A 576,716-nucleotide genomic window follows, 5' to 3' on the forward strand; every position below is an offset into this window, starting at 1 on the left:
AGAAAACTCAAATGCAAACTCACCTTATCCAATGGAAAGGAGGAAAAGAATATAAAAAGAAACATCCTTCTTTTGATTGGAGTATTTCTCAAATACAACCTACCCGCCTAATGCAGAAGCCAGATCTCACTTTTCCAGCTTCCTTAGTAGGGTAGGTGCATCCATGTGACTAAGGCTCAGCCAGTCAATCAGACGGCTTCCCTCTGGATTTCTGTTCGGGAGAGGGCATCCCGAGGAAGCTTCATTTGAGCTGTGGTGATGAGGATAATCAGATCTTGGCAAGTAGCAGTAATGGGATACAGATATAGGCATCCACTCAAGCCTGTTTGGTGAGAGCTATAGAGTATGGGTGAGTAGTGGCTGTACTGGAGGAGTCCCCAAGGGTGGCATTTGAGGACTGACACCCTAACCCACTGGGAGAGTCTATGAGATTCCTAATATCCTTAATAAATTCTCTTTTCTGCTTAAGCTATGTAAACAAGTGTGAACCCGAAAGAGTCAATCCTTCCAGTGGATCCCCAAGTGGCTAACTGGGCCTAAATTTTAAATAGAACCAAGCAGCCATTTGCTGACTAGAAGTCACACACATACTCTGTCATGAAAACCCACACCTCTATTTAACTTTGAGACTTTCAGAGTTCATCTGAACCAACCAATCAGAGCTCACCTGAATCAACCAATCAGGTCTCAGCTATATCAACCAATCAGGACTCAGCTAAGTTGACCAATCAGAACTAAGTTAGCTTGACTTCTTCAAATGCATAAAACAGACCTGATTGGGAACCTGGGTGGGAACTTTCACTATAAAACGCAGATCCTCCCTTTGTTCTCTGAAATGCGTCTTCATTTTAAAGAGTTTGCTCCCTGGTTTGCAAACTGTTCACTGGTATAAAGTTTTTTCCTCCAAATTCCTTTTCTGAGAACTTCTGTTCACAGCTATTAACCATAGATTCCTTTGTTTGCAATCAAGAACAGTGATTGATACAACACCTGCACCTCATTTTAAAAATAACATCTTTATTGAGATGTGATTCATATAGCATACAACTGACCTAATTAAAATATACAAATCAATTGTTTTTAGTATAGTCACAAAGTTGTGCAACCATCACCACAATCAATTTTGCAATTTCATCACCCCTAAAGGAACCTCCATATCCATTAGCAGTTACTCTATATTTTCCCCCAACATCTGGCACCCCTCTCCAACCCCAGATCTACATAACCACTAAACTACTTTCTGCGTCTATCTATTTGTCTATTCTTGGTATTTCATACAGATAGAATAATATAGTATGTGGTCTTTTGTGACTGGATTCTTTCACTTAACCTCAAGTTTTCAAGTTTCATCCATTTTGTAGTATGTATCGTATTTCATTTATCTTTATTGCTGAAAAATATTCCATTGTATGAAGATACCTCATTTCATTATCCATTCTTCGGTTGTGCATTTGGGTTGTTTTACTATTATGAATAATGTTGCTATAAACATTTGTGTACAAAGTGGGTTTTTTGTGGACATATGTTTTCATTTATCTTGGGTATACACCTAGGAGTAGAATTGATGGATTATACAATAACTCTACGTTTAACCTTTTGAGCAAAAGGTAGACTGTTTTTCAAAGTAGCTGCACCTGTAGTCCCAGCTACTTGGGAGGGTGAGAAAGGAGGATTGCTTGAGTAGTCCCCAAGGAATTTGAGGCTGCAGTGAGCTGTGATTGTGCCCCTGCATTGCAGCTTGGGTGAGAGTGAGACCCTGCCTCTAAAAAACAAGCAAACAAAAAAAACCCAAAAAACTCCTCTTGTTATGAATAATATTATTATTTCCTATAAGGAAGCAGATATCAACTGTGTAAGCCAGAATATTCTAATAATAAAGCTGAAATGGACTATTTTATCAGATGAGGATCTTCTAATCCCTGCAAATATCAAGATTAGGCAATTGGACTGACCATCTGTGAGGATGTTATTCTCTCATTTACCCATCCATCCATTGGTTCATTCCTGGCTCCAAGAAAAAATTTAAGAGTCTTATAGAAATTCATAATATACCAGAAGAAAACACAAATTGGAAGAAGCAAGAAAGAGAAAAAAAATCATTCAGGTTAGAGATATAAGATGAAGTCAGGAATTAAGCAAACAGAAAAGAGCTTGTCTTACTGGTTGGGTGTAACACCTTTGCATTTTCCAGCAGTCAAATTTGGCTTTGAGTTTTTCAGCAGTCAAGGCCAAGAGGGAGACTTGCTCAGCTATACAATTTACAGTGCCCATTGGGCACAATTCTTCTTGATTCTAGGACCAGAAAGGTCTTCTGATCCCAGTCCCATGAGACTCACTCCTTTATGTTAAGGTATTTCTGTTTTTGGTTCCCCTTTGGGCTTTTAGTCATTTTGCTAACCACCTTCTCTCTCACATTGGTTGGAACTTGGGAATGCTGGAGGCTCTGAAGTTGAGAGCTATTGCCCCATACATGAATATCATAAAAATGCCTCTCCTCCTTGAGTCCTACTGCTTAAGTCCTCCTTGAATTGATTCTTTCAAAGACGCATTTTGAATAATAACCACAACTGCCATCTATTGAGTAGTCAGGCACTTTTCCATCTTGATCTCTTCTTCACAACTAAACCAGATAGCATTTTGCTATTTTCTAGATGAGCAAACAGACACAGGGTAAATGATCCATTAATACAAAAAATTAGCCAGGCATGGTGGTGTGCACCTGTAGTCCCAGCTACTTGGGAGGCTGAGATGGGAGAATCACTTCAACCCAGAGGTTGCCGTGAGCCGAGATCACCCCACTGTGCTCCAGCCTGGGTGACAGAGGGAGACATTATCTCAAAAACAAAAAACAAAAAACAAATAACAAACAAAAAACAAAAACAAAACCAAAACCAAAAAAAATTACAGAACTGGTAAGCAACAGAGCCGGGATTCAAATCCAGGTCTGCCAGGCTCCTTAGCCTGTCTTCTTTCAATACAATCCCATTGCTGGTTTCTAACTTTTTCCCTGATGATAGTATTAATTACTTTCTAACTTCTTAGATCCTTATCAGAAGATTTCCTTATTGGTTAGACTAAAGGTTAATCTGCTCTCACAGAAAGACTCAAAACACAGCTGCTTAAACTGCAGAGGATTGTTTTTCTCTCTCATGTGAAAGTCTATAGCTGACTGGTCCAGGCCTGCAGGAAGGCTCTGCCACTCATGATGTGGCTTGCTAGGGAACTCCAGTTGTCATCTGTGATCAGCTGGTGAAAAGTGGGAGAAGGAATCAAGGACAGGCATATTTAAGAAAATAATGTCAAAGAGGCCAGGCGCGGTGGGGGTTGGGGGTTGGGGGGGAGGGGGGGCAGTGGGGGCGGCACACGGCTGTAATCCCAGCACTTTGGGAGGCCGGGGCGGGCGGATCACTTGAGGTCGGGAGTTTAAGACCAGTCTGGCCAACATGGAGAAATTCCGTCTCTATGAAAAATACAGAAATTAGCCAGGTGTGGTGGCACGTGCCTGTAATCCCAGCTACTCAGGAGGCTGAGGCAGGAGAATCTATTGAACCCGGGGGATGCAGAGGTTGCAGTGAGCCAAGATCATGCCATTGCACTCCAGCCTGGGCAACAGAGCAAGACTCCATCTCAAAAAAAAAAAAAAAAAAAAGAAAAGAAAAGAAAATGATGCTACAGTTACACGTCACTACTGCTCATATCCCATTGTGCTGATGTTAGAAAGTAATTAATATTGATGTGTTATTTGGATCAGGGTAACTCTGTATTCATTAAAGGAAAAAAGGGGGAAATCATCTCTGAAGAGTGGTTAACAGGCTGCATCATAATCTCCCTAGGAACAGTTCTGTTCTTTACAATTCTGAGTTTTATTTTGAATCAGTATTCAGCCAGCAGTGGTCAGACTGAGAAATAGATTGTTGTCTCTTGCTTTTTGCAAGTTCTCTTCCTTTTAATGTTTTCTCTCTGCTCCCTAAAGCAAAATCATTATTCACATAGAAATCTGGAGCTAGAAAAGGCTTTGTGATTTTATTGATGAGGAAACAGATTCAAAGCAAGTGACTTGTCCAAGGTCACACAAGTAGCTAGTAGCAGAGGTCGGACCTGTGTGTCTTGGTTTTACCCCACCACATAGATGTAAGTCCACCTTCCCACCTTAAGCCTCTTTTTCTTTTTCTTTCTTTTCTTTTCTTTTTTTTTTTTTTTGCCATTTTTCTCAGTTGAGGGCAATGGCAAGAAAATGAACAGCACATCTGGAAAGATATGGAAGCTCCTAAGTTTCCCTTGGAAAATTGTTTTTGTTGTTGTTGTTGTTTGAGATGGAGTCTCTGCTCTGTCATCCAGGCTGGAGTGCAGTAGTGCCATCTCAGTTCACTGCAACCTCCGCTTCCCGGGTTCAAGCGATTCTGCTCCCTCAGCCTCCCTAGTACCTGGGATTACAAATGTGCACCACCACACCCGGCTAATTTTTGTATTTTTAGTAGAGACAGAGTTTCACCATGTTGCCCAGGCTGGTGTCGAACTCCTGAGCTCAAGTGATCCACTGGCCTCGACCTCCCAAAGTGCTGGGATTACAGGCGTGAGCCACTGCGCCAGGAGGAAACTTGTTGAAGGTGAAATGAATCAAAACCCCAAAAAATCTTTCCACCTTAGATAAAGCACAGTGATGCTCATTTGAAAACTGAAAGAAGCTCTCCCAAAAAACCTCCCAGTCATTCCAGGCTTCCTATGAATCTTCCTGACACCCTGAAGATACTCCTCCATTTTGTCTCTGTTAATTGATGTAAAGGGTTAATGCATCTGAAATTCCTGTTCCTGTTAGCACCATGAGAATCTAGGATAACATATACCTTGCTTTTTCTCTTTTTCTTTCTTCTTTGTGCAGCTCAAATTCAATGCTGCTTGAGGGGATGAAGGAATTCCATGAGCTCTAGGGCCTGGACAAATTCATCCCTCAATAGCATTACAATCAGATGGGCAGTCTTCAGCTGGCCTGCTCAGCCTGATTTTACAAAGGCTAGGTTTCCTTATTGAAGAGACAGGGAGAGACACAGAGGGTCCTAGTGTATGTGGGATGGATATCTAGTTATGGGGGTGTGTGTGTAGGGGGTGTGAGCATAAGGGGACATGGATATGGAGAGTTCGAGGGGTGTGATATGGGGGTGTGAACTGTATGTTGTGAGAGGAAGAAAAGAAGAAAAGATTAAGAGGATAAAGAAAAAGAGGAAGATTTCTAGAATGTGTGTCGGCTAACGAAGCAAGCTTAAGGAGAATATAAGACGGGGTGAAAGTGAGAGAATATTAGAACGTGTGTGAGGGAAAGAGGGAGGATAAGCACAGGTGGCAGAACCCTTGATGCAGAGAAGAGTGATTTAGAGCAAATCTCGGCTGGGCGCGATGGCTCACACCTGTAATCCCAGCACATTGGGAGTCCAAGGCGGGAGGATCACCTGAGGTCAGGGGTTCGAGACCAGCCTGGCCAACATGGTGAAACCCCGTCTCTACTAAAAAGTACAAAAATTAGCTGGGCATCATGGTGCACGCCTCTATTCCCAGCTACTTGAGAGGCTCCAGTGTGGCAGCAAGAATGAAACTCTGTCTCAAAAAAAAAAAAAAAAGGAGCAAATCTTCTTTATCCTGGGTGGCTGCCTGCCTGTCCATGAATCAGTCCGTGGGCAGGCAGTGGTGTCAAGGCTGTAGGAATTGCAGATGTACGGAGGTCACGGTCCCAGCACAAGGAGCTTATAAAGAGATGGAGAGATTCAGGAGAAAAACCTAAGAGCCTCAACACGGGGAGGGGAACTGAAAACCAGGAACAGCTGTGGGGAGAAAATTGCCATATGTTAGTCTCTAGGGGTGAGGAGTGGAGAGGGAAGAGGACTGTAGTCCAGTTGAAGTGGACTAGTCCAGTTCTTGCTGAACTCAGGAGTTCCACAAGAGGGAACCCGTTAAATAAATTGTAATAGTCTGCCATATAATGTACCACCAGGAATAATGACTTAGATGTCTATTGATTGACTTGGAAAGAGATCCACAATTTATTACAAAGCAGGGAAAAGAGGAGATCGTGAAACAGTACCTACAGTATGATGCAATTGTATTTTGAATATCATATATTTAAATATAGGAAAAATCTGGGTGATACACATAAATATCTGATAGTTATGAAATATTGAAAGTATATAAAACTCTAACTATACATACATACATAAAATAACAGTGGTTATTTGGGGATGGTGGAATCTTTGTTTGTTTGTTTATTTATTTATTTTGAGACAACCTCATTCCTGCCAGGCTGGAGTGCAGTGGTGCAATCTCGGCTGACTGCAACCTCCGCCTTCCATGTTCAAGTGATTCTCCTGCCTCAGCCTCTCGAGTGGCTGGGATTAGGTGCCTGCCACCATGCCCAGCTAATTTTTTGTGTTTTTAATAGAGATGGGGTTTCACCATGTTGGCCAGGCTGGTCTCAAACTCCTGACCTCAAGTAAACCACCCACCTCGGCCTCCCAAAGTGCTGGGATTCCAGGTGGAAGCCATGTGCCTGGCCTCCCCACAGCTGTTCCTGGTTTTCAGTTTCCCCCCGTGTTGAGGCTCTTAGGTTTTTCTCCCAAATTTCTCCATCTCCTTATAAGCTCCTTGTGCTGGGACCGTGACCTCCGTACATCTGAAATTCCTACAGCCTTGACACCACTGGAGATCAAGACCAGCCTAACATGGTGAAACCCGGTCTCTACTAAAATACAAAAAATGAGCTGGGCGTGGTGGTGCACGCCTGTAATCCCAGCTACTCGGGAGGCTAAGACAGGAGAATCACTTGAACCTGGGAGGCGGAGGTTGCAGTGAGCCGAGATCGTGCCACTACTATCCAGCCTGGGCGACAGAGCAAGACTCAGTCTCAAAAACAAAAAAAATTGGCCAAGCGCCGTGGCTTACGTCTGAAATCCCAGCACTTTGGGAGGCTGAGGCAGGCGGATCATGAGCTCAGTAGATCAAGACTATCCAAACATGGTGAAACCCCGTGTCTACTACAATTACAAAAAATTAGCTGGGCGTGGTGGCACACGCCTGTAATCCCAGCTACTCGGGAGGCTGAGGCAGGAGAATCGCTTGAACCCGGGAGATGGAGGTTGCGGTGAGCCAAGATTGTGCCACTGCACTCCAGCCTGGGTGACAGAGCGAGACTCCGTCTCAAAAAACAAAACAAAACAAACAAACAAAACAAATTAGCCAAACGTGGTGGTGTGCATCTGTAGTCCCAGCTACTCTTGAGGCTGAGGTGGGAGGATGGCTTGAGCCCAAGTGTTGGAGGCTGCAGTGAGCTGTGATCCAGCTAATCCTTGGGAAGACGCCGCCTCACCCTGTAAAGAGTTGGGCCCAGTAGGATGTGCCATTTCCAGCCACCCAACCCCCCATCCCGGGAGGAGGAGGGGGAGGAAGGAGGAGGAGGGGCAGAGAGAGGAGGAAGTAGTGGAGTTTCCATCCATGATTCCCCCCTTATGTACCCGGGAAGCAGAGCTGAGCCAGGCCTCCAGGAGAACAAGAACAATGCTCTCCTGCATAGACGGACCCTGAAGATGACCTTGCCCTGCTCCGTGCGACACCCAGATTGGAAATTCTTGTGGAGTAAACATAGAGAGCACGTTCCTGGCAGCTGACTAATGGGATTCATGGACCCGATTCATTCTTTGAAAGTTTGGATCTGAGGTTTGCTCATACCGCTGGGGCCACCTAACAGGTGGTCGCTGCTAGCCCCCATATCTGGCACACCAGGGGGCTGGAATCAGGGGAGACTATGAAAATAGTCTTTGGATCTAACACAGAGTGCAAAAGGTGGACTTGGACATGGGCTGTTCCTGTTCAAGATTATTACAGGCCTTGCTTCTCCATACAGGCGAGTTTTTATAAACCACACATATCGAATAGAAAAATAAGCCCTACTATTTAAAACATAATTGCTGACAGCTGCTTATGCTCACAAACAGTGATATAATTTCTCACTAGAGAAGTTTTTTTTTGTTTAGCAAAATTCAATTTAATTAGGTGCTCAGGCAAGAACCCCTCCCTTTGCCCCCCACCCCCACCAGGGGGATAATTGAGAAAGTGACCAGAAAACAGAGAGCTAAACTCTGATAGGAAATAAATAGAAATTTTTTGGCTCAAAAAAGGGAAGAGAGTTTTAAAAACCAGTGAAATGGAGGCTGGGCATGGTGGCTTATGCCTATAATCCAAGCATTTAGGGAGGCCAAGATGGGAACGTTGTTTGAGGCCAGAAGTTCAAGACCAACCTGGGCAATAGAGCGAGACCACGTCTCTACAAATGTTTAAAAAAAAATTAGCCAGGTGTGTAGTGGTGGGCATCTGTAGTCCCAGCTACTCAGCAGTCTGAGGTGGGAGGATTCCTTAAACCCAGGAGTTCGAGGCTGCAGTGAGCTGTGATCCCACCACTGTTCTCCCACCAGGGCAACAGAGTGAGACTATAAAAAAGAAAAAAAGAAAAGTCAGTGACACAGTGGCAGGTGTAGAAGTTATGGAGAAACAGGGCCAGAAATGTTCCCCAATCTGAGATGGCTTAAGGACGACTAACACAGTTTTTATATATTCAGTGGGGTTTTGTGTATGTTTGTTTTTATCAGTTCTGAGACACCATACCCCTCAATCACCCCATTCTAAAGAGCGCTGTTCAAGTGAAAGACTGAAGTATCAGTGGTTTAGGAATTGTGCTCTGGGTCAGACTGCTCAGTGAGATCCGGCTGTGCCACTTGGGGGCTTGATCACTTTGAATAGTAAGTTTTCTGACTTCTCAAAGCTTAGTTCCTTCACCTGGAAAATGAGAATAATAGTATTTATGAAGATGAAATGAGATCAGCTGTATAAGGTACGTAGTACAGTGCTTGGCTCATAGTAACTGCTTAGCAAATGTCAGTGGGGATGAAGATGAAGAAGAAATGATGATGATGACAACAATAATGAAATAGCTACAGCTGTGTTCTATAGTTTCATCAGCTAGTATTTAATATCAACTGGAGAAACCATAGAAAAGAAGAGCTAGCTGAACACTGGACTTGGATGAATTAGTGCAGTGGTTCTTAAAGTGAAGTCCCTGGACCAGCAGCATCAGCATCACCTGACAGCTGGTTAGAAATGCAGGTTCTGGGAGTTTGAGACCCAGCCTGAGAACATGGTGAAACTCCATCTCTACTGAGAATACAAAAATTAGCCAGATGTGGTAGTGCGTGCCTGTGGTCCCAGCTATTCGGGAGGCTGAGGCAGGAGGATCATCACTTGAGATCGTGCCACTGCACTCCAGCCTTGGTGACAGTGTGAGACCACGTCAAAAAAAAAAAAAAAAAAAAAAAGAGAACGAAATGCAGATTCTAAGCCCCCACCCCAGATCCACTGAGTTAGAAACTCTGAATGTGGGGTCCAGTAATTGGTATTCTGCTCACAAACAGTGATATAATTTCTCACTAGAGAAGATTTGTTCTCACTAGAGAACAAGCTTTCCAGGTATTTCTGATGCACACGTAAATTTTGAGAACCACTAAATTAATGAATGCTGTTTTAATGGCTTGCAAAGAAGGGGCCTCACTGTCTGTGGGTTCATTTTTTTTCATGCTTGTTCAAATATGAATAGTACAATCTTTGCAATTTCATTGCATGTGGTTATAATTCAATATGTGGTGGTGTCAAATTTTATTCAGGTAAACAAAAATAGTACTTTAGTTTTCTAAAACTGATTTCATCTTCCTCTGGAGTCCCCATTCTCTGGGGAAAGTCTCAGTTTACTTCATCCATTCAAAGTTCAAACTTCTATGGGGCTGTTTTTCCTCCTCCTACACCTCTCTCCTAAGAAGGCATTTGGGTGCAAGGAAGAGCTGAGGTAGCCTCGTGGCAGCAGGGGAGAGGTCTTTGCACATGCTCAGTGGCCTCACACACTGGGTACTGCTCACCTCACTAGGTTCACAGACCTGGCTCTGTTCTGAGGCTCTGGTCTCTGGCTGCTCTCACGTGGTCTCTTGGTGCCCTGTGCTGGTACCTGCTGCTGAAGCTGTGGTCCCTGTCACAGCTTTCCCCACTGCAGCCTTCTCATCTCAATCCCACTGCCTAGACCTCCTTGGATTCTAGTGACTTGGACAGCAGATGAGAGCCAAGGATGCTTCAGGCCAGGAAGGAAGAAAGAGGAGGAATGCCTTTTGTAAGAAAGAACAAAACACCAATTTATCCCATAGCCATTCACTGTACTTTCTTCCCTCCCTCCTTTCTTTCTTTTTTTTTTTTTCTTTAATGAAAAGCTAAAAGAGAAGACATATGTCTTGGAAATTGAGATTTAATGAAAGCAGGAACACTTTGGGAGGTCCTGGTTGCTATAATTGCTTAAATATTCAATTGAAGATTCTTCCCAAGAACTCAAGGTCTAGGTTATATGACAAGACACATCAGGAATTAAATTTCTTTTTACTTTAGATAGAATAAAAATTAAAAGTCTCAGTAAATTTGGGTTTAATATAAAACCAGACCTTTTCTAATTATTGCAGGCCACAGTCTCTTTCTCTTTACTTCCTTCTAGAATATATACTATATTGAAAATTTCCACTTATTTAGCACTCTCATAGGCAGTAAAGGCTTATTCTTTAGTATTCATTTTTCATAGTCTTGCTTGTGCTCTACCTGAGTTGTAAGCCACTCAAGGACAAAGATTATAACATTCATAGGTGATAAGGGCTTGGGAAGCTCCTGTGCAGCAAGTGTACTAGGTAGGATAGACTAGGTTATGCTATGGTCACAAATGACCTCAAAATCCCTATGGCTTAACATAACAAATGTTCTTTTTTTGCCTGCTAATTCTACATGCCCATTTGAGTCACCAGGCAGCCTCTGCTCCACATAGACTCGGAGGATCCAGATAAACAGAGGCTCCATTAGGACTTGTGCTCCACACTCTCCCCCAGTAGAGCAAGGGGAATGTGGTTGATTGCACACGGTCTCTTAAAACTTCTGCTCAGAAGTGACACATCATTTCTGCTCACATTTCATGGGTCAAAGCAAGTCACGTAGTCATACCTAACTTTAAATTGGAAAGGTACAATTCCATCAGGTACCCAGAAAGAGAGCCAAAAATATTGGTGAACAGTACTAATCATTACACCAGGCACTGTGTTGAGCATTCGATCCATGTCTTTGCCTTTATAACTCCATGAGGGAGGAACTATATTAGTCTCATTTTTTTTTTAATAGTATGGGAAACCAAGGTCACACATTTTGTAAATGGTAGAACAGGATGGGAGACCAGATCTGTTTGGTTCCAGTGTCTGCACTCAAACCAAAAGTCTATACTACTCTTCAAGAACAGTGAGTTTTCTTTCATTGAGTTCACAGACTATTGAGGCACAGTGTTTAAATGTTTTATATGCTTTGTCTCATTTAATCCTCAAAGCAATTTGGTGAGCTGTTTCCAGTTATTAGCCCATGCTAAGGGGATCCAAAGCTTAGCAAAGTTATGATCTCACAAGGAAACCTGGCCTTTATCTAACTCCAATGACTATTACCTTAATCTACATTATACGGCGGTGTTTCTCAGAGTGAATGTTCTTCATGAGAAGCCTTTGGGGAACATATTCAAATGCCGGCTCCTGGAGCCTATACTGAATGAGCTTCCTGGGGAGGGTTAGGAATGACAGCTGTGATGCTCACTAGAGGTTGATATTTATGATCCCATTGTCAGTTTAAGTCCTGGTGGTTTCACGGCCCTAGCATAACCCCCTGCTCCTGGTGGCCACTCAGCAAATCAAAAACAAACAAAATCTCAGCCCATCACCAGACCAGAAAAAGGTGATTATTTCTTTGCCATTCTGCCAACATTGACAGGAAAAGGTAAAGAAGTTAATACATTCAGCACCAGGTTCCTGGACAAAAATCCCTGCCATCAACAGTTTTTAAAGGCCTAAGGAAGTAAGGGAGGAGGAAAAATCAAAATTATTTCTCGCTGAAATTAACTCCACATTTAAGTCATAATTACAGAACTCGTTACTGACCTGAAACAAAATCCAAAGATATTAAGATTCTGTGAGTGTAGACGGCAAGCCTCCCTCTCCCTCCATAGCCTGCATGAAGGCAGCAGGATCCTGATGCTCTGAACACACAGAAGGCAGATGTGCTGTGTTCAGCTGTGTAGGCCAAGTGGTTCAACCCCACAAAGGGGACACCATCCCCACAGCCCACAATATATCTGCATGAGGAGAGGACACAGATGTGGGGCAAGGGGCCTGGTTTCTGAACCAGTCTTAAGTATATACCTTTCCAGATGTTGTGGCTTGGATGTATCTTAACCTTTCTGAACCGTTAAAATGCCATTATTTTGCAAGATGCATTACAAGGGGATTTTATTGATTATCGCAGTTAATAAATACTTTATATGCCCCAGGTCCTATTCTAAGTGCCTTATATCATCCAAACTTCACAATAACCCTGTAAGGTAGGTACTAGTTTTATCCTCATTTTACAGATGAGGAAATAGGCACAAAGAGGTTAAGTGACTTGTGCAAGTCCACGCAGCGTACATTGTAGGGATAGGATGCAAGCACAGGTAGTCTAGGTATCTAACTCATTTTTTGCCATTATATGCTATTGACTCTATTCTATGGGACCTGAAGGCAGCAGCTATAAAAATGGAACGTCTGGAATGAACTAGTTCAACTTACCCAGGGCTGGCCAGATCACACCTGGCAGAGGTACTCAGCTCTGGGTGCTCTGCTTTAAAAGGGGTGTAGACAAATTGCAGGCTATCTATAGGAAGCTGGTTAGTTAGGAAGGGGGCTGGAGCCTTGTCATCAATAATAACCTCATGCTTACCAAATGCCTGACAGAAGCGCTTTACCTGCCCAGCTTGTTTCATTTAAGCCTTTATAACATCCTTATGGGGTAAGTCCTAAAATTATTGCCATTTGATAAAGAAGCTGAGGCATGGAGCAGTTAAATGATCTGCCTCCGCACAGCTAATAAGCGTCAGGACCAGGATGCAAACCTTGCACTGTGAATCCAGTCTACTTTAAACCAGCGCTTCGCACAAATCGCCAAGGGGTTCTGTTAGAACGCAGACTCCAGTTCAGTAGATCCAGGGTGGGGCCGAGCCTCTGCACTTCTTACAGCTCCTGGGTGATGCTGCAGAACCACGGACCACACTGAGTAGCGAGACTTCCAGCCACTCTGCTTGACTACCCACAATATGAGCGCTGATGGGAGGAACCAAGGGTTTTTGCCTCAAGGCAGCTCAGTAGGGTGGAGTTGAAGAACGTCATGGCTGTCCTGAAATATTTAAAAGGCCTCCATGTAGAAAGCAAATCAGACTTGACTTATAGAACCCCCGGGGACAGATTGACATGGATGTATCTTTCTTTCCAGCCCTGACCCTTCCCTTGAGCGTCAGACTTCTATAGCTAACTGCCTGCAGGACTAAGCCACTTGGCGTGTCCATCAGTAGCACAAACTCCACATGTGCAGAAGCACCCATTGCCTTTCCCCCTATTTTCCATCTCACAGGAACTGGAACCACCCTAGTTCACACTCGGTCATCCCTACATCCAATCAGTCATGAAGACCTGTCTGCTTGACCTCCTATTTCTGGGCACATCTTCTTTCTTTGCCTCTCTTGTGTTAGTTCAATCTTTTAGCATTTTTTAACCTGGATTACTATTATGATTTTCATACCAGACTGCAACCTCATCCCTTTCTCCGCACTTTGACGGCCAAAATGATCTTTCTGAGGACCACAACGTCACAGAGCTCCTTGGTTCCATACCCAGTCATGGCTTTCACTGTCTTCAGGGTAAAACCCATGCTCCTTAGAATGACCACTCCTCCCCAGAGCTTGGTCTCTGTGGGTTTTCCTATACTCATTTCCTTTCCATCTTGCACACTAAGCTCAGTAATATCCAAGCATTTAGCGTTTTCTGCAACACCTTCCTCAGTTTCCTGCCTCTGGGCCTCAGCCAGGCTGGGCCACCTGCTGGAAAGATGTTTGCCTGCCTTTCTCACCCACAACTCATGCAGGGCTTTCTCCTCTAGGAAGCCCTTACTGCCCCTCCTCTGGGTTCCCAAGGATGTACATTTTAACATTTAGCCTAACTACAGTGTATTTAATGTATTAAACGCTAATATATTAAATATGTTTGTCTCTCTCTTTTGAAAACATATATCAACCAGCTGTTTGTTGTTGTTTGTTTGTTTTACACAGAGTCTCACTCTGTCACCCAGGCTAGAGTGCAGTGGCACGATCTCAACTCAGATCTCAGGCAGTGCAACCTCTGCCTCCCGGGTTCAAGTGATTCTCGTGCCTCAGCCTCCCGTGTAGCACAGATGCGCACCACCACATCCGGCTACCAACCAGCTGTTTTATTCAAAGGTGTGTCCCCACCATCTTATTACACAAATATTTGTTAATATAAAGTTGCTCATTTAAAAAGAAGCTTAGGCTTATCTCTGATTCCCCTTTCATTTTCACATGCACATCTAATCCAACACGTCCTGCTGGTTCTGCCTTTAAAATATATCCAGAATCCAACCACTTCTCACCCATTTTCTGCCTGGACAACAACTGCGGGTCTCCCTACCCACTGTGTTCCCCACCCTCCTTCTGTTCTCACGCAGCAGCCAGTGTGATGCTTTGAAAACATCAATCGGCTCCTGTCACCCCAGTGTGCAGAACCCTCCAGTGGTTCCCCATCACGCTTGGAATAAAATCTAAAGTTCTTAACATGGCCCTCTAGGTCTGTATGATTGCCTTTTTCATTCTTCACCAACTTCATTTTCCTTCCCTTCTCACCCGTCTCTACCATTCTCCAGCCATCGTGGCCTTCACACTCTTTCTCAGATTTGCCAGCTTCCGGACTCCATCCTTGATGCCCCTCTATCCGAAATGTTCTTGTCCCCAGATATTCACAAGGTGCCCTCTCTCACTCAGTCAGATCTCTACTTAAAGTTACCTCCCCAGGGTAGCATTCCCTGACCACACATGTTAAAATCATGCTCTCCTCAATCCTCTTGCTGTAGCCAGATGCTGTGAGGCATGGCTGTAGTCCCAACTGCTCAGGAGGCTGAAGCAGGAGGATTGCTTGATCCCAGGAATTCAAAGCTGTAGAGTGCGATGATCCTACTTGTGAATAGCCACTGCACTTCAGCCTGGGCAACATAATGAGACTAATCTCTAAAAAAAAAAAAAAAAACAAAAAAAAAAAAATTAAAAAGTAAAAAAATTAAATCATCTCACCTTGATTTATTTTCTTCATAGTAGTTACTACTATGTCTTTAAATTTATATAGTTTTTTAAATATTGTGTATCTTCCCTTTTGGAATCTCAGCTCCTTGGGCATAAGCACTTGATCTATCTTGTTCTCAGTTGTATCCAGGGCCTAGAACAATGGCTCATAGTAGGCACTCGATGAAGACTTCATGAATCTTTCATGAGCAAGACCAGTGAGTAGAAGCTCCAGGGAGATACTTTTCAGTTCATTAGGAGGAAAGACTTTCTGTCAGCAAAGCCTGAAGATGGAAAGAACTGGCTCTGGATGGGATAAATCCCCTGTCGTGGAGAGGTTTAATTCACAGAAAAGCTGGACAACAACAATCTCATGGGTGTGCATACGGATTTAGAGCAGCTGGGGGCTGGGCGAGATGGGCTATGGTTCCCCTTAAGGCTTCAGCTGTATTCAGTTTCATGTACCTGCCTGTGATCCTCAGGAATCCCTGGTGGGAAGCCTTGAGCTTGGCTGAAGGAGGCTGGATGCCAAAAAAAAGTCACAGTTAAGTGTTTTTCAATACAAAATGTAGTTTTTCAGTTTTTCAAGGGAATAGTTGATCATTCAAAAAAATTCAGAAAAGAGAAGGAAGAAACGCACGCATGCACACCCACCCACAATCCTATCAGAGACTCACTGTTAATATTTTGGGACATATTATTCCTGTCTTTTTAATGGATTTTTTTCCCATTTTATATTGTTATATTATAGTTGTATATTAATTACCTATTGCTGTATAACAAATTACACCAAAACTTGGTGACTTAAAGTGGCAATACACACATCTCTTATCTGTGGGTCATCAATTCAGAAGCAGCCAAGTGGGACCCCTGGCTCCAGCTAGTTTCTGTAGCTGTGGTCAGGCTGGGGCTGGGGCCAGCTCTGGCCTCCTCTCAAAGGCTTCTGCATTCACAAGTCTGGTGCCTGGGTTTGGGTATTCCTAGGGCATCTTTCTCTCTCTCTGTAGTCTGGCCATGTGATTTTTCAGCATGGGCTTCAAGAGGGACATGATGGGCTCTACATGGTGGCCCAGGACTCCAAAGCTATCTTAAGATAAAGAGCCAGGCAGGAGTCTTTTATGAACTCGTCTTGGAAGTCAGTAGCAAGGGTGGGAGACAGTCCTTTACTTGAACTCACTTCACTGACTTTACTGCTGTCAGTTTCACTTAGCTTAACACATATGAATTGAGTGACCACTAAGGGCAGGGTACCATGCCATGTGCTGGAGATTTAGAGATGAATAAGACACGCTTCCTCCCTTCAATTTGTTTTTAATTTAAAACAAATTAGGGGATGCACCCTAAGCCATTGTTTCCTTTAGGTTGCACACTGATTACTTCAGTAATTGATATAACATATATTGGGCACCTCAAACCCTAGTTCTACCACTTGCTAACAGGTTTAAGTGAATTAACCCATGTAAAACTTAGCCCAGTACCTGGCTTATGGTAAGGGCTCAATGAGTGTCAGCTTTGCTGGTTAACTGCCTGTTTGCACTCAGATCAGTCCTAGACCTTCCCTTGCTCTGCTCTGTATTTCAGGAAACTACATTCCCTGGGCTCCCTGTAACTCCCAGGAAGGGTCAGCCATTTGGAGGAAGACCAGTGGAAGACCAGCAGACAGAATTTGGATAGAGGCAGAATATTCTCCCCCTTCTGTCTGCATCCTGTGGCATCTCCTCCATGGCTCCAGCTCAGATCCTGATGTGGTTTCAGCTCCCACAGGGCAGCCTCCTGCTGTTCCTCCAGCCCTAGGAACTGTTTCCCACTACTTCTAATCTCAAAGCTGCCTTATGAGCATCAGTTTGCTTTCTCATCTCTGCTGTCTCTTGAATCACCTATTTCCTGTATTAAATTCCCCTAGATTGAAAGACCTAAAGTGGTTCATATTTCCTGGTTGAAAGAGTTAGCTTCAGGCTGGGCACGCCTGTAATCCCAGCACTTTGGGAGGCCAAGGCAGGCGGATCACTGGAGCTCAGGAGTTCAAGACTAGCCTGGGCAACAAAGTGAGACCCTCAACTCTATAAAAAATAAAAAATTAGCCAGGAATAGTGGTGCATTCCTGTAGTCCTGGCTACTCAGGAGACTGAGGTGGGAGGATTGCTTGAGCTTAGGAGGTTGAGGCTGCAGTAATCTGTGATCACACCACTGCACTTCAGCCTGGGCAACAGAGACCTTGTCCCCCCCAAAAATTAGCTGCTAATATTAGTATTAGTATCTCATTTAACTGTATAACAGCTCTATCAGGTGGGTGCCTTTATTATTGTCCTTTTATAGATGGGGAAACTGAGGCAGAGGAAGATTAAGTAACTTGTCTCAAATCACATAGTAAGTGGTGGAGCCAGAATATGAACCCAAATCTATCTGTCTTCAATCTAGTTCCTGATGTGCACAATCAGGTAAAACAGCTTCTACCTACTTGCTGAGCTTTTAGAAGCCTCTTTTTACTCTTTAAGGCACCACCAAAGTTGGGGAAGGGTGCCTCTTGATATCCAGCAGTTCTTTCTTTCTGGGAGTCTCTCCATGCCATTTTCTCATAAAGCTCTTGTGACAACACATGAATGAATAAAATATATGTGGTTCATTTCTGCATTGCTCTGTTTTAGTGATGTATTGATAATTTAGAAGACTTTACTGTCTAATGTATGGGCAGATCATGGGTAGTTGATTAAGAGTGGGGCTAGTGGTCATGTCTATAAAACACTGAGTATGGTCCCTGGGAAGAAAGCAATGTAACCTCACATGATAAGATTGTTTCGCTGGTGTAGCTAAAGTCAATTGCTGATATATTTTTCTAAAAAGCCATCCAAAATAGTCCAAGGAATGCCCGTGTCATTCAAAAGATACTCAAAATTGAGAACAGCTGCCTTCGAGTGGGACAAAACGTGAGGGAAAGCTTTACAAAGTGGAAAATTACAATGGTTCCCCCGAGCCTGGAGTGAGGAATGAAACATCAGATTAATCTCCCACACAAAATAAGAAGTATATTAACAATTACTGTCATTCCAGAAAGAGATTAAACATGAGCATTGATGAAAGATTACTTTGGTTCGGAGAACTGGGGCTTTTTCCTCGCAACAGAGATCATTATTATTGGCAAGAAGATACTTTACCCTTTTAATCACAAATCCACTCTCCGGTTTTGCCAGTTAGGCAAAGACTAAATTTGAGGTGAGCTAATCATTGAGGACTTCCCTGGAGCCTGGGTAACCTTGGCGAGTCTGGTCGAGCTGGAAATGTAACAGGCTTACTACTTTTTGCTTTTGTGTGATTCCATCTTCCTATGCTCCAGCTGTGAAAATCATCTCTGTCCAGCACCTCGGGTTATTTGAAGATTGGTTACATCCTCCCCACTTTGGTATTTCTACTGTAAACAATACTGGAATGAGGTATTTAATGAGGACTTTTGAAATGGGATCCAGTTTCAAGCGGATGCCTGAGAGTGTCAGGGGAAAGATACCACATCCCCTACACTTTATACCCCTGCCCCCTGTCCCAGGAAACGAGTCTTTTCCTGTTTCTTCATTCAAAGCATCCTCCTTCCACAGTTAGCATTGAAGCTGATAGGGCTCAAAGCCACATGTAGGCAATAAGGTTAGAGAAACCATTCTTCAGCTTTAACTCCTTAGCATTTTCCCCCTGACCCATTTCCTGATTCATGAGCACAAGACACGGTAGGCAATTGCTTTTCATTTTATTCAGAGAGAGCTCACTTGATAGGTCTGATGAATCCTTTTCTGTGGGAATTCTAAAGGACCAAAGCAAAACCAGTTCAAGCCCAAGATGAGTCTTATTAAATCCCAAGCTCACCAAGCTCGAATCATGAGACTGGGTGTGGTCTACGGTCTTGCAAGCCCATGCTTGAATGAAGTATTAGAGGCAGGCACACGGTGCTGATCTTTCAGATTCACTGCCTCCTTATCAATAATGCAAACAGCAGCCCTCAGAGCTTAGAGCGGGCACAGAGCGGAAAAATCCTAGGGATCAGGATACAACCTTACTGAGGTTCCAGAGAATATATATGGAGAAGGGTCCAGCATGGGATCCAGAGAGCAGGTGGCAGCCATGCCCTCACCTTGGGCCCTTGGTGCCCAGGCCAACCCTGACACTGGCTAAAGGATAATGAATGAAGAACAAAAAGAAATGGTTTAGCTGGGTGGTTGTCCACGCACCCAGCTAAAGCTCAATTATTGGGCTGTTTGCACATTTTACAGTATGACACCATATCAGTTTTTAGAACACGGCAAAGAACCTTTCCAACTTTCAATCAGCAAACTCAGAAGAGAAGGGTCTCCATGCTTCCCGTCTCATCGCCCTCAGTGAGCAGAGTTCGTGAGCCAATGCAGGGACAAGACTTTGCTCTAACTGTCAGCAATTATTAATAACTGCAACTCCTCCATGCAAGCAATTGATTTAGAATGAACTAGAATTTTCTAGTATTAACTCCAAACACCCAGGAAATGGAGTCCAGCTGGCTCAGTCTGAGTCACATACTCACAATTGGCCCAATCATCTTTGGGTAAGGCGACATGGGCCTCATAGAACATACATGGCTGCGTGGGGCCCATCCCTGTGGGTGAGGGGACAGACTAGGGTCCTTGTAAGCTGCCAGAACCTATAAGTAGTGTGTCTTATAGTTGTTTTGCAGAGAAAGAAGACCTGGGCAGTGATTCCTATTTTTCCTAGAATTGAATGTCCCTATCACACTATGCATTCCTTCTTTAAATTCTCCACTTTCTGGCTTAATTGTGCTTTCAGAATTTGGGACAAGTACTGTTAGATAGACACAATGCTAAAGATCCCAGATCCTAGTTTTTGCATTTTGCAACATGGCGGCACGTTTTTCTGTATCTGTCTCTAGTCTCAGCATTAGCTAGATCCACCAAGATGATGGCCAAATTAGATGAATCACCAGACTGTAACTCATAGTTACCAAGATATGCCAGACATTTTCAACCTTTCATCCTTTATTCTTGTTGTCTTCTCAGCCTGGAATAGCCTTAAATGATCCAGCTACTGAAATCCTGTTCATTATCCTTAAGACACTGTTCATATGCCAATTTGTCCCTGAAGTCTCCCTTAATCCTTCCAAGTTTTGAGTTGTCAGATTTAGCAAACGAAATAAAGAATGCCCAGTTACATTTGAATTTCAGTTACACAAAGAATAATCTTTTCTATAAGTATGTCCTAAATATTTCATAGAGCATACTTATACTGAAAAATTACTTGTTGTTTATAAAATTTAACTGGATGTCCCACATTTTAATCTGGTAATCCTACCCTAGTTGGGTTTAGGTATAACCTCTTCTTGCCCAACATTTTGTCTGCACTTTATCTTTCACATTTATTTTATTTATCCATGGAGTAGTGGGTTATTTCTGTTTTCTCCTTTCTCACTAAATTGCAAGATACCTGAATGCAGAATTGTTCCTTATTTATCTTTATCTTTTTATCTCAGTTATCTTTTTATCTCCTCCACATCACCTAGGAGAATGTCCTATACACAGTAGGAATTAATAACTATTCCAGTTAGTGAATGAAAATTTTGTTGAACCTAAGCCTTTGGCTGTCACATATATGAGATGTATGTTTGCAACCAAAGTCCAAACTCTACTCCCAAATAATAGTAATACATGCCTTTTATTTGAACAGTTAAATGCCAACAACTGTACTAAGGGCTTTATATCCAATCTAAAAAAGTAAGCCATACTACTATCTTATGGGTAGATAGAATAATCCCATTTTACAGATGAAAACAGATGAGGATTCAGAGGTTGAGATAATATACCCAAAGTCGCAAAGCTAAGAATTAGCAGAGTCAGGATTCGAACTTTAGATATGCCTGTCTCCAAAGCTAGTAAGTTAATCTTATCTACCCTCACACCAAAGAAAGACTGGGTGGGTCTCTGTTTTTGCTAGAATATTGGTTCAGCTGGTTTTATTTTTTATAGTGACCAAAATTTTAATGGCTTCAATGGATAGAAGTTCATTTCTCTCTTACGTACTAATATAAATCAGAGTTGACAGTCCAGGGGGGGGGCAGGCGGGTCTACTCCCCAAGGTCCCTCAGACACCTGGGTCCTTCTATCTTTCTGTTTCACAATCTCCATGGCTGCTGCCCTTCCTGCAGGATTTACGCAGCTCACCCCATCTACATTCCAATCTGTGGGATTGGAAAATTAGGAAATGAAAGGCAAGCAACTTCCTTTTAAGAATATGGTCCTGCCTTTGTTCACACTTCCCTTCCACTCACATCCATTGGCCCCAAGATAGGCACAGAGCCACACCTCACCGCATGGAAAGTGGAACGTGTAGTCTTCAGGTGGTTGTCCTTGCACCCAGCTAAAGCTTAAGAGTTCTTTACTTAAAGGAAGAAGGGGAGAATGTGTGTTGTGTGCGTCCAGCAATCTCTGTGACAGTCATCAGAGTAAAGGAGGCAGGACGGATGTTATGAGTGGGAGAAGATAAATTCAGGGAGCAGAGGAGTCAGGGAGGTGAGAGCAAGGAGACAGCAAGAGGACCGTGGTAGACACATGGCTGAATTATGGGCTGTGCTAGGTCTCCCTGTTCCCAGAGGTCTGCTGTGAAGGTGGGTGCGGTGGGCATCTGCCATCCTTTCTGGTCACCTGATACCCTGACCACACTTCCTATGAGGGAGAGATTTCTCACTGAATGAACCAACTCTCCCCTTAATAAATGAAGTCACTCATTCCCACCCAGATAGAAGCCAGAAACTTGATTTTTGAGCCTCCTTGGTAGCCAGGACACAGTCAAGAGGCTGTATCTGCTCTAGATAATGAACTAGAAACAAGTGAAGTGGAAAAGCAGCTTCCGGGTAGAATCCATTCTAATTAAAATGGTGGCAAACACCTCCATTTATAAGAGTCAGTAGGAACAGAGGTTCCAGTAGTTGCAGGGCTCGTGTTGGTGGTGTAAACTGAAGAAGCTATGCCCAGGGGTGGTGTCCGTAGGGCTACGGTAGACTGAATAACCATCTTCACTCTTCATGTTCTCCCTGTAATAGAATCTATGCCTTTAACCATGCGACTTTGCAGTGCCTCCCATGGCAGAAGACAGAGTCTACATTCTAGACCCATTGACTGAGGGCTTGGTTGTGTGAATTGTTTTGAGCCATGGACAGTAGATGAAAGGGACAGCATCTCAGAGAGGCCTTAAAAGCATGGTGAGTTTCCATCAGCCCACTTGAGCCTCCTTCCTCACCATGAGAAGACTACATTCCATGTAACCACTGCCCCTTCAATCTGGGTCTTAGAAGGAAGACACCTGAAACGGACCTGAAACTGACCTGAACTCCAAACCAAACTCCAGTTTGCTCAGCTGAGCCCAGCCAAGATTAGCCAAGCCACAACTGATCCAGGAACAGAGAATAAAATGCTCGTTGTTGAGATTGGAGAATAATTTGCAATGTGGCCCTACTACGGAAGAAACCTGACTAATACCATTTCCTACTGGCGTGTTTCTGAGGTATATTTGGGCAGGGCTGATGTTGAGTGAGTATGTTCCAGAACAGTTGCAGAGGTTATCTACCACCTTCCACTCCTGTTAACTTGGAGCCTGTGTCGTGAAGTTGTCAAATATTTGACAGTTGTCCTTAGGTTTGGTTGTTTCTGGCAATGTGGCTACCATATCTGATTCTCTAGACTTTCTGAAGATTCTGTGATGTACCTGATATCCTTGAATAAATTAATTTTCTGCATATATTAGGGGTAAGTCATGTTTTGGTTTGCAACTTGAAACCCTGGCTAAGAGAGGGTCAGCAGGGATAGGAGAGTATCAAAATCAAGGCCACATAAGGTGTCTCTCACCTCCCTCAGTGACCACAGGACATTTTCCAATTTGCTTCATGGAAGCATTTCAGGATTTACTAGCTTTGGACTTTGGGTAAAAGTGTAAACAACCTAAGAACTCTGATTCTAGATTTTACAAATTTGGCACTGGTACTTAAGATTCTTCTCCTCGGTGCTGCCGGGGCAGACTATTTTTTCTTTCAGGCCAGTGGAAAGAAGACTTGGCTGTGACCCAAGAGACCTGGGCTCCAATCCCAACTGTGCCAGCAAGCTGCAAGACCTTGAGAAAGGGTGTTCCTTTTTTGGGTCTTAGTTTTCCTGTATCCAGAATCCCAGGACAATAACATCTGCTCTCCTTTTTATGATGGTGGCCAGGAAAAAAAGAAATCATGGGAATATGTCATGGAAAGCCACAAGATCTAAATAAATGCAAAGTGTATGGTGTGCATCTGTGTTTAATACGTAGGGTGGCATTAAGTAAGTACAAATGTATACATAAGCACACATGCAGCCAAGAAGGAAATGTGCAAACTTTTTTTTGTGGTTTGTCTTGGGGCTATGAGGTTACAGTTGATTTAAATATTCTTAAATGCCCCTGCATTTTTGACAACTTTTATAATGATCATGCATTACTTATTTAATAAAAAGATTATTTTTAAAAGAATAGAAGTGCATTAATGTGCTATGTTAATGTAGGATATTTATTATACAAATTCTCTTGAAAGCTTGACTCTTATCAAGTAGAAGTAAATATGAGGACAGGCAGGGAAAACGGAGAGAGGAAATGGGAGGAAATGGTAAGAAGGAGGTACTCCCTTGTCATCAGGGCACTGGACCCTTATAGAAAGAAAGATGAGGAGAGGGGTATGGCAGAGGGATCACCTTTCTACACCCAGGGAACCCCTCTGTAATGTGGCACTTTGAGTCATGGAATCATTCATCACTCGATAAGGCCATGCCCACCAAATGCACGGGAAGTTGAGAAGAAACCTGACCTCCCCAGCATTAGCCTATAAGGTTATGTTGTTGCTGTCCCCCAGCACCAGAGCAATAAAGGATCTGGTTACATAGATCCTCAGGAAATCCTCAGGAAATAATCTGAGCATATGAGCCCGGTGAAGAGGGGCCAAGAATTTTCTCTTGGTCATAGGTTTTTTGAGATGCCTGCAGCAACCATCTTCCAAAAAGATTTTCCCATTGTAAATACGATGATTAAGAGGATGAAGGAAACTGAGGCTATAAGCTGAGTGTAAGCACAGAAGCCACAGGCTTTGGTTGGGCTGTTTGCCACCTCATCCCCATCCTTACTATTTTACCCCAACAAGACTCTGACCCTGTCGAGAGAGAGAGACAGAGAGAGAGAGAGAGAGAAATGCATTCTCCTCTCTTCCCTTAATTCATGCTTCCTAAAAAGTTGCCAGATCCATTCCACAAACCTTTATGGAGCAACTAGTATGTTCCAAGCACAGTGCAAAGCTCAGGAGTACAAGATAATGTCCCAAGATTAGTCTAAAGTGGCATACAGGTTCTCTAAGAAAGGTAGAGTTAATAATAATCATTGCTAATATTTTTGAGGGTTCACTACATACCAGGTACGTGCACTTTCCATGGGTTATCTCATTTAAGCCTCACACCAATACTATGAGGTAAGTGCTATTACTGTCCCTATTTTACAGATGGGAAAACTTTGGCCTGGGGACTTGAATTTGCTGAGGTCACACAGCTTACTAGCAAAGGAGAAAATGTGTGAATCTAATAACCTGGCTCCAAGCCCACCTGCTTGGTTGCTCTGCAGTACAGTGCAGAGGCAGGAAACAGAGGAGGGTAGTCCAGTCAGCCTGGGGAAGGTCAGAGAAGGCTTCATGGAGGAGGTGACCATTGAGCTGGGTCTTGAAGCATAAGCAGGAGTTTGCTTGAGGACAAGGAGGCAGGAAGGGTAAGACAGTAGGAGAGCAGAATATTCTGAGGCAAGGGGTAGAGAGACAGGTTGGCCTCTTGTGGAAATACCACATATTCCGTTACAGCTAGAAGGTAGGGAGCCAGCAGGGGTAGGCTGTGAAGGGTGAGGAGCCTGTTGAGATCTTGGCTCAGCAACTCCCACACCTGGTGGCTTCCCCTCAGAATCAATCATGGACATGTGGATTTGCCAGCAGGCAGCAGGTGAGCCAGCAGGGGCCTCACAGACCTGACACTGCCAGCCCAGCTGGGGCTCCTTTCCAAGGAGCTGAGTTGGGTCTTTTCCAGAATATTCCCTGGTGGACCTGAAGGCAGCCTGTCTGAGTGCCAGATACAGCAGCTGGGTTGGAATATGAGAGGGAAAAGTTATGGCCGGAAGAGAGAAGTCTTTTACCTGAAATGCACAGTGGTCAGGACTGCAGGCTTTGCCCAAGAATCATGGATTTGAAGCCCAGCTCCTACATTTACCTATGGTGTGATCTTCAATATGTCACTTACCTGCTCTATTCCTCAAGTGTGTCTTCTGTAAATTTGAGAACCATCCTAGGTATTTCTTAGGCTATTGGTGAAGGTTAAATGAAGCAATTCTTATCCAGGACTTAATGCAATGCCTTTCACAGAGTAAACACTCAGTTAATAGTGATCTTTATTATAAGCAGTCATGGCTACTCATTCAACATTCATTCAAAAAAGATTTATTGAGTGTTTTTTTATGCCTGGCACTGGATTATGCCCATGAACAAGGAATACAAAGTTCTTGTCCTCCTGGAGTTTATATTTTAGGGAGGGAGACAGACAATAAGCAATTAATATTTTTAATAATTCCAGATAGTGGTGAGTGCTGTGCAGATAATAAAAGAGTAAAATGTGTGTGTGTGTGTGCATGCACGTGCACACATGAGCTTTAGAGAAGACCATGAGATGAGGCTGTCTCTTGAGGAGTTGACATTTGAGCAGAGATCTGAATCAAAGAAGCTTATCCTGTGCAAATATAGAGCAAGAATGATTCAGGCAGAGGACATAACAAAGGTAAAGGCCACAAGGCAGGGAATCGCTTAATATATTCAAGGAATTACCAGAAAGACAATGAGCTGCGAGTAGGAGAGTGATGGGAGATTAGGGAGGTTAATAATGATAACAATAATAACTTCTATTGAGCACTTGCTTGGGGTTAGGTAATTCCCACTCAGTCTCTTCACAGGCTCTACAAGGAAGGGGCGATTAAAGTTCCCATTTTACAATTGAGAAATTAAGACCCAGCAAAGCAAAGGAGCTTGCCCAAGGTCACATAGCCAATATGGGGCTGCAGAGCCAGGACTTGGGCCCAGGAAATGGCCCCAGAGCTCATTCATTATCACTGCCCTATTCTACCCTCACTGGGAAGGCACTCAACTGTGTGTCCAGCTCTGTGCTTGGCAGAGGCAGGTGCAAGTGTGTGTGTGTGTGTGTGTATGTGTGTGTGTGTGTGCAAGAACTGGGATCGGGGGAGGAAGAGAGTGAGCATTACACATGTTTCTTTGCTCTTAGTTGTGGAAGGAAGACTGACACACAAGAAAGCATGATGATTAATTCAAGATGAAATATTAAGTGACAAGTTACACGGCCCTGACCCTAGTGCCTTGAGAACTATCTAGAGAAGAGCAAATTGATGAAGGGACAAAAAGGGAGCAGGAGAGTTTAGTGATTAAAAGGAAGGACCCCAGAACTAGACTCTAGGACTCAAATCCCAGCTCTTCCACTTATCAGCAATGTGATTTGGGGCAAATTACTTCAGCCTCTCTCTGCCAGTTTGCTCATCTGTAAAATGGGAACGATGACAGTACCTACCTCACAGGTTTGTTGAGGATTAAACAAATGAGTTGATGCACATAGAACACTCAAAATAGTGCCTAGCAGAAAATAAGGAGTACATGTTCACCGTGATCAATATTTATTTTTTGCCATTTTGATCCTAGATTTTAAAAACTGACTTCACAGATACAACACACATGTTCAATAGCCTCTTTACTTATTAATGTATGCATTTATTCCTACTAACCCTCAATGTTGTAATTTCAATACAGGTGATCTCTATAGTGATGATATTAAAGATGATCCCTCCCCAGCACCTGACACACTGGTGTTTCAGTTCCTTGAACTTCTTTCCTCTAATGACCTTCTCCTCTACCTTCTCTCAGTCACTCTGTCCCAAGGGCCACACCCTATAACTTCACCCCATCACTAATCTTGATTTCTTGTGTCCACCTTCTAAACACTATGGTCTCAAGTACCCCAACTCCAACAATGCTTTGTCCTCACTGGGACACCCAGTTGCTCAATCCTACCATGTTGCTATTCATGGTCAACCATTAAAATAACTGCCTTGTGAATATCTCCAACTCCTTTGTCCCCCTCCGGCTTTGCCATCCTCTCTTGGCAAAACAAAGCCCTGGTTAAATGCAGTCCTACCTACTCTATACTCAAACCTGTGCAGCTGAAAGTGGCTAGAGAAAAATCACACCACTTCCTGCTGGTGTTACTTTAAATTCCTGACCACAGACTTCATATGGATTTCTCCGGTGAATCCACTCTCTCACTGTGTAGATGAGCTTTTGCTTCTATCTAAAGTCAATCCCTCTTCTCGTTTGCCAGATCTTATCCCCTCTTGTCTACCAAAGGGTATCCCCTCAGCAATTCTCTCCTCTCTCTCCTGGAATTTTTCCTCTACAAGATCACTGACAGCAGCATACAAACCTGTTTTCTTTCTTTCTTCTTAATACATTTTTATCCAGCCCCACTGCATTAGTTATCTATGCTATGTATACCCAAAATTTAGCAGCTCAAAGCCCCGGTTGAATGTCTCTCACAAGGCTTGATGGGGAGATGATTCACTTCTAAGCACACACACACACACACACACACACACACACACACACAGCTGTGGGGAGGGCTCAGGTGCTTGGTGGCTATTGGCTAGATACATTAGTTCCTTGCCACTTGAGCTTCTCCACTGGGCAGCTCACAACCTGGCAGTTTGCTTCCTCCAGAGCCAGCAAACCAAGAGAGTACCAAAGAAAAGCTTTTTGATAACCTGTCCAATCTCATCACTTCTGTCTTATTCTATTTGTTGGAAGTAAGTCAGTAAGTCAGGCTAGGAGAAGTTGGAACCCTTGCGCACTGCTGCTGGGAATGTAAAATGGTACAGTGGAAAATAGTACTGTGGTTCTTCAAAACATTACCACATAACTCAGCAATTCCACTTCTGAGTTTACACACAAAAGAACTGAAAGCAGGAGCTCAAACAGATATTTGTATACTCATGTTTATAATAGCATCCACAACAGCAAACAGGCACAAACAACTGAAGTGTTCATTGACAGATGAATGGATAAACAAAATATAGTATATAGATACACTGGAATATTATTCAGCCATAAAAAGGAATGAAATTCTGACATTTGCTACAACATGGATGACCCTTGAAGACATTATACTAAGTGAAATAAACCAGGCACAAAACGACAAATATTGTATGATTCTACTTATAGCCATCTGGAATAAATTCAGAGACAGAAAAAAAGTAGAAGGTGGTTACCAGGGGCTGGGGGGAGAAATGCGGAGTTATTGTTTAATAGGAACAGAGTTTCAGCTTGGGAAAATGAAAAAGTTTAAGGAATGGATAGTAGTGATGGTTGCATAACAAGGCAAATGTAGTTAATGCAACCGAACTGCACACTTAAAACTTGTTAAAATGGTAAATTTTATGTTAAGTATATTTTACCATATTTTTTAAAGTTATAGCAAAAAAAAAAAAAGTGAACTTACACTCAAGGGAAAGCATGAATAGCAGGAGGCAGGGATAATTGGGGGCATCTTGGAGACCAACTACCACACCCATTTTCCCTTACCACCCCATTTTCTTTTTTTTCCTTTCCTGTTTATTTTGAGATAGAGTTTCGTTGTGTCTCCCAGGCTGGAGTGCAGTGGCACGATCTCCACTCTCTGCAGCCTCCACCTCCTGGGTTCAAGCAATTCTCTTGCCTCAGTCTCCCAAGTAGCTGGAATTACAGGCACCTGCCACCACACTTGGCTAATTTTTGTATTTTTAGTAGAGATGGGGTTTCACCATGTTGACCAGGCTGGTCTTGAACTCCTGACCTCAGGTGATCTGCCCACTTCGGCTTCCCAAAGTGCTGGGATTACAGGTGTGAGGCACCACTCCCAGACTCTACCACCCCATTTTCCTAGCAGCAAAACCCCTTGTGGTAGGCAGAATTCTAAGATAGCCCCAGGATTTCTTCCACTTGTCATGTACACACCTTATATAGTCCCCTCTCCTTGAGTATGGGAGGGACCAGTGAATATGATGAAATGCTACACTTCTGATTGGGTTACTAATCAGCTAACTTTGAGTTTATCAAAAGGGAGATGATCCTGGGTGGGCCTGACCTAATCAGGTGAGACCTTTATGAGAAAATGAAGTGTCAGATATGCTCCTTTTTGGCCAATATGAAGCAAACTGCTAGTCTGTGAGAGGGTCTATGAAGAGTGGTACATGGCAAAGGCCTGAGGGTCACCTCTAGGAGCTGAAAGTGACCCCTGGCTGCCAGCCTGCAAAAAAATGACAGCTGCAAGGACCTCAACTGTGCCAACAACTGAATGGGCTTGGAAGAGAACCCTGAGCCTCAGATGAGAATCCACCCTAGCAGACACATTGATTTCACCTGGTGACACCCCAAGCAGAGGGCCCAGCTAACCCCTGCCCAGACTCCCAATGCATGGAAAATGTAGGATGATAACTGCATGTATTTTAAGCCACTAAGTTTGTGCTAACTTGTTCTACAGCAATAGAAAACTAATAGACCCCTCCACAAAGCTGTTTATATTTGCTGTAGTAACCAGTGTCATTCTCTACTCTGGTTGGCCTTTGGCCTTACTCTGCCGCTGAACTGCTCTTCTCAAGGTTACCAGTGACCTCCACATTCCTAAAGCCAATGGTCCATTCTCAGTGCAAAGTCTATCTTACTTGACTAGAATGCAGCATCTGACACCGCTGACGCTGCATTCTAGTCTCTCTTCCCCTTGAAAGAGTTTCTTCCCTTGGCTTTTCAGATGCCATGCTCTTCCGGTTTCCCTTCTGCCCTTTCAGTCTCCTTTGTTGGTTCCTCCTTTTTTTATTTGACATAAGGAAGGCCTCAGCCATTGGTCCTCTTCTCTCTCTACCTTTGCTTCTGAAGTGACCTTGTCCTGTCTCATGGCTTTAGAGACTAACTCTACGCCAATGACTCCCAAGTACATATCTCCAGCTTAGAGCTCTCTTTGGTACCCACTCATATAGCCAACCACCTACACTTGGATGTTCAATAGATACCCTGATCTTCATATGTCCTAAGCTGACTTGCAAGCCTCCCCCACACCCACTCCGCCTGCATTCTTCTCCATCTCAGTGAATGACAACTCAGTCCTTCCAGTTGCTCAGGCCAGAAAACCTGGAGTCATCCTTGACTTCCCTCTCTCCACTCCACATCGAGTCCACCAGGAAACCCTGCTGCTTCCCTCTCCAAAATAAGCCCAGAACCCTCCAAGCCTTTACCACTCTTTTACTGTCATCATGGTTCATGCCATGATCGTCTCTGGCCTGAATATTAAAATATCCTCCTCACTGCTTTTCAAGCTTACTCCCTTGCCCCACTAATGCTACAGCCAGAAGCATCCTTCTAAAATGTAAATCTGATTACATCACTTTTCTACTCGAAACCTTACAATGGCTCCTATTTCATTTGGAGTAAAAGCCAAAATCGTCATAGAAACCTAAAGGTATTTCACGACCTCTCCCCTCCCCATCGCCAATGCTCCCCACCCCCTCACCCCCAGCTAATAACCTCTCTGACCTCACATCCAACTACCTCCTTCCTGCCTCATTCCGCTCCAGCCGCACAGGCCTCCTCACTGTTTTGAACATATGAGGCACACTCCATTCTTAGGGTCTTTGCACTCATCGATCCCTCTGCTTGGAACACTTTCCCCTTGGAAGCCTGCGTGGTCCATTCCGCCCTTCCCTCAGGCCACTGCTCAGAGGTCATCTTGTCTGTGAACCCCACCTTCACCAAAACCACCAGATGAAACTGTAAACAGCACTGGTCCAAACTCCTGATTCTCCCCATGCTATTCTTTTCCCCATCATTCTTATCATTTGCTAACATAATATATTATTTATTTATTTAAATATTTTTGGTTTGTTGTTCTCTACACTTTGCTGGAATTTAAGCTCCTTGAGGGCAAGGATTTTTTTATCTTTGTCTCTCCACTGACATATCCCAAATTCCAGGAATAGAACCTGCCATCTCACAGGAGCTTGACAAATACTTGTTGAAATGCCATAGGCACTTGCCATGTGCCAGGCACTCTATTTGCCACTAGAGAAACAGATATGAGAAGACCTGTTCCTTGTCAGTATGGAGTGGAGAGTTTAGAGTGATGTTTCTCACAGTGGAGTCTGGTGAATTCCAACATCACATTCACCTGGGGCATTTTTTCAAAATGCAGATTCCCAGGTCTTGTCAAGAGCTACTGAATCACAATTTCAAAAAATGGGGACTGGGACTCTGTATATTTAACAAGCCTCCTTGGTGTTCCTTCTGTCAATCAGTTGAGAAGCAAGGGTCTAGTGGAACTACGACCCACAGTTCTAGGAAATGGTATTTGTTCCCAAGTTTATTACATCAACTTGGCCAAGTCACTTTACCTACTTGGCCTTAGTTTATTCAAATATCCAGTGAGATTAAAATGCATTAAAGGATACCTTTGGCAACCTACAGAGTAGTACAGATATGCCCTTGCTACAGTCCGCTGGAGAAAATTTCTAGACTGCTTTGGGTAGCAGTAACAGGCAACAAAATCCTTTATTATGTGTACAAAAAACTATGCTTTTTTTTTTTTGTTTGAGGCAAGAGTCTTGCTCTGTTGCCCAGGCTTGAGTTCAGTGGCACAATCTCAGCTCACTGCAAGCTCCGCCTCCCAGGTTCATGCCATTCTCCTGCCTCAGCCTCCTGAGTAACTGGGACTACAGGCGCTCGCCACCACGCCTGGCTAGTTTTTTGTATTTTTAGTAGAGACGGGGTTTCACTGTGTTAGTCAGGATGGTCTCGATCTCCTGACCTTGTGATCCGCCCACCTCAGCCTCCCAAAGTGCTGGGATTATAGGCGTAAGCCACTGCGCCACATAGTCAAGGCTATGCTTGTTAAAATTTACAATCTCAATTACTGCAAAGGGGCAAAAGATGTTAACAGAAAGTGCAAATAAGCTCAAAGAATGGATGACAGGGCTTCCCAGGCAGTCAACATGTTTCAAAGGCAGCCTGTAAATGCTGCTCCCTGTTGATTTCTAGAATCTTCCAGGAGCACCAGCTTCTGGACAGGGCATCTCATATGCACCCATGACCAGCTGGTGGAGTCTGGTCTGTGTGGGAAGTTTGTCTGTTGGGGAGGAGTCATAGGGCCATGTTGGGGGAGGTTTGGCTCTGGCACTTTTTAACAGTGAGACCTTAGAAATATTGGCATCACTGAGCCTCAGTTTTCTACACCTAGAAAGTCAGCAGAATAATTCATTCATCCTTCATGCAAGTACCTGATAAATGATGAATTCATTCATTGAACAACTTTTAAATTTGGTGAGCGTTAGATAATGTGTGCAAAGTGACATGCTTATCACTGGAAGACTTTGAGATTCACAAATACAAGTGGTCGTGCAATTTGGAAACTGTTTTGTTTGTATCCAAATTTTATTTTGAAAAAATTCAAAACTAAAGAAAATTTAAAGAACAGTAGAACGAACTTCGCCCTCCACCTAAACTATTGTATTAGTCAGGGCTTTCCAGAGGGACAGAACTAATAGGATATATGTATTTATCAAAGGGAGTTTATTAGGGAGAATTGGGTCACATGACCACAAGGCAAAGTCCCACGACTTCTGCAAGCCGAACAGCAAGGAAGTCAGTAGTGGCTCAGTCCGAGTCCCAAAGCCTCAAAAGTAGGGAAGCCAACAGTGCCGCCTTCAATCTGTGGCTAAAGGCAAACCACTGGTTTAAGTCTAAGGGTCCAAAGGCCGAAGAACGTGGAGTCTGATGTCCAAGGGCAGGAAGCATCCGGCATGGGAGGAAGATGAAAATCTGAAGACTCAGCAAGCCAGCTTACTCCACCTTCTTCCGTCTGCTTTTTCTAGCCATGCTGGCAGCCAATTGGATGGTGCCCACCCACATTAAGGGTAGGTCTTCCTTTCCCAGTCCACTGACTCAAATGTTAATCTCCTCTGGCAACACCCTCACAGACACACCAGAAACAATACTTTGCATCCTTCAATCCAATCAAGTTGACACTTAATACTAACCATCACACCTATTAATTGTTGCTACATTGGCTTTTTTCCATATATGTACACCCACACACACACACACACACCTTCTTTCGACTGAATCATTTGAAAAGAAGTTGCAAATACCACAACACTTTGCTTCTAACTACTCAGCAGGAATCTCCTAAGAATGAGGACATTCTCGGGCAGGTATCACACTTGAGCCATTGATATTGCTGCAATGATGTTGCATAGTAACAAAAATTCAAATTTCCTGAAGATGCCCCAAAATGTCTTTAATAGGTTTTATGTTTTTATTGATCCAGGATTCAAACCATGATCATCCATTGTTTTATTGCTTTTAGTTGCTATGTTTGTACGTCCATTGTGTCTCGTTTAATCCAGAAAGGTGCTACTTTTTATTTCTCCTTCTTATTTGGTCTTTCATGACATTGAGAGGTTTTGGAGTCCAGGACAGTTGTTCTGCAGAATGGTCTGATTGTTTCCTTATGATTAGATTCTGGTTTAAAAGACAGGAATACTGCATAAATGATCAAGTCTCCAGAACATCACTTCTGTAGATACAGGATATCTGTTTGTTTCATTATTAGTGATGATAATTCTGATCACTTGATTAAGGTGATATTCCAGATTTTCCCATTGTAGAGGTTCCTTTTAACGTTTTGTAATTACTAAATAATTCATGGAGTGATCCTTTGAGTTGGCATAAATAACCAATTTCTCAATAACTTTTCACTCAGCGGTTTTGGCATCTCCTCAAATTTGTTACAAAATGGCAATTTTCTATTTCTCTTAGTCCTACTATATATATTAGTTAACATCCAATCTATTTTCCCCTTCAATTTTACTTCTTTCTTTTTTTCCTACTCTTTTCTTCCTCCTTCTCTCCTTCCCTTCCTTCCCTTCTCCCTCCTCCCCAGCCTTTCCTCCTTTCTTCCCTCAGGTTGGTGGCAGAATCCATTTCCCTGGGATTGTAGAACTGAGGTTCTGTTCTCTTGCTGGCTTTTGACTGGGAATTACTCAGGTCTGAGACTGCCTGCAGGTTTTTCTTATCAAAAGGCAGTCTCCATAAGTCCTCTCACAGCAGAGCAGCTTCTTCAAGCCATCAAGGGAGATAAGTTTCTTTCTAGTAGGCTAAGACAGAGAGTTATTGAAAACAATTTTAATAGGTGGGTGGTTAGGGTTAGAGTGTGTACCTCAGTGGGAACATGACATCCCTAACCAGGGGAAAGTTGACTCTAAGTGGGAGGAGAGACTGAAAAAACCTTATTTTTTATGTATAAAGCGTATATATATATATACACACACACACACACACACACACAGAGAACATAAACTGTTAAACAGTGTATCTGTTATTAACATTTCATGAGGAATCTAACAAAAAAAAGTTTTCAAATGCTTCTTTAGGGAGAGATATAATATCACTGGGTTAGGCCATAAAGCTGGTCTCTTTCAACCACAATGATGTGAGGTAGGTTTGAGGGTACCCAAAATCATTGATGAGAATCCCTTACACTGATCTCACTCCTCAGAGTTGACCAATGGCTTTCATTTGGTCATAGCAGGTGTTTCATAGCAGGTGTTTCATAGCAGGTGTTCTTATTGCCATATCTGGACTTTTAAGGGGCAGTGGATGGGCTTTGGGTGGAGGAATCTCTGACGCCCTGAACTGTAGGCACAACATAGGTACTGATATGGTTTGGCTGTGTCCCCACCGAAATCTCATCTTGAATTTTAACTCCCATAATTCCCATGTGTAGTGGGAGGAACCCAGTGGGAGGTGATTGAATTATGGGGGCAGGTCTTTCCTGTGCTGTTCTCATGATAGTTAATGAGTCTCGTGAGATCTGATGGTTTTAAAAATGGAGTTTCCCTGCACAAGCCCTCTCTTTGCCTGCCACCATCAATGTAAGACAAGACTTGCTCCTCCTTGCCTTCTGCCGTGATTGTGAGGCCTCCCCAGCTACACACAACTCTAAGTCCATTAAACCTCTTTCTTTTGTAAATTGCCCAGTCTTGGGTATGTCTTTATCTCGGGTATGTCTTTATCAGCAGTGTGAAAATGGAGTAATACAGGTACCTGTGTATGGGGGCTGGTGAAACATAGTCATTAAATCACAGAATTTGAGTTGGACAACCTGGTTCAAATTCTGGCCTTGCTGTTTACTGTGTGACTTGGGCAAATTATTTAACCTCTCCAAGTTCATTAACCATAAAATGGGGATAAAAAAATAGTACTAAATCATAGGTTTGCTATGACAATTAAATAAATAAAGTATCTAGAACAGTGATTGGAGCATAGTAAGTGTTTAGCAAATGGTAGCTATTATTATTATGCATGTTTATATTTATGAGAAGACATATATTTATATATATTTATATTTATGGGAAGACATATTTATGAGAAGACAATTTTATGCTTTCATAAAATTCTCAAAGGGATCTATGACTCCCAAAAGGTTAAGAATCTCAGAAATGTAAGAACTATTCTTATCAGAAACCCATTAAGTAACATATAATCCTCTCCCTGCGTATCCACATTCAAAGAGCCACCATGTTCTGGCTATTCAATGAGAATATCTACTCACCACTTAGATATATGACCTAGCCTGCCCACTCACCATCTCACACAAATGATTTCAACAGCTACCTTCTTCAACCTCCTACTCTTACCACCACTTCAACTCTTAGTTCCCTTTGTCTCCAATCTTGCCCTGTTTCAATCATCTGGAATTGTGTTGTTTGTTTGGGTTTTTTAATCTTTCAAATCCTATTCAATCTTTCTCTCCTACTGCAAATCCTTCAGTGGCTCTCCATGACTTAGGCAAAGCCTTTTTGCATGATGTAGTTTCTGATCTGACCGTGCCCGCCTCTCTTGACTTACGGTCTGCCTCTCCCTGTCTCCCACACCATGCTAGAGCTATCCTATACCCACCCCTCTCCTACCTCCATGCCTTGAAGGTGCTCTTCTCTATCTGGAATGCCCTTGTCTCTCTGGCAGCAAGTCTCAAACTCAAAGCCTTGCCTGAAATTTCCAGGAAGACTTATGTTTATATGCTTTCTCTGTACTCCTCTTGAATTTTAAAACCATTTTTCCTTGTTTTGTGGTCATTTTTTTTTTTTTGTCTCCAAAAGACTGTGAGCTCCTTAGAGACAGGAATCAAATAGTTTCATCTTTCTTCTTTGGTGCTAAATTTACTTAGTATATGTTCAATAAATATTTATTGGATAAGTGAATGAGTAAATAAATTTAAAAAATTAATAAAGTTTAATAAGTTGCCCACACTATTATGTAACTGAAATAGCTGAATCTAGAGTCCAGTGTATTCACACTGTTTTTGATCATAAAGAACAACAAAACCCCAAGTTTGCTTAGCTTAATCAAAAAGAGCAATAGGTCAGGCACAGGGGCTCATGCCTGTAATCTCAGCACTTTGGGAGGGCAAGGCAGGAGGATTGCTGGAGGCCAAGGCAAGAGGATTGCTTCAGCCCAGGAGTTTGAGACCAGCCTGAGCAACACAGGGAGACCCTGTCTCTATAAAAAAAATTTTTAAAAATTAGCCAGGTGTGGTGGCACGCAGCTGTAGTCCCAGCCACCTGGGAGGCTGAGGAGGGAGGGTCACTTGAGCTCAGGTGGTCAAAGCTGCTGTAAGCCATGATCATGCCACTGCACTCCAGGCTGGACAACAGAGGAAGACCCTGTCTTAGGAAAAAATTTTACAAAAGAGAAATAGCCCCAGAACTTGGAATTCCAAGGAGCATCTTTCAGAGTTTCAGTCCAAGGTGGACCCAGGCGGTCCAATGACAACATCACCATCTGTCTCTCTCTCTAACCCTCAGCCCTATTTTCTTCTCAGCTCTTCACCTTTATCCACTAAAGAGGGTCCTTACCAGAAACAGGCTTAGTTCATCCTTAGAGCACCATGATTTTAGAAAAAAAACAGAAAACAACTTCTGGTGCTAGCAACCATAGATTAATTCAGTTGATGGCACTCTGATTGGCCTGCTTTGGTCTTAGTCTGCCCAATACACTAATTGTTGTAAACAAGGAGATGGGGAGTCATGTTTGGCCAAGACTTAACTACATGTCCACTTCTGTGCCCAGAAGACAAGCAAAGTAATGCAATTAGCAGTCCGCTGGTGTCAGATGGGTTGTGGAGGTACAGTGACAATGGATAAAGGTTTCTGGGAAGATAGAAGCTGTGTATCTTCACTCTACCCAATGTTCCCTTCATTACTCCATGGAGCCTTTCTAGCCAATAATGGGCAGAAATAGAGACAACACTGATTTTTACTTCCATGGATACTTTAGGGAGATGGCTGAAAGGAATCTTGGTCATTGTGCTTTACAGCCAGTTTTAGTTGTTTAAATGTGATTGATTTGTGGCCTCAGCTGTTTGGGGAAATAAACACATAGCAATTTTATTTATTTCGTTCACTACCTCTAGCTATATTGTATTAAATCTTCCTCACGGGGTAGCGGATCCCTTATCAAGAGCATAAACTGATCCAATTGTTTTATTGACATATCAGGCAATTGAAACTCATTTCGGTCTAGTTTAAGCCTATGGTTCTGAATGTCCATTTCAAACTCCCAGGCTGTCCCAACTCGAACAAGGGGATTGTGAGCTGCTGCTCTTCCTTCTTGTGTCTCTGGGCATTGTGTTGTGGGAATGGGGAAAACAGGGGAGGACATAAGCAGTACTAGCTCACTTCCTTTCCCCTCCCCTCCCTGGGTCTATCCTTGCAGGCAATTGAGAGTTAGGAAGAAGAGATGAGTTATCTGCTGGCAGAGGGTGAAGAGATGCCCTTGGTCTCCTCTGTTTGATGTGGTCCTCTCTGTGTTGATGACATGCATGGTTTTCTAGAGGTAATATTGAGCTTCATCCTGGCCCCTGCTGCCTCAGATGTCCCTGACCCCTCTAATCTCTCTCAATGATCCTTTACCTTGTGGGGCATCCCTCCTCTTATCAACTTTGGACATCTTCATGTCCCCTGTCCATTCCTTTAGCCCTCTGCTACCTTGCATGAAGCCCTGGGAATCTCTGACATCCTCTTTAACATTCTCAAATGGCTGCGGGGAACTAGGCTGGGTAGAAGATGCCTCATTTTCTTCCTAGGCACAAGGCAATAGATGGAATGTTTGTGTCCCCCAAAAATCCTTTGTTGAAGTCCTAATCCCCAATAAGGTGGTATAACGAGGTGGGGCTTTTCCTAAGTGATTATGAATGGAATTTGTGCCCTTATAAAAGAGGCCCCACAGAACTGTCTTACCCTTTCCACCATGTAAGGACCCAATGAGAAGAAAGCCATCTATGAACCAGGAAGCAGACCCTCACAAGACACCAAATCTGCTGTGATCTTGGACTTCCCAGCCTCCAGAACCATGAGGAATAGATTTCTGTTGTTTATAAACCACCGATCTATGGTATTTTTGTTATGGCAGTCCAAGAGGACCAAGACACACATTATCCACAGTTCCATCCCATCTCTCCATACTATTGGGGGCTACTCCAGCTAGCCTCATGATTTTAGAAATCTCCAGGTAGGAAGTCCTTGGGAGCATGCATGCTCCCAACCTGGAGCTGCCACTGGTACACATTATGCCTTGTGCAGGCTGTAAAAGGGCACCTCATCTGAGTGGACAAATTACCCTTTTTCCTTGTTCCTCAGTCCCTATTCTTGCCCTCAGCCAGCCATCTTAATGAAGAGTAAAAATGCACCATCCTATGTTGTGGTCCCCCCAGATTCCAGGGTAGGCATGCCAAGTTCTCCCAAGAATCCCTTCACCCATGATGGCAGCCCAGGGTTTGCCTACTGACTCGGAAGTTCCACAAGCATCCAGAGAGTTTGCCAGTCTCCACTTCTTGCAAGCGGCCCCCTCAGTGATTCTCTTGAAGCTTCATCTTCCTTCAATTTGATGGGACAGCTGTTCTTATAGTGTGGTCATGAGCTCCTGGGGGTCTTCAAGACCCTTTCAGGGGATTCACAAGGTTAAAATTATTTTCATAATAAAATATTTGCCTTTCTCACTGTGTTGACTTTTGCACTGATGGTACAATAATGGTAGATGAAACTGCTAGCACCTCAGCATGAATGAAGGCAGTGGTACCCAAATATACTAGCAGCCGTTGGGTTCTTCACCACCACACACTCACCAGTAGGAAAAAAGAATTCCAGTTTCCATTAAGAATGTTCATGCTTGTAATCCCAGCACTTTGGGAGGCCGAGGGGGGCATATCATCTGAGGTCAGGAGTTTGAGACCAGCCTGGTCAACATGGCAGAAACCCCACTTCTACTAAAAACAAAAATTAGCTGGGTGTGGTGCTGGGTGTCTATAATCCCAGCTACTAGAAAGGCTGAGGCAAGAGAATCGCTTGAACCCAGGAGGTGGAGGTTGCAGTGAGCCAAGATTGTGCCACTGCACTCCAGCCTGGGTGACAAAGAGACCGTCTCAAAAGCAAAACAAACAAACAAAAAAGAGAATGCTTTGATGAAGCAGTAAAAATTATTAAATTTTGTAAATCTCAACCCTTGGGTATACTTTTTTTTTTTTTTTTTTTTGACGGAGTTTCACTCTGTCGACAGGCTGGAGTGCAGTGGCGCGATCCCAGCTCACTGCAACCTCTGCCTCCCAGGTTCAAGCAATTCTCTTGCCTCAGCCTCCCTAGTAGCTGGGACTACAATGTGCACCACCACACCCAACTAATTTTTTTATTTTTAGTAGAGATGGGTTTCACCATGTTGGCCAGGATGGTCTCGATCTCTTGACCTCATGATCTGTCTGCCTCAGCCTCCCAAAATGCTGGGATTACAGTGTAAGCCACTGTGCCAGGCTGGTATACATCTTTATAATATTCCTTGTGATGGAATGGGAAATACACAAAAAGCACTTCTGCTGCATGCAGAAGTATGATGGCTGTCCTAAGAAAAAGCACTTTGCAACTGAGTTGTAAGCTGAACTAGCCTCTTCTTTCATGGAACACCATTTTTACTTGAAACAATATCGAAAAAACAAATTATTGCTCTATCAACTTGAGAGTTTGGCAGCTATTTCCTTGAAACTGTACAAAGAGAGCATGTCGCTTCCAAAAAAAGTAACTGACAGTATTGTTGTCACTTGAAAAAACAATGAGTTTTCAAGCAGAAGTTAGAATTTTTCAAAATTTGCATCTGCAACCATAAGCTTGATAGCTTCCCATACTTAACACGTTTCTAATGACATCATAAGTGACAATAAATATGGTTTCTGACTAGTGTAATAAAATGTATCAATTTAGGAAATCTGCATAACTCAAATAACTAAGATTTCCAAATATTACCAATGGATGATGTTAAAAAAAAATGGGTAAAAAGATCCATTCTGAGTACAAGAAAGACCAATGGATTTCAATATATTAATAGCAAAGACCAGAAATGATTAACATGATTAAATGCTTCCACATTGTGAGTAATGCTTAAGAAATAACCATTTGTTAAGTTTTTGTGTAATATCAAAGAAGAATATCCACAGTTACATTAATGGCTATTAAAATATTCATTTTTTTTCCAATTACACATCTGTGTGAGGTCAGTGTTTTTCATATTCTTCAATCGAAGTAAATACAACAGATAAAATGAAGAAGTAGATATAAAAATCTAGCAATTTTGGATTAAAGTGGACAGTAGAGGGTTTTTTTTCTTTTTTTTTTTTGAGATGGAGTTTAACTCTTGTTGCCCAGGCTGGAGTGCAATGGTGCCATCGGCTCACTGCAACCTCTGCCTCCTGAGTTCAAGCGGTTCCCCTGCCTCAGCCTCCCAACTAGCTGGGATTACAGGCACATGCCACCACGCCTGGCTAATTTTTGTATTTTTAGTAGAGATAGGGTTTCACCAGTAAGGACGTTCTTAACACTGTAAAACAATGCTGCTATTCTCATTAATTTTTTGTTTGGAAAATACAGTTATTCACATTAAAATCTTACTTATGTTAACATATAATGGGTTCTTTTTATTATTTTTAAATAAGTTAGTAAGTAAATATTTTTGAAGTTCTAGTTTTAATTTCTGATATTGTAAATGTTCAGAGATGCTGTAAACAAAATCTCCCTGGAGCTGTCAATAATTTTTAAACATGTAAAAGGGTCTTGTGACGAAAAAGTTTGAGAACTGTTGTGCTAGGAGGTGGAGAAGCACCCCTCCCATCCACTGTAGAAGGAAAAGGCTCTACCCCAAATACGGCAGGACCCACTAGGCCTCTGACTAATTACCCAGACTTCCACAACCTCTTTCCTCTTGATATAGAACCAGTTCTGCTACTTTTTAGAAGTCCTGGGTGAATGTCTGGCTCAGTTGTTTGTGGGTCTATTTAGAAGGCTGTATATTTGGAACCTTTGTTCAGTGTTAGTTGTCTTTTCCTGGAGCTAGGAACTTTCCCACTCATTACTGTAAAATAATCTTTAATGGTTTTACGGTATTTTTGTTTCTTTGTGGGAGAGTAATTATTCTGTCACAATGTAGATTTGACCTTATTTTATTTTATTTTATTATTATTATTATTATTATACTTTAAGCTTTAGGGTACATGTGCACAACGTGCAGGTTTGTTACATATGTATACATGTGCCATGTTGGTGTGCTGCACCCATTAACTCGTCGTCATTTACATTAGGTATATCTCCTAATGCTATCCCTCCCCCCTCCCCCCACCCCACAGCAGTCCCCGGTGTGTGATGTTCCCCTTCCTGTGTCCATGTGTTCTCATTGTTCAATTCCCACCTATGAGTGAGAACATGTGGTGTTTGGACCCTATTTAATAAATGGTGCTGGGAAAACTGGCTAGCCATATGTAGAAAGCTGAAACTGGATCCCTTCCTTACACCTTATACAAAAATTAATTCAAGATGGATTAAAGACTTACATGTTAGACCTAAAACCATAAAAACCCTAGAAGAAAACCTAGGCAATACCATTCAGGACATAGGCATGGGCAAGGACTTCATGTCTAAAACACCAAAAGCAATGGCAACAAAAGCCAAAATTGACAAATGGGATCTAATTAAACGAAAGAGCTTCTGCACAGCAAAAGAAACCACCATCAGACTGAATAGGCAACCTACAGAATGGGAGAAAATTTTTGCAGCCTACTCATCTGACAAAAGGCTAATATCCAGAATCTACAATGAACTCAAATAGATTTGACCTTATTTTAAAATATTCATTACTGGCCGGACATGGTGGCTCACGTTCGTAATCCCAGCACTTTGGGAGGCTGAGACGGGCAGATCACAAGGTCAGGAGATGGAGACCATCCTGGCTAACACGGTGAAACCCCGTCTCTACTAAAAAAATACAAAAAAATAGCCAGGCGTGGTGGTGGGCGCCTGTAGTCCTAGCTATTTGGGAGTCTGAGGCAGGAGAATTGCTTGAACCCGGGAGGCAGAGGTTGCAGTGAGCCGAGATCATGCCACTGCACTCCAGCCTGGGTGACAGAGCGAGACTCTGTCTCAAAAAAAAAAAAAAAATTTCATTATCACTTTGGTGTGACAATACAGAGAAGTCAGAAGATACGGTGGTGTTTTGAGAAGAGCATGGGCTTTAGGTTAGAATCCCAGCTTCACCATTTGCAGAGAAACTTTGGGCAAATTATACAACTTTTCTAACCTCATTTTCTCATCTGTAAAATAGGATACAAATACCTGCCTTTCATGTTGCTCAGAGATAAGGTATATAAATCATCTCACACATGATAGCCATCATCATGATCATGATCATCATCATTATCTTAATAGAGGAGGTGGGAGTTCCTGTTGGAATTTTCTGAGATGAGCAACCTAAGCCCTTTTTGGTGCTCTTACTAAGTTTTTAGATTTCTCTCTGAATGCTAGGCAACAGCATATCCACTGGAGAAGATGAATTTCTATTATCCTTTTCCCCATTCTGTCCTGATAAAGAGGAAATGTTTCCATCATGACTGAAAGGCCATTTTCCCTGAAAAGACTGTTTTTTCTTATTTCCAATTCCCCCCAAGACAAACACCCTCCTTTGGACTTCCCCAAACACTAGACCTTGGTGTGGGCCAAAATGGACCCCAAATAAACCACCACTGGGTACCAAGTTTGCCCAGTAGCAGAAAAAATAAACAGCTGGTTGAATTTTATAAAGTAAGATTGCTAAATAAAAAGCGATGTGATGCTGCAGAGACTGTTCTCTTGAGTATTTTTATTTATTTTTTTAGATAAGAGCCCCAGGAGGGGATTTTTATGGAACAATGCCTGAAAATGGTGTGCTTCCTCACACTGCTAAAATCGAAGCCCTGGGTCCCTTTCATAGCAGAGGAAGACAGATTAATGAGTTGGGGGGACATGGCTGCTGCCTCTCAGCAGCTGGTTCAATTACCTCTCCTGTTCAAGCTGTGCTTTGGGTCTTGAAACACAAGACTGGTGGAATTTTAACCTTGCTGGAGGACTTTGTTCCTTCACTGAGGCTGCCTACTTTTAGCTTGACTATATCCCTTACTTCTCATAGACGGGTTTGCTGGAACCATGGGTGTGAGGGAATTACCCAGTGAGTGCTCTTTTAAAAACAAGGAAAGTAAATGAGATCATGAGGATAATAACAAATGAGAAGCTCTGGGAAGAAAAATAAGACCCATTTGGGGAAAGGATATTAGTAATATGCACTTTTGGGCTAATGAAGCACTTTGGTAGGAGAGGCAGCTTGTCTAAAGAGCTTGGTCAGAAATCATCTGAGTGCAGGTTACAGAAACCCACTCAGATTCACTCAAGTAAAATGCGTATTTAATATGAGGCATTAGGTATACCTCATGATCCCAAATGCATACAGAACAGCTGAAAATTAAGAGGTTTAGATCTCTATGGCTAAGTATAGGGTCCTAAACCCTGGTTTCCTGGCTTCAAATTCTGGATGTATCACTTACACTACATGACCTTGGACAAACTACTCATCACTCTGTGATCCATTTCTTCTCTCTGTAAAGCGGGGAAAATAAGAGAACTTACATCTTAGAATTGTTGTGAAGTGAGTGTATACACATAAAGTGTGTAGAATGGTGTCTGAAACATATTAATCTCTTCATAAATGTTAGCTATCAAAATTTTCGTAATAGCTATCTTGCTTCAGACCAACTTTCCCACTAAGGACAAATAGAAAAACTGGATGAAATTTTTAAAAATAATTTTAGGCCAGGCTCAGTGGCTCATGCCTGTAATCCCAGCACTTTGGGAGGCCAAGGCAGACGGATCACTTGAGGTCAGGAGTTTGAGACCAGCCTGACCAACATGGTGAAATCCCATCTCTACTAAAAATATAAAAATTAGCTGGGTATGGTGGCACACACCTGTAATCCCAGCCACCAGAGAGGCTGAGGCAGCAGAATCACTTGAACCCGGGAGATGGAGCTTGCAGTTAGCCGAGATCGTGCTACTGCACTCCAACCTGGGTGACAGAGCAAGACTCCATCTCAAAAACAAAAAATAATAAATAAAAATAAAAAATAAAAATAATTTTAAAGACATTGGAGAACTGCGAAGGCTGGGAGGACTTAAGAGCCTAAGATCACAGAGAGAAGGGAAGCAAAGAGCTGTGAACCTGACATTCTGTGTTGCTTTTCCCCACAAGGCATCTGCTAGTTGACAAGGATTACCTTAGATACCCAGAATCTGGACAGAAAAGATCGAAAGGTGAAGAGTTGAGCATTTCTATTGGGAAACTTATGGAGCTAAAGGACACAAAAATTGGAGTTTAGGGTCAAGAAAAAGGAACCATGATGTTTACTCAATGTTTTCAGGTGGAACTTTCAAGGTTATAATCTAGAAATTTGGATTAACTAGAAATACAACAACCCTCATAAAGACTAAAGCCCAGTTTTGAATCTGTTCGTTCATTGACTTATTTAAGGTGAGCCAATCTGCCTTTACCTAGTTACTTGCCAGAAGCAAAAGTTAATAATCTTTGGAGGAAGATAACATAAGCAAGAGCCTGATATATAATATCTCATATTAAATCTAAAATTACCACATTCACCTGGAGATAAGACAAAATGTCCAACAACCATAAGGAAGAGAAACCCAGACAGTACAAAGAGACCAACAGAAAATAAAGATACTGGAGTTAAAGTGACTTTAAAATAACTGCCATAAATGTATTAAAGAAATTAGATGGTGGTGTGGTAATTTTCAACATAGAATACAGAACTATTGAAAATGATATGAAAATTCCAGAACTGAAAAAATACAATATCCAAAATAAAAAACTTGACATATGAAGTTATCATTAGATTAGAAAGAGCTGAGATAGGATTAGTGAACTGAATAATTTGTCAGAAGAAAACATCTGGACTAAAGCATGGAGTGACAAAAGAATGGAAAATATGGACAAGAACCTAAGAAACATGTGGGACAGAGCGAAAGTTTGAACAAATAAGTAGTTGGAGCCCCAGAAGAACAAGAGGAATAGAATGGGGGAGAAACAATGTATGAAGAGACAGAGGCTGAAAATTTTCCAAAACTGATCAGTACTGATCAATAGAGTGGGGGAGAAGCAATGTATGAAGAGACAGAGGCTGAAAAATTTCCAAAACTGATCTGCATCACAGATTCAAGAAGTTTTAGGAACTCCAAAGAGAATTAATAGAAAGGAAATCACATATAGGTACAGGGTAGTGAAACTACTCAAAAATCAAAGAACATATCATCTTAAAGTCAACTGAAAACAATACATATTACCTTTAAAGAAGAAACAATAATTTGATATGACTTCTCAAAAAAAAAATGGGGGTTTAACTATAACTAGGTGGCTGTGTGCGGTTGCTCACGGCTGTAATCCCAGCACTTTGGGAGGGCGAGGTGGGTGGGTGGATCATCTGATGCCAGGAGTTTGAGACCAGCCTGGCCAACATGGTGAAATCCTGTCTCTACTGAAAATACAAAAATTAGCCGGGCGTGATGGCGGGTGCCTGTAATCCCAGCTACTCAGGAGGCTGAGGCAGGAGAATCTCTTTAACCTGGGAGGCAGAGGTTGCAGCGAGCCGAGAGCATGCCACTGCACTCCAGCCTGGATGACAGAACAGGACTCCGTCACACACACACAAAGAAAGGAAGAAGATAAGTGAGTGATATCTTTGAAGTGATGAAAGGTAGTAGCTATTACTCACACTTCTGTAACCACTGATAATAACCTTTAAAATAAAAGTAAAATGAAGATATTTACAGACAAGTAAAATATGAGAGAATTCATCATCAGCAGGTGCTCCCTAAAAAAATACTGAAGGGAGTTCTTGAGGTTGAAAGTAAATGATACACTGTGAAAGCATGGAAATACAGGAAAGAACAAAGATTAATGGAAAGCATAAATATGTGGGTATATCCAAATTAATATTGAATATTTATAAAACAGTAATATTAATGTCTTATGTGGTTTAAAATATTTTTAGAATTAAAATATATGACAATAACAGCATCAAAGGTGGGAGGGTGGTAAATGAAGTATTCATGTTCCTTGAATTGTCCAGGAATTGGTAAATTTTATTCACTGATATTAGACTTGGCTGAGTCTATCTGTGCATTTGTCTTCAGGGCAATCACTGAAAAGAATAGTAACAATAGGTAAAACCTTGTTTATGGTAGATGGAATTATTAAAATACATAATTAATCCAAAATAAGGCCAAAAAAAAGTACAAAAAGGGAACACAGAACAGATGAAATAAAGAGAAAACAAATAGCGATATAACAAAATTAACCCAAATATGTAGATAATTCCATGATTTGCAGAAAGACTTAATATTCCAATTTAAAGCCAAAGATTGTCAAACTGGATAAAAAATGAAATAAAACTATATTCTTTTTACAACATACACTTTAAATACTAAGATACAGAAAATTGAAAGTAATAGGATAAAAGAAGGTATATCATGTAATGCCAACCAAAAGAAAGCTGTATAGTTATATTAACATCAGATAAAGTAGACTTTAAGGCGAGAAGAATTATAAGAGATAAAGAAAAGTGTTTTAAAATGATTAAAAGTTCAATCTACAGGAAAGTGGAAATATTCTAAGTGTATATGAACCTATTGACAATACCTCAAAATATATGAAGCAATAAAGACAGAGTTAAAAAGAGAAACAGACAAATCCAGAAGCATAGTTGGAGATTTTAATATATCTTTCTCAGTAACTGATAGAACAAGCAGGCAAAAAAGTCAGCATGATTATAAAACATGGCCTAGTTGATATATATAGAGCGCTACACCTGACAACTGCAGAATACAGACTGTTTCCAAGTGCACATGGACATTTACCAAAATTGGCCATGTACTGGGCCTTAAAGTAAATCTCAAAACGTTTTAAGGGATTGAAATAAACATGCTTTCTGACCACAGTGAAATTGAGCTTGAAATAAATAACGATGGGCCACTACAGTATCACTAAATATCTGGAAATTAAGCAATATACTTCTAAATAATTAACAATAAAATCACATTGGAAATCAGAAAGTATTCAGAATAGAATGGTTATGAAAATATGACATATCAAAACCTGTGGTCACAGCTAAAGCAGTGCTTAAAGAATATGTATAGCTTAAAATGCATATGTTGGAAAAGAAGAAAGGCTGAAACTCAATTATTTAAATATCTCTTAGGAAGTTAGAAAAATATCCAGCAAGTAAAACCTATAGAAGGTAGAAGGAAAAAAGTAATATATATAAAAGTAGAAATTAATAAAATTGAAAACAAATGTACAACAAAGAAAATCAACAAAACCGAAAGTTATTTTTTGAAATGACTCATAACATCAATAAATCACTTGCAAAAAAATAAAAACAGGAAAATAAAAAAGACAGATTTTAGAAATAAAAAGGAAATATTATTATAGGTCCTATGGGCATCAAGAATAAATTGGAGACTGTTAGAAACAACATGTCTATTTTTAAATTTGGAAATTTAAAGAAAATGAATAAATCCCTAGGAAATCAAACCTTAACAAAACTGACACATGAGAGAGTGAGAAATCTGAAAAGCATTCTATCTATAAAAGAAAATTTTAAAATCTTTCCATATAACCTCTTGGGAAAATTTTTTGCAGTGCAGTAAAGCTGAATGTATTCACACACCCTAAAATCCTGCAGTCTCACTTCTAGGAATATATACTCAGCATAAAGGAAGGTATATGGACACCAAAAGACATGTACAAGAATAAATATAGCAGCATCATTCTTAGTAGCAAATGAAAACCATCCAAATGTATATCAGCAACCAAATAAGTAAATGAAAAGTGGTAAATTGATTCAATACAACACTATATAGCAATGAAAGTGAATGAACTATTTCTACATGCAATAAAATGGATAATCATAAACATAATATTGAGGGAAAGAAGCCAGATGCAAAAGAATATATATGATGTGACTCCACTTATGTAAAGTTCAAAAATAGGCAAAGTAATACGGAATACTGGTCACCTTTGAGAAGGATGGAGGGAGTGGTTATTGTAAGGGTGTGTAAGAGATGCTGGTAATGTTCTGTTTTGATCCAGTTGGCTGTTACATGGATGTATTTATTCTATGATTGTGCATTTTAATATATGTATATTATACTTCAATAAGAGTTTTTTTTTTAAATATTAGCTATTATTACTTTGGTTGGTATAAGGGACTATGAAGGAAAGCTGTCAGGAGCCAAAGCAGCTTGGGTGGGCCCATACCACATTCCTATTTCCTTAGACTCTCCTGCTAATATTTGTGGAACCTGGAAGAAGTGTACAAACGGAGGCCCAAATACTATCTATAAAAATACTTTAAAGTTGTCATTCAGGTTAAGAGACTGTTCACTAAAATATGTCTTTATCCACCTACTTAGACAAATATACTTTTATAATACCCTAGAAGGCCAGGTTTGAATTTAGAATTCTCAGTTTCAGAGCTGTAAAATGATGGCCTAGAGAGAGGCAGTTCCCCAGCCCCAGCCCATGGCCCTGTCTTCCCAGTTCTGGCTCTCTGCAATGGGCCCCACTTGCATTTGTGTGGATATGCAATCCTGCACATGGAAGCTCCTTCAACATCCCCAGCAAACTGCTGCCCTGTGGCCACCTCTTGGGTCCAGGGACACATAAATCAGCAGTGTGGCCCAGCCTGGGGAAGAGACATCTGAAGAAGAAGCCTGCACAAGCTGTAGGAACAGATTCAGGGACATTTGGGCAGGGAGTACGGGGTCACAGATGACAAGAGCATGGTGTGAAAGGGTGGAGAGCAGGCCCCAAGTGGACATGTCCTTAGCCTCAAGGAGTCCTTGCTCTGGGTGGAAGGACACAGGAAAGGGAGGGTCAGAGCAGACCAAGGTACAGGGTCTTTTGCCCAGTTTCTTTTTTTTTTCATTTTTTAAAAATTATTATTATACTTGAAGTTTTAGGGTACATATACACAATGTGCAGGTTAGTTACATATGTATACATGTGCCATGCTGATGTGCTGCACCCATTAACTCGTCATTTAGCATTAGGTATATCTCCTAATGCTGTCCCTCCCCCCTCCCCCCACCCCACAACAGTCCCCAGAGTGTGATGTTCCCCTTCCTGTGTCCATGTGTTCTCATTGTTCAATTCCCGTCTATGAGTGAGAACCTGCGGTGTTTGGTTTTTGTCCTTGCGATAGTTTACTGAGAATGATGATTTCCAATTTCATCCATGTCCCTACAAAGGACATGAACTCATCATTTTTTATGGCTGCATAGTATTCCATGGTGTATATGTGCCACATTTTCTTAATCCAGTCTATCATTGTTGGACATTTGGGTTGGTTCCAAGTCTTTGCTATTGTGAATAATGCGGCAATAAACATACATGTGCATGTGTCTTTATAGCAGCATGATTTAGTCTTTTGGGTATATACCGAGTAATGCGATGGCTGGGTCAAATGGTATTTCTAGTTCTAGATCCCTGAGGAATTGCCACACTGACTTCCACAATGGTTGAACTAGTTTACAGTCCCACCAACAGTGTAAAAGTGTTCCTATTTCTCCACATCCTCTCCAGCACCTGTTGTTTCCTGACTTTTTAGTGATTGCCATTCTAACTGGTGTGAGATGGTATCTCATTGTGGTTTTGATTTGCATTTCTCTGATGCCCAGTGATGATGAGCATTTTTTCATGTGTCTTTTGGCTGCATAAATGTCTTCTTTTGAGAAGTGTCTGTTCATATCCTTTGCCCACTTTTTGATGGGGTTGTTTGTTTTTTTCTTGTAAATTTGTTTGAGTTCATCGTAGATTCTGGATATCAGCCCTTTGTCAGATGAGTAGGTTGCGAAAATTTTCTCCCATTTTGTAGGTTGCCTGTTCACTCTGATGGTAGTTTCCTTTGCTGTGCAGAAGCTCTTGAGTTTAATTAGATCCCATTTGTCAATTTTGGCTTTTGTTGCCATTGCTTTTGGTGTTTTAGACATGAAGTCCTTGCCCATGCCTATGTCCTGAATGGTAATGCCTAGGTTTTCTTCTAGGGTTTTTATGGTTTTAGGTCTAACCTTTAAGTCTTTAATCCATCTTGAATTGATTTTTGTATAAGGTGTAAGGAAGGGATCCAGTTTCAGCTTTCTACATATGGCTAGCCAGTTTTCCCAGCACCATTTATTAAATAGGGAATCTTTTCCCCATTGCTTGTTTTTCTCAGGTTTGTCAAAGATCAGATAGTTGTAGATACGCGGCGTTATTTCGGAGGGCTCTGTTCTGTTCCATTGATCTATATCTCTGTTTTGGTACCAGTACCATGCTGTTTTGGTTACTGTAGCCTTGTAGTATAGTTTGAAGTCAGGTAGCATGATGCCTCCAGCTTTGTTCTTTTGGCTTAGGATTGACTTGGCGATGTGGGCTCTTTCTTGGTTCCATATGAACTTTAAAGTAGTTTTTTCCAATTCTGTGAAGAAAGTCATTGGTAGCTTGATGGGGATGGCATTGAATCTATAAATTACCTTGGGCAGTATGGCCATTTTCACGATATTGATTCTTCCTACCCACGAGCATGGAATGTTCTTCCATTTGTTTGTATCCTCTTTTATTTCATTGCCCAGTTTCAAAGGAAATTCTGCATTGTCTTTTAGAAAGTCAACGATGCACTTTCAGCCATTAGAAAAAGAAAGAGACAGAGACAAAGAGAGATTTTTAAGTAGAATGGCTGAATTCCACTTAGTGAACATACCTCCTGTGCTAAGTGTGAGATGAAAGCTAAAAACCCCCATCAGAATATACCCTCATCATGAATGTGGGGTTTGTGTGTGTGTGTTTTTTCTCACAATGATATCCCTAGAGCCTGGTGCCTTGAAAATCTCAATAAATATTTGACTAATAAATCACTCACTGATAACTATTCCCTCAGTTATCAGATACCCCCTGCTTCTCATAGCATGGGCATTTTGCTGGTGCTGGTGTTCAAAGCGCATGTATTTTGAACAAGATTGAAAAAGGAATGAAGTCTGGACAGCCCAATTGTCCTCTCTAGCACATTACAGAGATTGGCCTTTGGAGCTGAAAGCTGGACAGGATCTCAGTGATCCTGCAGGCCAGGGTGTCAGGGCATCGAAGCACCCCAGAAGCTGAATGTGAATGTGTGAATGTGGGCAAATGTTCATTTTTCTGAGGAGATGCACATAGCTTTCATGAAAATTTCAAAGGTGTCTATGACTCCCAAAATGTCAAGAGTTCTCAGTGAATCCTCTTATTTTATAGATGATGGGTCTATGGCAGGCACAGAGAGGTGAACTCAAGTCCACTCTGAGCTCTATTCAAATCTACTGATGCCTGAAGCTTCTTTCCACCACCTCATAGCAGAACTCATGTCCTTGGTTACAGTAGGATGGGGGAGACTGTGAAGCTCTCCTTTGCAAGGGCTCTCAAATTTAGCCACGTGTTAAAGTCATCTGGATTTCTGGTATAGAAGGTGATTCTAATGTGTAGCCAGGGTCATAGCCCACTGGGTTAGAATATTTCACTGAAAAGTGTGTAATGGGGGTTGTGGGATGTAGTTTGAGTGCCAAACTCTGCTCCGAGTCTCCTAGCCCAGAATGCTGACTACAACAGTCTAGAGTTTACAAGGAAACAGATCTAAATGAAAAGCAAGTTCCACTTTGTTAATGGATGGGCAGGTACTAAATGACCTCATCACCACTCATGCAAAGTAGGGCTTCCCTGGTCCCCAGAGCTGGACCACTTGACTTCAGCTGGGGAACTGAAGTAGGGTTTCCCATTTCTTTCCCTCCAAAAAGGTAGCATAGCTGGTAGTACATAACCCATCTGGCTTATCTAGGCATACACAGGTGAAGATGCTGGCACAAAGGTGTGGGGAGAATGTTGGGCCTGTGGGGCAGAGCTGCCTCACCTCCATCACACACATGGCTACATGATCTCTTACTTTACCAACTGTACAGAAGAAAAATGGAAGGAAAAGGAGGTTGCCTGAGTCACATCCCAGACCTTCTCTGATGGCAGGGGAAGGGTAGGAAAGTCCTGAGTTTCTACAGGAAGGATAGAGTGGTCTTGACCATGGCAATCTTACTAATGAAATGTAGCCTAATCAATATCTCAAGTTCATTAGATTAGCAATTCATCTCCTATTAGGTGAGAGATGAGGAGGAAGTGGGAATTAGAAAGGAAAGAGAGTAGCCTGGCATGGGAGTGAGAAGAACATGTCACCTCAACTGCAAAGAGACAATTACAATGCAGGGATGAGAGTTAAGGTTGGGGTTTCCTGGGGCCATAGTGGAAAGATCTACTAACCTGCATGAGGCTCAGAGTTAGTAGACAGTTTTGTGGAGGAGGTGACACCTTCAGCTGAATCCTAAAGAGTGGAAGTTTTCCAGATGGATAGAAGAAGGGAAATGAATTTTCACACATATTATGGCATAGAGGTTTGAGCAGCATGGTATTTGAAAGGATTGTAAGAGTTGACTATGACTAAAATATAGATTGCCCAAAGAAGGTGTACTTGTGATGGGTTATTAAAATATAAGAGGCATATCAACCATTCAGTGAGTATTGTTTAGGATGAATAAATTACTTAGCTGGCCCCCAAATTAAAGACATTCTTAATTTTCTTGATTTGGAAAAAGTCTACTAATTTTGACCAGTTTCTCTTTATTCACTAGAATCTGGATATTTTTTAAGGATGGGATTGCATTGAATTTGACTCAGTAAGAGTCATAAATACAGCATCTGACTTCTTACAGATTCTGAATTCATGTATTAAATACGCTTTCTGGGCTTGAACCTCCACAGGAGAATCTCGGAATGACTAAAAGTTATCAAATTGGCCTTGAATAGACACAGCATCAGAAGTGAGGGTGTCTTGTGCAGTTACAGAGAAAGTGTTTTGGGATCAACTGTTGATTCAAACACTGGCCAAGGTCCCTTAGGGAGAAGTGTAAGGTGTTTAGAGCCAGACAGGCTTGGGTTTGACTCTCAGCTCAACCGTTATCAACCGAATGCATACAGGCAGGTCACACTGCCGCTCTAAGCCTTGATATCCATATTAATAATGTGGAAGTGATATCTATTTCAATGAATTGTTAAGAGGATAATCTGAAAAAAATGTGAAAACTGTCTTGGCCAAGGCTATTTTTATCGTAAGGAACAGGAAAGCACTTAAACTAATTCAACTGAAATCAAGGAATAAGAAATGAAATATAGCATCCTCAGGAGAGAAATCAGGAACTGAACTGCTGGAATCCAGGCACATGTGCCATCTCCCAGGAGCTACTGAATCTATCTTACAGCATCCTGTCTATTTCTCTGTACACGTTTTCCCTTCTCTATGCTGTGCAGACTGATCTCAGCTTTCTTCAGTTCCCTTCTGCCTCTCGCTATTTCCCACTCTGGACCTTTCCACACTCCAGCCTTTCCATAGGAAGTCTTCCGGGTTAGTTTTTCTGTGTCCTAGTGCCATGTTTCTGGGAGAAGAACTGGATCAACTGAGCTTAGATCCAGTGTTCACCCATGGTCCAGCGATTTGTGACCAGGATGTGAGACTGGACAAATGGCATAAACATGGCTCCAGGCCCACCCTTTCAGCCCTGTATGGGGATGATTCCTAGAGAGAGGGCCCATAGGAGAGCAGACACCCTAAAACATATGAGCTGCAAGCACCTAGCACAACTAGGAGCACAACAAATATTAGCTTCCATTCCTCTCTATTCTCCTAATTCTAGCAGAGCAGGTTTCCATAAGGAGCCCATACACAAGCACAGTTGTTCTATATTTTTACCTTTGCTTGGGCTATACCTCTTATTAAGAATATCCTATTTCCACCCAAGTACTAACCAGGCCTGACCATGCTTAGCTTCCGAGATCAGACAACATCGGGCGCGTTCAGGGTGGATGAAAATCCTCACTTTGAAAATAAAGTTTTCTCCAAAGAATTCCATCTGAATGACAGTGGTGAGCTATTTTCAAATTCCATCGAAATCAAATGGAAATCTGGAAAGGATTTGATGAAACGTTCAAGTCAAATGCAGAAGAAAGTCAGCAGAAAGAAGCAGCATGAAGAACCAGAGAGCTTCTTTACCTGGTTTACTGACCATTCTCATGCAGGGGCTGATGAGCTAGGAGAGGTCATCAAAGATGATATTTGGCCAAAACCATTACAGTACTACTTGGTTCCCGATATGGATGATGAAGAAGGAGAAGGAGCAGAAGATGATGATGATGATGAAGATGAGGAAGGATTAGAAGATATTGATGAAGAAGGGGGTGAGGATGAAAGTGAAGAAGATGATGATGAAGGGAAGGAAGGAGAGGAGGATGAAGGAGAAGGAGAAGATGACTAATAAAACACTGATGGATTCCAACCTTCTTTTTTAAAAATTTTCTCCAGTCCCTGGGAGCAAGTTGCAGTGGTTTTTTTTTTTTTTTTTTTTTTTCCTCCTGTGCTCAGTCGCCCTGTTCTTGAGGTCTCTTTTCTCAACTTATTTTGGGGGAAATACCTTGAGCAGAATACAATGGGAAGAGTCTCTACCTTTTTCTGTTCAGAATTCATTTTTATTGCTTACTATCTGAATAAAAACTGTATGGAATCAACACTACCGAGCTCTGTGGGAAAAAAGAAAAACCTGCTCCCTTTGCTCTGCTGGAAGCTGGAGGGTGCTAGGCCGCTGTGTAGTAGTGCGTATAATTCTAGCTTTTTTTCTTCCTTTCTCTGTATGTTGGGCTCAGAGAGTACACTGTGTCTCTATGTGAATATGGACAGTTAGCATTTACCAACATATATCTGTCTACTTTCTCTTGTTTAAAAAAAAAAAAAACTTTAAAAAATGGGGTTATAAAAGGTCAGCAAAGGGTGGATTTGAGATGTTTGGGTGGGTTAAGTGGGCATTTTGACAACATGGCTTCCCTTTGGCATGTTTAATTGTGATATTTGACAGATATCCTTGCAGTTTAAGATGACACTTTTAAAATAAATTCTCTCCTAATGATGACTTGAGCCCTGCCACTCAATGGGAGAATCAACAGAACCTGTAGGATCTTATTTGGAATTGACATTCTCTATGGTAATTTTGTTCCTGTTTATTTTTAAATTTTCTTTTTGTTTCACTGGAAAGGAAAGATGATGCTCAGTTTTAAACATTACAAGTGTACAAGTTGCTTTGTTACAATAAAACTAAATGTGTCCACAAAGGATTTGATGCTTTTCTCTCAGCATAGGTATGCTTCCTATGACCTTCCAAGTTTGACTTGTATAACATCACTTTCAAACTTTGTCACTCTAACTTCATATTTTTTGATACGCACTTTGGAGAATGACCTCAGGGTTATATGAACTGAGTAGTGGGATTTGAATCAATGTATTAATATCTCCATAGCTGGGAAACATGGGTAAAATTTGTCATTGGTTTCTGAAAGTATTCACATCATTGGAGATACCAGGTTGCTCAATACTTTCTGAGTATATTGTGCCCTTGATTTTTATTCCAAGTGGTAGTTTTTAAAATTGGCCTTTTACCTGGATATAAGATAATAGTGCCTGCCACCACCATCCAACAGACCTGGTGCTCTAACGCCAAGTTATACATGGGACAGTTGCTGGCATGTCTTCATTGGCTATATAAAATGTGGCCAAGAAGATAGGCTCTCAGAGTAAGAAGTCTGTGATGGTTAGCAATAACCTTCCCTACTCTCTGGTATAAAGCTCTCAAATGTTACTGTGTGAATCTGGGTGGGATAATGGATTCAGCTCTGTCTGCTCAATGCCATTGTGCAGAGAAGCACCTTAATGCATAAGCTTTTTAATGCTGTAAAATATAGTAACTGAAATTAAATGCCACTTTTTCAGAGGTGAATTAATGGACAGTCTGGTGAAATTCAGAAGCTTTTTGATGTATAGAACTTGATAAATGGAACTATTCCATCAATAGGCAAAAGTGTAACAACGTATCTAGATGGATAGTATGTAATTTCTGCACATGTCTCTGTTTAGTAAATACATCACTGTATACTGATCAGGAATCTTGCTCCAGTAAAGGAACATAAAGACTTTTTTTGGAAAAAGGAAAAAAGAATATCCTATTATGCCCAGGTGCGGTGGCTCACGCTTGTAATCTCAGCACTTTGGAAGGCCAGGGCAGGCAGATCACTTGAGCCTAGGAGTTCAAGGACCAGCATGGACAACATGGAGAAACCCTGTCTCTACTAAAAATACAAAAATTAGCCAACATGGTGGCTACTCAGGAGGCTGAGATGGGAGAATTGCCTGAGCCCAGGAGACAGAGGTTGCAGTGAGCTGAGATGGTGCCACTGCACTCCAGCCTGGGTGTCAGAGAAAGACTCTGTCTCAAAAATTAAAAAAAAAAAGAAAAGAATATCCTATTTCCTATTCCATCCATCCATTCATCCATCCATCCATCCATCCATCCATCCATCCATCCATCCATCCATCCTTTCATCTCTGTCTTTTTTCCTACCCTGGCAGGCCCACTTTCTCCAGGAAATCTTCCTCATATCCTTAATATCTTCAGCTACCCTTCATCTCCCTCATTTCTGTCAATTCATTAGCATCTATAACACATAATTTAGCACTAAGTTATACAACTTTGGTTTTTCTCTCAATCACTTTGAAGATGTTGTTGTTTCAACTGGACTATAGATTTATTCAGAACAGAGAGTGCCACAGGGCCAAGCACAAAGAGGAACAAAGAGTAAGTGTTCAGTGAACAAAGAAAATTACAGAACAATAAGCATTTTATATCTAGAAAGGATCTCAAAAATAATGAAGTTTAATCTCCTTGATTTCAGAAGAAGAACTGAGGTTAATATAGAAGAAATAACCTTGGTTGATGAAATAGAATAAAATAGAGATTCAATATTATATTTACATGTAAAATATGTTTTATATATTTATAAAAATTACATATTATTTATGTAACAGAAGAATTTTCCCCCATCATACTGTGGAATGGTTGTTGGAGGATCATGATACATTCAAGCTGGGAGGGAACTTAGAAGTGACGTAAGACATGCAATTTAAGTTTGCAGATGAGAAAACTTTCTCCTAGGAAAAGGAAAAGATTTGTCCAAGATCACTCAAGTTTTAAGTAGTAAAGCTGAGACTAGGATCCACACCTCCTTGTTCTCACTCCTATGATTATTTTCCACACTCCACTGTCACCAAATCCTTGCTTTAAGCTTCCATTCCTCGCTAGACCATGCACCTGACATTAGGGCTCATTTGTTCCTCACAGTTTTAGTTCTATATCATTTATCCTTAACCATTCCATGCACCATTTTCCTTTTCAGCTTCTTCTTTCTGCTGTCCATTTGTATTTACCTCTGCTTATTTTGTCCTTGATCTGTGGACTATACAGTTGGCCCTGTCTCCTTGGCTATAACCTTGATTCGGCTCTTCACCTCTGCCTTGGTGTAAACACCTTTCCCAGTTCAGCCTGGTCTCAGCACTGGGTATTGCCTACTCTTCACTAATTCATGCATTGATTTAACACACATTTACTGTACATGTCTTCTGTGAAAGTTTCTGAATGAAGAACACTTAGTATCTACTCAATATGCTCACAATCTATTGGTGAGAGAGAGATTTTAAAACAATATGGTAAGTGTGTTCATCTCAGAGCTTTATTCCTATGGGAGACCCAAACTGACTAAGAAATGGTGGGAAGGTGACAATCAGGGAAGACTTCCTGGATGTGTTCCCTGAAATGAGGCATTAGGACAGATCAGTGGATATGCATTAGCTGATAGGGCAGTGGAGTGGAGGCGAAAGAGGATGCAGATAGAAAAAAATAACATAAATAAACGCATAAAAACATAAAATAGCAAGCGGTACAAAAGAATGACTAGCACCCTGATGTTCTTCAACGATAAAAAGGAAGGCAGGCGGTAGTGTGGGCTAAGCCTGGCGAGATGGGTGAACCACATTGGGAAGGCCTTGTCTTCGAGTTGGGAACTTGAACTGTTGGGATTTAGGGAGCTAATAAATGACACCCCTGTTCCCTGCCTGAGTTCTTAATTAATTGAGAGGAACCCCAAGGAGTCAGGCAGATAGAGGTTAAAATGTCAGCTTTACTACTGATAAAACAATAAGCATGGCTTAGATTTGGCCAAATTGCTTTCTAACACTTCCCAGTACTGAACTTAATTCCCAAAATGCAGGCCTCTCCTACAAGGGCCAATAGGTTTAGAGCTGATGATAATGTTTTACAAGCATCTGGCCCTGAGATGGCGGAGTTGGGGCGGGGTGGGGGAGAGAGAGCTGAGCCAGCTCATCTCCTTATCTTAAATTTACCAAGCAGATAAATCACTCCTCCTCTAGGGAGAGAGGGCAGAAGTGTTACCCTAATGGTGGTCCCTCCACTTGGAACATGAAGCAAGAGGGGAAGGAAGTTCCTACCTAATACATATCCACCTCTTACTGAACACCTACTGCACACTGCCATGCTGAAGGCCCTGGTTCCACAAGCTGGAACCAGACAGAATCAGAATTAGGCTGGGAAGATTCTCTAACAGGGTAGGTAAAAAGACATGGGAGCCCTTTGTACCCAGTGCTTGCTGTTCACGAGAAAAGGACAGAGCTCTTAACATGAAGAACTTTTAGAAACAGCATTGTGTATACCCAGAACTCCTCAGAGATAGTCTCACTTCTAATATCACCTCGACACTGTTCTTTCATCAGAAAGCCCTCTCTTTGGCATAATGTTTATCCTGACTAAAACAATATGACCATCTGCCCCTCCTCACAATGGTTGTTATTGAGGTGAGAACACAAATATAACCTTGTCACAGCCCATAATGGCAGGGAACATACCTGCTGCTGGGGGATGTTCTCCTCTTAGGGAAAGAGGATGGGCAAGGTGGCACTATTAAGCAGGTGTTGACATTAAGAACCTTCAAAAAGCACCTCTTCTTTCCCTACCTTCTATTTTAGCATTTCCTTGAAAATTTCTTGCCTCCTTTTGTAGAACCCTAGAATGTTAGGACTGAAAGAAACCCATTGAATCTGCTTCTCCACCTGTGCTTGAGAATAGCTTCAGCATCTTCTCCCTGCAAAACAGCCATTTGTCCTCTGCTTGGATGTGTCATTGACAAGAAACTCACTATCCCTCATAGCACAGCACAGCACAGCAAATGGCTGATGCTAATCTAGATGTGGCAATGCTCTCTATAACCTGATGCTTATACTCTTTGTTTTTACTTTCTATTTTGCTGAAGATTTTTCAATTCTATATGACTGTGGAACAAATAGACCTCTGCTTTAATACTTCACTTTTTTGCTTTCATGTTCTTTTGTCAGGTCTATGACATTTACAATTCTTATGATTTTTTTTCCTTCTGGGATATTCAGACATTATTTTGGAATGTTGAGGGAAAAACACTCTCCCTGCAAATCTCCTGACACTGGGTTTATGTGGATCCACAATCGTCCATTCTATCAACAAACTTCCTGACTTTAGGAAGGTTCTTCCTGACTTTGATATCAATGGTCTTTTTGTAATTCTCACTATTGGTCTTAGTTACAGAGCTAGAGACATACATGGTAGGCTGGTTCTGACATTCTCATCTCTCCAGCAGACCACACTGGTCTATGGCTTTGACATTCCTCACACACTGAGAAATTCAACACAAGAGTGCATCTTCTGAGCCCAGCCCTTCTGTCCAAATATAACCACCTGGAGATCCACATAGAAACCAGACTAGATATGGACTATGCAGGCTCCTTAGTTAGGAAAGCGTTACAGCCACAGCACTATGATACCACATTAGAAATCTTCCTCAAAGGAAGGATTCCGTGCCCAATATCTTTCAGGCATGGCCATTTAGCCAGTTATACATTCACCTAATCAAACCTTACATCTCTATCTAATATGTCATACTCAAGGAGACCCTGATAATCCATCCACACCATAATTACAGTAGATATGGAAATCAAATAATCTGGGTTTAGATTCTAATACAACCACTTATTTTCTGTTGTGACCTCGCATGAATGTCTTAGTGTCTTTCAGTCTCAGATTTCTCATTTGTAGATTGAAGATAAAAATATTTCCTACCTCTTAGGATTATTGTGAGCATTAAATGGAATACATATATAATTCATGAGGTTAGCAGAACGTAGTAGTTACAACTGCCATTTGCAGAGACAGACTACTTGGGTTCAAATTCCAGTTCTACTTCCAACTTAATCTGTGACTATGGACAAGTCACTGAAGTTCTCAGAGCATCAGTTCCCTCATCTGGAATATGGGAATAGTACTAATGTCCACTTCACAGCGCTGTTGTAAGCAGAAGATTAAATAGTACTAACAGAGAGGTTAGCAGAGTGCCCAGAATAAACACTTGAAAAAAAATAAGCTAAAAAATTCCTGATACATATATGTATCTATTATACACTACAGAAATATTGGTATTCTTCCTTCCTTCCCTTAGTCTAACTTTCTAGCAAGCCCTTCAAAAGAGGAAATGACATTAAGTTTAATCATAGTGAACCCATGCTGACAGGCTGTGAGCATCACTTCCCTTTCTGGAATACTAGTTTTCAGCATAACAATCTTGGCATTTGCTCATAGTGACTCAATTTAGCTAGGGAAATGTAACTACCCAGATGAAACAATGGAAGAGCCATAAGTGCAATAGAAATTTAGAGACGAAGGCATCAGACTTCCTAAAAAGTGACATTTAAGTTAGTCCTTGAAGATTATATAGTTCAGGGGAGGGCCAGGAAGAATAACATAAATAAAAGTCCAGAGGAGAAAGTACATGGAACATCTGGGTGGCAGAAATGGTGTTTGTAAGGTCTGGTGGAAAATGAGTGTAAAAAGAAAGGTTGAGGCCAATTTATGGAGGCACCCGAATGACACAAACAGTCACTTGGCCATAGTAAATAATTCACTGTTAAGTTCTTAAATAAGGGAATAAGGAGAAGAAAACAATATTTAAGAAAATTAGTTGGTTGGGTGCGGTGGCTCACACCTGTAATCCCAGCACTTTGGGAGGCCAAGGTGGGTGGATCACCTGAGGTCAGGAGTTTGAGACCAGCCTAGCCAACACGGTGAAACCTCGTCTCTACTAAAAATACAAAAATTAGCTGGGTGTGGTGGCACACGCCTGTAATCCTAGCTAGTTGGGAGGCTGAGACAGGAGAATCACTTGAACCTGGGAGGTGGAAGTTGCAGTAAGCCGAGATCATGCCATTGCACTCCGGCCTGGGCAACAAGAGCGAAACGCTGTCTCAAAAAAAAAAAAAAAAAAAAAGAAAAAGAAAATTAGTGTATGGATGACAATGTGACAACATATGCTAGAAGCCTTTAAAAAGATACACTTTTAGATACCATTAACCTAAGATATTCATTAACCTAACAGTTGTGCTTCTAAGACTTAACTTGAAGGAAAAGTTTAAAATGTGTCCAGAGTTTCAGCTATTAAGATGTTCATCTTGGCGTTGTCTAACATAGCACACACCAAAAAAGGAAAAATACTAAATGTTCAATAACGTAGGATTGAGTAGATAAATTATGGCATATCCTTACATGGGGTATATAAAATCATAGAAATGTATTGACATGAGAAATGGTAATGGGGTATTTTTAAATGTTTGAAATGGATATGAAATACTTGTAGGATCTTATATTTGCTTTTTTAAAAGTAATGGGTCAATATACTAACACTTGAGGGAAAAGTCTAGAAGCCAACATACTCCAAAATATTAACCAATTCTATCTGATGAATGGGATTATGAATTTTCTTTATTTTCTTCTTTTTGTCTGTTTGCATTTTCCATGAAAAAAATTTATGAACACAGCAGTATTTACATCTTGCTTTTTAAAAAGATTGATGTGAGTATAGAATCCAGACCCTAAAATGACCCCAGTGATTTTTTTTTCTTTTTTATTATTATTATTATTATTATTATTATTATTATACTTTAGGTTTTATGGTACATGTGCGCAATGTGCAGGTAAGTTACATATGTATACATGTGCCATGCTGGTGCGCTGCACCCACTAACTCGTCATCTAGCATTAGGTATATCTCCCAAGGCTATCCCTCCCCCCTCCCCCCACCCCACAACAGTCCCCAGAGTGTGATGTTCCCCTTCCTGTGTCCATGTGTTCTCATTGTTCAATTCCCACCTATGAGTGAGAATATGCGGTGTTTGGTTTTTTGTTCTTGCGATAGTTTACTGAGAATGATGATTTCCAATTTCATCCATGTCCCTACAAAGGACGTGAACTCATCATTTTTTATGGCTGCATAGTATTCCATGGTGTATATGTGCCACATTTTCTTAATCCAGTCTATCATTGTTGGACATTTGGGTTGGTCTTAAGCTGATAAGCAACTTCAGCAAAGTCTCAGGATACAAAATCAATGTGCAAAAATCACAAGCATTCTTATACATCAATAACAGACAAACAGAGAGCCAAATCATGAGTGAACTCCCATTCACAATTGCTTCAAAGAGAATAAAATACCTAGGAATCCAACTTACAAGGGATGTGAAAGACCTCTTCAAGGAGAACTACAAACCACTGCTCAAGGAAATAAAAGAGGATACAAACAAATGGAAGAACATTCCATGCTCATGGGTAGGAAGAATCAATATCATGAAAATGGCCATCCTTCCCAAGGTAATTTACAGATTCAATGCCATCCCCATCAAGCTACCAATGACTTTCTTCACAGAATTGGAAAAAACTACTTTAAAGTTCATATGGAACCAAAAAAGAGCCCGCATCGCCAAGTCAATCCTAAGCCAAAAGAACAAAGCTGGAGGCATCACACTACCTGACTTCAAACTATACTACAAGGCTACAGTAACCAAAACAGCATGGTACTGGTACCAAAACAGAGATATAGATCAATGGAACAGAACAGAGCCGTCAGAAATAATGCCACATATCTACAAGTATCTGATCTTTGACAAACCTGACAAAAACAAGAAATGGGGAAAGGATTCCCTATTTAATAAATGGTGCTGGGAAAACTGGCTAGCCATATGGAGAAAGCTGAAACTGGATCCCTTCCTTACACCTTATACAAAAATCAATTCAAGATGGATTAAAGACTTAAATGTTAGACCTAAAACCATAAAAACCCTAGAAGAAAACCTAGGCATTACCATTCAGGACATAGGCATGGGCAAGGACTTCATGTCTAAAACACCAAAAGCAATGGCAACAAAAGCCAAAATTGACAAATGGGATCTAATTAAACTCAAGAGCTTCTGCACAGCAAAGGAAACTACCATCAGAGTGAACAGGCAACCTACAAAATGGGAGAAAATTTTCGCAACCTACTCATCTGACAAAGGGCTAATATCCAGAATCTACAATGAACTCCAACAAATTTACAAGAAAAAAACAAACAACCCCATCAAAAAGTGGGCGAAGGACATGAACAGACACTTCTCAAAAGAAGACATTTATGCAGCCAAAAAACACATGAAAAAATGCTCACCATCACTGGCCATCAGAGAAATGCAAATCAAAACCACAATGAGATACCATCTCACACTAGTTAGAATGGCAATCATTAAAAAGTCAGGAAACAACAGGTGCTGGAGAGGATGTGGAGAAATAGGAACACTTTTACACTGTTGGTGGGACTGTAAACTAGTTCAACCCTTGTGGAAGTCAGTGTGGCGATTCCTCAGGGATCTAGAACTAGAAATTCCATTTGACCCAGCCATCCCATTACTGGGTATATACCCAAAGGACTATAAATCATGCTGCTATAAAGACACATGCACACGTATGTTTATTGCCGCATTATTCACAATAGCAAAGACTTGGAACCAACCCAAATGTCCAACAATGATAGACTGGATTAAGAAAATGTGGCACATATACACCATGGAATACTATGCAGCCATAAAAAATGATGAGTTCACGTCCTTTGTAGGGACATGGATGAAATTGGAAATCATCATTCTCAGTAAACTATCGCAAGAACAAAAAACCAAACACCGCATATTCTCACTCATAGGTGGGAATTGAACAATGAGAACACATGGACACAGGAAGGGGAACATCACACTCTGGGGACTGTTGTGGGGTGGGGGGATGGGGGAGGGATAGCCTTGGGAGATATACCTAATGCTAGATGACGAGTTGGTGGGTGCAGCGCACCAGCATGGCACATGTATACATATGTAACTTACCTGCACATTGCGCACATGTACCATAAAACCTAAAGTATAATAATAATAATAATAATAATAAAAGAAAAAAAAAAGATTAAAAAAAAAAAAAAGAAAAATAAATCCCTATGTGCTTATGCTACTGCAATTTGGAGTTTGCATCAGTGTATGCTGATATAAGCTCATTGATATTAGGGTATTAGAGAGTTATGAAGTATTCTTAACCTCACCTTTTACTTGACTAAGCTTAAGTTAATGACAACCCCTTAAAAGTAATGGATGGTGAACCAGATCTAAATTATTTGGTTCTTTAAGGGAATTTGGTAAGTCTGAGTAAAACAGGGATAAATCGAGTCCTTAGACAGCTGGGTGACCTTGGGAAATTCCCTGTTCTTTCTGCAGGAGATGTTATCTACATTTAGAACTGTTATTCTATAAGCACCTAGAAAATGCTAGGCTCAATTGCTGAACATGTTTAAATAGGTTATTTAAATTGCACAACAATCTGATATAGATACTTTTAACCTCTATTTGAAGATATGAGGACATTAGGGCTCAGCCAGTTTACTTGCCCAGTGTCACAGAGAGATGAAGTCAGGATTTGAACCCAAAGTTCTGACTCCTAAGCTACACCCTTAACTACTATTAGACTGTCTTGAAACAGTAGATAGGTAGATATTTGTTGAGTGATCACATGAGTAAGTGAATAAAACTATCTCTTTCTGTTCTAATATCCCATATTGCTATAGATACGGCATTGTGACTTAGTTAATCTGTATTGGTCAGAAATTTTTCCCTTTGAGGAACAGAAACCCAAACCAAACTATTTTAAGAAAAAAAATTAAAAGATGTTGAGAATGGAGTGACATAGAATTTTTAGCCCTGCATAATCAAGGAGATGGATGGGCTGGCCTCCAAAACTTCTGCCACAGGAGGTCTCAAATGCTATTATGGCTCTCTGTCTCTTGTTCTGCTATTTCTTTATGTGAGCTCTATTCTCCCTCTGGCAGGGTAGCTGATACCTGCAACCCCTGGGCCATCCAAATCTGTGTCCAGAAAGAAAGAAGAGCTGAACAGTGATTGGTTCAGCTGAGGTCACATGCCTATCATTGAACCAATCACTAAGATCAGAGAATTTGGCCCTCTTATTGGTCCATCTTGTGTGATTGTGGCAACCCAGAGACCAGAGGATAGAACAGGACTTGTAGCTTCTACCAAGGAGTGGCTCCCTAAGAGATGGGAGGAACAGTTATTATTTGAAGGAGAGAGCTATGGAGACCCAAATATCCCCATGAGATGCCAGCTACAGAACCCAGCCTCTGGTGTCTAAATGTCTGTGCTCTCAAGCATTCCTTCTGATTCTGAGAGCTTCATCCTGTCACAGAGGCAATGGTTCAGAAAGAAAAAGCTGGTGGACGGCTCATTCTTTGCAAGAACAGAAGTTGACACAATGCATATTAATTCAGACTCAGAGAATATGTGCTTGGCCTTGTAAATAAAAATGGTATTCTAAGCACCCCAAACATCTGAATGGACCCCTCCTCTCACTCAAGGGCATTCCAAAGTTAACCTGAAAAACTAGTTCGGGCCGTGATGAGAAGGGGGGTCAGACATGCCTCATTATACCCTTCTCCCTTTTGGAATTCAGGACCAGCTGACAAGCATTAACATTAAAACAGATCTTAAGAGTGACAAAGCAGACTCTTTGTAGCAATAAGATACCAAATTCCAACCTCACTCTAGGATAGCATCACCTGACAGACAGCAGCCCCTGAAGGAAATCGAAATATTTTACCCCAAATTATGTTTCTTTGCCATATCTTGAAATAGTCCTGCAAGTCTGTCTCTTGGGGGAAAATCTACATTCTGAAGAGAATCCCCTTCCTGCTATAGGTGTTTTTCCTGATCCAGGAGAGAATCAACTCTGGTAAGAAATGTTTACAATCTATTCTCTCTGAAGCCTGCTACCCAAAGGCTTCCTCTGCATAATGGGAACCTTGGTTTTCACAACCTCTATCTTAACCCAGACATTCCCTTCTATTGATTCTAGGTTTTTAGACAATAACTTAACTCTTCAACCAATTGCCAATCAGAAAATCTTTTTTTTTTTTTTTAGACAGAGCGTCACTCTGTCACCCAGGCTGGAGTGCAGTAGCGTGATCTCGGCTCACTGCAACCTCCGCCTCCTGGGTTCAGGTGGTTCTCCTGCCTGGCCTCCCAAGTAGCTGGGATTACAGGCATGCACCATCATGCCTGGCTACTTTTTGTGTTTTTAGTAGAGATGGGGTTTCGCCACGTTGGCCAGGTTGGTGTCAAAACCCTGACCTCAAGTGAGCCACCCACCTCAGCCTCCCAAAGTGCTAGGATTACAGGTGTGAGCCACCACTCCTGGACAAGAAAGAAAATCTTTGAATCTACCTATGACTTGGAAGCCTGAGTTCTCAGTTTGCTCAGAACTCAGAAGGGAGAGCAGCTATTCATTAGGCTTCTTTAGAGACTCCAACAGACACCATCAAGAGCCCAGATGCCTTCAATTTGCCTGCCATGCCTGGGAGATATGTCCCCTTAGCATCATATTGCTGCCACAGCAGCAAATATCACATTATCACATGACATATCCAAGCTGGAAGGATGTGCGGTGTGTTGGGGGGGTGGTCTTGCTTTCTTGGCCAGGCTGGTCTCTAACGCCTGGCCTCAAACTCCTCAGCCTCCCAAAGTGCTGAGATTACAGGCATGAACCATGGGCTACTATTTTCTGAGTGCTAGCAGGGTCCCAGGACCTGGGCTGGATCCTGTGGGGTTGGGGGTAAAGAATAAACACAGAACCTTCCCTCCTATGCCCCCCAGACTTCCTGACTTATCATTATCATGGTGGCAAAGGTGCTTTTCTCTTTTATCAAGGAGGGAAATATTACCCAGAAGTCACTAGGCAGAATGCCCGCTCTATTACTGTCTAATTGGCCAGGCTGGGTCACATGTCCACTCAGAACAATGACTAGCAAAGAGAAACAGAAGTATCATAACTGCTTAGTCCAAGTCAACTAAATCATGATGAATCATTTGGAACTGGAGATTTGACCTCACAAATCAAATCAGGGTTCTGTTAGCAAAAGAAAGAAGTGGGAGTGATGGTGTTTGGCAGTTTGCAGTGTTTACTGTAGTACTATTCACAATTTGTGGTTGAGTATTTGTTGGTTTGATGATTCATTAAGATCTGACTCTCTTTTCCAATGTAACTCCCATGAGGCAGGATGTGTGGCTGTGTTGTTCCGTGCTGTGCCCTCAACACCTACCGAAGAGTCTTCCTCATAGTAGGGGAGCTCAGAATTGCTGGGCACTGTAGTAAATACCAGAAGGAATGTCAGACATGCTCCTTGTTTTCAAAGAGTTTGTGGTGCAAATGAGGCAAGACTAATATATTTAAATCATTTTCTGTTAATATAAGACAAGGCATCTCCCTTCCTTCTTCCAAATAATGTTTCTCAAATGTCTGCAATATGCAGACACTATGGGAGGTGCTGGTGAGGCAACAGTAAACAATGAGTAAGACCTGGACCCTGTCCTTCATGGTCAAGGGCGAGTGAGGGAGATCAGCTGAGAAAATCACCATGATAATGATAAGTCAGGAAGTCTGGGGGGCATAGGAGGGAAGGTTCTGTGTTTATTCTTTACCCCCAACCCCACAGGATCCAGCCCAGGTCCTGGGACCCTGCAAGCACTCAGAAAACAGTAGCCCGTGATTCATGCCTGTAATCTCAGCACTTTGGGAGGCTGAGGAGTTTGAGGCCAGGCGTTAGAGACCAGCCTGGCCAAGAAAGCGAGACCACCCCCCCACACACCGCCAATCTCTACAAAAATATTTTTCAAAATGAGCCAAGCATGCTGGTACATGCCTATAGTCCCAGCTACTGGGGAGGTTAAGGCAGGAGCCCTTGAGCCCAAGAGTTTGAGGTTAAAGTGAGATGACTGAGCCACTGTCACCAAACTGGGTGACAGAGTGACACCCTGTCACAAAAAAAACAAAAAACAAAAAACTAGCCATTGTGTATTGTGTCAGGGGAACAACAACAAAAAAACCCTATCAAAGATGTAGGGCAGGCATTGTTGGCTCCACTTTGCAACTCAGGAAACCGAGACCCAGAGAATTTAAATGACCTTCTGCAAATAATGAGGAACGGAGCCGGAACAAGAACCCAGCGATGCTGATGGCCTGCTGCCGGTTTCCACTCCTCACTGCCTTTCTGATGAGGTAGCTCTCTGACATCAGATTCTCAGTGTTGCGAGTTGTTCTGTGTCTGGCATCCTCACTTGACCCAAGGATATCTAAATCCATCTTCTCACACGTCATGTGGAAACCAGCATTCATTTCCCGCCTGTCCTTCAGCCGGCAACCCCAGCCTAAGGGAAAGCAGAGAGCCTGTGCTGGGAGGCCGAGGTCTAAACATGTAAGATGAATTTTTCTCCTTTTCTTTTAATGACAGCAGCTCTTTTGTATTGAAGCACTAATTATAACTAGTCACTTCCTATAAAGTGTGCAAACATCACAGCACAGTCGGGAACCTGCATCATTTAAACATTATTGATAATTTAATTTAACAATCTGGGATTATGTGGGCTTTATAAGAGAGTACTCAAACCCTAGAAGACAGGGGAAAGGTCTTTGTTATATTACTGGGGCACCTCTCCCTTGGTACGCTGTGCAGGCCTTTGTATGGATTTATAAGGTTTCCCATGAAAATGGGAACAAATGTCCCCAAAATATTTAAATACAATTATTATGTTAAGTTATCAAAAAGCCTTGATTTTCCAATTCCCAGCTATAATTTTTATAGTTTAATAGGTGTTGATGACTATCCTGTAACTCAGGTATATAATATAGGAAATAACATTTTCTTTTCTTTCTTTCCTTTCTTTTTTCTTTCTTTCCCTCCCTCCCTCCCCATCCCTCCCTTCCTTTCTTTCTTCTTTCTTTCTCTCTCTCTTTCTCTCTCTCTCCCTCTCTCTCTCTTTCCCTCTCCCTATTTTTTTTCTTTTTTTGCCAGAGTTTCACTCTGTCGCCCAGGCTGGAATGCAGTGGTGTGATCTCCGCTCACTGCAACCTCCACCTCCCGGGTTCAAACAATTCTCGCGCCTTAGCCTCCTGGCTATCTGGGATTACAGGCATCCGCCACCATGCTGGGCTAATTTTTGTATTTTTAGTAGAGACAGGGTTTCACCATGTTGGCCAGGCTGGTCTTGAACTCCTGACCTCAAGTGATCCGCTTGCCTTGGCCTCCCAAAGTGCTGGGATTACAGGCATGAGCCATAGTACCTTGCCTCATTCCTTTCTTTAAATCAGATTAATTATGACACCATACCCTTATGCCACTGGGATGTGGGAAATTTAATCTCAAACCATACTGGGGACTTCTTCATGTCCCAGGGGCTTAACAGGATCTGGGAGGCTTAAGTGGTTGGGTGTTCTCACTGCCGAAGCCCAAGGGGGCCCTGGATGTCTGCAAGTCTCTGCTTCCGGGCCATTCATAGGGTTTGGGAATTTTTCCAGATGGGCTCAGGGTCTCCCTTGCCTCAGGCACACCCACCAGCTGTCCTTGCTCAAGATTCCTCACTGCCTTTCTTGTGAGGCATTTTCCCAGAAGAAGGGCACAGAGTAGTGTGTGTGTGTCTGAGTATTTTTATTCCTCTGACACAATAGCCACTTTTTCTTTTTTGGTGACAGAATGTTGCTCTGTCACCCAGTTTGGTGACAATGTCCCAGTCATTTCACTGTAACCTCAAACTCGGGCTTAAGGTATCCTGCCTTAGTCTCCCCAGTAGCTAGGACTTTAGGTATGCACCAGCATGCTCAGCTCATTTAAAAAAATATTTTTGTAGAGATGGGGTCTTGCTTTCTTGGCCAGGCTGGTCTCAAACTCCTGGCCTCAAGGTATCCTTCCACCTCAGCCTCTCAAAGTGCTGAAGAAGGGCACAGAGCAGTGTGTGTGTGTCTGCTGCATGTTGAACCCACGGTCAGCTCACCCCTTCCTAGCTGGGCAAGTCTTCCTCATTCAGTAGTCTCTCTACCCTCTCTTTCAGGGAGACCAACATTCTCTCTGCATCTGCTGAGACCTGAACAAAACATCAGAGGAGTTCTTGGCTCAAGGTTGCTTCTGCTCTCCTGCCCTGTGAGCAGGGACACAAACTCCACCTGGCTTCCTGCTTGAAACAGAGGGAGGGAATTAATCTCTTAATATAATTAATATACAAAGTACAATTTAAACATACAATTAATTAATCTCTTACTATATTATCCTGTCACATTAGTTAATCCTCACCAACCAGTGGTTTGGGTTTTTTTTTTTCAACCCAGAGAGATTAATTTTCTTAGAATATCCTATATGTTTATTCAAATAATATTTATTTCACAGCTCTGATGTACAATGCAGTGTGCTGGCTAATGGAGATACAGCCAAGTGATACCTTGCATTATTGCTTAAAATCATTCACTCCTATCTGCATCTGTGTCCTGTGTTGTAGGACTTTGCTGTTGCTCCTACAAGAAGTAGAGTATATTGTCCCACCCCACTGAGGTTGGGCTTGGCCATGTGGCTCACTTTAGCCTACAGAGTGTAAGCAGGTGTGACTGTGTGCCAGTTCCTAGACTAGGCTGTAAGAGACTGCTTTCATTGCCTCTTGCAATTCTGTCATTGCCATAAGAAAAACATGACAGCAGATCTCTGAAGGATAAGAAACACCATCAGCTTGGAGTTAAGTTCGGTGGAAACAAGCCTAGATCAGTAAAATTCCAGTGAACCTGTGGATATGCAAGTGAGAATACGTAATTGTTGTTATGTTACTGAGTTTAGGGATTGTTTATCATGCAACATTGACTGACCAATACAAGTAGTGATGAGTGACAAAGACATGATCTCTGCCCTCATGGAGTTTATAGCCTGAAGGGGTTAGGCAGACTTAAATCAATAATTATATAGACGATTTTCAAAAATGTAATTGTGATCAGTAGTCATGAAGGAAGTCCATGCGAATCTAGAGTGCTGGCAGAGTGTGGAACAGAAGCACTCAGCCAAGTTTATCTTTAATTTATCTATAATTATCTGCAGCTAATTATACTCCCAAATTCTCTCACATAGTTAATGCTGTTGCATTTGTATGGACCTTGTAAGCCACCTTAACTCTAAGAAACTAATCAACCAAAATGTATTAATAGGTATTTATGATGTACACAGGTCCATGGTGGGGCTATGGAACATTCTGGAAGCATGAGACTCAACACATTCTCAAGCTACTGGGGGTGGGGGAAGCAATATACAAACACAATACAAAATAACCAATGATATGAAGTGGCACACTGTCAGTCTGAGAGTGGCCTTGATGAGCAAGTGAGGTGCACATCACTGTGGCCTGCTTCTGTCCTCCTTCTCTACCAGAAGAAAGTAATGGGTACCTCTTTAGGAAAGGTCAAAGACTTAAGAGTTGAGAGTGTCTTTAGGCAAAGTCCCATGGAGATATGCCAATAAAACACTCCCTTGAAGCAAGTGCTCTTCTGGGAGTCGACATATAACATTTATTAATGCCAGGAGTGTGCGATAGAATGGGAGATGCCAAAAGGACCAAGTGGAGCAGTGGGAAAAGGTGGATGTCAGTGCCAGATGAGCTTAGGTTTTAGGCCCAGTTCTTCACTTAGTGATATGTGACCTTAGACAATGAAGTAACTTCTCTGAAATTAATTTCCTTATGTGAGAAATGGGAATGACCACTATGGCAGAGGTTACTAGAGCTCACCAATATCTAGTTCCCCTTTTCTTCCTGGCCCTGGCATACAGCCTGACTATATTTGCAGTTAAGTATGGCCACATGATAAAGTTCTGGTCCACATGATGTGGGCAGAAGTGATGTGAGCCCCTTCCAGGTGTGATCAATAAAAGTCTCCCATATGCAATCCTTGTTTTCTTTCTCCATCTGCCACCTGAAGAGAGAGAATCCTGAGATCCTATAGGAAGGTCTAGTTGCAAGGTGAGAGGATCCTGAGTCCCTGAATGGCTGCATGGAGCAGAGCTCTCCCTCCTAACCTGAATCATGTGGGATTATGTCCAGTCACTGAAATTTTGGGGTTGTCTTGTTATAGCCATTAACTTATCCTGGTTAATGCAATTATCTACTTTGCAGTATCATGAGAATTCAACATGCTTGGGGAAATGCCTAGCTTAGGTGCTAAATATATGGTCACTGTCACATAAAAATTATTAATAAGTCCTATAGGAATGGTGCTAAACAAATGATCTGGGGCTTCAGGGTTGGGGGAGCAGGCAGCTTCCTGTATGGCCCCCAGTTCTTTGAGTCTGGGCCCTGCCAGCCACTGAGATCATATGGAGTTTGAAAGGATCAGAGACCTGACCTTGGAGTTCTCTGATACCTGCTGTGATGGTTAATATTGAGTGTCAACTTGATTGGATTGAAGGATGCAAAGTGTTGTTTCTGGGTTTGTCTGTGAGGGTGTTGCCAAAGGAGATTAACATTTGAGTCAGTGGACTGGGAGAGGCAGACCCACTGTCAATCTGGATGGGCGCCATCTAATCAGCAGCCAGCATGGCCAGAATAAAGCAGGCAGAAGAAGGTGGAAAGAGCAGACTTGCTGAGTCTTCTGGCCTTCATCTGTCTCCCATGCTGGATGCTTCCTGCCCTCAAACATCAGACTCCAAGTGCTTCAGCTTTTGGGCTCTTAGACTTACACCAGTGGTTTGCCAGGGACTCTCAGGCTTTTGGCCACAGACTGAAGGCTGCACTATCGGCTTCCCTACTTTTGAGGTTTTGGGACTTGGACTGGCTTTCTTGCTCCTCAGCTTGCAGATGGCCTATTGTGGGACTTCACCTCGTGATCATGTGAGTCAATACTCCTTAATAAACTCCCTTGCATATATACACCTGTCCTATTAGTTCTGTCCCTCTAGAGAACTCTGACTAATAAATCTGCCAAGAGGCCCACAGAGTTGTTGCTTAGTGCAGAAGACAGGGAAAATGAGAGCAGTCTCAGAAATAGATGCAGTTGGAAGAAAGCAGTGCAGTTGTCTCCGGTATACAGACAGTAGAGAGTTCCAGTTCCCAGAAAGCTCTTCTCTCTTCTCCCTGATGATGACTGATGTTGGAAATGAGAAGCTGAGACATGGCAAAGCCACAAAGTGGCTTCTGAATCAACCATGGAGCCAGCATTAACTGCATTATAGGATGCTCTAATTCTCTGAGAGCCAACCATCTTTGCCTGGTTATATTTTATCTGGTAAGTCAATTAAGTAGCATTTAAACAGAATGCAGCATTCTCTAGCCCAGTACTTGCAAATCGGCAGCTCAGTTGTTAAAAATTGAGCTAGTTGCCAACTTTTAAAAACAGAATGATTTCACATAATATTCAGATTTCTTGCATCTCTAATAATCAAATGACCTGGTAATGTAGGACCCACATCTCCAAATGGTGACAATTGGCTGGTACTAGGTAGCTGCTGTTCCTGTTGTATGTGGCAGGGACTACAACACTAGCCACAGGACCCACCCAGCTATTTTACCATTTATGTTACTTGCCTGGCCCCTGTAATCATCTGGGTTGACAACCCTTAGGTTAACTTGTATGTTAAACATGACTTTACCATAAGGTAAAATTGTTTAGGATTATGATTATGGTAGCCATCTTTATGCCAATGATAATTTGAAGCATATTTGTTTATTGTTCAGGAAATGGTAATTGGATAGCTGCTATGTGCATTGCACTGTGCTAAGTATTGTGGTGATACAAAGATGAATCCTGGTGAGGTGCCATGACTTACACCTTTAATCCCAGCAATTTTGGAGGCCAAGGTGGGTGGATCACCTGAGTTCAGGAGTTTGAGACCAGCCTGGGCAATGTGACGAAACCCCATCTCTACAAAAAATACAAAAATTAGCTGGGAATGGTGGCATGCACCTGTAGTCCCAGCTACTCAAGACACTGAGGCAGGAGAATCACTTGAACCCAGGAGGCGGGGGTTGCAGTAAGCCAAGATCATGCCATTGCACTCCAGCCTGGGGGACAGAGCAAGACCCTGTCTCAAAAAAACCAAACCAACCAACCAACCAGCCAACCAAACAACAACCAAAAACCCCCCAAAAAACAAAGATGAATCCTGCTCTAAGAAGTCCTTAGTCCAGTAAGGGAGATATAATATGCACAACAACTATATTCGAAGGTGCAAAAGTATCCATTTCTAGGAAAGGAAAAGGGAAAGATGTATTTCTCCTGAAAAGATAAAATAAAGTTTCATGCAGGAAGAACTATTTATGTTGGGCTTTGAAGATTTGGTATGATTCAATTGTGTAGAAATTGCAGGGATAGCTTCCAGGAATGGGGAACGGCATGAGCAAATGCCTGGAGGTATTAAAGTACTCAATATGTAGAAGGAAAAAAAATTCATTTTGATGGAAACACAGGATTCATGAATGAGAGTGGTGGGAAATAAAATTGGGAGGCTGGATGAGATCAAAGCATGAAGGCCTTTGAAGGATTCTAAGGAGTTTATTTAACTGTTTCCATGGGCAGTGAGAGATGTTGAGCGGGAAACAGCCAGGCTCAGATGTGTTACTCAAAAAGAAGAGTCCAGAAATAATATGGAATATAGATTAGCGAAGAAAGAGACCAGAGTTTATTTGCAATTATTTAAATCAAAAGTAATAAGTATCAAAACCAGGGTCATGGCGGCCAAAACAACAAGATGATGGAAGTGGGAGTTGTAGAAAGTCTCTGGGATTTGACAAGCAGTTGATATTTGGGGGTGGGGCAAGAAACTATGTGGAGTTAAAATGCTTCTGAGAGGTCAAGGCAGAAGTAGAGAGTTGGGAAGCAGTGGGAAAGGTAGACATCTACCTTATTTTTTTATTTTTATTTTTATTTTTTGAGACGGAGTTTCACTCTGTCGCCAGGCTGGAGTGCAGTGGCACAATCTCAGCTCACTGCAACCTCTGCCTCCCGGGTTCAAGTGATTCTCCTGCCTCAGCCTCCCAAGTAGCTGGGATTACAGGCATGCGCCACAATACCCAGCTAATTTTTGTATTTTTAGTAGAGACAAGATTTCACCATGTGGGCTAGGATGGTCTCAATCTCTTGACCTCATGATCCGCCCGCCTCAGCCTCCCAAAGTGCTGGGATTACAGGCATGAGCCACTGCACCCAGCCAACATCTATCTTTAAGAGGTAAGGGTGGAAGCTATAGGGCAGGGCCTCCCAGGAAGCAGGAGTTGAGGCCAGAGCACAGGAGAAGGGATTTACCCTCGGATGCTGCCTGACCAGTGAGTGATCCTAACCCTGAATCAGCCGCTGAGTCAGCCTCAGGGCCCTGTTTGACAGTTATGACATCTTGATCCACAGAATGGAGGACTCCCAGGCAGTGTTTCCTTGTGCTGCCTGGACACAGCTAGCCCTGGAGGCCACCTCTGGGCCTCTGGTTACACTAGCTTGACAATTTCTTAGCTTCTGGTGATCCTTTTCAATCCATCACGTAAAAGGTGATTTACAACCAAACATATTACACCCCAGGTAAAAGACCGTTCATTGATCTCTGGTTTTTCCTAGGACAGATCCACCTTACTAACCAGGGTGCATTCTCAACACACAGCTCTGCACAAGTTCTTATATCTCTTCTCTGTGCCGTGCTTTCCATAGCTGCTTTTATTTCCTTTTCACTTTGATTCCGTGTTCTCTGTACATGAAGATATCGATGATCATAACTTGAAGATGCAAAGACAGAATTTAACATTTACAAAGTGTTTTCTCCTTTGATTCCTCTAATATCCCCACTGAGTGGGTGTGGTCATTAAATCCATCTTATGGATAAAGAAGCTAAGATTCAGAGAAGTAAAATACCTTGTTCAAGTGTTGACTGGGAATAAACAGCAGAGCAGACCCCTGACTCCAGAGCTCATGCTAGAAGGAGCTGAAGCATCCAAACAGTCCACCTGAACTCTTTGATTTTGAAGTTTCAGCGGTTTAGATATAAGCGGTTTGAGGTTGAGGTATGAATTGGTTATCCATTGCCACTACAGTGCTGTGTAATAACCAATCACAAAACTTCAATGGCTTATAACAATAAACAGTTAGCTCAAAAGTCTGCATGGTTCAGCTGTTCTGGGTGTGGCTGAGCTCACTGATGTGTGTGCAGTCAGTTGCATTTCGGCTAGTCAGCTCTGCTGACCTGGCCAGGCTCACTCATTGGTGTGAGAGCTGGCTGGCCACCTATTCATCGAATAAGATGACTAGGTCCCAGCTCTGGTCCATGTCTTTCTTCTTCCATCTAGGCTAGATGTTTGATGGTGATGGCAGAACAAATAGAAACATGCGAGTGCTTGTTCAAGTCTTTGCTTGCATCACATTTGCCGACAGTCCTTTGACCAAAGAGGGTCACACATCCCGCCTAGATTCTGGCAGGAATTAGAAAGTCACATGGCAAATGTATATAGACAGGGTGAAGACTGGGAGCTATTAATACAATCAGCCTACCTCAAGGCGAATGTCCAAATCAAAACCTTATTTCTATCCATTTTCTACTCCACTAAAGTACAGTTAGACAGCAATGCTTTTGAAGTTCAGTGGCTTCCTATGGCAACCAGAGTAAAATACTGGTTCCTTACTGTCACTACGGAGCCTGCCATTAGTGGGTCCCTGATGACTTCTCCAAACTCAATTCCGGCCATTCTCTCCATCTCTCCCTGTGCTCCAGCCACACTGGCCACACTTTCCCGGGTCAGGGCTTGGCACATGTTGTTCCCTTTACCTGCAAAGCATCCCAACCCCACCCTCACCCTTCATTTGGCTGCCTTCCCCTCATCCCTTAGGGTGAGGCTTAAATGTCACCTTCTTGTACCACCTGACCCAAAGTGGCAGCCTCTACCTCAGCTTCCTTTTTGTATTCTTATTTAACTCTTATCACCATTTGCATTCGTACTTTTTACTTGTTTTCCTATCTTTTGGTCTGTCTTCCCTGCTGGGGTGCAGGTCCAGGAGGACAAGAACCTCATTGATCATGTCCATCATTGTGTGCTTGTGCCCAGCATAGCACTCGATGGAGAGTGGGCACTCGATACACATATGAATAAACGAATGAGTGAGTGAGTGAGTGAGTGAAGAGCTGGGATAAAGTGTCTTCTTCCAGATAAACTCTTTTTTTTTTTTTTTTTTTTTTTTTTGAGACAGAGTCTCGCACTGTTGCCTGGGCTGGAGTGCAATGGCACGATCTCAGCTCATTGCAACCTCTGCCTCCTGGGTTCACGCAATTCTCCTGCCTCAGCCTCCCGAGTAGCTGGGATTACAGGCACACACCACCACACTCGGCTAATTTTTTGTATTTTTAGTAGAGACGGGGTTTCACTATGTTGGCCAGACTGGTCTTGAACTCCTGCTCTCGTGATCCGCACGCCTCAGCCTCCCAAAGTGCTGGGATTACAGGCGTGAGCCACCATGCCCAGCCTCAGATAAACTCTTAAAGATAGAGATCAACCTCTCTGGACTTGGGATTCAATGTCCAGCCTCCTCAGAGAAACTCTTATGACCTTAGACAGACTTTTTAGACAAAATTTGGCTTATCAGTGAGAGTAATTTTACCAAAGCAAAATTACACGGTATCTTTCCTCTTGTTTGGTGGGAAGGTAAGGAGCAGGACCAGAGAAGCCACCCAAAGCCTTCACCGTGAGCAGGTGAAAGAGTCACGGAATCCGTGACAGGGGGAAAGATAAGTGCCACAGAGTACTAGAAATGGGTTCAGGAAATTTGAGCCCCAGCCCTGTCCTGCCATGTGTCCTTGGGCAAGCTCCTTGGAATTTCTGTGCCTCAGTTTCCTCATCTGTAAAATGAAGATCATAATCCCCAGCTTAGGACAGACGTGAGGGTGAAACGCACATGGCTCAGTGCATCTCTCATAGGATGAAGTGCAGGGGCAGTTTTATAAAGGTGGGAATGCCATTATTTCCTCTTTCCCAAACAGGTTATAAGTGTTTCTCTTCCTTCTCACAGCTCCTCTGAAGTGTTCATTGCTCTGGGCCTACTCCTAGCAGCACAGCGTTGCCAGATATTCTTGTTTCAGACCAGGGGTCTGCATCTGCTGCAGAGGTTTAAATCATTTCCGAAAAATTGCAGGATGTTACTCAGCATCATGCCTAAGCCAAATGTTGGACTAAGAAATGATGTGGACACTGGCAAGCACTGGCAAACAAGGCCTTCAAAACTTCCCAGCTCTTTATTCCACATTCGACAACCTGGTATGGGGAAGAGAATTAAATGTATTGAGCACCCACAGGGGGCCCCACCCTCTGTTAGGCAGTTTCACGAACATTTCCTAGTGGCAGTCTTGCAATAGTCATGTTATCAAACCCCATGTTACAGATCAAGAAACTGAGTCTCAGGGAGATGAAGTGTCTTTAATCAGTGCCTGATTTTTGTATAAATGAGCTACTGAAAGTGTGTGTGTGTGTGTGTGTGTCAAATGTCATAAGGGACTAAGGAAGGGAGACTGCTTCCCAATTACAAAAACACTGTGGAATTCCTATTTATGTACCATCTTCGATGACACGCCTCTTATGTTTTGTACATGTTCTTTCATTTTGTTCTTTTCCTTCTTGAATGACTATGGGTTGTTCAGCTTACATTAGTAAGTGTCAAATTGAAGCTAACAATTCACCGATTTTATCTGCTCAGTGTACTTTCTCTTCTTTCTTAATAGTGTTACATTTCCGAGACCTACATTTCTTAGTGCTCATATCAACATTATCAGTTTTCTATTTTCCACTCATTTTCATAGAACAATGAGAGCAAAATGGAATAAAATGGCTAATATTCATTAAGTACCTTACTGTCTTGTGCAATACCCATAAAAAATCTGTAGTGTGTTCACAATGGCAGATGCTGCATTATTAAGTATTGGCCTGAAAATAAAGAAACTGTTTTGATTGGGCATGGATGAGAACCCATTTCTCCATTTAGAGTTTTACATGTCTGATGATTAAAGAAATTTGCCACGGATGGAGTTCTGCCTTCCCACAGTTCAAGTCTTCTTTCTCCCCTTCCTCCCTCCCCCCAGTACCAGCCATTGTAGGACACTGTCATAGCACCTTGGGATCTCTACCCTGCACCTTCATGGCTAGAGAGAGTGTGTGGGTGTCACAGAGGGTGGCAAGAATGTCCTGGAAGCCACTCCGACACTAGGGCAGCAAGCAGTATCCTCACGATACACACAACTGACCGTGATCCCACAAACAGCCCACTAGACCTAAACTAGATGCTTCTCCAGACTCAAGTTTCCCTCCACTAGACCCCCCAAAATACTCATGATCATTTCAGTGCCACTGACATGAGAACAAGGAGGAAGAGAGGAAATATTATTAAAATATCTTCCTTATGCAAATTTTATTTTAATTTTTAATTTTTTTAAATGGAAGATGATTTGCCTTTTTTTATTACTATACTTTAAGTTCTAGGGTACATGTGCACAATGTGCAGGTTTGTTACATATGTATACATGTGCCATGTTGGTGTGCTGCACCCATTAACTCATCATTTACATTAGGTATATCTCCTAATGCTGTCCCTCCCCCCTCTCCCTACCCCATGACAGGCCCCGATGTGTGCGATGTTCCCCATCCTGCGTCCAAGTGTTCTCATTGTTCAATTCCTACCTATGAGTGAGAACATGCAGTGTTTGGTTTTTTGTCCTTGCGATAGTTTTCTGAGAATGATGGTTTCCAGCTTCATCCATGTCACTACAAAGGACACGAACTCATCCTTTTTTATGGCTGTCTTATGCAAATTTTAAAAATTATATATATAAATATATGATTTTTTAAATAAAAACTAAAATCATGCAATCCCTTTGTTGGGGGCCCACCCAGGGCCTTAGCAGGAGCTTGTTCAAGTGAGCCTGTGGAGCTAAAGCTTCAATAGCTTCATGGTAGGTAATCAGCCTCTGCCGTCACACTGAACTAGAGTCATCTGGACCCTGTTTCACTGGGAATGGGCACAGTGGTAGCAGGGGTGGTAGAACCCATGGAGTACTAATAGGAGAAACAAATGTGTGATGACATAGTACAGGGGTCATCAAACAATGGCCCATAGGCCAAGTCAGTCCCACTGCCTCAAAAAAGCTCACCCCTCAAGAAAGCCCTTGCCCCAACAGATGGCCCTTGAGCACTCCATCTCAGCCAGACTTCACACAGACATGGCTGCTCTCTAAATAGGATCCCAGGGCCAGCACCATGTCTACGGTAGAAGAGAAGAAAATAGCTCCATTATGCTGTCCTAATCTCAATATTTGTGATGAACCTGTTCTGCCATGATACCAATAATTGCTCGGTTCCAGGTCTCATTCTCTGCCAATCTCCTGAGCTTGGGGTTGGACTGCTTTTGTTTTTTATTTCTGTTGGGGTGTGAGTCTTAGTGTCCTGTATCTGTCCTCATTTGGTTAATTGCATGTTGCCTATTTAAAATCTCCCCCCACTGTTTCAATTAGATGAAGTGTTCTTCATGTTCTGCTTGGCAAATCAGGTTGCAAAGCACTTGGGGTCCTCCTGGTTTGGAGGGGAGGCAGGTATTATTAATTACAGAAAAGCTGTGTGGGGCTGAATAAATCACTCTGGTAACACTGTTGTACTCTTTCCCAGGATTTGGAAACCAAGGAAATATTTTATGTGACATGAGCCTGTATTATTGCAGTGGCCTCCTAACTGGCCTCCCTACTTTCACCTTTGTCTCCTCCTCTCTATTTTCTATTCTCTACCCAACATCCAGAGTGATCCTGTTAAGATGCAATTCAGATCATGTCAGTATGCTCAAATCCTTCCAACAGCTAACCAATTACTCCCAGTAAAACCTAAAGTCCTTACACTGATCTACAAGGCTGTGCATCAGGGGTCTCCCAACCATGCTCCAAATCTGGCTGCCTGCTATCCATTTAAAAAATAAAGTCTTTTTAAAATGGAACACAGCCATGCCCATTTGTTTATTTACTGTCTAGGGCTGCTTTCTTGCCACAGCTACAGAGTTGAGCCATTGCAGCAGAGACCATGCATCCTGAAAAGCCTAAAGTATTTGCTATCAGCCATTTATAGGAAAATCTTGCTGACCCCTGCCCTACATCATGCCCCATCTCCACTCCCTACTGTCGCCTCTCAGACCCTACCTCATCCTTGCTCACTTTGCTGCATCCACACTAGGCTCTCTGCTATTCTCCTAAAAGTAACTTGTCCAACACATGGCTCACAGGCCACAGGTGGTCCAGGATAGCTTCGAATGTGGCCCAACACAAATATGTGAACATAAACTTTATTAATACATTATGAGATTTTCTTTTCTTTCTTTTTTTTTTTTTTTGCTCATCAGCTATCATTAGTGTTAGTGTATTTTATTTATGGCCCAAAACAAGTTTTCTTTTTCCAGTGTGGCCTAGGGAAGACAAAAATTGGACACCCCTTCCCTAAAGCATCATACACTCTTCCATCTTGGCCTTGGGCTGGTTCTTCTGCTGGGAATGTTTTTCCCCAGGTATCCTCATGACTTGCTCCTTTCCTTCCCTTGGAGCTTCATTTGATACTTGCCTTCTCCCCAGGGACTTCCCTGGTCACTCTATTTAAATTATAGCTTGCCCTTGACAGCCTTTATCCTGCTTCCATTATTTGTGCTTTGCTGAGGGATTTTTCACTAACATAATATATGTTTTACTTACTTATCTTGTCTCTACCCCTCCACCCCAAAATAAGCATCTTGAATACAGGTATCTTTGTCTGTTTTGCTCTTTGCTATATCCCCAAGGACTCGATTAGTGCCTTGCATATAGTAGGTGCTCAATGAATGTATGTCAGATGAATGAATATAACATTATAGGTTTAGAATTTTGCTGCACAACAGAAAACTCAAACAACAGGGGCCTGTTTAGGCCAGTAGGGTGGCTGCACAAGGCCATCTGGGGGCCTGGCTATCCAGCTTTCTTCTCTGACATCTTTGGTAGGTGGCTTTCTTTCTCCCCATGGTGTTCTCATGAGCATGTGGATGTTCGCCTCACCTCTGGGCTCCCCTTCATGCTCCAGGTTATAAAGAAGGAAGTGACTGGGAGAAAGAGGTTCCACCTACATCAGGAAAGCAAAACTTTCTAGAAATGCCCAGCACACTTCTGCATGTATCTCTTTAGCCAGAAATGAGTCACCCCAAGCTACGGGGGAGGATGGGAATTATAGTCTCATAGCAGGATGCATTAATACCCTAAAGGAAATCAAGTTTCTGGTAGTAAGGTGAAAGGGGAAATGGATATCGAAGAGATGACTTATACCATCAACCACATCTGGCCTTTGATTTTGTTCTCAGCTGGAATAAGTATTTAGAGGGTAGAACTTGGAGAACTCCTAGGACTCCAGAAAAGCACAAAAAGCAGAAATGCTGAAGAAATGAAGTCAGCCCAAACTTCCTCTGCAGTGTAGTCTCATAACTTCTCATGACCTTCCTCTGTCATTGGGCTTATGTCATGCTTACCACTGATCCTCAGTCCTTAGCAGTGCGTGTAGCCTGTGGTAGATGCTCAGGAACTATTCCTATAATAAATAAGTGAAGTGAAATTTCCTTCTGGGAAGTGTGTACACACACACATAGGTACCTATATGTGGGTGTTTAAATGCCTAGGTTCCATTTATTGCATGCTTCCTTTATGCTAGTCATATAACGTCTATTCAATTCTGCCAATAACCCTGTGAAGCCAAGAGTGGAACCCCATTTTGTGGTGAGAATTATAAAAGTCTCTGTTTCAAGGCTCAGTAACCTTAAGGAAGCTTTGCAGGAACTAATAAGTGGTAGAGATAAGACTCAAAGCTCTAGGGCACCGACTCTAAAGCCTATGTACCTGTGATCACAATCATTCATTTAGTCATTCAACAAATACATAGTTGGTTCTTACTGTGTGCCAGGCACTGTTGCAATAATCATATTTCCTCCGTTTAGAAAATATTTCTCAAGTCAAAAGACGTAAACTTTTGTAAGTGAAGGGTAAGACAAAGAAATTAAAATATAAATGTCCTATCGGTTTTTATCTGTATGTTTTCTTCTGAAAGTTTCTAGGTAAAGAACACACCCATGTACCTTCATTGTCGCATGCTTATTTTAAATTTCTCAACTAGCATCATTTACGTGCATTTTAATTTGTTTAATGAGACTGTAAATTACTTGAGATTAGAGAGTATGTCTTATCCATTGTTGAGTTCCAATCCTAAACTTGCCTGCATTGCCTGCAGTTAAGACAGTAATGGGCACACTGAGCTCAATAGATTCCTGTTGGATGAAACAGAGTTGGTATGGGACTGGGTTCTTGGCTGCAAGCAACAGAAACCTGTCCTGAGTGATTTAAGCAGGAAAGGGATTTATTAGCGTGACATAGCCCCCAGAATTAGCTTTATAATGTTGGCAGGAACTAAAAGAGGTTACATGGCAAGAATATAACCAAAGTCATGGCTGGTTAAGCTGCCACCACTGACACTACCCCTACTAGACACTCAATCTGTCATTGCTGGATATTGAATGCTGATGTTCACTGCTGGAATACCGTATCATCTAGGTTATGCTGCAGTAACAAACAGCCCCATGTCAATGTCTTAAACAACAGAAGTTAAGTTTTTATTCCCATTATCTATCTCCCACGGTGGGGAGGATGACTCTGATCATCGGAGTTGCTCAAGATCCCAGGCTGATAGAGACCCCAGCTCAACTCAGGTGTTCATGATCCCAGAGGCCGGAAAAATGAAGAGCATGAGGCCATTTGTATAACAGCTCTTGAAGCTTCTTTCTGATGTACCACATGCTACCTCCCTCTCACATTTCGTTAATGAAGGCAAGGCACATAGCCATGCCTAATTTCGTAAGGGGTAGAAAAGTACAAATCTATTAAGTATCCCCAAGGAGAATTTTTATATTTGTGATCAGCTTTGATGACTTCACAAACTCCAATACTGCCTCCACCATGAATGTTTGCTTATTAGCTCTGCAATTTGTGCTACTCATTTAAAATTTAAAATTTAAAATCCTGGCAAGAGTGTCTCACTGGCACATTGCCCCATCAGAAAGACACATGAGAGAAGGCACATGCTGGTCAGCGCTAAGACCACAAATATGACTGAATTTTTCCTCTTCTTTGTTAGTTGGAATTTGCACTGCTGGTCAGTTAAGCTTGTTTCTATACCAGGGTGATGCATTCTAAAAAGGATCTCTAGATGTGGGCTAACCTTTGCACTCTTTGAAGAGATAGTACTAGGTATTCAAACCATTTTTGGTTTCTAAAAAGGAATAAATTAATAAAGGAATGTGTCTCATTTATTCTTATGCCCCAGGACTCAGCATTCAATACATGTTAGTCCTACATGTTTCTGAAGTATTTTTCTAGATTAAAAGCTATTGAAAAAAAGTTGGGGGTCAAATAATTGTGGAAAACGCAGGATTCATTTAGTCATTTCTTGTGATAGGCAGCCTCTAAGCTGGTTAACGATCTGCATCTCCTGTTATTCATACCCTTGTCTCATACTCTCTTCCTGAGTGTGGGCTGGGTTTATTGACTCACTTCTAACAAATGCACTACCATAGAAGTGATGGGATGTCAATTCTAAGATTAGGTTATAAAAAGAATATGGCTCACATCTTGGGTTCTCTCTCTTGCTCTTTTGCTTTGGGGGAAGCCAGCTGTCCTGTTGGGAGCTGCCTATATGACGAAGAACTGCAGCCTCCAGCCAAGAGCCAGGAAGGACTAGAGGCCCATGAACAGTCATGTGAGTGATCTTGCAAGTGGATCCTCCCCAAATGAGGCTTGAGATGATGGCAGTCAGGATGACATCTTAATCTCAGCCTGTGTGATTCCAAAGCACAGAACCCAGTTAAGCTGTGCTTGGATTCTTGACCCACAGAATCTATGAAATAATCTTTTAAAATGTTGTTTTAAAGTGCTAAGCTTCAGAATAATTCTTTACACAGCAATAGATAACTAGTATATTCTTTCATTCATTCGATAAACATCAAAGCACATGATGCAAGGCTCTTGGGACATTTTAGTGATTACAATAGAACTGAGTTCTGCCCTTATGGAGTTAATTAATTTAAACCTGTTTCTATCCTACAGGAATAAACAGAGGCTTTAATATGTAAATATTAATCATGAATCTCTAAAAGGGGTAGAAAGTGTTTGGTGGATCCCAAACGTTAAACATTTTTATTTTGCGTGGCATTTTATAGGGCTAATGTTTTGTGGAACACACATTAGAAAATTTTCTATAAGCTAAATGAGTTAATGAATTAAACTTGTAATTTTAAAGGCTTAAACTCCCCTGCAAATATTTCAGAGTATGCCCCCCTTTGTTCAATATGAGCTTAATAGTGATTCTTCTTTTCCTGGACCACATGCACACTTTCACTCATTTATTTAGCAAACATTGACTGATTATCTACTATGTTGCAAGCACCGGATTGTTGCTTGGGCAATGGTGCTGCTGTGTTTCTCCCCAAGTCTATTTGGAAATTAGCTAATTGTTTCATTTTGGGAGTAATGGTTTCAGTCACAATATTTGGGCAAAGAGCAAAGGAGAGAAAGAATGGAATTGGCTAATGTTAAAATCAAAGCCTCACTGAAAACAGTAATGTGTATTAAAGCAGAGAATTGTCCTCAAGGAGAGAAGACATAATCCGTATTGAAATAGTGCCTGAAACACTTTATTGTACTGTATTTAAAATGTTTAAAGAAAGCTTGGAACAAATAAAGCCCTGAAAAGGTCTTTCAAATTGAAATGAATTCTTGGCGTGCTTTTCCCTCAACAACTAAGGTCTTCCCACAATAGCCAGCTTCAGAGAAGCAGTGACTGGAAGCCAGGCTTTTATCTTGATGTCTAATGTGTATCAAGTGTTTCATATTTTGGGTAGAAGGCAGGGAGAAAGGGACACCTCGTTTATGAAACAGACTGAAATGGCAATCTTATTTTGTCTTTGGTGCACTGCTCCTGAGGAATTCACGTGACAGTCCCAGATTTAATGAGGTAGTAAATGTGCTGGGATCAACCTGTCAGCTAATGATATCCCATTTTTATCTCTGGAAGGCATTTGAGGTCTGGATTTATAGAAATAAGGCAGTGCTGGTGTTGGTAAAGGTAAGAAGAAATGGGATGGACTGACAATTCAAAAGTAAAATGTACAGATATAAAATAAGATAAAAGATAATCTTTATCTCTTCAAAATAGGGAAGACCTTTTTAACTTATGAACCTTAAAGAGAAGAACTGACAAATTTAACCGTGAGAAAATTAAAATCTTCTGAAAGCAAAGTAAATAAATAAATTTAAGGGGGAAGATGAAAAGCCATGGAGAATTATCTGCAATATGTATGACAGAGAAAGACTTAGTATTTTAATTCTATAAGTAGTTCATATAAACCAATAAGAAAAATACATCTCAGGGCCAAAGGGGTGCTGCTTCCCACTTGTATGGTCTTGGGCAAGCTGTTAAGTCTCTGGACCTCAGTTTCCTCATCTGTAGAATAAGCATTATAGGGTTGTTGTAAGGCAAGCTGATGTATTTCATGCACTTGGAATAGTGCCAGACACATTGGGACTGGTATATAAGTGTTAGTTATTTCTCTTAAAGTGATAAATAGAAAAAAATGATCATGGCAAGTGGTGCTGATGTAGTAGAGACACAGGCACTGCTGCATGCTGCTAGAGGGATATAAATTGGTCCAGTCTTCTTGGAGGGCAATTTAGCATCATGCATCAAGCTCTTAGAATGCTACACTGCCCTGGACAAAATTCCATTGCAAGAATCTTTCCCAAGAAAATAAGAAGTCAAACATATGAAGGAATAGCTGTAAATGGTTTCCTTTCAGAACTGTGTACATTTATTTATGCAATACTGGAAAGGACACAAATGTCCAGTAATAACAGATTCAGTGAGCAAATTATTGAACATCCATTTAGTAGACTATATCATCATTACAGATGATGTAAGCAAAACCACTATAAAAGGCATTTTGGGGAGAATTAGAATATGAGGTATATATTGTTAGATAATACTATTATGTCAATGCTGTTTCTTGGTGTGATAATGATCTTATATTTCCTCATAGGAGAATATAGGATACATGCTGAAGTGTTATGATGTCTGCAGCATACTTTCAAGTGGTTCGAGAAAAAAACATATATAGGTTATTTCTGATATACATAAAATATCAGAGAATGAGAGAAAGCAAATGTTAGTAATGGTGAATCTGGGTGAAGGATGGATGGGGTGTTTATCAACTTTTCTGCTTAAAATTTTTCAAAATAAAAACCTAGAAAAACATTAGCAAACATTTGAAGACCCAGAAAAAAATGATATATTTCAATGAAACAAATGGACTATAAATCAGTATATATAAATCAGTATGATCCCACTTTTGGTTAAAAGATTAGGATTAGCTGGTATTTTGGGGGGAGCCTGTCTATGTGCCATATACTGTGCAAAGCACTTACAGGCATTGTCTTATGTCATTATAACCCCCCATGAGGTTTAGGAGGCATTACAATTTTCCCCACGTAATCAATCAATAGATGAAAATTCAGAGGTTAAAAACTTATCTAAAAACCACAAACCAGCCACTGGTACTTAAACATGGGTCTTTATGACCTTAAGTTCACACTCTTAAGTATTGATATGCCTCTTTTGCACAAACAGCAGGAGGTTGCTGCAGCTACTGAATGATATTGATTGTACTTCATAATTATTGATAAGGGTGGTAATGGAGGTACATGTTCAATGCTTTAAAGAAGCAGAGCAAAGGGAGGGGCCAGTTCTGTAGGGCAGGATAGGAGTAGTGTGGTAGTTTTTATCAAAATGGTAACATTTGAGCTGGGCTTTGAAGGCTGTATAGGAGCACAACAGGAAAAAAAAAAGTAACAGTATTCAATACAGAGGGAACAGCATGAGTAAAGACACACACTATCTTTACGAAACTATAACTGTCATTTGTTAAAGAGTGTGGGGGTTGGTTATCAGAGCAGGGTGGTAGCTAATGAGGTTGGACAGAGACCAGCACTACTACCTTCTGATGCAATGGGAGCTAGTGTAGAAGAATGATCCAGGCAGCAGAGTAGAGGTAAGTTTGCATGGACAGTAAGTCTGGCACTGGGGACATCAAGTGAGGGCCTCTTGGTAACAATCCCAACAGAAGGTGATGAGTGATTTTACCGGGATAAGGACAGTGGGAAGGCATTACTTGGATACCCTCCCTAATAAATACCGTCTTACACTATGATAAACTACCTACATGTGTGTCTTATCTCCTTGATGGGTCCTTCGCTTGTCTGTACTCATAACCATGCTTGACATTCTCCTGCCCTGCCTTGCCTACTTTGTATCATGGGGAACTCCGCTTCCCAGACCCTCTTGCCCTCCAGCTGCTTGGTAGGTTTAGCCAGCAGGAGGCCCTGGCAGAAGATGGGAGGTAGGTGGAGAGGAGATCCCTGGGCTTTTCTGTCCCTCTCTATCTGCTTCAGGTTGTGTTCCTGGCAGCAGCTGTGTCTTACGTTTGAGTCCAGTTCCTGCCAGACAGCCCCTCCCAACATAGGCTTCTTCCTGCTCAGCCTCCAGTGTGGTTCTAGCTCTTGTCGGTTAGCTTGGCTTCTGGTAGTACCATTTCCTTCCTTGTCCCTCCAGCCTTGGGGGTGGCTGAGGCTGCCTGCTGGTGCAAATTTCTCAGCTGCCTCCTCCCTGTCCCTTTTTTTTTTTTTTTTTTTTTTTTTTTTAAACAGAGTCTCGCTCTGTCACCCAGGCTGGAGTGCAGTGGTGTAACCTTGGCTCACGCAACCTCTGCCTCCCGGGTTCAAGCGATTCTCCTGTCTCAGCCTCCTGAGTAGCTGAGATTACTGGCACCTACCACCACACCCGGCTAATTTTTGTATTTTTAGTAGAAATGGGGTTTCACCATGTTGGCCAGGCTGGTCTTGAACCCCTGACCTCAAGTGAACCACCCACTTCGGCCTCCCAAAGTGCTAGGATTACAGGCATGAGCCACCACACCCAGCCTTCCCTGTCCTTTTAACTCCTCAGCTCTCCCATGCCTGCTGTAAATTATTCTTTGTATTAGATTATTTTGGATTAAAACACCTAGAGTGACTTCTATACCCTGGCTGGACTCTGACACATTCCCCACCTACAGCAAAAGTTCCTAATGGACAGAGACTCTCTCTCCATTTTTAGAATTCCACAGGAGGGACATGGTGGTTACTCAAGAATTATCTGATTGATTTCCTGGTCTCAGATCCCACCAGTGATTCTCATAGGCTCTCCTGTGTGGGGTCTGCAAAGAGAAGATATGGGGGAAAGAGGAAAGAGTTCTTAATCCTCCTTCGGGGGCTTTGCTTGGGTTGTGGAGTAGTTTCCTTTCATTCATTCATTCATTCCTTCAATCAACAAACGTGTTTTGAGGACTTAGTAAATGCTGGGGATATAGAATGAGCCTTTCCTTGTGGAGCTCACATATTACTAGGGAACTTTGGTGCACCAAAAAGCCATTGGGGAGATGAGGCTGGTCCGTTTTTCCCAGAGTCACTGACTAGAGAGAATCTGCCTAGGAAATAGAGACTTTTAGGGTAAGACTTTTTGGGGGCAGATTCTGTGTGAATACACCTATCCATTCACTCCAATGAGCATTTCTTGAGTACCTGCTATGTGCTAGTTGATGGGGTTTACAGTAGTGAATGAGACAAATAGGTCAACATCTTCATGCATCCTACAGTCTAGTTGGGGCGACAGATATTAAGCAAATAATGAGATAAATCTATAATAAAAACCGGAACACGTGCACTGAAAGAGAAGTAAATATCCTATGAGAGCTGATAGTAGGAGAACATCACCTCGCTTGGGGTTTCAATGGTCAGGTCAAGTCTCCCCAAGGAAGTGAGACCCAAGAAATGCCTGTCCTATTTTCTTACTGCTCTCTGAGTGCTTGTCACCAACATTCTCAGATTTTAACAGACCAGATTGCCTGAAGATAATGAACTTAGAAAGGTCAGCATTTCCTCCAGTCTGTCAATTCAATAAACTGACCTCCTATAGAATAGCATTCCCGGTGGAGCAGAACACTGCATTTGTGGTAGCTGTAATGATTGTCCACAAACATTCCAGTTCCCTTTACGGGTGGGTGTTAAGATTGTAGTTTTCTGCTCCTTTGGGGTTAGATGTGGCCATGTGCCTGGCTTTAGCCAATGAAAAACAAACAGAAGTGATGTGGGTGTGTAACTTCCAGGTGAAAACCTTAAAATGTCAGTTTTATTCTTATGGCCTCCACCTCTTTTTCTGCCTCATCAGTTTTAGAAGCATGTGTTGAGAGGGTGCTTCCAGGGAGAGAGATGATGGCTTTCCCACTATGACAAACGGTGCCTGACCCCCAAGACATAAAGAATTACTGCTAGGAGGGCCATGCTCACATTGGGATATGCTCTGACAGTCCCCAAAGTTAACAGGTGCCTTTTTAAAGCTCTTTGAGGCCAGGCATGGTGGTTCACACTTCTAATCCCAGCACTTTGGGAGGTCAAGGTGGGCAGATCACTTGAGGTCAGGAGTTTGAGACCAGCCTGGCCAACACAGTGAAAGCCCATCTCCACTAAAAATACAAAAATTAGCCAGGCATGGTGGCAGGCACCTGGAATCCCAACTATATTCAGGAGGCTGAAGCAGAAGAATCACTTGAATCTGGGAGGCGGAGGTTGCGGAGGCCATAAGAATAAAACTGACATTTTAAGATTTTCACCTGGAAGTTACACACCACATCACTTCTGTTTGTTTTTCATTGGCTAAAGCCAGGCACATGGCCACATCTAACCCCAAAGGGGCAGGAGGTTGCGGTGAGCTGAGATCACGTCGCTACACTTGAGCCTGGGAGACAGAGTGAGACTCCACCTCAAAAAAATAAAATAAGTAAAGCTCTTTGAGTTATGTGACCTATCTGCTCTGCAAATGGGCAAGCCATTATGTTGACTTTGCAATTCTATTTCAGGAGAGAGTTCAGAAGTGGAAAAATACATCTCCTTCTGATTTGAAGCAGACTGAAATTGGGTGGGTTCACTTATAATCATCTACCCAGTAGGAGAGTCTTCCATTCACAACACAGACATTAGCCTTAGCACAAGGATCATTGCGGAGGTTTACACATATGCATTTAGGAAACAGCTGATATTTGCATGGGGTGTGCTCAGAAATGATGTCGTAAAACATACAGAAGTTGTTCATTCATGTGTGTAATTCTCAAACTTCCCCTTTTCTGAAATTCATTGCATTTGCAGCTCTTATTAAAGTCCTTTTTTCAACTGAAAGCTCAGCAGAGGCAGGCTCCAGTAGGGAAGCTGAGTCCCCATAGCCTCCTGCCCCATAGCACTGTACCTGACCTATAATAAAAGTAACCAGCACTATCGAGCATTTACAGTGCTAGCCAGACACGCTTCTAGTTATCTCATTTAAACCTCACAGCTGAGCCTCTGAGGAATGTATTATTATCCCCGACTGAAGATGAAGAGCAGAGGCCATTACTTTTAATTGCAAAACCATAATTTTGCACCAACCTAATAGTTAAGTAGTAGAGACAGGCTTCAATCCAAGTGGTGTTGCTTGGCACAATCATACATGGTAGATGCTCAGAAAACACCAACGTGTATGAGTTCAGAACTCAATATGTCTGAGTTCAGCCAAATGAGGCTAGTTTGTATCACGGTTGTTGGATTAGTAGTCGTGCTTACTGTTTGGTTTCTAAAATGCTGAAAGGCAAAGTATTATATTAGTACTCTGATTGACAGGGAGGATTCAAAATAGTGGGTGAAAATAACTTTGTTGTCTTTTAAAATAATTTTGTGGCTCTGATAAAAATAATATCTGTTTATTATAAAATGTTCAGAAGTTTAAAAAAAAGAAAAAGAAGAAAACATCAGAATAAAATTAGAATAAACAAAACTCAATTAGCCGGGCATGGTGGCATGCACCTACAGCCCCAGCTACTCGGGAGGCTGAAGCAAGAGGATCCCTTGAGCTCAGGAGTTCCAGGCTACAGTGAGCACTCCTGCCACTGCACTCCAGCCTGGGCAACAGAGTGAGACCTCACTTCTTAAAAATCACCAGAAATCCAACAAACTAATTATAGCTATTGTTTCTACCCTTTCAAGCAAATTGACACACTTATACACATAGTTAGCTCTACATAAAGCATTGTACATAAACAGGATCATAGTACATATACTCTTTCAAACCTATTTTTAAAAACATTTCTTCATGTACCAGTATATTATAGAAATAAAGGTCACCATCATTATTCTTTGCAACTGCTTAAGATTGTTTCTCAAAGTCCTATGTGACAACATGATCAAGAGCTTCCTTTATATTTTTAAAAAAGTATAAGGATCACCTTGGATAATATCAGAAGATATGATTTCTGGGAAGTCGCAAGGAATACCCATTGACATTTTGATGTATATCAGTAAACTACCCTCCCCAAATGTATGCCCTGTCGTGACATACATTCATCATCACTGGTTTTATAAACCTTTACCAATCTGGTAGGCAAAATAATCCTAGTAATTTAATTTCTGATTTTTTAATATATTTTTAATCTTTAGTATATGTTTATAGTCTAGTAGCATTTCTTAGAGGATAACATGTATTACTGGTAGTTTTGAATAGTTTTTGTATTAGTCTGTTCTCAGGCTGCTAATAAAGACATACCTGAGACTGGGTAATTTACAAAGGAAAGAGGTTTAATTGACTCACAGTTTCACGTGGCTAGGGAGGCTTCACAATCATGGTGGATGGCAAATGAGGAGCAAACTCACATCTTACACGACAGCAGGCAGGAGGACTTGTGCCAGGGAACTCCCCTTTATAAAATCATCAGATCTCGTGAGGCTTATTCGCTACCACGAGAACAGTATGGGGGAAACCGCCCTGGTGATTCAATAACCTCCACCTGGTCCTGCCCTTGACACGTGGGGATTATTACAATTCAAGGTGAGAGTTGGGTGGAGACACAGCTGATAACCGTATTAGTTATTTAGGTACAAAAAGTTTCCCCCCAGCATCACTTGCACCAGTTAATAAGCAGAAAGAACCAAAGGGGGAATCTGAACGCCAATGAAAGTATAAACATACAATGGAAGAATATCTTGTAGACACACACACACACACACACACAGAGAGAATATTTTGGATGAATATTTGATGTCATGGGGAAATTATTATACTATAAAGTTTGAGAAAATTTTTTGAGGAAAAATCACAATGTGAAATAATTTGCAGAATAATCCCAATTATGTTAAAATATATGTGTTTAAACAAAAAGGCTGGGGAAAAAATTAAAAGGCTAGAAGGAAATACTACAAGAAGTTGTTAATGTTGGTTACCTCCATGGCATGGGATTTTGGGTGACTTAAACTTTCTTAATATTTTGTGCTTGCAGACACTGAATTTTCAAATAGTATGGGGCTAATATTTACCATCTGATTGACTTGTTTATTATTATCAGTGTGTGGGGTCACTCACTCCCAGTTGCTTAACAGTATCATGAATGATTTACCTTCGTCAACCAAATGGACGTGTGCTTTGGTTTATTCATAATTCTAAGGATCACATTCATTTGTACTAGCACTATGTTGTGGACAAGATCCCTGCATTTAACAATTGTGCCATCTGCAAGGGGAGAGAAGACATTTATAGCATAAGAAGAGGAAAGAGCATGTCTGCTGAGAAATAGCAAAGTCTCCTAGAGGAGGTGGCATTTCAGCCCAGTCTTGAAGGATAAGTTGAATTTTTAACGAAACATTTGTTTTATTTTTCTTCTGACTCTATAAGAAATAAATGCTTATTACAGAAAACAGAAAAATGTGAGAGCTATTAACAGACATTTATAGGGTTATTATCAAGGTGGAACACTGTGCCAAATCCTACAGAGTACATTTTTAAAATCTCATTTAATCCCCCTTCCCCACTCCCAGAAACCCTATAAAGTGAGTGCGATTACTTTGTTCATTTCAAAGGCAAGGAGATAGATGTGTAAAGGGATTGAATGAGCGACTTCAGGATACGTGATTGGAAAAGCAGCAGAGATAGTACTGGAACCCAAGTCAACCTGGTGAAAGAGTCAACATACAGCCCATTGCTTTCAGTCCCTTTTTTCCTCTCCATGAGGTTTTTCCCTCGTGGAGAAAATGAGGATTCTCTTGCTGCCTGCATTCTACTGAGTGTTCATCACTTTAGATAGATGATAGTAACTGATGGCATGGGGTAGGTGAGATCACCAGGGAAACATACAGAGAAGAGAGAAAGGCCTTGGGAACAAGCCCTAAGCTCAGAAATGGGATGCCTTCCCAGGTTGGGGCTGGTGGAGAAGAGGCAGCATCAGGGGAAACACAGTGGAGCTAAGCTTGGATCTGAACATTAATGATTGAGAAGGAAGGATGGAGAAGTGGAGGTGGGAGAAGAGTGCCACAAGCAAAGGGAGCAGCATTTGCAAAGGCATATCAGATGCAAGAGACAATATGTTACCTTGGAAAATCAGCAAGTGATTTCAGGATGGCTGCAGCATAGAGTGCATGCATATGTGAGTATGCCTGCCTATGAGTGCATGCATGTTTCTGTGTGTAGGTGTGTGAATGTATCTGTGTATATCTGTGTGTCTACATGAGTGTGAGTGTGTGTTCAGAAGGCTGGGGTGACGAGACCCTGGAGAGGAAGTACAAATATCTCTTCAAGATAGAGATTTTATTTCATTTAGGTATATACTCAGAAGTGGCATTACTGGATCATATGGTAGTTCCATTTTTATTCTTTTTCTTTGGGTGGGGGGAACTTCCATACTGCTTTCTGCAATGGCTGCACCAATTTACATTCTGGCCATCCATCAGTGTACAAGGGTTCCCTTTTCTCCACATCCTTGCCATCCATCCCTTATAAAAAGTTTATGATATTACGGAAAGAGTCTGAAAACACAGTGAGATCTGAAACAGATCCCTGAAATTCAGCTAATCAGTAGAAACTTTATCTGGAAGGTAATGGAGAGCCTTTGAATTTCTTTTTTGATAATTACAAAAAATGATAAAATGAAAACAAGGCTTTCAGAAGATTCTTGGGCTGAATGGTTTGGAGAAGGTAGGGGCAGGAGAACAGGAGACCAGTTGGTAGGAAAGTATAATAGTCAAAGTGGGAGGTGATCAGTATGTATATGAGCATGGCAGCTATAGGGCAATGGCAGATTTGAGGCTCACCGGTATGAGAAACATGAGACAATTCACGAGATTATCTGAGAAAGTCTATTGACTCCCACCCCCACCCAGGTTTACTGAGGTATGATTGAAAAATAAAAATTATCTATATTTAGGGTGGACAATGTGATGTTTTGACATACATGTACGTTGTGAATGATGACCACAATCAAGCTAAATAACAGATCCATCACCTCACATAGTTACCTTTTGTGTGTGATGAGGACATATGAGACTACTCTTTTAACAAATTTCAAGTATATAACATGTTATTATTAACTATAGTCATCATGCTATACATTAGCTCTCCAGAACATATTGATCTTACAACTGAAAGTTTGTGGCCTTTGACAAATATTGTCCCCTTATTGCCCACACTCCAGACCCGGGTAGCCACCATTCTACTTTTTGTTACTATGAGTTCAACATTTTTTTTTAAGAGTCCACGTATAAATGAGATCACGCGGTACTTGTCTTTCTGTGTCTGGCCTATTTCACTTAGGATAATATTCTCCAAGTTCATGATGTTACTGCAAATGACAGGATTTCCTTCATTTTTAGAGCTGAATAATATTCCATTGCAGATATATACATGCCACATTGTCTTTACCCATTTGTCTGTGGATGGACACTTAGATACGTTTCCACATCTTGGTTATTGTGAATAAACTGCAATGAACATGGAAGTGCATCTCTCCCTTCAAGACAGAGATGTTCTTTTCCTTTTTTTTTTTTTCTTTCTTTTGAGATGGAGTCTCACTCTGTCACCCGGGCTGAGGTGCAGTGGCGCAATCTTGGCTCACTGCAACCTCCGCCTCCTGGGTTCAAGCAATTCTTGTGCCTCAGCCTCCTGAGTAGCTGGGACTACAGGTGTGCACCACCATGCCCGGGTAATTTTTGTATTTTTAGTAAAGATGAGGTTTCACCATGTTGGTCTGGCTGGTCTCCAACTTCTGACCTCAAGTGATCTGCCCGCCTCAACCTCCCAAAGTGCTGGCATTACAGGCGTGAGCCACTGCACTCGACTGAGATTTTATTTTCTTTGGGTGTATACTCAGAAGTGGGATTGCTGGATCACATGGTAGTTCTATTTTTATTTTTGGGAACCTCCATGCTGTTTTCCATAATGGCTGTACTCATTTACAACCCCGCCATCAGTGTACAAAGGTTCCCTTTTTTCCACATCCTTGCCAACACTTGTTATCTTTTGACTTTTTGATAATAGCCATCCTTACCGGTGTGAAGTGATATCTCACTGTGGTTTTGATTTGCATCTCCCGAATGATTAGTGATGTTGAGCATATTTGAATATACCTGTTGGTCATCGTTGAACATTCAAAGCAGCAATTTAAAAGCATATCCTTACGTCCTTCATCAATTTACAACAAATATTTACTGAGCACTTATACTGTGCCAGGACTATGCATGGGAACCCCTAGCCCGGCGTAGAATCCAGACAAGTAACCAGACTTTTGCAACCTAGTGTTGCAAGGGCCTAGAAATCAGCAACCACAGAAGGGGATGGAGGCAGTGGAAGCACCGAAGCCAGTCTTGAAAGATCTGGGCCAGCTTCCTATAGGCGGGGATTCTAAGCTGAGAGACACAGTGTGCGGAGTTAGGAATCCCCATGTGTGTAAGATATGGTTTCTGCCTGGGTGGGTGGGGACAGACAAGTAGATGACACGATGCTATTTGAAACAGGAATGCAGCTAAGCCATGCATATATATATATTATATCTTTCTTTAGTCAGGAAAGAAGATTCTCCTTTGAGCAAATTTACTCCATTTAAGAAGGCCGAGCTATTTGGAAAGATGCCCACCAGGATGGCAAAGTGGTGCTTGAGCCCTCCCTGCAGCACACGCCCAGGACTTTGAAGCAGGGACAGGGTCTTCCTGGCTGCTGAAAGGAATCGAGTTAATGAGCCCTAGTGGCAGGTGGCGAATGGCCGGAGATCCGGCCTCCCAGTGGTGTCCACCGCCCCGGGCCTCCGCTCGACAGGCTTATTTCCCTCCATGCTGGAGCAAACCCCGGCTGAAAGAGGGCCGCACTAATTGGCTTGCGTACCCGAAGTGGGAATAGAGAGGGAGGAAAACCATGTTTCAGGCGTTACAGGGGGGAAAAAAGTGGAATGCGAAACGCAGGGGAGAGAGCGACCGTCAGGCAGACACCTCGTGAACCGCGGTGGAGAGCACACCTAGGTGGGGAGGTCACCGACCCAACCCACCACCCTCCGGGAGAATGAGGGCAGGGACAGCAGCAGGGGGCAGCATCCACGTCTCTACGTTTGCAAGGGTCCCCCAAGTCCCTGGCCACTGCTCCCCACTTCCTGCAGCCTCGGTCTCCGCCGGGGGCGTGTGTGAGGGGCGGGGCCACATGGGGAGGAGGGATTTTAAAAAAAAAAAGCGAGGTAATTAGCATTCTCCGATTCCACTGGCTCTCCGCCGCCCCTGCTTTGCATACGCCCGTCCCACTGGCTGCCCGGGGTTTGCTGGGGTTCGGCAAGGTTTGCAGCCGCCACGGCCGCTGCTGCGCTCCGGTGCAGGGCAGGCTGGCGCCGAGCGAACCAGGGCCGGGAGCTGGGAGTCGGGAGCCGGGAGCCAGCTGCCCGCGGAGCTGCGGCGGTGGCGGCATCTGGGGTGGTCTCAGTCCCACGAACACCGTGGCCGGCGCCCGGTGGTTACTGCGCCCAGCGGGGCTCAGGGAGGAGCGGTCTAGACACTTTTTATTTTGGAAGAAAGGGGCAAACCCCGGCGGGAGCTTCCTTCCCTGTCTGGCTCGCTCCCCATTGCGCCCAGCTCCGGCCCGGACTCTGGAAGATGACTCCCGGGTCTACTCTGTATATTCCAGCGGCGGCGGTTCCGGGAGGCAGCCTAAAGTAGTAACAGTTGGTAGCAGCAGCTGGTGGAAAAGTGAGCCGACGCGGCGCGGACTCGGCTCTCCCCGCGCTCCTCGGCACTCGCTGCTCCTCGCCGCTCCTTCCCCTTGGCTCCCAGGCGGCTGCAGCATGAAGTGGCGCAGCGATGGCCAGGAGAGGTAAGAAGCCCGTAGTGAGAACGCTGGAGGATCTGACGCTGGACTCGGGTTATGGTGGCGCGGCGGACTCGGTGCGCTCCTCCAACTTGTCTTTGTGCTGTTCCGACTCGCACCCGGCGTCCCCGTATGGCGGGAGCTGCTGGCCGCCTCTAGCTGACTCCATGCACAGCCGGCACAACAGCTTTGACACCGTCAACACTGCCCTGGTGGAAGACTCCGAGGGGCTGGACTGCGCCGGCCAGCACTGCTCGCGGCTGCTGCCGGACCTGGACGAGGTCCCCTGGACTCTCCAGGAGCTGGAGGCGCTTCTGCTGCGTTCGCGGGATCCCCGGGCAGGCCTGGCGGTCCCCGGCGGCCTGCCCAAGGACGCGCTGGCCAAGCTGTCGACGCTGGTGAGCCGGGCGCTGGTGCGCATCGCCAAAGAGGCGCAGCGCCTGAGCCTGCGCTTCGCCAAGTGCACCAAGTACGAGATCCAGAGCGCCATGGAGATCGTGCTGTCCTGGGGCCTGGCCGCGCACTGTACGGCGGCTGCGCTGGCCGCACTGTCCCTCTACAACATGAGCAGCGCCGGTGGCGACCGCCTGGGCCGCGGCAAGTCGGCACGCTGCGGCCTCACCTTCTCCGTGGGCCGCGTGTATCGTTGGATGGTGGACAGCCGCGTGGCGCTGCGCATCCACGAGCACGCCGCCATCTACCTGACAGCCTGCATGGAGAGCCTCTTCCGGGACATCTACTCGCGGGTCGTGGCCTCTGGGGTGCCCCGGAGCTGCAGTGGCCCTGGGTCAGGCTCAGGCTCCGGCCCAGGCCCGAGCTCGGGCCCTGGTGCGGCCCCCGCGGCGGATAAAGAGCGGGAGGCGCCCGGGGGAGGAGCGGCGAGCGGCGGCGCCTGTAGCGCAGCCAGCAGCGCCAGCGGGGGCAGCAGCTGTTGCGCCCCGCCGGCCGCCGCGGCCGCCGCAGTCCCGCCGGCAGCCGCCGCCAACCACCACCATCACCACCACCATGCGCTCTACGAGGCGCCCAAGTTCACCGTGGAGACCCTGGAGCACACGGTCAACAACGACTCGGAGATCTGGGGTCTCCTGCAGCCCTACCAGCACCTGATCTGCGGGAAGAACGCCAGCGGTAAGTGTCTGCGCGGGTGCCACTCCCTCTCACCCAACCTGGCCAACTCTTGGCGCGAGTTTGCCTCGCGTCCCCCTCCCGCGTCTTCCCAGCCACGCGCTGCTGTCCCAAGCCGCTGAGGAGGCGGCCGGGCTGGAGGTAGCCAGAACAAGAGGCTGCCTGTTTCCTCCTGCACTCGGGTGCGCGTATTTTACGCCGCTGGTGCTGTCCCAGGTCCGGGAGCGCGAGGTTCCGCCCCCGGTGCGGGGCGGGGCGACAGCTGCCTCCAGCAGGCAGTGAGCAAAACCCAGCACCATTTTTTGGAGCAGGGTTGAGATCATTTGCGCTTAGTACATATACTCCACCCCTGCACTGTTTGTTTTGACCTTGAAGATGCCACTTCCCTGGGCGCATGAATTGTGCTCCCTAGGACTTGGGAGGAGGCGCGTTCCGCTCTCCGCAATCCAGTGCTCCCACTCCCTCGGGGGACACTCAGTGCACGGGGGAAGGAGGGGCCTGGCGGCCGTACCGGCTGAATGGTTGAAAGCTTGCTCGGCCTAGACAGTCGTAGAGGTGGGTGTGGTGAGACTGGGGTGCGGGAAGACTTGTCGGTGCCAAGTTTTTCCAGAGCAGTGTTTGAGGGCTAGAGCACACAGCTGGTGGGGGCTGCAGGATGGACAAAGCCTCCCAGCTCTTGGCCTCTCCATTCCCTCTGGCAGGGAGCTGCAGCTCTCACCACTTGGCTGAAGGAGGGCCTCTGGGGATCTGGGCAGGATGGAGCTGGCGGGGGCCAGTTCTGGAGGGGGTTGTTAGTTTAGGGCGTCGTTTCCAGCGGGTTCTATCATCGTCTCTTCACGCCCCACTGTTTTGAAGGCCTGACCTGGGTAGGTCTGAACCCGCAGTTCTGTCCTTGAAGGGGGTGGGGCCGGGGCGCTTGTTTTCGAGAGCTCGCGCTGGCGGTGCTACCCGTCTGCGAAAGCCGGAGCTAGACACTTCAAAGCTTCAATTTTCCACAGGAAATGGTAGAAGCGTAACTGGAGACTCTAAAGGCGAAATAAAACTTTGTTACATATTCGGTGGTTTGGCCAGAGGTTGCGTGGTTGGAGCTGAAATGCAGTCTTTCTGGGCAGATTTCATTCATGTTGCTGCCTGTCTGTTTCCCGGGGGCTGGAGGAGCACTGCGGTGGGCGGTGCCAAGGATGTGCATGTGCGTGTGAGAGTCTGTGTGCGCGCGCGTCTGTGCGTGTGTAAGTGTGCTTGTGAGTGTGCGCAGGAACAAGCGGGCGCTTGGGGCGCCGGGCTCCAGCGGAAGCCTTTGGAAACCGACCCTGCAGTCCTCGGTCCCTTCACCTGGATTTGATCATCAGTGGGGGAGGGGAAGGAAGGAGCAAAGCGGGTGTGTGTTTGTGTGTGTTGGGGAGGGGAATCCGCGCTGATCTCGGAGACTCTTCGGGATCTCTTTGCCAGAGCCCTTCCCTGTCTGCTGCCAGCCAGGACACAACCCTCAAAGAGAGGATATCTTCGAGGCCACACACACACACACACACACACACCCTGAAATCTCGACTAAGATGGAAACATCTGGGTAGAAGGCATTGGGCTTTGTATGTGCTTCTTCAGAATGCGGGGATTCACCTGCAAAACCTGGGAGCTTTGGACTGGATTGCTCTTTGTTTGAAACCCTACCTCCACCAAAAAGCACGGAGGGGCTTAATTTCCTTCCTGGGGGCTCCCATGACAATCATCTTTTACTCTTTGCTGCCCCTGACTCCCAACTCCTTACCCACCTTCTGGGCCTGGAACCTCTTCTTTTTTCTCCCTCAGTATTTCCTTTGGAAGGCTCTAGTGTGGAAATCTGGGCAACCTGCCCTACTTCTGTCTTTGCCATTATCCTGAAGTTATAAGTTTGGGCAAGTCACTTTACATCTTTGGGCCTCAGTTGCCTCATCTGTAAAATAGGGGGCTAGATATGTAATACACCCCCACGTCCTCTTGTAGCTCTGTGTTAGTTGCTTCTATATTTTTTCAAATCGGTTTTACTTTTATGAGCCTTAACAACTTTTAAAAACAGTTTTTGTGTTTACCCTTTCTGGAGGAAGTATAATTTAAGGAAGGAGAAGACCACAGAGTTGGTTTTAGGCAGGGTGAGTGTGTGACAGTTGGGGTTTGCTGCCATCACAACCTCTCCCACACCACAGCGCTTAACTCTTGGGTTTCGGGGCCCCTTCAGCCTCCTCTGAGTATGAGATATACTATAGTTTCATTGTGATCTCTTCATGCCTTTTCTTTCGGCTTGTTTAAAACGGCAGGTCACTTATGCAGAAGAGTTAAAGAATGAGTGATTAATTCCTTAGGTATTGGAATCATACATTAAACATCAAACCTATTTCTTAAACTATTTTGTACAGAGTCTTTCTGATCTGCAAGCCTTATTAAGGACAACGTACCTTACATAATAGATTTTCCCTCCTTTAACTTGGTAGCATCACTTATTTATTCATTTGTGAATTCATTTGTTCATCGGCACTTATTACAGTTGCTGAATGCTAGGGTCTGAGCAAGTGCTGGGTAAGAGGTAATAACAGCTAACATGTATCCAGCAGGGCTCTGTATATTGACCCATTTGATCCTCAGTACCTCTTGAAAAGGTACTACACTATTATCCCCATTATATACAGGAAGAAACTGAGGCATAGGGAACTTAAGTGTCTTGCTTATTTAAATACAGATAGCCTGGCTCCAGAGTCCGTACTCTTAACTCCTGCCTGTATGACTCTTTAGTGACAGATGAGTTCCCTGCCTTCAGGCATCCCACCTGCCCTTTATTACCTACAAAGGTGAACAGAGACCCTTCCTGTCATATAATTCCTGAATTATATACTTGTTGTTCCTCTCAAATGGAACTGGGCAGAACTGGATTTTACATGTTTTTCTATCCCGTGCTAAGCCTAAGAGAGGCCCTAGTACACAGTTGGAGCTTATTAGATACCTTTTTGAGTTAAGCAAGCTATTGTACTGTGTTATACAATGATGTCCTGAAAGAACCTATTGCTTTTTGAGTTTCTTGAATCATCTTTGCAAGTTTTTCTACTTTGTTGTTATTGTTGTTCTAAAGAAAGGGTCTCGCTATGTTGCCCAGGCTGGCCTTGAACTCCTGAGCTCAAGCAATCCTCCCACCTCAGCCGAGTAGCTGGGACTACAGGCAGGCACTGGCTCCAAGTTCTTCTTCCTTGGTTGCCCCTTCTTACTGCCATTTCTGTACCTGTCCACTTTTCTAATTTGCTGCTGCTAAACTGCCCAGGCTAAGGAATTGTGAAACTAGTCACATGGGACTGGATTCAGAAAAAAAAGATAATTGGCTCTAAAGCAAAAGAAGGCTTAGGGGCTCTCAAAAATCACATCCATGGGCTTGCTGTGGGCATGAACTTTGTGGTTATGTAAAAACTTTTCAGAACTGGAGTTTTGTGTTGATTTTCAGCTGTTTTGAAGAGCCGGGGAAACAGCTAAGGGACCCCATTGATGTTTCTGTGGAGTTTTAAAAATTTGACTTGATTGAGCTAAATAAGGAGTGGGCAGAAGTACTTCACTGTGCCTTTGTATGTGCTAGTCATTGTACCTTAAACTCCTTTAGAGCTGGCCAGTTCCTACTCATCCTTGAAGACTTGGCTTCAAGAATGAGTTGGTCTTCCCGGCTTCCTTGTGAGGGCTTCCTTGATGAAATCCCTTCTCCGTTCTTATTCATCTCTGTGTCTCCTTCCATATCACTGAGCACAGTGCCTGGCACTTTGTATAATAGATACTCTCTACTGCTTGTTAAATGAATATAACCAGCTCATTCAATTTTAGGCATTTACAATTTGCCTACCACCTGTAAAGGCAGTTGTTAAGAGAATGGCCTCTGGTGTTGGACCTCTAGGATTTGAATTTCAAGGCGCCATTTTCCAGCTGTGTGTTCTTAGGTATGCGACCTAACCTCTCTGTCCTCCAGTTTCCTCAGCTGTAAAACAGGTAATAATTACAAGGATTAAATGAGATTATGTGTCTAAGGCTATTATAATCTGGTGCTGACACATGGTAGGTGCTAAAATGATGATGATAGTTGTGATAATCCAGGCACAATGGTATCTCATCTCTATCACACCCAGATTAATTCATTCCCACATGCTCAGGGTGGATGGAGGCAACAAGGCACAGAATTTTAACTGGATCCTCCTTTTTAATATAGCACCAAGTAACTCAGTACACCCACCTCAAGGATTGATGCCATGGGCACAGCTCTGTGGCCAGAGTCACAAAAAGATTGTTTTGGTCAAAGGAAAATAGCTTATTTTGGGGTGGCTGAGGCAGGAAGATTGCTTGAGGCCAGGAGTTTGAGACCAGCTGAAGCAACATAGTGAGATCTCATCTCTACAAAAAATAAATAAATAAAATTAAGGTAGCTTATTTTATTTGCTGTATTTTAAACTTAAATGATATCTGTCTTTAGTGAAGGGGCACCAGGAAACTTTCTGGAAGTAGTCCCTCATGTTAATTGGGATGTGGGTTCAGAGGTATATGCATTTGTCAAATGGGGTTTCACCATGCTGGCCAGGCTGGTATCTAATGGTAAACCTAGTATTTGTGCATTTTACTGTATTGCGAAATATACTTCAGTTAAAAAAAAGACACACCAAAAAAAAGACATAGGCATTCTTGAATTACATTTTGTTTTAAATGTACAATTTGAAGGGCAGACTGGAAGAGGCGGTACGGAATGATGAAAAGGAAAGGGAGAAAGACCTTAACGCTTAGATCTAACCCCAAATTTTCACTCTACCATTCTCTAGCAAGTGACTTAATTGTGCTGAACTTAGTTTTCTCATCTGTACAGTGAGGATTACAAAACAAAAGAAGATGTATTTTAAAAAGGAAGAAAACCCAAACCGAACACAAAGGGCGATTACAAAGATTAAATCAGATACAGTTTATAAAAGCACCTGCCACATAGTAGGCACTCGATAATAATGGCTTCCTTAAAAAACAGATTATTCAGGCTGGAAATAATAATAATACTTGGGGGATTTTCAATAGTCTCTTTCATTTCAGGGATCCCCAATCACTTGATAAACATTAATTAACACGAGCCCTCACCTGTCAGCACGGGCTTGGGGGGTAGGTTGGTTTTCAGGTCTCTTGCTTTTCTATTGTCTCTGCACAAAATGCTTGCTCAGCCGTTTTCCTGTCCCTAAACTGGTCATGCTGTTCTGTGGAGCAGTGTTGCTGTGTTGGACCAAAAATGTCACAGAAGGAACCCAACTTCTTAAGAGGAACAGCAAATGCTATCTCAAGAGCCAGCTGTAGCAGTATCTGTGCTCACAGAGCACCTTTTTAATTAACTGGCTTGATGTAAATTAAAACTTGGAATTTGGGTCACTAGAGGGTGATTTGGTTTTCTGTGTAGACTTGCTAGTTCAGTGCTGGGGCATTTGCAAGTTGGGTGTTTCCTGAAACATGAAATAAAAATAACAAAATAAAACAATGAAGGACTAACTTGAAGACCTGGGGTCAAGGGCAGAGTTGATGAACTTTGAATAGAAGGAAGGCCTCTAATTCTGAGTCTGTTAGTATTTGTGACCTTGAGCCAGGTACCAAACTCATTGTTACCAAACTTATTATCTACTGAGAGGTAAATACAAAATAGTAATTGACTCTGGAGTCAGGCACACCTGTAAGCTGCAGTTTCCCTATCTGTAAAATGGGTATTATAATAAACAGCTCTACTTGTATAGCTTATTATATGCCAGGCACTATTTTAAGAGCTTTATGTATTATCATTATAGTTACATCAGCTATTATTATTATTATTATTATTATTATTATTATTGAGACGGAGTTTTGCTCTTGTTGCCCAAGCTGGAGTGCAATGGCACAATCTCAGCTCACTGCAACCTTCGCCTCCCAGGTTCAAGAGATTCTCCTGCCTCAGCCTCCTGAGTAACTGGGATTACAGGCATGCGCCACCACACCCAGCTAATTTTGTATTTTTAGTAGAGATGGGGTTTCACCATGCTGGCCAGGCTGGTTTTGAACCTTTGACCTCAGGTGACCCACCCATCTCTGCCTCCCAAAGTGCTGGGATTACAGGCATGAGCCCCCGTGCCTAGCCTCATCAGCTATTATTAAAGACAGTTCAGAAATCTCAGTAGCTTAACACAATAGAAATTCATTTCTTATACACTTAAACTCTGATTGGGAGAGGAGTGGGGTTGGAGGAGGCAGGAGGGTCATTTAGGTACCAAGCTTGATTAATGGAGAGTTTGCTTTTTTATCTTCTACATGTGGCCTTCAGTACCTTCCTTGGGCATTCATCCAGCCAGTAGGTAGAGGGAGACAGTGAGTGTGGAGGAGCTTAAGAAAGGTAGTATAGGCTAAGCCTGGAGGGACTTACGTTGCTTGTGTTCACATATCATTGACCAGATGTATCATTGGCTCTCTGACCACCAGTACGTGTGTGCCTCCTTCTTCCTATGCACAAAACACATTCTCTTTTCCCTAAGGGAGGAACCCACATTTTTTCTGATCCCTGCATCCAACTTCAAGTTCAGAGTCATGGATAGTCCTATCCATGAAGCTGAGTGTGGCACCTCACCATGGTCCAGGGACCCATGAGGCAAAACAAACATATTATCTGCCACTCTGCATTCATATCCCACATCTGAGCAGAGTGGGATAACCATCATGAAACTCCCATTTGGAAAAGATAATCATGGAAGGTACGTACACAGCAGTCACTGGTCCTCAGTAGTGATGAAATCTTGCCAAGCAAGCATTGTGGGATTGTATCCTAGCAGTGGGTGAAGTTCCTGGATTAGGTCCTGATTCTTCTCCTGATGGGAATTTACTGGTTCATTGTTCTCCACCCTCTCAGCTGTGCTGGTGGGAGGATTTTTCTTTGTTATTTTTCGTGGCCACACCTGAAGTTGGTCGTGGGCAGTATGGCCTTCTTGGGGGCTCTAAATCTTTTGTGACCTAGTTCTTTCCCTTGAACCTTTGGGGGCCCAAGGATTGTTTTAATGCTGTAACAGTAAAAGACTATTAAAATCAAGGTTTATAGATTTTGCAGTGCAATTCCCTCAAGAACTTAGTAAGACTTTCATCTATGATGTCTAATATGCCAGTAGCCACACCCAGAGTTATTTCCTAGACTTAATTCTGAAGCCCAGATTATTACTTCCTTTTCCCCATACCTCTCTTTCTCTCTAAATTTAATGGCAGCTACCTTGAGGTCATCAGGCTTAGGTGGGAAGCTTATATTCTTAATATGATACTTATTTCACTTAAATGTCTTCTCACTCTTTTGTCTTATTGTTTGGGGTTTAGACATAGTTGTCTGTTTTTACCTCTCCACTATTCCTTTCTAAAATTACTTTCAAACTGGTTAATTTAGGCCTGAGTTCTTCTCTTTCCCTAGTACCTTGCTTAACTCAGCCAGGAACAGTTAGCAAACTTTATTACCATTATTTTTTCCAGTCTCTTTCTATAGAGCATACAGGCTTAGTAGGCATGAGCTCTGACTGCCAAGTTATCATAGATGACAGTTTAATGAGACATTTTACTTCTGTATCACATGGGTCTCCAGTTTTCCAGGCTCTAGTATAACCTGCTACCTGACTTCTAAGCCAATGTCACATGTTTTAAGCAGCCCACTTCTGGAACTAAGTTCTATATTAGTTAGGGTAATGCTAGCTGATGTGTCAGATGAATCCTAACATCTTAGTGGCTGAACGTAATGAAAGCTGCTTTCTCATTCATGTAGAGTCCACCTGATGGCAGGGGAGAGAGGTGCTCTGTCTGTGGAAGCTGATGAAAGCTCTGCCATCTTGGATGTATAACTCCCGGAGATGTCTCTGACTGAGGATGACAGAGAATGTGGAGGATTATAATACAGTCCTGGGTGTGGGTGTGTCAATTCCTTCTGCATTCCAATGACCAGCACTCAGTCACATGGCCTCCACTAGATGTAAGGGGGCTGAAAATTGCGGTCTCTGGCAGGGCAGCCACCCACAGCCACAAGTCTACACTATCAGATGGGCATAAGCATTTAATAGAGAGCTAGCCATCTCAACAACCTTACAAAGCAGGCGCTATTATTATCCCCATTTTACAGATTAAGAAGTTGAGGAACAGAAGGTTTAATGAATTTGCTTAAGGTGACATGGCTTGCAAGTGGCTGGCCAGATTTGAATTAGGCATTTGGCAGACTGCCTTACAGAATGCTTGTGAGGAGTAAAATGACATAATGAACGTGAAATGTTGAAACTACCATCTCATATGCACTTAATAACTGTTATCTTTATCTTTATTATGATCGATAGTATCATTCTATACTGAAAGTGGAGCAGATTAACAGTGAATGGATGCGAAAGTAAAATGTCAATCTGAACGAGTGGGCGTTCCAGGAAAATTGTATTACGTGTCTGTCTTCTTTGCCTTCTCCTGCATTTTATCCACAGGGGGAACTACCAGTTGCTGAACCAGGGACTATTCCAGGATTTCCACACACATAACTTCATTTAATCTCCACACTCTTCTTGTGAAATGACTGTTTCTTATCCCCATTGTGCTGAGGAAGAAACTGAGGCTCAGAAAAGTTCAGCAACTAGTTCAGGATGCCACAGCTACAAAGTGGTTGAGTTGGGATTTGGGCTCAAAAGCCTGTGCTCTGAACTGCCACAGCCCAGTGGTGAAATCTGAATCACAGGGGCCTCCAGGAGGATCCCAGAAGGACTCCAGAGCAGCCTGAGGGGCGTGTGGGATAGAGGGCGGGGCTTGCCTTGGTGGTGGTGATTATGGTTGATGATTGTCCTTGTGCATAGTATGTGGTCGCAGGTCTTTTTTTAGTCCCCTCCAGCTTCCCCTCTCCCTGGCTGTTCCATGAGTCACTTCCCAGCTGTCCATCAGATCACAGCGTAGCCTCCTCAGCTGAGGCCCTGGGGAAATAGCTGGCTTTATCGTCTCCAGGGACAGCTCCCTCCATACCCTGCATAGCTGGGTGGGCTCAGTGCCATAAGAAGCACAAGCCCTCTCACAAGTAGAACTGAATTCAGAAAACTGGCATAGGGGAGAATTGATTCCATTTCTACTGCAGAGGAGACTGAGCCTGGTCCTCCCTGAGAATCACAGAGCTGGGTTTTTCCCAGACTCTGGAGTTAGGTGGACCAGGGTTCAAATTCTGGCTCTATTGCCTACATGCCAGGTGATCTTGGGCAAGTCAGTTCGTCTTTCCCAGCCTCAATTTTCTCTTCTGCTTAATAAGGATAATGGTAGCACTCCCTCATAAAGAAAATGTCGTTGAGAGAATGAGTTAATTCATATAAAAGTCTTTAGAATAATATTGGACACATCATAAGTACTCAATATCTGTTAATAATCATCATCATTATTATTAAGTGCTTAAGCAGTGCCAGCCTCCTTGCTTAAAGAACTGCTCCCTGGATGCTGCCTCATTTACTGAGTGACTGAAAAGCTTTCTATAGTTTGTCAGTAAACAGACTTCTGGACTTTGACCACTTATTAGCTGTGTGATGTCAGGCAAGTTACCTAACCTCTCTGTGACTCAGTCTTTCCCTTTGTTACATGATAGTAATAGTGAAAACTAATTCTGAAGGCTGTTGGGAAGTGCCTGACATGTAGAAATTGCTTCATACATGTTGGCTATTGTGGGGTTTTATTATGTTCATTATCACTGTTTCTATAGGCACTGTGTTAAATGTTGAGCAACACAGTCCCTGTGCTCATGGAGCTTGCAGGCCTGTGCTGGGTTTAATTTATTCATCAAAGAATTATGCAGATGTAAATTTACAACTGGTGACATGTGCAACAAAGGAGAGACATACAGGCTATTAGAGTCTTTACCACGGCTCTTGATGTGGTTGGGAGTAAGGCTTCACTAAGGAAATGGGGAAGTGAGGCTTGAGTAAGGCTTGAATGAGGCTGAAGCATGGCCAAGTTGGTGGAAAAGGTAGGAAGAATACTTGGTGAATGCGAATTGCATGTGCAAAGGGCCTGTGGCAGAGGAGAGCATGGGGGGAAGGTAGAATGGCCAGTGCAGCTGGAATGGGAGAGGGTAGGGAGGTAGCCTGGTAGAGGTTAGACTGAGCATCTGACAGATTAAGCAGGCTTTTACAGAGGGCACTGGAGAGCCCTTGAAAGCTTTTAAGGAGGGAGATGCAGTGATCAGATTTGTGTTCTAAAAAGATCATGTTGGCAGTAGTTCAGAGAGCAGACTGGAAGGGTGAATGTGGGAAGGCTGGTTAGGTATTGTCATCATCCCCATCTTACCCAAGAAGAATCTGAGGCTGTGACACATTAAGTCACTTACCCAAAGTTGCTAAGACAATAAGTAGAGAACTCAATTTAAAAACATAGAATTTAAGTCTGAGGGACTTCAAATTTGACCTTCCTCTCACCATACCATGCCTCATTCCAAGGGAGCATCTGATTTAACTCTCACATTTTACAGATGTGGAAACTGAGGCCCAGAGTGGGATACTGTCTTGTCCAAGATCACACAGCAGAGCTGGAACCGGTATCCCAGGTTTCTGGATTTTTAGAGCCCATCTCCCATCCGCAGTGATGTATTGTCTCCTCTAAACCAGATCACTCGTGGGAAGCATAGTGGGATGAAAGCCTGCATTGTCGACAGCAGTTTGGAGATTAATTTACAATCCTGCTGTAATATCTCCGGTTTCGCTATACATCTCACAGTAAAATAAATGCTAGTCTGGAAGCATGTGGAGGTCCCCATTACATCGTGGCTGAACCACTGAAAGCAATTACTGTGAAGATCAGGTGTGCTAACTGCAGAATCAAATTAACAGTTCCCCTGTGCATTCATATCTAAAAGCAAATCAGAGAGGAAGCTTTGAGGAGAGGTAAGTGAAATCTTAAAGCACAGTGCCTGCCTCCGAGGTTGAGGCTGCATGGATTAACAGATTTTCTTTGGGTGGTATGTGTCATTGTTCCTTCCTAATCCCAGCTCAGGGTACCACCCAGGGAGTCATGATGTGCCCAAGAAGCACGCCAGACTTAAATTACCTTTCTTTCTCTGGATGCTTCTGAGCATTTCAAATACTGGGGACGCGGCACAGCCTTTCTCTCTCTGCCTCCTCCCTCAGCCCCCTTCAGCCTTCTCTATACTGACTTTGAGGTTTAGGGGCTGGGCTCACCCTCGTGAGTAAAGCCACAGGTGCTTCCTGCCCTCATGGAGCTTGCAGGCTTGAGGCGGGTTTAGTTTATTTACAGATAGTCACACAGATGTCAAACTGCACCCATGACAGTTGCTCCGCGGGAGAGGTTCACGGGGCCAGGAGTGTTTGATGGGGACAAAGCCTCCTTAGACTGCGGGGTGAGGTCCAGGGCGGTGCCTGCAAGGAGGGGAGCTGCCCCTCCCTTGTGCTTCCGGGGGGACCGGGGACACCAGGCATTCAGAGGTGGAAGGCTCCTTGTCAGCCTCCTCCACCTGGTGCTGGTGGTGACACAGGTGGTGGGGAAACCTTCAGGGATGGGGTGGTAAGGGTGTGATCTGTGCACAGGTGATTGGAGCTCCTCCTTCCCACCCGGAAGTCTGCACCACCAGGGCAGGCAGGGGGCGGAGAGCAGGGAATCTCATCCCCATGTCAGGGCCTCTGATTCTGCTCAATCTCCTTCCCTTTGGAAGCCCTCCCCACCCTCCTCCTGCTCCTGCCATTCTGCAGCTGCCATTGTTGGGGCCAGATGATAGGCCTCTGGTTCAGCTCGCTGCGGCAGCCAAGGTGTACGGCGGGCAGGGGCCTCCCCTCCCACCGCCTCATCTCTCCCCACCTGGGTCCGCTGGCTGCTCTTGTTGATTTGGCTGCTGCTCTGTTTTCTCTCTCCCAGCGTGAGAGCTATGGATTAAGGAAACAGACCAAGAGTGCGCTGGCACCTTCACAGCCTCTGATGGCCCCATGATGTGGAGTCTGGAGGGGCAGCTGGGAGCCTGTGCTGGGGTAGGAATTTGCCTGAGCCCCGCAGTGCATGGGAAGGCGTCGCTTGGCTCAGGCCCAGGTGGGCTCCTGCTGTGTGACCTCACGCTCCTGACCTCTCTGAGCCTCATTGCCCTCACATGGGAGTTGGAAATAATGATCACATCAGTTTCTGGTGTTGATAGAGTTGGACGTGTCTAATGAGGCGATGCTTTGGAAAACCAAGAAGCCCAGCACATCGTCATGGTAAAAGCTGACACGTTCTGACCATTTCCCACACTCCTGGCACCATTTTAAGTAATGGAAAGCATTAGCTGCTCTATGAGACAGGTATGGTTATCATCTCTGTTTTACAGGTGAGGACACCCGGGAGAGATGGAGAGACTTGCTCAAAGTCCTACAGTTAGTAAGATGCAGAGTGGGGACTCCGTCCCTGGTTCTCAGCACCTGTTCCTAACCACCATGCCTTGAGGAGGGAATATGGGATGTGAGAGAGATCTGACTCAGAAATCATGAAAGATGAGTGAGGAGTACTTACCCAGGCACCTGGGGTGAGTAACATCACCCTGTCAGGGGCAGAGAAGTGAGGCAGCTGGCCCGAGACTGTGTGGCTAGTAGCAGCAGAGGCTGGGGTTGAACCCAGGCCATCCTGCCTCAAGGCCTGAGCACACGTGAGGGGAGGAGGGGAAAAGACGTGAGTCTCCCCAGGCCATGCCATGCGATGTTGTGACCTGTGGCAAGACCCTGTTCTCCTACTGGCCCTGCTAGGGTTGGGCTACAGATTTGCCACTGCTGAGCTTCCCAGAAGCCTGTGGAAAAGGAGCAATCATGAGCCGACTCACAATTCTTTGTGTGGTGGATGAGACAGCAATAAACTAGCTGCTATAGCTATGCCTGTTGCTTAGGCCAGAAAGAAATTTCTCAGTAGGAGACTAGAAGCCATTATTAAGTTGCATTTAGCGACCTCACATTTCAGCCCATGGTTGTTAAGGAAGAACAAGGGGAGCTGCTTCTTGATCTGCAAAGGGTCTCTCCCACCTGTCCCTGCTGCCTTCACCCCCCTCCCTCATTCCTTATGGAATGTCCAGTTGTTGTCCTTTGTGTATAAACAGAAGGCAGGGGTTGGGGCAGCATATGACTCTTCCTCCTGTGTTCTGGAGGAGGGTCTTAGGGTCAGAAGGTAGCCTGAAAGTGTATGTCTAAGTCAGATGGTCTGTAGAGAAGCAGAGTGAGTTCATATGCTCCTCTGGGACAAAATAAGCAGACCACGCATGGCACCTGCAAATATAGTCATCAGCAAGCTGGGGTGCAAGTTTAGGGAGGCAGGAGAGAGCTGGGTGGGACCTGGGCTTTGGAGAGATTTCATCGGTGTGGTCAGATGAGACAGCACTTGTGAGTTTAGTGCCAGAAGAGGACATGAGGCCCGCTCTAGACAAGCTGTGTTGATCTCAGGCAAGTGACTTAACCTCTTTGGACCTGTTTCCTCATCAGAAAAATGGAGATAAGAAATATACCAGGTTTCCAGAATTGTTTTGAGGCTCAAAAGAGTCCTCAGATGTAAAAGTGCTCTGTAAACTGTAAAATAACCATTCATTCAATCATTTATTCAATAGATATTTATCGAGAGCCTACTATATACCAGGTATGGTTCTAGATACTTAGCATCCATCAGTTCATAGAAAAAAATCATTGCCTTTACAGAACTTACATTCTACTGGGAGAACCCCTACATACTAAACACACTGAATAAGTAAAAGTGTTAGAAGGTGACAGCTGCCATGGAAAAAATAGATCAGAGTAAGGGGAATCGGGAGAGTAGGGGATGGTTGCAATGATAACATGGTCAGGGTGGCCTCACTCCAAAGATGACATTGGTGTAGAAAGATGAAGGAGGTGACGGAATTGATCATGTTGGTATCTGGGAGAAAACTGTTTCAGGCAGAGGGAACAGCCAGTGTAAGGGCACTGAGGCAGGAATAGCTAAGAACCCATTATGGTGGAGAAGCGTGAGTGAGCCAAGGGGAATGAAAGGTGAAAGCACAGGGTCACCATAAGCCAGGTTGGGTAGGGCCCCATAGGTCATTGTAGACTTTATCTTTCATTCTTAGTGAACTGGGAAGCCATGACAAGGTTTTGAATAAGGATTGGCAGGTCTGGCTGAAGATGGACTCCAGAGGAACAAGAGTGCAGGCAGGGAGACCAGTGTGTGGAGGCTCTTCCAACAGCCCAGGCAGAAGAGGACTGTGGCCTAGCCAGGGTGGTAGCAGTGGAGGTGGGCTAGGAAGAGGCTTCTGGCTGTAACTAAGAGGTGGAGTCACCAAGCTCATGTTGATACATTGGGTGTGGGGTGTGAGGGAACGAGGGGGGTTAAGGAAGACTCTGAAGGGTTTTTGGTTTGAACAATGAGGAGTATGGAGTTGTCTTAAACTGAGATGGGAAAGACCGTGGCAAGAGCAGGTTTGGAGATGGCAGGAAAATCAGGACTCCAGCTTGGGACATGCAAAGTTCGAGGTGTCTTTTAGGTGTCCAGGAGGAGATGTTAACCAGGCCGTTGGATACTCATTTAGGAGTATCTCGGATTCAGGAGAGAGGGTGGTTTGGAGATATAAATTTGGGAGTTGAGAGCATGTGGATGATATTTCAAACCATGAGGTGGACAAGGTCACAGAGGGAGTGAGTATAGAAGGGACAAGAAGACTAAAGACAGAGCCCTTCCTTGGGCCAGACAGAAGAGAAGGAACCAGCAGAGGAGGCTGAGAAGGAGCAGCCAAGTGAGGAGGAGAACTGGGAATGTCCTAGAAGTTAACAGAAGATAGTGTGTCCCCAAGGAGGAAGTGGTCCCTTGCATCAGGTGGTATTTGAAATAGTTATTCCCATTGCACCCCCAAACTCTGTGAGTATTTCTGTCTGCAACCCTTGGGGACTGTTTCAGGCCCCATGAAGAAGCAGCATTGAGGCCAGGTGCAGTGGCCTATGCCTGTCATCCCAGTGCTTTGGGAGGCCAAGGTGGGAGGATTGCTTGAGGTCAGGAGTTCGAGACAAGCCTGGATAACATAGCAAGACCCCATCTCTGTACAAAATGTAAAGAGTCAGCTGAGAGTGGTGGCATGCACCTGTTGTCCCACGTACTCGGGAGCCTGAGGTGGGAGGATCACTTAAGCCCAGGAGTTTGAGGCTGCAGTGAGCTATGATCATGCCACTATACTTCAGCCTGGGTGACAGATCAAGACCTTGTCTCAAAAAAAAAAAAAAAAAAAAAAAAAAAGCAGCTTCGATGTACTTATTGGGAACCACACTAACCATAATGATTCTGAGGATATTTGTGATGTTTTCCTAAGGGGATAGAGGGAAAATGCCCTCAGTATATCCTCTATAAATTATAAACCAGGGGGATTAGGCCAAATCAGCGATTTTGATCGGGGTTCTTATGGAGTAAGGCAGGGAGGCTTCTCACTTCCACCCTCTACACAGACATCAGCAGAGTTTTTGCTCTTGTATCTGTTTTATATATACTGGAATTTTGAATAAGATGTAGAGTTTGAAGAGCACTAGCCTGGGTAATGAGCAAGTCCTTCCTGCTCTGGCATCCCGGGAGGCTCTGACTACCCACGGAGCTGGGATCCCACAGTGGATGTGTGCTTTGGCTTTGACCAATGAGACAAACTTGGAAAGTTTCCTGCTGAGTCTCAGAGAAGCAGCTGAATGAGGCTAGGCTAGTGAGGTAGGGCCAGGAGGTGAGGGAATGAGTGCTGCGCTTGGAGCCTTTGCAGCTCCAGGACCCAACAGGGATGGAAGAGAGAAGACAGGGCATAAGGAGAAACAATATTGGAAGTAAACTGAACTGGCAGAATTCAGGGTCCAACAACTGGATTCTTCGCAGTTGAAGATGACTCTCCTTTCCTCCTCCTGCCCCAACAATTATTTGCAATTCTGCTCCCTCCCCACCACCCACCCGATGCAAAGCTCGTTTGTGTTCCTTTTTCACTGCTGCATCCTCACCTCCCAGGTGGCATTGCTGATTGGTGAGAGCAGAGGTAGAACTCATCAAAGCCATCTCTGAACCAAAAATAGCCTGTCCAGCCAGACACTTCCCAACCTTCCATGCCAAAGTGCTTGTTCTCATTTGTCAAAGTTGGCATATCCATCTGATGGCTCTCAAAGATCTGAGGTTGAAAACAGAAAGGATCAGTCCTGCATTCCCAAACCCTGATGTGAGCAAATGATGACTTTGGGATATTGTGACTTGTACAGTGTAAGTTACTTACCCACTCAATCGTCTAATCTGGTTGATTTTAAGGGGAGGGATTACATGGAAGTTACATCAAGGGTCTGAAGACAGTCTGGCTGCAAATCCAAGCATCGTCCCTTACTAGCTGAGTCGCCTTGGGCCAGTTCTCTCTGAGCCTCAGTTTCCTCCCTTGTAAGCATGGTCACCTCATAGGAGTGTTTGGGGATAAAACAGAATGACGTGACGTCTATAAGCACTTTGTGGCAGTGAGTGCTTGATACATGTTGGCTGGTATTGTTGGGACTGTCATTCTCCAGTCATAGAAAACCTCTATTATAACACTCATCAGATTATACTGAATGACCCACTAACCTATCAGTCTTTACAGATCATCCTGTGTCTCCAGCACAGCATCTGGCACATAGTAGGCACTTCAACATACTTGTTCAATGAACAGATGACACCATAGAATGTAAACTTCATGCAAGCACAGATATTTGTTTTATTCATTGCTATCCCCCCAACACCTAGAAGACTGCTAGAGTATTGTAAGTCCTGAATAAATATTTGCAGCCTCTGAAAATGAACTGTGAATTAATGGAGCTTCACTAACAGGCAAATCCAGAGCTTGTTGCTAACCATTGGTTAACTGGCTGGGAGTCTTCCTGCATATTTCTGAATTCTCAGCCCTGAACAACACTCCTTTTCAAAGCTTGCTTCCTTTTGAAGAACAGAAAGGAAATGATTGCCCATTATCCCTTTGTACCCAGTTTCTGCCCATGAGATGGCACCTCGTTCTAATCCAAAGTTGAAAGCTGTGTCTGCATAGACTTTTGGATCTTAGAGCCGAGAGAAGCTTCACAATTCTCTGGGCGCAGCCCTGCTGTCTTCAGTCTGGGTATCAGATGGATTTTGCAAGCTAGACACCTGAGAACCAGGGGGATTAATAGACTTGTATGGGGTTGCACAGCTGCCGGCAGGCGAGTGAGTCTAGTGGGTGATAGAAGTCGTGTTTTAAAGGTGGAAAGTCCTTCTTTCTCAGCTGGATCGGGATCTCAGCCCTCTGAATTCCCAGGTTGGTGCCTCTACGATGCCATGCTGCCCCAGGGAAAAGGAAACAAGGCTTTGTTCTCTTTCTTTAGTTGTGATTCACACCACTTCCTACTTATTAATGTGGCTGGTTCCCATGTACCAGATTCTGCTAAGCACGTTCACAATAGTATCTCATTCAATTGCTCCATCACCACCGATGATGTCGGTGTTACTAGTTCCACCGCACAATTGAGGAGCTGACTCAGAGAGGCTAAGAGATACTCAAGGCCATGCAGTGGGGATGTAGGGGCTGAGGTTCCCACCCAGCCACCTGGCTCATCATCACCAGACCCTCCCATTAACTGTGTTGGACACATATGGTAAGGGCACAGTGTGACACGTTGAAAGTTCCGTCAATGCTCTGATGACACCAAAAGTGTGTCTAGATGGTGTTAAGGCAGCTGGTCAATTCCATGGGGGGAAAATCAGCCATTAGGTGAATAATTGTTGATTTAATCAAACTGGCAATGTAGAATTGTAAAGATAAAGCGACCACTTGTCTATCCTCTTATGAGTTGTTGTTTGTAGTCTTGCTGTTCTCTCTCCATCTCTCTTCTAATTCTTCACTCAGGAAATAGTTCAGTGCCTAGAAGTGCCAGGCACTGGTGTAGTGAGAAAAGGACATGCCACTGTCAGTTTCTAACCTGGTTTTGTTGTTGGAAAGACCAGAACCATTTTTTTTTTCCCCAGAACAGTGTGATACTAATTAATTCAAATACTTTATCTGAGCCGGTTTAACCTAATGTTCCTCCTGAGTAACTCAAATCTGTATCTTCTTTCCACTTCCCCAGGGACCAAACTCACCTGCCAGTTGAATGAAACTGGAAAGGGGGCCACAGGAAGACAGGAGGAGATGTTTAATATTAATCAGGCTATGCTGACTGTAATTTTGAACCCCACAACACCTTATTATTAATAATTCTTTAGACTTCCATAATTTACAGAGTCCTGTTAATTATTTCTATTAATATTCACAACAGCCCTATGTTGTAGAGTGGGTAGGCATTAGTATCCTAATTCACACAAGAGGAAGCTGAGGGTGGGAGGGGTGAAGTATCTTGCCCTAGGTTACCAAATAAGTGGCAGTCTGGGCAAATGTTTGATTCCACTCCAGTGCTCTTTCTGGGCACATTGTTAGTGCTCAAATGTCTTGAGGACCTGGATTGAATATTCCAGGGTTGGGAAGTCTCATCTGAAGACTAATGAGGACATGGAGGTGGACTCAGCCTTGGACATAATCCAACCAACCCAAGGAATATGTTATGTTGGGGGACATAATCCCGCAACTCTTGGACATATGAAGTTGTTCTGTCCCCTGTAGCCTCTAAGGCCATTATGAAGCCTTGTGGCTGACCCTGGCCCCTACCCTCCTAACAGCAGTCATCAGAGGTGATGAGGCTCCTCGAGAGCCACCCAGAGCATTTTAATTAATTAACAAATTAATTTTTAAGAGACAGAGTCTCTCTGTATTGTCCAGGCTGGGGTGCAGTGGCTATTCACGGGTATAATCATAGTGCTCTATAGCCTTGGACTCCCGGGCTCAAGCCATCCTCTCACCTCAGCCTCCAGGGTAGCTGGGACTACAGGGGCATGCCACAGCACTCAGCTTATCAGAGCATTTTGATTTGGACTTCAGATGCTGCTACTTGAAGGTTAGGAAGTCCATGGAATGTCCACTCAAAAGGAGAGAAGGATGTAACTTCTAGATTATCTGCACTCTTGCTAGTTCTGCAGGTTGGATAACCCCTTAGTCAACATCCCACAGGCCCAGAAAGAATGGGCCACCATCCTGGGCTCCTTGCACCTTTCCCATAGTGGGCCTTTCTGGAGGAACCTGTGGCCCAGCCCGATCAAGCTCTTTCTGAAGGAAAACACAAGTGCAGAGGCTCAAGCCCCACATGCCTTGGCTCAGCTGTCAATCTGTTCCGCTCCCACCCAAAAGAGGTCATTCTGTGTTGCGCCGGGTTCTTTAAAAGATGAGGCCTGCCTGGTGAGAGACATGCCTCTAGACAGGTTCCCTTCCTTTTGTGTCTTTACTCTGCTAAAAGATTTCCACTGAAAGATTGTCACAATCAAAATCTTTATGTATTCTGCTCACAGGGCCTCTATTATGGATCTTAATCAGTCATCATGTTTTCCTTAAAATGAGTTTTCTATGAAAGGAGAAGTGGGAGGTTATTGATTGTACATCGTATATCAAAGGAAGCTTCAGTGTGTTTTCATTTGGGTTAAGCGATGGGAAGTATTTGCTGCTGCAGTAGTGCCCGAGAAACAGGGAGCTTGTGTGTGTGCATGCACGTGTGTGTGTGTGTGTGTGTGTGTGTGTGTGTGTGTTACATGTGCATGTGCCTATATCAACTCAGCAGAATTATCAGAAATTGGATGCTTGCCATAGCTTCTGAGTGTGGGTTGAGTTTTGATAGCTAATATTTGCAGACTGTCATGTAGGCAATTCTAACATCTTCATAGACTCCAGCCTTCTTATCAATGGAGGCCCCATCCCATGTCACACTCAAACGCAAACCATTACCTTTATATTCCTGGCTAGAAAAAAATTTGTAATGATTTTGCTTTTGTGGAATGGTTTTTGCTGTGTTGATATCTTACTTATTTTATGAGGGCTCTGATTTCTCTGCTATTATCTTATATCCTCAGGAATTCTTGCAAAATGAGAAACATCTAATCAGACTTTCTGTTTTTGCCCCCCAACGAAATTGTTGTGAATATTGAAGTCAACAATTAATGATGTTGACTTCACATTAAGCATGTTAGCCACTTACATAGTTATTAATCATGGCTTTGCAGTTTTCTTTTCATGTGTTGGAGTTGATAATTTTTAAAATGTTGGATATTTTCTTGGGCTCAAGAAAGCCCAATAACTGAGTTGCTTAGTGGAGAAAAAATGGTCTTGTGCTTTTGACATAAAGAAACCCAGCTGAGACTGGCCTCAGAAAGGTCACTCTGAGAGTTTCATTCTCTGACTGAGGCATCTCACACATACTCAAATGCGTACACACTCACACTGTGCAGGGCTACGCAGTTGTTAACAATAAATAGAATCTAGTACAAAATTTAAGCAAAACCAAACAGTTTGAGTCCTCTCCCATCTCTTCCCCCTTCCCTGTGGATGGTGCTGTGTGTTGTCTATAAATCTGAATAGGAAGATGTTTGTGTTCAGAATCTGGAGGTGGGGAAGGGAAAAACAGTTGGTACCTGCGATGTGACTCCTCGTTTTTTTTCAGTTCACTGGTCCCTTTTCCTACAGCTACATGAAGCATCAGTGCAACCCTTGGAGAATCGATTGAGTGGCCAATCATCCTATTTTAGAGAGAATAAAAAAATAAGCACCAGGCAGGAACAAACAAAGAAACAAACAAACCCACCTGGGAAATTCACCAGAGATCTCCCAGGATGGAGCCCTTTTCTAGCTAAGTCACTTTACAATCTGCACATCCCCAGGTATGTTTTCCAAAATTTGCCAAATGCTTACAAAAATTAAGAATTTGGTGAAGAGAAACAGAAGGGCAGTGCTGAGTGCCCATTCTTGGCCAGGCTGGTGCTGGAGAGACAAAGATGAATACAATGCAGTTGGTGCCCTTGAGAAACGCACACCATTACTCAAATCTCGGATGATGTGAGCTGTAATGCAGGCTGTGGACAGCGGGCCGTGGGAAGGGCTGGGCACAGACTCCAAGCCCTGTCACAGGTTGCTGGGAGCTCTATGAGCAGAAGAGCCAAGGATGCACTGTTAGCATAGCCCTGAGTGCTGTCACCCGCAATAGCTGGGCCACACCAAGCTGCAGGCGCAGACAGCAATTGAGTAATCATGGCTTTGCTCCTGACACACTGTGCTGCCTCCATCCCTGTTCTTCCATAGCACCGTAGCAGGGACTTGTGAAGCTCCTACCTTGTGACACAGGCTTTGTCCCAGGAGCTGAAGGTCAACCTGGAGGTTGACTAGACTCCCCTGCCGGGGAGTCTAGCAGTGAATGAGAATGCCACTGCCCCAACCCCGTGAGGCTGTCCAGGAAATGTAGACATTGACCAAGTCAGTGCAAGACTGAGGGGGGTTAGAAGAAAGGGAGTGCAGGGTTCCATGGGCCTCAGTTTCTTCAGCTGTTAAGTGAGGGAGGGAGTTGGGCTGTCAGTGGTTATCAGACTTAATAGTGACCCCTTTGTTTAGTGTGCAGTCTTTCTGGGAACCTCAGTATATGAAACATTAAAAAGCAGAATTTTTTGGCTATGATCAGCATCAGTGGATGCCACTCAATGGAACCCAGTTTGAAAACCAGTGGGTGAAGTGATCCCTGAGGAGCTGGTGTAGTTTGAATATTTGTCCCTGCCCAAATCACATGTTGAACTGTAATCCCCAGTGTTGGAGGTAAGCCTGGTGGGAGGTGTTTGGATCCCTGTTGGTTTGGCACTGTCTTCACCACAGCAAGTTCTCATGAGATCTGGCCTTTTAAAAGGGTGTGGCACCTCCCTCCTCCCTCCCCCGTCTTGCTTGCTTCTGCTTTTGCCATGTGACATGCCTGCTCCCCCTTCATCTTCTGCCATGATTGGAAGCTTCCTGAGGCCTCCTCAGAAGCCAAGCAATGCCAGCATCATGCTTCCTCTGCAGCCTGCAGAACCATGAGCCAATCAAACCTCTTTTCTTTATAAATTGGCCAGTCTCAGGATAGCAGTGCAAGAACAGCCTAACACGGGAGACCTCCAGGAGACTAAGCTGTCCTAGAATTTTTGACTTCTTGGTGACAGGTCCCTTCCTTTCTAAGCCACTGTGATCCTGTGTCTGGAATCCTGAGTTTCTGTTGGGTCCAGGGCTAGCATCCTTCTTTGCAGATGGATGCCAGATTCATATTCCTCATTTTTTTTTGGCGGGGGGTGGGGGGTGGTGGAAGGGGCATGAATGCTGAAGCTTCCATCCAAGCAGCTCCCTAGAGGATGGGGAGAAGGAAAGGGAGAAGAGAGCTGAGGTGTAGTTGGCTTGCTCTATCCCTCTGGCTGTCCAGAGTAGCTCTCAGCTGAAAGGACCATGGTGGTGCTGTTGTCACTGTTATCCCATCTCCCACACTGGCCAGAGCTGTCCTGTTTCATCCTCACTCAGAACATCTCAGGAACCTAGGGACCATGGTCAACCTTCTTACCAGAGCCTCACCTTACTCTCATCCAAGTTCTTCCCTCCTGAACACCCCAGAACAGCCCTGCTCTGATATTATTATTGCCCTATTGACTGCAGGGTCAAGTCCAAGCTCCTCATCCTGGCACCCCCTAATTCTGCCTCAGTGGAACCTCTGCTCCTCCTAGGCAGAGCATCCATTCTCTCCATGAACCCTTTCATTCCTAATTCCAAGCTTCTGCTCAAGTCATTTGCCCACTTGGAATGGCTCCTCTGTTCCCCTGCTGTCAGCTTCACTGCTGCAAATCAAGCCGTACATATTTCTCGGGGTTGCTCCCATCCAAGCATTTTTTCCTCCTTTGAACCCCTGTAGGCTTTGCTTGCTGTCTGTAATACAGCTTGGGCAATGGGTCATGTATGTCCTTTTGCTGTTGGAAGTGTTTTGCTATGGCTATGACCTGCCCCTCCATTGGACTGTAAGCTCTTCTAGGGCAGGGTTTGAATCTTTCAGTCCTTTTATTTAAAAATTTTTATTTTTAGAGACAGGGTCTCACTCTGTCACCCAGGCTGGAGTGCAGGGGCGTGATCATGGCTCACTGCAGCCTCCACCCCCGAGGCCTAAGGGATCCACCCATCTCAGCCTCCCAAGTAGCTGGGACCACAAGTGCACACCACCACACCTGGCTGGTTTTTTGATTTTTTATAGAAATAGGATCTCCCTATGTTGCCCAGGCCAGTCTTGAACTCCTGGGCTCAAGCAATCCTCCTGTCTTGGCCTCCTAAAGTGTTGGGATTACAGACATGAGCCACCATGTCTGACCTCTTCCAGTTCTTTTGTATCTCTTTCCTGCTCTCTGCTCAATGAAGATGCCTCTTGGTCAATACTCCCTCAGTTAGAGCACAAATGCATATATTCACTTAGAGTGTTCTGATTGCTAAAGGTGGCTGGAGGTGAATGTGCCATATTTGACCAATAATAACTTTGATTTGAAAGTATTGGCCAATCTGATGCCACAATGTGTTTGACTGCTAGTGTCAGAGACCAGACTAACAGTGGCTTAAACAAGGTAGGGAGTTGGTTTTCTCTTTTACAACAGTCCAAGGCAGGTAGGCAGTCCAAAGCTGGGATGGTTGTTATATTAGTCCATTTTCACACCACTATAAAGAAATGCCTGAGACTGAGACATATATAAAGGAAAGAGGTTTAATTGACTTATCGTTCTGCACGGCTCGGGAGGCCTCAGGAACTTATAGTCATGGCAGAAGACGGAGGGGAAGCAGGCCCCGTCTTCACAGGCAGCAGGAAGGAGAGAGAAGTGTGAGTGCAGGAAAAAGTGCCACTTTTAAAACCATCAGATTTTGTGAGAATTCACTCACTATCATGAGAACAGCATGGGGGAAACCACCCCCATGATCCAATCACCTCCCACCAGGTCCCTCCCTTGACTCCTGGGGATTACAATTTGGATTACAATTCAAGAGAGATTTGGGTGGGGACAGAGAGCCAAACCTTATCTGTAGTTCTGCATCAACTCAGGCTCCTTCTGTCTTTCTGCCCTGCCAGCCTTAGCACATGGTTTCCAGTCTCATGGTAGTCTCATGGTCCCAAGATGGCTGCTACAGCTTCAGTCATCACACGTGCATTTTAAGCAGAATGAAGAGTGACAAAGGGTAGGAAAAAGGGTACCTACCACTGGAGTCAATCTTTCTTTTAAGCAGCGTCACTGGATGTCCACCTAATAATTCTTCTTATATCTCTTTGGCCAGCACTTAGTCCCCCAGCACCCATATCCCCAAGGGAGGCTAAGAAGTTTAGTTCTTTACCCAAACACAGTGTTCCCACCACTACCACCCAATCACGTTAGTGAAGAAGAGGGAGAGAAGGGAAATTGGTTGGGTTGCCAACCAATAGTGCTTATCGTAGCTAGTTAATGACCTATTGTGTTTCAGGCAGAGTAAGTGCCTGTCAGAGAAGGCAATGGATATTTCCAGCCCCAGCTTTGCAGTTTTCTGCCAGTGAATCCCAGGACATCAGAGGTCAGGTTTCTCTAAGACCTCATCCCCAGACAAGTGTTTGTTGAATGATTCACCTTGAGCCCCTCAAATCACTGAACTACAATTGACCTCGTGGAGGGATGATGGCTGACACCTTTGTCATGGCCAGCTCATCACCTCCCACTGAGGAATGTTCTTGGCATTTTCCAGATCACATTAAGATTTCTTAAAGCAGAGGTAGAGCTAGAACAGCCTCTGTATTAAATTCATTGTCCCTAGTGCATGATAATAAACATAATCTTGAGTCCATGAAGCTTTGAGCTTTAACACAGATTTAATTTAATATTTCTGTAGGTTTTAATATAGCACCTTGATTAATAAGAGTGAATTCTGATTTTTAAAAATGATTGATTTGCTTTTAAAATCACCCTGGTGGGTAAAAGGGCTCTAAAAGAAATTAGCCTTGGATTAGAAAGCACTCAACCTCATAACTTTATGGCCAGACCTTGTTTATTTCCAGTGGAAGACAACCATTTTCCAGCCTGGTCCTTCATCCAGGCTTGTGAGATATGGAGCTGGACACCAGCCTTGCTTTTCCTGTTGCTCAGGAGGTTCTTCCTACCTGGAAGGAGAGCCCCTTTTCACCCACCTGAAAGTGTTCTCTTTTCAGGGTATTTAGTGCATAGAGATAAACATGAAGTATAAGATCATGGACTACCTCTGGGTTGAATAGATGGGCAAAATAAACAGTGATAAAGGCAGAAGACTCTTTACAAATAAGTAGACACCTTGATGGGCCTGAAAAATGGATCTCCAAGGCTATTCATAAGGCAAGTGGATGCTCCATTCTCTGGCTTTGGAGCTCTCTATGAAGGGAGAGTTTTATAGGATTTGCCCAGCAAAGAGAATTGGAAGGAGGTTTGTTTTGTCTTTGGATAAAATGGGTGTGGTATCTTTGGATTCTTTTCAGTTGCAAGTGATAAAAAAAATCTAACCCAAACTCACTTAAGCAGAAGCGGGGGATTATTGGTTCATGTACAAGAGAAGCCCAGGGACAGGGCTGGCATCAGGGGCTGCCCATGCTGACTGACTTGGGGCAGATGGGAGCCCCCCCCGCCAACCCTGGAACTGGGGCTAGATCAGCTGCTCCCAGACCATACTAGAGTGGAGGAGGGGCTGAATTCCCCAAAGGAAAACAAGGAAACCTAGGGAGACCAAAAAAAAAAAATGCCCATTCTGCAATGTATTTTTCCCCCAAATTTGAACTGACTGTGGGCAGGTGTTGGCAGTAGGGCTTGGTGGGTGGGGAGGTGGGACAAAGCCTAGGGAGCTTAAGAAGAAACAGTGGGTAGAAGGAAATGAATGACGAGCTAGAGAAGCTACTTGGACGTGAGGAGATGGCTGCTCTTTTCGTTCAATAGTTACCGGATTCCAAAAGTTTTACAAGACATTATCTCAATTAATCTTCATGATGGTCTCATGACGTATGAACTCGTTTTAGCCTTGTTGCACCAATGAGGAAGCAGACCCAGGAAGGTCCATGGATTTGTCCAAGGTCTCTTTGTCATTAAGTGGCACAATCAGGGCTCACACCTGGGGCTGTTGAGAGTGGAGCGGAGCGGAGCTTGTGCACATTCCCATCCAGCTGCCCTGCACGCTGGAAGAAGTCTGGTAGTGAAAACAGCATGCTCCTGATCAGGGATTCATTTGGGGGCTGCTGAAATAGGTCGTTCTCAAGTCCCTTTTGCTTCTGAGTTTATGATGTGGGGGAAGATGGAAACTCTAGATTGGGATGGGGGCTAAACTAAGAATACTTTCTGGAAGCACCCCCATTGAGGGAAGTTAGGGGGCATCTAGGAGGAGAAGCATCCAGGGCCAGGAAATGGCCCTCTGTGATGGTCCAAAGAAGGCATCCTCTAGCTATATCTCTTCGTTACAAGAAATACCATCACATAACAGGAAGCCCTTCAAATTGATTCTGCTCTTAATTTTTTTTTTTTAGATGGAGGCTTGCTCTGTGGCCAAGGCTGGAGAGCAGTGGTGTGACTGAGGCTGGAGTGCAGTGGTGTGGTCTCGGCTCACTGCAACCTCTGCCTCCCAGGTTCAAGCAATTCTGCCTCAGCCTCCCAAGTAGCTGGGACTACAGGTGTGTGGCACCACGCCTGGCTAATTTTTTGTATTTTTAGTTGAGATGGGTTTTCACTGTGTTAGCCAGGATGATCTCGATCTCCTGACCTTGTGATCCGCCTGCCTTAGCCTCCCAAAGTGCTGGGATTACAGGCATGAGCCACCATGCCCAGTGAGCCTGCTCTTAATTTTTTGTCAATAAAAAGTACAATTTTTACTGGAGACAGAGACCTTGGCTTGCCAGACTCTGTCTCTGAATGCTTGAGGGTAAATAGCAGAGGCCAAAGTGTCACATCTCCATTCTGGTCCTGCAGGGAATGAAGAAACAGGGCAGGGCTTCCTAGTATTAGGCACAAAACTTGGGTATTTTTATGTGATGTTTTTACAGTGACTGTCATAACCAACAGTATTCTTAAAACTTACTGGGGGTAATCATAGTTTTATTTCATCCCTGTAAAAGTCTTCCATTTAGAGCAGCATATATTATTCTGCAAATCTCCATATAAATGCTACTCATCCATTTTTCACCTGGGCCAGGGAGTAGCTTTAGCTGATTACATTTTGACTGTATTTACTGAAGCAGTCCTCCTAACTTGGGGAATATTTAATTCAGTGCAAACCAATTCCATTCAGCCAAATTTTATTGAGCCAGCTATGAGCCTCACACTGTTCTAGGCTAGGAGTTATAAAGTTAAATATGATAGGGTGAATTCCTGCTTTCGAGGATCTTTCAGTTAACTATTGCTGCATAACAACTACCCCAAAACATATTGGCTTCAAGAAACCATTTAATTGTGTGCATCAGGAACCCAGGAAGGGCTCAGCTGGCAGTTCATCTGTGATGCATGTGGCTCCCAAGATGGCTTCTTACTCATACACTTGGTGCCTTGATGCGTTTCGACCCCCCTCTTTCTACATTGTATCTTGTCTTCTAAGGCCTCTCCACAGGACCTGGGCTTCTTACAGCATGGAGGTATTAGAATGGCTGTTTTCACATGATGGCTGGCTTCCAAGAGTCAGGAGTTAGAAACTCCCAGGTCAGTTAAGGGCTACGTTCAAAACTGACAGTGTCACTTTCATCATTGGCCAAGGCAGTCACAGGACTGCCTACTTTCAAGACAGTGGGAAGAATCCCACCCCTTGATGGGAGAGTCACAAGGTCACCCTGCCAAAAAGCATGTGCAAAGGGATCAGTTGTTTACTTCTTTGGAAAATGCAGTTGGCCACAAAGGACATCCAGATGTGCAGTTTAGTAAAGTATAATGCAGGGTGGTAACCACAACAATGAAATACCAGCAAGCTGAAGGAGGAGCCCAGAGATGGAGGAACAGGCTTGCCAGTGGGCTGGGGTGGGGAGAAGGTACAGAAGGCTTCAAAAGAAAGAGCAACCAGGGGTTGAAAGATGGGTTTTGAAAGATGAATAGTTTGTGCACTTTAGGGAGAGAGAACTGCAGGTGGGAAGGCGTGGTGGTGGGGTCCTCATGAAGGCCTTACTCAGAAAGTCTCCCCATACTTCACTACTTTTATTTATATGTACTAATGTGTGCATGCGTGTGTGTATATATGGATGTGGGTATCTATGCATATTTATGTATTTACATATGTATATAGAAATATATATACACACATATACATATATGTATATACTCATATCTATACACACACACACACACACACACACACACACACACACAGACACATATTTTAAGAGACTTCCATTCAGTCTTTCATTCAGTAAATGTGTCCTGACCACCTAATGTATATGCCAGACAGTATTCTAGGTGCTGAGGATGTGGTGGTGAAGAAAACAGAAGCAGTCAGAAGAGACCTGTTCATGCCTGGTGCAGTGGTTCATGCCTCCAATCCCAGGCCGAGGCAGAAGAGTGCTTGAGCCCAGGAGTTTGAGACCAAACTGGGCAACATAGTGAGACCCTGTCTCTATAAAGAAAATTAAAAAATTATGCCAGTGTGATGGTGTGCCCCTGTAGTCCCAGCTACTTGAGAGGCTGAGGTGGGAAGATTGCTTGAGACTGGGAGGTTGAGGCTGCAGTGAGCCTTGATTGTGCCACTGCACTCCAGCCTGGGTGACAGAGTGAGACCCTGTCTCATAAAAAAGAGAGACCTGTTCATGGTCCTATGTTCTCTGACAGAGACCAGCAATAAACATTGAAATATGGAATGCGATTTCAGGTAGTACTGAGTGATAAGGTAGGGCTTAGTCAGGGGTGCTATTTTAGACAGGGCACCTGGGAAAGCCTCCCTTGGGAGGTGACACTTGAGCAGCAGTGAGGGGGGACCCTAGGCAGAGTTCCAGGCAAAGGAAACAGCTTGTGAGAAGACCTTGGGCATGAGCATATTTGAACTGTCTTGGCACTTAGCTTCCATCTTGCACTGTGGTTCTCTCTGTACCTGTAAACCTGCCTTGTCACCCTGAAGGCTTTCTGAGGTCACACAGCTAGAGTTCAGTGCCCTCTACTCACTCATAGCCACAGAGGAGGGCAGCTGCAGGTGGTGACTGGTCAGCCTCCATGCCTTGAGCTCTGGGGAGGTAGCTTCTCAGGGTGAGCAGCCTGTTCTGTCCTGACGCCTCAGCCCCTGCTGTTCCTGGCACTGGGAGATTTGTTTTCACTTAGGGAGAGCCTGGCCTCATCTATAACATCATTGTTCTCTGGAAGCTGGCCCTTTCCCAAGAGGAGGAATGTGGGGCGGCATCATCACAGTGAGCAATTTCACTAATAAGGAAGTATGCTGGGATTCCAGACAGGGAATGATGACTCAGAGTAAGGTGCATAACAGGTTCTCCGGTTGCTCATCTTCCGAATTCGTTCATTCATTTATTCATTCATTCCCCAGACATTGAGCATGCAGATGGAAAGGCAGAGGTTCAAATTCAGCTCTGCCATGTACTAACTGTGTAATCTCAGCAGGTTATTTAACCTCTCTGAGTCTTTGTTTCTTCAGCTGTAAAATGGGTACAATCTCTATTTTTCAGAGTTGTGAGGATTTGATGAGAAGTCATGGAGATGGGATTGCCAGATTTAGCAAATAAACACAGAGCAGCAATTAAATTTGAATGTCACATAAATGAGGAATTTTTTTTTTAGTATGTCCCAAGTATTGCATGTTTATCTGATATTCAACTTTAACTGTGCATCCTATATTTTAACTGCAACTCTACCCAGGGATAAGGATTAATTTAAAAAATGCCTTTCTTGGAGGAGCACAGGCTAATCAAACACTGAAGGGCAATTTGACTGATGGCAGAGGCACAGACAGAGTGCTGTGGAAACATAGACATCTCCATTTGAGCTCCTAAGAATCCAGACCCATGCTTGCTGATTTCTAGCAGGCTTGTCAAATACCCCGATGACTGTGGGATTGACCTGCGAGAGCACAAAATGCTAGCACATTAAGTAATACAGACAGTTCAAGTTTGCTTTTCCACTGAGTAATCCGGGAGGCTGAACTCTGTTTCCTTCCCTCTCAAGGCAAAGGATAACCTTTGTTGTAGAGGAAACAGACAATTCATTATTTCTAATTTTCTATAAGCCATTTAAAAATAAAATGAAACTAATTTAGGGGGGAAAATCATATTGTTCCCTGACTTTATGGAATGTGCATTTCTCAGATAAAATGGTAAGAGTTCATTATTGTTGGGCGCAGTGACTCACACCTGTAATCCCAGCACTTTGGGAGGCCAAGGCGAGGGATCACGAGGTCAGGAGATTGAGACCATCCTGGCTAACACGGTGAAACCCCGTCTCTACTAAAAATACAAAAAGAAATTAGCTGGGCGTGGTGGAGGGGCGCCTGTAGTCCCAGCTACTGGGGAGTCTGAGGCAGGAGAATGGCGTGAACCCAGGAGGCGGAGCTTGCAGTGAGCCAAGATCTGCACTCCAGCCTGGGCAACAGAGCGAGAGTCCGTCTCAAAAAAAAAAAAAAAAAAAAAAAAAATTTGTTATTCTGCTTCCCCAGAGGCCTAGGGGTAAATTTCTCATGTGCCACCCAGGGATCTAATAGGAGGCACACAATTGGTGTCTCTGGCTTCACACTAAAAAATTCCCAAAGCATCTCTTTGGGTAAAGCTCCAAGCATCAAAATGCTGGAGCAGATTGGGGACATTTTTAAAAAGGTGATATCTGCCAGACACATTCTTGTTTTCTCTTGTAAGTGAGTGGCCTGGTATTGAACATGGTCTATCAGCATTACTGAAGGATCTCTCTTCTTTCCCAGAGATGGCAAGAGAATATTTTAGATGGAGAGGGTTGTTTTAAAAAGCCCGAAAGCCTAAAGTCTATCCTGGAGTCCTCTTGGTTGCTTTTAGCCAACTCGAGAAACCAACTCCCAGTGAGGTTTGAGTTTTCCATTGTGCCACAGTGATGGATGGGAAGGAGTCAGCACTAAGGCCTTTGCTAATAAGATAGGAAACGGGAAAAAAAACTGAGCCAGGGGCTGAAAGGGAGGACGAAAGGGGTCCTACAAGGTTATTAAAGGCATTTATTCAATTACAGGATTTGCAGCAAGTTTTAATTGGTTAGTGCCAGGCACTCTGCCAAGGGGCTTTTCATACCTTTTCGGGGTGTTTTGATCCTTATTCCTACCTCATGCAGTAGGTATCTGGGTGGCCATTTTATATACTGTAGACCCAGAGGGTTTGAGTTATTTGCTGAGGGCACTGGCTTATAAGTAGCCCCAGGTCTTCTGATTGCAAAGCGCTTGAGCCTTACCATTGTGTTCCACTGCACTTTGCCATCAGATTGTCTCCTGAGGGAGTGTCTCCATTGGCTACAGATAGTTCTGCTCCTTCTGCCTGCTGTGGTGGATGGAGGGATGGCCTGGCTTCTAATGCCCTACTATGATTTGAATGCATCCCCCAAGGTTCAAGTATTGGAAACTTAATCCCCAGTGCACCAGTGTTGAGAGGTGAGACCTTTAAGAGATAGTTAGAACGCAAGGACTCTGCTTTCATGAATGGATTAACGCTGTTATCTTGGAAGTGGGTTCCTGATAAAAGGATGAGTTTGGCCCCTTCTCTCTCTTGCACTGTCTCTCCCGATGTTATGATGCAGCAAGAGGGCCCTCACCAGATGCAGCCCCTTGATCTTGGACTTCCCAGCCTCAAGAACAATGAGCCAAATAAATTTCTGTTCATTATAAATGACACAGTCTCAGATATTCTGTTATAGCAACACAAAACAGACTAAGACACACCTTCTCCCAATTCATATCTGTTTGTGTGTGACCTGAGGCAAATCATAGGACTTCTCTAAGGCATCATTCTCCTCAGTAAAATGATGAGTCAGGCTGAGGTAGGAAGAGTCTTTAACTGATATGAAATCCTGTGTGTCTACCAATGGCATGCCATTCTGTTTCATTCACTCACTCCTTTACTAACTAATTAATTAATTCACTTAATAAATACCTATGTTGTGTCAAGTATGTGCCCCAGATATTGGTGACTAGGCAGACAGTTCTGCCCTTTCAGAGCTTGGAGTCTAGGGGAGAGATACCCCAGCCAACAGGCTGTTATGACACTGGGTGAAGAGGGCTGTTAGGAGGCAGGTGCAGGGTGCTGTGGGTACCTTGTCTAGGGCTTTGTGGGGTCAGGCGAGGCTCTGGTGAAGGGAGGGACATCCAAAGTAAGAGCCAAATGATGTTCAGGAGTTGTCCAGACTTAGAGGGAACAGTTTGTGCAAAGGGAGGGCACACATAGAGCACTTGGGGAATTGAGCGTTGTGCCAACTGTCTGGATGGAGGCTAGAGTGCAGTGGGGAGGGAATAGTCTGGAGGAAAAGAGGATGCAGAAATAAACAGGAACCACATTGTGCAAGACCTCAGAGACCTCTGGGAGGAAACTGATGTTTGTTCTCAGGGCAGTGGGCAGGCATCAAAGGGCAGGGCTGTGCTAGCTGTTACCCAGATTGTGTCTTGCACAAGAGTGTCCAACTAAGGGGGCCCTTCCATATACCAAGCCATGGGCCCCAGTGCAGAGCCTGGGGCTACCTGGGAGAGGGTGCCTTTTTCTAATTCTTATCAGGGAGCCTTAAGAGCTGGTGCTATCCTTGATATCAGGAGAATGATGTGATCATATCTGTGTTTTTCAGCCTCTTCTCTGGCTGCTGGGTTTGTTGGAGGAAGGAGTAGGAGGGGATGTAGAGTCAGGGCTGTGGGCAGAGAAGAGATGGGGGGTATGTGGGGAGGCAGTGGGGTTGGAGAGAATGAGTGGGTTTGAGTACTGAGGATGCCACTGGCCTGTATGAACCACCTGGATCTCATTACTTCCTGTGAGCGGGTGAGGTGAGAAAGTTCTTTCGAAAGCAGAAATCATAAGTGGAGGAAGAACACAGTGGAGAGGGTAAGTATTTTGCCCCTGGGCTACCAAAAGAGCCAGAGTTAGGTTTGATTGCCAGCTCTCCAACTCTGGCTCAGACTCTTGACCCAACTGTAGGAGACCCATCAGGGGATGGTCATGTGGCTTAGTGGCCACACTCAAGGCGAAGAGTCAGGAGACCCTGGCATTCAGGTCATGGTAGACAGCTCTTTGGAGTTTCTGAACAGCATTCTCCCTGCCTCTCTTTCATGACACCCTGATGCTCAAACATGTACGGAGTACCCACTAAGTGCCTGGCTCTGAGCCCAGCATGGTAGGGGGGAGATATAGAACCATATGACACCATGTGAGCCCTCAAGGAACTCACTAGTGGGGCGGTAATAAATGGATGGTTAACAATCAAAGACTGAGAGACGCTCAAGGAATGTTCCAGATTATCAGCTGTGTAGGGAGACAGAGCACAGTGGGATATTGACATGGGATCTGGGATCAGACAGAACTGGGTTCAAATTCTGGCTTTGAAAACATTTCCTAGCTGTGAGCCCAGGCAAATCACTTAACATCTCTGAACCTCAGTTTGCCCTCCTATGAAATGGGGGTGATTATACTAATACGGTTTGCTTAAAGGATTACATAATTTGAGGCATACAAAGTGCTTAGTAGGGTGTTTACTCTAGTAGAGTGGTCCCCAACCCCTGGGCTGTGGACAAGTAGGGGTCCACGGCCTGTCAGAACTGAGCGGCACAGCAGGAGGTGAGCAGTGTACAAGCGAGCATTACCACCTGAGCTCTGCCTCATATTGGATCAGCGGCAGCATTGGATTCTCATAGAAGGGTGAACTCTATTGTGAACTGTGCATGTGAGGGATCTAGGTTGTGCATTCCCTATGAGAATCTAATGCCTGATGATCTGAGGTGGAGCAGTTTCATCCTGAAACCATTCCCTCCCCCACCTCCCCTGGTCCATGGCAAATTGTCTTCCACAAAACTGGTCCCTGGTGCCAAAAAGGTTGGAGATCACTGCTCTAGTAGACCAGTAGAAGGTAGCCATGTTTAATATTGTTTAGGATAGGCCAGTTTTTGGTTTGTTTTTTTCTGTGTCTTTATCGTACAGTTCTGAGTTTTGACAAGTAATAGAGCCATGGAACCAACACCACAAATACGATACAGAATAGTTCCACAACCTTCCCCCAATTCTCTTGTCTCCTGCCTCTTTGAGAGCTAAACCCTCTTACATTCTTTTCCTCCTTGTGATAATTTATTATCTCTTAGTTTTTATAATAGCTTTCTTGAGATATAATTCACATACCATACAATTCACCTATTTAAGGTGTACAAATCAATGGTTTTCAGTATATTCAGAGAGTTGTACAACCATCACCACACTCCATCTTAGGACACTTTGCCCCCAAAAGAAACCCCTATAATCTTTAGCAGTCATACTCCCCCAATTCCTTTTGTCTATCTTCTTCTCCCCTGCCCTACCCCTGGCAACCACAAATTTATTTTTTGTCTCTATGTATTTATCTATTATGGACATTTCGCAGAAATGGAATCATATAATAGCTGGCCTTTTGTGTCTGGCTTCTTTCACTGATCATAATGTTTTCAAGATTCATCCATTTCTAGCAGATATCAGTAACTTATTCCTTTTTTATTGCTAAATAATATTCAATTGCACGGATGTACCACGTTTTGTTTATCTGTCCATCAATTGCTGGACATTTGGGTTGTTTCTGCTTTTTGGCTATTATGAAGTGGTTGCACCTTTTACAGTCCTCTGAGCAGCGTATGAGAGTTCCAACTTCTCCACATGCTTGCCAAGCACTTGTTATTATCTGTATTTTTGATTATAGCCATCCTAGTGGGTGTGAAGTGGTGTCTCAGTGGAGTCTCCCTGTACATACCCTTAACCCCTGGCAATTCACTGGTTTATTCTCTGGCCCCGTAGATTTGCTTGTGATGAATATGATGGCTGTAATCATACATTATATAGCTTTTTGACTCTGCTTTCCTCTCTATAGCATTGTGTACTTGAGATTCATCCATATGATTACATTCTTTTTTGTCGCTGAGTAGCATTCTGTTGCATGCATGTGCTACCCCAGGAGTGCCTGCTTTTATTGCCAGTAAAGTTTGAGGGGTCCCTCGCCCAAATGTATCAGAGGCCAAGTTCTCTCACCTGAGCAGGGGCTTTTTATAGTTTGAGAATCTTTCCCATGTCTCCCCAGGCCGCCAGCCTCACAGGAGACTCCGCCTGTTCCTCTTGTAGGTCCCTCTGAGCTGCAGAGCTGGGCTCACCGTCTATGAGCTGAAGCCTTCCTGGGGTGGAGACCCACCTGGGATTAGAATTTCTCTGCGTCGTGGCTCTGACATGCCATTCTTGGGAAGCAGCCTGTGTGGGCCCCAGCCCAGTGAGGCAGGTGGGGACTGGACCACGTGGAACAGCTGGTGCCTGGGAGCCCTGAGCCTTCAGTGTCCAGCTGTCTCCTGTCTCATCAGGGAGCCCCAGAAGCTCCTTGGATGGATAAACAAAGTCATTTTCTTGTTCCCTTATCTCTTTTCATCTTTTCATGGCAGGCTCGCAGCTTGGGGCTTTGAGCACTGCCACCCTCATCCCCCACCCTCCCACCCTTGAATGCTCCAATTTTCCAACTTTCTATTACAGGCTCAGGGAGAATATGATGTAAAGATATAGAATAATAATGAAACTGCATCTACCAGGTTTATTATATACATCAGAACCCATGAAATAGACATAATAACTTTATGCAAGAAGAAATCAAGGTCACAGGTGGTTAAATCATTTGTTTAGATATACTGCTGGTATGCAGCAGCCCTGTTGAACTACATTGCTGTTATCAGCAGTGCAACTTTAAACAAATTATTTAACCAAGTGTAACTTTGAACCCACTGTCTGTGCTTTCATCTACTACCAGTGTGTCCTAAACCTCAGTTATTGGTGTAACACCTTCATAAGTCGCTTCTACCTCTTGTGCTATTATTTAGCTAATGTTTTTTATTAAAATCATCTTAACTATTTCTTGTTCAGCAAAAACATGTCCCGTTTTAAAAGCCTGTAACACAAAGGGTTTGATGTGCTAGTTTTATTTTTTCGTAATACACCATCAAATGAATAAACACGTAACTCACTATAAAAATATTCATCCATATACCACCTAAGACCAGCTTTGCCCAACAACGATAGGTGGTCCACACTTGGGGGTAGGAAATGGCGTGATATATGGGGATTTGCTTATGGGTTCGTCATAGGTAGGCTGTGTCCGTGTTTTATTCATCTTAGTATCCTTACCACCAGGTACCATAAGAGATCCATTATGGGCACTTGGTAAATGATGAATGAATTGATGACAGAATGAATGGAGTTATCAAGGGAAAGATGAAGAATGAGTGCCACTTCCCCTTCCTTATGGAGAAGATCGGAAGGAATCCTCTTTAATAAGATGAGGAGGCTGGCTGGGACATGGGGCCCAGCACCACAGGAGCAGAGTACTTAGGAGCTATGATGCTGTGACCACTGTGGAGAGGTTGGGAGCCTGCCATTCTCCATGTGAAGCCCTTCCAGGTGTTTCAAGCTCTTGGTTTATAGGACTGTGAACGCCGTCATCTTTTTTTTTCTTTTTTTTTTTTTTTCTTTTATTGTAATTATTATTATTATTATTATTATTATACTTTAGGTTTTATGGTACATGTGCCCAATGTGCAGTAAGTTACATATGTATACATGTGCCATGCTGGTGCACTGCACCCACCAACTCGTCATCTAGCATTAGGTATATCTCCCAATGTTATCCCTCCCCTCTCCCCCCAACCCACAACAGTCCCTGAAGTGTGATGTTCCCCTTCCTGTGTCCATGTGTTCTCATTGTTCAATTCCCACCTATGAGTGAGAATATGGAACGCCGTCATCTTAATACAGCCCTTCCCATCACTTTGATCCCTGATGGAAAAATTAGCTCTCATCAGGCTGGTTCTTTAGCTAAAAGAGTTCCACCCTGCGTGCCACTTGCTGTTTTCCTTCTTTTCCAGCTTTCTCATAAATCCTGGCAATACTCCAGACAAATTCTGCACTATCTCCTTTAGAAACAAATGCAGCAGCAAAGACTGAGCAACAGTCAAGGCCACAGAGCTGTGGTTAGTATTTGTATGAGTCAGAAGATCTGTCAGTGATCCCACCAGCTAAAGTTTACTAAGAACCTACTACATACCAAGCACTGGGCTTATGCCACTGAATTCTCTTGTCCTTCAGAATCAGACCATCTGGGCATAGCCACTGAAGCTGGAACTTAACTTCTGAGTTTAAAAAGGAAAAAGAAAATCAGCTCAACACCTACTGATTGAAGGCTAGCTGTAATACAAAGATAAGTTTCTGCCCTCAAGGAGCTTAGAGGACCCTGAGGAATCTCGTGAATTACAGCTTTGGGAAGTTGCTTGTGCATTGGGTCATGTCTTAAAATGTCACTGTTCTTTTAGACAGCCAGCATATTATGGACACATTCAGCAGGCAAATGCCACTTATCTGTTTGCCCAGCATTTATGAGGCATATTTTGCAAGAATGGCAAGTGTATAGCACACCTGTGCTCCCACCTCCACCAACTGCTCCATTGTGGTCATCCCAGAGATGGCCTCAGCATCCTTCTCCACCCAATGCCGCAGGCTTTCAGAGCTGGTATTTAAAATGAAATCTGTAATCTCAGAGACTCAGGAAGCCAAGACAGGAGGATGGCTTGAGGCCAGGAGTTCGAGACCAGCCTAAGCAACATAGGGAGACCCCATCTCTAGAAAACATTAAAAAAAATTAGCTGCTTGTGGTAGCATGCACCTGTAGTCTCAGCTACTCAGGAGGCTGGGGTGGGAGGATTGCTTGAGCTTCAGAGTTTGAGGCTGCTGTGAGCTATGATCATGCCACTGTACTCTAGCCTGGGCCACAGAGTAAGATTCTATCTCTAAAAAAATAAAAAATTAAGAAATAAAAATAAGTGATATCTGCTTACTGACCCTTCTCTGTTACTCTGTTATATTTTACTAGGGCTAAAATATCCTTTCTTTCATGAAATGATGGTGCTCAGAGCATGTGTGGCACCACGTGGGCTGCATAGCACCCAACTCCAGGGGTACTGTTCACTCAGACTACATGTGCTCAGCAGCCTCTGGTCTGCCCTGTGAGGCCCTAATAGGATGAGAGATGGTAGTTGGTATTTCTGGGAATTTAAAGCCCTTATTTGGCAAAATAACACAGTTGGCACCCATGTTGTCGATCCCTTACAACTATTAAAAAAATTACATGTCTGCAAAATTCCTTCTTTCCTTCCTTCCTCCGCCTTTCTTTCCCTCCTTCCCTTTCCTTTCTCCTTCTGTTCTCTCTCTTTCTCCTGCAAATATTAATTTGCCTACAATGAACCAGACAGTACTCTGGGGTCCAGGAGTAAACAGCACAGACAGAGTCTTCTGCCCTCAATGGAATCCACATTCTAGTGGTGGAGGGGGAAAGACACAAATAAATGCAATCTGTAATATAAAATATATAGCTTGTTAGGTGGGGATAAGTGCTACAGAGAAAAATAAACCAGGGAATGAGGATATATGCATTGGGAGATTGTGATTTTTGCTGGGGTGGCAGGAGAAAGTGGCATGTTAGTAGACCTTCAAAGAAGTCAGGGAATGAGCTCCACAGATACCTGGAGAAGGGCTTTCTAAGCAGCAGGTATAGTATGTGCAAAAGCACTGAAGTAGGAATGTGTCTGGTGTGTTTGGAGAAGAGTGAGGAGGCCTGCTGGAGTGCATTGCGGAGGGGAAAGTGGAGGATATAAGTTCAGGCAGGTAATGGGATGGGGTTTAAAATCCTGTCTCAAATAATGATTCTCAAACTGTGGTCCCTAAACCACCCCAAACCCAGTGAATCAGAAACTCTGGGGGTGGGGTCCACCATCTATTTGTTTTTTTTCAAGACAGAGTTTCACTCTCTCACCCAGGCTGCAGTGCAGTGGCACCATCTTGGCTCACCACAACCTCCGCCTCCCAGGTTGAAGTGATTCTCCTGCCTCAGCCTCCGGAATAGCTGGGATTACAGGTGCACACCACCACACACAGCTAAGTTTTGTATTTTTAGTAGAGACGGAGTTTCACCATGTTGACCGGGCTGGTCTTGATCCACCCTCCGGTGATTCACCCTCCTCGCCTTCCCAATGTGTTGGGATTACAGGCATGAACCACTGCTCGGCCTCCACCATCTATTTTAAGGAGGCCTCCTAGGATTCTGAACCCACTAAAATGTGGGAGCCATCTCTCTGCAGCATCCAGGCCAGGCCTGACTCGCCCCGAAGAGTCTGCTGTCCCATCCTATGTTCCTGGCAGGCTGCGGGCAGCAGCAGGTGTGGCATGGGACAGAAGGGGTGTCACAGTTGACCTGACCTCCTGATCCTAAGAAATGCCATCATCTCAGCATCTGGAAGTTGATATTCATACTAATAACAAAAAGTCAGACGTGGTGCCTGTGCTCAAATTGAGGGCTGGGCAACTGTGAGGACAAAAGGTAGGAGGGACAGAAGTGGGGCTGATGCCCAAGAGATGGGATCATGGACTGTCAGTGTGGCGAGACCCTTAGGACATCTGGTCCAGGCCTCTTATTTCACAGATGAGAAGACTGAGGCCTAGAAAGGAGAAATGACTGCTAATTAGATACAGATGAGATTGCCGTGCATCCTCTGGGCTTCTAGGCACCTGCTCCCTTTTCAGTCTTGCCTCCAGGCTCAGGGCTCCGGGTATTCCAAGAACACTGCTGCTGGGTAAATTCAGGGGATGCTGGTGGTGTGCTGGCTCCAAAGGGAGCAGAAACCGGATAGCAGAGATTACAGCTGCCTCTGACATGATGTCATATTAAAATGAAAGGTTTAGGGAGATGAGCACTGCAGTCTGTCACCAGGCAGCCCCGAGTGTTATTTAGGACTTTGTTTTTGTCTTGGTGGACTGCACTCAGTGCAGCCATGAGTCACCAAATGATAGCTCTCAGGTTTTGACCCCATCCCATGTGCTGGGCGTTGTGCAGACCTCATTTCTAAACTTTGTCTGTAAAATTCCCATTTTACAGACAAAAAAGCCAAGCCTCAGAAACTTTAAGTAACTTGCCCAAGACTGGGGTTTGATCCTCCCTCAGTCTGAACCAAAGCTGGGGACCTTTCCACTTGCCTCCACTCCTTTCATCGTCAGCTGCCAGCCTATGGTTTGGGCACCAGTTTGGCACCAGGGTTATTGCCAATTTTATCTCTTCCGTTACTTTCCTATTTTCCCTTCCTCTCTTCTTCTCTCTCTTCCTGTCATCATCCCTTTCTTTTCTTCCTACCTCAAAACTTTATTGGGTGCCCACCATGTGCCCAACTTATGCTGGGTTATAAAATCCAGTGATAAGAGATAGTTCCTGCTCTCAGAGAACCCCCACGCTGGTAAGAATAAGTCACATAACTAAATAGTTGTCACATTATATGGTCACTGATATAATCAATGTCTGAACAATATGCAATGGGAATGAAGGTAATGAAAGGCTTTCCAGGGGAGGTGATAGCTGAGCTGGGCTTTGCAGGATGAATAGGAGTCCATCAGAAAGAGATGGGAAGTGGTTGGAGAAGGGTGAGGAGAAGAAACAGCTCATCAGGGCTTTCAGGGATTAGGGTACGGAATATTTGGGGAACAGCAAGAGTTTTGCTGGACTGGAGCCCAGCCAGTGGGGTAAGATGTAAGATGTTGAGCAGTTGGGACTTTCACCTGTAGGCAGCGAAGACCCCAAAATCCCAGGATCCCATTTCCTGAATGTTTTCTCTAGGCTATTCTAAACTCCCTGCTTTGGTCACCACCTCCCCTCCCCAGCCAGCAATGACTGTCCCACAAGTGCCCCAAGCTCCAACACAACCCTGCCCTGACTTGTTTCAGAGTAGAGTCTGAGCAATCAGCCTCTTAACTGGCAAAGTCAGGGAAGATGCACAGTCCTATTTACCTAATGGCTCTTTTTCCAAAGGGGAGCCGGGCCTATTGGAAGGCAAGAAGCAGAGGTTGTGCGCACCAAAGGAGTTCTTTCCATCAGTCACTGGGTACATGGCTTTTTGTATTTTCTCTGAAACAAGGTCTCGCTCTGTTGCCCAGGCTGGAATGCAGTGACATGATCATGGCTTACTACAGCTTCCACCTCCCAGGTTCAAGCAATCCTCCTTCCTCAGCCTCCTGAGCATAGACGTGCGCCACCATGCCCAGCTAATTTAATTTTTTTTTTTTTTTTTGTAGAAACAGGATTTCACTGTGTTGCTCAGGCTGGTGTCAAACCCCTGGGCTCAAAAGATCCTCTTGCCTTGGCCTCCCAAAGCGGCACTTTAGGAGTAGCCCCTGGGATTACAGGTGTGAGCCACTGCACCTGGCCTCACCTGGCTTTTTGAAAAATAAAAAATACCTTCTTTTCATGTTTCTGACTACATGTACATCAGAGAAAATTAGAGCATTCACATAAGTGATGAAAGGAAAAAATGTAACTGACCCATCATCCCACCATCTAGAGCTAAACACTGCTAACAACTTGATGTATTATAGCATTTCCTAATGTTTTTATGCATTTACGTTTTTTCCTTACAAAATAGAATCATATTGTACATACTGTTCTGTGCCTGCTTTTTTCATTTGTCAGATTATGAGTGTCCTTACATGTCATGACACACTCTTTGACAGCATCATTTAAAATGGTTGCATGATGTTTTGTGGTCACTCTGTAATACTGGACATTTAGTTGTTTCTTATTTTTCAGTTCAAATTACAGTCTGGAGTAAATTACTCTGCAACGTAACTTTTTGTATATGATTGATTATATCCTCAGGATAAATTCCTAAATGTGGAATTGCTGGATTTGACCAGCCAGTTCATAAAAGGCTTTGATTGCCCCCCAGAAAGGTTGCAGTGACAACCATTGAGGTTTGAGAGGATCTGATAAATAATACCTCCTTTCTCTATGCTAGTGCTGATATAGCTGATGTAGACAGGGGGCAGGTCAGGGAGTTAGAGATGGAAATGTTGCTTGTATTACTAATACAGGCTGCTTTGTAGAACATGGCTGCTATCGATTGAAGGTTTGTGTCCCACCCCGCCACCTCAACTTGTATGTTGAATTTTCCCCCATGTGAGAGTATTAGGAGGTGCAGCCTTTGGGAGGTAATTAGGTCATGAGGGTGGCATCCTCATGAATGGGATTAGTGCCCTTATAAAAAAGAGACCCCAGAAAGCTCACTTGCCCCTTCCAACATGTTAGGATATAGTGAGAATACCACCGTCTATGAATCAGAAAAGAAGCCCTCATTAGACATTGAATCTGCTGGCACCTTGATCTTGTACTATCCCAGCCTCCAGAACTGTGAAAAAGAAATGTTTGTCATTTGAGCTACTCAGTCTATGATATTTTGCTACAGCAACCCAAACAGACTAAGAGTGGCTTAGTTGCGTAGCCACAGTTGGCTTCCTGATACTGAACGCTGCAATGAAGCAGATGTAAGTACCTACTCATGAGCTGTGCTAGGAAACTGCAGACCTCAGCCTGGAACTATGGTAATGCTGGAGATCAGCAGAATGCTTGCTTCCTGCTGGTAGCTGGCTCCCAAGGAGGATGCGTGGATGAGCTCAGCTATGCCTGCCAGCTTCTCTTCCCAAACTCATTAACCAGATGAGGCCTTCCACCTCCCCAGGGAAGAGGTAAGGGGGTAATGCCAGGAATGTCATACAAATGGATGTCCCTCCACGTGGCAGGAAACATCAGGAGAGGGGAATACTGTTCTCTAATAATAAAAAATAAAAATGGTAGACCAGGTGTAGTGGCTCACACCTGTAATCCCAGCACTTTGGGAGGCCAAGGTGGGGGGATTGCTTGAGGCCAGGAGTTTGAGACCAGCCTGGGCAACATAGTGAGACCCAGTCTTTAAAAAATATTTAAAAATTAGTCTGGCAGGTTGGCACATGCCTGTAGTCACAGCTACTTGGGAGTCTGAGGTGGGAGGATTGCTTGAGCCCAGGAGCTTGAGGCTGCAGTGAACTATGATCATGCCACTGCTCTCCAGCCTGGGTGACAGAACAAACCCTGTCTAAAAAAAAAAAAGATAGCTAATTTGTACTGAGCACTACGCTAGACATTTTTCATGCATCTTTTCTTTTGATTCTTCTAACAATGAGTTGGATATTCTGTCCATTTCAATTTTGTAGATGAGGAAACTGAGGGTTAGAGAATTAAGGATCCTGTCCTAATTCACCTAGCTGGTACATGGAGGACCTGGGATTTGAATCCAGGCAGCCTGACTCTAGAGATCACTCAGCCATTATAAAGCTGCCTCCCCGTATCAGCATCACCAGACTTTTGAAAGGGTGATAACCCTTAAACTTAGAGGAAGATCCAGCTAAAAGGCCAGACTTCCAGCTTGTCATTGCCCCGGGTTGAAATGGCATGCCCCTCACCGCGTTGGGGCAGGCCTTCTGCCCAGCCTTGTTCCCATGAAATTCATTAATTGCTTTTGAAAGAACCACTTCACCATGTGTTTTAAATTACCATGAGCAGCAATTATGATGGACTGCACACAACAGAGAGGACTTGACAAGTGTCCTTGCTTCTGAGAGAACTAAGAGAGACACACTTGAGTTCACAAAGTGAGGTTTCTGATGATTCCATTTTGACTTAAGGATTGCAGTGCCTCATTAAGGATCTGCTTTAATTTATGGAGAAAACAATGAATCTGTTAAAGAAATAATTTTTGATTAGAAAGAAAACATATAATTTGGGAGGGGAGGATGAGAACACTAATTAAACTTTTAATTGTGTCTGTTGCCCTTTAGGGTTTAAACTAAGAAATTGAGTAAAGCAAGAGAAACGGAGTTTTTCTTTAAGCAGTTTTCCATTGTTCTAGGCAATTCCCCACAGAACAACCACCTCTGTTGTAACCCATTTTTAGTTTTAATTGCCATATAAGCTGAAACTAGGCTGTTTTTTCTTCTATTTTTTAAAGCAAGAAATTTTGGCATTTTTAAAATTACATGTCGTGATAATTTTCTTATTCTTTAAAGATTGGCTAAGATATACTAAGAAATTGGAAGACCTACATATTTATGCATTAGTATATCTGATTGGTAAAAGTGTGGGTGAGGAAATACAGGATACTGATTAAGAGAGTGGATTCTGGAGTCCTAACTCTTGAGGCTTACAGTTGGCTGTACCCTCTAGCTATATGATCTTAGGCAAGTTACCCAACTCTTCTTTGTTTTAGTTTCTTTTCTGCAAAGGGGGGATAACAACAGCACCCCTATCATAGAGTTATTGTGAGGATTTTGTCAGGATAAGCTGGGTTATGCTGAAGTAACAGACAAATCCCAAATCTCAGAGGTTGAATGCAACCAATGTGTACTTGTCACTCACGCAGATTCCTTTGAAGGGCCAGTGACCCCAGAGCAGTCGCCCTCCATGTATTGGCTTGACATATTCCCTGCTGCATCAATTTTACAGCCCCTTCATATCAGCGTGCTTCCATTCTTGCTGCAAAAGGAAAATAGATTATGGAGAATTGTTTACTGGCTCTCAAATACTTTTTTTTTTTTTTTTTTTTTAATGAGATGGAGTCTTGCTCTGTCCCCCAGGCTAAAGTGCAGTAGCATGATCTTTGCTCATTGCAACCTCTGCCTCCCGGGTTCAAGTGATTCTCTTGCCTCAGCCCTCCTCAGTAGCTGGAACTACAGGGCACACACCACCATGCCCGGCTGATTTTTATGTTTTTAGTAGACATGGGGTTTCACCATACTGGTCAGGCTGGTCTTGAACTCCTGACCTCAGGTGATCCACCCGCTTCAGCCTCCCAAATTGCTGGGATTACAGGCGTGAACCACCACTTCTGGCCTTGGCTTTCAAAGACTTCTGAAGGCAGCGACACAAATCACAAACCACAAATCACTGTTTGCACTTCATTGGCCAAAGCAAGTTGCAGTGCATGAATTCGTGTTGATGGAAAGGGCCCAGAAGCAGAGGGACACCAGGAATATTGGTGAGCAGCAGTATGTCTGTCACCATATGTCTAGTGCTTATTCGAAAGCCTGCATGGCACGCAGTACTTATAAGTGTAAGCTATTGTTGCCGCAGGCTGGCGCTGCCAAAATATTATTTTAAATTTTATTAAAGCTGGTTTTTCTTCCTTTGAAGATTTGATCTAAGGAATAACTTCCACACAAGCAAAGAGTCCAAAAGGAGTCCCCTGGGAGGTAGTAGGTGTTGCTCTCTGTCACAGTGGTTGCTCCAGTACTCTGTACACAGTACATAGCACACATTTGGGAGGTAGCATTCTCAGTGTTTGAGAATATGGACTTAGAGTCAGACAGCCTTGAGTTTGAATTCCAGAGCTAACACCTACTGAATGTATGGCTTTGACCAGGTTATTGAACCTTTCTTAGACTCGGTGACTTCACAGTTAAAGTGGTTGTAGCAGTGCCCACATCACAGGGTTGCTGTGTTAATTAAATAAGATAATAGATATAAAGTGTTTGCAGAACCTGATAAAAAGTTGAGTGTTCATGGATAGTAATAGTTATTTGTGTTGTGATGATGATGATGAGCAAACTTTTCTGAACCCTCAACTTGCTCATTTGTAAAATGGGAATAATAATAGTTACTGTTCAGAGTTTTGGGGGATATGAAGGAAATCACATATATGGACACAACACACAGAGTAGACACACAAAAAAATAGGTGTTTCCTTTTTTCTCTACCAACTTCATAATGATGTCAGATTTTAATCCCAATCCAGCTGTACTAGATTATTTGGGTATCTTCTTCAACTCTTCCCTGCCTCCCAAGTTGTAGAGGGTTGAATGAGCTGATACAAGCACCTACCAATGTGGGTATGTAGGGGCTGTGCAGTAAATGTCATTTGCTATGACCCCCAACCTGTCCCACCATGTTCTTTCCTCCCTAAAGTGCCATTGCCATGGTGGGATGGAATTTTAGGGGCCAGGGAGGAGATGTGCTGTGACATTGGGTAGGTCCAGCTTGGCACTGCACAGATCCTAACAGACAACTGCACTGCAGTGAATGACCCCACCTGCTGCAGTGAGTGATGCCACCTGAGGCAACTGACCCGCCAGAAAGTAAAAAGTTACACTTTATTCACAGCTGGGTAGCACTCATGGAATTTGACAGCCTCTAAAGGAATGCTGGTCACCAAAAACCACCTCACACTGAGATCCATCAACAGTTGGCTTCGATGGGGGGCACCCCTGGGAGCTGATGAAGCCCAGATAAGGGATAACATATCCTGAGAACACACCACACATCCCTGATAGCATCACTGCCATGAGCACCTTTCAGGCCATAGTCACTGTTCTAGAAGGCTGCTGAGAATGTGCCACCTTCTCTTGGAAGCCTTCCCCACCCTGCCACACCCTGCCTTCCCAGCTGGTTGGCCCCTTTTTGCTTTGTGCCCCTTTGAACCTTTTATCAGTGTCTTTCAGTGCTTGGCACCCTAAGCACCAGCACACAGTAGGCAGTTCACAGATGACTGTTGAATGAGTAACTAAGAGAGGAAGCCAGGGACCTTGAAAACAACTATTTTCCAGAGAAAGCATCGCACATAAGGTCTCTGGATATAATTATTCTCCTGAGAATACAAGACTGAACATGTTCCTCCTCTTCTAAAACCTTTACAAGGAAAAAAAAGGGAAGAAGAGAGTAAAAAAGGAAAAAAACCTAACAACAGGAAACAACTCTGGAGAATACCATTTGAGGCTGCAGAAAAGGTTCAGGCTTAGGAGAAAAGCATATGGAGATTGATTAGTCATGCCTGCTGGGGAGTGGGCTAGGAGGAGGGCAGCATGTAGGCTTGGGAGCTGCCATCTCTCTTCAACCCTTAACTAGTGACCAAATTAGTGAAAATGCAGCTTTAAGAGTGAAGCATGGTTTTTCTTCAGCCTCTAATTGGGATATTTAGCAAACATGGTTTACTATTAAAGTGAAAATGGAGTGGAAAATAGACAATTTTATAATCCACATTGAGTCTATATTGGTACCCTATCAACAGAAAATATATATTTTTTAATGCATGAGAAGGAAAGTGACTCCTTGCATCTGAATTACTGATTATTCTTTCTGGAAGGGATCCCATGGTATCCTGGGAATAGGGAGGAAGGACATTGCAAACTCAGGCTGCCAGAAGCACTCCACTGAGAGACTTGCATCACTTCCTACAGGTGAGGCCTGAGCAGAACTTGTAGGGTTCCCCACTTGGCTGTGCCTGTTGGCCATTTGTCCTTTGCTGAGATCCTGTCAGTCAGCTGGAGCACAGCCCCCAACCACTCCCCAAATAGTTGGGACACAGGTGATTTGCTTAGATTTTGCCACAATTGGTACAGTCCGGTTCTTGTCTCATCAGACTGCTTGCTGCTTTGTCCTTTATTGGAAGGTGCCTTCCCTCGGATCACAGTGAGGTGGAACATTGGCAGTAGCTGCTGTGAATGGGTATGAACCTATACCTTCATACCAAGGGGGTGGTAACCATAGAGATTGTGAAGCGAAAACCCATCCAAGTTGATTAAAATTTGGTGAGGAAAAGGAAACTCTGTGCTTGTAGAAGACTGATTGGCATGAAGAGTTTAAAATGCATACTGAAGTCAACCAAGAAAAATGATTTACCTCTTTTCCTCTTTCCTTTTTGTTTTGGATCTTGGATATAACAGAGGGTTGAATTATTCATACTCAGAAGTTCACAGAAATTTTATCATCATGCAAGGGGTCTCTCTCATTTTATTAATATTTTATTTTTATTATTTTTATTTATTTATTTGTTTTAGACAGAGTCTCGCTCTGTAGCCCAAGCTGGAGTGCAGTGGCGCAATTTCGGCTCACTGCAACCTCCGTCCTCCCAGCTCAAGTGATTCTCGTGCCTCAGCCTCTGAGTAGCTGGGACAACAGGTGAACGGCACCACGCCCGGCTAATTTTTTGTATTTTAGTAGAGACGGGATTTTACCCTGTTGCCCAGGGCATTCTCGAACTCCTGAGCTCAGGCAATCTGCCTGCCTTGGCCTTCCAAAGTGCTGGGATTACAGGGGTGAGCCACTGCTCCCGGCCTCTCTCTCTCATTTTAGTTCTTCACTTTTTTCTCTTTGTCTATAATCTCCACTCCCCTGTAGGTACTCATCCAAGGTGTTTAATATATGCTCTTGAACAGGTACATGTCTTTATAAAACATGTAAAATTGCTTTGTGTATGTGTGTGTGTTATTGATTTATAGAAATGATATTGCACGAAGGAGCTTGTCCTGATCTTTCCATTTTCACCTATGTTCTCAAGATCTATCCATGTTGGTTGTACATCTAGCTTATTGTTTCTAACAGCTGCACAGTTAACTCCATCAAGATAGGCTAAGTTATGCAGTGGTAATAGCACAAAAATCTTAGCAGCTTAAAATTATGCAGGTTTACTGCTTAGCTCTACTACATATCCATCCCATTAATAAGAGTTTTGCTTTGGAGACGTAGGCTGATGGAGCCTCCACCATTCAACATGGCAGAGAGACGAGCAAGTAGCAAATCACACACTGGCTCTTAAAGGCTCCGTCCAGAAGGTGACAAATAGCACACTGATTTTTAAAGCCTGCCCAGAAGTGGCCAAAACAAGTCACATGGCCATTCTCCACTTTAAAAGCGGTGGGAACTGCAAGCCTACTATGAATCTAAGAGACGGAGACACTGGAAATATTTGGTGAACTGTGTAATGACTATCACATAGTTGGCACCCATCATATTTTGTGTCTATCAATTCTTTAATGATGGGCAACTAGTTGCATCCAATTCCCCAGTACCGTGAACAATAATGTTGTCATTATGGGAACAATCTCCTTTCACTTGTTCCCATATGGACCCCGTGCAAGTATCTATACTCAGGACTGGGTTGGTCAGGTCACAAGGTTTGTACAAACTTGGTTTCGATAATCAGTACCAGGTGAGTCTCTGGAACTGCTATGGCAGTCTAGACCCCCACCAGTGGTGTGGAGGGGTTCCCATTTACCCATATCCTGTTTAACAATCAATATTACTCAACATTGTAATTTTGCAAATCTGTTGAGTATAATGTGGAATCTATTGTTACTTTCATTTTCATTTTTCTTATTACTAATGAATTTGAGCATCTTTTCATCTGCCTGTTGACTATTCTGGTTTCCACTTCTGTGACCTGCCTATTCATATCTACAGACCATTTTTCTATTGCATTTCCTTTCTTTTCTCATTGATTTATAGGAGTTACATATGTAGTTAGATGTTAATTCTTTGTTGGGTTTAGACATTGTAAATATCACTTTCCACTCTGCCACCTCTCTGTTAACTTTGTTCACAGTGTCTTTTGTTGAACAGAAGCCCTAATTTTGATGTAATCAAATCTACCAACTTTTTTTTCTTTTTGCTTTTTGGTTCGTGCCTTCGGGATTTTATTTAAGAGGACCTTCCATGCCCTAAGTTCACAAAGGTATTGTTTCACTTTCTTCTGTTAGCTTTGTAACTTTCCTTTCACATTTAGGTTTTTCGTCCACTTAGAGTCTACTTTCATATATTGTGTTTGAGAGGGATCCAAATTCATTTAGTGAGCCAGTTTTCTCGACATTATAGAACCATTCCTTTCCCCATCGAGATGAGATGCAACCTTTGTTATAAATCAGGTTCAAACAAGAGGTTTTTTTTTTTCTTGTTGAGACGGAGTCTCGCTGTTGTCACCCAGGCTGGAGTGAATGGTGTGATCTTGGCTCACTGCAACCTCCGCCTCCCAGGTTCAAGCAATTCTCCTGCCCCAGCCTCCTGGGTAGCTGGGATTACAGGCACCCACCACCATGCCCAGGTAATTTTTTGTATTTTTAATAGAGACAGGATTTCACCATGTTGGTCAGGCTGGTCTCGAACTCCTGACCTCAGGCGATCCACCCGCCTTAGCCTCCCAAAGTACTGGGATTACAGGCATGAGCCACCATATCCAGCCCAAACATGGGTTTTTTGGTTTTTTTTTTTCTGAGCTTTTGTTCTCTTCTGAGCTCTCTGCACCTTATTGTTCAAGAAATAAAACAGAATGAGTTTTGTTTGGCAGAATTTGTCTGGTGTGTTCTGAGTAGGGGAGCCCTGATGATTTCCTGTAATGCTGGGAGGTGGTGAGGCATAATGAAACTAACATTAAACTTGGGGTCAGAGGAACCCAAGCTTGTTCCTGGCTCCACCACTTACAGCCATGTGAACTTGAACGACTTCCTCAACCTCTCTGAGTCTCCGTTTCTACATCTATTAAACAGCGATGATGATATGTGTCGCCTAGGAATTCTGTAAGAGTTAAATGCTAGAATATATGTAAAAGCATAGCTTTCAGTAAATGTTATTTTCCCTTTGATCATTGTCACCAGACAATAACTCTAACAGTAAGTGGTTTTCCCCAGGCCTCACCAAGGTAGGTATAAATTGGGAACACATTATTCCTGATCCCCCAAATGTCACTGCCTCTTGTTCTCACCTGCTAATGGATGACTTCTCCTCAGTTCTTTCTGTGTATCCCCATGGTGGCCCATGTGGGTTCGTGGAAGCTTCCCATTGACCTTCCCACCAATGGGCACACTTCCATTGGCACTGCAGAGGTTTCCAGGGACACACACTTTCTCCTCTTCCAAAGTCAGCCAATCAGCCCCACAGGCTTGGAGACAAAGGTAGATGTAGATGCTTAGCTAGGACTGTTGGACGAGTCCTCAGAGTGTGGTTCTTGCCTGGGCATTTCTTCACATGGGCTTTAGGAACACAGTATTTCTGCCTGGCTCTCCTTCCTCTCTCAGCCCTTTCCCCTGAAAAAATAGATAACAATCAAGACAAAGCATGGTCTCTGGGTCACAGGCTTGAGGGAAGCATGGGAAGTGTTGCAGATGTGCTCTGGACTGGGTGGCCTGGTGGGGCTGCTGAGCCTGTGCTGCTGGAAATAGTTTGGTTGAAAGGCCATGCAAAGCCAGCTCTGTGAAGGTGCTTCTTTGGCTGCCTTTCAAAAAAGGGATTTTTTTTTTTTTTTTACAGTTTTGTGACTTAAGCTTTTGATCCCTTGGTTGTGGCTCTGTGCTGATACCTTTGCTGAGCCTTGAAGGGCTGTCAGGCTAGGCAGGAGGATCCAAAAGTTCTTTTCGACCCAGCACACTGGCCAAGAAAGGCTATCACCTTCCAAGAAGGGTGACCACCTCCTCCTATACGGCAGCCCTCAGAGGGCGTTTATCTCAGCGGGCATTGTCCTGACCCACCCCCCTTCTCCTCCTCCCTTTGGATTATGTTTTGAACTACTGCTGGCATAGCCAATCAGAACACGCTTCCCTTCCCCCCAACCTTATGATACTAATAAAGCAATTTCATTCCTCTCTGGATCCTGGGACCTGTATGTAGGCTCTGGCTTGTTTCCAGCTTGAGTAGCAAGCAGGGAGATCATTCTGGAACTGTGCTGTGTCAGAATGAGACTAAATCCCATCTCTAGGTTGCTTCTGCCAGGCTGACGGATTGGAGAGAAAGGAGATTTAGGAAATCCGCCCCAAACCTGTTGCTAAACAGCCTCACACTCTCTGTCCAGTCCCTGGGAAGGAAGGATTTGACTGGCAAATCTCGTTCTAGGATGAGACTAAGCTGCTGTCCTGCCAGGCTCCTACAAAGCTTTAGGGGAGAAGTATGGAGATGGGCTGGGAAGGGGCACTCAGTCCAGATGCCCAGAGCTGGCCTTGTTTCAGAGCCAGTTGCCCTCTGATTTAAGCAGTAAAGTCTGGCCTAGACTTTTGTAGTTATTCCTTTACTAGCAGAGGATTCGTTGCTTTTCCCTCTCATTTCTTAAATACTCCTGGAGTTAAGGAGGTAAATAAGTGTACGCTCAAGATAGATTATGAAATTGAGTTTTTTACTCCTCCTCCATTTCCATCTTAATAGTGCAGTATACTTGCTACATTTTTATGTTAAATGTTAAGAGGAAGGCCATAATTCACTCTTCAAGATCCATTTCCACTTATTTGATCTCCATTTCAGCTTGGATGGCAAAGATACTTGGTACTTCTGCCACTTGGGTTCTGTGATCATGGCAGACATAAGTAATTAAGCACAGCACTTTTTCTCACTGAGCTCAGATGGGACTTCAGGATCCTTCTCAACACAGTTCTAGGCAGCTGCTACTGATGAGAATCGGCATGTGAGATGTAAACTGTTTGCTCTCCTGCCCTGTAGGTACTCATCTGGCCTTCTTCATAGTTTTTTATTCATTCTATTTGGTACTTTGTACCTTATATGACAAAGTATCTTCACTTCATAAAAAAGTGAAGACCTATATCTGAAAAAGTGAAGATATATTTTCTGTAAGTTGCTTGAGAGAAGAATCTGTGTTTGATTTACTTTTGCATCATCCCAATTCTGCCCTGTTGTCATCTTTAATATCTATTTGTTGGATCAATGAATGAATATATCGTCTCATTAAGGCTAAGAGGACAGTGTTGAAATTGTACTCAGGACCAGCGTTAGGTCTTGCAACTCCTTCCCCAGTGACACATGAATGAAAGCCAAGCAACAATTACAGAATACAAGCTGAGAGTACATTTAAGCCCATTTCCTGCCCCAAACCAGAACAAAGCAGGGATAGTTCATCTCATGTAAATTTCATAATACAGGAAACTGCCTCCCCTGAGCCAAAATTCAATTCAACTTGGCGTCTTTCTCAGCTTGGTTCCAGCAAGTGTGTGGCACTGAGAGTTTGGATAGAGCCTGCGTCCTCAAGGAGTGTATTACTAAGGGGGCCATAAGGTGTCCACATGACTAAATCAGCATGATAACCCCCTGACCTCGTCTACAACCATTGGCCTCTGTGCTCACTGAGCTCAGCTGCGTGGACTTCCTGCCACACTTGAAGATACACCCACCTCAGAGCCTCTCTCTATCACACCTGGAAGCCACTGCTTCACCCCTTTGCTTCCCTCCGGGCTTTTCTCAAATGTCCCCTATGTCCCTGATGACCCCATCATTCTCTTTCCTCCTTTTCTTTATTTTTTGTAGCACTTTAACCAGTGGACCTGTAGACATTGACTTATTATTATCTTTGTTCATCATTTGTCTCCTGCCCTGGGAAGTGAGCTGCAGGGACATTGCCTCTTTGGCACATTGCTGTCTCCCCAGTGCCGGGAGCAGGGTTTATCAACCTCAGCACCATTGGCATTTTGGCCTAGACAATTCTTTGTTGTGAGGGGCTGTCCTGTGCATGGTAGGATGTTAAGCAGCGTCCCTGGCCTCTACCCAGTAGTTGCCAGTAACACCCCCTCTCCTCAAAAAGAATGCCTCCAGACATGGCTAAATGTCCCCTGGGGGAGAGGCAAAATCACCTCTGGTTGAGAACCACTGTCCTAGAACAACACTGGCACCTAGCAAACACAAATATGTGTTGGAAGAATGAATGAACTCCGCATTGGTTGGCGGTGCTCCTACTGTGTGCTGAGCACTGGTTTTCTCCCATTTACTGTTGCATCTGTGTGTGTAGATGGAGCAATTCCCATCTACACTTCCTCAGAGGCTGTTCCTAAATGTTTCAGCTGGGTGGTGCCTGTAGGAAAATATATGAGAAGATTCAGGGCCCATAAGCAGAGAAGCCATTAGCTTGAGCCCACCTTCCTCTGCCTGGGCCCAGAAAGCAAACACTCCCCTGGGGTTCACTGTGTGTATATAAAGCATCACCTTCCTTTGAGGAAGTGGGGGTGATTGTGAGGTTTAGAGATAATATCCATAAAGCATCTAAAACAGTTCCAGACACACAGTAGTAGATGCTTAATAAATGGCAGCTGTGATATTATGCAGAGGCCTTAACCTGACCCCTGCTTGCCTTTCCAGCATATTCATCCCACATCCCCATCTCCAAGCTCCTCTATCTTATAGATAAAGCAACTAAAATTGAGTCAGCTGGAGGAATGTGCTCAATGTCACACAGCCAGGAAGTGATGGAGCCGGACCCTGGAGCCCAGGTGTCTGGGCTGTGGGACCCGACACTTTCTCTTCCCTGGAGAGAGGGATGGCCCCATAACTCAGCATCCTGCGCTTTCCCTAGCCTGGTGCCTTCCATTCATGCTCAGTAAATACTTTTGGGGGAACTGAATGCACAACCCAGCAAATAAAATCAGACAGGATCAGTGCTGGAGTGGAGTCCGCGCAGACAACTCGGGACACGTGGGAGGCGAAGAGGACTTTCTGGTGGAATTGTTAGTGTGTGTCCTGGGCAGAGGCCTGGGTGAGCCCTCCCAGAGTGAGCCCACCGAGTCTCCATGGTGGGAGGGCTCTGGAATCATCAGCCCCGTTACCTGCAGAGGGAGTGGGCAGGGAAGGGGGCTGGGGGCAGCCGCAGCCTCCCCTCCGTCTGCCTCGGTGCACCGTACCCTCCTGCCTCCTGCCTGGTCAGAGCACTTCTTTGTTCTCCCCTCTGCTCCGTTTTCCAAATCGGAGGCTTTGAGGTCTGCTGGGTCCTTTCCTTTTTCTACTTCCTACATCTTACAGCCCCTGCGTGACTTCGCAACAGACACAGTTCCGGCTTCAGAACTGCCCTAGTTGTCTAACCTACATTTCCCATTTCCTGCTGGGCAGGATCTCTCACCTGCCCTTCGAGGCTGGGTTTGAGGCCGGCTCACTCCTCTCTCCCCATGTCCCCCTCCCAGGCTGGGACCCTCCCACACCAAGTTCAAAGTTGGCTTTTCAAATCTTTGCACTTTGGGGCCAGGGGAGACCCTTTTCCTGAGTGCTTTCATCCTTCCTGGCCTTTTCAAAGTGAGCTCCGTGGCCCCACCCAACCAGCTGGGACCAGGATTCTTGGCTGTCCTGCTGAAGGTGATGCTTTCTATACATAAAGTGAACCCCAGGGGAGCATTTGCTTTCTGGGCCCTAGCAGAGAAAGACAGCTTCAAGCTGGTGGCTTCTCTGTTTATGGGCCCTGAATCTTCTCACATTTTTTCCTACAGGCACCACCCAGCTGAAACATTTAGGAACAGCCTTTGAGGAAGCCTGTGTTTGTAGGGACATCTGAGAGTGTTGATGAATGCCAACGGCTCTGATGGGAAAAATAAGCCAATCAAAAAACCATTTAGGAGTAGCGTTCCTCTACAATGAGTAATTTCATCTTTCCTCATGCTCTGGTACCCACACTCACCTGAGATCTTTGACTGTTTTCTCTCTTGGGCCCTGAATGAATGCTTTGGGATGGAGGAAATAGCTGGCTTTGGGGAAAGGTTAAGTCTTTGTGGCCTCCTCTGGTCATGCAACACACAGAAAACAGTTAGCAAGCAGATTCCTGGACTGAGGAACCTCCCTGAAATGGAAACACTAAGGTGTTAAGTGTTAGGGGTTCCCTTTAAAATAACAGTAGCGGCTGGGTGCCGTGGCTCACGTCTGTAATCCCAGCACTTTGGGAGGCTGAGGTGGGATGATCACTTGAGCCCAGAAATTTGAGAGCAGTCTGGGCAACATGGTGAGACCTTGTCTCTACAAAAATACAAAACATTAGCCGGGTGTGGTGACATGTGCCTGTGATCCTGGCTACCCAGGAGGCTGAGGTGGAAGGATCACCTTAGCCCGGGAGATCAAGGCTGCAGTGAGCCAAGATTGTGCCACTGCACTCTAGCTTGAAGGACCAGAGTGAGACCTGGTCTCAGAAATCATAATAATCATCATCATCATGATAAATAAAAATAAATAAAATGACAGCAGAAACAACAGCAACAAAACCAAAGCCCTCTCCTCCCCGTGGGCCAGTGGGGCACCTCTAGGGGAGAAGACCAGAGGCCCGGTGCCCTTCTACCTCTCACTGGCTGCGGAGCCCTTAGCAGGTAGCTCGAAGTCTCTGGGGTCAGGTTCCTGGTCTGTAGCACAGTGATGTTCGTTACTTAGCTGCTGGAGGCCAGACCTGGGCCAGATGGTCTCTGAGGTTCCTTACCACTTGATTTCTGTGATCCCCTCCCTTCCACCTCCACTGCCCTCTTCCCAGCTGGACAATTGTTCTTTATGGACTTCTCTTCCTGCCCCTGGAATCCTATACCCTTCAGTGGTGTCTCCTATTCAGACCTGCAGAGGCTTCCCTCCCATCACCTTGGGAGTCGAATCCAGGGTTCCTGCCTCAACTGAGGCTGTGTACCATCCTACCTGGCCTGGGCTGCTTTTCCAGCCCACTTCCCCGTGTGCCATCTCTTATTTGTCACTCTCCGGGCCCCGGGCCCTTTTTGCTGTTCCTTGAATAAGACCAGCAACTCTCAGCTTCAGCTTTTGCCCTTGCGGTTCCTTCTACCAGGATGGTGTCCCCTAGACAACCCCATGGCCCCCGTCCTCACTTCTGTCTGGTATTTGCTCCCCTCCTTGAAGATGCCCTCTTCTCCCTCCCTCACCACCCTGCGCCCCAGCCATCCCCTTCTGTCATCTCCTCTGGCCATATTTTCCTTCACAGGGTATGTGTTACAAACATATTTGGTTCTTTAGTTTCACACAACTCCAGGAGGGCCAGGCTTTCTCTGTTTTGTCACCACTGCTTCTGTGGTCCCCAGAACTGTTCCCAGCACATAATTGTAAGCCTTGAGTATATATTTGATGAATGGATGAATGAATGAATTTGCATTTATGCTGCAAACTCCTTGTTCCATGTCTCTGGAACAGGTTGATTTCTCTGGGCTCAAGTTCCTTAACTGAACAATCGGCTTATATTCACCCTAACACCTCACAGTGTTGTGTTTGGCTGCAGTTCAGAAGGAAAGCAGACCTGCAGCCATCTATCCACCTTCCAGAAGAACAGATTCTCAGGCCCCTTGCAGCCCTGACATTGCACGATGCTGTGATTCATCTGTGACCCTTAAAAGACCTGCCCTTAACTCCCTGGGTGCAATACAGCAGTACAGGTTCTCAGCACAGAGAAACAAATACTACTGCTGTGGCCCAGAGCAGTTTTCTCCTTCATTCTGAGTTATGTAATAGTGATCAGAGCTGCCTTTTATTGAGTGATTACTATATGCCAGGTACGCATGCTGTTTTATTCAACCCTACAACCCTCGCGCTGAATGTGCAAGGTGCTCTCAGCAGCCCTGTTGTTCAGCTGAGGGGCCCAGAGATATAAGGGGCAGATTCTCCATTTGAGCCCAGGCCCGTCTGAGTCCAGAGCCCAACATCTCACCACTGCTGTGTGTTTTTCTGCTTTTCAACGAAGAAAAAGAGTCAGTGGCTACTACATGGACTGTCTTGGACATGGAGATGCACTGCTCAGATACCCCTTCAGGACTGAAGGGCCTCCCCCACAGCTGAGGGGAGTGCTGCTGGCGCAGCTCTCAGCTTTCAGTCCCCTTTGGAAGTTGACCTTGTTTGAGAGAGCTTCTGGGCCAAATTCTCACCCCTCTCCCTAGGCAGCCCATGTCCAGGAACTGATTGATGTAGGGGTATAAAAGCCCAGCCCCCATGCTCCAATTTAGGGCAGCGCTGAAGCATCATCCTAGCTTGCTAACACCCACTAGAATGGCCTGAGGCCTCTGTTGAGACTGTATCACAGTCTAACTTCTCCCTCTGTCCAGTTTTGCTTCTCACCCTTCCCTGCCACTGGGGTTGAGCCCAAGAACACTTCCTTGAGAGAGAGAGCGAGAGAGAGAGAGAGCAAGAGTGTGTGTGTGTGTGTCCCATGTATACTCCTTTTATGCTTATTTCCATCTCTTTATTTGCTTCTTGGGGACTCCAACTTGCCTCAGGGACATCTCCCCTGGATCCCTGTGGGTCTTAGAGGGCCCCATGTGCTGGAGGTGACTGTCAATCTAGCTCCTCATTGTGGTTCTGAGTTGTGATATTTTCTGGTTAGATGAATAACTCTTTGCTGAGCTACTGTAAACACACACCATGGTCATTTCTGGCAAATGCCTGTTGAAGACGGATGGTTTGGGAATGAGAAAGGCAGAAATGGGATTACCATTGCACACAGCTCACACAACCAAGAGGAAGACCTTGTTTTGGGAAGACAGTGGGATGTGGCCAAATGTAATAAAGGCCACATAATAAAGACAGTAGGATGTGGCCAAATAATGTTTAAGTCTGGTTGCTTCAATGACAGCCCCATTCTGGACTTGTTTTAATCCCCTCGTAGTTTCCAGAAGGACCACAACACACATTGAGCATCAATGCTCAAGAAGTGTGGGAAGAAGATAAGTGAATCATCTGGTAGGGAGGTAAAAGGGAACCAAGCAAAGCGAAAAAGTGGGGAACATAATCTCATTATAGACTTCGGGAGACCAAGCCATGTGTAAATTTCACAAACACCAGTGGAGTGCTCCCTTTGTGCAAAGCCAATGCCAAGGGCTGGAATATTAGATGATTCAGCTGCGGTCCCTGTCCAGAAAACACTTGTGACTCAACCTTGGGCATGTCCCTTAACCACTTTCTTTGGCTTGGCTATAGGCAGACATGGTCTCTTAACCTCAAGTCACTTAAGTATTGGGGGATGATGGGTTTGCTTCCTCCTGGCATCTTCCCTGCTCATCCCCTTACTTTGCACATCATTTGGCAATGACTGCACCACTGCCACCACAAATTGCTATTAATTATTGAGCACTCACCATATGCCAGGACCTGCGCTTAAAGCAATTTATGTACACTATGGTGTTTCATCCTTATAACAACTAACTCTGTAAGGCAGATACTCTCCTGTTTTATAGATGAGGATCTGAGGCTCTGGGAGCATAGGTAATTTGTCCAAGGTCTTATAGCAAGTAAGTAGGGGAGCTAGGGCTGTCCAACAATGCGCCCCATCCTCTTAGTCCCCCTCCACCTGGAGAAGCCCACCTGTTCATATTTTTGGCTCTCACCTTGTCCCCTTACAGGCCTTCATTCCCCTTGAGCTGTCTGGTTCTGCCTCCACACACTGGCTCGCCTTCCCTGTTTCCCTTATCACAACGCGTCCTGACTGTTCATGCCCAAACCTACAACTGTGCTGGCTCCCTCTGTCTTTGGGACTAAGAATGGATCTTCTGTCACTTGTGAAAACGTCCCTTGATGGGTCTTTGGCTACATGCCATGCCCTGTGGACAAGCATTGGGGTTCCCTAAGAGGCTGTAAAATAGGAGTCACTGGGATTCTGCCTGCATCTGATGTGAGAGCCACTCCTGCTTTTGTAGCACAGAGTAACAGATGATGCCAAAAGGAATTTAAGAAACCTGATATTTGCTCACAGCAGCAGGAAGTGTGGGGTAGTGGTTAAGCACCAGAGCCATCAAAGTTGACATCCTGGACTTACCATGTACCTGCTGAATGACCTTAGGCAATCTACTGAACCTCTCTGAGCCTCCCTTTGCCCTTCTATATAATTGGGATAATAGTAAGCTCTCATAGGGTTGCTGGAAAAGTAGGTGAGACATTGCATTTAAAGCACTCATTGCTCCACCTGGTGCAGAGTAAGGGCTCCATAAATGGTCCTGGTTGTTGGCACTGCTCTTGGTGTTAGTAGACCAGTTGATAGGGTTTGTCTGTGTCCCCACCTAAATCTCATCTTGAATTGTAGCTCCCATAATCCCCACGTGTCATGGGAGGGACCTGGTGGGAGGTAATTGAATCATGGGGGTGGGTTTTTCCTGTGCTGTTCTTGTGATAGAGAAGAAGTCTCATGAGATCTGATGGTTTTATAAAGAAAGGGCAGTTTCCCTGCACACACCCTCTTGCCTGCCGCCATGTAAGACGTGCCTTTGCTCCTCCTTCACCTTCCGCCATGATTGTGAGGCCTCCCTAGCCATGTGGAACTGTGAATCCATTGAACCTCCTTTTCTTTATAAATTACCCAGTCTCAGGTATTTCTTCATAGCAGTATGAAAATGGACCAATGCACCAGCCACAAATTGGGTATCCCCCACATCCCATCCTCTCTCATTCCTTTTCTTCCTTCCTCAATATTAATCATTACCCACTACCAGCAAAGCCAGTGCTGGGACAGTTGGAAACAGAGAGATGACAAAGACTGACTCAGCCTTGAGGAGCTTACAGAGCCCTCCAGAAGAACAAGGGTCAGTTGGACAAGCTGCCAGGAAGCCTTAGCTTTGAATCTCGACTCCACTCCTTGCTCCATGTCTCTGGAACAGGTTGATTTATCTGGGCTCAAGTTCCTTAACTGAACAATGGGCTTATATTCACCCTAACACCTCACAGTGTTGTGTCTGGCTGCAGTTCAGAAGGAAAGCAGACCTGCAGCCATCTATCTACCTTCCAGCAGAACAGATTCTCAGGCCCCTTGCAGCCCTGGCATTGCACGATGCTGTGATTCATCTGTGACCCTTAAAAGACTTGCCCTTAACTCCCGGGGCGCAGTGCAGCAGTAAAGGTTCTCAGCACCAGCAAATGTGTTCTAAACTGAGCTCTGGTAAACAGACCCAGTATTTATGAATGGGTGTCACTGGCCTGCTGCTTTGCATTTTATCACCAAAGATTATGGAAGATTGGGAGCTCTTATTTCAGAGCATGCTTTATGGTTTTCATTACTCTCCTGAATCTCTGTATAATTTGCTGGGATTAGGGATGGAGTGCCTTTGTTTCTTTGTTCGCATTCTTTTCCTTCCATGTAAACCAGTAAAAATCAATAAAAAGCCAGCAGATGAAAGCCCCGCCCACACCAGGACTTGGCTGCGTGTCCCAACATAACTGAGTTGGCCCCTTCTTGGTCAGGGAACAGGCTGAGTGAACCTGAGCCTAGGTTTTTGTTTCTGTGTGGTCTCAAGGAGGACCACGCCCTGTATTTACAGATGGGAAAACTGACACCAAGAATTAGGAAATGACCTGTCTAAGGCTGATTTACCTAGCATCTACTGAACCCCATGCCGAGTCATTTGGCAAATTATTTTGGGGTGCCTGCTGAGCAAGGATCAGGGAGTGGCTTTGTTTCTTTGTCTGCATTTTTCTTTTTAACCCTGAGCTGAGCTGCCATTCTGTCACAATAGTCTCCAAAACAGGGTACATGCATGAATGTGCACGAAAGGGCAAGAAGAATGTTCTAGAACATTTTTTCTCATCCTTTTAGTATTTATATACTTTACGTATATTTTATAATGAGCTATATGATATAGTAGTACAGCAGTATATTATATACAATGTTATATATGCTATGTATATGTCTCTAATATTATACTACATATTCAGTTATAGGTTTGGTATAATCTATAATTAAATATAGAGTCACATATCAGCGAGGTATATATAAGAATGATAGGGATGTGTGATCAAAACTGTTTGGAGACCACTGGTTTAATGAATGCATAGCTGTTCCTGACCATTCTGTCTACACTACCCACCCCCCATCATTACTCTTTTCCTCTATTCTGCCTTTGTCTTCATCATTCTCCCTGATATTATATTGCATTTTTGTTTATGGTCTGTTTCCTCTACTAGAAAGGTAGCTCTGCATAGGTGGAGACTTGGGTTTGCCCACTACTGTCTCCCCAGCACCTAGAAGTGCAGGCTGGGCACTCAGGGGCATGTGCTAAGTACTTGCTGAAACAAATGAATGGGTGTGGAGCCTCTGCAGACAGGTGAACACACATGCCCCACAAGAGTGGGCTGTGTACCGGGTTAGGGCAAGTGCAGAGTAGTCTGGGGATGCCAAGCGGGCATCTGATCCAGCCTGAGGTATGCAAAGGGGCTTCCTAATGAAGGGCTGCCTACACTGGCACCAAAAGGCTGAGGAAGGAGTTGGCCAAGAAAGAGGAGAGCTCCACGTAGGAACAGCAAGGGCAGATGGCAAGAGACTAGAGAGGGCAGCGTCTTCCTCAGGGCTGGGCAGTGTGAGGGAATTAATGGCAACAGATGAGGCTGGAAAGGAGATTAGATCTGTTCATCAAACGCTTCCACATTGTCTTCAGGAGTTGGGGCTGTATCCTAAGGGCAGGGGGAACCATTCCGACTGCAGCGTGGTGTGGTGTGTGGAGCATGGACTAAGAGGCCAGACCTCTGGATTTGCATCCTGGCTCTGTTATTTGTCAACTCTGTGACTTTGCAGTTATTTAACCTCTCCTGCCTCAGCTCCCTCAGCTGTAAAATGGGGATGATAATAGGATCAACCTCAGCAGGGCACTGGGAGGATTAAATGAGCTAATTTATGTAAATCGCAGAGATAGCCCTTGGCATGTAATAACTACTCTATATGTGCAATTTATTATAATTCATTCAACAAATGTTTTTTGAGCCCCCTATGGTCTCCAGGCTGGAGATACAGTCGTGACCAAATCATACCTAAACCATGGAGCTTGCATTCTAATTAGGGCAGAAGAAAACAATAAATGAAGAAATAAATTAACAAGAACAAATCGGCCAGCAATAAGACCAAGAAGAGAATTAGAGTGGGGATGTATAAAGGTGATGGGACTCCCTCAGGTTGGGCATTCCATAAGGGCCCCCTGGAGGAGGTGACTTACTAGGAATGAGTTTGGATGCGTTTGAAGGCCTGCAAGAATAAGTGTGTTTGCCATATAGTGGGCCCAGGGGAGGGAGGATTTAGGAGAGATGGGCCAGGATCTAGCACACAGGGCTTGTCTATCAAGGGAAGGGGTTTGGGTGCAAAGCCACTAGAGGTTTCTACGTGTGGTGGGATTTGGCTTCTTTTTAAAAGATCCTCTTTGTAGCAGTTGTGAATGGGAGTTTACTCTTGATTTTGCTCTCTGTTTGTCTACTATTGGTGTATAGGAATGCTTGTGATTTTTGCACATTGATTTTGTATCCTGAGACTTCGCTGAACTTGCTTATCAGCTTAAGGAGATTTTGGGCTGAGACGATGGGGTTCAGCCATAAAAAAGGATGAGTTCATGTCCTTTGCAGGGACATGGATGAAGCTGGAAACCAACATTCTCAGCAAACTAACAAAAGAACAGAAAACCAAACACTGCATGTCCTCACTCATAAGTGAGAGTTGAACAATGAGAACACATGGACACAGGGAGGGGAACATCACACACCGGGGCCTGTTGTTGGGTGGAGGGCTAGGGGAGGGATAGCATTAGGAGAAATACCTAATGTAGATGATGGGTTGATGGGTGCAGCAAACCACCATGGCACGTGTATACCTATGTAACAAACCTGCATGTTCTGCACATGTATCCCAGAACTTAAAGTATAATAATAATTACAAAAAAAAAAATCCTCCTAGCTGCTGCCTGGACTCATTGCAGGGTAGGAGGGTCCTTGACATGAAGAAGAAAATGGGCTTGTCAGTGCCCCTGCTGTGTCCCTCACCTCCTCAACGGCACCTTCGCCCTTCATTGCTTCTAGTTCCCTTACATTCTCCCTGCCCCCATGTCAAGGTCCACTCTGAGGATCATTCCAACTAAGAGCCAAATGACTGCAGTGGCTTACTTTGCAGCTCTTCGTTTTGGGGCAAGATTGGCCAGCCAGTGAGTACCAAATTTAGGGTGCAGACCCACTCCAGAAGCCAGGCCTATAGGGCTTACCCATTTGCCCTGCAGGTATGGCTGGCCAGAGACCACTCAGTGCCTTCCACCCACAGCCCTGAGTTTAGCATTTGCCTCTGTTGTCTGTGTGTGTGCCGCATTTTGAGAGGCAGCCTGGTGTAGAGGTGAAGCCAGAAGGTCCCAGAGACAGGCTGCCTGGAGTGGAATCCTGCTTCCACTCCTTGCCAGCCAGGTGACCCTGGGTAGATTCCTTAACCTCTCTAGATTCTGGCTTTCTCTTCTGTAAAATGAGGATAACCATAGCAACTACCTTACAGAGTTCTAAGTGAGTTAACATTTATAAAGCCTTTAAACAGGGTCCAGCACATAGTAAGTGGTCAATAAGTGTTCGCAGTTATTATCAGTGTTGCTTTCCTGCCTATTCAAGGGGACAGGCGCCTGTTCTCTGCCTACCTTTCAGAGGTGGCTGCAGGATTAATGAGATAATGATTGTCGACTGTTTGGAGCTTTGCAGAACAAAGGCACTGCGTAAATACACATGATTATTATTGTCATCTTTATGCTTTGCCTGGGTGGGCCTATTGTGGTTGGCTGATTTATGGAAATGGTGTGTGTCCCCAGGTGAACTGAATTAGTGATAAGCAAATTGCAGACAGTTCAGATAATCACAGGGTCTTCCATCTGCTCAGGGCCTTTCATTGTGAAAGCTTCCAGGGGGCTGTGTAAGATAGAACAGCAAGAGAGCACCCATCCAAGCATGGCTCCAAGTGCCCAGGTGTGCAGGCATCCACCTATCCATCCACGCAGTAACGAGCATCAGGCCCAGGTGTGCTGAGCATGCTGGGCTCCAGACCCACACACCTGCAGTCTCTATGGGAGTGAGGAAACAAGCGTGCTCCTGGCAAAATTGGCAGTAGCTGAGAACTCACATGTCTGGGACATTTGCTGAGCACCAAGTCATGTTCCAAAGATTTCCTGTGTATTGATGTGTGTGATTCTCAACATCCAGGGAGGCAGAAACCAATTTTACAAATAAGGAAGCAGAAAAGACCTGCTTAGGACCATGTAGCTAGGAGGGGTGTGGCTGGGGTTCCAACTCAAGGAGCCTGGCTCCACAGCCAACAATGTCCTTAACCAGCATGTGACCATTTCTAATGAGGAGCAAGAAGCCTCCTCAAATATCAGCAGAAGGAAAAATAAGTTAGCTGAGAGAGCCAGTGGCACTGGCCCAGAATGGAGACCCTGGTTGGGTTTCTTTGTTCCCTAAGTGCATCTTGGCAGGTGTCGTAGGTTGAGTTTCATGGAAAAGAGACTCTAAGAGGTGCCCGAAGGAAACTTATTGGGGATTGTCCTTGGGGTTAACTCAGGGATGCAGAACTGGACAGAAAGAGAAGTTGAGCTGTGATATACTCACAACAGAGGCCTCAGTACATCCCCCGGGAATAGCTCTCCAGAGTTGTCCCCAGTCCAGACAAGGGGGTCAGGTCTTTGTACCCCCACACCAACTAGTCATTGGATACAGCTGCCCCAGGAGCGGGTGTGACCTTGAGAGAGGCCTTCCTTAGGCTGAGCAGTTCCTGGGAAGAGACTCAGTAGGAGGCCCTTGAACCTGCCGGCGAGGCTTGCAAAGAAGCCCTACAGCCTCCACTGCAGGAGGCATTGCTGACTGAGCAATTTTATAAAGATCACTCTGGAATCAGGGGTTATAACCAGAAACCAAGGGGATAGCTTGGATTTTCTGGCATTCTCAGCCCCACCACACCATGTCATGTAGCTTTTTCTTCTGCATATCTGTTGATTGCTTGCACTTCTGCCCGTCCTCATACTAGGGCTTAGTTCAGCACTTCTCCCTGCACTGGATTTAGACTCTGATGCCCACTCACTGAGCAATGAAAATAAGCCCGGTCTAGCTTTTTCTTTCCTCGAAGGCAGCCATTCATTCATTCTTTTTATTGTCTCCTCATCCCACATTTAGGTATTGAGTAAGTGACAGGTGCTGGGGATGCAGCAGTGAGAAGACAGACACGAACAGGCTCTGTCCTCATGGAGTTTGCCTTCTTGTGGGCTGGACATAGACAAGTCAACACTTGGAATACTTTCCAGCAGTGATGAGTGCTGTGATGAAAATAAAGCAAGGTGTTGGGATCTGCTCTAAGCAGGCAATGCAAAGGTGTGTAAGTCAACACACCCAAGGGTGACAAACTGCTGACTTACACACCTTTGCATTGCCTGCTGAGAGCAGTGCCTGGTGTGGTCTCCCATTACATGACAAATATTAGTTATTTGATTGTAATTGATGACAGGCTGACTTAACTGGCATCGTCAGGGTTAGGGGTGGCCTGTCCTTCCTTCCTGCTGGCTGGGGTGAGGTTCCGAGAAGCCTTCCCGAGGTGTGGTGCTTGTTGACTCAGCAGTGCTCTGCCTGGCAGGGCTGAGATGTTCCTTGGAAAAGCTCCCACCTAGGTCCTTGCCCAGGCCCCCTGGAGCTGCCAATCACAGCAGCTCTGCCAGTATGATGGCTTATGGGGCCCAACAGCTACGTGCACCCCCCCAAGCCCTGACTCAAGTTGGGCAATCTTATGAGAATGGGCGTTCTCTGGCATTTCCTGCTCCTCACTGGCCTGGATGACCTTGTGAGAACAGCCGTGCCCCTACCCTCCTGCCATCCTCACTGACATGCCCAGCCTGGCCTGAGCCAGCACCACAGCAGGCCTGGGAAAGGGGACCCTGGAACTTTGAGGATTCTGTGGAGTTTCACAAAACCAGGGTTTGAGTGAGAAGTCTGAGTTCTGGTCCAGCTCCTGTTGTGTGACCTTGACCCACGGTTCTCTGGGTTTTAGTTGCTCATCTGTGAAAATGAGGCCTTACTAGACTTACCTTATTTCCGTCCTTCACAGCTGTTCTCTCCTGCCTCGGGACCTTTGCACTGGCACTTACCTCTGCTGGAATATTCTTCCTCACCTCTCTACCTTTTACCTAGTAGACTCCATTCCTCCTTCAGGCCTCAATCATCCTACCTGCCTAATGAGGCTAGTTCACGGTTTCCACTCTGATAGGGCTACAGAAGATTATATTCCTCTCCCTTGTCATGAATCAGTTGTCAGTTGATATTTGCTTGTGGGATTCTTGACAAATAACCATCCTTACATGCCCCAGTGAGGGCAGGCATCTTGCTGTCTTGTCTGTAGCTGTATCCCCAGTGCATAGCACAGAGCTTGGCGTATAGTATATGCTCAAAAATTTTTGTTACGGAATGAGTCTTCAAATGAGATTACATAGATAAAAGCCCTTTATAACTGTAAAGCAGTCAACAGAAGGGAGGTGTTTTATTACCAGTGGGATAATGACATTGGCCTGGAGGAAGTATCTCAGGATCTGCAGGGATTTTGGGTGACTTTTCTAGAGTTAAAAGAGTATCTGCCCCCCATTCTGTCCTGAGTCAGCCTGTGCCTAGTGAGCCCACAGCCCTGACTGATCATTCCCTTGGCCTTTGTTATAGAGCACACCAGGGTGGGTGTCCCTGAGCGGCTGGCTGCTTCGTCTTGTTCAGCCTTTCTGTGTTACATCCTTTTCCCGCAGCTGCCACACACAGCTTTCTAATTATGTCATGTCATGGTGATGTCCTTGATAGGTCACAGCGGTCTGGGCTTCCCTGGGTGGGAGGCCGAGAAGTCGAAGGAAATGGAAAGTGTGTGTGTGTGTGTGTGTGTGTGTATGTGTGTGCATGCTTGCAAGAAGATGGTGTGGATCAGTCAGCTACATTCTTTTTTTTCTTTTTTGAGACAGACTTTCGCTCTTGTTGCCCAAGCTGGAGTGCAGTGGCGTGATCTCAGCTCACTGCAACCTCCACCTTCTGGGTTCAAGTGATTCTCCTGCCTCGGCCTCCTGAGTAGCTGGGATTACAGGCGCCTGCCACCACGCCCAGCTAATTTTTGTATTTTTAGTAGAGACAGGGTTTCACCATGTTGCCCAGGCTGGTCTCGAACTCCTGACCTCAGGTGATCCGCCTGCCTCAGCCTCCCAAAGTGCTGGGATTACAGGCGTGAACCACTGTGCCTGGCCAAGTCAGCTGCATTCTAAATCCACTTTAAACCTTCTCCCCCCACCCTTGAGCCTGCTCCTGCGGGTAAGTCTCTTTTGCCCCTCTTGGTAGTAGGCAGTAGGTGTCCTTGATCAGCCTACAACTAAGTCAGTGAATTTTTGTTGAGAGACTACTATGCGTCAAGTGCTGGGCTAGGTGCTGAGGGCTCAGCAGTGGCAATCCAGGCAAAGTCTTTGCCAGCTTGTAGATGACTGTTCAGTGGGGAAGACAGATGTTAAACAAATCACCAGATGTAATATTGATATGGTAACAAGTGTTCCAGGTACTGCAAAAAGAGGGGCAGAGTAGGTGTCTCATTTTTGAGTTTATTGATTCATTTGTTGAACAGTATCTTAAAGCAACTGCTCTGTGCCAGGCAGCATGCTAGGTTAAGTACGTCTCGTCCCTGGGACCTTCCTAGACCACCAGGCCATAGCAGTGACTCCTTCCTCAGAACAGCCCAGGACACCTGCCCCTGCCATCTGGGACTTGGTAGTTTTTGACTTGTGCAATTAATTCAAATTTAGCACCAATATAAATGCACATCTCATACAGGAGCTTTGTTGACTTTTTCATGAGATTGGTCCTTATTCCACCAAATAGTTAAGACTCCTCCTCCGTCATCTTCCTGCTTCCCCTCCTCCTACTCCTCTCCTTCTCTTTTCTCCTCCTCTTCTTCTTCTTCGTTTTTTTTTTTTTGTTTTTTTTTTTTGAGACAGAGTCTGTCTCTGTTGCCCAGGCTGGAGTGCAGTGGCACGATCTTGGCTCACTGCAACCTCTGCCTCTCAGGTTCAAGTGATTCTCCTGCCTCAGCCTTCCTAGTAGCTGGGATTATAGGCTCCCGCCACCACACCTGCTAATTTTTGTATTTTTAGTAGAGACGAGGTTTCACCACGTCGCCCAGGCTACCCTCGAACTCCTGATCTCAGGTGATCTGCCCACCTCAGACTCCCAAAGTGCTGGGATTACAGGTGTGAGTCACCGCACCCGGCCCTTCTTCTTTCTTTCTCCCTTCTCCGTCTTCTCTTTCCTTCTCCTTCTCCTCCTTCCTTCTCCTCCTTTTCTTTTTCCTCCTCCTCTTCCTAATTCTTCCTTCTACTCTTTATTATCTGCCTCCTCCTTCTTTTCCTCTCTTTTCTTTCTCCCTGCTTCCTTCTCTTTCTCTTTCTACCATTTTCTCCTCCTCTTCCCCCTCCTTTTCTTCCCCTTCTCCTCATCTTCTTCTCCCCTCTTCCTCCTCCTTCTTTCCTTCCTCCTCATTCCCCTCCTACTCCCACCCTTTCTTCTTCCCTGTTCCTCTCTCTCCTTCTCCCCTCTTCCCCTCCTGCTGGAGGCCTGGGCCAGCCATCCTGGAGCCCTTGAAGGCCCATGCAGGGGCCTGGCAAGTGGCATCTGCACGGCACCAGCAGGTCTCTGTTGGGTGTTCCTTGCTTCCCTGCCCTTTGTATTCTGAATTGACCTAGGGTTCTGCTAATAGATGTAAAGGGTTTGCACAGTGTCTTATACATAGGAAATGCTCAAAGACGAATAATGAACGTGGTCAAGTTGGTAATGATGGTGATGGTTATCAGGAGCCAGGGTTTCCTCTTCAACTCTTCCATGGATACATTAATTTAACAAAGATCAAATGAGTTTGCTCAGATTTTGTGTTCTCTATGCCTCAGAGGAAAAGCATCAAGTTTACATTTTTCCTTTTGGAGTGAACCAACATTAAAACTCAGAGTTCAACTTTTTAATTTCCCTTTTCAAAGAAACAGATATGAGCTGCAGGTGGGGGTTAACCTGTGGTAATTGGGATTGCACCTCTGTACTTCAAAGATCACAAGCTTATTTTGAATACTTGAGGTTGGAAAATGGAGCCAGAGGCTATGAGATTCACCTCAACAAATTTGCAACAATGTTTGAGAAATTTTAGAAAATTAAACAAAAACTCTTTAAAGAAGCAATGTGACTCAAGCTGTAACCACCTACTTCCTCTAGTCTCTCCCCCATAATAGCTAAACATTTTTAATGCTTGTGTACTAGGCATATTGCATGCTTTATCTCATTTAAGCTCACTATCATCTTAGTTTACAGGTAGGAAAACTGAGGTATAAGCAGGAATACTCCCCAAGGATCATAAATGATAGAGCTTATAAATGATAGAGCCAGACAGTCTGACACCTGAGCCTACACACTTCCCCACAGTGACATTCTGCCCCCCAACAAGAGGTTCTGAAACTGGCATGGGCAACTCAAATTTCTGGATTTGGCCTCCTCCAACACTCCTGTCCAGAGTGACTATTGTGGTTATTAATTTCTGTGAAACAAACCAACCCAAACATAGTAACTTAAAAAAACAACAACCATCTTATCCCACAAATTGCGAGTGTTGACTGAGCTCAGCTGGGTGGTTCTTCTGCTCCAACAATGTCAGCTGGGGCTACAGGTAGCTGGGGAGCTCTACTGGACTGGGACATCTAGGATGACTCCCTGACATGTCTGGTGCCTTGGTGGAAGACAGTTGCAAGTGTGAGGTCAGGTGGGATGCTGGGGCATGTGTGTGTGTGTGTGTGTGTGTGTATGTATCTGTCTGTCCATTCTCCTTCCCTGATAGAGAACCACTTCCTCTTCCCAAAGCCTTTCCATGATGTCTTTCCATGTGTTCTCTCTGCATGGTCTTTCAGCACAAAAATTGGACTTATTAAATGGTATTCAGGGCTTCCAAAAGCTCAAAAGCAGAAGCTGCCACACCTGATTCTCTGGCCAAAGTTCTGTCTAGATTTCAGTGTGGGAGGAGAATAAACAAGGGCATGGCACTGAGACGGGTGGTCCATTTGGGACTCTCTTCGGAGATCAGCTACCACAGTGAGACTTCTCCTTCCACACAGCTCATAGGCAATGAACCTATGTGACTTTTTAAAAAAGTACCTACTGTGCAGTTTGCCTATAGTGTATCTTATTGTATTTAATGCTCCCACCAATCCTAGGAGGTAGATATTATTATCTTCCTTTTATGGATGAGAGAATAGCCTTAGATGCTTAATAACTTGCCCAAGGCCACCTAGCCTGTGAGTGAGGGAGCCTGGATTCTGACAGGTTAGCCTGATTCCAAAGCCTATGCTGTTTCCTCTATGACATCCTCTCTTCGGGGAAGGTGGTACACGTTTGTGTCTGCTTGCCACTTTCAATCAACTCTTATTAAACAAGCCAGCAAATACTCACTGAATTATTAGGATGTACCAGGTTCTAGGAAGAGGTAGGAGGCAGTGTCAGTACTGGTTTCTGCCCTCTGAGAACTTGATTGCAGGGATGAGACAGGTAAACAGGAAAAGATAAAACCAACAATACTGGTTAGTGCTGACATGGTACTACTGAGGGTGGAGGGAGAGGACACAAACTGACTACCTTGGAGGCTGTTCCTCAGAGAAAGTGGGATTTTAAAAAATGATTGGAAAAAAAGAGATTGGAATTTGGAAAAAGGTCTGAGGAGTGGTGATAGTTTAACTCACGTAACACATACCATGGGCTTCACAGGGCTATAAGCAGTTTTCATGAATTAATTTATTGAACTCAGCCAGGTGCAGTGGCTCACGCCTGTAATCTCAGCACTTTGGGAGGCCAAAGTGGGTGGATCACCTGAGGTCAGGAGTTTGAGACCAGCCTGGCCAACATGGCAAAACCCCGTCTCTATTAAAAAGGCAAAAATTAGCTGGGCGTGGTGGCATGTGCCTGTAATCCCAGCTACTTGGGAGGCTGAGGTAGGAGAATCGCTTGAACCTGGGAGATGGAGGTTGCAGTGAGCCAAGATCGCACTGCTGCACTCTAGCCTGGGTGACAGAGCGAGACTCCATCTCAAAAATAAAAATAAAATAAAATATTTTATTGAACCCTCAGACAATTCAGTGAATTGGGTGCCATCAATATTGCTGCTTTATAGACGGGGAAGCTGGGGCACAGAGGGGTTAGGTAAGTTGTTTGAGTTCACACAGTGTGTAAAGTGATGGAGCTGGATTTGAATTCCAATTATGTGCATTCTGGCACCACAGTCGGGATCCTAATCATCAGGCCAGACCACCTCTTGTAAGGGAGGCTGATTTAGAAGGGGGGTCTTTTTGGGAAGAGAGTGGGTAAACCAGCTTGGCCAAAACACAGAGCACTTGTAGAGGGAATGAGCATAACAGTGACTAACACTTAAACACATTTGATCCTTCCACCTCCCCACCTACTATAAGGGAATGATCATCTGAATTCTACAGGTAGAGACCTCAAGACTTAGAGAGGCAAAATGAATTCCCTAAGAGCACACATGTGGACCCCAGACTTTAACCTAGGTCTTCTCTATTTAAGCCACTGTCTTCCTTTCATATAATGAGAAAATAACCTAGTTTGACTGTTTCAACTGCAGAGGTCCTGAGTGTCAATCCTGTGAATCCCAGTGTGCATGTTGGTAGTGGCTCCTTAGCCAGGCATTCTTAGCCCAAGGTTCAGGGCTCTGCTTCATAGAGGCCTCTGAGGCTCCTGTACCTGTGTGTGATGGTACATGTGTATGTGTGCATATGTGTGTGTGTGTGATGGGGTGTGTGCATTTTCTAGGGAGAACGTGCATAGCATTCAATAGTTTCTCAGGAACACTTGGGACCAACAAAGGGTGCTCAGTTTCTGGAACTGGATCTTCTAACTTCAGATCTGGGTCTGCTACTTGTTAGCTGTGCAGTCGAAGGCAAATTACTTACTGTCTCTTAGCACCAGTTTTCTCACCTATAACCAGACTGGCAATACCAACCCTGTGGGCTGTTTGTGAGTGAATGGATGCTGTCCAGCCCTGTGCAGAGCACACAGTAAGTGCTTAACAAATGCCCACCATGACAAGGAGAGGACCCCTTTCTCTGGGCATCCCTGCCTTCCTGGGTGTCGTGGCAGGCTGGGGTCCCTCCCGTGAGCTAGCTTCTTTGGGCTTCCCTGCTCTCCCAGCCTGTCAAGCTGTTTTCCTGGAAGTAGAGCCCAGTGCTTTTGTGTTTTTGTCTCCTTCCTTTACAGGGACCCTCTCTTAACTATTCCTGGGGATCTGACCCAGGCCCCTTAGAGGGAGGTAGCTAGAACCTAGACTCCTTACCATGGCCCACTAGACACTATGTGATCCAGCTCTGCCTCTCCCTCCCTGCCTCTGCTTCTCATTTACCTTCTCCAGCCACATAGGTCGTTCTGTTCTGTGTCTGGGCCCAGATCGTTCTCATTCCTGAGCCTTTGTTCATTCTCGTCTTTCAGAGTGGGACACTCTCTTTGCCAGCCTAGCCTTGACTAATCTCTCAATGTCAGCCTCACTCCCTCAGAAGGGCTACCTTTGACCAAATTCCATCTCTGTTCTCCCCTTCTATAGGACTCCATGTTTCCATAGCAATCAGTTAATTTGCAATGAAAGCCCATCTCCTCTACACAACTGTAGGCTCTGTGAGGTGGGAAATCACATCCATTGCTGAACTAAGCCTGGTGTTGTGTACACAGTTGGCACTTAATACATGTTTACTAAAATGAGGTAAAACAGTAGGCTGTATTAATCTTTTCTGAGGATTTTGTAAAGAGTTTCTCTGAGCTGGGGAACTTCCTGCCCTGTGGAAGCTCCCCTTGCAAACTCACAGTGGACACACGCTGAAGGCTGCGGAAGGTGAAGTATGGGAAGGATGCAGGCTTGCTCCTTCAGGGTGAGTCTTGGAGCAGAACCATCACCGGTGAGGTGAAGGGAGGAGGCAGGTGTGCAGGCCACACCTGGTGCAGGGCCTCTGTTGGTGCTTCTGCAGCCGCCGCTGAAGAAGCCAGTGATTTATACGTAGGTGACTCAGGAAACGCTTCCTTGAGGGGCCTTGGGGGTGATCAGTCAGGGACGAGAACTCTGCTCTGCAAACTGCAATCATCACCTCCTGTCTTAAAAATAAATCTTTTGTAGTTTTCTAATGAGGTCATGGGAAGAATCACTCTGTGCTTTCTAGTAGGAAGGCTGAGCTGGGCAGGAAGGTGATCTCTGGGTCTGGTTTCCTGTATCAGGCAGAGGCACTTTGGGGTGGGGGTGGGGGTGGGGGTGTGCTAAGGAGAGCCAGGGAAATGAAAATCCACGGGAATCCAAAGCCTCCCTTCAACTACTGCACTGCACAGCAACCAGGAGACAAAGAGTTCCCGGTAACTGATGGGCACTGAGCTCTAGAACTTACGCCAGCTGCCCAGTGGCACTGACCACGGTCAGGCATTGTGTGATGGCCTCCGTGGGGGTGATGTCACTCAATCCTCACCACAGTCCACCCCACTTTACAGAAGCACACCTGCCATGGTGCCTATGTCATAGTAGGCTCTCAGTAAACGTTTGTAGAATGAATGATAAGGCTGGGTGCAGTGAGTCATGCCTGTAATCCCAGCACTTTGGGAGGCCGAGACGGGCGGATCACGAGGTCAGGAGATCGAGACCATCCTGGCTAACACGGTGAAACCCCAACTCTACAAAAAATTAGCCGGGCATGGTGGCGGGCGCCTGTAGTCCCAGATACTCAGGAGGCTGAGGCAGGAGAATGGTGTGAACCTGGGAGGTGGAGCTTGCAGTGAGCCGAGATCGCGCCACTGCACTCCAGCCTGGGCAACAGAGTGAGACTCTGTCTCAAAAAAAAAAAAAAAAAAAAAAAAAGAATGAATGATAAAAACAGGGTGCAGAGAGGTGAGTTAACTTCCTTAAGATGGCACAGCCAGCAGTGCCTGGATTCCCACCCATGACCACTAACTCCAAAGCCAAGGTCCTTAACCGACTGCTCCATCAAACCCTCCTGCAAAGAGTTTCCACATGGATGCTTCCTGAAGCCCCATCAATCATCGCCCAAACAGGTTTCCCCAGGTAACATGCACACATCGTCTTGCATGATTCTTCCAGTTGTTCTTCGAGATTGCCCTTGTTGACCCATTTGACAGAGGGGAAAAAAGCTTCAAGAAGATGATCAGCTTACCCAGAGTCACAGTGTAATAGAGGAGAGAGTTCCTGAGTCAAACTAAGAACTATAAAGACATGGCTTTTTCATTAGGAAGGTTTGATTCCCTTTAGCAAACCTTCCTAGTGAAAGGTACTGTCATTAGTACTTCCTCCTGACTAAAATCTCTGTCCATTCTGATCTTGGCCTCTCTGGTAACAGTGGGTATGGCATCCCTGCTTTAAGACCACTTGAGGCTCAAATGGGAAATGAATGCAGATGGGCTTTTGTAAACATTAAAGTGCTGTTCCAATGTGAGCTGTTTTTACAGCCTGACTCTTAAGAGTATGGGCTTTAGAGCCAAATGACAGAGTTCATATCCCAGCTCTAACAGTTACTAGCTGTGTTACTTAACCTCTTTGTGCCTCAGTTTCTTCCTCGGCAAGATAATATTTTCCTCATAGGGTTGTTGTGCTATTTAAATAAGTCGATACCATAAAGCATTTAGAACAATGCCTGACACAGAGCAAGCTCTCAGTAAATGATAGCTGTTTTCCTCCTCCTCATCATCATTATGATCATCATCACCAAAAAACATTATTCTCTCTGCAAATAGAAGCAGGCCAGGGGATTCCCTCAGGGTGGCCTGTGACTCCCAGCAGAGCCAGCGGCAGCCCTGCAGTGGCTGCACTGTACAGACATCTTGGATTTCCCCAGGGTCCTTGTTCTCACTTGTGTTTTTCTCCCTCTCTTCTGGTCTCTCCATGGAGCCCTGAGCATGGCCCACCTGCATACCTGGCCTAGTCCTGTCTCTGACCAAGGCAGCTGGTCAGCTGCTCACCCTCATCAGCAAGTGGCATCAGGACGTGCTCCTTTTGTCCTCACCTGATTGAAGCTCCAAACACCAACCTGTGTGTATACTGAGCTTTATTCTCTGCCCCACTGCCATTGAGTTGACCTGTTTCTTACACTGGTGTTTCTGCCCCGGTTTCCTGGTTTGGTATTTAGGTCCTCTGCTAACATTGTCAAAGGGTCTAGGCTAGGCACTTTCATTAGTACTTCCTCCTGGCACCAAAATCTCTGTCCATGCTGATCTTGGCCTCCCTGGTAACAGTGGGTGCAGCCTCACTGCTTTAAGACCACCTGAGGCTCAGATGAGGAAATAAATGCAGATGAATTGCCTACGGCCCTGACACACAACTTATTTCCCCCATGAGTCCCCCCGGGCACTCCCCTGTGCTGTGTGCACCCCCAGCCAGTAGCTTCACACTAGTTTTGTTAAACATGCTTGAACATCTACTCTATGCAGGGTTTGAGGTACGCCATCTGTTCCAACCGTGTCCAAGCATTTTCCCAATCACATGCACCCCCCACTCAGGTGAGTGCTCCCACCCACCCAGTGAGAGGGTCTTTCTGTGGTGTCCATGGACTCCCAAGTTGGCCATGCTCCCCAGGTGCTGTAAGAGTGCCATCCACCCCCAGTCGGGGCCAGCTCTGGTCACTTCCCTCCATCTAGTCTTGTCCATTCTCAGCTGCCTCCCTTCTCCCACACTGTCCCTAAAGTTCCCATTTTTGCACAGGAGGGAGCCAAGGCACAGAGAAAATGAATAATTGTCAGAAGGCAACACAGCAACCCTGTACGGGGCAAAGAGGTGGTGACCAGAGATACTCACAGTATAGTGTGGTGAGCACAGGAGGCTGGATGGGAACTCTGTGTGGCCTTGTCCACAGCAGGGAGGGAGCGCTGAAGGTACAGACCTGGCTGAGCCAAGTACACATTTCCTGTTAGTCTTGACTCCAGCAGGACTAGCTCCTGGCCCCCTCCTGGCCTAAGCCTGGGAAGTCCTTTGGCCAAGTGCAGGACCCACAGGAAATAGAGAATGTGCCTTGCCCAGCCCTTGTATTTCAAACCCTTTAGAACCCAGCCCAGCCTTCCTCTCCCTCTCCATACTGTCCTCTGCATGTTAATAATACTTTCCTCACGTGGTGGTTGTACTGTAAGTGAATGCATACAAAGCCTTGAGAACAATGCCTGCCACTCACGTCTTCTGCCCCCACCTTCTTCCCTGCCTGCGCTGAACTTTACCTACCCGTGTCTGTAGAGTTAGGCCCAAGTTCAAGATCTGCTAGCCTTGAAAGCTCTGGCAAGTGGTTTAATCTTGCCCAGCCAGTTTTCTCATCTGTACAATGCAGACACTTCTTGGAGTTGTGAAGACTGAATGAGGCAATGCCTTAAAAAGATCCATTCATTCAGCAGCCTGTGCTGATCTCTGGATTTGTAGCAAAAGACAAGGTAAACCCAATCCCTGCCCTCAGGGAAGGTGGGTCTGAAATAAATAGTGACAAAGATGTTTTTTTTTTTTTTTGCGTGGTGAATTTTAATTGTATTTGCTTTGGGACTCATGCCCTTTTCAATAATTAAAAATGCAGAGAATATAAAACCATCCACCAGAATTAACAGAGGTTGATAATTTCTCATATTTGCATGATTCTCTCACATAAAAGAAGTAAAACATTTTAGCTGCAGCCAAAATCCCTCTTGGTAGCCACTCACTGTGGACCTTCCTCCTTCCCTCCAGGCAGTCCTTGATCTTGAATTTGGGTCATAGTCTTCCAGTCTGTCTTTACGTTGTGCTGTCTCTGTGTGTTCATAAATCATAGATGATTTTTTGTGTGTTTCATTTACCTATAAAACAGCAAACTATGGGTGATATTCTGCAACTCAATTTTTTCACCCAATATTGTTTTTCAAATCCATCCATGTGAAAGCATTGAGTTGGCTCATTCATTTTGATCACTACGTGCGCTTGTATCAACCCCCAACCTTTGCTCTCACAGGCAAGGTGTGGGGATTGTCTTCTGTGCTTCCCCTTGGAGCCCTAGTGGGAGGTATTCCTAGAAGTAGAATTGCTGAATCACAGGGCGTGAACGTTTGCAGCTTGACTGGCTAGTGTTGGCCTGTTTTCCAAACAGGCCGTTTGCACTGATTTATATTAGCAACATCTGAGAGTTCTTGTTTCTCCACATTCCCACCGGTGCTTGGTATTATTAGACTTTTTAGTTTTTGCCAAACAGATTGGGTGTGGAATGGAGCTCAGACCTGTCTTTGTCTGAATATCTCTGATCATGAGGGCATTGAACATTACACCATGTTTTCTGAATATTTGGGTAAAAGACCTGTTCAAATTCTTTACCCGTTATTTTTTTCTATTGGATTGTTTGTCTCTGTGTGTGTGTGTGTCTGTGTGTCTGTGTGTGTTCCTGATACATTTTTGGACTGATTCTTTATCTGTTATATAAGTTGCAAATGCTTTTTCTGGGTGTATTGCTTATCATGGGGTATGTTTCTTGGGCTTTTTGTTGTACAGTTTAAAATTTTGTTATGGTCAAATTGATCTTTTCTTTTATGATTACGATTTTCTTGCCTTAAGACCTGACAATGTAAAGATACTCCCCTCTCTTTTCTTCTAATAATGTTGAGGTTTGTGTTTCAGTTTCACGTTTAGGTCATTCATCCATTTGGAACTTCTTTTTGTGTGTAGTGTGAGATGGGGGTCTAATCTAATTTTTTTCTTCTCTAAGGAAAGTCATTGGTCCCAACACCTTGGTTTGAATAGCCCATCGTTTCCACAGTGTCTTGTAACGGCACCTCCGTTCTGTGCTGCATTGACATATGGTATTTATGTGGGTCTTTTCCAAGCTGTTTTCTTCTCTTCACCTGGATAGGAATAATTCCTTAATCATAATTGTGGGAAATGCTATAAAAGAAAGCCCAGGCTGCTATGAGAACACACAGCAGGGGGATTTAGAAGGCCCTTCATTCCTCTGCTCTGTTTTGTTGCTTTCTTAGCTTTTGTGTGAATTACAGAGCTTTCCATTACACAACCTGGCCACCTTGCACAGCTCTGGCATTGGGTTGGGGGTGGGGTGGGCTCCCACTGGGAAAAGAAAGCCTGATGCATCGAGCAGGGGCAGACGCCACACCACCCTGGGAGGCAGCATGCACGTGAGGCCCATGTTTGTTTCCTGAAGCCTGGTGTTTATGCATGCCTATCCTCACTGCGATAGAGTCATTTTTCAGAGCAATTTAACCATGGCCATAGGCCTGTCCCCACAGAGATTAGATAACACAGACACACAACAGTGCAAGTTTTAGGGAAACATTTAAAGTCTCCAAGCTCATTGGCAGGGCGGGTGTCTTCCAGCGGAAGGAGGAAGCTAGAAGTAGCAGGCTTGCCGGTTGCTGGGGCCACTTTGAGAAGCAGCATTTTCATATTGCTACATCCCTTGAGCAGCATTTGTGTGTGCTCTAGGGCATTCAGAAATGTCTCTTTATTTCCCATTGTGGCTCTTGAATTCCAGGGCACTGCATGGGCACTTGGCTCTCATGCTGTTCAACCTCACTTTAAAATCCAGCACATGAAGCAGCAATTTAGGAGCCTGCTAAACTGGGGTTGGGGGACAGGTAGGGGGGTGGATGACTGTTACATCTTATACAGGAGTCCAAACTCACACTACACAAGGCTTATTTAACAGGAAGTTTATGGAGTAAATTGCTGTGTGCCATTTACAAAACACGGTTTGGCTTAGCAATATCTTCTAAGAATCAGTACAATCAGTAAACCAGTAAGAGTGCTGGACTCTGGAGACCACAGACCCAGGGTTGAGTTCTGTATGATCCTAGACAAGCTATAATGGCATCCTATCTTGCATGGGGTCGGGATAGGGGGAGTTGAGTCTCACACCAATGCACTGAGAGTGAAAATTACCCTAGAAAAATCCCTCACATTGCCTATGAAGTATAATGTACAGACATACATTCTCAAAAGCAGGTCCACCACAGCTATTTTTTTCCTCCATCGCTGGAGTGGACCACCGTGTCTTTGAACACCAGAGGAAGTAGGTGGCTTGTGTGTTTAAGGGATGCATTTGAAAACTGGTTTTCTTTAAACAGAAGCCCAGCTGGCTGGAGAAGAGGAATGCAGCGGTACCCACTGAGCACATTCTCCAAGAGTGAATCTTTTTTGAAGATATTTAAGTAACACAGTGCCACAATGGTTGCTAGGATCATGAACAAAGGATGTCAGGGAACACTGTGGAAACAGGATCTTGAGAAGCTCCCCAAGCAGGGGCACAGCACCCCACCCCCCAAACCCATTCCCTCCATTGTTCGAACCTGGCTCTGCCTCTGTCTTTGAACACCAGACTCATACTCAGGGCTGGGAGTGGAGAACACTTGGTAACAGGGGGACCCAAGGATGCAGAAGAGTCCAGGCACCCATCTCCCCCTCATTTTGGGCATGAGCTCATTGACTGAAGGAATGAGTGGAATCACCTGACAAAAAATGATGATAACAATTACTACTACTATGATAGCAGCTACAATTCTGTGTCCAGCACTGGCCCACATGCTTTACATATTTTTTTAAATTTTATTTTATTTTACTTTAAGTTCTGGCTACATGTGCAGAATGTGCAGGTTTGTTACACAGGTATACATGTGCCATGGTGGTTTGCTGCACCTATCAACCTGTCATCTAGGTTTTAAGCCCCACATGCATTAGGTGTTTGTCCTAATGCTCTCCCTCCCCTTGCCCCTGACACCCCGACAGGCCCCGGTGTCTGATGTTCCCCTCCCTGTGTCCATGTGTTCTCATTGTTCGACTCCCACTTATGAGTAAGAACATGTGGTGTTTGGTTTTCTGTTCCTGTGTTAGTATGCTGATGATGATGGTTTCCAGCTTCATCCATGTCCCTGCAAAGGATACAAACTCATTCTTTTTTATGGCTGCATAGTATTCTATGGTATATATGTGCCAGATTTGCTTTATCCAATCTATCATTGATGGGCATTTGGGTTGGTTCCAAGTCTTTGCTATTGTGAATAGTGCTGCAATAAACATATGTATGCATGTGTCTTTATAGTAGAATGCTTTATAATCCTTTGGGTATATACCAAGTAATGGGAATGCTGGGTCAAATGGTATTTCTGCTTTACATATTTTAACTTACTCAATGATATGTGTATGATCAGCACTCAAATGGGCCCATGATGAGATGCTTGGGGGGCATTCATGACCAACTCAGGTTGCCAGGCCTCTCCACTAGGATTTCTGATTGAGTAGCTCTAGGTGGGGACCCAGGAATCTGTGTTTTTCACAAGTACTCAGGTAACTCTTATATACAGGTGGGTTTGAGAAACACTGAGTCATGATTTCTCTGTTCTTGTTTATGTTTGCTAAGTTGTTACAGTGACATTTGTGTCTGTTTGCATGTATGTGGCCATTCGTTTGAATTTCGCCTTTTCTAGCCCAAGTCTCCTGACCTGTAAAATGGGAATTGTAACAGGATCTACTTCCTGCCATGTGTGAACATTCAGTGAGATGAAGTACTCAGAGCGTGGTGTCTGGGATGTGGTAGGTGGTCAGTGTTACCATTGTTATTGGTTATGGCTGTTATTTAGGGACATGCAAAGCATACAAACAGAGACTTACACCCCCCTGCAAGAGTGCTACCTGAGTGAAGTGACCTTTACCCAGTTCACTGCTGAGCTATGCTCAAGCTAATCTCTCTTCACTGGTTTGTACAAGCAGATCCGGTGCCCAGAGGAAAATGGACTGGCAGTGAATTTATTACTTCCTGCCTCCCTAAGCAGCCTGGTTTCAAAAGGCCCTGGTCAAATTAAAATGCATTAACTGAGTTTGTCGAGGAGCGACCAGCCATCTGAGAAGGGCCGGTCCCTGCCTCCTACCCACATGTGCCAGGCTGATGACCATGTCTACATTCACATGCAGGACCACATAGCACCAAGACTTGTCTCCTGGCCGCATCCCAGCTCTCATGGAAACCTGGGGTTTGGTTCTGAGCCTGGAGACAAATGAGGTGGCTGTCTGTACCATGTTTCCCAATGGGTTCCTTTTCATGTGCAACATTTTCTCTGCCTATTGTAGAGGCTCAGCCTCAGAAAGCAAAAGCACAAAAAGGCCAAACCAAGAACTAGACCAACCAAAGGGAGCCAAGGGGAGGTGATTACGTAACCCCAGCAGCCAGGCTGTCTGCAAGCCATATGACTTATTTAGCTGTCTGTCTTTTCGGATGTCAGACTCCATCCTTTCCAGCTGGCTCTCCACTTTGGTGATTATATTAACACTCAGTAATTATAGGAAATGGACACCTCTCCAGTCACCAGCATTCTCAAGTGGCGGGATGGGGGATATTCAATACCAGGAACACCCCATCACAGGTGGTCAGTCACTGCCCAAGGTTTCAGTAGTCTGGCAAAAAGAGACAGAAATAATGGCACAGTAGTGAGTGCTCCCATGATGCAAAATGTATTAAATTTAAAGGCTAGTGCTTGATCTTGAGTGGATGCCCTGGGGTTAAAATGTCCTTTAAAAAATCCAAAATGATGAAGATGATTATCAGTGGTTGCCTCTGTCATTTTGACATAGCACAAATTTGGCCCCCAATGTTAATCTCCATGTGGGGGAGAAACTCCTGATCAGTGAAATTCTAGAGTCTGTGCATCACTGCTTTATACATAAGAAAATAACATAATAAGCAAAATAATAAGAAATAAAACGAATCTTTTATATTTTAAAATCCTATGTGCGTAGCATTTTTTACCCTCAGCTTCTTCTCTTTATATAGTGGGTAACAGCCGCTCAGGTTTTTTTTTTTTTTTTTTTTTTGCTGCCTTCTCCTGCCTTGCTTCCCTACCCTCTGCCCTCCTCAGAAGCCTCCCTGCCTGTTAGCACAGTTCTATCTCGACTCCTAAGCTGGTCTTGATGGAGATCGGAGTAAAAAAGTAATTATGATAACAGCCACCATTTGCTGCTTTGCTTCATCTTTGCTATGTGCTAGTTACTTTATTCAATAAAGTGAATAAAGTGCAGCAACAATGGAAAGTGGACTCTATTAGTAGTTGTACCAACCCTATTTTACAGATGGGAAAACTGAGGCTCAGAGAGGTTAAATCACTTACACAAAGCCACACAATTTTGAGTGGCAGACCTGGAATGTGAATCCAGGCAGCCTGACCCTGCAGCTTATGTGCTTAACGACACTGCCTCTCATGTGGGCAAAGGATGGCCCAGGAGAAAGGCAGGCCCAGATTCCAAATCTGGCTTGACTGCCTAAGAGGCTGAGTCTTAACCTCTCTGAGCCTCTGCTGTTTCATCTGTAAAGTGGTCCTCCTGACAGCTGCCTCCTAGGGTTGTTTTGAGGATAAAGTGAAGTAATGGAGGGCCCTTGGGATATGGTACTCCATCTCCTTCCTCACCTGGATGGAAAGCCATGTTCCAGCCACGGCTACTGGCCTGCAAATAGCTTCCTGGGGCTTTTTGCTGTCATTCGGTCTTGCACCTTGCTCCCCCTAGTGCCAAAACCAAGCTGCAGCTCCCCTTGCTCCCTAAACATTGCTTTATTACCTCTCTCAAGCCACTGCCTCCGCCCCCAGGATTCTGACTGGTGGGAGGTAGTGGGCCTGCCAGCTCTCCTCACACCACACCAGGCCTTGCAGACAGAATTTCTAACTAATGACATCCTTGCCCCTTCTACTATCTCCTAAATTCCTCCTCTTTCTAGATTTGCATCTCTATGGCTGGCCCAGTCAATTGGATACCTGTGGACCAACGATTTCCAGGATAGTGACAGTGGCTTTTGAGTCTGTCCTGCTGCTGGCTTGTTCCCCCACCCACCCCCAGGCTGTGCTATTGGGAGGTGGGACAGGAGCAGAGTAGTCACCAGCCACAACATGTCTTAGACATGGATCCTGCTCCTTCTTCTCCTCCATCTGCTCCAGGTTGTGGAGAGGGCTCCCACAGGCCTCGGACCCAAGTCATGCATTCCAATTGTGTGAATACCCTTTAACGAGGGACCTGTAATATCCCAGGCATGGTCTAGAGATCACGTATATCAGTGAATCCTCCTGGCTCCCTGTGAAGTGGGCCCCATTTACTTCCGTTTGACAGATGAGCAAACCAAGGCCTGGTAAGGGCAGAGAAATGTGCATATCGCCCATGGCCCATTAGTGACAGACCTGAACTTGCATAAGGCCTTCTTCATTCTAATATCCCTGTGCCTGGAATGACACAGACCGAAAATGTAATGGGTTGTTTCACCGGGCTGTATTTCCAGAATCCATAGGAAGCTTGGCAGATGGGTGCTACAGCTTCCTACCAGCTACTACATCTCCCTATCAGCTACCTCAGCCCAGGGAGTGCCTTCACCACTCCTGTGAGCCTCAGTTTACTCTTCTCACAATGGGCCTACAGATACCTAGTGATACTTCCTAGGGCTATAGGGAGAATAAAATGAGATCATGTCTGTAAACTGTGCGTCAATAGTATACTTCATAAATGTTATTCACCTTATCCTTGACAAAAGCTTCCACTGATACACTATTCTTGCTTTTAAAAACTTACAGCTGTCTGGGAGCACAGACCAAATGGTCAGGGAGCACTCTGCAGTCAGGCTTAGCTGAAAGTCACAGATCCCAGAGGGCAGAGGAAAACTTCAGGCAATGAAGTTTGGAGGGTCCACCTCTCCAAAGGGCCACATATTTCCTAGGGAACTCTAAAAACGCCAGGGAGAGACCCTCCTTTCCTGGCCCCCTACCCAAATCAGAAGTAAACGGCACATGGCCGGGTGCAGTGGCTCACGCCTGTAATCCCAGCACTTTGGGAGGCTGAGGCAGGTGGATCACCTGTGGTCAGGAGTTCGAGACCAGCCTGGTCAATATGGTGAAACCCCATCTCTACTAAAAATACAAAAATTAGCTGGACATGTTGGCAGGCACCTGTAACCCCAGCTACTTGGGAGGCTGAGGCAGGAGAATTGCTTGAACCCGGGAGGCAGAGGTTGTAGTGAGCTGAGATCACGCCACTGCATGCTAGCCTGGATAACAGAAAGAGACTCCAACTCAAAAAAAAAAAAAAAAAAAAGAAGGAAAAGAAGAAGAAGTAAATGACACAAACAAAGGAGACCCCCGTGAAATGCCTGGAAATCTTTAGAACTTATGAAGAAAACAGGGTCGATAGCAACCAGATTTTATTCTAATGATCCATGTCCCATCTGCTGGAAAGAACTTGCTTCCATAGCAAAATCTCTGCATATTCTCTTGAGCAAGGGGAGAGGGGCCAGAAAAACTTGTAGTTTGGGGAACTGGCCCCACAAAGACTCAATCTCTGCTCAAGAGAGTGTGGTGGCTGGGCCATCTCTGCATTATCTCTTGGGAGCCCCTCCTTGGCACTGCAGCCTGTCTCTAAAATGCATACTAGAGACGGGTGTGCCCAAGACTGCCTTTGAAAGCAACTCTGAAAAATGTAGCACCCCAAAAGATGGAGTATCTGCAAATGACTTGCTGGATTTGGCTCTCCCGGGACTTCCTCTGGCTTCCAGGAGTGATGCATACCCAGGTTTTCTACCGGTTTGGGGAGCACTGATTAATAGTGCTCTGCTGCTTGTTCGAGGCAGGTGCTTTTTCACTGCCACAACCTGCCCTGATGGATGGCACAGCCTCTTCTCTGGCGGAGGCGGCCCCAATCAGGGCTCTCTCTTCTCACTCCAGGCCTTACTCATCATACTAGCTACTGTGTCCCAAATGCCAGCTGTGTTGAGACACTGTTCATATGTCTTGGCTTCTGGAAACCTCATAGCCACCTACAGGGAAGGCACTATTAATATTGTCCATTTTACAGATGAACATAGTGAGACATGGTTTAAGGACTCCCCAGAGGCCTCACATTGGTATGAGGTGGCAGATCCAGGATACAAACCCAGACTGGTGCAGATCCAAGGCCCTGCTGTTTTTCTGCAACATTCTGCTTTGGTGAGCAGATCTTAGGGTGAAGTAGACAAGGCACTGGTTTGATTCACCAGCCTTGGGAGGCACCCCGTCTGGACCATGGCATACAGTAGGCCAGGTTGTACACTGCTCAACTCTAGAGGGCACTAGTCACTGTGAAGTCTATGTGAATGGCGCCCTCTAGAATTAAGCAGTGCATAAACTACACAACCAAAATGGTGGCTGGGCCACTGTGAGTGCTGTTAATGGTTATGATTATCACTTAGAGCAGTGTTACGTTGGCTCTTCAATTGAGTTCCCATATCCATTAAATAGCAACCTATCAGGGTCATGGTAAGGATCCAAGAGTCCGTCATTAAATGGTCAAATCATCACTGTTTTTATTGACTTATATTTTACTTTAGATCAATACCCACATCTCCTTTCTGTAGCTTCATCCTTACTGAAGGCACCACTCTCCGAGCAGTGGGGCAGGCAAGGGATCAGAGCTGGCACGGCTGTCCGGGGTTGTCCTGTCTGCCAAGCAATGGCAGGAGAGCTGCGAGTGGCAGACACTTGGAAATCCTCAAGTCTGGGCTGGAGCCCTGGCAGCAGGCATCTGATCCGCCAGCTTACGCTGGGAAGAGAAGTCAGTCCCTGGGGGGGCTGTGCTGAAAACAGACACATGGCCTGGCATGGCCACCAGCCAAGGACGCCTTCCTGCCCAGGATTGGTGCAATTGGCCTCTTCTCTTTCCTGTCCTCCTAGGGCCCATCGTCTGCATGAAAGAAGGATTGAGACAGGCGATTGGAGAACTGAGTGGAGGTCCCCACTCTGCTCCTCACCAGCTCCATCTTGGGTATCATGCTTCTACTCTGTGTCCTCAGTTTTCCCATCTGTAAATGAAGGCATTGGACCAGATTACCTTGGAAAGTCTGTACTTTCCCCCCTCTAGTTTGTTTGAGGGGCAGCTTAGGGTCGTGGTTACGTGGGAGCTGAGTCGTAATCCTGGGTTCTAGTTCTGGCTTTGCCACTTCTCTTAGCTGGGGCATAAGTCACTTAACCTGCCTGGGTATCACTTTCCTCATCTGTAAAACAGGTTGGGCACATGGTTGTGATAGTACCTGTCCCATGGGGTTGTTGCAAAGATTATGGCTTCATATACGAAGTGCTTAGAACAGTGCCTGGCACCAGAAGCACCCCATCAATGGAGCTGGCTACTTACTAGCCTGCTCCTTAAAGATGTCCCAGTCAGCCAGGTATGAAAGCATGAGCCTGTAGTCCCAGCTACTTGGGAGACTGAGATGGGAGGATCGCTTGAGCCTAGGAGTTTGAGACTGTAGTGAGCTATGATCACACCACTGTATTCCAGCCTGAGCCACAGAGTGAAACCCTGTCTCTCTTAAAACAAATAAACAACAAAGCAAAGAAAAACCAATGATGCTCTACTTTTTCTGCTTAAAGAGTTAGTCCCACCGTCCCAGGACTTGGAGTCTGGTTGCTGTTGAGCCCAGGAACCTCACCATGCACGCTCCTCAAGTGAGCTCAGAGCATGAGATGGTCTCAACTAACCCATAGCCAATATTCACGGAGCATTTCTTCATTCACTCTTTCAGTCTATTTAAAGAGCACCTGCTCAGGTACTGTTGTAGGCTCTGGGGATAAGGCAGTGACCAAAACAGACCAAAATCCTTGTCTTTATGGAGCTTACAATCTAGCAGGGAGAAGGCAGACATTAAATAAATAAAACGCAAAATATAAACATGGATCTCCAGATGTTGCTTTGAAAAAAAACAAGGGAGATTTTCTGATTCTTACCATCCTTATCCCTGGTTGTGACTCACTGGTGTATAAAGTCTAAACTCCCCCAACCTCAGCTCATACTGTGTTTCTCTAGGTGTCCCCTGAGCTTGACTCTGGAGCCAGAGAAGCCTGGGCTTTGAGTCCTGACTCTACCCCTGCAACTTGGCTGCTTTTGACCTTGGGGAAGCCACTTAATCTTTCCCTTCCTATTTCCTCATCTTTAAAATACCATTGCCCCCATCCCAGGGCTGTCATGAGGATTCAGTGAGTTTATACACATAAAGCACTTATAACAGTGCTTGCCCCTGTATGACCTCGGGCAAGTCACTCTGAGCCTCAGTTTGCTTATCTGTAAAATGGGCATAAAATAGTCCCCAGCTCACCAGGGTTTTGCAGGCTTCAATGTGATAATGCATGTAAAATACCTGGCCCAGTGCTTAGCACACAGTGGATGCTGTTTCTCCTCTCCTGTGTTCTTGCTGCATGACAAATCACTCTGAAACTCAGTGACTAAAAGCAACAACTATTTATAATTGCTTACATATCTGTGGGTCAGGTGAGGCAGCTGAAATATTCTAGGCTCAGCTGGGCCACTGTATTTCAAGCTACAGATCCAACAAGGCTTGGCCCCTTGCTGAGGTTTGGGCTCAGATCTGCTCCACATGTGTCCAGCAGCTACCAGGGGACACGCTTCTCATGGCGCTGCAGAAGTGCAAGACGGTGAACATGCAAGGCCTCGTCAGGCTTGAGCTGGGGCAGGTGCCTTCATTTCTGCCTCATTCTGTTGGTAATCAGAAAAGCAATCGCATGGTCAAACTCCAAGTCAAAGGATAGAGAAATAGTTCCCCTTTAGTGGAAAGAACTGCAAAGTCACATGGCAAGAGGCATGAGTGAAGTCAGGGCTGAAGAGTTGGGAACATTAATAGGATCTACTGGGCCTCCTGAGAACCCCCAGAAGATCATTGTAAGCAGCTGGTGATGGCGGCGACTCAGGGAGGTCCTGCGTATTTTCAGCTCTACCAGCTCTCCTAGGATTGCTGTTCCAGATTTCTCCCTTCTATGCCTGGGGATATCGTATGGGATTTTCCTCCCAGGAATGTTGTACAGTGATGGAGGATGGGTGCAGGAAGGCTGGACTGCAAAGTCCTGGAATGCTTCCCCCCAACCCCCAACCTCTACGTCAAACCTGTCGTTGCAACAAAATAAATAAAACTGACAGCTGGAAAAATGAGGGGCAAGCCGACCAAATATGATAAACGGTCTCTTGCCGTGTATTGTATTCTCTACAATAAAACCCCAAGCGGATGCTAAAAATGTGTGCGGCTTTGTGAGGAGACAGGCGTGCTCTGTGTGGCCGAGATTTTCTGAGAAAGGTAATTTAACTGCAATGCACATAAAGGAGAGAAAGGCAAAGAGAAGTAATTTGGAAAGGGTACATCAGGTGCTTTTTAAAAAGTTGATATTGTTGGTTATTTTTCTTTTATTAAAATCCACAGCCCTGTGGGCTGCCGTCCCATCCTTATCAGGCTCATTCAAGACCAGCATTGACATTTCTAATTTGCAAATTTAAAGATTGTCAGGAAATGGTTTAAACACTCAGTATGATTGGGGAGCTTTTTGACTGTGGGTGACAAGAGTGGGCTCACCTCTGGGAAGACAGTAGGGACAGGGGAAGAGAGCTGGGCTAGATTTAGGGAGAGTTAGGAATAGCTAACATTTACTAAGCACTTAGTATCAGATACTCTTCTAAGTGTTTTACACATATATTTTATTTTGTCTTACATAAATCTATGATTTCCATGTACAGCTGAGTGTAATGAGGGTCTGGAAGCTCCTAAGCAGCAAAGCTAGCCTTGGAACCCGGCACTGGACTTTGGTATCTTGAGACCACCCCTGGCTTCCCTGCCTCGGGGAAAGAGTGTGAGGCTCAGAGTCACGCGGTCTGGGGTTCAAATCCTAGCTCTGTCAGTTACTCTGGACTCGGTGACTTTTTATTCATTCATCTGTTCAGCAAGTGTTAACTGAGATTGAACCTTGCACCAGATGCTGTGCTGGGTGCCAGGGGCACAGTGATGAGCAAGACCCAGGATCCTGTTCTCATGGGCTTTGTAGCCCACCCCTCCAAAAAGTACAGAGCTGCCAGAAAGGAACATAATGCCCTAAGGGCATATGACTAGGGAAACTGTGGGTCTTGGGAAGGCTTCCCCCAGAAAGGGACTTCTGAGTGGATCTTTAAAGGAAGAGTCAGCTAAGCTATATTTCTCCCTCTCCCTCCCCCTCTCCTTCCCTCTCTTCTGTCTCTCTGTGTCTCTGTTTCTCTCCCTCTCTCTTTCTGGAAACTCTTACACCTGGACTCAGCTGTCATGCTGTGAAAGAGTCCAGGCCCCATGGAAGGGCCATGTGAACATGTTGTGGCCAACAGCTCCAGTCAGAACCAGCTATGTAGTTTGCAGGCTCCAGTGCACAATGAAAATATAGGGCCTCTCCTGTGGAGAAATAGGAACGCTTTTACACTGTTGGCGGGAATGTAAATTAGTTCAACCATTGTGGAAGACAATGTGGCTATTTCTCAAAGATCTAGAATGAGAAGTACCATTTGACTCAGCAGCCCCATTACTGGGTATATACCCAAAGGAATATAAAGATACATGCACATGTATGTGCATTGCAGCACTGTTCACACTAGTGAATAGTGAATATATACACCATGGAATACTATGCAACCATAAAAAGGAATGAGATCATATCTTTTGCAGGGACATGGATGGAGCTGGAAGCCATTATCCTCAGCAAACTAACACAGGAACAGAAAACCAAACACCGTATGTTCTCACTTATAAGTGGGAGCTGAACAATGAGAACACATGGACACAGGGAGAGGAACAACACACACTGGGGCTTGTCAGGGGTTTGCGGGCAGTGAGAGTATCAGGATAAATAGCTGATGCATTCAGGACTTAATACCTAGGTGATGGGTTGATGGGTGCAGCAAAGCACCATGGCACATGTTTACCTATGTAACAAACCTGCACGTTCTGTACATGTATCCCAGAACTTAAAATAAAATAAAATATTTTAAAAAGACAGGAAGCACACTATATCAAAAAAAGAAAAGAAAATATGGGCTTCTTGTTTAAAAATAATTATTAAGATTCCCAAAATGGTGACAATAGAGCATTAAATCAACCATAGAGCCCTTCTAAATGTAGTGCCTTGAGCAACTGAACACGTCGCATACCCATGAAGCCCTGGCCCAGCTGAGGTTCCAGCATCACCTGCCAGCAGTAAGAGTGAGGAAGCCTTCCAGAGCACATCGGCCCAGCCACTGTGTGGTTGCAACTGTTTAAGAGATCCTGAATGAGAGCCACTCAGGGCACCTCCAGATACTCCCAGCACGCAAACTTTGTAAGCAAGTAAATAAATGATCAGAATTGTTACAAAAAAAAAAAAAAATCAGCTACGCTAAGGAAGGTGGGCAGAGTGGGTTCTAGGCAGAGGAAAAAGTACAAGGTGCTGGGTCAGATGGCTGTGTGTTGTGTTTAGGAGCTGAAGTGGGTTGTGGTAGGAGGGAGCAGAGTTGAAGGGAGAGTGGGTAGAGAGGGAGAGAAGAATCCAAAAATTCCAGTCTTGTCCTGAGAGCAGAAGATGCTGGGGGATACAGGAAGGGAAGGACCTACCATGGTTTGCATTTGTAAAGACCTCCTTAGGCTGCGGGATTCTGACTTGGTGAAGGGAATAGAGTTCCTGCAGTGAAATGGGTAGGCCCAGTTAAGAGGCTGTGCAAGGGGAGGGAATAGCCGTGGACTGGACCAAGGCAGTAGCAGTGGAGATGGGGAGGACTTGGACAGATTTTGAAGATGGAATTCAATAAGATGTAGTGAAGGACTGGAAGGAGAAAGAGAAGGGACAAGGGTTACTGAGCCCCTGGGTGAATGGAAGTGCCCTTGCTGGGAAAGGGAGAGAGTGGAGGAGAATGGGGTTTAAGCAAGCTTGTCATGGGTTTCATCCTAGGCTAGCTGAATTGAAGGTGCTTTTGCTAAAAGAGATGCTAATCAAATAGTTGGATACATCAAGCTGCAGGTGCAATTTGGGGAGCTTTCAGGGTATAGACGGAGAATGAAGCCCTGAGCATGGATGAAATTACCTGCAGACAACATCTAGAGCTGTGCTATCCAGTATAACAGCCACTAGCCACATGTAGTTACTAATGTTTACATTAATTGAGGTCAGGCTTGGTGGCTCATGCCCGTAATCCCAACACTTTGGGAGCCTAAGGTGGGCGGATCACTTGAGGTCAGGAGTTTGAGACCACCCTGGCCAACATGGCAAAACCCCATCTCTACTAAAAATACAAAAAAAATCTGGGTGTGGTAGCATGTACCTGTAATCCCAGCTACTTGAGAGGCTGAGGCACGAGAATCACTTGAACCCAGGAGGCAGAGGTTGCAGTGAGCTGAAATTGTGCCATTGCACTCCAGCCTGGCAACAGAGCGAGACTCTGTCTTCCCCCTCCAAAAAAAAAATTAGTTAATTAATTGAAATACAATTTAAAATTCAATTACTTGGCTGCCTACTCGAGACTTGATTGTCTCCTATGTGTAGACATTCATACTTACCTTGTTGGGGTATTATGTGAATCAAATGCTGAAATTTATGTAAGGTACCTATTAAGTGTGGTGTCTGGCATTCTTAAACATTGCCAGAATGAATGTGGGATATTCTATAGTTCTTAATAAATATTACTGTCCCCCTCTTTTTTCTGGCAGGGTATGGCAACTTGGTGAGGTCCCTCACTATTTCTCTGGCTCTCCGTGGCCTCACAGCAGGAGGACTATGAGCCCTCTGTGCTGCCATGTCTGATTCTGTGCCCTGTGAGCCCAAGGGCCTCATGAGCTATACAGAGTTATGCCAAGTGTCTTCTCCTCACCGCTTCCCTCGCCTTGCAGGACTGACTAGCTGTGGCCAGTGGGGTAAGTTTTACCTTGAGCTCTCCGTCTATACCCTGAGAGCTCTCCAAATTCCAGCTGTAGCTTGATCTATGTCTCTGATTAGTGGATGTCATGGTTTATGATCTGCTGAGCCACATCTAGCCGTACTCAGACCAGTGGTTCTGGGGACTGAGAGCAAGTCCTTTTATGGCCTGTGGCACCAGAGCCATAGAACAGTGACTTATTTTGAGCCAAGAGTGTTTATTCCTGCTTCAAGGATGCCAGGGCCCCCAGCAAACTCTGACTCACCCTGAAGGATGAGCAAACGCAGTGCTGTTTAGGAACTGTGGATCTTATTACAGCAATTGACAGTGTTTATAGGGTGGCCCTCTATTACTCTGCTTTAATGCTGCTATCAACAACAGACATTTATTGAGCTCTTAATGAGTACCAGAGACTGTGCTAATACTGTCTATACAGCCCTTCATTTTATTCCTGCAACAGCCCATATGGCAAACATAATACAATTCTTCCCATCTTGCAGATAAGGATTCTGAAGTTTGGCAAGTTCAAGTAGCTTGCCCAAGGCCCCACAGCTCACAGCCTGAGCCAAGCTCAGACGCCTGTGCCTTCACGCTGACTGTTGGATATTATTCATCCAAGCAGGACACGTTAGTCCTGCAAGATTGAAAGAGACAGCGAAGGGGAGCCATTTGTGCATAACGTCCACTAAATGGCAATGCTGTTCATGAAATTGCACTAACGGAGGAACACAGAAACGTAGGAGGTTGGAGCGTGGGCCTTAGGGATCATTTTATTATTTCACAGATCAGAAAATTGGGGCCCCAAGAGATAAGGGCTGTGCCAGGTGACACACAGATCAATGAAGACATGCCCTTCCCTGCCCACCCAGTCAACTCGAAGCCTAGTGCCTTCCTAGTGTACCCTGCCTAATTAGGGTGCTCTTGCTGTGGGCAGTGGGGTGAGGTGGGAGGAAGGTAAGAAACCACTGAATTAAAGGAACTCTGAATTGAAGGATCTCACTTCCAATTTGTTGCCCCTCCCCCTCCACCCTACCCATCTAGTGTCTGGATTACCTCATTTGATAGCCTCCAAACTCATAGGATCATCAGGATCATGTGAAGGACCTGCTAAAACTTCAGATTTCCCAGGCCACAACCCTGGAGCTCCAGATGCAGCATGTCCGGGGTTGCAACTAGGAAATGGCATTTCCTTAAAATCCCCAACTGATTTTAATATGCATTAAGGCCGGGTGCGGTGGCTCACACCTGTAATCCCAGCACTTTGGGAGGCCGAGGTGGGCGGATCACGAGGTCAGGAGATTGAGACCATCCTGGCTAACACTGTGAAACCCCGTCTCTACTGAAAATACAAAACATTAGCCGGGCGTGGTGGCGGGCGCCTGTAGTCCCAGCTACTCGGGAGGCTGAGGCAGGAGAATGGCGTGAACCCGGGAGGTGGAGCTTGCAGTGAGCCAAGATCGCGCCACTGCACTCCAGCCTGGGCGACAGAGCGAGACTCCGTCTCAAAAAAAAAAAAAAGCATTGAAATTTGGGAACTGCCACCTTAGTCCATGAGGACTAAGATGCACATGAGGAAGCTGAAGTTTGGCAAGTTCAAGTAGCTTGCCCAAGGCCACACAGCTCACAGCCTGAGCTAAGTTCAGACGCCTGCACCTTCACGCTTACTGTTGGATATTATTCATCCAAGCAGGACACTCTAGGCCTGAAAGATTGAAAGAGGCAGCGAAGGGGAGCATTTGTGTGTAATGTCCACCAAATGGCAATGCTGTTTATGAAAAAAGTGATGAACGTTGTTCCGTAGAACACCAGCTCAGTTCCATGGGGGCATGAGGAGGTGTTATGTAAAAAAAAAAAAAGAAAAAAAAAGAAAAAAAAATTGTCTGGAAGATTTTTAACAGCGATTGTTGAAGATTATTTTATAAGTTTGGGAACTGTTGAGTTAAAGGAGTGATTCCCATGGTGGCTTCACATTAGCATCACCTGGGAAACTTTGACAACTCCTGCCCAGGCAATGCTGAATCCCTCTTAGGGTCAGAACTCAGGAATAAGTCATTTCTAAAACTACCCAGGTAATTCTACTGTGTGGCCAGGTTGAAAGGCACTAGGTTAGACAAAGCTAAATTGGCTTTTTAAGTTGCAGAACTTCTCAGGGCTTTCAATACACAATGAAATGTACATTGTGGATCCCTAAAAGGAGAAATAGATAGTTTATTTTCTCAGCCTGGGCATCTGGGGCACACAAGAGAAAAGAAGGCATAGCTAGGAAAGGAAGGTCATACGAAGTATGGAAAGAGTATGTATTAGTAAGAGGCGGTGAGGACAGGCAATGTGAAATTTAGAGACTCGTCTAATTTTTTAATGCAAATGAACATGAATTTATTTTTAGACTGATTAGAATCTCAGGATAATTTGCTAATTGGTAATGGTTCCAATACTTTTTCAGCCACACAGCATTTCTGTATGCAATAAAAACAACATCAATTGTATTATCCTAGTGGGGGCTCCGAATACACTGTGTGGATCATATGGACTGGGGATGTTAGTGCCATTCTACAGAAAGTGATGCTTTAAAAATATCAATCAGCTCCTGTCATTCCCCTACTTAAAACTGTCTGAAGGCTTCCCTCCCATTCCTCACTTTCTTACAAAGCCATGCATTACTGACGTCTAAACTTTTACCCCCACCCAAAAAACCCGAGCATGCACCCTCATGATAAGCATAATCATTTGGAAATTAAAGACATATTATTGGCAATAATACAGTAACATTAATTGACTTTAATTTCCTTCTTAAACGTTTAGAGTCAGAAATAAAGGTGGCGAGATGTTCGGATATTCTTTTCCTGCACAATCGATCATCATTTGCGCCCCAGTTTGAGGCCACACCTCGTCTGGTCTCTGCCTTTCTCCAGCATCATCTTTTTTTCACCGTCCCCCCCTTTTTTTTCTTTTCTTTTTTCTTTCTTTTTTTTTTTTTTGAGACAGAGTCTCACTTTATCACCCAGTCTGGAGTGCAGTGGCGCAATCTCAGCTCACTGCAACCTTCAGCTCCCAGGTTCAAGCGGTTCTCGTGCCTCAGCCTCCCGAGTAGCTGGGATTACAGGTGCACACCACCATGCCTAATTTTTGTATTTTTAGTAGACACAGGGTTTCACCATGTTGGCCAGGCTGATCTCAAACTCCTGACCTCGAGGGATCCACCTGCCTTGGCTTCCCAAAGTGCTAGGATTATAGGCATGAAGCCAGTGTGCCCGGCCCGATCACCATCTTATCCCACATAGACTACACTCCCACCTCACAGCTTCCATTTGAACTTCCAAGTGCAGCCCAGACTTTGGGACACGCATGATCCGTTTCCTCCTCTTAAAACGCTCATCCTCCTGTTTTTGCATTGCTGGCTTCTCCTGGTCACGCTGGTCTTATTTCCACTGTTGCCTCTTCAGAAGGACCTTCCATGGCCACTCCACATAAAACTGAGATCAGACATCACCATTGACTCAGACCCACTGAGTCAGACATCACCCATTTTAATTATCTGAGTAGCGCTTACCGCTGCCTGATGTTTTTCTTGTTGGTTTGTTCGTGGTCTGCCTCCTCCAGCAGAGAAGAACAGTGCCCACTACAGAGGAAGAGCTGTGTTAACTATTTTTTTGGATAAAAACACAAACTGGGCTGGGTGCAGTGGCTCACGCCTGTAATCCCAACACTTTGGGAGGCCAAGGCAGGCAGATCACGAGGTCAGGAGATCAAGACCATCCTGGCTAACATGGCGAAACCCCGTCTCTACTAAAAAACCAAAAAATTAGCCGGGCGTGGTGGCAGGCGCCTGTGGTCCCAGCTACTTGGGAGGCTGAGGCAGGAGAATGGCGTGAACTCAGGAGGCAGAGTTTGCAGTGATCCGAGATCACGCCACTGCACTCCAGCCTGGGTGACAGAGCGAGACTCTGTCTCAACCAAAAAAACAAAAACACATACTGAGACTCAGAGGGATTAGAACACTTGTCTAGGCCTGGCTGTCAGTTAATGGTAGAGCTAGAATTTGAACCCCCAACCTACATGACCCTGAGTTCAAGGTTCTTTGCATCACGCCATGCTGCCTCATTCTTCAGGGGTTGGTGAGAGTGGTTTGAGCCCACACTCTGACAGTTTGAGTCTGAAATCTGTTATGATGTCAGATGACTATGGAATTTGAAAGAAAAAGTGACTGGCATTTTACGCTCTGTTTCACAGCCAGCCAGTAATGGGAGGTTGGAAAATTTCTGGAGTCTGAAATAATTCGGGCAGGAGCAGCTTCAAATGAGAAAAGTCTGTGGTCAGGAACCGCAGAAGGTGAACACAGCCTGGAGAAATGCTTGCCCACATGTCATGACAGAGCCCAGAATCCAAGGAAAGGTGCCAGATGTGTTTGTTGAAGGAGAAAGGAGGCTCTTCCATATTTCCTTCCATTCCTTGTGCAATTTTGAAGCATCAAGACCTGGTACCTAGATAGAGAGGTATTGAACACGTACGCTCTTCCTTCCTTTTATTGAGCACCTGCCAGGAACTGAACTCGAATTATTTCTGTTAGCACTTTCTGGAAATCCAGCTAGCTGGTCCTTTTTCTGCCCAGAAGGTCCTGTACCCACTCATTTATGCTGAGGGGGTGGGGGGAAAAGAGAAAGGAGGATGAACCCCTGAGGCCCTGTGACCTTTGAAGAATAAATGGTTCAACTGTTTGGATGCTTAGTTAGGTATGTTTGTTAAGAACCCCCATCACCTCCCTGTCTTACTTCTTCTCTTTCCAGGAGTAACCCACTTACAGTTGAACTAGAAAGCAGTTGATTGCCTGGCCCTGGCAGTGTTTCCATCCTATTTTCACACCATGTCCTCTGTGTTTTGTTTTGTTTTGTTTTTAAGAGACAGGCTCTCACTCTGTCACCCAGGCTAGAGTGCAGTGGCACAATCAAGTGGTCCTACTGACTCAGCCTCCCAAATAGCTGTGACTACAGACGAGTGCCACCCTGCCTGCCTAATTTGTAAAAAATGTTTTGTAGACATGGGGGTCTCACTATGTTGTCCAGGCTGGTCTCAAACTCCTGGCCTCAAGTAATCCGCCTACTTCGGCCTCCCAAAGCAATAGGATTATAGGCCTGAGCCACCGTGCCTAGCCACTCCATGTCCTCTTAATGCAAGGTGGGTTACTCCCTTCTTCCCTTTCTGTTGAGCACAGGATCCCTAGTGATGAATAAACAGGCAGAATAAAGAGGATCAAACTTGACAACTGAAGGCAAGGAAATTAGCAATTGAGTTTTCCCGGCCTGGATCTTCCTGTTTCATATCCTATTATCAAAACAATATTGATGGTGTTGTGTTGAAAGGAGGTTTCCTCATTCATTCATCCAAGCATAGGTCCACTCATTCATTGGTTAAAAACACAACCTTTGGAGTCAAACAGAACCACGTCTGCCACTGGCTGGCCTTGGGACCTATGTTAGTATCCTAGAGCTGCCATAACAAGATACCACAAAGTGGGTGGCTCAGCATAGCAGAAACTTCTCTGAAGGCTGTGGATCCTTCCTCACCTCTTCCAGCTTGACTTATGGCCTCATCACCCCAGTCTCTGTCTCTGTTTCTCATCTGCCTTCTCCTCTTCTGTCTCTTAGAAGGACACTTGTCATTGGACAGTATCCTTATAATTTCCCTGAGTAATCAAGGGTGATCTCATCTCAAGATCCTTGACTACATCTCCCAAGTCCCTTAAATGGGACTTTGACCACCATTTAGCCCACTAAACAACCCCAGGCAAGATATTCAACCTCTCTGTGCTTTGGTGGTTTTAGCTGTAAAATGGAGATGCCTGTACTATGTATCCCGTAGGGAGAATAAGTAGAAGGCTCTTTCAGTGTCTGTGCATAGCGTGTGTACCATAAACAGCAGATACTCTCGTTTACTGAGTATCCGCCCTGTGCTCAGACATTGTGCTCGGCTCACACTGCATCCCCTGATGAGCTGAGTCCCATGCCTCCTCTGATATAGTCTGCAGAACCTGTGTGCATCTGAGGTCTACCCAGTTATGGGAGTGCCCAGCAACTCTGCAAAGCCCAGTTTTCCTACAGATAGAGAATGACCCATGGCCCCACCAGTAGGGAGAAGTTTGGAGGCAATTCTAGAAAGTTTATCAGCTTATTCCAAGATATCTTTCTGGCAATTTTTGGGACAGAGGAAACTAGCAGCTGTGTGATGGTTAATACTGAGTGTCAACTTGATTGGATTGAAGGATGCAAAGTAATGATCCTGGGTGTGTCTGTTAGGGTGTTGCCAAAGATTAACATTTGAGTCAATGGGCTGGGAAAGGCAGACCCACTCTTAATCTGGGTGAGCACCATCGAACCAGCTGCCATTGTGGCCAGAATATAAAGCAGGCAGAAAAACCTTGAAAAGGCTAGACTGGCTTAGCCTCCCAGCCTATATCTTCCTCCCGTGCTGCATGCTTCCTGCCCTTGAATATCAGACTCCAAGTTCTTCAGCTTTGGGACTTGGACTGGCTTCCTTGCTCCACAGCTTGCAGATGGCTTATTGTGGGACCTTGTGATCGTGTGAGTTGATACTACTTAATAAACTCCCCTTTATATATACATCTATCCTATTAGTTCTGTCCCTCTAGAGAACCTTGACTAATACAAGCTGAAGTCAAGCTAGACCTGCATCCTGTCCTCACCCCAGCCCCAGCCCACCCGGCCTAGCCACCGTGGTCTTTTCTCAGTATTTGGAATTGACAAGGACACTTCTTATCCACCACACAGTAGGTGTTCCACAGAGGACAGGGCTGTGAGCATCGTGAGAACAGCAGCATGTTGCAGCCCGGAAACTGGGCATCCGAGAAGGGAGTTGGTCTGATAGAGAGCTGGCAGGAGTGCTTGTCCCTTCTTTGCAGTTCTCTTGGGTGACCTTGAGCAAGACCCTACGCTTCTCTAAGACTCAGATATTCAGTTAGAGTTTGATGGGATTGATTTAGAGCAGTTTTACAACTTAAAAAACAAAACAGTAAGACTTGCTTTAAAATCTTTCCCCAAATCCCATTTTATGTAACTCAAATATCTGCTGAGGGCTCCCTGTCCTCAGTCCTACCCCTATGAAAGTCCAGTGCCTTCCCTAGGATTTTTTTCAAGTATCCCTGCTTGCCCAGGTAGCAGATGGCCTGATAATTTAATGCAGTTCAGAGGAGCAGGTTGCTGGAATTTAATTAAGAAACAAACACTTTGAGAATGCTTGCTCTCAGAGACAGACTTGAGGGCTGGTGATCAGGGTCATGAGGTTGCATACCCCCAGGGGAGTTTATTAAGTAGTATCAACTCACACGATCACACGATGGGCCAGGGGGCCCATTCACAGCAGAGACCAGGGGAACCAGCTGGGTGGAATGAGGCCCACATGGCTGTGTGCAGTGGCTTGTGGCCTATGAGGGAGACATGTTTGTTCTGTGACCTTCTTCTCTTGCATTCTATCCCTCCAGGCACTGATCTGCTTGGTCTATGCAAGTGGAGACACTTAGAATAAGCCCAGACTCCTTTTCATGTCCTGAGAAGCCTTCCATGATCTGGCCTCTGCCTGCCTGCCTCTCCAGACCCTCCCAGGACCAGTCAATTGATTCCTGCCTCTGGATATTTGCAGTTGCTTTTTGATCTGCTTGGATCATTCTCTCCAACCCCTAATAGTCCCATGACCACTTCACTTTCCTCATTCAGGTCTTCAGGGTAAATGCTACCTCCTCTGAGACAACTGTTTGGAGCACTTTATCTACAGCCGCTCTCTGTCTCCTGTTACCCCCAGCTGCTTAACCCCTCTGTGCCTTGGCTTCTCACCTATAAAATAATGGCACTGTACCACATAGGATAGTTATTAGGATGGAATGAGTTAATACAGGAAGAATACTTAGACCTGGCTCTAGTGCATAGGAAGTACTCAATGAATGTTAGTTATTTACATGATCGCCCTCATCGTTAATTTCAGCCCAGACTTGCTAACCTTGATTCGAAGCTTCAGACAGCTTTCTTACACACATGCCACAGGAACCAGAGTTAGGTGAAGAGCATGCCTAGCAGAGGGAGCAGCATGAACCAATGCCAGACACAGCACTGTGACCTGGGAAAGCCCAGGCGGAGTGGTATGGATCAAGTGTGATGTTTGAGGAATGAAAAAGGAAATGGTGGTGGAGGAGTCACTAGAAGACCTTGTAGGCCAAGTTGAGAGGTTGGCAGTGGGGAACCAGTGAAGGGTTTTCAGCAGATGTGCGAGTGGAAAGATGGCCCTGCACCTTTTTCCCCCACATGAGAGTCAAACCCAAAGCAAGGGTCCTCGTTACTCCACTGAAACTGCTCTCTCAGGGATCTCAGTTTATACATCCAGTGAGGGGATTTCCGATGATGTCCTTCTTGATCTTTCTGATCCACTTGAGAGTTGACCACACCATCTCTCCTAAACCCTTCTGAATTCTTGGTGTATTAGTCCATTTTCATACTGCTATGAAGAAATACCTGAGACTGGGTAATTTATAAAGAAATAGAGGTTTAATGGACTAATGGTTTCACATGGCTGGGGAGGCCTCACAATCATGGCATAAGGCAAAGGAAGAGCAAAGGCATGTCTTACATGGCAGCAGGCAAGAGAGCATGTGCAGGAGAACTGCCATTTATAAAGCCATTAATCACATCAGACTTATTCACTATCATGGGAACAGCACAGGTAAAACCCACCCCCATGATTCAATTACCTCCCACCAGGTCCCTCCCGTGACATGTAGGGATTATGGGAGCCACAATTCAAGATGAGATTTGGGTGGGAACACAGCCAAACCATATCATTTGGCTTCTTTGATATGTTACTAGATCTTCTGAGAGGCAGCACATTGTGCTGGAAAGAACCCTGACTTTAGGCCTGGATTAGAATCACAGCTCATCACTGCCTTAGTTGTGGGACTCAGGCAGGTTACTTGACTCTCACCTTCAGAAGATTTTCTGCACCCTGCGGATTAAAAGACCCAGCTGAGTATTGACTTTAAGTATGTAGAGGACACTACCCCATCCCACTGCTTCCTTCTGTCTCCTGCTTTCTATTTTTCTTCCTGCCCCTAAATGTAGGTATTTTCCAAGGGAGCTGCCTGAATCATTACTATTCAGCTGACACAAGCCTTGGTTCCAAATTTTCGTATCTCTTCTACCAAATTTCTAAGCTGTTATAAAAGAGTAGAGAGGTTTCAGTAGAGAGGAAGTCTACTGAAGGATTATTGTTTAAGGCTTTTCTTTTTCCACGTACATTTCTCAATGTGCTGAGTCTATCGAGAAAAATTTTGTCTCCAAGAGAAGGTGCAAGAATAGGCAAGAAACACAGTCCTACTGAGAGGCTTTTTAATTAGCCTCATACACGGATTGATTTTTCTCTTCCTGTTTAAACTTAACATCTCTGTAGTTTTAGAGCGAGTTGCCACTTTCTCCAAATTGCATGAGGTAAAGAAAAAGGAGAGATCTTTTACTAAGTGAAGTAGACAGAAGGGATTTCCTTTAAATACCCACAGCATGTGGACTTCTCTGCTGGGACCTTCCACAGCTGAGAGGGATGGCAAGTACTGACCAGATAATATATTGGTGCCAGAAGGGAGCACCCGCTCTGTGCCTCTTTAATGAGAAAGAGAATCTGCTTAGACTTTCTTAGAATTTAAGGCAAAGAGAAAAAGCCCACAAAGCTCTTCTGCTAAGAGAAAATATAAAAAGTGCTGAAATGCTTCAGAGAAAAGGAAATCATGCATTTCTAGGCCTAGCACTGAATTGTTCGGTAAACGATATAAGCCACCTTTGACAGGGATCCACTTTATTTCTTCTCTATACAGAAGTAAAAGTTGGGCTGCTCAGTCAAAGCAGGGAAGTAGGCTCAAAGTACCCTCTGCACCTTCCACTTCAGCCTAGAGGTGAGCTGATCTTTGAAGACCATGGATCTCATCCAGTCTCTTCATTGTGCAAATGGAGAAACTGATGGACCAGAAAGGCCTCCATTTGCCCAAGGCCAGTAATTACATATTTAGCATTTACTCAGGCTCTCGACAAATACTTACTGAGCACCTATGATGTGCCAGGCACTCTTCTGGACACTGAGCTACAGCAGTGAACGAGAGACAGAGTCCTTGGCCTTATGGAACTTATACTCTAGTGGGGAAGACAAAGTACAAAGAAAAAAATATATAATGTAATGTCAGGTAATAGAGAATGCTATAGAGAAAAGTAAGGCTGGGAGTTAGATAGGTTTGGGGAGCTCCTTTCAATGGGATAGTCAAGGAGGGGTCTCAAGGTGGTAAAATTTGAGCAAAGAGAGGGATCCAGGAAGATACTGGGGGAAGAGGAATCTAGATGGAGGAAGGAACAAGCGTGAAGTTCCTAACGTGAGAATGGACATGATATATGCAAGGCCAGCATGGCCAGGGCTGAGTGAGCAAGGACAAGAGTGATGGAAGATGGGTCAGAGAGGGAGATGGGCCAGATCTGCAAGGCCTCACAGGCCATAATGAGGCCCTTCAGGTTGCAGAAAGTCTTTGGATTTTATCCAAAGTGGAATGGGAGCCCACTTTGATTGAATGGTTCCAAGCAGACGAGTGACATGCTCTGCATTAGGCTTTAAAGGAATAATTCTGCTGGTCTGCTAAGTGGAGAATAGGCTGTAGAAAGATAAAAGGGAAACAGTGAGACCAAGAGGAGACTTTCACAGTTGTTTAGGTGAGAGATCCTGATGGCTTGGACCTTGATGGCAGCAGTGGAGGTGATGAGAAGTTGGCAAGATTTGGGATCTGTTTTGCAGGCAGATCCACCAAGATTTGCCAACAGATTGAATGAGGAGATAACTTCTTATGCCTCTTTTGTGCAAAGCACTGTACTAGGTTGTATTAATTAGGACTCTTGCTTATAAGAGCAGAAACCCAGCTCACACTGGCTCCTGTAACTGAACAGTCAAGCCATAGATGGGTTTCAGGCATAGTTGGTTCCAGGATTGCAAATTATATCTTCAGAATTTAGCCTTCTCTCTTATCTTGGTTCCATTTCTCACATGTAGCCCCCAGCAGCTCTAAGCTGACACAAAGCTTATGGATATCAATTGCCATGGGGAAAGAATATTTCTTCCTCTATAGTTTCAACAGAATTGATGGTTCATCTACCTTATGTCACCTGCCCTTTTCTGACACAATCACTCTGTCCAAGAAAATAGAATACACAGCTTGACCAAGCCTTGTTGTGTGCTCAATCTGGAATCGGGAGTGGTGGCAGAGAAGTGTCCCTTCCCCCCTAAAGTTGTGCATTACTAGGAGGGAGAAAAACGAGTACTATGTAGGCAAAAATAATCGATTTATACTACCTGAGGATAATAAGAATTTTTTCAATAAGTGAGAATTCTGCCTTCTCATTTTTCTTGTCACAAAGTATGCTTTCATGGAGACATAAAATGTAATTGTAGCAAAGAGAACTACAATGTGCTTGATACCCATTTTCAGAGTGCTTCGCCATACATTATCCAGCTGCAGAACACAATATCTCCATGCCAAGAAAAGGAAGGTGAACCTGAAAAGCTGACAGTCACATGTTCTCTAACCACCTGAAGAGCACCAAGAGAGCAGAAAGTCGTACAATATTTCTCCCATTCAGATAGGAGAGCACACTGTAACCAGCTATTGTGTAAGGAGGATGGAGAAGTGGGACATTGATGGTGCGGGGTGGTGTGGTGTGTGGGGCCGGGAGGAGAGAGGTTGGTGATGAGAAAAAGCAGGGGACATTGCACAGAGGTCCCGATTTGGAGCCCGTGATGCCAAATGACCCCGGACATCAGGCTTTCTGCTAAAAAAGGATAGCTGAGTCACACTAAATTATTCAGACAAAAGTTCGGTGACAACCTGATACCACTCCAGGCCTGTCCCTCAGCAGTGTGGGCTGTTTGGCCTTGAGAATGCAAGCCAGACTCATTTAAAGAAACACTGAGAAGACGCTGGTTTTGCTTCATTAAAATAACAGTTCCTCCATTGCCTCTCTTGCTTTCAATGACATCTGCTCACTTCCCTGAGTTGTTTTCTTTGGATAGTTTTGTACTCGCCTGAGTTTTGTTTGCCTCTGGGGCTGATTTATTCTTGCCAGTTAAGAAGATTCCAAAAGCCCCAAATTTGCCCATGAAATTGTTAACTTGCATCTTCCTACCCACCATGGCACCATAAGCTGTGCCACATGACATGGGAGGACTCAGCTAATGCCATTACCTTGAGAAGCCAGAGCGGGCACTTAAGTGGTGTGGAAAAACAAAACAAAACAAAACAAACAAACAAACAAAAAACAGTTCAGATTCTCCACCCTGGGAGAATGGCAGCTTCATTATCAGTGGCAGCTTCATCCTGGAGACCCTGGGGTCTAATTCAGGTTCAGCGCTTCTCCAGTGCATCCTTGGAAATTCGAAGTGTTTACTAGGAAAAACAGTGTCCCCTGCCTTTTTCTCCTTTCTCTACCCCTCATCCACTGCAGGTAAACATCAAGATGGCAGAATTGCTGCTCTGTGGTCCATTCAGGCCCATATTCCTTCTCCCTTGGAGATGCTGAGTGGATTCAGGATCGAGAGTAGAGAGGAAGATGCAGTGAAAGAATTTAAAAGGCTGCTTGGTTTAATGAAAAGCCCTGAGGCTTTGGAATCAGCCAAGGATGGGTTTGAGCCCCAGCTCTGCTACCTATTAGAGGTGTGGCTTTGAATGTGTGGCTGCATCTCTCTGAGTTTCCATTTTCCCAGCTGTAGAATGGGAATGACATGCACTTTATGAGGTGCTGTAAGGAAAAAAGGAAGCAAAATTCAAAACTCTTTTCAGCCCAGACTCCTCTCCTGACCCAGACCTGTATACCACCCAGCTGTTGCTGGAAGGGTCCACCTAGATGACCCTCAGAACCCTAAAACCTAGCACTCATCTCCCCACATTGCCACACACCAAGCCAGCTCCTCCCAGCTCCTCACCTGAACTCCTGCATATCTGCCACTTTCACATGCAGGGTGAATGGGCCACGCCTGTTAGGTTTGCCTGATTAATGTATTTATGGCCAGTCCTCCCTCTGTGTTCCTCTGCTCCTGCCTTGGCCCTGTCCCTCCTAGTAGCTGTCTAACTGGTCTCCCCACTCCAGTGGTCCATGCTGCGGACACAACATCTTTTCTAAAATCCAGACCCAGTCATCTCACACCCTTGATTGCCTGCCATGGTTCCCATTACCTAAGCATAGCGCCCCAAACTCCTTAGCAGGCCAGGCCCTGTCTGCCTTCCCGGCTTTATCTCTCGACAGTCCACAGCCCTGCCATGCTGACCTCATGGTTCATGCTTCCATGCCTTTGCCAATGCCACCCCCTCCACCGGAGTGCCATTTTCCCTTTGTCTCCTGGATTGCACATGTAATACTTCCTTATTTTTCAAAATTAGCTCAAGAACCACCTTCTCTATTACCTAAACATTAAAAGGAATGAAGTCCTGATACCTACCATATGGCTGAATTAAGCAACGACTTAATTGGAACAGATTTCCTTGTGGGGTGAGGAAAATGTTTTGGAATTAGATAGGGTGATGATTGCACAAAACTGTGAATGTACTAAATGCCACTGGACTGTTCACCTTAAAAGGGTTAATTTTTGTATTATATGAATTTTGCCTCGATTAAACAAACTCAAAGAATTGCACCTTAAAAGGGTTAATTTGGTATTATATGAATTTTGCCTCGACTAAACAAACTCAAAGAATTGCTCCTTTTGTAAAGACTTTCATGGACCTCCTGGGTGAAAACCAGACTGCTTTTTTAATGGTGGCCCCATGCCTACCATATTTCATTCAGATCTTATCAGATCACTCCCAGAACTTCACTACACTCATTTATTTCCATGCCGGTGACCCCAGCGGCCTATGAGCTCCTTAAGCTCCATCTTGTACAGCTAGCACACGGCCAGGCACGTGGTGATGCTCAGTTGGTGCCAATCCTCCCCTACCCTTGTCTTTCTGGGAGGTTGTAACCTTTCAAGTCCTCACATTCTGGAGAAGGGAGAAAGCCTCCGCCCAGTTGGGTTCGACCATCCATCACAGCCTTCTGAGTCATTTGGAGTTCAGCCTTCTGCAGATCTGGATCTGTTCTGCGGCTGCAGAAGGCATTTGCATTTCTAGCACGGGCTTCCTGGCCTCCCTCCCACCCCCAGCAAGGGGGACTCACAGAGCTCTGGCCTAGTTGCATAAATGCTGGCATCTCCTTTTCAACTCCTCTCCTGGGTGTTTCCTTTTTATTTACTATTCTCTCCAATTTTGTGCCATCAGCACTTTATAGCGGTGTCGTGTCCCTCTTTTTGGAGCAGTTTAGAATGATTAAGGACAAGCAGTGGCCCGTTGGCCCCATTGTGTCTAGGCAGGCCCAAGGTAGATCGATGGGGACAAGGAGGGGAGGGGTGGACCGCAAGCCTGCAACAGTGGCTGTGAGCCTGCTGTAAGTCAGTGCAGAGCCCAGTCCATTGGGCTGCCGTCTGCATCCCCGATGGGACACAGCCCAGGAATCTGTGCGTGGATGGTTCTAGCCCGGGGCCTGGAGTGGGCTCCCCGCCTGCTGTGGCAGGGTCACGATCGAGGGTGCTGCTGGCCTCTCTTCCTGCCTACTCAACCTGACTCCTCTCTCCTTCCTTTCTGGAGTCACCCCAGCAACATCCAGATGTTGTCCTCTGCAGCGCCCCACTTGGGTCTCTTGCACATCTTGACCACGTTTGGGTTTACTGATTAGCTCATTGGCATGCACTGGCCTTGCTGAGAGTCAGGCTGTGAAGAAAGGCAGACTTTATGGAGGGTGAAGGTCGGCACTGCCTTGACACCAGCCAGCAAATGTCCTGCACCTCAGCCTGGCCTCCCCTCTGCTGCCATCTGCCCAGCCACCCAAGCCATATCTCTGCCTCTCCCCTCCCCTCCTCTCCCACCTCTGCCAAGTCCTGGGGATTCTGTCCTCTTAAGTCCTCTCTATTACATCCACCTTCCCCACGCCCACTGCTACTGCCTTCCCTTGAGTCACCATCACCTGTGACCTGGCAGTAGCCCCCTTATTCTCCTGCTTTTTTCAATTTCATCCATTTTCACCCCCCACTGCCCCAAGAGCCATTGTATTAGTTGTCCTGTTGCTGCTATAGCAAATTACCACAAACTTTGTGGCTCAAGGCAACACAGATGTCTTCTCCTATGGTCATGGAGGTCAGAAGCCCAAAATGAGGCTTCTGGGGCTAAAGTCAAAGTGGCAGCAGAGCTGGCTCCTTTTGGAGGCTCCAGGGGAAACCTTTCCTTGCCTCTTCCAGGTTCCAGAGGCTGCTGGCGTTCCTTGGCTTGTGGGTGCACCACTCCATTCTCTTCTTCCATCATCACGTTGTCTTCTCTCTGACTTCTGATCCTCCTGTGTCCCTATTTTTTTTTTTAAAGAAACAGGATCTTGCTCTGTTGCCCGGGCTGGAGTGTAGTGGCACAATCATGGCTCACTGCTGTCCTGAATTCCTGGGCACAAACCACCCTCCCGCCTCAAACTCCCGAATAGTTGGGACAACAGATATGTGCAACATGCCTGGCTAATGTAGACATGGGGTCTTGCTATTCTGAAGCGATTCTCCCACCTCCCAAAGTACTGAGATCATAAGTGTGAGCCATAGTGCCTGCCCCCGTGTCCCTCTTATAAGCATGCTTGTGATTACCTTGGGCCTACTCAGATAATACAGGATAATCTCCCCATCTCAAGATCCTGAATTGATCACATCTGCAGAGTCTCTTCTGCCATGTAAGGTGACACGAGTTCCAGAGATTAGTTCATCATTGGGGTGCCATTACTCAGCCTGTCACAGCCATTTTCCAAAATGCTCGCTACTTCTCTCATTAGAAATCTATGATGGTTCTCAGTGGCTTATGATCAAAGTTTAATGCTGACAGTCAAAATGGATTGAGTGTTCGCCACGTGCATCTGTGACAGTGGGTGAGGTGGTATGAGCTCATGTGTTCCCTGGATGCTGACCACGTCAAAATCTGGGAGCCATTTCAGGGCTTAGCCTGGCGTATTCCCAGCATGTTAGCACCTTTGCACACAAGTCAGAATCCCCCAGAACAGCCTTAAACCCCTTGCCCTCCTTGTTTCCACCTCATCTCTTCATGCATCCCACGTCCAGCCCTGCCAAGCCACTTGCCGCCTCCCAAAACCCAGATCCTTGCTCTTTGTCTCTTGCAGCATCTCCCGCAGTGTCTGGCACACAGCAGTCAGTAGGTGCTCAATAGATGCTTGTTGAATGGCTAGTTGAAAGATGGAAGAAATGGACAAATGAATAAAAGGAGTAAGGAGGACCAGCTTACCTGGCTAAGCCCTGAAAGAGCTCCTAGATTTGTACATGGTCAGCATCCAGGATCACATTGTCTGACACCATCTCATGCACCATAACATATGATGCCAGTTCCCCAGCATGTCCTTGGCCATCCCCTGTATCTTTCTGCCTTGGATGTCCTGCCCTGGGTGTCCTCGGGCCCCTGGAGTATGTTCAGCCTCACCTGGGCAGGCTTGAAGTATTGGGAAGTTAACACCCCAGGAGCACCCCTCCACCAATGAAGGATGCGAGTTAAGGAATAAACATCCCAGCATCCGCACCCTCACCTCCTTGGTGGGACAGTTCTGAGGGGTGCTCCACAGCCTCTCAGAGGGTCCCAGCAAGACTGAGCCCCAATACTGAGAGTGGTGACCTTCCCATTAAAGCATCCTTGATTAGCTCTCTGCTCTTTCTCTTTCACTCCCCACTCCTTTGCTGTGCCTTCCAGATCAACAACTTACACCCAAATCCCTGCCCCAGGGTTTGCTTTTGGGGAAAGTCCAAACTAAAATACCACAAACTGTGAAGAGGCAAAATCCAATTAAAATAGTAAAGCCTAACATTTATTGAGCGCCTGCTCGGTGCCAGGCACCGTGATAGGCCAGCAGCACTCATCATATCACTTAATCCTCACAGCATCCCAGTGAGGTGGGCGCTGTTACCATTCCTCTTCTACAGATGAAAAAATGGAGGCTGAGAGAGGCGATGAGGTTTGTTCAAAGGCACGTAGCTGCCATATTGCTTCACCAAGCTGCCAGTCTAAGCATCTAGGGCAGGTAGGGGAGGAAGGTCCAGGGGAAAGAGAGGAAGAGAGGAAAGGAAGCATCCTTAAATTAGGAGGACTTGTTCTGTGAGGTGAGTGTGAAGGTTGGGGCTTGTTTCTCTGGCTTAACGCACAGAAAGTGCTGGGCTTCTGTTAGCAGCAGCTGGCAGGCATCCATTCTCTCCTTGTCTGCTCTGCTTCTGAGTTGAGTCAGTTCTGTTCCAGCTTGGGCAGAGCCTGCGAAATGGGTAGGACCCACTGCCAAGCTGACCCTTGGCTATAGCTGTTGCAGGGCTTGCATATGGGTAGCCCACTATATCTTTTGCCTCTGAGCTTGAGATGAAAAGCCACACTGCCATCAGCCTGGACAACTGGTCGACCACACTTCTCCACTCATGTCAATTGAAAATTTTCATTTTCTTTCCTGCTCAGCTCTCTTCACTGGGATGTAGGGAAATCGAGTGTGCAGTGGGTCACAGCTGTCACATTTGCTCACCTGAGCCAAATTTTTCTTCCCACTATGGGCTGGGCTCTTGAGCATTTGTCCTCACCTGCCAGGTTCGAATTGCCAGGTCAGCTGCACAGAAGCTGCTGATTTCTTGAAAGTCTACTAGCTGCCAGTGGGTGAATGGTGGGTTCTGAGAGGTTTGACTCAATGGATTCGTTTTCTCCAGGGCTCTGCACACAAGATAGTCTGCTTTATGAATGCGTAGCTCTGGTTTTAATTCACAGGTATGCATGGTCCAAATCAGCCATAATACAGAAAAAACAATGTTAATCTGTCAGTGTTCTGTGGATAGGCTTTGCAATGTCTGACATTGGTATCCATTGCAGATGTGACCTTTTGAGATACAAGAGTGGCTGTAACAAGCATAGCAGGCAGCACTCGAGACAGACTTTGCAGTCTTACCTCTTGTAAACATTGCATCAACTTATTTTTAAATAGCATGTTTTATGTTCTAATTATTTACTAATAAGCATGAAGAACAGATACCACAAACACCAAGATAATCACCTTTGGTATTTGTGTGTGAACCTTTCTGGTCTGTTTTCTATGCTTAAAGCTATAATTTACAAATTCATATTATGCTATGCATACTGTTTGTATTGTTCCCTTTTCAGTTGGTAGTATATCATGACCTCTTTCTTGCAATAAGTATTGTTCACCTAAAATATGATTTTAAAATACTGTCTTATATTCCATGTCTCTCCTAGAGAAATCATAATGTATTTACCCAGTCCCCTTTTGTTGGACATTTAGATTGTTACTGCTTTTGTGCTTTTATAAATAGCATAATGTTGAATATTTTTGAACATGACATTTGCCCAGGCATCTCAGATTATTTTCTGAAGACATTTGTAGGTGTGCAACTACTGGATTAAAATGTGTGAAAAACACTTTTGCTTTTGATGTTTGTTGTTTCAGTCTTACTCTTGAAAATTCTGTACAATTTATACTCTAATAATCAGTGTTTAAGAATACTCATTTTCCCACACTCTTGGCTTTCAAGGTTGACTATCAACGCACCTACATATAATCATGATTTGGGCCCCTTCTTTCTAATAGTTGTCTTTCATTTATCTGTCTGTCTATCCATCCGTCCGTCCATCCCTTTCTCGATGTATTGGCTGTACCTTCCAGAATAGTGTTAAAAAATAATGGCGATACGTCACTATTTCTTGTGCCTGACTTTAGTGGAAATATCTCTAGTGTTTCACCATTAAGTATGATGTTGATTATTAGAGAGATGTTCCCATAATATTAATGTGTTGTGCTCTTCATTTTTCAAATATTAAAGCAGATTATGAAATACCTTCTGTCATATTCAAAGATAATTGCTCATCTCCTTTAATCAGTATGATTGAACTATAGTATTAATTTCCTAATATTAACCACTTTGTATTATTAGAACAAACTCTTCTTAGTCAACACTTTCAATTTTTAAAACACACCACTGCATATGATTTAAAGATTATGTTTACTTTATAAAATAAATGGAAATCTTCCTGGTTCTCTATTCACAGAAATACTCATCAGAAACGTGAACAGGCACATGTTTGTGCTTTTTCCAAGTATTTCTAGTAAATGCATCAGAGTCTTATGTGACCTGGATGAATCGAAGGTGAAGTCTGTTAGACCCAGGTGGGGGTTGTGATTCCGTGCTGAGAAAAGGTCTCATTCAATTTGATTTCTGTTCTTGTTAAATGCTTACTAGTCAGTGGCAAAATACAAATGAAAACACTAATTCCATTCCATGAGCAGGCTTGGCTTAGCCACCTCTGCACTCCCAGGAGGTCTGATACATAGTAGGTACTTTAAAAAGTCAATCCAGGCCAGGCATGGTGCCTCACACCTGTAATCCCAGCACTTTGGGAGGCCGAGGCAGGCAGCTCATGATGTCAGGAGTTCGAGACCAGCCTGGCCAACATGGTGAAACCCTGTCTCTACCAAAAATACAAAAATTAGCCGGGCGTGGTGGCGCGTGTCTGTAATCCCAGCTACTCAGGAGGCTGAGGCAGGAGAATTGCTTAAACCTGGGAGGCGGAGGTTGCAGTGAGCCGAGATTGCACCATTGCACTCCAGCCTGGCCAACAAGAGCAAGACTCTGTCCCCACTACCCGCCCCCCTGCCCCCCAAAAAAAGTTAATCCAAAGAACCACAAACTGTGACTTTTGTGGGGTAGGGACAGCATGTATGTTAATCAGGTCCATGTGGCCAAACACATCCCTAGCACAGGGTAAATGTACCTGATAGCAGTAACTTTAGCATACCCTGAGGATGACCCTGTATGGCAGACGCACCTGAATGTGTGTTCCCAGCTAGGGAATCCGGGAGTGGCCAACTCGGAGATTTCTTCCTTGTCTATAAGGAACATCTGAGGCCCTGGCCTGGCCCATGGAACATGGGCCGTCCAGGGAATAGAGGCCCTGAGTTTGGGCGGGGGGCGGTTAAATGAAGTTTGCAGGTGGAGGTCATTAAGGGGAGGGTGTTAAGTGAAATGCTTTATTTACTGCATGCTGTTTGCAAGAGGTTGCAGTTTTCCTGCCCAGCAGACTGCTGCTTGGCTATGTGGTTATGTTGTCCAGCCCACAGCCACAGGGCCATTTCTGTGTATAAGGAGGTTTTCCTGTCTAACCCTATTGAGGTTAATATGGGTTTGGCACAACACAGAGTGTGTATGACCTCCCTGCACCCACTTCTTCCTGCCTGGTGTAGCCAGGTGATACTGACGGTGGAAAGCCCTAAAGGTCAAAGGTTACTCTGAGGCCTGAGGACACTGATAGAATTGAGAGAGAAGGAAAGAGGGAAATGAGTTATGAGCTGATTTTGTGTAAAGACACTGTGGTACATTTTTACCTCTCCAGGTCACCATAAAGTTATTGAGTCCTCAGTGAGACAGGCCTGTCAGCTCCTTGGAAGAAACCAACCTCCCTTCTTTACCTTAGGGATGCCCTGGCTTTCCTGAAGTCTTCTTTGAGGACCTACTAAGTGTTTAGAGCTGGTTCCCAGTGCACTGAAAGTAGCAGATATGGGCAGATATGGGCCATTTTTTCATTTGACAAATATTTATGGTGGTGCCAGTGCCTGGCTTCATGGTTTGGGACAGAGGAGGTCTCTAATAAGAGATGTTGAAAGGATGAATGGATGGGAGTTTACTCTGATTCAGGCAGTGGGTCAGTGAACAACAGTGCAGGTCAGGAAGAGCAAGAAGAATGTGTTTCTCTAAGTGTGTATTATGGGGAAGTTGCTAAAAATGCAAATTCCTGGGCTCTGTACAGACTTCCAGTGTCAGAATCTCTATAGGAGAGGCTCCGTTTATGGGCATTTTATAACAAGCTCCCCACGAGGTTCGAAGGCACGTTTCAATTTGAGACCTATGTTCTGGGTGATCATTCTTAATGAGATTGTGTGTGAAAAGCTTCCTTCTCCACAGCCCACTCATTAACAAGCACACACCTATTTGCCTGCTTCTTCTTCACGGCAGGGCAGGGTTAACACATTCAAGACAAGAAGAGCAGAGGGAGGAGGCAAGGGGGTCTGTCGAATTTATTCAAACCATAAAGATGAGTTATAATTTGGAATTGTAATTACCCAAGCAGCTATTGGGAAAAGAGTAGAGAATGACATGGGCGTTCCAGAGCTTGCAGAGCTTGACAAGCAAGATGGCCCTGGGAACAGAAGAACCACTGAGGAAGGAGCAGCCCCCATGAGAAGCGAAGTGGATTTGCTGAGTGCCACTCTGCGTGTGTCATGTACGTTCTCCTCTCTGCATCCTCACAACAGCCTTCAGCAGGGTAGGCCATTGTCTTAGGTTGGTTTTGCCCCAGAAGCAGACTCTAAGCAAAGATGTAAGCTCTAGAATTATGTGGGAGGTGATGGTAGAGGAATGGGGAAGTGAGTCAAGAAAACTAAGCCAATAAAAGGGTGCTAGCAAGCCAGCTGTCTTACTCTGTTCTGGCCGCTATAACAAAGTACCATAGACTAGATGGTTTATAAACAACAGAAACCTGTGTTACACAGTAATGGAGGCTGGAAGTCCAAGATCAGGGATCAATCAGGTTCTAGCCAGGGCCCTCTTCTAGGTTTCAGCCTGCCAACTTCTTGTCCTGTCCTCACATGGTGGAAGAGCTAAAGAGCTCTCTGGGGTCCCTTTTATGAGGACACTCATCTCATTCATGAGGGCTCCATCCTCATGACCTAATCACCTGCCAAAGGCTCCATCTCCTCACACCATCACATTGGGGGTTAGAATTTCAACATGTGGAATTTGCAGGATACAGGCATTCGGTCCTTAACATCACTGATTACCATGGGTGACTGAAGCTTATTCTCATGAGGGAAACTTGTAGCCAGTGTAGAGCACGTGTCTCAGAGTTATCCCACCTGTAGGGCAAGACAGCTGGGATAGGTATACACCAGCTTCCATCAGTCTGTGGTCGGGAGCTGCCCCTAGCAGGCACTTCCAGCCTGCCACACAAAGTGGGCTCTGGTGGCACAAGAAGGCTGGTAGGTAAAGAAATGCAGGTGCTGGCAGTGGGAGGTCAGCTGGCATGCACTGAAGGGGTAAGTCAAGGGCACGTGGGCGAGACACCCACAGCATCTGCTACAGCCTTTCTCTGTGAGCCCTTGAGGGAGGACTTTTGTCTTGTTCTTTACATTCATAGCACTCATCACATACTCAGATGCTCCATCGAAATAGTGAAAGCAAACCTAGGAGTTAGAGGCTAACTATAATTCAATGTCCAAGAACTATATCTGCATTAAGAATAAAGGCTTGGCTGGGTGCATTGTCTCACAGCCTGTAATCCCAGCACTTTGGGAGGCTGAGGCAGGAGGATTGCTTGAGTCCAAGACTTTGAGACCAGCCTGGGCAAGGAAGTGAGACCCCATCTCTACAAAAAAATTTAAAAAATTAGCAGGTCATGGTGGTGTTCACCGGTGGTCCCAGCTACTTGAGAGGCTGAGGTGGGAGGATCGCTTGAGCTCAGGAAGTGGAGGTTGCAGTGAGCCGAGATCTCACCACTGTACTCCAGCCTGGGTGACAGAGCAAGATCCTGTCATCTCGAAAAAAAAAAAAAAAAAAAACAGATTAAAGGCCGATAGGCACATGGAGGAGACAATAATTAATTCTTCCAAGGGAGGGTAGCGTAGGAGGTGGCCAGGTGCCTCTTGGGTGTGAACAGCACCATCCCTAGGCAGTCACCTTGTCCCTCATGCATTCATTGTCCTGGCTTTAATTTTGGAGCAGTTTAGGCTTAGCTGAGGTTTCTTTTTTGAAACTGAACTGCATCAGTGCCACAAAAACAAACCAAAACCAGCCTTGCAGAACATTAATTAAACATACATGCCTCTGAGTTCTCCTCCAATTGTTGCTGCTCCGTGGGCACATGTGTTTATGGAAATAGAATCAGTGCGCACCCACCATTTCTCTTGCAGCTTACGCTGACACTGAGTATGCACATTCCCAGCCCTGACTTTAATCCACACACTGTAGGAGGAACTCTTCAGAGGCATTCAGAGGGTTAGAGAAGCAGTGCACTGAGAACACCTTGTACACAGCACTCTCTCCCCGCCTGTCACTCTCTGTGGCTTCAAGGTTTTTGTTGCTTTGACCATACTTAACATATTTTGAAATGATCTTTATTCATTCACCTACTTGTTGATAATCTTGCTTCTCTGCTCTGGAATGAAGGTACTGTGAGAACGGAGGACTTCTCTGCCTTGTTTGGCATCTGTCTCATGCAGTTGGTACAGGGCCTGGCACATAGTAGGTGCTAGGTAACTATTTGTTGAATGAATGAATGAGTACACATATCAGATGTAAGAGGGTCATTATTTTTTCCCTGAGCTGATACCCCCTGCTTAGCTAGTCTCCTATGCAGAAGCATTTGGCATGTTTCCAACTTTCCCTTGCCTTAAATGGTGCTCTCTATACAGGATATTTTGTTCTTCCTTATTACTTCCTTGGGATGTAATTCCTGAAGTGGAATTACAGGACCAGAGGGCCTATCCCTATTTTATCCAGTAGAACTTTCTGCACTGATGGTAATGTTCTGTATCTGTACTGTCCAACACAGCAGCTATTAGCCACATGTGGCTATTAAGTACTTGAAATGGGGCAAGTGTGCCTGAGAAATTGAATTTTTATTTTTTTTTAATTTTGAATAATTTAAGTAGCCATGCCTGGCTAGTGGGCACCATATTGCACACTGCAGCTATACAGCATTTTAAACCCTTGCTCTGCATTTTCAGGGCACCCTCCTCAAAAATAGAACCCACTAGCGGCGCCACCAGCACAGCCCACGTGTACCCAGTTTCCTACATCTGCCAACAAGGAGTTTTTATGATTCTTCCTAAGCCATGGCAGAAGGGATGGGGACATTGTCACATTCCTGCATTCTGGAGGCACCTACTGAAGACTCTCCAAGGGGTCAGATGTGCTGGGAGGGAGAATTCAGGAATGACCCTCCATCCCGGTCGCATGCAGCTTATTGACCGGTCTCTGTGTTCCTTCTGGGAATCAGGTGACAGATGCCTAAGAGGCCTAATCAACCCATGCTGGGAGTGACAAGCTAGGCTTGGGGATCTGTGTGTGAGCGCAGTGAACTCTGGGGCTGTGTTTTCTATACCACTAATGTAGTCATGTGGTCAAAGGAGGATCTGGAGCCACTTCTGTGGGAGGCAGGCAGTCAGGGGTATGGCTGCCATTTTGGAATTTCTGGAATGTTCTAAGGATGTGAGGATTTCACATGGCAACATATGCAAGCCTGTGAGTGACTCAGCATCCGGAATGGTTATCCTGCTTGCTATACCCTGCCAGATCCAACACATTCAGGACTTAAAGGAATGTGCCCCTCATGGGCACAGTATCCAGAGGGTAAGCGAGTTTCTCTGTGTATATTTTCCCAGCGCATAGTGAGACTTCTGCCAGCTCTGCTTATTAGCACACAGCCGAGCACCTAGCACATCATAGGTGCTTTGTAATTCTTTGTGGAACACATACTCCCAAAGTATGTGCAACTATTATAGATCAGTAAGAAAAAAAAATGTGGAGAAGGTCTATGGTGTTTGATATTTTGTGGGGGTCCTGGTCTCATTTGAGAGCCTGATGAAAGCTATGGACACTTTCTCCCCGCTTCTGCACCCCTCCCACCCACCCCAAAATGCTTGAGTGCCCAGTCATGCAGAATTTAATCTCTGATTTCAGGAGTAGAAGAGTCATCCTTGAACTCCTAGGGGCCCATGGGTTCTTCTTGAGAAAGCCTGGGCTGTGGATGGGCGTGTTCCATAGCTTAATGTCTTCTGATGATGTGGGTCCATTTCCCGTGGCTGTTGTAACACATGACCACCAACTCAGTGGCTTAAAACAACAGAAATGTATTCCAACATACACAGTTCCAGAGGTCAGAAGCTCAAAGTCAAGGTGTCAGCAGGGCAGCACCCATTCCAGAGGTTCCAGGAGAACATCCAGTTCTTTGCCTCTTTCAGCTTCTGGGGCCACTGGCATTGCTCCAGTTTCTGCCTCCATGGTCACACTGCCTCCTCTCTTGTCTCTCAAATCTCCCTCTGCTTTTCTTTTTCTTTTTTCTTTTTTTTTTTTTTTTGAGATGGAGTCTCACTCTGTCACCCAGGCTGGAGTACAGTGGTGTGATCTTGGCTCACTGCAACCTCCGCCTCCTGGGTTCAAGAGATTCTCCTACTTCAGCCTCCCTAGTAGCTGGGATTACAGGTGTGTGCCACCACACCTAGCTAATTTTTGTATTTGTTTTTTAGTAAAGATGGGATTTCACCATGTTGGCCAGGCTGGTCTCGAACTCTTGACCTCAGGTGCTCCACCTGCCTCAGCTTCCCAAAGTGCTGGAATCACAGGTGTGAGCCACCACACCCGGCCGGAGCCATCATGCCCAGCCTGCTTTTCTTTTACAAAGATACTTGCCATTGGATTTGGGCCCCACCTGGGTAATCTCAAAATCTTTAATTTAATTAATTATATCCACAAAGACCCTCTCCCAGAATAAGGTCACATTACACATTCTGGGGATTAGGATGTGGACATATTTTTTTGCGAGGCCACCCTTCAACCTATTATAGTGGGTATTGGGGGGTGGAGGTGGTCTGCCTTTTCTAGACCTTGACTCACCTTCAAACAGCTCTTGTTCAGAGCTGCTAAGTCTCGACAAGAGAGACTGATTTGCATTTTGCCTGTTTTTCTCTGGCCTCAGTCGGTCTCTCCTGAGGATATTCTCTAATGGGGAGACCATTTGAAGGTGATCCAGAGACCTGAGCTTGGCCCAGATCAGCTCTAAGATGATACAACCAGGCCCCGAGGCATCCAGTCACCCCTATGTCTCTGATCCTGCCCTGGGTTACAGTCACTGTGAACACTCTATGTGATGTTCTTTTCTGGAAACGAGAAGGACTGAGTGGGGAGGGGTTTCACACTGCACCCTTTTTTCATGCATTGACAGATAGTGGGAGAGATCACCTATAAGCCATTCTGCTGAGAATGGATAGTTTGCAAGTCATGCGTTTTCAGGCCACAGAAACAAGTTTGCCTTTCAAAAATGGTCTTCCATCCACTTGCCGAAGCTTGCTGGATGGATTCTTTTAGGTGGCATGTGGTGTTTAACTCTGGTGGAGCTGTGTGTGAATACAGCCCGTTGCCTGCTTTGCTGCTCTCTGAGCCTACCAGAAACCTGTGTGCTGCAGCCTCGAGAGGCATTAGAATATTCTTTACATGTTCCATACCTTATCCTCAGGAAATGCAAATATCTGTGCTTTCTGGAAACACATCTTCCGGCAGATAAAAGGCATCAGCCATCTGAAAACTTCTCCCTTTCTCTTCTTAACCAATAAATTGCTGTTGTTGCCCTCACTTCCCCTCTCAGGTTCTTGGAGCCATTCAATTTAATGTCCCCAAAGTTTGCGCTGAAGATGCGCTGCAAGGACGCATTAGCACCAGATCCTTCTTAGCAATTATGCTGATGGAAAAAAAAATTCTAGTTTCAGAAGGCTACAGCTGCTTGTCTCTTGGGGGGCAGTTGCTCCAGGTGCAATAAATTTTAATGCCAAGCAATTACACGACCATTCAAAAAATTATTATTTAATATCTCTTTAGCTGAAGAAAACACTCCTGCTTGTGCCAATATTAGGCAATTAGCAAATGGTAATGTGTTCTGCAAACATAAGGCTTCACCCCTTTTATTTTATTATTCTGGTTGTTAACAGCCATGGAAGTGTGGCTACCATTTGTCTCTTGAAGAACAGTTTGTCTGTTGCTTGAACCTAAAGACAGTCACCCACACACATGAAGTGCTAATAATCACGCGTCTTTAATGGTGCTGTAATTTGTAGATAACAGCACTTCAGTTGTCTGTTTTTTTTTTTCTTCTTCTAGAATTTAACCTTAGCCAGACATGCCTGGCTTAACGATAAGGTTGGCCGTTCGGTTTGACGGGAGCTGGGTCTGAACTTTAGCTGTGGGAGTGTTTGGAATAGGAAGGAAGCATTCAGACCAATCAGCCCCTCACTTCTTGACTCAGGCCTCTTGCTCCAGGGCAGGCATCTACAGTTCAGAAATCTCACCTCTACCTGGCTTGGTTGCTGCCTGGAATTCGCAGGCCACCCATTCCCTTATGGTGAGCCTGTGTGGATACCGAGCCCATCTGGGGGGTGGCGCTCCAGTGTATCTTGGGAACCACACAGGTAGGGCTGAGGCTCCACCTAATGACCCCACCTCTCCTTCCCCCTGCCATTCCCAGCTTCCCTTTTTTCTCCCGGCCCAGCACAGAGACCTCCTCCCTGTCTCTCCTTTCACTTTGACCTCTATGGTTCATCTGCACACAGTAACCAGAATGGGCTTTTTCTTTTAGTGATTGACATATGAAAAGCTGCATGTATGTAACATATACACCTCAATGAGTTTGGGGATAAGGATGTACCTGTGAAATCATTACCACCATCAAGGCCACAAACATACCTATCCCCTCTCAAAGTTTCCTCCCACTTCCTTTATTATTATTTCTATTGGGTTTTGTTTCGTTTTGTTGCATACTTAAAATTTGCTAACAGAGTGAGCTTTTTAAATGTCAACCTGCTGGTATCAATTCCCTGCTGCTTTACTCATCAGTGGCTTCCCGTTGTGCCTAGAATAAAATATAAATGTCTTCATGTGACTTGTTTGATGGCCTGATATTTAGCTGGTATTCATTAGCAAGGCTATACTGGTTATTAGAAGTCTTGTCTGGTTCATTACCTGGGAACACCTCCCCCCGCCGCTCCTTACAATCCAGCAGGGAAGGGTTCACCCCTGACACACGTGGGCCTGAAACCCACTTCATCACTGCGGTCAGCATCCACCCTGAGCCTGTGTGGGTCCGTGACATAGACTGCCTGGCTTGTAAGGCTTACAAGGTTCCGTGGGTTCTGTGTCATCTGCTTCCCTCTCCAGGTTCACACCTTGGTGTCCTCCACACAGCCGCAGGGACCTTCTTTCAGTTCCCCAGACACCCCAAGCTCACGTCGACTTCTCAGGGCATCTGCCTGTGCTGCTGCTTCTGCCTGGAAGGTTCTAACCTCCAAGCCCTTCTCAGGCTGACCCTTCTCGTCCTTCCCGCTTCAGAGGGGCACCTACCTCCTCAGAGAAGCCTTTCTCACCCTGCCTCTTCGCTAGGGCCCCTCCCTTATTCTCTCTCTCGGCTCTTTATTTCATTCATAGTAGTGAGCCTAGCCTTGATTAGTTGTTTGTTTGTTCACACGTTTTGATGTACTGTTCCCCCTGAGAATGCGTGCTTCCCCAGACCTGGAACCAAGCCTGTGATGGTCCCATTTCAACTCCCCAGCTGCCTAATACAACACCAGGAACCTACGTGTCACATGGTAACTATTCTGGGATGGAAGAAGGAAAGAAGGGAGGCAGGGAAATGAAAGAGAAGAAGAAAAAGTGAAAGTGAGTGGAAGGGGTGAGGCCCACCCATGTGACAATAAAGATAACAGCTGCATGAATGACTGCCTGGGCCAAGGGCATGAAATATATAATCTTTACATTCTCACAATAATCTTAGCAAGTCTGTAGCATTTCTCCCATTTTACAGATGAGGAATATGAGGCTCCAGTTGAAAATGACTTGCTCAGATCACACAGGTAGTCAGAGTTGAGGTTAGGGTTCAGTCCTCAACGTCAGCCGACTAGTTGAAATGCCTGAGCCTGGTGCTGGAGGAGGCAGACCCAGCCTCAGCTTCAGTGGGGTTGGTAGGCCAGTGATTCTCGAAATCTTAGAGTGCCTAAGAATTACCAGGGGGTCACATGGCCACACGCATGCATATATTCATTGCAGCACTATTCACAATAGCAAAGACATGGAATCAACCCAAATGCCCATCGATGATAGATTGGATAAAGAAAATGAGGTACATATACACCATGGTATACTATGCAGCCACAAAAAGGAATGAGATCATGTCCTTTGCAGGGACATAGAAGGAGCTAGAAGCCATTATCCTTAGCAAACTAACACAGGAACAGAAAACCAAACACTGCATGTCCTCACTTATAAGTGGGAGCTGAAGAATGAGAACACATCGACACAAGGAGGGTCTATTGGGAGATGTGGTGTGGAGAGGAGAGCATCAGGAGAAATAGCTAATGCATGCTGGGCTTAATACCTAGCTGATGGGTTGATAGGTGTAGCAAACCACCATGCCACACGTTTACCTATGGAACAAACCTGCACATCCTGCATATGTACCCCAGAACTTAAAAATTAAAACCTAAAAAAAAAGAAAGAGTTACCTGGGGGGTCCAGACACAGTGGCTCACACCTAAAATCCTAGCACTTTGGGAGACCAAGGTAGGAGGATCACTTGAGCCCAGCAGTTCAATACCAGCCTGGGCAATATAGTGAGAACTTGTCTCTACAAAAAAAAAAAAAATAGCAGGGTGTGGTGGTGCGCATCTCTAGTCTCAGCTACTTGGGAGGCTGAAGCGGGAGGATTGCTTGAGCCCTGGAGGTTGAGGCTGCAGTGAGCCATGATCACACCACTATACTTCAGCCTAGGTGACAGAGTTAGACCCTGTCTCAGAGAAAAAAAAAAAAGAAAAAGGAAAAAGGAAAAAAAAAAAGAGTGTCATCTGGTATCTGGGGTATGTGCTTAGAATGCAGAATTCTGATTTCATCCCCAGAGATGTGATTTTAGTAAGTCTGGCATGCAAGCCCTGGAATCAATGTTTTTTAAACACCCTAGGTCTACACTGTGAGAAACACTTTCATTTTCTTATTCTTGAGGGCAGTGATGAGTCTCTGCATTTCCGGGGCCTAGCACAGGGTGCATAGCTGGTACTCAGTAAACATTAGCTAAATGAGTGAGTGAGTGGATGAATATTTTTACTTTGGATCTTTTTTTCAATTAAGCAAGAAGTTTTCAGAGTAATTCGGGTCCTGTTAGAATTTTAAGAGTATAGGCTCAAATAACTTTCCTCCTTTCAAGGATGTAACCTAATTTGTGTCTGAAAAGTAGAGAAGATTGTAGATTTCGTTTCCTTTTTTTGCCTGTTGGAAGCCGAACATTTTTTTGTTTGTTTAATTGTGTACCGCAAGATGTGGAAGATTGATGTCTCTGGATAACATTTATTTGGCTGAATATCTTGACATCGGATGGCTTTTCCTCACCAGGCTCCAAAATGTTAGGAAACAGAGACGTAAATAAAGAGGCTTGTGGGGCTCTTTTCTTTCCTCCATTTTTCCTTTCTTTCTTTCCCTTCCAGTTAGTAATGGTTCCAGGATTAGTGGTAAGGGACTCCTGAAAAGCTTAAAGCATGAAAATCCTGTTAGATAATTGTGCTTCCTGGAGGCCCAGGGGGACTCTTAAGTAAGGAGCTTCGAGGAGGAAAGGGGGTTGTGGGGAGACTTGGCCTGCTTGCCCTCCTGGAATCTTCTTTCCTAGACTTGGTGTGCTCCATTCCCAGGGCAGCTGTCTTAGTCCACTCAGACTGCTGCAACAAAATAGCATAAACTGGGTGGCTTAGAAACAATGTTTATTTTTCACAATTCTGAAGTCCAGGATCAAGGCACCAGCAGATTCAGCGTCTGGTGAGGGCCGGCTTCCTGGTCCATAGAGGGCACCTTCTTGCTGTGCCCCCTATGGTGCAAGGGGCAAGGGGTCTCTTTCAGTCCTATTTTATAACAGCACTAATCCCATTCATGAGGGCTCCATCCTTATGACCTAATCACCTCCCAAAGGGCCCCATCTCCTAACACCATCATCTTGGGGTTAGGATTTCAACATAGGAATTTGGGGAGGACATGACATTTATAGCATAGCAGCAGCCACGTTCTATTAAAAATCTATAAAGGAGTGGGATGCGTTTGCTCAGAGGGAATCGCAGAGAATGAAATGGCACGACCTGTTTTTTTAGCTTTTTTAAAAGCAAAGGGGCCAGGAACGGTGGCTCACGCCTGTAATCCCAGCACTTTGGGGTGGTCCCTGAGGGAAGCTGACAGCTGAGGCAGTATAGCCTGCTGCTGGATAGGTACCTCCTTTGTTTTGAAGGCAACCTTGGTAGCACATGACTTTGTCCACCAGACTTGAGAGAGGGGAGGAGAGCAAGCCACGTGGACTTGTGAAGGAAGAGTGTTCCAATCTGAGAGAACAGCAAGTGCAAAGGCCCTGAGGTAGGCATGTGGCAGGAGTTTAAAGAACAGCAGGGACAGCAGTAGAGCAGAGTAAATGTGGGGAAGGAAGTAGGAGATGCAGTCAGAGAAGTAGTAAAGTCTGGATTGCAAAGAGTCTGTAGTGCCTTGGAAAGAACTTTGGCTTTTCTCTCTAAGCGTCATGTTAGGAATAGATGCTCAGCATGTAAGGCCCACGTTCATAATCCAAGCTATAGTCTGTGCCAATAGATCTGAGAGGAGGTGGTAGAGACCCCAACAGGGCAGAGAGCACAGGGTGGGGAGCCTGGTGGGGACCCTGGATGGCTGGATCCAGTCTCCTGCCCTCGGAAAGGACTGCCTCTTCATGTCACTGTGAAATGCGGGTGCTCCACCAGGTGCTGAGACAGACTGAAGACCAAAGGCCCTGTGAACCCTTGCCCCACAGACAGGGTCACCTAGATGGGGATGGGGAGCAGGTAGAAACCCAGAGTTGAACACAGAGCCTCAGCTTCGAGTCTCCAGACCTGGAAAGGAATGGAACCTCCCCCACCCTGCAGTTCTGGCCACTAGAGAGTGGGCAGAATGGCCAGCCACAGCCTGATTGGCTCAGGAACCCTGGAAGTTGAGATAAGAAAGCTGGTGGAAGGTCAAGGTCCTGTAGAGAGAAGCTAGGACAGCAGAGCATGGCGATGAGGTGTGCTGCCAGTCCCCTACCCAGGGTTTCTCCTCACTTTCTACAGCATAGCCAAGGGGCTTAGCTTTCTAAACTGTACATTGGGATATAAGTTAGAACCCAGGCTACACAGAGAAGGGGCAATGAAACAAGTCACAGTCCATTGACCACCCACTGTATGGCAGGCCTGGCTAGGTCTGTTAGGGACCCTGACCTGTTTTAACCCTATGACCAGCATCTAACTGTGCTCAGTGGCCAGCCCAGTGGCTATTAGCATAGACTAGATGCTGAAAAAAGATTGTTGAATTTATGAATAAATAAATAAACAAATGAACAGAATGCTCTCCAAGGTAGATCTGTTATTAGTCCTGTTTTATGTATGAGAAAACTGAGATCAAGGTAAGCTGGTAACTTGCTGTAGAAACCACACATGAGCAGTCATAAGGGAAGTGGAGTCCCAAACCCAGGTCTGCTTGAAATGAAATTAACCATGTCTTCAAAATCCATACTTATTGATGTACCCCAAGATGTTTGGCAAATGAACAAACTTCAAAAATATGCACTCAACCTTTTGGAGAAAAGGGAGATTTTATCAGCAGTGTGGAAATGGGATTTGTTTCTAACAGGGCAGTTAAGGTCAGGCCCCCCGTGAGGCCTAGGGAGGTGCTGAAGTGTGAATAGAGGGAGCAAAGCCCCCTCAGAGGCTGGGAGGGTAGGGGGACCACACAGTGTTCCAGAGAGAAGGAAGACGGACAGGCCTGTGATATGCGCGGGGCCAGTCAGGAGAGCTCCACGTGGAGCTGGCTGAGGCAGGGCTGCAGACCTAGAAATCAGCATCGCTGACCGCTTTGCCTCTGATCGTGGCTCTCCCCCGAGCTTGGAGCCCCATCTTCCTTAAATTAGCTCTGCTGCTGCTGATAATTGCACAGCTGAAGCTCAGGTCTCTACGCAGATCTTTCAGTGGACAGTCATTGATTGTCATCATGTGTTAAGTCTAATCCTACTAGCTCTGGCCATCAACCCACAAGCACTTAGCAAAACCTCCATCCCAAGGCACTGAGCTAGGCCCTGAGAATTCAAGGATATAAATAAGACAGTTCCTTGGCCTCAAGCAGTTTACAGTCTAAATTCATTCACTTAATAGACATTTATTGCCCACCTACCATATGCCAGGCACACCACATGAGCCATTGAAGATATGAAAATGAGTAATGCAGAAATAGCGCCCACAAGAAACTCATAAATTAGCATTTATTCACTGGTTCATTCACTTTTTAAACAGCTATTGAGCACCTCCTGTGAGCCATGCCGAGGAGTGATGCCCAGAGAGTGGGTGCCCAGAGACACCTCTAATGTATTAATACAAACAGCACTGACAGAAGAAGGAGAGCTCAGGGCATCTCAGAGAAGAGAACACTGAAAGTTTCAGCAAAGAGAGATGGGTGGTTTATAGGCTTTTTGTTGCTGCTGTAACAAATGATCCCAAGTTTATTATTTTACAGTTCTGGAGGTCAGAAGCCCTAAAATCAAGGTGTCAGTAGAAAGTCAGCTGCACTTCTTCTGGAGGCTTAGAGGAGAATCCACTTCCTTGTCTTTTTGAGCGTATAAAGGCCGCTTAGATTCCTTGGCTTGTGGCCTCTTCCTCCATCTTTAAGGCCAGTAGCAAACATCTCCAAATCTCCCTCTGCCTCTCTCCTATCCCCTCTCCCTGTCTTCCCATCTCTGTCTCTGACCCTCTTGTCTCCGTTTTATAGGGACCCTTGTAATTACATTGGCCCATCTAGATAATCCAGAATAATCTCCCCATCTCAAGGTTCTCAACCTAATCACATCTGCAACCCCCTTTTGCCCTGTAAGGTCACACATTCACAGGTTCTGGGAATTCCAGTGTAGCATCTTTAGGGGGCTCTTATTCTGTCTACCACAGTGGGAAGGCACTCAGGCAGGGGAAACTGCTTCAGTGAAGGCATAGTAAACACGGCGCTGAGTGCACGGGAAAGAGCAGGAGCCTTCCAGATCTCCTAGATGATGTGGGCTTCTAGAGAGGAGTGGCTGGGAGTTAGTCTGGATAGAGCAAGGCCAGCGGCTTGTTCCAAAGCTACCATGTCAGGTAACAGTCATGCTGTCTTTACTCGAATGGCATGTTTATTTGTGGTGGCTTGTTGAAGGGGATGATGGTTTAGAGACTGGGAGGGCCTAACTCCATGCTGGTGGGGAGGGGGACCAGGCACATTTTTGGTCAGGTTTTGTAAATTGCAGAGATTGAAAATTCAGTGTGCCCTGCAGTGTTGGGAAGTGAAACAGCAACACACTTAAGGACCAGGGTCACTTTCTCCCCTGTGTCCCTCACGTGGAGCAAGGAAGCAAGCCCTAGGTGACCGAAAGGAGCTCGGAGCAGCTCTTGGATATGTCCTGGGGTCAGCGGAGCTTCAGCCCAGGGTCTAGCTGCATCTGCATCCATCCCCAGAGTGACTAATGCCAGCAAAGTCCTTAATCCCGGAGAAAAGAATCATTACAGTGGATTATCTGGTAGACACAGGTTGACACAAAGAGGCGGGACTCAAATTCTGAAGACTGTACCCAGATCCCAGCTGTCTTGCTGGCATGCTGTGTGGCTCTGGGCAAGTCACTTAACCTCTCTGAGCTTCAGTTTTCTCATCTGGAAAGTGTGGATAATAATTTCTACTCTAGGGGGCTAGTGGAAAGATTGAATGATGCTTTCCAGATAAGAATGTTATAATTTTAAAAGGGTGGGATTTTAAAAAGGATATTCTCGTTCTTTGAAAGGTTATCACCCACTCAGGATCTCATTGCTCCTCTCAGTTAACCAGGACACTTTTCCAGAGCAGTCAGTTCCAGAACACTGTGGAGGACCAGAGAGTGCAGTTCCAGGCATCTGCTCACTGACGAAATAGAACGGGCGGAGGCCATGAGGTTGACTTTTTTTTTCTTTTTTTTGAGATGGAGTTTTCGCTCTTATTGCCCAGGCTGGAGTGCAATGGAGCAATCTTGGCTCAATGCAACCTCCACCTCCCGGGTTCAAGCGATTTTCCTGCCTCAGCCTCCCAAGTAGCTGGGATTACAGGCATGTGCCACCAAGCCAGGCTAATTTTTTATATTTAGTAGAGACGGGGTTTCAACATGTTGGTCAGGCTAGTCTCAAACTCCTGACCTCAGGTGATCCACCCACCTAGGCCTCCCAAAATGCTAGGATTACAGGCTTGAGCTACCTCGCCCGGCTAATTGACTTTTTAAACCTCCTGTCCCCCTTCCAGCCCCGCCTGGTTTTTCATGTTGATGGTTACCTGAGAATCCAGATCCGCCAAACCTGCACCCCAAGCTGGTGGTTGGGAGATGCAGGCAGTGAGAAAGTGAAACGTGTTCTTGCCTGCAACTGGGATATTTCAAGCAGCTTTGCCAAATTTGAAATTCAAATAGCTGCAGTGCTTCCCAGCACTGTATTAGTTTTTGCAATTACCAGGTAGAAAAACCCACGAGAGAACTCACAGGTCAACCCATGTAATGGTTTTCTCCATGTGAATTATGGAGCCCACCTTTCCCTGAGAAATCAGAGGTGCCAGGCCTCTTCATGAAGACCTCCTGCAAGCTAAATACATAATTTTGAAATTGCTTAGAAGTTGAGCTTCAACCTCTGAGCCCCCTCCGGGTCAGCCCTGCAGTATTGGGCCCGAGGGGTCCCAGGAGCCCTTGCGGCTCAGGGTGTTTTACTCTCCTTCCAAATGTTTACAAAGGAGTTGCATGGGCTGAGATGCTAAGCTGGGCCAAGCATGGGCTAAAGACTTTTCCATAATTGTCTTAAGTGAATGTCAGAGCAACCTTGTGAAAGTAAGTTCTGTAATCCCCATTTTAGAGATTAGAAGAATGAGGCCCAGATGGAAGCGGGCATTAGACTGATCTGAGTTGATCAGATGATAAGTTGATCATCTCCCAAACCAGGCTCCATCATTTAAGATAGGATTGCTTTGGTTTATTCACCTGAAAAAATGAGGATCTTTCAAGGACTTTAAAGGATGCTGGGAGGAGTAAGTTAAGGTGTGTAATTATGGTGGGTACTCCCAGAGCGGCAGCTGTGTTGAGCTGTGTTGATTGAGTTGCCTGAGTCTCACATCCAGGGTTGGAAGCCTTTGTCTTTGACCACTAATTCCATGCTCTGCCCACAGGGGGCCCCATTCAGAGCCTGAGCTCTAACACTGACCCCAGCCACTGAAAATGATGCCCAGAAAGAATGGAAGGCAGTTCCCAAATAAATGAGAAGAGACAAGAATAAAAATAATTTAAACTTAAAGTAAAACTCTAAACCAAGCCTAAGGCATGGTGCGCAAAGCACCCAGCATCAGCTACATCCAGGAAAAGCATCTAAGCCAGGACAGAACCTGCATTTTCTTTCTTTCTTTCTTTCTTTCTTTTTTTTTTTTTTGAGGTGGAGTCTCAGCTCTGTCACCCAGGCTGGAGTGCAGTGGCACAATCTCGGCTCACTGCAAACTCCACCTCCCAGGTTCAAGCAATTCTTCTGCCTCAGCCTCCCGAGTAGCTGGGACTACAGGCACCCACCAAACCTGGCCTCAGGTGGTCCACCCGTCTCGGCCTCCCAAAGTGCTGGGATTATAGGCGTGAGCCACCACACCTGGCCCCAGAGCCTCTATTCATTGTGGGGCTCAGGACTGTATAGAGTAGTGCTTGGTGATGAGTTCTTGAATGAATGAATGAACCCAAGCAGCATCTGGAAAATCATGAGGGAGTCCATCATGAATGCAGGTGCAGTACTGACAAGTAAGGGGCAGGAGGAAGCATAAAAGAGAGGCTTGGCTGGAGCCAGGTGCCTGGGGCCACTCTTATGTGGCCACTTGTTAATCGTGTGGCCTTAGGTGAGACAGCCATGTGCCTGGGCCCTTGGGTTTCCCACTTGTAAAATTGCAGCACTGGGGCAGGGTACACTACAGAACCTAGAGCCAGCTGGGCTCCAGGAAGCCCAGGTAGCATCAGAAGGTGCTATTGGGACTTCTCTTCTCTGCAGATGGGATGGCTCTTCTTCATGCTGGTCTATTTCATATGTTCGTGAACAGGCTGGTCATGCTCAGATGAAGCAGACCTCCCAGCATCTAAACTGGCTGTGTCAACTTCATACACTCAGATAGCACATGGGAAAAGTAACCAATGGATGTCCCAAAATTTAGAACTCTAAGCTCTTGCTTCTCCTTTCACTGCCTAAATTTTTCTTCCTGGCTTAGGAGGCTCTGAGCTTCAGGAGGAAGGTTCCCCTGCCCCCATCTTCAGCTATTTTGGAATCCCTCCAAGAATCATACTGTGTTGGCCACCAAGCAAAATAGCATCAACAGTTACAGACTGTCTGAGTACCCTTAGCCATATTAATTTTTCAGACCTCTGTTCTTGCATTTAGAAGTGGGTAATGAAGTACCCATTTTTTTTTAAGAGATGGGGTCTCACTGTTTTGTTCAGGCTGAAGTGCAGTGGTGTGATCATAGCTTTCTGTAACCTTGAATTCCTGGGATCAAATCTCCCACCTCAGCCTCCCAAGTAGCTTGGACCACAGGCGTACACCACCACACTGGCTAATTTTTTTTTTTTTCATAGAGACAGAGTCTCACTTTGTTTCATCACTCATCTTGAACTCCTGGCTTCAAGCAATCCTCCTGCCCCTGCCTCCCAAAGTGCTGGAATTACAGGCATGAGCCATTGTGCCTGGCTGATGTACCCACTTCTGATGGAAAGACATGACGCTTAACTGAGATAATGAGTTTAGCACAGTGACTGGTATGCAGTAGGTGCTCAAGGAATGCCAGTGCTCTTCTTTTAATAAATCTTTTCTGTCCCAATGATTAATGTGTGGTAGCTGGAACTCTGAGTCATGAACAGCTCACAGAGACTGGTAGGAAATGATTTGAGGCATTTCTTGGTGGTTACTTGTCTTGCTCTTTCTTATGACTTTTTTCTCCCTTTTTTAAAAAAATCATTTTCTTCTCTTCCCTTAACAGGATGGAGGGAAGTTCTAACTATGCCTCTGGGTTGATATTGTAGGGGCAAGGGAAAGCTTCCCCTTCAACCTTGGAAGGTCTGCTAAACATCAGCTCAAAAAGGCAAACTAAAAGGAGAAGAGAAGTACAAATATATTTGATCATAGTTTTAGATGACACGGGAGCTTTCGGAATGAAGACTCAAACCCTCAAGCTTCTATACCATCTTGGGGTTGCAGAAAGAATGGGGGCTTGGGTCCTGGCAACACAGGTTAATGGGAGGAGGGAGAAGAGAAATTCGATTGAAGGCAATACATGATTATTAGGGAGGATTCAGTGGGCTTGAGGGGCATTCAGTGGTCTAGGACAAGGTCTGTCTGTTGCCCATAAAGTGGACAGTGGTTTGTGACAAAAGTCTGTCCAGGTTTGTCGACAAACTCTAGTCCTCCTTCCTGTGATATGTGTTCAGTTCATGAAAGCCCAGGGAGGGAACTAGAGGTCATTGGTTTCTCTGGTTAGTCTGGGCTTTAGGCAAATAAGGCAACTTCAGCCCCTGCTTTGGGAGAGGTGGAGGACTGAGAGGCAGGAGGGGGAGGGGAGGAAAAACACTTGTTCTCCTTTGCGGGTCTCTCTGGGTCTTTATGTAGATGGGGGAAAGTCTCTTCTGGCATGTGTTGATCTCTAAGAGCCTTTAATTCAACATACTCATTATAGCAGGAAGCCATATTTTGGGATGAAGTTCTCTGTGCTCCTTCAATATGTTTGTTTTTTTTTTTAATGCATGTGAAGTATTTCTAAAGATTCTCAAGTCAAGGAATTCAGCATTAGAAACGGTGCCCTCTTGCAGCACATACGGATTCCGTACGGCGGCCCTTGTGATATTATGCAACTGCCATGTACAGCACGTTTTGCTTTGATAGGTTTGAAAGAAGTGACATTAAAGAGAGAAGAATATGGCACCATAGAGGATGGATTTTCTTACTCTCTCTCGCTCATGACTTAATCTGAGATGAGAGTGGTTCACTTTGATAGCTCTTTTCAACCTCTTCTTTGCAAAAGGCGAGGTGGAAACCTCATTTCTCTCTTGGCTAGATGCTGCAACTCCAAAGGTGAATCTGTATGGAGAATGTTGAAGGCAGGTTTGTCTGAGACACCCTGCCACCCTCTGCTGCATTACACAGTACTGAGCCCTCCAGAGAGCTGCGTGTAACGAATGGATGTGCTCCCTGGAGTTAATAAATAAGTATCTTCGCCTGGTCCCCTCTAATTCATCCTGTGCACAAGCGCCAGAACATGCCATCAAAAACAGACCATGTCTCACTTAAAATTCTCTAGAGGTTTCCCACTGACCTCGCGGTAAAGTCTGAGCTCCTTAGCATGGCAGGCAAGGCCATTGGAATCTCACCCCTGCCTGGTTCCCCACCTGTGTCCCTCACTGCTTTCTCCACCCCCACCTTTCCTTTCCCCCAGTTCTCCTGAACAGGCAGCTGAACACACAGGCTCTTCCCTACCTCCCTGTTTTACATAGTCTCTCTGCTAGGATGCTTCTCCCCTTTCTGTTTAACTCCCCTTTGCCCTTCTAGACACATTGGAGAATATAACAATAATAATACTATAACAGTAGCTAACAGGTGTTGAGTGTTGTTTACTGCATACCAACCAGTGAGTTAAGCCCATTATGTACACTCACACCTGTGCAATAGTCACAGCCAAGCTGAGAGGGAAGCACTGTTATTATTAATCCCATCCTTCATCCCCCATTTTGCTAAAGATGTGCCTCTTTTGAGCTTCTGGAGCATGTATAGACTGGACCATAATTGTTGATTTACTTCTCTGCCTCTTGCACTAAACTGTGAGCTCGTTCATTCATTCATTTGATCAGCAATTATTGAGCACTGACTATGTGCCAGACACTATGTTCAATGCTGGGGATAAGATAGGGATAAGAGTGACCCAGACAGATGAAAAGATCTCTGCCCATATGAAACTTTTTTTTTTTTTTTTGAGATGGAGTCTCACTCTGTCACCCAGGCTGGAGTGCAGTGGTGCGGTCTCGGCTCACTGCAAGCTCCGCCTCCTGGGTTCATGCCATTCTCCTGCCTCAGCCTCCTGAGTAGCTGGGACCACAGGCGCCCACCACCACGCCCAGCTAATTTTTGTATTTTTAGTAGAGACGGGGTTTCACTGTGTTAGCCAGGATGGTCTTGATCTCCTGACCTCGTGATCCACCTGCCTCGGCCTCCCAAAGTGCTGGGATTACAGGCTTGAGCCACCGCGCCCAGCCATGAAATTTACAGTGTCTAGGGGTAAGCCACGGAGGGGAGAGTCTTAAAAATTTAGAAAACCAGGCCGGGCGCAGTGGCTCACACCTGTAATCCCGGGCCAAGGGCGGTAGATCACCTGAGGTTAGGAGTTCGTGATCAGCTTGGCCAACATGATGAAACCCTGTCTCTAGTAAAAATACAAAAAAATTAGTCAGCGTGGTGGCGGGCACTTGTAATCCCAGCTACTCGGGAGGCTGAGGCAGGAGAATCGTTCGAACCCTGGAGGTGGAGGTTGCAGTGAGCCAAGATCATGCCACTGCACTCCAGCCTGGGCAACAAGAGTGAAACTCCATCTCAAAAACAAAAACAAATAAAGAACAACAACAAAAATTTAGAAAACCACATCACTAAAACAATTACAAGTTGTAACAAGTGATGGGCAAAATCAAAACAAGATGTGATACAGAATAATGGGATGGGGCTGAGACGCCTTTTGACAGGGTGGTCAGGGAAGGCCTCCCTGAAGTTGTGACATTTCTGGTGAGGACAAAAGGTAGAGAAAGGGTCAGCTATGGAACAGCAGAGGGAAAGGTCTAGGGAATCGCATGTGTAAGGACTCTCAGGCAGGAACGAGCTTACGGTACTTAAGGAACCGAGGGGAGGCCAGGCTGGCTGGATAATCAGGAGTTGGGGGAGAGCAGCATAAGGTGAGGCCAGGGACCAGTCCTGAGGTTGGAGGCCAAGGTGGGGAGCTGGGGTTTTATCTTAAGAGCAATAGGAGATGATAGGAGGGTGCTATAGATTGAATGTTTGTCTTCCCCAACCCCTAAATTCGAATGTTGAAATTCTAACCCCCAAGGTGATGGTATTAAAAGTTGGCGACTTTGGGGGGTGATGAGGTCATGAGGGTGGAGACCTCATGATTGGGATTCGTTCCCCTGTAAAAGAGACCCCAGAGACCTAGCTAGCCCCTTCCGCCATGTGAGAACACAGAAAGAAAGGGCCATCTATGGGCCAGGAAACGGGCCCTCGCCAGACACCAAATCTGCTGGTGCCTTGGTTTTGGACTTCCCAGCCTCCAGAACTGTGAGAAATAAATGTCTGCTGTTTATAAGCCACCCAGTCTATAGTATTTTGTTATATCAGCCCGAATGGACTAAGAGGGCTTTAAACAAGGGAGTAATGTGATCACATTTACCTTTTAATTCCTCTGGTAAACCAGAAAATGGGATAGGGCAAGAATGGATGTGGAAAGAACAGTGAAGGGGCTATTGGAGCCTCCAGACAAGAAGGGATGGTGGCCTGGAAGGGCAAGGGTACCAATGAGGAGATGAGAAAAATGTACAGGTTGGAGCAAAATTTTGAAAGTAAAACCCTGGGAATTTGGTACTATTCTGCAAGTAGGGGTGAGGAGGGGGAGGAATTGGATGACTCTTGGGTTTCCTGCTAGAGAGATTGGGAGGATGGGGGCACTGTTTACTGAGGGGTAGAAATCCAGGAGTGAGAAGGAGAGAACTGGTTTAAGGGGAAATCAAGAATGCAGCTGGGGTCTGCAAACGTCTTGAAGGTGGAGACCTTGTCTTATTCATTACATATACTCCCAGCACTTACCCTATGCCTGGCACACAGTAGGTGCTCAATAAGTGCTTGTTGAATGAGTACATACCCACATCTACCTGATCAATGGGGATGCAGCATTAGTCCCTGCTAATGCAGATCTTATCTGGGGATGCCCAGAAGATCCACACGTGAATAGGCCCCAAGCAGGGTGGTGTCTGTTATTCACAGGGCCCAGTGCGAAATGAGAAGGTGAGGCCCCTTGTTAAAAATCATTAAGAAATGTAAGGTGGTGACAGCAAATCATTAAACCAACCACGGGTGCTCTGCACTGCACAGCTTGCATGGCCATGAAGCTGGTTTTGCTTCTAAGTAGGAAGCTGACCTATTAAGGGTTAGCGGGGGTTCATCCAGGGTTTCTGAGATAAAAGCTGATGCAGAACTTTCCATAGAATAGCAGAAGGGGCCCAGATGTTCCAGGAGCCAGCAGGGACAGGCTGCCCGCAGCTTGTGTGTCTTGGGGAGCAATTCAGCTGTGCATCTCTCCTTGATGATGCGTCCTTGCCACCTTTTCAGGCAGGCCCAGGTGCAGTGGGCATTGGCCAGATTGGAGGTGGGAAGGCAGGCCCTCGAGTGGGTGGGGTCCTTCCTGGGCAGCAGCAGGAGGTCTCTGCTCTAAACTGCAGACCCCAGGGCTGCATGCTGGGGGAGCTGCATGGTACATTTCACTCCTCTCTTTTACTCACCCTTTTCCTCTCATATTTGTACCTCTGTCAAATCAGGTGACTTTATATTATAGAAAATAATAATAACAAATGGTGCTAATTACTCAGGCTTTGGTATGTGTCAAGGACTGTGCTGAACACCTTATTGTCACAGTCATATTTAACCTTCACAACAACCCTTGAAGTTAAGCAGTATTCTCCATTCCCATTTAAGAGAGAAGGAAACTGAGGCTTAGCAAGATCAATCAAGTCACTTGTCCAAAGAGAAGAGACATTGCTATTATGGAGTTAGCACCTGCTACACATTATCTCAAATTCTAGCCTAGTACTTTCAGTTTATGGAAGAGGACGGGGGATCAGAGAGCCCAAGCATGTGGCCTGAGGTCACACAGCTAGAGAGAGGCAGGGGATTTGAATCCCTGTCTCTCTGATTCTAAAGCTGTGGCATGGTGCCACATTGGGGGGAATAATTCTGCACCACTTAACTGTATGATCTTAGGCAAGTTTTCTAAAGAAATACTTTAACATCTGCATTTGTCTCCAAGCCCAAAGAGGGTTCAGGTCCATGGTTCTTTCATATCTCTGTGCTGTCGCCCATGCTGGTCTTTCTGCCTGGTGTGCTCTTTCTGTCTCTCAGTGGGGGATCTTACAAGATCTGGTTGTGATGGGATTTTTTTTTTTTTTTTTTTTTTTTGGTGTTGTTTCCCCTACAGATAGTGAGCTCCTGAAGGTTGTGAGCAGTGTCTCACTCACCACTGCTTCCTCCATGCCTATTCCAGTTCTCAGTAGAGAGTAGATCCTGTGTCAATTAGCTGTTGCTGCATAACAAACTACCCCAAAACTCAAAATGACTTAAACAATAAGCATTTATTAGCAGTATTCACAAGTCCAGGGGATAGCTCTATGGTTCTTCTGTTCTCAGCTGGGCTTTTGCTTGTATCTCCTAGGTCAGCTGTAGGACGGGGAGTCAGCTCTGCTTTCTGGACTGGGCTGTCTCACAGGTTAGGGTCAGCTGGCTGCAGGCTGGTCTAGGATGGCCTCTGATGGTACAGCTGGGCTTTCCTCCACTGTCTCTAATCCTATAGGAGGCTAACCCAGGCCTATTCGCATGGCCATGCTAGGGCACCCAGAGAAGGAGCAGAATTGAACAAGTTTTCTTTAGGTCTGGGCATAGCATTCAATCCTGTTATAGCACCATCACATCCACTGCACTGTCTTGGCCAAATGAAGCCACAAAGTCCAGCTCAGAGTCAAGGTGCAAGGGCGCTTGCAAAGAATGTGGACAACAGAGGCATGAGAAATGGAATACAAATGTATCATAAATGTTTATTAACTAAATAAATGTACATTTAACATGTGCCAATAACTACCGTAAGCTTTTTCCATATTAACACGTTTAATCCTGACAGCTACCCGCTGAAGGAGTTACTGTTTTATCCCCATTTCACAGATAAGGAAACAGAAACACAGAAAGGTTATGTAACTCAGGGGTCCCCAACCCTTGGGCCATGGACTTGTACTGGTCCATGGCCTGTTAGGAACTGGGCCGCATAGCAGGAAGTGAGTGGCAGGCAAGCAAGCAAAGCTTCATCTGTATTTATAGTCGTTTCGCGTTGCTCGCATTACCGCCTAAGCTCTGCCTAAGCGGCAGCATTAGATTCTCATAGTGGCACGAACCCTGTTGTGAACTGTGCATGTGACGGATCTAGGTCGTGTGCTCCTTATGAGAATCTAATGCCTGATGATCTGTCACTGTCTCCCATCACCCCCAGATGGGACCATTAAGTTGCAGGAAAACAAACTCTGGGCTTCCACAGATTCTACATGATGATGAGTTGTATAATTATTTCATTATATATTATAATGTAATAATAATAGAAATAAAATATGCAATAAATGTAATGCACTTGAATTATCCCAAAACCATACCCCTACCCCCAGATCCATGGAAGAGTTATCTTTCATGAAACCAGTGTCTGATACCAAAAAGATCAGGGACCGCTAATGTAACTTGCTCAAGGTCACACAGCTAGGAGGTGATAGAACCTGGATTTGAACTTGAACAGTTTGGCTCTAGTAATGCTGCATATGGCCACTACAGTAGTCTGTCTTTGCTATTTTTTTTTCTTTTTGAGACGGAGTTTCACTCGTTGCCCAGGCTGGAGTGCAGTGGTGTGATCTTAGCTCACTGCAGCCTCCACCTCCTGGGTTCAAGTGATTCTCCTGCCTCAGCCTCCCAAGTAGTTGGGACTTCAGGCACCCGCCACCACGCCCAGCTAATTTTTGTATTTTTTTAGTAGAGACAGGGTTTCACCACGTTGGTCAGGCTGGTCTCGAACTCCTGACCTCAGGTGATCCACCCGCCTTGGCCTAAAGTGCTGGGATTACAGGCATAAGCCACTGCGCTCGGCCCTACAGTAGTCTTTCTTTCCCTTGATAATCCTGGGCAAACCTGAACATTGTTCACAGCTGCCTGTGTTAGCCTGGAATAATGGTCTGACAAGCTCGTCTTTGATGGTAATGGTTGTTTTTAATCCAAGGGTGTGGAACTTTGAGATATGGCACCCACGGCTCATTTAAATACAAACTGCTTCAAAGGCTATCCCAAATTTTATTGCCTGGCAGCAGAGCTGGCTTGCCGAAAGATAGACTCCGAGTTTTATTAACTGTCACCATAGCAATTTCGAAGACATTGGTTATGCCGAAAGATTTCCTGACACTTCTTATTCATAATGGTGCTGGCGGGTCCCAGGCAGGCTGATCTATGGCTTTTAATCAACTAATGGATGGGGTCTCTGGTTACAGATTCGCAGCGTTCAATCTTGTTAGAGCAGAAAAAAATGCTGCGAGCTCAGAGCTGTCCCAATTCCCAACACAGGGACAGAGTCCTTCTGGGCAGACAGCAACAACATGGCTCTCCTCAGCTCGATAAAAAGCAGCACTGTCACCCAGGGCCCTGGAGGCATGGCCTTAGCTGCCTGTTGCATGCCAAGGCTTATGTCCTGTTCTTCCATCTGTACCTTCCCACTTGGCAGAATGGGCAAAGAGAGCCAGTGGCGCAAATGTTCACGCTGCAGGAGGCAATCAGGACATTACAGTAAGAATGGAGACTTTGGCAACAGAAAGAAATGGGTTCAAGTCCCTGCTCTGTCCCTTACTAGCCGTGTGACCTCGGGTAGCTTGCTTGACCTTTGACCTTGCTGAGCCTCAGTTTCTTCCTCTGTAAAATAGGAATAGTAACATTGTGGAGATTTAAATTAAATCTTAAATGGGTGATTCATTTAACTTTGCACAAAGTTGGGTGTGAGTACCCAGTAAATGTTTACCTCTGCTATCTTTGTTCTTTCTCCTCATCCTCATCATCATTGCTGAGACTATGTCAAGCCCTGTCTAATGTCCCCCTTTTTCCCAGCCCAATGCAAAGGGAAATAGTGTGTACTGAGTGCCTACTGTGTGCTAGGTATCTTAAATGGGCTTTGTTCTTTCATTGTCCCCACTCCCAGGGGAATAAAGCAGTTTTATTGTGATTTAACAGGTGAACAGAATGGGGTCAGAGAAGTTAAGTGACTTGCATAAGGTCACTCAGTAAGCAAAGGCAGACCTGGGATTGGAGCCCAGTCAGGACCAATGCCAAGGTCCACGCCTCTGGGTAGTTGCCAAGAGGACTGGAGCCAGAACAGCAGCCCCATCGATCCTTGTTACATGGGACAAGACAGAATCTAGGGGGATAGGCCTCCTTTTGAAAGTCTTCAAGGTGGAGACTTGGCATGGTGGGGCCAATGGGGACCACCAAGGACCCTAGAGTATTACACCTGGAAGGGGGATCCACCCCTCACATTACTGATGGGAAAATGAGATCCAGAATGGCCAAGTGTCTTGCTGGGAGATACACATCCAGGTAGGGGAGAGCCAGGACTTGAACCCTAGAAGCCTGGGGAGCACCTGTGGGCAGGAAGGCCTCACAGGGCAAGGGAAATCCAACAGGCTGAGCTCCTCTAGATACCCTGTCCCCAGCTCTCCTTACCACCAACTTACCTGCTGCTTCCCACAGATGAGGCCATGAAACACTGAACCTTCCTGTGTCAGGGACTCCGGGGAATGAGGCCCTTCTTTATTCATCTGCCACCCCCTGTAGGCCCCCTCTATGCCAGGCATGGGAATAGGTGTTGGGAGCTTGGCGGATGCCTTGAAACTCTAAGGCCTTTGAGAACAGGGGGCCTGCCTCCTTCACCTACACCCCTGTAGAACTTTGCAGTGTTCTGTATTAGTCTATTCTCAAGCTGCAAATAATAAAAAACAATCCAATAATAATAGCTGACATAGACATGTAGGGTTAGCAGTGTATCCGGCACCTCAGACTCATCTCAGTTGATCCCTGCCCCCCACAACCCTATGGAGTAGGCACTGTTATTATGCCCATTTTACAGATGACGAAACTGAGGCCCAGAGACATTACATAATTTGCTCAAAGCCACATGCTAGGCAGTGAGGGGTTAGAATCCATCCCAGGAAATCTGAATTCAGAGCCTTCTCACATTGCCGCACTGAACCCCATGGTAAATTCGTTCATTTGTGATTGATTGATTGATTCAACAAATATTTACTGAGTGCCAGCTACTATGGTAGACACTAGGGATCCAACAGTGAACAAAACGGACAAAACTCCCTGCTCTTGTGGACCTTACCATCTACAGAGACAGGCCATAAACAAAATTCAAACCTATAGGAGGTTAGATGCAAAAAAATGAAGCAGGGAGTGCTGCAGACACAGTTTTAAGAAGGCTGATCAGAGACGGCCTCGAAGAGGATGTGATTTTGAGGACAGCCCTGATGCAAGTGAGGAAGTGCCTAGTGCCCTTCTGAGGGAAGAATATTCCTGGCAGAGGGAGCAGCAGATGCAACAACCCAGCAGGGGTGCAGGCAAAGAGGCCAGTTATCAGACCCTAGCTCCTCAGCCATTTATTAAGTGACCTGCATTGTGGCTGCGTTTCTTCTGAGTGAAGCCAGGACTTGCTGGGTGGCACACACAGCCATGCACAGGCCCTCTGTGGGGCAACCCTGTGTGCTATGGGTTGCAGGGGCCATGGCCTGGCCCTCCAGAGTGCCCCCTACAGCCTGACTGAGCATGGCCCTCCCGCCCTGCAGACAGAACCCCTGGCATTCATCTCTCCGTGACTCTAAAGCAGCCAGGGGGGCTGGGGTGGGGTTGGGGGGCTGTAAGAAAAGGAGCCTGAAGCAGTAACCTGGGAAAACAGGCTGGCTCCCTGTACCCTCCTGGTGCCCTGCTACATCAGTGTTCTGGGAATGGCTATTTTCTCAAGGGGCAACTTCTCCCCAAACCCTTAACAGAGTACCAAGCCACCTGTTTTCTGTTACAAACTCACCAGTGTTCTTTTCCTGGAAAGAAAAGACAGAAAGAGAAAGAGCCTTGGTCTTGGGGAAAAAGGACTGGGTTCTAGCCCAGCTCTGCATTCAGCAGCTGTGTGGCTTTAGGCAAGTGGCCTAACCTGTCTGAGCTGTTTACTCACTGGAAGATGGGAAAGCTCACTCTCCCTCTGTGGCCATTGTGAGATTATACTGAGATCCTGGCTGGGAAAATAGTTTGAAAACTCTAGTTCTGGCTGGGCGTGGTGGCTCATGCCTGTAATCCCAGCACTTTGGGAGGCCAAGGCAGGTGGATCACCTGAGCGCAGGAGTTCAAGACCACCCTGGGCAACATGATGAAACCACGCCTCTACTAAAATACAAAAATAAAAATAGCTGAGTGTGATGGCACGCCCCTGTAGTCCCAGCTCCTTGGGAGGATGAGGCACAAGAATCGCTTGAGCCCCGGAGGCAGAAGTAGCAGTGAGCCGAGATCCCACCACTGCACTCCAGGTTGGGCTACAGAGTGAGACTCTCTGAAGAAAAAAAAAAGAGAAAAAAGAAAACTCTAGCTCTCCCTCAGAGGGGGCACGGTCTTGCTTCTCTTGCTGACTCAACATCTCTCTTTTCCATCCCACATCAGGGGGCTGGGGGGTTGTGTGATGTAAGGCACTCAGAGAAGGTCCCATTGGGAAACATATTAGATAATTTTTTAAAATTCCTGTCCCTGTACTGGGTAGAATAGTACATCCCCCTGGAACCTCAGAATATGATTTTATTTGGAAATAGGGGCTGTGCAGATGTAATTAGTTAAAATAAGGTTGTTTTAGTCTGTTCTCACGCTGCTAATAAAGACATACCCAAGACTGGGTAATTTATAAAGGAAAGAGATGTAATGGGCTCACAGTTCCTCAGGGCTGGGGTGGCCTCACAATCATGGCAGAAGGCAAAGGAGAAGCAAAGACACGTCCTACATGGCGGCAGGCAAGAGAGCTTATGCAGGGAACTCCCATTTAGGTAACCATCAGATCTTGTGAGACTTGTTCACTACCACAAGAACAGTATGGGCGAACCTGCCCCCATGATACAATTATCTCCACCTGGCCCCACCCTTGACACATGGGGATTATTACAATTCAAGGTGAGATTTGGGTGGAGACACAGAGCCAAACCATACATGCTGGATTAGGGTGGACCCTAAATCCAGTATGACTGGCATCCTTAAGAGAAGAGAGGACACACAGAGACACAGACACAGATGGAAGAAGGCCACGTGATGACAGAGGCAGAGATTAGAGGGAGACAGCTAGAAGCCAAGGAATGCCAAGGTTTCTGGGAGCCTCCAGAAGCCAGGAGAGGGGCACAAGTTGTCCCTCAGAGCCTCCGGAAGGAACTGGCCTTGCTGGCACCTTGATTTTGGACTTCTGGCCTCCAAACTACATTTGCACTGTTTTAAGCCACTCTGTTTGTGGGAATTTGTTACGGCAGCCCCAGGAAACGAATCCACTCGCAACCCCTTGTTTTATAAATCCTTGGCTCTTGTGGTTTCTGAATAAACAACTTTCTGCTTAAGACTTGTATTGCAGATTTGCCTTGAAAAAGAAAGTTTTGAGAGTGGGGAAGTTGGGGAGGTAGAGGATATGAATAAGCCTAGAGTCAGGAAGCCAAACCTCAGAGATTCACGTCAGTCCCAAAGCCTCCAGAGAAAGAAAATAAGCCAGGCCTGTGGCTGGGGATCTTGAGCCTGGCACTCGGCATAATCAAATGCTCCCCTGCTGGCATGGTTCCAGAGACAGCTGGAATTCAAATATGCTGATGAATAAATAAGGAGGGAGCCAGGGTTTCTCTGGAGATTTCCATCTGATTTTGCATTGTGGGTTGGGACAAAGAAGAGGGTGGCCCAGGAGGAGGTGGTCTGCATTGGGAGAAGCGTCTGAGCCCTTCTTGATGGGTTGTTTTCCTTTGGGGTCCCTGGGGAGAATTTTGAGACTTCAATCAGCCTCAGTTTAGAAATTTCTTAGTAGAAAAGGAAGTGGGGTTTTGCACATCCTGAAAATCTTCCTCATTTTTGTACTGTTTTATTTGCAAAAAATTTAAAGTTTTCTTTCATTAATGCCTTTAAAAATGGATGGGATTTTAATATTAGTTTAATATTCAATGAATGAAACTATCTTGAGTGTAGTTTTTGGCTTTCCTGTAATTTCTCTTATATCCAGAACAGTTTCTGAGAGCAGAGAAGTCCTCTAAACCAGTGTCTGGGGAGAAGTAAAAGCTTCCCTGGAAACCAAGGACTGGGGATTTGAAAGTCAGTAAGTAGATTTGTGGAACCCTTCTGTGGGCCACGTTCTGCTAGACTTCACAGTAAGTTTGCAATGGGAATGGTGATGGTTATGATGGTGGTTATGATAATGGAAATGACACTGATGATGATGGTGGTGATAGCAATGATGGTGGTAGTGATGGTGATGATGGTGGTGGTGATGATGATGATGTAGTGATAGTGATGATAATGGTGGCGATAGTGATTATGGTGGTAGTGACAGTTATGATGATGGTGATGATGATGGTGGTAATGATATGGTAGTGAAGTGATGATGGTGGTGATGGTAGTGACAGTGATGATGATGGTGATAGTAACAATGGTGGTAGTGATGGTGATGATGATGTAGTCACAGTGATGATGATGGTGGTGATAATGTAGTGATCGTGATGATGGTGGTGGTGATGATGATAATAGTAGTGACAGTGATGATGATGGTAGTGATGGTGATGATGATTGTGGTGATGACGCTGTAGTGACAATGATGATAATAGTGGTGATAGTGATGATGGTGATAATGATGATATAGTGATAGTGATAATGGTAGTAATAGTGATGATGGTGGTAGTGATGGTGATGATGGTGATGATGATGGTGGTAATGATAATGGTAGTGACAGTGATGACGATGGTGATAGTGATGATGGTGGAAGTGATGGTGATGATGGTGATGGTGATGATGTAGTGACAGTGATGATGGTGGTGGTAGTGATGATGGTAGTGGTGATGATGATATAGTGACAGTGATGATGGTGGTGGTGGTAGTGATGATGGTGGTAATGATGGTGATGATGGTGATGCTGATGATATAGTGACAGTGATGATGGTGGTGGTGGTAGTGATGATGGTGGTAATGATGGTGATGATGGTGATGCTGATGATATAGTGACAGTGATGATGGTGGTGGTGGTAGTGATGATGGTGGTAGTGATGGTGATGATGGTGATGCTGATGATATAGTGACAGTGATGATGGTGGTGGTAGTGATGATGGTAGTGGTGATGATGATATAGTGACAGTGATGATGGTGGTGGTGGTAGTGATGATGGTGGTAATGATGGTGATGATGGTGATGCTGATGATATAGTGACAGTGATGATGGTGGTGGTGGTAGTGATGGTGATGATGGTGATGCTGATGATATAGTGACAGTGATGATGGTGGTGGTGGTAGTGATGATGGTGGTAGTGATGGTGATGATGGTGATGCTGATGATATAGTGACAGTGATGATGGTGGTGGTGGTAGTGATGATGGTGGTAGTGATGGTGATGATGGTAGTGCTGATGATGATATAGTGACAGTGATGATGGTGGTGGTGGTAGTGATGATGGTGGTAGTGATGGTGATGATGGTGATGCTGATGATATAGTGACAGTGATGATGGTGGTGGTGGTAGTGATGATGGTGGTAGTGATGGTGATGATGGTAGTGCTGATGATGATATAGTGACAGTGATGATGGTGGTGGTGGTAGTGATGATGGTGGTAGTGAGAGTGATGGTGGTTGATGATGATGTTGGTGGTGATGATGAAAATGATGATGGTATTGATGATGATGACAGTAGTGACCTGATGAACACTGACAATGTACCTAGCCACCTTGATTAGCACTTTATACACATTATCTCATTTCACCCTTACAAACTCCCGATGGGGTAGGTTCTGTGATTACTCCCATTTTACACATAAGATAACCAAGGCACAGCAGGGTTAAGCAACTTGACCAGAGTCCCACAGCCAGTAAGCAACAGAGCTGGGCTTTGAACTAAGATAGTCAGACTCCAAAGTTTGTCCTTAAGCCACATAAACTCAGTATAAGACAAGTGCTTGCAATAATGATAACATCAGCAATAGCAAACACTGTGCATCTCCTTCGCACCAGGCATGTGCTGGGTGCTTCATAAACATTCTCATTTAATCTCCTCAGCACTCTCACAAGGGACTTCTACCCTCATTCTGCAGATAAACAACTTTGCCTAATGCTGTGTTAGGAAGCCTCAACCAGCCTCCCTTCCAATCTTTGCTTTTAGAGAACACCATTCCTGCCTGGGATCAGAAAAGATGGTTCCTACACTGCCACCAACTCTCTGTGGGACTGTGGGGGAATCTGCCCTCATCTCTCTGGGCCTCTGTCATTTCATCCAAAACCAACAGGGAGATATAGATGCTCTCCAAGGCTCAGCCTTGTCAGCCCAGGGAGGAGCAGGAGGCATAGTCCAGATGAGCCAGGTTTAGGGGCAGATGCAACCTGGCACTTTTCTTGCCTTGATTGGGCTGGCTGCCTTCTAAATCAGGCCACTTTTGACTCCAGTTAGATGTGGGTTGGCTACAGGGTGGGTTGAGAAAGGGAGTTTATGAGACATGAAACATGTGAAGAGTGTGTGTGTGTGTGTATTTATGCAGTGGCCAGAGAAGGCCTCTATGAGGAGGTGGTGACTGTTTTTGTTTTGATTTTTGTTTTGAGACAGGGTTTCACTCTGTCACCCGGGCTGGAGTATAGTGGTACAATCATAGCTCACTGCAGCTGCAAACTCCTGGGCTCAAGTGATCCTCCTGCCTCAACCTCCCAACTAGCTAGGGCTACAAGCACATGCCACCATGCCTAGCTAGTGTTTTAAAGTTTTGTAAAGCTAGAGTCTCACTATGTTGCCCAGGCTGGTCTCAAACTCCTGACCTCAAGCAATTCTTCTGCCTTGGCCTCCCAAAGTGTTTCGATTACAGGTGTGAGCCACTGGGCCTGGCCAATGATGACATTTGACCAGAGGCCTGAAAACAGTGAGGGACTGAGCCATCTGGTTATCCAGGGAAAGAGCACTCACGTAGAGGGAGCAGCAGGTGCTAAGACCCTGAGGTCTAAGTAAGCTTATGTATTTGAGCAAGGAGATGGGTGTGTTTGGAGCAGTGGTTCGCTATCAGAGGCAGTTTTACTCCCTCTCCCTTGCACCCAGGGGATGTTGGGCAATGTCTGCAAACATTTCTGGATGGCATAGCTGGGGAGAGAGGTGATGTTACCAGCATCTAGTGAGTAGAGGCCAAGGGTGCTGCTAAACATCCTACAGCCCAGAGGAGAGCCTCCCTACCTTACACACACACACACACACACACACACACACCAAAGAATTCTCTTGGATCCCGCACACCAACCATGCTTAGGTTGAAAAACCCTGGTCTAGAGTAGGAGGGGAGAGTGTTAAGAATTGAGGTCAGGGAAGGGCTAGACCATGGAGTGTCTTTGGTGCCATGGCAGGGACTGCCATAGCATTTGTCACAGCGTAATAATAATTACCATTATCATTAGTAGGAGTAGTATATCAAACTCAGGCAGAGCATGCCGTCTGCCCTCCAGTGCCCCGAGGACTTGATGCATATTAACCTGTTTACAGCCCACAACAACACAGCAAGGAAGGTACTGCGGTCAAACAACTTTCCTCAGGTCACACGTTAAGGTAGTGTTGCCCAGTGCCTTCCTAGGCAGATCAGCTCCAGGGTGCAAGCTCAGGGCCCCTAGCTCTGCTCTCTATATTAGGATCATCTGCTTACAACTGTGTTCCTCCCCTACACTGTGAACCCCTTCCTACCTTTATATCCCCAGCACCTAACATAGGGCTTGGCACACAGTAGGGGCTCAATGATGGTTTATTGGATGCAAGTGGGCATCTTCAATGTAACAGCAGATGCAGTCCCATCATTCTCAACAGTGTGGGCATCCTGCTCAGGGGCAGGGGGTGCTGGGGGCAGACCTCCCCTGTGATGATCTGTCCTCATTTACATACCAGGAAGGTCAAGTTCACCGCGGCTGCCCTTCATCACTAGGCTGGTGGGTTGTCTCAAGCCTCAGGCCTCCAGCCTTGCCCACCTTACCTCAGGGGCCTGGCTCATCTTGTCTCTTTCTCCCTTTACACATTACCAGACCTAACATCCCTGACTTCCCTACCAGAAAACACACATCCACACACACAGTCGTGCGCTCTCTCTCCTGTTACGTCTTTCATGCTCTTGCAGAAAATAAATCTCTGCGTTCGTACTGCCTCTCGGGAGTAGTCTTCATTTATCATGCATGCATTCATTTTGTAATCACTTACCGAAGCCCTACTATGCATCCAGCATTGTGCTAGAGGCTGAGGACAGTGAGAGAGCAAAAGAGACAAACAGCGCGAGCAAGACAGGCAGGTAAACAACAGTCATAAGCCAAACTGTTTTTATCATTTTAGCTGCTGCCTTCAGTATCCTCGGGGGTGGATGCTGCTTGCTTTGGGGGAAAGTCTTAGTGAGCTGCTTGTGGTGGTATTTGGAAGCCTTAGGCTTAGGGCTTGGGTGAGAAGGTGTCAGGAGGGGCCCAAGCAAGGGAAAGAAAGGGTCAGTTTCCTCTGCAAGGAGGAAACAGCAGTTGGGTTTACCTAAGAGGATGGAGCAGAGGCTAGAAGAGCACAGAGGGAAGTGAGGGGAAGAGCAAGGGCCAGTGAGAAGGTGGGGCGCTTGGGACACCATGGGGTAGGGGACCAGGCTGTCCAGAAGGGGATGTTTAAGAACAGGACCACCTTCACTGTGAGCTGGGTTATGTAACTCCAGAAACAATATCGCCGCTGTGCCAGCCTCCCCAACCACAAATGTCCAGTAGAGGCAGGTGTTCTTACATGTGCTTTGTCAAGTGGCTTCTTGGTGGGTGTCAAAAGGGGCCTGGTTATCATACGAAAGAAACAGCTTGGAGAAAGAGGAGCCTGCAGGGCACAGGGACTTCAAATGAGACCTGCCCTGGAGGTCTGCAGACTTCAGCAGGGTGGGGAATTTGGACTTCTGCATGGGGTTGATGCCAGGCTAGTTCAGATCCCAAAGAGCATGCAGGGCTTCTGGCATCTGGTTAAAGCTTAGCTGAAGGTGTTTCTGGAGAGTTTAATTAGGAACTGTGCTGCTTTGAGCAGGGCCAAGGAGGACACAATCATTCATTATGGGCTGATGAGGATCAGCAAATGCCTCACCAAGGAAGAAGCATTTGAGTGGCCTTTGAAGGATGGATAGGAGTTGGCTGGACAGTGAGAAGTTGGAGGCATTCAAGGCACAGCACATTCACCATGTCATCTTTCTGAAAGTCAAAGAATTTTGAATCTGAAACACCTCTGGCCCCAAGGGCATTGGAAATGTGATTGTCTATTGCAGTGTCTAACTCATAGTGTCGTTGAGGAGGATAAAATCAGGGTGTTCAAGTGAAGGGCTTAGAACTGTCCAGCCAACATGTGGTGAAACCTCAATAAATGGGAGCTGTCCATGTTGTTGGTATAATAAGCTCTCAAACTCTGAAACCCCTTGGTGTGAGAGCGTGGGCTCAAGTTTGCTGTCTGAAGAGTTGAGGTGCCCTGACCACCTAGCTGAGGTGGGCAAGTCATCCGCACAGCCGTCTGTTTTCGACTTAGCTGGGGCCCACAAGAAAATGGGCCTTTGTATTTTGTTATTGTAGAGTGTGCCGTTCCAACAAGCAGCAGCCGTGCCTACCTCTGGCCAGTGCTCCCAGCAGGCATCCCTTGTCCCCCACAAGCCTGGTGTGGCCTGGCGTGGTATAGATAGCCTGTAAACTCCTGACAGCCTTGGCACCTTCTTGTCGTCAGCAACAAGCAGAGCACTTGATAATTGTTCACAAATTGAATCTCACCTATTGACTCTAGGCAGAAGCCACTTCGAGACCCGCTTAGGAAACACCTGGATTCTGCGTTACTCCCCAGCCACTGACACATGTATGTGCATGCACTCATACACACACACACAAACACACATTCACACACACATGCCAACACACATCAAGACCCAGCTATATCATGATCCACTCAGGGATCCAGAAAAACCAGCTTCTTGAAGCAAAGTTCATTTTTTCCTGCCTTTCTCTGTCAGAGACAGGGACTTTAGGGAAAAGACCAGGAGAAAATGCTTCTGTTTACATCAAAGGTCCCTCCTTTTGTTTACTAAGAACTGTTTCCCACACGTTTTCCCTGACCGCTATTAAACAAACAACAGAGGCTTGCCTGGCTTCAGAGGGCTCAAGATATGGCCACCAACTGATCCCTCCAGATGTGATCCACCTCCACTTAGAGACCAGAAGAGGCCCCCCTCTCCCCATGTGCAGGAAGAAGAAAAGGAGGCACCTGCAGAGACCCCTCGTCATTGCCTTGGCTTGAAAGATTCTTAGACTTTGCTGAAACGCATCCATGGTTTTCACAACCGAGAAATGCCAGTCATCCTCTGCTCCCTGATTTTAGCTCACGAGCTGAGGTCAGCTGAATTAAGAGCAAAACGTGCCTCCCAGAAGGCTGGGCAGCAGGGAACTGGCGTTGTATTAATCAAGCAAAAAAGGGGAAAATCTGAAGACCAAGCACTCCCTGGCAAGAGTGCAGGTGAGCTGGAGCCAGCCAGCTGGGGTGTTTATTTTTCACTTCTGTGGGCCTGGCAGGAGGTAGGCACTCTTTTCCCTCTTATGCTGGGAGAGAGGGAAGCTGGCCAGTCAGTGGCCTTGTGAGTATAAGGAGTTTATAGGGGCTCCAGCTTCTAGCAGGGGACCACCAGGGCCACAGGAAGTTGCAGATAGCCAGGGACCTGCGTGTGAGTAGCTTGCTGCTGGGAGCTGCCAGCTGGGCACGGGAGACTTTGAGGGTGACCTTGAAAACAAACAATGCTGCTTCGGAGATCCACTGTGGATGAGGCTGGGTGAGAGAGAACCATCTATAAAGATGGGCTGCGGATTGTGAGCTGAGGGGCATTCCATACTCAGTGGAAGGGAGCGCCCATTTCTTAATAGTCCACAAGTATTTATTGAGCACCTACTGTGTGTTAGGCAGTGTTTTAGGCAAAGGAGATATAAAGATGAACAAGATGGAAAAAATAAGTAAATAAAGACATAAATACTATAACTTCTGATGATGTCGAGTGCTATGAAAAAAAATGGAGCAGGATATAGGAGCAGAAATGCAGCCCATTTTCTAGGCATCTTAACCCATGATGTGGTACAGCAGACACGAGCAGGGCGGTGTGGCCTTGAAGGCTCGCATCCGGGTCACACAACCATTCCGTGCCTCAGCTTTCTCATCTGTGAAAGGGGGCTGATCACTGTAGGGATTTCAGAGGTTCGATAAATAACACCTGTCCTCCCACACCCGCAAAAGCAGGCAGGCAGACAAGGATAACAACATCCCCTTGTTGATGGGTGAGGGCTGGGTTGAGGGATGTGGCTACCTGTGGGGCCTGAAGTGGTTTCCAAACACAGACCCCGGCATGAGACACTGTGACTCACCCCACTCTGGCCACCGGCAGCTCTGGACGGCCACAGGCCTCCCGTGCAGACATCTGCTTCTGATAGGACCCCAGAAGCAGAACGTGTGTTTCCTGTGGGTGGTTGGCTCCCAAAACCAGAAAACAGAGGTGGGAGGAAGGGGTGGAATTGAGCTTCCTCTCACCCTCACATCTGCTGACTCACCAATAGAGGCGTGAACGTGGCACCAGGCAGCCCAGGGTTCAAATCCTGGTCTGGCTCTGCCCTCTGCTAGGTGCAGGACCTTGAACAAGCTGTCCAGCCTTTCTGAGGGTTGATTTTCTCATCCCTAAAATGGGAACAGCACTGGCACCCATCTGATGGGGTTCCCATAAAGAGTAAGTTAGGTGATGCCTGTTGGTTACTTAGGACAGTGCCCGGCATGTACGGGGGTGGAGAGGGTGAGGCATCAGACTGGCCTGTTCTCAAAGAAGCCCTCAACTCTAAAGCACAAAGCCACAGAGTTGAGGTTCCCCCAGCAGCAGGCAGTGCCCACCTCATAGGGTGGTTGTGAAGATTCTACTGGTTAACATAAGGACAGTGCCTGGCACACATGAGCACTTATTAGGTAATAATAGCTTGAATCATTTGAAGAAGTGTCAATATTCAATTCTTCTTTATCTACAAAAATAGCAACTTCAAATGGCAGTTATGATCCTTGTTCATCTGTCCTTCCTCTCTCTTTCTTTCTCTCCCTTTCTTTCTCTCTTTCTTTCTTTCTTTCTCTTTCCTTCTTTCTTTCTTTCTTTTTCTTTCTTTCTTTCTTTCCTTTCTTTCTCTCTCTCTCTTTCTTTCTTTCTCTCTTTCTTAAGGCAGAGTCTTGCTCTGTAACCCAGGCTGGAGTACAGTGGCTTAATCTCGGCTCACTGCAACCTCCACCTCTCGGGCTCAAGCGATTCTCATGCCTCAGCCTCCCGAATAGCTGGGATTACAGGCATGCATGGCCATACTTGGCTAATTTTTGTGTTTTTAGTAGAGATGGAGTTTTAGCACATTGGCCAGGCTGGTCTCAAACTCCTGACCTCAGGTGATCCACCTGCCTTACCCTCTCAAAGTACTGGGATTATAGCGTAAGCCACCGTGCCTGGAGGATCCTTGTTATTTCTTAGCAAGGTACTTATGGTAGGGGCTCAAAAATATTTAGTTCTTTTCTCTCAAATAATCTGGTTGGGATGAGCCAGTCTGGGGTCCCAGGGAACATTGAGAGCCTACCCTCCCCACTTTCACTCGGGCCTAGTGTCCTTTGCCCCGAGGAGGGCCTGGCTGGCCAAGCCACCCCCACCCCCAGGGCTGCGGTGTGGGCAGTGCAGCCACAGGAACCAGCATGGACCCTTCATAGACCTGGATGCTCCCAACTTGTCACTCGGAGCAGAGCACACTGCCATCTGCAGGGTCACCGCTGGGCCTCGTCACTTATCATGATTGCTAATTAAAGACAAAATTAACCGACCCTGGCCTGGTGGCACCTCTCCCAATGCCTGGCTTTGGCTGGCTGGGCCTCAGTGGGGAAGGGCTGCCCCTGATACTTGGGATGGTGGCCAGAGCGAGGGGGGTGGAATCCCACCCAGAACGGAGAAGGTGCCAAGCCATCTGGAAAGCTGGGGCCAGCCCGACACCTCACTGGCCAGCTGGGAGAAATGAGATCTTGGGCCAATCTGGGGGTGACAGGAAAGGGAGGGTGAGATGTGGACATCTTATTCCCAACTGTATCCCTAGCCCCTTAGGGCAGTTGTTGTTGTCAGAGAGAACAGATGTGATGTACTGAGCATGCCGGACACAAAGGGGGCATTTGATAAATAATAAATTGCTGCGTGGCTTGATGGGTGGGGCTGCAAGTGCATAGTCAGTGCTCAGCATTTTCCACATATATTTTCAGAATAACAAACCCCTCTATGGTGCCTTGAGTCGGGTGTTATTCTTAGCATTTAAATATATTCATTCAATGGTCTTCACCAGGACTCTATAAAAGATGTTATTTCCCCATTTTACAGATGAGGAAGCCAAGGCACAAAGAAGTGAAGTAACCATCACAACGCCACACAACCAGCAAGTGCTGGAGATAAGAGAGGTCACAAGATTTGGGAACATAAGGGATTATCTGGGTGAACCTAATCTTCCAGAACAGAAGTTGGCTTTTCATCTTCCTGGAATTTTAGGATTGGGTACAGAAGTAGAGGCTCCCATTGCAGGTCAAGAGGAGAAAAAGGGAGAGGAGAAGAGAGGAGGTAGTTGTAGTAAAAATAACAGCTTATAGGTATTGAGCCCTTACTGTGTGCCGGGTTCTGTACCCAGCCCTTTCTCTGTTTCATTCTATTTAATCCTTAGAGTAGCAGTACTTTGAGGTTGGTGTGAGCTTTGCCTGCAATCTGTAACTTTTAAAATGAGGCACATTGCAAAATGACCCTGGCGTCCCTGGCAAGAGACACAGAAGCAGCTTCCCCTCCACGACCCCCCAGGTCAGGCAGTGTCCTCTCTATGAAACAGGAGGAAGAACACCCCTCACAGAGCCGTGGTGAGGCTCAGGGGCTGAGTAGGCATTAACTCTGCCCCCGTGCCTAGAGTTCAGACTGTGGGCTCCCTTGCTCTGAAGCTTTCTACATGACTGCAAATTGACCCCAGACTGTGAGGCTCCCCTCTGTCCCCTTAGATCTGGTTAGAACCCCCATCAAGAGGCATAATCTCCTTACTTTTCAGATGCAGAAAATGAAACCCAAGGAAGGGGTAACTGGAACCTAGGGCCTCAGCCCGATGCAGTCTCTAGGGCTCCTGATACCTCTTGAACCTAAAGAAGGAAAGAGCTGGCTACCATCAGGGAGGATACTGGGGACCAAAGAGAAAACACTGAGGGGCTCTTGCACATGTCTGGGGTGACAGAGCCCAGAACAGAACCTCTCCACCCATCCCCATTATTTCTGCAGCAGAGGCAGGTTCAGGCTGGGGAAGTTTCAGAGCAAGGCAGTCACAGTGATGAAGAGCTTGGAGCAGGTGGCATGTGTGTGTACACATGAACCTTAAAGGCCTCTTGGATCTAGGAAGATAAGGGCCAAAGGGAGCTATGATGGGAGCTTATAAAGTGACAAACGGAACCAGGGAAGGGATAGAGCAAACACAGGACCAAGGCACCCTGGCCTCTCCAGGAGCCGGGACAAGACAAAGCTCAACAAGCTATAGGGAGAGGGTCAAAAACATGGACTCTGGGGCCAGACTCCCTTGGTTTGAAGCACTGCTGTGCCATTTATTAGCTGTGTGACCTTAGGCAATTTGATTGGCCTCTCTATTCTTCAGTTTACATCCGTAAAATGGAGCCAGGAAACAGAACTCTCACAGGGATGCTCTGATGAGTAAATGAAATACTACCTGAGAAAGGCTTAGAAGAGTGCCTTGTACAAACATAGTGAGTGATGTACGAGCATTGGCTGCTACTGTTATCAGTACCGCGCCAAGTGGGAACACCCGCCGTTCGGTTCCCCAGATGTTTATCTGATGGAGCCCTCATGGTGGAAAGATGAATGGTCCCTAGAGGAGCTCACAGGCTAGTGGGGACAAGACATAATGACAGATTTAAGCATTGAGGGTCCCATAAGATTTAGCCAACTCCAGGGATGTTCAGTGGGATCATTAGAGGAAGTCAGAGATATCTAGAGTGTGACCTTGGCCTTTTGACCTCCCTCAGCACCGTCATCAGAGACAGTCCCACCAGGCGACAGAAGCTGTACCATTCCAGTGTCCTTGCTTTGTAGAGGAAGGACAACATGAAGGCCCCAGGTGGCCCAGGGAACAGGCGAGGCCACAGTAAGCAAGGGGCCGAGTGAGGACAGAGAGGTCCTGTGTGGTAGCTTTGTGGATCCTTTGTACCTTTTTCTCTTTTCATTCATGAACTTCTCTGGGGCAAGATTATTTTTTAATTGAGTGTAATATACACACAGAAAGTGCACACATCAAATGTGTACAGCTCAGTGCCTTTTTACCACCTGAACACACACACCTGTGAACCAGGCCTCGGATTAAGAATTCGAGCATGGCCAACCCCCCATCCTCCCTCTAGTCACTACCATTTCCCACGTGTAATGCTGTCCTGACTCCCACAGCATGGATTCATTTCACCTACTTTTTTTTTTTTTTTTTTTTTTGAGACGAGTCTTGCTCTGTTGCTCAGGCTGGAGTGCAGTGGCATGATGTTGTCTCACTGCAACCTCTGCCTCCTGGATTCAAATGATTCTCATGCCTCAGCCTCCTGAGTAGCTGTGACTACAGGCACCTGCCACCTTGCCCGGCTAATTTTTGTATTTTTAACAGAGACGGGGTTTCACCATGTGGGCCAGGCTGGTCTCGAACTCCTGACCTCAAGTGATCTGCCCACCTTGGCCTCCCAAATAGTTTCACCTGCTTTTGAACTTCCCCTAAATGGACTGATGCAGTATGCAGTCTTCTGTGTCTGGCTTCTTTTGCTCGACATATTTGTTTGATTCATCCATGTTGTGTGTGGCTGTATTTTATTGCACTTGGTGAAGAAACCATATATTCTACAAGTGGCTGGGCATGAGGCCATTTCTTTTCTTTTTCTTTTTTTTTTTTTTTTGAGACAGAGTCTTGCTCTGTTGCTCAGGCTGGAGTGCAGTGGCGTGATCTCAGCTCACTGCAACCTCCGTCTCCCAGATTCAAGTGATTCTCCTGCCTCACTACAGGTGTGCACCACCACACTTGGCTAATTTTTTGTATTTTTAGTAGAGACAGGGTTTCACCATGTTGGCCAGGCTGGTCTCAAACTCCTGACCTCAGGTGATCCACCCGCCTCAGCCTCCCAAAGTGCTGGGATTACAGGTGTGAGCCACCGCGCCCAGCCGAGGCCATTTCTCGTTTGGGGCTGCCATGTATTGTGCTGCTGTGGACATCCTAGGGCATGTTTTTGGTGACTGCGCCCAGTCCTGGGGTCTGTATATCTGGGAGTGGAATGGCTGAGTCCTCTGTACTTAACATCCAGCATGGGGCTGGAGAGGAGCCACTGGCCCATGTTTATTGAGCATGGATTCCCAGCCAAACCCTGCGGAGGGGTCCCAGCTGTCTGCCACTGCTGAGAGCCACCTTGGCTCACTGTTTCTCTAATGAGGGTGTGACCCTGAGTCAGGCCCCTGGTACGGAGCAGCATGATTTACAACACAATATCGACACATTTAAGGGAATACTGCTCCAAACAGCAGGCTCTTTCCGAATGATTAAAAGCCACGGGAAGCAGGGATGCTTGAGCAAAGATTAAGAAATCAAAACCTGTGCTCTTCCGAGTGGGCTCAGCTCTGGGGAGAGCGGGCTGTACCTGGGGCTGGACCATGGATGCTGGGAAGGGGAGTGGTTGGTCACAAAGGGAAGGGGAGGCATTGGAGGGAAATCCAGAAAGACTGGAGATTAGAATGCCCCTGGAAAGACAGGTAGGGAGAAAATGGCCAAACATACATGGAATGAAAGAGAACAATAGGAAAAGGCTTCACTTGTTATTACATTTTACCAACCTTTAGCACAGTGCTTGGTTCTTAAGGCAGCAGATGCCCTGCAGAGCGAGTTTAACACAGACAACTGGTCTGCCCACTCCCACTGAGTCATATTCTCCAGGTTGGGGCTTGAGGAGCAGACAGTGCAAGCCCCAGCAGTGATTCTGATTTCTAGCCAGGTCTAGAAAACAACTGTTTTAAGGGACCAGTCCCATAAGCCCACCCTAGGTCCCATCAAAAAGGGGCTGAGCTCTCCTGACTCCCAGGCCCCTGACTCTCCTCCTGGTTTCTTTGGCTCTCCCAGTACTGAGTCTGCCCTTCACTCTCAGGGTGATTTTTTAACCATGCATCCTGTCTGGCTGCAGCATTAACTCAACTCAGCAGTGAACCTCCATCCTGGCCTGGCTGCCTCTGGCTGCTTTTAAATAACCCCATTTCACTTTGACCTCCCTCTGGTATGTTTTAAGGGACAATATCTCCTCGGACTCGAGGTAAGGAAGCAGTCTTTGCATGCTTATGGGTTCGTGGCGGACATCTGACTTGACTTTGACTTTTCTCAGCCTTAGGCGCTGCACCTGTGGAGTGGGAATAATGACACCTAGGTCATCAAGTTCTCAGGATTACCAAAGAGGTAACAGGCATGAGATGTTGCACACAGCTCAGCTGACCAGTCAGCTACCCAGAGTAGCCAGAAACAGTATCCAAGGGGGAGTGTAAACCATTTCCATCACCCGGGGTATGTCACAGCAGCCTCCTGCCTGGTGGCCCTGTCTCCAGTCTTGTCCCCTCAAGTCCTTTTCCACACAGCTCACAGAGGGGTCCTTGTAGAACTCAGATCTGACCCAGATCCTTTGTGCACTGCAACCCCAGGAGCACAGGAACTAGGTGTGAATCCACAGCTTCTCTGGGCTCAGCCGAAAGGTCAGGACTTTACATGGGTTATTTTGTTTCCTGGTTACAACAAACCTATGCAGATGGTATTGTTATTTTCTTTTTTTTTTTTTAATGTGGAAACTGAGGCACTAAGAGGTCAAGAATAAAGCTGGACCTTTTGCCCAAGGCTGACATGAAAGCCTTTATCTGTTCTTTGGCCCTCTCCTGTGTGCCCCTGGCCACTGTGGATGAGTTTTTGACAACGGAGCGTCCCGCCAGCTGAAGGTTGAACAGTGCTTCAGGATGGGACCCTCCTGGCCTGGCCAGAGAACATTTTCACATCTCCTGAGGCTTCTGGAGCCCATGTGTTGCATCTGAGATATTGGTTGTTGGTGACTGGGAATAAAGCCCTGGATCACACTTCCATAGAATGCAGCAAGATGCAAACATCAGCCCCCTAGAAGCCGGGGCCCTGATTTGCTTATTTTGCAGCTTGAAAACACCACTTCCTTTGGTAGGCTGGGGAGAGGTTTGAGGGATGGCAGTGTGGGGCTGGCTAGCTTGGCCCCCAGCTGCCTAGGCTGTTCAGCCCCTTGTCTGCCCCTCCTGATGAGGCTTCCTGGGGCACAGTGAAATGTCAGATGAGCTGGGAGCTACCAAGCTGGGTCTCTACCACCACAGCCCCTCCTTCTAAATTGTGATCTGGAGATTTTGGTTTCCTGAAAAATCACAGAACTTAAAGTTGCCAAAGCTGAAGGTGAGCATCTCAGAGTCATTTAATCATCTAATCCTCACCTTCACCTTGCGGTATTAGGAGACCTGGATTTAGTTCCAGCTCCTTGTTTGCCTGGAGGTGAAACCTGAATGTGTCAGACAGTCTCCAAGGGTCTCAGTTTTGCCGTCTCCAAAATAGAGATAATAAGGCAGAAATGTAGTAAGTACAACTTGAGTGTCAGGTATATCCATAATATCATTTCTGTCACTAGACCTATGGGACACCTGACCCTGCAGGGAAGGGGGGGGGTCAGGAAATGAAGATGATCAAGATAAGCTTTCAAGAGAGGCAATGCTGGAGCTACATTCCAGAGTCTCCATGGAAATTAGTGGACCACAGAGAGCCAGGATTAAAGGCAAGTGTCTGTTCTCACCCCCCACCCCCAAGCAGACCATGAGCTCCTTGAAGGCAGGGAATGTGTATGTGTGAGGCAATGCATGAAGTGTGTGTGTGTGTGTGGATTTACTTGTATGCCGACTTGTGTGTGCATAAACACACATATATGCTCCTTATTCATTTCATATCTATATGCATGTAGCCAATAGGATATTCATATAGTAGGTGCTCAATAAATATTTGTTGAATTGTACTGAAGAAAAGCAGCCATGTTTTCTAGCTGGTGGAAGGGAGTCCAGCTTTTGGAAGAAATCCACATGAGCACCACCACAGGACTACTGGTGCTCTGTGCTGGCTCCTCAGGGACATTAAAATAGGTCTGTGCCCTGTGTCTGAAAATACTGGGCCTCTGCACTTAAAATCAAGGCATTGGTGCACATGCATTAGAGGATTACAGAAGGCCACTTCCACCTCTCACCTCTAACCCTGTGATTGAAGTAAGGTCAAGGGGGTCTGTGGACTTCCTCCTGCTGTTGCCTGTAGCATGTGTCCATGACACAGAGTTCAATGGGCAGGTCAAGAGACATCACTGTGAAAAACAAGCAAACAAAAGGTGGACTACCTCCTTGTTAGTGTGAAAATGACAAAGAAAGCTGTATTTCTCAGGGTGGGAGGCCACGTGTGTTCGCAGGCACTGGCGCTAAGACTTGCCCCTGCCAGATGCATCTTTTGAGATGAGAATTTTAATCTATCAGTATTGATGGGCCTTTGGAAAGAAGGTGCTAGAGTGTTGCCATAAAGTTCATCCTTTTGTGTGCTTTAGAGTGAATGCTGTGGGTATGTCATCCCGCTATATAGGTGGACCTGGAAGTTTTCAAAAATTTAAGCTCAAAACTATTGTTTTATTTTATGCTAGTTTATTCTATTGTATTGATTTGATTCTATTCTATTTTATGCACCAACACGCATAAAACAGTTCTAGAAAGGATTAAAGTTTGCTATGGCAAGATAAACTAAATGTGAACTCAATGACAGAGATAAAAGAAAAATGAGAGTGAAGACACAAAAATAAGCCAGAAACAAGATGCATCTTTAAATAAATGATATACCATTCTATATAGATGCTTACTCTGGTGAACTATAAACAGGGCTCTGAGCTTCCAGGAATGCATTAGGATAAGGAAAACCTAGGCAGTTATACTGTCCCAGTTATCATCAAACAAACCTATTGATCAGGACAAGCAAACTATGTCTGATACTGAGACCTAAGGGGAATTTCCTCTAAGCCCTTTGGGAAGAAGACCCGGTGTGGTAAAGAACAACCTCCCTAGAAAAATCCTTACAGAAAGTCCAACATTGCATTAAATGGTTCTGTCCACTGAGTGAATATTCAGCATAGGCCTTCCTCAACACACAATTCAGAGAGACATGTTATGGCTCAGATGCCCAGATCTGCCACTCCTACAATAGTGTCAGTCCGTTTAGCACAGGGATTCTTGTGTCAGGGCTGAAACTATATGCGGTTATTTTAAAGCTGGTGTTCAATTATGCCATACACATCTTACACTTTAAATTTTTAAGGAGAAATGGTCTTGTTTGAGTTTTGAAAGCTCTGACTGTTGGACGGAGAGGGATTGGAAAGGGCTCAAACTAGGCGAGATGGTCAGGCCCATAAAGTGAAGAGCCACATGGGTCTAGTGTACTGCAATGCCTACCACGCCTAGTCTTGCATCTGGCACACAGTAGGTGCTCATGGTACTTGTTTGTTGAATGAAGGGCTAGGGATATGGATTGAATAGTAGTTTGATAAACAAATTAACAACTAATTAAAGAAAATAATTAATTAATCCAGGTGCATTAAGATAGTCATAGTGGACACATGCTGAACCTTTTCCATCATGTGAAGAGTTTAAATGATGAGGCAATGTCTTGCATTCAGAAAGGACTGGATCTTAGGTAATAGTCCAGCCTATCCTCCGCCACCCTCATTTTAATATACAACTAGTATATTTCGCATGCGGGGAGCTTGAAACCCCTCTCATCTCACCCCTTGGAGAGAGGACTCTGATCTCATTATTATCTAGAATCCAAGAGTTGCTTCCTTGCCCTGACTGAGAAGGATTCCCACCATCTCAGCCACTGACCCCTCAAAATGGCCCTCAGGCCCAATTAGCTTCTGGGTTTGTCCCAACACACACTGAATCAGGAGCAACCTTTGATCTGCCTGAACCTTCAGAACTATGGAACTAATGGGTGAAATAGGACTTGCTTGAGGTTCTTCCCAGAGATGTCCTAACCTTGCCATCCCACCTCCTTTTCCCTCCTTCCCTTACGGTATTTCACAATGCTTTGAGAATGAACAGGTTTTGAAAATTGTGCTGCATACATTTACTTTGCCCAGGGAATGACACATCTGGGCTCCAGATGTTTTTCAGTCCTGCAGAGTGGTAGCCAATTTCAGGTGGTTGTAGGCAGAGCTCAGACTAAACACAAGGGTGCAGACAGCCATGCATAAAGGCACATTTGAGATTCCTCTTTAGCTTTTGCCACTGTTTTTTTCTCCATCTGGGATGCCCCTTGAGCTACTTGGTGTCTCTCTTCTAAGGGACATCACTAACGCACCCCCTGTTAGGGCACGAGGGTCTTTGGTACAGTGAAGAGGTGCCCAGGGATTGAATCCCAGCTCAGCTCTGTGATCTCAGGTAAATTATCTGCCCTCTCTGCATCTCAGTGTCCACATCTGCAAAAGAAAGCGAATGGTCTCCACTTTATAGGGCTGTTGTGAGGGTTACAGAGCTAATGCTTGTAAAATGCTTAGGACAGTGCCTGGCAGATACTAAGCACTGAGTAGGTGTTTGCCGTTATTATTCCTAGTTTCCTTCTTCTCTGGAGATCATTATGGAATTAGAAGTTGGTCCCTGTCCCTTAATTGGTTATTATCATTTCACCTTAGCCCTATGAGACCATTTTTATCCTGATGTCTCCCCAGAGCCTAATAATGATGGTGATGATCATGCTGAAATGTATTGAGCCCCTTCTCTGTGCCAGACACTGTGAAAAGCACTTGACATTATAGCCTGTAGGAGAGTCTATAGCTTGGCTCAATTTCTGACACAGAGTTTAGTGCATACAATAATTCTTTGATGTAGGCACTATGATTAGCCCCACTTTCAGCTAAGGAAAAGAAGGCTTAGGGAGGAACTGAGAAAGCAAATCATATCCAGGACTTGATCCAGGATAGCCAGCCTCAGATCCCGTGTTCTCAACCACTACTCAGAGATTGAGAAATAACACAACTAAATAAAAAACTCCTGGCATGGCATACAGACAGAACATATAGTGGCACATGCTATAGGGTTTGGGTTACAGACTACTGAAGGATGTGGACTTTGAGCCAGGCCTTAAAAAGGATGGACAGTAGGATAGGGAAAGGCATTCCAGGTAGAAGGAATGGCATGAACAAAGACATAGCGGCTAAAAACCCAGAGAATGTTTAAGCACAGAAGTAGTTAGCATTAGCTAAAGTATAGGTAGGTATGTGGAAGGCTAAAATAGCACCTGATTGTGGAGGGCATTGCATGACCAAAAAAAAAAAAAAGTTATCCTATAGGAAACGGAGCTGTGGAATGCTTTTGAGCAGGGAAGAGCATGCCCACAGCTGTGATCTAGAAAGATTAGCCTGGCAGAGGAATATCAGGTGGAGAGATGGGACACTGGGAGGTCATTGGATTTGATGATGCCTAACCTCATGAGATATTCCCAGTGTTCCAGAAGCAAGACTTGGTGAGGGAGACGATGTGTCCAAAGTCACACAGCTAGTGAAAATTAGAGCCCAAACTCTAGTCAGATCTTCCGACTCTAAATTCTGTATTCATTCTGCTGTACCAAGGAAAGATATAGCTGATCCCATTATAAGATGTGAAAGAATTAAGCCTCATGAACTCCGAAGGGTCATGGCTCTGGTTACAAGGGGTCTGAGGACTCCTCGACATTGTATGCAGAACGGGGTGTGTGTGTGTGTGTGTGTGTCCTGTGAGCATGTGCACAAATGGGATTGGTCATGGGAGATGGCCCACTGCATCCACTTTTTAGTGTCCACAAACACAGTGACAAACCACTATTAAACCTCAGGCATCACACCCAAAGGTGAAGCCCAGAGTTCTGCAGGAACACTGCCTGCATTACAAAACCAACAGTAAAGAGAAGAAAAGAGACAAACTGATTGATTGATTTCAGTGGGAAGAGGGAAGGGTAGAAGTTAAAGGAACACTTGAGGCTTAAGAACCAAGTGTCCTCTGGGCAGTCAGCCTTCTTTAGAGCAGTGGTTCTTGATGATGGTGATTTTGCTCCCCAGGGGACAAGTGGCAATGTCTAGAGACAACTCTGGTTGTCACAACTGGGGACAGGAATGGTGCTATTGACAACAAATAATTATCGGACTTATGGTATCAATAGTACCAAGGTGGAGAAACCCAGCTTTGGAGGAAAAAGAAGTCTTGACTTCTAGCACAGAGCTGAGCAGAACCACTGGCCTTGTATCTTCAGTGCTCAGCTTCCAGAAAAGGCTGAGGGCTAATGAGCCTCCTGTGGAGTAACAGGCCTATGTGTGGTGATCAGAACCTGGCAGTCTTTATGATTTCCATTAACCCTCAGGAATGGATATAGGCCTGACCCCGGAGGCCCTGTCCAGGGGTTCATTTGGCCTGGTTCCCTCTGAGCACCAGGTTGCATCTCCCCCTGCTTATCTGGAATTTAGGACTTGGGTCACTGGTTGTGGTCCTCTGTACAAACCAATGGCACAGAGCTGGAGGGACCTGAGAGGCCCTCTTGTCCCCTCCCTACTTATATTTCACCCCCATATTTAGAGAAGAAGGCATGGAAGCCCAGGGAGGTGAAATGACTTGCCCATGGCTGTGGTTGTGTATCCATGAGGACTCTTACAGCAAGTGGAAGAAAATCCTACTCCAACTAGATTAAGCCAACCGTTTTCATTCAGTAACCAAAACATCCAGGTTCCATCTTTGACACAGCTGGATCCAGGGACTCTGTTGATGTCACTGGGTCTTGTCTCTGGCCACTTCTTCACTCTGTTCTCTCCCTGGGACATTCTGAGCTGTCTTGGAAGCGAGATGATGGTTGGACTTTCAGGTTTCAACTTCACGCTTTAATCAAGGGAGAAATCAAGAGTCTCTCTTTCTCTCTCTCTTTTTCTCTTTGTCTCTCTCAGTGGTCCCTGTGAATGCACCTGTGGGCTCTGAGTTAGGGAATATGTCTATCCCTGATCCAGCCCTTGTTGTTTTGAGGAAGTGATGCCCTGAATGACCAGCCCAAAGTAGAAAGGAGGGTCCACAATGCCTGTGCAGGGAGTGGAGAGGGGTGGTCCTCCAGAGAAAATTGGGGATGCTATTACCAGAAGAAGGGGGAGTAGACACTGGATGGGCCAAAATAACACATGTCACCCCCTCCAGCCGATGAGTGGCTGGGCTCAGAATAGGTATCCTGCTATCTAGCCTGTTCCTCCAGCTCTGACACAGTCCCCCTAAGGTGGAACAGCTACCTCCAAAGGACCTACCCATGGTTTTGACTCTTGGCCTGGAGAACAAGAGGTGAAGGAGATAGGGAGAGGATAGTCCAGGGCTAAGACCCGAGACCTGGGAGCCAGCCACCCCAGTAGAGTTCAAAATCTCACTTTGCCCTCTTCATGGCTGGGATTTGGGGCACTGTCTTGGAGTGTGGGAAGGGAATAGGAGCAGGAGACTTGGATTTGGACAGTGACTCAGGGGAAAGAGGACAAGAAGAGCCCTGATCTAGGAGCTGGGAAATGACTTAAAAGCCATTTATTGCCCTCTTCCCACCCTTCTGCCTTTTCGCCTTCCTTCTAGTAAATATGCTTGGGATGCCCACTCTAATCTGCCCATGATCCCCTTCCTGCAGCACTGGCGGCCTCTCCTGACATGCCGCCTCCTCACTGTCCACTCCAAGCCAAGGAGCAGGTGTAGGATCTCTTCTCTTCCTGGCACCATTCAGAGCTTGCTTTGATGCTTGCTTGCGTTCCTCCCTTCCTCCCTCCCTCCCTCCCTCCCTCCCTTCCTTCCTTCCTTCCCTTCCTTCTCTCTCTTTTCTTTTCTTTCTTTCTTTTTCTTTTCTTTCTTTCTTTCTCTCTCTCTCTTCCTTCCTTCCTTCCTTTCTTTCTTTTCTTTCTTTCCTTCTTTCTTCCTTTCTTTCTTTTTCTTTCTTTCTTTCTTTCTTTCTTTCTTTCTTTCTTTCTTTCTTTCTTTCTTTCTTTCTTTCTTTCTTTCTTTCTTTCTTTCTTTCTTTCTTTCTTTCTTTCTTTCTTTCTTTCCTTCTTTCCTTCTTTCCTTCTTTCCTTCTTTCCTTCTTTCTTTCTTTTTTCCAAAGACAGGATCTCACTCTGTCACCAGGCTGGAGTGCAGTGATGTGATCACGGCCCTGCTCACTGCAGCCTTAACCTCCTGGGCTTGAGTGATCCTCCCATCTCAGCCTCTGGAGCAGCTGGGACTATAGGCATGCAAAATCACGCCTGACTAATTTTGAAGAGGACGCTGGGAGGAGGTTTGGAGAGATGGGGTTTCACCATGTTGCCCAGGCTGGCCTCAAACTCTTGGACTCAAGCGATCTGCCTACCTCAGCCTCCCAAAGTGCTGGGATTGCCAGGCATGAGCCACCATGCCCAGCCCCTTGATGCTTATTTTTATCCTTAGTTTTCCTGTAGGGAATATTGGGGGAGTGGGTCCCACCAGCATGATTTCCTTGGCCCCTGCTCTTCCCTGGGGACTGATGGGTATGTAGATCCTCTGACATTGCAGACACTCCCTGCCCGTGGCAAAGCACCCTGCCAGATGCCAGTCTCCCAGCCTTTCTCCTTTCAGTCCCCTCCCGTTCCCCACTAGGTCTTGTGCAGCTCCCTGAGTGGCATCAGCTAGAGGCAGAATTAACTTGGTTGATCTGATTCCCAAATGCTTGCCTGAAGCACTTTCCAGATGTAGAGGAGATGGCATTAGCTAGGTGGTCCAAGCTGTTTATTTATTTATTTTTTTAGAGACAGTTCTCACTCTGTCACCCAGGCTGGAGCCCAGTGGCACAATCATAGCTCACTGCAGCCTCAAACTCCTGGGCTCAAGCAGTCCTTCTGCCTTAGCCTCCCGTGTAGCTGGGACTACAAGCATGTGCCAGTATGCTTGGCTAATTTAAAAAAAAAAAATTTTGTAGAGGTGGGGTCTCACTATGTTGTCCACACTGGTCGTGAACTCCTGGCTTCAAGTGATCCTCCCACCTTGGCCTCACAAAGTGCTGAGATTACAGGCAGGAGCCATCATGCCCGGCCAGGCTGTTTATTTTTAATCCATTCCAAACAACGAATCAGATGTGCCTGTGCCTCATAAAGAAGTGTCTGTAAGTCCTTGGGTGGCTGTCCATTGAGTGCCATCCTAGGTGCTAGGGATGGAGAAGGAAACACAGCGACAAACATCCCTGTCTTTGTAGAGCTGACCATGTACATATATTAAGTCAAATAGATAGTCTACCAGCTGGGGAAAGCTAGGTGGAGAAAAGCAAAGCAAGTCTGGGTATTAGGAGAACCAGGGGCCAAAGCTGCAGCTTCAAACAGGGTGTCCCAAAGCCTCTGAAAACGTGGCATTTGCACACACTGAAGGAGGTGAGTGAGTGAGCCTGTGGTGTCTGGAGAGATGGCTCCAGGCAGAGGGATGAGTATGTGTAACTGCCCCAGGGCAAGTTAAAGTAGGAGTTCAAAGAACAAGTTCAAAGAATAATAAACTGACTAGGATGCCTCAGGCAGAGTAAGCCAGGAGGAAAAGAGAAAGTGAGTCCCAGGGGTGAATGGGTCCCTTGCAGGCATTGTAAGGACTTTGTACTTTATTCCTAGTGGGATGGGGCATTGGAGGGTTTTGAGCAGAGGAGGGACTTGATCTGACTTTTTGTTTGTTTTTTTTTAATAGAATAACTCTGGTTGTTGCATTGAGAATAGACCCTGGTGAGGGTGGGGCAAGGACCAGAGCAGGGAAACCACTCAAGACTGTGTCAATAATCTCAGTCAGCAATGAAGGTAGCAGATGAAGTTGTCAGGACGAGGTGCTACTTCTGTGGGTATTGAGAAGCAGTTGGGCTCTGCGCTTATTCTGGAGAAAGAGGCAACAGGATTTGCTGACGGATTAGATGTGGGATGTAAAGGCTGACTTCAGGGTTTTTGGCCTGAGCCCTGGAAGGAAGAAGGTGTTAAAGGAACAGGTTTGGGGACAGGGCAGAGATCAGCAGGTCAGTGTGGGATGTGCTATGTCTGCAATGCCCATTGGACAGTAAGTGATGATGTCCAGTAGATGTCCACTGAGATGGAGAGACTATGGAAGGAAAGAGGCCTTCACATATGTTCTATCCTTCCATGTGTATAAGAACCGTAAGCTGATAGATTACATTATCTACCCATTTTAGAGATGAGGAAACTGAGCATTTTAGGAGTAAATAATGGGCCAAAGCTCACAGGATGCATATGTGGCAAAACAGAATTCAAACCTCAACCCCTATGATTCCAAATTCATTGCTTCTTTCCTCTCCATCTTGCTGATTCCTCAGTTCTTCAGGAGATTAAAAAAACAAGTGGAAAAATTGTTAACCAGTGAATGTTGTCATTGTCCTCCTGAGCTAAGAAAAGAGAACCCCTGCCTGCACCTCAGGACCCCTATCCTTCCCTTGTTCCTGCTGTGTCCTAGGCATTTTGGGTTGTAAGTGACAATCACATGTGTACTACCTTGTGCAGACGTTCTTACTTTAATTCCTCCTTCTTTTGGCTCTTGGCCCTTTGCTTGCTGAGATGGAAGCTTTTTTTGTGACTCTGGGTCTGTATGTGTTTACATAGTGAAGGCTCAAGCAATGAAAATAGCAGAAGGCTTGACCTTCTGAAATGAATAACCCCAACCTTGTAAATAAATCAACCACTCTACCAGACCAAAAAGGATAATACCTGTAGGGCAATAAATGGGATCATTGTTTTTGGATTTTTTCTTTTTTATATTCTCTTGACACACAACATAACTTTCTTTTTTGAAAGCAATGTTCTAAGATTGCAACAAACTGTAGATGAAATTATTTTAGTGAAAGAAAATAATGTCTTAGGGTCATCTAAAGAAATGATTTCATATATCTATTTTACTCTCTTAAATGTTTCTCCAAGTCATGCTGAAGTGACAAAGATTTTTCTGATTCCAAGTTCCTGCTAACAAAATACATTAACTGTAGAGAGCAGAGATATCTGAGTCTAGTGCAGCCAAAACAAACTGGTTAGGAGAGCTGTACAGATAAAGATAAACAAGATTCTTGGATTCCCAATAATGTGCTTGACCTTATTATTTGGTGCTGTGGTTTGGATGGCAAAAACTCATGGTGAAATTTGGTCCCCAGTGTGTCAGTGTTGGGAGCTGAGGACTAGTGGGAGGTGTTTGGGTCATGAGGGCAGATCCCTCATGAATAAACTAATGCCCTTCTGCAGGAGCAAGGGAGTTCTTACTGTCTTGGGACTAGATTAGTTTCTTCAAGAGTGGGTCGTTAAAAAGAATCTGGCTCCCTTCGTTTCTTTCTCTTGCTTCCTCTCTAGCTGTGTGATCTCTTTGCATATCTCTGCTCCCCTTCCACTTTCCACCATGAGTTGAAGGAGCTCGAGTCCCTCACCAGAAGCAGCTGCCCAATCTTGAACTTTCCGGCCACCAGAATCATAAGCCAAATAAACCTCTTTTCTTTATAAACTACCTAGCCTCAGGTATTCTGTCATAGCAACACAAAATGGATTAAGACATTTAGTATCTATTACCTCACTAAATTCTCATAACAGTCCATTTTACAGGTAAGGAACTAAGGCAGAGAGAGTAGCTCCAGATAGCTCATTTAGTAAATGGCAAGAGCTGGCTCCAAAGCACATGTTTTCCCGACTACACGTGTTTAGAAATCCCATCCAGGCTCTGTGGATGACATTTGAAAATTCTTTTTTTTTGAGACTGATTCTCACACTGTCACCCAGGCTGGAGTGCAATGGCGTAATCTTGGCTCACTGCAACCTCTGCCTCCCAGGTTCACACAATTCTCCTGCCTCAGCCTCCTGAGTAGCTAGGATTACAGGCACACGCCACCACACCTGGCTAATTTTTTGTATTTTTAGTAGAGACAGGGTTTCACTGTGTTAGCCAGTCTGGTCTCAAACTCCTGACTTTGTGATCTGCCTGCCTCGGCCTCCCAAAGTGCTGGGATTGCAGGTGTGAGCCACCGTACCCCGCCGACACTTGAAAATTCTATCAAGTTGTGGGGGCAGGGGACAGTGAGTGGCCATGATGCTGGCAGACATGGCCTTTATGCCATCCAAAGCCATTACTTTTTAAAACTCCACAGCTCTCAGGGCTGACAGGAAGGGAAGACATTGGGATGTTATGTTCTCTGTCTCTCTCTCTCTCTCTCTTTCTCACTGGACACTAATTTCCCCTCTAGTTGATGTTTACAACTCTGCTATAGAAAAGAGCCATGACTGAGGATCAGTTCTGCAAGAAGCCCCATTAATCTTGAGGGACATGTTCAGACCTAGTTCTGTGATAAACCTATATTTGTGTTCCTTAACCTTCTAACTCACAGATTAAGGGAATTAGCCTGAGTGCCTTTTTTGTAAATAAAGTTTTATTGGAACACAGCCACACCTTTTCACCAGCAGAATTGAGTAGTTGCTACAAAGAGTATATGGCCCACACAACTGAAAATATTTATTATCTGGCCCTTTATAGAAAAAGTTGGCTGTTTTTCACACATACCACAGACACACAGATTCTATCTAGCAAACTCCTAGGCAGCTACAAGGCCTAACTAGAGTATTCTTTCTCCCTCCCAAGTATTAATCAGGCCCGACCCTGCTTAGCTTCGAAAATCAGACAATATCAGGCATGTTCAGGGCGGTATGGCTGTACACTAGAGTATTCTTTCTCCTGAGAGACCTTCTAGTAGCTACCCAAGCCCAAGGCAAAGCTAACCACATCCTCCTCTGGACCCCTAAGGGGCTTTTAATAGAAAAAAAAAAAAATCACCGATATTCATAGAGTGCCGTATTCTAGACACTGTTTTAAGCATGTCACAGAGATTAATAATTTAACCATCATAGCAACCCTAAGTGGTAGGTATTTTTATCATTACCATTTTACAAATGAGGAGATCAAGACAGAGAGATTACATAACTTTCTTACAGTCACACAGCTGGTAAATAAGTGAGCTGGGATTCAAACCCAGGTAGTCTGGCAGTCCATTCACCATTTGGCTGCCATAGGCGCTGTCATTATCCCCGTTATACAGATGGGAAACAGACTACACAGCATGTATTCTATTGTGTTCTAAGAGAATCCATGTCTGTCCCCAGTTTTTCCTCGAGAACAGAGGTACCCTTCCTCTCCCCACACCCTAGTGCCCAATGCATAGAGATGCTCAGGCACACAGAGAAGGGGTCACCTTCTTGACCATGAGCTTTTAGAGACCAGAGAGGTCATCTGTTCATCATTGGGTCCTCAGTGCCTAGCCCTGTTCCTGCCTCAAAGAAGTTGGGCTCAGCAAGTGGGTCAAGAAGGGAGGAAGTTTTCTGAAAATAGGAAGCCCTCCATTTTTGGCTCCCCTGTGCCCTTCCTTCTTTCTAAGCTTACAGGGTTGGAGCTCTAGTTCCTTTCTACACTGTATTGGCTGCTGAGACACAAGGTCTCTGTCTGCTGGGCTCTCATTAGGAAAAGGTCAGCCAAACCTCAGTGCCAGAGTCTATTTACCTTGGCTAGGAGGTGTTCCTTGGGGAAGGAAAGGACATTACCTGCTACACTCACTGGTGTTTAATGTGACTTGGCTGCCTTTTCAAAAGCTTCCATGATTCCACTTAAGGAGTAAATCAGCACAAATTCTGCCAGCACCAGGAAATATTTCAGCAAATGGAATTTTACCTCCTTCTACTCCAGTGGGGTTGATCTTCAAGGAAACCTATTTATCGACAAAGACCCCAACTATATTTTTGCAGACACAAACAAGGACCATAAAGAGTCATTTCCAGAAAGACCGTTGGGAGTCAACTGGTCCATTAGAAAGAAAGGACGTTGGAAAAAAAGTTAGCAAAATACAAATGACATTTGATCATCATCAGCTGGGTATTTGAGCAGCATCCAAGGGGTGACATTGGCAACAAGGGTGACATGACAGTGTTCAGAGGAAAGGGGGCCCGCTTTCGGGTTGACTGGGTTGGGGCAGAAAGACTTTTGGGGGAAATAAGATGAAAGCTATGGGAGAGGGGTGGGGCTCTCAGTGTGGGAAACAGTGTTTACAAAGGTGCACAGGTGGGAGGGTGGAAGTTGTGGTTCAGGTACAAGCGTACCTTCAAGGAGGGATGGCTGAGATGGTACAGCTAGAAAGTGGGTAGGAGATTCAGGGGGTACCTAGCAGCCAAGAGTCTGGGTCCCATAGTCAGACCTGGGCTCAGTTTTCAACCATCCACTTTGCTAGCTGTATACCATTAGCTGGCAACCTAAATCTCTTCATGCCTGGTGGGTGGTGGAAATGTTCTGTGACTCAGTTGGGGTCATAGTTACAAAGGTTGTTAATTTGTCAAAACTCCTCAAGCAGTATACTTTAAATGGACGTTTTATTTTATGTGAATTATATCTCAGTAAAGTTGCTTTCAAAAGGAAAAAAAGTGTGCCCAGATTTCTTTATCTGAATGGCAGAATAATAATATCTACCTCATTGGAAAGGTGTGAGGAGTGACCAAGAAATGCTTGTAAAGTGTTTAACCCAATACTTGGCTCATTATAAACTATGATTACTATCGTTGTGTTACATTGCGTAGAACCTCATAAGCCATCACTAAACACTTTGAACTTTTGTCTGATAGGCACAGGGAGCCACTGAAGATTTCTGAGCAAGGAAGCAATCAAAACTTTTTTTTAAATTGCAATTATATATCTATATCTATATATAGATATATAATATTATATATTATAAAATTTACCATTTTAACAATTTTTAAGTACAGTTTAGTGGCATTTGGTACATTCATATCATTGTGCAACCATCACCACCATCTAAAACTTTGTTCTTAAGAGAGGAATTGGGCAGGATAACCAAGAGGAAAGAAAAGCTCAAAAAGACCATTGAAATGCTATTTAGAACAGTGTGTGCAGATGTTGAAGGCCTGAGTCAGGATGAATTTACAGGAATTGAGGAAATATATAAGAGAACTTAGGAAAGAAGCAACCATCAGCATTGGCAATTGATTGAAATTTAATTATGGGAAAGAAAGGAAGAAGTCACGAAGATGACCAAAAAGAAGTACAAAGTCATCTCAAGCTCTCTTTTTAATATTAATACTTTTCTTCACATGTTATTTGGCTTAAGATTCTGGCAGTCCTGTAAAATAAAAGCATTCGTACTGATAATCGTGCTGATGAAGGTGTGGTGAGATTGGCACTTATGTATGTTATTGTGGACACAACCTTTAGAAAACTAATATAGCAATATATTCAAAGGCCATTTAAAAAACAAATCTTTGCTGGGCACGGTGGCTCACACCTGTAATCCCAGAACTTTGGGAGGCCAAGGCAGGTGGATCACTTGAGGTCAGGAGTTTGAAACCAGCCTCACCAACATGGTGAAACCCCGTCTCTACTAAAAATACAAAACCAGCTGGGTGTGGTGGTGCATGCCTGTAATCCCAGATACTTGGGAGGCTGAGGCAGGAGAATCACTCAAACCTGGGAGGCAGAGGTTGCAGTGAGCCAAGATCGCACCATTGCACTCCAGCCTGGGTGACAAGAGCAAAACTCCATCTCACAAAAACAAACAAACAAACAAACAAAACGATTCTTACTCTGATCCCATGCTTCAATTTTCAGGGATCTAGCTATCAGAATAATACAGAATTCACAGAAGCCATGTGTGTATTGATATCCATGGACTTCGGGTGTTTTTATGATAGCCTCAAAGTGGAAGCAACCTAAATGTCCCCAACGAATGGAATAGTTTGATAAAATGTGACATTTCTACTAAATGAACCTTTAAACGTTGTCTTTTTTTGTTTTTTTAGAGACAGGGTCTTGCTCTGTCACCCAGGCTGAAGTGCAGTGTTACCATTATGGCTCACTGCAGCCTCGAACTCCTGGGCTCAGGCAATCCTCAGCCTCCCAAAGTGGTTGGGATTACAGGCATGAGCCACCATGCATGGCCAAACAAACAAACAAACAAACAAAAATGTAAAGATGTGTTACAAGACTCCTTTACATAGGGAGGTGCCCTGAGGGATTTAAAATATAGTTAGAAAAAAATATATATTTTTATGCAACAATTAGGGAATAATAGGCCCATTACAAAAGTGAGCTCCACTCATAGGTGGATCTCTGTCCACAGACTAATTACATCTTTCTCCAGGTGCCTTGACATGACTGAGAGAGCAACCCCCAATTCAAATGAATGTGTGCTGGCTGTTCTTTAGTTCCGCTCCACCGCCCAGGTTCCTGAAGGCGGGGGCTGCTTGAGGAGACCATGGGTTTGCATTTGCACATAGTCCTGGTCCCTACGGTCAGCAGGGCACATATCATGGGCAAGGAGTGGATGGTGACAATCTGGTCCTGGTCAACAGCTCGACTGCCATCATTGTGACTGGAAATAGCCCCTGCAATGGATTGGAGAGGGCATCTTCTATGCACTTTCATAAGAATATTATTCTACCTGGACTGGGGGAGTTGAAACAGATGGTGGCATAGTACTGCCTCTGGACTTCTTAGGCTGTAGGATCAGAAATGATAGTGGCGGGGAGAGAGGGATGTGGATATTTACCAGGTGAGAGCCAACCCAGGAAGCTCTCTCTAATGCCCCTAGGAATCTGATTGGAACAAATGTTCACAGGAGTTAACTGCAAAATAAAAACAACCCTGTCTCCTGGTGCATTTAAATGTATAAAGCATTTTTATTTTCTTCATCTCATTACCGCAATCTGGTGACAGAGGCCAGGCAAGTAGTGTTGGTCTTGCTTCACAGAAGGAGAAACCAAGTCACAGTAGGGCAGAGCACTTTGCTTCTCCATCTATAACAGAGGATCAGAGGAGAAAGGGCGCTGGATGTGTTAGCCACATACAGTGCTTCCAGGCCTAGCTCAGAGCTTTTAAATGATTGCCTCACTTAACTCAGTCTTCACAACCATCCTGAGCCATTGAGAGCCCCTTCTGCAGATGAGAAAAGAGGCTCAGAGAGGTTGAATTGTTAGCCCGGACCACAGAGCTTATGAGGGGCAGAGCTGGGATTAGCACTCAGATCTGCCAGACTCCAAAGCCATACGGGGGCTACATCTTCCCGGGAGACATGGTGTGCATAATAATGACCATACATCTGAGCAGGTGGGCCTCTGCGGCTGAGGAATCAGCCTGTCTCCAAGACCAAGGACAAAGAGACCAGCTCTCTAAGATCCATTCATTCATCTGTTCATTTGTTCTTCCATCAGCCAAGTGAATGGCTCCTTCGCCCTGAGCCTTGGCACTTCAGTTGTCCTGTTGATGTGATGGCAGCCCCCACACGCCCAGCCTTCACACCCTGTTCCCTAGGCCTGCTCACACCATCAGTAGATAAGAGGGAACATGGTACCAGAAGTGTGTCATTTCCTTTTAAATGCATACATTCTTTCACTGGGAAGTCATTCATTTATTTATTCAACAGACACAGCCAGCCCTTCCCTTCATACTAGGCCTTCTGCTAAAAAGTGGGGCTGCAAGGGAAGGAAATGCAGTGCTAGCCCTGGCAGAAAGCAGTCCAGTGTGAAGGAAGGAGGGGTGAACAACCATGAGCCATTTTCATTCAAGAACTGGATGGCTCATGCCTGTAATCCCAGCACTTTGGGGGTCCGAGACAGGCAGATCACTGGAGGCCAGGAGTTTGAGACCAGCCTGGCCAACATGGTGAAACCCTGTCTCTACTAAAAATACAAAAATTAACTAGACGTGGTGGCGTGCGCCTGTAGTCCCAGCTACTCAGGAGGTTGAGGCACAAAATTTGATTGAACTTGGTAGGCAGAGGTTGCAGTGAGCCGAGATCATGCCACTGCACTCCAGCCTGGGCAACAGAGTGAGACTCTGTCTCAAAAAAAAAAAAAAAAACCCGGTTGAACCCAGATGTCAGCCTGTTGGGATCCAGGAACTTTGAGGAGAAGATTATAAAAGGGAGTGATTGTCTGGGACATTTTTTCTGTAGAGAAAGAGGTTTAGTCATCGGGCTGCTGAGCGAGGAGAGGAAACCTCTAGTCCATCTCACCCAGGAGATGGCTAGGGCTTATAAGGGTTTTGGAGTGGGCTGAAGTGTGGAGATCATGTTGATTGGCTGAAGAATGCAGGGTGAAGTCGTGGGAGAGGGAGACGGAGAAACTGCATCCTCACGCTGATTCGCTTCCTCTGAGGAGACTTTATAGAATGATGTTTCTGAAGCCCAGTGACCTTGGATGAGAACTTAGATGAGAGTGGAAGGAATCCCCGCCCACCCGGCCCCGGGCCTGTCAGGCTTCGTGTTCACCTCCACTAACTGGAACCCCCTAAAATGGTAATGTCTTGACCATTTTCACATCTGAAAAATTGGGGGTGATGCTGCTCACCAGGCGCTTGCCACACTCCTCTGTTCTAGGCACTGTTCCTCTCTCCATCTCGCAGATGGATCAGAGAGACCTGCGTTCTTGCCCAAGGCCCCTCGGGAAGGCAGAGAAGATGGCAGGATGTGCACTTGGCGTTTCTGGGCTCCAAAGCTAGCACCTTTCCTGCCATACTCATGGGCTTCTCTTAACGCCAGTGGCAAGGGCACTTTTCCCACAATCCTAAAGTCACTTTGGCCACGCCCCCAGTCCCTCCCACTTCTGCTTCTGTGTCCCCTTCACCCCCTTGTCATCTCTGTAGCCTCCTTCATAGACACTTCTGTCTCCCCTGCAGAATGAGTTAACGGCCGCTGTGGGAGGTCTGCCCTGTCCTTCCAGAGGAGGCCAAATCAACCACATTTAACCCAACCAAAAAAAAAAACAGTCTCAGTGAAAGCCAGCATGTTTAGGGGACAGCCACAGGGAAAAACCTAGTGCTGACTTGTCTGCCTGTTTATGAGCTTTGTGCCCTTGAGCAGCCACTCGCCTTCCCAGAGATAAACTGCCTTGCCCTGCAGCTGCTGGTGCCGGGTGAGCTGAGGGCAGGGAAGAACTTTGTACTAGCAGTGCCACCAGCCTCAGTGTTTAGTAGGTATTGGTGCTGCTGTTAGGACCAGAATGACACTAGGAAAACAGGAAGCGCATTAACCTCCAGGGCAAAAGAGCAGAGCAAAGCTTCCCCAGGGCCAAGCCACAGAGAAAAAAAAAAAAGATAAGTCTCTTCCTTGATAGAAAATAGCTAGACTGCTTGCCTGATTGACTGATGGACTGTGTAGCTTTGTATGGTGATAATATGAAGAAGTATTGGTTGCTAGGGCAGGGTGTGTGAATGGGCTATTATGAGACATAAAACCATACTCGGCTGCTAAAATGTTAATTCAAGCAGCGAAATGTTTTAAAAATACCTGGTCATTTTATTAAAACACTTTTTAGTTTCTTCCTGGGTCATGAGTTTTAGGTCTCTTTATGAGGAATTGAAGGAATCCAAAAGGCCTGAAGAAATGGACACAGAATATAAAATATTTGTTACTGTCTTAAGCCATGCATTTTCAATCAACAGGGGCAATATTGCTTCCAAAGGAAATAAAATTAGTTTTTGGTGTGTGTGTGGTGTTGTGGGTGGGGCGCAAGATTTAAAAAAGAAAAAAAGAAAAGAAAATAGACGGGAGAAGAGCAAGTGAAAGCCCAAAGGCATCACCTAGGGACCGAGGGGGCACTGGGGGCCTCCCCACTCAGGGTCCTTGCAGGGAAGCACGGGCAAGAAAAGCCAAGAGTAGGTAAGCCTCTTTCTGCCAAGCAAGCTCTGTCCCTGTCCCTTCACTGTCATAGGCCAGAGGAGAGCAGAGGACAGCCTTGATGTGCAATGTGGAGGTGCTCTCTGGGGCAGGGCATCCCTTCTGCGCAAATCAGGCCCAAGCATGAAGACAGATCCTCTGACAGCACTTGCAGGCAACATTTTCCCAGCAAGCAGAGCTTGCATCCATCCACAAAGCAGCGCCATGTGCTAGAACCTTCTCTCAGCCTCTGAGGCCAGCCCCTCTTTCATGGGAAAGAAGACGGCCTGGCATTTCTTGAGGACCCATTTTGTGCTTGGTATCTTTATGTAGGTGCTATTGTTTGAATTGTGTACCCGCCAAAATTCATATGGTGAGGTCCTAACCCCCAGTACCTGAGAAAGTGACCTTGTTTGGAGCTAGGTTCATAGTGGATGGAACTAGTGAAGATGAGGTCATCCTGGATAGTGTGGGCTCCTAATCCAACAGGACTGATGTCCTCATGAAAAAGGTGAAATTTGGACACTGACACACACTCAAGAACACCATGAAGATGAAGGTGGAGATGGGGAGGATGCTTCTACAATACAACCAGGAAATGCCAAGCCTTGCCAGCAAAACCCTAGGAGCTGTCAGAGAAGCCTGGAGCAGATTCCTTCTCACAGTCCCTAGGAGGAGCCAACTCTGCAACACCTTGAGTGTGGTGTCTAGCTTCCAGAACTAGGAGACAAGAAATGTCTGTTGTTTAAGCCAGTAAGTGTGGAACTTTGTTATGACAGTGCTTGGAAGCTAATGCAGTGTATTACCTTCTTAGACCTAACAGCACTACACAGGGAGGTATTAGGATACTCACTTTACAAAAATAGGAATTGAGCTCAGAGATGGCAAGTGAGAAAAGAACGTGGGTAAGAGCCCAGCTTTGTTCAGCTCTCCAGGCTTGTGGAGACTGAAGAATTCATATGAGCATTGGATCCTGAGTCTTGGTTGGAAGTCAAGGAGATCTGAGAAGCACTGTGGGGCTCCCAGGTCAGCAGTTGGCAAGCTAGGATCTGGGCCTATGAAATGAGCCTGCCGAGTCCCTCACCCCACCCATGGTAAAAGGGGCTCTGACAGAAGAGCCGGGAACTTCCCAGATGATCCTGGGCTGAGTCCACTGGTCAGGGATCTGGGAAGGCAGGAATGAGGAGGTAGGAGCTGGTCAGGAATCAAAGGGACTCCCTTCACGAGCTGACCAAAGGCCAGGGCTGTTTTGCATATGGCCCAGGGTAGAAGGCCTCTCCCAGCCTGGACCGGGTATGGCCAGCGAGCCAAACGGCCCAGCGATAAGGCTCAGCCTCACAGGTGCCAGGAGCCAAAAGGTCACTGGAGTTTCCGTAAGAGCCTAAGCAACCCTGCCTCTGGCTCTCTTTAATGTTCTTCTTCAAGGAGCTTTCGGAGCCTGGGCATCTCCTCCACTGCTCTGGAATACCAGATTATTCCCAACAGGCCTTCTATAGCCCTCACCACCTCCCTTGGGCTTCGGTAGCTTCCCCAGGCAGCTCCTCCCCTTCCTACTGAGGGCTCTGCCCTGCAGCTGCCTGTTCTCCCTCCCCTGTTTCCACACTGTTAGGGGAGCTCATCCTCTTACCGCAGGGCCCTGAGGATAATTCTTCATGGCAAGATGGCATCGCATTCCCCCTGGAGCCTACAAAACAGGCCTTTTAAACTCTGTCTCCTACCACGGGACTGTGGGGGATGCACGTGAGCTGTCACTAACAGAGCCAGGGAAATGCAGGGATAGGGAGAAATGGCTGTTGCTTCTCAGCAACCAGGGGAAGGTAGGGGGTGGCCAGGACGCCCAGTGCCCAAGGAGTCCTCTCCGGTGCTTACAGAATGAGGCTCATCCGCCCCCACAGTATCCTCAGGAACGCCATGCCCTCTCCCTTGGTAGTGGGGAACGGGGAGTGGAAAAAAGACATGACATGCAGTTGAAGTCGTTACATTTGGCCTTAGCATTGCCTCCTGCCAGGCCACTTAGCCAGTGTCCAGCCTGTTGGGGGAAGCCAGGCCTACCTGCACAGGCTCAGCCACGCTCTGGTGTTCCCGCGTTTGTGTGCTCTGCAGGCAGAACAGACTTGAGGCAGGCAGCAGTGGGACTCGGGCCAGATTGTCCCACATTCCCCAGGGGGGATGGCCCGGCAGGCCAGTCCCAGCTGGAGGGAGGCCTGCAGAGGGGGCTCCTAGCTGCCACTGTGTGCTGTTCATAATCTCTGGATTGGGTATGATTAGAACCAGTATAGCCATCCTGGGACTCCATCCCTGACAGGGGCCAGAGGGGCATCGGAGAGGCTAGGACTGGCTGCCTCCCTCCATGCCCACCTCCAAGTCACAGCCAAACCCCATAAACACCTCTCAGGTGCTGCCCTCCATGAATACCCCCTGAATTTCAGGGAGGCCCTTCTGTATCTACAACTGCTATTGCCTCTTGGGGTATGGTGAGGTCCACCTCGTTCCTGGCAGCTTCTCATTGTGCCTAACATAAGCACCCAGGCCCTGGGTCTCAGTGCAGCTTTGGCCAGGTCACATAACTCTTCCCTGCCTCTGTTTTCTTGTCTTTAAAATGGGGATGATAAGAGTAGCTACCCCATAGGGTCATAGGGTTATTGTGAGGATTACATGAGATAAGATCTTAAACTATTTAGAATGGCACATAGTAAGTACTAAATGAAAGTTAACTGTAGAATGATGAAGATGGTGATGATGATGTCTCAGTCCCCTCAATTCTGCCACTGTTGCTGTTACTACTATTATTGCCCCATGACTGTTAGTGCCATTACTACTATCACTATCATTTGTGCCGTACTAATACCACTGCTAGGATAAGCACCGCCCTCCAGCGTGTGCATAACAATGATGGGTTTAGAAAGCTTTCAAGACTTTAATGGCTCCGCATTCATGAATGCAGCTGTCAAGGTTTTTCCTATTCTAGCTCTGCCTGCATCCCACCTCTAACTCCTGCCTTATCCCCAGGTACAGCCTGTCTCCTAGCACTCCCACCAGGTGTGCATCCCTCTGCCCCACTTTCTCCCTCTAACCAGACCAGCTCCTTCTTCCTTCATTTTTAATCCCCCCTTTAAAAATTACACACTCCTGAAGGCTCGGCTTACATGTCACCTGTTTGATTAAATCTCCCTTGGAATTCTTTCTGTGGAAGAGGACAGGGGAGATATAAGGATGCAAAATGAAAAGTCAGTTTTGGTTAGAATCAGGGATTTTGGTGTCTGGGATGGTAGCATAAATGGAGGCAGCAAAGATGACCAATAAAACATTGAGAGCTTGTCTGGGGTTAAGCCAAGCCAGGAGCCTGAAGTGACCAAGTCTGCCTCTGAGAGGCTTAGATGAATTCTGCTAAGCACCTTAGAAGAAGAAGAAGCATGGGTTACTGAGCATCTACTGTATGTCAGGCACTGTTCAGATATGGAGACATACCAACTCATACAATCCTCACACCAACCCATGAGGTAGTTGCTGTTATCATCCCCACTTTACGGAAGAGGAAACTGAGGCACGGAGAGGTTCATTAATTTAGCCAGAGAGTCAATAAATAACAAAGCCTGTATTTAAACTGGGGCAGCCTGGCTGTAGAGCCATCTACCTAACCACTGCTCTGTCTTATGGTACCATGATTATTGTTTCTATTTCAATTTTCCCTCTCCCATCTTTCCTTCATTCTGTTCCACTTACCCTCTGTCCCTAGATGTGAACTTAAGGTAGTAGGAATCAAGTCATCTCTATTCATTAATTCCGCACATTTTTCATTCCCACCACCTGGAGATATATAATGTGTGAGTATATGGCAAGTACTTTGAACAGTGCCTGGCACATAGTGGGTGTCAGCTCCTACCATCATCATTACCCCCACCATCATCATCACAACCACGACCATCACCATCCCCAACTTTATCCTCAACACCACTGCCATCACTATCACCACCATCACCATCCCCACCTCTATCCTCACCACCACCACCATCACTATCACCACCATCACCATCCCCAACTTTATCCTCAACACCACCACCATCACTATCACCACTATCACCATCCCCACCTCTATCCTCACCACCACTGTTATCATCACCATCACCACCATCATCATCTCTACCATCATCATCATCACCACCATCACCATTATCAACATTATCATCATCACCACAATTATCATCACCATCATCATCACTGACACCCCCACCACCATCATCATCACCACCACCATCCCACCACCATCATCCCACAACCAACAGCATCATCATCACCACCATCATCATCATCATCATCATCATCATCACCACCATCACCACCACCACCATTATCATCATCATCTATATCCCCTGCACAGAACCTGACACTAAGAAGGTTTTCAGTAATATTCTGTTGGATGATGGATGATGAGGCATTTCTCGCAATCATTCTCTGTCCTGGGAGGGACAGCTTTTCAGTGTCAGAAAATCGATGCTCTTATTCTCTAAATCCCCAGAGAAGCCATTTTCTGCCCATCTTCTTCTCCTGAGATGGTGGGCACATCCTTCCTTCTCCTGGAAGTGACTCATTCCCACCTCAACTCTCTGACCTCACTGGGAAGGAGTGATTTTTCCATCCTCCACATGTCAGGACATGGAGCATGACCTTGCTGTGTAAGCCCCTCTCCTTTTTTCCCATGTCAGGAGGGCCTTGAGTCTGAGGCACATCCTGGAAGCAGAAGACAGGCTCAGGACAAAAACAGAAATGGAAGGTGGCGAGGCACCCTGGGGTGGAGGGCAGCACTGGCCCACAAAGTGATGTCTTCAGTGGGCTGAGAGGAAGGAATGCCAACAGCATTTCTGAAAATAAAATGCCAGAAAAAATGATTCAGTTGCAGAGAGGAGTTACAACGAAGAAAGTTAGGAGAAATGGCATTCTTTGGTCATCTCTTTATTTCTGCATTAAATTCTGGAATTTACCCAGAGGGGAGAAAAGGCAAAGGCTGAGGAAGGTGTCTTGACTGAAAACAGATCCTGAGTTTTAAAGTGAAATTAGATGTCTGGACTTCTAGGAAAATAAGTGATGCTCATTTCAGAATGACACCATCAGGCCCCCCAGCACCCTGAGGAGCCTCGTGAAGCTCAGTCTCACTTCAGAGGATATTCATTTTCTGTGGCTGCTGCTAGAACGCACTACCACAAACTTAGCGTCCTAAGACAACAGAAATTTATTCTCTTACAATGATGTAGGTCAGAAGTCCAAAATGGGTCTCATGGAGCTAAAATTAGAATCCATTTCCATGCCTTTTCCAGCTTCTAGAGGCCACCCACATTCCTTGGCTCATGGACCCATCATCTTTAAAGCCCGCAATGGTCAGTTAGGTCTTGTTCTCATTACATCACTCTGACACTGAATCCCCCACCTCCCTCTTCCAGGTTTAAAGGACCCTTGTGATAACATTGGGCCCACCTAGAAAACCCAGGATACTCTCTGTATCCCAATGTCAGATGATTAGCAGTCTTAATTCCACCCAATACCTTGACTCCCTCTTGCCATGTAACATAGCATATTCACAGGTTCTGGGGACTAGGACATGGACATCTTTGGGGACCATTATAATGCTGACCATGCCATGTTAGGAACATAGTGCTAAATTCTGATTCTTTCAAAATTGGTAAATCATTTCTGAAAGTGGCTGGAAGTAGCCATTATCCAGAAATTGAGTTAAACCAAGTCAGTGTGACCTTAGGAGAGTTACTTAGCCTTTCTGGGTCTTTTTCTCAACTCTATGATAAAAGTTTAGCTGTAAACTCTTGGAAGGAGGAACCATTGCCCTCTCATGCCCAGGTCTTGGCACATAGTAGGCACTCAGGAAACGTTAGTGGCTGACTCAGGGGAGCTGGATTTAGCATTGTCCAAGGCTTCCCAGCATTCAAGGCCTGTGATTTCATGATTTACTGGTTCTAAATAACACAGTACAAACTTTCAAAATGAGTAATTACATCTGTGAAGAAATGACCCTGGGCAAAAAGTGTGTCATTTTTCTTGGTAGCACAGTGCTGTGTACTAGAAGGCATTTGATTACACACACAGAGAGACACACAAAGAGGGAAGCTGTGTGTGTGTGTGTGTGTGTGTGTGTGGTGTGTGCCTGTGTGCAAACTTCAGGTTGTAAAAATTCTCACCTAACCGGCAACTGGAGCTCCCTGAACAAAGGCTCTCTAATAAATTAACTCATGAATTTGCCCTGTGTATTCGTCTGTTTTCACACTGCTATAAAGAACTACCTAAGACTGAGTAATTTATGAAGAAAATTGTTTAATTGACTCACAGTTCTGCATGACTGGGGAGGCCTCAGGAAATTTACAATCACGCTGGAAGGTGAAGGCCTTCTTCATATGGCGGCAAGAGGGGGCAGGGGGACTGCCAAACACTTTTTCTTTTCTTTCTTTTTTTTTTTTTTAAAGATAGAATCTCACTCTGTCGCCCAGGCTGGAGTGCAGTGGCATGATCTTGGCTCACTACAACCTCTACCTCCCAGGTTCAAGCGATTCTCCTGCTTCAGCCACCCAAGTAGCTGGGACTACAGGCACACACCACCATGCCCAGCTAATTTTTATATTTTTAGTAGAGACAGGGTTTCGCTATGTTGGCCAGGCTGGTCTTGAACTCCTGTCCTCAAGTGATCTACCTGCCTTGTCCTCTCAAAGTGCTGGGATTACAGACATGAGCCACTGCGCCTGGCTGCCAAACACTTTTAAACCATCAGATGTCATGAGAGCTAACCCATCATCATGAGAACAGCATGGGGGAAACAGCCATAGGGGAAATCACCTCCCACCAGGTCCCTCCCCTGACATGTGGCAATTACAATTTGAGATGAGATTTGTTGGGGACACAGAGCAAAACCATATCACCCTGGTAGGACAAGCACTATTTATTTGTTTTGGATCCTGCTGTGCTGAGGCCTGGCTCCTCTGCTAAGAGTGACCACTGGTGAGGGAAGAGCCTGCGCCCACTCCCCAGGACTGGGGTGGCAAGCACCCTGCTGCCCTCTCCCTGGCCCCCCATGACCTCTTTGTTGTCTGGATTGTGCTTCCCCATGTGCACCCCCAGGTTGCCCTCATCTGCTTTCAACCATCTAGTCTCAAGGGTGCTTCCAGGCAACCAAGGTAGGCTGCTGCCCTTTGATTCTCTCCTGAGCAGTCTCTCCATTAGCTTGACTGCTAGTCATTATTAGGGCACTGCCTCACTTGGGTTACAAAGTCTGTTCAAGCCCTAGCTGACACGTGTATCAGCAGTGTGATCTTGGACAAGTCACTAAAGGCTCTGAGTTGGTTACCCCCCACTCTCCACCCCTGCCTTCTACCAGAGTTTCCTCCCTGCCCTGCTCAGGCCACGACTGTGTAAACCAGGGGTCTTCCATCTCATGGCTGCACATGAGAATCCACCTTTTTTTTAAAAACAAGCACCCAAGAATGATTCTACTGCAGGCAACAAGCAGACCCCACTCCGAGAAGCTGTGCTCCCACCTGGCCCAGCTACAGTCTTTTGCCACCTGGAAGACTGCAGCCCAGCCTTGTTCACTCTGTGCCCAGATTATTTCTCTTGCCTCTGTTAGAGCCCTTAAGTGGCTCTTCATTAATCTTAGAATAAAATCTAGACTTTTTAACATGCCTTATGAGCCCTTTCCTAACTTGCCCCCCCCCTCCTTTCTCTGCAGCACAAATTCTGAAGCCAAACAGACTAGGTTCTAATTCCAGCTCTACCTATTGCCAGCTGTGTGACCTTGGGAAAGTAACCTAACCTCTCTGTGCCTCAGTTTCATCATCTGTAAAATGATAAATAACAGCAACAATAATAATAATAACAGCAACTGCAGAGGGATGTTGTAAGGATTAGAATAGTTAATGGTGCTTGGCTTGTAGTAAATGCCATATAAAGTCTTAACTCTGGTTTTTCATCAGTATTATTATTATCTTGCTGCAACCCTGGATGGATGTGGACATTCCATAAGACAACCTGCTGTGGGAGAAGAGGTAGGGATCCCAACCATGTGGGGCAGCTTGTTGGAGGAAGTGGCATTCAGGTAGAGATGCTCCCAGTGGAAAAAAAAAAACAAGGGACGATGGCTGGGCACGGTGGCTCACGTTTGTAATCCCAGCACTTTGGGAGGCCAAGGTAAGTGGATTGCTTGAGGCAGGAGTTCGAGACCTGCCTGGCCAGCATAGTGAAACTCCATCTCTACAAAAAAATAGAAAAATTAGCGCAGTGTGGTGACATGCGCCTGTAGTCCCAGCTACTTGGGAGGCTGAAGTGGGAGAACCACTTGAACCCGAGAGGCAGAGATTGTAGTGAGCTGAGGTCACATCACTGCACTCCAGCGTGGGTGACAGAGCAAGACTCCATCTCAAAAACAAAAAAAAAGAAAGACAACCTGTTCAAGTGTGAGTTTGCCTGTTCTGGAAAAAAAAATGTCCAGGCACATGTCTGGGATCAAATGAGATACAGCGTCCATAGGTGGGGAAACACCATGGAGCCCTGAATCATTTGGTTTTATCTTGTGGTTTTTCTGGTCTGTAATGAGAATGTGATGTGTTGGGGTCAGGCTTGGTGAGGGGCAGCGATGGGGCAGAAACTGTGATTTGAGTCAACTCAGAGATTCTCAACCTGGATGTACATTGGAATTACCATCGAGATCATTGAAAAAATACCACTGCCTGGGTGATGTCCCCAGAGATTCTCATTTAATTGGTCTGGGGTTGGACTGGGCATTGGTACTTTTTTTTTTTTTTTTTTTTGAGATGGAGTCTTGCTGTGTCACCCAGGCTGGAGTGCAGTGGCACAATCTCAGCTCACTGCAACCTCTGCCTCCTGGGTTCAAGCGATTCTTGTGCCTCAGACTCCAGAGCAGCTGGGATTACAGGTGCATGCCGCTACACCTGGCTAATTTTTGTATATTTTTTTAGTAGAGATGGGGTTTCATCATGTTGGCCAGGCTGGTCTCAAACTCCTGACCTAAAGTGATCTGCCTACCTCGGCCTCCCAATGTGCTAAGATTAAAGGTGTGAGCCACCATGCCCAGCCAGCATTGGTACTTTTTAAAACTCCCCACGTTATTCTCATGCATCCTTAATGGGATGTGAGGCAATATAGCACCACCAGTGTGAAAGTTGGTTCTTAAGACCCCCACAAAATGTGGGTATTAAAATGATTTGTGACCCTCAAAAGGGCCACAGTACATAAACATATATACAGTGTATTTATAACATTAAAATGTCATGAAATGGAATGTTTTAAATCAGGGGTCCCCAAACCCCAGCCCACAGACTGGTACAGGTCTGTGGCCTGTTAGGAACTGAGCCACACAGGAGAAGGTGAGCAGCGAACAAGCGAGCATTACCACCTGAGCTCCACCTCCTGTCCGATCAGTGGCAGCATTAGATTCTCATAGGGGTACAAACACTACTAGGAAGTGTGCACGCGAGGGATCTAGCTTGTATGATCCTTATGAGAATCTAATGCCTGATGATTTGAGTGGAGCAGTTTCATCCCCAAACCATCCCTGGCCCCACAACCCACCAGTCAGTAGAAAAACTGTCTTCCACAAAACCGGTCCCTGGTGCTAAAAAGGTTGGGAACCGCTGTTTTAAATTATAGTGTCTTGACAGAAAATTTGAAGTGCAGTAAGGCCAATGGATCAGGAGACAATTACCATTGAAAAGAGAGTTTGTTACTTACAGTTCCCAAGAGGAGGGGACATGCCAGGCCTTATAGGGTCACATGGGGAAGCACCAGGGTTGGTCAGGGGGCAGAAGGAAACCGTGGGCAAGAGCCTTTATTATCATTTTCGAGGGAAGGAACGGGTGAGGCAGAGAATCCAGGTTTAGGATTAGCTAATTAGAATAATTTCAGCAGGCTCTGAGGCATAGGGACTGCCCCTAGTTGCCTGGTGCCTGGCCCTGGAGAGATTAGAGCAGTTGGATAGTGGCCCAGAGTATGACAGCCCCATAGATGTGGTGGCTGGGGTGTGGGCTTTGGATGGGTTGGTTTGCATTTGAAAAGTGTGCTTGCTAGCAGGTTGTTTACTGTCCCTAGGGATTGGCTAACCTTGAGTGGGGCCAACCCTGGGGACTGCCCTCCAGGGTCAGCAAGGCCCCAGGTGTCAAAGCATCAGAATACAGACAATGAAAGGCATGGATAAGGCCAGGCGAGGTGGCTCACACCTGTAATCCCAGCATTTTGGGAGGCCGAGGTGGGAGAATTCAGGAGTTTGAAAACAGCCTGGACAACATGATGAGACCCAGTCTATACAAAAAATCAAACATTAGCCAGGTATGGTGGTTCACGCCTGCAGTCCCAGCTACTCAAGAGGCTGAGGTGGGAGGCTCACTTGAGCCCAGGAGGTCAAGGCTGCAGTGAGCTGTGATTGCACCACTGCACTCCAGCCTGGGTGACAGAGCAAGACCCTATCTCAAAAAAAAAAAAAAAAGAAGAAGAAGAAGAAGAAAGAGAAAAAGTGACCTGGTTAATACAGCGGGGTGGTGGTGGAGAGGTAGGGAAGAAAATGTCCAAAAAGGTTTCTTGGGGTGGAAGGGGTGATAATAAAAAGTTGAGAAACATTGAGTTATATCTGGGCTACTTTCATGTAGTTTCTGATGCAACTCCCAGAACAGGTGCTACGAGAAAGCCTCTCCCCAGAAGCATCCTTATCTTTCTTCTTGGCTGGATAGGGCCACACTTCCCTAGCAAGGGCTGCATGCTCCCTTCCCCAAGGGCTCCTGGCCTTGGGGAAGGGCAGTACTTTTTTTTTTTTTTTTTAATTTAATTTAATTTTATTTTATTTTTTGATAGTTATATAATAGACAATTTATTTTAAAATAATTACAATAAAAGAACCCTACTTAAAAAAAAGCACAGGAGTGAAGTCAGCAAAATGGCATAATAAAACATAATAAAACTTGTTTCCCCACAGTTACCCTGATTTAAAAACAATATAGGGATAAAATACCTTTATGAGAATTCCAGAATCCAGTTAATAAGTTTCAGCACTCTAGGTGAGCACAAAGCTAAGAACAATATCACTAAAGGGCAGTACTTTTTAACAGCAATGACAAACGAGAATTTAGAGTCCTCCTGTGGTTTATTTTACTCTGAAATCAGCTCCTGAATTTGGCCTAATGGGATTCTAATGTTTTTAAAAGCCAATTTAGTAATCTTTGTATTTTCGATGGATTGTGAAAGGCCTATTAGTTCTTTGTATCAGCGTGCACATGCATGGCTGCAAAGGGCAGATTTATGCTTTTATGTGCCATTAACATCTACACTACATTAACAGCAGCACTTAGTCAGCTCTAAGAAACTTGGCCTAATCTCCTCTATGACCGTAAACACACACACACACACACACACACACACACACACCCTCTGTCATTGCGTGTGGTCAGCCACAGGATATTTCAACTTATTAAACATTGTAGTGAATAGTTCCTCACTATATCATATCAAATAAATAATAAGTCTATAGTCACCAGGCTGTTTAATTAAAGATAATCAGTCTTTGAAGACTTAGAATACAATTAAATATACTTAACATGAAGGCTTGGTTGAACATGATTTAATCTTTCCTTTCTTGGGTGACTCAGGATCTTCCAGGCCCTAGGGACTTTCATTATGAATATAAATGATCCTGGTACTCTGCAGAAGTTCCATTGGAAAGGGATTTTCAGTTGGAAGCGTGCCAGATACACCAGTCTCCACTATAGGGGGTATCCTTGCTATTACCTGGAAATGGTTTTGAGACATCCCTGGGACAAGACAAATGTGAATGTTTGTCCTTGGCATAAAATGCTTCTGACAGCTGGTGTGAAGTCTCTCCATTTCTTCCAGCCCCCTTTGATTTCTATAACAGGGAGAAATCCTCAGTGGGGTGCTCACTTGCTATTAACACCTTTCTTTAACACTTAGTAATCTTTATTTTTTACCATGAACTCTACCCAGGACTTATTCATTAACTCAACTTGTGTTTATTAAACAAGTGTCAGTGAGACACAGAAGTGGACAGTTGGTAACAGGAAGAGGTACAGCTAAATTTATTTCAGGGAACATAATGCATACTCAAATAGTGAATCCAAAAGTTTTCTTAAACGGATGTACACCTCCATTCACCCCTAACTGCCCATCACCTTCCTCTTCCCTTTCTAATGTGACTACCTTCACCATTTGAAGCACAGTCAGATACTTAATGAATCAGAATTAAAATTAATCTGGGAAATAAATAGCTAAAAAATAGCCTCAAAATATCTTTCAGAAAGAAGACGTAATGAATCCAGACCAGCCCTACCTAATTTTAAAGCATTTATGAAACTACAATAATTAAGCAGTGTGATTCTGACACTGAGAAAAACTAGATCAGTGGGATAAAATAGGAAATATTCCTGTGTTCTCAATGACATCTGGAGATAAAGCACATGATGAAGTGGAATTATTTTAAATCAGTGAGGAAAAGGTGGATTATTTAGCAAATATTGGCTCAATTGGTTAGTTACTTGGGGAAAACAAAAACAAAAACTGGATCCCTACCTCATGCTAGAGAGATCAAAGGTTTTTTTTTTTTAAGTGGGGGTTTGTAGTACAGATTATTTCATCATCCAGATATTAAGCCTAGTATTCATTAGTTCTTTTTCCTGAGCCTCTCCTTCCTCCCACCGTCCACTCTCCAATAGGCCCCAATGTGTTTTGTTCCCCTCTATGTGTCCATGTGTTCTCATCACTTAGCTCCCACTTATAAAGTGAGAAAATGCAGCATTTAATTTTCTGTTTCTGCATTAGTTAAGGATAATGGCCTCCAGCTCCATCCATGTTCCTGCAAAGGACATCTCATTCTTTTTTATGGCTGCATAGTATTCCATGGTGCATATATGTACTACATTTTCTTTATCCAGTCTACCACTGATGGGCATTTAGGTTGATTCCATGTCTTTGCTATTGTGAATAGTGCTGCAGTGGACATATGCATGCATGTGTCTTTATAATAGAATGATTTCTATTCCTTTGGGTATACCCAGTAATGGGATTGCTGAGTTGAATGGTATTTCTGTTTTTAGGTCTTTGAGAAATCGCCACACTGTCTTCCACAATGATTGAACTAATTTACATTCCCACCAATAGTGTATATGCATTCTGCAACCCAAAGTTTTAATAGTAAAAATGTAACTAAAATTACCAGAAGAAAACATGGTTAAGTTTTTAATAATCTTGAATAGGTGGAGGGCTTTTTGAATGTAAACCCAAACTCAGAACCCATAAAGAGAAAGACCAATAACTTTGCCTGCATTGGGTGAAAATACTTCTACTTAGAAAAATACTGTAAGCACACTCAAAAAGCAGTTGAAAACTGGGAAAATATGTGTGCATGACACATGTCAGGCAAAGGGATTATTTCCTTAATATAGAAAGAACTTTCACAAACCAATAAGAAGAATTTGCTATTTCTATAGAAAACTAGGCAAATGATATACAAAGCCACTCACAAAGGAAAACAGATGTTAATAACCATGAAAAAAATGGTCTTTCTTACAGTTACATGAAATCAAATTAAATTAGATACCATTTTCCAGCTTTGACATTGGTTAGGGAATGGTGTATGTACAGGTACTTTTCTCAAGGCAGTTTACACAGTTGTGTTTGTACATTTCTTTGTGGGATTATTTGATGTGTGTTTGTCCTCCCAGCTAGACTTTCAGCTCTATGAGTTTAGGGCTTGTATGGTGTTTTTCTCATACCTTTATTCCCTGTAGAACCTGCACATTGTTTGGACTTAATAAATATTTGTTGAGTGAGTGAATGAACTGATGCATGAGAATACATAGAAAGTTCTGGAATCTTACACAAGAAACTAATAATAGGGGTTACCTCTGGAGAGTGGGATTAGGTCCAAGGAGAGGAAAAGAGGTTGCTTTCAGTTTATTGTTTTATCCCTTTCTTATTATTGAAGTTTTCAAAATAGGCATGGATAATTTTGTGATCCATATTTTGAAAATAGCTTACATTTTTAAAATGAATGTTCAAGATGGCAGTGAAGAGAGGGTGTAAAGAGGCCAACTTCTGATGCACCACATTATCTCAACATGTTGATGGGGAAGCAGAGGGTCAGTCTGGGATGGAAGCCCTCAGGAGAGTGCTGAGGGGCAAGGAGGATACAACCAAGTGTCCTGCTCAGCCACCCCTAAGGGGCTGGTTGAGCTCTAGAGGCACAGGCAGAGATAAGGAAGAAACAAGTGGATGTTGAGAGTCCAGGGAAGTAGGAGAAGTCAAGTTTGAGATGTCTGCCAAGCCAGAAAAGATCCACAGGCAGCATTCTGAGTCCAGGAGATCTGAGAGGCCAGGAATGATATGCGGCGATGCGCGGTCTGGGTCTGCTGGCAACCTGAGCAGAAAGTGCCATTCTCTGCCTCTGTCATCCCTCCCATTGACTCCCTCCCTCTGATGGTTATTCTGGTCAGAACACCAGCAATGAATCCTGACCTCACGGAGGCACCAGAATTGGTTCCCAAGGGATTCAGCTGCCTCCTCCCAATGATATACGAGCCCCTCAGCAAAGCACCTGAGCCCCTCGATGCTCCCCTCCATGATCTGGTCCCTGCCCACCTCATGGGAGTTCCCTTCAACTCAGTGTGCCAGCCGCGGCCAACTTCTTACAATCCCCACAATGCACCATGAGTTTTCTTGCCTCTGTGACTTGGCTTTTTCTGCTCCCTCCAGTTTGGACTTCCCTATGCCCTCCTCTTCCCCACCCCCTAGCCAGGTCACCTAATGACCATCAGCTCGTCTTTCAATCATCCTAGGTTAGCTCAACAATGAAGGCTTTCCTGACATGCCACCCAGGTGGAATATCCAATTTCTGTTTGTGCCATCAGTGTAGCATGGATGGACTTCTCTTAGAGTACCTGTAACACTCATGAACATTGTACCTATTCCACTATATTGAGAGTTTCTCAAGGGAAAGATCTATGTCTTAATTTTCATTGCAGTCCTAAGCTGGCATATTATATTGAGTAGATTGACGGAAGGGTAGAAAGATGTATGGATGTATGGATGTATGGATGGATGGATGGATGGATAGGCAGATGGATGGATGGATGGATGGATGGATGGATGGATGGATAGATGGATGGATGGATGGGCAGATGGATGGATGGATGGATGGATGGGCAGATGGATGGATGGGTGGGTGGGTGGATGGATGGATGGATGGATGGATGGATGGATGGAAGAGTAGATGTATAGATGAATAGATAGACGAATGGAAGTTAAGCTCCAAGAAGGAAGCTCCTTTGTTTCTCCTGTATCTCCCATTGCTTAGCACAATGCATAGCACATAGGAGATGCTAAAAAAAATTGTTTAGTTAATTGAAGGATGATCAGACATATGGATGGAAGTTTGGATGGACAGATGGATGGATGGATGGATTTTGATTGCAAGTATGCATGGTCACCTTGATATAGAGCAAGGTAGACATTGTCCAAAAAGCTGCCTCCTCATTATTTTACCCTGGTCCATTGCCATGATGTTAATTAAAATCTCAAAGATCATTTCTTTTCTTTCTTTTTTTTTTTTTTTGGAGACAGAGTCTCACTCTGTCACCCAGGCTGGAGTGGTGCAGTGGCACGATCTCAGCTCATTGCAACCTCCACCTCCGGGGTTCAAGCAATTCTCCTGCCTCAGCCTCCTGAGTAGCTGGGACTACAGGCATGTGCCACCATGCCCGGCTAATTTTTTGTATTTTTAGTAGAGACAGAGTTTAGTAGCCATGATGGTCTTGATCTCCTGACCTTGTGATCTGCCTGACTAGGCTTCCCAAAGTGCTGGGATTACAGGCGTGAGCCACCGTGCCCAGCCAAGATCATTTCTTTACTCAAACAACTCCAGCACACAATTTCCCTGACAGTTACATTCCAGGGCTGAGTTTTATCACACCACATGACGTTATGCCCATGAGTGTCACTACTGTGTAGGGGACAAGGGAAAGGCTTTTCAGAAAACTTTCAAAGGCCACAGTCCATGCTCCTGGGGGCCATTTGATCTCCAAAATCTGACTAACCTGTGACATTTCCACAGCTACCCAAGACTCAGCTGGAAGTCTAAAATACCATTCCATGCCTGGAAGTTCTGAAATGGAGCCCTAGATCTTTTAGGAGGAGTTGGTGACTGAAGCAGGTGTTCACACGTCCTGCCAGGCCCCAGGAGCTCCTTGATACAGAGATGAGGAAACGGAGAATGAGTCTCTTTCCTCTTAAGCCCCTATGAGGCGGATGTCACCCAGGACTCTGTGGGAAAGTTGCAATGATAATGCAAGAAAGGCTGACCCCGGGAGAGAAGGAGGGATGGCAAAGTAGGTAACTAAAAATCTTGTTTGGATTACATGGAAAGGGAAGGTTCTTAGGCAGTCTGAAGCCAAACCACCAAAATAATAAGATGTAGAAAACAAAGATGGAGAATTTTCAGAATTGAGTTCAAGAACGAAGCTTGAAGTACATGTGGAGATTAAGGTGGTGACTTTCTGAAAAGAGCATGAAGATATTTGTGGATCATTTATTAATTCAACCATGAACACTGAGTACCACAAAGACAACAGGATGTGTTCCTGCCCTCACAGGCTTCAGGCCGGCTGGGGAAACAGACCCCCTACCCACTAGTTTACTATAAGAGAAACAGCAGCTCATAGCAGGAATGGGGTCCCACTGTGCAGCACAGCAGGGTGACCCCAAGTCAGCCTGGGAGATTCGGGGACACTTCCCAAAGGAGCTCATCACTGGGGCCAGGACCTGCAGATGCAGATGCTTTTCTGAATTGGAGTAGGGCATGCCTCTTGCAGAGGAATGGTTTCAACAAACCAAGCCTGAATCTGTTTCCCACTGCCAAGTCTCTTAAAAGGGGTTTCCAGGCTAGTGTACAAACATTTTTTAATCTGATAATTTCCTGTCTTGTTTCCTAATAAATTTAACAGTAAAAGAAAGCCTTCTGGCATTGTCTGTGTTATTGGATTCCTAAATCTTTAGTTTCAGAGACCTTCACTTAGATTATTAGCAAACATTTATCGACCCCCTTCTCTGTGCCAGGTTGTCTCTATCTATTATCCCGTTATAGCCTCCCAGCGATGCTAGGGGGTAGATAGTATCAAACACTTTACAGAGGGAGAAATACACTCAGAGAAGCCAAGTCAAGAGCCCTAGCCACACAGCTGGAAGCCGGTAAGGTGGGAATCTGAACCTGGCCAGGTCCGTCCGATGCCTGTTCAAGGGCTGGTGCGCTGCTGCACCCCAGCTGCTTCCTTCCCTTTTGTTAAAGCTGAGACATGGCACCAGGCCCTCCCCTTTACATTCTGGGGTCACTTAACAGAAGACCAAGTCTAGCTTGTCAGGCAGGACTTAGCAGAGTCAGCTGTCCTCCTGCAGCCAGAAACAAACAAGGCAGTGCCCAAGCCTGTGTCCAGAGTACCAAGGCTTACACGGTCAGCTCCTCCCCAGCACAGCCTTATACAATCATCTCCTGCTTGTAGCTCCTTCCCCAATGCTACACCATAACCACCCCTACACAGGGAAGTAAACTTTTGGTTGCTCACACTCTAATGCTGGAGATAGACAACACATTAACGGATAATATATAATATAGTATAACACAGTGGTAGGTGCTATAAAGAAGAAATAAAACAGAATGAGGGGATGGGAGAGCAATGCAGGGTGTTATTTTTTAGTAAAGTAGCCGGAAAGGTTTCTCTGACGGCTGGGCACAGTGGCTCACACCTGTGAAAGGAATCCCAGCACTTTGGGAAGCCGATGAGGGCAGATCACTAGAGCTCAGGAGTTTGAGGCCAGCCTGGCCAACATGGCAAAACCCCCTCTCTACAAAAAAATACAGAAATTAGCTGGATGTGGTGGTGTGCACCTGTAGTCCCAGCTACTTGAGAGGCTGACGTGGGAGGATGGCTTGAGCCTGGGAGGTGGAGGTTGCAGTGAGCTGATGTCAGGCGACTGCACGCCAGCCTGGGCAATAGAGCCAAATACTGTCTCCAAAAAAAAAAAGAAAAAGAAAAGTCTCTCTGAGGAGGTGACATTTCAGCAAAGAGCCCTAACTGAGTAAGAGAGCAGGCTGTGCATCTACCCAAGAAAAGAGAGTTCAGGAAGAGAGCAGAGCAAATGCAAGGGCCCTGAGATGAAAATGTGTTTGCTACGCCCAAGAAATCCCCAGGAGAGTCATTTTATCATCTTTGCCATCCCCGCCTTCCTACACACTAGGTAGATTCTTCCCTAGGCCAGGCCCAAAAGAAATTGGCAGTCGGGAATTGCTGGAACAACTAAATTCTACACAGCAACATGGGGAAAAGTGGAAAGCATTTTAAGACAACAAGTTAACCAACTCTCAGTTTCATAACTGATAAGTACCAGTTAGATATTGTGCATATGCAGCATAACAAACTACCTCCAAATTCAGTGGCTTAAAACATCAACCATTTTCTATTGCTCAGTACTCTGTAGGTCAGCTGGGTGGTTCTTTGATCCTGGCCAGGCTCACTTATGAGTCTGTGGTCAGTTGCTAATCTTGGCCGGACTCTTAAATTTTTAGGAGTTGGCTGACTGTCCATTGGTCTAGGAGAGCCTTGGCTCTTCTCCATGTGTCCTTCTTATCCTCCAGCATGCTAGCCAGGCTTCTTATCTTGGTGGTGGCAGGATTCTAAGAGAGAAGAAGCAAGCAAGACCTTTTGAAGCCTACACTTGGAACTGGCACCCTAACATTCCCATCACATTCTGGTGGCCAAAGCAAGTCACAGGCTGGCCAAGACTTAACAGATGGGCAAATAGACTCTTGATGGAAGGAACTTCAAAATCATCTTGCATGCATATAGACAGGGGTGAAAAATGGAGACCATTTTTGCAGTCCATCTACCCAAACAGATAAGGAAACAGAGACTGGAAAGCATAACACTGCTTAATTCTGGAGCAAGCAACTATGACTTCTGGCCCCCAGGTTTTAGCGGGGAGTCTAGAATATTTTACCTATTCTGACAGAAGCCCCATCAACAAAGCTTTTTTTAGATTCTGGTCAGCCTAGAGGTTTTAAGTGTCCATTAAGTTCAAGAGGACTTTGAGGGCTCTGAAGACCAGTAATTACCCTGGGTCAAGCCCAGAGGTTTTCACTTAATAACTACTGGTAAAGAAAAACTAACTCCATACTTGATAAATCTACATAGTTCTGTTCACCCACCAGCCATGATCCCCTAAATCCCCCCAAAAATGACTGCAAAATATATGGAAACCCCAGGAAGCAAAAGAACCAGAGCTAATGAGTTATTTCACTCTTTGTGCTTAATTTGTTATTTCCAACAGATTTTGAGGCAACTTATAAAAATATGTACAACATTGTATCATAGACAACAAAAGACAAAAATGTTAAAAATGCATTTCTTTATTTACACATGGGCTGCAAATTTGGCTGTGAGCTTCCTAGTAGAAACTGAAAGTAGGAAACACATCTATGCTATGTATCTGTAGACTTTGTCTTTTGTCCCATGGGGGCAAATTGTAAAGGTTTTCCATTTGAGGTTAATGGTATTTCAGCACCCACGAAGTTTGTATACTTGCCTATCAGTTCCTGGGTAATAATGCCAGGGAAAACATCTCACAAATGGTTATACTGTGAGCTCCAGAAGGGCAGGGATCCAGCTGTCTGTGTACGACCATGTTCCCTAGTTGTGCCTGGCAGAGAGTAAGGATTGAGTAACCAAGAAGCAGTATGCTGAGTGGCTAAGAGATTGAGCTCTGGAATCAGAAGACTTGGTATTCAATTCCTAGTCCCATTTTTAGGATCTACGTGACCTTAGGCAAATTACTGAACATCTCTAAGTTTTATTGCATTCCCTATAAAGTAGAGATAATAATGGCAAATATTTTAAAACACTTCCTCTATGCCAGGTATTTTCCAAATGTTTTATACATATTAACTTTTTAAATCTTCCTCCAACCCTGTGAGGTAGGCACTATTAATATTACCATTTTACGGGTAGGAAAACCAAGGCACAGAATGATTATATTTACTTGCCTAAAGCTACGCAAGTAGTAAGTAAAGCAATCAGGGTTCAAACCCAGGCAATGTCAACCCAGAGCCTTTGCTCTTAACAGTTACCTTATACTGTCTCCTAATAAATGTTGGATTTCCTACCATATAGTGTGGCTGAGAGGATTAAAATAAATCTGAATTTAAACATGTAAAATGCTAAGCAGAGTGCCTGGCCCATAGTTTGTACTCCATAAAAGTTGGCTGTTCTCCTCCTTCTCCTCCTTCATCACCACCACCATTATTATCATTGAAGGTTGGATGGATCAGTGCTGGTGGTTCTCTTACTTGGTTTTCTCTCATAGATAAGTAGCATCTGATATGGTTTGGCTCTGTGTCCCCACCCAAATCTCACCTTGAATTGTAATCCCCATAATCCTCATATGTCAAGGGTGGGAGCAGGTGGAGGTAATTGGATCATGGGGGCAGTTTCCCCCATGCTGTTCTCCTGAAAGTGAGTGAGTCCTCACGAGATCTGATGGTTTTGTAAATGCCTGGCATTTCCCCTGCTTGCACTCACTCTATCCTGACACCCTGTGAAGAAGGTGCCTGCTTCTCCTTTGCCTTCTGCCATGATTGTAAGTTTCCTGAGGCCTCCCCAGCAATGCGGAACTGTGAGACAGTTAAACCTCTTTCCTTTCTAAATTACCCAGTCTCGGGTATTTCTTCATAGCAGTGTGAGAATGGACTAATATAGCAACCCTGTCCCCTGAGTTCAGTAAGAAAACATAGACACAGAGAAAAGCCCAGAGGAGAGTGAAAGGATGTCAGGGTGTTATATTTGCCAATGGGCCATCCTATACATCTAGAAAAGTAGGCACATTGGGAGGCAGGAATGCACCCTGATGGCCTCTATCAGAGACACAGTGCCAGACATTGTTGGCCCAGGGTTCTGCCCAGAGCAGCAGCTCTCATATTTTTTTTTCAGAATGACCTCACCAAATGGTTTTCTGTCTCCAGTTGCACAAGATTTTGGGAAGATGATCTGCAAGGTCATTTGAATCCAGACATTAAATAAACAGGACTGCACATCTGTGGGAACAGGGTATTTATCAGGCACTTTGTATAGGCCAGAGGCTTTAAGTATATTATCTTGTTTAATCCCTGCAATAAACCTATGAAGTAGATAGTTTAACCCCTCTTCGCTGATGCAGAAGCTGGCTGGAGAGCAGGAAGTTCTTTGTCCCATTTGCACAGAGGGCAGCTGCAGGACGGTATCAAGCTCTGGCAGTGCCGGTATCTTGTCCCCCTTGCTGTACCCCACCTTGCCGTCAGGCCAGTCCCAGAGCAGAGAAACCTTGACTAAATGGGAATGTGGACAATCAAAGGCATTAGTCTGCCCTTTTTTAGGACCCATAAACCCTTTGGAGAATTTGAATGAACTCCCCGCTTAGACAAATGCACAACACACTCAAAGTAACAGAATTTCAGGGAGACCTTGACCCCTCCAGCCCACTGTGTATCCTGGCTTATGTTCACTTGCTCTCCAGGGAAATTATTTCCTTTAGGTCCACTCAAACTCATATTTGAACCTCAGTTCCCTCTGTATCTAAACTCGGGTCTTCATCACCAGGCCACGGCTGCCCTTGACCCTAACAGTGGAAATTGACAAGTAGTCCAAAACTCAGGCCTGAATCTGACACTAAAACATGATGCTAGGACCTTCTCTCTGACCAAGCAGATTTTTACATGAAAAATAAATAAATAACTTCGGTTTACCTGTATACCCCATATAGAGTCTCCAATGAGGAAAAAGAAAATTAAACCCCGGTATATAATCTTCGTGTAATATATCAATTATAGATTTCCCTAATCTCTATAATCTAACTCTCAAAACTTCTTTGAATAATTATATTTCCATATTTAAATTTCATAATCCTCTAAAAGAAGGAGAAATAATTCTAAGGGAAATTGTTGATTCTTTTGATAAAGACAAAGTAGTCGAAAGCTGGGTTAGTGCACATTAACTGACTTTCCTCTCAGTTAACATATGTTGAGAACCTACTGTTTGCTTAGCACATGCAAAATACTTTGATACACATGATCTCATTTTGCTCTCATACCTCACTCCCATCCCCAGAAGTCCGATGAGGAAAACAAGGTCATTACTATCACCCCCATTTCACAGAAGAGGAAACTGAGGTCCAGAGAGATTCTATGACCTGCCGAAAGTCAAACACAGCGAGAAGTGGCAGAGCTAAGACTGAAGCTCTGGGTTCCAGTCTCCAAGTCCCATTTGCTCAGACATCCAAGTCCCAATTGATCAATATGTGAGGCAACATTTTAAAACAAAGATCTGGGTTGTTGACTTGCTGCAAATAATGCAAATACCAAGAAAGCAATCCCGTTGAGAACATGTGAGTCATCTGTACTATTAATTAGACAACCTTCTCCCCAACATTCAGGGCCCAGGTCTCGAGTCTCCTTTGCTGTGAAGTCCCCTCTGACTATCATCCCCTTTCCCTAACTAGAGGGTCTCATTACCCTGAAAATTGGGTCACATGTTGGAGTGGGTCATGATTATCTGGCACTTTTTGCAGTGAACTCTTTAAGGAGTAGTAAGTTCCTGAATTAGTCAGAGACACCAGGAGCATCAGATGAGGAATTGGCCCAAGATTCATTGCCGTGGCAATAGCTACTTGACTTAGCCTCTGACTTAATGTCTTGGCAGGTGGGCAAACCAGAGGAAGCAAGGATGACTCAGTGTGTTCCTGCCTGGGCTGAACAGGAGAATGACATGGTTGTCAAGGGAGAGGCAGGAGGCTGGGCTTGGATGGTGAGCATTTCTGGGAAGGTCTTGTCTTCCCTGAAAGCTGAGGGTTCCTGAAGTACAGCACTAGGTAGTGCCCAGGAAATGGTGAATCTGTGTCACAGCCCACAGTGTTTTCAGACTGCCCATGTCGACCCATTAGTGGATCATGATGTCACTTTTGTTGCTGCAGTAAGCATTTTTTATTACTAAGATGGAAGAGAAGTGAAAAGGAAAACAAATGAGAGTGCCTCACATGTAGTAAGGGTCACTGTTATTTTCCATTAATATTTTAATGGAAATTATGAAGAGTGTGTGTGTGCATGTGTGTGTGTGTGTGTGCGCACACGCCAGGCTAATATATCCTTACTCTGAGTCACAGTCAAAAATATTTGAAAAAAACAAGATTGGATTAGAGTCTTAGAAAAAAATCCCTTGACTAATTTCCTGATTATAGAAACATTAAAATCTAATGGTCATCTGTATCATTCATCCACTATTCCTTTTTTTAAAAATTTTTTTTGGAGACAGAGTCTCACTCTGTCACCCAGGCTGGAGTGCAGTGGCATGATCTCAGCTCACTGCAACCTCCGCCTCCCGAGTTCAAGTGATTCTCCTGCCGCAGCCTCCTGAGTAGCTGGGATTCCAGGCATCCACCACCACAGCCAGATAATTTTTTGTATTTTTAGTAGAGATGGGGTTTCACCATGTTAACCAGGCTGGTCTTGAACTCCTGACCCCAGGTGATCCACCCACCTCGGCCTCCCAAAGTGCTGGGATTACAGGTGTGAGACACCACACCTGGCCCCATTATTCATTATTTATTTATCCAAAAAGTCATCTACTAGAGTTCCCTACCCCTTTGTCTCACCGTCTGTTAGATGTGAAGGTAAAACATTTAGGAGAAAGTGAGTAGCTCAGTGTGTCTGGAGCCACCAATCAGGCAGTGGGGACGAGAGCAGAAGTGTGAAAGGCCCACCTTACAAAGGTGCCCATTTTCAAAGGAGGAGTTTTTGCTGAGACTGTGTGGTTCAGGCAGGGTGAGGAGTGGACTTTAACTTCTGGTCTTGGCATTCTGTCTCCCCTCACCTGCTGGTTGGTTTAAATTATTTAGCACTTGTCTATCGACACTATTTTATTTCCAGATTATTTTGTCCATGCCAGTGTCATCTCTTCAGTTTTAAATGACTTGAATATGTCCTCTTCTTTTGCATCTCCAAAATGCTGAGCAAGTATTGCCTAGGTTTTCTTCTAGGGTTTTTATGGTTTTAGGTCTAACATGTAAGTCTTTAATCCATCTTAAATTAATTTTTGTATAAGGTGTAAAGAAGGGATCCAATTTCAACTTTCTACATATAGCTAGCCAGTTTTCCCAGCATCGTTTGTTAAATAGGGAATCCTTTCCCCATTTCTTGTTTTTGTCAGGTTTGTCAAAGGTCAGATGGTTGTAGATGTGTGGTATTATTTCTGAAGGCTCTGTTCTGTTCCATTAGTCTATATCTCTGTTTTGGTACTAGTACCATGCTGTTTTGGTTACTGTAGGCTTGTAGTATAGTTTGAAGTCAAGTAGCATGTTGCCTCCAGCTTTGTTCTTTTCGCTTAGGATTGACTTGGCAATGCGGGCTCTTTTTTGTTTCCATATGAACTTCAGAGTAGTTTTTTCCAGTTCTGTGAAGAAAGTCATTGGTAGCTTGATGGGGATGGCATTGAATCTATAAATTACCTTGGGCAGTATGGCCATTTTCATGATATTGATTCTTCTTATCCATGAGCATGAAATGTTCTTCCATTTGTTTGTATCCTCTTTTGTTTCGTTGAGCAATGGTTTGTAGTTCTCCTTGAAGAGGTCCTTCACATTCCTTGTAAGTTGGATTCCTAGGTATTTTATTCTCTTTGAAGCAATTGTGAATGGGAGTTCACTCATGATTTGGCTCTCTGTTTGTCTGTTATTGGTGTTATTGGTGTATAGGCATGGGCAAGGACTTCATGTCTAAAACACCAAAAGCAATGGCAACAAAAGCCAAAATTGACAAATGGGATCTAATTAAACTCAAGAGCTTCTGCACAGCAAAACAAACTACCATCAGAGTGAACAGGCAACCTACAGAATGGGAGACAATTTTTGCAATTTACTCATCTGACAAAGGGCTAATATCCAGAATCTACAAAGAACTCAAACAAATTTACAAGAAAAAAATAAACGACCCCATCAAAAAGTGGGCAAAGGATATGAACAGACACTTCTCAAAAGAAGACATTTATGCAGCCAACAGACACATGAAAAAATGCTCATCATCACTGGCCATCAGAGAAATGCAAATCAAAACCACAATGAGATACCATCTCACACCAGTTAGAATGGCGATCATTAAAAAGTCAGGAAATAACAGGTGCTGGAGAGGATGTGGAGAAATAGGAACACTTTTACACTGTTGGTGGGACTGTAAACTAGTTCAACCATTGTGGAAGACAGTGTGGTGATTCCTCAGGGATCTAGAACTAGAAATACCATTTGGCCCAGCCATCCCATTACTGGGTATATACCCAAAGGATTATAAGTCATGCTGCTATAAAGACACATGCACACGTGTGTTTATTGCGGCACTATTCACAATAGCAAAGACTTGGAACCAACCCAAATGTCCATCAATGATAGACTGGATTAAGAAAATGTGGCACATATACACCATGGAATACTATGCAGCCATAAAAAAGAATGAGTTCATGTTCTTTCTAGGGACACGGATGAAGCTGGAAACCATCATTCTCAGCAAACTATGGCAAGGACAGAAAACCAAACACCACATGTTCTCACTCATAGGTGGGAATTGAACAATGAGAACACTTGGACACAGGAAGGGGAACATCACACACTGGGGCATGTCGTGGGGTGGGGGGAGGGGGAGGGATAGCATTAGGAGATATACCTAATGTAAATGATGAGTTAATGGGTGCAGCACACCAACATGGCACATGTATATATATGTAACAAACCTGCAGGTTGTGCACATGTACCCTAGAACTTAAAGTATAATAATAAAAAAAAAAGAAAAAGAAAAAAATATCAAACAGGGTTGGAAACACAGCAGGTGTTCAATAAGTGTTTCCACTGTATTGACAAATACTTGTTCTTTAGGTCTCTGATAAGACATCCCTTCATTCCTAACCTTCTCCTACCATAGAGCATTTAACAAATGGTTTTGCGGCTATGTCTGTAACAACGTGTCTCCTTCACTTACACTGGGAGCTCACTGAGCATGGGATTATGTGTGTTCTCTCCATCGCTATATCCTCAACCCCAGACACAGCACAATGTCTGCCTTGTTCCTTGTATCCTCAGTAGGATACTTGGTAGGTGTATCTGTTAGTTTTCACCACAATAGTGGTGAGTAACTAACATCCCCACTATCTCAGTGGCATACCAAATAAGCATATGTCTTTATGGGCAGCTGGGGCAGCTCTAAGCTGCAGGCTGGTTCTGGATCTGCTCTGTGTGTCTCTCATGCCAGGCTAGCCAGGGCATGTTTTTCTTTTCTTTTCCCAACTTCAGATCCCCAGTTTTGCAGACAACGCATGTTTTTCATTTTTCTTTTCTTTCTTTTTTATTTTATTTTATTTTATTTTTGACAATCTTGCTCTGTTGCCTAGGCTGGAGTGTGGTGGCACAATCTTGGCTCATCACAGCCTGTGCCTCTCAGGTTCAAGTGATTCTCCTGCCTCAGCCCCCCCAGTAGCTGGGACTACAGGCGCGTGCCACCCACACCCAGCTAATTTTTATATTTTTAGTAGAGACAGGGTTTCACCATGTTGGCCAGGCTGGTCTCGAACTCCTGACCTCAGTGATCTGCCTTCCTTGGCCTCCCAAATTGCTGGGATTATGGGTGTGAGCCACCATGCCAGGCCTAGGGCATGTTTTTCTTATGACCAAGGCAGAGGCGCAAGAGAGCAAGTTCAATTTTACAAGTATTCTTCAGGCTTTTGATTCCATCATGTTTGTTAACATAGCTTTGACCAAAGTAAATCAAGTAGTCAAGCCCAAAGTCAAGAAAAAAGGAAAAGCACTGGACTTAGGGAGGTTGGGATGGCAAAGGAAAGAGTGAATATTTCCAAATCATCTACCCAAGTAAGTTCCCAGCTCCTCACTGAATGTTTATGGAATGGAAAGGAAGGAAAGAGGATAATTGGATTCCAGGGATTTCCCGTGGGTGTTCACCATACAAGTTACAAAAGCCCATGGGGACTCTTCTACCTCCTGACATATAGCTCTACAGAGAAAGCCAGAAGCCTTGTCAAACAGGTAACAGCCCAACCATCCAGAGCTAGATCTGTTGAGCAAACAAAGTGAGCCCTCAGAAGCAATTTTCAGCAGAGACTATTCCCCCAGGGCACTGAGGGACCACAGCTGTCTTTGTGGGGAGAATAAAGGGAGTGACCTGACCACCAGAGTCACAGGAAGTCGCATCTAGGAGTGGATAGCAACCCTTCCAGGCCGGAGGAGAGGATTCTGTTTTGTGTTCTTTGGAAATGTGTGTGTACAGACGAATGCCCGCATGCTTGTTAAAATCAGGAGTCAGGACTTTGAAGAGACCTTTGCAAATAGCTGGGCATCCATTTCTAAAAAGAGTCCAGAGCATTGGTTCCTACATTGGCTTTCTTTGCAGTACCAGCTCTGGCGTGGTTTGAGGTTGTGCGAGATATTGCACCCCTCCCTCAGTTAACTGAAAAATAACAATCTGTTTTCCTTTCATTCTCTCTCTCTCTTCTAACTGCAGGGGTGCTGTGCCTACCAGACAGCCTGAATCTTCACAGAGACCCACAGCGGTCAAACAAGCCAGGAGAACTGCCCATGTTCAGCCAGTCGGAGCTGAGGACCATTGAGCAGTCTTTGCTGGCCACGCGCGTAGGCAGCATCGCCGAACTGAGTAAGTAGATGTTGGTTCTCCAGCTCTCATGCCACAAGACATATCCTGTCTGTGCCCGAAGTGACACAATGTCCTCATGACAAACCCCTCAGGGCACTACTTTGTAATCAACGGGGTGACACCTTTTATTGAGTGCCTGCTGTGTACACTAAACAATGCCAATGGCGTGGGGAAGGTAAGAGCTCTGAAGCTGGTACATTCCCTGGTTCCACCATAAATGCAGGTCAGGTTCCTAAGCTTTTCTGAACCTCAGTTTCCTTTTCTATAAACTAGAGAAAATACCAATGCCTACCCAGAGTGTAGTTGTGGTGATTCAATGAGCTCACATCCATAAAGGTGCCAGCCTAAATAACAAACAGAGAAGGAGATTCTCTAAAACAAAATCATGTTTATCTGGGAATAGGCTTTGCAATGAGAATGTGCATGCCAGAGTATATTCTCAGAGAAATATTACGTGTGTATTCAGGGGGCTAAAGGAGGACAATGGTCTTTAATGGAAAAGTGAGGAGGAGGATTACAAAATTTTTTTTGTGATAATCATCGTTGGCTACAAGGATCAATAAATAACAACGGTGGCACCAGTCCGAGGTTGGACTGGCAGTTGCTGGTCACATGTCTTCATATAAGTTGTGTGTGTGTGTGTGTGTGTGTGTGTGTGTATAAGGTTACCATGGCCTTCGTGCAAGGCTGTGATTTTTGTAGAGGTTTTCTGTGATAGTTCTTGTTATCAGGCATTTGTGCATGGAAATCTTCCCTTCATGGCCTTCCCTGACTCTCTTCATCAGGGATTTTAACACAAATGATTCCATTTTAATTCTGACAGCTTTCACAAGAGGGTTTGCCAAGGTGCCTGGCACATGGTAAATACTCTATAAATGGCTGGCCACTGTTGATTTCCACAATGAGATCCACTTAAAGCATATATCAGATCACATCTCTCCTCTGTTCAGAGTCCTCCACTGGCTCTGGTTCAGTGGTTCCCCATCTGACCCACAGGAAAAGCCAAAGTCCCAGAATTACTTCCAGGTCCCCCCACCCCCTACCCTCCCCAGACATCCTCCTCCACCCCCCCCCCCATCCCCTGCTTGTTCCTTGAGCACAAGAGGCTTACCACAGGACCTTTGCACTTACTCTTCCCTCTGCCTGAACTGTTCTTCCTCCAGGTATCCCCATGGCTCACTCCCTCACTACATTCCCATTTCACCCAAATGTTACCTTCTCAATGAAGCTTTCCATGACCATTGTATTTAAAATCATAATACTCTGAGGACCCTTGTCTTAGTCAACTTGGGCCACTATAATGAAATACCATAGACAGCGTGGCTTAAAACACAGACATTTATTCCTCATGGTTCTGGGGGCTGGGAAGTCCAAGATCAAGGTGGCAGATAATTTAGTTCCTGGTGAGGTCTCTCTTCCTGGCTTGCAGATGGGTACCTTCTCCCTGTGTTCTCGCAGGGTGGTGGGTGGGGGGGAAGGTATTCCTCTTCTTACAAGTCCTCTAACCCCATCAAGACGATCCACCCTCATGGACTCATCTAACCCTAATAATTTGCCAAAGGCTCTGTCTCCAAATACTATCACATTGGGGGGGCAGGGCTTCAACCTATGGATTTGGGATGACAGACATTCAGACTATGGCAGCTTTTCTCCCCTTCATTGCTTTACTTTTGTCCCCAGAAGTTATCATCCTAAGATATACTCTATATTTTTGTTTTTTAATAATAGGTTTATTGAGATATGGTTCATATACAATTTACCTTTGTAGAGCATACAATTCAGCAGTTTTTAGTATATTTACCAGGGTATGCAACCATGACCATAATCAATTTTAGAACGTTTTTATTACGGCAACAAGAAATCCAGTAGCCATCAGCAACTACTCCCCTCCCCTCCCACCCACACTCTATATTTTATTTTTTTAATTCTCTCTCTCTCTCTCTCTCTCTCTCTCTCCCTACTATATAGAATATAGTAGAAACATTTTATTTGCTCACTGATGTAACCCCAGCACCAGGAATACTGCTTGGCATGTAGTAGGCCCTCAGGAAACATAAAGGAAGGAAGAGAAAGACAGAGGGGTTGGGAAATGGGAAAAGGAGGGAAGGAGGGAAGGAAGAAGGGAAGGAAGGAAGGAAGGAAAGAAGGAAGGGAGGGAGGGGAAGGGAAGGGAAGAGAAGGGAAGGGAAGGGAAGGAGGGAGGGAAAAGAGGCAGAAAGATGCAAAGAAGGAAGGGATAATCAAGGTTGGGGTGTCCCAAGTTTAAGCAATAATTTACCATGCTTATATACCCTCTAATTCAGGGCTGTGCTCTGTGAGTCTGACCAACCAGAGGAAAGTAATCCTATATTTACTTATGATCCAATTGATTATCAAACAATTTAGCTGAATATTAGTTACTGATGGAATTGAAGCATTGATCACAGAAATGCTAGATTGTGTTAAAGTGGGAGTTGGTATTGAAATTCCAGCAAATCCTGAACTATGAAAGAATTTAAGACCCAAAATGCAACTTCCACTTCTTCCCAGAGGAATTCCCTGTACACCCATATAGGCACCCTCCATTAAGCTTACGGCCTACACCTCTGGAAAGGGAGTCAGTAGCTGATCCAAGCCATAGGGGGCGCTTATGGCCACTAGAGAGCTACTTTCCTGGCATCTGAATTTGGAAGTTGCGCTTCCGTTCCCTTCAAACCTCTGAAGTCACAAAATGCCTCCTGTCCCAGGGCCTCCTAGATACTGGTCAGTCCTGGGATTCTTCTGAAACTTTTGGGAGCTACAACACCTTTGGCAATCTGGTGAAACCTGTGGACCCTGACTCAGAATAATATTTTTAAATGCATAATGTGTAGATGATTACAAAGGAAACTGATTACATTAAAATTCAATTATCATAATATTTTAATCTCAATTGTGGCATAGTAGTTCTCCAGGTTTTTTTTCTTTTTTAATTAGCACATGATACAACAAGATCTAGCAGCAGGTCAGATGACCCCATGATTTGGGTGTAATATGTGTGAATGCTATTTTGAGATGTCTGTGACAAGTGGAATGGGGTAAGGAAATATCTGCATTTTAATACGTACTCGGGGCATTCAGAAGCAGAAGGTCCAAGCAGCACTCTTGGAGAGACATTGCTGTAAGAAGAACTGCCACACATATGGGACTTCAATGTTTTCCAGAACATGCTCATGACCCTAGAAATGTAGGATCTGGCTACTGAGTTGGGACATAGCTTTGTGGGACAACCCCAGAAGAGGCCCTCACACCATGTGGCCCACACACACTGTCCCTAAGGTCTCAAAGCTTTGTCCTGGGATGTCTCAAAGTCCTCCCCCAGCCTCCAGCACCTGGACTGGGGCCCTGCGTCATTCTGGCGCTCTCTTCGAAGAAAGGATTTGCTAAACAAATCTGCTCTTCACCTAAGAGGCAGCCTGCAGGAGCTGCTTGCCACATAAATTGTTTTTAAGGACAATTTGCTCTGTAAATTAAATGCTGTCCTCATTGAATGTTGACTTTTGCATGTGAGTTGTTAGTACACAAATGGGTGTTGCTAATTGCACATTCATTAAGTCAGCCCCATAGAATGTGTGCACAAGGAAGCACTTTGATAAGTCACGTCAGCTGCTGAAAAGAATAAAATTGCCTTTTTTCTGAACTGACTGTAATTTAGACTGGCTTGCTCTGTGGTCTGAATCAATACAGCCTTGCTCTCTGTGTACATAGAGAGCTGTTCTTCATATTCAAAGGTTGCTCTGCCAATGTGGAAACCACTGTTTTTCCAGCAAAGGTGAGATGGAGAGTTTGTTCTCAGTCATTCCTGCTCTTGTTGAAACAGGGACACGTCTGGCCAGGGTCAAGAGTGGAGCCCTATTTTAGTAGCTAATAACAATAATAACGGCAGCAGCTGATGTTTAACGAACCAGGGAACTATGATAAGTGTTTACAGGAGTTACTTCCAATATGTTATTATTGTCCTCATTCGATGATATGGGAATGGAAGCAAGAGGAGGTTAAACAACTTATCCAAGATCAGCCACACCTGTGAATTGAATGGCTCAAAATTGAATCCAGGCTTCTCAAGGCAAAGCTTTTATGCTTAACCACTAAACTACACTCCCTCCAGGAAAGTCCAGAAGATATTTCCACTCAGACTTGAGATTCCCCACCTCTGTACCATCAGGATGTCAGTTGGGTCTGCATTCCCTGCAAATTGCTCTGAAGATTTGCAATTTGCTCTGTAGGGTGCACTGTGGATGCTCTCCTGTAAACTAAACTGGAGGTGTGAACATGCACAAAGGTTACCAATACCTCCCCAAATACAGCAAGCGCTGCGTGATGACATTCCAGTCAATGACAGACTACATATATGATGGTGGTCCCATAAGATCATAATACTGGCCAGGTGCAGTGACTCACACCTGTAATCCCAGTGCTTTGGGAGGCTGATGCAAGCGGATTGCTTGAGCCCAGGAGTTTGAGACCATTTTGGGCAACATAGTGAGACTTTGTCTCTATAAAAAAATAAAACAAAATTAGCCAGATGTGGTGGCATGCACCTGTAGTCCCAGCTGCTCGGAAGGCTGAAGTGGGAGGATCGCCTGAGCACTGGAGGTCAAGACTGCAGTGAGTCATGATCACACCTCTGCACTCCAACCTAGGCGACAGAGCAAGATCCTGTCAAAAAAAAAAAAAAAAAAAAAGAAAAAAAAAAGAAAGAAGGAAAGAAGGAAAGAAGAGAAAGAAAGAGAAAAAATATTACTGCATTTTTTTACTGTACCTTTTTTATGTTTAGGTATGTTTAGATACACAAGTACTTCCCGCTGTGTTACGATTGCCCACAGTATCAGGACAGACACATACTGTACAGGTTTGTAGGCTGAGAGCAATAGGCATAGCCTACAGCCTAGGTGTGCAGTAGGCTGTACCCCTAGGTTTGTGTAATGCAGTCTATGATGTTCATCCAACAATGAAATCGTCTAAGAACATATTTCTCAGAACCCATCCCTGTTGTGAATCAATGCTGGGCTGTGTCTAGACAGAGGACCACCTCTGCAGACTGGGACTCCTCCTGGTAACCCTTGCCTGTTTCCTCGGGGCCTCATATTAAAATCTAGAACTGTCTTGATCACCTGGAATGTCCAAAGCACTTATCTTTGTCCAGCCTGTTATGGCTTGAGGTAAAAACATGTCCACTATTTCTGGAGCACCTATTGTGTACCAGCTGCTTTGAATACCTTTAAGGTATTATTATTCCCATTTCACAGATAAGCAAACTGAGACTTAGGATAAATGTCTTGCCCAAGGCCACTCAGCTAGTAAGTGACAGTCATAATTAAAATCATTTTTTTCTTTTTCCCTCTGCTGTGCTGTGTGCAAATCAGCTTTGTATTATGAGCACCTAACACATCACCCACAACTCAGGAAATTTCCCTTGAATGTCAAATGAATAAATGAATGACCTAAAGTGAACTTGTCTGAGAAACAAAAACTGAAGAAAATGCGGCAAGTAAGTGGGACTCTTAATGAAACCCAGTCAGATAATAAATTTTCTATTGAGCTAAATTTTGAACTCAGGGATGTAGAGCTGAACTTACGCAGGTTCTAAAATATTTGACTGGTAAGCTAAATCAAGAGGAAACGAAAATTGCCAAACTGACATCAGCTGGCAATTCTTTGATCCTGAGCCCTAGGAAATTTGCCGGGCGATGGACATCACAGTTGACTTAGAGTTCGGTGGGCGGTCCAGGTCTTCTTCCCTGAACCAGTAAGTAGGGCTGGGGGAAGTACATCCACCCAATCCCCACTGGGCTGTGGGGAAGCAGAGGCCCTGGCTTCTCTCCCTTTAGGACCAATTTGCTTTTGGTCCCATCCAAGTCCATATTTGTGTCCTCTGAGACCTTGTCTTGGCTCTTCTGCCTGTCACCTCAGCCTTGCCCCCAAGCTCCCAGTTAAACCCCCAGGTGACAGTCGTTAATTATAGTATTTGCTTTCTGTTGTTTAAAGAAAAAAAAAATGAGGACTTCTTCATAAAATGTCTCTTCCTGTTATCTTTTCACACTAGACTGTGAACTTGCTGTCCCCAGGCAATTAGGCAATCAAAACAGGGCCATTAATTTACAACTGTATAAAAAGGTTTTCTGGGTTGTCTCTCCTCAGTGTCACCAAAAGAAAACGCACACCCACAAAAATAGCGCTTTTTGCTTGGACAAAGTTGTCTTTCCCCTTGTTTGAAATGTAAGTGGGCTCTTTTCTGAGACTCCCCTGCCTCCAGCCCCTAGGGTATACCTGTAATCTTCTCATGTGGTGAAGTGGCCACTGGCCTACTGATATTTCTTGAATATTCCACTCATGCCCCTACCACAAGGCTTTTGCACCTGCTGCTCCTTGTGCCTGAAAAGCTCTTCCCCTAATATTCTCAAAGCTCCCTTGCTTCATTCAAGCTTCTTCTAAAATGTCACCTCCTCAGAGATGCCCTCCATGACTGCCCCACCCACCTACCCCTCCCCACATCACTCCCTAGTCCCTCTTCTGCCTTAATTTTCTTCTTGCACTTGTTACCAACTGACAAGCTATATATATGTTTATTTTCTGTCTCCCCCACCAAGACTGTAAATCCCATAAGAGTTGAAACTCTTTTTTTGAGATGGAGTCTCACTGTTGTCTCCCAGGCTGGAGTGCAGTGGCGCAGTCTCAGCTCACTGTAACCTCCGCCTCCTGGGTTCAAGCAATTTTTGTGCCTCAGCCTCCCAAGTAGCTGGGACTACAGGCATACACCACCATGCCCAGCTAATTTTTGTATTTTTAGTAGAGACGGGGTTTCACCATGTTGGCCAGGCTGATCTCGAACTCTTGAGCTCGAGCATTCTGCCCGCCTCGGCCTCCCAAAGTGCTGGGATTAGAGGCGTGAGCCACAGTGCCTGGCCAGGACCTTTTTTTTTTTTTTTTTTTTTTTTTTTTTTTTTTTTAACATCACTGCATCCCCAGTGCCTAAAACAATGTTCAGCACACAGTAGGACACAATAATATTTGCTGGATGAATTAATGAATGGCAAGCTTCCAGCTGAATCCACAGGTCAGCCTTCTCTTGTTGCATCTCTGTTCCTTCGTCTCTCCTTCTCCATAAAAATCTCTCATTACCCTGTACCTAATGACCTGGATTATATGTGGTCTTTTTTCTTTTCTTGTTTCTTTTGCTTTTTTCTCAAGGAGAGGGGGTTCAATCAGACGAGTTAAACAGCAGTTTATAATACTGCGGAGTGACTTGGTTTCCTCATATGTGCTGTGTAACTTAGGACAAGTGACTTGATTACTCTGATTTCCAGTTTTATAGTCTGTGAGAAAAGGGTGTCAATACCTCCTCTCCCAGGGTTGTGGGAGGTTTGGGAAATATACTAGAGTAAGTGGTAGCTGGCCATGGATGGAAGGAAGAGTAGGAAGGCAGTGAAGGTGCTGTATCAGCATGGATTTGGGCAGAAGGAGCCCACCATTGGAATTTGTGACTTTTTATTCTAGGGTGGTCACACTTGGCATGCAGGAACAATGGTTTCCTGGGGGCTCCACAGATGATCCTGAGTCAGGTAGGTTAGAGTAGCATTTCCCCAAGGGTGGCACTGGAAATGATAGTAGGTGATGCACAAAACACCTTCTAATTTAAATTGCAATATATTTTTAGGAGTACTAGGACAATATTAGTTTTCCATTTATGGCACTGATATGAAATTTTCTCTTAAATATGAATTTATATGTGTGAAATAATTAGCCAATTTAAAGAAAAATATTAAGTAAATAAATTGTATCAGCAGCACACAGATATGAGAGACATAATGATGGTGATTCCCAAATGGCTGATATTTGGGAAACATAGTTATTAGTGGATTGATTCTCAGGTAGGCTTCTAAAATCAAACTCCATCTATCCAAATTCAGTTCAGTTAATGACTATTGGATTTGTTGTTTTGGGATCATGACACTGACAAGGGAAGCAGCAGATAGCACATATTATAGAGCAGGGTTTGAAAGGAAGCTAGTGACTTCGGGAATCCCTGTGCCAACTCCATCTCCCGTGGCCAGCCCTCCTCAGAGACATCTTTGAGACCTCTGACCTTGGGACTAGGCTGCTGCTGTTGCTACTGCTGCTGCTGATGGTGATGATGGTGGCAGTGATGGTGAGGGTGATGGAGATGATGATGGAGATGATGACGGTGGTCATGGTGATGATAATGGTGATGGTGATGATGATGGAGATGATGATGGTAGTGATGGTGATGGTGACAGAGATGATTTTGGTGATGATGGTGGTGATGTCTGAGATGATGGTGGTGATGATGATGGTGATGGTGATGATGATGATGGAGATGATGATGGTGATGGTGATGATGATGGAGATGATGACGGTGGTCATGTTGATGATGATGGTGATGATGATGGTGATGGTGATGATGATGATGGAGATGATGGTGATGGCGATAATAATGGAGATGATGATGGTGGTGATGATGGTGATGGTGTTGATGTGACAGTGATGGTGATGATGACAGAGATGATAATCATGATGATGTACATGATGGTAATGATGATGGTGACGGGGATGGTGATGAAGATCAAGATGATGATGGTAGTAATACAAAGAATAATAGTACTGAATACTTATTAAGTGCTTACGATATACCAGACTCTGTTCCAAGTGCTTTAAATGCTTTATATGCATTTCTTCATTTAATACTATGAGGTAGGTACTATTATTGTCCTAATTTTGCAGATGAAACGAAGGTTAAGTACTTTAAATATATTATTTGTTTAATCCACGCAACAAATTCATTAGGTCATAATCATTCTCACTTACAGAGACATTAAGTAACTCACCTAAGGTCACTCATCTGGTTAGTAGCAGGTTGGAGGCTCTCAGTCTGAGTCTTAAGAGCATGTTCCTAACCACATGCCACATTGCCTCCCCTTTCTGGAACAGAACAATGGATGAGGCATGGTCTCTGCTTTTGAGACTCAGTAGGGAAAGCAGATGTGTGGATAATTAACTGTGAAATGCAACAGAATTAAACACGTAATGTGTTAGACTTTATAAGCAGGCTTTGCGGGTACACAGAGAAAAGAGGGACTTGATTCTGACCAGGGACATCCTGGAGGGCTTCATGGAAGAAGTAGCATTTGGTCATAGCCTTGAAGGTCTTCAATTGTTAGGAGGATGAAGAAAAGGGGCAATCCAAGGTGGGAAAACAAGAACAGAAGAAGGGAACCTGGAAATGCAGGGCAAGCTGAAAAGTGCTCTGAGGAGATGGTGAGATAGTTAACTCAACCAAGGCAAAAGGTACCTGACCGTCAGGCTTCCCAGTGCCTTGGGGAAATGAATGAGTGGAGTAGGGGCTCAAAATGATTCTCTTCTCTTCTCCACTTCCTTTTTAATCTTCTTGTTTTGAGCTTTTTAATGGAAGTTTTTGAGAGAGACAGAGGGAAAGATAAGTGTCTTCCACCCTCAACCTAAATGGAAGGTGCAAGAAAGTAAATGCCACCTCAGTAAGCTTATTATTCTGGTAATACAAGTAGCACATGCCATAATTCAAAGTTCAGAAACTACAGAAAAATTGGACAGAATGTCAGTGATAATCCCACTAGGGAGAAAAGTCTTTGGTCAACACTTTGGGGTTTTTTTCTCCCTGGTATTTACTTAGTACATAGTTTTTAATAACATAATCCTGATTATACTGTATGCAATTTTGAATTTTGCTCTTTTCTACTTAACATTTTAATATGAGGATTCTTTTTTGGTATTGCAGTTCTATGTAATCATTTCTAATGGCTGCATAAGTTTATTATTTTATCATGTGGATGTACTAGAGTTTATTTAATCATGTTTTTTATTTTTAAACACTTGTTTGTCAAATTTTGGATCCCATAAGTAAGGTTTGGGTGCAAATCCTTGTGCATGAAGATTTTGCTGCATTTTGAATTCAAACATTGGGACAGATTCCCAGAAATGGAATTACTGAGTCAGGAGTTATGAGTGGAGTAGTTGTTAGTACCTTTGCTACATAATGCTAAATTGCTTCAAGATGGACTGAGAGCTGGCCAAGTCTTTATTGGGCTGCCTTTGAAAGAGGGACTCCAATCATTTGGAATGAAGAGCACAGACCTTAGAGTCAGACAGACCTGCATTGGAATCTTGTCTGCCTCTTATTAACCCTATAACCTTGGGCCTGTTTTCTTACCTGCAAAACATTGTTCCTTAACTTTGGCACTGTTGTCATTTTGGACTAAATTATTTGTTGTGAGAACTGTCCTGTGCATTGTAGCATGTTTAGCAGTATCTCTTATCTCTAGATGCCACTAGCAGCCCCCTGGATGTGACAATCAAAATGTGTCCAGAAACTGCCAAATGTTCCCTGGGAGGCAAAAGCAACTCAGTGGAGGACTACTGCTGTTAAATTGAAATGATATTAATACATACCTTATAGAGCACTGTTAGGATTAAAAACAATGTATATTAAGTACTTTCACATTGCCTGATATAGCTTTTACTATTGTTATTAGTAATAGTGGTAATTATAGTTTCTCACTGCTGGATGCTACAGAAGGACTCTGGAGAGGACAGACTGGATTAGCTCGAAGGCCAGTCCCAACTCTAGGAGCCTCTGGTTCTTTGATTCTTTGGCCAATCATCCAGCAATGTCTCCGTTCCTCTCAATCCAGTGGTCAGAGAGTGGCCTGCTATTTAGAAATGGAACACCTGCAATGCTAGTTACAGAAAACCCCCCAGCCCTCACAGAACCCAAGCCTAGCATAGGGAGACGCCTAGAGTCCAGGAAACTGCGTTATTCCAGAGAGGGGATTCACTCTTGGATAGTCCCTCCCTGCTCCCCACTCCTGCAAAACCAAGCTGCTGCGGCATAGCACCAGTTTGAGAGTAGTCATTACTAGACTACATCCTGCCCTGGGACCCAGTAGCCCCTGCATCTCCACACCCTTGGGACTCAGCTAACATCTCCCACATCCACTCAGAAGTCTGCAGCATTGCAACACCAGCTGGACCCAGCAATGCAGCCACATCCTCAGCACCTAAGCCCAGTCAGTGCCCTACACCATGGGGAACAGGCAGTCTTGCACATAAGGGAGTCTGCCTCCAGGACATAGGAAGCCAAAGCACACACTCCCCAGTACCTGAGAGCTTCCTGCCCCAGGGCCACCACCAATAGCAAACTTGCCCCCTTCAGTGGTCCCACATATCACTCAGGGACCTAAAGACAAGACCACCAGCATCAGTACCCAAACACAGCACCCAAGAGCCTGAGGATCAGCTCACCCAGGGTCTTCCATCACCAGCACCTATGTGTGCCATGCAAGGGCCCCAGGACAGACCCAATCAGGGCCCACTGCCACTGCTGTCCAGTGAACCTGCCACTTCAGTGGTGGGACCACCATGCACCTTTGTGCACCATCCAGGAGCCCAAGGACTGGCCCATCCAGCATCCTTGTCCCCAGCAAAACCATACCACGTCCATCACAAACAACTACAGTCTAAGCTAGTGAGGAATGTGCAGACACTGCTGACGTTGACTACAGTGGAAGAAATCATACAAAGGCTACACTGCTGTGCCCACCCAGAATCAAAGCCAAAGAACCCTACCCAACTAACACTATAGATACATCTACAGCAAAAAGTCTTTCCTTTCAAAAGCTACTCCATAAAATTAGAAAAAGCAACTGCATAGGAAACCTATTTAATAAAATAATAGCTGAAAACTTCAAAAGTCCTGTGAGTGATATAGGCGACATTCAGATAAGGTAGCTAAAAGATCTCCAAATAGATTAAATCCAAAAATGTCCCCTCTGGGGCACATTATAGTCAAACTGTCAAATGTCAAAGACACAGAAAAAATTTAAAACAGCAAGAGAAAAGCATCCAGCTACATATAAGGGAATTCCCATCAAACTAGAAACAGATTTCTCAGCAGAAACCTTATAGGCCAGGAAAGAATGGGATGATATATTCAAAGTTCCAAAAGGAAAAAAAAAAAAATCCTGCCAGCCAAGAAGACTATATCCAGCAATGCTATCTTTTAGAAATGAAGGAGAAATAGTCTTCCCAGGGCAACCAAAAACTGAGGGAATTTACCACCTCTGTGCCTGCCCTACAAGAAATGCTTAAGGGAGCCCTACATCTGAAAGTAAAAGGACGATATCTACCCTGATAAAAGCACATGAATGTATAAAACTCGCTGATAGAGCAAACACAAATGAGAAACAGAAAATAATCAAACATTATTACTACAGAAAACCACCAAACTGCAAAGCTAAAGAATAAGAGAGGAAGAAATATATACGATATAATATACAATATACAAAACAATCAGAAAACAATTAACAAAATGACAGGAGTAAGTTTTCACCTATCAATAACAACCTTGAATGTAAATAGTTTAAATTCTCCAATTAACAGGTATAGACTGGCTGAAGGAATGAAAAAAGTAAGACCCAGCTAGGTGCTGCCCACAGGAAACTCACTTCACCTGTAGAGACTCACATAGACTGAAAGTGAAGGAATGGAAAAAGATGTTCTACACAAACAGAAATCAAAAGCATACAACAGTAGCTATATTTATTTCAGACAAAAATAGACTTTAAGTCAAAAAAAACATAAAAAGAGACAAAGAAGGTCATTATACGATGATAAAGGAATCATTTCAGCAAGAGAATATAACAGTTTTAAATATATACGTGCCCAACACCAGAGCACCCAGATATATAAAACAAACATTAGCTAAAGGGAGAGATTTACTGCAATACAATAATAGCAGGGGACTTCAACAGCCCACTTTCAGTAATGGACAGATCATCCAGACAGAAAAATCAACAAAGAAACATCAGAGTTAAACTGCACTTTAAGCCAAATGGATTTAACAGACATTATACAACATTTTACCCAACAGCCATAGAATACACATTTTTCTCAACAACACATGGAATATTCTACAGTTTAGACCATATGTTAGATCACAAAGCAAGTCCTGACAAATTTTTAAAAACTGAAATCATATCAAGTATCTTTTCAGACCACAAAGTAATAAAACTAGAAGTCAATAATGAGGAACTTTGGAGATACATGGACATTTAACAACATGCTTCTAAATGACTAATGGGTCAATGAATAAATTTAAAAGGAAATTAAAGAGCCAGCCACAGTGATATGCATCTGTAGCTCCAGCTACTCAGGAGGCTGAGGCAGGAGGATCACCAGAGCCAAGGGCTTTGAGGCTATAGTGTTCTATGGTCACAACTGTGAATAGCAACTTCATTCCAGCGTGGGCAACATAGCAATACCCTGTCTCTTAACAACAACAACAACAACAACAAAAATTTAAGAAATTCCTTGACACAAATAAAAATGGAAACATAACATACCAAGATCTATAGTATACACAAAAGCAGTGCCAAGAGAAAAGTTTATAGCAATAAACATCTACATCAAAATAAGTAGAAAGATTTTTAATAAACTGCCTAACAATGCACCTTAAGGAACTAGAAAAACAAGACGAAAGCAAACCCAAAATTAGGGGAAGGAAAGAAATAATAAAGATCAGAGCAGAAATAAGTGAAATAGAGACTAAAAAACAATACAAAGGATCAACGAAATAGAAAGTTTTTTGAAAAGATAAACAAAATTGACAAACCTTTAGCTAGACTAAGAAATAAACAGAGAAGTCCCAAATAAATAAAATCAGGGACAAAAAAGGAGGCATTACAACTGATACGACAGAAATACAAAGGATCATTAGAGACTATTATGAATAACTATACACCAACAGATTGGAAAGCCTAGGGGAAATGGATAAATTCCTAGACACCTACCACATACCAAGATTGGACCATGAATAAATAGAAAACCTGAACATAACAATAACAAGCAATGAGATTGACTCAGTAATAAACACTCTCCTAACAAAGAAAAGCCCAGGACTGGACGACTTTACTGCTGAATTCTACCAAACTTTTAAAGAAGAATTAACACCACTTTTTCTCGAACTATTCCAAAAAAACCTGAAGAGAAGGGAATTCTTCCTGACTCGTTCTACAATGCCAATATTATCCTAATACTAAAACCAGACAAAATCACAACAAAAAAGAAAATTATAGATCACTATCCTCGGTGAACATAAATGCAAAAATCCCAAAAAAATACTAGCAAAGCAAATTCAGCAGCACATCAGAAACATAATACATCGTAATCTAGTTGGATTAATACTAGAAATGCAAGGATGGTTCAGCCTATACAAATCAATAAACACACACATCACATCAGCAGGGTAAAGAACAAAAACCATGTATCTCAATAGAGGCAGAAAATGCATGTGACAAATTCAGCATCCCTAAACTCTCAACAAATTGGGCATAGAAGGAAAAAGCTTCAACACAGTGAAGGCCATATATGACACACCCACAGCTAACATTATATTTAATGGGGAAAAGCTGAAAGCCTTTGCCCTAAGAAATGGAACAAAGATACCCACTTTCACCACTCTTATTCAAATTGTACTGGAAGCCCTAACAAGCAATTAGGCAAGAGAAAGAAATGGCATCCACATCAAAAAACAGGAAGTAAAATGGCCCCTCTTTGCAAATGGCATGATCTTATATTTAGAAAAATCTAAAGGCTCCACCAAAAAACTATTAGAACTGAGTAACAAATTCAATAAAGTTGCAGCATACAAAATCAACATACAAAAATCAGTAGTGTTTCTATATACCAATAACAAACTAGTTGAAAAACAAATCAAGAAAGCAATCCCATTTACAATAGCTACAAAAAAAATACCTAGGGATAAATTTAACCAATGAAGTGAAAGATCTCTACAATAAAAACTACAAAACACTGATGAAAGAATTGAACACGGAAAATGGAAAGACATTCCATGCTTATGGATTGGAATAATTAATATTGGAAAATTACCATCCTACCCAAAGAAATCTACAGTCAGTGCAATCCTTATCAAAACACCAATGACATTCTTCAAAGAAATAGAAAAAAACACCTTAAGGTTTATATGGAAACACAAAAAACCCTAAATAGCCAAAACAATCCTAAGCAAAAAAAGGAGGCATCATACTACTTGACTTCAAAGTATACTAAGCAATAATAACCAAAACAGCATGGTATTGGTATAAAAACAGACACATAGACCAATGGAACAGAATAGAGAACCCAGAAATAAATCCATATTTCCAGCCAACTGATTTTCAACAAAGGCACCAAGAACATGTATCAGGGAAAGGACACTCTTTTCAATAAGTAGTGCTGGGGAAACTGGATATCCATATCCAGAAGAATGAAACCAGATCCCTATCTCTTACCATATACAAAAATCAACTCAAAATGGATTAAAGACTTAAATGCAAGGCCTGAAATGTAAAACTCCTAGAAGAAAACATAGGGGAAATCCTTCAGGACATTGGTCTAGGCAAAGATTTTAGAGGTAAGACTTCAAAAGTACAGGCAAGAAAACCAAAAATAGATAAATGAGCCTATATCAAATGAAAAAGCTTCTGTGCATCAAAGCAAACAATTAACAAATTGAAGAGACAGCCTATGGAGTGGGAGAAAATAGTTGCAAGCTATTCACCTGACAAAGGACTAATGTCCAGAATAGACAAGGAACTCAACGGCAAAAAAAAAAAAAAAAAAAAAAAAAAAAAAAAAAAAAAAAATCTGATTTTAAAATGTGCAAAAGATCTAAATAGACATTTCTCAAAAGAAGACATACAAGTAGCCAACAAGCATATTTTTAAGCGCTTAACATCAATAATCATTGAGGAAATGTAAATCAAAACCACACTGAGATATCTCACCCCAGTTAGAGTGGTTGTTATCAAAAAGAAAAAATAACAAATACTGGCAAGGATGTAGAGCAAAGGGAATCCTCACACACTATTAGTGGGAATGTAAATTAGTACAGTCATTATGGAGAACAGTGTGGAGGATCCTCAGAAAACTAAAAATAGAACTGCCATATGATCCAACAATTCCACTACTGGGCATTTATCCAAAGGGCATTTATCCAAAGGAAAGAAAATTAGTATATCCAAGACATGTCTATGCCCTCATGTTTATTGTAACACTATTTATAAAACCAAGATATGGATCAACCTATGATGAATTCATCAACAGAGGAATGGATAAAGAAAATGTGTATATTTATACAATGGAATACCACTCAGCCATTAAAAATGAAATCCTGTCATTTATGGCGACATGGATGAAACTGGAGAACAATATATTAAATAAAATAAGTCAGGCACAGAAAGATAAATACCACATGATCTTCTTCGTATATGGAATCTTAAAAAAAAATGAGCCCATAGAAGTAGAGACTAACATAGTTATTAGAAGCTGGGAAGAGTAGGGGGGATTAGAGGATACGAAGAGGTTGGTTATGGATACAAAATTACAGCTAGATCAAGAACCAAGTTCTAATGTTCTATTCCACTGTAAGGTGAATATAGTTAACAATAATGTATTGTATATGTTCAGAAAGCTAGAAGAGAGGCTCTTGAATGTTCCAAGCACAAAGACATGATAAATGTTTGAGGTGATGGATATGGTAATTACCCTGATTTGATCATCATACATTATATACATGTATCGAAATATCACTGGGTACCCCATAAATATGTGCAATTCTTTTTTTTTTTTTTTAATTTTCCCAGTGAGGTTTCTGTGATCTCTTTATTAGACACAAAGTGTATCAGCTATTCAACTCATAAAGAGCTAAAAAACATGCTAGGAAAGGAGAAATATTTTCTGTCTCTCCCTTCCTGTGAAAATGTCAGATGAGCTCATCTGTGTTCTCTCCTTTCAATGAAAGATACACTCATCCCTCAGCCCTCATCTTATTCTCATTTCCCATTGATGATGTCAGGCAGGCCTTACAGTATCTCTTTTCTGATCTTTTTTTTTTCTTTTTTTTTTTCTTTTTATTATTATTATTATTATTATTATTATACTTTAGGCTCTATGGTACATGTGCGCAACGTGCAGGTAAGTTACATATGTATACATGTGCCATGCTGGTGTGCTGCACCCACCAACTCGTCATCTAGCATTAGGTATATCTCCCAAGGCTATCCCTCCCCACTCCCCCCACCCCACAACAGTCCCCGAAGTGTGATGTTCCCCTTCCTGTGTCCACGTGTTCTCATTGTTCAATTCCCACCTATGAGTGAGAATATGCGGTGTTTGGTTTTTTGTTCTTGCGATAGTTTACTGAGAATGATGATTTCCAATTTCATCCATGTCCCTACAAAGGACATGAACTCATCATTTTTTATGGCTGCATAGTATTCCATGGTGTATATGTGCCACATTTTCTTAATCCAGTCTATCATTGTTGGACATTTGGGTTGGTTCCAAGTCTTTGCTATTGTGAATAATGCCGCAATAAACATACGTGTGCATGTGTCTTTATAGCAGCATGATTTATAGTCCTTTGGGTATATACCCAGTAATGGGATGGCTGGGTCAAATGGAATTTCTAGTTCTAGATCCCTGAGGAATCGCCACATTGACTTCCACAAGGGTTGAACTAGTTTACAGTCCCACCAACAGTGTAAAAGTGTTCCTATTTCTCCACATCCTCTCCAGCACCTGTTGTTTCCTGACTTTTTAATGATTGCCATTCTAACTGGTGTGAGATGGTATCTCATTGTGGTTTTGATTTGCATTTCTCTGATGGCCAGTGATGGTGAGCATTTTTTCATGTGTTTTTTGGCTGCATAAATGTCTTCTTTTGAGAAGTGTCTGTTCATGTCCTTCGCCCACTTTTTGATGGGGTTGTTTGTTTTTTTCTTGTAAATTTGTTGGAGTTCATTGTAGATTCTGGATATTAGCCCTTTGTCAGATGAGTAGGTTGCGAAAATTTTCTCCCATTTTGTAGGTTGCCTGTTCACTCTGATGGTAGTTTCCTTTGCTGTGCAGAAGCTCTTTAGTTTAATTAGATCCCATTTGTCAATTTTGGCTTTTGTTGCCATTGCTTTTGGTGTTTTAGACATGAAGTCCTTGCCCATGCCTATGTCCTGAATGGTAATGCCTAGGTTTTCTTCTAGGGTTTTTATGGTTTTAGGTCTAACATTTAAGTCTTTAATCCATCTTGAATTGATTTTTGTATAAGGTGTAAGGAAGGGATCCAGTTTCAGCTTTCTACATATGGCTAGCCAGTTTTCCCAGCACCATTTATTAAATAGGGAATCCTTTCCCCATTTCTTGTTTTTGTCAGGTTTGTCAAAGATCAGATAGTTGTAGATATGCGGCATTATTTCTGAGGGCTCTGTTCTGTTCCATTGATCTATATCTCTGTTTTGGTACCAGTACCATGCTGTTTTGGTTACTGTAGCCTTGTAGTATAGTTTGAAGTCAGGTAGTGTGATTCCTCCAGCTTTGTTCTTTTGGCTTAGGATTGACTTGGCGATGCAGGCTCTTTTTTGGTTCCATATGAACTTTAAAGTAGTTTTTTCCAATTCTGTGAAGAAAGTCATGGGTAACTTGATGGGGATGGCATTGAATCTGTAAATTACCTTGGGAAGGATGGCCATTTTCATGATATTGATTCTTCCTACCCATGAGCATGGAATGTTCTTCCATTTGTTTGTATCCTCTTTTATTTCCTTGAGCAGTGGTTTGTAGTTCTCCTTGAAGAGGTCCTTCACATCCCTTGTAAGTTGGATTCCTAGGTATTTTATTCTCTTTGAAGCAATTGTGAATGGGAGGTCACTCATGATTTGGCTCTCTGTTTGTCTGTTATTGATGTATAAGAATGCTTGTGATTTTTGTACATTGATTTTGTATCCTGAGACTTTGCTGAAGTTACTTATCAGCTTAAGGAGACTTTGGGCTGAGACAATGGGGTTTTCTAGATATACTATCATGTCATCTGCAAACAGGGACAATTTGACTTCCTCTTTTCCTAATTGAATACCCTTGATTTCCTTCTCTTGCCTAAATGCCCTGGCCAGAACTTCCAACACTATGTTGAATAGAAGTGGTGAGAGAGGGCATCCCTGTCTTGTGCCAGTTTTCAAAGGGAATGCTTCCAGTTTTTGCCCATTCAGTATGATATTGGCTGTGGGTTTGTCATAAATAGCTCTTATTATTTTGAGATATGTCCCATCAATACCTAATTTATTGAGAGTTTTTAGCGTGAAGGGTTGTTGAATTTTGTCAAAGGCCTTTTCTGCATCTATTGAGATAATCATGTGGTTTTTGTCTTTGGTTCTGTTTATATGCTGGATTACATTTATTGATTTGCGTATATTGAACCAGCCTTGCATCCCAGGGATGAAGCCCACTTGATCATGGTGGATAAGCTTTTTGATGTGCTGCTGGATTCTGTTTGCCAGTATTTTATTGAGGATTTTTGCATCAATGTTCATCAAGGATATTGGTCTAAAATTCTCTTTTTTTGTTGTGTCTCTGCCAGGCTTTGGTATCAGGATGATGCTGGCCTCATAAAATGAGTTAGGGAGGATTCCCTCTTTTTCTATTGATTGGAATAGTTTCAGAAGGAATGGTACCAGCTCCTCCTTGTACCTCTGGTAGAATTCGGCTGTGAACCCATCTGGTCCTGGACTTTTTTTGGTTGGTAAGCTATTGATTATTGCCACAATTTCAGCTCCTGTTATTGGTCTATTCAGAGATTCAACTTCTTCCTGGTTTAGTCTTGGGAGGGTGTATGTGTTGAGGAATTTATCCATTTCTTCTAGATTTTCTAGTTTATTTGCATAGAGGTGTTTGTAATATTCTCTGATGGTAGTTTGTATTTCTGTGGGATCGGTGGTGATATCCCCTTTTTCATTTTTTATTGCATCTATTTGATTCTTCTCTCTTTTTTTCTTTATTAATCTTGCTAGCGGTCTATCAATTTTGTTGATCCTTTCAAAAAACCAGCTCCTGGATTCATTTATTTTTTGAAGGGTTTTTTGTGTCTCTGTTTCCTTCAGTTCTGCTCTGATTTTAGTTATTTCTTGCCTTCTGCTAGCTTTTGAATGTGTTTGCTCTTGCTTTTCTAGTTCTTTTAATTGTGATGTTAGGGTGTCAATTTTGGATCTTTCCTGCTTTCTCTTGTGGGCATTTAGTGCTATAAATTTCCCTCTACACACTGCTTTGAATGCATCCCAGAGATTCTGGTATGTTGTGTCTTGGTTCTCGTTGGTTTCAAAGAACATCTTTATTTCTGCTTTCATTTCGTTATGTACACAGTAGTCATTCAGGAGCAGGTTGTTCAGTTTCCACGTAGTTGAGCGGTTTTGAGTGAGATTCTTAATCCTGAGTTCTAGCTTGATTGCACTGTGATCTGAGAGATAGTTTGTTATAATTTCTGTTCTTTTACATTTATTGAGGAGAGCTTTACTTCCAAGTATGTGGTCAATTTTGGAATAGGTGTGATGTGGTGCTGAAAAAAAATGTATATTCTGTTGATTTGGGGTGGAGAGTTCTGTAGATGTCTATTAGGTCCGCTTGGTGCAGAGCTGAGTTCAATTCCTGGGTATCCTTGTTGACTTTCTGTCTCGTTGATCTGTCTAATGTTGACAGTGGGGTGTTAAAGTCTCCCATTATTAATGTGTGGGAGTCTAAGTCTCTTTGTAGGTCACTCAGGACTTGCCTTATGAATCTGGGTGCTCCTGTATTGGGTGCATATATATTTAGGATAGTTAGCTCTTCTTGTTGAATTAATCCCTTTACCATTATGTAATGGCCTTCTTTGTCTCTTTTGATCTTTGTTGGTTTAAAGTCTGTTTTATCAGAGACTAGGATTGCAACCCCTGCCTTTTTTTGTTTTCCATTTGCTTGGTAGATCTTCCTCCATCCTTTTATTTTGAGCCTATGTGTGTCTCTGCACATGAGATGGGTTTCCTGAATACAGCACACTGACGGGTCTTGAGTCTTTATCCAATTTGCCAGTCTGTGTCTTTTAATTGGAGCATTTAGTCCATTTACATTTAAAGTTAATATTATGTGTTAATCTGATCCTGTCATTATGATGTTAGCTGGTTATTTTGCTCGTTAGTTGATGTAGTCTCTTCCTAGTCTCGATGGTCTTTACATTTTGGTATGATTTTGCAGTGGCTGGTACCGGTTGTGCCTTTCCATGTTTAGCGCTTCCTTCAGGAGCTCTTTTAGGGCAGGCCTGGTGGTGACAAAATCTCTCAGCATTTGCTTGTCTGTAAAGTATTTTATTTCTCCTTCATTTATGAAGCTTAGTTTGGCAGGATATGAAATTGTGGGTTGAAAATTCTTTTCTTTAAGAATGTTGAATATTGGCCCCACTCTCTTCTGGCTTGTAGGGTTTCTGCCGAGAGATCCGCTGTTAGTCTGATGGGCTTCCCTTTGATGGTAACCCGACCTTTCAAATATGTGCAATTCTTATGTGTCAACTAAAAAGGAAAAAAAAGCCCTTAGTCTGATGGGCTTCCCTTTGATGGTAACCCGACCTTTCAAATATGTGCAATTCTTATGTGTCAACTAAAAAGGAAAAAAAAGAAATAGAATTGCTTCTCAGGTCTTCCTCATGGCAGCCTTCCCCCTTGGCTTTCCCTCCACCCTCCCTTGCTCACTCCAGGCTGTCTGCAGCACAGCCTTCCTCCCAGAGGACAGTGAGTGTCAACATGACTCAGTTACTGGGCAGCTCACACCCTTCAAACTGCTTCTCTCTGGGGGCAGTGGAGGCCAAGTCTACCTCAGATCTGGCCAACCTCAGAGCTTCTCAGACTCTGCCCTCTAAATGCAGATTCACAGGAATTCCAGCCTCTGCAAGTTTGTCCCGCAGTTTTTCAGAGTCCCCAGGTGGCATCTGATGTGTAGCCACCACTTCCTGCCAGGCTGTGGCCCAGCTTACGGCTGCCCACAGCCTGCAGCCTTGGCCTCCTGTGAGCCTGCATGAGCCTATGGCTGGGGCTGCCTCGGAAGACCCTGACCTCCCAGCCAAGGGCAGGACTGGGAAGTCTCCAGGCCTTTCAAAGCTACTGCCATCAACCCTGCCTCCATGGTCTATGCAGCTCTTCCGCACTCTATGCCCACTGAGAATGCCACTACCAACAGACGCCAGTGGAAGGGGTGCTGAGCTGTTCTGCCAAAACCCTGGGGATGCAGAAGCAGCTTGGGATCTCCGGAGGCTGTGCTGCCCCCAGGGCATGAAGACCCCTGCCTTCACAGGGCAGCGTGGTGTGGGGGAGAGCCAGATGGCAGCAGCTTCCAGGCCAGTTCTTGGACTCAGTGGCAGTGTAATTTCAGTCTTATTAGTTCTCTGTGCCTCACTCTCCTCATTTGTGAGATGCATATGCTAGCAGGACCAGCCCCATTGGGTCATGTAGCACTTAAATGGGTGTAACAGGTCTAAAGTGCTGAGAATTATCCTGCACACAGGAAGCACTAGCTGTTGGTTGGCTGTCATCCACCTTTGCCTCCTCTGGTGATCCCAGAGCTCAGCTGTCTGGGCTCCTCCACCTTTTCACAGCTTTCAGGGAGCAGATCTTTCATCTCTGCCAGGGGCCAGGCAGGAAGTCTGATCAGAGAGGCCAGGATTCTGTTGATTTCAGCACCAGCTTCCTTCCAGGCCTCCGTTGTTGTTGAGTTGCTTCTTCTACCCCTCCAGGCTCTTCCTGCTTGGTGATTTATTTCTTACAGCCTCCTTGGTCACTTATGCAGATTGACCATCTGCCACCCCGCTGTCCTCCAGACAGACACCAACGGGGCAGACTCTGAGAACACCAGGCTGGAAGCTGTGCTCCATCAGCAGAGGCCAACCAAATTCCTGAGCCCCCACCCCACCAAGTGGGCCCCACTCTGGAGACTGCAACGGCACAGACTTTGGGAGATGTTTGGGATTTGAGCCTCAGACTCTTCGTCAGACTTTTTAAGGGCCACACTCAAAAGTGGGTTCTAGATTTGTGCCTTTTTGGAGGCACTGTGTCGTAGTGACAAAGAACACAAGCCCACATTGTGTGTCCAACTCCAGGTTGGAGTCACAGCCTGCCACTTGCTGAGTGACACTTGGGCCGGTTGCCTCCTCCCTCAATTTTCCCATCTCTGAAATTGATATAATAATGATCACCTTGTGTGGCTCTTATATAAATCAAATCAGAAAACGTGTCTAAATGCCGAGAGACATGGTAGGTGCTCAGCATATTGGGGCTTCTACCTCTGCTGTCTCCTCTTCCTGTACTCTAGGACACTGTCCTCATTGGAGAATTAAAAACATTGTCACAGTGCCCGATCCCACCCCAGGCCTTGATCTTTGAGTTTTCTTCTAGGTCCCTTCCCAACTTTCACTGATTGGGAGCTCTTATTCTGACCAGTGGTTGGAGCTTCCCCTTACTAGGCTAAAGTGATATGAATGCCAGGAGGCAGGCACCCAGCTTAGCTTCCTTTTTTTCTCTTCCTCCAAGGGAGTGCAATCTCTAAAAGATGAGAATGGAAAGAAAAAGGAAGCAGTAGCAGCTAAAGATCTCAGTGCACCCCTAAGGGACCCCAGGGGTGAGCAGCTTTGCATTGTAGAGTCCTAAAAAAGTCAACCCCAGCATGAAGCAGCAAATCAGGTGCTCAGGGTTCAGAATGCTGGCAGGACTACCCCTCTCTGTCCCATGTACCCAGCATCCTGGTCTCACCACTCAGAAAGGAGGAAGAGCAGGCAGGCCATGAGCCCAAGAGAACTGCTTATTCAATGCCAAGTGTGCCAGGCATTTACACATTTTTTACTTAACCCTCATAACCACCTGAAAGGTGAAGATTATTCCTCACCTGAGAGGTTAAGTGACTCACCTGTGTTTACACAGGCTGGAGCTGAGATTTGAACTCTTTCCTCTGATCCCTACCTAACTTTCAGCAGTAGTTCCCCACGTTTTCCGTCTGCAGCTGCCCTTGTGTCTTCCCTGTGATCTGCCTCTAAAAGAGAATGTCCTTCCTTGATGCTTTTAAAAATTTCTTGGATGAATTTTCCAGCTGTGGGAAATGGAGAGTGGAGAGGCAGGCTCAGGGCTGGGTATGTGAAGATGCAGAGAGATGCAGGGATGTAACCCCTGTGTTAGTCTATTTGTGCTGCTCTAACAAAACTCCTGAGACTGGAGGATTTATAAAGAACAGAAATGTATTTTCTTATAGTTCTGGAGGCTGGGAAGTTCAAGATCAAGATGCCAGCAAGGTCAAGGTCAGGTGGTCTGGCTCTCTCTGCCTCCAAGATGGTGGCTTGTTGCCATGTCCTCATATGGCAGGAGGTGGAAGGGCGAGAGAAGAAGGGTGTTCCAGCTCCAGAAGAGAGAGAGAGAGAGAATTTACCTTTCCTGTGCCTTTTTGTTCTATCCAGGCCTCGGCCACTTGGATGGTGCCTGCCCACATTGGGTGAGGACAGGTCTTCCTCACTCAGCCCACTGATTCAAATGCCAGTCTCTTCTGAAAATACTCTCACAGTCACACCCAGAAATAATGCATTACCGGCTATCTAGGTGTCCTTTAATCCAGTCAAGTCGACTCCTAAAATTAACCATCATACCCCTTGCTGCCATCTGCCCAAGGCCCTGATCTGTTGGCCAGGCACTGAGCTCAGTGGACTGTAGTCTAGTTAGGCTGTCCTGACGAAGCCTTAGGACTTAGATAACATAGAACTTTCCTTTATTTTGATAACTCCTATTAGAAATAGGGGCTGCTTGTAGCTGGGTGCTGTGGCTCATTCATATAATCCCAGTACTTTGGGAGGCTGAGGCAGGAGGATCACTTGAGGCCAGAAGTTCGAGACCAGGCTGGGTATGAAAGCAAGACTCCATCTCCACTACAAAAAATTAAAAAAATAAAAATTAAAAAATACCCGGGCATGGTGGCTTGTGACTGTAGTTCCAGCTACTTGGGAGGCTTAAGTGGGAGGGTCGCTTGAGCCCAGGCTGCAGTGAGCTATGATCACCCTGCTGCACTCCAGCCTGGGTGAGAGAGTGTCTCTTAAAAAAGAAAAAGAAATAGTAGCTGCTTGGAATCTTGTCTTGAGAAGGACTTAAAGGCCGCATTTATAATCAATCAATCAATCAGTCAATCAATCAAGAGCTCTGTGAACCTCATTCCCATAGTGTCAACCCCCCTAGAGCTGGTGAACAGTCCTCTTGTCAGTCATCTTTTGAAGTAGTGGCCCCTCTCTCAGACAGGAAACAGGAAGCCAGGAGATAAGTCCTAAGCCTTCGGAGGAGAAACTCCTGCCTCTCCCTTTGCCTCACTTATTCGAGTTTGGATGTTAGGTAAATGTGTCACATTGAAAGGTACAGCAGGATGGTGGAGAAGGGGTGAGATCTAAAGGCCTGGTTTCAGCCAGACAATGAGAGGGGATGGGGGAGACACATCCCCCCAACAAGGGCTAGCATCATGTCAGATATTGTATTAGTCAGCATTCTCCAGAAAAACAGAACCAACAGGATTTCTCTCTCTCTCTTTCTCTGTAGCGAGAAAGACTGAGAAAGTCATTTATTTTAAGGAATTGGCTCATGTGATTATGGGAGCTGGCAAGTCCAAGATTTTGCAGTGCAGGCCAGCAGGCTGGAGATTCTAGTAAAAGTTGTTGCGTCTGGAGGTGGAATGCTTTCCTCTTCGGGGAACTCCAGTCTTTTCTCTTAAGGCCTTCAATTAATTGATGAGGCCCACCCACACTGTGGAAGGTAATCTGCTTTTCTCAAAGTCTATTGATTTAAATGTTACTCACATCTAAAAAATACCTTCATAAGGGAACAATAGACACTAGGGCCTACCTGAGGGTAGGGGATGAGGGGGCATGAAGATTGAAAAACTACCTGTCGGATACTACGCTGTTCACCTGGTAACAAAATAATCTGTACGCCACACCCCTGTGACATGCAATTTACTCATGTTACAAACCTGCATGTGTACCCCCGAACCTAAAATAAAAGTCGGAAAGAAAAAAAAAAACCTTCTTTATAGCAACATCTAGACTAGTGTTTGATCAAACAACTGGGCACCATAGCCTGGCCAAGTTGACACATAAAATTAACCATCACTGGCCAGGCACGGTGGCTCACACCTGTAATCCCAGTACTTTGGGAGGCCAAGGCGGGTGGATCACCTGAGGTCTGGAGTTCGAGGCCAGCCTGGCCAACATGGTGAAACCCCATCTCTACTAAAAATACAAAAAAATTAGCTGGGAGTGGTGGTGCATGCCTGTAATCCCAGCTACTCAGGAGGCTGAGGCAGGAGAATTGCTTGAACCTGGGAGGCAGGGGTTGCAGTGAGCCGAGATTGCACCACTGCACTCCAGTCTAGGTGACAGAGCAAGACTCTGTCTCAAAAAAAAAAAAAAAAAAATTAACCATCACAGATATCTTAGGTGACTGTCTCCCAAAGTATGCAACACATTCTGGTGTGCATGAGATGATCGTAAGTAGGACAGGGCCAGTGCATTAAATAATATTGATTATAGAGTAATTCTTTTAAATTCACTTGAATCTTAATTACTTTAAAAAGAAAGGCTCCATTTGATATCAGCCCCTAACACTTCTCTAACACCTGCTATTTATAAAAAGGAAAACAGGGCCAGAATTCAGCTAGAAATTAATTACCTTTGATCCTTGAACAATGTGGGACTTAGGGGCACTGAACCCCCATGCAGTCAAAAATCTCTGTGTAACACTTTTGACTCCCCAAAAACTTACTACTAATATCCCACTGTTGACCAGAAGCCTTACTGGTAACATAAACAGTCCATTAACATGTATTTTATATTATATTCTTATATATGATATTCTTACAATATGTAAGCTTGAGAAAAGAAAAAATTATTAAGGAAACCATAAGGAAGAGAAAATATACTTACTATTCATTAAGTGGAAGTGGATCATCATAAAGGTCATCATCCTTGTCATCTTCATGTTGAGTAGGCCCAGGAGGAGAAGGAAAAGGAGGGGTTGGTCTTGCTGTATCATGGGTGGCAGAGGTGGAAGAAAATCCATATATAAGTGGATCCACACAGTTCCAGCCTGCATTGTTCAAGGGTGAACTGTACACTGTTTTGTTGTCATCAAATTTACTTTTATAGGGCAGAGCGTGGTGGCTCATGCCTGTAATCCCAGCACTTTGGGAGGCAGAGGCAGGTGGATCACCTGAGGTTAGGAGTCCCAGAGCAGCCTGGCCAACATGGTGAAAACCCATCTCTACTAAAATTACGAAAATTAACTGGTTGTGGTGGCAGGCACCTGTAGTCCAGCTACTCAAGAGGCTGAGGCAGGAGAATCGATTGAACCCGGAAGGCAGAAGTTACAGTGAGTGGAGATCATGCCACTGCACTCCAGCCTGGGCAACAGAGCAAGACTCCATCTCAAAAAAATAAATAAATAAAGGGAAAAAAAACGAAAAGTACAGTGTGATAACCCAAGTAAGGGCAGGGTGGTTCCAGGGGGTGTTTCCTAGAGGAATTAATTTATAAGCAGATACCTGGGTGATTGGTAGGAGTTAGCCTGGAGAAGAGGGAGAGAATGTTCTGGACAGAGGAAGTAACATATGCACAAGGCTCAGGGGCAAGAGAGCATAGCTCATTCTTGTGACTACAGTTAAAGCAGTGTTGGCCACAACATAGAGGGTGTGTCACAAGGCGAGGGAGGCAGTATGCAGGAACGGGACACAAAGGGCTTCCTGAGCCTTGTTAGGAACATTGGGTTCCAGAAGGGCAGGATTAAAATGATCTTAGCAGCCCTCTGTGCTTGAAACAGCACCCCAGATTCAGTAAGCCCTCCTATGCTGAATGAATGAATCCATTCCTCTCTGCTTGGTGAGTGACTTCAAGGTCCCATTGAACCATTTCATTTAAATAAGGGACTGCAAGGACCAGAGTCTCTACAGAGATCTTCAGGTACAGTTTCTCTTCCAGTGTTGGCTGCCTGGAGGATCTGAAATCTTCCTTCTGTCCACAGGTGACCTGGTGTCCCGTGCAATGCATCACCTGCAGCCCCTCAATGCCAAGCACCACGGCAATGGCACCCCCCTGCACCACAAGCAGGGGGCGCTGTACTGGGAGCCCGAGGCCCTGTACACCCTTTGCTATTTCATGCACTGCCCACAAATGGAATGGGAAAACCCCAACGTGGAGCCTTCCAAAGTCAACCTCCAGGTGGAAAGGTAAGAACTGCCTTGCCTTGCCTTGTGGTGGGCGGGTACTGCCTCCAGGGTGGGGCAAGTGTCCAGGACGTGGAGGATGATGGGGGTAGAAAGGACTCACTTTCTAAAACTTGCCACCAGTCCGGGTGGGAATCTTGCACCCTGAGGGGATATCTTAGACCCGTGTGGGGGTCCTTGAAATGGGTTTCTATAGGGCTGGTTCTGTTTAGGATAAAACTGGCCTATGTTAGATAAGTGGGTCTGCAAATTCCAGAGGGTAAGGGCCTCTGCAGTGAAGGGTGGCTTCCTCGTGAAGGCAGTCTTGGAGGACGCCACCACCTCTCGTGGGAGTTATCTTCATCTTCTTTCATCCTGGCTGCCCTGGGGCCCGGGATAACCAGAAGCACCTACTCAGCCAGAAGTGGGCCTCTCAGGTGGCCAAGGGACTTGATTGCCCAGGGGGAGGCAGTGTGACTGTTCTTTGAAGCCAAATCCTCATGGGGAAGGAAGGAACTGGGAGAGGACCCAGAGGCTGCCTGGAGGCCTCCTGTCTGCCTCCCCACTTCCTTTAGTGACAGATTAACAGATCCTCTCCCCACAGTGTCTCACGAATCAGGTCCCTCCTCCATACAGACCCATTCACTCTAAGTACTGTAGGTGTGACCTATTTATCAAAAAGAGAGGTTAAGAGAGCAGGCTCTGTGATCCTGACTGCCTAGGTTCAAATCCAGGCTCTTCTCATTAAAAGCTGGGGATCCTTGGGAAAGGCATCTGCAAAATAGGGATACAAACAGTAAATCCTACATAGGGTTGTTTGAAAATTAAATAAATTGAACAGTGCCCAGCACATAGTAGGTGCTCAATAAATGTTAACTTTTATTATTGTTGTTGTAGATATGATCTGCATATAGCTGAACAACTCCCAACTTGGGCTCCTACAGTTTTCCTTTCTGTTACTTGGTGCCAAGTGGTTTTGAAAAGCTCGTTGGATGCTCTGTTTCTGCCAGATGGATTGGGGCTGAATTGGGCTCTCTTACAAAACCATGTCTCTTGGCTTTCAGTTAAGGGAAAAAGATGGAACATAGGCTATACAGAGGTTGCTGTTTCTTTTTTTCTTTTTCTTTTTCTCTTTTTTGAGACAGGGTCTCACTCTGTCACCCAGGCTAGGTAGAGCGCAGTGTCATGATCTCTGTTCACTGCAACCTCTGCCTCCCGGCTCAAGCGATTCTCATTCCTCAGCCCCCTGAGTAGCTGGGACTACAGTCATGCCCCACCACACCCAGCTAATTTTTGCATTTTTTTTGTAGAGACAGGGTTTCACCATGTTGCCCAGGCTGGTCCCAAACCCTGGGCTCAAGCAATCCTGCTGCCTCATCCCTCAAAGTGCTGGGATTACAGGAGTGAGCAACCATGCCAAGCTACTTCTTCTTTTTATTTAAGAATCCCAACTCAACATCAATATTTCAATCCAGTCTGGAATTAACTTATTCAGGAAATTAACTCATTAAATTACTCAGGTCTCCCGCCATCCACAACAAATCAGTCAGTACATTGTGCATATTTTCACGTGCAAACATGCCCCAAATGGAGAGGTGGTAAAATGCCCATGGCCAAAAAATAATCTTTCAGACACACCAAAACTTTGCTGTCTCTGGGTACAAATGCTAAGAGTTGAGAGAATGGAAACCGTTGGCCTCAGCCTATGGAGTGTCTAGCTCTTCACTCCTAGCCCCAACAGCCTGTCCAGTAGTGCAGTTTCTCTGGCTCAGCTCCCTCATGTCATCTCCAGCTCCCATCTCCATGCAGATGAGCCCCTCTCCCCGCTGTGGCTAGACACTGCCTCTCTGAGCTCCAGAACCTTTTCCTCTCACTCGGCCGACTTTCAGTTTCCACTGTCAAGTCTCATACTTGCAGGCTGATTCTACTTCTCCTAGCACCTTATTCTTTTCTGCCTCATACTTACCGTAATTTGTAACTATGTGTGTATTTCTGTGTTTATTTATTGCCTGTAAAGCTTCATGAAGGCAGAGAACACATCTGTTTTGGCCATCACTCCTCAGTTGATGCCAAACTCAACATCTGGAGCAGAGTAGGAAGTCCACAAATATTTGTAGAATGAAAGAATGAGCAAACCTGTTGATCTAAGTTCCTATGGGACATTTCCATCTGGAGAGCTCAAACTACCTCAAAACTAAAGCCATCATCTCTCCCCCAAAACCCACTGTTCCTCCTTTCTCCCCAGGCTCTAAGAATGTTACCACCATTGGCCTGGTCACCCCGGTCAGAAAACTGAGACTTGACTAGCACTCCTTCCTCTCCCTCACCATCTCCAGCTGGTCAGCAGGTCTTACTGAGGCTGCATCAGTGAGATTTCTTTATTCCTTCCCTGCTAGACCACTGCCACTGCATGGCTCAGGACCCCATCTTTTCTACTTCAGTTTCTAGTTTTGATGTCTACACGGTATCCTTGCATGTGAGCTTTAATAGTCCTCTGACCTTGGGAGGCTGAGGCGGGTGGATCACCTGAGGTCGGGAGTTTGAGACCAGCCTGGCCAACATGGTGAAACCCCATCTCTACTAAAAATACAAAAAATTAGCCGGGCGTGGTGGCACACACCTGTAGTCTTAGCTACTCAGGATGCTGAGGCAGGAGAATCGCTTGAACCCAGGAGGTGAAGGTAGCGGTGAGCCAAGATCATGCTACTGCCCTCCAGCCTGGGTGACAGAGTGAGATTCCATCTCAAAATAAATTTAAATTAAATTTAAAAATTTAAAAATCCTCTGACCAAGGCTGGGCACAGTGGTTCACACTTGTAACCCCAGCACTTTGGTAGGCCAAGGCGGGTGGATGACTTGAGCTCAGGAGTTCCAGACCAACCTGGGCAACATGGCAAGACCCCATCTCTATGAAAAATACAAAAATTAGCTGGGTGTGGTGGTGCTTGCCTGTAGTCCCAGCTACTTACGGGGCTGAAGCAGGAGGATTGCTTGAGCCTGGGAGGTCGAGGCTGCAGTGAGCTGAGATTGCACCACTGCACTCCAACCTGGGTCACAAAGTAAGACCCTGTCTTGAAGAAGGAGAAGGAGAAGGAGAAGGAGAAGGAGAAGGAGAAGGAGAAGGAAAAGGAGAAGGGGGAGGGGGTGGGGGAGGAAGAAAAGGAAGAGGAAGAAGAAGAACAACAACAACAACAACAAGAACAACCACAACCCTCTGATGAGCTCCATCTTCCTCACAGCTACCAGGCTGAAACTTCTAAAATGGAAGTCTCACCATGTGACATCCTCACTGCTCCTGCTAAGCACAGTTGCCCAGCTCCCATTATACTTTCTATTACACAGTGTCCATTTTCCCTCTTGAATCTCCTTCTGGACTCAGAGTGTAGTTGGAGTGGCTGGAAGTCAAAAAGGACCCTCTAACGCTTCCAAACCTTCTGGGACAAGTTTTAAAGAGGCACGAGCAGGGAAAGAGAGTGAAGAGAACATCTCCCAGAATTTGTCAGAGCCATTTATCTTGTTCTTTCCATGCCTGTTTGGTTGAATTTTCAAGAGTCAGCACAAAACACAAAGTGGAACTTTGCGTTTTCCAGATTCTGTTCAGTGTGATCCTCTGGGAAGCATGTGGATTGGAAGTCATATAGTCCTTTAAATTTGGATCCCAGCTTGGCTTCTTGTAGCCCTGTTATTTCACCTCTTTGAACCTCCATTTGTCCTTCGTAAGGTGAGAGCACAACCATCCTCATGAGACTGATGTGAGCAATGAATTAGACATTGTAGCTAAGACATCCAGTGCCATGCCTGGCACAAGGGGAACCCCCTTCCTCCCTAAAACAGTCACTTATATTATACTTTTTGGGCTCTAAAATGCTGTTTTCATTGTCCTTAAAGAAACCTGCCTGTGATTCTTTCCAGAGGGATCGTTATTTCTTCCGGCTCCCTGATGGAACAGGCTTTAGTGTTTAGCACCGGAAAACAAACGTGGAAGAACTTCAGAGGTGAGGGGGCCTCTGTTTTCAGTCAAGTGTTTATTCACACCAGCTCTGTACCAAAGCCTCCAAACGAGAATTTCCAATAGAAGTTAGGACTCTAATTTGGAGTTATTTCTTTCTCTCCTCTCTCTCTCTTTCTCTCCTCTCTCTCTCTTTCTCTCTGTGTGTGTTCTTTTTATTCTGCAAGGATCATCTCCTTGACTATCTTTATTCTGACAAAGTCAGGTAGGGCCATGATGCTTATATGGTTTTCCTCTAGACTATAAGTTCTTCAAGAACAGGGGCTGAATATTATTTGTTTTCATCTGTGCCCAACAGACAGCCTGGGAAATATTGGTGAAATATGGATTATTTTATGCCTCAAACCATCCTTTCTTGTCAGAACAGCCTTTCTTGGCTGAAGTATTTGGAAGTAGGCCTGCATGCACCATTTTATCATTTCATGTGGGCACAGCTTTGGAGTTGCTGCATTTGTTTTGGATAGTTTCGTTTTTCACTGTGGAATTTTGAAGAAGCTTAGTGCCAGTGTGAGATTTCTGTAGTCTAAGTTTTTCCAGAACTTTGGCTACTATTTCTTGAGCTTCTAAAATCATTCAGGTACCTTAGATATTTTTATTTTAAAAACTCAGACAAATTTTGTAATATTTACGATTAGGTGATATTTATTTTCCAAATAGTAATGATAAATGAAAACACCTTAATTTTGATGGGAGGGGCCATGTGAGGGTACTATTTTCAAAAAGAATCATCCTAAATCTAGAATAAGGTTTCCCTCACCTGTATCATTACTGGAAATATCCATGATTCCTAGATGTCTTTGGCCATGGATGATTTTAGTAATTTATTACCACAAGATGAAAAAAATAGTAGGATAAATAGGAGTATTTTGTTGCCTCAGGTAGCTAGCTGGTAATGCCTGGGGTAACTGTGAGCAGCTTCACTTGGAAGACTAGAAAATTAAGTAGTTCTGCCCTCTTCCAGTCTCACTGAAAACAAACCAGAATTTATTCCCAGGTAGTGGTAGCTCTTGTTCCTTTTGCAAACGGAATGTACAGACATTTATACCAGGGAAATGTCTGCCAGGGGAATCTCAACTACAAACATGAGTATATAATCAACAATCACCAACTGTTTGAGGAAAACTAATAATGTGAAACAAAATAATTCTTAACAAATGGAAGAATTTACACTTGAAGAAACAGAGTTAATAAAGCAGACATAACAGACATTAGCAGTGAATGACAACAAAATACATGTTCCATGATACTCACTCTACTAAAAGCTCACCCCAACACATTATATCTTAACATTTTTTATCTCTGTGATGTATGTGACAAGTGAGATTCAAATTTCAACTTACTCCTATGGACATACATGCAGTTATGCAATAAGTCCAGCATGTTAGTTATAGCTCTACTCTGTTCTTTTCCACTAAGGAATGTAAATCAGAATGCAAGTGAGTAGAGGTATCCTTGATACAAGCAGCACTACCAGTCAGGATACTTAGTTGCAAAAGCTGAACCTCTCATTACTGCTTAAAGCAGGAAGAAAACCTCTGGGAGGTCCAGTATGGGTAGAAAATTAACAAATTTTTTCCCCTTCTGCATGAAAATTTGACCTTGAATTAACTCTCTAGCTCTGTTCCCCTGGTGGAAACCTTATAAAAATTGCAGTGTCAACCCTTATGTTTCTGGGAAACATTGCTTATGGTCAGAATGATCCCAGATTGACAAATTACATCTGGCCTGGAGGTACCAGAAATATTGATAAAGACCCAGAGCTTTGGACTTCCCTTAATTTATTGACTCTTGTAACTAGCTGTGTCCTTTGAAGAGACCTTGGAAGCTATTGCTATGGAGTTGTTACAAGAGATATTGGGGTTTGTAAAACAGGGCAGGACACCTCGCACAATCACTCATGTGGATCTCAGCTCCTTGCACCTGCATGTCACCTGGACAGGAGATAAGTTCCTGATGACTGGGCAAACTGCTACAAGGACTCCCAATGAAAGAATATCTGATACCGTCCTGCTGGGCCCAGGGTAGCCTATGATGGGCCCAGGGTAGCCTATGATAGTCCCATGAATCTAAATGTTTAGTAGATCCTAATAAGACTTCTGGTGGGCAATGAAGCCAGAGAGCCAGGCTTTGAGGCTATATAACCAGGCTACATAACCTGGGATTGTACCCCAAGACTGCTCTAGCAGAGATCTCACAGCCATTAGTACTAGGCACAGACACTGGACCTCACACCACTGATGCTGGCCATTGAACACTCCAACAGGACCTGTCATTGTTTCCCCTAAAGGCTGAGTGTCTCTCTCACCACCCATATCAGCTCCATGTACCCCACATGTCACAGGACCTGCCTGGACCCTAACAAGGGAGTCTGGGAAGGTGAATTTCAACCTGGTAGAATTATAGATTCATAATATGGAAAATTCTCCAAACACAGTAACATCATCAGTGGTTCTGGGAAGCTAAAAAAAAAAAAAATGAAAAACAACAGCAACAACAACATCAAAAACTGACAAAATCCACTATATTCTTCTAATTTTCTTTCTTTCTTTCTTTCTTTTTTTTTTTTTTTTGAGACAGAGTCTCAGTCTGTCACCCAGGTTGGAGTGCAGTGGTGTGATTTTGGCTCACTGCAACCTCTGCCTTCCAGGTTCAAGCGATTCTCCCGCCCCAGCTTCCCAAATAGCTGGGATCACAGGTGCGTGCTATCATGCCCAACTAATTTTTTTGTATTTTTAGTAGAGACAGGATTTCGCCATTTTGGCTAGACTGGTCTCAAACTCCTGACCTCAAGTGATCCGCCTGCCTCGGCCTCCCAAAGTGCTGGGATTACAGGTGTGAGCCACTGTGCCCAGCCTCTGCTAATTTACTTTTAAAAAAATAAATAACACACAAGTGAATCATTTGCACAGGCCAGCACTTATGACCATTATTAGTCACACAAGTCACAACTGACTGGCTTACACATCACAGTTGAGAACAAAAATACCACCCCAATGTAAGGACTCCTTGGTCTAACACCCTGGAAGCCTCAATAGCAAGAAGGAGAGAGGAGAGCCATTCCTGGTATCCTGAGCGGGGATTCAGAAGGTCTATTCTCAGAGGAAGAATGCTACTTCCTTATCTTCCTGAGGGAGCAATCACATCTGGCTCATTTTGCAGTCCCCTACAATGCCCAGCCCAGGGCTAATGGCTCTGGAGAAATTCAAAGTTGCTGGATGAATGGGGACATGCTAGAGCGAGAAGATGAGATATTAGATCTGTTTTCTGTAGACCTGGAATCTCAACCACCATATAAATGATTCCTAAGGAGAAAAAAAAATACATGTTGAATTCTAAATTATTGACTCAAAAAGCAAAGTTTTGAAACATGATCCATTTGTAACTTGAGCATTGTGGCAATTTATTTCCTCTGGCCATGGTAAAAACTGCTCTAGCTCCACTATGTTTCAGACTGCAGGTTACAGCCCATGAGTGGGCCATTACATCAATGTGCTAGAGGTTAGCTAACAACACCCTGCTGGTAAATCTGGCCCACTGTCTGTTTTTACAAATAAAGTTTTATTGGAATACAACCACACTCATTTGTTTACATATTATTTATGGCTGCTTTTGCACTGTGACAGAGTTGATTAGTTATGACAGAGACTTTAGGGTCCAGAAAGCTGAAAATAGTATTTGGCCCTTCCCGGAAGAAGTTTGCTGACCTCTAATGTGGGTTGTAACCTTCTTCTTTTTTTTTTTTTTTTTTTGAGACAGAGTTTCGCTCTTATTGCCCAGGCTGGAGTGCAATGGCACAATCTCTGCTCACTGCAACCTTCGCCTCCCGGGTTCAAGTGATTCTCGTGCCTCAGCCTCCCGAGTAGCTGGGATTACAGGCATGCACCACCATGCCTGTCTAATTTTGTATTTTTAGTAGAGATCGGGTTTCGCCATGTTGGTCAGGCTGGTCTCAAACTCCTGACCTCAGGGGATCCGTCTGCCTTGTTCTCCCAAAGTGCTGAGATTATAGGCATGAGCCCGGCCATAATCTTCATTTTCAGAAAAATCAGCGAGAATTAAATTTTTAAAATCAGAGTAGTTTTTACCCCAGTTATATTAACCTAACTGAAGTTGATTTCTTGCCCAAGGCCATACCTGAAGTTGGAGAAGGAATACTTGAACCTTTGGAGTCAAGCCCTGGTCTGGGCTCCTAGCCATTAGTCTGTTTTGCTTCCATAGGCAGTGGTTTTAAAGAAATAAAGTTTGAAAGCCTCATCCCCAGTCCCTAGAATTTTTTTCATAATCTTCATTAGTATTTGCAGGGTATAAAATGAATACACTTATTAAATAAAATGTGACAAGTCCAAAAAATCTAAAGAAGGAACTTTGAATGACTCCTAGTCTCTGTATCCAGGGATAAGCACTATGACTATATAAGGTATTTCCTTCTAGTCTAGTTTTCTGCGTACATACAAGTTTTTGGTTGTTTCACAATATAGGATCCAGATACTACACCTACTTTTGTTGATTTGTTCCATTGGATAGCCTTCAAAAGCATGACTTTCCACTGGACTGTTCTGTCATTGGACATGAAATTTAGTGAAAAGATCTTAGAACAGAGAAAGTTCACTTCTTTCATGTCGAAGTTAATGAAACCGAAGCCCAGAGTGATGAGGGACTTGGCTGGAGTCACGAGCACATTTCCAGAGGCTTTGCAAGGCAGTGCCTCCGTGCCTTTACTTATGTTTTGCCCTCTTGAAATGCTTCCTCCCCTCTGTGCCATCCTCTGGCTACCTCCTTAAGTTCATACTTCAAGATCCAATTTAGGCATCACCTCCTCCAGAAACCCTTCCCTACCACTTCAGATTGTACCAAATGATTGGTGCATAGCATATAGTAAGTGCTCAATAAATACTTGCAGAACTGAACAGAGCTGGGCCTGAAACCTAGGTGTTCCTGCTTCCAGCCCAGAGAGCCATGTTGCCGAATCAACTCAGGCAGTCCTCATTTTGGTACTGGTTCTTGCATTCAAGTGCTGTGTGACCTCAAGGCTTCAGTTTCTTCAGCTGTGAACAAGAAATAATAATTTCTACTTCATGGGGCTATTTCAGTGACAAATAAACTAACTTACATAAGTGTCAGCATGATCACTGACACCATGGCAGGTGATCCATAAACGGTGGGGATTATTCTTTACTCCCTTAATCCAGATTGATCTCTTCTTTGATATTGCAAGAGATTTTGATGAACACTTACAAATGTGGTAGGCCCTGCTCTAAATACTTTATGTGTATTAACTCATTCAGTCCTCCCAATACTCCTTGAGGCAGGAGCAGATAGCCTTACCTCTTCCCAGTTTACAGATGAGGAAACTGAGATGCAACACGGTCACATAAGTTGCCCAGAGTCATGCACATTGGGGAAAGTCTATAAGTATCACAAATGTCAAATGAGTGCTGGGTGACTATAGGGAAGGGAGCTACATGCTAAGGGAACAGAATATGCACCATCGGGGGAGGAAGGTGAGTGGACAGAGAGTGAGACCTTGTCCAGAAGAGGCTTTGGATGCAGCCCCAGCCCAAGCTGAAAGGAAGGTTGAGAGACTCGATAAGGCGGCAGGATGTTCTCCTGTAGGCAGTGAAGAATTCAGAAGAGACTGGGCATGGTGGCTCAAACCTGTAATCCCAGCACTTTGGGAGGCCAAGGCAGGCAGATCACTTGAGGGCAGGAATTCGAGACCATCCTGGCCAACATGGCAAAACCCCATCTCTACTAAAAATACAAAAAATTAGGTAGGCATCGTGGCACATGCCTGTAGTCCCAGCTACTTGGGAGGCTGAGGCACAAGAATCACTTGAACCTGGGAGGTGGAGGTAGCAGTGAGCCAAGATTGTGCCACTGCATTCCAGCCTGGGTGACAGAGCAAGACTGTCTTGAGAGAGAGAGAGACAGAGAGAGAGAGAGAAGAGGAATTCAGAAGACTCAGAAAGGGATGCTGAGCAGGGAGGTAAGAGACCAGAACTGTGTCTGAGACCCCAATAGAAGCATAAGGGATGGTAACGGAGAGTACTGAACATTTGATGAGCGTCTACTATGTGTCATGTACTGTGTGAGACACTTTACATACAGAGTTTAATTTAACCCCCACATCAACCTTGTGAAGTAGGTTATGCCTCACCTGCAGATGAGAACATTAAGTCTTTGATCCTAAATTCTTGCTTAGTAGGAACATGTTATTTAGAACCTAAAGATCATCATAGCATATTTTTTATTTTTAATTAATAAATAATATTTAGATACGCTTATGGGGTACAGTGTGATATTTCAATACATGTATACATCAGTTAGGAAGAATAGTTCTAGATTTTTTTTTTATTCTGGAGCCAAAATGCCTAGGTGAATATTCAGAGCTCTAATACTCATTAGCTGTGTGGCCTTAAATAAGTTACTTAACCACTCTGAGCCTCAGTTTCCTTATCTGTAAAATGGAAGATAATCATAGAATCTACTTGAGGGCTGTTATTAAGCAATTTTGTGTTAATATATTTAAAGCACTTAAAACTCAGCACACATTAGCCTTTTTATAGATAATAGCCATTATTATTCTCACTGTCATGGTGTTTATGGCCTGGATATATATTCTAGCAGAGCCTCTCAAACATTAATGACTTGAATCACCTGGGATCTCCTTAAAATGCAGATCCTATTCATTAGGACTGGGGTGGGGCCTGAGAGTCTCCGTTTCTAACAAGCTCCCAGGTGAGGCTGTTGCTGCTGGTTCAGGGACAACACTGTGAATAACAAGGTATAGTCGTTTTTTGTGCATGTGTCTTATCTCTGTTCCTTAACCGAAAACAACCTCCATTTTTAAGTTACCTAAAGGCAAGAAATCAGCTTTTGTAGTGACTTTTGTCTCCCTGGTAGAGCTTAGCCTGTCATAGGTGCTTATAAATATTCCTCAGACTTTGGGGGCTGGAGTGAGCCTTGCAGGGCCTCAACTCCCCTTCCCTCATGCGAGGCTGGATCCCTGTGCAGTTTGCTGAAATGAATGGGTCCCCAAGGTCAGACGTGGCCAGCCTGCAGAACTCTCAGGCTTTGGAGCAGTAGCTGCCAAGTGATAGCTTCGAGCATCCCAATTTAATGATCATCCTTAGCCTAACAAGGTGGCCAGCTCCTCTAAGGTGGCTCAGGAATGGCAAATGAGTGGCAAGCTGTGCCAGGGAAAGGTGAGGCAGGATTAGACAGGTGTCCTCCCTGGGTACAGCATCAGGGCAAATCCTAAACTTCACCTACTTCGGGGCTGTTAAACACCTCTGACCTCCAGGGCTTGTCAAACAGCTTCTACTCGGTTGCCCAGGAGTTCTCAGCCGAGGGGGAGAAATTGTTTCTGACCACAGGTGACAAGCTACAAGTTTCAAGTTTAAGAAACAGCTCTCTCTCGCAACATGCATGTTTAGTCTGATCAGATGGATAGGCCGCACTTGTTTATTTCAATGTCCAGGTCTTTTTGGAATCCCACTAAACTGGCTGCCACATCAGTCTAGTTTGGTCTAATATCAGCTTCTCTTTATTTCATGGGAAAAGGGAAAAAAAAATCTGACTTCTATGACACAAAGACTAAGAAACTGGAGCTGCACTGTCCAGCATGGTCACTACTAACCGTGTGTGGCTATTTACATTTAAATTGATTCAAATTAAATAAACTCCTCTATACCATGCGCCTCATTTCAGATACTTGACAGCTGCATGTGGCTCAGTGGCTCCTGTAATTGCACAGCACAGGACATTCCCATCATCACAGAAACTTCTATGGGACAGCCCTGAACTAGAGACTCAATGCAGGTAGTATCCCCCTTCTAGAAAAAAAGACTGAAAATCCCACTCTCAAAGCAACAGAGAAGGACTCATTGTAGAGACCAAGGACCAACTCACCTACTGAAACATATGCCACATGACTGTGTTTTGATCCTTTTAGAGCTGAGTTTCTTAAAGCAGCCATCATCATCATCACCATCTCATTTTGCCAGGTGTTTATGATGTGTCAGACTGTCTTCTAAGTGCCTTAGCTCACTGAATTCTCACAAGAATCTTATAAGTCTGTCAGCATGAATTTTTTTTTTTTTTTTTGAGACAGAATTTCGCTCTTGTTGCCAGGCTGGAGTGCAATGGCGTGATCTTGGCTCACCGCAATCTCCACCTCCCAGGTTCAGGCAATTCTCCTACCTCAGTCTCCCAAGTAGCTGGGATTACAGGCATGCACCACCACACCCAGCTAATTTTTTGTATTTTTAGTAGAGACAGGGTTTTTCCATGTTGGTCAGGCTGGTCTCGAACTCCCAGCCTCAGGTGATCTACCCACCTTAGCCTCCCAAAGTGCTGGGATTACAGGCATGTGCCACTGCACTATTGCTCTATCTGTCTTGCTGATAAGGAACTTCAGGCTCAGAGAGGTTATGTAGCTTACCCAGGTCATACAGCTATCACCAGGCAGAACTGGGATGCAAAGGCAGGGGGCTTGAGTGCAGAATTCACCCTCTCAACTGCATCCCATGCTGAGATGAGATGAGAAGGATGCAGGGTATAGAGAGAGGGCAGAAGAGTCTGTGTGAAGGTGAAATGCCTGAAAATCTAAGGCCAAGAACATTCTTGCCTTAATGTACATCGCCCTCCGTCTTCCCTTTTTCCTTTCAGTTTTGTCCCTGGCTTAGGTGCAGCATATATTGCTAATAAAAGTGGAATAACGGGCTGGGCATGGTGGTTCACGCCTGTAATCTCAGCACTTTGGGAGGCTAAGGTGGGTGGATCACCTGAGGTCAGGAGTTCAAGACCAGTCTGACCAAGATGGCAAAACCCCCATCTCTACTAAAAATACAAAAATTAGCTGGGCGTGGTGGCACGTGCCTGTACTCCCAGCTACTCGGGAGGCTGAGGCAGGAGAATCACTTGAACCCGGGAGGTGGAGGTTGCAGTGAGCCGAGATCTTGCCATTGCACTTCAGTCTGTGCGACAGAGTGAGACTCTGTCTCAAAAAAAAGTGGTATAATGATAATCAAATCACTCCATCCGATTGGACAGCCTTTGAGAAACATGTTAATCTCCTGACACAAATTGCTATATACAGTGATATGTTGCTTAACAATGAGAATACATTCTGAGAAGTGCATCATTAGTGATTTTGTCACTGTGGGAACATTGTAGAGTTACTTTGTACTTACCTAAACCCAGCTAGTGTAGCCTTGCCTCCACACCTAAGCTACATGGTAGAGCCTGTGGCTCCCAGACTACAAACCTGTATAGCATGTTACTCTGCCGAATACTGTAGGAAATTAACATGGTGGCATTTGTGCATCTAAACAGATCTAAACCTAGAAAAGCTCCAATAAAAATGCAGTATTATAATCTTATGGGACCACCATCATATATGCGGTCTGTTACTGACCGAAATGTCGTTATCATAGAGTACATGACTGTATATAAATAAACGCAGAACCTGCCTCTTAAATCTTTACTTCAATATTACTTGAGCTTTTCATTTTTCATTTTATTTTAATTTTTTTCATTGTTGATTCTATTTATTATTAAGCTTTTATCAGTCAGTCATTCATTTAGTCAATCCATAAGCATGCATTAAGTGCCAGCTATAAGCACAATAATAGTGAGAGATAATATTCATCAAATTATTTGTGTGCCAGGCACCATTCTAAGTACTTTACATGAATTAACTCATTTATCCCCCATGATAACTCCATGAGGTATGTATTATTATTGTCATCCCCGTTTTACAGATGGACAAAGTGAGGCTGAGGATAGCTAATTTGCCCAAGATCACAGGGCCTGGAAGTGGTAGCACAGGGATTCAGGCCCAGCAGGCTGGCTCCAGAACTCACTCCCTTCACCACCATACTTTTGCTGCTGTGTGTCCAGCCCTTTGCTAGGGAGGGGGGACTCACATGGCCCCCATCCAGCACAGCCAGAATGGAGAAAGAGTACAGTGTCAGAAAGGAACTGCTGGAAGTGGGACGGATCAGGGAAGGCGGTATTTGAGTCGGACTTTGAAAGATGAATAAAACCAGCCATTTGAGGATTGGAAGTGGGGAAGGTGTTCTAGGGGAGAGGAGCAGCTGTCAAAGGTTCCAGGTGGGAAATCCAGAGATAGTGGGGGATGCACAGACCAACTGAGACAGACTAGTGCGGGGGCTGGACTGCCCATCAGCTGGTTTGCAGAGGTGCAGCTGTTTAACCAGTTATTAAAATGCTGAAATGCTTCTCTCTATGGGTTAGTAAAAAGCCACTGCCTCAAGTGCTCCCAAAGCCACGATGTCCCTGCCATCCAGCAACAACAGCTTGACATCTGGCCCTGCAGGTGCTCCAGGATGCCCTGTCTGCACTGAGGCTGTAGGAGTTGATCGGTGCCTGAGCCTTAACAGTAGTTAAATATTTAGAATATCATCCTGAGTTGAAAGTGTCGGGGAGAAGATTTTTGTCTGCAGGTGTCATGGGGGCCTTTGTTCCTTTGACAGCAGGGTTAGGGTTGAAGGTTTGGATCGGGGAGAAGCATAAGCAAAATCCAAATGCCTCTGCTCATCCTTCAGGACTCAGCTGCATCCCCACCTCTCCCATGAAAGATTTGCTGACCTGCGCCCCTGGCAGGAGAAGGCCTCCTCTGTCCACAACCCCTTCAGTGAATAATTTTAACAGTCCTTGAGTGCCAGCTCATGCCAGGCCCTGTGACAAGAGCTTTTCCAGAGCATTCTACTTAAACTTCACAGTCATTCTCTCAGCTACTGTTATTTTGCCTATTTAACAGACGAGAAGAGTGAGGAGATGTTCTGGGGCTTGCCCAAGGTCACACAGCTAAGTTAGGATGTGGCAGGGCTGGAAGTTGAGCCCCAGCACTGTGATCCCAGAGCCTGCATCCTCTTGCCCACCCCCCACGGGGCCCCATGACTACTCTGGCATTATTTGCTTCCATGTCTGTCTCTACTGCCAGACTTTGAGCTCTGCACAAGCAGGGACTGGGCTTTGATCATTTCTCTCACTTTCTGAGAGCCAGACAAGGCCTGGCACAGAGTGGGTGGGGAAGAGAAGGATCAGTTAGGATCTAGCCCCAGGGGACTGGAGCAGAGAGAGATGTAGGGACCAGCTGGATGCTTCCTGCAAGAGTCCCAAAGAGAGATAACAAGCCCGTGGCTGAGTGAGTGCCATCCTCAGTGTCTCCCAGAGAGAGATCACCAGTTGGCCTCTTCCTTTCTCCCGAATGGTCCCAAGGGAAGCCACATTGGCCTCCCCAGGTTGTTGGCTTGCTCTCATTTGCCTGGAACTGACAGCCCCGTGCGTGCTGTGTGTCTGGGGCCAACACTCAGAGGGAAAAAACAACATTAGCGAATATTAGCCCTTGAAGCTGCCCAGTGCAAACTGAGGCTGGCCCAGCGTGGCAGGAACCAATGGAAGCCTGGAGCCCAAATGCCTGGGAGCAGAGGGGCCTGCAGAGAGAAAGCGCTGTGTGAGCTCATCCCACTTTTGAACCATCTGCCCCTGCACCAAGTTTCCACTCTTTTTTTATCCTTTCAGAAATAGTGATATTGACAGCTGCCAGCACACAGCTGGTTTTCACATGTTATGGGAAGTAGCCCCAGCAGTAAATTTGGTCGTTTGCCCAGTAGACATGGCATCTGAATTGAATGTGCATTCTTCAAAGTCTGACTTCACAAACAAATCCTCTACAGGTATACAGTTCCCTGGATTTTTATTGATTTAATTACATTTTCCCCATCCCTCCATTTTGCTCTCCTCACAGACTACATCTTTTTATACCTACAATAAAAGGTGCTATAAATTCAATTTTTTTTTTTTTTTTTTTTTTTTTACTGAAAAGGTATATATGCTTGTTTTTTAAATTTTGGAAACTACAGGAAAATATAAGGAAGAACGTTAAAATTATTTACAATTCTGCTACCTTGAGGTAGCCAAAATTTTTATTTAGTTTATTGTCTTGTCTTTTTTAATATAAATCGGGAAGGTTTTGAACATAGTTACACTGTATATATATAATTTTGTGTCTTATTTTTATTTCACTTAATAGCATACCATAAGCATATTCCTGGTAGTACTATAGAACATTCATAAACATTCTTAATGACTGCAGAATATTCCATCGTGTGACTATACAGTAATTTGCCTAATGGCTCCAGGGTTCGTGGCCACTTGAGTTGTTTCCAGTGTGCGAATTACTATTCTTTTAAAACTACCCACAGTGGTGTGACTAAAACGTCAATGGAGAGGAAATGGTTATGAAGAGAGTAGTCAGCTTGGAGAAGAGCAACTGAGGGGTTAATTCACGAGGCCTCTGGTGGCCTGTAGGAGGAAGAAACTGCAAAAGGAGAACCCTGGGAGGGAGCCTCACCCAGCCCAGTCCCAGCTGTTGCTTTTTTTCCAGGAAGCAAGGCCTTATGGGAAGTGTAGGGAACAATGGTGTCTGCCTGGCCTGCAAGCTTTCTAGAGCAACAGTAATGATCAGAATCTCTTGGAGTGAGCACTTCCACACTCAGGATCTCCCTCTATTCTCTCAGCAAAACCGGGAGCTGGGAAGATCGCTTTTCACATCTCCAGAGACTGACTCTAAAAAGTCATGAGATTTGCCCCAAGTTATGCAGTGAGTGGCCGAACTGAAACCAGAGGGCTGCTCTAGGGATCCCTGGGAATCTCCTCCCTCTCTTTCTGGATTGCTTCTAGAATGGAAAGAAGCATGGCAGCCTCATCAGAAAGCAAGTTTTGAGCTTGTTCTGTGGACAAAGTTCATTGCACGTGCACTTGGCCAAGTCTACAGATGAGGAAAATGCCACAATTCCAGGAGGTTTTTGTTTGTTTGGTGGCTGTGTTTGTTTGTGTCTAATTCTGGATTTTTAAAATGTGGCTCTATCTTATGTTTTCTGTGTGTATAAGAAGCATCACCTGTGATGGCTTTCTCAGTTCTTTCAAACTAGAGTGAGGAATTCGGTCAAGAGTTAGCCAGTCAGGTTCAGACCTGCTCAGGAATTTAGGCCAAGTGTGCTGGCGGAAGAAGGTGGATGTGTTCCCAGGCTTCCATTCTCTTCTCACTAGTGAGTTCAAACTCCCCACCTGGAGCAAGCTCTTTTTGCAGTCTTTTGTCCCATTGCTCTGTATTAGTCCCTTACATAGAATCCCGCCCTCTCCTTGCACAGCCACACCCCAGACCCTGGGGCAGCAAGGTGGGGAAAGCATATTTTTGTGATTAAGAAAGGAAACTAGTAAAAGGAAACTAAGGACCAACTTGTTGAAAACACTGAGCATCCACTGCCTCTAAAATCCTTCCCTGGAAGTACTGTCCCTCTTCAGACTCCAGAGCACTTTACAGCAACATCCCACAAGGCACTTTTCATGGTCTGCCTTGCATGAGAGTTATCTGCTTTTCTTTCCTTGATAGCCACTTCATGCCCCAGTCCACCAGTCAAAAGTCCGATCTAACAGATACACAAGTATAATTGAGGAGTATAATTATAATTTAAAAAGTCAAACAGACTTTATGCAATTGGGACTGCCCTGGAAAGTCAGGGATGTACAGTCACAGTAAACCTCCTTGCTAGACTGAACACCAGAGACCAGGTTTTAAATCCTTGTGTCCTCCATAAAACTCAATACAGACCCTTGCTCCAAGGAGGGAGTCAATAAATTGGGAACCAGTTAAGTGCTCAGTCTGCTCCATAAACCGCTCTTCCCGTTCATGTATTTATTAATTTATCAGGTTCATCTTACTCCATCCTCTTACTCCTTCAGCTACGCCAATTCATACAGAATCCCCTGAAACTGCTCTACATTTTTTCACCTGATTCCCTCTGCCTGGATTCTTTTCCCAAATGCTTCTGCCTCCTTGGTCCAGGCTCAGGGCAGCATTTCCCAGTGCACTTACTCCCTTCAACTGTGGCTGATTTAGATGCTCCTACTTCCTTCTCTCATTAGACTTTGTACATTTCTTTATCATAAAGCTTTTCGGAAGGTGGCATAGTAGCTTCTTTTCTCATGCTTTTCACATTAGACCTTGAGTTCATTGGGTACTAGGACCTCTGCAATATCACCAGGTGTAGAACCAGGTACACAAAAGGTACTTACTTATTCTTTCATCCATTCAACATATATTTATAGAGCATTTACCATACAACAGGCAAAATATCTGCCTTTGTGGAGCTTACATTCTACCAAAGGAGGCAAAAAAGGAACAAATGCATAAATAATACAAATATCAGGCACAGAGAAGTGGCATACAGAGAAATCAAACTGGGTACTCAAACCAAGGACAACTTCTGAAAAAGTGCTATTTTAGGTAGAGTGGTCAGAGAAGTTTTCTCTAAGGAGATAGCATTGGAGCAGAGATGTAAAGAAAGTGAAGCAGCAAGCCATGTGTCTATCTGAGGAAAGATCTTGCCAGGCAGAGAGAACAGTAAGTGCAAAGGCCCTGAGGCAGAAACATTCTTGGCACATGCCAGGACCAGCAAGGAGACTGGAACAGAGTGAGTGAGTGGGGAGTGTGATCAGAGATGAGTCCAACATGGGCAGGGTCAGATCCTACAGGTCCTCTTAGGCCTGCAAAGGGACCTGATTTCTATTCCATATGTGACAAGAAGCTCAGTACATTTTTGTCAGATTGAATTATTTGAGATGAGTTGAACTAAAATAAATTGGGCATTGTCTTAGTATAGGCTCTAAACCATTGTTTGAACCCTGCAGTGTCCTAAGTCGGCTCTCCTTGCCTACAAACACAAAAGCACAAGGAACAGTACCATTTAGCAGTTTGAAAACCTATTCGTGTGTGAGTTTGCCTGTTCTGGAATTAGCACAACCTTGTGATTGTTCCCAAAGCCTTTTGGCCAGTGACACTTTTGCCAGCCTTTCCTAAATGGACCAGTTTCATTGTGTTGGCAGATGTGGACCAGGGAACATCTGAACACAAGAGGAATATGGTCCTAATGCCAGTCTGACATTTCTGTTTCATTTCTGTCTTTCCCAGACTCTGAAGTCTTTGAGGGTCCTATTCTGGGACCTATTCAAGGGCCTATTCTGGGCCCTTGGCAGGGTCCTGAGCCCGACTCTTAACATGGTTTTTATCCAAGCCTGGTTCTCATTAAATCTTAATTATGTGAAATTCCTACGCTTAATGCAACTGAAAATAAGGCACACTTTGCTATTTTTATCATTTTCCTTAGTCTTTATAAACCATTCCAGCGAACCATTCCCTGGAGTAAAGTGGGAAAACCACCAGAATTTAAGCTAAGCAAATTCACAGAACTCAATTGTACATTCATTAATTCATTTAACAATCATTCATTCACTCAAAGAAAGGTGATTGAGGACCTACAAAGTACCAGCACTGTTCGAAGTTCTGGGGAGGTAGCAGAATACATGGTAAGCTCCTGCACTCATGAAGTTGACAGTCTAGCAGAGGAGACAGAACAAACCAGGAAACTCATATAAAATGTCATCTTGAGCAGTGATAAGTGCTACTATGTGCAAGTTTGGAGGATACAAAAATGAACAATTCATGCCCCTACACTGTGGTTGGGGTGACGGTGAAGACATAAGTTATAACAAAGGTATGATATATGGTATTGGGCATTGTGCACAGAGTGCTATGGAGGAAGAGGGAAACAAATGACTATTGTGGTTATGGGGGGCTCTTGGAGAACGCTTGAAGAGGTGACATTGGATCAGTATCTTGAAAAATAAGTAGGACAGTACTGGATGGAAAGGGTAGAAAGAGAAAGGAAACAAGAGCAGGGGCCAAGACAGGGAGAGATGAACAAACACAGTGTATTCCCAAAATGCCTGGTCATTTGCTGTGACCACAGCACGTTGTTAGATAGGCATGGAATGGGAGCATGACAGATGCGAATGTAGGTTGAGGCTAATTAATAAATGGCCAGGCTGAAAAATCTGTGCTATAATTGGATGACCAGATTTCCGTGTTAGTGCATTTATCCTGGCAGTAATGTGAAAGGATTGAAGAGAGAAACTAGAATCAGGAAATTATCATGAAAATAACGCAATGGTCTGATCTTAAAATGAGTCTCTCTCTCTCTCTCTCTCTCTGTGTGTGTGTGTGTGTGTGTGTGTGTGTGTGTGTTTGGCTAATCAGTTAAATTGAGAGTGTTAGACTCTTAGGGTTGGGAGGGGCTCTGAAAGTCATCTAATCCTGCCACCTATTGTATGTTTGACTCTCCTTTCCAACATCCTTCCCAAAGGATCACCCAACCAAAACACCAGTCTTTGAGACTTCCCATCCCAGCTTCAGAGAGCTAAGACTCACTCATGTGGAACAGAGATCTGCTCCCTGGAGCTACCACCAGTACTACTTTTTCTCCTTGAGGCTTAAAGACCCATTCTAATCCCTAATTCGGTGCAGCTTTGCATTATTTAAAAGCAGCTGAAATTTCCTGAGCATCTCTGTGCGCTAGGCATGCCTGCAGGGCATGTATCACCCCATTTCCAGATTGGAACCTTGGGTTCATTGGCCATGTGACTTGCTGAAATTTGGTCATTGACCCAATTATTTGGCAGCACTAGGACCAAAACCCAAAGCTCTCTAGCTCCAGAGCCTGCACTCTTGGAAACAACTATCAATTTAACCCAACAAACATTTATTTAGCACTGACTGATGCGAAATCTCCTGTCCTGGGTATTAAAGAATGGGGTGGAGCCAGTGAGGAGCAAGCATGGTTACTGTATTCCAGGGATTCCCACTCTGGAGATTTGGACAGTGGAGTCCACACTCAAGTATTATAATAATGTCTATTTGGCTTTGCTTGCAGCCTGGGCTATTCCAGAAGAGGAAAGTGATTTCTGTTTAGCCCATTGCACAGGCCTGGTTTCCTACTTGTTACACTGGGGCAAGCCCAATGCAGGAGCCATCTCCACAGAGTCCATATCCAGGAAAAATGATCTGTATGCTGGAAGGATACAGGAAGGGGATGTACCTGGAAAGGTGCAAGGCATGTAATTGGTGTATATAACCAGATTTGAGCAAAGCAAAGCTTCAACTTGGACACATCCCACTGATGAGCAAAGAGGAAGATATAGCAAGACCAAGAGAGGCTGGGAAGCTGGAAACAGGAGAACAGGTGCAAAGAACTGACGGGAAAGCCTTCAGAACCAAGCCTGTGCACTGAGCACGTATGCAGGAGCTCCCCCGTTAGGCACTTTGTGGTATTGCTATGCTACAGCTGTGGCTGGAGGACTCGAAGGAAATGGGCCCAACCCTGACATTGTTGGCATCTTTGTTCACTGATTTTTTTTTCTGAATCTAATGTTGTGTTTGTCTTCATCTAATGTTTAAATTTGTGACAATTCTGACTATATGTGCTGTATGCCAGACGTAGATGAAGATTCCTGAATGTAAATCTTCCATATAATTGCACTTTCACCCCTGCTATTTCATTTCCCCTCTGTTATTCTCACTCTTTAGGGGAGAGAAGCACCAAATGGTTAGGAGACATCTGTGCCTTCTCCATGTACCTTGCACAATTCCCATTCAAAGCCAGCTGCCATACCCCAGCCAAATCCAAACACTCCCCCGCTTTCCAGCCTGCACCCCTCCATCTCCTGACCTCACAGGGCCTCCATCTCTTGGTGAGATCTGCATTGGTTCTTCCTTGGTCATGAGCTTTACACTCACCCCTTTGTTGGTAGTTGCTCTGCCATCCTACAGCTGGCCTCAGAAATCAACCCCTTTCCTTGGAGGGAGGGACTTCAGGATTCTCCTGAGAAGGAATTAGACAGGTAGGCAGGCAGGGGCACACATGGTCCCCTTTCCATCTCACCAGATACTCATCCTTGAATATTTTGCCAGTGTCCATGGAGTGAGAGGCCCTGAAGTCCCGACCTGTTCAAAGAGTGCTTCCCTATATGGTTCCAATGTCCAGCTTAATAAGTAGCCCTTTTGATTTTCCTTTTATTAAAATCACAAGCTTCCTTCCTGGTTTCTATCATCCCTCACCTCCAGATTCAGCAAAATGTAAAATGGATAACGTTTAGACTGGGAAGTAAATTGCATGTATATTTTCTTCTTGCGTACATAGAGGTCCCATAAATCTGCTAAATGGCCAAATGGTGGTTTTGTGCAGGCAGCAAAAATTACCTCTTTTCCTGCTCTTATCTTTTCCTTGATTTTTAATTCTTCTAGAGATTTCTCTTTTCTTTCCTTCCTTTCTCTGTGTTCCTTTTTTATTTTTCTTTTTACCGGAAAATTCTGTCCCATTCCCATCCCCTACCTCCTTGAAGGAACCTTCTCTTTCTACATGGTGTCATTCTATTTTCTTATTCTTATTATCCCAGTTATTCTTGGGGCCTTGATGCAACCTGAGACAAACGATGTTTATTTATTCATCATTTATAACCAATTTAACTCTGAAAGGGACTTGAGCCAGACTCACAGTATGAGTTAGTTACAACAGAATTACTAAACAAAGATAACAATGTAAAAAACATGTCATTAAGAGTAAGGAAGACTGCTGTAGCAGAAAATCTCTCCGAAGGTTTGTTACTGCAGTTTAACACAAAATTTAGCCTTGAGTTTCTTAGCCACCAAGGCAAAACAGGAAACAGGCATGATGTAGCTTTCATCATCTAATTTAAATACACACACACACACACACACACACACCATCTTTACCAAAACACAGTTCATGAAAGATCTTTTCTGACTGCAGCAAGTTCAATCCAGGTCTGATACTCTTAGGCCTTTTCTGGAGATCTGAATCACCTCAGAAGCTTTTAAAAACAATCTATAGGCCAGGGGCAGTGACTCACATCTGTTATTCCAGCACACCTGTAATTCCAACACTTTGTGGGGCCAAGGTAGGAGTATCACTTGAGCCCAGGAGTTCGAGACCAGCCTGGGTAACAGAGGGAGACTGCCCCCATCTCTACAAAAGATTAAAAAATTATCTGGGCATGGTGGCAACTGCTTGTGGTCCCAGCTACTCAGAAAGCTGAGGTGGGAGGATCATCTGAGCCCAGGAGTTCAAGGCTGCAGTGAGCCAAAAGATTGCACCACTGCACTTCAGCCTGGGTGACAGACCAAGATCTTGTCTCAATCAATCAATTAAATCCATAATCAAGTCAAGGGGAAGGGAAATCATTGACCTGTGCTCAGAGTAGTCAGGGTCCTTCTGAGTAACGTGGTGACAAGTGTAAACGACAGCATTCATTATACAAAACTGTCACCCTTGCGGGTACAGGAATCATGACCTTTCTACAAGTGGAGCTTAGAGTTCATATGGCCCAGTCTCCTCACTTCACAGATGAAGAACTGAAGTACAGTCATGTGCCATGGGACAATGTTTCAGTCAACAATGGACCACATACATAAGAGTGGTCCCATGAGATTATGGTACTGTATTTTTACTGTGCCTTTTCCACATTTAAATATTTTAGTTACACAAATAGTTCCCATTGTGTTACAGCTGCCTATAGTATTCAGTACAGTCACATGCTATTCAGGCTTGTAGCCTAGGAGCAATAGCTTATCCCTTATAGGCTAGGTGTATAGTAGGCTACACCAGGGGTCCCCAGCCCCCGGCCGGCAGACCAGTACTGTTCCATGGCCTGTTAGGAACCAAGCTGCACAGCAAGAGGTGAGCAGCAGGCAAATGAACATTACTCCGCCTCCTGTCAGATCACAGGCTGCATTCGATTCTCACAGGAGCACAAACCCTATTGTGAATTACGCATGCAAGGGATCTAGGTTGCGCTCCTTATGAGAATCTAATGCCTGATGATCTGAGGTGGAGCAGTTTTATCCCAAAACCATTCCCCACCATCCCCAGTCCGTGGAAAAACTATCTTCCATGAAACCAGTCCCTGGTGCCAAAAAGATTAGAGACCGTTGGGCTATATCATCTTGGTTTGTATAAGTGCACTCTTGATGTACATTCTTGATGTATTGATGTGCTGATGCTCACAAAATGATGAAATCACCTAACAGAGGATTTCTCAGAATGTATCCTGGTCGCTAGGTGACACGTGACTATATCTTAGTGCTCAGTGACTCAATGTCACACTGGTCTTTGGAGAAGCAATAAAATAATGACTAAACATATGGACTTTGGATTCTAGCAGAGTTGAGATCAAACCCTAGCTCTCCCCAAATAACTGTGATATTCTGTGCGAGTTACTGAATCTTGCCAAGCCTTGTAAAAGTTTGCTCATCATTGTAAGATAGGAATATTATATATATTTAAGCATTCTGCACAGGGCCTAGAATATTATAGGCACTCAAGAAATGATGGGAGCTATAAAATCATGGTAAAGGTGATGACGATGTGTGTAGATCATGATAATGGAAAGACAAAGTCAAAAATCCAGGTTGTGTAATATCTACCATAGCCCCCTTCCCACTACCCTACTTGGCTGGGATTCTGGTCTGGAATTGTACTGACCCAAAAGACATCTCTTAGAGCTGCATTGTCTGGGAGGATAGCCACTAACACATGTGGCTATTTAAAGTTAAATTAGTTAAAATTTTAGTTCTTCAATCACACTAATAACATTTCAAATCTTGAGTAGCCACTGAGGTTCATAGCTACCAAACTGGACAGCACAGATATAGAACATTTTTCATCAGAGCAGAAAGTTTTATTGGACAGAAAGTTCTATTGGAAGCTACCCTCGCAGGCTTTTTCCCCTAGCTTCTTTATATTAATATTTTTGTTATTTCTTTCTCTCAAAATATGGTACTATTATTTTAAGCTAGAAGAGAAGTTTCTGCAGTCTCCTAACTCCACCTGTGAAGACACTGAAGCCCAGGGGGTGGAACAGATAGATACACAAGTCACACAGCTAGTTAATACCAGAGCTGGTCCAAACGTGCTTCTGACTCAATGCACAAATCATTCTATAGCAACACAGGAGGCCCAGGGAATCAGCTAAGCCTGTGTTTTCCTAAGTAGGGTTCTGATTGATCAGGGCTGAAGCACACATTTAACACATTCTGTCATACTGCCAAATGCAGGGTGATGTGAGTCCAAGTGGTTTATTACAAGGGAACTAGAATATCATCTTCTCAAAGCCACCACCCAGTGGCAAAGACATTCTCAAATCCACCACCCCATGACAAGGACATTCTCAAAGCCACCACCCAGTGGCAAGGACACCAAAGATGGCATGGGGGAAGCTCTGGACCGCTCAGCCTCTCCTTTACATTCCTTTCTGGTTTGGGTTGTGGAAGAAAGAGATTCTGCTTGGTGTTTTAGAATTGATCTGTTAATTTTAAGTTTAAAATGTTCACTTGCAACAGAATTTTTGTAAGGATAAAGACTTTGAGATGTGTTTCTGACTCTTAGAATGTCTATATTGTTATTTTTCTTGGTTGGGTTAACTATGGTAAGTTCAAAGCCATGGTTGGTAAATTTTCACAAGGTTGATGAACAAATTCAACCTCCTGTGGCATAAGTCACACCTTTAAATGAACAAAAACAATTCATTATAACAAATATTTTCACAACTGTGGTTTCTGAGAACAAATATTGAGTCTCAAGTTTACAACAAGTTCATAGTGTTTAGACGATAACTGTTAAAAGGAAAGGTTTTTGTCCTTTTTTTGTAAACAGAAAGAAACACGAATCCATGTTGACACAACAGGAGAAACAGAGATATAACTTAAATGTTATAGGAACTGATACAAGCGTCACTTAGATTCAGCCACCAGTGTCAGAAAACGCAAATAGCTGGTGTTTAAACAAGATAGAAGTTTATCATACAGACATAGCCTGGAAGTAAAAAATCCAGGGCAGGTATGGCCACTTAAGCAATGGTCAGAAGTCCAGGCACCGCTTCTATCTTGTTGCTCTGCGTTTATCAACAAGTGGCTTCCACCGCATGGTCCAATTTGGCTGCTTGGGCACCAGCCATCATGTCCACAGTCTTGCTTATAGAGGGAAGACTAGAGAAGTTTGGGCCTCTTCCCTTTGGGGCCCTTCCTGGAAGTCTCACAAGGAACCGCTGCTTAGACGTCATTGTAAGAACCAGTCTCCTAGGTGCAAAAGAGGCTAAAAAATATAATCTTCGTGCTGGATGGTCATGAGCCCAACTAAAGATTCTGAGTTTCATTACTAAGGAAGAAGAGGAGAACACGTATAGAGGGAAAACCAGCAGCCTCTGCCACAGTATAAATATATTCGTTGTTAACTTTCTTTTTTTGTTTGTTTTCCCAAGACAGAGTCTCACTCTATTGCCCAGGCTGGAGTGCAGTGGCGCAATCTTGGCTTACTGCAACCTCCGCCTCCAGGGTTCAAGCGATTCTCGTGCCTCAGCCTCCCTAGTACCGGGACTGCAGGCACATGCCACCACGCCCAGCTAATTTTTTGTATTTTTAGTGGAGATGGTGTTTCTCCATGTTGGTCAGGCTGGTCTCGAACTCCTAACCTCAGGTGACCAACCCACCTCAGCCTCCCAAGGTGCTGGGATTACAGGGATGAGCCACCATGCCCAACCCTTCTTTTTAACTTTCTATACAAAGGGTTATGGCTAACCTATAGTTTTACCTTCTTAGAAGGGTTTTTGTCAGTCCATTTTTTTTTCTTATTTCCAATGGGATTGGATGTCAATCCATTCTTGATGTTTTTTTCCAAATACATTTCTGATTTTGTATTTTTCAACTGCAGTCCTATCTGACGAAGAATAAAAATATTAGGAACTTACAGTTTTATTCCAGAAGTTGCAGGCCCTGTCTGCTCCTCCGCCTGCCTCTCTCTCCAGCATTGCCTCCCTCTCCTTCCGTTGCTCTCTCTGTCTCAGCCCCAGTCACAACAAGCTGAGGTCCAAAGCACCAGGCCCCAGGCTTCCTCTGGGCCTCTGTACACATGCTGTTAGCCTCTGCCTGGAAATGATATAATGAATGGCTAATAGGCCTGGCTCTGGGCCCAGCTGCCTGCAGTGTATCCTGGCACTGCTGCTTATAACTGTGTGTCCTTAGGTAAGTTAGATAACCTCTCTGTACCTCTATTTTATTATCTAATAATAGCACTTACTTTAGGGCTCTTGTCATTATCAAATGAGCTAACATCAGAAAAATGCTCAGAGCTTGCTTCACATATAACAAGCCCTCAATAGTAGATAAGTTTGTTGAGCATTTACTATGTGCTAAGCACCTTACTGACATTCTCGCCCTTAATCTTCACAACAATGCTAAGGTGTGGCCTTACAATTCCCCTGTTTCACATATGAGAATACTGAGGCACAGAGATGGGGAGTAGTTTGCCCAAGGTCCCACAGCTAGCAAATGAAGCCGGGGCACAAACATCTTCAGAGTACATACCCTTACTACCACATCAGCACCAGATGTGAAGGTGTAGTGGGTTTCCTTTGTAAGGCTGTGTGCTGCCTTTTGCTAATTTTTATGTTTTTTTTTTTTTTTTTTGAGGCAGAAGCAGGCCCACATGGCCCCTAGGAGCCCACCCTGGCTTTTGCCTCTTGGCCCTGACCAGGCCAGTCCCTGCCCTTTTAGGTTTCTAGAGCCACCTCTCCTAGGATATGAAGCTGTACAGCCTCTGCTGCCTCTTGGATGTTCATTTTTTGTGCCCAAGCCTGCAAGGAGTGTTTTGCGGCAGCCTCACACAGAGTCTGTGGCTTCTCCACTTCTGAGGCTGCGGCTCCCCTCCCAGGACCATTTATATCCTGGGCCCCATCATCATCCCACCCCATTTGAGATCAGGTTCCTGCCACAGAGGCCTCTGCCTTCCTAAACCAGGCTGGTCTGTGGCATAGGCAGCAGCTAGTGGAGAGAGGCACAGGCTGGCTGGCTGGTCCCCACGTGGTATGTGATGGACACTGAGCTTGCTGAGCATCCTGCAGTTCAGAGCTGTCACTCTCTAGACCTGATGGTCTCAGCCTTTGGTCGGCATCAGAAAATACCTACAGAGAATAAGAGATAAGATGCAGATGCCAAGTGCAGCAGGCTAACTCACAAATAGCTCCAAAATGATCAGGTCCTAATGCACAGAACTTGAAAATGCTACTTTATAAAGAAAAACAGTCTTTACCTATGTGATTCCATTAATGTTGACATGAGATTCTTCTAGATTATCTGAGTGGGCCCTACATCTCATCACAAGTATCCTTATAAGAGAGGGATGCTTGACACAAAGAAGGAGAAAGTAATGCAAGACAGATAAAGACTGGAGTGACTAGCCACAAGCCAAGGAATGCTGGCTACCACCAAAAGCTGAGAGGGGCAAGGAATGGACTCTCTCCTATATCTCCATGAGGGAGGGGAGGCCCTGCAAACACCTTAATTTTGGACTTCCGGCCTCCAGAGCTGTGAGATGCCAGAAGTCCAAAATATGGCCACCAGATTGTTGTTTCAAGCCACAAAGTTTGTGGTCTTTTGCTACAGCAGCCATAGGAAACTAACACACCAAGCAAACGGGCACAGACCTGGGAATATCCATTTTCACCAGCTCCCCAGGTGATCTGGAAACTCCCTGAAGATGGGGAACTAGATGGAGCATCCAGGCTGATGCTCCAGGAGGACCATGAATTCTTACAGTTTTGCTCACATCCTATTTAAATTGTGAGAGCCTGGAGCATGTTGAATGCCTAAATACCGATGGGAAACATACAGAGAGGAGACGGAGGTTGAAGTCATGGGACTGCAGGGAGATAAATGATTGAGCCAAGTCCCCAGGGAAGCAGAAGCAGGGAAGAGTAAAGGAATCCTTCTCTGGGATGGGAAGGGAAATGAAGGCTAGGGGATGTGTAGCTGTTTGCAGGCAGGGTCAAGGTTGTTGTTATTCATGTATCATTTTTGCTCGCTCTGCCTAGACTTGCCTGTCCTCAGCACTGTTTGCAGCCCTCAGCCCTCTAAGTCACCTTTCTTAGGATGTGCAGCTGGAAAGCCAGAGATGCTTCCTTGGTCAGTCACATGCGTCTGGGTACCATCCGTAGAAATCACCTCCTCACCTGTGCCCTTTGCCACTTGCCCCATTTCAGGCAATTTATGTAATCACTCATAAGTGGCACTGACCTTCACGCTGCAAAAGACTTGTACTTTGGTACAAAATGGCTTACTTTTCCCTAAAAGCACTGACTCTATCCATGAGGCCCCTGTTTCATGGTTCCCAAGTGGTGTATTGTGCATAATCAGGATGTGGGGAAGTCATCCTCCATGGGATCTAACACCCTGAGCTTCCTCCCTGCCTCAGCCAATTGTGTATGATGGTGAAGGAGGCAGAATCAGCAGTAGAAAGAGAAGGCTATGTCCCTGCATACAACTAAATCCCATTGCAGATGTGTATCAGTCAGGTTTCTCCAGAGGAACAGAACCCATAGGATGTGTGTACATGTTGGCGGAAAGAAGGGGAGATTGGACGGATGGATGGGTGGATGGATGGGTGGCTGGGTGGATGAATCGATGGATGGGTGGCTGGGTGGATGAATGCATGGATGTGTGGATGGAATGGATGAGTGGGTAGATGGATGGGTGGATGGGTGGATGGATGGATGGATGGATGGATGGATGGATGGATAGATGGAACAGATGGTGAGTGGACAGATAGACAGATAGACAGATTGATCAACACATACATATATTACTGGTTTTGTTTCTCTGGAGAGCCCTGGCTAATATGCTTTATATACACACACACATTTAAGGAATTGGCTCACAAGATTGTGGATACTGGCAAGTTCAAAATCTTCAGGATAGGTCAGCAGGCTGGAGACCCAGAGAAGAGTTGAGGTTGCACCTCAAGTTCAAATGTATTCGACTGACAGAATTCCCTCTTCAGGGAAAAATCAGTCTTTTTTTTTTCTCTCTTAACGCCTCCAACTGTTCGGATGAGGCCCACTCACGTTATGGAAGATAATCTGCTTTACTCAAAGCCTACTGATTTAAATGTTAATCTCATATAAAAATTCAGAGTAATGTCCAGACTAGTGTTTGACTAAATATCTGGATACTGTGACCTAGCCAAGTAGATATGTAAAATTAACATCACAAGGTGTCTTTCTCAAGTGTTTATATTCCCAGGATGATACTAAATACTGCTATGAATACAAAATAGTCTGCAGACAATGCTTGGTTCAGAACAAACTCCCCAAGACTGAAGGGCTTCACAGGGTTGTTGGAAGACTAAATGAGAATCCAAGTGGAGACAGAACCCACCTTTATGATAAAAACTGAAGCCACCAGGCACTAGCTTTTCCCAGCCTCACTTGCAGATTGGCAAAGGCTCATGAACCAGGCTCAGCCAATCTGATGCACCAGCTCAACTCCTTCTATTCCATTGTCTTCTGGACCTGTGACCCCTTTTTCTCCCCCACTTAAACACAATAACAGAATTCACCTTCCCTGGTTTCTGACTTGAGTCATGATTCTCTGTAGGTCATGGTTACTCAAAATATGTTTCATAGACCAGCAGCTGCATTATCACTTGGGAGTGCATTGGAAAAGCAGAATCGCGGCTGGGTGTGGTGGCTCGTGCCTCTAATCCCAGCATTTTGGGAGGCCAAGGCAGGTGGATGACCTGAGGTCAGGAGTTTGAGACCAGCCTGGCCAACATAGTAAAACCCTGTCTCTACTAAAAATACAAAATTAGCTGGGTGTGGTGGTGCATGCTTGTGATCCCAGCTACTTGGGAGGCTGAGGCAGGAGAATTGCTTGCACCCAGGAGGCAGAGGTTGCACTGAACCAAGATCACTGTGCAACAGAACAGGACTCCATCTATTAAAAAAAAAAAAAGAAAGAAAGAAAGAAATGCAGAATCTCAGGCTGTGCCCCAGACTCTCTGAATCAGAATCTGCATTTTAACAAGATCCCAGGTGATTCAAAGGCACAGAAACATTTAAGAAGCACTGACCTAGAACACTACCTTGGCTCCTCCCACTCCAGGCCATCTGCAGAAACCACCCTCGTGGGCAGTTGGACCATGCCTCGCACAGTAGGGCTGTCACTATAGTAACCAGCTGTGGCCACCTCTTACCTCTACCATCTTCCTGGCTTTGGTGCCCACAGATGCAGTGATGTTACAATGAGCATTGCTATAGAAACCAGCACCGGATATGGTCTACTATCAATTTAGCTGCTTTTCCTTCACTCTCTGTGTCTCTGGAATTATGAGCTTCCTAAACCACAAATATCGAAATTCCTTTCCAGTCTAAGAAACACTCAACAAATAACAAAGATGAAAAGCCAGGGCCACACAGTTTACAAAGGGAAAGCTATAGCATCTGCAGAGGTTTGCATCTATTTGAAAAGGAAAGGCAGGAACATCCCTCTATGTCGCTCTGTGTAGCAAGGCCTTTTCCTGCACCTGGCAGGGAGAAGATGAGTGATGCTAAAAACAATGTTGGTGATGATGATAATAACAACCCCCATTTATTGAGCACTTTCTCGGTACCAGGCACCACGCTAAGTACATCATCCCGTTCAATTCTTCCAATAACCCTGTTTATTTGTTCCCTGTGACTGCTGTAAAAAATTACCACACACATGGATGCTTAAAACAACACAAAATTCTTCTCTTAACAGTTCTGGCAGCCAGAAGTCTAAAATCAGCCTCACTGGGCTAAAGTCAAGGTGTAGGCAGGGTTGGTTCTTCCTGGAGGCTCTGGGAAAGAATCTGTTTCCTTGTCTTTTCCAGCTTCTAGAGACTGCCTGCATTACCTAGCTCATGGCCCCTTCCTCTCATTACTCCAACCTCTTCCACTGCTTCTTTTCCTTTTTCCTTTGATCTTCTTGCCTCCCTTTGATAAAGACCCTTGTGATTGCATTTAGGGCCCACCTGGAGGCTCCTGAACTTAATCACACGTGCAAGGTCCATTTAGCCAGTTAAGGCAGCTTTCACAGGTTCTAGGGATTAGGATGTGGACATCTTCAGTTAGGGGTGGGAGACATTCTTCAGCCAACCATACCCTCTGAGGTGGGTGCTATTATTATCCCTATTTTCCCAATGAGAGAACTGAGGCATGACACTTGAAATATCTTGTTCAAGCTCCCACTGCTAGAAGGTAGAGCTGGAATCCAGTTCCAATCAGTCTCTCTCCAAAGCCCGTGCTCCTAACCACAGCACTGTACAATCTTCAAATGGCTTTGACCCCATCCCCTACTGCACTAGGTTGAAGGAAACAAACCAAACACCATCAGCTTTCTAAAGAGTTTGAGCTTCCAATTGAAGCCCATCTACTGAAGACTGAAACCTCAAAATAGGATTTCTTGGTTTGGGGCACTGACCTAGAACACTACCTTGGCTCCTCCCACTCCAGGCCAGGTTTTTTTCAAAATGTCCAACCTCAAGTATATTAGTTTGCTGGAGCTGCCATAACAAAATGCCATGGACTAGGTGGCTTAAACAACAGAAATTGATTTTCTCCCCATTCTGGAGGCTGGAAGCCCCAGATCAAGCTGCTGGCAGGGTTGTCTTCCTCCGAGGCTGCTCTTCCTGGCGTGCATGGCCACCCTCTTGCCCCACTGTGCACACACAACCCTGGTGTCTCTCGTGTCCTGATCTCCTCTTCTTCTAAGGACATCAGTCAGACTGGATTAGGGCCACTCTAATGGCTTCATTTTAACTTCATTATCTCTTCAAAGGCTCTCTTTCCAAATACAGGCATATGCTGAGTACTGGGGGTTAGGGCTGCAACACAGGAATTTGGGGGAACACAGTTCAGCCCATAACAACAGGTAGTCTCTGAACCCTGGAACAAGGCAGTTTAGCATGTGAGATGAATTCCTGAGCCCATGGATGTCCTCACTCCTAGGTTCCATACCTACTCCACACTCTACCACGTCTCCAACTTCACCCTCAGCAACTCTTTCGATACCTTTTAATCTACTACCTCTGGATATGCCTGTGGCTCAAGCATCCAACCATGACCTCTTTGTGGGAGGGTCCTATCTTCTGATCTCCCCAAAACTTTCTGTCCCTATCACTAGGACCTTCATGGTCTTCTCTCCATCTTCCCTAGTCTACACACTAGGTACTTCCTAAGGCCCCAGCAACTGGCTTTTCCAATAGAATCAAAGAATATTAGCATTGGAAAGAACTGAACAGGCTAATAGTAGCCGCCTCTGACCTACCATCTGCATTTGTAAGTAAAGTTGTATTGGAACCCAGCCAAGCTCCTTCATTTGTGTATCATCTGTGGCTGTTCTCACTGCAATGGCAGAGTTGAGCAGTAGCAACAGAGACTGATCATATGGCCCACGAAGCCTAACATACTTACTAGTTAGCCTTTTACAGAAAAGGTTTGCTGAGCCCTGAAATAGATCATCTGATGCAAACCCACCCCACTTTACAGGTGAAGACACTGAAGGCCAAAACATTGATGGGCCAGAGGAGCCCTCCAGTGAGTTATGAGCAGATCCAGGGCTGGGATTCAGTTCTGCAAAATCCCAAACCAGGCCTTCCCCACATCCTGTAACATTCTTTCTAGTACCCAGACTCCCCAGCCAAACTCCTTTTCCATCCTGGGTGGTCAGCCTCATCACCATCTCTCTCTTCACCATTTCAGAGAAAGGCCATGTCCGTGTATGTTCTCCATCTCCTACTTGAATCTGGGCTTAACAAACTTCCTGAGCTGACGTGCTGGCTTGACTCTGCAGGAAGCCCATCAAGGCTTTCTCTTTCCTTCCAGAGCCTCTAGTCGCACCCTATATAACTCTCCTAACACCACAGTGAAGATGTAGATGGCCACTGTCCTGTTTGAGTGGACCATCTCCCTCCTCTGCTCATCTCAGACCACCCAGTTGGGGATTAACAAACCTGGCTTGCTCCAGAATTTATTTCCAGGGGAGCTTATTTAGAATGCAGATGCCCAGGTCCTACCCCAAGACCTATGGGAGCCAAACTCTGGATGTAAAATCATGGCTGTTGCCATTTTAACAAGCTCTTCATGTGATTCTGATGTTCAACAAAGTCTAAGAACCACTTCACTAAACCATGAGCTCCTCAAGCTTCTTTTGGGTTTTAGTCACTGCAAACAACTTCAGAATAAAGGAGACAACCAGTGGAACATTGATCTTTTTTTAAAAAGTATAAAGAGAATGCAAGATTTTTCCTTCAGCATTCTCCACCCTCTCCTTGACTCAGGGCCCTCGAATTCTTTCCCATCTCCAATTCCTCCAAAGAAAACCTCACAAATAATGCTATTTTTTCCCCTCTGAGTAGACAAGATAAGAAGATTTTTAAATGAGTTACTGGCAAAGAATTCATGAGCTTATATACTATTAAGGTCAGAGTGACAAAAAGAAGGCAATATTGAAAGGAGAGAGTAGGTACATAGAAAATTCCAGGAGAGGCTGGAATCCTGAGGTTCAAGGTGTCTTATTCTGGGGCTTGCCAGCTGTTTTGGTAAAGGTGTTATTTTGAAGGCAGCAGAGCCTTTTTCTTTCTTTTTTTTTTTTGCTATTCTTTGGCATTCACCAGGCATTGGCTGTGTGCCCTGGGCCTCGCTTGGCATCTAACATGAAAGGCAGCAGCCCAAGGGCAGTTCTGTGATGGAGATGCAGCCCCCCAGGGACTCAGGGTTGTGGACTGTGCTCTGGGGCCTCTGAGCAAAGGAATGATGGGGGCAGGCGCCTCTGAAACCTAACCCAGAGAGGAGTTCTCTGAGCACTTGGGGCTGGTTTCCAACAGTTATGGAGACACTGTGACAAAAATAAGTTCTGCTCACCTGAGACAGTAGAATCCAATTCAATTTCAAGTCAGTGTGTGTTTATTGATTGCCTGATTCAGTTTAGGTGATGGGGAGAATGGGAGAATGAGGGAGACAGCCTAAGAAGCAGGCTGATTCAGGCAGAAAATCCTTGGGACTCTGCCCCACAGATAGGTCCACAGGTCCAGAAACTCAATTTTATCAGTTTCACCCAGTAAGAAATTGGTAAATCTTAGTCTATGTCATGAGCAAATATTTATTAAGTGCCTACAGCGTGCCAGGCACCATCCTGGGGCTGCGGCAAGAGCCGTGATCCAAGAAGTCCCCATTCCCTGCCCTGGTGGAGTTTACATTCTAATGGGGCATTTGCAGAGGCAGCGGGTAAGGCCAGAGGAGTCGTCTGAGGTGAGGCCCACAATGTGAGGGATTCAAGTGGGGCAAAGTCAGGAGGAACGTCTAGGGAGAAATGGGATTTAGCCTGTGGTTTGAAGGTTAAGAGGAATGTGGATTTTTAAAGGGCTTGAAGACTTACAGACAGGAGGCTCAGCTGCATGAACAGGAATGAGCCCATTGCATGCCAGCAAGAGTCTATGACCTGATCAGCTCCCCTGGGGTGACAGGTGCATGCTGGGTAACAGAGTGCATGCTACGAAGTTGGACAAGAGAATGTCAATATCACATGGGGTTTCTCTACACATGCTATGTAGTCAAATAACTTGGGTCTGACTCCCAGCTCTTGCTAGTCTTGTGGTCCAGGGCACGATACCTAACCTGGATCAACATCATTCTCCTGATCAATGAAATGGGCATAATCATAACTAGCACAGAGGTTGGTCCTAGGCATTCAGATGAGACCATGAATGAATGTAAATGGCTGAGCTGCTGAACATTATTAACATTGGATAAATAGATCTGACTATAGGAAAACTGGCACCTGCCACCAAAAACTTTCTGGGAAGCTCATGACATCTGCATTTCTCAAGGGGGCTGGCTGACTTATAACCCCATCTACCTGTCATCCTCTTCTCAATGCCATGGTGGCCATGCTGGACTGAATGGCAGCCCCAGGGCCGGGGGAGGCAAGAGACATGCCAAGAACATATTTGCAAGACCTAGCCTCCTTCAGTTTTGCACCCAGGGAACCCCACTGGCTTCATGCTAGTCTGACCCCTGCTGAATGACAGGAAACCTTTTGCATCTACATAGTGCATTTCTCAAAGTGTGGTCCTTGGGCCACCTAAATCAGAATCCCAGGGGCTGCCCATCAAAATTACCTTCTTGGACTCTAACACAATCACCATCTCTGGATATAGAGCCAAATGATTCCCAGGCCCTCTCACCATGACTTTAGAGCAGAGGTTCTTTGAGAATGTGGTCCTCAGACCAGTAGCATCCATATCAGGAACCGGTTAGGAATGCATTTCCTGGGTACCTCCCCTGATCTATCGAATCAGAAACTCTGGGAATGAGACCCAGCAGTCTGTATTTTAACAAACCCTCCAGATAATTCTGATGCACATTAAATTCACATGGGGAGGTTTTAAAAACTACCTGTATCCAGCTGCACCCTATACCAATTAAATCAGAATCCCTGGGACAGGACTCAAGTGTCATTATTTTTTCAAAATCTTCTCCAGTAATCCTAATGTGAGGACAGAGTGTATCATCACTGGAAGAAATAGGAAGATGGCACAAATGCATTGCACTTAGAAAGTTGTCCTTCAGTCTTAGGCATTGTCTCAGTTAATGCTTGCAACAAGCTTGCAACAGCCTACCATGATCCCATTAGCAGGCAGGGAACTTGAGGCTCTCAGAGTTTCAGGGGTGTGACCAAGGTCCAAAGGGCCTCGAATTGTGGGCGCCACCGGGTGGCTGCCCAGCCTGGCTGGGTCTGGGGGGAAGACTGCCTGTTAACCTGGCTCTCTTTAGAGAGCCTTTTCTAGGTGCCAAAGCCTTTTGGCAGCATGTTGCCTGGGCAGAGCTGAAGCCTGAAAGAGCTCCAGAAAGACGACAGGGACCAGGCTGCAGATGGGAAGGGAGTGCTAGCGGACACCTTAGGCTTGGGCCCACAATCAGGAAGCCCCAAATAGAAATAACACGGGGCTCTGATTGGTTTTCCGCCGCTCCAGACCCTGCGCTTGGTGCTTCAAGTGACTCATCCTTAATGTTCACATGATCGCCGAGAGGGATAATATTCCCAGATCAGTTACCTCCTAGCCTTTCCTAGTCACATTATCCCCAGGTTACAGATGAGGAAACTGAGGGCCAAGGATTCCAGGGAGCCTGCCCCGGGGTCACCGGTGCGGTCCGGATGTCTCCAAAGGCTCTCCCACTACTCTGGAATTCAGAGGCAGGGTCTCCAGGGAAAGCGGGGTGTGGGCTGGGGAGTCGGGAGATGGGGGGATCCCCCCGAGCAGGGGGTGGGGCCAAGCCGGCAGCCCCTGCCTCCAGGGAGGCCCTAACGCGCGTCTCCGGATCCCTCCTCCCGCCGCAGGCCCTTCCTCGTGCTGCCGCCGCTGATGGAGTGGATCCGGGTGGCCGTGGCGCACGCCGGCCACCGCCGCAGCTTCTCCATGGACAGCGACGACGTCCGCCAGGCTGCCCGGCTGCTGCTGCCCGGCGTGGACTGCGAGCCGCGCCAGCTCAGGTAGGCGCGGGGGCGGGCGGGGGGCGGTGGGGGAGGGAGGGCCCCGGGCTCGCAGCGTCCACCTCTCCAATCAGAGCCCCGCTGGGCGGCCTGAGCCCCGCACACCTCGGCGGCGCTGGGGTGGAAGCTCCCTGGTTGAAGTGGCAGACGCGGGCTGAACAATAAGCAGGTCCCTGGAGTTGCAGGGCTGAAAGAACGCGGCGAGGACCGTGGAGGACGGTCCGATTCTTAGATTACAGATGTCGGTGTGGCTTCTCTCTGGCTATTCTCTCTGCGCCTAGCTTCTCCCTTTCTCTCTCCTCTCCCAGTAAAATCCGGTCTTCCTGTAGTTTTTTAACCAAACCTTGCAGAGTGAAATTTCTGGCTGGGTCAGAGAGCACCTCTGCGTTTTCACTTGCGTGAGGATGGAGTGGTCCTCTCTGCATTCCTCAGGCCTGTATCCAGGGCTCTCCTCCATCAAGGTGGGAATTACTCATGGGCCACTCGGGGGCCCCCATGCGTGGGTGCTCATTTTGAGCCAAAGCAAGAGAAATAAAAGAACTCACTCAGGTGAGTCATAATCTGGCTTTTAATGCAAAAAACACAGAAACCCAGTGGGGCGTGTGTGTGTGTGTGTGCGTGTGCGTGTGCATGCGCGCACACACACACCTAAGAGCATGCACTTTCCTGACTCCCCCCACTCCCAGCTGTTTCCCAGGTGTCATTGTCATCATTTTCAAATCCTCTCCTACCCACTTGAAGGGAAACTGCCTTTCCTCCACAGTTCATCCAACCAGGCCAAGGGCAGAGATTTCTGCCCTTTCAGATCTGATTGGGGTTCTGCAAGGAAATGGAGGGTTTGTGGTATGCAACAGCCCCCTGAAGGCCCAGAGCTGTTCCTCAGCCCAAGAACATGCAGAGAGCTAGTCAAAGTCATAATTGCTAGCATTTATTGGGTGTTTACCACATGCCGAGCACTGTTCTAAGTGCTTTACACAGATGAATATTTCCCAGACAGTGTAAAGTAGGTACTGTGATTATGCTCACTTCAAAGGTAAGGAAACTGAGGCACAGATAGATAGGTTAAATACCAAGCTCAAAGTCACAGGAGTAGTAAATAATAGAGTCAGGATATGAATTCAGGCAGTCCAGAGCCCTGAGATCATAGTTCTAACCACTGAGCTTTCCTGCCTTCAGATTTTTATCTGGGCATTTTCTGGCTGTGCCACCATGCCTTGTACCTTGTCACCTACAATAACAGCCCATCTCAGGGAGAGGCGAGGGAATGGTCATTCACTGAGCGCCTCCTATGTGCTGTTTATCAATTGCAACAAAAGATTTCTCTCCTTTAATCCCTGAAGCGGCGTCATGAGGTTGGCATAATCTTCCCATTTCACAGATTAGGAACCATTGGTGGAGCAGCTTGTAGGTAGAAGTGCCAAGGAAGAAATTCTTGTGGTCCTATTCTAAGCCCAGCCTCTGCCACCAGACTGTGCTGCCTCCTGTTTTTAGAGGTGGGCGGGGGACATTCTGCATGCAGGCTCACTCCCACCACTCCTGCTCATTGCCCCTATCGCCAACCTGGATGTCTTGGCAGCTCCTGCTCTCCTTTTGCAGGAAGCCCAGGACTGCTGGGTGACAGGGAAGGTTAGATGTTTTCTTAATGCTAACTGACAAAGCGTTCCTTCAGGAGACCCCACAGCTTAAAAGTTAGGAGCCTGGGCTCCAGGGTCCCATTGCCTGGGTCCAGATCTCACACCAGAGTTAATCAGCTGTGCAAACTTGGACAAGCTAGTTAACCTCTCTGGACCTTAGTTTTCCCATGAGTAATGTGGAAATATGAATAGCAGCTCTGCTTAGAGGTTGGTGTGAGCACAAAGTAGGATAATGCACGTGCAGTATCCATTCAAACAATGCCTGAAAGGAAATAAGTGCCTATAAAGCGGTCATTTTTAACTAAAGTCCCGGAGCCTCTGCTACCACTGAAATAATAAGGAGGCTCCTACTTATGTATTCTTCTATAATTTTGGAAGGCCTTTAATACTTTCTCATAAGAGCCTCAAAACAAACATTGGTATCCAGGAAAAGCAGTGCTGCCCCATTTTACAGAGGTGGAAATCAAGGCTTAGTGACATTAGGTAACTCTGCCAACATCACACAGATGGTAAGTGACAGAGTTGGGAGCCAGATATCACACCCAGAGACTCACTGATACAACCATGTGTCATTTTTCTGCTCTCTCATCCTAGACCTAGACAAGCCCTCTCAGAGGACGCTATCTTCTGGATGGCTCTGTCCCTTTTCACAATTTTGCAGACTGAACATGAGCCTCAGGGACCACTGTCCATCTCTGCGCCCCTCCCTCAGCACAGAGCTCTTTCTGCATGGTCTAGCGACCAAGTGTGTGTCATTCTGACAGTCATACCAAGGATTTCAATTTCAGCATCTGTCCAGTTTGAAGCCTCAGCCCTGGCATTCAGGAGGTGAATGTGATGTGCACGCAGGCCAGAACGCACAGAGGAGCAGAGGAAGTCAGTTCCTCTGAGTCCCTGGGCTCTTTTTAATCATTTCTCTCTTCATTCTTGGCTCATTTGTCTCCTGAATGATGATTTGTGTACAGAAAATATACTAATTGATTGTTCGAGCTAAATTTTCATTCGATTTGGAAATCATCTTCAAAGAGAAAACTGAAATATTCAGTTAGCTTACCTAAATAGTAAGTGAAGGATTTACAAGTTCTATTAGCTACAAAAAATTCAGGGCATGAAAGGATAAACCATTTCCTTTAAAAAGAATACTTATTTTTCAGACTAATCAACATATAGATACGTCTACACGTATATTTTCTAATCTCACTTAATGTGACATGAAGTAGGAATTACTGTCTCCATTTTGCAGGTAACAGGATCAAAGAAGTTTTGTTCATTCAACACACCCAACAGATAGATACCAGGGACCCACCCTGTTCCTTACACTTAACAGTCTGTGTGGTGTGTACATAGCTGTCCCCAACAACTGTGCAAGACAGCCTTTATTATCCCATTTTACAGATGAGAAGGCTGAGGCCCATTGAGGTTATGGGACTTGTCCAAGGTCACACAGCTGCTGTGAGGCAGAGCAGGTCTAGAATGGAGGACTTGGCAAATAATGTAAAAATACAGTCATTTTAGAAGTTGCCGGGTGGGCTCCTAGTTCTGAGTCGGTCAGAGCTCCTTCTTTCTAAATAAACAGCCCTAGAAAGGGGAAGGCAGTTAGGTGTTCTAACAAATGCAGGAACTTGGGACGTGGTGTTGGCGGCTGGAGTGTCAGTGACTATTAGCACATATAATTACCTACCAGCTGGCCGAGGTTTCCTGGTGGGAGGCAGCCTGGATACCAGCCGGGACAGAGAGACCAGAGTCAAGGATTCCCAGGTCTGATGCTGGCACTGCCATTGATTTTCAGAGTGACCTTGATCAAAAGCTGCCAGAGCTCTGCTTTTGTCTTTATGCAGCTATGGGAAGGTCTCACCATGGTGATCAGGTTTATTCAAAAAGGAATTCCATTCCATAAGACTGTGTTTCTAAGCTCACAGTGATGACCCATTTATTCTTCCTTAATTAAAGTATCAGATAATACAAACCTGGTGAATTCTCCCTTTTTTTTGTTCTTTGGAAGGTGAAGGAGTGGGGAGGGCAGTGGAGGGGAAGAAAAGAGCAATTAATACATTTGACAGGGTTTCTTATGTGTTCTTAATTACTGGTTTTGAAACACTTCGGAAATATACAGAGTAAATACTGTCAGTTTCCTCATACAAGAGGCCATTTTTCTGCTCTAGAGTGAAGGCTGTGTTAAAATAAAGGTGGTCAGGAGTGTTCTTAAGTCCTCTCTTAGCTGATAAATGGTACCTATCAACAGAACTTGGGGGCTGTTTGAACCACGAGTTTATTCCAGAAAATGGTTACTCTTTTTGCAAGTGTTTCTGCAATGTAAACCAGATTTTGAGCTGTTCCACAATGGGAAAGTTTAGGGGTGGTAAGCTGCAAAGAGTTATTAGAATGAGACTCAGGAGGCCTGAGGCATTACATTCTTGCCTTCACTCTATTTATTGAGCACCAACTAAGTGCCAGTCCCCACATAGATGCTCTCATCTAGGTCTGCTGCTTTTTAGCAGGTGACCTTGGGCAAGTCCCCTCCCCCATCTCACAGGGCTTGGTTCATCCTCTGTAAAGATGGTAGTAACAGCTGCCTTGTGGGCTGGGGAAACTTGGCGGGGGTCAGGGATGAATCTAACGAATTGCAACACTCTATGACCTGCTACTTTCAACCCTTCCCAGGTCCCCTGGGCACCTTTTGAGGCTGACAGGTTTCATTATTTGTCTGGTGTGGGCCAAACTGGATTATAAGGTGAAGGCTGGGCCTCAACAGCACTTTTCCTAAAATACAACTCTATAATGACAGCTGGAAGTTCAGGTTCATTTGCCAAAGATGAATGGTGTGCTGAGGCCTGCCCGGCCCACGCAGGACATCTTCTGTGGCCGTTTGAGAACAAGATCGTCCAGATAAGGAGAATTCCAACCCTTGGTATCAAAAGTTACCATCCATTCCCTCCTGAGATCTGTGTGGTACCTGATCTTTTTCTGGGGTCAGAGTACATGGAGTGCCTGGGACTTAAATGTCACTGGTAATTGCAGTGGTAAACAATAGCAGACAAATGAGCAAGATTATTTCATACAGCATGAGTGCCACAGAGAAAGCAAAACAGGGTGTGGGCGTAGAGAGGAAGTGAGGAGGGAGGGACACATCTATCAGGTGTTCGGAGAGCTACTCAGGACCTTGCAGGGGCAGGGACAGGGTCATGCTCCTGCTTTAAAGAAAGGCTTGGTATCTTATGGGGCAAGGGGCTTATGGCTTTCCATAAGCCATCTAGAGCTGCATCCGCACCAGCCATTTCCCCAGTCATGTCCACACGTTGACCCCTGAATTCAGACCTCAGGCCTCCCCCATCTTTCCCTCCACAGGTCGCCTGCAGAGGCTGAGCACCTGGGCCCAGCGCGTGGCTCTGTGAGGCCTTGGAAAGCTCCCCAGCCTCTCACAGAGTCAGAAACTTTTCTCTCCTCTCTCCTTAAATGACCTTGTCCTTCACTGGCCCTGAACAAATCCTGCAACTCCCCACAGACTCTCCGGCTGGGCTGCCAACCCCTTCTTCACCTCCAGCAGACATCACACTCCATGCCACGGCCCCGTGGTGACCCATTTGGAGCCGCTGTCTCCCCCGAACTGATGTCAATGCATTAGCGCCTCCCAGAAAACAGAGAAACTGCCCTCTCCCTGATCCCTGGGGAGTTGCTTTGGGGCTCAGCTGTCCTCACTTAACAGAGTCAGAGACAGGCCACAGAGCCTGCTCAAGGAGCCAGGCTAGTACCTTGCACTCAGCAAACATGTATGGAGCACCTGCTGTGTGCTTGCCTGCTCTGTGCTTGGCTGAGTGGGAGGTGGACAGAGAGATCCACATGTAATTACAGAAGAATGTGGTGACTGCTCTAGAGAGGTCAGTAGAGATCTAGGTTTGAGGGAGCAAGAAATGACCTCCCTGCCGAGGTGCCATTTGATTGAAATCCTGAAGAATAAACAAATGTATCAGGTGGAGAAGGTGAAAATGGGGAAGAAGGGGAAAAGGCATTAGAGAAATAAGTCCACACAGAGGAAACCACATATGCAAAGGCCTCAGGGTGGGAAACTGTTGGAAGAAACACAAGGAATTCAGACAGAGAGAGCATAGGGCTCAATAAACAGGGAGCACCCACTGTGGGCTGGGCCCTGCACCAGGCATTGGATACAGAGCTGAAGGCAGGGCCGAACTCACCATGGAAGGTCTTTTATGCTATGCAAAAGAACTTTGGCAGTATCCTGCAGGGGGTAGGAGCTGTCACAGATTTGTAAACAAGGAAATGACAACAGATCTATATTTTAGAAAGACGGACTGCTGGCAGTGTGGACAGTGGGCTGAGGCGGGCAGGGGCAGGGAGCCTGGAGTCAGTGATCCACATGAGATGCTGACAGCTGGAGGAAGGCAGGAGCAGTGAGGATGGAGAAACAGGGAAGGATGCAAGAGAAACAGAGAAGGCAGAAGCAGCAGGACTTGGTGATGAATGTCAGGAAGAGGGAGTGATAAATATTCCAAGTGGCCCTGGTGGCGGGGGAGCAGGAATGGGGGAGTGAGTGTTTAATGGGTTCAGAGTTTCAGAGGGAGATAGATGGTTGCACAACAATGTGAATATACTTAATGCACAGATCTGTACACTTAAAGATGAGTAAAGTGATAAATTTGATGTTATGTCTATTTTATCACAATAAAAATATGGTCCTGAGGTGTTCTCAAATAAAAAAATAATCCATACATAGCAGGGTATACAGTCAGCACTGGTCTTGTGTGAAATACACACACGTGTATTTGCTGTACATGCTTAGGCTGCCTCTGGAAGGATAGATAAGAAATGGATAACCAGAGTTGTCTCCAAAGAGGGGAATTGGGAAGCTGGGAGTATCAGTTCCCTAGGGCTGCAATTACAAAGTACCACACACTGGCTGACTTAAAACAACAGACATTTATTGTCTCACCTTTCTAGAGGCTAAAAATCCAAAACCAAGGTGCTGCAGGGCCATACTCTTTCAAAAGCCTCCCTCTAAAGTCAAGGATCCTTCCTTGACTTTTTCAGCCTCTGGTGGCTGCAGGCATTCCTTGGCTTGTGGCAGCATCACTCCAATCTCTGCCTCCATCTTCACATGGCCCTCTTCCCTCTGTGTCTGTGTCCAAATTTCCATCTTGTTATAAGGACAGCAGTCATATTAGATTAAGGCCCACCGTAATAGCCTCATCTTAACTTGATTATATCTGCAAAGACCCTATTTCCAAATAAGGTCATACCCACATGGAAAAGGAGTCAGGACTTAACATATCTTTTTGGGGGACACATGTCAACCCGTAACACTGGGAGGCAGTAGTAGGAGGGAAACAGACTTGGAATGTTGGGTTTTGTGGCATGTGCCTGTCTTGCCTAGTAGGGCTGTCACCAAATGTTTACATTAAAAGTTGACTCTGAAGTTTCTAGCATGGGAGAGTGTGTAGCTAGGGACTGTTTAAACAAATGCGGCACAGAACAATGTGGGAGGAGTACTAATGGGTTCCATTTTTTGTGTGTGTGGTGTTTTTTGTTTGTTTGTTTGAGACAGAGTCTTTCTCTGTCACCCAAGCTGGAGTGCAGTGGCATGATCTCAGCTCACCTCAACCTCCGCCTCCTGGGTTCAAGTGATTCTCCTGCCTCAGCCTCCTGAGTAGCTGGGATTACAGGCACGTGCCACCACGCCCGGCTAATTTTTGTATTTTTAGTAGAGACGCGATTTTGCCATGTTAGCCAGGCTGGTCTGGAACTCCTCACCTCAGCTGATCCACACACCTCGGCCTCCCAAAGTGCTGAGATTACAGGCATGAGCCACCCCACCCAGACGGGTTCCATTTTTTAAATGTTGGTTGTCCATCCAAGCGAGAGAGTCCTTATCAGACCTCTTTATTGGAGCAAGGTTACCAGGGAATTAAGTCCACACTCCAGCATCTGCTCAGGAAGGAAGCAGAGCACTGTGGTTAGAACCACAGGACTTGGAGCCTGACTGCCTGGGTTCAAATCCTGGCTGCACCGCTTATTCTGTGTGTGACTTTAGGCAAGTTACTCACCTCTCTGGGCCTCAATTTCTGTATCTATAAAATGAGGACAATAATTATACCCACCTCATAAGGTTGTGGGAGGATTAGATGAGATAATGTATACAAACCATTTAGCACAATACTTGTATCATAGTAAATGCACATGAAATATTAGCTTATTTTCTCCCCTCTGGACCAAGAAGGTCAGTTCTTTATGTTTGCCAAAAACAATAGCCTCATTGTCCTCTGAAAAGAAGGGGAAATAAATATCTTGAAGAGATGTGGCATTATACCGCTTGGGATATGGTTGGTAGCCCTCACTGAGATCTGGTGTGTCTTGGACCTTCTGCCACTGCTGGAAGAAAATCAGCTGGGGCTGTCTGGCTTGGGAGTCACTGTCCCCACCTGTGACTCTAGTGTTCCTCTGTGTGACTCAGGTTTTCTGTTGCCTCTGAAATATGAGATTTGGAAAGCCATCACTGGCTGGAGTCCTAAACCATAATCAAACCAGTTGAACATCCATCATTTGCACCCAGCGTTTGCAACCAGAGAGGGGCTCACTAATGGGAAAAGATAGCAGAAGGGAAGGAGGACCTGTGCAGATGGGAAACGTGGTCCCTGATTGGCTGGGCCTTGTCCCAAGTGAGCAGAGTGAGCAGAGGCTAGGAGAGACACAAGGGGGCATGGACTATTACAGAAGAAAGGTTCACAGCCCGGACTTGTATTCCAGACAGCTGGCCTCCTTCTCTCTTTAGGGCTGGGGCAGAAATAAGTTGCCTTGATTGTGGGGCCTGGCACATAGTTGGGGCCCAATAAATAATTGTTGAATGAATGAAGGATGCAGAGAGCTGTCAGGAAGTGTGTTGGTGGTACTATAAGTGAACAGACTGAGACTTTTCCTGGACTAATATTTTTTTCTTTTTGAGATGGAGTCTCACTCTATCACCCAGGCTGAAGTACAGTGGTGTGATCTTGGCTCACTGCAACCTCCACTTCCTGGGTTCACGCAATTCTCCTGCCTCAGCCTCCCAAGTAGCTGGGATTACAGGTACCCACCACCATGCCTAGTTAATTCTTGTATTTTTTTTTAGTAGAGACAGGGTTTCGCCATGTTGGCCAGGCTGGTCTGGAACTCCTGACCTCAAGTGATCCACCTGCCTCAGCCTCCCAAAGTGCTGGGATTACAGGCGTGAGCCACTGTGCCCAGCCTCCTTTACTAATTTAGACGCAAAAACGCTTCTACATAAACACACTAATAGACAGGTGAGAACTCAGGTGTAGAACTCAGAAGAGAGGTCTTAACTAAAGAAACCTTTGGGGGCACTTGGCAAACAGGTGCTGTTGAAGCCATGGGTGTGGAGGATGTTGCCCCTGGAAGCGACTGATGAAGAGGAGTCACTGTGAGACAAGGAGGAGTGGTGCAGAGTCATAGAAGAGCCCAGAGAAAATGAGGTAGCAGGGACCAGGGAAACTAAGATCGAAAGAGGTCACCAGAATCCAAGGTTGCAACACCAGCAGAGAAAGGAGGCCACTGGGCTGGCAGTGAGGAAGTCATTAGTGCCCTTTACAACAGCAGTTCCAACAGGCTGGTGTGGGTGGAAACCAGACTGCAGGCGGCAGACAGTTTGCCAACACTTGGAATTTGTTCTGAGCTTCCAAAGTGTTAAAAGCAAAACAGAAACACATTTGGTACTTATAGCAACACAGAGAACTACATCTTAAATGGCATTTGAGGCTCGCTTCCAAAGTAAGCCTTCAGATTCAGGCTGGCAGTGTTGAGGGTATGTAGTTTGCCATGTGGGATTTGGCTTCCTAGGAAACAGGGATTTATTGATTATATATTGATTTATTTTTGGCCCACTCTTGAGTCTATTAAATTTCTCACCAAGATGCTTATTTCCTCAGGCCAGCAAAGCTCCCAAACTCTAGTTTAAAATATTAATTACATGAGGACATTATCTTTCCTTAACAATTAGTCAGGCAGCAGTACTTACTACAAAGTCATGTGCTTAGTACAAAGTGCTTAGCACAAAGCCAGGACAAAAGTATTTTTGGTAACAAAGAAGGAAGCAGTCCCATACTTTAAAAAGCTCATAGACATCACAACATTCAGTGCATACATGCCATTTCATTAAATCACCCTGCAAAAGGTTAAGAACCACCAGACTGAATGATCTCCAAAGTCCTTTCTAGCTCTGAAAATTATTCAGCTTTGTGGTCAGATGTTAGATATGCAAAATGGCATGGCAATAGTCTGTTCTCACATTGCTATAAAGAACTGTTAATACCTGAGACTGGGTAATTTATGAAGAAAAGAAGTTTAATTGACTCAGCGATCCACAGTCTGTACAGGAAGCATGGCTGGGGAAGCCTGAGGAGACTTACTATCATGGCGGAAGGGGAAGTAGGCCGGTCTTACATAGCTGAAGCAGGAGGAAAAGGGCAAAGGGGGAGGAGCTACACACTTTCAAACAACCACATCTTATGAGAACTCACTCACTATCGCGAGAACAACAAGGGGGAAGTCCACCCCCATGATCCAATCACCTCTCACCAGGCCCCTCCTCCAACACAGGGAATTACAATTCAACATGAGATTTGGGCAGGGACACATATCCAGACCACATCAGGCAGGGACACTGTTACCTGTGGGGGAAACTGAGGCATGTCATGGGCAAAGGAAATAAGAATAACTGCAGCTCATGCCCTCTCTTATATCTCCACAAGATGGCAGGAATAATCAAGAGCCTGCATAGATCAGACCCAGCTCTGGGCATTTCTCATGCCCACCTCCACTCAGTTTCCTTCAGCCCTCCAGGGGGCTGCCTTTTCTTCTTCACGCCTGAGGAACTTGGAACTCTGGGAGGTTAAGAAACCTGCCCACGGTTATATGGAGAATGTGACCTATCTGGAATATGAGTCAGGTCTGTCTTATTCCAAAGCCTACGTTCTCTCTACTAGAAAGGCAGCCCTAATCAAAGAATAAATGGGAAGTGTGAAAGTCACTTTTGCACCAGGCCTTTGGGTTCGTCTTGAAAGACTCAGCCTCCAGCCTCAGTTCCCCTTAGGAAGTCAAATGCACTACATCCATCTAGCGTCATCAGCATTTCCAATGCCAGAACTCCCTGTGAAGACTTAGCATTGAAATATTCTCTCAAACAGCCAAGAAATATGCGAAAAGTCCCGAACCTCACTAGTAATCCTGGAAATGCAATTCAAGATCACACCCAGGTATGAATTTCATACCAGTCAGATTGGCCAAAATAAATAAATAAATAAAATCTGACAATAACAAATTCAAGCAAAGATGTAGAATAGTGAAAACTCTTAAACACCACTGGAGGGGACTCTGGATCTACTTCAAAGCAAACTTGAAAAGACATAATTCTACTCTAGGTCTATACCCTAGAGAAAGGCTTCCTATATAGAAATAAGAAGACATGTACATGGATTTCATAAACACATTTTGTAATAGCAAAAGAGAGGAAAAAACAATCTGCCTAGAGAGAATGGATAAATAAATTATATTGTGTTGTATTCATTCGATGGAAAACCAAGTAACAATGAAAATAAATGAACTAGATCGACCTGTTATTACATGGCCAACTCTCAAATATTATACAAAAAAGCAAGTTGAAGAAGGATTTATGCAATATGCTAACACTTCTATAAAGTTCAGCCACATGTAAAACATCCTGTGTATTTTTAGGAATTTATATATGTAGTAAAAAGAATAAAGCATGTATAGGAATGACAAATGTCAAATTCAGGAGACAGGGTACTCAGAAAGGTAGACAAGATGATGGAGTCATGAAGTGGGGTGCAGGGGCCTTTGTTTGTGCTTGTAAGTCTTTATTATTTCAATTGTGTTGGATGGTCAGCGTGTAGGTGGTCATTATATTACTCTCTATTTTATGTGTGCTGAAAATAATTCATTAACAATAAAAGTTGTCTACTTAGCCAGTATTTGCAGTAACACATTGAGAAAGCAAGTTCTGGGATATGAATATGCATTATAAAGAAGGGTTAAGTGATTCAATAAATATGAGGAACATTAGCTTAAAATTAAATAAGCTTTAAAAAGATACTCAGTGCTTTTCACATCCTGTTTCCTGTAACTCTCAAAAAGGAAGTTATTCTGTTTAAATATTTTACCATAGAGCAGGGGTGAGCAAACTATAGCTGCTTGCTACCTATTTTTATAAGTAAAGTTGTGTGGGAAAACAGCCCCTCCCACTCGTTTAGTATCCTGCAGCTGCTTTCCCACTACAGTGGCAGAGTTAAGTAGTTAGGATAGAGAACATGTGGTCCTCAAAGCCTAACATACTATCTGGCCCTTTGCAGAAAAAAATTGTGGACCCATCATAGAGCATCTTGTGGGACTTGTGTTACTAGGTGTGCATTTGGGGATTGGAACACTAGAAATTTGCCCTAACACTTGGGAATTTGGTTTGTTTATTGGTGAAAACTGTTATGACGAAGGCCATCAGTTCTTTCTAGAATTCCTTGGAGGGTGGATGGCATGTGTGCTTTCATCTTGAATCTCCAGCACCGAGCCCACTAGCTGGCATATACTTAGCACTTCACTGAAGTACTTCACTGAATTGATCTAAACTTGAAAACCATTTGTGGAATGGATTAATTAGGATATAGATTCATTAGTTATAATGGACATTCAAAATACCTGTGGCTTGGATAAGATAGGAGTTTTAAAATCTCCCTCATATAACAGTCCAGACATAAGCAACCCTGGGCAACTCCACGAGGTTGGGGACCCAGCCACCTTCCCTCTTGTTGCTCTGCCATCCCTTGGGTGATACCTTCCTCTGCATGGCCCCACCCAGCAGGACTACATCTACCTAGTGGGAAGAGAGAAAATAGAAGGGCAGGGCATGCCGCCAGAGATTGCACACGTCACTTCCTCTCACTTCCTATTGGCCAGCACTTGGTCATATGCCCATACATAGCTGCAAGAGATTCTGGGAAATGTAGTCTTTAGTTGAGCAGCCATGTGTCCAGCTAAAAATTCAAGACCTGCAGCAACACATAAAAAACATAAGGTCTGAAAGACAGCAAACAGTCTCTGCCAGAGGGGATGCAATAAGGGCTTGCATACTTAATTAGAGGTGACTCCTTCTCTGGAGGTGGCTCTCATTTTTGACTGTTTGAACATAAGCCATGATGCTGAAGCAAGATAATGCTGCCTCGTCATTTTCTACTCAAAATCACATGACAACACATTCAGACGTGTGCACCGTAGTTTCATTCTCCTGGGTGTTTGCAGCCCTTGCTTTTGAAATAAATATTTTTAAACATATTCAGACAGACCCAGAATTTCTATCTTTTGATATCTCTCCCAAATCAGGAAGAATTGGCAGGGAGGAGGACTTGGAATCGTTTGCTTTACCTTATCTAAGCCAGGTTTAATGAGCTGGTTCTTTTCTGTACTTTAGTAGCAGCATTAAACAGCAAGTGGGCATGATTTTTGGACAAAGATTCCTCCTAGGAGCTTTTGCAAGTGTTACATGTTCCATTTGCTGAGATAATATAATTTTTTCTTTCTTTCTTGGAAAGGTGCACAGAGATCTTGGTGTGACTTACCTCAACACAAAGCACTCTCAATTTGTTCATCTTTTTGCTACCCAAAAGAAAAGGGAAAAATCATCAACCAGGAGACTGGAAGCACGTGAAAGGGAGTTTGACTACGGCATTCTTGGGACAGTGTGTTGAGGAGGGGGGCCGGTATCTGAGTCAGACATGTCGTCCTCTGATTTGCCATTTCATGACTCATTTCTGAAGGCACCGTTTTATTGTCACGCTTACAAAATCCTGTAATGGGAACTGCTTGATATATAAAAGATGATGCAAAAAAATTGTATTACCCTACGCCAGGGTCTTTCAACCTCAGCACTACGACATGTGGGGCTGGATAATTCATTGTTGCTGGGGGCTGTTGTTGGTGGGGGTCACTCTGTGTATTGCGGGAAGTTTAACAGCACCCTCACCTCTACCTACTAGATACCAGCAGCACCTCTTTTGTGTGACAGCCAAAATGTCTCCAAATGTCCCCTGACCAAAATCGCCCCTGGTTGAGAATCACTGACCTATGCAAACCTAAATGTGTTCATAGAGAGACTTGCTGAATGACTTTGGAAAAAAGATGGATTTTGTTCCTAAATATGACTGTGACTCAGACAAATTAGTCAGCCCTTCTGGTGCTCCCAGTTTCCTGATCTTAAGAAGGTAAGGCATTGGGCTGTGCAATCTCTTTCGGCACTGACATTCTGGGACCCTGCAAATCAGAAGCTGTTAATATGGGATCTGTTTCTAGAATATGATTTGAAGGAAAGCAAGCCACAGGGGAGCAGATTTGACCTGAGGAGCACCCCATTTATACAGGCAAGAAAGCAGTAGGGAAATGTGTATTCAGAGTGGGAAGCAGGCCTTGTTGGCTGCAATGGGGGGAAAAGAAGTGCTTGAGAGGTAGGGAACTTCCCAGAGGAGCAATGGCAAGAGAACCTTAAACTTGAAGCCTATGATTAGGAATATATATTTCTTTGGCACCCTACCCAGTACCTGGCATCTAGTAGTTTGTTGACCAGACAGCAGGATTGGAAGAGAATCTAAGAGAATGTGGAAAGCCTTTGATAGCACAGAGGGGCAGTGGAGTTGGGCGGGAAGAATAGGCTCCAGCAATAGCCTGCCTGGTTTCAAATCTCAGTTCTACCACTGACTAGCTGTGTGACCTTGGGCAAGTTTCTTAGCCTCTCTGTGCTGTCATTTTCTCTTCTAAAAAATTAAGATGAATTTTGTAGGATTAAAGTAAGGATTAGATAAGATCATGTATGTGAATGAGTACATATGTATGTACATATATTTATATACATATATATGCATTCACGTATATTATTTCACATATTTATATCCACATATAAATAGGTAATATTTATATCCACATATAAATAGGTAATATTTATATATAAGCATATGTGTATATATGTGTATATTAACTTATATATTTATAAATATTGTGTGTGTATATATAATTAGAATAGTTCCTGGCACATAATAAATGCTATGTGTTTGCTATAATTATCATTTGAGAATCATAAAATATTAGGTATGGAAGCACTCAAGAATGCCTAGCACACTGTTTGACATTTAACAGGTGACAAGAATGAATTAATGAAGATTTCTTAAAATATTCGTTCATTAATATTCATCTGTAATACTAGAACATATCACATTGCACCCTATTCCAGTCAAGGATCCAATTGCAAATGCCACTAGGGCCAGGCAGGAAACACACGGGTGGATCCAGTTGGATGTGGGGCAACAGGGAGAACTGAGCGAGTGTATGCCACACATAAAAGTTTTCAAATTTGGCCTGGTGCAGTGACTCACGCCTGTAATCCCAGCACTTTGGGAGGTCGAGGCGGGTGGATCACTTGAGGTCAGGAGTTCAAGACCAACCAGGCCAACATGGTGAAACCTTGTTTCTACTAAAAATACAAAAATTAGCCAGGTGTGGTAGTGGATGACTGTAATCCCAGCTGTAATCAGGAGGCTGAGGCAGGAGAATTGCTTGAACTTGGTAGGTGGAGGTTTCAGTGAGCTGAGATCGCACTACCGCACTCTAGCCTGGGCGACAGAGCAAGACTCCATCTCAAAAAACAACAACAACCAAAAAATAGTCTTCAAACACCATATTGGCACACAGCATGAGTCTTGGGATTGCATTGGCCCCAAGCCCTAGAGTTTTCCCCTCTGCATCCTGGCCAAGAGCCTCTCCCTCCTTCCCTCCCTACTCTCCTTACCCCTCCATCTTCCTTCCCCCTTCCTTAAGTTCTCTTCCAGTCAGACCTCCTTGCCTCACAATAAGAACAGAATGTGGCTTTCCTTGTGGCTCTTTGAGAATCACTGGGTTGCTTTTAAATAAAAGCAGAAAACAGCAAATCTTGCCCTTGTCCCATCTCAGGCTGACTTTATTCAGGTGCCCAGTAAACTGAGAAACTAGAGCTGGACACAGCAGACACCTGCAACCCTGATGCATCCCTTAGACCCCTACCGAGAAGCCTGGAGTGTAACCACAGACAAACTCAATGGCACATTGTTGTGCTCTTTTAATGCCCTGTGGGCCATAAATGCATCACTAGACTCTCGTAAATCAAACCTCTACTTTCCTAGATATTCTGAGTCTGTAGACTCTTAACATTCTTGTCTTGAGCTCTAGAAATTAGGAAATTGGAGAAAGCAGCCAGATCTGGCCCTGTACATTCCAGGAAAAACATGTTTCCATTCTGACCTATTAAGAGAGTAGCCATAATGGACGTTGTCTTAGTCCATTTTCTGTTGCTATAACAGAATACCACAGAAAGGGTATTTATAAAGAAAAGAGCTTTATTTAGCCCACAGTTCTAGAGTCTGGAAAGTCCAAGAGTGTGGCACCAGCATCTGGTGAGAGTCATCCCATGGCAGAAGGGCAAGTGAGCATGCACGATACAGAGAGAATGGCAGCTGACCTCACCTCTGCAATAACTAGCCCACTCCCATGATAATAGCATTAACCCATTCTCGAGGGCAGAGCTCTCATCACCCAATCACCTTCCAAAGGTCCCACCTCAAAACACTACCACAATAGCAATTAAATTTCAATGCGTTTTGGTGGGGACATCTAAACCATAGCAGGCAGGTATTTTCTGAGTTCATGTATTAGACAGATGGCCAGCTGCCATAACAGAGTGATTCCAGAGTACAGTAGCTTGACTAAGAGAGATGGTATTTCTCTGTCATGTAATATATCAGCCATTGTAGGCTGGTGGGGTGACTTCTCCACAAGATCTTTAGAGGACCCAAGTTCCTTTCATCTTGTTGCTTTGCAATTCCTTGAAAGCAGGAGTCAGCAAACTATGGCCCCTGGGTCACCTTCTGTTTTTTCAATAAAGTTTTATTGGAACACAGCCACACCTATTTGTTTACTGTTTTCAAGCTCTAACAGCAGAATTGAGTAATTACAACAGAGACCATATGGCCTACAAGCCTAAATTATTGACTGTGTTGCCTTTTAAGAAGTCTGCCCTAGAGCATTAGGCTCACCTGCATAGTCAAAGCTAGGACATTGGCAAGTCTGCTTATCAGCTGGGGAAAGGGACAAAGGGAAAGTCAGAGCTAGGAGCTTCCTTTTAAGCAAATGACATCGTGTCATACTGGTAAATGTTTATCTGTATGTCCCAGGAGGGTGGTGACAGCTGTGGTTTGCAGTGTTTGCCAATTTCCATGGTGTAAATACCCCCAGTATGGCTGATTTCAAATTAGCAATGAGATGTCACTGAACACAGGATGGGGAAGATGCACACAGTTGGCTTTCACAAGCCAGCAAGATCTGGCTTCAGCTCACCACTGGACACAAATGTTACCCATGCCACTTCTACTCACATTTTGTTGGTGAGAACTTAATCACATGGCTGTAGCCAGCCACAGAGTCTGGAAAATGTATTCCCTAGCTAAGTGGCCCTGTACCCAGCCAAAACTCAGTGACACAGGTGATTCTATATTACTATGAGGAAGAAGTGGAGAACAATGGTGGGGATGGTTAAAACTCATTGCCACACATTTCTTTCCCAGGTGATCTTCTTGGCCACAGGAATAAATGTTTGCATGAAATAAGAGCAAAAACAGAGAAGCTAATATGTTGGGATACAGTAAGGGAGAAAAGCTATTACACAGTAAAGAATGGTTCATGAGTACCAGAAGACATGTAATAAACTCAGGGAATGTCCACGCTTGGAGGTACCCAAGAGCTTAACTAGCCTAACATCCCCATTTTACAGACAAGGAAACTAAAGCTGTTAGAAGAAATGTGATTTGTCCAAAGTCACACAGCTAATGGGTGATACAGCCATGATACAACCACATTCATCTGGGCCCTTATCCTGTCTCTGCTCCTGCATTACCCATTGCTTTCAGAACTGTTCTCAAGGGTCTGGGTGTTCCTCCTTCCTGGATAGGTCTGGACATGGCCTCAGAATCCCCTTTGACACCATCCTCCAGTCAACCATAGCTGTGAATCAGAGTTGATGTACAAGTTGAACCCTGTCTGCCATCTTTGGTTTAGGTGTTGTTTCAAGACCACCATGAAATTCCCCAGAGATCCTGAACAGGTGTTGGGGTGTTGACTGCCTGGAGTGTTTCTCCTGCATTTCAGATGGCTGCCTAGGTCCAGGTCATCTAGATATTCCTAGTTTATATGAGTATTACACATCCCACTTTTCTCTGTGCATGTCCATAAACAGTGCCCCAGCCTAACAAAAACAGATTCATGTGTATGATCTCACTTCAACCTCACCAAAATCTTAACACATATGTACTGTTCTCCCCATTTAATAGATGAGAAAGTGGAAGCATAGCCACAGATGGGATAGTTTGCTGAAGGTAACACAGCAAGGACATGTGCTGTGTCCACATGCATTTCAACTCCAGCAGTTCCCTGCCGCCCTTCAGTGATGTCCTGAGTATCCAGACAAGTGAAATCAGCATTATTGTCTACTGGCTACCATCCATCTCTGTTATGCCCACAGAGGAATATGAAAGGCTGGCGACTTGGTCCTTAATTACTATTTTGAGTTAGTGTTGTACTTTCATTTCTCCCCCCAGGTACCTTCATTTTCAATTATGTCATTACCTGTGTAGCCAAACAGCTCACTTAACTTCCTTTTCCACGACAGCCTTGTGAGGCTGGGGCCCCTCTCTGACTCATTTGCTCTTGTATTACAGCACCTAATCCAGTGCCTGGCCAATACTGGAGCCCAATAAATATGCATGTGTGAATTATTATGTGCCAATTAAAAATAATAATAAAAGCCAAAAAAAAGTCTGTATGAATGAATGAGTGATGGTATTTCCCTGAGACTCTGAGGTTCTCCAGAGCAGAAATCACATCCTATTGGCCTCTCTGGATCCCCAGTGTGTGGCACAGAGTAGATATTCAGTAATGTCGAATTCTGTGGAATGGGCTGGGATGGAGTATGGGCATTCACCCACAAACACAGGTCTTACTTGAGCCTGGACTTTGGAATGAGACAGATCTGGGTTGAAATTGAAGTCTAAGGAGCTGAGTGACTGTAGGGCCAGATATGTAATTCCTCTGAGTCTCTGTTTCCTCATCTGTAAAACGGGGACATGAAAGCTTACCTTTTGGGGTTCCTGAAGGTTTAAGCAAGATACAGGTATGAGCTGAGGAGTCAGGATGCCTGGGTTGAGTGCCAGCTCCATCACCTACAAGCTGTGCGACCTTGAGCAACCGATATGCAACCTCGATGCCGCAATGTTTCTTCTGTCAAATGAGCATAACAGTCCACAGTTTATGAGATTATTTTGAAGATTTAAGTGAGCTATTATACGTGAAATACTTCACAAATGAAAAGCTGTCTATAAATGCCAGTCATGATTATGATATTAACTATAGTGTGTTAGGAAAGCTGTTTGTAAATGTTTACTGTGCCTTTGGTTATTGTTATTATCTTTGCTCTCTTCCAAGACAACTAATCTGACTGCTGGATGGAACCATAGTGTAACCCAAACCACAATTCCCAGGGGCCCAAGCACCAGAACTGGGCTGCATCCTCTCATATTTATCCCCACAACAGCCAAACACCTCAGCCTGCACCTTCCAATGGTGGGCTTCAGGAATCTTCCATGTGAGCAAGGAAAAGTGACTTTTCCTCTCTCGCAGCTCCCCAGGCAGATGGCTGCTGCCTTGGAGAGGAGCCTTGGAATTTGCTGTGTCACAGATTGCCAACCTGCTGGTGAGACCCAGATGAATGAGAACAGAAACACATGCGCAGGGAAGTGAGAAGCCACCGGAGCCACGGCAGAGCTCTCATGAGGCCCGGCAAGTGACAGGCCACAGGGAGGGCTGGGATCAGAGGGACCAGGCTCTAGAACAATTGGAAAAGGCCTTGGCAGCAAGGAAAGACCTGCCCTGGGATTGGAGGATTGTGTGGCTGAAGGATGATGGGGGGTGGGGGGAGGTGGTGTCCAGATGGCCTGATTAAATCCCTGGAGAGAGGACCTGCAATTATAAAATCATAGCAATGAATTACGCATTCCATGTATTAGGCAATTATTATCATCACACACCGTGCTAAGTGGTTCAAAAGAATTATCTCTTTTAAACCTCATTGCAGATGTAGACAGTGAAGACTATTATCATCATCCCTGTTTTGCAGAGGGGGAGACTGAGGCTTAGAGAGTTTTTTTCACCTGCCCAAGATCCCTTAGCAAGTAAGTAATGGGATGTGAAGTAAGTAATGTAAGCAAGTAATGTAAGCAAGTAATGTAAGTAAGTAATGTAAGTAATGTGAGCAAGTAAGTAAGTAATGTAAGCAAGTAAGTAAGTAAGTAATGTAAGCAAGTAAGTAATGGGATGTGAATTTTGGTCTTCGGCACCAGCCTCTCCTGCCTCTGTGAGGGCAAAGGCTTTGGATTCAGACACTCAGATCTTCACCTCAGTTTCCTTGCTGGTAGAATATGAATAATGATGATGATCTCCTCCCAAGAGAGGATCCATTGAAGTAGTGAAAATTGGCTATTTAGCACCGTGTGTGAAACACAATAAGCATGTAATAAAGGGTGGTGTTTCTATAACTGATCATGGTTATTGGGGCTGCTCGGGCCTTTTGCGGTACAGGATCCCAGAGTCATAGTATGAGGAATCCCTTTGGAAGCCTGTGCTTCCAAGCCGCAGCAGCCCAGTGTTTGGCAGCACATCAGTAAAGAACTGGGCCATGCAGAGTGATCAGCAGGATGGACTATGGAGCCAGACTGCTGGGTTCAGATCCTGACTCCTACTCAGCTGTGTGACAATGAGCAAGTTGATTAACCCCTCTGTGCCCCATTTTCCTTATCTGTGAAATAAATTTAAAATAATAATGCCTTCATCATAGGGTTATTATGAGGATTAAACAAGTTCGTATTTGTAAAAAGCTTACAATATGCCTGATAAATAGGAAGTGCTATGTAAGTATTTGTTAATAAAGCATGTTAAGTAAGATTAGTGTTCCCATTTTACATATAAGAAAACAAAATGAAATTAAAGCTGTGCCAGGTTGCCTGGTGAGTGAGGGCACAGCCAAGGGATGAACCCAGGCGGCCTGGCCTCTGAGCCCAGATCCTCGGGGGTGGGCTTAACAGAGCTAGAGTAATACTCTCAGGGAACCTGGGAGCTCCCGGTTACCTTCTAGCAACAGTGAGGTCAGGATTGGTCCTTGGAATCGGAGAGAAAAAGGAGGGCCATGAGCCTGGTAGGGTAGGCCCACGGCACCCTAAGGGGCTCTGAACTATTCCAGAAACTGCATTCATCTAGCACTGACTCCCTCCCCAGCCTCTGCTATCACTCGCAAAACCATGATGGACAGGGATGACAGCCTTCCTGGGGGCCAGGCTTTCCCCACTGGGTAAGGTCTACTGTGATTCTGGTGGTATTTGTTAGATGTGATATCTAATTTGAGACCTTAAAAAACACTTGGACTGTAGTCTCTGTGTCTGTGTATTTGCTTCTTCCAAATACAGTATATTCTTTCCAAAGTCTGCACTTTGCTTTGTAATTTATTTAATGATCATCATAGGCGATCTCTGACACTTAATGAGAGCTGTGTGCTGAATGCAGTACTCTGCTAAGCACTATACACAAATTATCTCATTTAATTCATATCCAAAATCCTGTAAAGAAGGTATTACTAAGTTCACTGTACAGATGAGAAAACTGAGCAACAAAGTGGTTACGTAACTGGCCCCAAGATCACTCAACTGCCAAGTAGCAGACTTGGGATTTGAGATACCAGAGTTTATGCTCATAATTTCTATGCTAGCTTTAAAACATAATAAATGCATAAAGATGTCCAGGGCCTCACCAGCTTGCATGTGGCACTCACAAAGCATCCAGAGATCAGCAGAATGCATTAACTGCCCGCCTCGGTGCCGCCTCCTTCCCAAGAGAGAGAAAGCAACGCCATCGCTTGCTGTCTTCAGGCCTGCAGGCTTCCTGGAAAACATCCTTCTAAAGTCATGTCCCTGAAGTGGTGGAAGATATTGAGCCTATCTCTCGGGGCTGGGGCACTTGAGAATCAGAGAAATTGACCACCTCGGTAGCTGCCCTCTCACTTAAATTGATCAGATTTTTTACTGCATCATTGAAAGCCACTTGAAGGGAAAACCATAAAGCTGGTTGCCTTCTAGTGATGCCCCAGGTGACCAGCTGAACAGATTTCTGCATAAATAAGTCAGGCACTCAAGAGGGCACACTTATTTGTCCAGGCCACGGAGGGACATGTGGGTTTACAGTGGTGGAGATCCTTCAGGAACTTTCTGGAAAGACTGTATGGGGCTCTCAGCCACATTTACAGATATGCTACAGGAATTTTTTTTGCAGAGTTAAACATTTCTGACAAATCAGGTTGAACAGAAAGCCACAGTTGTCGTAGATTTTTATGGAAAATGTTTCTCACCTGCTCTAGTTCGCTTGCCTGACTTAGCTGGTAAGATTCAGTAACCAGAACCATTATTTATTATTTATTTTGGATGACCAAGGGATTATTGATAAACAGATGCCTTCTGGGGCCTGCTTTCAAGAATGAAGACCACACAATGGCAAAGGACACTCTCTTCAGTAAAAGGTTTTGGGGAAACTAGATATCCACATGCAGAAGAATGAAATTAGAACCTTATGTCATCCATATACACAAATCAGCTCAAAATGTAAGACCTGAAACTGTAAAACCACTAGAAAACACAGATGGAGATTTGCATAACATTGGCCTGGGCAATGATTTTTTTGGTGATGACTCCAAAAGTACAGGCAACAAAAGCAAAAATAGACAAATGGGATTGCATCAAATTAAAGAGCTTCTGCACAGCAAAGGAAACAATCAACAGGGTGAAGAGACAACTTATGGAATGGGAGAAAATACTTGCAAATCATACATCTGATGTGGGGTTAATATCCAAAATATATCAGGAACTCAAGCAACTCAATAGCAAGGAAATTATCCGATTAAAAAATGAGTGAGGGCCGGGTGTGGTGGCTCACGCCTGTAATCCCAGCACTTTGGGAGGCCGAGGCAGGCGGATCACAAGGTCAGGAGATTGAGACCATCCTGGCTAACATGGTGAAACCCCATCTCTACTAAAAATACAAAAAAATTAGCCAGGTGTGATGGTGGGCACCTGTAGTCCCAGCTACTCAGGAGGCTGAGGCAGGAGAATGGCGTGAACCCGGGAGGCAGAGCTTGCAGTGAGCCGAGATCACGCCACTGCACTCCAGCCTGGGCGACAGAGTGAGACTCCACCTCAAAAAAAATGAGTGAAGGCCAGGCGCGGTGGCACTTTGGGAGGCCGAAGCAGGCAGGTCACTTGAGCTCGAGTTTGAGATCAGCCTGGCCAACGTAGAGAAACTCCATCTCTACTAAAAATACAAAAATTAGCTGGGCATGCTGATGCATGCCTGTAATCCCAGCTACTCAGGTGGCTGAGGCATGAGAGTCACTTGAACCTGGGAGGCAGAGGCTGCAGTGAGCTGAGATCGCACCACTGCACTCCAGCATGGACAACAGAGAGAAAAAAAAATAATGAGCCAAGGTCCTAAACATGTCATTTCTCAAAGACATATAAATGGCCAACAGCTATATGAAAAAATGCTCAATATCGCTAATCATCAGGGAATGCAAATTAAAACTACAATAAGATATCGCTTCACATCTGTTAGAATGGCTATTATCAAAAAGATGAAATATAAAAGTGTTGGCAAGGGTGTCAAGAAAAGGAACCCTCGTACACTGCTGGTGGGAATGTAAATTATTACAGCCATTATGGAAAACAGTATGGAAGTTCCTCAAAAAATTAAAAATAGAACTACTATGAGATCCAGGAATCCCATCACTGGCTATATATCCAAAGGAAATGAAATCAGTATATCAGAGAGATATCCACGCTCCTATGTTTATTGCAGCACTCTTCACAATTGCCAAAATATGGAATCAACCTGCCTATCAACAGATGAATGGATAAAGAAAATGTGGTATATATGCACAGTGGAATTACTATTCAGTCTTAAAAAAAAGAAGGAAATCCTGTCATTTGTGACAAAGTCGATAAACCTGGAGGACATTATGTTACATAAAATAATCCAGGCACGGAAAGAAAAACACCACACGATCTCACCATAAATAAATAAATATGTGAGGTAAGTAATGCATATGGTAATTAGCTTGATTTAGCCATACCACAGTGTATTCATGTGGTGCACCATAAATACACACCATGCTTAATGGTTAATTAAAATGTAATTGATTTTTTTAAAAGAATGAATGGTAGATCATGCATGTCTCACCTATCCATTGGCACAGTATGTGTCAGGCACTGATGGGTATACAATAGACAACAAGATAGATGTGGTCCAGCCCCTCGGAGGCTGGCATGCTATTGGAAAAAACAAACATTTTTTAAGTAAATAAAATAGTCACAAACTGTGAAAAATGCTAACAAGGAGACAAACAAAATTGGCCTGGAGAGCCCTGGCTTGGATGGACGTGTCAGAGGTGTCCTGCAGAGAGCCAGGGGAAGAACCTTCCAGGGAGAGGGAACCGCAGGAGCTGAGTCCTCTAGGCAGGAAAGCCACTGCCTCTTGAAGGGTCAGAAGAAAGAGGAGAGTCGCTGTTGCAGAGTGAAGGAGGGAGAGAAGCTGGGAAGGGGGAGCCTGTAGAGCTCAGCAGGCCCCACCGGGAGAGCTGGGCTTTATCCCCAGTACACTGGAAGGCAGTGGAAGGTTTTAAGCAGGGGCATAACATGGTTCTATTTATGTGTTAAGCTCACTCTGACCTTGTGTAAGAGACTGGTTTGGATGGGGAGAATGAAAGCAGGAAGACCAGCTAGGAGGCTGTGGCAGTAACTGGGTATCTCAGAGATGGATACTGGTCTTTGAGACCCAGGTGGGGCAGCAGAGGTGGAGAGAAGTGGATGGATTTGGGATTTCACTGGCAAAACCAACAGCTAATGGAATGGATAATGGGCATGAGAAAAGGTTCTAGCCTTAGTGCCTGGGTGGACAGTGGTGCTGTTTACTGAGATGGGATGACTGAGGGACAAGTTTGGAGGGAGGGGATAGGTGTGTTAATGAAAAGTTCCATTTGGGACCTGCTAAATTTGAGGTTCTGAGAGCCATCCGTAGCTGAGCTCAAGTAGGCAGCTATATGTGTGGAGTCATAGGCATGGTGGAGGGAGAGGGCCAGGTCCCACTGAAGAGGGCAGGATGGGGGGTCAGGTCAAAACCTGGCTCACCACTTACTAGCTCTGTGACTTGGACAGTTTTCTTAAAGTTTCCTCATCTGTGGAGTGGGGCTTCCAGCAGCTCCTACCTACATCAGGACTTGTTGTGATGGATTGAGTTCATACATAGAAAGAGCTTACATTTCAATAGTGAGAATTCAGTAAATGTCAGCTTCCTGTAATAACAATTATCATCATCTTAGCTACGGTAATTTTCTTGCCATTTGTCTCTTTCTAATTAAAATCAAGTACCTCGATAGCTGGTAAACCCTTCTCCTGATGTTCTTGGAATTATTCATTTATGAGTCTATGAGCTCTGTGAACACAGGGTCTGTGTCTCTCCCTCCTTTGTAGCCCCGTAGTGTGGGGCCCAGCATATCATAGGTGCCCAGTAACGTTTATCCAGTCATATGGAATGAAGAATGCATATTTTTCATGCAAAAATGCATATTTGATTGAATCCATCAAGCATGAAGGATATCAGAAGGAACTTAGACAAAAAAGAAGAAACTCCAATGGGTGTCTTTCTGTGACAATAATTTACAGCATCTTTGCTCCCAAGAAAGGAGGTCTTGCTTTCACAAAGGAGCCTCTTCCAGAATTGGATAGTGGTATGTGAGAAAAAAGATTTTCTCTATAGTGAGTCAAATCTGATACCTCCCTGAGATTTGCACACACACAACCCCAATCAAGGGTGCAGACTCTTCAGCACGACACACCCAGACCCGTGCACACCTCTCCCGGAAGCCTCTGTGATGTGTGCTCTGGGACCTTGCTCTCTTACTCTGGCCCGCCTCCCTCTGTCATGTTCATTTTGCCTGAAGCTCCTTCCTTACCCATTGTTTAGGGATCATTGGTCCCTTGGATGAAGCCCACAGCTGCAGCAAGGGTCCCCCCTCCTCCCCTGGAGATAGATGCTGTGTTTACATTCTGGAAGGATCCATGGTTTCTCCTTGTGTTCTTTCTGGGCCCCTAGTCTCTGGCCTCTCCCAGATAAAAGTCAAGACACCCAGTTAAATTTCAGTTTCAGATAAACAATGGATAATGTTTTTAGTATAAGTGTGTCCCGTGAAATATTTCTCAAGTATTTTTATTTGCTAAATCTGGTAACCCTAGCTGTAGGAGAGCCACGTTCAAGGCCCCCATAAGCTGGGCCAAGAAGTTCTATGGCTCAGCCACGTTCTGTGCCCTAGAAGCTCGGGTCTCGGATGCTGATGCCATAGACTGAAGCCAGGCCCCGGTCCTCCAGCCAGCCCTCCCCCACTGCCGGGGGGTAACCCTCTGTCTTCCCTGGGGAGCCTTCCAACAGCATTGGGGTGTTCTTGACTTTCCCACCTGCCATGAAAAGGCCTTAATCCTGGAGTCCAGGTTCTGATCAACTCTGGGCCCCTAAGTGCCTTTCGTTGTCCCTCCCAGGGCTCGCCTACAAATAGGCCCTTGGAGGCCTGGCCTGACGTTTAGGTCCTGAGACAGGTGTGCAGATCTGACCCCCCATCTCAACGCCAGGCTTCTGGCTCCGGTCTTTGGAGTCCGTCTGCGTCCCAGCAGCTCCCCCTGGTGGCCAGAAGCAAACGCTTCATGTCTAGCATCTAGTGCCAAAGCATCTCCTACCCCTGGATTCCCATTCCGGAATAGCTTTCAGACCAAGGCTCCTCTGCAGAGATGAGTGATGTGTCAGGAACCCAGGGACAGGCCAGGGGCACACACATCGCATCCACTTCTTGGGGCTCTTGTGGTCGTTCACTCCTCAGGTGCTCAGGAGTCTCAGCGCCATAAACCTTGGACAATGGCCCCGTCTCGTTCCTCACAAACTTCACCCTAACTTCCACCACAAAGTGGGTTCATTAGAGGCAGGAACAGAACCAGGAATCTCGAACACCGGGCTCCTCCCCTTAGTTCCCGCCCCCTGAGTCAGCAAGCAGGGGGAGTGTGAGGGGTCTGGGACAGCTCTGACTCTGGCTGACACACCTGCCTCTGGGCAAGGGTGGTGCATATCTGAGGCGGGCAGGCACACATGGAGAAGTCAGAGTCTGCGCCCTCTGCTCCATCCCAGTAGCCACCGTCTCAACTCAGCCCCTGGTCACTTCACACTTTGGCAGTGGTTTCTGTCCACTCAGCTGGTTCAGTTGGCTCTATCACGTCTCCCGGCCTCTAGGGTTGGCTCAGGCCCACCCTCCATCCTCTCCTACGGTTGGCCATCCAACCATATCACTCCCCTCCGGCTTTTAAAGATAAAGTCTGAAGCCTTAAGGACTACGTCACAGGTCCTCTAGGCCCTGCTTACCTCAGCTTCTGCCTAGAAGTTTATGCCCCAGAAACACTGAAACCTCCATGGTTACCCTCACACAGCCTGCATGTCTCAACACCATACTTTTGCTCATACTCACCCTGCTCAAAGCTTTTCTGCTCTCTCTTCTCCTATCTTCTGAGTTAAGACACAAGCCAGGTACAGTTGCTCATGCTTGTAATTCCAGCACTTTGAAAGGCCAAGGCGGGAGAATTGCTTGAGGCCAGGAGTTCGAGAGCAGCCTGGGCAACATAACAAGACCCTGTCTTTACAAAAAATTTTTTTGATGAGCTGGGTGTGGTGATGCAGCCCCGTAGTCTCAGCTACTGGGGTAAGTAAGGCAGGAAGATCACTTGAGCTCAGGAGTCTGAGGCTGCAGTGAGCTATGATTACATCACTGCATTCTAGCCTGGGTGACAGAGCAAGACCCTGCCTCAAAAATAATAAAATAAAAGACACAGATAGCCCAATGGTCATCTCCCCAGGAAGCCTTGCTGGATCCGCTAGTCTCTGCCTGGCCGCTTCCTTGCACTCCTGCAGCGCATGTGTTCTGCAACAGTGCGTGCCTCTGACCCCTCAATCCTTGCATTTGCCACATTGAATTATAACAACCCGTGGCTGTGTCCTCTCCCTTTCCAGGCAGTGGGGCCCCAAGGGCAGGGATGGTGACATGTTTACTTTGTGTTTTCAGCACCTAGAACAGAGCTTAGCACAAACAGGTATTCAATAAATGCTTAGTGATTTGATTTAATAATTAATTGATCAGTTCCTTGTGAGAAGGAATTAACATCCTTTACAAGCAGAATTTGTAGCACCTTCTCGATTCCATTGATCTTCCTCCCCACCCTTCCCTAACCTCTTTCTTGATGCCCTGGGCTGGCTGGATGACAAATTCCCATGCACCTTGCCATTTATATTCCTGTTTGATCTTGCCGGTTCTCTGTCCTGAGACTGCTTTGAAAGCAGAGAATCCACCCAGTCTGTGTTCATTCAGCTCCCATTAACCTCTGTGTGCTTTGCCCTCTCAGGCCCTGGGATGGAGAGGCTCACCAGACAAGGCCCTTGCTCTCAGAAGTCCCCAGCCTAGAGCAGGCAGTCCAACAAATAAACAGGCAAATAGTTAAATCCTGTGATTGCAGGACAGGGGGATGGTAGATAAACAGGCCAGCTCTCCACACAGACCACCTGGGTTCAAATCCTAGCTCCACTGCTTTCACACTGTGTAGCCTTGGGCAGGGCCCTTATCTGTGTCTGTTTCCCCATGGGTAAAAGAGGGTTCATAGGATTTACCTCTTGGGTTATGTGGGGATTCAATGAATTAATTCATGCAAAGAGCTTAGCAAGAGTGCCTAGTCCATAGTAAATATTCAATACGTATTAGTCGTTATGTGACTTAGCTCAGTATGCTATGGGAGCACACGGGAGACTAGACAGATTCACAGCAGTCATAAAGGACAAAGGATCAAGAGACATCCGGAGACAATCATTTTAATTGGAGCCTAGGAACAGGCAATTTACATGAAAAGCAAATGCAATGTCCCAGAGTGCTTCCTGCGGAGTTTGCCCCTGTGCCCCTCTGGGAAGCCGCTGTACCCGCATGATGTCTCTTCCCTTCCTTAGGGCCGACGACTGCTTTTGTGCATCTCGAAAGCTGGATGCGGTGGCCATCGAAGCCAAGTTTAAGCAGGACCTGGGTTTCCGGATGCTGAACTGTGGACGAACAGACCTGGTGAAGCAGGCGGTGTCTCTGCTGGGGCCCGATGGGATCAACACCATGAGCGAACAGGTACAAGGTCCGAGGGTCTGAACAGGCTCCCCACCTCCTCCATGTGCATCACCCCTGGCAAGAACAGAGACCGCCGGTGAATCCCCACCGCAGGCGCTGGGAAGAGGCTCCCCCTGCTGACGGCTTAGATTGCTTGCTTGCTTGTGTTTTTCTTCAGTTTTTAAAATATCTTATAAAAATACTGTGGTTCATCTTTATAGAAGTAGCACATGATCATTGCAGCTGAAATGGAAAAGAGAGGAAAAATAGGCCCATTCCAGAAAGGAAATAATGCCATCACCATGTAACCATCATTTATATTTAGTATCTGTCCTTCAAGTCTTTCTTCCATCGTGGTTAAAATTAGTTCTCTGCTTGTCTGTCTGTTCCTGCACAGGACAAGCCCAGACAGATTTCATCAAACTTTTAGGGCATGTTTAAGATACACAAAAGTCATTCTGGGGACCCTAGGAGGCGCCTCAGAGATAGGCAGCTATGCCCCCTAACTCCTGAAACTGAGGTACAGTGAGAGACATGTGGGCCCAGCAGTCAGGGAGACACCTTGTGTGGTGAACCGTCATGGAAAGAGAAAACAAACAGCAGTTATAAATGTGAGTCTCACATGGAAAGTCACAAGGGACAGATGGGGCTGCTTCTCACATGGCAGCTCATGCAGTGAATTCCAGAGAGGGAATGACAGGGACTATTTATTTAACTACAGCTATAATAATTTTCCTGAGCAACACCAAGGAGCTCTAATACACACACACACAAACACAGACATACATGTATATTTATATTCTTTTTAAAACCCCAGTGATTTATTACACCTTGCCTTTTTCAATATTTTATATTAAGGTTACTTTGCAATATTGTTGAATATTCTTTTTTTTTAAAGAGATGAGATCCCATTATGTTGTCCAGGCTGGCCTTGAACTCTTAGGCTCAAGAGATCCTCCTGCCTCAGCCTCCTGAGGAGCTGGGACTACAGGTGTGCACCACCACACTTGGCTTATTTTTATATTTTTTATAGAGACACGGTCTCGCTACACTGCCCAGGCTGGTCTCAAACTCTTGGCCTCAAGGAATCCTCCCACCTTGGCCCCCCAAAATGCTGGGATTACAGGCATGAGCCACTGGGCCCAATGTCTTTTTTAAAAATCACTTCTAATGGATACACAAAATGGTCATTATTATTTATTCATTGACCAGGCCTCAATTGTTGGAAATTTAGGTTGTTTCAAATTACTTTTATTAATAATGCTAGGCTAAACATATTTACACGAGTCTTTGTTCAAATCTGTGATTATTTCATTAGGGAAATTTTTAAAATGCAAATAGTGGCTCAAATGCACCAGCTTTTCTTAAGGTTCTCAATCTTAAATTACTTTCCCAGAACTTTTGTTTCCTTTTATACACCCTCCAGCTATGTGTGCTCACTATTACTCTTCTGCTTATCTTTTGCCTGTTTTTCATCAGAGCTTTACTGTTTTTCTTCTTTATTCAGGAGCGCTGTTTACATATTAGGCACATAATCCTTTGTTATAATGTGATAAATATGCCTCAATTCATTGTTTACCTTTTGATTTTGCTTATAATGTTTTCAATTATATGTCCTCAAGGCTGTAATGATTTTCATTTGTGATTTCTTCCATTCCTTTTATGCCTAGAAATAGATTCACAAACCAGTTAGATATCTTTTACGGTTTTAATTTTTCCTGTATATCTCTAATCAAACTAGAAATGATTTTGATGTGTGGTGTGAGAAAAGTCTCTAATTTGGATGTTTTCCCAAATAACCGACTTTGTGACACTGGTTATTGAAAATCCATCCTTTCCTTCTGTTGGTTGTGATGCTTCGTTTATAGAAGCAAGAGTCATTGGTGAATCTGGTATTCCTGAAGGCCATTCCTCATTTGCTTGCCTTTTGCTTGCAAATGACCATGTCAAACCAGATGTCAGTGATGGGCAACGCCACATGCTCAGAGGCATTCAATTTCCTTGATGCTGACCAGCAGCTTTTATAGAGCAAAGATGACACTGTCATATTGTGAAAGAGAAAATGTCAGATAAATGGTGTTTACCAATGAGATAGCTTAGAGCTGATATTGCAGAATCAATCTAGAAAGTTCCTAAGAGCTTTAAGTGTTTAGCAAACACCCTTGGGTCTGTTGCACCCTAAGACAGACAAACGAACAAAAATCCTCCAAGGCAAGGAAAGATAAATGCTGAAAAGGCCGTGGAGGCTCCTTCCTTGCCTCTGTTTTGGTTTCCACATGTGGAGGGTTATGACCTTATGAGTCACAGGGCTGCACATTTATTTTTGTCATGCCGGAGCACAAGCATGGCCTCCAAAACACAAGTAAGATTTTCCATTTGTTATTGTTGACTGACCACAGCCACCTTGTAAACGTTCTCCGTTCTCTGGTTTTTAACTCACCGCAGGGCATGACTCCCCTGATGTATGCCTGCGTCCGTGGGGACGAGGCGATGGTTCAGATGCTGCTGGATGCCGGAGCTGACCTGAATGTGGAGGTGAGGCTGCAGAGGCCGGCAGGGCCCCTCGGCCGGCAGTCCCCAGGGGAAGGCGAGCAAGAAAGGGGGGCTTTTTCTCCCAAGAGCTGCCGCTGAGGGTGCATAGTGCAACAGATAGCTCTTTCCTGTGTTCTTTTAGTTGCTGTGGCCCTGGTGAGACCACCTGACAGATTTTGTCCATCCTGAGGCCCCCAGCCCAACCAAACCCCAAGGAGCTGCCTACATGTATGTTATGTTTAAAAACAACCAACATAGCTGCAAGGAGCATTGGCTTTTTCTTGGCTCAGCAGTCCTGATTTCCAGAGTTCCTGATTCCCACAGCTGATCAATTTCTTCTAGGATGGGGCAGAAGGAGCACTCCTGAGCCATCAGCCCTCTCTTTCCACTTAACACACAGCGAAGGAGGCACTGACTCAATCCCTAAGCTGAAGTCTTCCTCCCGCAGATCCTCCACGCTTCCCCTCCAAACCCTCTTTGGCTCACCTTGTTGGCTGAGTTGACAGATCTTAAAGCTAATCTCAGAGCTTCCCTGAGACAATGTGTTCTGGTGGAAAGCATTTCCCCCCAGAAACCCTCCCCTCCCCCTTGCAACACTGGCCTTAGAATCTGACAGATTTGGGTTCAAGTTCTGATACCACCGCTGCCATGGTGGCTTGCTTTTGTGCTTGGGCAAGTGCCTTAACCTTTTTTCTCTCCCAATCTGCAGAATGGGAAAATAATCGCACCCATCTCCTGTAGTTGTCACAAGGGATATAGAGAGTAGGTTTGGAACTCAGTTAATATTGGTCCCTCCACCCACACCCCAACCTCGTCATAGGTGAAATATCACTTTTTTACCATGTTCTATGCTGCCTGAAGACCTGCTCTCCCTGGTGGCAGGATATTGGCAGTATCAGGCAGCAAAGAGATTGACAGGCTGAAATCGTAATTCAGCAACTCTGGGAAACCTTTTCAGTTCAAAATTAGATGCCCGTGCAGTCTCAGTACTCTGTGTGTGTGTTTTTTTAATGTGAGTTTTATATTTATCTGAGGAAAGCAGACAATAGACATAGTTTTGGATCCAGAATCATTTTGGATCCTATAACTTTGGAACCTGTGGGGATTTTCCCTCCTGCTGTGAATCCTTAAGCACCATGCAGACCCACGCAAGGGGTCCTCAGCATTGGGTTCTGGGGCATTCTCGGGTCCTCTCTAGCCCATCCCACGGATCTCAGCTCAGGCCTTCCTCCGATGGATGCTTAGTGAACCAAACTGCTCTGAGTGAAGCAGGCATTGAGGTTACATGACCCCAGGAGTGTTTGGGAGAAAAGCTCCATGTGGGTGCTGATCTTGCAAGACCCTAGCCTTCAGCTGCCCTGTCTCTTCTCTCTTGGCCTGGAGTGTTTTTAGGCCCCCATCCTGAAAGACCAATCTCAGATTGTTCATTCATGATGTGTCCTGGGAAAGTTTGTGCTCATATTTTGGTAGTGCAAGAGGGTCCTTGTCAACTAGGAAGCCAGCAGAAGAGTGAAATGAGAACAGGATGGGGCCAGCTGTGATCAGATGGTGAAATTCCTCCATCAGACGAGTGATGGACTTCCCTGGCTTGAAAGCTGAAAGCAGACCATCCCTTGCCTGGGGTTTGGCACCACTGAGAATCTCTCTTAAAAGTGTGGATGGCATAGTAATGGCATCTCATGCTCTCTGACATCCTGTAGCTCCCAGAACCACCACCCTCTGCTAGGTAGAAAGAAGAAGGAGATAGGCCAGAAAGCTAGCTCATTGTAACCGCCATTACAGCTTCTCCAAAGCCCCTGAGAGGCGATCAGAATCATCCATTACTTCCCTTCAGAGGAGAAGCGAAGGAGTCCTTCTTATGCACAGAGGACATAAAGTCACTGAGACATTTTCTCATTGCCTTCAAGGGTAAAATCTCCAAAACACGGACTTCCAGTGTCCTGCCTTTGGGGAATTGCTTTGGTCTCTGTTCTTACAAACACAAGCAGGACAGATCCACGGCTTTGGTGAGAGGTGTTTGGAGCATCCAGCAGTGGAAAATCCCTGCCCTGTATCACTAGCTCTTCCCAAGGCATCTTCCAGGATGTCTTTTTGTCCATCTCTAGCCCATGTGCCCAGTCACAGATACGTCAAATTTGCTAGCCAAAGTATTGTGAAGGTCACATTTTGAAAATAACTTCAATTTGTTTATAGGTTGTCAGTACTCCTCATAAATATCCATCCGTCCACCCCGAGACCCGCCATTGGACGGCTCTGACTTTTGCTGTGTTGCATGGACATATTCCTGTAGTTCAGGTATTAACGTATTTCCCTATCCACATCTGACCTTTGATTTTACCTCTTCCATAACACACATCTATACCTCTCCCAGCATGCATATTCTCTAAGACATTCATATTGGTTAACTGCAATTCAATGTAGCATATTCATATCATGTGAATACAAACATTATATGTAATGATCTATATGGCCAGGCTTTAACCAATATGAAATGATCACATATCCACACACAGCCTCACACACAGAGTGACAGACCCATGAAGTTCTTCCTGGTTGCTCTGGGGTGGGGCTTCAGCTGTTTTTGTGGATTTGTTCATTTTGCCGGTCGCAATATGAACATGAGACTTGGTTGCTATTGATACCTTAGAACCTTCCCTTAGGTGTGACCCCTGGTGTTTGTGTAGAATCCATTGGTTTCCAGCCAGTGGGAAGAAGCATCCAAGACATCGAGGGAGTGTTTCCAAAAGACACTTGCTTGGATCCCACTTCTTGAGAATCAGGTCCAGGAGGTCTAGAGTAGGGCCTTGGCCATGTGTCTTCTGAAACAGCTCCAAGCACAGTGACATGTCCTCATTGGAGGTCTTTTGGGCATATAAATGTGTATTGCTTGTACTTTTTCTGGCTGTTATAGAGTTGGTGTTCAGTGAACAGCCATACAGTACATTCTAAATCATAAGCTTGATCTTTACTTCATCAGAAAAGAGAGATCAGCATCCAAGTTCATGACTGCACCTGGTCCTATAGTGAGTGCTGAGCTTTGGGCACATCAGGAACTCACCCCCTTTTGTGTGGTCCATGCCTCTTGATTCCATGCAGAGCAGGGACAGCTCTGCAATGCTGGAATTTAATGGGAATCCTTTGTTGTTTCCTGGGTCATGAGAATCCTTAGAACAGATCCCAAGTGATGTTTCAGGAGGCTGACGGTGTGACGTGTCACTCTGAGAGCTGGCTTCTGCCTATAGAACACTATGCCCAGTCCACTCCTGGTAGAGGAAACTAAGAAAGAAGGGGTCGGATGGTGGTCTGGTGGACACAGATGTCATTCCTTAACATGCAAGGACATTCCCGACCCTTCAATCAGGAATGGGAACAGTAAGCAGCCAAGCAAAGCTACACAGAAGTCAGGCCACCACCCTGCCGCAGGGCCAGCGATCACGGAGTGCCAAGTAGGTGGCTCCCCCATGGCCGTGCCCTCAGGGAGCCCTAGGTAGGCAGTAAAGATAGCAGATTTTTCCCCCATTTTCCATCAGCAGTGCTGACAGCACATTCACTGTGAATGAGACCAGGCATGGACAGAATCCCTACCTCTTTAGGAAGCCCAGCTATCTCAGGGGACGCACAGAATGAAGTCTTATGAAGCAAAACTTCTGGAAGCTCACTCTGCCACTTTATTAACTGATCTTGCTGGCCAGAAACCTTAGCATTTGCTAAACTGTCCTCAGGGCCATCCAGGTGGAGCCCCAGGAGGCTCCCAAAGTCCTTCAGAACTCTTGAGAGTCTGTGGTTCTACGAGGCTACCCTAGTGCCCTCTGAGGCTTTGTGTAACCAGCCCAGGAGGGGAGTCTTCCAGCATTCCTGTGCCAAGGACCTTTAGCCCAGTGCTTCTAGAAATGTTGATGTATGTATACATCTCCTGGAGATCTTGTTAAAATGCGGACTCTCATTCGGTAGACCTGGGTGGGGCCTGAGAGTCAGCATTTCCCACAAGCTCCCAGGTGGTGCTGATGCTGTTATGCATGGAACACATTCCGAGTAGCCTAGCAGCAATGAGAGACTCTCAGTTCATCCTCCAAGGTACAGTCGCCCTCCAGCCTGTGCACGCTGTCACCGACCCAGAGGGAGGGAAGGAGCACTGGCATCCCACCCATCCCAGCAGTCTTTCCTGACGCCTGTACACAGTGTATCTCCTCTCACCGTCTCAATGGCCGCTCTTCCTCTGCAGCTCCTCCTAGATGCTGGGGCCAAGGTAGAAGGCTCAGTGGAGCACGGCGAGGAGAACTACTCGGAAACGCCCCTCCAGCTGGCAGCTGCTGTAGGTAAGAGCTGCTGGTTCTCACCCTGGCCAGGAAGCTCCAGCGCACCCTGGCCCTTGAAGTGCCTGTGACTGTATTTTTGCTTTATTCTCTTATAAAACCCCCTTCTCTGGGCTTGCAGGAAATTTTGAGCTGGTTAGTTTGCTGTTGGAGCGTGGTGCCGATCCCCTGATAGGAACCATGTACAAGAATGGAATTTCTACCACCCCCCAGGGTGATATGAACTCTTTCAGCCAGGCTGCAGCCCACGGACACAGGTAGGCTAGGATGGGCCAGAGCCAGAGGTCCCGAGTGGTGTTTGTTAAAAATGCAGATTCCCAGGCCTACTCCAGACCCATTGTCTCTCTGGATGTGGGGCCCAGAGGCAGTGTGAGGTGGTCCAGGCTCCAGGCCTGGCCAGAGCGACCCTACCTGCCAGCTGACAGCCAACTCCATGCAGCGCACATCCACTCAGAATGCTTTATTTTACCCACTCCCGGCCAGCTTTAAACTCACAGAGAGACATCACTCTTGGTCGGTTTTGCTCAGAGCATGTCATGTCAGCTGTCATGAAGTAAGAATAATCCATTTTAAAAATAATAAAACCTTTCGTGTTTGGTGACTTCCCTTTACATCTCCTTCTGAATTTCCCCCCGATCATCAGCTTTTGTTACACATAACCCCGAGCAGAGCACATTCACTTTGGAGAAAGGGCAGGCTGATGGTGACAAGCGCAGAGTTCTAGAGCCTTCTAGATTTTTGAGGAAATCACTTAGCTCCAAGTTGCCTCAAGGAAACAAGGCCAGTCATGCCCCCATCATCTCCTCCATCCCCAAAATGTGGCACCCACTGTTAGGCCTCTGAAAGTGCCACCTGTTGATCTCGTCATCCCCCCACCCAAGTTAGTGGCCTTCTGCTTCCCCAGCCTGCCCCTGCCCTGCCCCAACAGAGCCACTTCCGTCTCTGAGTGTCATCCTCTCTGGGTTTATGATTGACAGGAATGTGTTCCGCAAACTGCTCGCCCAGCCAGAGAAGGAGAAGAGTGATATCCTGTCCCTGGAGGAGATTCTGGCCGAGGGGACTGACCTGGCGGAGACAGCCCCGCCCCCCCTGTGCGCCAGCCGCAACAGCAAGGCCAAACTGAGGGCCCTGAGGGAGGCCATGTATCACAGCGCTGAGCATGGCTACGTGGATGTCACAATTGATATCAGGAGCATAGGTCAGTCTGGGCACCCTCCACCATGGGCACCATGGTGCCGCCAGCTTTAGGTCCACACACACATGAACATGCACATGCGCACACACACACACACACATGCAAAATATGCACATGCACACACGTGTACACACACACAAGGGAACCCAGGGAGCTTCCGCTTTACCAGTCGAAACACTTCCAGGCCAAGATGCCCACACCGTCCCCATAGATAGCAGCGTCCTGCCTGCCCCAAAGACCCATCCTCAGACCATCTTTCCATGATTCCCAAACACTGGACCCTGGGTCAGGAATTCAAATCACTTGGGGAGCTTGTCTGAATACCGATTGCCAGGCCCTACACCCAGAGGCTCTGCTGTCGAGGGTCTGGATGGATAAAGGCTGGAAATCTTTATGTTTAACAATCATCCCAGGTGGTTCCCAGTGGTTGAGGAATCACTGCCTTTAGAGCACCCAACTCCACGAAGCAGCACTGGGCAGTTGTTAGGGTGAGGGTGCCCCTTTCTTACCACAAGTCCTGTTAAGCTTCAGAGGGCAAAGCCACTCTCAGGAAGGTTGGGCTGGCTCTTCCTTGGGTGAGCTAGCCCAGAGCCATCTCCTCCATGTGTCTGGGGAACAAGGCTAACCTAGCCTTCACCAGCCTATTGGCTTTCGCTCTGCCATGGAAGCGGCTGGACCTAGCCATGTGTCCCTAAACACAGGGTGTGGCAGATTAAGGCAGGCTGAGGACTGAGGAGGAGCCTCCTAATGCTGTTCTGGAAATGACCTCTCTCCAGGGAAGGTGGGGAGGGGTTAGTACGTGGAACGTTTGTGCTATTGCCCTGGGAGCCTATTTTGCATGATTATGAAGCTCAAGATTCCAAATGGGCTACGTGTTATAAACAGTAGAGAGACGCGTCCTCCTCTGTCTGTGCCTCTGCATGAGAGGGGAGAGGCAAATTACAGCAATCAGCTGCTGGAGAGGCCCCTGTTAAAGGAGGAAGACCTGATGAAGTACCTGCTGATGGAAATGTTGTTTTGCACAGAGGAGCAGCAGGAATATCCTCCCATGTCTTCTTATTCGGGTATAAATGTCTGTCTTAGCCAGAGCTGTAAATGGTGAAGTCCACCAATGGGTTTCACCAACTCTAAGCTCTCATCTGGGCATGGATGTGTTCCAGATCCTTGGGCACATCCACTCTTTAATCCTGGGCAAGACTCTTCTCCCCCCTGAGCTTCTTTCCTCAGTAAGTAGAGGGGATGCAGCCTATGCACTCAGAATCCAGAAGTATGGAATATGCATAAGTAGCGTGCATAATAATTCCAATATGCTACACGATGATTATATCTTGTGAAATGCAGCCCCTAATAATATGAGTAGCATGCAGAGATGGACACCCATAGCTGAGGGAATTGAATTGTGACCTTTAATTTCAACTTTTGCAGGTCTTTGGGAAAAAACCTACACTGGTTCTATTCGTTGAAAGTCAATCCCTTGGTCTCGTCATTTAGTAATGTCCTGGGGAAAAGCCAACTTCCAGATAAAAACTCGCCTACTTCTCTGGTTGTTTTCCGCCTTTCCCCTCTCTCTCCCCGCCCCCTGCTACCTTCCCTGGCTCCTCTCCCCGCTCCAGGCGTCCCGTGGACTCTGCACACGTGGCTGGAGTCTTTGCGGATCGCCTTCCAGCAGCATCGCAGGCCTCTCATCCAGTGCTTGTTAAAGGAGTTTAAGACCATTCAGGAGGAGGAATACACGGAGGAGCTTGTTACCCAAGGCCTGCCCCTGATGTTTGAGATCCTGAAAGCGAGCAAGGTATGTGGGGTTTAAGGCTGTTGTGGTCATCGGCAGAGAACAAAGCTGGAGGTTCCCAGATCTGAACGGTCTTTTAGCCTGGTGTTCCCCTTTGAGTGGGATCACTACGGTCATAGCCACCAGTGGTGAATGTAGCCCAGCAGACGAAGGCTACCTGTGCACTCGTTTGTGGGCAGCTGTCTTGCTGAGCATCCACATGAGCTAAGGCACGTGGGCATATGGACTGCTTAGATATCTTCTAACTCAAGGAACTTGTAGAAGAGCTGGAGAGATGATACCAACATGTGTGCCCCAACAGCATTATGAAACAGTTGGTACAACAGTATTAAATTTGGGGGTGCAGGCTAGGAGAGGTGTGGGAGTTCAGGAAGGAGGAATGGGAGGGTAGGTACCCTGAGGTGCTGAGACTAGACCACGCGGGGATGGACGATAGGAATCGGTAGGATGAGGGAAATGGTTGCAGCTTTCTGGATAAACAGAACACAGACCCTGCTGAGGTTTCTGGAAAGCCAGGCCCTGGAAGAAGGCTTTTCCAGTCGAGAGAGTCAAATGAACCTAGCTCTGACCCCTTGGGATTCACCCCTGCTGACACCTGTATCCCCAGCAACAGGGAAATGCAGCCTCTTCATAACAGCAGTCCAGCCTTTCGACTATTACAACATTAATTCTTAAAAATATCTTTGGGGTTGTTTGGTGATGCTCTCTAGACACTCCAGTCCCTGCAGGGCCCCAGCACCAGCCCTCTCACCTCTTTGCCCCAGAACAGCCTTTGTGGAACTCTGGGGTCTACCACGGAGCCTGGGAAGTCTCAGGGGAAATTGGCCTCTGAACCAAAGGGCAGTGTGTGTCCCCCTGCCGGGCTGGGCTGTGTGACTGTCCATAGGGCATTAGAGGGGACATGGGGCTGCTTCCTCCACACAGCAGGGATGGCCCTTCAGTAAGGAGGCAGCAACACAGCATCTCTGCTTTCGGAGCTCTGGGCCTTGGGTGGAAAGCGAGTCCCATTAGGTGTTCTCATTAGCACCAGTCCTTAGCCCGGTGTCTCTGGGCCACCTGCAGGCTAGATTTGCGCTTGAGGTCAAGACCCACCAGGACCCCAAATGGGAGCAGGTGCACCAGGCCTAGGGTAACAAGCTTCGGTGAGTCCGTGAGGAGTAAAACCTGCTGGAAGCATTTCAAAACCAAACTCCCCACCCTACTTAAAAATAAGTAGATGAATAAAGAGGCTTTCACCTGAAATCACCTAAGAAACTGTCTTAGTGAGAAACATTCCCAGGGTCTGGTGTTCTATCATTTTTGAGGTTTTGTTTGTTTGTTGTTTTTAACTTTTCTTCAGGCTATACTGGGAATTCCAGAATTTATTGAGACATTCTGTGTATTAAATAAACCTAACCTGTGCGTTCTCAAAGTAAACTTTACTTTGAGGTATGGCATATGTACGGAAAAGTGCCCTGCTCATAACTACAATGCCAAATGAATTTTCATAAGATAGACAAACTGTGCAATCCTCATCCAGACTGAGAAATGGAACATGACTAGCACCCAAGTGGTCCCCTTACACCCTACTCTGCTGCTATCCTCCAAAGGGCTGCCACTCTCCCGATGTCTAACACCACACTTTGTTTTGCCTGGAGCCACAATGTGTTTGACTTGGACAGCTCATTAAATAGGAAATAGTTCTCAGAACCTGAGCCCATGATTATAAGAATCTACAGGCTGAAGCATACAAAATACCCTCCATTCACAGAAGTGGTGGGTGCTTCCATCGTTTAATAGTCAGTCATTTGAAAATCGGGCTGACTGGGTATGGTGGCTCATGCCTGTAATCCCAGCACTTTGGGAGGCCGAGGTGGGAGGATTGCTTGAGCCCAGGAGTTCGAGATTAGCCTGGGCAACATGACGAAACTCCACCTCTACAAGAAATACAAAAAATAGCTGGGCGTGGTCGTGTCTCAACAGTAGGGAGCCAGTGAAGTGTGTTTTGCTTTTATAGGGGGTTCAATGGCATCCCCTACTGGTGAAATGTGGCTTTACACATCACATGCACTGACCCCTGGCCAGGGGTGTGAGCGGGTGGGTGGAGGTTAAAGAGGAGATAATTTCCCCGAGCCTGCAGGGTGAAGTCACCCATTCCCCAAGCACGGGGGATATTCTTGTGGTCAAAAGAAAAACGAGAGAGATGATGACAGAGAAATTCCAAGTTGAGAAGACAGTCTCCTGTCGGACAATAGGGCAGCCATCATCACAGAGCTGGCCAGCATTGTTCCTTCTCCCTGCACTTTAGGATTCCTGTTCAAATGTTTGTCCAAACAAGTATTTTTTTTTTTTTTTTTTGCTTTTTTAAAACAAGGTCTCGCTCTGTCGCCCAGGCTGGAGTGCAGTAGCATGATCTTGGCTCACTGCGACTTCCGCCTCACAGGTTCAAGCCATTCTCGTGTCTCAGCCTCCCAAGTGGCTGGGATTGCAGGCATGCACCACCATGCCTGGCTAATATTTAGTAGAAGCAAGGTTTCACCATGTTGGCCAGGGTGATCTCAAACTCCTGACCTCAAGCAATCCTCCCACCTCAGCCTCCCCAGGTGCTGGGATTACAGGTGTGAGCCACTGCAAAATATCTTGTTTTATCAGAGTAGTGAATAGATTCTTGCAAATACATCCACTTTATGGTCAACTTATAGAAACAGCTGTCCTGTAAAATGAGGCATATCCCTCCCACCATTCTTGGTTTGTGCTCACTGAAACTATACTTGAAATCTGACCACACATCTGCTTCTATGTTCTTGCTTCTAAATTTGGACTTCAAATGAATTCAGTGTTTCTAGACTTCCCCAGGAGCAGAACAATATATTCATTTTTTTAATACATCTGTTTAAAAAGACTTCCCAGCTTATTTGTCTTTCTTTTTTTTTTTTTCAAGATGGAATCTTGCTCTGTTGCCCAGGCTGGAGTGCAATGGCGCAATCTCGGCTCACTGCAACCTCCGCCTCCCAGGTTTAAGCAATTCTCCTGCCTCAGCCTCCTGAGTAGCTGGGACTACAGGCCCGTGCCACCACACCCTGCTAATTTTTGTATTTTTCATAGAGATGGGATTTCACCATGTTGGCCAGGATGGCCTCAATCTCTTGACCTCGTGATTTGCCCACCTCAGCCTCCCAAAGTGCTGGGATTACAGGTGTGAGCCACCGCGCCTGGCCTTTTTTTTTTTTTTTTTTGAGATGGAGTCTCACTCTGTCGCCCAGGCTGGAGTGTAGTGGTGTGATCTCAGCTCACTGTAACCTCTGCCTCTCAGGTTCAAGCTATTCTCATGTCTCAGCCTCCCGAGTAACTGGGATTACAGACACCCACCACCACGCCTGGCTAATTTTTGTATTTTTGGTAGAGACAGAGTTTCACCATTTTGACCAGGCTGGTCTCAAACTCCTGACCTCAGGTGATCTACTTGCCTTGGCCTCCCAAAGTGCTGGGATTACAGGCATGAGCCACCACATCCGGCCTCTAGCTTATTTTTCTAACACATAATTCCTCTGGGCATAATCAAGAGATAATCAGGAGTGCCCACTTGGTTCCAGGCACTACAGTGGTGTTGGGACAGACATGTTCTTTATCCTTCTGGAGCTTACTGACCAAAAGCAAGAAAATAAATAAACGAAACAGAGTCAGAGCATGATCAGTGTTTACAAAATGAAATTGGACCATGGTATGGTCTCTAGGGGTGGGGCTGATGAGGTCTAACTTAGACAAAATGATCAGGAAGGTCTCCCTGAGAAAGTGGCATTTGAAAAACCACCTAAGTGAGGAAAAGCTTCCAGCCATGTAGAGATCTGGGGCAAAAGCATTCCATGTCAGGGAACTGCAGGTGATTAGGCTCCTAGTAGGAACGTGCTTTGTGTGCTCAAAGGAAAAAGTGTAAGAGATAAAAATCAGATTGCACTGGGCTAGGGAAAGTTTGGATTTTCTTCTATGTGTAATGAATGGGACACGACGAGAAAGGTTTTAGATAGGGACAAAGTGTGATTGGTGGGGGTTTTTTTAAAATTTTTTTTAAGTTTTTAAGGTTTTCATTTTGTGATGAAAAAGTCAAAACTTAAAATGTTTCTGTTTTAAACTTTTTCTTTTGAGATAATTGTAGATTCATGCAGTTGTAAAAAATAATACAGAGAGATTCCTGTGTACCATTTACATGGGGATCTCAGTTTCTCCCAGCGGCAATATCTTGCAAAACTATGGTAAAATATCACAACCAACATAGTGACGTGATCATCAACATGCAGAAAATTCCCATCACCACAAGGATTCCTCATGTTGCCCTTTTATAACCACACCCACTTCCCTCCTGCCTCCACCCTTCAGCCCCTACCTAGCCACCATTTCTCTAATTTTGTCATTTAAAGAACGTGATTTAAATGGAATCATACAGTATGTAATTTTGGAGATTGGACTTTTGGCAGTCATCATAATTCTCTGAAGATCATCCAGGTTGTCGCATGTATCCGCAGCTTGTTCCTTTTCATTGCTGAGTAGTATTTCATGGAATAGATGTACCCCAGTTTGTTTAAGCATCCAACTGTTGAAGGACATAGGAGTTGTTTCCCATTTTAAGCTATCACAAATAAAGCTGTTACAAACATTTATGCACAGGTGAATATATCTTCATTTCTCTGGTATAAATGCCTGGGAGTGCAACTGCTTGGTTGTATGGTAGTTGCATGTTTGGTTTTTAAATAAACTGCCAAACTGTTTCCCAGAGTGACTGTACCCTTTTACATTCCCACTGGAAAAGACTGAGTAATTCAGTTTCTCCATACCCTCACTGTTTGGTGTTGTCACTATTTTTCATTTTAGCCATTCTGATAGGTATGTAGTGATATCTCATTGTAGTTTTAATTTGCATTTCCCTAAATGGCTAATGATGTTGAATATATTTTCAAGTGCTTGTCCTCTATCTGTGTATTCTCTTCAAGTGAAATGTCTCTTTGTATCTTAAGCCTGTGTTCTAAATGAATTGTTTGCATTTCTACTGTTGAATTTTGAGTGTTCTTTATGTATAGTAGATACTAGTCCTTTGTCAGATATGTGGTTTGCAAATATTTTCTCCCACTCTGTACCTTGTCTTTTCATCCTGCTATTTTGGTGCTGGCATTGATTTATGTTTTTATTCATTCACTTGGAGATCTTCTTGGTCCATGGTATTATGGGTGCTCTTTGATTGAAATCTGGATGTTTTCTGAGGCTCTTGATCTTATTTAGACCTTCTGCTTTAGTTGACCTTCTCTGATACTGCTCTGACAGAGGAAGAGTGGCTGTCACCTCATTACTGCCAGGTAGATGTAGAAATCCAGGTTCCCCTACTTGGCCTCTGTTGGCACCCAAGTTAGGGTCTAGTTATTGGGGGTAGGTGGGGGCTGGTAAGTGTTCTGGCTCCCATGTGGTCTTCTCTGACATGTGGTGGGGTGGCCTCATGACTACTGGGCAGTGGTAAGAGTCTGACTCTCCAGTGGCATCCTCTAACACCACCCCAGCAGGGAGTGGGAGGGATGCCTCATTACTGCTGGGGGAGAGGGGGGTCTCCACTGACACCTGGGTGTCAGGGGGTGGGGGCAATAATCTTTACTGGCTGGTGGGGATAAAAGTCCTGGCTCCCTACTTGACCTTCAATGACACCATCTCAGTGTCGGGGTGCCGTGTTGCAGCCTGGCAAGAGTAGAAGTCTAGCCTTCCCACTTGACTTTTGCTGGCAAGGTGAGTCCACAGGTTTTCTGTGCTGTTTGGCTGGAGTAGAGCAGCTATTGTCTAAAAGTTTCCTGCCTTCTAGGCTATCCCTTTAGTGGTCCTTTGGCTAGAGACAGCAGGCTTTTGTTGTGGCTTTTTTCCCTATATGTGCCCTCAGTTGCAGCTTCTCAATGTCAAGTATGGGATGATGAGGTGAAAAGGAAGTCCAGTGAACCCACAACTGGGCTACTCCTCCAGTCCCAAGCTCCCTAGGTTGTCTGCCATCTTCTCTCTACCTTTTAAAGTCTTCTTATGTTTCTTTTATATATAATGTCTAGAGTTTTTAGTTGCACTTTGCAAAAGGATTAGGGAGAAGTACGTCTATTACATCTTCCTGAAGCAGAAGTAATCATGTGTTTTTAAAAGATCAATCTGACCGCTGTGTACTATCTTCATCTTTTTTTTTTTTTTTTTTTTTTGAGATGGAGTCTCGCTCTGTCACCCAGGCTAGAGTGTAGTGGTGCGATCTCGGCTCACTGTAAGCTCCGCCTCCCAGGTTCACACTATTCTCCTGCCTCAGCCTCCAGAGTAGCTGGGACTACAGGCACCCGCCAGTATGCCCGGCTAATTTTTTTTGTATTTTTAGTAGAGATGGGGTTTCACTTTGTTAGCCAGGATAGTCTCCATCTCCTGACCTCGTGATCTGCCTGCCTCAGCCTCCCAAAGTGCTGGGATTTATTGTCATCTTCTTAAACCATCTGGGATCTCAGGCACCCTCAAAGAAGTGAGTCTGTTTCCAAAGCCCCCAGTTGGACAGTGACTATCCATGTCACCAAAAGCAAAAACCTCCATGTAAGCAGAAAAAACTAATAAATGAGATCCATAAAGCCTCTAAGGAGTGGTCTAATCTCTTTGTGCCTCTACCTCTCTGATAATTAACCACGAACAAAATGACAACTACCAAATAGACATAGGATCAAATCCCAAAAGTATCAAACAGCTCAAGAAGTCATCTGATTTGGGAGGCCAAGGCAGGTGGATCACTTGAGTCCAGGAGTTTGAGATAAGCCTGGGCAACATCACAAGACCCCATCTCTAAAAAAAAGAAAAATAAAAAAAAAAAGAAAAGAAAAAGAAAAATTAATTTAATTCTAAAAACAGAAAGTCAACTGAGACGTTCCCAGTTCCACACAAAACTGCAGTCAAACCGTCTAAGGGAGGAAAGTCACAGTGTGTATTCAAAACCTTTGAAAATAAGATTTAGTAAAACAGTTTGCTAAAAATTCTTAATTTGTAGACCCCAGGGACAAGTTTGTGTGTAGCAACTGATTGGGCCTGTCTTTCTTACCTCCTTGTTTCGTTTCTTCACTCCCTCCCCTCTCCTCATTCAGTTCTTCACCATCCCTCTGGCCTCCCTTTTCTCTATGGTCAGGACCTGTGCTTAGGAAGTGACCTTCCCCAGGCACTTAAGCCTGGACACGGATCTAATGAAAATGACCACTGTGTGCCAGGTGCCATTCCAGGCACTTTCTACTCATCAGCTCCTGGGAAGCAGGTAGTTGTATTTTTATTCCTATGTTAGCGATGATGGCCCTGAGGCCCAAGAGTGGGTCACCCTGCAGAGCCAGGATCCTGACCCAGACATAAAACCCATGCTCTTAACTGTGAGGTCACCGTGTCACTCTGCTCCCTTTCAGGGTTTTACCTGCAGTGCACATCTCACTGTGAAATGACAGCTTCATCCCCTTTAAGGGCAGAAGCAGACATGGCCTGCAGCCATGGTGACTTCTTTTGGTGGGAAGATGGTCCCAAGTCAGGTGCAGTCATGGGCCCCTAGCATCTGTATTGGGAGGAACCTTGGAAATCATCTAGCCCAGTGAATATCCCAACCCAGTCGTCTGAATCCTGCTATCAGAATCTTTTCCAGACCTGGAAAAAGTACTACTTAAAGAAAGCATGAAGTAGGTAAAAATACCATTGATGCAATTTATTATTTACTTGATCTTTTTCTTAAATGTGTTTGAAACATATTACTACCATAAGTGGATACCCTACATCACTTGCTGGGAGTAGAAGGGACACATCAAAGTAGATGTGCGACTGCACAATAGCAGTAAGATGAGTGCTGCACTCAGGGCCTCAGGATCTTGCTGGGATCCTTCTGGGGCCAGTAGCCCACCCTCCACCTGCCTCCACCTTTCCAGGTGTGCTCACTCCTCACAATGCAGCCTAGCCTGCTCCACAAGGGAGCCATCTGTAGAGGTGGGTCTTTTTGGTGGGGGGAGGGGAGGGAGATGGACTTTCGCTCTTGTCACTCAGGCTGGAGTACAGTGGGGCAATCTCCACTCACTGCAACATCCGCCTTCCAGGTTCAAGCGATTCTCATGCCTCAGCCTCCTGAGTAGCTGAGATTAACAGGTGCCTGCCACCATGCCTGGCTAATTTTTTGTATTTTTAGTAGAGACGGGGTTTTACCATGTTGGTCAGGCTGGTCTTGAGCTCCTGACCTCAGGTGATCCACCCACCTCAGCCTTCTAAAGTGCTGAGATTATAGGCATGAGCCACCGCGCCTGGCCAAAGTGAGTTTCTTGACGTGGATTAAGACAGAGTTTGCTGTCAGTGTCCCTGAAAGTAACAGTAATTCTACTTTCTCTTGATTCTGAGACACAGCTTTTTTCACATTTGAGCATTTCTCCATTTGAAACAGGTCCTAAGATAGATGTGTACATTTACTTAGGAGGGCTTTTTTTTTCTTAAAATCTGACATGAATTTTATGACATCTTAAAAAAAGGGTTGAGGTTCAACTACGGGAAATTGCTGTTTAGGAGTTAAAAATGGTCAAATAGCGGCACTTTCCTTTCGTTCAACCTAACAGCATATGGTGATACGTTCTCTTTTAGCCCTCATAGCAACCTCATCAAGCAAGTATTTTTAATCCTCTTTGGAAAAGAACACCAAGGCCCAGAGAAGCTGAGTAACTTTGCCAAGGTTGCAGAGCTAGTGAGGGAAGGGCCAGGACTAGGACCCCCTCCATCTGGTACCATTGTTTATGTTTTTACCACCACATAGAACTCCAGCCTGAGCCACCTATAAAGGACCTTTGGGATTAATCCTAGTGCTCCTTTCAGAAGAAAAGAAAGTATTTCCACATCTTTTTAGGAGAAGAGTGGAGTCAAAGGAGAAAAGGAAAGATGTCACCCCCCAAATTCACAGGACTCCATCTCAAGAGAGTTTCCTGGTAACTATGCCCTTAAGAATTTTGCAAGGCCAGGCGTGGTGGCTCATGCCTGTAATCCCCGCACTTTGAGAGGCTGAGGCAGGAGGATCTCTTGAGCCCAGGAGTTCAAGACCAGCCTGGACAATATAGTGAGACCTCGTCTACACACACGCTAACACACACACAATTAGCTGGGCACAGTGGCTCATACCTGTAGTCTCAGCTACCTGGGAGGCTGAGGTGGGAAGATCACTTGAGCCCAGGAGATCAAGGTTGCAGTGAGCTGGGGTTGCACCACTGCACCTCAGCCTGGGCAACAGGGAGAGACCCTGTCTCAAAAAAAAGAATTTTGCCTCACTCCCCTTTAGTTCTTTTGTATGACCACACAGTTCTGAGTCCAGAGGACCTGAATTTACTCCATCTGCACATCTAGAATTTTCTGTGAGAGACTTGAATGGCAAGTACCCAGCAGCATACCAATAACATGCACTAACCGGGTACTGTGTCCTCAGGCCTGGCCCCACCCACACCCACCCACCCTCCTGGACTCGTCCTGGCCTCCCAGGTCAGACCCTGCCTGTGAAGACCAAATGGCCTGCTGCCCTGAGACTGCAGCCTGTTATCCCTTTGGCCTAAAGCACTGTGCTTAAATGTGCTGCTCAGAGAATCCAGGCATCTGACCCAGCACAACCACCACCCATTCCCACCTCCAGAATAGAGCGAGCCTCAAGTTTGGTTGCTTCCATTCTATTGTCTTTGGGTTTTGGTCCAGGACTTACCAAGCCCATAGGATAACCCAGCTTATCATCACAGTCTGACCTATGGATCTCACCCCCTGACAGCAGTCACCTGATACGAATGACACCACCCCTCACACTCAGAGGGGCCCTCCTGGAGTTCAGAATCGTTTTGGGTCCCAGGTAACCAGGACAGATGACACTGGTGCTCCACTGCCTGGAGGAGGAGCACTGGGAAGGGCACAGGGCAGACACCTTTACAAACATGGACAGATTCAAGGATGCAGCGGGGAGTTTTCCCTTAGGACTCTGTTCCTTGAAAAAGAAGCAGCTAGAAAGCCTCGTGAAAGGCAGCATCTTTGGTGCCAACATGGTGTAGCACCCTAATCCTCTGCACAATGTTCAGCTCCCAGGAACCAGCCAGCGCTTGGCATTTAGTAGACGCTCAATAAATATTTGGAGAATGAATGAATGAATGAATGAGTGAATATGTAGCTTAGTGAGCGGGGAAACATTCCCTAAACCTCTGGGGAATGAATGGATGACGTGTAGGGAGCCCCCTGATGTTCAGTTAAAGCCTCCACCCTCCCTCTTTCTCTCTTCTGAACTTCTAGTGCTTTCATTATAATCATATTTCCATGGTGGGAAGTTTTAAATTTATTTTTAGAGGTGGGATTTTTGCCATATTGCCTAGGCTGGCCTCAAACTCCTGGGCTCAAGTCATCCTCCCACCTCAACCTCCTGAGTAGCTGGGACCATAGTCATGCACCACCATGCCCAATTTAAAAAAAAAAAAAAAAAAATTTAAAGACAGGATCTCATGATGTTGCCTAGGTGGGCCTCGAGCTCCTGGGCTCAAGCAATCTTTGGCCTTCCAAGCAGCTGGGACTATAGGCATGCACCACCATACCAGGTTTTTAAAATAGATTTTTTTTTAGGCCAGTTTTAGATCTACAAAAAAATTGAGAAGACAGTACAGAGAGTTCCCATATACCCCCTCACTCACTTTTCCCTGTGATTAGTAGGCTCTATTACTATGGTACAGTTGTTATAATTAATGAACCAATATTGATACAATATTATGAGCTAAAATCCATACCTTATTCAGAGTTCCTTAAGGTTTTGTTTTTGTTTTTGTTTTAGATTCACGGGGTTTATGTGCGGGTTTGTTACATGGATATACATGATGCTGAGGTTTGGGCTTCAATTGAATCCATCACCCAGATAGTGAACATAGGGCCCAATGGGTAGCTTTTCAGCCCTTGTCTCCTTCCTTCTCTCTCTCCCACCTCTTTTGGAGTCCTTGGTGTCTGTTGTTCCCAACTTTATTTCCATGTGTACCCAATGATCAGCTCCCACTTACATGTGAGAACATGGGGTATTTGGTTTTCTGTTTCTACATTCATTCACTTAGGGTAATAGCCTCCAGCTGCATCCATGTTACTGCAAAGGACATGATTTCATTCGTTTTTATGGCTGCATAGTAGTCCATGGTGTATATGTACCACGTTTTCTTTAACCAGTGCACCATTGATGGGCACCTTGGTGGATTCCATGTCTTTGCTGTTGTGAATAGTGCTGCAATGAACATGTGAGTGCAGGTGTCTTTTGGGTAGAGTGATTTCTTTTCCTTTGGGTATATGCCCAGTAATGGGATTACTGGGTCCAATGGTAGCTCTATTTTTAGTTCTTTGAGAAATAGCCAGAGTTCCTTAGTTTGTACCTGATGTCTTATTCTGCTCCTGGATCCCATCCAGAGTACCACATTACACTTCATTGTCATATCTCTTAGGCTACTCTCGATGGAGGCAGTTTCTCAGACTTTCCTTGTTTGGGGTGACCATGAAAGTTTTGAGGAGCACTGGTCAAGCATGTGTAGGCTGCCCCTCTAGTGGAATATGCCTGATGTTTTTCTCATGATTAGACTGGGGTTATGGATTTTTTCAGAGGGAAACCCTGGAGAGAAAGACATCTTATCAAGGGCACATTCCGTCAAGGTGAGTTATCACTATTGATGTTGACCTGGGCCACCTGGCTGAGGCAGTGTTTGTCGAGTTTCTCTACTGTAAACTTCCTCTCTTCCCCTTTTTCCATACTGTCCTCTTTGGGATGCAGTGAGCATGCACTGCCCTCACCTAAAAAGGGGGGAGTTGCACCTCCTCCTGATCATTGTTATGTATTTGAAGATTGTCCATTCGGAACAAGCATGGCCAGCCCTTATATTTACATTCTCGGGTGATACAGTACACATTGAAGTTAGAAAGAGAGGTCAACTGGGAGTTCCAGCAGAGGAGGGGTCTTGCCTTGCCTGCTTCTGTGGCCCCAAAAGAGTGCCTTTCACACTGCAGGACACCTCTTCCATGTTTAATCAATACCTCCTGAATCGAGTTAAACCACCATCACTGTCCACCAAAAAAGAAAAACTTGCAGAAGAGTCTACAGACTGTACACGCCTCTCTCAAGGGCACAAGAGTCCAGGAAATGGGTTCTTATTGCTTCACTCAAAGTTGATTAGATGGGAGCTGATTCACCAGCGAGATGCACGAGACACACCCTGGTATAGACGAGTGAGACCTCATCCCTAACATTCATAATACAGTCTGTACAAAGCATTTTTGCAGATAACAGGTCTTACCTTTTTTATGACCAGCCAGTACTTACCAAGTGTCCACCATGTGTCTGGTACTCTGAGTCATAGAGATGATGAAATATGGTCCAATAGATGTAAACTTTAGATGAGATGTGTTAGTTTTCTATTGCTGCAGTAACAAATGACCATAATTCAGAGGCGTAAGGCAAAACCTGTTTATTATCTCATGGCTTCTCTGGGTTGGAAATCTGGGTGCAGTGTGACCCAGCTGGGTTCTCTGCCTAGAATCTCAAGGGCAAAATCAAGGAGTCAGCAGGATTGTGTTCCTTTCTGGGGGCTTTGGTGAAGAATTTCTTCCAAGCCCATTCAGAGATTTTGGGTAGAATTCAGTTCCTTGTGGCTGTAGGACTGAGGTCCCACTTCCTTGCTGACTGTTGGTGTCACACTTAACTCCTAGTATGGTTGCCTGAGTCCCCTCACAAGCTTGCCATGTGGCCCCTCCATCTTCAAGCCAGCAACAGAGCATCAAGTCCTTCTCAGACTGGGATCTCTTTGTCATCTTGTTCTCCCCTCTCCCTTCTGAAGTCCTTTTCTGCCTCTGCTTTTAAGGGCTCATGTGATTACTTTGGGGTTGCCCAGATAATCCAGGATAATCTTTCTATTTGAAGGTCAACTCATGAGGAACTGCTATGCTCTTGAATGTTTGTCCCCCCAGAATTTGAATGTTGAAGTCATAACCCCCAAGGTGATGATATTAGGAGGTGGTGTCTTTGGGAGGTGAGTAGGTCTACAAAAGAGACCCCAGAGGGGCCTCAGCACCCCTTCTACCACGTGAGGGCATAGCTAGAAGGCACCATCTATGAGAAGGTGGGCCCTCACCAAACACTGAGTCTGCTGGCACCCTGATCTTAGACTTTGCAGCCTCCAGAACTGTGAGAAATAAATTTCTGCACTTTATAAGCCACCCAATTTAGAGTATTTTGTTAGCAGCCTTAATGGACTAAAGCACTAACCTTAATTACTCCTGCAAAGTCACTTTTGCCATGTAAAGTAATGTGTTCACGGTCCCAGTCCCAGGGGTTATTAGGGCATGCAATCTTCTAGGAGGCCATAATTCTTCTTACCACACAGTGCTTCTCAGGCATGAATGTGCATGGGAGTCACCTGCAGAGTGTGTTAAAAATGCAGATTCTGATTCAGTGGACCTGAATGAGAGTGTGTATTTCTTACAGGATCCCAGAGGATGCTACTGCTCGTGGTCTACGGAGCACGTTTTGGGTGGCAGGGCTTTAGGCCAGAGGAAACAAATTTATAGCCCACAGCCCAGGTCAAACCCATGAGAGAATTTCAGTGCATGGAACCTGTGGTTCTCAAACTTAAGGGAATGTCAGTATCACCAGAAAATTTGTTAATATGCAGATGCCTGGGCCTCACTCCCAGGGTTTTTAAGTCAGAAGGTCTGGGGCGAGGCCCAAGCATTTGCATTTCTAATAAGCTCCCCGGTGATGCTGGTCCAGGGACCACACTTTAAGAAGAACTGCATTAAGCCGGTAGGCAGGCAGTTATTTTTATGGGTATTAAGTGAAGGGAGCACTGAATGCCCTTTGGTTATAAATCCTCATCTTTGAAAGTTGAGCCTCTTTGTCCTTCAACTATGATTATGCCTCTGTGAATCACATCTGAGGTGACACTGTTCCTTCTGTGATCTACCCACTTTAATTGAAGGGTTTGGATTTTCTTTTATATGCCAAGCTGTATGCTTCTGCCTTGGGAACACAATGAAGTGGGTAGATTTAAGAACAGCTTGAACCATTCACATCACTAGTGGCCTAGTGGCCCCAAACTCATCTTTCAAAACTCAAAAGAATATTTATTGTTTTTTATCACAAAAGCAATGCTTGTTTGTTGTAGAAAATATAAATAAAAGAAAAAACATCCTCATCTCACCCAAAGGTAACTACTCTATTATTTTAGATCTTTTCTATACATATCTGTCAATCCAAATATATTTCTAGAGGGTTTTATTGCCAAAAAGACATGGTACAAACTGTGTTGTAACCTACTTTTCTTCCTTAATCTATTGTAAATATTTTTCAATGTAACCCCTTTGAGCCCCTAGTTTCAACACCCTTTATCCAATAAAAAGAAACAAAATGCTCTGTTTCATTTTTCCTCCTATACACCAGCAGCTGGAGGGAGATTAATGAACGGAAGTGGCTGCAAAGTGGGAAGAGGTCAACGTGAGCGATGAGGGTCAAGGAGAAGCAGGTGCCTGTGTCCCCAGCAGTGAAGGGCAGCTGTAGTTTTGGGTTGCAGAACCAGTTCCCTCCCACCTTTTGTTTGGAGCCATTGATTCAGCTGAGCACTTCTGGGTCCAGAAATGCCTCAGCACCAGAATCAAGTTCACAAGAAAGCTGAATCAGGAGCGTTTGTCTCATTAATGGAGAACACAGTCACAGGATCAAAAGGGCTAATTTCAGGATAATTCTCCTGAAATCCTGCTAATTTCAGGATAATTCACTGCTCCCAGAATTTTAGAGTACTGGTAAAGGTGGGTTTGGGGTAAAAACTTTTTTTCCTTTCTCTATGAACTACAAAAACCTGCTTTCCAGTAGGTAGCAAATCATGAGGGCCAGAGAGAAGAATTTCTTAAGCTTCACCAGTGAACCACTAGAAATAGACAGTGGACAAAACAGAGCAAGTAAATCCAGGACCCAAGAGTGCAAATGACTTCTGTGCTACCCCAGGGGATTTCTCCTGTGGCCTGCAGTAAATGTGTGAGCTCTTATCACCTGGAAGGACGCATTCCTGGGGCACAGTTTGGCTGAGGCTGGCCACAGCCCCCTGTATCATGACCTCCTCTTTCTTTTCTGCAGAACGAAGTGATCAGCCAGCAGCTGTGCGTCATCTTCACACACTGCTACGGGCCCTACCCCATCCCCAAGCTCACAGAAATCAAACGGAAACAGACCTCACGCTTGGGTGAGTGGTTCCCCCAGGACTGTGTTGGCTGCTGCTTTGTGATTTAAAGACGGAGAGCCAAAGAATGCCATAAGGAATGCCAGGAGGGAGGGGGTTCAAGGGCAAACAAGGTCGGTACAGGAGTCAGGCCGGGGGAGATCCGAATTTCTCCTTTATTATGTGATGACACTGGAGAACATACCTTGGGAATGTGGACAGGAGATTTGCCAGTTAAAGGGACTTTCTCCCCTAGACACAGACAGTGGGGGCTGCCAAAGGCCTGATTCTGTACACATCCCCCGCACAGGTGGCTCCTAAAAGAAGTCCACACTGCACATGGCAACCCTGTCCCCCAAACTCTCCCCTCTAAAAGTCCTTCTTCCTCACTAAGAAGGAATGAGAAGGAGACAGTGAGGGGCCAGGGCTGTTCCTCTAGTGGAGATCCTTCTACAGGAAACTAGGAGAAGGGAGGAACAACCCCCCCACTACCCACCCGCCACACACACACTCCCATAAAAACATGAGGGGACATACCTGAGCTGCAGAGGCTGGATGCTCATAAGTCCCATGAGAATATCAATAACCTCTTCTTCTGGGAGGCGTGCACTGTGCCGGCTCCAGCCACGCACTTGACCTACCCTATCTCAAGTCATCTTCAGGCCACCCCAAGAGGCAGGCACTGTGACTGCAGTATCAGTACATTATGGCTGCAATATCAGTACAGGGTGAAGCTGGAACTTGAACACAGGTGTGCCCAGAAGCTGTAATTTTGTCATTCTGCAGTCCCAGCTTCTGAGATTTTTCAGAAGAAACCTTTCCATCAGGCACTAGGTTCTTTCAGAGGATCCTGGGGTTGTTGCAACCGGGTTGATCAACCTACAAAAAGGAGAAGGAATATCAGACTGCTTTGAGGCCTGAAACATGAGCCTTCTGTTTCAAAGGCCTGTCTCCCTGCTACCTGAAGATTTATCAAATGTTAAAGATAAAGGATTCTTTTTCCCTAGATAGGTTGGGGACTTTTCCTACTTCCTGTTTCCCTTTCCTAAGAAAATTGAAGGACATCTGAGTAATAGAAGACTGAAACTTCCACTCTTTAGCAAAATTTGAAAGGGATGAGCCAGTTTAGATTAATTAAAAGGTTGAATTCATGGGACTATTTTAAAGTTACTTTTTTGTTCCCATCTTGAATAACTTGTTAATTTAAATGAGACACAACTTTTTGCTGAAATGGAAAATTTTAGCAGCTCAGTCAAAGGCTATTTTTCTGACCATGTGTGGAGGAAAACTGGGATGTGCCCAAGTCACAAGTACTTCTCCCTTATAGAAAACAGGTATTAATTAAAATGTTATCAGGGCAACATGTTATAAAGACCAGTCAAATTAGCAAACATTAGAGAGTGAGGGGTACATTCCCAGGACATAGCAACAATCTCTGATGTCTAGGTGCCTCATAAGACACCCTCCTTAGAGCAAACTTTTGCAAGGTCGGTTTCAATGGCATAAAATCTGCTTTCCCTTAGCTACAGGAAGGGAGGGAACATTTTCTCCTCCTGAATTTGCTGAGGTTTCTTTCACTAACAGTTAAAAGTTTCTGGTTTGGGGCCAGACATGGTGGCTCACGCCTGTAATCCCAGCACTTTGGGAGGCTGAGGCAGGCAAATCAAATACCATCAACATCCATTGAGCATCTACTATAATGGTCACGTTTATTGAGGGATACTTATGTGTCAGCCATTTTGCTAAGTGCTCTCCATAAATTCACTCATTTATTCATCACTACTCTTAAGGTCAGGAGTTCGAGACCAGCCTTGCCAACATGGTGAAACCATGTCTCTACTAAAAATACAAAAAATTATCCAGACACAGTGGCACATGACTGTAGTCCCAGCTACTCAGGAAGCTGAGGCAGAAAAATCACTTGAACCTGAGAGGTGGAAGTTGCGGTGAGCCAAGATTATGCCACTGCACTCCAGCCTGGGCAACAGAGTGAGACTCCATCTCAAAAAAAAAAAAAAAAAAATGTTTTTAAGTGCCTGTTTTTCAGCCCAAGCATTAGAATTCCAAGGGTTAGCACCAAGAAGAAAAGAAAAGGCAGACCTGAGAGGCTCAAAGCTCATGATATAAAAGAAAAAGCATCATGTAGTTATTAACAAATGGAATATACAGCAGGTACATTTTGTGTCTTCAGTCTAGCAGCTCAAGCTAGCATAACTAAAGGTCACCAAATAGTGGTTCTTTAGGGACCTGCTTTAAAAGAAAGACAAGAATGATCAGTGACAAGGATCTCAAACCGGCATCTCTATGGGACCAGGCAGGTGATATAAATGAGTGAAATGGGTTCAGCGCTAGACAATAGGGAGTGGTGGGGACTGTGGCAAATCGGAGAGCACTGATTTTGTGTTTGTGTGTGTGTGTGTGGTATGGTGTCCTGTTGCCCTCCCAGTGAATTCTGGGAGAGAGTGGTAAAAGTAAAAGTAGAGGATATTAACAGTCTGGGAAGCAGGAATGGAGGACTGGCTGGAGATGAACATAGGTGAGCAGAGGGAGGCAGGTTACCGAGCAGAGAGAAAGTCAAGTGAAGACATGAGTTTTCGTCAACTCTCAGGCCTTCTCTCCTGCAGCCTCTTTTCCCTTTATCTGGATCATTTCAGAAGTTCTGGGGGGAGTTTTTTAATTAAAATGTTTAAAGAAAGTGGGATTACACAGGTGATTTTTACTGTTTATACTTTTCTGATATTTTTAAAGTAAGAGCCTTTTTTTAAAAAATGAGAAGAAGTGAGGTAGCTCTGTACTGACAGAGAAAGTTGAGTGGAGGACCACCAGGACCACCATCTGGGGCAGCACAGGGTTCAGGGTCTGAGTGAAGAGAATCAGTCTGGAAGGCAAATTCTGGGTCCAAGTTACGGCAGTCTGGGGAAAATGCAGCCAGGCCAGGGCCCCAAGGTGCAGTCAGCCAGGGTGAGCCCAACAGCTGAGTGGTCACAGCCCCCAGGAAGACAGGGGCTTGGTCCTGCCCTCAATAGTTTAGGACAACCCATAAATCCAGCCATAGGAAGCAGTGGGGTTTCTTTTCAGCACAGCCCCTGAACTCCTGGGGAAGGGCCCATCAACAACAAAGGGGCCTCCAGGCTAAGAAGGTCCCCCGGGTCCTCGGCAGCCTCCTAGAGCAAGTTTCTGCAACAGGAGTCAAGGCGTTCTTTCATTCACTCAAAAAACATCCATTGAACCTCTACTGATAGTATAATGGTCAAGTTTATTGAGGGATACTTATTTGTCAGCCACTTTGCTAAGTGCTCTCCATAAATTCACTCATTCATTTATTCCTTACTACTCTGTGATGGAGTATAATGGGTATTACAATTTCCATTTTACAGAAGGAGAAACTGAGGCATGGGTTGGATAACTTGCCAAGGTTACAGAGCTGAGATTTCTAGCCTCAGAGCCCACACTCTTACTACACTTTACCACCTTTCCATACTAGACACAGATGAAAGGGTTTGAAATGGACAGACACGGATACATCGTAACATGATGAGGCTACAGCAGGGGTGCATATGCTGTGGGAACTCGGCTGGGGCTACTGGGTCTGGGGAAGGTAGGGGAATCTGGCAAGGCTTACTGACTAAGGGTGTCTGATCAGTATGTCTGAAACTTGAAGACCACCTAGGGATGAGCCAGGTTTGGAAGGGGCTGGAAGGGTGCTTTAGGTAAAGGAACAGTGTGTGCAGAGCCCCAGAGGGGAGAGAGCACGTAGCACTCATGGGAAACTGAGAGCCACCCATAGCTCAAGCACACACACAGTTTGACAGGGAGAAGCCAGAAAAGGCAGTGGAGCCCAATCACAAGTGGCCTCATTAAGACATTTAGACTCTATCCTGGGAGCACTGGGGAGCTATTGAATGATTTATAGCAGAGGAGGGGAGTGGCATGATCAGAGCTAGCTTTAGGAAGCATGGCTCCTGCAGTGAGGTGGGTCATCAGATTGAGGGGCCAAGAGTGGAGGCAGAGAGACCAACAGAGGCTCCTGTGAGTTCGGAGAAAGAGAGGATGTGGCCCAAACTAGGGTAATATCAAAGGGAACAGAGGGAAATGGAAGATTCAGGAAACACTTAGGAGGACAGGGGGTGTTGATGGATATTCTCAACAAGACAGAAGTGCTGAGCTGAGGACAGACTGGCACCTTCAGGAGCCTCGGGTCTCAAGGGCTGAAATGACAGGCAAATTGGAGGATCCTAGTGTTTAACAAAGCAGGTCATCCAATAAGAATGTCCAAGTTCAAATCGTAGCTTCTCCACCAGTCACTAGCTTGAACAAGTCACTGTAAATTCTGTGTGCCTCAGTTTCTTCAACTGCACAGTGGGGATAATGTGCAACCAGGTTGCATACCATAAGTGCTCAGTAAGTAGTAGCTAAATCTTCTTTATTCTAGAAAATGAGGGCAGGAGACTGGCTCATTTGTCACTGACTCCGATAGAGAAAGGCTTGGACTTAAATCACCTGGAATGCAGTGGCGAGGGGACAGCTCTTCTAAACCACTTCCTTTGGGCAGGGAGGGCGCTGAGCCCTGAGAAAGAGCAGCAGAGGTGGGGATGAGTGGCATTCTTAGAGACAAGGTGGGTGGGTGACTATAGGTGAGTCTTCTCTGGGGAAATGCTACTTTTAATCACAAATAAGCTATAAGGATTTCCTATGAAAAACTGAATTTCAGTGACTTGACCATTCCTTTGATTAGTCCTGTCTGCCGTTTGGTTGCTGTCTTGCCAATGAGTATGTTATCACCAGGATTTCCTTGCTCACTCTTATTTGCACTTTCTACAAGATAAATCTAAACGTCATCCTTTTTCCACTAAAGCTACCTTTCTTTCCCTTTCCTATTCCAGATCCTCATTTTCTTAACAATAAAGAAATGTCTGATGTTACATTTCTGGTAGAAGGAAGACCATTTTATGCTCACAAAGTGCTGTTATTTACAGCCTCTCCAAGGTATGTATCATCGGTTTTGAAAGCGCTGCATTATGACTTTGGCCGTTGCTATTACTATTTTTTGAAGTTCGATTTTGGTGGTCTCTTCACCTGACTGGCAGATCATCTTCACAAAATCAAGAATTCAAGAGTACAGGGAAGCTGCTACCATAAACAACCTAGAACAAGGGGCCCTCTCCTCTGGGCACATAAAGGGGCCAGGGGGGCGAGCTTTGGGAGCAGAACATGGATTGGATTTTGGCTCCCTCGGCTAGGTGGTCTTGTGCAGTGAACAACCTGAGACCCCACACACAGGAGCCTTGAGACAGCCACTCTCCAAATGTCAGGGAACAGACTTTGGCATAAGCCACTGAAATTCACAGGTCCTGACTTTACTTTTCCCTAACTGTGGAGTTAACAGACAGTAGTATCATGTAGCAATAGGAAGAACTGCTCAACCTCTCTGCTAGCTCTGCAACTGCCCTTTCTTCTCCTTTTGAGTTGAGATTGGGTTGACAGTTTAGAACCACATTGTCCAAGGACCTGAACAGGGAGCAGTGAGGCTGGGGCAGAGGAGAGATTGATGCTGAAATGAGGAGCAGGCAGGAGAGAATGATCCTGAAATGAAGAATACAAGAGTCCCAGCTAGGTGGTGAGCAGGGGGTCCCTGAGTTGGTTAAGGACACTGGGAACCCAGAAATGGAACTCCCTTCCAGGAAGTTTGCTAAGAGAATGTGTGTGACCAGCACTCCCTGCATTTCTAAAAGCATCCAGGAATCTCCAGTCCCCCCATCGAAACCAAACACAAACCCCAGATGTCTGCTTTGCCACTGCAAGAAAAATATGTTTTCCCTTGCATAGTTTTCAGTCATGACAGCATAGACAAACCAGATCAATATTGTACCAATGTTATATTCTTAGTTTTGACAAAGGTACCATGGCTGTGTAATATGTTAACATTAGGGGAAGCTGGGTGAGGGGTAAACAGAACTCTTTGTATTATCTTTGCAACTCTTCTGTAAATCTATAATTTCAAAAATAAGTTGAAAAAAACAGACACATATCAGCTTATTCTTAAACATATTATCCCTGTGTTCCATTGATAAGATCTCTACCCACAAAGAGCTTTTAGTTTAGTTGATGGGCAGGAAAGTGCATTGAAAACCCAAGACAGAAAGTCACCCATAAGGGAGCTGATTAGGTAGTCAACAAACATTGATTAAATATCTACAATGTGTCAGGTTCATACTGGGACAGGATGTGGGGATGTAGCAGAGACAGAAACCACTGAAGTCCCTGCCCTCATGGAGCAAAGCGTGTTCCATGGGCACCGGAGGGGAGGGAGTGAAGCCATAGTCCTAGGCTCAGGAGAGATGCCATGAAGGTGGCGGCCACCTGACAGGCCCTGAAAGATGGACAGGGTTTAACAGCCACTCATTCTTTTCCAATCACCAGTTGGAGAAAGAATGTAATTGTTCAAAACACTGTTTTTTAACTTTAGAGTTTTAACTTCAAATTAGCTTACGGTGTAATAGGAGGGTTTAAATTAATACATGTAAGGATATACCAGTGCTATATTTCAGAGCTGCAGGGGAAGAAACAAGGTATTTCCATTGTCAGGAGAGCAGAGTTTTTTTGTGAGCCATGGATTTGGGTGTGAGTCTTTTTTATCTCCTTTTTATATCCTTGTTCAGGTTCAAAGCACTCCTCTCCAGCAAGCCGACAAATGACGGCACCTGCATAGAGATCGGTTATGTGAAATACTCCATCTTTCAGGTGAGCCCCTGGTGTGGCCTGGACTCTGTGCTGCGGGGCACAGGGCACAGGTGGTTGCCTCAGATCTTCAGCCTGAGGATTGGCCACTTGGAGAAGTCCTTGGAATGAGCTGTCAGTCTCTTGAACTCCTGGCCCCTCCTCACAGTGCCCTTTCTGTTTCCATCCATTCATCCCTGCAGCATTAACTGAGTGCCTGCTATGCCTGACACTGTGCTAAGGGCTGGGGACACAAGGATAAAGGATGTCCCCTCCTGGGGACTCAGAGTCTGGGGAGGGGGTGCGGTGACTGAGTAATTCATCAATTACAGTATACAGTTGAGTACTCAAGAGAAGTGAGCCAATGTGCTGCAGCAACTCAGACCAGGGGAAATAAAGAAGACCTCCCGGATGAGGTCTTACGAGCCAGAACATCCAAGACTGAGAAGTTAGTGAGCCACAGGAAGGATAGGGCTCAAGAAAGCTGGTTAGAACATTCCAGGCAAAGAGAACAGCATGTGCGAAGTCCCAAAACTTTGGTTGAGCTCAGCGTCTTCAGGAGCCGCTGTGCTTTTAGGGAATTTGTATCATTTTAGCATTAGTCTAAATCTACCCCAATTAGGAAAGGAAGGCTTCTTCATCCAAGGCCAGATGACATGACCATGTCTCCTTCTGTTTAGGGGGAGTTCATGCCATGAACAATGAGTTTTGGTTTATGTGGTTTTTCTGAGGGGCACCGCAACTTTTTTCTCTTTTCCACCTTCCTTCAATTATGCCTGATTCATAAATCCTGCTCTGCAACAATGTTCTTGCAGCTAATAGAAATTCACTCACTCCCCAGCCGGCTTTGCCCCTGTATTTCTACAGCTCCAAGACCCTCCAGGCGCATGAAGGCTGTGTAGGCCCCTTGGTCCCGCCAGGCTGTCTTCCCACCTTCCAGGGTTCATAAGACAATGTGGGTGACCTGGGGATAGAGTTTATAGAATGCCTATAATCCCAGCACTTTGGGAGGCCAATGTGGGCTGAGGTGGAAGGATCACTTAAGCCGAGGAGTTCGAGACCAGCCTGAGCAACATGGCAAAACCCTGTCTATTAAAAATACAAAAATTAGCCGGGCATGGTCACACACACCTGTACTCCCAGTTACTCAGGAGGCTGAGGCTGGAGAATCACTTGAGCCTGAGAGGTCAAGGCGCAGTGAGCCATAATCGCGCCACTGCACTCCAGCCGGAGCAACAGAACAATACCCTATTTCATTAAAAAAAAAAAAAAAAGGTTTCCAAAGATAAGATAAGCCTGGGTGAGCTGTCCCCCTGAGGTCAGGAGAGTAGCGAGGAGGCTGGAGCCCCAAGGTGGGCCTGGGGAGTTGGCATACTCCAGACATCCAAGTGCCCATGTCCCCTCAGCCTAGGCCCTCCCCACCATTTTCTACTGAGAGCAAAGTGGTCATAACCCTTTCCTGAATGGCAGCTGTTGGGTTGGAAAGCTGGGTTCCGTGCAGCTATGGCTTTGCTTTGGATGGTGATGAGGAAATGTTTGTGGAACCATGAGTAGTGAAGCACTGATCTGTGCTTACACGTGTTATCTGGATTGTTATTCCTTTTTTTTTTTTTTTTTTTTGAGAGAGAGAGAGAGGGTCTGGCTCTGTTGTCCAGGTTGGTGTGTAGTGGCACAATCTTGGCTCATGGCAACCTCCACCTCCTGGGTTCAAGCCATCCTCCCGCCTCAGCCTCCTGAGTAGCTGGGAGTACAGAAGTATTTCATCATGCCCAGCTAATTTTTGTACTTTTTGTAGAGATGGGGTTTTGCCATATTGCCCAGGCTGGTCTCGAACTCCTGAGCTCAACCAATTCACCCACCTTGGTTGGCCTCCCAAAGTGCTGGGATTACAAGCATGAGCTACTGCACATGGCATTATCCCCATTTTTATAGATGAAGAAACTGAGGCCCAGAGAAGCTAAATGATGTGCCCAAAGTCTTAGTTCTAGTTAGCGATAGAGCCAGGATTTGAACCCAGCCTGCCTGGTAGCAACGCATGGGGACACTGTTCTAGAATACCCTTTCTAAATGGGAATGTGCTGAGAGTAAGAACAGTTCTCACATCTTGAGCACTGTGTGTAAGGCTCGAAGCCAGTGGTTCTGAACCTCAACTGCACATTAGAATCACCTGGGAGCTTTGACAATTCCCAATACCCAGGCCATACATCAGACCAATTAAATCAGAATCTAGGGGTGGGGCCCAGGCATCAGCATTTTGAGGTCTCTCCCACCTCCTCCCAGTATCCCAAAGTGCAGCCAAGTTGGAGAACCTGTGCTCTCAGTTACAGCATTTCTTACACATTAGCAGCTCTCAGAATACCTGGAGAAGGGTGGGGTTCTTGTTAAAACACAGAGAACGTTTTAAAATGCAGATTCCTGGACCCCACCCCAGAGTTCCTGATTCTGCAGGTGTGAAAATTCATATTTTAACCTTTAGTTTCAGGGGCACATGCGCAAGTTCGTTAAATTGTGTGTCATGGGGGTTTGGTGTTCTGATTATTTTGTCACCCAGTTAATAAGCATGGCACCCTCCTCCCACCCTTTACCCTCAAGCAGGCCCTGGTGGCTATCGTTCCCTTCTTTGTGTCCATGTGTACTCAATGTTTGGCCCCCACTTATAAGTGAGAACATGGATGCAGTACATGGATGAAGCTGGATTACAGGCATGAGATGGATAAGTTCAGGTCTCCAGCTCCATCCATGTTGCCACCAAGGACATGATCTCATTCTTTATGGCTGCATAGTATTCCATGGTACATATGCACCATGTCAGAATTCACTTTTTTTTTTTTTTTTTTTTTTTTGAGAAGAGTTTCACTCTTGTTGCCCAGGCTGGAGTACAATGGCGTGATCTCGGCTCACTGCAACCTCCGCCTCCCGGGTTCAAGCGATTCTCCTGCCTCAGCCTCCTGAGTAGCTAGGATAACAGGCGCCCACCACCACGCTTGGCCAATTCTTTTTGTATTTTTAGTAGAGATGGGGTTTCTCCATGTTGGCTAGGCTGGTCTCGAACTCCTAACCTCAGGTGATCTGCCCGCCTCGGCCTCCCAAAGTGCTGGGATTACAGGCGTGAGCCACTGCGTCTGGCCCAGAATTCACATTTCTAACAAGAACCCAGGTGCTTCTGCTGCTGCTCTGGGACCTGTCTCTGAGAACCACTGCTGTCCCTCACCTCATTTCATCCTTCCAGCTGCCCTGCGAGGTAGCCATAATCCCCACCTTACAGACAAGGGCATGCATTCAGAGAGGCGGAGTAAGTGGTCCAGGTTCCCACTGCTGCTCCTAGCAGAGCTGAGGTTCAAACCCAGGCCTGGCTGACTCCCAGACCTGTTCTCTTAAATCCTCCCTTCTGTGGGCACCTGGGCCCCCCCGCTAAACTCACCCAGCCCTAAGGAAAGAATCTTTTGGCCCATTTGTCTGGAGCATGAGCTGGAAGCTGGAAAATGTGTGCTCCCCCAGTGCTCATGAAGGGAGAGCTTACACTGTGAAGCCTGGGACTAACTGGGGAGGTTCCTGTAATAAGAACTTGGCTCATAGTAGGCACTCAATAAATGTTTGCCAAGCGGCCTCACTGAACGAGACCTCCATGGGAAAGGGCAGTCCCCGGAGGAATCCCGGGGCCTGTAATTGCTTTTGACGGGGGAAGGTTTCCTGGCCACATTAGACTCACGTTACTGTAACGGGAAGGGAAAATTTAACAGGCCCCAGGGACTTTTCCATGTGCCCACCCTTTCCCCATAAAACAAGAAAAGCCTCATTTGTGGCTTGAAATAGGCCAAGGAGGGCTGAATGCGACCCAGCAGGAGGCTCCCAGGGGCCAGCTTACTTCAGCCCATGCTGACAGAAGAATTTTAGTAAATGAGCCTGCTTTGGGTCTCCTCCCCCAAGTCTGTTTAACATCACACGCCGGCAAGGGCCAGACGCAGCTGAGGCTGCACCTGGAAGTGGGGGCCTCCGCAAAGCTGTGGTTGCCATTTGAATCCCTGCTTCAATGCAGGTTGGCAGCTGCCAAGAAAAACAACTCCACAAACAGGTCCGTTGGCCTAATAAGCGTTTGTTTCACCCCCTTGCAGAAAGGCTTGTGCCGGCAGAGTTTGAAGGAGGCCTGGGCCAGCCCAATTTAAATTCCATTAGCCCCAGGATCTCCGTCCACTAAGCAGCGTTTCAAGTCAGCAACCCCACCTGGAATATAGGAGACCACGTGCTAGAGAAATGCTTTGTAAATGTTCGGGGCGGTCATTATTATGGCTCTTATTGTTATTTGCTTAGCATTTATAAATGAAAACTGCTAGGAGAATAAATTGATTTTAATAAGGCCCAATCCCAACATTTGCTGACTTGATATTTTAAATGCTTATGACCCATCAGGGTGGGAGAGGGGAGGGTAAACAATGCTGTGTTATTGCACAAATCCTCGGATGCCACCACCATCTCTGCGACAAGCAGGTGGTCACAAGAGCCCAAAGTCGGTATGTGGGAGACTCAAACACAGAGAGGCGAGGATTCGTGTTTATGGGTAGGGTGTACACACTGCAGGCTGTTTGCTTGCTGTGTGCCAGGCCCTGGGATACAGCGGTGGGCAAGACCTTGTTGTGCCCTCTGACTCTAGTGAGAAACAACACTGCAATGGAGGATGATGCACCATTGCCTGATGTGACCTGCGGTGGGGTGGAGATCTGAGGAGGCGCCCCACTGGAGATGACCACTGACTAGATCCAGAAGGAGCGGGCAGAGCTCAGTGGACAGAAGAAGGGGACGGCATCCTAGCAGAGGGAACAGTGTGGGCAAAAGCACGGGACTAGAAGAGAGGGTGGGAGGTTCTGATGCAGGCAAGCGGTTGAGTAGTCCGAGCATAAAAGACAACTTTTGGCCAGGCATGGTGGCTCAAACTTGTAATCCCAGTGCTTTGGAAGGCCCAAGGCAGGATGATCACTTGAGCTCAAGAGTTCAAGACCAGCCTGGGCAACATAGCGAAATCCCATCTCTACAAAAAATACAAAAATTAGCCAGGTGTGGTGGTACACACCTGTAGTCCCAGCTACTCAGGAGGCTGAAGTGGAAGGATTGCTTGAGCCCGGGAGGCGGAGGTTGCAGTGAGCTATGATCACACCACTGCACTCCAGCCTGGGTGACAGAGTGAGACCCTGTCTCAAATTAAAAATAAATAAAATATTAGCCAGGCACGGTGGTGTGTATGTGTAGTCCTAGCTACTTGGGAGGCTGAGGTGGGGAGATTGCTTGAGCCCAGAAGTTTGAGGTTACCGTGAACTGTGACCACACCTCTGCACTCCAGCCTGAGTGACAGAATGAGACCCTGTCTAAAATAATAATGATAAATAAGAATTTTAATAAAGCTATAAACAGTATTTTTAAAATAACTTACACATGTAAAAAGCAGTCTGAGACCAGTCGCAAAGACTTTCAGATGGCCTGGGTGAGAACAAGGCAGCATGTAGCAGAAACAAGGGAAAAGATTTTTCAGCCTCAGAGAAAATTAAAAAGCTGACATTTGCAGAGGGTTTGCTATGTGCCAGGCCCCTGCTAGGCCTGTTCTATGCAGTGACTCATTTAGTCTTCATCACAATTCCATGAGGCAGGTAACATTATCCCCACTCCACAGATACGAAACTGAGACACACAGAGCCTAACTTAATTCAGGTCCCCCAGCTTTAAAGTGGCAGAGCCAGATCAGAAACTGAGGCAGCCCAATTCCAGGCTCACTGCACTTAGTCAGTGTCCTATATTAGTCACAGACTGTCAGCCTGAAGGGACCATCCAGGACAACCCAGTCCAGGCTCATTTTACAAGTACCCAAAAAAGGGAGGTAACCAGTCCGTAGATTTTGCCCACACCGCTGCCTTAGAGCCAGGGAGGTAAAGTGAGTTTGTCAAGCATACAGGTAGAAGACAATAGGGGCCGGGCACGGTGGCTCATACCTGTAATCCTGGCACTTTGGGAGGCCGAGGTGGGCAGATTGCCTGAGCTCAGTAGTTCAAGACCAGCCTGGGCAACACGGAGAAACCCCGTCTCTACTAAAATACAAAAAACTAGCCAGGCATGGCAGCGTGCGCCTGTAGTCCCAGCTACTCGGGAGGCTGAGGCAGGAGAATGGCTTGAACCCGGGAGGTGGAGGTTGCAGTGAGCCAAGATGGCACCACTGCACTCCAGCCTGGGTGACAGAGCGAGACTCCATCTCCACACACACACAAACACACACAGACAATACGAAGTGGAGGAGACTGGGACAAACCACCTAAAAAATTAACACCCAGTTGTCCTAGGAGATAATATAGCAAAGTCAGATACATCCATGGGCCCCATTCCATTCAAGGGACACCAGTTTGCCAAGCTCTGGAAACTTCGCCTGCTGTTTGGACATCGTGAGTCACATGAATAAAGAACACCCCGACTAAGGCCATTGACATCGTTAGTGATACACAGAAACCCTGGACCCCTCATGGCTTTGCCATGGAGCTCGGCACATTGTAATAAGGAGCAGGTGGCCCTATGGCATCCCAGAGTCACCCTCTGGGACTTCAACAGGAGGCTTTGAGTCAAACTGGGCCATGTTCGCAGGGGAACGACCCTCTGGTGCAGGTTCTGAAAGCCACGCCACTTGTGCAGCAGTTCCGCGCAGCATAACTGGGGTGGGAAGTGGGAGAGGACCCCGTGATTATCATGCGCAGATGGAAAAGCCGTCATGAGGAGCAGCAGCTTAGGGCTGTTTAGTTTGGTCTTGGGGGTGGGCATGGAACTGGGGGTGGGAAAACATATGGAGACAAGTTGCAACAGGTATCAAACTATCTGACTGATGAAACTGTTCAAAATGGACAGTCTTCTCCCCTTAAGGTAGTGAGCTCTTGGTCACTGGTGACGTGGAAATGGGCAACCATTTGGAATGGATGTCCTAGAGGTCTCAGGAACTAAGCCTGAGTTTGGACATCCACCGAATGGCTTTAAGATGATGTGTCTTTGCCGTTGACACTGTTCTCTGTGTTTTCTTCCAGCTGGTTATGCAGTATCTCTACTATGGTGGCCCAGAGTCACTGCTCATTAAAAACAATGAGATCATGGAGGTAAGGGATCCATCGTGGTGTTGGCTGTCACAGGTCCCTTGGGTGAGTGGCACCTCTGTAAACTTGGGTCACCAGCCTGCACGGAAGTGTCTGGAAGGACCCATGTTGGGTTTTCATTTGGATGAAGACTTGGGGCTCTTGTTCCTTCCTGACTCCTCAGTCCTCCCAAACAGGAAGGGCTTCTCATCAGAGACCTTCCCTGGCAGGCTGGGGTGCTAGTGCACTTGCTTGCCTGACTGCTTTCAGTAGCTACTGAGTGAAACCCAATGTTAACTGGCATTGATGGTAAGGGGGCAGGGAAGGGAAGGAATTTGACTGAAAAGTCTGAGGCTACAGCTGAGGCATTAATAGTGATATCATCAGGAAATATCCTAGATGACGTCTTCTCCCTTGTCACTTATAAAAGAATTATATCCCCTAAAATCATCCCTCAAATCACAACACTGTCCGTTCTTCCAAGATGCAGAAGCTGAGGGCAGATGACAATCTCCTCCTGGCTTTCCTCAAACTGAGCATCCCACAGTCATGCAGCCCACGCCTGCTTCCTTCACTCTCTCCCGCCTGCTTCCTTCACTCTCCCCCGCCCGCTTCCTTCACTCTCCCCCGCCCCCTGTCCGCCTCTTGTAATTCAACTGGTTCTAGCCCCGCCTGTCTAGGAGCCTTGTTTCTGCCTGCTTTTGTCCAAAGCCAAGATTTTCCCCTGTTCCTTGCCAAAAGTGGAAATCTTGTTCATTTTCCTAATTGAAACTGGGAGCTTTGAACCAGAAGCCAAAAATCACCCCCAATTAATCCTCAGCAAAAGAGCCAGGATCACGGTCAGTTGTCTGACGTCTAGGGGGTACCTGGCTGATGTCCAGGTGCCTGGCTGACGAGAGATGTCAGGACACAATCAACTGTTCAAGAGCAGACCTCACACAGTGGTTATAACACAGATGCTGGGCCAGACTAGTCTAAATCCAGGCTCCACCACTTCTGAGCTGTGTGACTGTGGACAAGTTACTTAACCTCATATCCTCAGCTTCCTCTTCGCCCATAAAATGGGGATAACTATCTACCTCACTGGGTTTTTTAGAGGATCTTAGAAAAGTGTTAAGGTGCTTAGAACAGTGCCTGGCACACAGTGATCGCCATTAGGACTATGTATTCACTGCAGGCCCACTTATCCTTTCTTCTTATTCTGTGAAACCTTCCATGGTCACTCTCTCCCCACCCCAAACACACACAAACGCAGACACACATGGACACACAGTGACTCTCTGGTCTCCCTGGACTACTCCTCTGACGGTTTTAGTCTTGAGGATGTGGGCTCATTTGTAAACAAAAGTGCGATGGTGTTTACAACTAATTTTTTTGTGTGTGTGAAACAGAGTCTCACTCTGCCCCCAGGCTGGAGTGCAGCGGTACAATTTCTGCACCTCTGCCTCCTGGGTTCACGCCATTCTCCTGCCTGAGCCTCCCAAGTAGCTAGGATTACAGGCACCTGCCACCACACCCAGCTAATTTTTTGTATTTTTATTAAAGACAGGGTTTCACTATGTTGGCCAGATGGTCTCGAACTCCTGACCTCAGCCTCCCAAAGTGTTGGGATTACAGGCGTGAGCCACTGCACCCGGCTGTTTACAACTAACTGATCACAACCAGTTGTGGATTTCTGTGTTCCTTCTCCACTCCCACTGCTTCATTTGTCTAGCCTTAACAAAAATAAAAAAAAAATTTTAACTAAAAATAAGGAATGTACATTTAAATCATTTCAATCACACAGAAGAGTTTTGAATACAAAGCAGCTGCCCGGGCCCACCCTGCCCTCCCTCTAGTCCCCATTCCCAAAACAGGTCCTTTGAACTCTTGCTCTTAGCTCTTCCTTCCCCTCCCCAAAGCCTGTCATTCTCTCAACACACATCTGTCGAGCATCTCCCAGGCCAGCACCATGCTCAGGGCCAGGTTACGGCAGTGATGAAAACCGACACAGATCCCTGCCCTCCTGGACTCTAGTGAGGGAGGCAGATACGACGTCACATCTGGTGTGCTGTGACTCTGAGGAGTGAGACAGGGCAAGGAGGAAAGGAGGACAGATGGGATGGAGGGAGGCTCCTCTGAGGAGGTGACATCTGAGTGGAGACCTGGATAACAGAGGGAGTGAGCCACCTCGATATCCATCTTGCTGATAATACCCTGATTTTCACCCTTATTTCTGGACATAACAATTTTGGGCATTTTGGGTTGACCGCCTGCTGTGATGGGTATGAATTGAGTTCGCTTGGTCCTCCCCTCCCCCATCTTCCCCTACAGTGGAATCCTATCTTTGTCCTCTTCCTCTAGTGTTACCTTTGTGCATCATTTCCCGTCCCCCACCTGTGACACTGCTGTGGAAGATGAGGGTGAGGACTGTCTCGCCGCTGTAGTTCCTTACTGTTACCTCCTTTCCATCCACCTCCCAGCCTCTAACAGACTCCTTTTGTGGTTTTTAGCTTCTGTCTGCTGCTAAGTTTTTCCAGCTGGAGGCTTTGCAGCGACACTGTGAGATTATCTGTGCGAAAAGCATCAATACCGACAACTGTGTGGATATTTACAACCATGCCAAGGTAATCAATCTCATTCTCGTGCAGTGCACACACAGGAGCGCTGAAGCCGGGGAGGCTTTTCCTTGGCAAACACAGAGGCAGGGCAGAGAGCAGGTGCTGGGCCAGTTCTCTCAGGGCTAAGCTGCTGGCCTCTGCCAAGGTCTGCTTCCTGCCCTAGAAAAGATGCCTTCCACCTCCCCTCCAGAACAAGGAAAGTAGGAGCCCAGAAGTTTCAAAGGTAGAGCTCTCAAACAGTGCTTCTTAGACTCTCATGGGCATATGACTCATGTCACAGACTGATTCCACAGGCTGGGATGGGCCCTGTTCGGCTTTTCTAACAAGCTCCCAGGTGATGTCTCTGCTGCTGGTCTAAGGGACACCTTCTAAGGTTCTAGAACAGTGGCTGTCCAATCCAGCAGCATCAGGGAACTTGTCGGAAAGGTACATTTTCAGGCCATACCCCAGACCTACTGAATCAGAAACTTGAGGGGGGACCCAGCCACCTGTGGCTTTGCATGCCCTCCAGCTGATTCTGATGTGTGCTCAGGGGTGAGAACCGCCCTTCCAGAATTGTTCTCAATGCCAGTTGCACTTTAGAATCACCTGAGGACTCACTTAAACTTCCTATGCCTGGGACCCATCACAGACTCATCAAATCAGCCTTTGGGAGTGGAACCTGGAAAAAGGTATCTTTCAAAGCTTCCCAGGTGATTCTCAGATGTGGCCAAGATTGAGAACAGGCTGTAAGCACTGCTGAAGTCTTTGGAGTCTGCTTAATCAGGCGGACCCAACACCTGTCTACTAATTAGAATCACCTGGGGGAGCTTTCTGAATGCCAGTGTAGTCCCCCACCCCCGATGACCTCAGCAGTATCCCCTCAGGGAGCCCAGAAATCTATATTTTTAACAAGCTGCTAGAGTGACATCAGCCCTCAAACCAGTCTTCACTCCCGTTTTCAGTAACCACTGATTTCATCCAATTCACTTCATCAGTGGGGAGACTGGGCCCAAGAGAAGTAAAATACTTTGTCCAGGTACCACTGCATTTTGTTCCACGTGCTGAGCACAGGGGGGATTAACAGTTCCAGCAAGAAACAATAAAGCCAGTTAAGATGAGGAGTTAGGTTGTTTTATTTATTTATTTTTGAGATGGAGTTTCACTCTTGTTGCCCAGGCTGAAGTGCAATGGTGCAATCTAGGCTCACTGCAACCTCCTCCTGGGTTCAAGCAATTCTCCTGCCTCAGCCTCCCAAGTAGTTGGGATTACAGGCATGAGCCATCGCACACTGCCAAGATGAAGAGTTATTTTATTTTAGGAGTTTAAAGTAAAATTTTCCGTTTGGTATAACTGGAGTCCAGTACACATGACTCCCATATCACACACAGCTCTGGACAGTGACAGTGCATGTGAATGACGCTCCTATTGCTTGTTGTGAAAAATCAGATTGCATTGGCCGGTCGCAGTGGCTTACGCCTGTAATCCCAGCACTTTCGGAGGCCGAGGCAGGTGGATCACGAGGTCAGGAGATCGAGACCATCCTGGCTAACACGGTGAAACCCCGTCTCTACTAAAAATACAAAAAAATTAGCCGGGTGTGGTGGCAGGCGGCTGTAGTCCCAGCTACTCAGGAAGCTGAGGCAGGAGAATGGCATGAACCTGGAGGGCAGAGCTTGCAGTGAGTGGAGATCGCGCCACTGCACTCCAGCTTGGGTGACAGAGCAAGACTCTGTCTCAAAAAAAAAAAAAAAAAAGAAAAGAAAAGAAAAATCAGATTGCATGTGAGATGCTACTTGCTTGTCTTAAGACAGCATTCAGTGAGCCCTTGCTTAGAGCCCTGTTGCATCTTGTTTTTAAATCTTCACTACAACCCTTTTAGGTAAATGCTACACTAGTCCCATGTCATAAGGAGACTGAAGCACAGAGAGGTGAAGTAATTTGCTTAAGGTCACACAGCTAGTAATGAGATTTTTGTATTATGGTAAAATGTACATAACATAGAATTTGCCACTTTAACCATTTTTAAGTATACAGTTCAGTGGCATTAAGTACATTTGATTGTTGTGCAACTATCACTACCATTCATCTATAGAATTTTTTCATCTTTCCAGACTGAAACTGTACCCTTTAAACACCAAATCCTCATTCCTCCCCTCCCCCAGGCCCGTGTATTTACCATTCTACTTCCTGTCTCTATGAATTTGACTACTCAAGGGGTGTCACATAAGTGGAATCATGCAGTATTTGTCTTTTTGTGACTGATTTATTTCACTTAGCATAATGTCCTCAAGTTTCATTTGTATAGTAGCACGTGTCAGAATTTCTTCTTTAAGGTTGAAAAATATTTCATTGTATATACATGCCATATTTTGTTTATTCATTCATCTATCAATAGACACTTTGGTTGCTTCTACTTTTCGGTTATTGTGAATAATATTGTGTTGCTATGAACATGGGTGTACAAATATCTGTTCAAATCCCTGTTTTTTTGGGGGGGGTTTTGTTTGTTTGTTTGTTTGTTTGTTTGACACAGAGTCTTGCTCTGTTACCCAGGCTGGAGTGCAGTGACATGATCTCAGCTCACTGTAACCTTTGCTTCCCAGGTTCAAGCGATTCTCCTGCCTCAGCCTCCCAAGTAGCTGGGACCACAGGCACGCGCCACCATGCCTGGCTAATTTTTGTATTTTTAGTAGAGACAGATGCTTGACATGTTGGCCAGGCTGGTCTTGAACTCCTGACCTCAGGTGATCCACCAGCCTCAGCCTCCCAAAGTTGCTGGGATTACAGACGTGAACCACCGCTCCTGGCCTCAAATTCCTGCTTTCAGTTATTTGGGGTATATTCCCAGAAGTGTAGTACTGAGATTTTTGAACTCAGATTTGTCTCACTCCAAAGCACAGGTTCTTAACCCTGTGTTTACTGTCTGGCTTAATAAATGTTGGAAATATTTTCAATAATCCTTGATACTCAAGATTTTCTGATTGGCTATCAGTAAATCAAAAAGTACAGTCAGTCTCCATTGTACGCACACACACACACACACACACACACACACGCACTTGGTGTTCTAGTTAAATGAGGATTATACCAAAATCTGGTTTCTCAGGACAGAAGCATTTTTTTTTTTAATCTTAAACTGATTACTTTGCAGAAGAGAGGGCTCTCTCTCTCTGTACCAAGGCAGAGAGCCTGATTAGCCTTGTGCTCCTCTGCCCTCTTCCTTGACCATGGTCACTCAAATTGCCCCATGAACTTGACATCCACAGTGGCTGTTCTGTGGCCTACCAGTGTTTCACAATCCCATTTTAATCTTTTCAAGTTCGTTGTCAGGCAGCTTCTGTAGCATATCTCGTGATTTAATAATGTCGCCTGATGCACTGGGAGCCCTGGCTGGGAATACAGGCTTAGACCACCTATGGCAGAGAAACTGCCTCTTTCAAACATATATATATATATAGAGAGAGAGAGAGACCTACAAACACCCCTTTGCAGACAGGGCTTTGGCTTTTACAGACAACAGCTCTGCCTCCGCCTTCCAGGCCACTACCTGGAGTGTTTCCAAGATAAATATCTGCCCTTTATGATAGTCACGTGGAAGGCAGGGCAATGCCAGCCGCCCCTGTCCTTTCTGTGCACTGCTTCCCCTGTGCTGTGGATGCTGCAGCCCGCTAATGGTCACATACCATGTGGATTTGATTACTGGCAGATTGTGCTGCAAATAGAGGCTAGTTTAGTAAAAAGAGTGGTAAAGAAAGAAAACAACACTTGAGTTTGTAACTCCAGGAAATACAGGCGTTTAGATGCTAAGAGCCACGTTCCAAATGTCAACCAGGACCTCCGCAACGTTACCTCTGTATTACATCTAACCGTTTGAGACAGCTGTGAGATTTTATACAGAGGAGAAACCCATTCCACAAATGCATGGCTTAGCCAGCTCTTTTTTCCTAGTAAACCTTTCCCAAACTATTCAGTCATGAAAGGAGGCCTTGGAGCTTCTTGTGGCCCTTTCAGGGTGTCTCTTGAGAAAAAGAACAAGCTGGTTCATCAGATTGAATCTCAGCTGTTGTGGTTAAGTTCAACAGTGCATCATGATAGAAAGAACACAGGTCTGGAAACCAAAGGATTTATTCACTAGTGTTATTCAGTAGCCAGTATTTCCTAGGAGCTGTGTTCATCAGAATATAATAAGAAATTAGAGGAACTGGGCACAGTGGCTCACGCCTGTAATCCCAGCATTTTGGGAGGCTGAGGTGGGAGGATCACTTGAGGCCAGGGGTTTGAGACCAGCCTGAGCAACACAGTGAAACCCCATCTCTATAAAAAAAAAATACAAAAAAAAAAAAAAAAAATAGCCGGACATGGTGGCACACACCTCTAGTCCCAGCTACTCAGAAGGCTGAGGCAGGAGAATCACCTGAGCCCAGGAGGTCAAGGCTGCAGTAAGCAGAGATCACGCCACCGTACTCCAGTCTGAGCCACAGAGTGAGGCTCTGTCAAAAAAAAAAAAAAAAAAAAAAATTAGACATGGTCTCTGCCCTCAAAAAAATAATCTAGGACAAGGGTCAGCAGAAATGTTCTGTAAAGGGCCAGATAAATATTTTCAACTTTCCAGACCACACAGTTGGCTTTGTACCTACTCAATTTTGCAAAAGAAGCCAGAGAATATGTAAATGAATGGTATGGCTGTGTTCTAATAAAACTTTATTTATAAAAACAGGTGGTGGGCCACATTTGGCCTTCAGGCCTATAGTTTGCCAACCACTGGTCTAGGGAATGAGAGCTCCAATCCCAGTTCTGTTAGTAATTACTTGTGTGGAGATAGGCCAGAGGCTGATATACAGTCACCATTCAATAAATACTATCAAATACTATCAATGTAGGTATATATTATGCTTTTATTTTCCACTAACTTGTGCTGAATGACACTAATATACAAAGCAAGTGCCAGGTGTGCTGGTTGGGGGTGCTCACTGTGTCCTCAGAATCAGATAGGCAACTCTGAGCCTCAGTTTCCCCACCTGTACCAGGAAGCCTTGTACTCTGTGATTCTAAGAGCAGGATTTATGTTGAAAGAATGAAAAGATTTCTAAGCCAGGTGCGGTGGCTCACGCCTGTAATCCCAGTACTTTTGGACGCCCGCCTTGGAGGCTGAGGCAGAAGAATCACTTGAACCCGGGAGGTGGAGGTTGCAGTGAGCCAAGATCATGCCACTGTGCTCCAGCCTGGGCAACAGAGTGAAACCCTGTCTCAAAAAAAAAAAAGAATGAAAGGATTGCTAAGATCCCTACCAGCTCCAGGATTTGTGCATCTATATGGACATTTGTGGGATAACTAGCCCACTCACTGATAAACTTCATCAAGCTTTATAAGCCTCTTGGAGACCACAGAATTACCACATGCATCCCTGTCCTAAATGGCACAGCAGAGCATGATACCCCTGTAGTCCACCCCCTTGCTTCTGTAACTCGAAAACTGAGGCCCAGAGAAGTGATTTGATTGGCACAAGGCCAAGGAGTGGAGGAATGGACTCTAACCCTTTGATAGGATGAGCTGCAAAGTCACACCCTATGGGTGTGTGCTGGGGAATCAGAGACATTCTGCAGCCAGTCTTCCTTAGCAGGTGTGTGCCATCATTAGCTCTGAAGGCATAATCTGAAAGGTGCTTTTCGGAAGCGTAACCATCTCCCATTTCCTCTCCACTCTCCACAGTTTCTTGGAGTCACAGAGCTCTCAGCATATTGCGAAGGCTACTTTCTCAAAAACATGATGGTCCTCATTGAAAACGAAGCATTCAAGCAGCTCCTGTATGACAAAAATGGTGAAGGGACCGGCCAGGATGTGCTCCAGGACTTACAGAGGACGTTGGCCATCAGAATTCAGTCCATCCACTTGTCGTCTTCCAAAGGTTCTGTGGTATGAAACACCCAGTGCAGGGAATGCTTCCCGGGAACCTTCCAGTTCTCCTGCCGCATTGGCTTTACACAAACACAGACAAATTCCACCTGGCACCTGTTTTTGGCTGGGCCAAGGAGCTGCCTCTACTGCTCCCACGTGTTCCTGTTGAAAAACAAAGGACTTTCCACTGGTCTGCAGATCAGATCAGCTGGGTCCAGAGCTTAATGGGCAAGTGGACAACCAAGTTAACCCCAATCGAAAGCACCCCTAGGACCATTGAACACCCACTGCTGGGGACCACTGTCCAGTGAATGGATTGAGGCCTTTTAAAGGTCACTCAGGTTCCAGGTTGACAGTTGGAGGACTTCACCGTACCAACCCTGAAGAGATTGTATTACACATTAAGGACCTTGGTAGCTGTGCTTCAGCAAACGTCAACCATGGTAGCAAATTGGTGAGGCTGTGACCCATAATGAGGAAATAATTTGGCAAATTTTTAGGGGTGGGAACTTTTTAAAATGTTCGTTTAAAAAAAAACAAAAACAGGGCAGTCTTGTAGTTTAAAATATATTTCTAAAAGCTTAACAGTTCGTTTTCAACTAAATTGTGTTTAGGGATCTGTGTTTGAGATTTTTCTTTATTTCTTTTTTTTTTTTTTTTAAATAGTAAGTCACAGGTCCACACTGTGTAAACGTGCATCTGATAAGATACTGCTGATATTCTAAACAAGTTGAAATAATCTTGCCTTAGTGATCATGATTACACAAAAGAGGTGCACTGCCAATAAGTATCTCTAATTCAATAGTTGAAAGCAACCTGCATGCTAATCGTGGTTTCGGGGTGAGAATAAAACACCCCCACATAACATGCATTTGCATGGGCCCGAACCTGTGAAATGTTACGTTTGTGCTTCATTTTTGCCAAGGTAAAAATGTTCCATCATTTCTAGCTAAAACTCCATTTGGTGAAACCAACATATCCATTTCTTTTCCTAGTTATGGATGATTTGGGGATGCTTTTGCAGAAATGTGTTCATAGATGATGCTGAATGGGGGGAGGGGGGGCAGCACGTCAGAGAATTTACTATTAATCCCAGAGTTTTCTCTGTATTCTCAGAAGATGTTAATAGTTTGTTACTAGCCAGAGAGTATGACTATGTTAGGTTATTTTTAAAGATGAAACATGTATGATAGGATGGGTTCTTTCTGTATTCTGAGAGTGTACAGTACAGGATTACTATAATGAAAGTTTATATCAACAGGGTTTCGTTGGCTCTGCCATATATTATAAGCAAAAGAGATTGGTAAAGTGCCACAATATTCCAGATAACTTTTCAGTTGCGGCCTTTCTTCTCGTTCTTTAATTTGAAACCTAGATACATGCAGTAAAAACTAGGAGAATGACTTTTACCCTTGGGGACGGCCAAGTTTTGTTGATAAACCTGTTTCCTAGCATGCCTTCAGGAAGTTGTGCCAGAACCTAGATTGTGAAGGAGCCACTGTTCTTCTGTTGTACGAGCTCCCTGAATGATTGTTCAGAGGACCAATGTCACATCGCTTCATGGGCGTGGCCCATGGAGCATCTGGGTGACATCTGTCTACAGTATTGGCTCTTCTGTGAGGCTGATACACAAGGCCTCTCTTCCACATGGTCATTTGCAAACCTCCCCCAGCCCCTACCATCCAATGTGGAAGGAAAACAAGAACTGCCTGAAGAAGAGTCCAAGCTACAGATACACAGCGTGTGCACTGCGGCTGTCACCTTCCTCCTCCCTCTTCTGTATCCTCAGAGATGCTGCGTGGATGTTTCCTTAACCTCAGCTGATTTCCCTGTGAATGTCTAATGCTAGTTCAGGGCCTCCAGGCATTGATTTGTACAGTGGCAACTCCCAATGGGGCTTCTGTTATTGTTTGGTGTGCTTTCTCTGTCATTAAAAGAAATGATTTTCCCAGGCCGTGCATCATGTGTGTGGTTTGAGTGGGCTCTTTATCCCAACAGTTCAAGCCTCAGAACTTCACTCAGTGAAGAGATTGGACAATGTGGCCCTGCAGAAAAAGCCAAGGGAAATGAAGATGCCAGATAAAAGACAAATGTTCCTGTTGCTGGCGGTGTGGCAGCCAAGCCCTAGTCCCCACGCTACATACACTTCTGAGTGATGCCCTTGGATATTTTTCCCATCAGGCAGAGAAACTACAGGTGCCACCATCTGAGCCACTGCCATAGAACTGCCTAAGGCAGAGAACTCGCCTGCAGAGGGTGGAGTTCTGGCTGTCACTCATGTGCCTTGATGACACTTTTTGAGGATGGGGGGATGAGAAGGACAAGTTATCTCCACATGGTGTGTCCCCACCAAGGGCCAGCATGAGCTGATGCTAGGGGATGGTGGCAGCATTATGGGATGGGGGTGGGGGTCATGGAGGGACACGCAGCTCTCTTCTTGGGTGTCATCATTGCTGAGGTCAAACCAAGTTCCCAGCAGCTGTGCTGTGGCTCCTGACCCAGTCTGGGCCCAACCCAGGCATGTGTGCAGATAAATCCCCCTGGCCAATCCACAAAAACCTACAAGCAGGTCAGGGGAGAGGCCCAGCCAGCCCTGGGAGACCTGGGCCAGTGAGGCCCGGTAGAGAGCTCACATCGCCCCACCTCCCAGAAATGACTGCTCAAGCCCACTTAGCAATCCAGGTCTGTTCCTTCTTTAGGAAGCAACCAAGTGCCAGGGGCCAGAACTGTGAGTCAGGCCAGGAAAGCAGAAGGTCGTTTTATTTTTGACTGTGTGTCACCCTCGGTGTAGCCTCACGGTGAGTAGGTATTTTTGATTTATTGCTTTTAGAATGATAAAGTGCATGCTACCCCATTTGCCTTTTACTTGTCTGACAGGTGGCTTTGACATTCAGGCCTCAGCAAAGTCCATACAAGGGCGCATTAGCATCTTAGGGTGTGGAGGAAAGCGCGGGGGGCGGTGGGGGGCTGCCTGCCACAAGTTCCCTCCACCCCTTCTATTTGCAATGGGACACTGGAAGGAGTGTGTACGTGCAGCTGCCCCCAAGAAACACAAGGACCCGACTTAGCTTCTGTGCCAACCCCCATGGCCATTGGTCTTACATATACCATACCTGGATATCATTCATTCTCCTCAAAAGAAGGAGAATCCACTCAAAATGAAGATCAGGATGTGAGCTCCCATCACGGAGATGCCCAGGCAGAAACCGGAAGACGATGCAGTCAGGCATGGGGGCGGGGTTGGAGGAGGAGCTCTGGGACCTCCTCTGCACTGAGATTCTGTGATTCTGCTTTTGTTCTGTGTTCCCCGTTCTGCGATTCTGCTTTTGGATCTCACATTGTTTCTTCCTGTAAAGCCCCGGGCAAAAAGTGCTATCTGACTGCATGTTGTCACACAAAGACTTTCATCACACAGTGTTTTGCCAGCATCGGGCTGTGTGGATAAAGGGTTCTTTGAGAAAATCTATTTCACGAGTCTTGGGTCCTCTGCCTTCAGAATTTAGCACCCAACTCCCTCCACCCCCACCTTGAGTCACAGATGAATGAATAGTCGCAGAAGTGCTCATATCCTCCCACTTCTAGTTCTTTCTGCCTGGCCCCTACACAGCCTCCAAGGCCAGCAGTTTCTTGGGTTTCTCCACTCAGGGAGACATCTATTGAGCACCTTCTGTTGGCAGCACTGATTGCTGAGCCCTGGACTCCAGCACAGACCTGAAAACCCTGTTCCAACTGGATCCAACCCATGACTAGCTTTGAGACTTTGGACAAGTTACTTACTCTATCTAGTACTCATCTTCCTCTTCTGAAAAAAAAAAATGGGTTTAACTATAACTAGTGGCCAGCCGCTGTGGCTCACGCCTGTAATCTCAACACTTTGGGAGGCCAAGGTGGGCAGATCACTTGAGATCAGCAGTTCAAGACCAGCCTGGCCAACATGGCAAAACCCCATCTCTACTAAAAAATACAAAAATTAATGGGGTGTGGTGGCGGGCACCTGCAATCCCAGCTACTCGGGGAGGCTGAGGCAGGAGAATCGGTTGAACCTGGGAGGCAGAGGTTGCAGTGAACCAAGATTGTGCCACTGCACTCCAGCCTGGGCAACAGAGCAAGACTCCGTCTCAAAAAGGAAAAAAAAAACAAAAAACCTATAACTAGTGAATAGTGTTGTTGGGAGGATTAAAGGAGATATTTTGTACAAGTCCCACACTGTTAGTAGCAGGCAAAAGGCTTTTCTAAACTTCTAAGACTGAGCAGAAGGAAGGGGAGATTGATGATTCATACAAGGAAAGGAAGGCTAATGACTTTGCCTTCATTTCTAGAACTTTCTACGGCAGCGGTTCCCATGGTAATTTGTGATTCTCTAGGGTTTTGCTACTTATTCTGAGGAGTATAGGGAAGTTCCCCCCAAGCTGAGCTCTTTTGTGATTCTAGTTCCTAGCACAGTGCTTCACACAAAGTAATCAAGAAATGTTTGCAAATGGAAGCCAAGTACACCTGGATTTCCTTTCTTACAAACATCATATTTTCAAAAGATTAGAGTTGCAGGGATTCACTCTTCCAAATTCCTTGTCTACACAGGAATGTGAGATTCACATGTGTGACTTGGATGACACAAGACTCCCATGGTGTGTGTCTAAGGTCCAAGACCCCACAAATGGCTGAGCAGGGCCCACACCCGCCAGAGCCAACTCTCAGTCCAGGGCTTGAGGACCACGGCTCTGTGGAGAGGGAGAGGGTAGCCACAAACCCGCAAATGAAACAAACTGCTAGATATCCCTCCAGAAAAATCTGGGACTGCTGTCCTCATCAAGTTAGTAGGCAAACCCATATGCCCTGTGCTGCCACTTGAGTGTGTGGACACTCATCCCCCACCCCTCCACCAAGAAACCTCCCTGGTGGAACTTCACGTCACCTCTGTTCCTCCCAGCCTAGCCAATGCCTTGAATAAAGCAGCACGTGCCTTTGGCCGGGGCCATTGCAGAAGCTGCTATGATGCCTATTTTTTCCACCCTCTTTAAAAATAACTCAACAGATTTTGAACTTCCTGCTTGGCAGAAAAAAATAGAACTCATACTCAGCAATCACATTGCGCTTTAGTTCCCATCACTGATGAGGCAGGCAGATAACGAGTGCCCTGTGAAAGGACACATCTCCAAGTTTAGCCCTGAATCTGAAAAGACAATCTGTCTGCGTGAATAGGCAATTAGAAGAGATGCCCTGATGTCATTGATGCGTTCTTTGGATGTTGCTTTTCAGAGTTAACCTTCAGATGAGTTCTGAATTTTAATGCTATGGAAAACCTCTGGGATGAAGAGCTACAAAGGGAAGAGACTGATTGGTACAATGGAGGGGCTCTGTGCTGGGCACCACATCTCACCCCTGACCCTGAATCTGTCATCTGCTACCTGGGTGACCTTGGCCAGGCCTCTTCTTCATCAGGACCTGTTTCCTCAACTCCTTCTGACTTGATGTCCTGTGGGCCTAGACTGGAACCTGTCACACTCTCCTTACCACACTCCTATATTAGAACCTTGTGAGAACATCATTTTGTGTAATAGAACATTCCAGATTGCATCCAGGAGGATTTAGCAAAAGGGACCTTTTTCATAATTTCACAATGATGCCTTCAGCAAAACAGGCTCCCAGCAGGAAACTAGATAAAAACGTTAGAATGAGGCTTCAGCTATCTCACCATGAAGATGGCATCTCTCTAGATCATTGCTACATGACTACCATCTCCTTTTTGGTTTGGGGTTTTTTTTTTCACTTTTTATTTTGAAACAATTACAGATTCGCAGGAAGTTGCAAAGATATTACAGAGTAACCCAATGGTGACATCTTAGATAAATCTAGTACAATATCCAAACCAGGAAGTTGACATCGCTACAATGTGTGTGTATGGTTCTGTGACATCTTGTCACCTGTGGATTCGTGTAACCACCACCACGGTCACTCTCCCCTCACCGCAAAGATCTCCCTCATGCTACCCCTTTGGAATCACTCTGGCCCTTCCTCCACCAACTTCATCCCAAACCCCTGGCAACCACTAATCTGTTTTCCATCTCTATAGTTTTGTTATTTCAAGAATGTTATGTAAATGAGACCATATAGTAAGTGGCCTTTGAAGATTGGTGTTTTTATTATTATTATTATTATTGACACAGGGTCTCATTCTGTCGCAAAGGCTGGAGTGCAGTGGTGCGATTTCAGCTCACTGCAACCTCCGCCTCCCAGGCTCAAGAATCCTCCTGACTCAGACTCCCAAGTAGCTGGAACCACAGACATGAGCCACCATGCCCAGCTAATTTTTATTTATTTGTTTATTTATTTATTTTCGTAGAGATGGGGATTTTACCATGTTGCCCAGGCTGGTGTCGAACTCCTGGGTTCAAGCAATCCTCCCAACTCAGTATCCTGAGTAGCGGGACGACAGGCATGCACCACCACTACCAGATCACTTTTTAAAAAAATTTTCTGTAGAGACAGGGTCTCGCCATGTTGCCAGGACTGGCCTCAAACTCCTGAACTCAAGCAATCTGTCTGCCTCAGCCTCCCAAAATGCTGGGATTACAGGTGTTGGCACCTCAAACAGCAAGACTGGCTTTTTGCACTCAGCAGAATGCCTCAGAGACCCATCCAAGGAGGCTGCACGTATGGAATGTTTACTCCTTTTCATTGCTGAGTAGCATTCCCCAGCATCCTGTCCCCTTTTAACCGGAGAGAGACAGGGGCTTTCTCTGTCACCCAGGCTGGAGTACAATGGCATGGTCACAGCTCACTGCAGCCTCAACCTCCCCAGGCTGAAGCGATCCTCCAACCTCAGCCTCCAGAGTAGCCACAGGTGGGCGCCTCCATGCCTGGCTAATTTTTTCATTTTTTGTAGAGATTAGGTCATATTATGTTGTCCAGGCTGCTTCTAAACTAGGTCTTTCTGTAATTGACCACTTCTAGACATCTCACTGATGGTGTAGGGCAGTGCTTCTCAAACTTGTTAAAATGACTCCATGGGGCTGGGGTGGGGCTTGAAATTCATTGTTTCTAACAAGCGTCCCAGCGCTGCTGCTGCTGCTGCTGGTCCAGGGACCTCACTTTGAGTAGCAAAGGTGGGGAGTCTGGAAGTCAGAGATTCATCTCAAACCCTTCATGCTGCCAAACCAACCTGTGACACCTGTTCTGTCACCTGGCCTTTCTGGAGTCTCAACCTTGAGGGTTATTATGAGCCTTTCTTTCTGACCCAGGGGAGACATTTTCACAACGCAACTGAAAAAAAATCATTTGAAATTCTATCTTCCAAAACCAAACACCGCATGTTCTCACTCATAAGTGAGAGTCAAACAATGAGAACACATGGACACAGCGAAGGGAACATCACACACCGGGGCCTGTCAGGGGGTGGGGGAAAGGGGAGGGAAAGCATTAGGACAAATACCTAATGCACTCAGGGCTTAAAACCTAGATGACAGGTTGAAGGGTGCAGCAAATCACCATGGCACATGTATACCTATGTAACAAACCTGCATGTTCTGCACATGTACCCTAGAACTTAAAGTATAATTTTAAAAATAAATAAATGTAATTCTGTCTTCCTAGGTGGAGGGCTCTAACAGTCTGAATTAAACTAAGGAATTACTCACACATAAACTCACTCTACCTTACTTTTCCCTGGTCTGTTGTTGATCTAAATCAAGTTTATTTATTTCACGGGTATTAACTGATGCCCTAATATAAATAAGAGACCCACTCCTGTGCAATGGCATTAACCAAAGGTAACCAAAGGTGACCTCACCCCTTTTCTTTGTCCTGTTTCCTTCGGGTTGGCAGCAGAAGGAAAAGAAAAGATTCTTGTTTATTTTCAGACTGTTTTGAGGCTTCTCTCTGCACTCACAGAGCCCCCCTGGGGTGGCAGGGACACCCAGGAGAACCAACAAGGGAAGAATCAAAGACGCTGCCCCTTCCCTGTTCACTTCACAACACTTTGATAATGGAGAGGGACGCTGGAGTATCTCTTTCAAAGTGGCTGCTGGGTGACCCTGATACTTCTCAGGGTCATGCTATGGGGAATGAGTGGGTGGGGAAGAAGAAAAAGTGGTAGGATTTTATCCATAATTACTCATTATTTTCTTTACTTGTGAAGGGAACAATTGCATTTTTGGCACTTCAAAGGACTCGCTTTCATACATTAAATATTTTGTTTGAGGAAGGGAAAAGCTCGGATAGTGTTTTCTGTTGAATAAGTAATGAGAAAGTAAATGAAGTCTGTTTTTTCTAGAAATTCCTTGAGCCAAGGAATGATTCCTTGCCCCTAAAATGTGAGGATTTCAGGTGACCAGTGAGTTTAATGTAAGTCAGCTGCATAATGTGGCTGCTTAGAAGAGTTCATTTAGCCATGGGCTACATTAATAGAAGCATGATTGCTAGAATGATAGAGGTGATGGTGCTCCTCGGTGCACTGGAGGGCCCTCTGCTGGAATTATGCACTCAGGTCATGTCCTGTATGAGTCAAGGTTTCTAGCAGCAAGCAACTCTGGTTCATTTAAGAAGAAAGGGGGTTTATTCGAAACTATTAGAGGATTTACACAGTTGTTGGAAGGCTGGAGAAACTATTAAAGGCAGAGCCTTTTGGAATAACTTACAAACCATGACAGAGTGACAGAGTGAGACTCAAAAGGAAAAAAAAAAAAAAAAAGAACAGCCAAAGGAACTGAGATGTTTAGCCTGTAGGAGGGAGGACTTGGGTGACCATCTTAATTTTAGTTGTTTTCATTGCTGCCACTGCTTCCACCAAATGATATGGAGGTAGAAATCACTAACGGCATTTCTGTAGTTCCCAGAAACTTGGCTTCAGTGACTGCTCTTTCCACAAGCATCAATGTCATTCCTACATCAGGAACTCAGCCGACCCAAAAAAGCTCAGTGCTTCTGCCTCTGCTTACACTATATAATGGAAGCTCCCATCTCCTCATGTTGGCCCTTTAGTATCAAGATTTCACTGGGTACATCCACATCTGACAGGCAGAACCTAGGTCCCATGCCTGCACCTCAGCTGCAGGGGAGGCTGGCAGTTTCAGTTCTCGCCGCTACATTAGGGAGATAGGAAATGTACTGTGTGATTTCTACAAATATAGAAAGATGATGGGTAGCCATGAACATGACAAATGTCCCCTGTGCTTGATGAAAGTCACAGAGAAACTGCAGCCTCATTAGAAGGGAGTAACCAAAGGTGAAAGAACAGCCAAAGGGGCCGGACATGGTGGCTCATGCCTGTAATCCCAGCACTTTGGGAGGCCGAGGTGGATGGATCACTTGAGGCCAGGAGTTCCAGACCAGCTTGGCTAACATGATGAAACCCCATCTCTACTAATACAAAAAAACAAAATACTAATACAAAAACTAGCAAGAATTGGTGGCGGGCACCTGGAATCCCAGCTACTCAGGAGGCTGAGGCATGAGAATCGTTTGAACCCAGGAGGTGGAGGTTGCAGTGAGCCGAGATCATGCCACTGCACTCCAGCCTGAGTGACAGAGTGAGACTCAAAAAGAAAAACAAAACAAAACAAAAAAAACACACAAAAAAAAACAGCCAAAGGAACTGGGATGTTTGGCCTGTAGGAGAGAAGACTTGGGTGACCATCTTAATTTTAGTTGTCTTCAAATAGCAGAAGAGACTTCATAGATAAGAGGAATCGGGCTGAGTGTGGTGGCTCCTGCCTGTAATACCAACACTTTGGGAGGCTGAGGCAGGAAGTTTGCTTGTTTCTAGGAGTTCAAGACTGGCCTGGACAACATAGTATGACCCCATCTCTACAAAAAATTTTAAAAACATTAGCCAGGTGCAGTGGTTCATGCCTGTAGTCCCAGCTATTCTGGAGGCTGAGGTGGGAGGATCACTTGAGCCTGGGAAGTAGAGGCTGCGGTCAGCAGCGATCATGCCACTGCACCCCAGCCTGGGCAATAGAGCAAGACCCCCATCAAAAAGAAAGAAAAGAAAAGAAAGGAAGTAGCTTGTTCAGTATGATAACAAGGATAAGAGCTGTCCCAGTGACAGACCCTTCAAGGATTTAGATTTCACCTAAGTATAAATAAGAACTTTTAACAGTCAGAGCAAAGCTTTCCAAAGATGGAATGAAGAGGTAGTAGTGAGTTCTCCATGACACGAGCCATTCCAGAAAATGCTAGCCAACCCCTCGATACAGATTCAAGCAATAAAGGGAGGGTAGAATTTAAAGGTTCCTTACAGCTCAGGGGTGTTGTCGTTATTAGTTCTCTCCTTCTGATACACATCATCTATTTGGCCTCAGAAAATGAATATCAATCTTGATATACTTACGTAGAATTTGTAATGACCTCCCAGCCTTCATTTTTTGGCCACTGCTGCATTTTATTACAGTACACCACCCTATTTATCTTCATCAGGTTGTGAGGCAGCAGATCAATTCATTATTCTTACTTATCTAATACAGAAGGAAGAAAAATTGTCCACAAAACCTTACCAGCCGGGAAAGGAAAAAGTAGCTAGAAGCAAGTCGGTCACTGAAAAATAGAACTTCCTTTTATAAAGAAAAAAAAATGCATTTCAGTAAAACGATCAAGTTAGGGAAAGGCCATTTTTGAGAGTAGGAGGAAATCCAGGTATGTGAATTTGCACACGTCCACCATGTCTCATATGCATTTTTTAAACTGGACTCAACAAAGAAAAACCATGAGTCATGCATTGGTTTGGCATAAGTGGCTGGTGACTGAGGTCTCCTGTCCACCTCAGTCTTCCCTCCTGCAGAATGGGAATGTCATTACATTAACATGACAGGTGACGGAGAGGCACTCTTGCAGCAATGGTGGAAGGGACAGCTCTGTCAAAATGCAGGGAGAAGCAAGAGGGAAGAGAGGGATTTTCTGTGCCCTGGACATGGCCACCTCCGATTTTATCATGGGTTGGTTAATTCCACCTCCCCAGCAGCCTCAGGTCCCCAAAGGCCAGCAGTGGCTCTGTAAGCCATCAGCCTGAGGCAGTCTACTGGCTGCACTCTTACTCCACTGTGGAGTATGAGGATTCATCCACCAGGCTCCAGTTTGATTCACGGCACTCTCTTGACAGTCTCATTCCCCAGAGTCCCCAAGGACCCCAGCATTTTGTTCATCTCCTGCTCTGAGCTCTTCTGAGCTCTGAGGGAATGTGACTATGTGACTGTCAGCCAGTTGTCACATTTCATCCCAGAGGCAATGGAAACGATGCCTGAGCGCCGTGCCTCTGTGTGCTGCGTCGGAGATGCCTCTATGTGACTGAAACATCGTGGACGATTTTTAGTATGTGGGAGGCTGCTCTTTTCCATTCCTTTATATTTTGTGCTCGTCTTTATAGGCCTTTATCTTCCTTCTCATAATAAATCCTATTTGGTAAGAATTTTGATTCCCATTTTTACAGATAGGGAAACTGAGGTGCAGGCAACAAGGCTAAAATGTGGCAGAGAGGGAATGTGGACCTAGGCTGACCTGACCTCTAAGCCCAACTCTTTGCGGTGCCTCTTCAGTTACAACGCCTCCTCTAAAGAGAGAGGGGAGAGAATAAGATGCTTCTCTCCTCTCCACTGCTTTGAAAAATATGATCAAGCCAGGCACAGTGCTCACATCTGTAATCTCAGCACTTTGGGAAGCTGAGGCAGGTGGATTGCTTGAGCCCAGGAGTTTGAGACCAACCTGGGCAACAAAGTGACACCCTGTCTCTACCAAAAAAAAAAAACAAAAACAAAAATCGGCCGGGCATGGTCATGGGTGCCTATAGGCCCAGCTACTCAGGAGGCTTGAGCCCAGGAGGTGGAGGTTGCAGTGAGCCAAGATCATGCCAGGGTGAGTGACAGAATGAGAACCTGTCTCAAAAAATAATAATAATAATAAATATGATCAGCTGGGTGTGGGGGCATGTGCCTGTAGTCCGAGATATTGGGAGGCTGAAGCAAGAGATTCACTTCAGCCCAGGAGTTCAAGGCCATCCTGGGCAACATAGTGAGACCCTGTCTCTAAGACAAAAAAAAAAGAGAAGGAGGAAGAAAGAGCTTTCTGGGCTAAGACACATGTTAGTCATGTGTATCTGTGATGAGCTGTGATGACAGGTCTGCTTGTTCTGGATGTCTGTTTTTTTGGTGAGTATTGTTTGGGGGAGAAAAAGGTATTGGGTGGCATGAGGATTCAATGTAGATGAAGGACCAATGTTTAATGGGACTGAGGACACAGAGGGGACACAGAGGTATGGAAGACGGGGTCCCTCGGGGTGCTCCTTGACACACAGACACAGCCTGGGGGACTTAGTTGCTGCCAAGCCAACTCTTGGTGTGAAATGAGGTGGCAGGAGTGGAGACGAAGGGCCACTGAGGACCCACCACCCCAGGACGGCCAGGCGCCTCTGGTAGGCGGGTCCACGGTTACTGGTTGTCATGGTTAAGCTCAGCTGGGCACTGGGTCCAACAGGAGATGTGACTGGCCCATTTTGCTTCTATTATCTGAGCCTTTCCTAACTCAGATTTTTTAAATACTTTTTTCTTTATACTTACTTTGTTTTTCTCTGTACTAATACACTAATTCAGATTTTTGGCTTTTATTGGGCCAAGGTCCCACCAACCTCGATGCTCAGCCTTGTTTGGTAAAGCAAGAAAAGTATCTGAGAAATGTTCCCTAAAGGGTGATTTCACCCCAAACAGTGATGGGCCTCACTTACCAAGGACACACCCCCAAAATGCGTCTCCTGGCCTCCCGGTCTCACTCTGTTACCGCAGGGTGTGGTGGAGCAGGTGTGGTTGGGTGACCACCAAGATGGATTTCAGTCTCTTTCCAGGCCCAGGGAACAATCTGAATTCGAGAGACTTGGCTTTTAGCCTCCTGTTAGAGCCAAGAAAGACTTCAAAGACTCAATGGCTTCTAAGGCTTTTTACATCAGCAAAGTCCTGCAAAGCCTGCAAATGAAGGCTGCCTTGATGCCTTTCATTCTAAGGACAGAGAAGGCAAATTCCGTGGCCACTTTCTGCAGAGCAGCAACTGGGCTCCTTCTTTTTACTTCCATGGAGAGGACAAGAGATTCATTTGCTTTCTGTTGCTGAGAATGCTATCAAAACAAATTTTACTTTTAGCTGCAACCTTTCAAAAGCGTCTTAAGAATAAAGCATCAAAAAATCCCCAAGCTTATGTAGGCATTCTAGTTTTTTCGTGGTTGGTGATTTTTTTTAACTGTGCCAGTTTCAGCTGAAACATGGTTCTATTGTTTCCATTTCCCACTGTACATACAGCACTGAATTCTTGGGGAGCAAAAGCACGAGGGCAGATTGAGAAACCCCAGTTCATGAGAAGTTTGTTGTTGTGGTGGTTGTTTTAGCAAAGAGAGGAAATCGGTAAATAGCTCTGATGTTGAGGCAGCAGGAGGTCAGGACATTGAGCAACTTGCAGGTGGGGTTGTGGACTCGGGGCTGAGCGGCAGGGGGGCTCCTCCCAGTGCAAGCCTTCAGGAATGCCAGCCTTGAGGTGGACGGTTCTGGCTCATTGTGTGGAGTCCTAAGTGGTCACACTCCACACTCCTAAGTGGTCACACTTTAAAGAAGGGTAATGGCTTTAAAGAAGGGTTGCTTTAAAGAAGGGTAATGGCTCATTAGGTAGATTTGGGTAGGATGCAGCTTGAAGTGGGGCGTAAAATCCTTTCATTATCCAATGGGGAGGTTACAGTGCAGCAGCTACTCCTTGTACTTGGAACGAGGGAAACAGCGTAATCTAGACTTGAACACGGGCTCAGGAACCAGGAGCGCCAGCCGCAGATCTCACTCACTCTCACTGTTGTTTGCAACTTTGGGCAAGTCAAGTAACTTCTCTGCTGGATCACTGCTTCTCCAACCGTGTGAGCATTTGTAGCTTTTTCCCAAATAAGTACTCTACTTCCTGGCTTTCCAAAGTGGAGTCGGACAGTCACTTCTTCATCATTGGGAGTTTGTTCGCAATGCAGAATGTCAGCCTCGATTCCAGACCTACTACCATGGAATCTGCATTTTTAACCAGAGGCCCAAGGCTGAGCACACTGAGGTCTGAGAAGGACTGCTCTGTTCTCCCAGGTCACTGCAACAGTATCAGGTTCTTCTGTTCCTCTCTCTCAGAGGATACTTGAAACAATACCTGAAAAAAAAAAAAGACAATCTAGGCCAGGCATGGTGCCTCATGCTTGTAATCCTAGCCCTTTGGGAGGCCAAGGCGGGAGGATCGCTTGAACCCAGGAGTTTGGGACAAGCCTGGATAACATAGTAAGACCCTATCTCTACAAAAGAATAAAAAATTAGCTGGGCGTGGTGGTGCACACCTGTAGTCCCAGCTACTTGGGAAGCTGAAGTGGGAGAAGTAGGGGGATTGCTTGAGCCTGAGAGGTCAAGGCTGCAGTAAGCCATGATCGTACCACTGCACCCCAGCCTGGATGACACAGCGAGACTCTCAAAAAAAAAAAAAAAGATCATCTATATATATGGTCAGGACTCAGGTAAGATCCTTAAGATGTTTTTATATTCATCTGTAATAAGTCATTTTAAGAACTCCATGTTCTCTGAGGCATTTTCTGAAAGTCATTTGTGCAACCATCTATTGCCAATGATTTCTCCTCTCACTAGAGGTGTGAGATGTTTTTCAAGCCCGCTATGAATGTCTGTTAAATTACCTTACCCATTAGATGTTTTTTTCCCCTGCTGTCTCTCACCAGGGGAATGCTGTGAAAAAGCTTTAGAACACTGTGCAAGCAATCATCCTTTCCAGCCACCTGTTTCTGCTGACAACTTTATGAATAGCTTCTTTACCAATCATTAGACAAAAACCATTCCATTCTGGAGAATGATGACACAGAAGGTTAAGGGCTTTTTCTAAAAGCACATACACATGTGTGAGGTTTGCCAAAACCAGCTTGTGCCCAAAGTAGGACAGATGGGCCACTAAGGTGAAAGAGCAGAGAAAGGGATTCAAGAGAAGGAAGTTTTTGTAAGGCTTGTGCTATAGACTGAGTGACTGTGTCCCCCCAAAAGTCATAGTCATCAATGTGATGGTATTAGGAGATGGGGTGTTTGGGAGATGGGTAGGTCATGAGAGGGGAGTCCACATGAATGAGATTACTGCCCCTATAAAAGAGACCCCAGAGAGCTCCCTCACCCCTTCTGCCATGTAAGGACACAGTGAGAAGACAGCAGTCTATGAACCAGGAAGCAGGCTCTCACCAGGTACTTCATCTGCTGGTGCCTTGATGTTGGACTTCCCAGCTCCAGAACCATGACAAATAAATTGTTGTTTAAGCCACCCAGTCTGCGGCATTTTTGTGAGAGCAGCCCAGATGGATTAAGACAGCTTAAAGGGGGCCTTCTGAATGGTACATCTAGGGGGCAAAAGTCACAATTTGAAATGTCTTCCTTAGAAATGTCCTCTGAGAATATAAAAGTAATAATAAGAAATCGATTTTTACAGAATGCCCCAAACTCCTAAGATTTCAGCCTTTAGGTTATGTCCCTGTCATCCTATTAATGAAACATGACTTTTTCAGTAGTACAAAAAAGTGTTTCTTTACATCCAAAGGAGACCATGGTCCTGTCTACAACATGGCATGAAGGAGGACTGATCAATTATCCAGATAATACAAGGCCAACTTCTCCCCCTCAACACCACTACCACTATACACAACATCATCACGGCCTTCGCTAGAGTATCAGACCAGGGGAGACTAATCACATTACTTGGACAAAGTTTAGCAAACCACCTGCCTCATGAATCCTTCTATTTATTCTGTGGCAGTGGTTCTCTACTGGGGAAGATTTGGCAACGTCTAGAGACGTGTTTGGTTGTCACAGCTGGCAATGGGGTGCTACTAGTGGGCAGAGGCAAGGGATGCTACTGGACATCCTACACTGTGCGGGACAATCCCCTACAACCCAGAATTTTCCAGTCCCAATGTCAGTAGCGCTGAGGTTAAGAAGCTCTGTTCTGGGAGATGGGGTTGAGCCTCCATTCCCTGCAAAGCACAGGAGTATTCACAGTAATATTGAAGGAATAGGGGCCAGCACTTCCTCCATGGTTCCTCCAACCACAGGAAAAGCAACATGAACAGCCTCTGGGATGAGCTAGATTTGAGCCAAGTCCAATCCCATTCGGCTGTGTCATCACGGGGCGCCTTATGACACCAGAGCTCAGGTATTGACAGTTCGGCCCTTCAGAGGGATTTCTGGGGTTTTTAGCTTCTTCCAATCCTGGTACTTTGGCCTGGATTAGGGCTTCTGGGAGGTCAAAAGAAATCCAGGTCACATCCATTTTGAAGGCTGCAATTATAAGAGCAAAAAGAGGTTGGGTGTGGTGGCTCACACCTGTAATCCCAGCACTCTGGGAGGCCGAGGCAGGAGGATTACTTGAGGTCAGGAGTTCGAGACCAGCCTGGCCAACATGGTGAAACCCGAATCTACTAAAAAGGAAGTACAAAAGTACAAAAAGAGGCCAAAATAAGATTATAAAAATTTCTATTTATTTTAAATATTTGCACATAAGAAATATAAATATTTGCATATAAGAAATTATCCCATTACCCCCCCAGCAATGGAATGCAATGTACTTCTACTATTCACAATATGATTGCAATATTTATACAATTTATGTATTAATTCACAGTGCCCTAGAGACAGGATTGCCTTACAGTAGGGTACAACCTGAAGGAAGCTTTCTTTTCCTTGGTCCTGTCAGTGTGTCTCTGTAACTATAAATATACTTACTTAGAAATAATATTAAAGATCAAAATTTACAGCTTTTTGAGGCTATATCATAAGGAGCAACAAAAGTTCAGAGGCAGAAAATAATAGTTAAAGCATACAAGTACTTACATGTTTATATACATATACGTATAACTGTGTATAGTTAAAACATAAAAGCTGGATATGTTGGGTAGCATTCTAAGTGACGTGTGTATGTACAAACTTTTATTATTTATTTATTTTTAATTTTTTGAGATGGAGTCTTGCTCTGTCACCCAGTCTGGAATGCAGTGGTGCAATCTCAGCTCACTGCAACCCCAGCCTCCTGGGTTCAAGCGATTCTCCTGCTTCAGCCTCCTGAGTAGCTGGAATTACAGGTGCTTGCCATCCCGCCCGGCTAATTTTTATATTTTTGGTAGAGACGGGGTTTCACCATGTTGGCCAGGCCGGTCTCATACTCCCAACCTCAGGTGATCCACCCGCCTTGGCCTCCCAGAGTGCTGGGATTACAGGTGTGTACCATGTGTAAACTTTTATAGCAACATTTTGTTGTCATCTTCCTATTTTACAGATGGGGAAACCAAAATGGAGAGTGATTGAGTGACTTGCCCAAGGTCACACACCTCAGGAGTAGGTATGTAAGTAGAATCAGGATTCAAACTGAGAAAGTTCTGCTCCAGAGGCCACCACCCTTAGCCATTTTCATATGTAGCCTCTCATAAGGAGAGGGGCAGACAGAAGTAGATGTGCAGAATCATAGGCTTCAGAAAGTCTATAAAGAGTGGTTCAGGCATTGGAGTCAAGCAGATCCAAGTTCAATTCCAGGCTTTGACCCTTATTAGCTGTGAAGCCTTGGGCTCCTTACTTTAACCTAAAGCCTAATGGTCCCCACCAGTCAAGTGAGGCTATGTTGGAATCTGAGAACTAGCCCTGAGGGCACAAGGAAAGGGCTCAGTCATCACAGCTGTGTCTGATCTCAGCCTCCGCCTTCCTAGATAATAAAAGTGAGGCTCAGAGACAGAAAGTGGGCTGCCCAGGGCCACACAGCAAACTAGTGACAGTCCTCAGCACACCTGGTCCAATGTCCTGTGCATAGCATCGGCAGCTCTAAGCCAACTCATCTAGTCCACTCTGCCCCCTACAGCTTCTTGCCCATTTCAGGGCTCCAGATAGGCTTCTGCCCACCTGCAGGGCCACGCTGCCATACTTGGTGGTCTGTGGCAAAATGGGTAAAGCAGGAACAACTGGAGAAGACACAGAACAAAACAAGTGGGAAAAAAATGTTCAAGGTCCAGGCATAGGCTAGGTGTGGTGGCTCATGCCCGTAATCCCAGCACTTTGGAAGGCAGAGGAAGATTTTCTTGAGCTCAGGAGTTCAAGATTAGCCTGGGCAACATGTTGGAAACCCGTCTCTACAAAATATACAAAAATTAGTCAGGTATGGTGGTGTGCACCTGTAGTCCCAGCTACTCAGGAGGCTGAGGAGGGAGGAGCGCTTGAGCCCAGGAGGCAAGGGTTGCAGTGAGTGCGGATCACACGACTGCACTCCAGCCTGGACGACAGAGCCAGACCCTGTCTTAAAAAGAAAAAAAAAAAAAAAAAAGGGGGCCAGGTGCAGTGGCTCAAGCCTGTAATCCCAGCACTTTGGGAGGCCAAGGCAGGCAGATCACCTGAAGTCAGGAGTTCAAGACCAGCCTCACCAACATGGAGAAACCCCGTCTCTACTAAAAATACAAAATTAGCCGGGTGTGGTGGCGCATGCCTGTATTCCCAGCTACTCGGGAGGCTGAGGCAGGAGAATCGCTTGAATCTGGGAGGCAGAGGTTGCAGTGAGCTGAGATCCTGCCATTGCACTCCAGCCCGGGCAACAGGAGCTAAACTCCTCTCAAAAAAAAAAAAAAAAAAAAAAAAAAAGTCCAGGCATAATCCTGGAGTGTCCACTAGGTGGAGCCACACTTCTGCATTCTTGGGTTCCCAAGAATTTAATTTTTTTTTTCTATTGAAGAGCATGAATCTGGCTCATACGTGAGGGATTGAGACGTTTCACTCAACCACTCATTCATTCAATATTTACTCAGCACCCATTCTGTACCAGGCATGGAAATCCAACACTAAACACGGTACTTAGGAGCTGTAATTATCATCTGGCAACAAATTCTTTGCTTCTGTGATGAATCTCACAGTCATGCAACAAGTACACCATCCCATCCTTAACAAGGTCTGAGAAGTCATCTTCCACTTATTCCTCGAGTATTTATTTGGCGTGTACTCTCTCCCAGGCCCTGGGCATGCTAAGATGGATAAGACCATCTAGTGGAGAAGACAAACGTATGACCAGTGTCCACTCAGCCTGACCTACATGGTGACTGACGCCTGCCAAAGCCTGGCTGGAGGGGCCCAGTAACCATGCTCAGATCCTCCTTTCTCCTCTGGCATCACAAATGGAGAGATCAAAACCTTTGCCCAGCCCATCCTTCCTCTGCTTCTCATGAACAGTCTGGTCCATTTCCCTGTCCTCTCAGAAATCTCTGTGAGTGCCACATAGGTGGGGTATCATGGTGCTGATAAAGACATACCTGAGACTGGGTAATTTATAAAGAAAAATAGGTTTAATGGACTCACAGTTCCACGTGGCTGGGGAGGCCTCACAATCATGACGGAAGGTGAAAGGCACATCTAACAGGGCAGCAGGCAAGAGTAAAAATGAGAATGAAGAGAAAGGGGTTTCCCCTTACAAAATCATCAGCTCTCATGAGACTTATTCACTATGATGAGAACAGTATGGGGGAAACCACCCCCATGATTCAGTTATCTCAATTATCTCCTGCCGGGTTCCTCCCACAGCACATGGGAATCATGGGAGCTACAATTCAAGGTGAGATCTGGGAGGGGACACAGCCACACCACATCAGGTGGGGTTTCCAATGGCAAGGATGTGATTAATTTCATTATATCCAGGGCTTTGGTGGAGGCTTTCACTTTTCCCTGGGCACACATTTCTGTCTTTTCTTCCAAAAGAGGTGGTGTGGGTGTGGAAGGAACCACACAGGATTGAAGACAGAAAACACAGGCTCTGTCCCCCATCTTGACACTTAGATGATGTGTGGTCTTAGATCAGTCATCTCCTTCTTCTCGTTAGTCTTCCCAGCTGTGGTAGATTAAATGTGGCCACAAATTCTTGACAGATCTTCCCATCAGGAGATGGCATCTTTCTCCACTTCCCTTGATCCCGCAGCCAGGCAACACTCTTGTCCAAGTCACCGGCATCTGCACCTTCATTACTGCAATGACCTCCTCATAGTTCTCCCCACATTCACTCTGCCCACCCCACCATCCCCACCCCCGCATTCCACACACGGGAGTTGGAATGACCTGAAATCTAAGTCAGATGATGTCATTCATCATCCTACGCCCCTACCCACAGCCCTGTGCCTCCCTAACCAACCACCCACAGCAAGACTGCATCATCTGGCTCCCTGTCACCCCTCTTCCCTGTCTCCTCATTCATACTGCTATAGCCTCACCTCTGGGACTGTGACCCTGGTACCACACAGTTGGTCATCTGGAGACAGACTGGAGCAGAAAACCAAGGTAGAACTTGAGTTGGAAAGCTTATAGGGTTGAAGTTTCACTTTAACGCTGAGGTGTTACACAGAAGCTAGAGGGGGCAGAAAACTACGCAAGTCTGTGGAAAGGAGTTTTTCTGACAGGTGGTGATGGTGGTGGCATGAAGGAGGAGGGGACTGAGGGAATGCAGTTTCTGGTAAAGGGTAGATGGTCAGAATCTTCAGCTGTCACCCAGCAACTTGACGGTGAACAGGATGAAGCAGTCACCAATCAGGTTGTCACAACCACATTTGCTTGCACATCTTATTTAATTTTCCCTTGACCATAAACCTCTGATCCTACATTAGAGTACAGAGTCCTCAGAGGGAAGGGCTGTGTCATGTTCATTTTTGTAGCTCCCTGTCTCCCAAACTGTCCTGCACAAGGATGGAAAAGAAAACAATTGTTGCATGTCATGGGTGACAGTTCTTCTTGCCTCCTCACAGCAGCACCCCAAGTTTCCTCCAGAGAATTCTTGCTGCCAACTCTGTGTTCCCTGTACAGCTAATTCTCTCTCTGGCTCCAGGGCTGGGCACAAGGCTCAGGCTTTGCTGAGCAGAACATCACCTTCTCCTGACCACAGTGACTGGTGATCATTCCAGAACCGAAGAGGCAAATGAGAGGGAAGTAGAGAGAAACGCAAGTGCTTTTTCTGCCGAGGTTGCAAGTAGTAAAGATGCAGCAAGCCTGAAGCTCCTGACGGCTTAAGGTTAAGTGAACAGATTGTAAGACAGAGACTAAATGTAAGAGAGAGGTCCAATCCTGATGACAGTGCCTTCAGCCCCTAGATCCAGCTATGTCTGAAGCTATTTATGTCAGTAGGTTCTTGAGCTACTAAGCATATAAATTCTCTTTCTTGCCCAAGGCAGTTGGAGTCGGTTAGCTGTCAATTGCATTCAATAGAGTCCTGACAGACCAAGGAATGAATGAATGAATGAATTGATGAGCAACTCTACCAGAAAACTTGTGTCACATGACAGAGAGGATCCTATCTCAGGAGTTGGGGTAGTATATTGCCATTACTAACTATGACACTGGGCAAGTTTCCTGATTTTTTTTTTGAGACAGAGTCTTGCTCTGTCACCTAGGCTGGAGTGCAGTGGCACAATCTATCTCTGCTCACTGCAACCTCCGCCTTCCAGGTTCAAGCGATTCTCCCGCCGCAGCTTCCTGAGTAGCTGGGACTACAAGTGCGCACCACCATGCCCAGCTAATTTTTGTATTTTTAGTAGAGACAGGGTTTCACTAGCCAGGCTGGTCTTGAACTCCTGACCTCAAGTGATCTACCCACCTCGGCCTCCCAAAGTGCCAGGATTACAGGCTCGAGCCACCATGCCTAGCCTTCCTAATGTATTTGAACTTCAATTTAGAACTCTAATATTATTCATTTATTCAACGAATATTTACTGACATTTCCTGTGCCAGGCACTCTGCCAGGTGTTGGCAATACCATGGTAATAAGACCCTCATGGCTCTCGTCCTTGTGAAAATGCCAATTCGGTTCTAGAAAAATCAAGTTTCATTTCTGTACACCTGATTTTGTCACTGTCAAATCTATTCATGGTATAAGTCTCTAGCACTTGGTAACTGGTAGCTATGATTCCTTCCACTCATTATCAGCTAATATTGTAGGGTCAGCTAGAGGAGGAGCAAGAAACAGAGCCTCGTGCAATGGGGGAGGAGGGTACCATAGGCTTCATTTCCTTCCCAGCACTCAAGGCCATTTAGAAAAAAATGTTTATGAGCCTAAGTACAGACGACACTGAGCTAGAGGGTGTAACAACAGCCTGGCATGGCCCAGGGTTCGATCCTCTGGGACCCTTAACTAAGAATAGCCAACGTGCCACCAACGACATTTATTCTGGCCTCTGGCAAAGAGACTTTTCTGACTTAAATATGTTCATCAGTTCCCAAGAATCAGGCTTAGAAACAGAGCTACTCAAGCTCAATCTCTTTCAGTTCTCATTATAAGGAACTAATCATACCTGCTGCCATGGGATTTTCATTTTTAAAGAGAATTCACAGCTTGGGCTGAAGTGGCAGAATGTCAGAAATAAGTCCTGTAAAAGAGGCTGAGTTTAGCAGGCCCAAAATAACTGGAGTCCTAGCTTACCTTCTGTTATTTAACTTATTCACTCATTTAACAACTATTATTTATCAAGAGCCCACCCTGCACCAGGCACCGTGCTGGGTGTGACAGCAAACCTGACAGGGACTGGGCCATCATGTAGCAGAAGCTGGCTCATGGGAGGGCAACCCACGGGGGCAAAAGACCTAGAGTCAAATACTCAAACCTAAGCCCATTCCCGTATATCAGGTGAGCCCACGTGAGCCTAGCCAGGGGTTAATACATCAGCCTCTGCTAAGAAATCAGTTCATGCGCTCTATTCTAAATACAGCACAGTTCTCACCTGCTTTATTATTGCTGCATTAAAAGATGACCTCAAAACTCAGCGATTTAGTACTTACTACCACTAAACTATACTCTTAAAAATGGTTAAGTTCGAGGCTGCAATGAGTTATGATCATGCCACTGCACTCCAGCTTGGATGACAGAATTGTAACCAGGCACCCCCATTTTTTTAAGAGAATGAGTTATTTTTTAAATTTCATTATTCTTTTCTCTTTTCTCCTTTTCCCCTGTTCCCCACTTCCTACTTAGCTCTTTAGAAATGTGATTATAATCTTTTACCTTCCCTTCACCAGACACTTTCTACAAGGCAAGCTTATCTAACTATGTGCTTAAAAGCTCCAGAGTGGAAATTTCCCCCACCAGGAGACTGCCTCGAGAGACAACAGTAAATTTACAACCATGGGGTGTCTCCTACAAAACACTCTCTCACCTGGAGAGTATCTGGAGACAAGCGCCATTTTTACAACTTAATTCTGCCCATGAAGCACCAGCTCAACCATCTGGTAGATAAGGCACTGAAGCAAGTCACATAGGCCCCTACTTGCCTGCCCCCTACTTGCCTGCCCCGTCCCATGCATGCCATTCATGCCACATCCACCTTTAAAAGCCCCAGCTTTCTGCCCCAGAAGTGAAGTGGTACCCTTAAGGCAGGAAGCCTATACTTCTTCCCTTAAGCTAGCTTTGTAATAAAAAGTCACTTTTATTTTTATTTTTTTTTTGAGACAGCATCTTGCTTCTTCACCCAGTGCAGTTGAGTGCAATGGTACGATCTTGGCTCACTGCAACCTCCACCTCCCAGGTTCAAGCAATTCTCCTGCCTCAGCCTCCCAAGTAGGTGGGATTACAGGCATGTGCCAGCACGCCTGGCTAATTTTTGTGTATTTAGTAGAGACAGGGTTTCACCATGTTGACCATGCTGCTCTCAAACTCCTGACTTCAGGTGATCCACCGGCCTTGGCCTCCCAAAGTGCTGGGATTACAGGTGTGAGCCACTGCACCCAGCCAAAGTTTACTTTTTTTTATACCAGACCTCATTCTTGTTATTGGACTCTGCAAGAAGGGAGCACCAAACCTGCAACTCAGGGTTGTTTTTTTTTACTTTTTATTTTTTATTTTTTGAGACAGGATCTCACTCTGTCACCCAGGCTGGAGTGCAGTGATGCAATCATGGCTTACTGCAACCTCAACCTCCTGGTCTCAAGCAATCTTCCCACCTTAGCCTCCCGAGTAGCTGGTGTTATGGGATCTTTGAGGTGTCAATTTTCTGGCCAGAAACCTCTGTGGCAGGTGGCACCTTTGCCCGAGTTCTTGTCCTGAGTCCAGGACGAATGGGGAACACAGACAAGTGAAGGGTGAACAAGCTGAAGATGAACTTTATTAAGTGTTAGAACAGCTCAGAGAAGACCCACAGTGAGTAGCTCCTCTCTGTAGGCAGGTCAGCCAATCGAGTGTTCAGCTGTCAGCAGAGAGGAGGCCCTAGAGAGGGTGGCTCCTCTCTGCCGGCAAGTCGTAGTATCATCTCCAGCTATCAGCAGAGAGGAGAGCTGCTCTCTGCAGCTGGTCCTCCCATAGTCTCAACGTCCTCTGAGTCTTCTACCCTGCTCTGGCCATCCTCTCTTGTGCTCTGGCTGAGACCGAGCTTTTATGGACCTCAGAGGGGAGGAAGTACATGCCGATTGGTCCATGGGTGGCCATTGGTGGCCCAGAAGAGGTACCATGAGTCCCCACTCCTGGCCTCGGAACTGGGAGCTGGCCCCCAGCTTTCAGACCCTCCCTGGCCTGAAGGTCAGGCCTTACTGGGGAACCACAGCCCAGGAATCTGTCTCCTGATGCCATTCATGGCCCTGGGGCTCATCCCCAAGCCCACTCCAAGATCTGAGCAGGTTCCAAGAAAGGAGAGAAGTCAGGCAGCAGAAGCAGACAGCCCTGAGTGATGGAGTTTGGGGACGGGGGCCTTCCCGGGCCCCTGAGGGCACAGGCTATATAGATGGCCCGGTCCTGTACCTGGGAGGGCAGCCACAGCTGCACCCTGGGAGTTCCTAGCCCGCCAACTCGGGAGGGGCAGGGATCCCGCTTGTCCCCAGCTCCTGCCTGCTCTGTGGAGCAGGAGGCCCAGGTCTGCAGCCACTGGTTGGGCGGCTGCAGCTGCACCTGGGAGGGCAGATCCTGCCTGCTCCCGCCACCCCCACCAAGAGCACAGGGAGCCCCAGATCCACAGCTGCAGTTTGGGTGGCTGCTGCCTGCTCTGTAAAGCAGGAGGCCTGGGTCTGCAGCTGCAGTCTGGGTGACTGCAGCAATACCCGGGGAGCTCCTGCCCCAATTCAGAAGGGGCAGGGCTCCCACCAGCTCCATGGAGCATGCAGCCCCAGCTGTGCCTCCTTGCTGTAGCTGGCATGATGGCAGCAGCTGCTGCCATCACTGGGACCACAGGTGCATACCACCATGCCCAGCTAATTTATTTGTAGAGACAAGATTTTGCTATGTTTCCCAGGCTGGTCTCAAACTCCTGGGCTCAAGTGATCCTCCTGCCTTGGCCTCCCAAAGTGCTGGCCTCTCAAAGGAGGGCCAAGTGGATTTAGGCCGAGCCACTGAGCCCACCCTAAATCTGTCTCTTTTTAAAAATGGCAAATTTTGTGTTATGTATATTTTACTATAATAAAAATTATGGAAGGATTTTTTTTTAAGTTAGTGGTTAGAAACAATCTTTTACTAAGCTCACAAATTCTGGGGGTCAGAACTTTGGGCAGGGCAGAGTGGGGATGTCTTGTCTCTGTTCCATGATGGCTGGGTCTTAGCTGAGCAAGCTCAAAGGCTGGGAGTGAATCAATGTTTGGGAGCTAGATTCACCTAAAGGCACTTTCATTTACAGGTCTGGGTTAACTCAAAAACTAGAACTGTCTATTGGAGTACCACATGTGGTCTCTCCATGTGGTTTGGTTTCCTCACAGCATAGTGGGCTCAGGGTAGCTGATATGGTTTGGGATCTGTGTCCTTACCCTTGAATTGTAATATTCCCCACGTGTTGTAGGAGGGACCCAGTGGGAGGTAATTGAATCATGGGGGTGGTGTTTTCCTGTGCTTTTCTCATGATAATAAGTGTCATGAGATCTGATGGTTTTATTAATTAATTAATTTTTATTTATTTATTTTTTGAGACAGTCTTGCTCTGTTGCCCAGGCTGGAGTGCAGCAGCGCGATTTTGGCTCACCACAACCTCCGCCTCCTGGGTTCAAGCGATTCTCCTGCCTCAGCCTCCCAAGTAGCTGGGACTACAGGTGTGTACCACCATGCCTGGCTAATTTTTGTATTTTTAGTAGAGACAGGGTTTCACTATGTTGGCCAGGCTCGTCTCGAACTCCTGACCTTGTGATTCACCCGCCTTGGCCTCCCAAAGTGCTGGGATTACAGGTGTGAGCCACTGCACCCAGCTGAGATCTGATAGCTTTATAAAGGGGAGTTCCCCTGCACATGCTCTCTTCTTGCCTGCTGCCATGTAAGACATGCCTTTCTTTTCTTTTGCCTTCTGCAATGATTGTGAGGCTTCCCCAGCCAACTGAAACTGTGAGTCCATTAAACCTCTTTTTCTTTATAAATTACCATGTCTTGGGTATGTCTTTATTAGCAGTGTGAGAACAGACTAATACAGTAGCCAAACTTTATATGGTGGCTCAGGGCTCCAAACATTAGTGTTCTACTGGTAGGCAGTGGTGGGGGAGGGCGGGGGTGTAGAGGTGGAGAAGTGGGTATGGAGGTGGGGAAGCAAAACCTGCATCCCCTTTATGACTTAACCTTGGAAGTGTCATTTCTGTCATCCTTTATTGGCCAAAGCAGACCTACAACTACCCAGATTCAAGTTGGTGGGGGCGGGGGGGGGTGTGCTTTGATGCAGGAATATCAAGATCACGTTGCAGACAAACATGTGTGAAGGACTATATTGTTGCAGCCATCCTTGAAAAATATTATCTGCCATATGGTCTTTCTAAAATGGGTTACAAGCAAAGAAACCACAGAAGAATCATCTTACAGAAACAGAGCAGTGGGAGAAGCCTTAATCAACAAATAATCTGCCTACACAAAGAATGAGCAATTTACTCCTGGGAGGATCTCTCCTCAGCCTGGGAGATTGCCAAGGGCATTAGGCTGAGTAGAGATGGTGACAGAACTCATAGTTGTATCAGCTCCTCTGTGTGTGATCTGAGTAGGAAAGTATTTGACTACTGGGGACTCTAACTTCATCTTTAAAACAAAGTGTTGTGAGAACCAAGTAAAATATTGTATAGAAAGATAAATGTGTTGCAAAAAGGTTCCCCAATAGAGCCCACAGGTGGACAACCCCCGTTTGACAATGCGACTGGGGAAGACCATGTGTACTGCCAGTTTATCCTTGCCACCGTTTCCCCATAGCAGCCACCTTCTTGTTTCTTTTGCTTGCCTCTCTCGGAGGTAGATGCATTGAGGGTAAATGACCAGGACAGGGCCACATAGCCAAGAAAGAGATCAAAACCCAGATTTTTCTGGGATGCTAGTTTGAGATTTTCCATTCTACAGACGTCAAGCCACTCACAAGTTCTAAGAGATGACTGATCTTAGCTGAGAAGCACGACATAGATACAAGGGAGTCACACTGTCTGGGTTCATATCCCAGCTGCACCACTTACTAGCAGTGTGACCTTGGGAAGGATCGTTGTTTTTCCAGGTGTAAAACGGAAATAAGACCTCCCACAAAGGGGTAAGTAATTACGTGATACGGCACTCAAAACAGCGCCTTCAACATAAGTAAGCCCTTTGTGTTTGCCAATACTAAATCACTACCGCATACTTAGTATATAATTGGTGCTAAATGATTTTTTTTCTCTCACTTCTTTTTTTTTGATGCTAAATGTTTTAAGGTGAGAAAGTAACATTTAGGGATGTAATGAAATGTAATGGTGGGATCTCCGTGAAACGACAAATTCATTTTGGAGAAAGCTTTATAAAAACGCAAACCACAAACCTCTGCCATTTGTCAGCTTGAAGTCTACGGAACTGCAAGAAAAATAAAGATTGGTGGAACTTTGCTTCTGACTGACCCCTACAGTCCCAAATATTTTCTTGGCCTTTACAAAGCCCGCAGGCATCGTCACCTGCAGTCCTGAAAAGCCTTTTCTCTATACTCCACACAGCCCAGACCAGCCCACGTGGATTCCTCGCTTGGCGCTTCCGCTTCCATTCTGTCCCCTCTCCCATTTCCCATTCGGCGCCTCACAATGACGTCTGAAACGAGCGCCGACGCTGCCCAAGCAGGAGCCCGCGCATGCGCTCTGCCCTGGCAGCGGCCTAGTGCGGAGCCCGGCGTGTGTGGCCGCAGTGCGGCCGTGGTCCGTCCCGCTGCGGCCGGGTTTCTAGCGTGACACGCCCTTGACTTGAGGACCATGAACCGCAGCCGCCAGGTGACGTGCGTGGCCTGGGTCCGCTGCGGCGTGGCCAAAGAGACACCAGACAAGGTGAGGCCTGGTCGCTGGGAGACAAGGGGAGCAGCGTCTTTACGGCACGGCGGGTCCGCCCAGCTGGGGGAACGTGGACCCGGAACTCGGGGCGTTGGCTGGTGTAAGGGCGGCTTTGCCTGGATTGTCACGACTAGAGCTGCGGTTCAGAAGGTCTGGTTCGCCTGAGCCTGGAGAGTCAAGGGCCGCGCCTGCTCGCTATTCCCACCCTCCAGCCCAGCCCCACTCCCAAATTCGCACGCACATGGATTTAGCGGGCCAGAAAGGGGTGGGCTGCTGCTTTTGGTGGGTAATACCCCAAAAGGCTTTTTGACAACACCACAGCTTCACTAGCACCCAAGTGCATTTTCAAGCATAACTGGGAAGAGAGCATGAAAACTCCACTTTCCACTCTTGTGCTTCGTGTCTGAAGGAGTGAGGATGAATGTGGTGTAGAAAAACTGGTGTGGAGGCTAAGATGTCGTGAGGCTGGGAGATGAATAGCGAATTTCTTGCAGTAATCCAAGTGAGATGTTGATGATAGCAGTAAGGATGAGAGGTAAATGTCTAACACATGAAAAACCTACAGGAGTTGGAGACTAAGACTGTAGCAGAGGTGACGATTACTTAAGTAATTTCCTCATTGGATACTAAGTGCTTTCTGTAGGCCAGGCATTGTTCAGAATTCTGGGATAGGCGTGAACAAAATAGAAAAAGTCCCGCCGGGCACGGTGGCTCACGCCTGTAATCCCAGCACTTTGGGAGGCCAAGGCGGGCGGATCACGAGGTCAGGAAATCGATACCATCCTGGCTAACACGGTGAAACCCCGTCTCTACTAAAAATACAAAAAATTAGCCGGGTGTGGTGGACGCCTGTAGTCCCAGCTACTCGGGAGGCTGAGGCAGGAGAATGGCGTGAACCCGGGAGGCGGAGCTTGCAGTGAGCCGAGATCGCGCCACTGCACTCTAGCCTGGGCAACAGAGTGAGACTCCGTCTCAAAAAAAAAAAAAAAATAGAAAAAGTCCCTGCCTTTATGGAGTCGACATGTGCACATACAGTATGTCAGTAGGAGTTAAGTTCTACCAAACAGTAAAAGGGTTGATTTGAATGTAATTGACCAAGATAATGATGATGGTGAAAGGAATGTGATTGGCTTGGACGTGGAGTTAACAGGAATGACGGATTGGAGTAGTCCCAGTAGTTGTAAATTCCACCTGGGCACAGACTGTTTTATTTACTGTTTCTCCAGGGTTTGGTTGATGGTAGGCACTCGGTGTTATATTTATAGAATAGGGACAGAAAATTATTTCATATAAAAATTGTTGGAGGAAACAGTTATTAAAAAGAGACATATAGCCTTTCAAACACTTGAAGACAGTGATTTCCAAATGAATCTACACATTGAAAATCTCACACTTGGGGAGGTTCAAAAAATACTGTTTATGTGCCACTCCCAAGTATTGTAATTAACCTGGAGTGTAGCCTAAATTATTTAAGATTCCCTAGGTGATTCTAATGTACAGACAAGTCTGGGAACCACTATTTGAAGAGTTTATAGGAAAAAGAGATTGAATTTATTTTATGAAATCCCAGAAAGGAAAACTTGGACCAAATAAGAGAAATTGGACAAGCCAGTTGCTGTGGCTCGTGCATGTAATCCCAGTCATTCAGGAAGCTGAGGTGGGAGGATCGCATGAGCCCAGGAGTTCACAGCTGCAGGGAGCTGTGACCATGCCACATCTCTTAAAAATTAAAATTAAGGCCGGGCACGGTGGCTCATGCCTGTAATCCCAGCACTTTGGGAGGCCGAGGCAGGTGGATCATTTGAGGTCAGGAGTTCCAGACCAGCCTGGCCAACATGGTGAAACCCAGTCTGTACCAAAATACAAAAATTAGCTGGGCGTGGTGGCGCGTGCCTGTAATCCCAGCTACTCAGGAGGCTAAGGCAGGAGAATCACTTGAACCCGGGAGGCGGAGGTTGCAGTGAGCCCAGATGGCGCCATTGCACTCCAGCCTGGGCAACAGAGCGAGACTCCATCTCAAAAAAAAAAAACAAAACAAAAACAAAGAACAGAGGACTCATGTAAGGGTGATTTGTTAAGGAATGCCCACAGGGAAGAGAGGGAGAGGTGCCCTAGACAGAGTCAGAGACAGTTGGAAGAAAACCAGACGAGTACCACAGAGCCACTTTACCAAAACCAGTCTTTGGGGTTTTAAGACTGAGAAGTAGAGTAGAATGAGCATGATTTTTGAAGTTTCAAGTGGTGAGGGATCTTAATTGTAAGAATCTATAAAATCTATATTTTTTAATATAGAGTCTGGATTGATGTTTGATTCTTGATGACATTGCTTGGCGTTACATTTTACATTTGTTTGCAAACTACTTTTTAATTCAAATAATTTGATGATTTCCTTACACATACTGTAATGAAATCTCTGCTCTCTTACAGGTAGAGCTGAGTAAAGAAGAAGTAAAACGCCTCATTGCTGAGGCAAAGGAGAAATTGCAGTAAGTTTAGGACCAGATGAAATCTATATCTTAAATGATGATGACCACGTGGTCTTGTTATTAGAAGGTGCCATTTGGGTGATTCTCTTTTTCTTTCTGTGCTCATAGAGAAGAAGGTGGTGGCAGTGATGAAGAGGAGACAGGCAGTCCTTCAGAAGATGGCATGCAGAGTGCACGCACCCAGGCACGCCCAAGAGAGCCCCTGGAGGATGGTGACCCAGAGGATGACAGGACGATTGATGATGATGAGCTGGCTGAGTACGACTTAGATAAATATGATGAGGAAGGTGACCCAGGTTAGTTTATCCACTTCTGATGGTTTGTAATTACAAGCTCAATATGTTGGATCATGTTTGTGGTGTTCCAAAATTTTATTCTTAGATTTTATTGTTCTTGACATCAGTAAAATAATCTGGTCGAAGACTTGGGCAGACAGCATGATTCCTAAACTAGTTTAGAAGATAAACTCTAACCCACTAATCTAAGATACAAATCTAGGATCTAAAAAAAAAAAGTACTGTGTATTTTATTGCATATATCAGGTTTAATAATCTGTAACCCACTTGTGAGTTTTTGTATGCAGTTATAATGCTATGGTGTGCTTGAACTTATATCCATATACCTTTTCCTCAACTGCAGTCAGTCTTCTCAGAATACAGTAGTCCCCCCTTATCCAAAGTTTTGCTTTCTTCGGTTTCAGTTAGCCACAGTCAACTGCAGTGTGAAAATAGGTGAGTAAAGTACAGTATTTTGGGAGAGATGACTTTCACATAACTTTTATTACAGTACATTATTATAATTATTTGATTCCTAGGTACGTATAGGAAAAACAGAATATATATAAGGTTTGGTACTATCTGCGGTTTTAGACCACCACTGAGGGTCTTGGAATGTATCCCTCGTGGATAAGGGGGGACTACTGCATGCATTTGGAGATGCTGTCGTTGGAGATATTAGAAAAAGTGGCCAGGTGCGGTGACTCACGCCTGTAATCCCAGCACTTTGGGAGGCCGAGGTGGGTGGATCACTTGAGGTCAGGAGTTCGAGACCAGCCTGGCCAACATGGCGAAACCCCGTCTCTACTAAAAATACAAAAATTAGCCAGGCATGGTGGTGCACATCTGTAATCTCAGCTACTCAGGAGGCTGAGGCAGGAGAATCACTTGAACCTGGGAGGTGGAGGTTGCAGTGAGCCAAGATCGTGCCACTGCACTCCAGCCTGGGTGACACAGTGGGACTCCATCTCAAAAAGAAAAAATCATGGGTGGGAAGAGAAAAAAGAAATAGAGCAGAAGACAGATTAGAAATAGAAGTTTGTATAGAAAGCCTTGTGGGGAATAAAGTGAGCTGAGATGACAACTACCTGTATTGCTCTTCTGGGGAAAGTAGGTATAAAGATAAGCGGAAAAGGAGCTGACAAAAGCTGACAAAGCTCGCTTTGTTTCTTTTGGAATGTGCTACCCTAGGTGGCACTAACCCCTAATCTTGGGGTTTGAGAAATAGGCATTTGGCACACTGAGCAGGTTAAGTAAGTTATTTATTTAACTTGTAAATCCCAGTTAGTCTGCATATTTGGGAGCTGAAGGGACTCCTGACAGCTAGAATCAGCTACTCCCAAGTTATAAAATCAAAATGTAGATGATCGGAAACAAAAATTAACTCTTAATACAAATGTTATCTGCGACAAAGTAAAATCACAACTACCTGTTAAATCACAACTACCTGTTAAATTAATGGTTAAAATATTACATAAGGAAGTCATAGCAGAGCTGAGCATGGTGGCTCATGTCTATAATCCCAGCTACTTGGGAGGCTGAGGCAGCAGGATCGCTTGAGCCCAGGAGTTGAAGGCTGCAGTGAACTATGATCACACTGCATTCCATCCTGGATGACAGCGAGACACCATGTCTAAATAATAAAGTTTAAAAAAGTTGTAGTCAGGCACTTAAAAATATCGGTATCTGTTAGAATATCATTGAAATGCTGAGTAAAACAATATACTTTTTTTTGTGTGTGTGTGAGACGGAGTCTTGCTTTGTTGCCCAGGCTAGAGTGCTGTGGCGCGATCTCGGCTCACTGCAGCCTCCGACTCCCTAATTCAAGCAATTCTCCTGCCTCAGCCTCCCGAGTGCTGGAATTACAGGCACACGCCACCACGCCCAGCTAATTTTCGTGTTTTTAGTAGAGACAGGGTTTCACCATGTTGGCCAGGATGGTCTCGATCTGCTAACCTCATGATCCGCCCGCCTCGGCCTGAAAAACTCCAGCAATGGGGAGAGGGAGAGTCGAAAATGACATTGAGGAAATAGTGTTAACTGTTAAAGCAAGGTAATTCAAGGTTCGTGGTGCCCTCTCTACTTGTGTTCATTTTTCAAAATTTCTATAATACAACATTTAAAAAAAATCAGACACGTACGGGTTGATGGTGAGCACTGTGGGGTATCTGGAAGAGCAGTGTAGTTGGAGTGTGTAAAGAATAGGACATGAGACATGGTCTGTGTTAGGCACAGGAAGATCAGTAAACAACAGACAGGCAATAAGAAATGAGTAAGTAGGTTCTGGGTGGAGATGGGATTGATCAAAGTCAATTAGCTGTCTTGTCCTGGATGCCTCAGGCGGGGCATGTATGAGCACTGTAGATAACATTGTGGAGGCAGAACTGAGCCAAGGAAGAGGAAGATTCAGTGGAATGTGACAAACTATAGGAAGCCTTTAGTGCCAGAGCAATATTGAGCTTGACCTGTTGTATGTGATGATACAGCCTGGAAAAAGACCCAAAGGAGGGGAAATGCTCGGCAAGTTGATCTGCATGAGTGAAACACAGAGAAGGTGGATGGGGAGTTGCTGGGAAGTCTGGAAGAAAGACTTATTGGGTCCCAGTAAACTTAGAATACCAGGCTTAGCAATCTGTGTGTTCTCTGTGCGAGAGGAAATCATTAAAGGTTTTTGAGCATGGAACACATGATAATTGAACATGCACTTTAGGAAGTTAACTCTGGCAGCAGTGGAGAACAGGTTGGCAGATTGGGTGAATCTCTTAGAGGAGCAGAAACTTAAATTAGGCCAGAAGCAATGAGGGCCTGGCTTGGGGCACTAGGAATGAGGAGAAGGACATGGAAGAAAGGGATTGCAGAGGTAGCTGGGAGTTTAGCATCATCCTGGTGGATGAACTTTCTTCCAGAATTGGTACCTCTGGTTTCCATCTTATTATCGCTGGTGTACCTCTTTTCTTTCAGACAAGAAGTAACTCTGATTTCCTCACTCCATCTGAATTGAACTTTATTGTCATTTATCCATTTTTTCATCTAGATGTCCATTCCTCCTTTTTCCTCATTCCCTTGGCCATCTGTCCTATGGATTACTATTAACTTCATTTTTCATTATCCGCAGTACTTAGAAAGGAATCATTACCTCCATTTACCAGCGGCACACAGCTGGTGAAAGACGGTGCTGAGTTTTGAACCCTCTCTGGGTCTAAAGTCTTCATTCTTTTCACTGCATCTTTTCTATAGATACAGTCCAGCAGAGGATAGTTTTTTCTATTGGACTCTGGGTTATGGGCTCCAACCTTGTTAGGGACAGAGTGCCGTAGAAATACAGAGAAACAAATAACCCAGCCTGGAGAGATGGCATTCAGAATCAGCTCTTTCTTGTGTAGCAGAAATTGCTTTCTCTGTTGCATATCAGATGTTTAAGACCTATCAGTCCTGCCTCCTTAAAGTGGCTTCCTCTAACAATTCAGTGTATCTTCCTTTTCCTGAGTTATCCTTCGTTACCATTGTAGATGTGCCATAAAAGAATAATTTAAGTTTAGTGGAAAAAGCATACTGCATTTCTTTTTTCATATGCTAATAAGGCATATTAGCATATCAGAGCACATGCAGTAGAGCAACCTGGTTAATTTTTTGATACCTGTCATTTCTCAATTTTATTTGACCAGGCAACCCTTATTTATTGTGTTGATTTCAGTGTTTCAGGGTCATTTTATTTCCAGGTCCTCAAGGCTGCCTCTCCGTTGCACCTTCAATCATGAATGCAGGGAGCTAGCTAGAGAATCTCAAGAGAGTTCTCATATTTTCTAAAAGGGTCTAATTCCCTGATACAATTCTTTAATTGGAAGATTGTGAATTCCAAGACTGTCTGAAATCCATTCCAAAGGTCAAATACAAAAATGGCTTTTAAATTCCTGCTGCTGCTTACGTAGTTTCCTTTCCCAACTCTAGATGATCCAGAGTTAGTTATAAAATAGATGGTTGCATCTAAGTCCAAGAATGGATGTCATAGAAAATATGTTTTTGTCAAAATGACTATTTTATTATTGTAGTTTGTCAATTTTTCTTACAGATGCTGAGACTCTTGGTGAATCTCTCTTGGGTCTTACGGTCTACGGGAGTAATGATCAGGATCCTTACGTTACTCTGAAAGATACAGTAAGTATTTACATCGTTTTTCTAATTATGCTTTTATTAGAGCATAATTAATATGCTCTAATATTAATTGTTCAAAAAACCTTACTGGCTCTCTGCTTCTAGTCAATGACGTTTTTTTCCTCTCACTTAGGAACAATATGAACGTGAAGATTTCTTGATTAAGCCCAGTGATAATCTCATAGTTTGTGGCCGAGCTGAACAGGACCAGTGCAATTTAGAGGTGCATGGTAAGTGATAAATCCCTTACTAAAAGATTTCCTAAGTGATGGCAAAATAATAAGCGAAATAGTTACTATTTCATTTTTAGGTGCCAGATCCTATTGTATCTCATTTAAGTTGGTTACATAGTTAACTTTTACACAAGTGGCCAATTTCTTGGTTATTGTTCTGGGGATGTTAGTCCAGTACATCACTTTGGTATCTGAATTTTCTATGGAAATAAGTCCCCTGGAAATTTTTCATAGGGGTGTTTTTTTTTGTTTTTATATATAAACAGGTTCTCACTGTGTTGCCCAGGCTGTCTCGAACTTCTGGGCTGAAGCAATCCTGTTTTGGCCTCCCAAAGTGCTGGGTGCTGGATTACAGGTGTGAGCCACCACATCTGGCCTCATAGAGGTTTTTAATCTTTTATTTAAATGTCATTGCCTGTTTTTCACTCCTCTCCTACTCCCACTATAAAAAACCTGGAAGTAAAACTATATATAAAAATACAAGGCTGGGTGTGGTATCTCACACCTGTAATCCGAGCACTTTGGGAGGCTGAGGTGGGAGGATTGCTTGAGCCCATGAGTTCTAGGCACAGTGAGCTGTGATTCTATGTTTGCTCCACTGTACTCCAACCTAGGTGACAAAGACCCCATCTCTTGGGGAAAAAAAAATGTATAATCCCATTTCCCTGAGTTAATAACTTGCCACCTTGGTTTTTTACTCCTAATTTTTTTTTTCTGGCTACTTTTTCTTTATGTGGATTATACTGGATAGACAGGTTTTTCTCATGTTTTTTAAATAGAGTTATTTCAGATAGTTCCCCTTTGCAAAACATTGTATTTTCTTCATAATAATTCAACACAAAGGGCCACCTTTCTTTTTTGGAACCAAAACATCTTGATCACCTTTCCCACTTAAGGAATATTTGTATCAAAGCCAGAAGCGAATGCTTTGCAGTAAGCAGAAGTAGACACGAAAATAGGAATTTTTAAATCATATTTTTAAATGTTGTTTTTGATTTAATATTAATTGAATGGCTTGCCTCACTTTGGTATTTTTAATGTAAAATCTGTTTTTTATATGCTGGAGCACTCTGCCTACAGATTCTCCCTTTTGTTTTTCTTGTCCCTTCTACTGTGCTCATATCCTCAGACAAGTCCATCCTTGCCCGATACTCTCCTCCCCAAGCAGTCTTCAGATCGTCTTGAAACTTTGAAGATTCAAAGAGATTATTAGGCTGATAAGTCCTTTTGTTACAGGAAACACAGTTGCACAGCTTGAAAAAATAAAACCCTTAGGCTTAATGTTTATTTGCATCTTCTGGGTTGCTTCATCATGGCTTCCATTGATTAGCTCGAATTTCTGTAACTCTTCAGAATCTTTAAGGCTGTCCATGGGAAGCCTATAGATTATGCCCATTTTATCCCATGGCTCATTGTGATCTGTTTATGCATAGCAGGCACTTTAATGTGAAATTATTCTTTCTAATTCTTGATATCTTTGAACTTTTACATATTTCAAATGAAAACCATTTGTTTACTTTGCTTTTAAAACCAATTCTAATTTCAAAAAATTGAGACCCTATTACAGTTTTTTTTGTCATCACCGATTTTTTTTATGCATTCTTACCTGAGAACTTACAGTCATTCCTTTGAACTCAGGATCAAAGAGGAGCTGAGAAAGAAGTTAAAGCTGTTGTATTTCCATTTCCTTCTCAGTTAGGTTATTACAGATATACTTTATTATTTAGGTTTGGAAGGAATCTCCAAATTGCCCAGTACGTCTGTGCAAGAATAACTTCAAATTTATATTCTAAAACTGATCCGAATATTGATCTCACGTGGTTAAGAGTATATTTTAAAGTATTATTACCAATTGCCGGGCGCAGTGGCTCACGCCTGTAATCCCAGCACTTTGGGAGGCCAAGGCGGGCGGATCACGAGGTCAGGAGATCGAGACCACCCTGGCTAACATGGTAAAACCCCGTCTCTACTAAAAATACAAAAAAAAAAAAAAAATCAGCCAGGCGTGGTGGCGGGCCCTGTAGTCCCAGCTACTCGGGAGGCTGAGGCAGGAGAATGGCGTGAACCTGGGAGGCGGAGCTTGCAGTGAGCTGAGATCGTGCCACTGCACTCCAGCCTGGGCAACAGAGCGAGACTGCGTCCAAAAAAAAAAAAAAAAAAAAAAAAACATTATTACCAATTGTATGTAAAATGTAAGCTGAGTATATCGAACATGGTTGAGGTTTTTGTAGGACCACAGTCTAATGATTTTGAACATGAATTCTCATCATAGGGATGTGATAGAGCATTACACAAATCTGCTAATCCCAGGATCCAGTCCAGAAGCAGCAATCTGAGGAATTAAAAATAAAATCCTTAACTTATTATATATTTACCTCTTTCTTAATACAAAGCATATGGGGAGGGGTTCTGATTAGTGGATTCTGTTTTATCAGTGTTTCACTGTGTAATTTTTAAGACTTCTTACTCATTGATTTTACAGTGTTTTTGCTGCTTAACATTACAGCTGTGAATGTTAAAGAGCTGTTAGTTGCCATATTCCAAAAGGATGTCTTCGGGAGCTTTGTTTACATTGTTCATCTTCATAAACCTGTTTTAAAAATACTAAGAGTAATTTTTGATAAGCATTTAGATTTCCAAATATGAATTCTCTCCCATGCTATTTTTGGTTTGTTCTTTTTGACTTATAATCAGCTAGACCATTAAAAGATAACATAATAACTACTTCTTGTGGAGACCTTATGAACATTTGTTTTCTATGAATGACCTAGAAGACAGGACCATTTATCTGACAAGGATGCAGGTGGAGTATCAGATGTCAGTGTTCATTTTCTCCTGTGGGGTATGCCACAAGATGGGACTATATTAGACATGCAGAATTTTTGCCTAGTCATGATATTGGAATCTTTTTTTTTTTTTTTTTTCTTTTTGAGATAGAGTCTCGCTATGTCACCCAGGCTGGAGTGCAGTGGTGCGATCTCAGCTCACTGCAACCTCCACCTCCCAGGTTCAAGCTGTTCTCCTGCCTCAGCCTCCCTGGTAGCTGGGACTACAGGCACGTACCACCACACCCAGCTAATTTTTGTATTTTGAGTAGAGACGGGGTTTCATCGTGTTGGCCAGGCTGGTCTCGAACTCCTGACCTTAAGTGATCCGCCCACCTTGGCCTCCCAAAGTATTGGGATTACAGGCATAAGCCACCGCGCCCAGCCTGGAATCTCTTTATAATATCAGATGTCTCACTTTAAAGCACATGGCTCACGTACATTTAATAGAATTTGTTTTTTTGAGTGGGATGTGATTTTTGATGACTTATTCTGATGCATTAAAGTCTCTTTTCCCAATCTTTTCAGTTTATAATCAAGAAGAAGACTCTTTTTATGTACACCATGATATACTCTTGTCTGCATATCCTCTGAGTGTGGAATGGCTGAATTTTGATCCTAGCCCAGATGATTCTACTGGTAATTAGAAAACTTAAGGTTGTTCAATGATTTCCAGTCTTATGTATTTTCTCCTAGCTCCATAAATTATGTATTCTCTTGAATGTTTTCAGAATTGTTGCTGATATTTTCTGAAGTTACTGTTATTTTATGAAGTTATAGAGTTCTTAACACACCATCGCTTTATTGTTTGGAGTCCATAAATCCCCAGACTTTAAATAGGCTAAGGAGGTAGCTGCTCTACCACAGGATGAAGGACAGGGCCTGAAGCCTTTTGAACTGTAGAACTGTAAGGTCCCATAAAGACTCAGTATAAATGGCCTGATGTGTGAGATGATGTTACCAGCTAGAGTTCAGTGGCATAACCTGTTTTAGAAAACATAAGGTAAAACCGAAATGAAGAGGCTTGTCACAAGTAATTAGGTTCTCATGTTAGTCTTTGTAACCACATCTGCACACTATTAGTTGCCTCTGTCCTTACTTTTTAATAAAGGTAAACACTGATGATACTGTCTCGCATCTTGTTTGCACACCTTGTTCACATTCATGATCTGATCTGATCTTCATCCCCACAGCACCCCATGAAGGAGGAAGGGAGGAGGGTTATTCTCATTATATAAATGAAAACACTGGGGCCAAGAGATTGAGCCTTTCTTACTCAAATTGTGGCCCAAAGACCAGCAGCAGCACAGCATGGTTATCACCTGTGACCTGGTTAGAAATGCCCACCCAGAACCACCTGAAATACAATCTGCATTTGTAACATTCAGATGCCGCATATGCATATAAGTTTGAGAAGCACTGCTCTAAAGCATTTTTCAGTTAATCTACAGTGTAATGTATTTGATTAGAAGTTCTGTATGTCTTTTTTTGTGTAATCATACATGCATTGTTTCCTCCCATAGGAAATTACATTGCTGTAGGAAACATGACCCCTGTTATTGAAATGTGGGACCTTGATATAGTGGACTCTTTAGAGCCAGTCTTCACACTCGGAAGTAAACTTTCAAAAAAGAGGAAAAAGAAAGGAAAGAAGGTAAAGAAGTTAATAAATATTTAAACTCTAATGACAAGTAAGTTTACTCGGGAGTAGGGGTGAAGGATAAGAACGTACACTTTTTCAATCAGGTATTCTTGGTGAGATGGGATAGGTAGTTATGAAATTATTGTAATTTTTAGTTTTGAAAAGCCCATCCAAAGAAAACTTATTTCTGATTGCATAAAACCTCCATTATCATGTTGTTCTTTCTTACACAAAACTAGTTCAAAGCTAGTATATTAGTATAAATAGCTACCATAGATGAAGGACTTTTGGATTATGAGCCTCCTCCAAATACAGTAGCTATTTATACAGATATACCAACCTTGAACTTTAAAAAAATTTCTGTTATCGTGTTGAATTTTAATTATCCATGTACTAACTCCTGCAGCTTTTAAAATTGTTAGGTTTTATGAGGGTTGGGAGCTATATTGATACTTGTATAATTACAGTACCTAGATTAAGAACTGCTAGGCCAGGCCACGCACGTGGCTCACGCCTGTAATCCCAGCACTTTAGGAGGCTGAGGCGGGTGGATCACCTGAGGTCAGGAGTTCGAGACCAGCCTGGCCAACATGGTGAAACCCTGTCTCTACTAAAAATACAAAAATTAGCCAGGCATGGTGGTGTGTGCCTGTAATCCCAGCTACTTGGGAGGCTGAGGCAGGAGAATCACTTGAACCTGGGAGGCAGAGCTTGCAGTGAGCTGAGATCGCACCACTGCACTCCAGCCTGTGTGACAGCGCGAGACTCTGTCTCAAGGCAAAAAAAGAACTGCTAGGCCAGTCACAGTAGCTCACGCCTATAGTCCTAGCACTTTGGGAGGCCAAGGTGGGAGAAGTGCTTGACCCCAGGAGGTTGAGGCTGCAGTGAGCCATGATTGTGTGCCACTGCACTCCAACCTGGGTGACAGAGCGAGATTTTGTCTCTAAAACAATAAACTACTATAGTTTCTTCCCTGTTCCCTGTAATGAAATTTTTTTCTTTCTTTTTTTTGTTTAAAGAGGTAAGGTCTTGCTCTGTCTCCCAAGACTGGAGTGCAGTGGCACGATTATAGTTCACTGCAGCCTGAAACGCCTACTAGGCTCAAGAGATCCTGGGATTCTCCTGCCTCAGCTTCCTGAGTAGCTGGGACTATAGGCTTATGCCACCATGCCTGGCTAAGTTTTGACTTTTTTGTAAAGACAGAGTTTCGCTATGTTGCCTGGACTGGTCTCGAACTCCCGGCCTCAAGCGATGTTCCCACGTTAGTTTCCCAAGGTCCTGGGATTACAGTGTGGGCCGCTGCGTGCAGCCCCTGTAATGAAATTTATCATGAGTCTCTAACAGGGAGACAACGTTTTATTTATTTTATTCTTCAAAAGTTTATATAATATCAAAACAATAGGTCGGGTGCAGTAGCTCACACCTGTAATCCCAACACTTTGGGAGGCCGAGAGTGGATCATGAGGTCAGGAGTTCCAGACCACCCTGGCCAACGTGGCAAAACCCCATCTCCACAAAAAATATAAGAATTAGCTGGGCATGGTGGCGTGCGCCTGTAATCCCAGCTACTTGAGAGGCTGAGGCAGGAGAATCGCTTGAACCCAGGAGGTGGAGGTTGCAGTGAGCTGAGATCGTGCCACTGTACTGTAGCCAGGGCAACAGACCAAAACTCCGTCTCAAAACAAAATAATCTTAAGGTTTAAAGAATCTTGCAGATTAATATATTCAGTTTTATTGTGGGGGGACTTTAATACAAAAAATAATTAAAACAATTATTACAGAGTTCCTCAGCAGAAGGGCATACCGATGCTGTCCTTGACCTTTCATGGAATAAGCTAATCAGGTAAAAAGAAATAACATTTGAATGATTGTAAAAGACTGTAGCCATTGTGATCTTACCTCATGCCTACACTCATCTCTTTATTTGTGCCGTGGACCTTTGTGTCTATCTATCTTCCTTTCTTGTAGGATGCCCTGCTTGCAGGCAGGAGCTCTGCCCTCTGTTTCTTTGCATCCTCCAGGTCACCTGCCAGCTCATCACTGTGGGTGTTCATTACATGTTTGGTGACCAAGTGCCCTCTCTCCACCACCACTGGAAAAAAACAGGGTGTTTGGCAGTGCCCATGGTGCAATAGGATTGTGTTTCTTCCCAGGAGACATTTTTTTCTGTTTAGTTTTCACATCTCACCACATACTCTTTTATTCTTTTTTCTTTAAATTATGGCAAAATACATATAACAAAAGTTAACACTTGTATTAGTCTGTTTTCATGCTGCTAATATAGACATACTCGAGGCTGGGTAATTTGTAAAGGAAAGAGGTTTAATTGATTCACAGTTCCATATGGCTGGGGAGGCCTCACAGTCATGGCGGAAAGCAAATGAGGAGCAAAGTCATGTCTTACGTAGTGGCAGGCAGGAGAAAGGGCATGTGCAGAGGAACTCTCCTTTATAAAACCGTCAGATCTCGTGAGACCCATTCACTAGCACGAGAACAGCACAAGAAAGACCTGTCCCCATGATTCAATTACCTTCCACCTGGTCGCTCCCCCAACACATGGGAATTATGGGAGCTACAATTCAAGATGAGATTTGGGTGGGGACGTAGCCAAATCCTGTCACCACTTTTACCATTTTTAAGTGTGCAGTTCAGTGGCTTTCAGTACATTCACAGAGTTGTGCAACCATCACCACAGTGCATCTCCAGAACATTTTCATCTTTCCACACTGCAGCTCTGCCCTTTAAACACTGACTTCCCATTTCCCCCACCCCCAGCCCTGGCAACCACCACTCCACTTTCTGTCTCCGTGAATTTGACTAAGCATCTCATATGAATGGAATCATACAGACTTACTTCTTTGCGACTGGCTTATTTGACTTAATGTCTTCAGGTTCAGTCATGTTCTAATAAGTGTCAGAGTTTCCTTCCTTTTTAAGGCTAAATAACATTCCATTCTATGTAATGTATGTTATCCATTCATTTACGTGTGGTCACCTGGATTGCTTCTGCCTTTTGGATACTGTGAATAATGTTGCTATGAATGTGGGTGTACAAATATTCAAGTACCTGCTTTCAATTGTTTTGGGTATGTACCCAGAAGTGTTATTACTGGATCTTATGGTAATTCTATTTTTAATTTTTTGAGGAGCCACCATACTATTTTCCATAATGGCTGCACCATTTTACATTTTCACCAACAATGCACACAAGGGCTCTAGTGTCTCCAACATTTGTTATTTTCCATTAGGATATTAATAGCCATCCTAATGGGTATGAAGTGGTATCTCATTGCAGTTTTAATCTGCATTCCCCCCCGCTTTTTTTTAAGTAAGATGGGGGTCTAACTATGTTGCTAAGGCGAGTCTCAAACTCTTGGGCTCAAGCAATCCCCCCGCCTCAGCTTCCCAAGTCACTTGGAGTACAGGGGCTTGCCACCACCCCTGGCTTAATCTGCATTTCTTAACAATTAGTGATGTTGAGCATCTTTTTTTGTGCTTATTGGCCATTTGTGTATCTTCTTTGGGAGAAATGTTTTTCAAGTCCTTTGCTTACTTTTTTTTGAGACAGGGTCTCACTCTGTCACCCAGGCTGGAGTGCAGTGGCACAATCACTGCTCACTGTAGTCTTGACCTCCTGGGGCTCAGGTGATCCCCCCACCTCAGCCTCCCAAAGTGCTGGGATAACAGGCATGAGCCACCAAGCCTGGCTTCCCTTTGCCTGTTTTTTGTGTTTGATGTTGAATTTTTGGAGTTCTCATATATTCTGAATACTAACTCCTACCAAATACATGATTTGCAAATATTTTCTTCTATTCTGTGGGTTGTTTTTTCACTTTCTTGGTGCTACCATTTGCAGCACGGGTTTTTCATGTGATGGTGTCTACTTTATTTCTTTTGTTGTTCATGCTTTTGATGTTGTATCTAAGAAACCATCGCTTAAGTCAGGGTCATAAAGGTTTACATGTATGTTTTCTTCTGAGAGTTTTATAGTATTAGCTCTTACACTGAAGTCCATGATCCATTTTGAGGTTTTTTTGTGTGTATGGTGTGAGGTAGGGGTCCAACTTCATTCTTTTTCATGAGGATGATTCATTTGTCCCTGAACCATTTGTTTTTGTTTTGTTTTGTTTTGTTTGAGACAGGGTCTTACTCTGTCACCCAGGCTGGAGTGAGTGGTGTGATCTCAGCTCACTGCACCCCCCACCTCTGGGGTTCAAGTGATTCTCCTGCCTCAGCCTCCTGAGTAGCTGGGATTACTGGTGCATGCCACCATGCCTGGCTAATTTTTGTATTTTTAATAGAGACAGAGTTTCACCATGTAGGCCAGGCTTGTCTCAAACTCTGGACCTCAAGTGATCTGCCTGCCTCTGCCTTGCAAAGTGCTGGGATTATAGGCATGAGCCACCGCGTCCAGCCCCATTTGTTAAGACTTTGTTCCCCATTGAACATTTAATTACCTTAGTACCCTTGTCAAAAGCCAGTGACTATAAATGTTTATTTCTGGACTGTTAGTTTTAGTCCATTAATCTGTATGTCCTTATGCCAGTAGCACATTGTTGTGATTGCTGTAGATTTTCAGTAAGTTTTGATGCCAGGAAGTATGAGCTTGCCAACTTTGTTCTTTTTTTCAGTAGTATTTTGGCTATTCTAGATTCCTTGCATTTTTAGAATCAGCTTGTCACTTTTTTTTTTTTTTAAGTCTAATACTAATAATAGTAGTACATCCTGTTTTGTTTTGTTTTGTTTTGAGACAGAGTCTCACTCTGTTGCTCAGGCTGGAGTCCAGTGACATGATCTCGGTTCACTGCAACCTCTGCTTTTTGGGTTCAAGCTTTTCTCCTGCCTCAGCCTCCTGAGAACTGGGATTACAGGTGTGCGCTACCATGCCCAGCTAATTTTTTGTATTTATAGAGAGGGGATTTCACCATGTTGGCCAGGCTGGTCTTGAACTCCTGACCTCAAGTGATCCACATGCCTCAGCCTCCCAAAGTGCTAGGATTACAGGTGTGAGCCACTGTACCTGGCTGTGAATCAGCTTGTCACTTTCTGCAAAAAGAAAGAAAAAAGTCATCAGGGATTTTGAAAGAGATTGGTTGAATCTGTAGATCAGTTTATAGCTCCATCTGTAGATGTAATATTTCCATATTAACACTATTAAGTCTTCTAATACATGAACATGGGGTGTCTTTCCACTTATTTAGATACTCGTTTCCCTTCATAATCTTCGGTAGTTTTCATTATGTAAGTCTTACATTTCTTTTGTTAAATTTATTCCTAAGTATTTTATTCTTTCTGATGCTATTGTAAATGCAATCCTTTTCTCATATTTAATGCTCTTGACTTTTAAAAGATTATGTGATTGGATTCTTCCCTTTCTCAGAAATGTTTTAGCAAGTGCATCAGCTGACAACACTGTAATTCTGTGGGATATGTCCTTGGGGAAACCAGCAGCTAGCCTCGCTGTACACACAGACAAGGTATGGTGATTTAGTTGATCACAGCAGTTCTTAAAAATCGGACACAAATATTGGCTAAAAATAATCCCAAACGTTTATATATGGCTTTGAAAATAATTTTATCTGACTTGCAGCATGCTTTGCCTTAGGATGTTATCCCTTAGGATTTTCACAAAGCCCTGTGTGGTAGGTATAATGCCCATCTTAGAGATGAAAAAATGGGTACAGAAAGGTACGGTTACTAGGAACATTAGTGCCCTGTAACATATTTATAGAGGCTCCTAAAAAAGGATGAGGTCTGTCAGTCACAATGATAACACCCATTAATTACTGCATTATTCCCCAGGGATCTAATGCAGATTATTTTGGGACTTCTGGAGCATGGGGGAATTCACCAGATGGGTTTGACTACTTCCCTTTTTCTTCTGAGTATCTTCTAACACTTGAGGGACTAAGTATTCTGCCAAACAGTTTGGGGAAACTACATTTTCTTTAAGTGCCAGCCTTTATTTGGGAGCATGGTTTGCCCTTTGATTATGAGTACATTTATGTTTCTTTTGTTTACTGTATTTCAGAGGGAAGTATTTATAGATATACTGTCAAATAGATTCTTATCACATGTTAGGTAATTTTACAAAAAGCAAACAAACAGAGATCTCTGCATTTATGTTTTCTCCCTTTAGGTCCAAACGCTGCAGTTTCATCCATTTGAAGCACAGACTCTGATTTCTGGCTCGTATGATAAGTAAGAAAGCACAGCAAGAATGATTGCTGCTCTGTTTTTATCCTCTAGAAGTCATTTTAAAAGTATCACTTGATACCCAGGCAGAATGTATCCTTGAGGCCACCTTTATGTTTAAATTATTTGCACTACTTACTTTTCCTTTTAACTCTGGTCCTTTCAGTCTACAAGGAAACATGGTTCTGTCATAATAATATAACTGTAGGAACTAGCAACTTCTTTGGCTTTTAGAGGCTATACTTTGCCTTTATGGGAAGAATTTCCATGTCACATGACAGAGGGCATGGATATAGGGAGATGTGAAGAATTGGGGCCACTGTGGTCAACCATGGGGTTTCTACTTCATATCAGTGCTCCTTTTTACAGATTGGGTCTACAGGTGGGAGAAACAGATAGTAGAAGCCAAAACCAACTTTGCAGTCTTTATTTTCATTTCTTATGCTCTTGAAGCGTGATATGTTTACATTTCTTGTGATTCATGCAGAATTACAAAAGTGCATCCCTTGCTTCCCCCAACACAATAACCTGCTTATGGAGGGTAAGTGTGCCTAAGACATGAGTAACCTGGCTCTGAGCTCGACCAGAGAGGGGGAAATTAGAAATCGTCCTGGGCTTTTGGACATAGAGGATTCTTCTTGCGAGTGGAAGATTTGACCTGGAGAAGGTCAAAACCACTGTAACGTTAGAGGCACCAGTGCCTTCAAGTGTTAAGATCAGAATCCACCAATTACTGAAACTCAGCTCATTTTTTTTCTACTTTATTTAGAACCTTAAAACAGGCTTTAAATGAATCTTGATTTCACAGTGCTATTTTATTACTATTTCATTATAAATAAAACGTATAGGAGAATTGAACTCTTAAAACCCTAACTTAGCCTGAATGTGTCTAGGTCAGTGGCTTTGTATGACTGCCGAAGTCCAGATGAAAGCCATCGAATGTGGCGATTCAGTGGGCAGATAGAGAGAGTGACTTGGAATCACTTTTCACCTTGTCATTTTTTGGTAAGAGTACACATGTTATTGTTTTGCTTTTCTAGGTTACTAATGACTTTTTAAATTCCATAGTAGAGAGAATTATCTGAAAAGCTTTTTCTGTTTTAACAGTATGAAGTATTTGGGTTTAGGGTTGAAAGCATAAGGTTTTTGTTTTGTTTTTTTAATAAGAGAATGGCTTTTATTTAAAAAGCAGTGAACGTGTAAATGATTTTGCTGGTTGCTGGCCATTCCAAAGTGTGCCACGTTTTATTTAATGATTTTCATCATTTTATTGTAGTGTTGTTTGAAATACTAAGCATAGTTAGTATTTTTTGTTTTTTTAATGGTTAAATCAGTCCAAGAAGATATTCTTTTATTTAAATCCTCATGCTTAAATGGATCTCTAGTGATGAGAATGCTAACCTGTTTAATTTATAGCACTATCTCCCAAATAGGAAAAAAAGCATAAGACCTCTCTCTACATACCCTTATTATCTAAGGAGGACAATGATTTTCCACATAGCATCCAAAGATTCCACTGACATTTCAGTACATGTAAAAAGAAGAGCCCAGCTTTCATCCAGAGGGAAGATTAGTTAAATCTGTTGCCCAGTTTTCCTGAAGTAAATATGTAGTGCTTTGCAAAGGTGGGAAAGAGTTTTTTTGTTGTTGTTGTTTTTTTTTAATTTAAGTTGTAGGGTACGTGTGCACAACATGCAGGTTTGTTACATATGTATGCATGTGCCATGTTGGTATGCTGCACCCATTAACTTGTCATTTACATTAGGTATAGCTCCTAATGCTATCCCTCCCCACTCCCCCCACCCCACAAGAGGCCCCAGTGTGTGATGTTCCCCTTCCTGTGTCCAAGTGTTCTCATTGTTCAATTCCCACCTATGAGTGACAACATGCAATGTTTGGTTTTCTGTCCTTGTGATAGTTTGCTGAGAATGATGGTTTCCAGCTTCATCCATGTCCCTCCAAAGGACATGAACTCATCCTTATTATGGCTGCATAGTATTCCATGGTGTATATGTGCCACATTTTCTTAATCCAGTCTATCATTGATGGACATTTGGGTTGGTTCCAAGTCTTTGCTATTGTGAATAGTGTCGCGATAAACATACGTGTGCATATGTCTTTATAGCAGCATGATTTATAATCCCTTGGGTATATAACCAGTAATGGGATGGCTGGGTCAAATGGTATTTCTAGTTCTAGATCCTTGAGGAATTGCCACACTGTCTTCCACAATGGTTGAACTAGTTTACAGTCCCACCAACTGTGTAAAAGTGTTCCTGTTTCTCCACATCTCTCCAGCACCTGTTGTTTCCTGACGTTTTAATGATCACCATTCTCACTGGTGTGAGATGGTATCTTATTGTGGTTTTGATTTGCATTTCTCTGATGGCCAGTGATGGTGAGCATTTTTTCATGTGTCTGTTGCTGCATAAATGTCTTCTTTTGAGAAGTGTCTGTTCATATCCTTCACCCACTTTTTGATGGAGTTGTTTGTTTTTTTCTTGTAAATTTGTTTGAGTTCTTTGTAGATTCTGGATATTAGCCCTTTGTCAGATGAGTAGATTGCAAAAATTTTTTCCCATTCTGTAGGTTGCCTGTTCACTCTGATGGTAGTTTCTTTTGCTGTGCAGAAGCTCTTTAGTTTAATTAGATCCCATTTGTCAATTTTGGCTTTTGTTGCCATTGCTTTTGGTGTTTTAGACATGAAGTCTTTGCCCATGCCTATATCCTGAATGATATTGCCTAGGTTTTCTTCTAGGATTTTTATGGTTTTAGGTCTAACATTTAAGTCTTTAATCCATCTTGAATTAATTTTTGTATAAGATGTAAGGAAGGGATCCAGTTTCAGCTTTCTACATATGGCTAGCCAGTTTTCCTAGCACCATTTATTAAATAGGGAATCCTTTCCCCATTTCTTGTTTTTGTCAGGTTTGTCAAAGATCAGATGGTTGTAGATGTGTGGTATTATTTCTGAGGGCTCTGTTCTGTTCCATTGGTCTGTATCTCTTTTGGTACTAGTACCATGCTGTTTTGGTTACTGTAGCCTTGTAGTATAGTTTGAAGTCAGGTAGCGTGATGCCTCCAGCTTTGTTCTTTTGGCTTAGGATTGTCTTGGCAATGTGGGCTATTTTTGTCATTGGTAGCTTGATGGGGATGGCATTGAATCTATAAATTACCTTGGGCAGTATAGCTATTTTCACGATATTGATTCTTCCTATCCATGAGCATGGAATATTCTTCCATTTGTTTGTGTCCTTTTTTATTTCGTTGAGCAGTGGTTTGTAGTTGTCCTTGAAGAGGTCCTTCACATTCCTTGTAAGTTGGATTCCTAGGTATTTTATTCTCTTTGAAGCAATTGTGAATGGGAGTTCACTCATGATTTGGCTGTTTGTCTGTTATTGGTATATAAGAATGCTTGTGATTTTTGCACATTGATTTTGTATCCTGAGACGTTGCTTATCAGCTTAAGGAGATTTTGGGCTGAGACAATGGGGTTTTCTAGATATACAATCATGTCATCTGCAAACAGGGACAATTTGACTTCCTCTTTTCCTAATTGAATACCCTTTGTTTCTTTCTCCTGCCTGATTGCCCTGGCCAGAACTTCCAACACTGTGTTGAATAGGAGTGGTGAGAGAGGGCATCCCTGTCTTGTGCCAGTTTTCAAAGGGAATGCTTCCAGTTTTTGCCCATTCAGTATGATATTGGCTGTGGGTTTGTCATAAATAGCTCTTATTATTTTGAGATACGTCCCATCAATACCTAATTTATTGAGAGTTTTTAGCATGAAGTGTTGTTGAATTTTGTCAAAGGCCTTTTCTGCATCTATTGAGATAATCATGTGGTTTTTGTCTTTGGTTCTGTTTATATGATGGATTACGTTTATTGATTTGTGTATGTTGAACCAGCCTTGCATCCCAGGGATGAAGCCCACTTGATCATGGTGGATAAGCTTTTTGATGTGCTGCTGGATTTGGTTTGCCAGTATTTTATTGAGGATTTTTGCATCGATGTTCATCAGGGATATTGATCTAAAATTCTCTTTTTTTAATTGTGTCTCTGCCAGGCTTTGGTATCAGGATGATGCTGGCCTCATAAAATGAGTTAGGGGGGAAAGAGTTTTTTTAAAAACAGCTTTCTCAAAAGATGTGGACAGTTTTAATAAGGTTCCTGAAGTAATGATTCTGAGATACTTAATCTCAATTCTGCACCATTAGTAGAGGTGCATGCTGTTCTAGCCAGGCAGCCTGAAGCCAGACTCATTTTACAATGATCAGGAATGAAGTTCCAGTTGTACTTAATGTTGTATTGTACTTTGGCTCTCACTCTTCAGGCACGCAAACTTCCAGAGATTAGTTGCTAACAAATGGTCATAGATATTAAAATCCCATGTATTTACGGAAGTGGAGGTTAAAGTAGATGAAATGGTTCACCTGCTTCCCTCTCATCTCAAAAGAAGAGCCACGCCTTCTCTTCCCCGGCCTAGCCTTCAGACTGCCTCAGCCGTCCTTTCTTTATCCTTTTTTCTTATACTGGCTGTTGCCCTTGGCCAGGCTTAGGTTTCTGTCTCCCGTTTTTGGCTCTGTATCTGTCTCTTAATTCTCCTTCATTTCTTCTTCCTTTCTTGACAGTGTAACAACCCACTCTAATCTGCCTTTCAGTCCTAAGTTCCTTATCTGATTGAATTTCTCTGCCACACTGGTCGATTTGACTGTTGGTCACGCCTTGGTTCCTTGACACTCTTCCCTATCCCTTCTTCCCTCTCTGACCCACTTCTGTGGATGCCTCCTCAGCCTGCAACTTGAGTAGCCATGCTCACCAGGCCTCTGTTCACGTGGATGTAATTATGGCCTCTTTTCTTCTACCTCTCTAGCCCCATTCCAGACCACTCACCACAGCTTCATACTCATATCCAGTAGACATGTCAACTGAATTAGCCCATGTGAGTGCAAATTCAGGTCGTCCAAAAGTAAATGATTTGTGTCCATGTTAATTTTTCATAAGTTCCATAAGCTATATGACTTACTAGTCATATAGCTGATTTTCACTATGACTTAGACTTTTTACCCATTGTTAGATTTTGTGACATAACATGACCTTGGCCATCTTTTACTTTTTCTAGGCCAGTACAGATGACGGCTTTGTATATAATTTGGATGCACGTTCAGATAAGCCAATTTTTACACTTAATGCACACAATGATGAAATCTCTGGTGAGCAAGAGTAATGCTTCTTTCATTTTTATTAACTTATGATGAAGTAAACCTATTTCAAAGTGAAAGTGTCTAAACTAATTTTATCTTCCTTTAGGTCTTGATCTTAGCAGTCAAATCAAGGGCTGTCTCGTGACTGCTTCAGCCGACAAATACGTGAAGATCTGGGACATCTTAGGAGATAGGCCAAGTCTAGTTCATTCTAGGGACATGAAAATGGTAAGAATCTCCCTGGGTATCTGTTTTTTATTTATTCTGTTTCTGACCTTGTCTTTTTCCGGAACTTGTGTTGCATGTTTTTCTGTTGGAACTATTGCATTAACGAATATGGATGTGTTGGGGAAGTGAATTTTGAGTTTAGTCAAATTTGGTGGGATTTTATGACTTAGAACACTTTGTGGGGAATTCAGTGACTGGTTCTTTTCCAACTCACATGATTAACAGTTGCTTGGTAAGGCTGGGGAGAGGGTTTTCTAGGACACAAGTGAAATGGCTGCCTTTTTTTTTTTTTTTTTACCCTGAAATCAAGACCATCCCAAGAAATTTTGAATCTCAGGGCACCGTAGCTATTAGGGTCAGTTTATGTATCTTTATCTCTTTGCATAACTAGTTCTGACTACACTGAAATGAATTACTATATAGTAGGAAAAATTTAGAAATAACCAGATTCACTCAAGAAATATTTACTGAGCACCTACTGTATGCCAACCACTGAGTTATGTAAGTTAGACTGCAGACATAATAACACTGCACAGCTGTTCAAAATTGTGTATGAATAAATAAGTATATGTAAATATAATGGAAAAACAGGTTACAGAAGCAATTTTTGTAGTACCATCTCATGCTTATTTTTAAATGCATAATTGCCTAAATGCTTACATTTAACTCTAGTAGATTATATCCCAGAACATAAACCGTGGTTACCTCCCTGAGAGATTCTCATATATTTTTCTTGTTCATATTTTCTATAACAAATATATATTACCTATTAATAAAAATGTAAAAAAGAAAACAAAAAGTTTAAAAATGATTTAAACTGGCATCATTGTTACTGTTTAAAAGGACAGCTAAAGTTTCTGGAAATACATGACATGTTAGGTTTATTAGGAAATCCCTAAGAGACAGAGTGATAACGAAGATGAGTGGCCTGAGTGGTCAGAAGATGCAGATATCATTGTGGAAGAACCAGCATGCTGCGCTTGTCTGGCTTCATATTGTAGTAATAGCCTTTCTGACTTGACTCTGAGCTACCTTTGCAGTAGGCTTGAAAGTGATAATCATAAGTTGGTTTTGAATAACCATTTAAATCATAGATTCTTAGAGACAAGAGTGAGGATCTAGATATTAGCTCTCTCTGAAGAGATTGAAATCACCATCTTCCTGTTCTCTCTCTAGGGAGTTCTCTTCTGTTCTTCATGTTGCCCTGATTTGCCATTTATTTATGCCTTTGGAGGTCAAAAAGAAGGGCTTCGGGTCTGGGATATAAGCACAGTCTCTTCAGGTAAGGGTTTTTAGTTCTCTGCACACCTCCCCCTGCCCCTTTAAAAAAAAAAAAAAAAGACAGGGTCTCACTATGTTGCCCAGGCTGGTCTCAAACTCCTGGCCTCAAGCAATCTTTGGTCCCTCAGCCTTCTGTATAGCTGGGATTACAGGTGTGAGCCATCATGCCGGCCTCTCCTCTTTCTGAATGAGTTCTGTAAGGACTGACACACAATGTGTGACTTGAATTGTTTCTCAGCATTTTGGCTAAGACCAAGTGCAGAATGTGTGACCTGACTACATCAGGAAGATAGCAAAAGTAGTGTAGTCTTTTTAGGAAAGAGACAAGATCAGATGTAATTGGTAATGTTTGTTAATGTTCACAAATAAGTTTGTCTTCACACTTTTAAGTGTAGATCATTTAATGCCGAGACCAGCTCGGCTGGGGAGACCCTAACCCAGTGGCACTAGAGGAATTAAAGACACACACACAGAAATATAGAGGTGTGAAGTGGGAAATCAGGGGTCTCACAGCCTTCAGAGCAGACAGCCCCGAACAGAGATTTACCCACATATTTATTAACACCAAACTAGTCATTAGCATTGTTTCTATAGGTATTAAATTAACTAAAAGTAAAGTATCCCTTATGGGAAACGAGGGATAGGCTGAATTAAAGGAATGGGTTAGGCTAGTTAACTGTAGCAGGAACATGCCCTTAAGACACAGACCACTCATGCTATTGTTTGTGGCTTAAGAATGCCTTTAAGCGGTTTTCCACCTTCTGCGGGCCAAGTGTTCCTTGCCCTCGTTCCCATAAACCCACAACCTTCCAGCTTGGGCGTTAGGGCCATTATGAACATGTTACAGTGCTGAAGAGATTTTGTTTATGGCCAGTCTTGGGGCCAGTTTATGACCAGATTTTGGGGGGCTTGCTCCCAACAATTTAACAAATACATATCTTAAAATTGAAAGATCTTTGGGGAAAGCTGGAAAGAAATATAGCATGGTCTCAACAAACAGCCATATCTTAAAATTGAAAGATCTTTGGGGAAAGCTGGAAAGAAATATAGCATGGTCTCAACAAACAGCCCTCTCCCCCACAGTTACCAGTGTGAATAAATCCACCGTTTGCTCAACTATAAAATTCTACAAAATCCAACTTTCCGGAAGGGGCCACTCCTCTCCCTTCAGGGGATCCTGGCTGCTTATTTATTACTTTGAGATAGTCTGGTGCGTTCTATAAACACAGAGATAATATATATATCTCCCCACTATATGATTCCTGCATCTTTCCTCCCATGCAAAACAAGGATCCTGAGATTTTTCTCTGGGTTATTCTGATGTGTGTGAGTCCTAAGTCTGAAAAGTTCTGTGCCAGTTATGATCACAGAAAAGTGAAAGAAAAAATAGGAAGCAATCAGAAGTAGAATAAGGCCAGGAGAGAGTCACTTATAAGGAATGGGACATCTGTTACCAAGGCAGATCAGATAAATCCAAGATATGGCAAAGAAAGTAAAGTACAAAAATAAATTGGACCATTTAAAAAAAATAATTCACTTCATTCAGAACATTAACTTGGACTTCTGAGTTGGTTACTCACTTTACCATTTATAAAGTACTAAGTATATTTTCATAAAATTTCTGCCCCAGAACAGAGAACCTCATTGCTCAATTCTGCATTTTAGTGTCTTTTTACTTTTTATATTCTGACTTAATTTCCTGATCTGTTAGTTTCTTACCTGTTAATTTGTATTTTAGTAAATGAAGCATTTGGAAGACGAGAGAGGCTTGTTCTCGGGAGTGCAAGAAATTCATCTATTAGTGGCCCTTTTGGCAGCAGGAGCTCAGATACACCCATGGAGTCTTAATGAAGATCATCTAATTTCCTGCTTACCTTAACTGGGAATTTTAAAAAGTTGGCCTAAAAATGTTCCATGCGTGGCAGCAACCATACAGAGTGACTGAAACACAATTCATTTCTGACTGCCTGACATTCCTTTCTGCAACTGCGGTGGCACCACAAACAGCCAGTCTTTGTGCTTGCTCTTCAGATGGATTGTTTGTAAGGCTTTTGTTGCATTTCTTAAAAAAGAGTAATAAAAAGGATTTTTAAAAAGTAATTCCTTAAACATACCATCTGTCACAGTTAATCTAGGTTTGTAAATAGGTAGTAATTTATAGAATTTTTAAAGCGTAAAATCCTGTAATATTAAAAGATGGGTAAACCTAGGCCTGGAAAGGTTGTTATTTGGCTAAGATTGCACAGGAGGCCACGAACAGAGGCAAGTGCCCCGGAGACTCCACTTTCATTCCTAACTGTTCTCAAATTAATGCTCATGATTGAGTATTCTCAATGCAACTTGTAGTTTGATAAGTAAAAGTTACATGCCCCTGTTTTCCTAGCATGATATTCACTGTTATCAAAGACAAGAGGCAGACCATTCATTCATTCTCAAAACACTGAATGCCATTCTGTGCCTAGTGCTATACAAGGATGGGAGATTTAGTGTGAATAAGTCGTTGCTCTCCACCTAACAAGGGACAGTTTTAATTACAGATTGTCTTCCTATTAAGTATGAGTTTTAGTAGGCATTAAAAATTAGTTTGATAATGAGACCCCAACCCTAACTTGCCAGAAGAATAATCAGTTCATGAACCATTGATATTTCCTGTATATTTCATGAATGTGACTTCAGTCATTCTAGTGTTAATACTGTGGAATGTCATTGGTATAGCACCGTGGGTTCACCAAAACACCTTTTTATACAAAGGACAGATGTGTGAATTAAAGAGATTAAAGGACAGAATATTCTGTTTGTTTTGATTTGGCTTTTAGGTATTAAAGTAAGGCCCAGATCACTAAAAATTAGTAACAGAGGGAGACCTCTAATAGATTTAAACTCGGTTAATTCTCTCTGAAATTTGATGTTTTCTTCTATAAAGAATAACTCTAAAATAGGCATCTTCCCAGGACTTTCCGTTCTCAGGAAAAGACCCAGTTACGTATAAAAAATAACTTCCACTGCTTTATGTAGTCATATAGGTCTGCCTAAAATAATAATTTGTATTTAATAAATACCAAAATTTTCAAATGGTAAATGAGGTTGACACCTCTGTTTCCAACTTGAAAGTGCTAGTGCGATGAATGCTAAGCATGGGGTGTTTTCTGAGCCAAAAGAATGTGCCTCTGAAGTAGTTGGTTAGAGCAGATCTGAGCACCTGGGACCAGAAGAGTGCTGGCCGGGACCTGCAGTTACTGCTAAAAGCCAGTGCAGGCAGTGGGTAAGACATCTGAGTAGACAGGCAATAGGGGTAGTCAAGCTGTGGGAACTGGGTAACATGGGGATTAAAATCCAAGCCCAGATTATAAATGTAAAAGGAGGCTCGATTGTGTCATACTGACTGAGGAAAGGGTTCCACATCACTTCCCACGGTGGGCACATTTTGCACCTAAGTGTGGGTAGATTTGAGCCCAAAGATGTGTGACTTAGAATGCCTATCTAGCATAGAAAGTGGGGGAACAACAGGTAACATTTTCACCACTGGTAGTTTGTTGGTGACTGGTGTTTTCATTACATAGCACATGGAAATGCCATGGAGCCAAACATATTTGTCAAAGTGAAAACCCGATACAAACTTTTAAACAATTTTACCCAGATGGCTGGGCGTGGTGGCTCACGCCTGTAATCCCAGCACTTTAGGAGGCCAAGGTGGGTGGGTCACCCGAGGTCAGGAGTCCAAGACCAGTCTGGCCAACATGGTAAAACCCCGTCTCTACTAAAAATACAAAAATTAGCTGGGCGTGGTGGTGGGTGCCTGTTAATCCCAGCTACTTGGGAGACTGAGGCAGGAGGATCAGTTGAACCTGGGAGGCGGAGATTGCAGTGAGCCAAGACCATGCCATTGCACTCCAGCCTGGGCAACAGGAGCGAAACTCCGTCTCAAAAAATAATTACCCAGATGTAGGCAGGTGCCAGCTAATTATATCTGGGAATTCAGATTCTGCAAAACCAATTGTTTATAAAGTAGAAATATCAACTTCTATGACACTATATTCTATGAGCATTATACAGGTAGAATTTTCAATTTTTCAGGACAACCCAAACTACATCTTATGAAGCTCTTTTCAGTAAAGGTGGTATATGAAATGTATGCTATACTCTTACATACTCTTTTAGGTGGAGGAGGTTTTTGTTTGTTTTTTGTTTTTGTTTGTTTTTTTAGACTGAGTGTTGAGTTGCCCAGGCTGGAGTGCAATGGCATGGTCTCGGCTTACTGCAACCTCTGCCTCCCGGGTTCGAACGATTCTCCTGCCTCAGCCTCCTGGGTAGCTGGGATTACAGGCATGTGCCACCGTGCCCAGCTAATTTTTGTATTTTTAGTGGAGATGGGGCTTCACCATGTTGGCCAGGCCAGTCTCAAACTCCTGACCTCAGGTGATTGCCTGCCTCGCCTCCCAGAGTGCTGGGATTACAGGCATGAGCCACCGTGCCCAGCCAAGGGAGGTCTTTTCAAAGTAAGTACTTTTAAAACATCCTGTCAGAACAAATAGCCAGATTTTGTTTCAAAAACAACTTGTTTCATACTTCCATTTCTAGATGTGACAGTACAGCTTAAACAAGAGCTGAACAGGAGGCATGCAACGTCTATTTGAAGGCACTGAAGTGCTTCTAAGGCAGCCAGGACTTGAGGGCAAAGATCCTGGGAGAAGGGATGTGCAGAGAATTAACCCCATGTGATGATGCTGATTTTCTTAGGCATTTACCAATTTTTCATTGTACAAGGTAAGAAAACTGAGAAAAGCAGCAGAGCAAAAACAAAAATTGAACTTGATTTCAAAAAGGAAGGTCTCTAAAAACACTCCAAGCTCTGTCATTGTGACCCCTCAAAGGCTATACCCCAAAAGTTGAGATAAACCAGTAGAGCTAATAACTTCAGGAATCTGAAGCCCAGCCTTGAGTAAGCTCAGTTTTTGACTGGATTGAGGTGTCCCTGCTCTAGTTTGACAGAGGACAGGGTGAATCCTCCCTGGAAGAGGATAATTTCATCCACAGCTTCTATAGATTTTCATATACAATCTCTAGCATTCCAGCAAAAATTTCTAAGCATACTAAGAAATAGCACCATGAGAAAAATAGACCTGTAATAAATTCACACATTGGAATTATGTTGGACATGAACTTTGAAATAGGCAGGATTGGTAAATGTAAGAAAAAACAAGATTGAATATATCATCAAGGAATTAGAATCTATAAAGAATTAAATGAGAATTCTACAACTTAAGAGAATTTTATATATGAGACTAACACAGAGTTGAAGGATTAGTTAATGTGAGGGTAGGTCAATGGCAAATATCCACACTAAAATAGAGTTAAACGTATATATAAAAATGTATAAGATGCATCAGGCATGGTACAAAAGTCTAACATGTGTAATTGGAATCAGACTAGGATGAGGGAGAGCAATATCCAAAAAGATTATGGCCAAAGTTAAACACAAGTTTATGAACCTGAAACTACTTACTCCTTAGTATATATCCAGGACAGACAAAACATGTCCTTACAGAGACTTATATGCAGATGTTCAGCAGTAGTGTCATTCTTAACAGCCTCAAAGTGGAAACAGTCCAAATGTTCATCAGTGGGTGAATGAATAAACAAAATGTGGGATAGCCATAAAATGGATTTCTGTTCTGTGATAAAAGGGAATGAACTAATACATATTGCAACACAGATGAACCTTTAAGACATGCTAAATGAGAGAAGGTGGACATGAGGCCATATATAATTCCATTTACATGAAGTTTTCAGAGGAAAAGGCAAATCCATACATACAGTACCTTAATCATTTCCTGGGATTGGGAGTGAGAATAGAGTAGGACTGCAAATAAGCAAAAAGGATCTTTTTGGGTGGTGGAAGTGATTTAAAATAGGATTGTGGTGATGGTTGCACTATTTTGAATATCCGAAAAACCAATGGATTGTACACTTAAAATGGGTGAATTTTATGGTAAGTAAAATACTTTCTTTAAAAAGATGAAGACACTGGCTGAGCATGATGGCTCACACCTTTAATTTCAGAATTTTGGAGGGCCAAAGTAAGCAGATTGTTTGAGCCTGGGAGTTCAAGACCAGCCTGGGCAAAGCCCAATTTCTATAAAAAGTCTCTATAAAAAATATAAAAATTACCTGGTTGTGGTGGCGCTCACCTGTAGTCCCAGCTACTTCAGAAGCTGAGGTGGGAGGACTGCTTGAGCATGGGAAGTGGAGGTTGCAGTGAGCCAAGATCACACCATTGCACTCCAGCCTGGGCAACAGAGTAAGACCCTGTCTCAAACAATAATAATAATAATAATAATAAAGTTACGCTAAACTTAGGCAGACTGAAAATGATCCCAGTGGGAATACAGACATGCAAGAAGGAATAATGATCAACATGGGTAAATTTAAGTGAATATTACCACAGAAAACAGTAATAATAATGTTGTATGGGGCTTAAAATGTCTGGAAGATTAAAATGCCTGACAAAAGGCTAGAAGGAGACAAATAGAGTTAAGGTATTCTGAGATCTCAGCATTGTTTTGGAAGGGATAAAAGTATCACTATTACACTCTAATAAATCAAGGATGCATGTTGTAATCTCTAGGTGAACTACTAAAAGAGTATGGAAAAAAGCCAAAAGGGGAGAAAGCAAATAATACTTGATTAATTCAAAAGAAGCAAGGAGGCCGGGCACAATGGCTCATGCTTGTAATCCCAGCACTTTGGGAGGCCGAGGTGAGTCAATCACCTGAGGTCAGGAGTTCGAGACCAGCCTGGCCAACATAGTGAAACCCCATCTCTACCAAAAATACAAAAATGAGCTGGGCGTGGTAGCATGTGCCTGTAATCCCAGCTACTCGGGAGGCTGAGGCAGAAGAATTGCTTTAACCCAGGAGGCAGAGGTTGCAGTGAGCCAAGATCATGCCGCATTCCAGCCTGGGTAACAGTGAGACCCTGTCCCCGCCCCCCCAAAAAGAAAAGTTAGAAAAAGACCAGCAATTTAAACCCAAAAATGTGGACAGAAGGAAATAACAGAGTAGAAATTAATGTCATAGACAACAAATACAATATAGAAAATAATCAAAGAAAAAATGGATTATTTACAATACTAAGAAAGTTGATAAACCTATAGCAATTGTGAACATAATACAAATTATTAACATCAGACGTGAAAAGGAGGACATCACTACAAACCCTATAGACACTAAACGGTAAGAAGATATGAACAATTTTTTGTGATTAAATTTGAAAATGTATATTAAATAGACAAATTCCTAGAAAAACATAACTTATGAAAACTGATACTAGAAGAAATAGAAAATTTGAATATTGAAGCATGCTTATTCATTTGCAGACATGTTTAGCTAGATCAAAGAAACAGAGTTTGGCTCCATGACTGCCCTGAAATAATTTCTTCTCTCTGTAGCCATAGAGTTACACAGTGAAAAACCAGAAAAGAGTCTGATCCTGCAGGTTACTGATATACAAGATAAGTTGAATTCACTGCTTCAGCAGGTTTCTTAAATAACAATTAGATTATTTTGGAAGAAAGAATGCAAACCCAAAAAGTAGAATGGTGATATCTGAGAACATTACAATGACCAAGTACCCAAAACCCAAAGATCTGCCAACAGAAGTAGCTCCTCCCCTATCTAATGAGAATGGTTCTGATTTTCTTGAATATCTTGTAATGACCACACCTCAGGTAGTTATCTTCTAAAATAGTCCCCATTCTCTTCATTTACCACTCCTACCACCTCTTATTGCTTCTGACCTATGACAATGTGAAACACAAATTCTTTATAATTCCGAAGTCAAACCTTGGAAAAGAAAGTTTACATATTAACAGAATTGCAAGAATTTCCTAATGTATTGGCAAAATCTTAAGGAATATGTGTCAGCAAGATTCTGAGGATTCTAGACCAGGGAAAGAGAAACAGTTTAAACTGTGTTTATTGATATGGATACACTTAATTGCAGGTGATTATGGGTGATAATCTAACCCATGTCCCAGCCATGCATGCCAGGTACAATTCTGTCTCCCCTCCTCTAACAGTAACTGGATCCTCACTGCCTTGAAACCAGCCAGGTCAGATAAGTAGTTCAAGATGTCATTTCCTTAAGGATCTGTTGTCTATACTATTTTCAGACAACTCCTCTAGCTAGTTTAAGCAAAAAAGAATTTATTGAGCAATATAGATCACTCATGGAATCACTCACTGAAAAGGCTGACAAAATGGAGTCTAAGCTGAGTTCTAGGAATGACTTCTAATCCCATACCACAGACATGAACTCACAAGGTGCATCTGCTGCTTCTATGGTCAAGAAGCCACCTACCACATCAGAAAGCCTCCATCCACCATCACCACCAGCTCTAAAACCACACCACACTAGTAATATCCAAGCCTGCACAGTAGATATCTCAGGCCCTGCTTCTCTCCCTGCGTAATTCAGTTCTGAATCTAAGTCTCACATGAGTGCGTCTAATTAGAGGAATTTTAGTTTTGCTTGGAATCTCAGCTCTGAAGGGATCTGGAAAACAGTTTTTTGCTTTCCAGACTCTACAGTTAAGGAAAGCATGATAAAGGGGATTGACATCTACAGCATGCCCCTTGTATAATTCACGTTAATATATAGCTAGGGATAGATAATAAATGATCAGACAACAGGCTTTTTAACAATATGTCTTGGAGATATTCCTGTGTTAGTACATATGGTTTTACCTCATCCTTTTTAATGACAGCATTGTATTGCTTAGTATGGGTGTGCCATAATTTCTCCAACATTTCCTCTCTGGAAAACATAGATTTTTTCCACTTAAAAATATTGGTGTATTTTTCTATCCTCACCACATATCCATAAGAAAGGACTAGGATCCTGTACATAATTTTTTTTACATATGTATGAGTATTTCTATAAGATTTCTAAAAGTGAAATTACTGAATCAAAGGGTATATAATTCCTAAATTTGTTTGGACATTGCCAAATTACCTTTGAAAAGAGTTTTTGCCAATTAATACTTCCAACTAAAAAATTTCCTCTCTTCCCCTAAGCGGCCTGGGGTGATCTGTGAAAATGGTTCTCTAGTCACTTGACCCAGGAAACCCCACAAAATCATGCAAATCAAGAGGTTCAAATCTTCATGTTCACTAAGAACACTCGTGAAACTGCCCAGGCCATCAAGGGTATGCATATATGAAAAGCCACCAAGTATCTGAAAGATGTCACTTTACAGAAGCAGTGTGTACCATTCCGAGGTTACAGTGGTGGACTTGGTAGGTGTGCCCCTGCCAAGTAGTGGGGCTGGACACAGGGTTGGTGGTCCCAAAAACAGTGCTGAACTTTTGCTGCACATGCTTAAAAATACAGAGAGGAATGCTGAGCTTAACGGCTTAGATGTAGATTCTCTGGTCACTGAGTATATCCAAGTGAACAAAGCACCTAAGATGCACCACAGTACTTACTAGAGCTCATGGTCAGATTAACCCATACATGAGCTCTTTGAGATGATTCTCACTGAAAAGGAACAAATCCAAAACCAGAAAAGGAGGCTTCCTGGAAGCAAAAGATATCCCAGAAGAAAGTGAAGAAACAAAAACTTATGGTATGGGAATAAATTTAGCGAAAAAGAAAAGTAATTAAAAGTTTTTTTTTTTTTTTTTTAAAGTGTTTCCTTTCCCTTAAACCTAGGTTAGGACTTCTAAATCTTTGCGGCTTTATGGCCAAAAACAATACAATTGCACTTTCTTATTACTCATGAGGTGGAGTATGTTTTCATGTTCTATTGTCTATTGTATTTCTTTTTTCTTTGATGGCTTGCCTGTTTATATCTTTTGCTGTTTTGTGCTTTTAAAAATTAATCTGTAGGTGTTTTTTTCTATTCTGCTTGTTAGTCATGTTTTTCTCCAGTATATCACTGGGGTCTTAATTTTGGTCATAAATTTAGGTCTTGTTTAGGAAAGCCTTCCCCACCCCAGCATTTAAAAAATAATTGGTGAATTTTTTACATTTATCTCTTTAAATTCATCTGGAATTTACTTGTGTGTAGTCTGAGGTAAAAATATAATGTTTTACCAAACGGATAGCAAATTGTTCCAATACTGTTAATTGAATAGTCCATTCTTTCTCTACTGGTTGAAATGCCAACTTTATATTATATACAATATATTTATATCTATATACCTTATTCTGAACTTTCCATTCTTTACTAGTGAGTTATTTCCTATGCCAATAACAATTATTATTTTTTATTTTACTTTAAGTTCTGGGATACATGTGCCGAATGTGCAGGTTTGTTACATAGGTAAACATGTGCCATGGTGGTTTACTGCACCTATCAACCCGTCATCTAGGTTTTAAGCCCCGCATGCATTTGGTATGTCTAACAATTATTTTAATTACTATAGCCTTAGTATTTTGGTTCCCAATAGGACAAGTTCCCCTCATAGTTCATCATTCCCCAGAAAATTCCTGGCTATTCTTTTATGCTTTTTTTTTCAAATGAACTTGAACTTGTCAAGCTCCGTAAAAATCCCTTTAAGATATTGAATGGCATGTTATTGAATTTATAGTTATAAAAGAATAATTTAATAATTGTATACTATGGAATCTTTCCATTTAGGTTCATGGGTCACCTTTCCACTTATTGTTCTTTTACATCTTTTTTTTTTTTTTTTTTTTTTGAGATGGAGTCTCGCTCTGTCACCCAGCATGGAGTGCAGTAGAGTGATCTTGGCTCACTGCAACCTCCACACCTCCTTGGTTCAAGCAATTCCCCTGCCTCAGCCTCCCGAGTAGCTAGGATTACAGGCGCATGACACCACGCACAGCTAATTTTTTTTGTATTTTTAGTAGAGACGGGGTTTCACCATGTTGGCCAGAGTGGTCTCAAACTCCCGACCTCAGGCAATCTGCCAGCCTCGGCCTCCCAAAGAGACAGGATCTCAACTCTGGAGCCCAGGCTGAAGTACAGTGGTGCAATCATAGCTCGCTGCAGCCTTAAATTCCTGGCTCATGCAATCCTTCACCTCAGCCTCCAGAGTAGCAGGACTACAGGTGCGCACCACCACACCCAGCTAATGTTTAAAGTTTTTGTTGAGACAAGGTCTTACTATGTTAAACAGACTGGTCTCGAATTCCTCAAGCAATTCTCCTGCCTCAGTTTCCCAAAGTGTTGGGATTACAGGTATGAACCACAGCACCCATTCTCTTACATCTTTCAAATGAAGTTTATTCTCTTTTCATATAGACTTTGCTAGTTGTTGGATTTATTCCTAGGTTTTTATTATTTTAATACTAAGGCGGATAGGACACTTTTCTCATATTTTGCAGTTTGTTATTGCTAACATATAGAAGAGCTATGAAAATGTGTATGCTCTCTTTGTACTGGGCACCTTGTTAAACTCTCAGTTCTTACAGTTTTTCCGTTAATTTTCTTGATAATTGTCTGCAAAAAGGGACAGTTTATCTGTCTTATTTCCTTGACTAGGATCTTTGGTACAATGTGGAATACAGTTGTGGAGAGGACAACATTGTCATGTCTCTTTAATGGAACTATATATGTCTAATAGTTTACCACTTCATGGATTGTTCACTGGTGGTTTTGGGTTTTTTTTGTCTTTTTGTTTGTCTTTTTTTGAGACAGAGTCTCGTTCTATTGCCAGGATGGAGTGCAGTGGTGCGATCTCGGCTCACTGCAACCTCTGCCTCCTGGGTTCAAGCGATTCTCCTGCCTCAGCCGCCTGAGTAGCTGGGACTACAGATGTGTACCACCATGCCCAGCTAATTTTTGTATTATAGTAGAGACAGGGTTTCACCATGTTGGCCAGGATCGTCTTGATCTCTTGACCTCGTGATCCACCCACCTCAGCCTCAGCCTCCCAAAGTGCTGGGATTATAGGCATGAGCAACCGCATCCAGCCAGTTCACTGGTTTTTTAAAAATTTATTTTTTTAAATTTGCCTTTTTCTTTTTTTTGAGACGGAGTCTCACTCTGTTGCCAGGCTGTGACATTTCTGATAAACTTTTAACATTCAAATTATCATGCTTTTCCTTTTATACAGAAAAGTTTACTCCTTTTTCTCTGGCTAACTTGTATTCATCCTTTAAAGTTCAGTTTAAATGTCATTTCCTGAGTAGGGGGGTTCCAAGATGGCCGAATAGGAACAGCTCCAGTCTACAGCTCCCAGCGTGAGTGACGCAGAAGATGGGTGATTTTTGCATTTCCAATTGAGCTTTGAAGAGAGTGGTGGTTCTCCCAGCACAGAGTTTGAGATCTGAGAACGGACAGACTGCCTCCTCAAGTGGGTCCCTGACCCCCGAGTAGCCTAACTGGGAGGCACCTCCCAGTAGGGACAGACTGACACCTCACACAGCTGGGTACCCCTCTGAGACGAAACTTCCAGAGGAATGATCAGGCAGCAACATTTGTTGTTCAGCAATATTCACTGTTCTGCAGCCTCCGCTGCTGATACCCAGGCAAACGGGGTCTGGAGTGGACCTCCAGCAAACTCCAACAGACCTGCAGCTGAGGGTCCTGACTGTTAGAAGGAAAACTAACAAACCGAAAGGACATCCACATCAAAACCCCATCTGTATGTCACCATCATCAAAGACCAAAGGTAGATAAAACCACAAAGATGGGGAAAAAACAGAGCAGAAAAGCTGAAAATTCTAAAAGTCAGAACACCTCTCCCCCTCCAAAGGAACGCAACTCCTTGCCAGCAACGGAAAAAAGCTGGACGGAGAATGACTTTGATGAGTTGAGAGAAGGCTTCAGACGATCAAACTTCTCCTAGCTAAAGGACGAAGTTCGAACCCATCGCAAAGAAGCTAAAAACCTTGAAAAAAGATTAGACAAATGGCTAACTAGAATAACCAGTGTAGAGAAGTCCTTAAATGACCTGATGGAGCTGAAAATCATGGCACGAGAACTATGTGATGAATGCACAGGCTTCAGTAGCCGATTCGATCAACTGGAAGAAAGGGTATCAGTGATTGAAGATCAAATGAATGAAATGTAGCAAGAAGAGAAGTTTACAGAAAAAAGAGTAGTAAAAAGGCCTCCAAGAAATATGGGACTATGTGAAAAGAACAAATCTACGTCTGATTGGTGTACCTGAAAGTGACAAGGAGAATGGAACCAAGTTGGAAAACACTCTGCGGGATATTATCCAGGAGAACTTCCCCAACGTAGCAAGGCAGGCCAACATTCAAATTCAGGAAATACAGAGAATGCCACAAAGATACTCCTCAAGAAGAGCAACTCCAAGACACATAACTGTCAGATTCACCAAAGTTGAAATGAAGGAAAAAATGTTAAGGGCAGCCAGAGAGAAAGGTCGGGTTACCCACAAAGGGAAGCCCATCAGACTAACAGCGGAACTCTCGGCAGAAACTCTATAAACCAGAAGAGAGTAGGGGCCAATATTCAGCATTCTTAAAGAAAAGAATTTTCAACCCAGAATTTCATATCCAGCCAAACTAAGCTTCATAAGGGAAGGAGAAATAAAATCCTTTACAGACAAGCAAATGCTGAGAGATTTTGTCACCACCAGGCCTGCCCTACAAGAGCTCCTGAAGGAAGCACTGAACATCATGGAAAGGAACAACCAGTACCAGCCACTGCAAAAGTATGCCAAATTGTAAAGACCATTAATGCTAGGAAGAAACTGCATCAACTAACGAGCAAAATAACCAGCTAACATCATAATGACAGGATCAAATTCACACATAACAATATTAACCTTCAATGTAAATGGGCTAAATGCTCCAATTAAAAGACACAGACTGGCAAATTGGATAAAGAGTCAAGACCCATCAGTGTGCTGTATTCAGGAGACCCATCTCATGTGCAGAGATACACATAGGCTCAAAATAAAGGGATGGAGGAAGATCTACCAAGCAAATGGAAAACAAAAAAAGGCAGGGGTTGCAAACCTAGTCTCTGATAAAACAGACTTTAAACCAACAAAGATCAAAAGAGACAAAGAAGGCCATTATATAATGGTAAAGGGATCAATTGAACAAGAAGAGCTAACTATCATAAATATATATGCACCCAATACCGGAGCACCCAGATTCATAAAGCAAGTCCTTAGAGACCTACAAAGAGACTTAGACTCCCACACAATAATAATGGGCGACTCTAATACCCCATTGTCAACATTAGACAGATCAACGAGACAGAAAGTTAACAAGGATATCCAGGAATTGAACTCAGCTCTGCACCAAGCAGACCTAATAGACATCTACAGAACTCTCCTCCCCAAGTCAACAGAATATACATTCTTCTCAGCACCAAATCCCACTTATTCTAAAATTGACCACATAGTTGGAAGTAAAGCACTCCTCAGCAAATGTAGAAGAACAGAAATTATAACAAACTGTCTCTCAGACCACAGTGCTATCAAACTAGAACTCAGGATTAAGAAACTCACTCAAAACCACTCAACTACATGGAAACTGAACAACCTGCTCCTGAATGACTACTGGGTACATAACAAAATGAAGGCAGAAATAAAGATGTTCTTTGAAACCAGCGAGAACAAAGACACAACATACCAGAATCTCTGGGACACATTCAAAGCAGTGTGTAGAGGGAAATTTATAGCACTAAATGCCCACAAGAGAAAGCAGGAAAGATCTAAAACTGACACCGTAACATCACAATTAAAAGAACTAGAGAAGCAAGAGCAAACACATTCAAAAGCTAGCAGAAGGCAAGAAATAACTAAGATCAGAGCAGAACTGAAGGAGAGAGAGACACAAAAAACCCTTCAAAAAAATCAATGAATCCAGGAGCTGGTTTTTTTTGAAAAGATCTACAAAATTGATAGACTGCTAGCAAGACTAATAAAGAAAAAAAGAGAGAAGAATCAAATAGATGCAATAAAAAATGATAAAGGGGATATCACCACCGATCCCACAGAAATACAAACTACCATCAGGGAATACTATAAACACCTCTATGCAAATAAACTAGAAAATCTAGAAGAAATGGATAAATTCCTGGACACATACACCCTCCCAAGACTAAACCAGGAAGAAGTTTAATCTCCGAATAGACCAATAACAGGCTCTGAAATTGAGGCAATAATTAATAGCTTACCAACCAAAAAAAGACCAGGACCAGATGGATTCACAGCCGAATTCTACCAGAGGTACAAGGAGGAGCTGGTACCATTCCTTCTGAAACTACTCCAATCAATAGAAAAAGAGGGAATCCTCCCTAACTCATTTTATGAGGCCAGCATCATCCTGACACCAAAGCCTGGCAGAAACACAACAAAAAAAGAGAATTTTAGACCAATATCCCTGATGAACATCGATGCAAAAATCCTCAATAAAATACTCGCAAACCGAATCCAGCAGCACATCAAAAAGCTTATCCACCATGATCAAGTGGGCTTCATCCCTGGGATGCAAGGCTGGTTCAACATACACAAATCAATAAATGTAATCCATCATATAAACAGAACCAAACACAAAAACCACATGATTATCTCAATAGATGCAGAAAAGGCCTTTGACAAAATTCAACAGCTCTTCATGCTAAAAACTCTCAATAAATTAGGTATTGATGGGACGTATCTCAAAATAATAAGAGCTATTTATGACAAACCCACAGCCAACATCATACTGAATGGGCAAAAACTGGAAGCATTCCCTTTGAAAACTGGCACAAGACAGGGATGCCCTCTCTCACCACTCCTATTCAACACAGTGTTGGAAGTTCTGGCCAGGGCAATCAGGCAGGAGAAAGAAATAAAGGGTATTCAGTTAGGAAAAGAGGAAGTCAAATTGTCCCTGTTTGCAGATGACATGATTGTATACCTAGAAAACCCCACTGTCTCAGCCCAAAATCTCCTTAAGCTGATAAGCAACTTCAGCAAAGTCTCAGGATACAAAACAATGTGCAAAAATCACAAGCATTCTTATACACCAATAACAGACAGACAGCCAAATCATCAGTGAACTCCCATTCACAATTGCTTCAAACAGAATAAAATACCTAGGAATCCAACTTACAAGGGACGTGAAGGAACTCTTCAAGGAGAACTACAAACCACTGCTCAATGAAATAAAAGAGGACACAAACAAATGGAAGAACATTCCATGCTCATGGGTAGGAAGAATCAATATCGTCAAAATGGCCATACTGCCCAAGGTAATTTATAGATTCAATGCCATCCCCATCAAGCTACCAATGACTTTCTTCACAGAATTAGAAAAAACTACTTTAAAGTTCATATGGAACCAAAAAAGAGCCCGCATTGCCAAGTCAATCCTAAGCCAAAAGAACAAAGCTGGAGGCATCACGCTACCTGACTTCAAACTATACTACAAGGCTACAGTAACCAAAATAGCAAGGTACTGGTACCAAAACAGAGATATAGACCAATGGAAGAGAACAGAGCCCTCAGAAATAATACCACACATCTACAACCATCTGATCTTTGACAAACCTGACAAAAACAAGAAATGGGGAAAGGATTCCCTATTTAATAAATGATGCTGGGAAAACTGGCTAGCCATATGTAGAAAACTGAAACTGGATCCCTTCCTTACACCTTATACAAAAATTAATTCAAGATGGATTAAAGACTTAAGTGTTAGACCTAAAACCATAAAAATCCTAGAAGAAAACCTAGGCAATACCATTCAGGATATAGGCATGGGCAAAGACTTCATGTCTAAAACACCAAAAGCAATGGCAACAAAAGCCAAAATTGACAAATGGGATCTAATTAAACTAAAGAGCTTCTGCACAGCAAAAGAAACTACCATCAGAGTGAACAGGCAACCTACAGAATGGGAAAAAATTTTTGCAATCTACTCATCTGACAAAGGGCTAATATCCAGAATCTTCAAAGAACTCAAACAAATTTACAAGAAAAACACAAACAACCCCATCAAAAAGTGGGCAAAGGATATGAGCAGATACTTCTCAAAAGAAGACATTTATGCAGCAACAGACACATGAAAAAATGCTCATCATCACTGGCCATCAGAGAAATGCAAATCAAAACCACAATGAGATACCATCTCACACCAGTTAGAATGGCGATCATTAAAACCTCAGGAAACAACAGGTGCTGGAGAGGATGTGGAGAAATAGGAACACTTTTAACACTGTTGGTGGCACTGTAAACTAGTTCAACCATTGCGGAAGACAGTGTGGCAATTCCTCAAGGATCTAGAACTAGAAATACCATTTGACCCAGCCATCCCCTTACTGGGTATATACCCAAAGGATTATAAATCATGCTGCTATAAAGACACATGCACACGTATGTTTATTGTGGCACTATTCACAATAGCAAAGACTTGGAACCAACCCAAATGTCCATCAATGATAGACTGGATTAAGACAATGTGGCACATATACACCATGGAATACTACGCAGCCATAATAAGGATGAGTTCATGTCCTTTGGAGGGACATGGATGAAGCTGGAAACCATCATTCTCAGCAAACTATCGCAAGGACAGAAAATCAAACACCACATGTCCTCACTCACAGGTGGGAAGTGAACAATGAGAACACTTGGACACAGGAAGGGGAACATCACACACCGGGGCCTGTTGTGGGCTGGGGGGAGGAGGGAGGGATAGCATTAGGAGATATACCTAATGTAAATGACGAGTTAATGGGTGCAGCACACCAACATGGCACATTTATATATATGTAACAAACTTGCACGTTGTGCACATGTACCCTAGAACTTAAAGTATAATAAACAAAAATGTCATTTCCTTTGAGAAGACTCCCCTCATCTCGGCAGCCTGCGTAAGATACCCCTGCTGTGTTACCATGTAATTTGTCTTTACTCCTTTTAAAATTTTGTAATTACTTGTTTAGTTGTCTACCTCATTAGATTTTTTTTTTCTTTTTCAGACAGTCTCGTTCCATTGCCCAGACTGGAGTGCAGTGGAGTGATCTCGGCTCACTGCAGCCTCCACTTCCTGGGCTTGAGCGATTCTCCTGCCTCAGCCTCCTGACTAGCTGGATTACAGGCATGCGCCACCACACCTGGCTAATTTTTGTGTTTTTAGTAAAGATGGGGTTTCACCATGTTGGCCAGGCTGATCTTGAAATCCCAGCCTCAAGAAATCCACCCGCCTCAGCCTCCAAAAGTCCTGGGATTACAGGTGTGAGCCACCGCACCCAGCTCCTCATTAGATTTCGTATGAAGTAACAGGATTTTGCTTTGTGTTACAAAAATCTAGCTAACTGGGATGCCTTACCACTTGATATATTCAGAATGTCTTTTCCCAGCATTCACAGCAAGCAACCATACATTCATAGTCTCAGGGCATTTCTCAAGTCTTATTTATCAATTTAAAAAACTTGATTATTATCAACCACCACAATGAGAGTACTGAGCCATCCAAGCTAGATGACTTTTCTGTAATCATACCAATAACTCTATTCCACAGAATACAGTAGAAAAAGCATCGAATGCAGAGCTAGGAGGCCTTACTTTCCAATCTCACACTTTAGTAACTGCATTAACTTCTAGGACATTCTGTGGCCTCGGTAAAACAAAGATATTAAAATCTACCCTACAAGGTTGTTATTGCGAAGTTAAAGCACTTAACATATAATAAACTTAAGTAAGTAACTTGAGTTCTCTTCTCTTCTTTTGAATGGTTACTTCTCAGCTTAAAATCGAATTTCCTGGTCACAAGCCATTGCTTTTCCTTAAATACACACCTCTCCAGCCCTTAAAGTCTAACATGTTCCTTTCCCAAAGAAAACAAACATATGCTGGATGAATAGACCATCCTGCTTTTCTCTTGCTATGAAACATACTATTCGCACACTGGCACGGTGGGAATTTTAGATGCAAAGTAGCCTGGCTCCCTTTCTTTTTGCTATAGCACATCTGGGTCAGGCATCTTGAATAAGTCCCTTAACAGAATATTATGTCATCTCACATGCTTTTGAATAATTCACTTGTCATAACTGAGTGGTAGTTGGCTCTAATCAACTAAGAGCAATGACCCACAAAGGTGTTCTTTGCTTATAAAAAACAGATTTCACAACCCCAGTGCAAATATGCAACTAAGTGTAAGCAGCAGTGTGATGCATCCTGAAATGAGGTGTGTCAGAACAACAGCAGCGTCTAAATAATGTTTCATGTAGATTAACATAGAAGAGAGCCCTGGAAGAGAAATATAGGCATTTTTAAAAAGTGCTCCCAGGCAGCAAATCACTGAATATGAAATGCAACAAACTGTATTTTTTTTTTTTTTTTTTTGAGATAGAGCCTCGCTGTGTTGCCCAGGCTGGAGTGCAGTGTCACAATCTCGGCTCACTGCAACCTCCGCCTGCTGGTTTCAAGTGATTCTCCTGCCTCAGCCTCCTGAGTAGCTGGAATTTACAGGCACCCACCACCATGCCCAGCTAATTTTTGTATTTTTAGTAGAGATGGGGTTTCACCATGTTGGCCAAGGTGGTCTGGAACTCCTGACTTCAAGTGATCCACCTGCTTCCCAAAGTGCTGGGATTACAGGTGTTAAAAGTGTAATTTTTCTGAATTTCATTTTCAACATCTAGACAATTGAGGGTAAAGCCTACTTTTATAATGCCCTATGAGAAGTAAAACTATAAACTAAAATGTACTACTACCACTAGAAAGCATATTTGCAAGCAAATTTGTCACAAGGGCCCAGGCAGTGCTAGCTAAGAGGGGCCAGAAGTTGTGTCTATTGACCAATTAACACATCATTCAAGAAGTAAAACTTCCCAAAGTAAGTGACTTTCACCTTAGGTGATTTTTCTTTCCCAAATCTGGCCCTAAACTGATCTTGATGCTTGCCCAACCCCAAAGCCCATGCCCAGCCTGAGCCTCAGCAAGTATGTAGCAGCATAAGATGTGCTGCAGGGTGAGGAGGCAGGTGCAGGGGGCAGAAAACACAAAGAACAAAGCATGCTGTCCATGTGCTCCCTAACTTGTGGATATAAATATGCATTGTCTAAATGGTATAGTTTAGAGTTTATATGATTTCCTTTAAAGACTTGTAGCCTGGGCCAGGCACGGTGGCGCATGCCTGTAATCCCAGCACTTTGGAAAGTGGAGGCGGGCAGATCACCTGTATCCAAAGGCAGGAGCAGAGCCCTAGTTATTTTTCTGTTCCCCCTACAATGCCTTAAAGTGTACCGGCACTTAATAAATGGTTTTTGAAAAGAACACTCTCATTGTCTGAGGACTACACAGGCCTGAGTGCCTAATGATCCTCAATGTGCATATGCAAGAAAAGCTAAGGAGCAAAAAAGCTGTTAAGGAGTGGTTTCATCCCTTTCAGTAGTAGGGAAATTTGCTGGTGGCAATATACACCACTAGAAATGGTGCCTGCCTTTATATTGCTCATGCTAATTTGTAAAGCTGGGGTTAAACTGAAGTCACTATACTGGAAGCTGCTCCCCTTTAAGCAATCATTATCAAGAACGTATATCTGGTTAGACTGTTTAGTTTGCCAGGGCTGCCACAACAAATTGCCATGGACTGGGTAGACTAAACAGAAATGTATTGTCTCCCAGTTCTGGAGGCTGGAAGTCTGAGATCAAAGCAATGGCAGGACTGTTTGGAGGGCTGTGAGGGAAGGACCTGTTCCAGGCCCCTTTCCTTGGGCTTGGAGATGTCTTCTCCCTGTTTTCACATCATCTTCCCTCTGTATAAGGCTTTGTCCAAATTTTCTTTTTCTAAGAACACCAGTCATATTGGGTTAGGTCCTAACCTAAGGACTTCATTTTAACTTAATTCCTTCTTTAAAAACCATATCTCCAACTACAGTCACATTTTGAGATTAATGGAGGTTAGGACTTCACCATATGAATCTGGTGGTGTTGGCAGGGGGCGGTGTGTTCAACATAACAGACCATAATCACTTGTGTATATGGAGATATGTCGTTCCTTAGTGTGTGCCTCCAAGTTTGGTGATCAGATCATCAAGTTTACATACTTGATGAGGTGCTGACAGCCTCTGGCATGTTTATGCTTCTTGGGACACAGGTAAAGGAGTGTTTACTAGAAAGTGGGGACACAGGTCAAGCGTGAAAAGGCTGACGAAGACTCTAGTTCCTGTTACCTCTTTGCCCTCTGAGAATCTAAGCACAACAAAAATGCCAGGATTATGAGCAACTCACCTTTTTGAGAACGAAATGCCGAGCATACAGTGAGCTACAAGAATACTCTGAACTAGTTTATAGGCTTTGGCCTTGAAAACTCAAATTATTCCAGTTTTATTTATATTACTAAAATCTAGAGCTTCTTGGATATTCTATACGTCAATTTTTTTAGTGTAGAAACCTATGTTAAAATGAAAAATGTAGACTAATGGGAAACTAAAGAATATCAGCTACTGTTTACTCTATGTTGAGCACTGTGGGAGCCACTGACACATATGAACTTAACATCTAAACAGTATAATGAAGCGGCGCTCTTAATACTCTCCATTTACAGTTAAGGGAAGAGGCATAGAGAGCTTACATAACTTGGCCAAGGTTACAAACCTTCATCACACAGCAAAGCCCACACTAGAGAACATTCTGCAGGGCTCCAGAGCCTACATACACATCCTGCCTCTCACCGTGACCATTTACTCAACAGCAGCAAGGCCACCCAAAATGGGCAGAAAAGGCTGGAAACATTCGTGTCAAAGGGCACTTACTCATTTATTCATCTTGTGAAAATGACTTAGAATTTAAAATTAAGAGGTAAAAAAATGGAGAGACAGTTGTAAATACTAAGCACTAACAGCTACATTTTCACTAAAAAGGTTTCCAAGCTTCCTCTGCTGTTTTGTGTTCCTGTGACACTAGGCGTAACTATCTTGGGCATCATTTCAGTCTTGGGAATGAAGGAAATGAACCCAGTGTGTGCTACTGAGATAAAGGAAGAAAGGGAGCTTAGAGTCCCAGTACCAGTGGTTTCCTAGGAATGAGGGAGCCAGCCAGCTGGATGCCTTTGGCAAAAGGCTGAGTTTGAAGCTGCCCTGGGAACCAGAGCTGCCGAGGGAGGCGTCACGACCCAGTGTCAGCAGCCACCCCTAACCATCCACAACACATCCCCCAACCCTCCACTGCAGACCTGCCACATTTCTCCAAGGAGGTAACAGAGTAAAGGCATACCTTAGGCAGGAAGAGGGCAGAAGAGGGCTGGAAGCACAGAAAGCAGTTTGTCTAAGTACTAACAGCAGAAACAATAAGAATATTATCTCAAAAGCTGAAATACTCTAGAAATGCTCTCTCCTTCTAACCTCAGAAAGATTCAAATTGTACTTGACTTTCCCTAGAAGACTCACTCATCTCCTTCCTCCATAAAACAAGACTACCAGAGGAATCCTGTATTTTAAAAAAGTTTAATTTTAATCCTTCCTAGAGGAATACAGATTTGAATGAAATACATTCATTCCATAAATACATTAGCAGCAAAACCTTCCCACCAGAGTCCTCTACTCCAGCCCAGAGGTTGTGCCTTGAGCAGGAGAGCATGTTCCATCAACCCTGTCAACTTAAGCGTGAGTCTGCTTCTGAAAAACGCTGGATGTGCATGGGAGACACAATGACCAGGTGCATGGGTGACTTAACTAAGCTGGGACCCTGCAAACAGGCCCATGTGGTCACCATTCAGCCTTCTTTACCTTCCAAAAATCCTTTGGCATCTTCCATGCTTCTCTGATGAGGTTCCTCAGCACTGAGACCAGTGGGAAGACCTAACTTTGCACATGCATTAAATAATTTGTTATTTTGAGTTGGCAATGTTTTAACACTTTTCATAAGGTAAATGAAACATAAAAGATTATTCCCTTCCTTCCTTTCCTCAGGTGAGTCCACATGTACTCATCAGGAGACAATCCAGCAGGCATTATTTGGGCTCTCTGTATCTCCAGGCCCCCTTTGTCTGAATGGCTGGAAGTTTACTGGAGACAGAAAGCCATGTCTAAACCTACAAAGATCTCCATGTCACAATAACCAGGTGACTTGCTCAGGCTTCCATCAAAGCTAATTTCTTGGGCAGAGGCCAGGCATTTCTCCTCTTGTTCTCTCCATCATTGACTACTGACTGACTGCTGCTTTTTTATTTGCCCTCCAGGCACCTGCCGAAACTTTGAAAAGCCAGATCTACCCTAAACTCCCAAGTGGCCACGAGCAGTTAAGGCAGGTCCTGCTTTAAACTTACTAGCTGCCAAGTAGCACACTTATGCCACTGTGTCCCAATCCATTCTGCGGTGAGTATAAGTCACAAGAGTCTGCATAAAACACAATCAGCAATCAGGATGGCTATGGGGCAAGGACCAAGTTTAGAATGTTACCAAGTCACAGGACCAGCAGGAAAATGGAATAATGGAAGAATGTGAAATAAATCTGATTTGTTTGAGCAGAAGGCAGCTTTGATTCAGGCATAAATGCATCTCCCAGATTATCATGTAAATAAAGATCTCAGAAGTTGACACTTCCCTCCCAGTCCACCACTTAAAATAGGTTTTCCCAATCTGTTTTCCCAATCTGTTTTAAAGTGTTTTCATTACGATACTCTTCTGTAAGTGCTTTATTCATTCCCAGTCAGTTTTGATTATTGGCTGAAAATAAATGAGGAACCATTTTATATAAAAACCATTATAGTAGATAACTGGTTATGCGTATTTTTCCATTTGCATTTTCATCCAAAATAGCTTGTTTCTTTTCCTTTTATTTATGTGCAGAAAGAGACTCATCCGCTGAATACACAGCACTGTTAATCCTACAGTCTTCTGTCCCCACAGAGTCTGCTAGATCTTCCTCTTCTGAGTCATCCTCTTCTTCCTCCTCTGGTGCTGATGAACTGGAGGTGGGCCCTTTGCAGGTTTTCAGGTGGCGGGTGAGATGGTATTTGGTTAGATAAGCCTTTGTACATTTTTCACAGACATAATCCCGTTTTCCTTCATGAGAATTGAGATGCTTCTTTAAGTGATTTGTTCTCAAGAACAGCTTATCACACTTGGGACACTTGATCTGGCGTTCTCTAAGAGGAACACAAGAAAAAACATTTGATTTGGGGTTACAAATAACAACTGAGGCAACACTTATTCTCCATAGCCGCAGGCCTTTGTCAGAGCAGCTCTATCCTTCCGAATCAGGCTTTTGCATAGGCGATATACAGAAGACTCATAAAACATGTACAGTTTAAAACAGTGCAGGCTCATTTTGCCTGTTTTAGAATACTATGTAAACTCTCGAATTCTATGTAAATTCTATACATATTTCTTTTGTCTTGCTGCATTCTCTCAGTATGATGCTTATAAAATTCATTCAAGCTGCTGTATCAGTTGTTTGTTCCCTTCCACTGCTGTACACTATTTACAAATATACAAATATACCACAACTTATCTATGGTACTGGATTTGTCTCTAGCTAATGAATATTTTGGTGGTTTCCAGTTTTTTATTATCACAAGCAAGAGTGCTATGAACGTTTTTAAATTTTTTTAAATTTTTATTATTATTTTTTAGAGACAAGGTCCCACTATGTTGCCCAGACTGGAGTGCAATGGCTATTCACAGGTGTGATCATCATGCACTACAGCCTTGAACTCCTGGGCTCAAGTGATCTGTCCGCCTCAGCCTCCCAAGTACCTGGGACTATAGGTGCATGCCACTGCACCTGGCATTTGAACATTTTTATACTTGTACGGTGCTCTGCAATACATGTTTCTCTAGGGCACATACCCAAGAACTATATAGCTAAATCAAAGGATATGCACATCTTCAACTTTACAAGATAATGACAAACGGTTTTCCAACATAGTTGTTTCAATATACACATCCATCATTGACGGTTCTGGTTGTCCCATATTCTCAACTGGAAGACTCAAATTTGATAATGTCTGCCAATTAGCCAGTACATAATGGTATCTCATTACACTGTTATTTGTATTCCCTGGATGCCACTTTTATGGAATTGCCATTTTTCTGTCCTTTTCTTAGACTAGTCGTTCTCAAGTAGGGGCGACTGCCTCTATGGGGACATTTGGCAATGTCTGGAGGCCTTTCTGATTGTTATACTGGGGAGGGGTGATATAATTAGTATCTAGTAGGAAAAGGCCAAGGATGCTGCTAACCATTCTACAATGCACAGGGCAGCCCTACAACAAAAAATTAACTCGGTCAAAATGTCAGTAATGTCAAGGTTTGAGTAACCCTGGCCTAGACATTTCAGAGCTGAAAAGAACCTTAGAGATCACACAGACCAGGAATTTTTCACCTTTTTTTTTTGAGTAGCTGAACCCCATGTCTTTATGAAAGCCCAATATGAAACAGTTAAAGCAAGTTATTAATAAAATCCTGGAAAGAGTGAGAGGGTGCAGTCGGGCATTCTGAAGCCTGGCTTCCTTAGCTTTTCTCCCATCCTCTTCTAGCAACAGATGGCACTGAAGAATCCTTGGAATTCCCCGGAGCAGTTTTAAAACCACCAATCTAATCCAACCTCGTAATTCTGCAGATGGGAAACATCATGTGCATAAAAACTACTAAGGAACTTGCCCAAGGCCACAACAAAACCCCTATCAAAAGTCTGACTTTTCATCTTCTAGTCTTATGGTTTTTAGATGTTTATTCAACACATATTTACTGTGTCTAATTATGCCAGGCACTGTTCTAGATGCTAGGGCTATAGGATGTGGGTAAACTAAGTCCCTGCTTTCCTGAAGCTTACATTCTAAGTGGACAGATTATAGCATAAACAAATGTGTAACATATCAGACAGCAATAAAGACTATGAAAACACATGAAGCCAGGTAAAAGTGAAGGGGTCCTATTTTAGATAAGATAGTCAAGGAAGGCCCTCCTGAGGAGATAATATTTGAGCAGAAACCTGAATGGAGGGAAGAAGACACGCAGGCATCTGGAGGGAGAAGTTTCTAAGGCAGAGGCCCTGAGACCGGATGTGCTTAGTATGCTCAAGGAGTAGCAAGGGGAGGGTCAGAGTGGCCAAAGCAGAATATGAAAAGTAATAAAAGGTGAACTGGAGAGGTAGCCAAGTACTATTACGTCATAAAGGGCCTTCTGACTGTTGTAAAAAGCTTTTAACACAAATACGATGGAAAGCCACCAGAGATGTACGAGTGGAGACAGGCACAATCTGACATATTTGAAACGGATTGCTCTGGCACTGTGGACAGAAAACTGTGTATGTGTGTTCATCTGTGTTGCGGAGTAGATGAGGAGAAACAGCAAGTAGTAAGTAGCAGGGAGATCAACTGGGAGGCTACTGAAGCCATCCATAGAAGAAAAGCTAGTGGTCTGGACAAGGTGATAGTTGAATGAAGGAAGGAAGGAAAAACTGAGCTGAGAATTACTTCAAGGTGTTTGGCTTGACCATTGAGGTGAATAATGGCAGTGCCATTTAATGAGCTGCTCAGCACTGGAGGAAATCAAATTCGTGGGGTAATATTGGGTTGAGTTTTGGACACATTAGATTTAAGTTGCCTAGTGAACATCCAGCATCAGAGCTGCTGAGTGACGGTGAGGTGTATGAGGGTGGAGACACAAATCATAAGACGGTATCTAAAGCCATGAGACAAGATGACCTGGGGAGTAAACATCACTGCTCTTCCGCTCACTTCCTCTTTCTTACAGGAAGGGCAAAGCCAGGTTCTGTCACAACCCTTCCACTCTTGGGGGACACTAGGGGGGAACTCCTCTTGCATTTGGCATTAGGGCTGTAGCTGTTTTTTAAGTAGATAAATAAAAAGACTGCTAATACTACTATATCCACTTTGAAATGCCCCGAAGTAAAAATACAAGCATCTGAAAATTTTACCAACGATCTCCATAGGAAGCCTAAAGCCTCATTCAAAACCATTTTGAGGGAACAGTGCTTCTTATATGAATGACTTATACTAGCTTTAAGTTTTGACAGTCCAAAACCTTCTTTCTATCCCATGAAAGTTTGGCAAAGAGGCTTACCATATTTTCTCATCCTGAAAAGGAGTCCACATCCACATTTGTTAAGCAAAAGTAAAATGAAAGGATAGAAGCTGATATCGACTTGATTCAAGCAAAACTTTTCCTCAAACTATAATTGTGTGATCTTTAACAAACAATATATCCACTTGCCAGAGACACTGTGGAAATCAGTCTTGTACGTGGATGAAGTCGGTAGTCCTTAACCCTGGCTGGGCACGAGAATCACTTGGGGAGCTTTTTAAAATACCAAGGCCAGAGCTCTAACTCTGACCAATTAAATTAGAATTCCCATGGGTGGGGTCCTAGCACCAATTGTTGTTTTTCATTTTCCAGGCAATTATAATGGGCAGTCTTCTGGACAAATATTTGTCCCCCCTCACCCCAAATTCACATGTTGAGGCCCTAACACCCAGTGTGAGGTGGAGCCTTTGGAAGGCAATTAGGGTTAGATGAGGTCATGAGGGTGGGGCCTCCACAATGTAGTATTAGTGTCCTTATGAGAAGAGATTGGAGCTCTCATATTCTTTCTCTTTCATTCTCTCAACAGAAATGTATTTTCTCACAGTCCTGGAGGCTGGAGTCAGAGATCAGGGTGCCAGCCTGGCTGGGTTCTGGTGGGGGCCCTCTTCCAGGCTTGCTCATGACTGCCTTCTCTCACTGTGTCTCTCCCCTGTTGTTTGAGCCACAAAATCTGTGGTATTTTATTATCGCAACCTGAGCTGCCTAGACAGGATGTCAGACTAGATGATCCGGGGATCTCTTTTGGCTCCAATATTGCACAATTCGATGTAATATTTGATAATTTCTGTCTAATTTTATAAAATTTCACACTAGCAATGAAACTAAAGAAGTCTTTGTTTTAGAATGTCCTTCTGAGAGTTAGGAATGTAGATCCAGGCTCCTTGGCTGTTTACCATCTCAGGCTGCATTGTGATGAGGAAGCAGACAGAAGAGCTGGTCTCAAAGCCAAGTGTTTATCCAAATTCTATATTAAGAATATAACGTTTTCAGTGAAGGTAAGATTTCTAAAGAGAATCTCCATAACATAAGCTGAAAATGTTTTCTTCCTCTTCTAACACTTGTTAAAAGCTAAGGACAACAAAATCCATCTCTTCTTTCTAGGACCACTGTGACTAATGCAGTCTAGACACTTAATTACACTTGGATTCATGCAATAAATTCCTAACTGGTCTTCCAATATTTAGGCATCCCCACCCTCACTCATCCTCTGTTCAGCTGCCTGAGTAAACTTTGTATTAACAGAATGGGTATGTCACTATGACACTCCTTTCCTTAAAATCCTATAGTGCTTGCACAACAATGTGAATATAACTAACACTATTGAACTGGGCAACTATGGTTAAGATGATAATTTTTTTTTTACTGCAATTCAGACACACACACACGCACACACACACACACCCCCCAACAGTTCCAAAATGGCAGGGGCTGGCAGATCCTTCAGTGTCTCGCCATTATTTCTAGAATGAAATTGAATTTTCTTAATAGGACCAAAGGCTCTTCATAGTGTGGCTGCTGACTCTTACTCTTCTCACTCCATCACTCTCTTACATGCACACTATCGTCTAACTATAAGCAACCACTTGTAGTCAATAGTCCTTTTTGTCTCTAGGTTTTTGTAGATGTGAAAAAAGAGTACATGTGAAAAGAAAGAAAAAGAAAGCCAACAACTGAAATCTTCCAGGATAACACCAAAAAAACTGTTCCAACCTTGGCTTGGCTACATGGAACACAGAAGGCATCTACCATGGTACCAAGGCAGGAAACAGATGATGAGCCAGGACTCCCCAGCCCTTCAATCAGCAGGCGGGCTGCAGCCACACAAAGGCTCACCACCTGAGGAACAACGTCTTGGCTGCAGGGTAACTTACTGAGTGTGGATGAGCACATGCTGCTTGAGGTCCTGCCTCCGCATAAACAACTTGTCACAGTAATCACACTTAAGATTCTTCTCCCCAGTGTGGATAACCATGTGGGACTCCAGGTGAGCCTTCTGGGTGAAAGACTTGTCACACAAGGTACACCTGTAGTTCTTCTGACCTGCAATCAGCCCAAAGTATTACACCGTGAAGAAAACAACTGCTCGCATCCCCAAGACACACAGGCACACATATGTGCATGCAGCAGAGGCAGGAATGAAACACAGCTGACTGGTAAGCGGCACTTTACTTTCTAGGGTTGTCTATGTGAGACCACTCAGAGCCCCTGAGTTTATATTCTGCAACTAAAGCTAGTAAATTAATTTGATCTCCTTTAGGACCTCTGACCTAAATATGTATTTTTAAAAAATGTATAGGTGATACATAAAACTTGAAAAAAATGACTTATAATCCTAATGCCCTAACACAAACATTAAGCAAAAAAAAAAAAAAAAAAACTCATAAATTCTAGGACTTGTCTATAGGGAAACATATTTTTACAAGATAGATTTTATAGTTTTCTATCTTTTTAAAACATATAATATTGCCTCAAAACCAGGGATGAAACAAAATCCTTCCAAAAATGCAAAAATAAGATTCCTCTAAGTCAGGGGTCAGCGAACCTTCTCTTAAAGGATAGATAGAATTTTAGGCTTTGTGGGCCATAAGGTCTCTGTTGCAAAAGGATGAGGAAGAAACCTTTGAAGATTTGGAGAAAAGATGACCCAAACAAGAAAGCTAAAACCATCAGTTATTTTGTAGTATTTATTTTAAAAAGTTGGTGGCCAGGCACAGTGGCTCAGGCCTATAATCCTAGCATTTTGGGAGGCTGAGGTAGGCAGACTGCTTGAGCCCAGGAGTTCAAGACCAGCCTTGGCAACATGGCAAAACCCCATCTATATTAAAAATACAAAAATTAGTCAGGTATGGTGGCGCACATCTGCAGTCCATGCTACTCAGGAGGCTGAGGTGGGAGGATCACCCAAGTCCTGGAAGCAGAAGTTGTAGTGAACCAAGATGGTGTCACTGTACTCCAGCCTAGGCAACAGAGTGAGGCCCTATCTCAAAAACTTTTTTTTTCTTAAAAAGTACTAAAAGAAAGGTGTTGGTTTGCATGGGATTTAGAAAATGGAAGGTCAAAAAATAAATTGTGGCAATATTTATTGAGCAATAGTATTAAAGGAGAGAAACTGGCTCTGGCTGGTGACTAGGGGGGTGAGCTCTAATGAGAGGCTCAGACTCAGACTCAGAAGCTTCTATTTAAGACCAAACACATTGATCAACTTCCTGATTATTAAGTGCATTTTCCCAGGCACCTTCCAACTATGGTGGGGAGACCTGGAAAGCAGAACATCCTAATAATTGGAAGTGACAGCCTCCAAGGAATCTCAGTCAAACCACGAAGGTTTCTTTCTCTGACATCAAATCTCAACTCCACCTACAATCCCTCTACAAAGCCTTTACTACCGCATTTTCTAATTGTTGCAAAAATTCCATTCTGATGGGCCAACACAACTTACCTGTATGTATCTTGAGGTGGGTCCGCAGGTTGCTGGGATCACTAAAAGCCTTGCTACAGAAATCACACTTGTGGGGCTTCATACCCATGTGACCCATAAAGTGGACATGAAGTTTGGAAGGAGAGATAAAAGCTTGGGGGCACATTGAGCATTTCCACTTCCTTTCTTTGCTGTGACTTGGCCCATGGCTGCCGCTATGTCCCTGGGTAGGAAGATGGTTATGGATGTGGCTGGTCAGATGGGCTTTGAACTCTGTGTAAGAATTGCACTCCTTGCCACAGTTACAGAGATGCACATCTGGGTGTTCAGGAACACCTTTAAAAAAAAAAAATTACTCACTATCTCCTGATACTTGAATATTAAAACTTGTTCTTGATATTAACAATCATCGCTTACAGTTCTCCTTTCTCCCCAAATTTCCAATTTGCCCACTTCCTATAAAACTAAAATGTCTTATTCAGTGCTCTATCCCCAGCATCTAAAATAATGTACTAAGGGCCAGGCACAGTGGCTCAGGCCTGCAATCTTAGTGCTTTGAGAGCCCAAAGTGGCATGATCACTTGAGGCCAGGAGTTTAAGATCAGCCTGGGCAACACAGCAAGACTCCATCTCCTTAAAAAAAAAAACTTAAAAATCATTGGCTGGGCATGTTGATGTACACCTGTAGTCCTAGCTAATCAGGAGGCTGAGGCAGGAAGACTGCTTGAGCCCAGGAGTTGAAGGTTATAGTTGGCTATGACTGCACCACTACACTCCAGCCTGCCAGAGTGAGACCTTATCTCTAAATACACACATACATACATAAAATAAAATAGTGTACCAGGCACAAAGAAAGCACTTGGTAAATACTGGATTATAAGGCCTCTTTTATAAGCAAAATATTTAGGTTTTATAGCATACCCAAACTCTTAAACATCAGCTGTCATCATGAAACAGCACAGCAAAGAGAAAGCCTATGCAGGTTAAATCAAACCGAGGGACTTCGCTGTCCTTCGTGAATTATATCTCAATGGTGCTAGCTTGAAAAGTAGCCTTAGGAACTTCAATGCCCCAAACCAAAGTCCTACCATAAAAGACCATATCATATGAATTATTGCTTGGTCAGTAACATTCAGCTTGTGAAGAACCTCACAGATTTTAACACCTCAAATACAGAAGTAATAGTTTGCATTTATACAAACAAAGGTATAAGATTTGCTTCAGCTAACATGTAAATCATTACCAAAACTTTAATCCTGGTCTTTACTATGCCAGATTCATTATAAACACATCTTATATTAACTTACCAATCTGCTGAGCATAATCTCGGCTATAATAAAAAAGCAGTTCATTTTCAGGAGGGATATCTTGTGAGGTGCAGAAAAAGATTTTTCCATCATGAGGATAAGCCACCAAATTCTGCTCTTCCCGGTTCCTGAGTTATCACATTTAATAGATCAAGCACATTAATTCTGAAATGCATACTAAGCACAACATTCCCCCATTGCAAAATCCTACATGAAAGCTTAGGCAGAACTATTTACTATTTCCTCTGGAATGTTTTTGTAATTTCTCATCCTATCTATGAGAAGGCAGTTGTAGAGAAACAGAATTCTTACTTCAATATATTAGCTGATGACCTTTTGTAGTCAAAAACACTAGAGTCTGTTATTGGAAGCAAACAAGGTAAATAAAATGAAGTCTTTAAAAAACAGTATGACAAAGACATAGAGATAGCTAGCTAAACAAGAATTAACTCCAGTAACTCAGGGATGGACTAACAGCCAATATAAAGAAAAGGCACCCATTTGCAAATTCAGTGGTAACTATATTGTTCCTTGGTAAGCGTTTTTTTTTTTTTTTTTTTTGAAACAGAATCTCACTTTGTCACCCAGACTGGAATGCAACAGCACCACCATAGTATGATCACAGCTCGAACTCTTCAGCTCATATGCTCCTCCCACCTCAGCCTCCCAAGAGCTGTGACTACACGCATATACCACAACACCCAGCTAATTTGAAAAAAACTTTTTTAGAGATGAGAGTCTTGCTATGTTTCCCAGGCTGGTCTCGAACTCCTGGCCTCAAGCGATTCTCCCACCTCAGCCACCCCAAGTGCTGGGATTAAAGGTGTGAGCCACCATGCCTGGCTGCCTTGGGCTTTAAGTACGTCCAGGTGTTGGTGTAATTTGGATTCTTAACTCTTTCCTCTTTTATGCGAAGCTTCCTATTGAAAAACATCTAAATGGTGACTATTTTTTCTCATCCAAGACTACTCATACCTGGCTTTGCGCACAAACATCATCCAATTACATTCATTTTCATCAGCTGTAATGATGCAGAATTCCAGGACACCATTGTGGTATATCTGCCAACAGAAAGCAAGCACACATGTCAAATGCACTGACATGCAATAAAGTACTACATTACACTTAGGCCAGCAATCACCTCATTTACTCATTTGCAGTAGGTCCCAGCTTTCTTAGTGTGAAAATATATTCCTACCTTCTCCAACATACTATCATTTCAACATTCTCCCTATTTCCAGCAATACGGTAAAGACCGTCAGAGACCTACAGTTAGTGCTCAGTGAAGAGACTGACTTTGTTTTTGATTATTCAACCTTTGCCTGGAAAAGACAAAAAAACCAATCTGCCTGTCCACCTGTCTTCATCACCTATCACACAGTAGGCACTGAATGACTGAATGTCCATTAAGGGCAGAGGATCATCCCTTCTCATGATTTTCCCACTTGGGCCTAGCATTCCAAATTTAAAATTCCCAATGACAGTGGTACCTTACCTTTCCAAAGATCACAAGACCCATTTTCCCCTTACTTCCATTTTGCAAGCATCATTCCCAATAGATATCTATGTGAAAATCTTGTATTTCTAACCCCTCTCATTAGAAAACTAGAAAAATAGGCCCGGTACGGTGGCTCACGCCTGTAATCCCGGCACTTTGGGAGGCTGAGGTGGGCAGATCACTTGAGGTCAGGAGTTCAAGACCAGTCTGGCCAACATGGGGAAACCCCATCTCTACAAAAATACAAAAATTAGCTGGGCATGATGGCAAGTGCCTGTAAACTCAGCTACCTGGAAGGCTGAGGTGGGAGAGTCACTTGAGCCCAGGAGGCAGAGGTGGCAGTAAGCCAAGATTGCACCATTACACGCCAGCCTGGGCAACGCAGCAAGACTCCATCTCAAAAAAAAAAAAAAAAAAAACAAACTAGAAAAATAATCTTAGCTTATTCCAGAATTATTTCCTAGGATAAATATTTGAGGAATGTTTTAATTACAAAGTAAGACTTTTATCATATAAACAAAGTCCATGGCCTCAGCTGTCACAAGTAATTCAAATGCATTAAATGGTTAAAATAATTGGATTAACTCACAAAACAGAGACAAAAACAGTTTGTCCTCTATTTCCAGTAGCTGGTGTTTTGCTGTATGTTATAATTTGGCTACCAAGAATGATGAATGTAACATTTAAAAAAAATGTACATGAAATAAATGACTGACCAGTGAATGGCACTGTATCAGTTCTGGCTGATTTTGACTTTATCATAACTTTTTAACTATCTCTTACTAAGAAAAACAGCCAAAAGTCACAGAAAAGTTTCATCAGGACTCACCTTCCAGATATGGTTAACCGCCTTGTCTGTCCATTCTGCGACTTCCATGGAGTGACTCTGCTGGCCAATTAGAGGTCCAAAGCAAGTCCGCACAGGAATGGTTTCTCCAGTCCATACACCTATCAGTGGAAGGACACCAACTACACAATCAATGATTTAAACAGCAGGATATAGAAGAAAGAGGTGCTTCACCCACGCAAAGAATCTTATTTTCATTGAACTTAACCAATATGTAGGCTGGGTGTGGTGGCTCACGCCTGTAATCCCAGCACTTTGGGAGGCCGAGGTGGGCAGATCACCTGAGGTCAGGAGTTTGAGATCAGCTTGGCCAACAGGGTAAAACCCCGTCTCTACTAAAAATACAAAAATTAGCTGGGCGTGGTGGCACACGCCTGTAGTTCCAGCTACTTGGGAGGCTGAGGCAGAAGAATTGCTTGAACCCAGGAGGCAGAGGTTGCAGTGAGCAGAGATAGGGCCAATGCACTCCAGCCTGGGTGACAAAGTGACACTCCGTCTCAAAAAAAATTAAAAAATAAAAAAAAACAATATGCTAGCATTCCTCAGAGGTGACTAAGCCTTGTGGGTCCTAGCCTGTAAATATATAAAATGTAATGAACAGATAACATAGGGCTCACAATAAATGCTGAGTAAGAAGAAATATCAGGAATTCCTGAACCTAGTTTTATCCAAAGGGAATCTTATCATGTCTCTCCAAATACATTATTTTGGAGTTGAATATAAAAAAGTTTGTAGCTCACACATACAATGAGCCAACACTTTGGGAGGCCAAGGCAGGACTGCTTGAGGCCAGGAGTTCAAAACCAGCCTCGGCAACATAGTGAGATGCTGTCTCTACAAAAAAATTCTTTTTTAAATTAGCTGGGCACGACTGCACATGCCTGTAGTCCCAGCTACTTGGAAGGTTGAGGCAGGAAGACTGCTTGAGCCCAGGAGGTCAAGGCTGCACTCGAGTTACTGTACTCCATATGTTGGGCCAGTCCACTCCAGCCTGGGCAACAGAGTGAGACCCAGTCTCTTAAAAATAAATAATAAAAAATAACAGAAAACATTATTCTATTGTAAAAATATAAAGCAATTACTATAGAAATAAATCAAACTTCTAAAATCTTTTGTGCTTAAAGCACTGCTCTATTTTACCTAAACTGTTTGATGCTTTCAAATGACTCACACCCAAACTGCAGCTAAAAGAATAATGAACCTAATTTTATATTTCCAAAGAAATGTCACAGTAACTCAGAAGCCATGCTAAATTCAAATATGGGTAAGTAAAGTCTGGCAATCTACATTCTTTATTCCTTTTTTCTAAGGAGCATTATACAATTTACAAACATTTGATCTAAATTTGTGATATAAGGTGAATTTTCCATGTTTCTATAAAAGAAACTAAGTTTTAAGAAATGTGTTGTTAGAATAATTGTTAGTGGATGACACAGCTGAGAATAAAAGTCAAATCTTCAAAGACTCAGTCTAGGATTTTTTGCTTTACTCAATACTGATTCTAACAAAGGAGAGATTTCCCAATAAAGTTTTTGACTTGATTTATTGCTATCATCAGTGGACAAGACTAATATTCCATAAAAGCATAAATCTTAAGCCATAAATTGACTTTTGGTCCAAATAATTACTAAATTATACACATCCACTTTTACAACTCTACCCTACAAAGGAAGAAGAGATGTAATAGTGTTTTACAGTTCCAAGGTTCTTACCAACTTCTGCTCCCACAATTGACTGACGGAGAACAAGCTGCTTTGGGAGAGAAAGCCTTGCTCTGCTCTCTATTGGAGTGTCAGGAACAAAAGTCACTGGTCCATGTTCAGGACAGTCCGAGGGATAGGCGCGGTCACACAGAGTACACCCTGTAGATGGCAAATTTGAGCAATACAAATGGGTTTAGTTCAAGCAGGCTAAATTACCACCAGGGTTTTTTTTTTTTTTTTTTTTTTTGAGACAAAGTCTTGCTCTGCACCCAGGCTGGAGTGCAATGGCGCGATTTTGGCTCACTGCAACCTCTGCCTCCCGGGTATAAGCAATTCTCCTGTCTGAGCCTCCCATGTAGCTGGGACTACAGGCGTGTGCCACCACGCCCAGCTAATTTTTGTATTTTTAATAGAGACAAGGTTTCCTCATGTTGGCCAGGCTTGTCTGGAACTCCTGACCTCAGATGATACACCCACCTCAGCCTCCCAAAGTGCTGGGATTACAGGTGTAAGCCACCATGCCCAGCCCAGGTTTTAATTTAAATGCTAATTACTAAAATGTATCTAGTAAGAAGCAAGGTTCTAATAGAGATATTCTGATCAAAGACTCGCTTCCTTACACTAACATATATATCTACTCTTACACCACTCTTCAGACTTCAATAAGATCTGATTTTTTTTCTTTTGATCCAACAGGACAAGTTTCCTATTCAGTGCATAAGAGAAACACTGATGAAAAAATTGGCTGGGTATGGTGGTTTACGCCTGTAAACCCAGCAGTTTGGGAGGCTGAGACGGGAGGATCACTTGAATCCAGGAGTTCAAGACCAGCCTGGGGTTACACAGTGAGATCCCATCTGTTTAAAAAAAATTAAAAATAATAATAAAAGAAAAAAATAGCACCATATTACTTCAACAATCAAGTACATTATCCCTTACATTAAGTAGATAGTACATTTAGGTGTGATGCCCTAAAGTCCAAAAGATTCCAATTCTGAACTGTAAGAGGAAACTGAGTTGAAATGCTGTTAAGTTATGCAGAACCAAAATATGGCCACGGTGGTACAGCCGGCTCTGACCCCAGTGACCCATGCTATGAACATAGGACACTGGGGTCAGAGTCAGCTGCACCACTGTACTCTTTTGCTTCACTATAAACAAGATGGTCAACCAAGTTTTGATGACACATTCTTAAGACAAAAACAATTTGCAGCCTGCTCTTTCAAAGGGCAGAAGAATTGTATTCTTGCAGACATTATTTGCTTAAAATTCTTAATTTCTTATTTTTCATATGGTCTTTCTTTCTGCATTGGCAGAGAGGATGCTGCCTTTATATATTGTTCTCTATTCTTACTACAACTTCACTTTCACAAGCTTATGAGTGTCCTCCTCCATAAATCTTCTGCTCTATTCTTTACACTTTCCACTCTGCTAAGGAACAGTATTTACGATACTATTATTCAATCATTACGTTTAAACTCCAAAACCATTCACAAAATAGTTGGAATACATAAACCTTAGAACCACAGTCATCTATCTGTCTTCTTTTCTTTTTATTTTCAAGACGGGGTCCCAATCTGTCACCAAGGCTGGTGTGCAGTGGCGTTCCTGCTTCAGCCTCCTGGGTAGCTGGGACCACAGGCATGCACCACTACGTCTGGCTGATTTTTTAATACTTTTGGTAGAGACAGGGTTTCACCATGTTGCCTAGGCTGGTCTCGAATGCATGAGACCAGGTAGCAACATGGCAAATCGTCTCTACCAAAAATACAAAAAATCAGCTGGGCATGGTGGCGAGCACTTGTAGTCCCAGCTACTTGGGAGGCTGAGGTGGAAGGATGGCTTGAACCTGGGAGGTGGAGGTTGCAGTGAGGCTGAGATTGCGCTACTGCACACCAGCCTGGGTGACAGAGCCAGACTCTGTCTCAAAATAAATAAATAAATAAATAAAAATAAAAAATTAACTGTTGGCAAAAATGTGGAGAAATTAGAACCCTCATCCACTGCTGCTAGGACAGTAACATGGCACAGCCACTTTGGAAAGCAGTTCCTCAAAAAGTTAAACATACAGCAGTTCTACTCCTAAATATCCAAGAACATATGTTCATACAAAAACTTGTACATGAGAGTTCATAGCAGCATTATTCATAGTAGCCAAAAAGCAGAAACAACCCAAATGTCCATCAACTGATAAATGGATAAAAAAAATGTGGTATATCCATATTACAGATTATTCAGCTCTAAAAAGAAATGAAGTACAAATACATGCTACAACATGGATGAGACACAAAAGTATTAAGCGAAGAGAAAGAAACTAGATCCAGAAGGCCAAATATCGCATGATTCCATTTATATGAAATATCCGGAAAAGGCAAATCCATAGAGACAGAAAGTAGATTAGTGATTGCTGAGAATATGCAGAAGGAGGGAATGGGAAGTGACTAATGGTTATGAAGTTTCTTTACAGGGTGACTAAAATGTTTTGGAAGGAGACAGTGCTGGTGGTTGCACAGCCTTGTAAATATACCAAAAAAACCACTAAATTGCACATTTAAAATGTATACATAAATTATATCTCATTATAACCCACACATACTTAGAAGAGGTTCCATTTGCCCCCTTAAGAAAAAAAATCAATAAGCTTATTTAGGCCACCTCTTACCTTCTGCTAAATTAGCCTTATATTCATTACATTCTTCGATTAAAACATTTTAAAATTCTAAATTTGAGACTTTAAAAGGTTAAAACTAGTCTCCCCATGGCCTGGATTTTGTGGCACTGAATGGTTCTGGGCTTCCTCCTATTTTTGGCGCTCCCGGTCAGTCTATTTGGAAGCTCCTCTTCTGCTGTATCTTGATATCTCTAGCCCTCTTCTCATTCCACACTCTTACTAGATGATTTCATTCCACTTCTACAGCCACAAATAACATCCTAATGTTGATGATTCTTAAATATTTCCAGACAGATCTCTCTCAGCTCCACACACAACTTTTCATTAGACATCTTTACTGGGTATCTTACAGACACTGAAATCAACATGTCTAAAACTTGACTCATCGCCACTCCTCCCAAAATAATAAAAATCAAAATCATATCCTCCTCTGCCTTTCACTACTACCCTACCTACTTAGTTTGTTTGCTTTTTTTTTTTTTTTTCTGAGACAGGGTTTCACTATGCTGCCCAGGCTGATCTTGAACTCCTGGTCTCAAATGATCTTTCTGCCTCAGCCTCCCAAAGTGCTGGGATTACAGGCGTGAGCCAACACACAGCCTTCTCTACTTACCTAGTTTCTATCTACCTAGTTTCAGAAGCCAGAAACCAGGGTTTTCTCCTTAATCCTTCCTTCCTCCAACTTTATCCAATCAATAAGCTCAACTGGGTTCTCTGCAAATGTCCTCCACTCTTCTGCATCCTAATTACCTCTACTCTAGATTGGAGAATCATCACCTTTCCCATAAATTATGATATCTTCCACACCTCCTTGCCTCTTAACAAATTTATTCTCACATTGCAGCAAAGCCCTACCCCAACCCTCACTCCCTAAAACTCTTGACCGGTCTTAAAAGAGCCTTTGTGTTCTGGCTCCTACTTCTCTCTCACCACATGACCCCTCTCTTCACCCTCATTTTATGCTTCAGCAATTCTGAAACACTCATGATTCTTTTGGTTCTAGGCACTTACAGGTGCCAGCTCCTGTCTTCCTCTCAACTGCCCACATCTTTCTTGTCCTTAAGGTCTGTGCTAACATGTATGTTACTTCCCTTGGTTAAATCTTACCCGACCCTTCCATGGCCTGGCTAGTTGCTCCCCTTCAGGCTACTTTAGTACCATGTACTTCACCCCATCTTCACACTTATTATTATACTGTATCGTAACAGTCTCCTATGCTTCCTACCAGACTGTAAGCTCCTTAAAGGTATGTACACATACCGTCTCTTGGTAGATCGTTCTATCCCTAGCATCTAGCAGAGGCTGCCACATAGTAATCACTAAAGAGCCCAGCATGATGGCTCACACCTGTAATCCTAGCACTCTGGGAGGCTGAGGCAGGAAGATTGCTTGAGTCGAGTTCAAGACCACCCAAGGCAACACAGTGAGACCCCCCCATCACTACAAAAAAATTTAAAAATTAGCCAGGTGTGGTGGTACACACTTGGGGTCCCAGTTGCTTGGGAGGCTAAAGTGGGAGGATCGCTTGAGCTCAGGAGGTTGAGGCTGCAGTGAGCCGTGATCGCACCACTGCACCCTAGCCTGGGCGACAGAGAAACCCTATCAATAAATTAAAATAAGCACTCAACATGTTTCCTGCATGAATGAAACGTAGTGACACCAGTAAATCAACTGTTCTTATATTGTTTTTTGTTGTTGTTGCCCAATAAGAAAAACTTTTACACGCCCAAGAATAATAATTTATATGCACTCTGAGCAAAGAAAAAAAATGGATTTATATCCACCTACATTTTTCCATGGGGTTATAAAAGTGACCGAATAATTTTCACAAGGCATGTCACAAACAACTTTACTAGAATTTACCCCTATAACTCTCTATTTGTGAAACCTTGGGAAATACCTTATTACTGGGCTAAACTTACGTTTTTAAAAAAAATACTGTATTATCACCATGATTGTTTTTTAGAGACAGGGTCTCACTTTGTTGCCCAGGCTGGAGTACAGTACTATTCACAGGTGTGATCGTAGCATACTATAGCCTGAAACTCCTGGGCTCAAGCAACCCTTCTTCCTCAGCCTCCAGAATAGCTGGGACTATTCACAGGTGGGATCATAGCACACTATAGCCTGAAACTCCTGGACTCAAGCAACCTCCTGCCTCTGCCTGCAGAATAGCTGGGACTACAGGCACACACTACCACATGTGCTAAGCTTATCTGCAAAATACAAAAATGACTACTTCACATTTCATTTCTTCAGGATGCTCTAAGAACCAAATAAATGATATCATTTGGCTTACCTGAAGAAAAGGCACCACATTACTTCAAGTAAAAGGCTTACTTGAAGAAAAGACACACTTCAAGAAAAGGCACATTAATATAAAGGACAATACCAAGGCAAAGAAAAGTTCCAAGGTCTAGTTGCTTTCTATACTCCCTTAATGCCAAACTTTATGACTTAACTTGTTAGGGATGGTGGCCCTTTTTATAAATATTTCCAAAAAAGAAAGGCTAAGCACACTCACAAATTGTAAACAAGGTTGCCATGTTTTCCTTGTTTGAATTGGAGTCTTCCATTTGCAGTGAAGGTGGTACAAAAGAAAGACTGTCTGAAGATACATCTACATGACCTGTCCCCATAGCAACCTCCTGGGTGATGGAGGAGACAGCCACAGGTTCTAGGCTGAGGCCAACTTCATGGAGGGAAACAGATTCTAGGGAGGCAAGGTTGTGTGAGGTAGAGAGTGCCACGCTTACAGAGTTGGTGCTCATGGCCACAGTGTGAATGGAGTCACTGAGGGCACTGTCAGACATGCCATTGACCCGGCTTGCAATGTGGTCTGTCTCCATGACCACAGGGAGCTCCAAGCCATTCCCATGCATGGGTATCACACCACCATGTCCTACAGCGTCTGCTGCAAGGTTGTTGCTCACAGAATCCACAGACAGAGGTTCATGACTTCTGGAGCCATTTGGGATTTGGGAATGCTCGCCTGCAACACCATCCATTGTAAGCTCCTCTGCCATTCCATCTGTCGAAATTGGGCTGGTAACCCTAGAAACGTTCTCCATAGTGATTGCTGTGTCCAAGGCCACCTCATGGCCATCACTGGGATGAAGACTTTGGGCACCATGTGTGTTCACAGAGCGAGAGTCTATTGAAACAATGCCTGGTTCTAATCCAACATTTCCATTGGACTGATAGGGATCTAGTGCTGAAGCGTTATTGGTGATAGATAATGCTGTATTACCATCAACATTTATAGAGTTGGGGTGGATGTACTGAGGAGGTGGTCTGTCAGCTAAATAAGATAAAATGCCTGAGAAAAGGAAAAAATGAGATATCAGAGACTTTTAGTACATTATTAAAGAATTCCAAGCACTAGACACTATTTCCTTACAAATATAACTAAGTTCAAATAATCTCCTGCTTAATTTAATCGATACGCACTATTTTATAAATAGCAACACACATATACCATAATTGAGTTTTTCCTGTAAAACTCAAAAATCCTTAAAAAGTTAACTATGTTCCTTTGAAGCTAACTGGGAATCATAACGAAAACACTGCCTTTAATATACATATGGTTGCAATTCCTGAGTCCTAAGGCGTAAAATTTGCTCTACTAATTATTAAAAGGTAAAATGATTTAAAAACAGATCTTCCACGTGAAAAATAAAACTTAATTAAATATAATTTAATATAATTAAACTATCATAACACAAACTATTTAATACAAGTCACAATTGTACCTGTTTTATTAAAACAAAAAAAATTAACACTTGTGCTTGGGAGGATGTGGTGAAATGATACTTACTAAACTGCCAGAGGGAATGTAAACTGCTAAAACTTCTGTGTGAAGTATATATATTAGGAGCCTCAAAAATGTTAATACCCTCTTGCACAAGAAATTCCACTTATGGTACTCTTCTCTAAATCCATTTTGTAAATATTATACATAAAGACGTTCATAAGAGCATTAGTTACAATGGTAATAAAAACTGGAAAAACCAAACTGTCCAACAATAAAGATAATAAACCATCAAATACCCATTCAGTAGAAAGTAATGCATCACTAAAAAGGATAATTATGAAAACCACGTAGCAGCAAAGGAAAATACCCATGTAACAGCAGAGAAAAAGATGAAGTGAAAAAAGTAAAGACAGACAATTGTATAGAAAGCATGGTCTTGGGTAGGGCACAGTGGCTCATGCTTGTAATCCTGGCACTTTGGGATGCTGACGTGGGCAGATGGCTTCAGCGCAGGAGTTCGAGACCAGTCTGGGCAACATGCCAAAACCCCGTCTCTTTTTTTTAAAAAAGTTATTTATAAAAAAGAAAGGAAATATGGTATGGTCTCAAGGCAGGCATGTGCCTGTATTCCTAGCTACTCAAGAGTCTGAGGTGAGAGGATCACTTGAGTCTAGGAGTTCCAGTCCAGCCTGGGCAACAAAGTTGAGACTCCATCTCCATTAAAAAAAAAAAAAAAGAAAAAAAAGAGAGAGAGCAAGAGAAAAAACCGTGGTCTTAATTATGAAAATTGGTAAAAACCTATATACCGAAAGAAATGGCAGGAAGTACACCAAAAAGATGGATGATGGGACTGAGTGGTTCCTTCCCTTACTTGCTAAATTTTCTGCAATAAGTACATAATACTCTTAGAATAAAAATTCAATGAACTTTATAAAACAATGACACTGTAACAAGACACTGTAGTGCTTGACTGAAATTATAGCTGCAGAATTATAAACACCAAAGGAAAGAGATACTGGAGGAAAAAAGAAGAAAAATTATGTGCAATTAAGAAATTCAGCTTAGTCAAACCATATTACTAATGTGTTATGTGCCACATTCTAAGAGGAAAAGTACATAAATATAAACAAAGATATTTTTCCTGACTAGAGATTAATATCTAATAGTGACAAACAGAAAAAAGTGTTATTCATATCTTCAGGATAAAAGTTTAAAAGCTGGCGCCGTTCTTTTTTTCTAACATCTCAAGTAACTGTAACACTTACCAGGTAGAATGGTTCTGAAATAACTGCTCTCCAGGTGAGGGTAAGGTGGTGGAGGTAGGGTGTAGTTTCTTTCAGGTAACCCACACATCACCCCTCGATCCCCAATACCCATCGGTAACATTAAAGACAGAGCAGAAGGCAGAGAGCTCAGGGAGGGACCCAGATTTGGAATTGCCACTGGGAGGCCTACAAAACAAATTTTTTTTTCTCAGTTAAAAGAAAATAGGTAATTAAAAATTCTCACTACAACCACTAGCTAAAATGTTAGAAAGGTTTTTACATATGGGCAAAAATCTCACCTAGTAGCCCTTTTCATCCTTAGATAGATGATGTACAAATATCCACAAATAGGCCTAAAAAAAGTAGTCTTAGTCCCAAAGATAGTTTTTAAGTTAGTTCTAAACTGGCAAGTTGATACTCCAATTGTCTGTATTGCGCTTAAATACAAAAATATTTAATTAATTAATTTATCGATTGATTTGAGATGGAGTCTTGCTTTGTTGCCCAGGCTGGAGTGCAGTGGTGTGATCTCAGCTCACCGCAATCTCAGCCTCCTGGGTTCAAGCAATTCTCCTACCTCAGCCTCCTGAGTAGCTGGGATTACAGGCACACACACCACCACACCCAGCTAATTTTTGTATTTTTGCTAGAGACAGGGTTTCACCATGTTGGCCAGGCTGGTCTCGAACTCCTGGCCTCAAGTGATCCGCCCACCTCAGCCTCCCAAAGTGCGGGGATTGCCACCATGCCCAGCCAAAATATTTAATTTAGAATTAAAAACTGAGTTTAAATACAAGAAAACAAATTATATAGAGAAAAAAACAATGGAAACATAAAATGTTCAAAGGAGTAGTCCCTAGGTAGTGACAGTATGAAATTTTTTTGGTATTTTTAAACTTTATTGTATTTACCATTTTATATGGTGAGACTATTTCATTTCTACTTGGAAAATAACGTAGTTTAGTTAGATGTAAAACTGTACATGTACACCTTCATACAATCTTTTGTATATATGCTACACTTAGTGATTAATAAAAGCTTTAAACGTGAGATTATATCTACTTTGAGTTATATGTACTTGCAAAGTGAAGTGACTTTTACTGTGCCTAAGTATCATAATAAATACCCACCAACTTGGTCAGTGCTGATTTGCATATTTTTGCCAGGGGCAATATTTGTTTTTTGAGACAAAGTTTTGCTATGTTGCCCAGGCTGGAGCGTAGTAGCGTGACCATGGCTCAGGCAGCCTCAGCTTTCCTGGCTCAAGTGGCCCTCCCTTCTCAGCCTCCTACGTAGCTCCTACGTAGCTGGGACTACGGGTGTGTGCTACCATGCCCAGTTAATTTTTTTTTTTCTTTGTAGAGATGGGGTCTCCTTATGTTACCTAGGCTGATCTTGAACTCCTGGGCTCAAGTGATCCTCCTGCCTTGGACTCTCGAAGTGCTGGGATTATAGGCGTGAGCCACTGTGCCTGGCAGGCAATATTTTTTAATAGGCTTTTCCACCTTAACAAGAGTGTCCACTAAAGGGAATGCCTACAAAACAATCAAATGGGTTAACCACTAATAATTTTTTAAAATTTCTTTTGTGAACACTTAAATAAATGTGAAGAGACCCTAGTTTTGATGAATCTTATTAACTGCTGCATTTTATTAATTAAGCAAGTAATTCTCTTTAGAGAACTATTTAAACAATATATAGATTTACTTACACTAACTCCTACTTTGACAAAGAAAGTCCAATACATTACAATGTCATTGATCCTAAAGAACTGACAGCTTATCATTGTAATAATCAATAGAATATTTATTCCATTTATATTCCATTTCAATAGAATAAGAAAATGAAGCTAGGAAGAGAAAAGGTTTTAAGTACAGTGATGGCTCGTGCGGTGGCTCACGCCTATAATCCCAGCACTTTGGGAGGCCAAAGAGGGCGGATCACCTGAGGGCAGGAGTTCGAGACCAGCCTGGCTAATATGGTGAAACCCAGTTTCTACTAAACATACAAAAAATTAGTTAAGCGTGTGGCGTGTGCCTGTAGTCTCAGCTACTCGGGATGCTGAGGCAGGAGAATTGCTTGAACCCGGGAGGCGGGCGGAGGTTGCAGTGAGCCGAGATCGTGCCATGGCACTCCACCTTGGTCAACAAGAGCGAAACTCCGTCTCAGAAAAAAAAAAAAAAAAAAGAAAGAAAAAAAAGAAAATGAGCCAGGTGTAGGGGTGCATGCCTATAATTCTAGCTACTCAGGAGGCTAAAGCAGGAGAATCACTTGAACCTGGGAGGCAGAGGTTGCAGTGAGCCGAGATCGTGCCACTGCACTCCAGCCTGGATGACAGAGTGAGACTCCGTTTCAAAAAAAAAAAAAGATAGGAAGAATGAATTTTTCCTATACTATTTTGCTGTGTATGGAGGCTCATGAGGCGTTCCATGTAAAAGCCCCAGGTAAAAGTATCACACTTCTTTCCACATTAATTCTAGACCTGGTACACTTGCAGTTATTGCCATTTAATTTCAAACCTGGTGGAATATAAAGCCCAATTCCCCATGCTCTCTGGGAATAGTTATTAGAGTAATTTTAACTGATTCTCTTCTATTAACCCAGGGACAGGGTACTAAAGTGTGAACCAGATGAATGGGCAACCCTAAATAAAATGCCAAGTTAATTACAGCTCTGGACAAAAAGCTACCAACTCAGAAGAGGACTATCAGAAAAAATTGCTACTACTATCCACTAGAATTCTAATCTCTAACTCTACAAAAACTTTATTTTCCATTACCTATCACATGTTGAACCACCATTCAGGCCTGCTTACCTTCTCCCTTCTACCCTAAAAGGGGCTCAGATCTCTTCTAGACTCCATTTAGAATTGATAACACAGTTAAGTGTTGAAATGCAGTAGGTCTCCCTTACCACTCACCTGGGGCAGGGATGGCACTGTGAGTGGGTGAGGCAGCCAATCCCAGATGACTTCCTGAGACTGGCAAGGCATTGCTCACAGAGGATGAAGTCAGCTGCTCCATCCCCACTGGGCTCAGGTTCATTTCATTCATCCTAGAAAAGAGCACACACAACTAGTTATGTAAAAATTTACTCCAATGACTCTGTATTAAGATACTGAAGAAACTGAAACAGTGGGGATGGGGAAATGGGACTTGGCCAACTATTACTTCACTTTTATGCTCAACAATTCTCTTAGATAGCTAGTGCCATATTCTTTCTACTGATAAGAAAACTGAGATTGAGACATTAAAAAACTCAATTCAATGTCACATAGCAGAAATAGGATTTGAATTCTGCCTTGTTCGAAACTCTAGGCACACCATCTAAAGCAAAGTTTGCAATCCTTAGAGCACAATGGCAATGACGGTTTGTTTTTCTTAAATCACTCAAGCTTCATCTTTTACAATATTTATTTTTCTCCAAATGGCTTATTATTTCAAACCAGCAGTGTTTTAGGCAGTGCATTTTAACCTACTCAAGTAAATTTTACTAATCATTTTTAATAGGAGTTAAAGATCCAGATTATCGATGATGTGAAAAGCATCGTATTTTCCCCATTCAGCAACAGTTTACTAAGATTCTGTATCAGTATATTAATGTCCTAATATTAATGTCCTCCAAATATTGAGGGTCACTATGTAAGCTTTGCTACCACTTCATTTAAAATGACTTCAAATCCTCACACCAATACTGCAACGTAAGATAGATGAGGGAACCATGGCTCAAAGAGGCCATGTCATATGCCCCAAATCACATAGCTATTAAGTGAAAGATCACAGATCAAACTCAAAACACTGCCAAAAAGTTTTTCATTGCACCAAACTTTTTTTTAACTGCACCAAACTTTTTTTTAACTACAGACTATTTTTGGCAAGGTGAAGAACCTAGGAATCACCTTTTCTATGCAAACCATCTTGCACTGCCATTACAAATGTCTTTTGAATAAGAGTAATACTGATTTGAATAAAACAGCACTGAAGGCTGTTATCAAAAAGTATTAGTTCTTATATCAGAATTTAGAGACTGCCATACTATAAACATTATAGAACCACTAGGCTAGCCAACAGGTTATCCAAAAGGGGCTCTCTAATGACCTTCAGTCCTTACACTGGGCTTCATAATAATGAATTTTTCTCTGCGTGTGGGAGGGGCTGAAGCAGAGGAATCAAATGAGGTTACATATTCCTTAGCAGTGAAATCAAATCCAAATAGGTTTTTAATTCTGAAAAATGGCAACGCCATTTTATCAGTCAACCTGAAAATACTAATAGCTAAAATTTATGGCTCCCTTACCATGTGCTATGTATTGGGCTAAGTGATTTATATGTAACTATCTCTCTTAATCTTCTTTTTTTTTTGCTTTTGTTTTTGAGACAGGGTCTTGCTCAGTAGCTGCAAGCTGGAGTGCAGTGGCGTGATCACAGCTGACTGCAGCCTCTACCTCCTAGGCTCATGAGATCTTCCCACCTCAGCGCCCCAAACAGCTGAGACCACAGGCATGTGCCACCATGCCTGACTAATTTGTTTTATTTTGCAGAGATGGGGTCCCCTATGTTGCCCAGGCTGGAGGTAGGTATTATTCTTAATCCCACTTTAAAGATGAGGAATTGAATCCCACTTAAGATTCAGTGATGCTAGGAAACTTAACCCAGAATCACATAATCAGTAAGGAGAGTTGGGATTTAAATTCAGATCTAATTTAAGAAATCAAAGCTCTTAACTATAGTAAGAAAAAGACAATTACAATAAAAGAACTATATTGCCTTTTACACAGTTGCAATACATTAGGGCCTATCTACTTATATTGTGGCGCATATTTAAAGTTCCACATAGACCTGTTTCTTGCATTATTAGGTTTCACCCTTATCCCTGGCCATGTATCCCATAAAACTAAGCTCTAAGACATCAATAAAATGTAAAAGGCCAACCTAGTACCTTGTATATAACAGACATCCTCAATTTTTTTTTTTATCAGATGGAGCTATGCAAACTCATCACCCTTACCAGAAAGACAGCTAGAAGCACCTGGCAAATGAGGTACACCTTATGAAGAACAGCATGCTAATAACAGTTTTTATTATGCTATAAAATAAAGCAGCCCAGGTGTGGTGATTTACACCTGTAATCCCACACTTTGGGAGGCCAAGGCAGAAGGATTGCTTGAGCCCAGGAGTTGGAGACGTCCCTAGGCAACACAGTGAGACTCCTGTCTCTACTAAACATTTTTTTTTAACTTAGCCAGGCATGGTGGTTCCTGCTTGTGGTTCCAACTACACGGGAGGCTGAAGTGGGGAGGTCGGGGCTACAGTGAGCTCTGCCTGCACCTCTACACTCCAGCTGGGGTGACAGAGTGACACTGTGTCTTAAAAACAAAAAAAAGCAAAAAATCCCTGTAGCCTAAAGAAAACGTATCTACCTTAATTTTGAAAGTTGCTGGGCTTCAGTTGGTTTAAAACAGACTTTTCCCTAATTCTTTATAGCTACAACCATAATTAAAACACTACAATCACTACAGCCGTTAACAGCCTACTTAACAAATTGGTTACAATATTTTTTTAAAGTACAACTACAAGTCTGCACCTTCAATTCTCATACTGAAAATTCCTGAATATTTATTTAATCTCGATAAAAATCAGCATGGTGTTTCTAGGTTCACTCCTAGGCCTTCTCAAACCAGTTCAAACCAGAGTTTAATGCGAGAGGCTCAGCAGATTTCTGCTTTGTTGTGAGTCACTAAAACGTGATGACCTCAGCAGCCATAAACCAAAGGTAATGAGTATCCCACAGAGAGAAGGCAGATGAAGGTAATGTACAGTATGATCCTCATAAGACTTTCTCATTCTAAAATGCAATTCTATTCTCATTTTCTTTCTCCTATGAGATTCTAAGAAGCAATCCCGGAAGAAGGCAAGAATCAAGATACTAAGCTCTATCTACCCTACTCATTTAGGGTAAAATAATTTCCTACACAGATCTACAGTTTATGTGTGTGTTTCTAACTGACCTATGCAACCATCTGCCAGTTGCTGATTTTACACCTTTTTCTTCGCATAAAATATAAGAAACTAACTGAAATGCAGCCACTTTGAAAAATGCAGTGGGGCTTCAATAATTTCAATGAATTTGTGCCTTATCCTCCTCATTCTAAACATACGGCCTTTTGAAAGGGCCTTGAAAAAACAGCCAAATACAACAATTTCTGTGGCCTGCTTCTGTACTTAAAAGTGGTTTAAACATCAGCATGAAGCTTGCAGAATTAACTTAATTCCCTCACTCTATCGTCCCTGCCGTACCAGCAAAACTCAAAGTGAAGCATAATAAGATAACAATACACGTTGGAATTCGGAAAGATATATTAAACGCTCAAATAACTGAAAGACACAGGAAAAAGGTGTCAACAAGCCAACAATAAATGTGTCGCTACTGGGAACAACTTTCCACATGTGGAGTAAATTAGGATGCATGAGATTACATTCCACCCAACACTAGTTTCTGGATTTCTTGTTTCCTTTGCAAATCACACCTGTAACCTTCTCAATGGCACCAAAAACAACGGCACTGACCCTGGACACTCACTCGCCAGATAGTTTCCAACGATGTCACCAGTGCTGAAGCCCACCTCCCTACTCACCTGTGATGCATCAGCTTGGGGCCAAATGTCAGAGAAAGGAGCGCTCAGGTGGTGGGGAACAGGCATCAGGGTTTGCGTTCCAGGGTCACGTGCTACCGCATCTTGCTCACAACCGCTGCACCGACGCGGCCACTCGTCCCCGGGGTCGCCCGGGGCCGCCCAACTTCTCCCGAGGGCCGGTGGCCGTGCACCCCGCCACGGGTTGGGGCATCTCGGGGAACACCTGGGGCCTTCCGTACAGAAGCTTCGGGAGGGGGCCTGCCCAACCTGGGGGAGTGGGGACAAGAGCGGTCACCAAAACCACAACGAGGTCGCAGCCCCCACCTTCTAGCTACCCGAAAGCCCCAGGAGCTGCCGACACCGCCACCCATGGGCTGTGGATTAGCCCGCCCGGGGCCCGCAGGCCGGGCCGCCGCCCCCAGCCCCGCTCCGGCCCGGCCCGGCCCGCGCGCAGCCCACCTGCCAGCTGCGCTGGGGGCGCACGCGCCTGCCCCACTGCTTTGTTCCTCATTCGGGCAGAGTTCGCCTCGGGGCCCTGCCCGTCCGCTCGGCCCCCTCACCCCGGGGGCCCCTGCCCTAACGTTCCCCGCCCCACCCGGCCTGTCCCGGCCCTTCCCGGCCCTTCCCGGCCCTTCCCGGCCCTTCCCGGCCCCGCGGCCTCCTCTGGGCCGCACCCTCCACGGCGCGTTTCCGGCTCCTCAGCCACTCTCAGCGCTCGCCGCTCCGCCCCCCGTGCGTGCGCCCTCCCCGCCGCGGCCCGCAAGCGGCGCCCGCGCACCGCCTCTCCTTTCTCCCAGCCCAGGCCCCTCCGCGCGTGCGCATGGCAGAGGCACTGGCCGCGAGAGGCTCGGCCGGGAGCTCCGCGTCTCCATCCGGTCGGGTAGAATCGAGCGCCGAGCGATCGACCCATGGTTGCTAGGCGACTAGGGCTGCTGTTCCTGCAGGGAGTGAGTTTTGAATCCCCTAAATCCCGCAGACTCAGATTTCAGTCTTCATGACATTCCCCTACTAGAGAAGCATGGGTCCACACAAAGGCCCCAAAATTCGAAGTATGGGATTTGGCCCCGAGAGTTGCCTCTGCTGCCCAGGAGGAATTGGGATTCTATCCTGAATATTTTCGGCCGTCTGCTACACCTGAAGGCTGCCCAGTTTCCCTGCTTCCCGTCGTAAATGCTGGGGTTTGGGATTTTAAACAAATTTCCTTCCCCTTTTCTCTGCCCTCAGTTCTCTACTGCGCGCCAGGCACTGTGCCTAACGCTAGGAGTACCGAGATGGCTTTAAAGGAAGATGGTCCCAAGCTCCTGAGCAGTAGACGTTGAAATTACACCACACTGCCTGGTGGCTCCCTTACACCAGCAGAACGGCAGACCCAGGAATTCTTCCTGTCATTCACAAAGCATCTGTTGAATTACATCTCAAACCTAGGGATACAGAGCAAGGCACAAGCCCTGACCTTCACCTGCCTGCAGTCTAGTGGGAACTGATGAATTTTGAAAATTCAATCTAATGTGAAAGGGTAGAGGCACATGCAACGTTTTGGACGAGAGCTGGGAGGAGTGTCAACTCCCATAATGTTTCCCTTCCTTTACTTCTCTTGGGGGGAAAGCACATTCCAGATGAAGAAACTTCACTGAACATTGGCAGGCAGGTCACATTGGTTTTGCTCTCTGTTGACAACAAATAGAAATCTAAATCAAGAAGGTCATCATCTCAACTGAGAGAGTGTTCTCTGAAATGCCACTTCAAATCTGGAGTCTAGAGAATGATGATGTATCTTATTACCAGCCGAATGCTTTCACTAGGTTTGGGTTTGGATGTCTATTCGCTTGGAACAATTTTATTTAGTTGAGAGATGAACATAAAAATCAGGTCACATAAATGTAAGAGCTAAAACCATAATACTTACAGAAGAAAATAAAGGCAAAAATCTTTGTGACCTTGATAGGACGAAAAAAATCACAAACTATTAAAAAATTGGAGCAAGTGCAGTGGCTCTCACCTCAGCACTTTGGGAAGCTGAGGTAGGAGAATCGCTTGAGCCCAGGAGTTTGAGACCATCCTGGGCAACAAAGTGAGACCCTGTCTCTACAAAAAATAAAAAAAATTAGCTGGGCATGGTGGTATGCACGTGTAGCCCCAGCTACTTGGGAGGCTGAGACAGGAGGATAGCTTGTGCCCAGGAGTATGAGGTTGCAATGAGCTAAGATTGTGTCACTGCACTCCAGCTCAGGTGACAGAGAGAGACCCTATCTCAAAAAAAAATGACAAATAGAACTTCATCAAAATTAAAACGGTTGATCTTGAAAAGATACTGTCAACAAAATGAGTCAAGTGAGAGACTGGGCGAAAATATTTTCAAAACAAATATCTGACAAAGGATTTGTATCTTGACTATATAAATAACCTTTTAAACACAGTAATAAGAAGACAATCAAATTTAAAAACTTAGGCAAAAATTTCAACAGCCATTTCACCAAAGAAGCTATATGGATGGCGATTAAGCACACAAAAAGATGTGCAGCATCATTAGGTATCAAAGAAATGCAAATCAAAGCACAATGAAGTGATATTACACACTTACTAGAATGGCTAAAATTAAAAAGACCAACTATAATAAGTGTTGGCGCAGATATGGAGCAACTGGCACCCTCACATTTTGTTGGTGGGAATGCAAAAAAATGCCACAGCCATTTTAGAATTTCTTTTTTCTTTCTCTTTTTTGTTTTAGACAGAGTCTCACTGTCACCCAGGCTGGAGTGCTGTGCTGCGGTCTCAGCTCACTGCAGCCTCTGCCTGCTGGGTTCAAGTGATGATTCTCCTGCCTCAGCTTCCCCAGTAGCTGGGATTACAGGTGCTCACCAGCATGCCTGGCGAATTTTTGTATTTTTAATAGAGATGGGGTTTCACCGTGTTGGCCAAGCTGGTTGCAAACTCCTGACCTCAAGTGATCCACCTGCCTTAGCCTCCCAAAGTGCTGGGATTACAGGCATGAGCCACCATGCCTGGCCAGCAATTTCTTATACCTCGTATAGCATACAATTCTCCACACTCTTTAGGCATTTACCAAAGAAAAATAAAAACATATGTACAAAGACTTGTATGCCAATGTCCATAGCTGCTTTATCTGTCATAGGCCAGAACAGGAAATGACCCAAATGTCCATCAACTGGTAAATGAATAATGATAGTGTACAGTATCTATACAGTGGAATTCTCAGAAATAAAAAGAAACAAGCTGTTGATACATGGATGGATCTCAAAGCCATATTATGCTAAGTGAAAGAAACCAGACACAATAGACTACATATTATGAGTCCAGGTATAAGAAATTCTAGAAAAGGCAAAACTGTAGTAATAGAAAGCAGAGAAGTGATTGTCAGAAGTTGGGAATGGGTTGGGGGATAAGATTGTCTACAGTGGGGGCATAAGAGAACTTTTAGGAGTGATGAAAATGGTCTTGATTGTGGTAGAGGTTACACAACGGTATACATCTGTCCAAATTAATCAAATAGTAAACTTGACATTGGTGAATTTTATTGTATGTAAAAATACCTCAAAAATTCAATTAAAAAATTATGTCAAGATTAACAAAAATTGAAGTGTTCTGACTCTACTCCCCAGACTAGGCCCACTGTATGCTCTCTCATAGTACCTATCTTTATTGTAATTAATTGTTTAATTTTCTATTTTGCCAAATAGATTTTAAATTTTGGGGAGAAGATTCATGTCTGTCTTATTTAATGCTATACAACATAGCACTATACCTGGCATATATTATATGTTCAATGAATTTCTGATGCCTGAGGGAAAGTCAAACTGGCATAATTTGAAGCCACACATATTGACTCATATATCTATTTACTTGGAGATGTACAGCAAATGGTTGCTCAAAGATTGCCTTAACTGCTGATTTAGGGTGACTTACCCCTTTAAGGAGACTCCACGGTGCTGTTAAGACAATAAAGACAATGGAAAGGCCAGACACAGTGGCTCACACTGGTAATCCTAGCACTTTGGGAAGCCAAGGCTGGTGAATTGCTTGAGTCCAGGAGTTCAAAATCAGCCTGAGCAACATGGTGAAACCTTGTCTTTACAAAAATCAGCCCGGTGTGATGGTACATGCCTGTGGTCCCAGCTACTTGGGAGTCTGAGGTAGGAGGATCCTTTGAGCCTGGGAGGTTGATGCTACAGTGAGCTGTGATCAGGCCGCAGCCACTGCACTCTGGCCTGGGCGACAGGGCAAGACACTGCCTCAAACAACAACAACAACAAAAATGGGAGAAACTGGCCAATCACACAAGTAGAAATGAAGAGCATCGGCGTGGCAGAACAATGAGGATACGTCCTGAGGAATGCAACCTTAGGTGATTCTGTGATTGTGCAAACATCATAGAGTGCCCTTACGCATACCTAGATGGTCTAGCCTACTACACCCCTAGGCTAAATGGTATGGCCTATGGCTCCTAGGCTACAAACCTGCACAGCATGTTACTGTACTGAATACTCCAGACAATTGTAACATCGTGGTATTTGTGTATCTAAACATAGAAAAAGTACAGTAAAAATACAGATAAAAGATTAAAAAATGGTATGCCTGTATGGGGCAGCTTCATTATAATCTTATGGGATCACTCTTGTATATCCAGTCTGTCGTTGACCAAAACATCATTGTATGGCACAGGACTGTATTAGTATGACTGTGAAACAATGATGGAGAGTATAGTTAAGGATAGACCTTAGAGATAATATCAATGAAGACAACCAGATAACAACCACTAAGATTTTTCCTGGACATCAGGCATAGACACAAAGAGCAAATTACCTTTAAACATTATTTCCTAGCACTAAAGACAAGAATAGTAATGGGTAAACTTGGCCCCAGATTTAGCTGATCAGGATATCTTACTTTTAACTGACCCTAATTAAAGTTTCAAATCTTGCTTCCTATTCCTTACGGTAAGGAGGATCTGGAAATAAAGACCTTTTATGTGGGTAAACCTGTTCTTTGGCATTCTTGGGATTCCTGCCCATAAGTTTGATAAAGTTATAATGTATAATGTAAGGACTGACCTCCTTCTTTATTTAATATTTGCAGAGAGGCACAGAGTTTATTCTACAAATGTTTGTTGAGTGTCTACTATGTGCCAGGCATTGCTCTAGGAACTGGGAGTATATAGTAAGCAAAACAGGCAAAACATACCAGTTCCTCTGGAGCTTACGTTATAATGGAAGAAGATAGATAATAAAGAAATAAATAATTAAAATACACAATATTCCAGATAGCAATAAATAACGTAAAAAAAAAGAATGGCTGGAAAAATGGACAGAAAATGCCTGGGGATGGGCCTGCAATTTTAATAGGGTAGACAGAGAAGTCATCACTCAAAAGGTGACATTTGAACCAAAGGAGAGGAGAGAGTGATCCATGCAGACATCTAGAGGAAGACTATCTCAATCAGAAACAAGGTCAAGAGCCAAGGCCCTGAGGCAGGACACTGCCTGGCAGATTTGAGAAATTGTAAGGACACCAGTGACTCTAGAACTGTATTGCCTGGTGTGGTAGCTGCTACCCACCTGTGGCTATGGAGCCCCTGACATGGGCCTAGTTTACATTGTGCAATTATTTTACAGTGGGAAGTAAAATACAGAGATTTTGTCAATAGCCCCAATTCTTCACTCCTTTTGGTAGCCAGCCTTTTTTCTCTTGGGAAGAAGTGGAGTCTATTTTTCTCCTCCTTGATTCTGAGTTTGCCATGTGGGACATATGCTTGAACTGAGCCGAGGTCAGGCCAAATCACTGATCCTCAGGCTCAAGAGCTAAATAAGTGCTTAGTGTTTTATTGACGGCCATTCTGAGGAGGCTGCCCCCCTTATCTTGGCTACCTCTGAGTCTCTGCTCTGATCTTAGGAAACTGGTACATGGGTATAGAGGATTAAGCACTGGTACTTAGAACAATATTTCTCTTAGATTAATGTCCCAAGTACTTTTTCAACTCCTCTAAAAGCTGTAGAATTACTTGTTTTCTAAATGCAGTGTATGTGGCAGTAGAACTGGGGTGATCTTGTGTGTTCTGTTAACTCTTATGATTTTTTTTTTTTTTTTTTTTTTTTTTTTTTTTTTTTTTTTTTTTGAGACAGAGTCTTGCTCTGTCGCCCAGGCTGGAGTACAGATGGTGTGATCTCGGCTCACTGCAACCTCTGCCTCCTAGGCTCAAGCAGTCTTCCCACCTCAGCCTCCCGAGTAGCTGGGATTACAGGCATGCACCACCACACCCAGCTAATTTTTGTATGTTTTGTGGAGATGGGGTTTTACCATGTTGCCCAGGCTGGTCTTGAGTGATCCTTCTGCCTTGGCCTCCCAAAGTGCTGGGATTACAGGCATGAACCACCATACCCAGCCAAGTCTTAGGACTTTAAAGGGTGAACACATATGGTTTCAAACTAATTCAGTTTCTCAGATCTGAAGGAACTGTGCTAATTTCTGTGAGGGTCACGCAGAATGAATGAATCTACACTCTACTCAGTCTTTGGAACAACACCCCTCTAACTAGACTGAGTAGAATAAGAAATCAAAGAGTGAGCAGAAAAAACCACAACATCATCAACACCACAACACAGAGGACTTCTGTGACAAAATGTGGGGTGGTTTTCCCCACACACCAAGCAAGCAATCAGTTCTGCAACACACACCAACTGGGCGCCCTCCAATTTAATTCCAACACTATCTACCTGGAGATAGCATCAGATCCCACAGGTTGAGGGCTCAGTCCCATCAGACTTCCCCCCGACCCTTCCTCATCAGACACTGGTCACAAGTCTAGGCCTATGGAACTTCTGACCAATCGGCTTCAAATTGGGGTTTCCATGACACCCTCTTTGGGTCCCATTAATTTGCTAGAGTGGCTTACATAACTCAAGGAGACACTTAACTTACATTTACTGGTTTATTACAAAGGATATTACAAAGGATACAGATGAAGAGATGCACAGAGCATGGCACAGGGAAGGGGTGCAGAGCTTCCATGCCCTCCCTGGGCGTGCTACCCTCCAGGAACCCCCAGGAGTTCAGCCATCCAGAAACTCTCCAAATCCTGTCCTCTTGGGCCTTTAACGGAGACATTATTGGATAGGCATGACTGACTACTATGTAGAAATGTAATTGGCCCGAAAAGCATGTGATTGAATACTAATAAACTCAGTGGGGAAGCCCAGCAAGGCCTGTCTGTTCACATTCTTCCTAGTCTCTTCCATGCAGCATTCCTTCCTCCAGTGGATGGGGCAGGACTGCTGAATTGAGGGTCTCATGACCCACAATTACAAAGGTGGTGGAAGAGAAGAGTTCTCTGTGGGCTGGTGAAAGAAGCGCAGGGGAAGTTCAGAGAGAGAGAGATTCTGTTTTCTGAGGCCTGCTTCTGAGTGCCCTAACATTATAACAAAAGACTGTAACAAGAGCTAAGGGAGTTATAAGCCAGGAACTGTGGACAAAACCCAATATATATCATAATATCACAGAGGGGAAATGATTCGTAGGAGTTTAGCCAAAGAAATTTTAACATTGATATGTCTGAATTTTAACCTAAAAGGATAAGGTTATTTAAGCTTTGGGTTTTAATTTATGCCTAGCAATTTGATAATGAGGATTTTTTTTTAATTTGGAGGATTATTCTGTGGGTAATTTATTTGACTTCATAACCTCAGGCCAGCTATACTGGAATGGCCTTCATTAGAAATAGCAAATAAAATCAGGAGTGAGTTTTTGGCCTGGGGTCCACCACATTTTGGGGTTAATTTAACTGATGTACTGTTCTGATTCATTTTAGAAGTTTAAGGGGCAAAAACTAAACTGCCTATCTGTGAGTCTAAGATGATAAACAAAGGAGCAGTAGTTGCCATTGAAGGAAGCTGGAAACTCAAGAGAAAAAGACAAGGTCTTTGTTAATGGCCTCCTAAAATTCCAACAACAATGATTAAAGAAATGAAAAAGTAACTGAAAATTTACCTCCAAAGAAGGTCCATAGCCGGGCACAGTGGCTCACACCTGTCATCCCAACACTTGGGAGGCTGTGGCAGGTGGATCACCTGAGCTCAGGAGTTCGAGACTAACCTGAGCAACATGTTGAAACCTCATCTCTACAAAAAATATAAAAATTAGTCGGGTGTGGTGGTACATGGCTGTGGTCCCAGCTACTCAGGAGGCTGATTGATTAAGCCCAGGAGGTTGGGGCTTCGGTGAGCCAGGATCATGCCACTGCACCCCAGCCTGGGTGACAGAGCAAGACTCTGTCTCAGAACAACAACAAAAAGTCCATATGCCATATGTTTTTTCTTTCAGCAACTCTCCAAGGAACAGATAATTTTCATCTTTTACAAATGGTTCCAACACCTAGAAACAGATGGAAACCCGCTCAACTTATTTTTAAGAGTTTGAAATAATGCTGATACCAAAAAAGGAGAGCACAAGAAAATAAAACTATGAGCCAATATAACTTGGGACTATAAGAAAAAAAATTCTAAATAAAATATTAACAAATTGAATCCAGCAGTGTATAAAAGAATTACGACTTCATAGGATTTTATTCTAAGAATGCAAGGTGGCTCAATGTTAGAAAATCTATTATAGCAATTCATTACAATAACAAATAAAAAAATACATGATTATAGATGTTAAAAAGAATTTGATGAAATTTAATAGCTCTTCCTGAAAATAACAAACAAATTTCCTTAACGTGGTAAAGAATATCTACTAGATAGGGAAACATTAGAAGCTTTCTTATTAAAATACCAGGATGGGCTGGGCGTGATGGCTCACACCTGTAATCCCAGCACTTTGGGAGGCCCAGGCGGGTGGATCATGAGGTCGAGAGATCGAGACTTTCCTGGCCAACATGCTGAAACTCTGTCTCTACTAAAAATACAAAAATTAACTGGACGTGGTGGTGCATGCCTGTAGTCCCAGCTACTCAGGAGGCTGAACTGGGAGGATGGCTTGAGCCTAGGAGGCGGAGGGTGCAGTGAGCCGAGATTCTGTCAGTGCATTCCAGCCTGGGTGTCAGAGTGAGACCCCATCTCTCAAAAAAAAAAAAAAAAAAAAAGCCATCTTGAGTGGGTGTTATTTCACAAGTGTATACATGTATTCAAAGCTCATTAAGTTGTATATTTAACATCTGTGCATTTAATCGTATGTAGATCTTATCATGATTAAAAACCATTAGAACTAATAAGAGAGTTTAGCGAAATGACTAGATTAAAGATTAACATGAAATAAATCAGTAGCTTTGAATAACAGAAAAAATCTTATTCACTATAGCAACAAAACCTATAAAACATCTTGAAATAAGCATAATAAGATATGTTCAAGACCTACATGGAAAAATATTTGAAATTAATTAATTTTTATTTTTTGAGATGGAGTCTTGCTCTGTCACCAGGCTGGAGTGCAGCGGCGCGATCTTGGCTCACTGCAACCTCTGCCTCCTGGGTTGAAGTGATTCTCCTGCCTCAGCCTCTCAAGTAGCTGGGACCACAGGCACGCGCCACCATGCCCAGCTAATTTTTGTATTTTTAGTAGAGACGGGCTTTCACCATGTTGGCCAGGATGATCTCGATCTCTTGACCTAGTGATCCGCCTGCCTTAGCCTCCCAAAATGCTGGGATTACAGGCATGAGCCATGGCACCTGGCCAAAATTGACTTAAGAACAAAAAAGAAGACCTGAAGAAGTGAGTTCTATTATGTGCATATATGGAGATATGCAATGTTTTTTTTTTTTTTTTTAAAAGGTAATTCTCTCCAAATTAATCTTTTTAATGGAGACAGGGTCTTGCTCTGTTGCCCAGGCTGGAGTGCTGTGGCATGATCACAGCTCACTGCAGCCTCGATCTCCAGGGCTCAATCAATCCACCCGCCTTAGCCTCCTGAGTAGTTGCGACCTCAGGTGCATGCCACCATGCCTGACTACTTTTTGTATTTCTTTGTATTGAGGGGGTCTCCCCATGTTGCTCAGGCTGGTCTTAAACTCCTGGGCTAAAGTGATCTGCCTGTATAAGCTTCCCAAAGTGTTGGAATTACAGGTGTGAGCCACTGCGCCTGGCCCAATTTCTTTCTATTTAACACAGCCTCAATTAGAATCTCAAGTGGTCGTTTCTTCCTCATGGATATTAAAAGTGCACGTTGTGTTCTTTTGTCTTCTTTTCCAAATTTGGGCAATCCTTGCCCAAAAGTTCTTCCGGATGAATTTTAGAGTCAGCCATTCATTCTCCAAGCCTTGAGTTTGGTGCCTCTTCATAATTCACACCAAGGTATTATATAGACAAGGGGAGGCCTTGTAAAACTTGCGGTAGGAGAAGGTAGCCTTAAACAAGGGAGAAAAGACAAAAGCTAGAAGGAAAGGATTAAAATATACCTGCCCATCTGCCCCCTTTCATGAGCAGACCCAAATAGGACTACACAAACCCAGCCCCAGTTGCTCTTGGCAGGTTAGCATATGTGTTACATGATCTAGCCAGCCTTAGGACAGCTTTAGGTTGGAGAGAATGTTTATCTGGGTCAAAACTGACTGGAGAGTAATCAGGAGTCAAAACTTCTTCTTTTGATCTATGTAAAGAAGGTAACCCCCATCCTATACCCTGCACATCATGTGAGTAAAACAGTCCTATTCCTACTGGAAAGGCCACTTATTTTCAATGCTTTTGTTCTTTAGGAAAGGCTCTGTCAGCATTCTTTGTGACCATGCAGTTAGGTCATTACATTACTTGGATCCTGTAAAAAGACCACTGTAGGATCAGGATTTGACCAGCTTTTTTTTTTTTTTTTTTTTTTTTGATGGAGTTTCGCTCTTGTTGCCCAGGCTGGAGTGCAGGGGCACGATCTCAGTTCACCACAACCTCCGCCTCCTGGGTTGAAGTGATTCTCCTCCTGTCTCAGCCTGCCGAGTAGCTGGGATTACAGGCATGTACCACCATGCCCAGCTAATTTTGTATTTTTAGTAGAAATGGGGTTTCTCCATGTTGGTCAGGCTGGTCTTGAACTCCTGACTTCAGGTGATCCGCCTGCCTTGGCCTCCCAAAGTGCTAGGATTACAGGCATGAGCCACCACGCCCGGCCTTGACCAATTTTGATTGTGGTATTAGGAGTGAGAGAGAGAGAGAGAGAGAGAAAGTCTTGTAGATACTTCTTCCTCCGAGACAGAATTTACAAGGAGCCAGAAACCCTGGTCTAAGAGTTCTAATTTCTAATGATAAATCTGTTGGTTTGGGCCAGATCAGGGGGTGTCATTTGAACTTTCTACACATTTTCTCTTAGTAAGTTTCACTGAGTTATAAAAATAAGAAAGTAATAGTGTTGGTATTAGCAAGTTAAAGAGTAGAAAGATTTATAAAGAAAAATGAACATCCCCACTTCCTCCCCAGTGCCACCCTTTCTTTTTAGGCAACCAATGCAAAAAACCATTTGGTGTATGTCTTTCTATTTCATTCTCCATGCTCACAGAAACACATATAAAGGACATACACATCATGTAGAATTGTTTTTATGTTCCCGCTGCATATGTTACTCTGCAATTTGCTTTTTCCACTTAAGACATTGTGGATATGTCTGCAAGTTCTTATGTACAGATTTTACTCATTATTTTTAATAATAACACAATATTCTAAGATTTTTAACTCTTTTCCTATTGATGGACATTCAGGCTGTTCAGGCTGTTCCCTTTCTCTTCTTCTTCTTTATTTATTTATTTTTTGAGACAGAGTCTCGCTCTGTCGCCCAGGCTATCTCGGCTCACTTCAACCTCTGCCTGCCAGGTTGAAGCAATTCTCCTGCCTCAGCCTCCCAAGTAGCTGGGACTACAGGCACGTGCCACCATGCCCAGCTAATTTTTTTGATTTTTAGTAGAGATGGGGTTTCACCATGCTGGTCAGGCGAGTCTTGAACTCCTGGCCTCGTGATCCTCCCACCTCAGCTTCCCAAAGTGCTGAGATTACAGGCGTGAGCTACTGTGTCTGGCCTCGCCTTTTTTTTTTTTTTTTTTTTTTTTTTTTTGAGACTGGGTCTTGCTGTGTCACCCAGGCTGGAGTGCAGTGGTGTGATCTTGGCTCACTACAACCTTCGCCTCCAGGATTCAAGTGATTCTCCTGTCTCAGCCTCCCAAGTAGCTGGGATTACAGGCACCTGCTACAATGCCTGACAAATTTTTTGTATTTTTAGTAGAGACAGGGTTTCGCCATGTTGGCTAGGCTGGTCTCGAACTCCTGACTTCAAGTGATCCACCCACTTTGGCCTCCCAAAGTGCTGGGATTACAGGCATGAGCCACCTTTCCTGGACTGTTCGTTTTTTTAAATCGCTACAAATGTTGCAATAAAGATTACTGTATACATAAATAGGTATTGCTACATTTATTTTGGTAGGACAAAATGGGACAGATATCTCAATCAAAGGATGTGATGTGCACTATTAATTTTAACAGTTTCTTTAGCTGGGACGTGGAGGCACAAGCCTGTAGTCTCAGCTACTCAGGAGGCTGAGATAGGAGGATCCCTTGAGCCTGGGAGGCGGAGGTTGCAGTGAGCCGAGATCGCATCACTGTACCCCAGCCTGGGTGACAGAGTGAGACCTGTCTCAAAATAATAATAATAATAATAATAATTTTAATAGTTTCTTGAAGCAATTTATGCTCCCACCCTTTCCTCAAATCCTTGCCTGCCCTGAATCTTAGCAATCTTTTAAATTTTTGCCAATCTGAGAAGGAGAAATGGCATCTCAACTGTTCTTCCTTTTGTTCTCTTCCAATCTAGTCCCCAATATGCAGATACAGTTATCTTTTTTGAAACACGAATCTTCAAATGTCACCTCCCTGCTTAAAATATTTCATTATCTTCCTGTCACTCTTAAAAGTTAAAATCTTTGACATGGCCAAAAAGCACCTTGCGGTATAACAGCCTCCTGCCTGAGTGGTGGACTTTTCTCCTAATAGAAAGGGCTTTCTCAATTCTACTGAGAAACTGTGATGATGTATTAGGCTATTTGCCAGTACAAACCTCATCAGGAGCTACAACTTTTAATTTTTCTTTCTTCTTTTTAAAAGATGGGGGTCTTGCTATGTTGGCCAGGTTGGTCTTGAACTTTTGGCCTCAAGCAATCCACCACCTTGGCCTCCCAAAGTGCTGGGATTACAACCTTGAGCCACTGCACCCAGCCAAGCTACACCTTTAAAAATGTGACTAACTTATACCCGAAAGGAATAATTATTTCTATTTTATTTGCCTTGTTTTTTGAGTTGCTTCGGGCAGATCATTTAGAACAAACAGGGAAGCACAGGACTTGCCAAACTAAAAAGAAAAACATGTTAGGGCAGCACCTTGTCTGCTGAGGAATAGGCAAAACGTCTCATCATAAATGTAGGGCGTTTTTGCTTCTCTTGTTTTAAAGTCGGACTTTTAAAGTAGAAGACGCCTTTAATGTACTGGTTTGCAGAAGAGGAAATCTGATTTTCAGTATGATAACATGTTCTTTGACATTAACCAGTACAGTTGGATTTTTAATGACATTTTCATCTTCAAAGGTTTACCAATACGGATGGATTAATTATTCATTTTGGAGGGGTTGTGTGTTAAAAAGACAAGTCTTCAAAGACATCATCCTTTCTCCTTGGAACTAGGAGTCTCCACCTTTCAAATGTTGCTTTCCTGCCCCCAAGAGAGAAAATAAATGGCATTTTTTAAAGAAGAAGAATCCAATGGAAAAACACTCTTTGCACTATGGAAAGATGATGTCCTTATATCCTGGGTGAGATTAGAAGAGGAGGTTGGGAAGCAGTATTTAAGCTGTGTTTACAGTAAGCACTGTGAGAAATAACCGGCTAAGCGCGTTTGTTATTGTTCAGTCTTTTGATGTGCTCTTAAAAAGTCGCATATCCATAAAACACCCTAAACAACCATAAAACAACATAAGTTGGAACATAATATGCAGACCCTTATATTCTTTGCTACAGTCTGTATTTTTCCTGTACCCTTCAAACATGCCTCATTGAGTTTTTAAAAGATTCGGTTTGGAAGAAGAAAAACCTCAAGCCTCGCCCCGGGTCTTCCTTGACTTGACACATTTTATAACCGCAAGAGAGCAGTTTTTCCTTTGATGAGGCTAAGACCCCAGAAATGAAAGAGCAAGTTTAAGTTTGCAAACACTCTGAAAGCTCCTTCCATTAGACCTGGTCGCGGGAAACCACAAAGGACAGTCAAGTGATTTTCAAGGAGAAAGCCTCTGGTCCACTTTCCCTCCGCCGCCAGGAGATCTGCAGTTTCCTGGGATGAGCTCTTCTCAAATCCTGAAGACTGCTAGGCTCTTGGCGAACGACTCATCTCTTGAAGACCTAGAGTGGTGGATTACAGGCATTGAAAAGCTTTTGGTGGCTTTGGAAGACGACTTTGGTGTGAGCTCACCTTTCCAGGCTGGGGGACCAGGCAGAGGAACCCCCTTTGTTATCTTTTGAAAGAAGATCAGCGGGGAAGACGGGGTTTGAAGTGTAGATTAGGAGGTCCTACGTCTTTGCCTACCACCTCTGCCTAAATCTTCATAAAAAGATCGAGGAGTGCAATGAACTTCAGGAATCATGCACCGTTTCCTTGAAGCCTGTCCAGGAACCTAACTTCTGGACCCAGAAACTTCTCCAAAGACAGACCCACTGAGCCAGGCAGTCTGCACCAGCACCTCTGCTTCTAAGATTCTGTTTCGTCTTCTTCTATTGAGAGATTGACCTCTTGAGTGATTTGTGTGCTTTCCGGCAAATGATGGAGATGCGTAAACCGGCGGAACTGCTGGCCTTGCCATACTCACTGCGCACCGCGTCCCTGGGCGTTCCGGGGACGCTGCCCGGACTCCCGCGGAGGGACCCCCTCAGGGTCGCCCTGCGTCTGGACGCCGCGTGCTGGGAGTGGGCGCGCAGCGGCTGCGCACGGAGACGGCAGTACCTGCCCCTGCCGCTGGGCGGCGCCTTCGAGCCCGCCTTCCTCCGCAAGCGCAACGAGCGCGAGCGGCAGCGGGTGCGCTGCGTGAACGAGGGCTATGCGCGCCTCCGAGACCACCTGCCCCGGGAGCAGGCAGACAAGCGCCTCAGCAAAGTGGAGACGCTCCGCGCTGCCATCGGCTACATCAAGCACCTGCAGGAGCTGCTGGAGCGCCAGGCCCGGGGGCTCGAGGGCGCGGCCGGCGCTGTCCCCCAGCGCAGGGCGGAATGCAACAGCGACGGGGAGTCCAAGGCCTCTTCGGGCCTTCGCCCAGCAGCGAGCCCGAGGAGGGGGGCAGCTAGCGAGCGCCCGGACCGGCCAGGACCCCCGCGCTCGCCGCACAGCGCGCAGCCGGGCGCTCAGCCTAAGGTCCTCTTCGAAGGTGGTTTGCATTCTTAATCTGGCATCTTCTCCAGGCCTAAATCTTAAGAAAAAGAAATGGGTGCTGGGGTTTGGGGGATGGGGGAGTTGTTTTGACATTTGGGAATTTCTCCCCTGCCCTTATTGGTTACGTGCCTGCAACTTATAGGTGCTTATCAAGGAGACTCTTTTCCTATACTTCTAAAATGCAAACTGTTCCAAATTCTGAGCGCCTCATTGTAAATACGATTATTCTAAAAACTCAAAGGGCGAGAACAACTGGAATTTCCCACCTTCCGTGGTGTGGGTAAATGGTATACATAAATATTAAACCTTAACCAAAGAGGAACTTTGCTGCCACCAAAACAGAAACAACCCCAAACAGCCAAAAACAGTCCTTAAAAATGAGAGGAACATTTTCTTGCATTCCTTCCTTTGGGAATGGTATTCAAAATGTAATTGAAAGTAATTGTTGACCTCCTGCTTTGGGTGAAGGAGACTGTAAGCTGATACTTGAGAACGAATTTGACACCATGTGCTGGTGACTGTGTGAATGATAGTGCCAGGGAATCCATGGCTTGGTACACACTCTTTCATCCAGTGGCCACGTGGAAGCTTTGTAGCATTGAGCAGATAGTAAAATATCTTAGAATTAATGATCTCTTTGGAAGAGAGCCCAGATTTGTATGAAAACTTGTTTTTCCTCTCAATTGTTTTGTCCACTGTTTTCTTCATTTTCCTTTTCTCTGCATACCCCGCCCCCCAAACTTAGCTCTCCATCTAAGTTTTGGATAAACTGAAGTGGCACTGTGACTTTAAAAATAAAAAAGAAATCTACTTGGAAGTCCTTTTTGCGAGTTGAGCCACATGGGGGAAAGATACGGGACATTTTTTTTCTGAGAAACAATTTTGAGTTCAGTAGATAAGTTAAATGCTTGCTGATGTGTGAAGATCAACTTCCCTAAGATTGTTTTCTACGCCGAATTATCCTTTCCATGGAGGTAGCTTTGGTTTGTGGGGGAAGAAGGAGGGGAAATGGAAATGGACAAAGAGAACTAACAGTGGAAGTGCATCCTCCAGGTAGATTTCACTTAGATTTTATTACCCCCTTTTACAGTTGTAGCAACTAAGGCAGGCTATATGTTCAGTGGACATCTTTTATGTGCTAGGAATTTTGTTGTGGCTTTTTACATTTTGTCCTATTTAATTGTCATAAATTTGTGGGGTGGGTATGACAAATATTTTGTGATTAAAAAAAATGTGAAGCTCAAAGAGGTTACATACATTGACCAGTTTAGTGTTGCTAGGATTCATTGAGCTGAGATCAAGTCCCGAGCCTGAACTCAAAGCCAAGGATTTCTTTCTCCCTTACCGTGCTGTCTCTTGCTCTGTCATTTGCTAGCAGAGCGAATGTTGCTGCAACTCAGTTTTCTCACCTGTACAGAAATGTTTACAGAAGTGTATGTGAAAGACCTTGGTAATCTGCAAGGCACTAACCAATGATAAATTAGTAGTTTTATTATTTTGGGGAAAATATTATTTCTCAGTTTATGGAGAGTAAAGCCTGGTTAAGAATAAAATCTCTAGGTGGAGTTGGTGTGATTTCTTCAGTGTTTCAAAAGAGGGACAGAGTGACCACACTCTCTTACCTCCTCTGGTAAGGTTCTAGGATACATGCTTTGAGCGCTGAATCTATGTTAAAACATAGTATTGGCTGGGTGCAGTGGCTCACCCTGTAATCCCAGCACATTGGGAGGCAAAGGTAGATGGATCGCTTGAGCTCAGGAGTTTGAGACCAGCCCAGGTACTGGAAACCTTAATGTGGTTTTATTTGAAGCCCTGTTGAGAATAAGGCAATGATTTTGAGAAAACTTTTGGAAAAATAAAAATAAAACCCTCTCTCAGCTGGGTGTGGTGGCTCATGCCTGTAGTCCCAGCGCTTTGGGAGGCCAAGGTAGGAGGATCACTTGAGGCCAGGAGCATGAGACCAGCCCTTGGCAACATATAGAAACTTTGTACCTACAAAAATTAAAAAAATTTATCCAGGCTTGGTGGCATGCCTCTGTAGTCCCAACTGCTCAGGAGGCCGAGGTTGGAGGTTTGCTTGCACTCAGGTGTTTGAGGCTGCCGTAAGCTATGATCGTGCCTCTGCCTGCACTCCAGCATGGGCGACAGAGTAAGACTCCTATTTAAAAAAATAGTAATAATTAAATGAACTCCTTTCACAATCATATAACTTCTTAAAAGAAAAAATCATGCAGTTTGTCTGGGACCTTCCTCATGACTTACAGGAGGAGCACCAATCCGGGAATGAGACCTTTAAAAAGGTTTGACCTCTTTTCCTGCGAATGATCACTTCATTAACCCTAGAACAATTTGACTTTCAAAAGGAACAAAATAAATTTCCAGTGAATTTTGTGGAAGCAAGAGTGGAGGGGAGTTTTATGGCAATGAAGCATTCATAAAAGGAGAAAGATTTTCATGTCCTTCAACATCTTCCCTTTTTTTATTTTTCTCACTCAGCCCAGACATATCCCTTGATTGCACTTGATTGCTTTTAGAATACTCCCTGTGGTTGGCAACCTGAGTAATTGCTGCGACACCCCACCCCACCCCACCCCACCCTGAGCGTGCAAAGCGGGAGGGGCTGTGTTGGGATGTGGCAGAGCGTGCCCTGGACCTGGGGCTGGATCCAGCTCTTGCCACTCACCGACTTGGTGACTTTGAGCAAGTCCCTAACTGTTGTGTTCTCAGTTTCCTATGCTAGGACACATGAAGGGTGGATCACATTATCTTTTAGACTCTTCCAGCTGGAAAATATCATGCATCCAACCTGTGCAAAGTCCCAACTGGGGGAAGCAAATGTAATAAGGCATGCTCACTTCCTGCCACACAGCACGGTGCTTTCTGTTCCTGTATTTCCCTCTTCCCACTAGAATGATCCAGCCCTGTGGCTGCGGCCTACTTTTTTTTTTTTTTTTTCTTGACTCCTAGTTGCTGTTACCATGCCCAGTTAAAAACAAAACAACACAAAAAATCACCAAAAGCTTTATAATTTTTTTATGGAATGGAACTTGAAGACTCTTTACAAGCTGGTGGGGAAATAGACCCGTTTTACCTCAATATGAGGAAAAAGGTATAAATGGTATAACTGATATCCAAAATGGAAGATATCCTATGAGAAGCCAAAGAAAAGAGGGATTTGGTCCAGCCTCAAGTGAGAAGGGAACAAGAAGGAAAGGCTTTGGTGGATGCAGCATTTAGTAGGTAAGAATGGAATGAGAACTCCAGGCAGAGGGAACAAGAGGAACAAAGTTGCTGAAAAGACAGGAACTGTTTGGAGAGCACAGAGAGGCTAATAGGAGACTGCACACGATGGCTGAGGCAGCTCTAGGGACATTGAAAGCCAGGCTAAAACAGCTTGGAGTTGATTTTTTAACCAATGGGGGACTATTGAAAAAAAAATTGAGGGAGGGTTTTGGAGAAGGTACGTGGTTAAGGATCATGGTACTCTGGTGGTAGGAAGCAGCGGACCAATAGGGTATTGCCATAATTAAGGGAGAGGAAACAAAGTAGGGGCCTGAACTCTGACAGTATCATTGGGAATGGGAAGGGAGGGATGGATTGACAAGTGGAACTGATAGGTCTTGGCAACTCAGAGGAGGGGGAGGGGATGAGGAAGAGGGAGAAGTTAAAGACAACTGTGGTTGAAATTGAGAACACAGAGAAGTGGATTTAAAATGTAAGAGTCTTGTTTTGGAGACACTGAATGTAAAATACTGGTAGGCTACTCCTGCCCACAACCAACTGAAAATGCTGAGGTTGAGGTCAAGAGAAAAGTCAAGCATAGCTGTTTCTTTAAGAGCCATACACTTACGGGGAATAATAGAAGTAGGTGTGATCTCCACAGGAGAATGTTGATGAGAAAAAGAGAAGAGTTGGGCGTGGTAGCTCACACCTGTAATCCTAGCACTTTGGGAGGCCAAGGTAGGAGGATCGCTTGAGCTAGGAGTTCAAGACCAGCCTGTGAAACATAGGGAGACTCCCCGCTGTCTACAAAAAAATTTAAAATTAGCCCGGCCGGGTGGTGCATGCCTGTGGTCCTAGCTACTCAGGAGGCTGAGGTGGGAGGATCACCTGAGCCCAGGAGGTCGAGACTGCAATAAGCCATGATCACACCACTGCATTCCAGCCTGGGAAACAGAGTGACACTGTGTCTCAAAAAATACATATAAATAAATAAATAAAAAGAAGAAAGCAGGGACAGGCCTGCATTGAAGGTGTGTCAGAAGGAGAAATGTCTTTGAAGAGAGCTGAGAAATAGGAGCCAGAGAAGTTGGAAAGAGAATCAAGCTGGTATGAAATTGTGGCAATTAAATGAGGATATAATTGTATAAGAAAGAGGGAGTGAGTGACAGCATCCTATGAATCAGAGGTGTCAGGTGGTTGAAGTATGAGGGGAACTCATTGGGTTGAGCCTTTCACTCTGGCCCCAGCTTCTCTGCAATGTGCTGCATGAGGCAGGGCCTGGATTGCTGTCTTGACTTTAGCACTCTCTATTGCTAGAGACCTCTGTAAGAGCAGAAATAGCACAGTGGATTGAAGAAATGAGAAGTAGAAGTCAACTTGAAGACTGCCCCTTCTAGATACTTCACAGTGAAGGGAGAAAGAGAACTGGGCTGGTGTGACCCAAATGGAGGAAAGGATGGGATACCAAAGATAGTTCTGAGCTTGAGGTCTTACAGGTAAACAGGTCTAGCTGATTCAGAGGCTCAGAGGTGACAAGGCTTCAAGGAGTCTGAAATTAGGTGGAGGTGAAGGTCTTAGGAATTGGAGAGATTAAATAACTGGGAAGGCAGAGGGTTGGAAGGTAATGCACTAAAACTAAGGTAGGTTTTTAAGTCATTGAAGAAGATGGAGCTGGTTCTGCCATTTGCAGACAGTAGAGATGAAAATGAGATGAGGGTTGTATGAAAAGTATACCTGTGTGGGTTTAATATTGTTCCTTGGGTGCTAACTAGTTTCAAAAGCATTAAGTTATCAGTTTTTAATGACTTGGTTAAAAAAAGACACAGATCTTCTCCATAATGGCACATTTTAAATGATATTCATATTTATTTAGTAGTGTAAGGTTTTGTAACTATGAATATCTCCAGAAAGTTCTGCAGTGTTTATTTATTTATTCATTTATTTATTTTTTGAGACAGAGTTTCACTCTGTCACCCAGGCTAGAGTGCAGTGGCATAATCTTGGCTCACTGTAACCTCCACCTCCTGGATTCAAGCATTTCTCCCACCTCAGCCTCCCGAGTAGCTGGGACTAAAGGTGCCCACCACCACACCCAGCTAATTTTTGTATTTTGGTAGAGATGGAGGTTTCGATGTGTTAGCCAGGCTGGTCTCAAACTCCTGATCTCAAGTGATCCGCCAGCCTCGGCCTTCCAAAGTACTGGGATTACACGTATGAGCCACCACACCTAGCCTAGTGTTTATTATATGAGACAGTGATAATATATGCCACACACCTTGCCCAAGAATCTGGCAGCAAATAATGGTTGCTCAATAAGTCATTAATTTCCTTTTGTCTGTGGCTTCTGGGGTAAAAAAATATACTGCTTATGTACAAAAACATCAACAAAGGAACCAATACAGAGTAAATGCAATAGATTAAGGGCTAGAGAGAAATAAATAGTACCTTACTTTCTTTCCTTTGTGGAATTTCTGGGGACGGGGGAAGAAGAATAAAAACCTGTCAAAGAAGAAAAGGGTTTGGAGGAGAGTAGAATTGAGATGCCCTTCGTTCATCTAGATCTGAAGATATGGGGTCTGTGCCTTTCACAGAGCAGTTTTGGATCTGTGGGCAACAGAACTTCAATCCTGGACCCTGGGACTTAATTCCTGTCCTCCTGACTCCGGGTGCTATAAGCCTGCAATGGACTGTATGTTTGTCCCCCTCCACTGCAAATTCGTATGTTGAAATCCTAACCCCCAATGTGGTGGGGCCTTTGAGAGGTGATTAGGTCATGAGGTCACGGGGCTGGAGCCCTCATGAGTGGGATTAGTGCCCTTAAAAGGGACCCCTAGAGAGTTCTCTCATCCTCTTTGTGACATCTAAGGATACAACAAAAAGTCAGCAGTCTGCAACCCAGAAGAGGCCCCTCACCAGAACCCAGCCATCATCTTGGCATCCTAATCTTGGACTTCCAGCTTCCAGAACTGTGAGAAATAAATGGCTGTTTAAGCTGCCCAGTCTACAGTACTTTGCTATAGCAGTCCAAAGGGACTGTCACAAAGCCTTAAACTGAACTTGAGAGCCAAGTCGAATCAGGCTGGGGAAAGTATCTCTAGGCTGTGTCAGCATTCTCCAGCTATAATCAGTCAAGAGGTTTCAGATGGGTGTGCATGCCAAAAGCTTTCTGAGCTGTTTCTGTCCAGACAAAGGTTTTCTTCAAAGTTTTCAAAGTTATCGTCATCATCTCCAAAAATGGTTAACAATCCCATTTTTCACCCTAGGAATGAAACTTTTGATAGCAATGTTGACCCGCGGAATCCTTCTCACAGTGATCGCTATAAAGGCAGACTGTACCCCTAGGTGAGCTCTTTTGACCCTTCTGTCAACCATTGCCAGCTCTTTCATCTCCACATCAAGACAGACAGGCTGCTGGGAGAGGGCAGACAGCCTGAAGGGGCTTTATATTTTCTTTATTGGACCATGAAACCATAGCACTGTCTCTAGCTCTTTGATTATTGTCACTAAGTTGTGTATGTGTGTTTTACTCACAGGCCGTCTGGGTGGGGAGATTGGTTTTTTAATCCTTTCATAGCTATGTAGCTGCATCCTTTGGTGAAGAGCTGTCAGTGGCCTTTTCATGTTGGGTTACTCACTGTCATGAACCATGGCCGAAATGAAACCTCAGATGCTGCAGAGGAAAGTGTGTCCGGATGAGAAAACTCTCCAAACCGGTTTCTGCCCACAGAGCAGGCCTTGAGGGGGCCATTTCTGAAGTTGTTTCTCATTTCCCTGACCATGAAAAAAAATATCTGAAGGAGGCATCCTATCTCAGAGTCATAGGACTAGAGAGGGCCTTGGGAGATGACCTCCTCTGATCCTGGGAATTTTAGAGAAATAAGGGTTAAACTGTGCAGGACAGAAGCATATCTGTTCTTTCTTAAAAGACCACCAAACACAGATTCTCCCATCAGGTAACATTTCCTGAGGGCCTATTATAAGGCAGGCTAGTCCTTTATTTTTTAAAATTTTTTAATTTTTTTTTTTATTTTTGAGACAGGGTCTCGTTCTGTCGCTCAGGCTGGAGTGCAGTGCCGCAATCATGCTCACTGCAGCCTTAATTTCCCAGGCTCAAGCACTTCTCCCACCTCAGCCTCCCAAGTAGCTGGGACTACAGGTGCATGCCACCATGCCTGGTAAATTTTTTATATTTTTTTGTAGGATCTTGTTATGTTGCCCAGGCTGGTTTCAAACTCCTGGGCTTGAACTCCTGGGCTCAAGTGATCCTCCCGTCACGGCTTCCCAAAGTGTTGGGATTACAGGTGTGAGCCACTGTGCCCCATTCCCCCCACCTTTTTTTTGAAAGTTACTCTGTTACTCAGGCTGTAGTGTAGATGGCACGGTCACAGCTCACTGCAGCCTCCACCTCCTGGGCTTAAGTGATCCTCCGCCTCAGCTTCCTGAGTAGCTGGGACCACAGGCATGCACCACCATGTCCGGCTAATTTTTAAGATTTCTTTTTTTTGTAGAGACAAGCTCTCCCTGTGTTGTCCAGGCTGGTCTCAAGCTCCTGAACTCAAGTGATCCTCCCACCTTGGGTTTTCAAAGTGCTAGGATTATGGGCATGAGCCACTGCACCAAGCCTAGTCCTTGTAAATACTATTCCCATCTGATCTTCACAACCATCCTACAAGCCATGTATTCTATTTCACTTCCATTTTAAAGTTGAGGAAACTGAGACTTAGAGAGGTTGAGACACATCACACAGGTAAGTGGTAGTAAACCACATCTTGTTGCAAAACCTGTGCTCTAAGCCTCTATTATGTCATTCATTTGGGCTTCCTCCATCTGTCTGTCCATTCATCAATCAGCAAATAGTTACTGATTGTTTATAGGAAGCTTAATGATAATGGCTAAAAAGAAAAATAGAGGATTTTTGTTGTTCAGTGACTTTTAATCCTTACTTTCTACCAACATCTGTTTCCTGTCTCTGTTCTGAGGCTCAGTGCTGACCACATTCAAATGACTAGACAACTTTCAGTCATAATCAAGCATATTTTAAGATTGACATTAAGTCTCCCTGTAAGCTCTTCTTATTTGAGAACTGTAGTTGTCATACAGCTCAGTATCCACACAATAAAATGAGGTACAGGTGGAATAAAGTGCATTTGGGGTCCTGGTTGCTTGGGAAATTCTTGTTAACCCCCATTCATATTCACAGCAACTGAGGTTGATTCAGAACATTTCCTGATATATTTCTGGTTTGACATCTGAAGGGAGGGCAAGGTGTTCTCTTCAGAAAGCTCATGACTATAGTTAACCTTGACAAAGTAGAAAGGACCTGGGTTCCAGTCCTGATATTATCCCCTTAAAGGCTATGTTTCCTTGGCAAGTGACATGACCTCTCTGAACCTATTTCCCCATTTGTCAAGTTAAGTAGAACACCTATTCCATCTCATAGGTTTGTGGTAAAAGTGAAATTAGGTTACATAAATAAAAGAGCTCTATAAAGAGTTGTTATCACTATGAACTCATGTGCAAACAAATTCTCTAATGGAAGTTTGAGATAGCTTTGCAGAGAAAATACAACTACAGTACTCTGGTATGTAGAAAAATTCAAAGCAATATGGTCAGTCATGTTGATTAAATCTTTAATTATAGTAACATAGAAGATTATTTAATGTTGTGTAACAAGCTACCCCAAAACTTACAACAATGATTTATTATTCCTCCCAAGTCTGTGTGTTAACTGGTGGTCCATTGGCTTGTGTCCCCTGGGCTCATGTCTCTAGTGACAGAATGCAGCTGAAATGGCTGCATGGTCCAAGATGGCCTATCTTTCATGGCTCATGGTTGGCCCTCTCTCTATATGTGGTCATTTATCCCCAAGGAGTTCTGGGCTTCTTTCCACAATGATCTCAGGGTAGCAGGAGGGCAAGAAGGAAGGCTGTGAGGCCTTTTAAGACCAAGACTCAGCTGGGTACGGTGGCTTACGCCTGTAATCCCAGCACTTTGGGAGGCCAAGGCAGGCGGATCATGAGCAGGAGATCGAGACCATCCTGGCTAACATGGCGAAACCCCGTCTCTACTAAAATACAAAAAATTAGCCGGGCATGGTGGCAGGTGCCTGTAGTCTCAGCTACTCGGGAGGCTGAGGCAGGAGAATGGCATGAACCCGGGAGGTGTTCTTGCAGTGAGCCAAGATCGCACCACTGCACTCCAGCCTGGGCGACAGTGCAAGACCCCGTCTCAAAAAAAGAAAAAAAGACCAAGGCTCACGAGTCACATAATGTCTGCCTTCTTTTGGTCAAAGCAAGGGACAAAGCTACCTAAATTCAAAGGGCAGGACAATAGACTCTCCCTCTTGATAGGAAAGGCCACAAAGTAACATTGCAAAGAAGCATCCAAAATAGGAGAAAATGTGGCCCCATTGGCAAATGATCTACCATAAGTCCTTTGTGTATGAGTTGTCATTCTTTGTTTCAAAATAATATATTTTTCAATAATTTCAAACTTACACTAAAGTTGCCAGAACAGTACAGAGAACTATCTCCCGTTTACCCACATTCCCTAATTGTTCATTTTACTTCTTTTCTCCTTTGCTCTCTCTCTATAAATAAGTACTAATTTTCATAAGTTGTTTGGGAATTTTTATCTTTTTTTGAAATTATAATTAAATATTGGAGACAGGGAGTCTTACTATGTTGCCCAGACTGGTCTCGAACTCCTGGCCTCCCAAAGTGCTGGGATTATAGACATGAGCCACCATGCTCGGCCTGTTTCTGAATTTTTATTTATTTACTTTTATTTTTTGAGACACAGTCTCACTCTGTTGTCCAGGGAGGAGTCCAGTGGTGCGATCTCAGGTCACTGCACCCTCCATCTCCCAGGTTCAAGCAATTTTCATTTCTCAGCCTCCCAATAGCTGGGATTATAGGCGAGCACCACCATGCCTGGCTAATTTTTGTATTTTTAGTAGAGACGGGGTTTCATCATGTTGCCCAGGCTGGTCTTGAACTCCTGGCCTCAAGTGATCCTCCCGCCTCGTCCTCCCAAAGTGCTGGGATTACAGGTGTGAGCCACTGTGCCCAGCCTGTCTTGTCTTTTCAAATTTCTTCAATCTTAAACAGTTTGTCATCATCCTTTCCCTGTCTTTCATTTCCTTAACAGTTTTAAGCATGCGGGCCTTGCATTCTGTAGGACAACCCTCAACTCAGGTCCATCTGATGTTCGCTCATTCATGGCAGGAACATCACAGAGATGGCAATGTGCTCCTCTCAGTGCTTCACACCAGGGACGGGCTTGTTCCACCATTGGTGATGTTGATCTTAATCATCTAGTCATGTTGGTGACTGTTGGGTTTCTCCACCTTAATTTCACCATTTCACCTTTGTAATTGATTAGTATTGGTGGTGGGGGGAGATATTCCAATATTATGGCAATATCCTGTTCTTTGTCACACTTCCACCAACTAGCTTAGTATTCATCGACAGCTCCCACATGAATCAGTCACCTCCATAGTGGTTGTCCAATGTTGATTATTTCCATGAGTTCCTCCATATTTATTAGTTGGCATTCTTTTGTAAGGAAGAACTTTTCCTACTCTCCCATTGATTCATTTATTCACACCAGCATGAATTCATTTAGTGAGTTGTACTTGATTAATATTTATTTTTTGAGATAGGGTCTTGCTCTGTTGCCCAGGCTGGAGTTCAGTGGCCCTATCCTAGCTCACTGCTATAGCCTTGAACTCCTGGGCTCAAGCGATCCTCCCATCTCAGCCTCTCAAGGGACTATAGGCATGTGCCACTGTTTCTGGCTAATTTTTAAAGTTTTTGTACAGATGGATACTCACTATGTTGCCCACACAGTCTTGAACTCCTGGCCTCAAGTGATCCTCCTACCTTGGCATTGATTGATTGATTGACTGATTGACAGACAGGGTCCTGATCCACTGCCCAGGCTGGAGTGCAGTAGCACAGTCTCAGCTCACTGCATCCTCGACCTCCTGGGCTCAAGTGATCCTCCACCTCAGCCTCCTGAGTAGCTGGGACCATAGACACACCAAACACACGTGGCTAATTTTTAAATTTTTTTGTAGAGACGGGGTTTTGCTATGTTGCCTAGGCTGGTCTTGAACTCCTGGGCTCAAGCAATCCTCCTGCCTTGGCCTCCGAAAGTGCTAGGATTACAGGCATGAGCCACCATACCTGGCCCTTGGCCACTATTTATTTTTGATGTTCAAATTGTTCTTCTTTTGACCATGGGAGTCCCTTCAAGCTGATTCCTTTTGACAAGTCTTCATCATTCATTGAACACTTCCTTATTTTCTGCCAAGAAAATAATGTTTCAGCCACCCCGACCCCCATCTCTAACACACACACCACACACACACACACACACACACACGCACACACACACTGACTTAACAAGGATGATTTCAGTGAACCCCATGTATTATATGCAAACTTTTGTGTGCATTTTTCTGGGAAACAGTCTAGCCTAGCTATGCACAGATTCTTAGGGAAAATCCCTGACCTCAAAACACTTAAGGACCATTGATTAACATCTCAAGGGACTCCTGGCCATTTTTTCAGATCTCCTGTTTATCAAGTTAATTATTGGGTAGCCTGGAGGGGCTTTAGCCTTCTTAGTATCTTAATTACCTCCAACCTAAAACAACCTCTAGCTTACAGGAAATGCTCAGTATATGTTGGTTATTAAGATTATTAGGGAAGATTCTCCTGCTCTGTTGCTAGATGCCTCAGGGTCTGAATCCTGAATATCCTAGTGGAATTTCCAGTTCAGCTGGCTATAGAACTAATAAAAATAAAAATAAAAAGGAGAAAAAGGCTAATTCTTTTTGGATCGTGAGAAGGCAGGTGTTAATTTCTGCAGTGCCCCAGGTGGAAGTTTATTGAGTCTTATGAAGTAAGCAGCCCTGGGATGGGAGATGTCCAACAACCACCTGGATGGCCTCAGCTGCCTTGCTCCCTCTCTACCACCTACATGGTTGACAGTGGTTAGTTTCTTTCAGGAAAGATGGGAAAATATATGCTGGTCCCAGAACCCTCACACCTGAAGTGATCTTGTTCTCTCCTGAAACAAAAGCATGCATTGTTTCCTCTTCAGTGAGTTATGAATTGCCTTGTGGCGTTCATTTCACTTCACTGAATATTTCTAAATGCCTTCTAAGGGCAGAACTAGGCTTGCTTTTTATTTTGTCAATTGTAAGATACAGTCACCCACCTTCTCAGCAATGTGCTGAGCGAGGCTGGCAAGTTCCTTGGGGTCACTGGGCCTCATTTCCTTGTGGGTCCTGGGGAGCTGGATTATGGGCCATCTAGCTTCCTTCAAGCTCAACATTAGGTAACTCTATCATTGTTAGCTCCTGTGTTACTTGACTTTTCATATGTAAATAATGAAGGATTTTTGCTCCTTATTTCAGCTAAATCCGAGTTCTTGTGTCACGACCAGGAAAAATTAAGCACATGGACACATTGAAGGGTGAGGACAGCAGAATTTATTGGGCGAAAAGGAAAACAAAAACCCTTAGCAAAGTGAAAAGGGGTCCCCCAATAGGCTCCCACCTCACAGATTGAATATCAGGCCACCACACACAAGGTGAAGAGGTCAGGGCTGCTCCCCGCTGCACAAGGCACAAATTTCCCCATTCTCCCAGGCAGGTCCCCAGTCCATTGCAGGCATGCGCAGACAAGACCCTGGGCAGGTTCTCTCATCTTCACAAAAGCATTTGATGTAAACACTTGTTGGGCAGGTTGGAGATTTTCCAGCGACCTTCCCTCATCTGCCTCCTGCATCTATCATTCCCTCCTCCAACAAAGTCCATCTAATGCCGTTATTATAAGGATAAGGATTAGGATGAAGACTGATCTTAACTGCTTCCTGCTGACAGGGGGCACTGATTTGTGAAAGCAGCAGTCAGATCTCCCTCAGAGGCCTAGCTAAGGCTTGCTGACAGAAGGGTCCATCGTCTGAGGCTCCGGTTGCCTGACTGTTTGGAGTTTGATGGCCTGAATGCGAGAAGAGACAAACCAGGTTACTAGAAAGCATGTATCGAAATGAACGGGGCGGTAAGGACAGCTCAAAAACCCCCAAGGCCTTTTACTGGTTTGCACGGAGAGAGGGAGGCCAAAAGTCCGACTGGTTAAAAAAACACTTTTACCCTTTTGCTGGCATGTCAGCCTGCTGGGTTCCCTTCCCCCAAGCCCAATCCTAAGCCAACCAATTTAAGTTTTGGGAAATTAACTTTTTCTAGTTTGGAGGGTGGATCTGAGGAGAGTGTCCCATAATACAGAGAACTATCAGTGAAGAGAGGACAGAGGAGGAAAAAGGAAAAAAGAAGGTGTTTTTTTCAAAGCAGTGCCAGGGGTTCAGGATGCATTTGAAAGGATTACATACTGAAGATGAATGTCTACTCATCTAGAAAGAGGGGAGT

The 576,716-nt window shown here is 44.5% G+C and overlaps 5 protein-coding genes, 2 long non-coding RNA genes, 1 other non-coding gene and 1 pseudogene across 15 annotated transcripts; 7 read left to right on the forward strand and 2 right to left on the reverse strand.

Annotated features, from left to right (window-relative positions):
• Positions 1-54,319: 54,319 nt before the first annotated feature.
• LOC100436450 (protein SET-like) lies at positions 54,320-55,201 on the forward strand. Its single transcript, XM_054528514.1, has 2 exons — positions 54,320-54,450; positions 54,748-55,201. Exons 1-2 carry the CDS (start codon positions 54,320-54,322, stop codon positions 55,199-55,201), a joined length of 585 nt encoding a protein of 194 aa, XP_054384489.1.
• A 43,595-nt stretch (positions 55,202-98,796) lies between these two features.
• Positions 98,797-446,779, forward strand: ABTB3 (ankyrin repeat and BTB domain containing 3). 2 transcript variants are annotated; one of them, XM_024257480.3, is made up of 17 exons: positions 98,797-100,458; positions 302,895-303,044; positions 330,992-331,196; positions 368,315-368,467; positions 397,354-397,519; positions 399,944-400,033; positions 402,224-402,325; positions 404,253-404,346; positions 404,465-404,600; positions 405,321-405,541; positions 407,152-407,330; positions 422,461-422,566; positions 427,426-427,528; positions 429,202-429,283; positions 436,306-436,374; positions 438,843-438,956; positions 444,642-446,779. In XM_024257480.3, the coding sequence occupies exons 1-17, from the start codon at positions 99,324-99,326 to the stop codon at positions 444,849-444,851; spliced, it is 3,315 nt and encodes a 1,104-aa protein (XP_024113248.2). In that variant the 5' UTR covers positions 98,797-99,323; the 3' UTR covers positions 444,852-446,779. The 2 variants fall into 2 exon arrangements, with proteins under 2 accessions (XP_024113248.2, XP_054383575.1); XM_054527600.2 differs by lacking the exons at positions 98,797-100,458; positions 302,895-303,044; positions 330,992-331,196 and adding an exon at positions 367,981-368,170.
• LOC112135971 (small nucleolar RNA SNORD74) lies at positions 155,365-155,447 on the forward strand. The gene has a single exon (XR_002917187.1). It is a non-coding gene; the product is annotated as a small nucleolar RNA SNORD74 (small nucleolar RNA).
• LOC129049214 (uncharacterized) lies at positions 397,207-405,245 on the reverse strand. Its single transcript, XR_008512124.1, has 3 exons — positions 404,839-405,245; positions 399,078-399,164; positions 397,207-397,741 (listed from the first exon to the last, which is right to left on the reverse strand). It is a non-coding gene; the product is annotated as an uncharacterized LOC129049214 (long non-coding RNA).
• Positions 446,780-471,421: 24,642 nt separating the features above from the next.
• PWP1 (PWP1 homolog, endonuclein) lies at positions 471,422-499,683 on the forward strand. Its single transcript, XM_024256697.2, has 16 exons — positions 471,422-472,305; positions 472,466-473,059; positions 475,490-475,548; positions 475,657-475,844; positions 479,893-479,978; positions 480,109-480,205; positions 483,562-483,672; positions 484,557-484,687; positions 486,457-486,518; positions 490,056-490,152; positions 490,815-490,876; positions 491,764-491,875; positions 495,993-496,083; positions 496,181-496,302; positions 497,479-497,584; positions 499,322-499,683. The coding sequence occupies exons 2-16, from the start codon at positions 472,988-472,990 to the stop codon at positions 499,429-499,431; spliced, it is 1,506 nt and encodes a 501-aa protein (XP_024112465.1). The 5' UTR covers positions 471,422-472,305; positions 472,466-472,987; the 3' UTR covers positions 499,432-499,683.
• Positions 488,220-548,439, reverse strand: PRDM4 (PR/SET domain 4). 7 transcript variants are annotated; one of them, XM_054526509.2, is made up of 13 exons: positions 548,134-548,269; positions 547,675-547,941; positions 543,961-544,094; positions 541,041-541,226; positions 538,546-539,340; positions 533,360-533,509; positions 531,630-531,748; positions 530,278-530,363; positions 529,303-529,430; positions 528,017-528,331; positions 526,449-526,617; positions 503,772-503,869; positions 488,220-489,721 (listed from the first exon to the last, which is right to left on the reverse strand). In XM_054526509.2, the coding sequence occupies exons 2-13, from the start codon at positions 547,683-547,685 to the stop codon at positions 489,597-489,599; spliced, it is 2,316 nt and encodes a 771-aa protein (XP_054382484.2). In that variant the 5' UTR covers positions 547,686-547,941; positions 548,134-548,269; the 3' UTR covers positions 488,220-489,596.
• LOC100440614 (large ribosomal subunit protein uL22-like) lies at positions 506,680-507,806 on the forward strand (annotated as a pseudogene).
• On the forward strand, positions 522,593-547,576 carry LOC129049215 (uncharacterized). Its single transcript, XR_008512125.2, has 5 exons — positions 522,593-523,827; positions 526,190-526,730; positions 545,421-545,612; positions 546,019-546,080; positions 546,925-547,576. It is a non-coding gene; the product is annotated as an uncharacterized LOC129049215 (long non-coding RNA).
• A 13,978-nt stretch (positions 548,440-562,417) lies between the features above and the next one.
• ASCL4 (achaete-scute family bHLH transcription factor 4) lies at positions 562,418-562,971 on the forward strand. The gene is given in 2 exon segments (XM_024257371.3): positions 562,418-562,928; positions 562,931-562,971. Coding segments are annotated over 2 exon segments (519 nt in total). The 5' UTR covers positions 562,418-562,450.
• Positions 562,972-576,716: the final 13,745 nt, after the last annotated feature.

Source organism: Pongo abelii, chromosome 10 (assembly GCF_028885655.2).
Source record: "Pongo abelii isolate AG06213 chromosome 10, NHGRI_mPonAbe1-v2.0_pri, whole genome shotgun sequence".
NCBI classification, from domain to species: domain Eukaryota; kingdom Metazoa; phylum Chordata; class Mammalia; order Primates; family Hominidae; genus Pongo; species Pongo abelii.

What these genes read in the sequence shown, in the direction of transcription:
- LOC100436450 (XM_054528514.1), top strand. Translation starts at nt 54,320, where the DNA reads ATGTTTCTGGGAGAAGAACTGGATCAACTGAGCTTAGATCCAGTGTTC. An exon ending in AGGCCCACCCTTTCAGCCCT is followed by an intron (nt 54,451 to 54,747) that starts GTATGGGGATGA and finishes GGGCGCGTTCAG; the next exon opens with GGTGGATGAAAATCCTCACT.
- ABTB3 (XM_024257480.3), top strand. Translation starts at nt 99,324, where the DNA reads ATGGCCAGGAGAGGTAAGAAGCCCGTAGTGAGAACGCTGGAGGATCTG. An exon ending in TCAACACCATGAGCGAACAG is followed by an intron (nt 397,520 to 399,943) that starts GTACAAGGTCCG and finishes AACTCACCGCAG; the next exon opens with GGCATGACTCCCCTGATGTA. An exon ending in AATTGATATCAGGAGCATAG is followed by an intron (nt 405,542 to 407,151) that starts GTCAGTCTGGGC and finishes TCCCCGCTCCAG; the next exon opens with GCGTCCCGTGGACTCTGCAC.
- PWP1 (XM_024256697.2), top strand. Translation starts at nt 472,988, where the DNA reads ATGAACCGCAGCCGCCAGGTGACGTGCGTGGCCTGGGTCCGCTGCGGC. An exon ending in GGAAAAAGAAAGGAAAGAAG is followed by an intron (nt 484,688 to 486,456) that starts GTAAAGAAGTTA and finishes CAATTATTACAG; the next exon opens with AGTTCCTCAGCAGAAGGGCA. An exon ending in ACACAATGATGAAATCTCTG is followed by an intron (nt 496,084 to 496,180) that starts GTGAGCAAGAGT and finishes ATCTTCCTTTAG; the next exon opens with GTCTTGATCTTAGCAGTCAA.
- PRDM4 (XM_063711604.1), bottom strand. An exon ending in CGGTTAACCATATCTGGAAG is followed by an intron (nt 530,364 to 531,629) that starts GTGAGTCCTGAT and finishes TTCTGTTGGCAG; the next exon opens with ATATACCACAATGGTGTCCT. An exon ending in ATGTTTGTGCGCAAAGCCAG is followed by an intron (nt 529,431 to 530,277) that starts GTATGAGTAGTC and finishes GTGATAACTCAG; the next exon opens with GAACCGGGAAGAGCAGAATT.